Consider the following 494,616-nt stretch of genomic DNA (forward strand, 5'->3'; position numbering starts at 1 on the left):
TTAGCAAACAAAGCTTGTTCATAATACTGAACTTCACTGGGAGAGTTCAGAGTGGTACGTGAAATAGCTTGTTAGGAGGCAGGCTGCGCCTCTGTTCCTTGAGTCATGGGATGGGACTTAAATCAGGAAAAATATCCTTCCCTCTTGACTCATGGGTTTTGAACATTCTTTCAATATTATCAGCAGGAACGTGCCTGCCAAATCCCATGTGTAGAGCAGAGGAGGAGGTCTTTTCCCCCTGAGACAGGACTTTCTGGCACCTTGTCAATTTTTTTTTGTTCCTCTTCCATAGAATTACTGCTCTCTGAAAATCTTAATTCATTTTTTTTCCTGTCTCCCTACATGGTGGATGAAAACAAGCAAATGTTACTACAGTCAGTTCCAAGGAAGTAAGTGCCTTTCACCCATCTGCTGTTGGAGGAGTTAGCGTACCTCTGACAATCAACATGCTGCTGCTGCGTCCTGAGAAACAAACCCATCACAGCCGTTCACCTCACCAAGCTTCACAGCAGCATAGCTTTTCAGAGCCTTGTCCACAATTGCTGACTCCTGAATAATTTTTGTAGTGAATTGTTTCAGTGCTGATTGTGCCAGTAGCGCTTGCAGTTCCAGAATTTTTAAGGCAAATTTATTCACACAAGCTAATGGACCGACCAATGTCACCTACCTGGACTTCCGTAAGGCCTCTGACATGAGCCCACACAACAGCCTTATTTCTAAATCAGAGAGATATTGATTTGAAGGGTGGACCGTTTGGTGCAGTTGATACACCAGAAGGAAGGGATGCCATCCAAAGGAACCTGGGCAGGCTTGAGAAGTGGGCAACCCCAGATATGAGCACAGTCTGGGAGAAGAACCCATTGAGAGCAGCCCTGCAGAGGACTTGGGGGATCTAGTGAACAAAAAGCTTGACGTGAGCCAGCAGTGCGTGCTTGCAGCCCAGAAGGCCAACTGTGTCCTGGGCTGCATCAACAGAGGGGTGGGCAGCAGGTGGAGGGAGGTGATGAGGTGATTGTCCTCCTCCGCTCTGCCCTTGTGAGGCCCCACCTGGAATGCTGCATCCAGGGCTGGGGAGAGCTGGGGATGTTCAGCATGGAGAAGGCTCCGGGGAGAGGCTTTAAACTAAAAGAGGGGGCATTTAGATTACAGGTTATGAGGAAATTCTTGACTATGAGGGTGGTGAGGCACTGGAACAGGTAGCCCAGAGATGGGGCTTTGGGCAATGTGATCTAGTGGGTGGCATCTGCCCATGGCAGGGGGGTTGGAACGAGATGGTCTTTGAGGTCCCTTCCAACCCAAACCATTCTATGATATGATATGATAATAGTGAGAGGTTTGTTGTTGTTGTTGTTTGTTTGTTGTGTTTTGTTTTCCCCATATCTATGTATTTTATCTTTACCAGATATGATTACTTCACAACAATTACTATGCCACAAAGAGGGGAGTTCCTACAAGTGCACAAAAAGATGCTGGGTACTTGTCATTCCAGCCAGACAAAAGGTAATGCTAGAAAGAACTCATGACTGCTTTGTTTAGGTGTGGGTACTTGGAAAACTCAGTCAAGGTGTAATCTGTACATACAAAAATAATAGGAATATTTATTGGTTATTGAACATTATATCTTGATGTATATATGTGTCAAAACCTGAGTCTTAGTTGATGTGACAGGAGCTGTGACCACCTCTGACCTCAGACACAAATTAAAGCACGTTGAGTACAACTGCACTGGCAGAACATGATCTCTCGGAGCAGGTTTTGTACAGTATTTTCCTAAAAATACAGAATACAGTCCATGTATTTATTTGTATGCTTAGATAAATGCATCTATGCGTACACACATAAACAGAGAATCCAAGTTCTGAGTTTCAAGCAAACGTTTAGAAGCACTGCATTTTTCTCCTGCAGCCAGGAAAAGGGAGAGAGAGAACATCCTGTGAGCACTCAGACTGGGAAGCAGCAGAACTCTACAAAAAAGGAGATGATTTAGCAACCCTGGGAAGACAGACTGCCTGTTTGTGGGAAAATGAATGTTCTGACATTCCCTTGTTTTATTTTTCACATGTATTTGGGTGTGGCTGTTACTACTTGCTGGAACACGAATGTTTTGTCATCTCCTTGTTTTGTTGTGTTCTTTTATTCTGCTAACAATTATTTTTGGGTGGCTATTAGAATCGAACCACTAGGTGAAGTTGCATGGGGTGAGTATATAAAAGCCTGCTTTTGTTGCATTCTTCTGATCTCCACAGACTCCTTGTTAAATGGGTAAAGATTAGCAGGTTTAGTAAGTCCACAAAGCAGGGATGGATGTAAGCAATGGCCTTTAAGTATTTAATTAAGAGATCCATTAAATAAATGAGAGGTATTTCATTTAAATAATAATAAATTAACATTGATTATTTAAATATTAATTTATTTTGAATATTTATTAATTTATTTAAATATCATTATATTTAATATAATATTCGTTTAAATTAGTAAATGAGCTGCTATTTCATTTGCAGCCCTAGAAATGCCTCAGGATGTCACAAAATTATGAAGAAGGTACCTGGATAGGACTGACCTCCAGAGGAAAGCCAACGTCCCATTAGTGCAGTAGGGTGAGAGCTCTATAGTAGACTGCTTAACTAAAATGTCACTTCAGAGGGACCCTGATATTGAAAGATAACTAGGAGGCAGTAAAATCACAGAATGGGAAAAGCACTGAGTGCTAGCAGCAGCCAGAGCCCACTGTTTGTTACTACATTAGTAAAGAAGCTGTGTGCTTAGGAGGAAATAACAAAAAAAAAAGCTGGAAATGTCCCAAACGGTTGACCCCATGCTAACAAAGTGATGCTAGGCAAAAGTGGCATTGCTGAAGGCAGGCAATTTTGGGCTTATTTCTGAAAGAACAAGCCCCTGACAGAGGACACCCACCCAACACATCTGCCCAGCAGGGGCAGGCCCAGGGCTGAGGGGCAGCCTCCAGATCCAGGAGGAGGTGCCCAGGAACCCCAAAAAGCTGCATCCCCTTCATCAAAGGAGAACGGCCTATGGGCCGCAGTCTTACAGACACTGCCAGTTCCTTCCCTCGTTGGAGGATTCATGAGTTTAATGGTCCCTAAGACGACGTGTAGTCTCAGGAAAGGCAGCCAGCATAGCTCCGGTTTAGCACGCTTTAGCCAGCTGCAGCTAAAGGGGAAAAACAGTGACAGACAAAACAAAACAAAACCATGTCAAACACGCTTTTTGCTTGTTTCTTGACAGTACAGCTGCAGCAGTATCGAGAACCACTCTTTGTCCTCTACAAAAGGAGAAGAAACGAGAAAGGTAGCAGAAAGAAGAGGCCAAGAGTCACCGCAGGAGAAGCCAGGTCACAGCCAGCGCCGGCAGCCCTAGGGAGCAGCGCCTGCTATTGGCTTTGCAGGGCACTTCTTCGATGACGCTGGGCAAGTTAAGCTGTGTGCTATAAATTCCTTCTCTGGGAAATGGAGCAAAACTATTTTTAGTACTTCTAGGAGTCTAAAACAGAGCTAGACACGATTAACATACACTTACGGAGATTACCGAGAGTTAAGAGTAGAGGTCAAAACCCCATGGTCTCTTCGTTTAGCCTAGAGTGAATACATTTTTGAGGTGAAGGATGGGGGAAAAATGGGGAGTGTTTTGTTTGTCTGAAATATTTTGGGACTTAGAAAACACAAACATTTAAACAATGCTTTGAAGAGATTACAGCCACTGCCCAAAGTTTTGTTCTTCCAAAAAAGTCCTTTGTTCAAGGAGACTCCTGCAAAAATGTGTCTTCTGAGAACAGGGCACTTTTGAAAATATACTATTTTGTAATAATTCTTATGCTTCGTCTTTTTTTGAACAAAGCAGATTTACAGTAAAAAGCAGACCTCTAGTTTGTACTGTTGCTCATGACACTGTCCTTTTGTGGGACAAGAAACAGTCCAGGTTTATTTTTTAACATCACTCTTATAGAAAGGGTGATTTTCAGCTTTATTTCTTTGGATCCTGGGGTGCCTGCAGACTTGAGTAAGCAATAGTTTCAATTTCAGATATGTAGACCCCTGCAGCTTTTCCAGAGTGAGGAGGTGCTCTAAGGTGTGCAAGAAAGCTTCTACTTTTCCTTATTTAACTTGTGGATATCTGTAATCTTTTCTGCCTCTTCAAAAAAGGTGACCAAATGGACTTGACTTTGAAGGGAAAAGGTGTATTAAGAATAGGAAGAGCAAGTTTGTTTGTTTGTTTTGTTTTTAATTGCGCACTGTAGGAAAATGCAGCATATTGCAAAGGCCCTGATTTTTGTGGCACTGTGAATGCTGACTGACGTGACCCATAGTAGATTTTAAAATGCAAATGAGCACCACACAGCACGAGCTTTTTCCAATCCAGACAGACCAGAGCAATTTCTTTGCACCAACACTAAGAACTTTATAACTATGCAAATCAGCACCAACAGTTGGATTGATATTTTAATAATTACACACTTTTTACATTATGAAAATAAATCATAAATAGTGTAAAAATAATTCTGAAGATCAACTTCTCACAAGCAAGAAACAAACAAACAAAAAAGAAAAAACATGAAGTACAAAACCGAAAGAAAACAAAACAGTATTCAACTGAAAAACAAGGAGAAATTTTAATAAAAACAAAAAAAAAAAGCATGCTGTTTGATCAGGTTCAATTAAGTCAGGACCAGAGGCCACAAAAAAGTGGTAATTAATAACAAATTAAAATGGGTGATTAAAACCTCGCAATTCTTTACACTATTCATGAAAAGAGGTCTCGTGACATATTTACAGTGCTAAAACACTCAGAATATTTCTAGGATTGATAATATGATACTGACCCATATGTTTTTTCCCCCAAAGCAGTGTAATCCTTGCCAAATTACTTTTCTTTATACTTTTATCTCCTCTACTGCAATTATGAGACCACTTGCAATACAAAAATAACTGCACATATAGATGAACTTAAAAAAGTAAAAAATACAAATAAAAATATATAATATTTTCCAAAGGAAAAAGTCAGATACATACATCTTAGTAACATTTTTAAAGTTGTGTGATATTTTCCCAAACATGTACAATAATATAAGAATATCCACATGTATGTTAACAATATGTAAAACATTCTTCCACCAACCCAACTCTTCATAATACTTCAGAGAAGTGTGCAAGTACCAATGGTATCTGGGAAATTCATACAATTTCTTTTTTAAATAGAAACAAGTAAAACACTAACGGTCCCAGGTTAAGTTAAGGCCCCCTGTTTTCCAAAGAAAATTAAATTTCCAAGCAGCATTGATAATTGGATGCATTTTAAAAATATAATGAAACAAAAACAACCCTCCAACTCCTCCCCTCCTTTTTTTTTTCTTTTTCTTTTATTTTCTCCTTCTTTGTTTTTAAATACAAACTCCACTTGTTTTGTGGAGTATCTTTTAAAAAATCTATCAGAAATGATGGTGGCAGGCACTTGTTTCTAACATCATTTAATGAATCCAACCACCATGTAAAATACTGCAATAACAGAGGGTGCAAGAAAATTTTCATTTGTACATTGCAGCAACATTCAGATCCACAAAAGCAAGTTGCAGAAAGGAGAAAAAAAAACAACTAACAAAACAACAACAAAACCCAAAAACCACAGGTGTTAGTCTTCATTCTGGTCACTGAAATTGAATATTATTCTGCAATGGCTAAAAATCAGACTCTTTTTTGACCGCTGTTGTTGCTGATATTGGTATTGTGTGTGACTTTAGTGTGAAAATTTAGGTCTCTCTTTAGGTAAAATACAGAGAATTAAAAATTAAATTTAAGGTGGTCAAGTAGCAGCGATCAGGAAATTTGAAAGGAAAGGCCAACTTCTGCATGTTTTCCAACATTTTTATCACATTCGAGAGACTGGGAGCATCGCTGCAGCTTTTACTCACTGTAGTGAGTGTTTTTGCCTGATTTAGGCAGCCAGTGATGTTTAGAAACACCGCTGCTGAAGCCAATAATATTCCCCTTGTTACTAAACAATACCCAGGTCCTTCTCACACGGACCCAAGGACTGCTCGCCTCATTTGGGGTTGTGTCGTCTCTTCCAATGGCGTAACTGAGTAACTAATACCCACGTGCATCCTTCCACAACTGTAATGCTTAATGGATCCAATGCTAACTACATGAATAATCCCTTTTTAAACTGTATGCTTTACGTGCGCGCAGGTATACTGATTGGGTTATTTTGAAACTTGTTCATAATACTTAAACGGTAGACAAAAAGAATATATAAACAGCTGGATGAAGAGCATCATTCTGCCTTAGTACACTACCAGAACATGACATCAAAATCAGCAATAAATAAAAATATAAATCAAAAAATACATTGTATAATTGTTCCATGAATTAACATTTCATGCTTTACCTCAGGGGAAATAAAAAAGGTGTCCAAAACATCCTGAAAAAGAAGGATTCCCCACACTAACCTATGAATATGAAGACAAGGACCACGTATGTCAGACATATTCCATACAGTGCTTAAAAGACTTACTGCTTCTGTAGCAGGACTTCTGCACAATGTGGCTATAACACACTCGAGTAACAGATGCTTACAAAACTTTTTATGAAACAAATACTGAAAACTCTCAAATAAAAAGAATTAATCATACCTGAAAAGGTCAGGGATATAGAAACGGTGTAGACGAACACCAGTACACATTTCTATAACTGAAAAGACTGGTAGGGGAACTACTGTTCCTGTCACAAACTAAGCAAAGAAAATCATTATCTGTTTGGAGGAATGCTACTAAAAGATATAAGAACACACAGGTGGTTCAAACTGTAGCTTTGCCATCAAAAGAAAAAATGATATACTAGCACCAAAAGCAGTTGCTTTTTAAACAAAATAAACATGATGGAAGTCTTCATAGGGTGCTTTCTCTTGAGGAAATATTAAACACAACATATTTTTTTTTCTTGTACTGAATATACAACTTTTCTAGATACCATTAGGCTTCATTTCAAGTAAATCTTTAAATGCAAATATTTTATGCAAATATTAGTGTTAAATCTATGTAGTTTTACCTTTCAAATTAAATCATCTGCTGTTCACCATGGCCTTTTAAATGGAATGAGTCTTCCGTGAAAGTGAACAATGAAAGGTTTAGGAAAAGTTAAATTAGATTATTATGAAAAAAAATAAAAAAGAAAAAAACTCCAAAACAAACAAACAAACAAACAAAACAGTATTCCTACCTGGCAGGAGTTAAAGAAAGAAATTATTTTGCAGGACAGAAAAGAAAGTGAATAAAGGTGCTAAACTGTTTCTTCAGTGGGGTCTCACTGTAAGAGATTTCAGTGAAAATTGATTTTTGAGTAATGTTTAACAGTAGTGTCTATGAAACTTAGTTCCTGAATGAAGAAACGATGAACCAAGGTTCTTCTAGCTTTATTGAGGCATATAGAAATGGATGCTGTCAGGACAGTTTAAAAATATAGATAAAAAATTAAAGAAATGTCAAAGTGCTAATGAGAGCATGCCTTTAATAGCTCTTTATGTTGTCGCTGTTCGCTAAAACGAGTAGTGTTTGCGGACACACTCAATATGGCATCTCCAAATGATGTCTAGTCAAATAACAAACATCCCAGTGCGTTTTACATTTGAACACTCTGAAGGACATTAAAAAAAAAATCTAACCTTACTGTATAATTGCCAGTATGTGATATTTTATAAAAACAAGCGACCACTAGTCTTCACATCTCCAACATACCCAGCTAAACTGCGCCAAGTCAGGGCGTAGGCATGAGGAACTGCTTTCTATGAGGAGGGCAGCTGGCTCCTCAGCATGTTGTTTTTTTGAGATGGAGCTTCTTAAACAAGCAGAAGCAAACTGGCAAGTCAGAGGGCTTATGTGATGCTCCTCTTGTCCCCTTTCTGGAAAGTCCTTCAGTCACATTAGTGCTGTAGCACTCTAACTATTAACACAAGTCTATGCCACGCAAAGGCCTTTATTATTGTAAGTGTAATTATTCAAGTAGGTTGATAATTGCATTTCTGAAAATTCAAGCAAAGAAAAGTATTTTTCTTCATGCTTGTGAACATTTCTCTACATCTTATTGTTGGAAGGATGGAATTGAGTGATAAATATGTATATCGTGTATATTTAAATACATATGGTTGGAATTTTGTTTTTGTTAGTACGGTACTATTAGATGGAGTCCACTAAAACAAATTTTAGTTTTGAAAATCTGTGGAAGATTCCCCCCCATGTAAAGCTGTTTCTGTCTCTTATACACCAAAATGGCACTAAAGATTTAGCAAAGTGAAAGACAGTATTATAGTGGTATATATTTATCTGATATCACAAAGCAATATGAAAAGTGCAACCACAACAGGTCCCCATCTTCACATGAAATGACTGAAGAAGGAAAAATGTGCATTCCAAGAAGGGCACAATACCCACACATGGATGGAGACAGGCTGCCTTTGTCAACTTTAGTTTTGGTCTACATATGAAAGACAACTCTCAGAAAAGTAAAAAAGCTTATGATCATTCTGCTACATACTAGGAACCGAAGCGATATAAAAAGAATTTCCATCTGCCAAACATGGCACCATCTCTGAAACTAGTCTCTCCAACTAACAACAGTGCACCATATGAAGACTCAAAACTGGAAAAAAATACCTTGTGGCAAAAACTACAAATGTGCATGTATTTAGTATCTCTAGTAATAAAAAGATGGAGAAGAAAAGCTTTGCCAATGTTTCTGTAGAAACCTAGTCAACAGAAATGGAGAAATAACCACACCTGTAACAGTGTAGTGTGATGACAAGTGGGCAGTGGTAATCGCACAGACTTATTTCTCTCCAATCTTTGATGGGTAATAATGTCCACTAAGGTCATCGCAACAGCAGAAAAAGAACAAGGTAAGTCAGCCTGTGAAACATAAAAATAAACTCTTTTTTCTTAGATTTAAAGGCTTCAAAGACTGTAAAAGAAAAACTGTTAATACTGAAACAAGATGAAAATGTGACTTGAAGCATTTTCTTCAATGCCATGACCACAAATGTTGAATAGATTATCAAAATGTATCCTTTATGTCAACTGTTACAGGAAAGTGAACCAAAGCTAATCATAGCTTCCAAAATTCTGCAGGGAAGTTCAGCTAGCTTTGTGTAATATAAATTGAATCACCTGCAAACCACACCATGGTACATACGGATCTGGTCAGTTCCATTATCCTCCAAAGGAGGATGTTCTGATTCATCCATGTCTCAAGGATGCTTTTTCCTTCAGCAGTCCCAAAATACAATACGCAGAGCACATACTGCGCCAATCTTTGAGTAAGGTTGAGAAGCTTCTGGTCTCAGGCGGTGTCTGCCATCAAATGATCCCCACAGCATCTCTGTAACCTTTTCAAACAACCCACAGAGAAGTCTGGTTTCTTCTCCAAACTTCTTTCCTTCTTGATTAAGCACCCGTCAGGGCCTATCGCCAATGTCTTCATGACCGCGAGCAGTGCAAGGCAAACCGATGCTGCTTAACAGGCGGGACCCTCTTTGATCAAACGGGCTAGGTGACCCGCAAGACTGGAAGCCATCCACCTGCAGCTGGAACTGTGTTCCCCAAAAATTCAAGGCCTCTTTCTATCCTCCTCTGCTTTATCTCTTTTTAGCAATAAGCCATGGTGTGACTCCCTTGAGATGACAAAAGGAAACAATTCAGAAGCTGGAATCAAAGGTCACCGTGAGCAGCCATTTAGCATGTGACGTGATCACACAACAAGCAGGTTTGGCACACAAACTCATGCTTTTAGTCTGTACAAGCAGATGCAGTGGCATGGTTCAGTGAAGTGTGTAAGATGGACATGAAAGCCAAGTCAGTAAACTCCAATGGCAGCTGGTACAGTACATTTCATAGCATTTAGCTCTTATTTGGTCACAATTTCTTGTAAACTAGTTCATGGCACTCATTGTCCATGCAGGTCCACAAGCCAAAATGTAAGAATTTACAGAAATAATCAGATTTCTATTATTGATCACTGTATAGGTATCTCTAGAGAGAGAATCTTTGCAGGTTTATCCTGCAGTTTTATACCATCTAACTGCAGATGTAAGTGAAAAAAGATGTACACATGGACTATAGCAAACAGGTAGAAGCAGCTACATGTAAACATCTCTCAGACTTGTAAAATCAAATGTTCAGTTTTCAACTATAAATACAAAAAGTGGAGCACTATATACACAACTTCATGCTTGTAAGGTTAGATTCATCACTGCAGAGACAAAAAGAGATACAGATTGATCAGGTTAGTAAATCGGTATTTCAGACTTCTATTCCAAATACATAGATATGGCGCAATTGCAAATACACATCATTTATTTCCTTAGCACCAGCTACTCTTCAGAGATAAATGCATCCAGGATTTCACTTACACTTTATTTTTTTCCTGTGTATTATATACCCAGTATTACCCCACCTACAGCTTTACTCTGAACACTATGCTTTTAAGTCTAGCACTGCCCAGGTTAAATCTTCATTAAAATAACGATACCACTGACATTAACGTTAGTATAAAGGTAATATTATTAATTATATAACTAATATTAGTATAAAACACAACAATCAGGAGAACGTGGTGAATAGAAAGGTAAGGCAGAAATAGGCACGATACACCATTTTTTGATATATCCCAGGAAAGTAGCACCATAATAGATCAGTATCAGTACTTGGTAAAAATATCCTTTCCACAAGATTTTAAGAGTGGGAAGCAGTGACCATGTGCAGAAACTGAAGGATGTGTGTCTCTTCGTATAGAAGAGTCAAGTTTTGGACTTCCTAGAAATCTAATACCAGCTGTTTCTAAAATACTGCCTCAATTAGTTATTACTTCTACATACATTGCAATCTCATCACACCAACTACTGTCATGGAAAGATCTTATTTTGCATTGCTGCATACATCAAGATGTCTAAAAGGCTCTAACGTGTTGTTCAGGATGACTGTGACAGGGTTTTCTGTGTGCCAAGGGCGTACTGCCCCTGGGAAGAAAAGCTCTGCCCATCCTACCTTTTGCCAACAGCCAGGCATGGGTAATCCATCAGGACCCTGTTTCAAAGGGAGGAGAAAAATAAAAAGAGCATAGTTAGATCTGATAGCATAGCCTTCCATCTGTATCTGTTTAGAACAGCTGAAGCAGCTTTGCCTTTTTATCTCATAGGTAGCTACCAGTTCCTAACTTAATCTCTCTTGTTCTCAAGGTGAACTGCAAGTACATACACACCTCTCTGCTATAAAGATGTATTTTCCTAAATCATTACAACTGTATATCTAATCGCATCTTAATCACTTTCCCATTGCTGTTAGAGCTTAGGCTACATTATTATTTTTTTTTTAACATAATCTGTCATTCACAACAATCTGTAGCTGAATGTACAAGATCAATAAGCAAAAAAAAAAAAATTATCACTTTTATCTGGAGGGTATTGCATTTTATGGGCCCCTAGCACAAAGTTAATCCAGTGATAAGATAGCAAGACTCAAATTCAGTGATGATCTTTTCTGTTCTCTTTCATTCTCGGCTTTTGAATGAAGCAGCAAAGTCTTAATACCCTGAACACAGTTCTGAGTGACAGAGCAGAAGAGAACAGTGCTGGGAACAGGGCAGTCCATCAGCGTTATGCCATTGCTTGGACAGTATGCCCATCTAATTCCTTCTTATGCTATTGTCATGCCATTTATTTTCTGTCACCACCCTATGTTCACACATTACTATACACACAGAGATCAGATCCAGCTTTTGACCTTGGTTAAGCAGGTATTCATGGAACTAATTCCAAGTCACATAGCTATAATGGGCCTACCCATCAAAGAGTTACATACTCAGCACATACCATGGCACTAGACTACACGTAGTCAGCAAAAAAGTTCAGGTCTTGACTTTTTTTTTCTTTTCTTTTTTTAAGACTAAAGAATAGTAATGCTTCTTACATGGATTTACATGTGAAGACAGTTATTAATGAGCATTTTTGTATATGCTTGTATGTAATCTGATGGGAATGGCCTACTGCCTAAAGCAAGAACCCATGCTTGTTTGCTTAGCAGCTTATTCTGGTATTTACGTAGGAATGAAATAACTTTCATTCATCAACAATGCTAGCGAACCTCCAGATATAAATGATAACAAAGAGACAGAAATATTTTTAAATTACAAAAGCATGCTTGATTATCCCCAACAAAATATATGAGATATGGTTACCATTAAGTGGAAGCAAACAAAATGGGCTATGGACTAATCTTAATGGACTACGTATTTAAGATTAAAATCCACTGTCTTTAAATTAGGAGTGCTATAAGTTGAAATAAATTCTACTTAATTTAACATTCATCTTAGAGAACCGTGCTTAACCAACAAACAATATCAGAACATGCAGATTTTACTGTGAACAATTAAAAAATCATCCTTACTTCTTTAGAAAATGTGTTTGTAGTACTGTTTTTTGTTGGTGGTGGTTGTTTGTTTTATTTTTAAATGGAAAAAATTTAAACTTACTTTGCCACTAAATCAGCGTTGCCAGATTGGTACAAGGGAGAGGGTCAACAAGTAGAATTTTAGTATAGGTGGGAACTTGAATTCATGCTAACATAGAGTGGGGAGTGTTCTGTGTATTCCAGGAAGGTAAGTTCCAAGGGTGAGACCATTAAATTGAAGGCGTTAAAGACAGTGAGGGTTTGGGCTGCAGACTGTTATCTTCTTACAAACTTCAGGTAAGCTTTTCATTTCCAAATCTTTTTGAATACTGTTTGATGAACAGACCAGACACCAAAGTTTTTGTTTGTGTAGGGTCTGTGAGAGCAGGCTCCAGCTTTGCTTACTGGAAACCTATGAGTTGATTTTCAGAAACAATATTTATCTCATTCTTTACATGAATCTCATTTACATGATTTTGGCCAAATCCTGAAAACATGCACCCATGACTTTTTGGATTTGAAAGGAAGTCCAGGGTGCAGAGTAGCTCTGGGATGTGCTAGGGTGAAAAAGTGAGCCAGTGCAGACAGAAGTCATCAGACTTGATTAGAAGTGGTGATTGTGCTGGGGTTCTATACAAAGACTTGGGTTCAGGGTAAGTAAGGCAATAGGCATTTTGGGAGGAAAATAACAAACAAACGGTTCTCAGGGAAAATGTAGGAAGGACACGAACTTATAAATTGCCATGTAATGTGGGAGCAAACTGCTGAGAGTTAGGTTTGAAGTGTCAACAAAAATGTGTGTTCTTTCATTACAGTTATGATCACTGAAGCAGCTGGTTTATTCATGCACATGCATGTGTTACGTGAATAATGTAAAGTCAGCCCAGAAAAAAACATTACTTTACATTGAGAATGGCTGACTACAAACAAAGGAACCACATGCAGGGTTGGTAGGAAAGAGAAATACTGTACCAATTGGCAAGGGGCATCCAGCCCATCCAGGCCAGGCTGGCCTGGCTCCCCTTTTTCCCCCTTAATTCCACGGAATCCCTGTTTGTAAAGATTAACTTGCAATGTTACTGTCAAGGAAATGCCTTCGGTATTGACTTAGCTGGAGTGAACAATTAACAATAACGAGGCAAGAGGAGCAAGCTTACAGCAGTGGTGTGGTTTCAATCTGTGCGAGAACTAACTCTGGCACACACTGAATTTGGTTCTCTTTCAATGGTTGGCAGAAAATAATGAAAGAAACAACCAAATCTTCTTCTAAAGTCTTGAGTCTTTAAGTGCTTTAAACTAAATTAGGAGGCAGAAATACCAACTCTGCTTCATAATTTCCAGATCTTGAGATAAGGCTGCATTAACAAAGGGCAACAAGTGACACACTAGCTGGTGCTCGTTCCTCTCCCCTCATTTCTTATTCCGTCGGTCTACAGCAGGACAATTGACCGTCCAATACACAAGTGAAACGTACCAATGGGCAAGGTGCATCTAATCCAGGAGCACCCTGTTCTCCTTTCTCCCCTTTAGGCCCCTTTTTGCCTTTCTTTCCCTTTTCCCCCTGTGGATACAATGGTTTGGATAAAACACGTTTTATTCTTTTGGAAAAAAAATCAAGAAAGATTGGTTTAAAAGTTTGGATTTTTTTTTTTTTTTTAAGCCAATGGAGAGCTGAAAGGACACTTACCACTGTGTTCTGGTTTGGATGGTGCATTATGTGGAAAAATAAATTATATGATCACAAGCAAGAACTGCAATCAGTTGGTATTAGTTTGTGTTGGTATCTTATATCAGTATCATGAATGTTTTGAATCCTACAACAGGGCTTGAAATCACTGATTTCTTGAGATAGAGGCAAATCTGCAAATCCCTCCAATCCATAGTCCAAAATTAGAGGTCTCCTATTTGCTGTAGGTGACAGCTCTGAAGTGCACATGCACGCCAAGCTGGGTTTGGCAGCTTCCTCAGAAGATCTGTCACTAGTCAGAAGCAACTTTGCAAGAGCAGAGTACATCGGCATCGTTTCTCTGAAAAAGACTTGGGGGATGGATGCTTTGCAGGGGTGGACGGTCTCTGGCAAAATTCTGTCAGGCTCTATGGTGTTGCATCAAGGGTGCATTTGGCCCAGCACATTCTTTGCTGAGTTGACCTTCTGCAGTCTGGTAAGAGTTTGGGACAAAAAATCCACTAAAACCTGGCTGACATCACTGAGGGTGCAATTGTACCACTCCAAATAAAATGGGACCCTTCACTTCAAACCCTGTTACAGGAATCAAAACATCCAAACTGCTTGATGGAGAGGTGCTATGGCACTTTCAATGAGTTCATAATATCTTGATACCATAAACCTGTCAAAAATGATAATTACTTTTGTTTCTTTAAATATCCTAATCTTTACACAATCTTTATTTAATGGTTGCATTTAAATGTTCTCTCTACAGCAGACGTTTCGTCTACTTATTTTACCGTACTCAGTCCCTTGTGTTTGAAATGAGTTTTCTTTTTAAATGTAAAACTTCTATTGTTTTAATTACTAATGGAAATTAGTCAAATCCCCTCAAAAAAGGTACCTGCAAAGATAACCCCACCTTCAAGCAGTATAAGATGTTTGGAGAGTTCATTTTCTAATTGATTTCACACCAGTTGGTCACAATGGTAAATGAGTTTCAGGCTTGCTCTCAATTTCACAAAAATCAAAAAAAGGTTCCATTAAAAAAAAAAAAAACAAATTGGGCTAGGACTGTAAAAAATAGGATAGGAAGGATGAGTAAATCAGGAATATCACAAAGAAATGGGGAAAAATAGTCATAGGAAAATTAGTATGACATTGGAGAACCAGCAAGCGAGGTTGTGGCTACTGGGAGGATTTAATTTGTGAGGAAAAGGGTAAAAAAGACAGAGGAATTGTGAGGGATGAAGGTAAAAGGAGAAGGAAGGAATGCTCCTTTGGAAAGGCAGACGGGTTTCGGTGAAGCATAGCAAACAGATGTTTAACTAGTTCCACACCAGCACAAAAAGACATAATTCATTAACAGAGAAAACAACTTTTTATACAAACAATAATAATAATAAAAAGCTATATTATATTTAAATAGGACATAATAAAATCACATTATTCATTCTACATCATAGCATACTTGCACATTCAAATGAAAAAAAATATATTCCATGAACAAAGCATACTACACTCATAATGCGATAGGAACAAAGTTCCTAGTCTATCTTTTCTGTGTGCCAAAAAGTTGCAGGATGGTATTTAGGAAAAAAAGCAACCCAAACATTAACATACTGTACCAAACTAGAAAACTGATGTAAAAAAAATAAAATAAAAAAGTCACAAGTCAGGAACTGTAAGTTGGATAAGCTTTCATCTTAAACCTACAAGCACGACAGTATAGCACAGAAGCCCAACAGTTTCAGGGTCAAATCTCATGTTATTTGTGCTCGATGTAACACAAACATGTTTACCATGAGTAGAGGTTGGCACGTAGCATGGACATAGTCCAAAAATGACTGTAAGAACAGACAGTACAGTTTGATTTCTGACTCTCTTTTACATCTTTAGGACCTGTATTTCTTTAACTTGCTGTGTTACAAGTCAGCAGGTGACTAGTTAAACTTCCAGTTTTACAGGGCAAATCTATGTTCCTATTTGAACCAACGCAGCAATCATCTGTATAGAGTGGTCTGAGACTGCTGAAGACTTTGCTAGTTTTTCCGTGGTCTGAGCTTTTCTCCAGTAATCTTCACTTCCTTACCGTGGACTCCACAGGAGATAGGAAGCATGAAGAATCATGCTGATGAAGAATCAAAAAAAATTTCCTTCTTGCCCTTCCTCAAAGATACAAAACCAGTTGTATAAATCCTTTTGTGCTGAATACTCCTGGACTATAATTTTATATGAGTAATTGCAGTTGGAACTTTTTTTTTTTTTTTTTTTTTTTTTTTTTTTTTTTTACAGCCAAGTTAAGCAGACATTATAATGCAAACACTGACTTGGTTTCACTGTAGAACTACCAACAGGCTAAAATAAAAACCAGTTTAGGATTCAGTCTCTGAAGTAACTATTTACTTGCTGCCTATCAAGGCATATCTGTTAAAAAGCAAGTGTTGCTGCCTCTCAACAGCTTGCTAGTAAAGACATGAATTTTTGTGATGCAACTTGAATTAAGTTACCTAACTAGAAATTTGCTAATCTCAACGTGTTTGAAGTCAGTGTAACAGCCAATATTGTAAGCAGTATTTAAAAAACAAGAAATCTTGAGCTAGATCCTCAGCATGTAAACTGAATCAGGTTTTATTACAACAATATAGTCATAGATAATTAGTAATTTATATAAGGAAAAACTGAAAAACTGAAAAAATATATCAGAGTGAAAGCTTTTATTACTTGCATTACTTTGGGTCTTTTGAGAGTCAGCCTTCCATTTGGAAAAGGAACTACTGATGCTAAGCTAAGGTGTTTCTAGTGAAATGTTTACTTGCCAGACAAAAGTATTCCTTCATTTCTGCCAAAAACATGTCAAAAGTGTGCAATGGAAGCTCTCTTTAAGAGGCTGCAGCTAAATCTTCCCTGTCTTTTCACTGAGAAAGACTTTTCTTTGCCTTCTAATTTTTTGAATGTTCTGACAATGTATAAGGAAGAGATTCACTTGTGACAGATAGACCCAAAGTCTTTGACAGCAAGCAACAGCTCACCATTCACTGTGGTTCCTTTGCCAGGTCAGCCACTGCCTTTACAAAATTCATAGAGCACAAGAAACAGTTGTTCTCCAAGACCAGTACCTTACAGCGATCTCTGAGCTCCAAGGAAGCAGTGTAATGGGGACAGAAGGGACGGACGCATTTCATAGTATCCTCGCTGATGCCTTTTTTAGGAACTGTTTTACCTGATGGTATTAAGAGGGGGAGAAGAACAGCCACAAGGACTTCTTTCCTCTGCTTCCTGTCTAAGATTCCTGGAGGGGATGTAGACTGAGTATAAATTGGTGTGTGTCAGCTAGGCAAAAATAGTTGTCTGACTAGGAAAATGACCTGCTGTATATATGGAATTTTAGATTAAGGGGCTTGGTATGAGTAAAAATTCCAAGTTTTAGCAACTGGAAGGAAGCTTAAGAAGGGGGCTCTGTGTTGATTAGAAATACCGGAGATTTGCTCACGAGCTTGCTCTGCATGTATTTAGTCCTAAATTGCACTTTACTGAACACATTTCCATGCCACTGTGGACTGCCAAAATGTCATTAGGCTGTTTCTGTTAATTTCACTGTCTGGTTGGTTTACCAGAAGAGTAGTGTAAGATTTAATTTCAATCCACAGGTATCACTGAGTACTTCTCTTAAATATAAGGAAGCCACTGCCAAAAATTAAACTTTCAAACATTCCCTGTCCCTAGCCATTTGGTATTGGATATGTAGTGTGTACAGACATAGTACGCTGGGGTCAGAAGTTACTGAAATACTGCCAAGGCTCAGACCTAGTGTCTTCTATAGTACTGAAATGACTCCTTTCAGTGAGGGCAGAATTAAAAATTTCAGGCTGATAAGGACTTTCAACCAGCACAGGAGCAATGGAAGAAAGTAAGCCTAAAAACAAACTGTGCTTTGGCACACGGTGATAGTTCTGTGCATAAATTTTCATGGTCATTCTAAGACAGGATTTTGTTTAGCATGTATCTGTGAGCTGCCTTTTGGCACACAGCAAAAACAAAGAGCAGGTTTAATGGGACGATTCATCGAATAAGGACAGCAGAACTGGCTATGCTAAGGAATCAAACAACAGTTAATAACATTGTGGTCACCTTTTCTCCCTTTTCTCCTATATCACCCTTTTCTCCTCGAGGACCAGGGAAACCCTATAAAAAAAAGGGACAAAGATAGGTTGACTTCTACTCACATGCAGGCTAAGCTTTCAGATACTCTTGGAAAATGTACAAAAAGGTGACTTCACTACATGCGTTGTATGTACATGTGATGTATGCATACCCATGCATGCATGAGAGCATGTGAAGCAAGTCATAGTGTTTGGCAGTCATCTTGCCAGTGACAGAAAGAAATTATATCACTCAAAATGGCAATAGTCCATGCTATGCAGCAAATGTAGCTTCTGGAAAAGACTCCTCCAAATTAGGGATTTTGGTGGAGGACAGGAGAGAAAGATTTTCAGCAAGTCTTGCACCCAAAGAAAGGGCCTACCTTTGAAATGCATCACTTGGAAGTTATGGAATTGTTCTCTTTAATTAGTGATAAATTTACTTAAATGTTAGTGACTCATTCCTCTGCTCCAAGTGAGCCACAGGTCTGACTGTGGAAGTGTTCTCTTACCAAGTGCAGTTTTCCAACCTACCAACTTCCAAAGGAGCAACTACTTGTATTACTGAGCACTATATCTGGTGGGACTGGTAGACAAGGGATGTACATTGCATGTTCTTTGCTCTCTTTGTCATAGGGAGAGAGCAAATGCAGCATTTAGTACACTCTCTGTAGATACTGCATGCACACTAAATGGAAACAAATGTGTTACACACAGCAAGCTGTTCCTTGAGAGAAGCTTACCTACCATCATGAGTGTATTGGTCATACATATTACTTACATCAAGGCCAGGCTCGCCATCTTTGCCCTGCCAAAGAACCATACAAACTACATTAGTGTCCCTAAGCTCTGATATTGAAAGGCCAACTTAACGCCCCACTTCTGCGTCCACTCTGTGCAGTGGTATCACACATTGCTAAGACTGCACACATAGCACTGCAACTAGTGAAGGACATGTCCATCAGTGTTTAACATTTCCAGGAACTGATAACTTGACTGTAAAATTTTGCTGCTGATTGTATGCAAGTTCCAGGAGTGGGCTAAAAATAGTTCCCAAGAAGAGGAAACAAATATATATATTTTTTGTTATATCTAATTTAACTCACAAAAATGACCCTCAAATAAACATGCACGGCAAGTTAGTCCAGCATTCCACATAGTCTGAATCTGTCTCTTAGTCACTGACTCCTGATCCAATTAAATGCATCCAATGAAATCACAAGCCTGTATTCAACTTAATTTTGGCTCAAACAGATTAGACTTGAGAAGGTATGGAAGCATTGCAAGTTTCTCTCAGAGGCTGGTTCTGTTGGCACAGCACACTGCTGCAGCTTTGCTTCTGTCAGCATACAGAATATGTACATATACACAGCTGGCCCCACCATCAGCAAAGGAAGCCCACTGATCTTACTGAGGTCATTCAGTCAAAGGAAGTTCTTACTCATACTTCAGGAGTGAAACGGTTTAAAGTATATGGTCTCCACACATGAACGATCCACCAGTGGACTTCTCAAAGTGCTTCTGAGCACAACACACAGAAATGAAAACAAACCTGATGTCTCTGAAGTGTCAAAAAAAATAATTAAAAAAAAATACAATGGCAAAGGAGTCTTGCAGAAAGGAAATCCAAAAAATTTATGGACACTAAGACAATCACATTTTTTCAGATTTCATCCCAAACTCCTGCCACTCTTGCACCCTGACAACCAAGACCACAAGCTGCAGATAGAGGAGCACTTAGAATTCTTTTTCCTTTCCCTTGCTGTTTTGTGGCTGGTCTGTTTCACTGCTTTTGCATAATGACATGTATGCCTGAGTAGGAATCAAAGTCTGCAATACAGGCCAGTGATCTTGCATTGTCAGGAATTATTATCTATGTTTGTCTTTTCCAACTAGTTGTATTGCTAGGTCAAAAGCAGTCATAAAACATACAGTTTAATCAAGAAGTGTTGAAAAGAGCAATGTGTACAAACTACATGCAACTTACAGGCAAACCATACGGTCCTCTGGGTCCAGGGTCACCTACTGTTCCCTTTTCACCCTAAGAAAAGATTACAGAACAACTAAACAAAAACACTGTCTAGGTTATACAGAAATGACTCTACAAAGTGCTTTCTTTGTCTTAAAGTTTATGCATTCCCAATTTTTCTGAGTTAAAAATATCCAGCAAATGATTCAGGGGGCAGGGAGGAGGCATATATTACTTCCTAAGAAAAATGACTTTCTGGGTACAAGATATTTGTTTTCAAATGAGTCAGTGACTGAAAATATTTTTCCAAATGATTTGCACTGATTTCAATATTAAGCCTGTAACAGCTGCAACACTCAACTCAGTAAAAATCCAATGAAAACTGGGAATAATACTGCATCAAGCTCCAGCACAGCAGTGAAGATTTGACACAGTGATGAGCAAAAATAACATGTCAATCAAAGCTTGTATTTAATCAGGCAATGCTATTGCCAGTGACATTGTGGAGATTATCCCACTCAGCGTGTGGTGTTATTAACTGCTCTATTGGATTCTAGATTAGAGATGCAAATACACTGTTTTATTAAATCAAAACTGCATTGATGTGCAGGAAAAACAAGTAAACTACTCCAGAAGTTTGACCTCATTCAGCACTAAAATCCATGGAAGATTTTCCAGCTTCTAGAGGAATGTTATAAAAATCATTTTGGGATATAACATAGACCAAACTTTTCCAAATGAAATGAAGTTTCAAGATGACAGATTTCAAGTTGCCAGCATTAATCATCTGTGCTCTCCTATAGATCATTCTGATCGACAACAGAGCAAAGCTTTCTGAGCTGGCTGACATCAGCCCATGTAAGCACTGGGCGTGCCTTGCTTCCTTAACAAAACCCACCACAAGCTTTTGTGCAAGGCTTCTGTCACACCAAAGTGCTGTGCTCCACCCTAGCAATTGCCTCGCTTTTGCTCTTGAGATAATCGTGTATACAAGACCTTTAAAAATCTAGGTTATTTACTACTCATTATTAATTCATTACTCTATTTTTTATTCTTAAAAGCACAAGGCAGTGATGTAGATGTGCCTAATTAACAGTGCTGACCATCTGCACAGCCAAGTCCCTCACATCTCTAAAAACTGGCTGCTAAATCTAGATTGTATTGGCTAGATAATACAAAAATGTAGGCACCAGAATAAACCGAGTGTCTGAACCAATTGTTAAATAATCACTACAATAAGGAGCTGGTCAGAGAAACCAACATTTGATTGTTTTAGATACTTTATATTTTTATGGAGATTGATGCTGTCTATACTTACTTTAGAGGAGGAGATCAGATGTGTAATGCCTAATTTTTTTTTCATGCTTTTAACCTCCAGCCGATTCTGAGCAGCACTAAGGCTGGATGCCTTTGCAGAGCAATAGGAGGCATGGGGAAGTAGCAGCTGATTTACAAAACAGTAAGTTCCTTTGCAGCTGTAAAACTTTCTGCTGAGAAGAAACTAATGTGCTGACCTATGTATATAACAGCTACAAAATCCTTTGATTGATACTTGAAACACGTCAAGACTAGTTAAGTGTCTTTTTTTCAGTCTTAAACAGCAAAGATGACTGTACAAAGTCCTCACAAGGCAGGCCTATAACACTGCTAAACATATGGTAGACATAAAAATACTGAATGCTTAGCATATCAGTCTAGGGAAATAATCTCATCTGTTACGTAAGAGTACATTCAGAGAACTGTATCTCACAGTTTTTGCCTCCAATCCAAAGCACATGCTGAAACGTGTCTGGAATATCAGATGAGGTCCTGAATGTTTATGGATTATAGAAGATTGATGAATTGTCATAGGAATACTGCCCTTAGCACTCAGAATAAAGTATTTCCTTCAGGGAAATGGATATTTGCAAAGTTCAGAAAAAGGTTTTAAGATCTTTTCTGAGAGAATTCATCAATGCCCAAAGAACAGAAACCATAGGCTTGTGTTTTGCTTCCTATTTCAGTTCAGTCTCTTGAGTCATGGGTGAATATGGTTTGCAGGAATAAAACTGCATAACTGGTGTCTCCGTTATGATTGATGGAGATTTCATGCCGTTATCATGGTGACAAACATTTTAACCAAATTAAGAAGAATGCATTCTTCCTCCCAGTGCAGAACTTGTGCAGTGATGACCTTGCATAGGCTATATGTCCGAGAGCTAAAAGCAAACTCAAAAACAGGTCTTCGCCATCCAGGCAGGTGTTCCCCCAAATTAGTATTACATTAATTTTGTCTCTTTCAGCTTCTTATAGCCTGACAGGAAGTTGGATACACATTCTGCCTTTCAGTACACTTCAGTTTTACACGTCCCCTTTCACTGGTTGCAGTTCAAGAGGTTTGTCTGTTTACCAATGTTCTTTCCTTTCTCCCATGGCAATATACAAATGAGATAAACAGCTACAAAGCCAAACCCTGAGACCTATTACAATCAACTCCTTCATCTAATGAAGATGACCTCAGTAAAAGCTGTCTAAGCATCTAGCAAAATGATATTTTCCAATTTTTCAGTAGCTGAAAAGTTTCTTAAGGGCTGAAAGACACTGGTCTAAAATATGTGATAACAATTCAAACTGTTCACCACCATTTTTATTTCTACCAAGAGAAATACACAAACACATAGAGTATTGAAATGTTCACCAGTATTGGCCTTAATGAAATGTTAAATCCTGTGTTTGCTTTTAATAATCAATGAACAGTTCAAGGCTGAGAGAGAAAATTGCACAGCTAAGCTCATACAGTGAGGACATTTGTTCTAAAATCCATGGTTTCCTATCTTCTAGTGACATTCACTGTTTCCATAGTCCAGTTTTTCACCATTTAAATAAGTTTTGCATAAAGGACTGACTGATGTTTTCTATTTTAATTAAAAAGCGAAATTTGAAAGAAACCAAGAATCCCTACTCTGTACAGGTCTGTTCTACCTAAGATGAGTAATTCATCATTGCCACAAATGCTGCCTATGCAACAATGAAATCATAGTTTCTACTGAGGAAATCATTAGGTTTTAGTTTAATTATACTTTCTTTTCCTCAACTTTTAAAGAGACATACATGTACAGTGACCAGCATTTTACAAGTATTCTCTTAAAGTGAGATTGTCTTTCCAAATTTTAAATAATGTGGCCTTAAGAATGCGGTTTTATTTTAGATACAATGTGGTTATATTTCACCTTTGGATTCATTAGTGCCCTTCTAGGTTAATATTGGTCCAAGGTTTTTCTTATCAGCATGGACAAAATATGATCCAGTCCAGCGACAGAGCGGTGGCATTGTGCACAGCTTTTAATTAAAAGGTAAAATCTGAGATCTACAGGCAAAAACATTCTCCCCCTGCTTTCACATAAACAAGCTCAACGGTTGCGAATGCAATTGTAAGACTCTATTTAGAATATATAATTTGCTATTTATGTAACAAAACATATACCAACCCCAGGCAACTGTTAGATAACTATTCTGTGAAAAAACTCCTCTTCCCAAGCAGTATGAAATTATTAAATAAACAATTATAGCAATAATCAACATAGTTGACTGCTCTGAAAAAAATTCTTCCATCTTTCTTGTGAACTTCCTCCCATCATTCATTCAGCTGCACAGAAAATGGTGGGTGCTCAGGAATCTCTTCCACCCCTTAGTTTCTGTGTTTTTGTAAATCTGTCCCTCTGCGTATATAGAATTATTGAACTGATTTACATCTCAGCAGCTCTAAGCTCCTTTCTAAATACAACTTTTCAACAGCTATAATGAGGCTGATTCTAGATCCAGCAGTATGACTGATTATGACCTTGGATACTTCATAAGGAAGAACAATTATAGTTATTCTCAATACAAGAATACAAGAAGAATAGCACATATGATAGTGCATTGTTTTTGAAAGGAATTTCAACCAGAAACAGGAACATCCTTCACAATGAAAGCTCATAATGCAAGAACAAGATGCACAGTATTTCTGTATACTTCTATACGCGTATTTCATCTCAAGTATTTTCTGAAATGCCGAATATAGTGTTCAGCCATCTTACCACAGAGTTGATAGGAAAAAAGTTACGTCCTAGCTGAAAAAAAAGAAAAACTTGAATCTGTAATCCCCTAGGAAAAAAAAAAAAAAAAGGGGGGGGAGGAGGGAGAAAGAAAGAAAAAAAAAAAGAAAGAATAAAGCCCTAGTCCTTTAGACTAACCATGAACTAGCCTGAGTGTTAACTACAGGCCACTGTTCCTATTTTGGACTGCATTGCATGTCTTGTATTTATTTTTCAACAAACAGCTCTATAGAAATGAATGCTTACGTCACGTATATCTTTATTTTACTGCTGCTAATGTTAACTGGACCGGAGCCATATGGCTGTGTCCCCAGTGCATCAAGTCTGAAGTTGTTTTAGCACAGCTGTTTTGTTAAACTGAGAAATTCAAAGAGACATGAGTCTGGGCTGGGAAATCCTTGGAAGTTTTAGTTAGTGTAAGGTATCATCTTTTTTTGTTGTGCAAGTTCATGGCGGTATTGTTAAAGATGACAGCCTCGTAGCTGAAGATTAAGGACTCTATCCTATTTTAATTGAAGAAAATTTACTGTGAATATTTCAAATTAAATAGAGAAGGGTTCCTAACTTCCATGCTTAAGAAAAAAAATGTTTATAGAGGCTAAAAATTATTTTCAAGATAGAAAATTTAAGTGCAAATACCTCAGGAATACTCATGTTTTTTTGTTTGGTTGTTTTTTTGTTTTGGTTTTAACAATTTCGTGTATATATATCACAGATCACACTATATTCCAGTTTGTTCTCTCAAATTATCTATGCTAATTGATGAAATTTAAAAAAAAAAAAAACCAACACAATAAACAAACAAAAAAAAACAAACTATGATCTGCATAGCACTGTAAACTTAAAAGTCCTGTAAGCTTCTTACCAATTAGTAATCACAAAATGCAAGTTCTTTTGAAGCTAATGAGCTATAAAATCAATGCTTAAATGGATAAATGTGCACGTAGCTTGAATGCACTTACAGTTCTGGGTTGATCTTTCTATGATGAAACAGTGTTCTGTTTAGTAACATCTAGGCACACTATAAGTAGCCGTATGATATTTTACTCTTGTGGCACATTCTTCATAAAGAAAAGCCCGCAGAGATTATACTTACTCTATCGCCTTTAGGACCTGCAGGGCCATGGGGACCAACTGGGCCATCTACACCCTGTGAAAGGAAACCAAGAGGTAAGAGAGAAGTCCTGTTCTCACATGTCTTTAGTTTTAATAGCTGTCTTCTAGCCAAGAACTAACATGGAATCAGCCTGCACCAGTCGAAAATGCAGACTGAATCGTGCTGGGACCTGGGCATACAAGTCCATTTGGCTTTCAAAACGCTACCTTGTAAGCTCTTATGTTAGATGGTAACCCATCTATTTTCTAGTTGGATTTGATTTTATTCATGGAAGTCAGACAAAGAGTTTAAATTTATTGAAAGAAATTTAGCCAGTAGAATATGAAAGTTCAAACAATATTTATTATTAAGCACTGATTTTGTAAATTGAAATGTCCACCTACAAGGTGGATATGCCCGTTGCAGTGATCAATGGCAGATTTACAGAAACCTTCGGATACGTAACTCTATTCTTTTTTCACTTTATCCACTCCTTTGTCATGATAAGAAACAAATAATTTAACATTTATTTTATATATAAGAATGCCTGCGGTGGGACCCCAGCACATCTGCATCCATTTTGCTGATTCCATATTAGCGTAAAACAAATATGTTTTGCTGTGTAAAACAAATCCCTGACCCTACTCAGGAAAATAAGCACCCCAACCAACACAGGCTTTGCAGCAGTTCTCCAACCAAAAATGAAAACCAAACTGGCTTTGTAAGATTCAGAGCTCTTTCTGCAGGTACTCGCATTCTCCTTCCCCCACACATCACCCCAAGAGTCTGATTGAAGCCCCCTCTGATCCGGCACGGAAAATGCCTGTGACGTTTGGCCTTCATTCCTCCGTGCCTTGGGAGAGTGTGGCCGGCTGGAAAGCACACGGACTCGGTAACGAAGAGTGACACAGAAAGACGAGGGACTCACCCGGGGTCCTGGCTTTCCGTCTAAGCCAGATGCTCCCTGTGTGGTTAGGTGGAAGCATGGATGATGGGTATAACACGGATGACAAGAACGTGAGATTAGTAAGTGGTGCTGATGAATAAACATAATTCAAACGTACAGTACAAGTTGTGACAGGGTTCTGGAATGGGTATCACATTACTACAGCATGTTAGTTAAAAAATTACATAAAACATCAAGAGCCTGAATCTGTTCTGACAGTGCAACATCACTGACCTGCCCTTGCCTTCCCATCACGGTACAATTGACCAGAATAAGCGTGAGGCTATACAAATTCTACAAACACCAGATGCTAGGGTGTTTTTGAGCCTTAACACGCAAATATTTACTTTGTAATTTACTTGCTTACTTTCCAATTTGTAAATAATGACAATACTGCATACTCTGCTGCACAAAGAAAAATGTATGTTAACAGTGATAGGAAGTATTTAAGTGCAAGAATAGTGCATTATGCAGCTAACAGAGTCTGGACCCTGACTACAATGGGCTCATTCATTTCCAGGAGCCCGGGAGAGAAGCAGGTTTCCTGTTTTCCCAATGCTCTCCCAGCTCAGAGCTCAGCCTAGGGCTGGCGAGTGGGCAGCAGCCGGCTCGGAGGGCTACTGACTTCAGCATCCTTGGGGACGGGAGGACCTCTGGTGGATTTTATGCGAATAACAGCTGTGAAGGATCTGCTCGGCTATCCCAGCAGTGAGGGCAACAGTGCTGGGACTAAGGGGGCCAAAGCTATTTGGATAGCTGAGGAATAGGGAATAAAGCTGGGCCGGAAAAAAAGAATAATAAAATTAATTAAAAAAAAAAAATGAGAAAAGAAAAAAGAGACATAGTTCACTAATGGTGAAGATGAGCCACTTTTAGAAAAATCAAACATTTTGACTTTGCTCCATAAAGTGACATTTAGGAAAAGTAAGGAAGAGTATGAGAAGGTCTGTATAAGTTGAAAAAGTAAAGGAGCATTTTTCTCCAGGTTAAAACAAGCACTTCTGGAAGAGCCCAAACACTTGTCTTAGCAATTTTTGAGGGATCAGACTTTTCAAATTTTCTTTGGGTCAGATCTCCAAAGTTCCCTCTTTCCATAGCTGGAACTGACAACTTGAAAAATAGTCAGTTTTGTCAGATTCAGTGAGAATTTTCACCTTGTCCAGAGGTCCTGTACATAATTCTTGAAAATCTCCATCAGAGGGGTTTTGGTCTCTTTGGGTCTACTAAATCTCTTCCCTCCATTTTACGACTATCAATGTGATCACATGCTGTAATCATCATGTTTAAAAAATTAGAAATGAGCACTTTCCATTAATTTTTTTTTTTTTTTTTTTTTTTTTTTTTTTTTGTAGAGTGCTTTCGTATACACAAAGTAAGCACAAAATTATTTTCTCTTTTTGTCAACCTAAATTTTAAGAACCATGACATTGCCATGAAAAATAAAATGTTATTTTTTAGGACCTTCAGTTCCAAAAACAAGGCAAAAGGAAGAATCCAGCACCCCTAATGAATTAGGGGTGAAGAAAAACAAATAACTCCCTAAGCCAATTTTTAACTTTGCTCAGTTAGACCTCTCCATTTTTTCTTCTGCAGAAGTACAGATGAATAATAACTAAAGATGTGGGGAAGATGCGAAGATTCCCTATTCAACGCAAACACCATACAACACTTAAATAACAAAATGATTAATGTAATGGGGTTGATGGCATCCTTATGACACTGAACACTTTCAACTGACACGTAACAAGCCTGACAGCACTGGGTGTTACAGGACGTTACTTCAGACAACTGCACAGATTCTGAGTAGAACAAAACAAGACTGATGCTCTGCTCTATAATGGTATGTGTGCTCTTGAGTAAACCAGAGTTGTTCATTGAAAATAGAAAGAGAAGTTTGTGACTTGTACTGAGGTTGAATAGGTTTGGGGTTTTTTACTTACTGGAAGACCAAGGGGCCCTCTGTCACCCTTTTGACCTGGTTCACCTTTCAATCCTTTAAGACCATTTAACCCTGGTTCACCCTAAACGTAAAAGTATAAATGCCAATTTTTTGGTGCTATAATGGGTGTTTAAGTGGGATAGAAGAAGCCAGTCTCAGAAACAGCCGCAAATTCCAGTTTAAAAAAGGACAAAAATTCAACATTCTTGGCCTGCTGGCAATCTACATACAGCTACAGTCTTGTGCAAAGATACCTGGGAGGTATCTGCTGGAGATTTCAAGTCTCTGTGAAAAATATCTGCCAGAAACTTATGAGTAACAGAATCTTTTGATTCTTTTCCTAAGAATTATCACTATTTTTAGGTAATTTGAATTAAGTGTGAGTTTCAGGGTTTTGCGGAATTTCCTCAAATCCCACAGTCCACCCCATACAGATAATTCAAACTGAAAGAAAACTTTCTGAAAAACAAGCCTCAAAACTTAAGGCTTTACAGTGGGATCTCCTGAAAAGTATGTTTTGTAAGGAAGCTATATTATTCCTTGTGGCAAACTGGAATTTGCAGCAAAATCTCTTATAAAGATATTTTAAACCTTTAAGCATATATAATTAAACAGAACAAATTAAAAGCAGCGGTATACGTTATACAACATGAACCTATTTTCGAGGTCTATAGTTTCTGTGTTCATACAGAGAGGTTTAATCAACATAAGAAATGTCACTTGTCTTGTTGTGATTGTTAAATTATGCATAGGCTATTACATTAAACATTAGTAAGAGGATAATGGTGGGCATGTGATTACTAATAAATCATTCTCACATCACAAAAAAATATGCCAGCATGACGGCTGTCCAGTCAAAAAGGGTATTGACCATGCCTGCCTCTTTTGGGAAACAGAAATATGTGCATTTTTCATACAGGCTGCTCCCCATGGACTTGTTCCTTGGCTTCCCTTTGATGTATTATGTTACATTATATCATATACATTTAAAATAAAATTCAGAATAGAATCTAGTCTGCTGCCTTAAGTAACTCCAGACATCTGCTGCCTTTGCACCCTAGGTAGCTGTTTCTTCATTCTTCTTCCATTTGACTCAATGTGACTTTCAGAGCAGTAGCACTGAAAATGCCGAAAGTTTGGAAACAGACATGAGAAATCTCAGAAAAGCCTGGGTGTCAGGCCAAAAACCTGAGGTAAGGCAGGTTTCGTGGAACAGATCTGACTTCAAAAAATGATTTATGACTCCAGCTTCTTGCGCCAAGGTAATACAAATAGTCTCATAACGAGTCAAGCCTGTGAAGATTTTCTGTCTCACACCTTAAAAAAGAACACACTAAAAACTAAACAAAAAAACCCTCCTCTTCTTATTTTTTGGGGGAATGTGCATGTGATTAGGGAGCCATAATGATTAAAATGATCATGTTTGATAGCAACACTAGCTCTAATGAATGCTTATAGAGTCCTCACAATATATCTTCATGTACTATGATGTATAAAACATTCAAATATTATTGAAAACCTGCCCAATCAGGGATTCAAGGTTGGAAAACGAGAAGATACACATATGAGATTGTGGCAGGAAACTTGTGTAATGCGTGAAGGAACTGGTCAGAAAAGTACATGGCATGAAAGAAAGTTTTCATACTGGAAGAAGAAGGACAGGCAAGAGATCATAAAGGAAGAAGGGTTTATCTGACTTCATTTCCTGACTGAACATCTCACTTCTCCATTCAAAAGTAACTCCAGTTGCAATTGGAATGGTAACTTGCCCACAAACGGGAAACTAAATACTTTAGTGCCGCACCACAGCTACCCATAAGAGAATCAGATTTCAGCCAATGTTCAGAAGAAATACTAACAAGAAGAAATCACAGAAAATTTAAAATCTTTTAAGCTATCTGTCAGTATTAAACTCTGCTTTAAGGTTTAAGAATATCAGAAACATTTATTTAATGAGACATCAGACAAAACATTGCTGCATGCATTAAAGAACAAAGCACAGCACTTCACAGCCATCAAGAGCACGTCTATTCAAGACAGCCATTAATTTACCTTTGGGCCAGGCAGACCATGAGGTCCCTGAAAATAAAGATACCGTGTTCAATTACAAAAACACACCACAAGTTTTTAAGAGTTTACTTCTCTATATGGGTGCAAATTGCATCTGTATTTTTGTCCTTGCAAATGAAATGCAGCTGCCAATAAAGCCACTGTAAACACCTGATTTAGAGAATAAACCAGACCACTAGCATGTTTACACCAGCATAGGCAGGTGCAATTTGTTTCTCCATTTCATAAGAACTTTAAGACATGTAGAAAAGGTCCTAAATTAGGTCCCTCTTTAATGGTCATATACTCTCAATGCACTTCTTAAGTAGGCATTCTAATGCCTACTTAAGCGTTTAAACCCTTCCCAGCCCCTCTCTTCCTCCCAGACTTACCATGGGGCCTGGAGGACCATGTGGCCCTGGTGGTCCAGGTGGTCCTATGATCTACAGATAAACAACGATATTAAATCACGCACAGTAAAGAACTCCCCCACAAATACCAAAACTCAGACTGATCCTTCTTCCATTGGCAAGCACTTAGAAACACAGCAATGCAACAGTGCATGATAGCATATCTAGAAAGGGTTTTAGGAATGGGAATTATTTTGATTTGAAAGACAGGGTACCTGAAGTGTAGAACGGCCTGTGCCATATGGCAAGACGCCTGTCTCCTGATTCTTGCTCCTAGGCTTTAAAATAAACTTCAGAACACCATGGGGAAAAACCATCTCCAAATCAGTATTGAGCAGACATACCTGAACTTTTTATATTTTATGATATGTGCTCCTTAGCTGTCTCTATACTACATAATCTACGGGAGCGGAAGCGGATGATGTGTGAGTTTATTCCTCTCAGATAATGATGAACGGAAAAAAGTTACTAAACAATTGAGGCTAGGGTTTGGCACATTTTCAAGACTGCCCTTTGTCTCTCCTTTTATTCCATTTAGCCCACTTGTTCCAAGAATTCCCTGAAGTCATTAAAAGAGGTAATCAGGTTGCTCAGCATTTAGTGCATGCATATTTTGTGCTGTTTTTCTGTATTCCTAACAAACCCATGGCAGAGAATTTCATGATGACGCTTATAGTTCAGTATCACCTCTCTCCCTGGGTTTAACCCCAAAGGGCTGTTATCATAACCTGCAAGGTGGAAGGAGGGATGCTAAAACAGGTCTCCAGTCTGATGCTCAGCCCCTCTGCTCCACAGACTGCTTGCAATAATAGTTACGACAAAAGAAGCTTTCAAAGGTAAGACAGAGTGTCACTGATAGTTCTACTGTCAGTGAAGTCTCCTGAAAATGGAAGGCCTTCTTTTGAGAGAAATCAAGCAGAACAAGGTGAATGAGTTAGCGATTTAATTTGTAACAGATTATTTTTCATTTCAGAGAAGGAGACTCAGACACTGAGGAGATTCAGGGTTCCCAGTGTATTTTGATGACGGAGGGTAACCTCTTTCATTCCTCAGAGCTATGTTTCCAAATACTCAGTGCATGTCACCATAGACAAGGTAGTTAACTTACTGTGCTCTGCTAATGTTACTCATTCATATCACAAAGGTATTGTTTTAATTTGTTTGTTGTTTGTTTTAAATGCCTTTACAATGCTTTGAAAATCAAGACAGCTGGTCCTGGAAAATTTACATATGTGAATAAAGTTACTCACAAGTGGACAAGCACAGAACAACACATTTTAACAGGTGTATTAATTCCATTAAAATTATCCAGAGAATTATGCAGGAAGTGTGCAGAAAATTAGGCACAGATATCTGCAAGATCAGAACTTCCCCCTCTAACAATTTGATCCTGTGGACAGTGATATCAAGAAAGTTTTTATCTTGGGTTGCATGTCACATTCCTCCTGACATCACTGAAGCCAGTCTAGTCTAGTTCTCACTGGACTTTCTTAGGTCCACAGAATACAAGGTGTTGAGATAGATTTGGTTTTGTTTTTAGTAGTTATATCTCTTTTTCTTATCTTGCAAAGCATTTATATTTGATTACAGAACCACGAGGCATTCACTGAACTGAGCAGGACTATTGTTTATGATGAGGGAATAGAACTGAAAAGAACCAAATCTTTCTTAAACCCTATTTAGTTCTATGACCAGAAGTCCTTTTATTTTGAAAAGAGCAGGGACTCTACATAACAAACAAAAATATTCTGAAATTTCAAGCACGGGAACCGTCAAGAATATCAGGAAAGATCAGCCTTGAATATGAAAAGTTATTCAGATTTAAAGGCTAGAGAACCATTTCTGGACTATTATGTCCACTGCAACAAATACACTGAGACTTACTGAAGGGCCTTGGGCACCAGGCAAACCAGCATCTCCTTTTTCACCTTTCATACCATTGGCTCCCTACAAAACCATTTAAAAAAACAGCATTTATAAACAGTTTTAATCTTATTAGTAACCCATATAGAAATGATAATTTGTTTAATAAAATCTTAATTTTATGGAAATAATACTACAATACATGTATAGTTGTGTTTTTCTTGTTGTTGTTTCCAATTTTGGTGTCTCCAGTAATAACTGTTAACAAATGTAAAGGTATGCTTTTATAATAGCAGCTATCAGTTGTGGCAAGGTATTTTTGAGAAGTCCTTCAGTTGCACTCAATTCATGATATATTGTACTAATGATGGATATGTTTTTGGAACTGTTTTTATTTTTAATGAGAAATTTCTTTTGTATATATGTACATAGAGGAATAATACAGCTTATGAATATTTATGTATTTTCTCTCTCTCCTCAATTTAAAATTCCTGACAATTCATCTGAAATTCATCCTGACAAGTGTTCAAAACAGCTCCTTTCTCCTGAACTTTACCAAATCTACATTTGTCCAAGTTGTCTTATATATTACAACTATTAAAAGAGAGATGCAAATCTGATCAGCATGCCAACTAATTTCTGTCTTTCCAGAGCAGTATTTTTTTGACCATAAATAGAAAGAATTTCTGAAAATGTTACACCTCCTCCTAGGATAGTTGCAAAACAATCTCAGAATTTTCCTTCCCTGTGCCTTCTCTCCTAATTTGCAATTTATCAGCACTGTTTTAAGTTGATGATAGTGGAAGAGATTCAAAATAGAAATATTTTAGCCAAAATTATTATTATTTTTTTTTTCACTCACTGGCAAGCCAGGAAGTCCAATTCCTCCCTTTTCTCCAGGCATTCCAGGTTCACCCATATCTCCTTTTGATCCTTTAAGACCCTAAAATACATATTTATTCAGCACGTTATTTGTAAAAACAGATACATTGATAGAATACTAGTTTTGATCCTAACAAGCGGGATAAATCATTTTGTGAGTTGGACTTTGTTATTAATATGTAGCAACACAACCATTAGGCGACCACAGGTTATGCAGCAACATGATAATGATCATAAGATTATGTAATCTAAGCTACAATTTGGGATCAAAGAAATAATCCCCTGAAATATGCCATAGTTGCTGACATGAACCACTCTAGGTAGTTTACCTGCTCCCCATCAACTCCTGGAACTCCTGGGGATCCTGGTTCACCCTGCAAAAGGCAAAATGGAATTGAAATATTATTCCCTGATTGTCCAAGACATTAATTGAAACAACAGTGTTAAATTAACTAAATTAATCAATAATGTCTGACAGTCATTAGATAGTCAATAATAGTCATAATTAACAACAACAAAACCAGAGAACACCATATATGCAATACCTGTATATGGCATTGAATAAATAGCCCTGCTGATTAGGCCCGTACATAAACTTGGGAGTTGTATAAAGATCAGAAAAATACACAAGAAAAAAAGAAAAAAGAAGAAACCCCAGGAGGCTGCTGAAGAAAACTCAACACAGTGGGAACTTTGTCAGTTACTGAAATAAATATGGAATCACGGTCCTTGATATATGTAAGGCTGGAAGATACTTAATGTGGTCTTTCCCTGCTCATATAAATCACCCAGGGAAGGAGTTCACATTCACAACATTGCCCTTTGCACTGGTCCCTGAATAGCGTCCTCCAAGGAAGTAACTTATATTGATGGGGATAGATTATAATATTGGAAACAAACTCCTGTAAGTTTGAATTCTGCTTTATGTCATTAATTTTGAATGGGAATGATCATCCAGATGAAGGAAGACAGCATATGCCCTAGTTCAACTCCTCCGTTTTTTACAGCACACTCTGGGCTGCAGAAATGCTTTGTGCTGTGTACAGCCTGATGTAGAAATCCATTCCTGCACACTTAACTGTGTATTCCATTACCAGTTGTCCTGTAGAAGAAAGGACCTGGTTTCTTATGATTTCTCAGAACAATTAACATGTATAATGTGATGTAATTCTACCTGATACCATGGGTAAAGCATAAAATTCAAATGAATATTATTGTTGTTGAAGAAACATTTGTCTGCTATTGGAAGAGCTTAGCGCCACTGACAGAAGAAATGATAAATTCAGAATTTAAGAAATAGGAGAATTATCCAATCTAATGTAAAATCAATATAAGGGTTGCACTGTTTGCAACACTTGTGTGGTGTTGTTTTTCTTTTTCTTTTTCTTTTTTTTTTTTAAGTGTAGGCAAATTTATTAAATTTTATAGAACAGTGCAGCATATGGTAGTCATTGTCTCTGTGTGGGCTGCTCACTAACAGTTCTGGTACTACGCACAGCCTCAGCCAGGTGGGGTTAGCAGGCTTGGATTTGCAGCCAGGCTCCTGCCCACATGTGCATGTTTTAATTTTTACTGAGATTAGAAAATATTGTGTTTATTTGGGTGGGCACCCCTGTAATATAAAAGCTGCATTTACCTGCGCTCGTAGTGTGGCCAAGCAGCTCCTTGCACACACCATTTTGCCTGCCTAACTCCCTCCCACCCAGGCAGAAGCAACGTGCAGGAGAGACTGGCTGGTTGTGTGGCTATTTTTTGCAAATACACAGGGTACTCTGCAGCAAAAGTCCTGCGGATCAGCCTTAGTGCAGATCCAGAGGAAAGATGCTTCTGCCCTGTTTCAGTACTAATTAATTTTGCTGATTCTCAGCTGAGCATCTGTGTGTGGCAACAAATCAAAGCACCTGCTCTGGAAGGCTACATTTCAATTTGCCAGGGTGCAAAGTCTGAAGCCTGCCGTATTCTAAAAAATTACAGGTAAGTGTACTATACTGGAAAGCTCCGGGTACATGTGTGCACAAATCAGTGAGAGAAACAGAAAATACCTCCACTCTTAAAATACAGGGGGTAAAATAAGGAAGATCACCTTTGGACCTTGCAGCCCTTGGGGTCCCGGTGGTCCTGGTGGGCCCTAAAAAGAAACACGTAAGCTTGTTAACTTATAAATAAATTGCTGAAAGGCTTGGCATGTAAACGCAGGCTGAACGTTAATATAGGTACCTTAACAACATGGGTTAGATCACACAGGGGAACCAAGACTTGCTATGAACAAGTTGTTAATCTATGGCAACTCTCAACAGGGGGGGTACTACTTAAAACTATTAAAATAACAGTGTAGTTCATATTTTATAATAAAGTCCTGCTGCCCCCACTGATGAAATGGCAAAGCTCCTCTTAGTGGCAGGGAGATCAAAATTCACTTCAGCCACATTTAACAACATTCACGCCCTAATACAATACAATCCAAAGTCAGGAGAAATCTTCTACTGATTGCAAAGAGGATTCTGTTAAAATATGCTAAGTGTTTTGGTGGATTCTCAGTGCTTCAGGAAATTGCTATACAGTAAGCTGCAACCATTTCTTTAATTTTTGTCTAAGGCCGTGGATACAATATCAGGATGACCCGGATGATGCACAGTGGATTTTTTTTTTTTTTTGTTTGTTTGTTTGTTTGTTTTTTCGGGGGGTATTTTTCTTAAGAAATAAAAAATAAAAAAAAATCCCCTCCATTAACACAGAGTATTTGTACAGATGGGAAAATAAGACTAACAGATATCTCACAAAGAAAAGCTTGAAACAGAAAGAAGGAAATTATTTGCTTATACCAAGTTTGGAGCTTTAAGGGAAGGCTGAACCTGAAATATTATAAGCATCTCTTGGTGTCAGGATTTTCAGAAGTTGCTTCTGGCCTAGTGTGGCTAAACCTCCCATAGAAAACTGCCTGGGGTAATAGCACTGGAACTGGAATCCTCTGCAGATTTAGGGTACAGGTACTGAAAAAATTATATTTATTTCTGAGTTCCAATAACATGGGACGAGAGAATTCCCCATATTTGGGCTTTGTACTTAGCTTGACTTACAGTTTCCTGAGATGGATATTTTTCATAAAATAATTTGCATCTGGTCTGAAAGCTCCCACAAAAAGTTTGTTCCCAATCCAATCTAAAAGATCTTTATTTCTACCCTGAAAATAAGGTGGATAAGAGAAAATCATTTGGCACTCAAATCCTACTTCTTGTTTTTGCTGGACCCCTATGCAGACACACAGAGATGAGAACATACACCAAGAAGTCCAAAGCAGTTAATCTGCCTAGATGTGTATCTACAGGAATAGTGTGCTCTTTATTTTCCTGGTCTCTCACATTAACTGAAGTTTTGCCATTAATTCATCAGGAGCAGAACTGGGTCCATTGTTGAAGGGCTTTCAACAATGTACTCTCTGACAGGGGAACACTGAGAAAATAAATTCATGTCATGATGAGCTGGGTCAACATCCAATGAAGACATGTCCTGAACTGGCAGAATTATGAACATGCTATGACATAAAGGAGACGTTCTACAACACATTAAGTCATGCAATAGGAATTACCGTGACAGTGAGGGTGGCAATCCTCTGTTGGTAAAATGTATTAACAAGAGACACCGTTACCAGAGTTGAACAAGTATATAAATAGTTCTGCCTATTACAATTATTATCTCTACAAAACCTATGCTGCATCTCAGGAGACATCATGTCTCCAGAAAATAAGAGTAAAGCCATGTTACTTTTAACTCTCAGTGCTGTACTAATTGTTTGGACTCTATGGGAAACAGGATTTTACATACATGAAGATTGTAGATTTCTGCAAAATTCAGGAGATCAAATAAGTGATGACTAAACAGTAAAATCATACAAAGAGTCTTCCAAAAGATTTTTAAACACTAAGAAAAAAAAATCTGTTAACAGATGGCCTTAATAAAATATATTTTGCATTTCAATATATTTATGGAAATATATGAAGAAATTTAAAAACAGTGAAAAATTCAGTTTATGTACATATGAAAACCTAAAATAAACATTGCAACTAATGTTAGCATGTTCACACAGACATTTTCATCAGCACACTCAGATTTTAATATCTAAAGTGTCTGATCCTGCAGTTCCTACAAAGGCTAAACTCTTGCAGATACTGCCTTTTGCCTTAGGAAATTCTGAAGAATAGCCCCAAAGAGCAATTTCAATTGAGACACATTTTGTAACTGGTCCTCCAAGTGAAAGCCACATGCACTCAGCAGGGGTCTTGTTCAAACTACGAAGATAATTTTAAGATCATGATTTTCAGTGCTGATGGACTCAGATGTCTTATTCTGCACTGACACAGGAAATTGAGCAGGAGGCACAAGGCAGAGTAACTAAATTGTTCTGAAGCTCTTAGGCTGCTTGATGATTTATTGCTAAACTCTAAAAAAATGTAGACAGCCCAGATCTTGCAATCTCTTGTGAACTTCTTAAATCAGCAGGACAAATTCTGCGCAAGGTCAGAGTTCACTGCTGAGCACTGTAAGTGCTCATTACCTTCTATGGGAGAAGCTGCAAATCTCAGAGCCCTTAAGAATTTGGCACCAGGAGACTTAGGAATGGGTGCTTGCCATTTGAAAGGACTGAGGTGGATTTGGCAAGCACATTGTCAACTGATCCTCTATAATCTTACTTACACTATCCTTGCACAGACATCGCCATCAATATCAATTATTTGTTGCCCTGGATCAGAAGGTGATGACATTTGAAATGATTTACAACAGGATAAGGGCCTCCTAATCTGTTTCAACCACTGCAATAGGCTTTAGTCCCTTATTAAGACTTCTTTATGTGCTGCAGCCTTTCTGAGATGCTCTTACACAGCACTGGAGAGTAACATTGATTCCAGTGTGAATATATAAAGACAGAACACAGGAGATACGGGGGCTAACATCTCTGGTAAATCTACCTGGTAGTATGCAACATTAATTTCAAACTACTTCAGGAATCTAACTCAGAGAATGGTTTAAAAGACTGAGAGTTGTGTGTTTGAATTCCCTGAAGAGTAAACCAAATGAGATGGGTATAATGCAGAGCCTCAGAACATGCCTGTGTTGACTTCCCCATAGACTCCACTCACAATGAAAGCGTGGGCTTATCCTCAACAACATACAGGTTTTTAGACTTTACTAAAGGCAGTGAGATTTTTTTATTTTCAAAAGAGTCTTGAAAACCAAATGACTGGCCAGACATCTATTCACTCCCACCAAGTAAATGCAAGAAAAAAAAGAGTTCAGAGGATTTAGTGAGAAAATGATCAGATGCACAATGAGCCAAATTCTGTCTTCAATTGCACATAAGCAAACCCATTCATTTTGGTGGAGTTATACTGCAAAGAATTTGCATCTGACTATACCACAATGTAAATCACCTTGACTGCAATGACATATGTCACCTTGACACTTTGCTTTTATGCAAACACTCATTCACTCTCTTTGTAACCCCACTTTAATCCTCCACACTTTTGTGCACACCAGTCAAAACAGGTTTTCTAGAAATGCACAAATGGCAAGACTGGTGCTTAGTCTATTTAACATACTCAAGTTGCTGATTGAATCCACAGCTTGCTAATGGAGCCATGTGACATGCTTTCCAAATCTCAAATATTCTGCTGTTTGCATTTTATAGGAAGAGGAGAAGGTAAAAGAGAAAAAAAGAAATGTCAATATTACACTACTTGAACTGAAAAGCAGATGCTTCTGTTGAACCTATGTATGTGGTTTATAGCATGATTTCAGCACTAAGCACCACATCCAGCAATGAATCAGCTTTATCCTCATTAGATGATGTCAATACACTCTATGGGAAATGCAACTAATTCACTCAGCTAAATTGTATCAAGGAAACAGTTTGTCTTACACCAAACAGCAACTCCAGTTTCCAAATATAGAAAGAGATCCCTAATTAATAAACTCAGCAAATCTTTGGGGAAGAAATTGTTCTCGTTGCTTACACAGAAAAGAAATACATTGATGTCAAACTGCTTTTTGCCAGATCAGTCTAAGCCATTCTGGCATTGTTAGGTTTACATACCTGAAGAGCTTCATGAATATTGCCATTATAATCAATTATCTCTGTTGCACCTTGATCACCCTTCTGTCCAGGTGGCCCCTGTAATATATTTTCCATAATATTTTTTGAGACACCTGCCAAAGACTACTCAACACACTTAACTGCTGATGCATGCTTTAGCTTGATTATTCTGCACTGAAATTTTGCTGTATTTACAACATATTACTACAAACCACAAAAGTTAGCATTAAACTAAAGATTATTTTTAAAGAAAAACAATTAAAAAAAATAAACATACAGGTCACTAAATGAATTGTGCTGCCGTGGGAAAGTAAGTAAATGAAACCCCTATGGTTAAACGCTGAAGCAGTTCCAACACACCAGTTTTGTATTGGCTGTGAACTATGTCAGAACATCTGGCATGTAACACCCTGCCCATGAACTGTGAACAGCGCACTGCTTCAAACAGTAGTAAGGACTGTAACTCATATTAAAGGCCAGTTAGCAACACACCTCCCACCAGAATCAGGTGGCCAATTTCACCAGATTAACTGGGGTTGCTGCTACAATTTCAGTTCGTGGTTTAGACTGAATTTAAGAGCACAAAGAGCTGAAACGAGAAGTAGACTTACCCGTGGACCTGGAAATCCTGTGTCACCTCTGTCACCGGTATCACCCTATGTAAAAGGGATATTTGAGAACAGATATGATGTCTGACAGTATATTAGGTAGTTATTCCCTTCTAAATATGTTTCTCTTTAATTTTCAAGTTTAAATGCCTCTAATTATTGATAGAATGTTAATCTTAATTACTACAGAAATTCCTTAAAAATCTGTGTAAGTAACAAGCTGGACAACAATGTACTTGGTTCTGTGGGAGTTGTTACTGTGTGCTGTAGTGGTATGGATTAAGAAATACCAAAGGCTCAATAAAAGACAGATACCAATTACATAATTAATGTAACTTCTCTATCTTTATTGCACTATTATCAAAGCTTTAATAAAAAAAGCTAGAGAAATAAAATCACTATCTGAAGTCTGAAAGTACCCAGCAACTTCTTCAAAGGTATGTTTCAAACTTGTGTTTCTGTGATCATGACTCCACTAAGTTTCTGAACTTCCCTGGTCCAAGTCTGCCTCCCCTACAAACACGTTACCGTCAGCATTAGAGTCCCTTTACTCCCTCACTGTGACAGGTGTAAGATCTTTACCATCTTGGACGCAGCTTTTTCCTCCTGCCTGTTAGTAATATGTTTCAAATGATGTAGAGGATTTAAAATATGCTTGCATTCATAACCCAGCATCCATTGACTACGATTTATTTCACTTCACAGACACTTTTATAAGTAGGTTCTTAAATTTGTATATTACTCAAAATGAATTTGGCTAAATAGTGCATTCTTGTTCCTGTTACAATGTATAAAACACTGGTATGAAGTTAGGGAAGAATGATTAATTCACCAGTGGCAATAAACAAAATCAGAAAACAAAACTTTCATGGGGTAATGAAAGAAAAAGTGGAGGAGGAGGCTGGTGGCAGGACATAAACAAGTTTGTGCCATCTGCCTTTCCTTTCATTGTTGCCTTCACAATATCTAGTAAATGAGTCATTGGTGTTGCTCAAAAATGAAGTTCTCAACTACTAGGTTGATTTCTCTGGTCCAAATTTTCAGGACAGTTAGGCCTTTTTGATAAAATGAAAATTAGAAGAGATATCTATTTCTGGAGCATTTGGGAAGTGCCCAGGAACTGAAGGCCAGTGATTTACTCTTCTGCTTTCACTCTGAAGTGTTAATCCCCTCATCAGCTCCTTCAATTTACCAAGATTTCTTTTTGGTGGGACACTTACTTAATCATATCCTTAAGCACTGTGAATGGGCTGTTATTCAAGGGCTTTTCAAGTACTGCAACCAGTATCCTACCAGCCTACAATATTGTCTTATCATATTTATTCTGACATTAGACTCAAGAACCACCTAAATAAATCTGTTTTCATTTTGCTTTGCCTTCACAATATAACACAGAAGATTCTCCAGTGAGCACAGAATTTGCATAGCATATGAAATATTATAGAGACATATTTTCTCTCTACATACGTGTGAATCCACTGTATATAGAGATAAGCGGATGGATGGATAAATAGATAGACATAAAATAGAAATAATAATAATAGTAATAAAAACACCTTTGATTAAATAGTTAAAACAGTAATGTAACCCACAAAACTTGCCTTTGTAGCACTTACTGGCCGGCCTACTTCAGCCTAAAGTCCTTGGAATATCAGTCATTCTTAACCCACCAAAGTTTGGATCCACAAAATTATTGCAAAAACCAATTGAGTCTCCACAGACATAGAAGTTGGCACATGGGTGAACTATCCCACATGAGTTATACAGAGAGAAACCAAGTGGCATTGGGAAAAGCAGAACAGAGTGAAATAGATATAATAACAAGAAGAACTAGAATCAGTGTTTGAAATACAGAGGATTCAATTCTACTACCTAAAATTGAAAGTCAGAAGGTTTTATTTATAAAGAACACTGCAGAATCTGCTACATTTTCTTTTAAAGAGATAAATTAAGTTCCTGTGAAACATTATAAACTATCATAAATATCATTGTGTTAATCACTACAGGTAAGACAGTTTTGTTACTACTGACCTTTGACCCTTTGGGGCCCCTAGATCCAGGTTCACCTGTTTTCCCCTGTTCGAGGGAAGATGGGAAATGGACAGGAGAAAAATGATAGAGGAATGGGAGTGCAGAGAAAAAGAAATTAGTAATGACTTAGTATGGAACAGCGAAACCACCCCATTTCATATGATCAGGATCATGAGCCTCTAAAGGCACCAAATTTCACAGCACCCAGAGTAATATATTATTTAACACCAGCATGCAGAGGCCACAGATTCCATCCTTCCATATGAAAAGTAGTACTGGCATTAGTAGATATCATTAACACCATTTTGCAGGAGTGACCTATGTCATTCCATAGCTTCTGAAAAATGATAACCGAATAGTAGAGAAGGTACTTAATTATCCTGAAATAAGTACATTAAAATAAAGTATTATCACTATTTCTTTTCGCAGCAGTTCAGATGAATACAAATTGGCTGGCCAAGAAGCACAGAATCTGCCTTAGTGTGCTCAAGGTGTATTAGGACAGGAAAACTGATGGTATTGGCTCAGTGGAAAATAGTAAGAAAACCCTAAAAAGTAGTTAGAAAGATCTCTTTCTTACAGAACTAGAAAACAGCATGCAAAATGGATTTTCTCTGCAATTAATAGCTACAATGGTCAAAGAGTTCAAACTTTGATGCTGAAAGTTAGGGACTTGAAGGGTGGGACTTTTGCTGATAATAACTTGGCCAACTCCATGACAATGTACATTGGTAGTGTCATTACTTTGTAGACCAAACAAGAGTCCATTTAAACTGCACTTCCACAGCTGTGAACACAAAATTGCCACTGCATTCTGGACTAGTGCATTTGACATTATTTTTATTTAAAAGCTCATTCACCAATTTTTCATTCTGTTTTTTGGTATAAAAAGGTGAGTTTGTAGGTGTAAACCTAACAAAATATTTCCAATATAAAATCAGACTGACCTTTAGTCCAGGAAGTCCAGGTTCACCCCGCTCACCTTTCCCAGGTGGGCCTGCCTCTCCTCTGTCACCCTGTGGAAACAGATACACATACATCAGAAAATAATGAGCAGTTTTCACACAGAACGAAGTCAGTATGGTCAAAGAAACCAAACCATCAGAAGAAAACATTTTTGAGCTCATCTACAACTTCCAATGAGTTTGGGAACTCTCCACTGGGTAAATACGCTAATCTCAAATGTAAAAGAACAGCGCTTTTCTGAATTCCCAAACTATCATACCTAACATAGGTTATTTTTAGGACTCACAGTGTTCTAACTTTGCCACACAGTGGCTTAAAAAACCTGCAAGAAGTATGAAAAAATATCCCTTTTTAATGTACCAGTACTTTCAAGTCCGATTTGTGCTATCAAAGTTCTAATATCTGCATGCACATTTAAGCCTTTTTCCTAAAAAGGGTTATGAAAATACAGTTTCTTCATACAGGCATATTCTACCTCTTGAATAAATGAATTCTGGGATGCTAATATTAAAAAAGGCAACTGATGAACTTAAATTATGAATGGTTGTAGAACACGCTTTTGCATTGTTTGAGGGCATCACTACAAAGATGTGTATTTCATAGCACAGGTCCATGAACTATGACTTTCCACATTTCCAGGCACTGTAGTAGCATATTTTAAACTGAACTTTAGATTTCCTGTCCATTTACAAAAATGGATTCTAAGTACTTTATTCATTTTTGGATTTTCACACCATTAGCACAATCTCAGCCTCTAATACAAGCCAACAAAGTCGAATTTGACTCTGGCTCTAAGGGCTTTGTACCAGAGCACTGACCAACTACCCTTACCTTTGTTCCTGGCAGCCCTGGCAACCCAGGTTCTCCTTGTGGACCAATGAAACCCGGTTCACCCTTTAAAAGCACAGCATGAGAGGTATGTTAGATTATTTATTTAGCAGTGCACAGTTACAGTAACACAATTTTCTTTTGGATAGTATTTTCCCTGTATTGCTTACAGCTCTCCTGCTGTGATGCAATAGTTATACAGACATACTTTTCAATATGGGCAACTTTCATCAGCATAAATTCTTATAGCAAGCCATCATACGGCATATGAAACACAAATGAAGCAGAAGTGTCACACATTGTTTTTTTATGAGGTTAAGGACAGTTCATTTCAGTCATGTTTTATGAGGTAGAGAATGGTTGGGCAGACAGGGTGATGGGATGACAAAGTAATGACAAACAGAGAGGCCAGATGGTACTGTTGCAATGCGTTTTCAAAGGAGGTTGTTAGCTGCATTATCCCCCCCAAAAAAGCAGATGAAAGTATGATGCATCACCATGGCATTCTCCCTCCTTATTCTGACAGCAAAGTACTTCACAGTTCTCCACATCCAGACAAATTCTCTGGCTGAGAACAGGTGGGAAAGAGCCACAGCTCCTTATTCCCTCTCTATCCTGCCCCCTTCCTGCCCATTAATTTTTACGTACATAACAGACAAATAGCAGCAGTCAAACTGAGTTGCAGCACATGCAGCATTAAGCAGGGGAGTCAATTATTTTTTTGTTTTGTTTTGTTTTAAGCTATCTCCATGGCTGAAGAGGAACAGTGGAAGATTAATAAGCCATATGTTTCCATTCACAAACTCTCCTGTACAAGGTTTCCTGCGATCTAATTTTGTCACATAAATTTAAATCAAGGAAAAGATTTACCCATGAACTATTGTAAATTAAAAAAAAAAAAAAGTAAAACAGTAGTATAACTAAATTAATAAAGATTTATTTACAAGGATTTTAACATTATACCTGAATTTAATGACTACAAAATACCCATCAAATGCCTCTTTAGATAGCTAAAAAGACGGATGTGTCATAATCCTGTATTGATATAATTACTGACAACATATGGAGACAGTAAATATAAGCAGTTGGATAACATTTGTCTTCACCTCTTCGCCTGCATAGAAATACAGATACACTGCAGTGAGTGAGCAGGTTAGCAAGTGTTCTTGCATGTTCGTATGCGCTCTTATCAGCATCCATCATTAACAGCTCAAGCAAAGAAAGTCCCTAGCAAACCAGAGAAATTTTTCCTGTGGCTGTATTGAGGACTGTAACAAGCACTCAGTGGCCTTAATTTAGAAAAATTAAAAATATAACTAAATAACATTTTCTAACATGAAGTTCTAGCTGGACATGGTTCAGCACTGCTGTATAATAACAAGGAATAAACTGAGACAAACATGTCAAAGAGAAGCACATTTTTGATGGCATTAGAAAAAAACCCTACAGTTTATATAAACATTTGTATCAGTGCACACCAGCAAGAGCAACAAAAGGTTGCCATTGCAGATAGAAGTGCTTTAACATCGGTAAATGGTGAAGAAAGTAGCTGCAACCATTTATTTTAGAATAAGAAGGTGCTCAGCAGCTCCAGGTTGCTTTAATACTGATTTTACCAGGGCTCATTTCTTGGCCAACTATTTATGACTTCAGGCAGAAGAAACATGCAGTGACTACGCAGTTCAATCTTTTCAGTGATAAGGCTTAAAGTGTTATTCAGAGGTTGATGCACAGAAAAAGGTGCTTTGCAATAGCAAGTGGAATTGATAATGAAAGAAGCTGGCAGCTTCAGTAGCATAACTAGAGTACAGATCTTACATGACACAACTTTAAAACATTATCAAATGTGGAATGGAATAACTAGTGTGTCAGTAAAGGGTAGGAACTGACTGGCAGAGTAGCAGCTCTTCTGAGAAAGACGTGGGGGTTACAATGGATGCTGAGTTGAACATCATCCCACGGTGTGTTCTTATGACACATAAACCAAACTGCCACAGGTAGGACTTGGTTACGTTAAGAAAAACATGCAGCTCTCCTTCTGTTAAGATTAGCACCGCCATTGAAGTGTGAAATGCAAGGAAAAAAGCTTACTCTCCTCAGTAAGGCATGCTTACGTCAATGTAACGGAATGGCAACTGAAAGACTGTCCTGATTAGTCCAGCACACAGACATGATGTTTGAGCCATAGAGGAAATCAAAGTTAGGAAATCTAGGACTAAGGGTTTTTTCATTTTAAATACATGACATTTCCAAGTTAGCTGGCCCATAGCTGCAAGAAAGTGTGAATAAAAGCCTACTTGGGACTGCACTTGGATTTGACATCATTCTAGCTCTGGCATCTCCTGATCTCAAGTCTCTTGCTTAAATGAACTCTGAATTAGCTTTAAACAGTTGTGAAGCACTGAAAGGAATGCAGGGAACCAGAATAACCAAGTTTTACAACACTTTACTAAACATCTCACTACAGATTCTTCCAATAAAACCAAAATTTTATCTGGTAGGAATCTCCTACAAGCTTCTTTGCCAGCTAAAACAGGGACGGGGAAGACAACAACTGGAAGAGAAAAGTTAAACAGGTAGGTTGTGACAGGAGATTTTGGAATTCCCCTATTTGAAATACAGTTTGACAGCTGTATAAAAAGCAAGTAATGACTCCTCATGCATTTTAGTTTAACCCTTTGGCACAGTTATGAAATAACAGCTTAGAAACCACCACATTGCACAGGAAGTCAACAAGATGAATCTCAGCATTTAAACTTCACCTACTGTGAGAGCTTGGAGCAATTTGCAATCATACAGCACAGGCAACTTGGTATTCAATAAAATAAATCTACAGGCTTGTGAATTGCTTCCATTTTACAGAGGAGTGATTTGTTATCATTTAGGAAGGAACAAATCTTAATGGCTTGAGATGTTAATATTTTAACAGACTAAGAGCCTACCTCTGAGCTCATTTTCACTCTAAAATATTTGTCAAATGTAGAAATACATTATGGACAACAAATTATATGCTGCTTTTCACAAACCTTCTTAAAGTTAATTTCACTTCTAATAATAAAATGTCTAAAGTAGAAAAGGGCCCTATAATGGCATGCTGTGCACCTAGCTTAATGCGAGCTCCGTCAGAATTAATAGCAAAAAAATACCTTGTAATTTACTTCAGAGGATAGTCATTTTTTTATGGGGATTATTAACTAGACGTATTCATAACTGCTTGTTTCATGATGATCAAAGCTTTTAGGGGCTGAGGCACAGGCTAGCTTTGATATCAGATGTTGACCCTCTCATGACACGTGGCTCACTGTCACTGTATTAATTTTTACAGAACCTGTAATTGGCTAAAACTTGAACTTTTGTTCAAAAAGGTGCAAAAATTAAAATTCTACTTGCCATGCTAATTGCTTTTTCAAACACCACTTACTTGACAAATGCTTATAAGCAACATAGATCTAATTCTGTACTCAGCCTCCACTGCACAGCTGAGACACAAGCAATGAACTTATTTGAAGCTGTACTCACAGACAGGCCCTGTCCACTTCCAGTCCTTGAAATGCAAGGTTCTACACTGACATATACTGACATGGATGGAAGGGTCCTCGCTTTACTCACTTCAAGAGACCAAGGTGCAGTTGTCGTAAATGTCATCCTGACTAGTCATATCTGAAAATACCAGTATGATGCCCATTCCTTGTCTAATGCTACTGAAAGAATCCTACAAAGTTGAAGATATACAGGACAAGAGCTATCAAAAAAAAAAAAAAAAAAAAACACACCCAAAAACCCAAATCCAAGGCAATTTAGAGAACCAGCACAAAGTTGGAATAGGTTGGATTTGGTTCACTATTGCCTTTGTTGATTTTCCAGAAATTGCCCTCTGACTTGAGACTTGAACCTCAGACTTGAGGTTTCTGAGGTTGCCATCCAATCAAAATACTGCAACATTCTCACTCAGGAGAAGAGTGAGGGCTAAATTCTCAGAAGTCTTTCAGAGGTGCAAGCCCACAGCAGTCAATGGAGCCGTACTTGCTCATGACCTGCCTGCATCTGCTCAGGGAGTCGGGGCACTCAGTTCCAGTGAAGCAAAGCCTCAGAAGCTCAGCCTGCTTTAGACAGAGAACAGCACCTTATACTTGCTCACTGAACATTAGAGGGACTTATATATAGCCTCAAGTCCATGGGAACTTCACTCTCAGGAGGACTACAGTATTCTGTTCATAAGAAGGAAATGAGCAAGGTAAAAGGAAATCTGATAAAAAAACAACTCCAGTTTGTAATGTCTTTGTTAGTGCTTTTCATACCAACTCAGAATTGGCTCAAGAAATGGCCAGTTAAGCAGGTTGTCTGCCTCACTCGTCACATTTGAAACAATATCTTTACACACTAATCAGTCTCTAAACTTAGAGAAACAATTCTCGTTTTGAATTTCCAAATGCATGTTTAGCCTCTATGATTCATTTAAAAAAGCACAATGTACTACCTTAAAACCTGTCTAAAACCTTGAAGCTTCACAACTAGCCCTACTTTGTATGACATTTATTGCTTTTTAGTGAGCCTAATTTTCTCATCGTTTTTAAGTTCTGCCTGCTTGGAACATATGCTGCTTTGGAAGGGCACTAAGGGAATAATTCTACAGCAATAAGTCTGATTAATTCTGCATGCATTAGTCATATCAAGGACTTCCTACTTAAAGGCTAATTATAATTCAAGTCAGCATGGTACCTACTTTTGAGGATTAGAATAAAAACACTTGTTGTAATGAGCACCTCATTTTTAATTCTTTGCGATGACTGATCTGCTAAATTATTAGAGTCTGGCCCCAAACTGTTTTCTTTAGAAAAAAAGTTAGATTACAAGTCTAAGGAATTATTTGTTGCTGCTATTAAAAGTAAAGAACTTTATTGCGTGCAATCATTTCTGACCAACTAAAATTGTATATTTGAAGTGCAGAAATAATTTTGTGCCTGATAAAATACTTTATTTCCAAATGCAACAAAATATAGGGCTTTCAGATTATTCAGTTGCATTCAAACTTTGGATTTGGATTGATTTTTTGTAAGCACAAAGAAAAATTGAACTATGTAATAAAGCAGATCCCATGAAATAGATCTTTACAAGCTTAATCTTACAACTAGTAATAACTTTAGGGCAAATAACATCCTGTATTTCAGTTACTTATGCTTTAGACTTTTCCAAGAAAGAAAATAAGAGCTTTCATGATTTGGAGGATATAGTTTCTGATGGATTAATAAGAACTGCATATATCCCAAAGAATGCCCAAGTAAATACTCCTGACACATGCATACCATCCAATGTTAATGATTTCATTTTCTGGCCTTGATTCTCGTAATTAAGTCTGGAAAATTACATGTCTACCCTATGCAAGCGATTGCTGCCACATCATACAGAAACCGGAGTGAACAATGCTAGATGTGTAGCTACTTGCATACAAATACATATTCATATATACAGTTCCACTCTGGAAAATAAATACTCAAAGTTAGTGGCACAACTGCATCTTTTTTTTTTTTCCCGTCCCAAAAATAAATCTACCCATGCATGGAGCTACTTTTGAAAGCCAGGCTTCCAAGTGCAGGTACTAAATCCTATTTTTAGGCACTTTCCCATTTTTACCCAAAGCATGCATCATTACATTCCACTTTTCAGTATTTAAACAACATTGTTTGTCCTGCACGTTGTTTTTTCTACTCATACAACCCACTCTTGAGAACACTTTATATGAGTGATGGAAGGCTGGAAATTAGTTGACGTTTGAATATTTCAATATATGTATCAGCTAAGGAAAGTACATATCAGGGTATTTTCAATAGAGCTGAGTTTCCAGTAGAATTCCCACAATTTTCAACTGCTGTAATTAACGTGTCCAGTACATCTCCACTCCTAGGATTCAGAAATGGCTATCACAAGGTCAACTGGCCCCTTCCAGCTCCCACATTCAGGCTAGAAGGTTCTGATTATGGCAATCTATAAGATAAAATGAATTGAAGACTAAGCAAGACTAAACCTCAGAAATAATGGAAAGAGAGGCATAAGCTTTCATGGTAACATTCATTGACAATGAAGAAAAACAGGAAGAAGAATAGAAATACAGATCCTCTACAAAAAGAAAATGAAATAAACCCCTAAACATTAGGGAAGCTCCTGGGGTAAAAGGGAAGTTTGAAGAACTTTTATCTGTGTGGTGAATGGCATTGACCCCAAAATTAAACATCTGAAACAGACATTTACTTTAGATTTCATTTTGCTACCAGATGCTGAAAGGAAAAGCAAGAACACTTGAGCTTCAACAACACAGTCACTTTCTTTTCTTAAGAGTTTAAATGGCTTTAGGAGACAAACTTCTATGCACCCAGCTTCAAAATTCTGTCTTTCTTTTTCTCTGGAAGTCTTCTTGTGTATCAGAAGCCACTGGATGGAAGGAGTATCAATTCTACTAGAACTTAAAAAAAAAAAAAAAAAGTTCTATGGAGTAGCAAGTTCTGCAGTCTTCCCATGGAATTAGGAAAGTCAAAGGATGAGCCCTTTGCATATGAAGAGGTAAAAATAAATAAATAAATAAATAAATAAATAAATAAAAGTACAGAACAAATCAAAATAAAAACTGCTTTTGTTTTCATAAAAAAAAAAAAAGATTCAAATTCCATATTCTTATCCAAGAATATTCCCACATACTTATCCAAGGTTCTACTGAAAACAGCTACAGTCCCAGTTAAGTCAGTCTGAAGTACAAAAAGATAAAAGTGGCTGCATACTGGCAAGTCTATTGAATCAGCCAATTTTGCAAGATTTGAAAGCGCAGGAAACTTTCCCCACATCACAAAAGCAGAAGGACTAGGAAGGCTTTCTTTTCTTGTGCCAAATCATTCAACAGTTTTCTTCAACACTACAGAATAAAAGCTCAGTTGCGGTCATGAGCTTTGCTTCGGTATTGTTTTAAAAATGGAGGGGAGAGAAATCCCAGAAATGCTGATGAAAACCCAGAAGTGCTGCACAACATGCTGTTATTGAGAAAAGTTTGTGTCTTGTTGAAGTTGAGGATTGCACTGACAAATTCCAGAAAATGCAAGACAATGGATTTGAGAGATGTCTGATGCTACAAAGAATAAGGGTATGCATTATTTCCATTACAGTAAGGCAGTACTGCTATGTACGTATCATCCCATAAAATTATGAGATAAAACAGGTATATGAAGTTTGTGTTTCATAGAAAGTATTCTGCATCTACGTGGCATCAGTTGGGGGATATCAGAGCCATGAGTTAATATTCTGTGTTTAGGTGCCTTACTCACTTCCCAAATGACATGGTGGAACACATTCAGAGGCTCATTAAGTTTCCAGCCATTCCTAAACGGCAACAGGTGCTTGAGAAACACTTCTCCAGCATGTCACAGACAGCTTCATCACTGTCTTGGAAATAACTGACTGCACTTGTGTTTCCTCCATGGCACCAACTGACAATGTTGAGAGAAAGAAAAAGAACAGGAAGAACTCCCAAAACATCCGCATGGGCACAGTGAATGAGTCTAGAAAAATAATTAACAACAACCCCGCTGCATACTCTGAATTCAGGTATGATACTTGCATGTCCATCCCGTATTGCAGTCCATTCAGGCCCCGATATCATGTTAAACCAAGGTCTAACGGATTTCTGGGAACATATACTGATTAATTAATAGAAATGGCATTACAAGAAGTTGAAACTTTCCAGTGATTAATATTTATTAATCCTTTAAGTAGCTTGGCTATGCCTTCGGGGATACTGGAATGGATGCCTTGGGAATTTTCTTCAGCCATGAAAAGAAAGATGAGATTTAGCTGGAAAGATATGGTTCTCTGACTGCCGTGGTATTAATGTTTTTACAGGCTGGTTTAACATTTGTAAGGAGTGCTATCTATGTGTATAGTTACCTAAAGCATTTCATATTGCAGCCTGCCACTGTAGAGAGATTAACTCACAAGAAAGCAAATTTGTAGTTTAACTCATAGCTTTAGGAGAAGAAAAGAAGACGTCAATTCCTTTCATGATAGTTATAGGATGAATACCTAACACCAGGAGAACTACATACAAGAGTTCCCTGTGCATAGACCACCACAGTGTCTTGCTCATCTTTTCTCTACATAGAAGAACTATAAAGATACTAAAGGAAATTCTTTGAAAATTAAGCAACTTGGAGTCATTTATTTACTTAATTTCCAGGCAAATAAATCAATGAATAAATTGTCCCCATTCCTTGGCTACTTGGCTGGGGAGCAGAGGTTTAGGCTAAACCCATTCACCTACAGGTGAATGCACTTCAGAAGCACTTGCCACCTAGAGCAAGTTCAAAACTGCTTGAGCAGAAAGCAAACAGAAAGTGCTAATTTCTAGAACATCATAGGAAGACACAAACTTTGAGAACATCCTGTAATAACTCCAATTATAGAGGACTGAAGAAAGACAAAAAAGTGCAGTGACATCCCTAATGTATTTTAGCTGCAAGGGACCTCAACAGACAATTTTGTAGAAGACTTTTCATTTCATGTTTTGCCTTTTAGGTGAATCTGAAAGCCACTCTTTTGAGCCGTTCTTACCATCAACGACAACAACAACAAAAAATCTAACAGCAATGATATTCCCAGATCAGAAATTTAAACTTTTGTAATTTCCTTGCTGGTGATATTTGTGGACATGCATGGCCTGTACGAACATGGAATCCACACAGACCTGCCATAATACAACCCCAGCTGGTTTTGGCAAGTGCTCCCAGGATGCTGCCATTGACCTCCAGCTGAGCTACCTCTTTGCTCACTCTTAAATCAAACAGACCATGGATTTCTGTCAAAGCTGTTTATGAAAACAGAATTTCATTACATGAAGGACTCAGCTCCAACGTGATCTTCATCAGTCAATGTGGGTTTCTTTCCTGCAGAAAATGAATGACCTCCCTGGGAACTACATTTTCAGGTATGATAACATACAAACTTTAATAAGGACTTTCATTTTTTCCCATAATTCACTAGCAACAGAGAAAGGACATTATGCTTGAATGGTGTGGCGATTCACAAGTCCCTTGAGAAAACCACTGCACATGTTACATTCCTTGAAATAATCCTGAATCCTACCAAAATGGACAAGAGCTTGGCCTTTGGTTTATCCGCCTTTTTACTGGAGAAGTGTTATAAACTACCTACTGAGGTATGCACAAGCCCACACTGGAATGCAAAGAGAAAATTTCAGAGATTTTCTTCTCTGAATCTTTACCACAATCTAACAAGCACTCACTCAGGATGTAAATCCGGTCACTTTGTGCAGCATTATGGGTTTACAGTTCAAACTGTGCAAGTGTCTGCAACTCCCTGTGCAACCACTTATGCTAGAGCTAAATCAACCACGTCTTTTGGATCAACTTACCTAAAGATCCCAGACAAACTGGAAGCCAGGAGCTAAACCAGGTATTACGTCAGGGTCTGTAGCTAATACTGAATAGAATCTTATTAAAACATTTTGACTTGTCAGTGGAGATCACTACTGTGTAATGGAGCACAGAGTATTCTTGTTGACAGAGTCAGTTCTCTACAGCCTGTGTGTAACGAATGCAGTTTTCTGGCTGGAGGCTTAGTAAATTCAGTAAGTCTACTGCTACAGGAAAGTACCCATCAAAATGGAAACCGAGTAAAACTTTGTGACAATGACAATGTCACAAATAACAAGTCTCTTCCATTGTACAGAAATATAAAAGCCATTATATATATATGTTTATATGTGTGTGTGTATATATATATATATATATTTTTTTTTTTTTTAAGCAGTGGAATCTTTATTTCCTAGATGTGCAATGGTCTACTTCACATTTTAATATAAGATATCGTTTGATTCCTTAAACCATTATTCAGTGCAAAACCTGCCTGTGACAATCCTCAGTTCAATACCAGAGACTCAGAAGGTGATAACAGTACAAGCACAATAAGTTCACTTTAACAAAATCCTTGCAGTCCCGCCCCTCTTTGTGATGACCCCTAAATACAACAGAGACTACAGTTTATTTACCTTTATCCCAGGGAGTCCAGGAAGCCCAGGAAGACCTGGTTCACCCTACACAGGAAAATTGCATAATATTACAGACATTATTTAGTTATGGTCACTATCCAGCGAACACCTCAGTATATTCTGCAGCAAGATAAAAGAGCATAGATGACTGCTAGTCATTTCAGGCAGGGCTGATATTCTGATATTTTCAAAATGAGTGATTTAATGTGACTGTCCTAATGTACATTTAGGAACACAAATATCTTCTGGGAACCTCTGATGCTATGATGACACCCACATCTAAAGTCCATGTCAGAAAAAAAAATCCCCCCCCAAAAAAAAAACTCACACACAAAAATGAATTCTCGTTAGCCTTCACCAAAGGAGAGGAAAACAAGCAGCACTGGTTTATTTTACACACTGCCATTTAAGTTCCATACTTACAACAGATGTTTAATTCTGTTCCATTTTCAACTCTGAGATAGATATTGTGCTGCATAACTATCTGATTTAGCTAGAAAGTAATTCAGATTTAAATTGTGCAATTCAAGCAGGACTGCCTAATTACAACTGCACCATCATTTTTATAGACCTATCTGCTGCATCATTTCAGTGCTTGGTATTTATCTCTGAATATATACGGTGTCATGAAGGATAGCAGGAATATAACCTTCTACAGCTTTACCCAGAAATGCCTTGCTTATTTAAAATTGCAATAAAATGACCTATAATACAGCATTTGCAAGGGTAAATTGTTAACAAGAATAGAAAGCTGAATGCATTTATTTTGAAATGAAGTTGATATTAGTCTAAGACAAGAAAGCCTACTACAACATTCTCACACATGGGGATTTTGAGGTATCAGCTAAATAGAAAGATGTTGTCTAGGGAAATAAAAATGATGAACAACAACAAAAAAGATAGCAATAACATGTGAAGAAAACATTATTTTAAAGGCTGTAGACTTTATTTTATTACACATGTGGATTCAAACCAGCACATTGGATCTCAATATTCCCTGAACTTTCTAGAAGCTCATGTCTGAACTCTGAAGCCAACTTTTACCTTTATAACAAGTTGAACTATATTCCAGATTTTGTACACTCTTGAGCTTTACAGAAATCCAGATTTCTGCTCTGTGGTTTGGGCTGATTCATACAGATTTTGCTATTAAAACATTTTGTATGTGTGTATACACATACATATATACTTCCATGTATTCACTCGTCTATACAGGTATGTATGCATGTATATACTCAGAAAAAAACCCCACATGCATACAGATGTTCCTCAGACTACAGTACCCCAAAACACTTTGAGGCAATAATATTAACCAGACTTGAAGCACTAATAATAAAATTACATTCTGCCACAAAAACACTGCTGAAGAACACAATAGAGGGTCTGCAAATTGTTTTACCAAATGGAGTAATTTTTACATGTTATAGCTGGATCTGATAACAGCTTCTTTGTCCATTTCAGTCACTCCAACATTTTAACTATTCATACTGCCTAAAAGCACAGGGAAGAATCCAGTCTGAAAATATTAACTATAAAACGAGATGAAAGAGTGGACTCTAGCTCTTGGTTTATTGCCTAACACTTTCTAAAGCAGGAAATGGGTTGTCACTCTTGCAAAAGAATAATCCATTAAACAGTCTCCATTACACTCAATCCTGACAAAATGCTAGCTACAAAACCTCTCTTCATCTTTCACTTTCTTACCTGAGTAGCCATACATGTCACACAGCTAACATGCCCTACCCTCATCCAACTGTGAAGCACTAAGTTTCACTTCTAAGCTCAGCATTTGAATAATTAGAACTGATAAATCTATTAATATTGCTGCAGTAGCTCACTGTTTAGTCTTGGGACAGAGCTAACCCCTAGGGAACCACATGTAACAAGCAGAGAGGATCCAGCAAGGCCACTTCAACTTCACAGTACTCTAAACCAATTAAGATGCCCCTCAAAGATGGAAAGAATGTAGAACAATGAAACCATTAACGCTTCATTAAAATTAGTATCGTAGATGATGCATAACATTTTCTTTTCTGGACCTTTCATAATACAAAATATGTGAGTATGATTAAAGAGAACAATGATATTTGAAGAAGCAGAGGCTGTACACTGACTCCACCTCATAATGTTAGGGTTGGCAGGGCAGGTTGTTCTATCGCCTCTGCAATACAACATATGGCACACAACAGCCTTGTCAGGCCATTCAGACACCATCACACCTCATCTCATGTAAATAATGTTCAGGTGGACAGCTCAATATATATCTGTTCTTAGAAGATGGATAAGGAGTAACTGGAAGAAGAGGAAGAAGTAATATATAAAGAAGGAAGATCCAGGAAGGAAATAGGAATGGAGCACGGTAGGGGGTAAAGAAGAGAGGCGATGTAGGGGGCATAGACATACGTCTGCTTGAGAAAGGGCTACCCCCAGCCTCTGGTGGGGTGAGCAAGTTCCTGCTGAACAGGGGCAGGATGGCAGATGTGGGACACCTGGCTGGACGAGGCACTCTGAGTGAGCGTATTATGGGAGCTGCTGTGTATTATGGGAGCTCCCTGGCTGGGCACGGGGAGGTGGCATATTGGGAGTTTGTGAGGTGATGTGGAAAGAATGCATTAAGCCCCCTTTGGTGCGAACAACAAGCTGAGACTATACAAAGTCTGAACTGCATGCCTCTCACTTATCTATATTACATAAACGAGATCAAACCTGGGTGCCTGGGGACTGAGATGCAGGAGCCTGCTGATAAATCACTGCTGCTTTTGCCTCCATGGCAGCCAGCTAATGAGAAGATGAATCTCAACAGGCTCTTAAGTGCATTTTCTAGTTTATTACCCAAGCAGAGCACACAGTGCAGAATGCACACGCTTAATGATTCCACAGATTAGATAGCTTTAAACTAGTATGATTACTTTCTCTAATTAAAACTGCATTTTACTAAAGAACTGCATTTGCAACCATAATAGTCTTTGTTTAGTCTGTTATAATTGATGCCAATTAATATTTCTCAAACAAAAAGACTCTACTTCTCATTTTACATTAATGTATGTTCAGGGGTTTTGCTTAGTCACGTAAAGGCCCTGAGTATTAGAAACAGCTGTACTGTCATTCACCATATAGAATTTTAGCTCTTGGCTGGCTGGCTGGCTGGAATACCTGCTCACTCAACCTTCAGCTGGGCTTTGCTCCACTCTGGCAGCAGTGGGTGATTTTCAGTTATAAGACACAAGAACGGTGCTGAAGGCTCCAGAGGGAAACAAGTACTGCAAAGCAAAAATCTGGTTCCCTCATTGTCTCTTCTTTTTGCCCTTTCACCATTTCTCCCAGCAGGACCTGCCTCCTACTCTCCTGAAAGGCAGCCGAAGGCACAGCATTCACTATGTTTGATGGACTGTGGATTCAAAGGGGAAAGTCCCCAGCTTCATAGGGCCTCATGCAGCACAGAGTCAATACAGCTCCTGCTGGATCTTTACTTGCAAAAAAATAAAATAAAATAAAATAAAATAAAATAAAATAAAATAAAATAAAATAAAATAAAATAAAATAAAATAAAATAAAATAAAATAAAATAAAATAAAATAAAATAAAATAAAATAAAATAAAATAAAATAAAATAAAATAAAATAAAATAAAATAAAATAAAATAACCAGCCTTGGCTACATGGCACCCAGGGGAATTTCTTCCTCAGGAAGGAAGAATGAAGCAGCATTAGCCATTGCATATCTCTGATAGTTTGATTCCTCTTACAAGTACATGGAAAAGGGATTCTAGTCAGCATTTCTTTTCTTCCTAATGAGATGTAATAATGTCCCATAATCTGAAGGTTAATATTCAGTCAAACATGCAAGGTTAACTTGTGATCATTCAAGTAGCAGAGCCATTCTTTGTTAGTCTCACCAGCTGCAATTGCGTAAGCTTTCAATACAAGAAGTGCTCTGTCACTAGAAGAGGAAGTGGGTTATTCTAATATTGCCTTTCATGCTAATTAGTATCATTCCTGTGCTTTTTAAAATACAAAATGACCATATAAAAAAACAATTGTACAAGTCTTGGGCTGTTAAATTGTAAAGCCTTGGGATTATCCTAGTAGAGGTAAATGTCACTGGTAACATCGGCATAACAAGTTTTATCACAAATCTGACAGTGAAGAAAAAAAGACACAAGAATTTCCAACTTATACCTTTTGTCCAGGTCGCCCAGATTCACCAGGTTCACCCTAAAAGAAAAGAGATGAAAGGCATGAAATCTGACAAAATGAATTAAAAATAAGGTTGGGGAAAATCATAACATTAATGGTACCTGAAACAGTTGTGACAGTACAAAGTAACATAGACCAGCCACCCCTCTTCTTCCCGTGCAACTGCTTTAAACATTAAATTACCTTAATTCCTGCAGCAGATGAACCAGGGTCACCCTGACAGAAAATCCACAAGAAACAATCATACGTATTACATATACATTTTTTTTTTTTTTAAGGAAAGAGATACAGCAAAATATGCAAGGTTATAGCAAGATTATGTAGCAAAATAACTGTATAGCAAGAGTGCCAATTTTCTGTGATGCTACATAGAAATTTATCCATTGAAATTAAGTCAAAATGAATTTTTGATTCAGAAAATGATTCAGAAAAGAAGCAGTATTATTTTAAAGAACATTTGGACAGAGTTAGTTTCAAACAGCACAATAATTAACCTCAAATTTCACAACCAGTAATGTAGATGCAATAATTGCAGATTTTGTATAAATGTGCTTCATAAAGCCAGGAGATGGAACATAGTTTGGCATTTCTGAATTGCTGGTATACATTAAAAATCATTTACTGCCATTTACAAAGCGTATAAGTGATCTTTTTGACCTGGTTCTGCAGACGGCAAGTATCAGGTCTCAACTGACAAAGCTTTTTGTGCTAATGAAGGTAAGCCTTGAAAAAAACAGTGACCATCAGGACAGGTCATAGCTTAATTTCCACAGCTCCTCAGCCTATTTAAACTGATAGTTCAATGCAGTTAAGTGTTGTACATTACAGGATAAGATAGCTACAGTAATTTACGAATTCAGGAAAAAAAAAATTGTTCTGAAGAAACATCTTGCATTCAAAAAGAGTTCTCCTGTGTTATTGGACTTGATAGGCAGTGATACACACACGGTCAGAGAATTGGCAAGTGACCCAGTAGGGAAGATTTTAGCTCCCAGTTCATTTTGTGTAACTGCTACAGGATCCTTAAAATTATTGTGTACACATTTGCTGCATTTTTTTTTTCTTAAACGGCATGCCAAAAATATGGAAAAAGCTAAACTAAGGAAAAAATTTGCTAGTCAAAATACAGGCTGTTGAAGATGGCTAGAGTGCTTTTATTTGAAAAACTGCCTCATTATTTGTTACTCAAAATAAATTGGGATTGTTCATTGAAAATAACAGGTTGCTACACAGCAGCAACTGCAAGCTCCTCAACAGCCTGTTGGTGATTTACATAGGTAGTACAGGAGCCAGTAGTGTAATCCACTTTGAAGATGTTTAAGCAGAGTATCTATTCCTGGTGGTTCAGTGAAGCTGGAGGAAGCATTTTGGGAATGCCATAGTTTAAAATTTGTTTTAGGTACATATATATATATTCAACAGTGCAATAAAATTAAATGGTACCATGTAACATGTTCACTACTTTTTGAAGAAGAAAAATAGATTTCCTCTACACAGTTACCACAGTGCTCTCATGTGTGAAGAAAAAAAAATAAAAAGTCAGTTTTATGAAGGGTTGATTCATGTCTGGAAACCTGAGCTGCCTCATCTTGACAGACATGCATGAGTGATACAGCTGATATCCCTTACAAGCATGTACAACTGCAAAGCTTCAAGGACTTTTTATAGCTATAAACTGGCAAAGCAACTGGTAAGAGACATTCACAAGTTAAACATTTTAAAGGATAATGATGGATATGGGGGAGATAAGAGTATTTATAAAGTATTTATAATCCACCTTCACATAAGAATGAAAATTAATATGGGATTAAAGAAAAATATACGGCACAGCATGTTCTCAGTTCTCTGATGAGTCAGACAGCTTAGAAATGAAGAAACTTTAGCAGGGGAACACGCACACACAAGAAAGATACTTGGTAATTTCCAGAAGCCAAGGCTACAATAGAAAAGCAGGAATAAGAACTCAAGTCTGGCATTGGCACTGTCTTCAAAGTAGGACTACTCAGCGAAGTCGGTTTCCTTTTTAAATCACAGGTCAAGAAGTATGTACCCAAGCCTGTGTTTCTGAGATCTACTGGGTAGAAAGAAAACTTATACTAATTGCACAAATAGGAGCCAATTCCTAAGACCAAGTCTGAAACTGTTGCCACCTGACCTCTCACCATGCTAATAAATATTTAGTGTGAATATTTAAATATTCACAGAAACATCACTTAATATTTTAAAGAAATGCTTTTACGTTTCTATGAATAAAATCTCTTAAACATGTGGCATGATAATTTAGTGTAATAGACTCTGCATTTACTTATATAAAATGTCTTGTTTACTGACCAAGGAAGGCACATACATGTAAGTGGTTGAGCATCTGAGAACTGAACCAGCCTTATCTCATCTCTGAACAATACCTCCAGTAGTTCTCTTAAAAAGTTTATTTATGAATGGATACTTATTAAGTCATGAACTCCTCTCTGCAGGTGTTCAGCTGGCAAAAACTGTCAATTTTCATCTGGTAGTGAAGTCCCATAATGTAACACATGCCCCAGACATTTCAGAGCTACCCAAATACAAGGCATAAGCTGTGTAGTAGGGAAAAAATATATCAGAAGACATGTGTAAGCCATAATGCGTTAATAAGGCTGGGCTGTGAAATTTGCTGGGACTTGATTCCATCTGCTTCTTTTAAGACAACAAAAAAGTACGGTTTTCTATGTTCAACTCTTGCCCCAGTAGAAAATAGCCAGAGGAAACACAAAGGGAATGCCACTGTGCTACTCTGATGCTCTGCATTATAGCAGAACAGTGCAGTAAATGTAACTCTTGGAGATGATCATGGCAACTGAAAAAAGTGCAAACAAGAAAGAAAAAGATATGCAGGGAAAAAAAAAATCAAGGCTTTGTGAACATATTAATTAAATGTGGCTGTAATAGACATTCTTAGTTCCTCTATCACTAGCATGATTAATAATTGCTAGGCAAATTCATGCCTGAATTATATTCAATGATCATGTAGCAAAATCTTTCCCCTATGATGAACAGCAGGAAAGAACACAATCCTTGCTAAGCAGTGCAAATGTAATGTAATGACACCATGTTTAATTCTTGTTCCTATATTATCTGTCAAAATACATCCTTCTAAGCTCCCTAGCAAAGTGCTGTCTGCAGAGATATCTTTTGGAAACATTAAGCTGCAGCTCTCCTACAAGATCTGGATATTTTTTTGAGTGGCACTTTGCGTAGCAGGCAAGGAAAATGGGGAGAAAAAAAAAAAAAAAAAAAAAAAAAAGGTTAACTAAGCCACAGTTTTGCGTATTCTGTCCTAAGAATTCATGCAGTGGATGCCAGCCCACCACTATTAGAGCAATGCACTCCATGCAAACAGCATGTACATGTATTTCCATGTCACTACACCACCTCTGAAACTTATAAAAAAAGCTTGAGGAGATGGGAGACTTCTGTATTGTGAAGCCCTACAAATATATTGAAATTTCTTTAGATACAGAAGTATAGGAAATCTCCTGATAACCTACACTTTCCACAAGTTGATCCCAAATTGATTAAATACAAAAATGTTACAAAAAACTATACTCATGAAGAAAGGATCTCCCACTAGAAGAGGGAGACGTATTTTTTTTTCTTTTCATTAAACAAGGTCCTAAGCAAGGAGAAGCATGCACTGCAGACCACAGTGCATCACAGGCGTACCAATGGATACAGGCTTACTCTCACAGTTGATAAAATAGCAAAGCAACAAAGAAAGCTACACTTGACTGCCCAGGTTGATTATAAACTTCCTGTTTACTTGCTGCCAGACTATGTCTGAGTAAAAATCTCATATTTGCCTAGAGATTATGCTCTTTAATCTCATAAAAGTAGATTAAGAAGACTTTATTGGAATACCCTGTGTATGTAACTAAATAAGGTTTTTGAGATTTTAATCTGGACTAATAAACAGGACTGCAAATGAAGTATTATTTAAATGAACTCTTGAAATGAAAGACCTTGGCTATTCTTAAACCTAATGACTATTTTTAAGATCTGATTTTAGAATATACCCTATAATATCTTTGTGTTCATGAATACTGTTTCCAAATTATAGGGCCTGAGAGATTTGCATGCATTCCTTACCAGCATTTTGATAAATCTAACATAAACATCTCCTTGCAGTACACTCTGATCTGAGTTGGTTATGCAATTAAACATGGGGGGCAGGGGAGAATGAGAAGGACACAATAAATTTTTGTGCTTCTGCCCAAGTATAGGGTGAACTGAATGTTTTTAGAAGCATGTGAGTTCCAAACTAGTGGTAATAAGCATTATACAACATCTACTCAAAAGGATACATCATAAATAGGCAAGATTATGTGGCTAGAGGAGACCATTATGGCAGACCCTTCTTTCAGTGCTCCACAGGCTTTGTTCTGACTGCTAAAATAAAGAATCTTGACTTGTATATATAAAACACGTTTAAAAACTCAAGTTCAATTTTGATCTTTTGTGTAGAGATACAGAATGAGCCTCACATAAAATAAAGCAAAAGAAAAAAAATAAATAAAATATAATTTTAACAACTTCTATTTACAGTGACTACTACCTGTTGGTACTTTGCAGCAGTGAACTAAGGTATAAAGTGACATTATTGCTGATATCACCCGTTAAAAATATATAAAATGTATTTTTTATATTCAACTCTCATTTGTCCAGCTGGTTGCTTGGAAGGAAGTTAGCTACCATGATACCATATTGGTTTAGTCCCTCCCTTTCTTCACAGGTAACTGCGAGTGGGAAATGTGAACAGCTAGGATATATCTGAAATGGATGTAATTTACCAGACACAATACCAACAGTCTTGCAGGTTGTGTCCAAAGTTTCTGTACATTGCACATATCAGCTAAGAGGAGTCCTGATGCTGATATATTCTGTACTAAAGCTGCTTCTGCATAAAGTCAGGAATTTTGTACTTAATTGGACAGAACAGTGACCTTTTTTCTGCTCTTCATAAGAATGAACCCAGTCAGATGTTCAACATATTTACGAGAAAGTTTAAAATGCATTTTCCTTTTGATCAAATTATTATTTTCATTAGTTGTTTAGACTCAAGCATGCCAACACCACATTTTATTCTCTATCGATACAAAGTATACCTTTTCTCCTGTGTCACCCTTTGGTCCATTTTCTCCAGCATCACCCTATAATTAAAACACATGTATTTTATTAATGATTTTATGTAAGCACACAGCATGCAGAGAGGAGTCAGCATTCAACCATGATTAGGAATAATTCTGTTAATCAGGTAGTCAGTCTCTCTATGACATGGTCAGGAAGTGTGGGTTTTATAGCTGCTACATCTGTTGCTTGAATATAGTCTTTATAAACCTTTCACAGATTCTCAGAAACACATAAACTTTCAAATAACTATCTTTCAGTTGGTATAGCCGACAGACTTGCCCAATTCATCATGGTTCAGCATTTTGAATTACCAGTATATATTTTTTTCCCAACAGAGACACTCACCTAAACATACCTTATCAAATTCAGTTCACAGTTACCCAATTACTTAGTGTTAGGATTCTCAAGTGATGTATGGTATAAACTCTGAGTTTGAAGTACTTCCATAAATGATTCATGAACCAGAAAAACTTCTAATTCCACTCCTTCAAATAGCCACCAAAATGGTGGTTATCTCTAAATAAATTTTATATATTGTTTATTATATAAAAAAAAAAAAAAAGATATTCAGAGAAATTCTTTATGGCTGGGTAGACATTCCCTGTTTTAAAAACAACTTTTTAAAGAAACATTTCAAAATTTTTATCTGTAAGAATACTCTTTATTTTTAATTCAGCCATATAGTAAGACCAGAGTACATGAAAAGGTCTGCTATATGTGAAGATCTAGGCCAAAAATGTTTGTGGGACTTGAGTGCAAGAAACATTTTAAATGCCAAAAGTATTGATAAATATTGACTCTAAATATGCTAAAAACATTCCTCTAGGTCTTTGTCTGATAATCAGTAGTAATATTCAAATAACAATACTAATTCAACACCTGTCATATTGCTCTGAAAACCTTAATCTAAAATTCCATTCAGAGGACTTGTAACAGAGAAAGTTTTGTATACCACAGTCACTAACACAAGGGGAGCTAGCTAACAGTCAAGCAACTCTCTAATTAAGGGCATGATGAAACATGCAATAGTTACTGCTAGGAATGATATTCCAAGTCCATTTGACATGATAAAGCACATAGAGGACATTCACAGTTACATTTTTTTTAGGGAAAGACAATAGATGACTACAGAGAAACATAATGATTGTAAGTAACAGAAATCCAGAATATGTTAGAATTTGTTGTTCTATTCCCTTTGTAACTGAAAGCAAACTTTTAGGAGTTCCCCTAAAAACACGGTTTTAACAAAAAGTAATGATCTCATGAAGAGATTCCCAATTATATACTTCTTTATGTGGGGTATACACTTTCAAGACTTCCCTGGATTAATTCTATGATATTCTTGTGAGTATGTGAATTGCCTTTTCAAAGAATGCTTGCAGCTGCTACTACATGGATTTACACAGATCTGAAAGTGAAATTTAATTGCACCTGCAAATTGAAGCTGTATAGGCAAGCATTTCTCAAGAACAAATAGCACCTGAATACAGGCAGCTTCCTTTTTAAAAAAGCATGCATCAGTTTACTGACAGGAGATGAGCCTGTGTGCAGATTCCTGCTCAAAACAAGGCTTACAGCATTTCTCAGACTGTCCTTGCAGAGATGCAGGGGCTTGACTCACACTCAGCATTTACTCTAACATGGGTGCTCCTACCAGCAACTTCACCTGAAAGGGGAGAATTGCACTCACATTTTGCAGCATGGAGCTTGTCTCCTCTCTGCATGGCCATATGTCTCGTGGAGTCTGTGTAATTATCACTCTGTTACCTAATTGTTTTACTCCCCACAGGTAACAGAGCATCAAAACCAAGCTACAAGTAATGTTTGGCATTTGCATTTATTCTAACAAACTCATCTTCTTCTGATGCTAACAGTAATGGTTAAGTGCAGTGTTGCTCAACAGTGCAGCCTTTAACACATGACAACAGCTCTCCATGAGGAATCCCACCACAGTATTCCCAGAAGGAGTAACTTGTATTAGTATTATTTGACATCAGCAAAAGCTGCACAATGAGTCTCAAGATGTAGGCTGTAGCTGCATTCATTTTTTGTAAACTCAGAAACAGTTAGTGACGGTCCTCAAAAAACATAACAACAAAAGAAGCAAAATATGCTTTACCTTTTCTCCTCTCTCTCCAGGGTCACCCTGATTGAAGTAAGTGGAGCAGAGAAGTCATAAGTTACTAACATGAGCAAAATTTGAAATGTTAATATTATTGTTATGTCGCTATTGATGACACTGTTTCAAATGACAAAATCCAAATAAATCTTCTATAAACGATAAGTCAATTTAGTAGAACTCAACAGACAATACATTTTTGACATAATTTTAAAAGATTTTTTTTTCACGATTTTTTGTTTTATTATTATTTGTTTTGTTTTTTAAGTTTTCTTCCTCCTTTGTTCTAGATTAAACCCTGACAAACAGGCATATATGTTTGTGGGATGTCCTATTGTGACAGAAATGACTTCTGCATGTAGATCTCCTTATACTGGGAATAAATGAAGGAAAAATCCAAAGGTTGAATGTGAGGGAAAAGTCTTATGATTCTATTAATGGCTTAGAAGGCTCCATGTGAGGAACAGAAAGCCTTAAGTGTCTCGATATAATTCATAATTGATTCAAAGCAATGAGTCTTTATTGCTCCTGACATTCTGTGTAACAAAAAGATGGCTTATAGCCTTTATTTTTAATTATAACTTGCTTGAGAAACTGGCTCAATGGCAAACGCACTTTTGCACACTGAGCATGACCCTGACAGCTCATCTCTGTGATTTTGGCTCAGAAGTGCACTCTGCCTCATCTTTGCCCCTTCTGATAGCTGGTGGTCGCTAGGCAACTCAAAGATTACAGCTGTGAATATGAATTAAGCATCAACCGCCACAATTTGGCTTCTTCTGTATACAAAGTAAGAAAAGGTCATGCTCCCTAATGGTTTGTTTTCATCCCTGATGGACAAGCGGCCAGTCAGTAAATGTAAAAAGCCTGCCCTGAGTGTCCGTCAGCAGCAGTGTGATGCACAGAATCAGCTGAGGAGCACATGTGCCCCAAAGATGCACGCTCGCAGCTGATGGGATTAGAATTTAGCATTACCCATTCCAGGAGGCCCGCCGATCACATTGTGTTGGACATGTCGAGCTTTCTTTTAAACAAAGTTATCATAAGCTTTATGTTCTATTTCACTAGTTCAATATTAAAAGAGCAGGAAAAAAAATCATTTAACAATAACATAAATGCAAAGAGAGATTTTGATGCAGCAAATACAGGCCCAGACGTGTTCCTAATGCGGTTTGTTGCTAACTTCCATAATAGCAGGATCAGGGCTCAAGACTTAACTCTGACATTCATCAAAGAATTGACCACAGTAGCTCTTGAAAAGAAGCCTGAGACACATTGTAAGGAGCATAAACAAAGCCTTTCTGAAAAGGTCCCCAAATTCCCAAACACTTGCAGGCACATTCACTTGGCAATGGATGCATATGCGTCAGTGCCACTGACTGGAATTATACATGCACAGCAGAAGATAATGCTTCTTTATGGTGAAATGTGTAAAGCCTCTTACAGCACAGATCACTGGAGTGAGCAGATCATTAAAATCTAGTCAGAATATAAACACAAGTTGGGAAGCATGACTGTAATCTATATGCACTCACGTACCGTGTGCTTTTTTTTTCTAATCCATTTTCAATACTAACCTTAAGTCCTGCTGCTCCCTTCTCTCCTGCTACACCAGGCAAACCAGGCTCACCCTAAACGCAAAGAAAATAAAAAATGTAGTTAAGAAAGACATAATGAAGTATATTAACATTGTTTCACGAACTGTCTCATATTAGGTAAGTCATGATAAATAAAATTTAAGATTGCTCAGCCTGAATATGTACTCCACAAACAGGTACTAATATGCACTATTTCCTCGGTTAGAGTGGACTAACTCAAATTCAAGTTCCTGTATAGATAAGAAATAATTCTACGGGAAGTGGTGGAAATACAAAGGTGTGAAACTAAACAGAAAAAAGAACTGAAACTTTTGATTCTGAAAAGCTGTCCAATTAACCTTAAAAGCACATTCTTTCCAGAAAGACTAGCAATGTTTCTCTCTTCTCTCCAATTTAGAAATAACTGCAAGAAAGGCTTATCTTAAGTGGCTTTGACATTTGTGCTTCTGGTCTCATAAGAAAGGCAGATAGCGATGAAAAATGAGAAAGGTTATTTCTAGAAATGGAAGAGTTTGGAAGAATAGATAACACTTTTTTTTTTTTTTTTTTTTTTTTTTAATATACCTTGCTTGTCCATTTTACATACTCTAGTACCATTGGCTGAAAATTAAATTTAAAAGATTGTTAAAAAATTTAGCATAACATCAATGATCCAAATTTTGGGGACATTTAACAGATAGCATATAAATTCTTCCACAGTTCAAGGTGTCACGAGTCACTTTCAAAAGTCCATCAACAAATGACAACTACTTGCAAATTTCTTTTTCCCCCAAAGATAAAAAACAATAAACAAATACCAAAAACAAACAAACAAAAACAACACAAAAATACCATCAACAAAAAAACCTTTATGACATTTTCTGGTGTTTATTTCCCAGATTTATGAAAAAAAAAAAAGAGTATTATTTATTTTATGTGATGTGATAAAGCAAAGGTTGGACTTCATTGTTAAGCAACCAGGGTTGATGGCTGAGTGAAACCTTCTGCAGAAGTATTCCCCAGTTTCTCAAGAACCATGCCTATTCTTTTGTAACCCTCAGCTACACAAACACATTGCACTTCTGGGGTGGCAAAGAATGTTAAAGTAGCATCCAAAAGAATATCAGAAAAAGCCTTCAGCTAGGTTTTTCTGTAAGTCTTTTGCTATGTAAATGTATAAAATGCTTAGAAGTTAAATACAATAGTCAGCATGAAAATCAAATTAGAAAGAATAATTCTTATCAGAAACTCAGCTGAAATTTTCATACAGGACTTGAACTAACACATGACAAACCAACTCTCTTCTCACAGGTTACAAAAGAATTAAGATAAGGGCTTGTTCCAAGTGCAACAAGAAATATTTTCCAATCCTCCATAAAAGCCTTCTTTGGTTCTCCAAGGAAGAAGGTTCCATTCTATTTTAAAATTAGGTAAAGGAACATAAAATACAATAATGTGACTAAGTGTTGGGCTATTTTGAAATATAAAACAAGAGTGTTGAGGTTCTTGCAAAATTCCAGTGAGGTATTTTCCTCACCAGAGAAAAAAAAAGTGCTAGGTGCTATTAAACCCCCGGGGAATTACATAGCTATTTGAGTCAGCCCTTTTTTCAAGGCTCCTTTGTACTACAGTAGCTTTTAGGCTGATATAGTAGCACAGGCATTTGATATATGAGTGGTAAGGATTTGAAGCTGTTGGAGATTAGGCATAAGTGTTCCAAGGGATTGACCTAAAAAGCACTTGAAGAAAACTGCCAGTTGACAAAATGAAGCAGAAGGGACCAATGGATATGCACTTGTTTCTCCTCATCCCACACCCCAACAAGTTTGCTTCTGTCTCCTTCATTTTAAAACAGCTGCAGTTGGCTGACACTTTAAGGGGCTTAAGTCACTAATCAAAGGGCTGATATCCCAAGATTGCACTTTCCTCCCAAGTTTACAAATCTGAGTTATAAATGCAGACAGCTACTGGTATGAAAGCAACAAAAAGAGATGCTAGAAATTGGACAAAAGAGTTATCTTACTTTGGAAAAACAAATGAAAACCTCCAGCTGTTACCCAGTCCTAGTAAATCCCTATTCACTCCAGTTTTGTCTCTGGCCCACTAGTGACTTTCCTATGGCCAACACACTGCACGTTTCTAACTCTGGAAGTACCAGCCAGAGGCATAATCACACCAGACATTGGCTCTGGGAAGGGCAAAGATTGAAGACAAACCTACAAGGCCAGTCCAGAAATGACCTTGTGCTTTTATGCTTTTGAAGCGATTATCCTTCAGTTTCTAAAGGCCAGAAGCACAGGGGGCTAGTATAAAATCATTTTCTGTTATGCCCATAATATCCCTTTCACTGCTTTAGAACCTGATTTTCTTGTAAATCAATACAAGGAAGCAGGGAGCAGTAAGATGAAATAAAAAATTATAGTACATAAGCTATATCTATATCCCTGGTAAACACTCCCAACGCACAGCAAAACAAGCTTTGTGCCGGGGGCTTCCATTTTTCATACTTCAGGTCTTTTAGGCATGTCTGGCTTCATATTTTAACTATTCTAATAAAGCTCAAAATAAAATAAAAAACAAAAATAAAATACAACCTCCTGACAGACCACCTCCTATTGAAATTCTAAAGAGGTATCTACAAAGGAAAAGAACGGCAAACATTTTGGAGGAAAGTAGCTTGACTTATTCAAGACTTACTAGTAGAAAGTAGTTCTTCCACAGCTATACACTAAAACACAATGTTATCTTAGGAATGTTTGTCCCATAAGGATGATTCTAGTATTTGGCATGAAAATAATTTACAATGCTTCTGTTAAGAAGTATGGTTAATTATTTTCCTTCCATTCATTTACTTTTTTTTTTTTTTAAATCAAAACATATATTAAAACTAAAAAAAATATATATATATATATGTGTGTTTCATCCCCACAGGTTAGTGCTTGAGAAATTAACAAAAGAACTACTTTTTAAAAGGCCGAGGACAGTTACACTGCTGTTCAAGGAGTGGTGCATGCATGGGGAAACTGTAACATTCAGAAACACCATCTCATGTAGTAATTGCAATTAGACTGCTTTTCAGCTTGGCAAGATGACAGAAGCTATAAAACTAGATCCTTAATCTCATACAATTTTATATTTACCAGGCCATGGCTAATGTGTTTCCTGACTCATATTGCAGTCTCTCTTTAACAGTTCTGACAATGAAGGTGTTAGGCTGCAGAAACAATTGTCTTCTGCACACCATTTAGCTTTCAAATCAACTTTTTTTTTTTTTCTTTCCCATTTAAAGAGTGACTTTGTCTATAGCACACCAGAGCTTAGGTCACAGCTTAGCTTTCTGCAGTCATGTAAAAATGTAACCCCTGATCCCAATTAAAATGGTACTGAGGGCCACAGTGCTCCCTCAAACAAGAGTTGCAAGGACCAAAGAAATTGCATGAAGATATGCCCCTTGGAACTCTTCCTTTACACAGATGGACTGTGAGGAAGATGCTGTGGGCAGGTTGGACATGTCTCAGTATGCAATTTTAGGGAATTGTTCATTCCACATGGACTGCTAGCTCTTTCTGCCCCGCTGTGTTCTGATTCTGAGTTAGACCATCCCACAGAAACTGTGCGCTGGACATCACATGGGACAACAATGATACACCACAACAGAAATAAATTCTCCCTTATTGCAAGAATAAACCCTGTTAATAGTGGCATTAAGATGGTTATACTTCCACATGCTGCTTCAGCAATTTGGGGCTACTGTGACTGGTAGAGAGTCTAATGGGACGCTGTGGTACCAGCACCATCTTATTTGAATATACTATCTACTTAGGTTTTCAAGTACTTGTAAAAGTAGTAAAGAAACCTACCAGATATACAAAAATATCATGTGCCAAACTGGTAAACCCGCAAATGTTGCATCAGAAGTGCTCTTAGCCTTTAAATTTTGTTTCACGTGAAGTTGTTTTCTCTTGCCTTTGATTACTGGACAAAGAGCAAAAGAAAGGTCTTGTTTTCGTGACATGACTCCCTATACAAATAGACTATAAAACACTAGAAAATGTTAGAAAAATTGCCTTTTCCCAAATTTAATGTAAAATACTGTTAAATGCTCTAGACCTTTTATCTACCACAGAAAAGGACACCACTACCACTAGAAGCTTTGTAAGCACTTAAGTCCCCATTTATTCACTACCACCATCTGAAGTTATTTAGATCCATCTTGCTGAATTCATAAATAGTCTCAGAATGGTGGAAATAAAAATTTCCAGCAAATGTGCTATTGTTCTTACACTCAAGCAGCTAAAGCAGGAGTGTAAATGCTCCAGTAATTTAGTTGATGACTACTTACAGGGCAGAAAAATGCATCAGACATGGTGTGTTTTTGTTGTTATTGTTTTGGTTTGGTTTTGTTTGTTATTTTTTGGGGGGTGTCTGTTGTTTATATGCTATAGAGAAATTGCAGGGTCCCCACCAATAGAATGATGATGCATTTTCAAACAGATACATTGCATGACATTGTGTTTGTTGTCAATAACAGGAAAGGCTTTAACAGGTTACACAAACCAGCCTGTGGATGTGAAGCTGTTATTAACACTAATTCAGTTCCACAAGTTAACCCCAAATGCCCTGATAGGCACTTTGGTTTCTCAAAAGCAGCAGCACTCTAACAAACTAAATAACTGTCACTATTAAAATGAATTAGAAAGAAAACTGTTGCACTAACAAACTGTGTTGTTATGGAATGACCGAAACAAATTATGTAAGAGAACATCATTAACTATTCAAAGCATCCTGATAATTTCCAGAATGATCTTCAGCAAAATGCTTTGAGGCTCAGAAATATTTGGATTTTTCTTCCAATTAATATCAGTTATTAGGGCAAACAAAATGCTAATATGCCAAGAAGAACACGTCCAACCCAGATGTTTGATTCAGGAGTTTCAGATAACTCAAAGAATAACAAGAAGGCTGTTCCTTGTTTCTAGTACCTTGGTTCTAGTCCTGGTTCTCTTGTTCTTGTATTAACTATGTAACTGTATTAACATAGAAAAACTGGCTCTGGCTTTCCTGTATTAGTTTGAGTACTAATGCCCTGCACCCTGCCCAATAAATAGGTGTAATAATTTCCTCAGAAAGTCGGGTGATGCAGGCAGTCTGAAGGCCTCCACTGACCTGAATCTGAATTTGATCAAGACTCAACTGTGTAGAGCACTGCTGGGGCTCAGCTGTCAATACGAACTCATAAATCCTGCTTTAGACCTGTTTTGAAAATGTATCACCCACTAGAGTCCATATTAAGGGAGTCAGGGCTGTTGAAAGCATACCTCTTCTTACTAGAGCAGTCTGTGCCCTGGAGACATATACCTTTATATGCAGAATTAAACAGCTAAAAATAACGTGGCTGGAGGCCCTAGCTTTTCTTGTTTGTAACAGAAAAACAGCCTGGAGGCCACTCTTCTGAAATAGGTTTGGTTTCGGTGGGACACATAACTCCGTCCACACCAGCTGGTTGATATCCATCTCACCCTGAGAAGAAAGGCTGTCAGTATTGCTATATTTTTCAGTCACTAGAATGTAATCTGTTGTAAGGATAAGGAAATACAAGAGGCCCCCAAATTTAATCCAGTCTAATTTTACTCTAAAATACATAAACAAGGACAGAAAGGAAAAAAAGTAGTTTCTCAGACACGTTACTGCAATTTCCATTTCAAACCAGGCTTGAATTATTTCCTTTCAATTTGCTTTTCACCCCCCTCTAAAGTAACTTAAAATTGTTTGTTTAAGAACTGGAAATCTCTCCTGGCCCACTCACCAGCTGAAATTAGGTGGAAAGAGTCTTCAACAGGACTCAGCTGGCCTGCAAACCTGTCTGAGAATTTGTGAACTGCATTCAATGATATTTCCTTCTTTTATATTTCTTTATTTGAAAAAAAAAAAATGTTAATACATGCATACCCTTCATTTCTCTAAAGAAATGTGGTAATACCACTTTTCAAATGCACATCCTACACAGTATAGTACATATCGTTGGGAAAATGCATGTGAAATAGAGTAATAACAAGCACGAAGAAAGCAGTAAGAAATGTGTGCAACCAGACTCAAAGTCTACTAACAAGAAGGGAAACTTCCTTTTGAGGTTTATGAAACTGCTGTTGTCAAACTACTGAAACCATTTGAGATTAAATATCTTGTCCCGAACCACTGCTCTGTTCTCAATACATCCTTACAAAATAATAAAAATACCAAGTACTATGTAAGAAAAACAGTGCAAAGAAGTGAGTGAGGCTTTATGCTCTCCAGATGAATTCCTATTTCAAGCTGAGAGTGCTGCTTACACAGCCTCTAGAGACTGGGTTCCTTCAGACCAAATGCAATCCTCACTCAGCCAACTTCACCTTTCTTCCTTGTGATGCTGCTGCAGTCACTGGAAGTCCTTATCAAATCAGTACCACTGAGCAAATACCCCACTACGTATCCTATACTTGCACAGTTGAACTTTCCAAGAACCCCTTTTTGGATATTTTGACATGACTACTTAGGGGTCTTTCATTCCGTTTTCAATGCCTGCGGACCTCTCACTAGGGATCAAGAAAGAGAGGGTTATCTCCCCCCAGGCATCTTGCTAGGAAGCAACCTTCTCCAGTTCAATTGCACAATGGTCTGCAGAGGAAAGGGAGTGCTTACAAGGACTTTTCTTGCTATCTCAGAAGGCTTCTGTCCACCCAGTGACAACATCTCTCAGACTGCAGGAATTACTAGGCAGCTTCTTTCCTCTTACTGTCTTCAACAAGATAAGAAGAATGTTGCCACAGTTTCCCAAATGTAGAAACAAACAAAGAATATAAATGCCCTTGCAAGACTAACTGTAATATTTTGTGGGATTTGGCCTAAAAGAAATATATATATATGTGTGTGTGTGTGTGAAGCTATGGTAACAATTTTGCTACTACTTTTATTACAACAAGATCTGTTAACAGTCCTGCAAAAACAGGTGGGTTATGTAAAATTACACTTACTCTAATATTTAGAGATTGTCTAAGAAAAGTGGTTCATGTGTTAAGGGATTAGAAAATTGTTCCAAGTGTACTCAGAATTTATGATCTAATTTCCAGACCTATTGGTCAGACTTGTCAATCGTCTCCTATTTTCCACTATTTCAATTAAAGAAGAGGTGAAGGGAAAGTAAAAGAAAAATTGCAGACACATACATGATGGAGATGACCTAGTTGTATTATTCAAATGCTCAAGGAGAGAGGAAAGTTAATTCACTGCTGACATTCATCAACTGAAAAATATTTCAGTGCTTGGATGGGGAAAGCATTCACACACGCAATTTTAAGCATGTGCTTAGCACTCTTTGCCTTTTTAACTAAGAAAAAATATTAACTTGGAACCTCGTGCACAGCACATGCATAGAGCGAGTTCACTGATTAAAAGGCTAACAAGACAGTAAGACTTTTGTAAAGCCTTTTAACCGCATAGATTCTCAAAAGGGTATGACTTGCATCACACATTTCAGTTGAGTTCAACTGTTCTGCAAATCAGCATGAATTTATCTGAGCAAAGCCAAGAGTGCCAGCCATCAGCTCACAGTACAGGCCAACTTTAATTGTATGTGAACTCCTCTAAAGGCTGCACATAAATGTGGAAAACATGGAAGTCTGACACTGAACTTATTACCCTCGTAGCTGTTCAACAGTATCTTGTGAGTAACACTGCACCGAGAATCTGTTTTTTCATCCACTTAGGAAAAATTGACATTTTGGTAGAGAAATGTTAGCCTGGGAGTCCTAGGCTGCACTATACCTACTAATACCAGATTTAGATAAATACTGATCCACTTTAACTTTATTTCTACCATTATTACCAAGCTAACCCAAATTATTAGATGAGGTATTGACATTGATCTTTAGTCTGCTTTGTATTATATGAAAACAATACATTTTCTGCACAAAATGAAATGCTTGCTAGTCAAAATCAGCTACCAATTGTGCAACACAAGAATTTGACCACTATGTATCAGTATAGTTTTTGTGCTAGTATCTATATTTAGTCTAGCAATTGATTTATTTTTTCTTAAAAAGGTCAAAAATATACTAGTCTGCTTATACTAAATAAGTACATCTTTATTAAAGTGGTGATAATTTAGGGATCTTTTAGATGCCATAAATATGGAAATAAATAAAATGAACATAAAACCACACACTGAAAATGTTAGGATCTGTTTTTCAAGCACAATTTGAAATTGTTAAACAGCATTTAAAGATATATTAGCTTTTTTCTTTATGAAGGCAATTGCATATTTATTTCCTTCCCCATGAAACATGATTGCAATTAAGTCTATGTGGTCTCCTAAAAACAGATGTACAACAACCTAATACATCCTTCAAATAAGTAAGTAAATAAATAAATCTATGTCTTCCAAAATGACAGATAACCAGATAAATTTTGGACATTTGGCACATGTGAGTAAAGATTTCTCAACAGACTTTACATGATGATACTAATAAAAGTTAAACACTTTGATAAAAAATTAATCATCAGTTCTATTCTATTCAATGTGTTTGAAACTATTCTGTCCAGTCTTCTCTCATCATCCTGCACATCCAAAGAATATTATGCTACAAAATGTGTCTTCACTGGTCTTGCGCCCATACGTTGGTCACAAGAATTACTTGAATTGTGTACAACAATGCCAGCTGTGTTTGCAACTACTTCCTAACATTCACGTTGCAACTGAATGCAGACACGCAATACCAAGGAAGAATCTCAGGTCTTCACACAAATTTGTTTTGTAAGGTATTTTTAATAATTGCTTGTGTGTTATATATAGCTAATTCCAAATATTTTTTTCTTTTGTTGCTCCACAGTAGTCATAATTTTCTGAATATAATAATTTTAAAATAATAGGTTCATAGCATTATCCTTATCACTAAAGCAAAATAACTCATTATTACATCATTTCCTATAACCGCTATCAAAATGCAAGTCTTATACGGGTTATATATTGTGTTAACAGAAGCAATATATCTTTATTGTTGGGAAAGACCAATTTAAATTCAATTATTTACAATATCTTAGTGCCTTGTTCCCCGTGGGCTCTTGAGGAGGGAGGCAGGAGAAGGGATTGTATAATATGGTCTTTATACACTCTCATCTATTGCTTTTTAAGCACAGTGAACAAGCTATATTATACATTTTTCTTTTGGTATTCCCTGCAAGTGCTTTTCAAGTTCAGCGTGAATGTTAGTGCTTATGAGAACAACAGATGGATAATACTGTTTACAGTCAGGGAGGGATATTATTTAAACTTCACCACCCAGCTTTGCCAACAAACCTCAGCAATGCTGTGAAACAGCCCTGCTGCTTTACTGCGACCCCTCCTTATGGAGCGCCGCTCTGAACTGAGTCAACTTGGTGTTGGCTCTGAAAGATGACACCGACTTGTCTGACTTAGCATCTCCTCCCAATTGCATTCAAGATTATTTCTTTTCAATTAATTTCTCTGCATTTTCTTCCCTGGCAATAATTTTATATTATTCTCCACCTGCTTTTCCACTCTCATGATTCTCTGTAGTTTGCATTAAAAATGCATTGGCACCGTATAAATATCCAATATCATATAAGTGTTTGCATCATGGGACTGAATTAATAGAAAATAAAACAAAACAAAACCCAAACCTGCAGAAAAAAAATCAGTTTGTAACAACATCGTCTAATGTTACACATCACATATATGGATGTCTATCAGTCATCATCAAATCCAAACATCAGACATTCAGCTTAATTATGTTCAATGACTGTTTAATTTAGGCTAGAAAAGATTACTTCAAAGCACAAATCAGATTGTACTTTCCTTTCCAATAAACTAATTTGAAATCAGAGCTCTGGCTGTACTGCTGCATATTGCTCATGTGAAGGAGCCCTGCGAGCCCTGAGTAGCTTTAATCAATGACATAAATAACCGCAGTGCTGACAAAGTCAAGCGAACTCACCACTTGTCCATCTCTCCCTGGAACACCAGGCACTCCAACAGAACCCTGGTGGTAAACAGACGCCAGCGTTTAGCAAATTAAACAGGTCATGAAACCTTTCATCTCTTAATACAGTACTTAAAAATGATGGTGAATACTTGCATATTGAAAGTGCAACAAATTTTTCAAAAACTAATTTTCAGTCAAGCTGAGCTCTCTTTTCAGATGACATTTTATACATGTTCTCCTGCTGTACAGTTTAATGACTGCCCCACTGTATGGCCTCTCAGAAGCAAGCCTCAAGTTTGTGTCTACTTTGTGATGTTGTGGATGCTTCACAAGAAATGTAACAATTAAATTGGAATTCCATTTAATGCACTCAATAAATTTTGAGATTGTTCTGACACAATCTAACATAGCACCTGAACGAAACCTTTAATGCTTCAAATGTTTAAAGCATCTAGAGTGGAGGGATGCTTCTAGCTCAATAACTGGTAGGGTCAATCTATTTAAAATCTTTTAAGGGATAATCTCCAACAATTCAGCCTGAAAAGTGTTAATTGCTGATACTCTCTCAAATTGCACCAACATTACTGCAATCATTTAAAATAAAATGAAATGAAATGTAATAGAATGAAATAAAATAAAAATAAACAGGACAAACACATGGAGTAGACAAAAGGGGAAACCAAATGTTATCACTGACTTGTAACATGAGAGATCTTTTTACACAGCTCTCATACTTCTGTATCATGGACAATTTTTTTATTTTTTTTTTGAAGGAACTTTTCTGACTGTTGCTACAGATGTTTAGTAAAAAGCTAAGGCATGAGGAAAGCAGGAAAATTATGAGATCACACAGGTTTTTTCCCTTCTTTCTATAAAATTGTTGTTGCTCAGCAAGGAAACTGTGAGCATAATTTTTATTTTCCACTACTAAGCACCTTAACACATTACAAAAGTGCAATAGATACTTGAAAGGCTGGTACTCTAAAAAAAAAAAATATGGCCAGGGCGTTGGGAAAGGCAGAAATTTTGTCAACGGTGAGATGTACAGTTGCCCAGCACCCATAAAACAAATGAGCACCCTGTGAGGCCTGTCAGGCCCTGAGGCCCAAGAGTCAGCGTACAACGTTTTCCCCTCTATTCACATCGGTTAGAGGTTTCACTAAAAATGGTTTAGTGGAAGGACACCAACACCCAGAGGGAATGCAGCCAAAATGGATGCACGTTTGCCAAAAAAATAGAGTTGAGGAAATAATGGATGGAATAATCCTGTGAAACAAGAAACGGAAACAACTCATGAAGGCCTCCAAAAAACTCCAACATTTGAAAGCCCTGGAGGCTTCAGCTCACAGCAGAGCTGCAAATCAGTAAAAAATAATATACTGGCATCTCAGCCTGTTTCCATGACCCTGAATGCTTTCCCCTTATTCCCAAAGCTTTCACTTTGGCATTCCTGTTGCCTCTATTTGCTGGATGCATGGCCATGACTGCTAGCTACTGCAAAGGGGCCTTTTGTGAGCATTTTCACATCTTTGTGTAATTTTTCAGAAAACTATAAGACAAATGGCATTAAACCATCAGCCTGAAAAAAACATCCTGCTTGTAACAATTCCTCCTCTCAGTGACAGTCTCATATAGCCACTGACTTCTTATGAAACACAGGATGTTAGAAAGTATAAATAAAATTGATTCTATCATTCTCGTAACCAATAAAGGTTTATCATATATTCAAAAGCTCATCAGCATGTGGGTTTTGCTGATGCTGTACACTCAAAAAATCCCACTCCCCCATACAATTATACAAATAATTGTATAATGGCAACTTCTAAATCATTACAGTTTTACAATGTCACATTCCTGCATTGCTAAACATGAAGAGTAGTCTTCTCCTTCAGCTTGCAAACTCTGTATGGTTTATAGCTATATCCATGGCAAAATCCCATGGATTTATGTGCTCTGTTATTACATTTTTACATATTACCATGCTTTCCTTTCTTTTGTTCATAAAGTTTCATTTTAACGCATGCAAGCAAACCTTCATTTTAAAGAATATTATCTCAGAAGAAAAAGAGGTGACAACTTTGCCACGTAAGTTAATACTACTAATTCCTTTTTTTTTTTCCTTAATACAAATTAAGCCTGCCCAAATCAAATATCTTCCATAACCCTTCTTATCTCTTGAAATCAATGTGAAAATGAACTGCTTTGGTGGTGTGTGGGTGAGGATGCTGGAATGGTGCCACTTACTAGCTGCTATTGCTGATACATCTAGGACTGTTTTAATGATGTAATTCCATAAATCCAAAGCTCACTCCATCAAACTGAGGCAGTCAGCTTTAATGAGTGTAAATAATGCTAAAGGCATTCATAGGAAGTCAGGTCCTGGGTTACAAGGAACAGGAAAACACTGGCAGACCACCTGAACACAGTCAGCCAAGAACCATTTATCAGCAACACCTATGTGCTTTGTTGCTGCTGGTCGATTCTGTAGTCATATGGCACTGATCTACTTGAGTAAGGACATGCATTTAATCAGAAACCCTATCTCCCCACCTTTCACAACGTTTTACCTTTGGTTTCATAGTTGTACCAGGGCAAGAATAAGAAAGTTATAGTGACCTATTCATCTGAATGTTAAACAGACAGATTGAAAAGAGTCTGTTTTACATTGCTTGAACTTCCAAGGACGGTGGAAATGGGAAATCTTACATCTCACGTTATATAGTTGCATTTTGCAAAAACAAAATTCAGAGCTTAAACTAATGGATTCAATGTGGTGTACAGTAGCTAATTCCATTCACCTTTTCTGCTTACAATTTGGCACCAGGAGGAATAATCACTTTCACAGTTTTGTTGTTTATACTATACCTTTTGTCCTGGAGGCCCCTGAGGTCCCTGCAAAGGGAAAACAATTCAATTAACATAATAACTCAAGCCAATTTAAACATAAATGACCAATTAAAACTGTCCTATTGTGTAAGCATTCAGATACTGGACTGAAACCAGCTGATGTTTTATACATCAAGGAAAAGCAAAACTTTCTGCTGAAAATGCACAATGGGTCTTTTCTCTTCTTTTGGAACAGATTTAACTACTAAGTGGAAGACTCAAATTTTCCCCCTTTCTAATCTTTTCTCTTCCATCCCATCTGTTTTTTCTGGTACTGACAAATCTATCAGCATTAAGATGACTGTTTATTTTCTGTTTCTGATACCAACTAACAGCCAATTGTGTGTCCATGGTAATATTTCTGCTCGGCAGAATAAAAGCAACGTTTATGCAACCAAGCTTATTTTATTTTATTTGACAGAGAGAAGCATAAGCCTCTACATCTCCTCATCTTCTAGTTCATTAAAGGTATCGACATTCATGACTATGTTTTACCCAACACGTGATTTATGCCATCAACTGCAAATAACAGAAAATACTTCAGAAATCATTAAGAATACTCTTGGGAAGTAAAGAACCACCACTTTGCCCCTGTGACCTGAGAAGGCAGGAAGAGATACCTCAATGTGGGAAAGCTTAACTGCTTAATGTCACAGAGGAGTCCAAGCCTCGCTGATATTAATTGGGCCCATTTCTCGTCTGGCATCTCTGAAGTACCCAAGTGGTTTGTGGCCACAGCGGAGAGGGGAAGCAGCAGGGAAATAGATCAGCCAACCATGTCTTTGACATTATGTCAGTTTGTTTTGGTAAGAGTCAGACCATGTCCAGCACAGTCCTTAGGTAATCTTTTCCCCATGTTCCTATTGGAGGTACTGGTCCTATATCAAGCAAGATAATTCTGAGTCCAGGAGGGTGAAAAACAAAAAGCCCCAAACTGGAGAATCCCACTCCTTCTGAAGTTTGAAAGGATAAAAGAGGAATTGATGTCAGAACTGGAATTATTCAGAAATCTTGAACAATAGTATTGATGCTTCAAATTGTTGGGCCAAATTGGTTTTTAGGGTACTGTGAAGTTAGGCTGAACTATCCCTTTCTGGTAGATGCAGGGCCTGTTGGAACATTGCTCTGATGCAACATTAACTGCTAACGTGGAAAAGCTTCACTGGTTGTAATTCTTGGTACTGGATCCCCTGAACTGGATGAAAACCTTGCAGTTTTAAACATGGATTCACTCATCTGGGCCAGACATCAGAACTTGCAAAAGCACAAATTAGCGTTTCTTCTTGAAACTTCTGTCTGATTATCTCAGCAGAATGAGGGTCTTGCAAGCATCTCCTTTTGACTGTAGGGACAGATTTTGTAAAAGGAAAGACACCTGTGTGATGCAGGATCACAAATTTCCTCCTTTTTCTTCAAAAGGACATGAAAGTACCCAAGCACTCAGCTCTGATGATGATTAGAGTAGTGAGTAGAGTGATCATGTGGTTTTTCAGAGTGGAGAAAAATCATACCAATCTACCACATTTCAGTAAACTGTTATTTAATTTTTTTATTTATTTATTTATTTTTTTTTCAGTAAGTGCCTGAATTCTAAGCATAAGATTTACTTGAGGCTGAGGGCACCATTACTACATAATGTGGTAAATGAACAGGCTATTGCTTGCAAGCAATGCTCAAGAAGTCTCCAGGAAGACATCCAGCTCTATGAAAACATCACTTGGGAGCCTTCAAAACAAAGTTACTCTCTGAAGGTAAATTTATCACTCACTTATTAATAGTATTCCCCAAAGTGAACTGTGAAATGTGCTGCTCTTTTGAGCATTTCTGTGCCTGGTGCTTGTAGCTGTCAACTTGTGGGATGGATAAAATTCAAAACACTGCGGATGTCTCCAGGAAAATATCTTTCCCTAGAATTTTCCCCTCACTGCTGCCATCATTCCAGCTCCTCCAGAGGAGTTACTGAATAAGAAAGTATTTACACAGTAGCAAAATCTGGCTCTCATTGTGCTTTTAAAATGAACCATTTAGAGAAAAGCTGTAGATACTTACTATTAAATATTTTATACAATTAGCAGTTTTATATTTCTGGTACTTAAAATTTTATTCAGACTGGAAATTACTCCCGTGTCTCATGCCCACTGAGCTATTACACCAGTTAATGACAAGAACAGTCCTCAAAAATACGGCCACCTTCAGCAAGCTGATTGAAATTTTGAAATTAAAAGCTTAAAGTTAAAAGTTTAAATTTTACAATTTACATGTAATAAGTGCTTCTTATTCTGTGAGTGCTCAGACTGTAAGCTACAGCTGAATAAGACAATTTTCCTATAAAGGGCTGCTCCCTAGCACTGGGAAAGAAGCTCACAGTTATGTGGAAACACAGCAGCTCATCAGTTGACACCTCCCATCCATCCCCCACATATTCGTGTCAGCAGCCACATAAACAGAAAATCTGAAATTTAGTTACTAACAAAGACTGACTTTGACAAACAGTAAAAAACTCCTGAATTGCCATGAAGTACCTGTTTTCTATGAGTTACTTACATTATCTAAGCAAGGTACAGAATTGCACTGGATAAACAGAAATAAAAGTAAGTAAATACAATTTGTGAGAGGGAGGAGCATGAAGGGATTAAAAAATAAATAAATAAATAAAAGACTTCAGTGCATTCCCAGAGATACAATTCATAGCTTCCAGAAGATCCTGTATAGGAAATGGGAACTTCAATAGGACTGTCTGATTTTTTTTTTTTTTCTAAATATTTAACTGATCTGGGAAGAAGACTGCATTGCCCACTTGATGAACAGACAGTAACACCAGCAATTAAAATCTCTGTGTAGGTCTTGAGACAGGACCAGAAGGCAAGAAATACCAGAAGGGTTCCACAACCAACTCCCCAGGTGTTTTCTTTTTGGTATGTGGTATTTTTTTCCTTAATAATAAGTAACATATAGTTATTCAGCTGCTGTGACTATCATCACTGGGAATATGAAGAAGGTAAAACTAAAGCCTACAGAAAAAGAGCCACAGCCTTCTTTCACCTCCTAATTCCACCTCCCTCTGATATCTATATCAACAAATATCTATAACTGTTATCAAGTTCATCTACACAGATTATCCACCTCTTGCATGTATTATTGGAAATTGTCAGAATTTCCATGTAAGGGTGCTTGGATCAACTTGAAAACCACTGGTGACTGATGTTAGAGCACTCATTTTGTAAAGAGCATCTTGGTTTCAAAAACTCCAGTTCATGAGAACTATTGACGCCATTCAATCGTTTGGATAAAGTAACTGCTTAGCATCTTTGAAAATCAACCTGTTTTCCTTTAAATTGCTAAATACTCAGTGGGAAATTTCAGCTGATGTAGCAGAAAAATTTGATTGATATGGTTGCCCAAAATAGGAGGGTAACTAAAAATAACAGAAATTAAAAATAGTTCTCACTATTTCAGTTACCCTGAACACTTCTAAAGAACCATTTTCAGTCTTGTGCAACTGAGTAAACTAGTTAGGCAGATGTGACAAGCTGCTGCAGGGCTTCATTGAAGTAGATTCTCATTCAATTCACTCCTCAACAGGAGGCCGGAAAAAGAAATTGTGTTGGTCCCAAGAAATTCAACTGCTATTTGTATGTTTCTGGAGATGGAGAATTATCTGATATGTACTTACGCACTTGAAAAACTGGGCATCCAAGGGTAAACAAATGTTTTTAAGTGTTCTAAGCAATTGTGGTTTTAAAAGTTAAGAGATTTCCATGATGAATACCATTTTTCAACCTCTGTTTCCTAAAATCAAGGGATCTCCAGGGCTTGATCCATATCAAATCTTGGCATCACAGAAATGATCAAAGGAAGTTACAGCCTGACACATTTGAGTGCCTTGACTAACAACTACCTGAAATAATAATAACAATAAAAACTGAAAATGTTGACCCAAATGTAGTAAAAAAAAAAAAACTCTGAGTCCAGAATTCTTCATAGATCTTGCTTCTCATGTTACAATTATGTTTTTCTTTTAGGCTTACTTTGCTGCTTGTGCTTCAGCAAGCTGAAAAATAATGCTGCCCGGTGAAGGTTAAAGCTGTAATTCAAAGACACAGAAATTCAGGGTGTGGTACTTTAAGAACAGGCTCCTGTTGTGTTTTTATATTTAATTTCCCATGTCTCAGTTGCTTAACATTTAAAGAAATGTATAAAATAGGAAGCTTGGAGTATTTTCTATTTGCAGGTCTGGGATAGGTGTAATGATTTGTTTTACAAGGTATCAGATTTCACAGATAGCGATCACGAACACCAAATGAAAAAGCAAAAATATAACAAAAAATAAACATATACTGAAAAAGTTGATATACTGAAAAAGTTATAAAACAAAGCATGTCATGATGGTTCAATACATACATACAAAAACTCTCTTATTCCAAAGCTCTGAAATAAAACAACAACAAAATTAAATTTTTTTTTTTTTTAAAAACACTTCCATACTACCTGTCTAAAGTAAAAATTCCTTATAACTAGAAGACCTTTAGTAGGTACTCTATTTTCTGTGGGACAAAGGAAGTACCAAGAATGTATCTGAGAATGCATATTTTCCCTTGTGCCTATAAGAATCATGAAACACTATTTTTTCCACAAACCTAACAACAGCGAATTTAGGAAGGAAACCCAGAAGATGTACATGAAGAGGAAAAGCACAGGTTTCACAAAAAGTATTTACCCGCATTTCAGAGAAACCTGTGTTCTGCTCGCTGATCCCATTTTCTGTGTACAGCAGGCATGCAATGTAATTCTGAAAATGTGTTCCTGTGTGTTTGAAGAGTGTTTCATAAAGACTGCAATATCTGGAGTACTAGTATTGAAATGTGCAATGCTTTAGTACTGACGAACTAGCTAGATAAAAGAAAGACCAGCTAAGAAAACAGATCAGCTATGATGGGAAACCTCACATAACTTTTGATTAAGCAGCAGTCCCATATGCTACCTTCATTGATGAAAGGATCAGCAGTAACTGTTAATTAGTGCTCAGGCAGAGCTTCTCATCATCATTCTCTTAGTCACTGTTCTGACATCCCAGGCAACCTTTACTGAAGTACAGAGGTTCCAGAATGCCAAAGACTAATTTCCCTAAGACTAGCACTTATAGGTTAAGGCAAATGCATTTATACTGTGAAGAAAAAAAAAAAAAGAAGTTACTGTGGGAGGCACAGGCTGAAATTTTCCACTTCAGCTGCTAGTTCTCCATAAACTCCAAACAACACCTTCTAAAATTTACTGTGAACGTGCTTCCAGAATGAAACCAAGAAGGCTGCTGAAGATCTCTGGCTATTGAAAGCAAAATCACAATTAGTAATTTCCTGGAGGAACTATGAAGACTCACACCAGGTGAGGATCTGTCCTTGGCCATTGGCCTGAAAGACTGAACTGAAGCTAGCAGCACTTCTCAGTCAGTTCTGCCAACTCCCTCTCAGTTGTCATTGGTGGCGTTTTTTTGTTGGTGTTTTTTGTTTGTTTTGTTTTTTAAACCTCACACAAAAAATGTATATTAATACATTTTAAATATCTGACTTTTTACAGATTTAACTGCAAAGTTACACTCTTCTACTCTTCACATCTATGGGAATATCCTTTGGAAAAAGGTCCTTCTTATTCTGAATAACCAGTAAAAAGAGTAAGTCTTGTTTTCTTGAACAGATGCCCAGCAATACTGTACAAGACTGCTAGTTTGGAAAACAATACATCTTAAGTAGAGTGATTTTGCATTTGGGTTAATCATTATAGTATAGATTTCTTTTGCAAAGAGACACCTTTACCTGCATTCCTTGGTTGTTCTGGACCTTTCTGTTCATGAAAAACATCTGTAAAATTACTTACATGTCTTTAAAGCCAATATCTGGAGAAAAAATATATTTTTCTCAATGACAAGAAGCTGTTGACTCTTACGCTGAACACATTTAAAATGACTTATTTTCCAAGGAGTTAAAATTATCACAAATTTTGATTTTCCAATTTTTATCACTATGCACTGGTTGAGAATAGTTCTAAATATAAAAGTACCAAGAATGTTTGAAAAAGTCCTCCCATATGGAAATTAGAAATAAAAACAACCTATGCATACCTTCTGTCCTACTGCAATTTTTGAATTTGAAAACTTCAGTCTATCAGTGTCAGCATTTGAGGTTTCTTGTCACTGACTACATTAAGTACCTCATTAGCAACCAGAAATCCTAGCTTGTAGGTGCAGAAAAATCACAAATTCATTTATGATCCATTCTGAAAAAATGAGAAGATTAGAAGGAAAAAAAAAAAAAAGTCTGGCATTTAAGAATCCTTATCACCAGGAAGAGAAGGTAAATGTCATGGGAAGAGGGATGAGTTATGAGAGGCAAGGCACAACTTTAACTGAAAAGGTTGAAAAGCTAAGGAAACTGCCAGTCTTCCCTCTTGCATAGCAGACATTTTGCTAGTTCCACATTACATTACAAAACTTAATCCCTTTGGCATTACCCCACTGCTTGGCCTCCCTCTGAATTCTCTGAATCCTTTCTGCACAGAGGAACGATACCTTCAACTCCTGCAGAAAGTACACCCAAAGGGCTTTCAAGTGCCCTGGAAACCAGACACAAATGGGAACTAACTAGCCATTCTTACACTCTCTTGTAACATTAAAGATGCATACAATCGCTCCTTTCCAACTTAGAACTAAGCCTCCACCTTACTGAAAATAAACTGAGCTCCCTTGTTCCCTACGCGGCTTAAAAATGAAGCAGGTTCTTCCTGACATACCAACAAATAGTGACAGAAGACCTTGCAAACCAGCCCTCCACAACATCTCAACCACAAGAGCAACAGAAGCACGCTGGCACTCTGACAATCTGGGAACATTTTCAACAGGGAATGAGACACCCCTGTAAGCAACAACTGGCTTTCCAAGCCCTCTCCTCCTACCACCCTGAAGCAACCCACACATACTTATATTGGACATGGAGAAAAAGAAAAGTTATTCCCTGTCTTCAGGTTAAACTTCCCTTGTGCACCTAAGATTGGTTGAGCTCTCTCATGACAAAGTAGAACTCGTGCGAGAGATCTCAGACATTGTCATCAGATACATTATCATCTGTATCTGGTCCAAACAAGCCTCCCCTGCCCGAGAGGGAGAAAGGTCCCAAATTATTACTGCACTCTCTTACACCACCTGAGACACAATTTTCTTTTTCTTTATTGACACAGCAATTCACTAATAATTGAGAAGAATGTGGCAGCAGGTTCTCAGGTGGAATAAATTGCCCTGTCTTCACTAGAATCACTGGATTTCCTATTTCAATGAGAAATGAGAATATTTCTTGTTTCAATGAGAACATGAACACTTCTAAAACTCCAACTGCATTAAAATGATTTCAACTTCTTGTGAATCATTGTTTGAGTAGGTCACAAGTTCCTCAAATGTGTAATAGGCTTGTGGTACATTCTGAGACACCAGCTGGAAAACATGCTATTATCTCATTATCTACCACCTTGCACTCTTCAGGAGTTTTATTCTACTTCTTGTAAGAAGAGAAAATAGAAAACTAAGTAATTTCAAGCTATGCCATTGTTGGTTCAGAGGTTAAAACCGAGTTCATCGGCTCTAACAATATTCTGTATATTCACCTAGAAATACTGAGGCATGTCACTGAACACAAGTGTAAACCACTTTTGGAAAAGAAAAGCTTCTATCCCCACTATTATAATCTAGAGGTCAGGCCTGCAGCTCTTCTTGAATTAAACAGCACCACGTGATTTAAAGCTGCTGAGAGTGTGCTCCTTTAGGATACAAATAGCCTTTGGCTTCCACCAACATCAGCAAGTACATCCAAAAGTTAGGGATTGTTTCTGAGCATCTGGTGCTCTCCTTGATTGTATCCTGTCTCCATTCTGGAAGAAGAACCAGAGTACATGCCACACTATTTGGCTTCTTACTGGAAAGGGTCTTGGACATGGGCAAGTCAGAATCCACAGGTGGGCTTCTGGGAGACCAGGACTGGTAGTGCTTTATGTGCATCTATTTCCCAGATTCTACTTCAAATGAAGAAAAACCAGATACTTGTACTTCAGACTCAGTGTGAAACAAAGGTTAGCCTTTACAAAATAGTTCCTGCAATATTAACCTAGAAGTCCCTCAGGGCAGAGGTCTGTGCTATAATTTACTTTGAAAAGATGGATGGATAATATGGAAAAAGAATTACAGGTAGGCCTGTGTTCTCCACAGCAAACTATACCTATTTTCTCTGGCAGCACAATTTACAGTGCACCTTTTGGGAAATCAGCAACTTCTGTAGCAGCACCTCAAATTTCAATATGGAAGCAAAGAGGTATTTGAGTGAAGAAATACACGATGGAAGAAGATGTTAGATGAAGCTAGACAGTATCTCAACAGTTGTCGCACTTTCCACAGGGAAGACAGTCTGGAAACCTGTACTGGCATAAAGGATATGTCAAAAGCACCAAGAAAAATAAAAATAAATTAATTGCTTCCCTGATACCCTGGTGCTCTTTGCTTGATCTATACACAACTTAATGCTTAAGCCATAAGACTAGCTTTTAGACCAAGCACTTGGAGCTGGGAGTTCATATAGTCTGGGATCTTTTTCTAATTCAAGCTTGCTAATTTGATTTTTATAATACTTTTTCTCCCTATTTAAACACAGCTGCATTTAGAGAAACGGCTCAGTAGCATTTGTTTAGTTCTTACACACAGATGGCTAGTTTAGAGCAGTGGGAATCTTCTGAACATGGTGACGGACTCTCTTTGACTTTAAAGACCCTCACAGAATCTGTGACCCTGAAGACCTGGTCTTGAACAGAAGGAAGACACTGTTGAAGAATGAGTGAGTTTGGTTCAGAGGTCAAAAAGGAGATTACAAATGAAACAAAACAGAACAAATATATATATATATATATGTATATATATATATATATATCTTTCCTATCTATTATACATATTATTAACAATAGGGCCCAATAAACCAAAACAGAAAGAAGAAAAAATAACCTACAATGTGCTAAAACACAAGGTAGTACCTTTAAGAGGCTTTGATTTTGGTTCTCTTGAATCTTTATTTTGAAAAGAAAATAGGACTAACTTCCTGATCACAGCAGATATTTCAGAGTCTCAGAATCTTGACTTATTCTTCCAAAACACTTTGGATTTTGTCAATCCAAAATGCATTGCAATTTTTCAAGATAAAGTATCATCACACCTGTTTAAAACTTCATAAATTCAAATAGGTAGTAATCATATCTGCAGTGATTGCTAAGCATATAATCTTCCTTCTCAGAAGCATTCAGGAATCAAAAACACATGGCATGGGCTACAATTCTGTCATCTCTCATAAAAAAATAAAAATGACCACGAGTGTTTAGGGAGATCTTAATGAAAAAAATCACTGTGTGTTTCACAGTTCTGGGACAGACAGAAACTTCTGATGCTTTACCCTGTGGCTGAAGCTGATTTACAACCAGTGAAGCTTCAGTTTGCTTCCAAATGAATAGGGCTAATTAGTTCCTGATGTGACAGAAAACATCTTCTCCCATATCTGAATATTTGGGAAAAGTGCATTCATTTGGCTTTTATATTCTCCCACACATGACAAAAAAAAAACAAAAACAAAACCTCAAGAGAGGATAATATTCTGACTGTTTCCGTATGCTGTACTGTGCCTTCGCCGTTCCATCAAGCAAAGGGACAGAACAATTGCCACAGAGACAGCTGGGATTTTGGCCCTTAAAATAAGTAGATGGCTGTTGTGCTGCTCCATGGTCTCAAGGCAGACAATTCAACTTCAGTGACAGTGGTAAGTGGGGGTCACAAACCAGGCAAACCTTGCCTGGTTCTTTCGCTTTGCTGTGCCCCTGACTGTTTTATTTCCCTCTGTTTCTGCAACCTGAAAGAACTGGCTGGTCTTATATTACAGGCAAATGTATGTAAAAAGAGGAAATTTGTCTTTCTCGTGTATTCTTCACAAATGAGACATCAAATGCACTGAGACAAAGGAAGGTTTGGAAATACAGTTATAAAGCTCTCTGGAATTCCACGTTTTCAAAAAGGTGTTAAAAATCTGTTACAGTTTCTTAGCAAACTGGAAGAGTACTTACTGTCAGTCCTTGTTCGCCTGTTTTTCCAGGCTCACCCTTAAAAAAAAAAAGTGTGAATAATTTCAGTAGCATGTCTTGAATTCATTGCTTTACCTCATAACATTGACTTTAAAAATTCCATTCTTTAACAGGTATGGCAACTTACTACACATTATATATATATACACATATACACATTGCTTTTTAAAGTAATAGACCAAATCACACGTATTTTAAGAGGCAAAGTACTATTTCACCATCTTTTAATGGTGTAGTTCTCCAGGCAACAGTTAAACACTGGTGTCCTGATTCCCTGCCCCTTGGTTCCAATCATAATATTCCACTCCAGTGAATTGTGCTAAAGAACACAGAGAAAGGTTATTTTCACACGTGTGCTGAATCCCACTGTTTACATATTCCAAAATTACTGAGTGTTCTGTGTCATCACCACAGTCAGCATGCATAACTTACCGTTGCAGATTATCGTATCGTGTAAACCCATGAATATTGAGATTTTGAAGGCATGCGATAATTACTCATCTGTTAAATACCTGGACTGCTTTTCAAAATGGTAACCCATCATTTTTCCAATTTAGCCTTTCTGCAGGCACAGATCTCCATAAAGTCAGAACCTATCTTCTCCCTTTTCCTCTCATATGAACACATACAACTGTCTGTCGAGACAGTAAACTAGATCAGTCATACAATATGGGCTAAAGATATCTATCCAAAAAAACACAGTTCCTATCATTTTTATTTATCTAGTTTACAGATCACTCCCTTGTAAACCCAAATGTGCACAGGGCAATCCATGCGCTTTTTTATCAGTGCAGCTGCAGGAACATCTTTACCAGCTTTGTCATAAAAGAAAACCTGTCAAAACCAGATGGGAACTGTTTTGATGCTGCTGTTCTTGGCAACTGAACAGAATCAGAGCTGCTACTCTGGGTAGGTGTGCATTCAGAAGCACAAATGTAGCATCTGCAAACACACTGAGAAACCAGTGAGAGAGAAGCCACACAAGCACAGGTTTCAGACAGCAAATTATCCAAGCTGGTTGGACTTTTTGCTCCCTCTGAAACCTTGCTAGCTGACTCACACAGCAATCTCACAATGGCTGCTGGAGTTGCTCACCTGGGCCCTTTGGGACATGAGCGCAGGACTTTCTCAGGACACACAGCAAGTGTATTTGCATGGGGAAAGGCAGGGGCCAAAACATCTTCTTGCAGCCCTGGTGATTATAAGCTCCTCGCTAACAAGGAAATACTTGCTTAAGGAAATTACTGCCTTATACTGGCCATGGTAAGGACTTTCTCCTCTAGCTTTGTAATGCTGCAACGTCCCTACCTGTAACACAGTATAGCTACTGTTTTGTTGTTCACCTCTTCGGCTAAAAGGTCTGCACAAGCCTTTTAAAAATACAAAGCTGTCACTGCCTCTGGGACAAGTATTCCCTTTACTGCTCTCCTGCTTGACTGTGTATCAATCATGCAGCCATGGAAGAACAAGCCTTTCAAGGATCAGCAATTTAACCTGTGGATACAGGACACTGAGAAGAAGGAGGATGGTAACAACAGTCAGCAATCTGGTTGGTTTCTGAGTCCTTGTTGTATCTGATTCTAAATCTGTACTATAAACTGATTTTCCAAGGGCTTAAGATAGCCACAGCTGGGGAAAAAAAGAAAAGAAAAAAAAACTATAAAAAGAAACCCTCTCTTGCCATCTAAAGTCAAAATCACTACAGAACTATTATAACATGGCATGACCTCATTGCATAAAATACATTACTTCCCTGTTATGAGAAACACTAATGTTCCCTTTGCTAAGCAGCAAAAAAACCCAAGCAACCCACAATCAGATTGTGACCAGCAACACCAGCTGATTCTCCTAGTCTCTTATATGTGAATTATAAAAGTGGTGCCACTGCAGTCAGAAATTTGGTTGTGGCTTCAGCCTCAGCCCTAACTACTTTAAACCAGAAGAAACTCTGCTGAATGCAGTCAATTTTACTGCATTAAAAGACTAACAAGAAATAACTTGATGGCCAAAGTAAAGCATTGTAGTGAAAGCAACAGACTTCTAATGTCATTCTGTAACCTTGTGCTAGAACTTGGCAGAGCAATAAGAGCTTAGTGGGTTTTTTTGTTTGTTTGTTTGTTTTTTTCCAAAACAAACAGACAAACAAACCAAAAAAAACACTAGTGTACTACAGGCCTCAAGGGACATTTCAGACTTGTGATGTGTCCCCTGCCTATCACTCAGTTTCCACACTGATAATACAATGGCATTTGTGATGAACACAGACGTATTTCTTTCAAACAAATAATAAAAAAGCGGTCACAAACTATAAAACTCATATACTCATATTCCACAAAAAAAAAAAAAAGTAAAAAAAAAAAAGTCCTGCATTTATACATCTGTTTACGTGTTTTGTAACTCTTCAACGATTAAGTGATCATCATGAAGTGCTACGGGTTGTGAGTCTGATCCAGTGCCTAAAACAAACAATAAGCAATATACTGTATTCTGCTGGTAGTTCTAATGAAATACAGGGGATGAGACAAATAAAATGGTGTTGTTATAGTTGTGTAAAGATGGCAGAATCTCACTCCAACATTAATCATACTTTGGGCGGCATTTAGCAGTTTATTACTATAATTACATAATTTGAGGATAAATCATTAGGAAGCAAGAATCCAAGCCAGTCCATGTAAAGTCTCAAATTCAGCTTTATCTTGAAGTCTGAGCAGCAACATTTGCTGCTTGTAGAGTGGGGCAGACCCTCCTCACACAGCTATTAAAACATCAATGAGCAACTCAGAAACCTTAGAAGGTGTGGGGAAAACTGTCAGGGGTGGGAGAGAAGAAACCTAGGTGTTACTCTTGGCCCTGCTATGAACTTGCTGTGTGTGGTGGGGGGACTTCAGGTACACTATGAAATTTGTCTGTGGTTCAGCCTCCACGTGTCTTATTTGCCAATCTTCACAAACCATCTTTGAAACTGAGCTGGCACATACTTGAGAGGAATTTGGACACCAACAGACTAACTCACCGGAATACCAGGCATCCCTCGAGGACCATCTTTGCCAGTATCTCCTGGGGGACCTCTGGGTCCTGGTGGCCCTGGAGGTCCAGGGGGTCCAGCTTGTCCTTGGTCCCCCTAAACCAGCAAAAAAAATCATCATCAGAAGTTTGCTTTCAAGGCACCAACCACACTAAAAGACATTGTTTCCCAGAAAGAATGCAAGATAAGCTGGAAGGAGCTGCCATGAGCTAGACACCGGCATCCTTCACCCCTTATGGCAAAGACAGCGCTTTGCCTTGAAGACCAGTGGGCTGTACCTGTCCCGTGCAATCAGCCACAGAACAGAAGGCTTGCATTCTATACGGCTTGTCCTACTACAGGACATGCATTAAAATTTGGGATAGCTTTGCAATATTTTACTCATCCACTTTTCCAGAGTGAGTAACTGTTTTCCATAAGCAGCTCTTCACTTCATGATTGGCACAATCGCAAAAAAGCTGAAGTTAAAGCAAAAACAAAAACAAAAAATTCACTTACAAGAACTAGATGGCTCGCTTGGCAGCTTTCCAAGGCCCATCAGTGATACGTGGACAAACTTCAAACATGACCATGGAAAATAACCACTTACCCCCAAAGTTTTCATCTGTTTTGGGGAGCTGTTTTATAGTTATAATCAGCCAAACCCCTTTAATGATTTGGACCTAATAATTTGTAAAAGACATTTTCTAAGAAAGTTTCAAAACATATTACCATTCCCTTTTATAAAACACCAGAAATGGTGCTCAACTACTTTAATTTCCAGCATACCACCACAAACCACTGAAAGAGCTGACTGCATCTTAAACGTGGACAACTCAGCAAAGCTACCCATTGTATTTTAAGCATTAATTTCATTTATACTTCCTTAAATTCCAGAGTATTTTCAAATTAACAACCTGCTATAAGAAGGCATCTGACAAAAAGGTGCAGCAGAAAGTAAACTGAATGTAAAGAAGAACCAGACTCGAGTGAGATGAAGCACTACCTTAATGAGGCGGCGTTTAATGAGCTGCTGATCAGCAGACAGAAACCCATGATTGATTTTAGGAAACACCATCTGATCAGGCAGGTGAGGTCAAAAGTTGAAGATCAGAGATGAGAGAATTGAAGAATAGACATCAGAAGGCCCGAGAAAGAAATAAAGATATATTCATTAGACTTGTAATAGTTAAAATTATATAAACTGGTGCTTCTGTCTGATAGAAGCTGTGCTTTTTCCTTTGAAGAAAATGCCCTCTAAAGTACCGGACATACTGCTTTAATGAATTAATCATATGTAATTAACTGCGTAACTTTTTTCTCCACAGCTTTCTTAGGAGAATTCTTCACTTTTATTTTTATTTTTCATTATCCAGGCTCTGAGGATCAGTATCTTTAGATGCTGTTTTCAGCAAAGCTTCTAGAGACAAAGCACCAGTTCAACTTTCAGTCAGATTTTCTAACCAGCATATTGTGCCATGAAGAATGGTGTCATTTGAATAAGGACTGGAGCTCCAGCTTGACCAGATAGCTTCAGTCCTTCCTGCTTAATTTGCAAATGCACTTGGAAAAATCAGCACATACAGATTAAACTTCAGATATCTAACACAGGTAACTCACTCTCTATATAACCAGGTTCACTGACGTTTTCCACACTCCTGTATGCCTCAGGGAAGCAGAACTACAGAAAAAAAAATTTCATCCGAAAATAAAATACTGATCAAGAGCACATGGAAAGCGTGTGCTACCAGTGGTAACACTGTACACAGCTAGGGATTTGATCCCATGTTTTGCATCAGGAATGCTTACACCAAGGCAAAGGCAGTGAGGGTTGACTTAGGCCCACCATAAGGATTCATGGCTATCCCATGGTAAAAATGATTATTTCATGTGCACTTTTATGCTGATACAGAGAGACCTGACTGAACAGGTACGTGTCAGCCACAAACCTTGACGGTGAGGATCTGATTACTGTGCAGAGCAGCGACTGTGGGGAAGCCTGGCAGACCCTAGGGACACAGCATAACATGGTACCAAAACAGCACAACACAAACAGCACAGAGACAATTTACTAACAGACAAACAGAACGAACACCATGTTTAGTATACCCCACATTGCCTACTGACAGGGAACAGCCTCTCTGTCATACGGGAAACAGAATTAGGTTTGCACTACGCTGCACGTGTAGGTTGTTACTTCACAACATTATAAACAGATTTTAGAAGGAGCAGTTGCTCAGAGGTGACTTTTCTTGAAATTACAATGAATTGTTATGATCGTTTGACAGTTGTTAGGCTATCGGCCAGCTGATGACTGAGCTATTTTCAACCAAATGTTCTACAACACTTCAAGAGAGCTATGCAGAAAGCTTGGATTCCGGATTGCCGCAAAACTTGACAGCTGTGACAGTGGATTTTGAGGCATTTTGTGGAATTACCATCCTGCTCCTCGTGTTCTGTTTAACATATGACATTCAGCACATAAACTGGTAAAACAAACACAATTATAAACACTGAACAACAATCTACTACTAGATCTGGGGGAGTCCACAATGGCCACAATCAACGTTTTCAACACATACATAACCAGGGCAAAATTTTTCCCATCAAGTGCTGTATGCTGCATGTGGTCTCTCACAATCTACTCTACCAAGATGTGCAGAACTTATACTGTACTGGTACAAAAACAAAACAAAACAAAACAAAAAAGTGGTAATCATGGCCTGGCGTGGCAATACAGGGGGTGAATTTTACTCTCAGTTCAACACCCTTCTTGTGCTGCACTCTAGGGTGCAAATCAGACCTCCTGATAAAGCTGAAGTTTTGTGAGGTTGAGAAGTATATTCCTAAAATAAGAAATCCTCCAGGCACAGCACACTATCTGAAGCAGAGGATCTCAAAGGTTTGCTCATGGAGAGCCAGGAAATGGTTGAGACACATCAGGCTGAGGCATACGGTCTTGTGCCTCTAAACTCCCTATGTGCACGCATGCATACGTGCCACCTCCGTGAGAAGGAGCTGGTGGCACAGCCCCCTGCAAGACCTACAGGGTGGCAGTTTGGCTCCTATGAAAGGAAAGGCTGCACCTGGCTCTGACCACCAGACAAGGTGGCTTCCAAGAAGTCTTGCATGAAAGCCCTGATGGTGCAGCCCACAGAGCCATGGGGTAGCCATGGTGCACGAGCCCCCTGCAGCCCAGCTGGCCTCGTGGAAAGCACCAACAGGAAAGAGCAGCCCGATAGCTGCAGCAGAGTCATCATTACAAGTATTTGCTCTGTGCATCTCCATCTGCAATGACAACAAAGATCCTCTGGTTCACAAAGATCATACTGGTCTTTCCAAAGGGGGAAAAAAAGAAAAAAAAAAAGCAGAGTTATATTCTGATGTGTACAACACGTCCTTCACTAGTGCCTTTGAGATGTATTAAGCAACTTTGGTTTTGATGTGCTGTGAGATAAGAGGAAGCTGAGACCCTGCAAGTGGATCCCATCAAGTCAGAGGCAGTTTTACCAGCCTTCCCACTTTGCAACGGGGTGTGGCTAACTGCATTGGTTGGTGACCTGAAATCTCCTCTTTAGAAACAAATAAAAAGAAAACAAAACCAAAAAAGGCTAAGCCACCAAACATTTTAAGAGACTCATTCCCGAAACACTGCTAAGACAGGAATGATACATCATTTAGAAAACAGATGTATCAAATATTCATTTATCTTATTATGGAATATAAATTTAAGAAATTATTAGATGGTAATGTGCCAGAATCTTTACATCTGTGACTCATTAGTCCTGCTGTGCCCATGGTTCGTTCCTCTTCTAGATAAAACTACAATACCCATGTAATGGAAATGAGTACAAACAAGAAACCTACAAAAGATCTAAAATTTAAGCAGCATGCAATATATTTAAAATCTCATTTATTAAAAAGGGGATTACCAGAAAATCTTTTAACCAGTTCATTCATATTCATTAGCCTTTAGGATTACTGCATGGTTATTTTCACAGTTACCACTATACGTAGCATAATTTCAATTTGACATTTTGGAGAAAAAAAGGGAAAACTAAATCTCATTATTACATTTATTTCATGTTGAATACAAAGGAAAGAGAAAATAATTAAGAAAGGAGATACTTTGAAAATACAGTTCTGATTTTAAAAATCTTGCTGAGAATAAAAGAAAGAGTTTTGAAAGTTTTGCGTAGCTCCACACAGGAACACTTCCATAGAGCACTTCACAGTCCATTCCCAATGCTTCCCAATACCACACAGGCAAGTTCAAGAGTAGTTATCAGCACCTCAGGTTTCTGCTCACCTTATGAGAAAGAGAACCCACCCCCTCTTCAGCAACAGCCTTTTCCAACATATTCTCAAGTGGGAAAAAGCCATCTTTCTTTTGTCCAAAGGAGACAATTTCATAGAATTATAGAATGGTTTGGGTTGGAAGGGACCTTAAAAATCATACAGTTCCAACCCCGTGCCATGGGCAGGGACACCTCCCACCAGACCATGTTTCCCAAAGTCCCATCCAGCCTGGTCTTGAACAGCTCCAGGGATGGGGCACCCACAGCTTCTCTGGGCAACCTGTTCCAGTGCCTCACTGCCCTCACAGTGAAGAATTTCCTCCTTATATCTCATCTAAAACTACCCTCCTGTAGTTTAAAGCCATTATCCTATCACTCCACTCCCTGACGAGAGTCCCTCCCCAGCTTTCCATTAGGCCCCTTTTAGGTACTGGAAGGCCGCTGTAAGGTCTGCCCAGAGCCTTCTCTTCTCCAGGCTGAACAACTCCAACTCCTGCAGCCTGTCTTCACAGGAGAGGTGCTCTAGCCCTTTGATCATCCTCCTTGCCCTACTCTGGACTCATCCTCATACTTCCATGTTCTTTTTGTGCTGGGGGGCCCAGAGCTGAATGCATTAGGTCTGATCTCTCTCTAATGGTCAGAAAAACGCAGTGCTGGCTTGGACCTAGATCGTCTCCCCATATGCAACATGCACTTCAGGAGAAGGCCAGAAATACAGGAGTATAAAGTGGAACCCAGCAAAGAAATTATAACAAGTGCATAGTTTTTGCATGCGTGGGAGGCTTTAGAAGGCATTGCATCTTCTGGCATCCATGAAGGATAATGTTGGCAAACAATGAGCTTCAAAAAAGGCATAAAAAGATCTATCCTTCCCACAACATGAGTTCTCTTCCTTTCCTGTCACTCTGCTATAAATATAGCCTCAAATATCCCCTAGATCTGTTTTATTTTTTCTCTATCTAAAGTTGTTCTCAACGATGGATTCAAAGTTACTCAATTTTCTCTTTATTTGGTTTGATTCTTCAACTGCACATAGGAAGGGCTCTTGTTCTACACCCTGGGAGGCCCTCACAGAGTACAAAACACTACAATGATCAACAGCGACCACTGGCCCACTAAATTCTGTTGCTGACAGCAACTCAAGCTTACCCTGAAACACTAGCTGGTTACAATTTCTACATTAACACATTTGTTGCACAACCCGCTGTAATTTTTGCCCAAACTCCAAGGAAAAAATGATGCTAGGTGGAAGCTAATAGGCCTGTGACCATATTATGCAGTGTCCTGCTTACCTGCCTGGAAACACAGGTAAAGCCTACTCATTCCCATACAACAGACATAGAGAACACTGAAGGATGGCAGAACCTCACATCATGGCCTCTGATTTCCTACTCAGATGAAATAATTTTCCTCTGACATCCATCACAGTCTCCAAAGATGCCATTCCCACTAGCGGTCCTAGGCATTTCATAGTACACTCAGTCTTATGCATTGGTCTATGCAAGGCCAAGACTACAAGGTTATCATAACCTTGTTGATTGGCAGGTATAACAACAAACGTTACGTTAGTGGTTTTATACCGCACTGCATACACACCCTTTTGACTACTGCATTTGCTTAGCACAGTAAATGTCACAGTCCTCCTTAGGATTTTCCTTCTGACCTGCCAATAAACCCAAGCTGCACAAGCTTACATGTTCCTGTGAAGACATGGTAAATGAGACAGGAATTACCACCTGCTGTTCACTTGCACTTCCTAAGGTTACAGCCAGCTGCTGCTATTTCACATCAAATCACACAGGCTTCAGGCCAGAGTGATCCTGACACTCTTTATGGCTGCTTTCCCTCCCCCAACACCACCTCCAGTTCTAATTAATCCCTCAGACTGAGTGCCAGTCCTGCAGCTAATTATTGTACCTGCCCTGGGGAACACAGTGTTTGGTATCACCCTGTACAGTGCCATGGACTCTCGGCGGGAGCTCTTTTATATAATCCCTTTTATCATAACTGCTGCTTTCTCCATCAGTAATGCTGCTAACTAAAACAGTGCACCACAACAAGACAAGGATCTAGGATATTTTTTTCACTTAGGCAATCACTCGGCAAGGAGTTATAATTTGAATATATTGTGTAACAACTCAAATTTTGTATTAAAATAATAAAAATGCAATGTTTAAGAACCAGCACAAGCTGTCTCTGACTAGAAATGGTCATTATAAAAAAAGTGTTATTTTCCATAGTGACCTCTGTACTTTCATTGTGAACTCTGCCTGACACTGCACTCCAAATGAACAAAACTGGGAAAAGCCAGCACTTTTTTAGTTCTATTTTAGTCCTAGTATTAGATGAATTTTCAGTGAGGCAAATAACTTCTCCACACAACTCAGTTACAAGTTCTGATGAGTGACCGCAATCTGACCTACAGAAAATATCCTTCCTGAAGTCATACCTGCTCTCACTGAAACTGGTAGGAAACACCCTGTTCAATCTAAGATGGGTTGGTCTGCCCCACAACCAAGTTGGTCCTAACAGCAATATACTTCTGTCATGTCTTATCATGTTTCTTTTTAAATTTGATTACTCTAACTCAAGTGTTCAGTACTGTAGTATTTTACAGGACAGCTGCTGTCTGAGATGAAACGCCTACATAATGTTTTCTCAGTCACGGGACAGGGCTGTAGAAAAAGGAACAGGATGTACGAAGACTTCCTTCCTCACCATTCCTCTGGCATTACTAAAAAGGGGCAAGATGCAAACTGACGGGTGGTGAGTGAAGACACGCACTGACTAGCTCTTAAGATGGGAATGACAACATCCTCATCTTGGAAGCAGGTATGTGGCACTCTCTAGTGTCACAGCTGTTCTGCATTCCCCAGCGGTACCTCATGAGCAGGACATCAAAGGCATAGCTGGGGCCTGGAGCATCATCCACTGCCAAGAGAATTCTCCTGTGAATGGCATCTCAAGTCTGAGTGTCCCAGTGCTCCAGGCAATGTGGGCAGCCAGTGCAATCTCAGTTCTTTGCTAACTTCACTCCAATTTGTTACCCTGCCCTTCAGCTTAATGGAAAACAGTGGAGCCATGACCAGCTAAAACCAGTGAATTAGAACAGATAATTACTCCCAAGAATGGACCAGGTAAATACCCCTATTGTCTTTTAACAGATAAGTAAACAAAGCCTCAGAATTAACTGCTTACAGGCAAATTTTCTCAAGGAGGCTGCTTCAGTGAAACTTATGTTAACAGAAAACATCATGTAAGTTTTTGTTCAGTGTTCTTAAACTGAACATTAGGAGGCACATTAGGAGTATAATTCAAAACAGTGTTTAGATATAGTTTAGAACTAGAAATATAATATGATTGTACACATTGGGCAAGAAAAAAATAACTGCATGGGTAGTCGTGTTAGTAAAGCATGATTTGAAAGCAGTGCTGTGTGAATTATGTTTTAAGTAACACACAGAAAAACAGAAAACATTCTTTTATACACACATAGGAATATTGTTTATATCACCATCACTATATCATCACATTTGCTGCAGCTTTTGACAGCATATTCATATAAAGGAAACCAAAGAATATTTAATTAGGAAAGAAAAACAGCTGGGGACAACACTAATTTATGCTAAAGAAAGCTGAGCAGTCCTTCTCTTAAGGCAGATAAAATTATTGAGCAGTATTTATAGAAAAAACTGTGAGGAACACTGAGGAGGATATAATCGAACATTACCAAGACACTGACAGAATAGGCTTAAGTTATGCAAAATTATATTAAAATAATACTGACTATAATACTATACATTTGCTTTGACAAGATGAGGACACAAATCAGCTGCATGTATTGTTTGATTTGAACAAAGCTTCCTATTTATAAAACTGCTTTACCTGCATTTGCTACAGTCAGCAATGCCTCAAAAATTGCCCTCACCAAAAGCAAGACTCCCAGTAAGTCAGATTAATTTATGTTCTACTGTTTTGTGAAGCAGACCTGTTCCCTTCTAAAAAAAGATGTGCCAACTCTCAAATGAAAAATAAGACAAAATAAGACAGCTTTAAAAGAAGGTGAACATGATTTATGTAACTCTGTAACTAGTATTTTCTGATTGATGAATGAAGAACTAATTTTATTGATGTCAATAAAGGTTTTCCATTTTGTCAGTAGGAGCAGAAAAAGTCCCAAAATATTGTCTATATATACTTAGAGACATATTAACTAAGGATAATATACATGCACATTAAAAACAAGCCTAATTAATTACTTTTTTTTTTTTTTTAATAAAAGATCAGTTCAAAATGCATTTCTTATTTAGCTTCAATTTCCCTTTGATATGGGACAGCTTATAAATGTGGTGTCCATAATATAACAAGTGAAGTAATACTTCAGTTTTAAAACATAGCCTATACTTACATTATATATGCACATATACTTGTATTTTTTTCAGTAAGTAGTCTGCTTTCAGGCCTATGTCTGTCTATATTAGACAAATTTTAAATAGTTTTCCAACACAGAAGAGTAGAACCTGCAAAATTTATGTTGCAAAGCAGTGATTCCTCTTTTTAGTGGGCAGCAAATAAAGAGTAAATATATTAAAAGTAAACAGGGAAGAGGACAGGGTTAAATAGAAAAGACCATTATATCACTACCAGAGCCCAACTGGTTTAACAGCATATAAAGAACCTGTTTCATCTTCAAGTCAATAAAGGTTAATACAATAAACTAAACTTCTGAATACCTTTCTTTTCTAGGACTTAATCTCTTCTGCTGAAGAAGTCTGAGAGATGTTATCAATTTTGTGCAAAGCCAGCAGCTAGGAAAATTTACTTAAACATACCAAAAGGAGAAAGTAATTGCATGAAAATACTTCAATATGGCTTCTGGGGAGCTTCTCACTGTACCTAGACCAAAACCAATTTAAAGCCAGCTGCTAGCCCATGATTTCTAGACCTGATCTCTCATGCATGTGAAGTAAAGGACAGAAGATATTTATTATATCATTTACAGAAGGACAACAACAGACTACTTAAGACACAGTACGAGTTGCTTCACTCCCAAATATTCACCTCTGAACATCTATTTCCATTAATCAGGGTACAATCTCTCCTCAGAACACATATACTCTGCAGTCCTTCCATTATGAAACCTTCAAAGGCTTTTTAAAGCTGGGATAGAGCAGCTGAGCAACTAGAACGAAGCAATGGATTGACATCAGCATTTATTCTAATAGCCCAAAGGCTAAGAACCGTCATTTTTTATTTTGCCATGGCTCAGTACAGTAATGCAAATCTGCATGGACATGTCACAAAGCCATGTCCTCTGCAAAAAGAAAAACATCTAAAAGACTTACTAACATTTATGTATCTTAACTGGTATTGAGGAAAGCTAGTTCTGCATTTGACCTAAATGTTCAGTCTACCAGTACGTTGAAGTAGAGAGAAGATATCTGATATAAAAATGTCTAAAGATAAGAAATAAAAAAGGCATTTTTTCAAATAAGATCAGGACTGCTGAATGCACTCACTTTATCTGTGGTCTCATGAGATCAAAGCACAAATTAATCTGCTCAAGCTCACTCTCAGAGCATGAACTTCTACATCATCCACACAACTGGAATGTTGTTTTTGCTTACACATGGACATAAGTGGATTAGGCCATATGGCATTATGAACCTGAGCCCTTACTCCAACTCTGTAAAATGAAGGAGACTGGTCAACAAATTACTTCTGAATACCTAAGAAAACCTTGCAGATTCTTCTTCAAAAAAAAAAAAAAATATTCAGACCTATTATCCTAAAAATACAAGTTTCCGGGCAGTATTTTGAAAATCAAGTTCCAACTGCTTTAATTTACCGAAGATATTTTCAAGTAAACCTGAATCTCAGATAAGTTCAGTATATACTCATCATCTCCAGGGACCATAAAATAAGTAGTTTTGAGATTTCAGAAAGAAGAATCTCTCAAAATGTAAAGACCCAGAAAGAAAACCTGAAATGGTATATGCAGGGACAGAAATAAATTATTTTTTTGTTTCTTAAATGCTTTTTCTTTTAATTTCAGCAGGATTTTAAGAGCTTAAGGTCCCACCTTGACCTGGAGAGTCTCCACAATTTATATGGATTTCTTTTACTAAATGGTTTTCTTTTAGTTCCTGAAAATACCAGGAGGAAAGAAAGCAGCTATAAAAAAGAATAAAGGATCATTGTAAGATTTCCAAATCATAAAAATAACTTGGAACAATACAATCTTTATTAAACTAAGTGCTAGTCTCAAACAATATGTAAAAATATCACAAATAAGCTCCAAGCTCTATGTCTCTAAAAGTTGAATTAGCTTTAAAATGTCCAACACATTTTATCCAATCTGTTTGCAAACTTGTTGAATCCAAATGCTGACTTCATTCCAGAGTCACGTACAGGTACCACACTTCAGAGTATGGTATCACCTCCAAAAACATTTATTTGACATAGGTGGAAAACTATACATAAAGGTAACCAACCAGGTTTAAATGGGTTTGGTTTCATTTGGTGCGTGACTGTCTGACACATGTAATTTCCATTAATTACATTGTAAATCCCGTGGCACAGCAAGATTCACCCTGAAAACAGTCATCAAAAGAGAGAAGTGCTGTACTATGAGACACAAAGTGGTCAGAGGCATCCTAGTACTTACTGCTCATGAAGTACATGGGCGGGGGGGGGGGGGGGGGGAATAAAAAAGAAGCAGAAAAATAGAAGCTGCTGTAGAACACACTCAAGCCCACTTCAGAAAAAGAGGGAAAACCAGCAAGACTGGGAAAAATACCTAAACATTCAAAAAGGTTCTGTTGACCAGTTCTTCCTCTCTTCTGCTGACCTCATTCAATTCCTCTCCTGTATTCAGATAGCCTCAATTGGCAGCCCCTACTGCACAAATAACGTCATAATGTCCTTAAATGTAAATTCCTTAGGTTGGGTATTTTTTGGTTCTTAGCAGCACTTGATTTAACAGCACCTCAAAGTAGCCATAACCATGATCTGTATGGTCCAGAAAGGACTCTACTGCCCTCCAATACATTGGATGTGTCTTGGTAAAGCAGTTCACAACAGTAATTGAACCCTGGAGGTAATACAATGCTGATAGCACCAACACCAAATTCCAATAGATAACTATGTTATGACTTTAAATAATTTTACTGACTAGGGGAAAAAAAATAAAGTGAGAAGAAATAATAAAATAACATCACAAATTCAAAATATTCTGCTTATTTGACAGAAAAAAAAATACCAATGGAAATACGCACCAAATATGCAACTAAAGAAGAAAGTCACTGTATCGTTAAAACAATGTAACCAAACTTCTTCTAATGAAGCACAGATGTAAAGAACAATGAACTGGCACAGCCTAATTCACCCCTGTATTACTCTTTATTTCTGTTAAAATGAACATGATATTTAAAAATTAAAACAATCTTTATGTTTCCACATCTAAACCATGTTCTGTCTGTCTGGACATGTTTAAGTCATAATATTGTTATTATTAAAAAAATAATAAATACATATCATGAAAAAGGGCTAGTACATGCATAAGTATTTGTTTACACTTTACTAAATGATAGGTATATTTTATGTGAAATCTAGAACTACATTTATTATAAATCCACTGACCCTCTGCATTGTGGGAGCCCATGCAAGGCGTGAAAACATTGCTGGGGAAACTGAAAGGTTTGGTTAGGAAAGCCAGCTTTTATATAGCAGAGCAAAATCACTGAAACCTGCTTCCACCACAAGGGAAATTTTATATTTTAAAGCATTACTTACTATTGTTACTTAAGTCTTCTCAGACACTATCTGGTCACGTTCAGTATTACTGTCCTGCAGACACTGACTTCAACATGCAGGGTAAATGCAGCTAATAAGCATAATTAGCTCAGACAGTGTATTTAATTTAGTTTTGCACTAAGGACTAATTGCCTACTCAGCGAAGGGGAAGTGTAACATTTTTTTTAAGATGCTTACCCGAGGGCCCTGATCACCTTGATCTCCCTGCAAAGTGGAAAGATGAGATGATAGGTTTAACACAGCATCTGTGTGCTACCCAGCTCTCGTACATAATCTAACATTACACTGTGTCAATACAAACTGTGTCTTTAGTTCATGCTGCGACGGCTTTCCATTGACCTTGGAAGTGTCACCCGTACATCAACTCACCTTCTCGCCTTTTGGACCAGGAGGGCCCTGAAAGAAAAAGAAACAAAGATTTAAACCGATGAATTGCTGGTACTGATGAAGTCTGCAACACTGCAGAAAGAGGTCTGAGCAAACCTGGGATTTCTTCATAACAAAGTATGCCCTTATAAATTTTCATACCAAATACCAGGGATATTCCAGAGACAGCTTCTTCACAGTAATAATAATAGTCACAGTGCAGCTATTCCTTGAATAGTTTGCTCACTCCATGTGCTAAATCAGACTGCTCCGACAAGCAAAACTATGCCTGATATGGCAAAATTTCTATTGATTTCAGCTAGGAGCAACAGTTTATCTCCTATCAGATAACAAATGTTTTCTAATCCTGTAAAACTTCTTTGAAAGTGCAGTTAATAAATTCACAAGCTTATAAATCTGCCATTTATTTTGGCACCCTTCTTAGCTTATATTGCCAAAGAAAAATGGATCAGGGAATCTAAAAGTAGTGCTTTCATTCCTATCTTTGGAAACACCGAAATTGATGTTTAGTCTCAAGCTTGCTCTTTTTAGGTAAAATAAGCTCTTTTATGAGAAATTTGTGTAACATGATTTTGCAGAAGTAATATTGATTGTTACTTACCACGAGACAAACTGTAAGGTGACAGTACCACAAAACAGCAAGGTCCTTTACTATTTTTATTTCTTTTAGGCACCTTCCAGAAAGCTACCAGCAGGTTTTCTAAAACACTAGTTTTCAGATTAGTGGCTCGTGAATAAAAATGCTTGAGGTCTGCAGAGAACTGGTTGCTTACACAGTGCAGACTCTACCTCCAGCTTTCTAAAAGCTATGCAGGTGTTCCATTACAAAGAAGGACCTGAGGTATGTATGAAAGCAGCTGGAAACAGATAAGGAGCCATCCAAGCTGGCAGGGTCCACTATTATAACAGAAAGAGCGCTGTGTGTGCATGTATATGTGCTGCATGTAGAACAAATTGCGTTGCTACCAGCAACACAATTAGAAATAACCGAGGTTACTGAGCTGAGCATGTTTGGGCCATTTCACAGTTTTCATTTGTAAAAATTCATGTGGCCCATGTAAATGCAAATGCAGGGAAGGTCAGTCTGCCATGTATTAAAGATGTGATCAACCACATGCGAGTCTGAGAATTCCTATTGTAGACAATTTTCTGTTTATTTTTAAGGGTTTCTGATGCATCTCAGAGAAGAGCCCCTGCTGCTGAATCTTTCAAGGAGTTAAAGCATATGCCTCCCCTTCCACAGTTTGCCACTTCTTCTACCTGCTGCAGAGGACATGGGAGCAAGTCTTCTACCTGGCCTTCTGCATCCCCTGTAGGAAGGGCAGCACTCACTGCAGGCTGAGTGGAAACCACCTGCACCACTCGCTATGATTCCTGTCCCCTTTCTGTTCTCCTGCATGAATTTGGCCTCTTCAGAAATGGATGAAGCAAAATAACTGGATACAATCTTTATGGTCTCTACATTGTTATTATTTTTCTCATATGTGATCCCATATTGCCCCTCTCCAATGCACAGGTTTATATATATATATACAAATATATAATATATATATACACATACTGGAAAACACGTACAACATAGTCCACAGCTAGCTAGAGGCTCCCTGTGCTTACTTGGACATGACATTACAGCAGAGATCATTTTCAACAGGCTCATTTTAAAACACACATATGTGCCACCAAGCTACCGAATTTGCACACTCACACCATTATTAACACTAAGTGTGGAATAGGAAGAACTAAAAATCACACCGTGCTGGCTGTTACTGCTTTTTTTTATGGTGAACACTGAGCACAAGCAGAGGGCTGTGGCTGTTCTATCTCCTTCAATTATCAAACCATTACAGGCTCTGAATATCTTACTGGCTGCAAACTACAAATAGCATGACCCCCATCTGCTACAGTCAGAATCCTATTTCTTGGATCTCAGGCATGAAATTATAGATAACATGACATGACTGAGACTGCAGACAGATGTTGGCTTTTGGATCTTGCTGCGATCGTGGCAGATGTTACTGTCTTCATCCAGATGCTCGGTGCTGTTCTTACGCCCAAGGGTACTCCTGCATGCTGAGGGTATGGGCTCACAGCTGTCCTGGGGCATGCCTGCCACTGCCTTGCCAGCCAGTACAAAATAAGATGCCAAAGACTGCCCCAGCTAGCTCAATGGGACAGAAACAAGGCTGAACCACACCAGTAGATCGGTGAACTACTAGACCTGTACCACTGTGGCAATATGCTTAGCTGTCTCCACCTGCAAAGGTAGCCCTTGTGTATCCATCCCCTGCAGATTTTCCTTCTAAGAGATCTCAGAAAGTATAATCCACACCCAGACATTTTGTTTGATCCTTGAAGTTACTGAAGTGCACGTGGGGTCAATGCAGTCATTGGTCCCAGACAACATGGGTTCATGAGGGGTAGGTTCTGCCTAACAAATTTGATTTCCTTTTATAATAAGATCACCCATCTAGTTGATCGAGGGAAACCAGCTGATGTGATCTTTTTGGACTTCAGCAAGTCTTTTGACACGGTTTCCCATAGGATTCTACTGGACAAAATGTCCAGCGTACAGCTAAACAAAAACATCATCTGATGGGTGAGCAATTGGCTGACGGGCAGGGCTCAAAGGGTTGTGGTAAATGGGGCCACACCTGGTTGGCGGATGGTCACTAATGGGGTACCTCAGGGCTCCATTTTAGGGCCAGTCCTCTTCAATGTTTTTATAAATGATTTGGATGTAGGACTAGAAGGTGTTCTGAGCAAATTTGCTGACGACACCAAACTTGGAGGAGTTGTGGACTTGGCTGAGGGTGGAAAGGCCTTGCAGAGAGACCTAGAATGATTGGAGAGCTGGGTGATTACCAACCATATGACGTTTAACAAAAGAATGCCAGGTCTTGCGCCTGCGATGGGGCAACCCTGGCTATACGTACAGACTGGGCGATGAGATGCTGGAGAGCAGCCCCACAGAGAGGGATCTGGGGGCTGTGGTTGACAGCAAGCTGAACATGAGCCGGCAGTGTGCCCTGGCAGCCAGGAGGGCCAACCGTGTCCTGGGGTGCATCAAGCACGGCATCGCTAGGTGGTCGAGGGAGGTGATTGTCCCGGTCTGCTCTGCACTGGTTCGGCCTCACCTCAAGTACTGTGTGCAATTTTGGGCACCACAGTACAAGAAGGACATTAAACTGTAAAACTGTTGGAGAGTGTCCAGAGGAGGGCGGACGAAGGTAGTGAAGGGCCTAGAGAGGAAGACGTATGAGGAACGGCTGAGGTCAATGGGCCTGTTCAGCCTGGAGAAGAGGAGGCTGAGGGAGGACCTCATCGCAGTCTACAACTTCCTCCCAAGGGGGAGTGGAGGGGCAGGCACTGACCTGTTCTCCATAATCACCAGTGATACGACCCGTGGGAATGGTGTTAAACTGAGGCAGGGGAGGTTTAGGTTGGACATCAGGAAGAGGTTCTTCACCGAGAGGGTGGTTGCACACTGGAAGAGGCTCCCCAGGGACGTAGTCACTGCACCAAGCCTGTCTGAATTTAAGAAGTGATTGGGACTGTGCACTTAGGCACGTGGTCTAAACTTTTGGTTAGACCTGTGCGGTGCCAGGAGTTGGACTTGATAATCCTTATGGGTCCCTTCCAACTCGGGATATTCTATGATTCTATGAAAGTACAATCCACACCCAAACATTTTGTTTGTTGTTGTTGAGATGATCACATATTTCAATGAAATGTTGTCCTAATTTCTCCAGGCAGGGCTTTCTGAAGATTACCTGTCCCTCATCATATTTGGAAATCTGTTCTCCATTAATTTCTCTTTGCTGGGTGAAGCTAGGGCTTAGGACCATTTGACATTTGCTCTCCCCAAGTGCTACATGCCGTCTTTTCTATCAAGTCACCCTTTCAGCATACAAAACTTTTTCATACAAAAGCCTTCATCAGCATATGACAACTGTATTGTATGAGAAGTTAGAAAACAACTTTTCAAGAGGCCACGAGTGTGAACATTCTCATGAGTCTCTGCACTTGTATTTGCAATGTTTTTTCCTTTCCACCAAGAGGTTAGAAAAAACAAACAATTCCAAGCAAAAATAGCTTATTGGATGTTATCAAAGAGAAACAGTGTGGTTTCATTGAAAGAAAATTAATGCAATGACTGTATGGCTTGTTCACCCATCTCTGGCTCTTCTCCCATTGTTTCAATTGTTTTTCTATTGTTTTTGCAAGTTTAAAAGACAAATTCCTATCCTCGGTCTTTGACATCTTCTTTCCATTTGCGCTGAAAAATTCTCCCAAGGTTTTTACTGCACAATTTATTAGTGTGTGTACATTGAGTGGAGGAAGGGAAGAAGAAAAATCTGAGGGAAAGTTAGGTTTGCGGAGGTGGGGTGTGATTAGGAGACAGATTTGTTTAAAGGAGGGCAAGATTTCTTCTGTTTAAGGGCACAGACACAAAGAACAGAGTGAGTAAAATAACACTAGCTTTGTAGGCCACAGCATAGACATCCTGCTTTTTTTCCCAAGGAGACTTCTGCACTTTCATTTATGAGATGGCAGAGATCAAGCCACTAGCTGCTGCACAAATGTGAAAGCATTTTGTGTAAGTTATATGAAAACGTCTGAGGTCAGAGCATTTCTGAAATAACTTTACAGTGTTTTCACTGGAAAACAGAGGCTCTTTTCTCAAAGTGTAATTATCTGCTCCAGACTACTATACATTTCCAAAGAGAGTTTATAGCCTGCTTCACATAAGGAAGGCCTTGTAAATCACAAACACATGCAAAATCTGCATTCATAATTAGGCGACAAATACTACTGTTTTTAAAACAGGGACCTTCTAAAGCAGACTGAAAGCCCTCCAGGCACCTGCCAGCCAAGAACAAAACTGAAAATTGAGGTCAAATCCATAATCCATTCTACAGCCATGTACAAGATTGTTGGCAGGTTTTTTTTTTTTTTTTTTTTTTTTGGGGGGGGGGGGGGGGGAGTCAGCAACCATCAAAATCTCATTTCCATTTTTTCATTTCCAATGAAACCACCATTACATTATTATAAATACATGCACAATGAATGGAAGGGCAAGAGGGACACAGTACTGGAAAAACAAGAGACCAACATTTATAGTCTTCATTCAGACAACATTCAGAGGACCTCTTCAAAAGCCAGTATTTGATTTATGTTGTTTTTTACAAGTATTCAGAATGATCTGAATTCTTAACACATATCTTTCCTCCATTTTCCTATTGCTACAGATCTGCCCTTAGCCATAAGTCAGCGACTTCTACCATGACTTCCCAAATAACTGTAATATGGAAAGTTCTACTATGACTTCACAAAAAAGGCTTCAAGCATTGAGGAGAAAATAGAAGTGGAAATAGTAAGGGGTACACACTCAGGAAGGGGTTCAAAGAAACAGCAATGCTTCTGGGCTACATGCAAAGTTCCCAAGCCAGGGCAGAAGAATCCAGATTTTTGATGACATTTAAATAACCCAAACAATGCCACCACTGCAGAAAACACCTGTTGCAGCAGAAGCTGGCAACAATCAACCCAGTAAAGTCAGTTGGGCTGTGAGAGTCCTAGGTCACAGTGGAATTGTCTCCTTCAGGCTTCCTAAGGAACCAGAGATGTCAAACTCAACAACTCCAACCAGATGGAGCTACCACAGCGGACACTGGTAATAACAACCTTTTAGATACTGTCACCACCTTTCTACATTTCCAACAGAACAACTAGAGCCATGGGCTAAAGCATTCTGGCAGGCAGAGGACTGAATGAAGCTTGCAAGATCCCACCTCTGTTCTGATTTTGGGTAAAACAACACACCATGCCTTCATCCCTACAGGCAGCTATGGCATCCACAGTAAGGCTGTAACTGGCAGCATAAGGAAAGAGTGGCCTTGTGGAGAGGACAAGAAAAGTGAAGCAGTCAGTCCAACAATAACTAAGCAAATTCAAAACACAAACACATGCGCCAACTTAGTTAATCATACTTTCACAACCGCATGACAAGCCATACATTGTCTAAACTAGCTCAACTCCTGCAACTTGTTTTGAAGATAAAATTTGATTGCAGTATGTAACAACAAACTACCAGAGATAAGTTTGACTTTTGTTTCTTTGAAATTTGGGTCATGACTTTCACCTTTACCAAATTACAAGCTGCTGAATGGACCAACATTCCCCAGTCTAACCTATAACTGCCGCAAAATATTAGGATCAGGTATGCTGAATCCTAAGATAAGAAGTTACAAGGAGTGTTAAGAAACACAATACCATTTCAAAGTTCCTACACTCATTTTAGTTGTGTCCACTATGCAAGCCCTAAACTACTGAGCAATGTGGTTTTGGCATTTGCTAAACTTGGCCACGTTTGCAGCCAATGTTTACATATGCTAGTTTACAATGCCAACATCTCACTTTGCATCAATTTTACAAGTGTTCACAAGAATTTCCAGTGAATCTGACAGCTTCTACCTCTGAAATTATATTCCCTTCTCTTTTTTATATTTCATTCTTCCCATGGGATATAGCTGACTTATGGTGAAACCTTTAAAACACAAACAACTGCCCAACAGCTACCAACAAAAGACTTGTACTGATCTTTCTTTGACTCCCCTTATATTCTCCAATTTTTGTTACAATATTCCAAGGCAGAGGAAATGAAAGTTGAATATTTGACACAATAACTGCCTGACTTAATAAATGCTATGTAAATGGATGTAACTTGAGAAACGTAAAATTCATCTATATAACAATCTAGATAAACAGCTCAGTTAACATTCATATCAACAAGTAAATTGTAAGTGAACCCTGCCATGAATTCATACATTTGTACTCAGGACTCAGTGATTTGTGCCAATACATAAACCAGACATGTCCATAAACTGCAGGCAGGAGAGCACAGTCTACCCAAAATGTGTCAAGAAATTGAAGGTTTGTAGTACAATAACTGTAATTTAGACATGCATCTTAATTTCTCATGCAATGCTCCTGATGAGATCAGGATGGGGGTGCTTTTTTGAACTTTACAATATTGCTAATAAAAATCATCAGATAATTACACAAGCTGCAAATGAGTCTGTGCTAACTAATTCATTACCCAGGAAGAAACATAGGGCTCAGTGTCCCATTTAAGACAAGGTCTCCTCATCCTTTACCTGACATCCTTGCACTCATTGTTTAATCAATAAGACTGTCCTATTCCCCTCTTCCCTCCTCTTTTTCTTTTCTCCTTCTACAAATGCCATTTTTTTTTTTTTTTTGCAAAACCACAAATTTAGACTTAAAAGATTCCATGGTACAAAGTGTGTGACTGTGTACCCATTGCTTGAGCATGACAAAGCAAGGATCAACCATAATATACTTAAACTTAACTTACTATACTTATAACTTAAGCAAATATAATCTGAATCAACTACTGTGTAATTCCTGAGAATTGAGTAGCTGCAACACATTAAACAAGGCCAAGTGCCGGGTCCTGCACCTGGGGCACAACAACCACAAGCTGAGCTACAGGCTGGGAGAGGAGTGGTTAGAGAGTTTTTTTTTTTGAGTATTGTTCGATAGTCGGCTGAATATGAGCCAGCAGTGTGCTCAGGTGGCCAAGAAGGCCAACAGCATCCTGGCCTGTATAAGAAGCAGTGTGGCCAGCAGGGCTAGGGAAAAGATCATCCCCCTGTACTCAGCTCTGGTGAATCCATACCTCGAGTACTGTGTTCAGTTTTGGGCCCCTCGCTACAAGAAGGACATGGAGGTGCTCGAGCGAGTCCAGAGAAGTGCAACAAAGCTGGTGAGGGGTCTGGAGAACAAGTCCTACGAGGAGCGGCTGAGGGAGCTGGGCTTGTTCAGCCTGGAGAAAAGGAGGCTCAGGGGCGACCTTATCGCTCTCTACAGGTACATTAAAAGAGGCTGTAGCAAGGTGGGGGTTGGTTTATTCTCCCACATGCCTGGTGACAGGATGAGGGGGAATGGGCTAAAGTTGCACCAGGGGAGGTTTAGGTTGGGTATTAGGAAAAAACTTCTTTATCGAAAGGGTTAGGCACTGGAACAGGCTGCCCAGGGAAGTGTTGGAGTCACCATCCCTGGAGGTCTTTAAAAGATGTTTAGATTTAGAGCTTAGTGATATGGCTTAGTGAAGGACTTCCTAATGTTAGGTCAGAGGTTGGACTAGATCTTGGATGTCTCTTCCAACCTAGATGGTACTGTGCGATTCTATGATTCTGCGATTCCAGAAAGACCAAGGATATGCTGATATGGTGACAGAAAAACTTGTCATGTTAATAAAGATTAAAAAAAAAAAAAAAAAAAAAGGTTTCTGGTAAAGTAAAAAGCCTCCTAGATACCATTTACTGTTTATAGCATCATAATGTAAGTATTTTCTGAACATAAGCCCTCATTGCCTTCCTTGTCTAGGTGTCTAGGGTACACATTCTTATTCTCCTACTTGCTAATTAATCATCTATTTACTGATATTAGTTTTGATGTAATACTGTAAATAAAAACAAACAAAAATCAACATAATGGAAATTCCACTAAATGGAACTTGTAAAACAGCACATAAAAACACAGACAAGAAAATCTAACAGTGCCAAGGCTCTAATTTTATAAGAAAATACAGAGGATTTGTTTTCCATAACACCAGAGGTGCAAGGAAGATGTAGACATATAACCTGGGCTTACATCAAAGACAGAGACATGAAAATTTTAGCTAGCCCCCATAATTGCAGGAAGGCATTTGCAAATACAACTGATGTGTGCCCTGCAGAATCAAAATTCCTCAAACTGAACACTTAGCTTTTGTTAGTATTACTGGTACATTTTCTATTTACAAAATGATTTCAGGATTTTTTGGAGTTCAACCTATGTTAGAAAAGCTTTTTTAATAAATAAATAAATAAATACCAGTTTCAGTGTTCAATCCTTGGTATTTAAAACTAAAAAATTAAAAAAAACATAGAAAGAGAGACCTGTCTTTGATATGGATTGTTTTGAGCCTCCTTCCTGATACTCCACCAGATCCCTGTTTCATTACACTCCCACATTAGACTGGAAAAAGCATCATATGCCATCTTATAGTATGACTAAGATTAACTCATCCTCCAGTATCTCAGATAGACCGCTCCTTGACCTTCACAGTGCCTCCCAAATTCTTTCTCCTCTTCTCTTTGCTGTTTCATTAAGAACAGACACTTGGGGTCTTGATCCATCCTACATGAGACTGCTAAAAAGTAGATTAATTCTGTATCTCTGCTATATCCTCTCCAACAGCAATGTGTACTTGTGTGCATATGTCCGCACAAGTGAGCATGCTCGTGGTGGAATTTAGATACAAGACTGCATTTTTATCAGAGCAAACACTTGGTATCTGAGTGTTTATGTCAGACATGACAGAAAAAAAATCAACATATATCATGGTAACTATGGAATAAACAAAAAGGAGTCTGCTGTCAATAGATGAAAATATTTATGAGAAATCATGATGGGCTTCTTGATAGAAGTTCAATAGCTGATAACATTCAATAATAAGACAAAGTGCAGTTGACTAGGGTCTTTTACTTTCAGCAGTAAATATTCACTGAAGTCAACAGAAATGACCCCACAGGAATTCAAGGAGCAATGGATTAAGCAACTATAAACCAGCATGCTTGGGAGACAGGAAGACAAAGAAGAATGAAAGGCTGCCTACAACAAATTTTACAATAAAAAGAATTAGAATGCAAACAGTTTTCAAAGTAGATTGCTTCACCTTTTCCTCAGAAGAATTGCATTTATTGTTGTGTCAAACTACTGAAGTGGGAAAGAAGTTATAGCTATAAACAGTTTTTATTGCCACAGACTTCACACCTTCTATTTTGCATTGAACATTAAAAGGGATATGAAACAAAGGAGAATAAATAACTAGACCTGCTTAACCCCCCCAATTATTCCCTTTTATTAGAAAAGCAATAGCATGGTACTCTTCAGAAAAAAACTCTTCAGAAGAGTTTTCTGCACTTGCCTGTGAGGACTTTATCAGTAAGCAGCCCTTAAGTAGACTGTACCAATACAGAGTTATTTTGCTGAAAGGGTAGGATATCCATCTGGCCCACAGCCTAAGCAGATATGTTACCTACTGATGCCTTGAACCGATCAAAACATTCTGCTTTATGGAAGCAATTAACATACTCAAAAAAAAAAAACAAAAACACTCAGAAAAACAATAACAAAACAATAATTAAAATAAAAAGAAAAAAGAAAAAGACTTGAAAGGGAGACCAATATAGTCTAGTGGAATTTAGGGCTTATAAAACTGCAGGGATTATGGAAGTATATTCTGGCTTTCTTTCGCAACACAATAGAAATTAAAGAGAAAAATATATACTTCCTGCCAATCAAAGTCATGAAATCTTTTTTCCAGATTTTTTAGATAAAAAATAAACCATTAAATATTTTTATACTTCTATAAGCCAGCTCTATCATTTATTCCTAGAAATGTAGAAAGAAAGCAGCTCCTTTCAGGGAGTTAACAACTTCCTGTTATTTTCAGAATTATTCACATTCTAACTTTTTATTTTATTTTTCCACCTAAAACATGAACAGTGGCTTCTATAATTCAATGACCTCTGGTGCTTCCTTGGTTACTTAGTGGACTGATAGATAATTCAGCTGAAATGACAGTGTCTTTTGGCCATTTGGTCTTTTTTGTGCAACTTAAAAGAACCTTTTTGATGAGGATGACAGGCTGAGCTTCAAGCATTTTGAAGAAAACAGACAAAAGAAGAAAATAAGGGAAGGGGAGAATTTCAAAGCAATTCACCACTGCCAGTCACTACCTACAAGAGGACTTGTGGTCATTGAAGTCATTGTGTGTCTTAGAAGCTCCCTAACCTTGTGGATCTATCATCTTTACTCTTTCCATTAATACTTTGAAGATGCACAGCATGAAAATATATAGAAGGCAGATCATCCTTTGAACAGCAACAGGGTCAAGGAGATTTATGTATTTTATTAACAGATGCTACATCTCCCTACATTTTGTAGGGAGTCTACAAAAAAGTCATAAACAAGCAGACAGTGAAATAAAAGCAAAACAATACAAGGAAAAAAAAAAAAAACTTGATGTGACCCATACACATTTCATTCTGTTTCCATAAATTTCCGTACTCTGCCATTTTTCTCTACCTGGAGGGAATTAAAAACAACACTAAATTCATTATTAAAAGACTAAGAATATATTCAAAGAATTTATTACTAGAAGTCTGGTATACTTTTTGAAGAATTTCAGCTCACACTTGCTACCATATCAAAGCATATTTACATTAAAGTAAGCAAAGGCTGAACTTATATAATTGAGAAAAAAATGGGTAGCTCACAAGTAAGGTTTTGTAGCCATTTGCTGTATTTCAAAACTAAATTTCAGCATAAAGGTTTTTAAAACAAATTAATAATAAAAATATAAAAAACAGGTGAGGTAATTTCCATTCTTCCATTCACTGCAGTGAATCAAAAGTACCTGCATTTATTTCATAGTGATAGTCCTGAGTTTCAATGAGTTTTTCAAAGGCACTTCATCCTGTGCATATACTTCTTTCTTTTCCAAACTTTGCTACTCAGCACAAGATACATTTGTTCTTTCAAGGTAATAGGATGCCAAAGAAAGATTTATATGTATATATAAATAAATACATATTTGGTGTTGTCTACAAACTCTAATATAAAATATTATTGTAAAAAAAATAGTGTGTTAGATTACTTAAATCATGGTTAGAAGGACAATGGCAATAAAATATTAGTATAAAGCCACTGCTGTGTAAAATATTGCCCAAGGGATATTGAAAGGCTTCTGAGAATGCAACATAACCTTAACAGCTTAAGAGCAATGAAATTATTTCACAACCTCGGTAACTTTTTAACCAGAGGGTATCCTAAAACTTGGGCAAAAAAAATGGTATTTAAGTGAAATACCAACATACATTTCCCTGAGGATCTCATCCTTTCCCACTCCACCTCACACATCCCGTAGTCTCTCAAATTGTTCCTGTGTTACCAGCCACATCACAGGCTCCCTAGGTACCCAAACAAATCTTTTTGCAAGAACTACCTGACAAATATAATGATAAAATCTACACTGCAGAAATCCATCTGAGGCAACTTGTAAGTACTAGGTCACTGCAGATATCTCCAAACTATCCTAGCTACAACTCAATGCTAAAAGAGGCAAGGACTTTGACATTAAGTCATAGCTCAAGCCTTGATGGGGATGTGTCAACCCTTAATCTCAAATTAATTTAGTTGAACTGAATGAGTATTTAAAAGCACATAAAATTAGTATATAAAATAATGTACATACTAAAATAAGACAAATGCTAGTTGAAGAACTAAGCTTTTCATTTCTCATTCTCAATTTCCTCATATAAACCAGGGGAAAACTACAATGACTTCCTTCACAGAGCTATTTTGAGAGCAGTTCAGACTTGTGAAGTTTGAGCTGAATCTGAGTAAATGCAAAGGAATTTTTATATCAACTACAAACATACACACATATTTATACATAGCTGTATGTAAAAGTGAGATGACCAAAGATATTTTTGTAACCTTTAAGGCTGGCACCATCTTTCTTTTATACAGGAAGCAATTTAGGACAACATAAAGTTTATGAGAAACAAAACATTTTTTTCCTCAAGACTAATAGTTTGGTCTGCAAAATTCAGAACATCTTCAGGGGAAATTACACACATATGTATACATGTACATAAATGGATATTTATTCTTTTTGGCAAATGATCACTAACAGACATACTGTGCATATAACTGGATTGTATTTCTGAAAATACGTGATTGTCTTACATGTTTCTAAGCAGCTCACAACTCTTGGATGTTACCGATTGATCTCCGCAAAAAAGATTACTGAGAACTTCAATGCTATAACAGGGACAGATTAAGCATTTTTCACATGTAGAATTCTGGATTAAAGTTCACAAAAAGAATGGCAACTTCCATGCTATGATTAATAACATTACTAGAGTTACATAAGACGCTTCAACGGAAGTAATTGCTGCTTTTTCTATTTTTTCTTCTCTATCCTCCAAAACTGACTCATACTTATATAAAAGAACAGCACATCATCACAGCTCTTCATGCCAGCACCCTCACTAAGAACCTGAAACATTTCTGCTAACATCTAAGGCTGCTTATGGTCATATTTCAATTGACAAATGCATCACTTTGTAATGAAGAAAAACAATCAAATTTTTAAGCTTCTGATAGAATAAACTGTTAAAAACAAATAAACAAACAAGAAAAACAAACAAAAAAAAACACACACACACAACCACAGTGCTGTCAGAGTCATAGAAATATTTAACTTCCAAAATCTGAAAACAGAATTTCAGCTAGAAGTCTGAAGTCAAAAACTCTCAAGTCTGCTCCAGTTCACAGAACTTCCAACTTCCACCAAAGTCACCAGGGCTCTGTACTGATAGTTAATCAAGGAAACTCTGATAGACTGTCACAGGGTTTTCAAAATAAGGTCTTTGATATCATAGGATTATCTTTAAGTCACGATAAGGTTGATGAAATACATATTTTCTATAATTCTTCATTTCATTTCTTAACACTATCAAGTCTACTGGGATCTGCAACAAATTGAACTGGAATTCAAAGTTGAATGCAGCATGATGATCAGTAAAAACAATAAACCAGTAGGAGGTTAATACTGAATTAAAAACACGTGCAGCAGGATAGTAAAATACTATATAATATTCCTGAACACAGTGCAATATTTTGCTTTGACATAATTCCTAATAAAACACAGAACACTCCTATATTTCTGCCATCTGTAGAATAGCATGAATAAAATATAAAGGTCATTTGATAAAGAAATGATTTAGGAATACAGGAAATATTTCAGAGTTCTTAATTATATTTTGACAACTCTTTGTACATCTTATATTGGAACCACAATACTAGGCTTGCAATTGCATTTTTGTACTCATATGTACTCTGTTAAGCTAAGCAATGCTACACCAAATTAAGGATTACATGTCATTTTTGTTTCACAGTTCTTCGCTTACTGTCAGAAGATCTAGTATGCCTTGGTGACAGCTGCAACTTCTAGATGAGTAAGTGGAATGCTAAAGTGTGATTCCTCACAACATTTATGCTAACATATGAAACAAGTGAAGTAGACCTTCACATTTACTTTAGTAAAGCAAATAAAACCAATTCTTTTCAGAAATTAATGATGCCACACCATAAGGAAATGCTGGTAACGCCCTACAAATGGAAGGGTCTCCCTTATGTTTCCTTTTAGAGTGTTTATGTTTTCTTTTGTTTATTTAATCTATGATTTGGATTTTCAAAGTAACCGTACCACAAATGGTCATTATGTGAACTATGAGATGAGGGAATCAGTTTAAAATTTTGAGACCAACTTGACTGTTCCAAGAATTCATCCTCCTCACTTTATATAGCTCATATAGCTACTCTGAAAGGAGTTCTTCAAATTTTGAAAAAGAAGAAAACTTAATAACAGCAGACATCCAGAGCTGACATTAGCTCGCATGAAGAGCCCACTCTACAGAACACATATTCATATTTTTTGCTTATGGATAATCAAAACCTAAGTTAACTGCATAACTGCTAAACTGGAATATTTCAAATTTGCCTCCCCCCCGAATCAGCACAGTTGGGATGGGAGCCTGGCCTCCACTTTGGCCATCTGACGTTCAATGAACACAACTCTAACAAGTCTGTATTTTCCCAAGCTAAATTCACTTAGCAGGGTACTATAGGGAAGTCATTAATCTGCCATTAGAGGCTCCTTTGCAAATCCTGGCAAAAGGGTGGGAAAATAAAGTAAAAAAACATGTTGGAAGCTGAGCACAATATCCAATACTCCAAGAATTTGGCTTGTTGATGTCTGGAACTTACTCACCTCAGCCTTTTTAAATTATGTGGGGTGCTTCCTTTTCTTGGTGCAACTGATAGGCCAGCATCACTTGCCTCTGAGTTGCCAATTTTGTGCTTTCTTCTCCACAAAGCAAAGAATCTGCTTATTTGCAGTAATGCCATCTGCTTAGCTGCAAAAGCATTTAACATTCATAGCTATCCTGGTTTACACACATACATAAGTCTACCAGGGGAAATGGAAGAGATTTTTGTATTTTAAAAGTGCTTATTGTTGTCAATTCATTTCAACAAAATTAACTTCAGCTTTATCAAAACTGAGAAAGCAACATACTTTAAAAAGCAATTAAATGCATTAATTCCATATGCGAAGATAATTTCTTCTTTTGGGTCATAAACATTTATGTGCACATCAGACACAGTAAACAGGAAATGTTGAACATTTCTCCTCCTACATTCTCTGATGTGGTTCGAAATGACTGAGCCATACAGTTATAAAACTAATGAGAGATGAGAACTAAATCCTTGATTTTTATTCAGAAACTAACATAAACGAAAGGCCGTGATGATGACATTTGCATCCTCAGGTTCACAAGTCAATATTGGTTGTTCCCTGAGATCACACAATTTCACTACCCTTCAGGAGTTCTATTACAGCTTTAGAAAGGAAGGAAAGCAGTGAAAAACTGGTAAAGTTCTGACTGCTAAGTACATATGAGACTTAGTACAAGCTTGTTATTTTATATAATGCTCATAGTTAAGATTAATTTTTGATCTCAAAAACGATAGCAAAATTTTAATAGCTGCAATGGGATCAAGTATTTGGCTTTTTTATTGGTATAGATTCAAGTAAGAAACAAACTTCTGAATATTGTGTTTGTCTGTATTTCTGTGTCTACCTGGCCGTAAGATGATAATAATAATTTTTCTACATTCATTTGTACTGTTGTATATGAGCCCAAACTCTCAGGTTAAGCTTAATCTTATTTTCACTTACATAGGTATAGCTCTAATTTGTTTGGCCTTGAGAACAGCAGGTGAGAGGAAAAGCATGACTTGAATATTTTCAAGTTTGAAGTTTTCACATTTTAAACTCACCTAGGAAGAATTTTTTTCAAAAGACGAGTAAACCTGTTATTTACTCCTTTTCAGTATTTATTCTTCTTTACGAAAGTCAAACAAACCATTCATTCCCTTTGAAAATACACTTCCTCTGTAACTTAAAGTACCTGCCTCTACATGATGCAGAGAACCTATTTTGCTATATTCAACACCCACTGACATCAGTAATACCTAATTCAGGACCTGGGCAACACCGTAGCTCTTTGCACTATTTACATGCTAGAAATCACTTCAGAAGTAAAAGTTGATTCCAAGTCTTTAGATGAAGGATGACACTTGGCTCCCTTTAAATCACAAAAACACAGTACATCCTGTGATTTTACACGAACGTAGTCTGACTTCTGTATAAGTAATTACAGTTTTACAGAAGAAATCAAGATGCACAAAATTTTTTGGAGCAATTTCAAAACAAAAACAAAATTTTGAGTGACTGTACCTGTTCTTTGTTAACAAACTGTTAGAGTTTGATGGCAAAATTTGACCTGCAACATGTAACTCAAAAGCAGATGGCATTTTCATATTTAAACTGAGTCATTCCATCCTTCAGCAGGATCAAAGGCTTACAAAAGAGCTTAGGCTATCAGCTGCTACAAGACAAAACACCCTACAAGATCATTCTCCAGAACGCGAACAGCTGATGGCCTGGATAAAACCACTGTGCTTCTTTCAGGAGCAGTAACTTTACAACACTGTGTATCTCAAGGTGAGGCACTGTTTCTCCAGCCCCCTGCTGATTCTGTCCTTCAGAAGTGCCTCTTTCCCCCTCTCTCTGCAAAAGAAAGGGAAGCTCTAGGCGTTCCTAAAGGCAAACTGCTGGGAACAAGGAATATGCTTAAACCTCAATTTATGTTGATCAGAACAAAAGAAACAAGCCCAAGTCCAAGGGTCTAAACAGGCAGAAAACATTTTGCATCATTAGTCAACAGAGCATATTGTGTACTCCCAGCTTTTAAGATCCCAGCTTAAAAAGCTATTGAAACACATACAAGATCACTTTACCTTATCAAATGTCACAGTATTGAATGACGTTTACTTACTAGAGGAATACTCCACAAGTCTTGGAGTACAGATGGCTATCCAAACTACCAAAAGTCAAGAAGAAACTCAGCAGGACTTAAAATAATTTTTCTCCGCACAAAACTGTCCATTTCCCTTTCCAGTCTTTCCTGCTGTCAGATACTCACTTCCTCTCTAAGGTCTAGGACTCTCCCTACCATCCCAGTGTTCTCCAGAAAGTGATGAACTTTTACATCCACTGCTGCCATCCAAAACAGCTCAAAACTATGGCCTATGTCCTGCTGGCTATTTTACTCAGGCCTTGACAAAAAACAGAAAATGAAGTAAAAATGGTTCCCACCAACTCTTTTGACAGTACAAGCCAATAAAAATTCATCTAACCATGAATCACAGCTTCTGCCATGAAAGTATAGAAATTAAAATTATTCCAGTCACATACATTGAAGTTCAATGTTGGAAAAAGCACACACATACACTTACTGTGGTAGCCCTTTATCATGTATGCAACACTGGACAATTTCAGTCTGAAATAACATCACTTCCACAGACATTACACACACAGGAAAACAAGAATCTCATGAAAACAAGTATCAATCATTAATACTTTATCCACTTCTAACACAGATTTGAATGACTGCCAAAGAGAAGGCAGAAGCATCTGTGGGGCTGCTGTATGTCAAAGTCCCACATAGAAAGATCATGTGTGATGACATGAGAGTATGTTGCACCAGAGATGGGCTAGGGAGAGGATACTACCGTGAGGAAGAAAACACTTGGCTGAGCGAGTCACATTGAAACATCCCCATGCCCCACACTGGTACAGGGATCATTTTTACTTCAGCATAACGTCACCGAGGGTCATATTGTCTTCTTTCATCACAATACCAAATATACTGTTTTCTAATATTTTATGAACTTCTAAATGACAAAGATGTTAAGAATAACAAATCTTCTCTCTTTGCCTCGACAGTACACTCCTCGTGTAATTAGCTTTAGATGAGATGCTGAAGTCTGTTCTTTGGAACATGCATACCATTACATTATAAAGGAGAATTATGGTAAGAATTGGGTTGTACGGATTACTAGTACATTATTAGTGGAAAATAAAATAAAATAAAATAAAATAAAATAAAATAAAATAAAATAAAATAAAATAAAATAAAATAAAATAAAATAAAATAAAATAAAATAAAATAAAATAAAATAAAAACTTTTGGTACAAGTTGAATATATATTTATATTCTAAATTAGAACAAAACGGGTATTTCTTGGAGGTGACTTGAAAGCCAGAATTAGGATTCCAGCAAAATACTAAAATTTGTATTACTTGCTTTTCTACAAACATAATTTATATGTAATCTGAAACAGTTTTTTAAACAGAAAACCAGAATCATAAGAATGTTTTTAAAGACTATTATAAATATAATATTATAATATTATAAATATTATATTAAGAATATTATAAATATTCTTTAAAATAATTAAAATCATAACAATATTTTTTAAGGTTATGCTAAAAAGTTTTTAGTTCATGATCATGGTCTCTACCTTTCAGAGATGCAACAAAATGATAAGGCTTTTCTGAAAAAATGCTTCTGGTTTGTAGTATAGCTTATTTTTACTTAAAACACGAAAATAGAAAATTATGGGTTTTTTGTATTTTGAAGAAAAAAATGTAAAAACTCGAAGATAAAGATAGGTGTTTCTCATCTGATATGAATTTGTACCCAGTAATTAAATATGTGTTGGGTGAGTTTACTGTGTACTTTTTGAAAAACACAACAAAAAGAATAGGTGTTAATAAAACGTTCTGTGTAGGAAGGATTAGGATTTAGCTTTGATTTTATCGTGGACTTACATGGCTATGACATCAACAGTTTTCAAAGTGCTTCTTTCATCAGCACAGAAACTGTGATCTTTGAAGCCAGGAAGCCCTTACTTTAACCAAGGCCACCAATACTTTCCATTTTAAATTTTTCATGGGCACAGAGAAGAACGGGGAAATTACTGCAGACGGTTTTTTTAATGGGAAACAGTTGGACTTATTTTATCAGTAAGTAAAGTGATTCTAATAATACTTTTAAATCATTTTATAAAAATCTCAAGATTTTCAACTAAAGCTTGCAAAAAACATTTTAAAAATCAGTCTCATGGAAGTTATCTGAATCTAAGTTTCAGTTTAAGAGGAAGACATCTAAGTGCACAGCCTATGTGTAGCTGTTTAAAATGCATAAATTGTCAACACAGTCCAGAGAGCAATTCAGCAGAATGGTTATTATGTTCAGTAGCTGCCTATAATCAGGATTACAGAGTAATTAAGAGGCATGAGTGTACGCATCTAGTGTCATTTGAGAGGTTCCCTAGGTATCCAAGACAGCTGCACATGACTGACAGATACAACAATGGTCCAACAGGAGACTCCAACTCTATGTATGGCAGACAGAGACAACACTGAAGACCCTGAATTTTCTCATGCAGCCACAGATGCCTGTCGGCAGGCAATGTACTTGAGCCCCGGGACGCTGCAATGAGCAGAAGAACTTTCTAGGTGCACTGAGCGTTGACTTAGCCTTCACCAACTACAAGGAGTGCAGATACCTCGCATGTCAACGCCAACACACAAGCTTCTAGCATAAGGCATCTTGATCTAGAGTTGAATCTTATTTTGAGTATTTCATGCCATTATCACTCCTCACCTGTGCATTTCAAGCATTATTTTTGCACTCATCCAGACAGTCAAAACAACTGAGTACATACCCTCCTCCAATAAGAGGAGCATCTTGAGTTGAAAGGACGGAAAGACAGTATTTGGAGTATGGTAAGTGTTGCTCAGAATGAACAATGAAATGATAACAGTGGTAAAGAGGTGAGCTTTTCCACTGGGAGGAAGTAGTGAAGTTAGGTGGTAGGAAGTTTCCTCCTAAGTTTTGTGGGTCCTGGTATCTCGCATGTTCTCTGTATAAACATACAGGACACAGAAGTTAATAAAATTTTCTTCGGGTTTTTTTGATTTTTTTTTCCTGTGGTTTGCACCCCACTTCTTTTACAATAGTGACAAGACTTCTCTGCTTTTTGCTCTTGAAACAGCACTGAAGCCTACAGCTACCTCAGGGCATTTCATGTAGATAGATGAGCTTGAAAGACTGAGAAGCCGTTTACAGGAGCTGAGCAAGAGACACTCTCCAAGGGACTGAAACATGGGAGGTGGGGACCAAATCCCAGAGGAAAAGCACATGGGTGGCCACACAAAGTCAAGATCTACCACAGGGCAGCCTGCGGGCTCACATAACACCCTCAGGACCTCATCAGAGCCTGTTCAAAGCAAGAGTGCCACACAGCATTACAGTCTCTCTCTTCATTGACTGCCAACAGCACAGAGGTTGTAGATACCTCTCTGTGTAGGCCACATATCAACAGCCTACTGTGAAACATGAGCACTATGGGGGGGATGGTCATTTCAAATATCATACGGACTATATACAAAACATTAAATGGGGTCTGGCACTTTGCAAGGAAGGGTGTCAGAAAATCTTACAGCATGGATACCAGGCATTCAGACTGAGTGTGAAGGGGATTTGTAACACTAAAATTGTCTTTCAGCAGGAAGGGGTGCTAAGAAACAAACAATCTGAGGAAAATGCTTGCATTCATTAAAGAAAAATTTAATTTTCAAAACAACAACAAAAGTCAGTCAGATCAGCTGCAAAGATTTAATTTGTTATTATGATTTTATGACTGAAATTTCAGCAAATGCCCTCAGAACTTCTGGTTCAAACAACTCACTTTGCTGAGATGGCCCCCCAAACCAGAGTTTACTTTCCACTTTGTATCTTCGGCATGCAAAAATTAGTTTTTCAATTGATTTCACTAAACTTGGATGTGGTGTTGGCTTTTTCCCTCCTCTGTTTCTTTGCTCTGTTTCTATACCACTCAATTGAAATAATTTACATGCAGTTTTTGCTATACCAAATGCTACCTATTTGCTGGTGTATTTCTACACTGAAACTGAAGTTAGGTCCCTGGATTTCCACATCTTCAATTACAACTCACAAGACAAAGTTCTACTATTCTTAAATAAAGCAGAACTAATTCAAGGAGCGTGTATAATTAATCAAAATAGCTAGCAGCGCAATATTTAAAATAACTGAGGCCTGCCTGGATTATAGCAACATTATTAGTATGTGATTAATAAGCAGTTGAAGTATTGCATTTGCTACACATTTGCTAAGTTATTTTATCTTGCTTTAAAGTTAGGTGGCAAAGTTTCAAGCCATAGTTAGGAGATTTTCTTTATTCAGTACTACGTTGTCAACCCTACCATCTGGTCAAACAGCTGAGGGAACTCAGACAACCATATGGGGGGCCCCATGTTTCTCTCTTGGAAATATTTGTTTTACTGAATTATGCAATGGTTATCAGTTTATAGCTAAAAAAAAATAAAAATATAAATAACAACAAAAAATCAAAATACTTTGTAGATAACCTGAGTTTGGTGGGCCTTCCAATTAGGCTTAACTTATGTAGGAAATAAGATGGCACTTACTTGAGGACCAGGCTGACCCTGAAAAACAAGAAAAATATAAGGTTACGGAAAGCTATGACAAGGATTAACTCCTTAAACAGTAGCAAATAGTTACTGTACTTTATACTAAAGAGAGAACAAACAAACCAGCAACAATAATGAAAACAGATTCTGGACTTTTAATTCTAATATTCATTTTGTAGGTTTTAAATCAAGCTTATTAACTTTGTTGCAATTAACTGATTCCAGAAATAAATGACAGTAACTCATCATTGAACCTGCATTTGAGAAAATTCATACTTTACATAGTCAGAACAATACAATTTAGAAATGATAGAAAGACCTCATTTAACTGTTCTTAAGTGAGAAAGAATCTACAGATACAATGCTGACCTAGGAGTAGGTATTGAGTCCTTTTTCTCCATTATGGCCCATACCCAGGATTCAGGGAAGTGCTAATTACTGTCTACTGAATGAACAAAGCCTAGAAACTGTAGGAACACATTGCTGTGGAAACAAGACTTTTTGCAAGGAGCACAATTTCCAACAAGTATAAACTAATATTTAAACCAGAAAATCAGCAATAGATGAACCCTCGGGTGTCAGCCTCAGCCTAAGAGGTAGCTTGGGAATGTACTGATCCATTTCCTCTCCCTTACTTACCAACATCACATCTGGGACTACCTCTGCCCAAATGGAGAGACACCCACTGCAAACTGAGAAGCTGCAAGCCAATCCAGAGCAGACTTCCTATCGCTAATACCCCTATTCCAGGAAAGTCAGTTAAAGTCATCAATAATTCTGGCCTACCAATTGCAAATTATTTGCATGAAGCGGAAATATATTGCAAAACAGTATAGTAGCTATGACTATGAACTACAACTACATAGACAACCAGCTCTTACTGTAAAGCACAGAAAAATATAAGTATTTGCATGTCTCTTTAAAAAGGGACAAAGTCTTAAACTCCTAAGGCTAGTTTAGCTTGTGGTGTTTTATGGTACATCAATGAGATTTCAGCTGATTAAAACTACATTTCCTTTCGTTAAAAGTAATCGAGCATGGAGACTTCCTGCAAGTCATATAAAACCTCTCCACTTTAGCTAGAGGGCGATTTCACAGAGTTGAAAATTTTATACAGATTCCAACCAACCTGACTGGCTATGAACTAGTCATTTTCTATAAACATTTTTTCTACAACTTTCCACCTGGAAAGCAGCTTTGCAGGGAATGATTTGCGGGCCCTGGTGGACATGGGACAGCAACGTGTTCTTGCCACAAAGAAGGCTACCAGTATCCTGGGCTGCAATAAGCAAAGTATTGCCAGCAGGTTGAGGGAGATGATCCTCCTTCTCCTCTGCTCAGCATTGGCGAGACCACACTTGGAGTGCTGGGTCCAGTTCTGGGCTCCCCAGTACAAGAGGGACATATTGAACATCAGTCTGAACATGCTTACCCCCCGTGCAGGTGACAGAGCACTGGCACAGGTTTCCCAAGAGGCTTGGAGATCTTCAAAAGCCACCTGGACATGGTACTGGACAACCTGCTCCGGTTTACCCTGCTTGAGTAGGAGGGTCGGACTAGAATAATGTTACAGAGGAATCATGGTAATCCAATTACTGTGGCTATCTAATCCTTATAATGAAGGAAATGAAGGAAGCCTAAAGCATTCCTTGTCACAGATGCTGCAGTCTTGTTTAGCTCCTTATAATGCTGGTCTATATGGGTTTCTAGAAAACAAACAAACAAACCCACACATATATACTGACTGGGGTTTGACGGTTCTAATAAAAGTATTCTGAATTGGTCAGTTTTATGAATATAGAGTATAATGAAAACGACTAGGATTCCTCTGCACTCAGCCTTTATCCCAGTCTTTCCATCACAGCAAGCTTTCAGCCATTATATGCTAAAACCACTGGAAATTGCTTGATGTAAAATAAATGTATAAATAGACTAAACTGAGACCTGTGCATGCAAACTTTCATACAAAAATCACGTTTATCTCACAAGTGTATCTAAAGATACATTTTGATCATACACTTTGATCAATGCATTTTGATGAAGTCATGAAAGTGTCTCCAAGATACACAAAAAGCTTGAAGTCTGAAATGTTTCAACAAAATGTTGATTTAAGTCCGTCCAGAGGAACCAAACAGGAAAAAAAAAAAAAAAAAAAAAAAGGTTTTTGAAAACTGAAAAACTGACACTTCATTCTTCACACTAACTTAGACATGGAGGCTACTCTGTGTCCGTGTGGTACATGCTATGTATACAGGACATATGCACTTAATACAAACATACCGTGATGTAAAGGTCAAGGATAACATCATGCTCTCATGCAAGTGTTTTCTACTCTCAGTCTCAACAGCACAGCCAGTCTGCCTTTTGGTTATTGTGCATTTTTAATTCTTATTTTATCAAGTCTGCAATATGGAGAGAGGAAACTATAAACTGGATTTTTATAGGACAACTGTTTTTCATGGTGACATAGAATTCTGAGGTAACGAGGAATATAATAGTTAGTTCATTTATATAGGCTGTCAATCTTGTAATTTTCCAGCACTTAACTGTAAATACAGATGCTTAATACAGAAGTTTCCAAAGCAAGATCTTTTGATGATGTTGGCTAAGAACTCCTTGCATCTGGAAGGAACTTTGCATTAGTGAAGGGAATTGTTTTCTCTTTTTCAGCTGTTCTCAATCCTTCATTTTTATATACCCTTAGACACTCCTTGCCAAGCTAACTAGCAAATTCCATGACAGTATAATTTTCTTTCCTCACTTATGATGCAGTAAGTGACATTAGCCAGAGGATGCAGCAAGGACTATATTACGCAACTCATCAGCTTTGCTGACAAAGGGGGAGGTAGAAATAGGCATCACAATACTGACATTTTGCTTTTAAAGCTTTATTGCCACACAGCAACAATTCAAATTGTTGAAATGAAGCTCAACTGGGAGATGAACAACTGGCAATTCATTTCGCCTTCTCTCATTTTTGTATACTGTGAAAGGGTTGGGAATAAAGCTCTGAGTTATCAGCATGTTCATTAAAAAAAAATAAAAATAAAAAAATCCTTGAACACAATCTAACATCATACGTCTTTGGAGCAAGCTCAATCTCAATTAATATGCTTGTGCTCCCAAGAGGGCACCAGAATTGCTGAAATCACTCTGGACCAGTGCTATATAAACTAGTCCTAATGCTCCTTGCTTGTGGATTAAAAGGCTTTAGTTATTACTATTTCTCTTAATTTTAAATTTAAAAAAAAAAAAAGGCTGAACATACTCTTCAAGACTGAAAAGTCAGCATTACTCTAACTTTAAAATAATAATGAATACCCTTAATTCAAGTATGTTATGTAATGTAAAACTGAGCATTGATAGCCTCCTGAAAGTGGATGATATTAACACATGGATGGGAATTCTGTTTTAGGTCTCAGTAAAGTTATGCAGAATTTGTATTAATACAGCTCATAGTACAGTTCGGACTTTTTTTTTTTTTTTTTTTAAAGAGTGAGTTTATTTATGTAATTGTAATTTCTGTGATGATTAAAGCATAATCTTCCTCAGCAAAAGACCTTGTCAACCTTTACATTAATGGGATCTCAAGGATTGCTGTATCAACCTTATTCAGATGTGTACTCTGAAGGTAGTTTTTGTCTATTCTCTAGAATCAGACCAGGTTTTAAAAATCTGAGTTCCTACTGCTGAGTAGAAGGCAGAATAAGAATGAACTCTCTTGTTCTGCCATAGATACATCTCCATGGTGCTAACAGAAAGAGGAAGTTATCATAGTAAGAATGAAGAAGTAGAAAGAAACAGAAGTCAGGGATGCACAAAGAAAAGATCACCTGTTCTGAAAGAATCTAAGCTTCTGGGAAAAAAAAAAAAAAAAAAAAAAAGTGCTTTATTTTGTTTTTGTAATAGGAATTATCAGGAAGAAATGGGTAGCAGACCCCAAGAAGACACCTGAAAACAATCCACAGTCCTCAGCTGTAGTCCCAGAACAGAAGTGAACATCTCCTTGACAGCACATAGATCATATTCTTCAGCTTGGATTAGAAAACGAAGTTTTGTTTGTGTTTCTTAGTTTCATTTACTGTGTGGAAGCTCCCAACAAACTGCTCTTCTCCACATGCACTTACAGAGCTGTCCCAACACCAGTAACTGGTCAGCTGAATTCAATTTACCTTCATTAAAACAGTAGGTACAGCTGCATGTTCTCCCATGGTTTCAGCAAAATCTTCATAACACTTTTCTCTTCTATATTCATATTTACTAATTAATATGTTATTTGGCAGGAAAGAAAGAGGTTAAATTTGTCATCCTACTCTACCTTAACTGAAGGTCTTTTACAGCTGATTGTTAATCACTTCCTTGCAATTTAACCAAATATTATCTGCTGATATGTGAATGATACTGAAAGAAGACAAAGATATATGGTGTAGGCAGGTCGAGCTCAAGTCAAGAGGTAAACTATTAATCTGCTAGGAGAGTGGATTAAAGAACAAGCCTATTGACTGGAGGCTATAAACATTGCAGAAATGTTACTTTGCAGTAGACAGAAGCTTCAAGAGAATAGGAAAAATTCTTAATGAAAGAAAAGGGAAGCTGACAATGGAAGCTGACACTGCAAGTTAATAGTTGAGCTTGCAAAGGAAATGGGCTTGTAGCAAATGAAAGGACAGAAAAGATATATTCAAGGCACCAAAGAAAAAGGTTGTCCTGGAAAAGGAGCAAGAGAAAAGGAGCAAGAGGAATAGCACAAGGAAGTACAGAAACTGTACTTGCACACCTTTTGCATGATTTAAATCTTTAAAGAGCTAGGAACATAAAAATTCCAGGCTCATACATCCAAATCACTTTTATCTACACAAATATATATATGTATATATATAGTGTTTCACTTCATTATATATATATAAATTCATATATATATATGTATAGTGTCTCACTTGCAGCAACTCATACATGAGAAACTGTTAGCAGCTGAGCAGAATGCATTGTATAAAATTAAAGGTCATTTCTAACTTATTTGAAGTAGCATCTCCCTAAACAATATCTAGGATAGTATATAAATGCATTTAAAATGGGCTATATCATCAGCCAGCAAAATCCAGGCAGAGAAACAAAAACACAAGAAGGAAGGACCTGCAGGAAAAGGAATCAAGAGCCACAAATATGTTGTCAGAAGTAATATCCTACCATGTGAGGAGCACTACCAAACTACCCTTGTGGGATGTTCTCTGGACCTGTCCTCCAACCTAACCCAGACAGAAAATGATATGGGAATAGAAGTAGCATGCCTGGTCTCTGTTTGCTGGGAGAGAGGCAAAAGATGCGAGTGGCTTTTCGGCACTCCTGAAGTCTGTGTTACACAGGTTGAAATAAGTTATGCCGATGCAAGCCAATATGTGATTAATATACATTTCTGCACGAGCATTTCAAAAAGCAAAGAAGGAATATGTGCAAGACCTAAATTACACTGGTTTTGAACAAATCACCTACCAGCTTTCCATCCATACCAATCGGACCCTAGGATAATCAAAAGCCAAAACAAAATGGAACAGTTAAAATCAGCGGAACACTGAAGTTGAGGAATATATACAGACTCAGGGAATACTGCAGGCTTTAGAAGACAGTTAACTATGTCAGCTGTTAAGTGCAATACCTTAAAAATACTTTAAGAATGAAGGCACAGAGATGAAACAACAAAAGGAGCAGACCTAAGACAGAAGAAATAAAAATAGTATGATGCAAAGTAGCCAGGCAATAGCTGGTGTTCAACGTGCAGTGAAGGATTTGTTAGTTTGGCAAGCCACAGTGGTACAACATAACCAAACATATGAAATAATGCATCTGGCTTGAGGATTTTTCTTTAAATGAGAAAATGAAATAGGTAGCCTATTTTCTGAATGATCTTCTCACAATCACATGGCTGCAAGATGAAAAGAGCAAACATTTAAAATCTCGTAACTAATCTGTATTTAAATGCATATTGTAATAGTGATGTTTAATAAGAAACATCAGTTCACACAATTCATTGAGTTACTAAAGAATTCCCCCTATACTTTGGCCTGCACACCTTATCCTGCTTTCCTTCCTGCCCCTTCCAACAGAAAACACTGAACTTCCTCACTGATACTTTAAAAGTTATTTGTTTCCTTTACTGTGCAAAGGTGGGTTCCAGTTATTTAGATGCAAATTCTAGAAATGATTTCATGTGCATGTACCCTGTTGCAACTCAGTAGCCGATGCTGTACTAACTGCATATTTAGGTGATCAGATTGGGGCTTGAGAAAGTTGGAGTAGTTGTACACTGGGTGTTTAATGTCTATACCTTCTGAAAATGAACAGTCAAGTTATCTTTCACCGGCAATGGGACAAGAACAGGCAAAGAGGTTGCTTCTGTTATTGAAGTCATCATTAGACAGAAGCTCTGAGCTTTCAGTTGTTTGCCCCATGCAAAAGGGACAGTTTTCTCCTAGATGCTGGCACTGCAGCCAGATTTTCACCCAGAGCTTGACAGTCTCTCACGCAAACCACATTCCCTAAGCACACGGCCACTTGGGACGGATTGCTCACGGCTTGATTTTGCTTTGTCAGCACTAGGCTTTCCTTGCGAGCAAAACTCCGAGTGTAAATAGCTTAGCCTAAATCAGGTCTGCAGTGCTTCTACTCACCCCTTCAACCAGGAGTGTGTATTCTTACTTTCTACACTAATACCGACAGTCGCATCCAACAGTCAGTCCAGCAGCTATCAAGAAAGTAATAAATGCTCAGACAAAGTGATGTGGTGTCAATCTAGTGAGTTCCCAAGTTATTCACTCTCTCCCAGTCTAGACCATAGGCTTTACTGGAAAGTCCAGACATCTACAATGAAAGAGTACATCAGCTGAATGTACACTCTGTGAAATTCATGATTTTGGTACCTTACTGGCTTTCTAAGAAGCCTTTGCATTAACCTACTTGTCTGTTCCAATAACAAGTTGCTGTGCCTGAGCAGCCCTACAGGAATAACCTTACCTCTCCTTCCCTTCAGTTCTTACTGTGGTTTCCTGTCACAGCGCAGAGTAGATGACATGCTAAGAACACACAAAGCAGGTCACCAGTACCTTGGTTGTCTTCATGACCACTATCTTTGTCAGGGGCTGATATCCTGGGAAAGTTTGTGAATGCTCAGATGGCCTTCAAAATCTTTCTAACGTTCTCTCTAAACCAATTCTTCCCTGATACCCAAAAAACAATACAACATTTTCCAACATATTAACAGAATAGCTTTTATTAGGATGCTTCCTCGGAGGCTATTTATCACGTACTTGTAGCTCACAAACACATATAAGGCACTTACCAATTTTCTCTCGGTTATTTAGCAAACTTCTAAATGTTACTGTACATCCCAAAAAATGAGGCAAATATCCAAATTATTAGCTTTCTCAAATTCTTTTAGCACTGTATTACATTATATTTATCTAGTATTATTTACACAGCCCGCTACAGGTGCAAAACCAAAGGCTAAGCTCAAGCTATGAATACATTTACTTCTAAAAAGCAAACTACAGATATTACCAATGAAAACTCAACAGTAAGGTTGCCCTAAGTATATAAAGTTCCCCAGAGGGCTGTGTAGGCCAGCAGCAAAATTTAGTCTCCTGCAAGCTTAGCCGAAAAGATTTAATTATTTACATGTATGATGAATGAATACAGAAAATACTTACATAAGTATTTGTAGAAGGAAAATTCATTGTGGGGTCAAACTGCTGGTTTAGAGGGAGCAGCCAAAAGCTCTTGTAGCTGTAGCAGTGTTTTGTATTTTGCAAATAATTGCTGTTTTCAGTGAAAGTTTATCATAGAAAACAAACAAACAAAACTATTTGCTATTTTTGTGCTCCCTTACTGATAGGCATATTTGATAGTGTTAATTTTTATTTTGTTCTCTCTTTATCCATGCTACATAGCTTGTTCGCTTGAATTAAAGCCTATATGTAGCATCTCGAAGATTCTCAGTAAAGAAGAATCAGAAATTTCCAGTAAGCTGAAGAGAAACACCTGCTCATAACTGAAAATGATAACAATTTCCCTCCCTTTTTTCCATTTCTATCAGGACTATTTGGTCTTCAGGCTGGGAAAGTCTTCTGGGATTCCCATTATAGAACAAAAGACAAACACATACTGCCCTACAGGAGAACAAAATCCCTTAAGTTAAGGGATCATTACTGTGAAATTAAATAATGTTCTTTCACTATTTAAAAACAACAACACCAGGTCTTTAACTGCAAAATAAAGTAAAATGAATTTGACCATCTCCCAAGCTTCACACCACATAGTTCAAATAGCTTCCTGCTTTATTCACTAAATTGCTGCTACTATAGGTTACTATGTCATTTCTGAGAAAAAAAAAAAAGAGAGAGAGAGAGAGAGAGAGAGGAGAGGGGAATGGAAGGTAGGGGAGAAAAGGGGAGCATGGTCTTCTATAACACAACTCCTGTAATACATTGAAAAAAACTAGAAAATACACCACAAGACAAGGAGATGAGTACTTTTATACAACAGACACATCTACCAACCTCACACATAGGAAACAGAGGTGGCATTGAAAATGTTTCTTCTGGACTATGCTTTTCCTTTCTAGGTTTTCACTCCCATTTTTAAAAATATATGCTATTACTGAACATTCACTTAAGGTATTAGACATTTTCCAGGATTTTCAAATGTAAAGTTGCTTACACAATACATTTTGTGTCCCCCCCCCCAGGAATACACCACTATTTTCTCAGCTTTAACTATTTATCTAATAATCCTTAAATGGACAGGGACAACATGAGGGAGGAAGGAGAATATGATTGCCATTTAGCTTTTGTTTGTGAGAAGTAGCTTCCACTCCTCAAGAATGCTGTAAAAAGCAATGAATCTCATAGATATTTTTAGTCAGATTTTGAACACTACACAAAATCAGTTGGTTACTGTTTAAACTGGGTTATTCTAGAGGTAAACATTTTAAGGATTTTAGGGAGTTATCGTTAGAAATCGAAAATGTCAGCAGACATACCAGAAACCTTTAGATCTTTCCTATCAAAAAGATGGCCAGTAATATTACTTGAAGCAGCTTTACTACAGCCTTTGTTTCTTTAGAAAAGTCTGAGTGAAAAGTGAAGATAAGAAAAAGATATCACGTGAAATCTATTATGGAATAAAAGAATTGTTCAAAGGAGTACAGTAAAAAAGCAGAAGATTTGGATTATCTTCTTCCTTCTGCCTTCTCTATTTGTCCTTCAGTCATCCTTTTCAGCTAAGGAATACCCATCAGAAGACTGCATTCTGAAACAGAAGATACATACTACACAGAAAACAGATATCACCTCTTCTTTAGGAGCTGCAGATCATCCTTTGTCTAAATACATTTGGGGGTGTGTGGGGTTGATTTAATTAATAAATTGGATCAGCATATTTTAGCAGTGATTAATTTTCCAAGGTTTATATTCATTTGAAGCATGCAGAAAAAATGTATTCGTTGTACTTCTGTGGGAAAAATCAGGAAAAATTTTGACACTCCAGATTAGTCCAATTCTGTGTTTATATATATATGTATAAATTAAAAACAGGCCAATTATCTTCAAATGCATAACCATTTCTCAGACTTTGATAGCTCACCATTTTTCCTATTTTATGAGAAATCAAGTATTTTTGAAAAAAAAAAAATCTCTCTTGCAATTTAGACAATAGGTAAATTATTATTTTTTTAATCCTCTAGATTTATCTTTTTAGATATCTGACAGCTTTAAAATATATTTTTTGACTATCACTGTAGCATTTCAGAATTCAGAAACTCTTGTCCTGATTAAGTTGCATGGCTAAGTTATTACATATTTCTAAACAATCTGCTGCAAGCTTGATTGTTAAATTGCTACTCGCAGCTGCTTGAAATCTCTTATGCAAAGACATATACAATAACAGGTATCAAGGATTCAGAAGAAAGCTAAAATTTAGCTTTACAGCACCTGTATCAGCTGCATCTCAGTTACTGTGTCTGAGTGAGTCTAAAAACACCTGTGTGGAAAAAAAATCAATCAGTATCAAAGCAGGTTTACAAATGGTACCCAGGTTCAGGTAAGGTGAAACATAACACATTGTCTTTTCAAATCACCTATTTTAGTTAAAGATTGATAGAAAAATCAGAATTGTCAGATTTCCTCATCATGATACCATTCAAAGTGATGGATAGATGCTATTTCTTCCCCACACCCTTCTACTCTTTGGTTAGTTATGGGTTTAACAAGGCTGACTTTAACTAGATGCTGTAAGATAATTCCCTAGCCCTAGCGAGTCTGATGAGATTTCTCTTCAGTGAAACTTTGTTTTAGAGTTTATGTGGGCAAAAAGTAGGATGAGCTGTTCAACTTGCTAAATTTCTTTGACTGATGAAACATTATTGGTTCTTTTTCGATGACTGGAAGTGATTGCTCTCAAGAACAGTGAGAGTGAAAAGCCCAGGTAAAGAAATCACTTGTCCCAACCCTGGGAGAAAAAAGTGCATTAAATCAACCTGCAACAAGTCTGGCCAGCAATCAGAACATTACTGATAAAAGCAAATAATCCAGATCACTCATGCTGGAAGAAACTTTACTGTGAGAAGAGAACAAAAACAACCTTCTGCCTAAAACACCCTTATCCCCAAAAGCAAAACTACTGACAAGAGCACTACAAGGCTATTTCAGAGAAGTCCATTACGGAATTTCCTGAATCCTTCCCTCAAGCAGTTGGTATTAGCTACTACTTGAGACAAAAGTCAGCAAGGTGTATCAGCACCTGGAGATTGCAAAGTAAGTAAATGTATTTCAAGGCAGGGGTTTCTTCATAGTTTTAAAAGATTTAAAAGGAAAAGTTCACAGCAGCTAGGCTGCTTAATCTTATTGTCCAGAACCTTACAGGTTCCGTGTCAACTGCCAGAGCCTCTACCTCTTTCAGCCTTGAAAAACAACATCCTGCTTCTCCTAGACCCATTCAAAACTCCAATACTAAATTATTTCAGATTTGAATTGAACACCCCCAGACAGCATACTTTATTTTTATTTCAATGGAAAAATTACATTGTTAAAGAAAAGTGCATTGTTTAATCCTGAATAGCCTAATCCTCTATTCCAAGAATTTTGCATGTTGGTATAAACCACATTAATTCTCTCCTACAAAATTGCTTTTATCAAGCCAACAAGGAACTAAAAGTATACCCTGCAAACACAGAAGAGACTCAGAAGCAAGGAGCTGATAAAACCCAGAGAATGAAGAACAGCAGCACCACGATTAAGGCTCCAGACTACTCTCACCAGCCAGAAAAGCTACACCGTGCACAAACTAGGCTCTCAACACTAAGACTTCATTCCCTGAACATAAAGGTAATCAGAATTTATTCCAATTTCTATTTTAAACCACCTGCTTAATGCTGTGCCTTCAATATAGAGAAATATGCAGCATATATATGTAAAGCAATAATCTAATGCTAATAGGAAACTGCCAAGCAGAATTGGCAGGGATCTTACACTTCTTTGGCTATTCTTCTTACTGGAAAGAAAATATTTTTGACATTTGTATTTGAATTCCAAGAAACATAAGGACACGTGACCTAAAGAAATGGATTTCACAAAGTGGCTCTAAAGTCCAGATTAGCCTAAATTAGACAATGGAAATAATCAGTAACTGAAGATGATGGATGATGAAGGACAGTTTTAAAGAATCCAAAATTAACCAGAATTGCTAGGTACAGTCTCCAAAACCTTTTCTTGGAGAGACATCACGCTAGATTAGAAGACTCCTAACCTGGAGACCTGCACACAGTCTGAACACTAATGACTCCTTTGCAATTATAAGAAGGGCTGATTATATCTAGAAGTCAGCAATCTGGAGAAAGAAAAATTGTTCAGAGTTTGGCTATTCACTGAGTGGCTTAACTACAAAAAAAGCACCACATATGGTAACAATACGGGAGTACAAAGAGTTCTATGCAAGAAAAATTATAGTCACAGCTTTTCAAAAGCACATTTCACAGCTGAAAAATAATTGCTGAGATGCTGTTCATTTTTTTATTTTTTTATTTTTTTATTTTCTGCAGGAAATCTTACAGGCAGTTTCTTGTGGTGCAGATGCATTTTTGAGTATATGACTGCTCTTCCTGTTGAAATATATAGGCAAAAATACATGAAAAAACTGAGCAGACCTAAGTTGGAACAAGCTCTTCTGTAGCAGACTGTAGCAGACAGCGTTCGATTTATCATGGCATATTGTAACTGCCTGCTGTTTAAAATAAATAAATAAATAAAAAGGAACAGTATTAAAAAATGTGGCCTTAAAGTGTTTAAAAACAGTCCTGTGAAGGGTTCCAGAACTACATACATCCATAAAAATACTTCATTATGCTACTGAATTCCAGCATATCTTAACAGGTAATTGAAAAATGAGAACTTATATACAGAACAGAGAGATATATCCTACCTTTTACGCAACAGTTCTTGTTTCTCCCAAAGAAATTGAAACTCCTGTATCCATAAATAGAAAGCACATGGCTAATTCATCAATGCCAATGACATTGTGTGAAAATATTTGATGTGGTTGGTGCCATGTTGATGAGAAAACAATAAACTGTGAAAAATATCACTTCTCAAAAATTAGTTGGCTGGCATTCAGCAGGAGATAGATTGTTGTAACAGCTGTGGCATGATGACTTTGATAAATTAGATTTTCATTCTCCTGGAATAATTCTGAAGAATCCTTCTGTCTCCCCACACCACCATGGAAGTAAATCCATTTACTCATTGGAGCCCTCCTAAAGAACAGTCTTTCTTGCTGCCTGTTTTGATGGCTTTACAGAATACCAGAAAAAAAATTCATTTCACTTCTTTCAGTCAATCTCTTTCTTTGGTTTCTAAAAATCTTTTATTTTAGGGAGAATGCAGACCATAAAGTAAAAATAAAAACACAGTCTTCTGGCAAGTAATGCAACACCGCAGAGACATAACCTTTATAGGCTGATTTTTGACCCTCTCTTAGTGAAACCATCACCTTTGGAACATCAACAAAACTGAAGAGCAAGTACCCTAATTAATTTGTACTCCTTTGGGATACAAGGAATCTAAGTGTCAAGCTCCTTTTATCCATCTAAAGAGGCACATATTTTAGATGCAGCTTCCAGAGAATTCAGAAAAAAAGATATAGGATGCCATAGAGATTCTTCCTTTCTGACTAACAAGAAAGGAGATCCATCTGAGCAGATATATCTCCATAAAAGAACAGTTACAATGGTTTTAAAAGAAGAAAACAAAAAGCCAAGGGTTATAAATAGACCTTTCGATTAAAAAAAAATAAAAATAAAAATAATATAAAAATCCTACAATCTCCTTCCTGTGACTATCGTGTTCTGAAGAAAGCCATTTGAACAGTTTGAGGATAACCAAAACACCAACATTCAGACCTGTGCACTAGATGCACCATTTCCATCTGGATACAACATACAAAAAACTTGCACAGATGCACTGTGTATAAACTTTAACTCGGAAGCAGGTGCTTTCAGCTGTGCACTGCCATATGTGCTCAGACACCAGAAAATAAAATTCTGCACATGCAAGCCCGTTCAGATACTTGTGTCATGTACCTATCAGACTTAAAAGGCACAAATACATGGGCGGCTAGTTTCAACCCACTACTGTTGTTTTAAGCATACTATAACCTACATTATTCCTTAAAAGTTGGTAATGCTGCATACAATTCTGTCCCCCCCAAAATGCTTTGGCACCCATGCATTCTCAGAAAGCACAAAACATTATGGGAAAACTATGTAAAACATAATTAAGGGGATTATTTCATTCCGGGAAATTAAATAGAATGCAGTGATGCGCTACAACCTTTTTCATTCTTTCTTCCTGAAGTGTTTCCCCATACAGTTTTTAGTGGTGTACCACTTGTCCTATTTCCCCAGTTTAACAAGAAAAGACTTGCACCTTAAGAATTATTTCTAGTCCTTGAAGAAAAAAAAATCCCATAGATCCTACCACAATCAGTACCAAAACTGGTTTCCTGAAGGAATGTTTATTATGGTGCCCATCAAAACAAAATAATTAACAACGATAAAGCATATAAAGTGCTCAGACAAGCACCCAACATCTTTACTTGTAAATCTGTGCATTTATTGTTTATTGCTGTCACTGGGAAGCTAAGGGCTACCTCACTTATTGTCTTACTGTTCTGTCCCACTGACCTCAGATATTCCTAATGACCTTTCATGCAAGACTCTGGACAGTTCACTTTAAACAAAGTCCAACATTTGAAAGATCATGAGATAATGAAGGAGATTATGTTTGAGATGGAATAACCTTTCTATTGGTGCCAGAATTTTTGCAAGAATAAACTCAAGAAAACATGAAAAACTTTTCTTTTCAATACGTCACTCAAAAAGGTTAAAGACAGGGAGAATGATGGATTTTCCAATCCTAAAAGAATTTTGGGGTTGCTTGCAGCTGGGTTGGTAAGAGGCTACTGAGCAGATGCTGGAAGAATCCTGTCATATTAATTCGGAGACTCAGCAGTAATACTGCTTCAAACTTCTTCTGCAGTTCTTTTCTCTTTTTTAGGTGAAAAGCTATACAGGTCCAACTTCCAAATTTCTCCTGCCAATTCCTTTTCTTTTATGACAAATTCAGTTTACGTGTTTTTTGAAATTTATATGAAAAGCTGCTGATTTCCTAATTATTATATTTAATTTTTTTTTGGACGCAGAAGAACAAAAGCACATCTCCACAAAACCTTCTAAAACCAGGTTGGTGCTGGTCTTCACCCTTAAGTTTTTAAGGAAAGATACTGAATTTCTCCATAATTATACCTCTGCTTCTTGCAGCTACCCCATCTAGAAACAAACAGAAATTTCTCTACTTTTATCCTGAAATCACCTTTCAACTTAAAGTGGTACCAGTGTCCCAACCATGCAGTTAGAAAGAAGTTTTTTCTTCCTTGACAACTGCTATGTAAACATAAATGAGCAAAATCAGCCAACAAAACATTTAGCCAAGAGAAGAAAGGTACTGAAATCAGATCAATGTATGACATAGAACATGGGCTACTCATCCTGAACCAAGAAAAACTTCCAAATCCAAGTACTTCACACCTATGCTTTTTTGAGCCATTTTCCAGTCTTCCTAATTTCAGTCCAACTACACACTGAAATTGAAGTTTAGTAGAGCTGAACTAGTGAATTCAAACACAGAATACAGTTCAGTGAAAGAGGTCCTAAAGTCCTAAAACATTTATCAATTTCATTATTTGTTCTTACAATCTCTAGGCTATGCTTTTAAGTTTTGTGGATGACACACATGAACACATCCAAATAAAATATTTTCATTACTTTCTTTTGACATAACTGGATTTCAAGCTTATAAAAGGATTCTTGCAGAAGCTGGTGACAGCATGAAGAACAAAAATGAGTTTCTTTGCATTCCCATTTAGGGAGAAACAATTTGTATGTGATGGCAATACCAGATTACACTTTACATACCTTAAGGGCAGAGAGCTAAAATGAGAGATCTCCTATCGTTTGCAGAATGGATAAAAAGTCAGGATAATTGATCCACACAGCTGGAAGTGGAAATGTTGAGGTCATTTCCTCTTTGGAGATATACTGAAGGATAGCTAATCAGTCAGGCTACCTGAATGAAAAACACAAACTCACTCAAGTTTTCCTATTAAAAAAAAAAAATGAAAAAGGGAGGGGGAGAGATGGAGGGGGAATTTGCACTTGGACTTTCACATTGACTTGGAATGCAAATCGTATATTATGCACAACAGAAGTTAATAAAGTGCTGTAAGTTAGTTACTCTTGGTGCTTTTGGAGCATTCTGTAATCCACGCTTTCAACCTTAACACTCAAAAACTGCACCACTGCTAACAAAGCTCTCTGAAACAAATTGCGAGTAGCAAACAGAAATCACTCCAGTTGCTGTAGGCCAAAAACTCGGTATACATATCAAATGCCACTGAAAAAAATATAACATATATATATAAACCTTTAAGCTCCAGTATAGTGACAAAACCTGTTTAAAAAAAAATCTGTGTGCTGATAAATAAAGCATTTCCTGCACACCTGCAATTTGTCTTCTGTGTTTTTCTCTGCAAGGTCCCAAATCCACTTTGCCCTCACATTTATTTCTGTGATTGCTTGTCAGGTAAGTGCTATTCAACATGAACAAAAGCAGAATAATCTATCCTTACCATTGCAACTAAGATAAGCAATCAATCTGGTAAAAAGAGGAACTGTTACATAAAGAATAGTATGTTTTTTTTTTTATCAATTTCCAATTTTTTCCTGGTTTTACTTCATTTGCTAAGAATTCCAGCCTCATCAACCATAAGTAAACAGCAGTCTATTGTAGTACAAATACCACATAAAAGGAGCAGATTTCTACATTAAAAACTTAATATTACTTTCAGCTGATGAGTGCTCATGTACATACGGTTGTTTTTCAGTATGCTCCTTTTGTGAGGCAAAGGGTTCAATTCCTCTCACTTATCATGGGAATAGCTGCTATGAATTTGTACCAAATAAACCTAAAGTGCTCCTAACTCAATAATTTTCTTCTAGATTCAGTACTTTGTAGATCTTAATATTAGTAAAAATAATGTTAATTGTTTTACCTTAAGCCAATGAAGAAAAAAAAAAAAGGAAAATAAAAAAATAAAAAAAAAAAAAGAAGAAAAATCCACCACCATTTTGTGAGGGTGATTTATTATCTGTATCCTACAGTCACAGAAAAAAACTTCCAATAGACATTCCATACTGCTTGTATAAATCTTTCCTACCAGAGAAGCATGTTTGCTTTCAGAAATGTAACTGCTTTAACTAATCTTGAGTTTGGTATGCACGCACACATAGCTGAGAACTCATCTTTTCAAACAGAAAAACAAAGGCCGTCCAAACAACACTCTAGTATTTCTCTTGTGGTGCAGGAGGCAAAGTGTGCATTAAACACGCCCATACCAACAGATCCCTTGGACTAGAGAAGTACTTTAAGGCTTTGTTCTACCACCTAACTTCTAACATTAAAAAAGAAGCATGAAAACATGGGGCTGAGATCCTATTATCATGACAAATGTTGGCCCAAACCATTTTTGGTGAAATCACTGGATGATGCTAAGCAGTGTGTGGCCCACTGCAGGTATGTGAAAAAACCCTTCGGTTCCTAATGGGGAGAAAGTTCCTCACTCGGCTTTTTGAGGACAAACAGCCCAGGTGCCTGTCTGCTCCAGATGTTCCCTGCTTGTGGGGCCTCTGTCATAAACAGGACCTGAAACCTGGCTGCAGAGGGAAGCAGGTGTGCAACCAGGCTTTGAGGGAGCACTTCCACCGCACATTTTCTGGAAATCTGGGAATAAAACCATCTAGACTAGTGACTTAGGAACAAGTTTCTTCAAAGAAATATTACAGCCCTTGGCCTCAATTAGGATTGAAAATGCACAAACTCCCCCATAAGCATATTCATCTGGGAGCTATATGGGTAGTAAAGTGGTAGATATCTTTCAGCTATATTAGAGGGCCAAATGAAAGATCCAGTATTAAGGAAAGTCACGTGTCATATTTGCAACTCTGCTTCAAGATAAATGAACTGTTGACTTAAGAATCTTATGACAGTTTTGGATTCCTCTTCTAGAACTAAGCAGTAATTAAATACAGAATCTCTACTGTGATTTTACATTTCCTTTGAATCTCAAAACTTGTGAGAAACTGGAGAGTTAGGCAAATTGCAAGAGGCACCTTTAACTATTACTGGTTATTCACCGTCTATCTGCATGCGATTGTCACAAATACAGTTTGAGAAATGAGGCCCAGAGCTACAATATCTATCCATGCATATGCTGGGAAAACATTTGGAATGCATAATTTTGCTCAAAGGTAGTTTGTTCCATAAGTAAAGCTATTTCCATTACACTGGAGATTTGCAATGTGTGTTGCAAGGAAATGACTGGGAAATTTCAAGCAGGATTCCCAAAGAAAGGCAAGAATGAATGATCTTAGGTACAGTTCAAGCATTATGTCTGCCAAAGCATGGACATGAAAAATCCTAACTACGGCCTTCTGCATGCCACCTGCTTAGCTGCTAAACTGAAGCCAGAGGAGTAGACTAAAGAGACCAGAAATATATCTTTACTGACAAATAAATGACAGACCAGTTTAATTCCTTTCCCTATTTATACAATCTTAATTATGAAAGTGAGGTTTAATTTAAAGCCATGAAAGAAAATATCGAAAAAAGGCATTTAATTGTTAAATTACACCTATCTATCTGCCATCAGCTATAAACCTGAATTTACCTGATAGATATACGGGGTTGTATCATTTAGAATTGACATTAGCTGTGAACATAAACTCTAAAATGATTCACAGAAACCTACAATATACTAGTGTTATGCTCGATTCATGTTGACATCTACAAAATGCCATGAAGAGCTGTGGGTTTTTCAAGATTTTAGTTCTCTGTGCATGCATCTGAGACAGAGATTCTTGGAGAATCCAGCATGTAGTAACAATTGTCCATATTAGTACTGATGCATCAATAAATCTACAATCATGTTATTTTATTCTATTAATTTTTACAACCTTATTTATGTAGAAAATATTTTAGAAACTAATCTAAACCAGAACACACTATGTACGCAGGCATGTATTGCAGACCAAATCATTTTCTAAAGTCATTACATGAAGTTTCTATTTTGGCTCACCTATGTCACCTCTCTTTTTGGAACTACAAATGAGGGAAAGCACAGAAACCTCCTCTTTTTTTTTTTTTTGTTTTGTTTTTCATTGTTGGCTTTCCCATGAGTCAGTAGTTACTCAGTGGTCAGAGTAACCAGTATAGAATAACCTGGGGCACTTTGCCTCCTCCAGTAAGCTGCTGGAATAAACACTGCATTTCATTATTTATGCACTAAGCGTTAGATGAATGTTACAGATGAAAGGATTCAGCCCATGGTTCATTCAAAACGGCAATCAGGCTGCAACAAGCTAATAAACATGTGCTGATGTGTGGCTTCATCATCTGTGACACAATTAATAGAAACTGTGACTTTAAAATATCTCAGACCTTTCCGTTCAAAGAGATTGTAATATTATCTCGTATCAGTGCAAAAAATCAGCATATAAACTGATGAATTGTATTAGACATGTATATGATTCATAGATTCAAAGGTCATAAAAGACATTATTGGTATTAACATGACCTCATTAGAAAGGCTACAGTTACTATGCAGACAGCCATGTGAATTTAGACAGTCCCAAAGTTAGTAAGCAAAACTGGGCATTTACTACATCCTCACTGCAGTATTTTTCTAAAAAAAAATAAAAATAACAAATGCTTACAGCATGCCACACAGCACAGAATACTCATCATTAACCTGCTTCACAGCAAATGTCTGTTGTGCCTGTTTAAACTGAAGGGTATTTGGGGGAACATTATAACTGTTGCTAGGGGATTGCATTGTTGAGAAAATCTGATTCACTGCGTTATGACTGTTATGAAGATTTTTGAGGTGCCATAGAAGTTTTTTAGGAACAGTCAAGCTGACACAACTTGCCACTGTAGGTCTATTAACAGATACTACAGAATGGCAACAACTGAAAGCAGGAAAGGTCTAACCCACTTTTTTTCCCCAGGGTTGACTTTATCCCACACATATCTGAATATTAATGGTGCCAGAATGTAATTTTTGAGACTACAGCTTAAAAACTGCAGTTATGACCATACCTATGATTCGTTATCAAGGTAAAGTTTGTACTCAGAAAACCTTTGCTCAGGGCTCACATCATATACCAGAGGTATGGCTTGAAAAAGGCCACACTGGTATGCTGCAATAGCTACCGTTGAGTGTTGAAGTTGACAGATGTATCCATGGAAAAGGCTGAAAGCTTCCTTCACCTACAGCCATAGAAAACTGGCTTATCTCCATGCATTGGAAGGGAACTGAATGTTGAACCTCCCCAGCCCTAACTCTTGGGGTTCGTGGCCTGATTGGAATAGAGAAACCTAGCTCCTCTTACAAGCTTCTCTGGCAGAGTTGTGGCAGTTGTGTACGGCCTACAAAGAAAACTAGGGACTGGCTGCAATGTTGGTATTACACTTGAGATGGACCAAAGTATGTTTTTGGATGTTCAAAGTTTGGTCGCTACTGAATGGCTCAAATGCAGAGTTTTGATGAGCACAGCAAGAAAATTTAGAGTTCTGATCTGCTGTAATGAATATATTAATGCAAAGTGGTTATCAGAAAGAAGAAAAAGAGCTCTAAGGAATTAGCTGATTCTTATTAATTTATACTGAGTAGTCACTCATTTTCTGGTGAATCTAAAGCACTGGCACCAGCTGGCTACTTTTTGGAACAACTCTTTTTTGGGCAAGGAGTGAGTGCATGGCTCTTTATTAGAAACTGGAAAACCCAGCAACCTTCAGAAATGGACAGCGGACCATCTGTACCTTTCTGAAGGAAGCAAAGCATTCCCTGAACTCAGAACAAGCAGGCAGATGGGTCAACTGAAAATTTCATGATTTCCAAGTCAATCACTACTGTCAGGACTAAAAAAGAAGGATAAATTGCACAGAACTGAGAACACATAAAATCACTGAGTATAAAGAAACTTCTCAGATTCCAGATGTTTTGAATTTTCTATGTGTTTAAAAAATGAAAAAGTCTTCTGAAACCCAAAATAGTTATAAATATTTATCTACCAAACCTGAAATTTATTGCAAAAGTTTTGCTGGTATATGCTTTTAAGACCTTATTTTGGTCAAATGCCAAAAATAAAAGGTGGTCTACAAAGACACCTGTTGAGAAAAAGAAATGCTGTAAAAGAGAGACAGAAGCTTCTGTAGGATCACCAGGTCAAATCCTCAGGGGAAGGTCAGGAACTGACAAAGCAGATACTTGAGCTGAGACATTTATATTGCACTGCAACTGAAAAAGAAGAGCCCTGACCAGCTACTGGAAATACCACAGCTGTTGTAGAGATGCTTAAGGCTTCCGTAGGCTGAGCTTAATCACAGTTGAAAAATTCTCAGATTTCTTCTCTTTTGATTCTTTCAGTTATGTTCATTTTACTGCAATGCCAGAGCTGTAGAGCTGCCAGAATACTGGAGTTTTAAAAACTTGCTTTTGGGTGAAATTAACTTTATATACCATATGTTTTATTTACACTAAAAAAATAACAGAATAAAGGCTACTAGATAAACCTGAACTGACACAAAAAGCCCAGCCAACTCCTACAACTTTGTTTTTGATAGACTTCCACGTTAAATCTGTTAAATGAGAGAAAATAAGTCTTGACGTAGAAGTCTTCTTTTGTTTGTCTCTTTAGCAATGCTAATAAAGAAGAAAGAAACTGGAAAAGCAGCCATCTGACAGAACACCCTGATTAGAAAACTTCATGCATCAATTGTACATTACTTCTTATGCTAGGAAAAAAAAAAATACTATCAGCGTGTCTATTTGGTTTGGCTTTATGCTTCTTAAAAATAATCAGGTGGAAGACCAGAGCCAGATATTACAGTTATTTGATGCAGGCAATACAAAAGAGCCCTCAAACGTAGCCTTGCCTTGTCACTGCTCAGAATAGAAAGAATGAAAGCTCAATGGTTTGCCCTTCACATAGGTGCTCTTCCCAAGCTGTCCAGGAAATTTATTATATATAATTACACTAGAGTTTCATAATATGACAGCAAGAATGGAGGAAGGAAGAAGAAAGGGCTCATGCTACACCACCTTTACTGCACACGTGCCTACACAGCCTCAGTCTCTCTCTACCTGGAGAAGCAGCAGAAACAATGAAATAAGAAGTACTGACAAAGACAGAGAAATACAGCAAAACAATAAAGCACATTTTTCCAATTTCACACAACAGCAGTTTTCACATTCTTCCATACAAAGAATATTTCTTCATACCCAAACCCAATTACAACCCTTCTCTTTTTTTTTCCTGGAGCATTCTTTGTCTTTACTAACATTGGAACAGGAGTCAGAGACTTCTAACAGCAATCTGAAGTTCTCTGCAGATCGTGATACTGCTTGTCTTATGGTATATTGAGACACTATCTTGACAGGTACAAAACTCTGATCCATGATGTTTAAGGCATTTTCCGCTACTAAAGTTAACATCAGCTGCTCTGCAGCCTGTTATCATGGAAAGATGTAGGAGAAATTTCACCAACCCCTTCTTTTATGAAGCAATTCTATAAGCACTGTCATATTCTGACACTTCATTCTGAAATCTGAAGACAGTGCATCTGTACCACAATGCAGCAATGTTGAGGATGATTTACTTGGATATTTAACTGAAATATCCAAGGATGATTAACTTGGATATTTAATCTGAAATTCAACTTGGGAGAAGAAGTAGGAAAAATTTTCTCAGTCCACTTCAATTTTTCAGTGGAAGAAAAGTAACTTCTACTCACCCAACCAGCTCAAAAGATTCTTTTTCCCACACCACAGGGTTTGTGTATTTAGCCTCTTCACTCCAATCCCAAGCAGCTGGATTATTTTATTATTATTATCACAAGTTCCAGCATTATTATTTCTAAAGTGAGATTGTCTGCAACAACACTGCAAAAAATACCCATGTTCTTATTCTTATATTTACACATTTTTCTAGTTCTCTTTTACTTAAGAAGTTATGATAGTTTATTTCAACTTTAAACAGAAGTAGAAAGAGTTAAAACTCTGCATTTGATCACTCTATTTGTTATACAAAGCTCTTAACAAGGATAAAAGGAGCCATAGCACTATACAGCTTTTATAGTTTTGGTGGAGCCTTACATAATAACTAATTAATCATGGTCTTATAAACCCCTTTATAACTGTGTTACACATTAGCAGTAAGTCCAGCTTATGTTCCTGACTTTTGATACCACGTCTTCCCAGGAACTTGGATTTCTCACTGGAATTCCTTTCACTGTTATTGTTAGTATGTATTAAGCTACCTTCAGAATTAGAATGAATGAAGACACTGAAAACTTAAGTCTTGGAGAAAACAGCTGCTAGGTTTTGTGAGATTGCAGTGATATCTTTTTACCTACTGAGCAGAGAGCTTTTTCAGTTTACATGTGGCAGATATACCTCACTATCCTCACAGAATACCCTAGAAAATCTAATAAAGATTAAAACAGTAAAGTTTCAACAGGAGTTAAATAGGACTCTAGAGAAATAACTTTAAACTCTAATAGCCGTTTCATAGAGATCTAAAGACTGTACAAGTACTTTTAAAAAGCATCACACTAGCTGTTACATATTTCCCATTTAAAGCAGGATGATATGGCTGCAACTGAAAAGGTCTGAACAGCCAGTCAAGGACAATGAGAAGAAGCTAAGCCAAATTCTATTTCCAGGCATTTTCGAGCAGGAAGAAGTAGCGTTTGATAAGTGCTAAGCACTACCAAAGGCACACATTTGCATGTGCACGCATAGATAGCTGTATGCATGCAGAGAAATACATTCACACTGAAGTTTGCCCATAACAATGTCACTTTTAGAATCAGCAATTTCAGTAACACTGCTTTCAAGTGCCTTTATTGTCTTCAGATCCCACAGCAAACCTCTCCAAGAAAACAGCTGGACCATGGACAAAGCACTGGGCCTTCAGGCTTTGAAGGAAATAATATTTTCAGGCTGTCCTCGTGGAGCCTTCAAAACACGCATGAGTCCATCACTGATGCATTCACTCATTTTCTAAACTTGCCAAGATGTCTATGAGGCTTTCGTGCATTGCACAACATAACCTTCACCCTGTGCTTTAAGGTCATTAGCTGGAACACAGAACTCCAAAACTATTTAATTTCCATAGAAGCCGCAAAATAAGGGCTGGTCTGTTGTCACCACGGGTCTTTCTTCCTATAAATCCAAATCTCTGTATACAAAGTTCACAGCTAGATTATGAGAAAAGAAGTTTTTTCTGTAACATTTTTAATCTGTCTTCTCCCAAACACACACACTCATATTAAGCACTATAAGTGAAATTGGAATAAGCATTCTGAAACCTGATAATGGTTTCATTGCATACAAGCAGGTTTCTCACGACTAGTGATTAATTTCTCACCAGCTAATTTGCAACTACTCATAATACTAATGATATGCATTGGATGATATTTCATTGGTAATGTTTCTCAGTAAACTCTGCAATTACAGAAGGTGCCCTGAAAACAACATTCAAATTGTCTTCCACCTCCAGCTGTTCAAGGTAAGCAGTGTACATCTACCAACAGAAACATTTTTAATACTCACTAAAAATATAATCTTTTGTCTGAAATATACAGGCAAATCAGTTTGGAATGGCCCTCCATGATATACTATCAAGCACTTAAAGTAAGATCATTATCATACCTTACCAGTCACTATGTTCCACATATGTATTGTCTCTGAAATGAATCTGCTACCACATTTTGTCACTTGGTTTCTAATACACACGACACCAGGCACACAATTCTTTTCTTGAGTGAGACACAACAGTCAGCTCTCCTGACTACTTGAATGAAATATATTGTTAACAGAATTTAGAAAGATGCATTATTTCATATATTACAATTTTCAGGCAACAAATCCCGAAGATATGAACGAAACTGACAGAAAAATGAAGTACATACATTATCATAAAATTACTCTGAGAGACTACGCAGCCAACTGCTAAGACCTCTGTAACAGCATTTTATTTTGATCAAGGTGCATCGAAGGAAGCAATCAAGAGAAACAGGACAATTGAAAGAAAGGACTCAGAGATTGCATATGCCAGCTGAACAGCTTTCTAGTATGGCAAATTGAGATGCAGTATACTGCTAAAGGATTATATATATTTTTTAATTATAGTGAAAAATTAATTTTGTATGCAAGAATGCAGAAACTCAACACAAAACATGTACAATATCAAACAAGCAGTGCATTGCATTTGTGCACTGTAATCACTGAGATTCTTTTTAAAAATATCTCAAAGATTTTGTTTTACTTTAAGGAAAGTCTTACGTTTTGTAGGCATTTGAGAAACAGGTAAAAGGTCCTTTTGGCAATAATAAAGCAAAACCAAAAAACAGAAACATATTTTTGGAGTAATATAAGCTATCGTAAATATATGATGAATTACCGGATAGCCATTTCGCCCTGGTAGACCCTGGTTGAATGAGATGAAATGGTATGACACACATTAACAACACAGTCATGACATATGACATAAAAAGCATGCAGAGTACATTACTGGCAAATTAAAAAGTGCACATCCATAATTTTTTTTGATATGTGATGATATTTCAAGCCAACAGATGAAATCGGTACTACATGGTGAAAAAGGGGGCTTTGACAATGGAAATCATATGTTTTAAATTAAACATTCTAGTTAAGAAGCTACTGACTACTTCTAATGCTCAATGACATTGCCTTTGCTATGAAGAGATCACCCCTATAGACTAAAGGGCAACATGTGGTTAAAGAAAAAAAAAGATTTAGTGCTTAGGCAGTAAGGTCATAAATACATAGGCTACTGCTAGATCATAGGTACCAAAGAAGAAACTTGAGAATGCTATAGCAGAGCATAAAAAAATTGAAAGCCCCAGCCTTTGACTGGTCCCACACATGATACTCAGTAGTCATGTACCAGGAAAATAAACAGAGCGCTGCAGTACCATTTGAAAATACAGCATGCATCTAAACTCTGTGGAATACTGTGTGGGATATACAAATATTTGCTATCTTAAATGAAAAGGATTACCACAGCATTCCAGGTGAAAACAAGAATTGAGTTTGCAACAGTTGCTCCTAGCCATGTGTCTATGAGATTCAAGAAGTGAATTAGCAACAGAAACTACATTTTAAAATGCCTTGTAGCAGCTTAAAACTTTACTGACTTTCAGCAAGATGAAGTACTGTAAGGCAGTTTTGTATGTATAACTTGGAATTTTAAGTCAGACACTTTTTAAGAATAATTCAGCCTTCTGAGCTATTTCAGGTTTGTATTAATATTGTCATGAGCTAGACTTTTTTTTTTTTAAGGGGACCTACAGTGTCAAAGACATTCATAATGAGCCACATAGTGAACTCTTGCTATGTTGTCTTGCTACAGGAAAACCACTTGCATCATGATTTATGGTTATTCTTTCTGTTTCACGGGAAGACTGAAAAAAAAAAAAAAGTTGAGGAAGGCAATGTTTCTTTCAAATAGACTGCACTGTTATGCATTAAGCCTGGCTTTTCATTGATGGCTTGTTAAATGAACTTGCCACTATGAACTCCTGAGAACACGGTCAAAATCTTTCAAGGATAAGTATTATCACTGCTCAGTACATACAGCTTGCACTAAAATCAATAGGTCACAGCAGAAGTTCAGCATATTAATTCACTATTTTCAAGCTGACACTTTCATACCGTATGGTGAACATGGATGGCATGACAAATACCAAATGTTTGAGATTCATGTGTTTACTCCTGTTCTTCAAGTCTGACTTTTGAGCTACCCTGGGAATGTGCCGCAAAACAAACAAACAAAACAAAAAGCTGAGAAACTGTTTTCTTACCAACAAGAGCAGCACGAAAGTCAACCAAGTTACTAAATGGAGCAGTCTTATTTAATATTCGTTTTGCACAAGGACTTACTGGCCTCAGTAACAATTTCACCACAATGAGCCTGTCAGCCCATGTACCTCTGAAGAGCAAGGAGTCTTTACCCCAAGAGTTTGTGACTACTGCAGAGGAAGTTGCTACCCAGTACAAGGCAGAATAACTGAGTCTGGACTTCAGACAACACACTCGCACATTTTTATCCTGTAGCAAAATATTTTTTCCCAAGTTATAAGCAAAACGAGCATAATGTACTTACATGGAATTGTGGTCCAAACTGCTATCTGGAGCGCTGAATGTAAAGCTTTATAGTTTTAGAGACATTTTTCTTAAGGAACTTTCTGACTAAATTATTCGGTTCCAAAATAATTAGTGAGTGTTTATGCTGTGTAAGTATAAATATCAAAATTCCCTCTTGATGATACATGATCAGTTTATCGTGGTGATAACAAAACAGGATCTAACATAGATTTCTCCCTGATTCTGGAAGAACCAACAATGTATCACTGTACTTACAGGAGGTCCTGTGGAGGGGGTAAGGGGGAAAGAGAGGGGGGAAAAAAAGACAAAAAAAAATAAACCGTAAGCTTATGAAGTTTTTAAAGAAAGACACATATAAATAAATCCAAACACAAGGCCTCAGGATTGTAAGCGAACAATGCTGCTAATACACTGTACACATTTTCCCATTCAAGTCCCTTTTGGTTTGGTTGGGCTTTGCAACTTGTAAATACAGCTACTGCTCAAATGCATGCTCTTACCTTACCAAGGAAGCAAATTCTTCAGCTACGGTCATGCAATCTTATGCAAGTTGCTTCTCCATCCACTTCCATGCAATTTCATGCCAGGCCAAAAATACCAGCCATGGACTCATGACTCATTTCGTCAGACTCCACACAAAGCATATGTAACCACATCACTAGTTTCAGTTAGCCACACAGTTGGGCATTTCATCACAGCTTGGATGCAAAGTTGCACCAAGTACCCTTGGCATTTATCCTTGGCATCTAGTCAAGACATACGTGCACCAGCATCTTCCAGCCTTCCACTTTGCCTACAAGGGCAGGTTTCAGTGGCCACCTGACAGTGCTGAACTTTCTTTTCATCACCTTCCTTTCTCAAGGCACACATATAAAATGTTCCCTGTTAAAATGTCACACTTCATGAAGTGATATTTGCACATTTTTTCAATTATTTAGACTCAAAGACTTTTGTATAGCAGTTCTTGGAAACATCATCAAAGGGCTACAAATCAAATCTACTATTTCAGTCTTATTAAGTTGAGCAGCTGCAGCTCCCAAATCAATGGCATTTCATTAGCTTTTATGCCTCTCTCTAATTTCTGAATAAAGTGAAGTGCAAAAGGAGTATAAAACCACAGCAGCTGTACTTGGAGATTGCTTTTAATATTGATAGCCTTTTGTTTTTAACAATGCAGTTTTATTGTCCTGTAACTAAGGCAATTTCTTTATACTGGTAAATATTCTTAAATGGCATTTTAAATTGCAGGTCTGTTTTTAAACAAGAAAGATCAATTTCCTTTGTTAATAGTTTAATGTGTGTTTATTTGAGACATAAAATGAATCAACAAGCATTCTGCAAAGTAATTGCCAGGATCATCTGTAAGACAATCTTTAACCACAGAATTCCCTTCTGTAGCGCAGCACTTTTCTCTGAAGTAAATACTTAATCCAACCTCGAATGGAAACATCAAGGTGATTTATAATAACCTTTGGCAGGGTTTGGTTTCAGTTTTGTGATGCAGGAAAATATGGAAATAGTTTTTAAGAGCCAGATAAATAAACATGTACAAGATTAAGGAGGGCTACATAACGATTTTACAGAGACCAAGCTGATTGGAAGAATTCCCTAACTGGCAAAACACACAATACAGCCAAGGGGATTAGAAATGCTCATTTTCTCCTGCATCAATTCTAGAAAATTCACCTTCACTGAAGACTCAGTCCTGAAACATAATCAAGAGTTCAAATTCCCAGGAAGAGGCACTCAGCATCTCACAATCCTGTCTCAAATGAAATTTCAAGCTCTATGCCAACACTCAGATTTTATTTCTCAACAGCCAGCTCCCTGGTACAGGATAACAAACCACCAAAAGCTTTTCTTATTTACATAACAACTAACTTGCTACTTGTTTCTAGTAAACAGCAATTTCTCTCACACTGAATACTCTATTTGTCACATTATTTCCCTGAACACTGACACTCTTAACATCCTTCTTTCCTTCTCAAACTGTTCGTCTCAAACCAAGCAGGCCTGATGCAATTCTGACTTATAGTATCCCCCCAGCTGCTGACTAACATGGAGTTACTCGGATTTGTGCAAGACTTAGACGACACGGAAATGGTTTGACAATTACCGGTAATGTTGCCAATGGCACCAAGTCAAACATTATTAAGTGTGACTACAAAGTAATGACACTCAAAACCAGATAACTATCTGGAAGGCCAACAGGTATATGCCAAGGGTCACAAATTTCTATAAGAGAAGCTTCAGAACCCTCTTTCAGAGCACACAAGCAATAAAAATAAAGATGAAGGCATGCTGGGTATGCATCCTCCCAAAACCACACAGACATCAAACAGCAATGGATCATACGAAAGTGAAAACTTACCAGTCTCTCCTCTTCTGCCCCGCTTACCTCTTTTCCCTGGAGGACCTGAAAAGAAGATGGTGTGTTGTAACTTTCTTTCTTGAAATTACAACATGTAGAATATTGTTTGTGCTTGGATGTAAAGCTTTAAACAGATTCATTACACATGTGGTGATCATGAATGTGTGTACAAGGCAGTCAGCGAAAGGTCCAGAGACTTGGCTGAGCAAGGGCAACAGATTATCAGAGTAACATTCAGGAAATTGAAGATAAAATGGAGAACAACATCACCCACTACAGGCTCTCAGAAAAAATATCTGGGAGAAGCTGTAGAGGTCACCCAGTTCGTTCTTCTTTCTCAAGGCAAAAGTCAACTACATCAAAAATATTACTGCGACTTCCACAGGCATTTTCCCCCTAGTATTTCACTGTTCTGACGACAAGAACATTTTTCTTTATGTTCAACTTGCTGCACAGAATTACATCAATTCTTCTGCTGTCCACCAGGGACCCCAGCAAAGAAATGATTCCTTTCCTTTCCACAAAAACAAAGCAACATTAACTAACACCAAAGTCTTTGTATTCATTTGAATTGCTACACCATACCATCAATCTTCTTAAACCTATCTTATCACAGAGCATTAAATTTCATTTAGTTATTACCGTATTAAGCAAAATTGGCATGTATTTATTTATAAGAGCACTTCCTCTGGAAAAAAGCATCCAGCCTTTACTTGAAAACATCAAAGAACGATGAAGAAACCATCACCTGGCTCCCCACCCCTCAAACACTAACATTGTATTTGTCGTTAGACACACTTGTCTAAGATGCTGTGCTTCCAGTTTATAATATCTGTTTGCCTTAACACACCAGCTTGGTCCTTGTTTGGTTTTTGCTAAGCAATCCTTTATTAGTCATACTCCTTTTTCCACAAATATTTACATATTACAGTCAGTCTTCTGCAGCCTCTAAAGAAAAATAAAATATTTTTTGTCCCTCATTTCTGCACTTGTCTTCAGACTGCAGCATCCCTAAACTGCAGGCATGAGTGGCACATTCTTCCTTTCTTCTTGGTGTCCCTGACACACTGCTCCTGGAAGCACAAGGAAAGCACACTTTCACTTCTCCTCATACAACTAGGAAGAAAGGCAACAGCTGTGGGGTTGAAACGGGACTGAAATACTGCTGTTAGCATTTCACAGCCACAGGTGAGAACCTCAAACCTACAAGAGAGGCAAGCACATGGGCAAATTTCCAAAAGCAACAAAGCATGTGGGAGCACAGGTACCACTGCTGTGGCTGTGTCACGCGGGTTGCAATAGAAAGTAGGTGCACACGTGGGCTTGTGCAAATAATTAAGGTATAGTCACAGTAGTTATAATATTTTACAAATCATTTGAACCATCATCCCCTTTATTTTAAATGCACATGAATTCTAAACCTCCCCCATTAATATATATTGCAAAGCAATCTGGTTTAAAAGACAAAGATGCTGAAAATATACTTGAGTGATTAGTTTGCCAGGGAAATAAAAGGACAGTTATTAAAACAAAGAAAACAACAAAAACACAAAGGAGAGGAGCAGCTCTTACATTGAAAGTAGAGAGGTTTGCTCCTATCAGAACATTATGTCTCACTAAAATACTTTTTTCTTGTTCTAACAACTACAGTGCTTGCATAACGCAATAAAAGCTTACGGCAACAACATTATAGAAAGCAGGAACAGCATGGGATATTCATTATCATCAGCATACCAACCAGATGAGAATATTTTGCTATTACACGATGGAAAAACAGGAAAAAAATATCATTTCATTGTAGAGAACCTGTACCTTGCTCCTGAAAGTCTCTGGTCTCTGCAAGAGATCTGTATGGAAACGTGTTGCACAGATAACAACCTGTTTCATGTAATAAGTTTCCACACACACTTTTTTTCAACACTTTTTCCAATTCTTAACACTGAAACACATCCCTGCACAGCAGGAGGTTTCCCTGGCTGCCCCTAAGCTGATGAACACAGGCTGGTCACACACATGGACAAGCAGGACAAAACAACAAGGTTCTTGCCCTGGTAATAACCTTTTTATCTTGATGTCTTTCAGCATATAACAACAAATATTCTCAACCTGTTTTGCAGAATACTGTTTCAGCAAAGCTTAGCCATGCTCTAGGTGTGCACTTACACACACATGCACATCTACTACTGAGTTCTTCCTTGAGGAAACAACAGAACTTGAAAACTACAAAACTTCAGCCGCGGACCAGCACGAGGCACTGGAGCCCCAAACAGAAAACCACGTGGGTAACCTCAAGCTGTGGATTTCAGGAAGAAAGGAGGGAGCTTCATCCTGAAAACCAGATTTCTGTAGAGCATTCAAGTGCCAGTTCAGTAGCTGAGAACATTGACGGCTAAGGGGCTCTACCTCTGACACCAAGTGACGATCCTTTCTAAGCCATTATGTCAAGATGACTAGACTCGGATGTGTGCAAACGTTAATCACCAGAAAAACACTTCTTCCTGTATTCCCAAAGTAACCAACAGCACTGAAGCTAGGAAAATCACTCTGGATTTACAGGCACATCCATGAGCTCACTGCACAGCCCCTGACCTCCAGCTCTTCAGGCCAGCCGTACTTGGCAGCTCCTGAGTGACACGAGGCACTTCCCCCTCTCCTGAAAAGCTTTTCTGTTTTTTATTCCTGCACTGTGCAGGGCTCTGTCAAGGCAGCAGCCTTTGTAAACCTTTCAGAAATTGTGAAATGAGAGGTGGATCTTGCCAACTTTTACTGGGTTCGGGGGGCCATTTGAGGAAATTATTTCTCTATATTTATTTTTACCAGTACAGAACAACGTTTTTTAAGCATTTCATCACAGATGGTTCCAGTTCACAGAAACAGCAATGCTGACATTTAAGGCCATCACTAGATGACCTACTACTTCAGAAAGTACACGAGCTTTCATCTTTTCCTGAACAGGCTGCTTTCTAAATCTTAACTGCAAACATCATCTGTTGCTCCAAGAGTTTCCACTTATCAAAACCCAGGGTATTTTGCTATAAATATTAATTTTCCATCTGTCTAGAGTTTTATAACTTTGCAGTAATTGGAGGCTTTGGTGGAGACTCGCTGGGGCAGCAGACGCAGTGAATAAAGTTGTACCAAGCACAATCTCGTTTTACAAGTCCACACATTTTTACAGCTTGCGCAAGATATACAACCTACCATGTAAATGTTCTGAACCTTCTCACCCAGGATAAAAACCTCTCTAGAATATTACCAGAAGTGTCTGTGCTGAACTAAATTTAATCCAGAGTATTTAAGTAGTAGTTTGTGCAAACATATTTTCATATTAAGAAGAAAAAAAAAAGCTTTCAAAAGAAAAACAAAGGTCGAATCTCAGTGGAGTGAGCTGACTTAATAAAGATTAATAATCCTGAGCAATAGGCAAAAGCTAGTTTATAGTAGCAAAGTTTGCCAATACATTGTTTTCTTAAACTCACTAGATTTACTTACAGGGAGTAAAAGAAAAATGCCCAGGGATCGGTTGGTTTTCAATTTTAAATTAGTTAAGCTTCACAATACTAGAAGCTTTTTTTATTCTTCCAAAAACATTTATGAATTTAATTTTTATGAACAGAAAGTTTAGAAATTATTTTTCCTTCAAAATCAAAAATCAGTGCAATCTCTATAAAGAGAATTTTGAAAATTCTTCAATTCTTCAAATTAAATTTGAAAGAAATTAGGGGATTTTTGTTTAAAAAAGCACCAGAGCCAGTGATTTATGAAATCTATCTTCTAAAGCGCTACATGTTAGCTACTCAAAATTTTGTCTATCATACCTTATCTACTCACAATGAATTGTTTAAAAACAAAACAACAACAAAAAATAGACATTAGTACTTTATATTTTAACTGAAACATAAGCAATAAATGTACCAAGTCAATATTAAGGCTGTAGCAAACAATTCTTCCTCACCTCCTTGAACTCATCGAATTAAACAAAAAATTCCTCTCAATGGTCAGTAGAAGTAGCTGTCAGAAAACTACCAATGTTGTACTTCTGAAGAGACCATAGGACAGGAAGAAGAATGTAATTGTTCTCAGGTTTACTGAGACATTTTCAAAAATATTAAGTACAACTATGGTGACATTCATGTCCTGGTAACAGGTTTTCTCATCTTTGCAGTCAGAATTCCCAGATTACAGCAATCCAAGTCAGTAGTGATTGGCACAGACAGATGATTGTCAAATTATTGCTTTGGTCTTGGAGGGGCTGCCTCAATGGGACTTTTCCCTTTTTAATGGTTTGTGCTCTATGTGCACAGGAGTGTCAGAGGTCTACAGTGGTTCTACTATTTTTATGTTGCTGTATGAGTGATAGTTTTTACCGGAGGAAAGCACAGTATAACTGCACATACTCCATGATATACCCTGCCATATATCGAGGTCACATAGATCAACCACACCAGCTAAGAAATGTTGGAAACAGAGGAACAGATAACATACAGCTTGCCTACATCAAGCTTTGTCTCTATAATTCTCCTGATCTGAAAAAGAATAATCCTATACTGTGGAGATATCTTCAATAATAGAAGTTATGCTATATCAGTCAAGTCCTTCAAAGAAAATCTATAAATTTGTCTATAGAACTATGGGTAGTACAAAAACATTGTTGCACCGACACCACCTTCATTCTCTCACTTATTATCTATTTACAGCAAAGAAATCCAGCATAAACAAAGCAGCAGAGACTAAAGAGAAAAAAGATTCAGTGGACGAGACCTGCATTTCCTTAATAAGTACCTGCCAGGTATGACAAAATGTCTTGCCATTCAGTCATCAGCTAATCTGGAAGTCAAGCTCATCCTAATTACGCAGGGAAGTACACTGACATTATCAAAGGAAAAGGATTTGGCCATCTCAGGTGATACCAAACTAACAGGTACTCACTGACAGTGCAAGTATGAGCTCCTACACCAAATCAGTGAACCAGCCGACGGATAACAAAGGAGTTCAAAATCCTGTTCCCTGTGTTACTGATGCTCACATCTCCTGACATACATGTAGTTAAAGATAATGAGTATTCCATGTGCACAGGAAAATATGTTCCTGGCTATTTCAAAGGACATCTATTTTGCATGTATTTTACAGCAACATAAGAACTTGGCTGTCAAGTCAAGTCAGGAAAAAAAAAAAATAAAACGGCCCAATTACATTTTCAGTATAAATCCTGAGCAACTTTGCTGACATTAGTAAAATTACTTCAGTATCATTAGGCCTGAGACTACAAACCTTGCTGCAATCATGTGTTTATAATATCTAGAAGCCAACCAATCCACTCCTTGTAGTCCAACTGCAACACTGGCAAAATGACAGCTGGTGGTTGCGTTTCTCCCTCTCTTACCCTTGCTGCTCACATCCTGCCACTTGAACAGTTTTGGGCTACAGAAAACAGGACTGTGGCATCCCCACCAGCTGAGCTCTCCTCCAACAGACACCTGGGCAACATGAGTTTTGGCAGAGACATTCGCAGCCCTTCCTCACAGCACTGCCATCAATTCCAGCCTAACTAGGGAAGAACGGGGAGGATTTCAATCTCATGAGCATGGTCTTACTCACAAACACTGCATGGATCTGTTCCAGCCTACTTCATTGGCCTTTTTGCTCTTCCCTTTTTTCTCAGCTTTTTAAGCTCATGTAACATTTGGACTCTTCTTTCCTGCCACTCCGCATAACCATCCCACCTGCCGCGTCCATCTTCTGCTTTGTACCTCAGCCTGTCTGGGACAGCCTGCCCAAATTTCCTACCTCATAAAATCATCTGTTCCCTTTCAGCCTCAGCTGGATAAATAGCATTCATTGTTTCACACACAGTACATCTTCTTTTTGGCTCACCATGAAACATCAGTGCATTGCAGGGCTTGGATAGGTGTCAGACGCTATTACACAACTTGGCTGAGGAGATGCCAAAATCAGTCTATCTGATCCACAGCAGAGAAATCTGACCTCTCTAGGTCAGATTATTATTATTATTTTTTAACCACTTAGAGGTGTCTAGCCTAGCATTGTTTTGCTAGTATCAGACACTACTGAGAGAGCCGAAAGGATCCCATGACCACCACCTGCAAGATAGCCAGAACTGAACATACACATATACATTTCCTCTTTCTTTCTCTGGTAGTTAAACACGTTTGAAGCATGAAAAGTAACGTTCCTTCCAAAAACTCTGTCATCATTCAGTATTATCATTCTGAACCAATTTTATAACCATAGCAATGTCTACTGTTTTTTTTTCCCCCTAGCCTTTTAAAATCGTTGGTCCAAGAAACCATGTGTGACACTAAATCACCGTGTATAACCTACTTTAAGTATTCTCACCAACAATATTTACTTTCTTCTAAAATCACAGACATCTGCAACATTATGAGACCAAGATACATACTATCCAGCTTCTTGATGTTGTTTTGCTATTTAACATATTTTTATATTCTCTTGTTTTACTCTTTGTAAGGTAGACAGACCGTATATTTTCAACACTTTCATCTGAAATGTCTTCATAACATAAACTATTCTTATTATTACCTTTTACTAAGCTTCCTCTGATCCTGTAGCCACTGTGTTAGCACAAGGCTGAAACACTTCATGCTTCAGCCCAAGCCCTGAACTCTGACATGAACACAACTCCCGCAGGAGGAATGCTACTCCATAAGAGCTGCTCTACACCAGAAGCTAGCAGCTGGAGATGAAAGGAGCCTGATGCTGTCTTTCTTGCAGAGACTGGCAAGGAGCACCTCCCAGTCCTCCTGTTCTCAAGCACTTCCCCAAGAGCAGGTCCTCTTTCTATAGAGCTGCTTGTGTGCAGAATTTGTTTGCAAAATTTCTCTAAGGATAGCTCAATTTAAATCTGCAAAGCTCATTCCATTTCATCTCACCACCTAATAATACACAGGCAAAAAAGGAAATCAAAGGAAAAAAAATCTTAAGAGTTAATTTCTTAAATTTAAAAGTAGAAGATAAGCATTTACAAGCAAAATGCACATAAAATTCAGTTCTTGGCTACGGATAACCCCTGGGCACCCTTTCTAGTTTTCTCTCTACCCTAGAAGCCCAAAGATGCTTTCCTTCCCTAGGAGCTGTGGAGAGGGCTCCCCAGCAGCCCTGCTTTTTGAGCACTCTCAAATCACCACCTAACTTCCATTTTGACCTCCCTCCACCCACACTCCTTACAGGTTTATATTTCTGACACAAGCATGCTTTCCCCACTTATTCCTACCCTGACCCAGGCAGGCGGGGTGCCTGGAGTCAGCCATTCCCTCCCCAGCTCACCGGCGGTGGGGTAGGGGGAAGCTGCCTGTAGCTTTGCAAATGCTGCTGGTGTTGCTCCCTGGGGCAAGAGGCTCGAGTGCTTAAGGGATATTTCCTCTTTTAGTTGCACTGCTGGCCACCAGCTCCCAGCCCAATCTGCAGATTGAACTCATTAATCACTACATAAAACCCCAGTTAACCTTAGCTTCTCTGAAAGCCATGATCTAAGGTGGGTTACCTACTTTCTGCAGGCATCACACGTGATCTTAATAATACAGGCAACAGATGTGAGAACATGTTGCTCTGCCTAAAAGCTTTCCTCACAACTAGTTTGCATTTTTATTCCCCTTCACCTTTTTTTTTTTTTTTTTAATTATTCTTGTTTTAATGCTCTACACAAGCGACTGGCATTCCAGCAAAAGTGGCACCACTATCCTACCAAACAGACCTCCACTATCCTACTGAACAGACCTACCGACTGTTTTGCATTACTCTGCATCCCCATGTGCTCTAACATGTTGCCCCATCCTTTGCCACAGCTGTACTTCTAGGAGTGCCATCAGTGACCTATTCACAAAAATAACACAAAGCTTTACTGAATTACAGGGTGAATGCATTAGTCCCCAAGTTTAATCACACTGACATTTTTTCTTTTCCATTCAGTAGGAGGAAGACTGAGGTAGGAGACATTGCTGCTTACAGGACCTCTTTTTAGGAAGATTTATCAATCCCTAAACTCTGCACCTTTCACAGGTTACACCACCACCACCAAAGTGCTGTGGCAGAATATGTTTAGCTGATGGTACTTAAAATGCTGTCAAAGGTCACCATGTACACTTATGTGATAACTAACAAAATGATTCACCTCAGATCATAGCTTGTGTGTCCAGCTACAAGCTGGAATTATGATCTATCTTGCCAGAGAGTTTGAAATAGTTCGCAGTGGCCTGGGCTGGAACTGTTTGCTGATTCTTGCAGACTAAACTTCAGTGGTGAGACCAGTAAACTATTTTAATGAACATATAACACTTCATGCACACATGGTCATCTTTGCAAACACAGAAATAGCTGCTATCACCTGGCTGACAAATATTGCTGAGGGACAGCTGAAGTATGTAGGGATAGCTATTCTATACCAGCAAGGCATGAAAGTCTTCTCATCATTTCAACTTGCCATTCCATTGTATTATTATCATGCCATATCAATAGTTGGCCCTATGATGCAAAAAACATTTGTTGGAGAGAGAAAAACTCTGAAGCTAAATTTCATTTAACTTTTTCAAGTATTAATGTAGATGAAATAAGGCATCAGAATTAAATTCTTTCCCCTCAGAATTTGAATTTCCGTTAGGAACAGATTTAGATACTTTCTGAGGACAGTATGGTTGTTTAACTATGAAGTACGAATGTAATTGTATAAAAGCAAAAGCTTCAGAATTAAGAGCTCCTAAAAACTAATCCTGCGTCCATCTTCAGGAATACACTTCATATCTCAGCAACAGGAGTTCTACCATAGGAAAATGGCCAGCAATTATAGCATGATAACATCAGAAAGTACAACCTTTCTCAAACACAGTGCTAAAACTTTGGCTATGTGGCACTTTCAATGCAATGGCAAGTCAGTGAATTAGATGGACAACAGCTGGAGGAAAATCCCTCTCAAGCACCCACCCACCCATTAGATGGCCCCTCCATACTTGTGGGAGATGCACCATGGGCTTGGTGCTTTGGAGCAGTTGTGGTGAGCCACGGGGCTCACCTCAATGCACACATCAGCTGCACTCAGTGTTTGAAAATGATGGTTCTTCAGAGGCTAATCACTTTGTGAACTTGGAGCATCTTTTTCCCCAAAAAAGACAATAGCAGAGGCAAATAAGAAGATTAAAAAAAAAGCAGCCGGGATATCTCAATCTTTCACTTCAAATTATGGCTACAAAGGCAAAGCTAGAATTTAATTTTTTGTTCTTAAACAGCTGGCTCTGTTTAAAAAAAAAGAAACACCAATAGACTGTGGTTTATTTTTGGCAAAAAGATGCCTCTGAAAACTGAGTCTCACAATGGCAAGGGAGATGCAGTGCCAACAATGGTATGTCACCTCTCACAAACCCTTATCACCATCCATCGATCATGTTATTTTCGCTGGCAGTAATGAAAGTAAAAGTACCTAAGGATCAATAATGGTATGGGGGCAGATTACTCTAAAAGCTCATCATGGCTTGGGAGTTTTGCTACATCTTTAGTGAGTACCGGTTTAGATCAATACAAACATTTTTGAAAATCTCACATAAAGTGGTGTTTAAGAGTTACCACTTGAAATATCAGACAGTGATCTGAAACCAAAGTATGACATTCTGCTATAATTTTTTCACAGTACTGCTACCACACATACAGAAACAGTAATTTCTGGAACACAGAACCACATTTTTAAATAGATCTAACCCAAATTTTTCATCTGAAAGTACTAATAACACTGTCTTTAGCTTCATTAACAGGAGATAAAAAATATCATTTTATGAACTATGTATATGACATTGAAGATGTTACTGTATTACCATACATTTTCTATATATTTAATCTGCATTTGAAACAAACAGTGTAAGTGTAAATTTCTTACCAAGAATATTTGTTCACAAGTCATATCTGAGCCAAATACACATTTAAGTTACTACATCACTTTCAGGTTTAAAGTCTCTTGTAAACCTGTAGTGGTCTACCTTGACTTAGTTGCAAGCTACTAATTTTTTCCAGATTTTCTGGTCTTCCTTGTCAGCTCAAGAGCAAGCCTAAAATCTGAAGTATTGTCACAAACAATTAATACTTCCACCAAATAATTTGTCATATCATTTTAATTTGATTCTTAAAATTTTCTCCTGCTAAGTCACTAAACAGGTTTTCTAGATTTTTAAAGATGTGGAAAAACAACAACATATTCAGTTAAAACCCTAAAATATAAATGAAACAAATATTTAATATCTTAAACTATCTCCACTTACATTGTGGAGTCCAGGTGTCTCCTCTTTCTACAGATTTGATCTGCATGCTTAACTTTTAAGCCATGATTGACAAGACTTTCGTGATTATGATGACAGATTAAAGTGTTCATTGAATTTAGAGGGTTTTTATTTCAGTTGTGACAGTAGTGCACTGGGAGACAATGAAATACAATACCAGAGGATTAAAGGCAGCACATAACTAGTCAGGCACTGGTACTGCAATCATCTTGGTCTAACCCACACATGTTGATCACCCATTTAAACTTAAAACCCTACCCTGAGCACAGCATATTCCTTTCAGTCTTACTCACGTGCCTCCTCTCATTTCTAATATAATAAATATATCATCTGACGAGGAGCTTAATGACAGCTGCAGAAGTTAGTTCTAATTACAAAAAATAATAAGTGGCTTTAAAAGGTTCAATAAGTCTCTATTGCGTAACAGCACCAAAGCAGCACAATTCTTGCTTACGAACAGAAGTAAATAAATAAATAGAGTGCCACTGTTGCCCTACTCCACAAATCCAAGTATCACTGCTTCAACTGGAGAATCTGTAAGAGCACCTCCTCTACTGATGTGCCGTTCATTTACAAAAAGGGAAAACAACAAACTAAACTCACACGCTTCCAAAATAGCTTGTTTGGATTAGCGCAGTAGGGACACAACTGCAAAAGAGCAAGAAGTAATAAAAGGAAGTAACTCACTCACTTTGGTTTACATCTTACAGCTGCCTGTGCACTTTTGCTGTGATACTGGCTCTGGTTCCTAGGGAGACACATATCCAACCTGACAGACAGCAGTAAAATATTTTTATTATCCTGGGCTACATTCTGCTCCTTAGCATCCACTATTTCAACAACATACCTGCCTGAAAAAAAAAAAAAAAGTACTGCAAAATCAAGTCTTCAAAGAAAGTACAATCTGTCTTCATCGTATCTCCTATTTTAAACACTCTCATGAGACCATGCTCAGTGTGCCTTGGATCCACTGGACATTACTCCAGGTTGAGATGTGAGTGCGCTGTGTAATCACAACAAAACAGGCTTCAACAGATGCCAAAACAATTAGGAGTTGTGTTTTTCTTGCTATAGATGTCTCTTTCAAAACGTAACAGAACAACCAAAGAAAGTTGTAATAGGTCAGATTAAAGATTAAAGAATTGATGGATGAGGGTTTAGGTGTATACAATTGTATAGTGGCTTGCTTCATTATATGTTTCCAATTATGTTGTGTCTTTCTTTTTTTTTTTTTTTTTAATAAAAATGTAAAGCTTAGTACATGACCCACATTTTGAGAGCTCACAGAAAGCTGCATGGGAGAAAGGATGCTCTCAGCTGCTTCTCTGTGACCAGCTGTACCTTCAGTAGCTTGGAAACCATCCAATGCTGTAACTTTGTCAGCCAACTGTAACCCCATGTTGAACTTAAAGAACTTAATCCACTCTATTATTGCCTTTTCACAGGTGGAACCTGTGCCCTTTTCTTTTATCAAGGTCTGTCTCGTGACATAATAGAGACTCCAAAAATCTAATGACTGTTCACATTATTTTATATAGATCATTCTTTACCCATACAAAGAAAATGGACTAGCAGAACAAATAAGAAACAAAAATCCATCTCTAGCAAAGCACATGGAGTTGATCTATCGTTTTAGACTGCCAGACACACAAATATACATTCAGAGCTGAGTATGTGCACAAAAGATCTTTCTACCTCAAGACAATTCCAGAGGGCCTTATCAGCTCTGACTGAGGTAAATCCTCCCCTGGAGCTATGGGACTTGGGCAAGTGCTGAATAAAAACCAAGCATCCTGATATTTGGCTTAGACTCAAAGGGAAAACAGTAACGGATATTCTTCATAACATAATACAAAGCTAACTGTCATCTAACATACAGTAATTTACACATGTAACTGTGTAAATATGAGTTAAAATATCCTCACTCACCAGAATTACCCACCCTCCTATCATTTATACTTGAAGATTTAGCTGCAAAAACTTTACTTACAGTATTTTTCAGAGAATGAAATAAAGAGATTAGCAGATTTTTTACATACCTACCACAAGCAGAGTCATAGCTAATTAGATTGGTATATAAATCAATCAAGTTAAATTGTGTCCATGCAGGAGTTATGGAAGAAATGCACCTGACTCAACAGGGCAAGCTCCTGTGGCTTTCCATCTGCAAAATGCAACTGTAGCTTTCCACAACTAGTACGTGGCAATAACATCTGGAATAAAATTACAGTACTGGGGAACAAGCCTGGAAACAGAGAAATGTTAACTTTTTGCTTTTTTTCTACAATCTAAGTTGCAAGGAGCCTGGCACGTTCAGTGTGAAGAGTTACCGAAAATCTGCCTCTGAGCATCACAGTACAACCTTCAGGGAGATGACCGTAATGGAAGACCATTCTTTGGACAGATATTTGAGCAAGAGTTACATCACCAACCTGCCCAGATGTGACATATTCAAGGTGTCACAGACTGAATAAACCACTTTATACAAACATCTTTTTTAGTGAAACAGGGCAGATGACTTAACACTGCCTCAACAGAACGGGATGTTGAAAAGCATTAAGCTCTGTATTACACCTAAAGTGCTGTCCAGAGTTAATAAATTTACATGGTGCTGTGCTTAAATATCCTGAAAGCAAAATTTACGGGAAGCTAAACATTAGCACTTTGCTATGACTAAGTGTTGCATGTTTCCAGAGGCAGGGAAAAGTTATATTCATAACATAATGGAAAGTTATAGTCATAACCCCCATCAAGGTTAAACATTAATAAAAAGCATCTTTTAAATTTTAATCTAAACCTCAGGGACTGTGTCTCCGAGTCAGGAAATGAGAGGGTTAAATAGGGCTAAGAAGTCTGGTCATGCTCCTGCTGGTGTCAGTGTGCCATCCTAGTAAGGGCCACAGACCTTTGGAAAGTGTTCATTAAAAGAGCCACACGTCTGCAGAGCACTCAGGCAGAGATTTAAAAAAAAAAAAAAAAAAAAGAGTTTACAGCTCTACTTAGATACCAAAAGCAGTGATATGAACTCATACGTTCCTGAACAAAACACTAACTTGGCAACCATGTTTGGAACAAGTTGCAGTTTGCGTACAAACCTACTTGGCAAGCCAGGCAATGCGGTGTTGGAATAATCTCTTCTGGATAAAGGCAGAGACGAGCCCTGTGGTGTCAGTCATGGGAAGGCATGCTGGGGTCTGGCAGGCTTTCTGAGATGATAATACAAGGTCATAATCATCTGCTGAACACCGAAGCCCAAACATCACTTTGGAATTAAGGCCACGATATCAAGCCCTGACTAAAGGGACACTAATGCAATCAGCAAAAGCCTATCCAGGCTGAGAAGAGACTGCAAAGCCACCTGTTTGCTGTGGCCTTTCAGATACAGCCTTAAACCAAGCAATACTAGAGTGCATGTGCATACCCGTAGAGAAACACACAGACTTCCCCCAAACAGCGAGCTTTAGCAGACCCGGAAGAGGTGGCCCCTTCCTGTGGGCCACACAACCCAACCCTGGATGTGTTGCAAATATAACAGACCAAGTAGAGCAAATATAGCCACATAATTACAAAGTTTAGCCAGTCAGTACAACACAGAAAGAATTTCAAAGAGGAGTTTTGTTGTTGTCATTTGCAACTCCTTACTTATGCATTTACACGACTTGGTGAGAGCAAACAATTCAAGTTACCCAAGATCACATTATACTCAGAAAACACAAATTTCATTAATACTGAAGGTGTCTCAAGTCTCTGCTAGAGGCAAGAGGCCTGAACATATTTAATTGAATTAGACAACAAATACAAATCAAACTGAAGTCAAGAACTGTCTAAACAACTTGATATTAGAACATTGTATGCATACAAAATAAAGGCAGATCTTTAGCCATTTATTTTATATACACATCTTTTTGAAAGATAGTATTAATTCCTACACAAAAGATCATCCACTTAGGTACTGCTGCATCGCCAAATTGCTTTATAACAGAAGTAGACACAAAGGAAGAACACCTCCAAATGCCAGAATCTATGGTGTTGAAAGCTGTATTACGTTCAAGCATTTCTGGATGAGGATAAATGGGAAGACAAAAATCTGCAGCAGAGTCAATAGAGGCAGCCCATTCACCTTTACGCTCTTAAAAAGCTTGCTGAGTTTACCACAGAAAGAGAACTTTGACAGCCTGCTGCTGAGTAATGTAGCTATTACCTATTAAAAGAACCATTTGGAAAGGAACAGGAGGGAGAAGATAAGCTTTCTACCTTTTGGGTCTTGATTGCTTACAGAAACGTCATCAATGACAGAAAAAGTCCAGATTTCAGTTCTTTCCTCTTCGTAGTCTTTAATATCATTGCTGTTAGTTTGTTCAGCAGGTCTCCCTCTTCTCATTGCCACAACAGTCAAAGAAAATGATTGTCCCTCCACTTATGGAGCAATCAGTAAATGTACCCACCATATGAAGATCCAACTTTTTATCATTCACGCTACTAGATGCTACTATTTTCCCTCTTCTACAATATAACCAAATATAAACAAACTTTTCTCTAAAAACATACCAAAAACACCTACGAAGACAATAGCCCAAGGGGAAAAAACAAAACAAAACAAAAACATTGCTGTTTGGTTCAGAAGGTCTCCAAGCCAAGTTTCTTTCAGGATTATAAACTTGGTACTCTTCTTGGCCTTGCCTGAAGCCTGTCTGGAATGACCACAGACAGGGCACGGCCCCTGCTGAGCCTCAGCTCCCCCAGTTTTGAAATAAAGATAAGGTAAGGAAGAAACAGGGTTGATAAGGGCCAGCTATGATTCAACATCTAATTCCCTCCAGTCTATTCAACAAAAGCTTTTTACATCGAGATTAGCAGAATGTAAACCCTTCTCTCCTCCTCCCAAGCCACAAACTTTAACACCAGGTACCAAATATACATTTAGTACACAGGCTGTTATTGTTTCCTCTGCAAAGCACTTGAGATCTCTGGGTGAAAACACCTAAGAGCCAGTTACCAGTGCCACACTATTACTGTTGGTACCATTAGTACACTGCCCATCTTAAATAATACTGAATTAACATTCCAGGGTAAAACAAAACAACTTTCACCAATCAATACATAAAAGTCATGTAAACTGAAAATGCTTATCTTGGATATATACAAGAAAATATTGCCACAATCAGCTCGTAATAAGTAGTTGCCTCATTTGTCAGATCCCATCATGAGTAGCAACAACTTCTAAGTTCCTCTGAAGAGTTTGGCTATAGATGTTATGGCCAGAGAGTCACTGAAGTCTTCATCACAAGCCTTATCAGAAAGCATACATCCTGACATTTTTACGACAGAGCATGCAATGTACATCAATAATTGAGGAAGAACAGCTCACAGTGGTAAAGCTTTTAGAAAACAGATTATTACTTCTGCTTGCAGAAGGAAGATTGAATATGCAAAACAGTTTGCTAGCACTAGTGAAATAGCAGGCGCTTTGCTACCGTGGAGCTTTTGGAAATCTTCTTGTCCTTATCATCTTGTGTTAATAAAGATTTTCACAGCAGGACCAGCAGGTGATTAATGAAATTACCTTCCAAAGTCTTCAAAGTTGTATAAACAATTCTAAGATTTTGTTAGTGATGTCTCTCAGTTCTCCCAAACAGTGAATCTATCACATGGAAAGTAGAGAGAAGTACTTAGTTATCAATGGCACCCAAGTTATTTGCTCAGTATGCTATGTAAAATCTTCTTCACTGAGTTCTTCATTCATTGCAGAGAGCTGAAGTGACTCTAACAGAATCCTTGCCCCTTTTTGTTCTGCAGTAAGAAATTCAGCACCAGAGAGACAGAACAGGGTAAAAAAGCTCTATACTACTGTAGTCCGAAGTACTCATTCAATTACACTGATAGTGCTGGAGTTTGTCTATTCCTCCCTCTTCCTGCAATCTAAATACCCCCCACAGCCTCCTGCACAAACTCCTGATACTTGAAATCAGTCTCAGTTTTCAACTGAGGCTTCAAGCTAACTAAACTCTAGGCTTCAAAACCTAAACAGAACACGTATCAAAAATGGTACTTAGTTCAGAATCTTCCTGCAGGTATGAGCATTTTAAAATCTTTTCAGTATCTCTGTTATCTTTACCCTAATCTGCTATTTTCATCTTCTCAGGAGTTGTACATTCCTTTGGTTTCTTTTGAGAACTTATGTGCTCAGGATCACCTCACCAGTGAAAAATGCAATTACAGATGAGCCCTTAACATTACACCTATTCAGTTTTCTCTTGAAGTAACACATACTACCAATATAAAAAAAGACCTTGATCCACTAAGTATTTACAATTACTGTACTTCGTACATGAAGATAGATACGTTATTTACCATCAGTTCTTATAGTACCTATCTACCGTAAAGTTTTCACCAAGTAACACTACAAAGGATTGAGTCCACTTTTTATTTTCTAATGCAGATTGACTCTACTTCCTCTAATGTCCTAACTATTACATTAGGGAAGAGAAGAAATGTTCTGTATTCACAAATCATAACAAGCTGTCTCTGAAACATGCATTTAATAGGATTATTATGCATGAGAATAATATTTACATTGCAATGTTTATTACTGTTTCTGGCAGTGCAAGGTCAACACATATACATCTACAGCATTCATAATATTCACATACTACACTAGGTTCCAATCCTGTAAATCCTTTTCTCATGCCAGTACTATACATCTGCACATTAAGATGCATAATTTCTATTCTACTGCAGCAGCCAACACAGCATCCTGAAGTGTTTTAGGTCCAATCTCATGCCAACAGGATTAAGAAATAAACTCAAAAACTGGTATTCAATGGATCTAAACAAAAACCTCAAAGACAACAAATCAGAGAAGCGGTCTGTACAGGACCATCAGTCTTCTGTCTTCAAAATGATAATATTTTGAAGACATTTTTCAATTACTTGAAGGTCAAGACTTCTCAAAACTCACCACTGTTAATAATAGGAACCATTTACCAAACACTGCAAGATCCTTAAAGCATCACGTATAAACATCATGTATGCCAGAGCAATAGCTTGTATCGACCCAGATAGCGATGGTATGTTTTCACATCAGTGACTTTAACATTATCGCTACAGGAGGCCTGAATGTTTTCTTAATAGTAAGCTATCTTCTTCAGGAGCCCGTGCCAATTCAACAATAGTCATGTGCAAACTTGCAGACTGGGATTTTGTTTCTGTCTAAAGCAATGAACTCTAAAGACATCTGCAGCTGGGCATAGTGCCCAAGCTGGTACAATTACAATGCTGTGCCAGCTTCTCATTGTTTAGAGTGATGGATTTCATATCTGTCCATGTTATCTTGCTGGAGTCAACAGCAATTTTTCTTGGAAGCAAGTTGGAATGGCAGAAGCCTTTGCCAATTTCCAAGTGCAGCAGTGTGTTTCTATAGCCTTTTTCATAGGTAACATTATATAGCAATTTATATTGTGTACCCTGCCAGCACTTTATCCTGAACAGGTGCTCAGCAAGCTTTCAGACTATTAGAGTGCAACCAATGTGAGAAAATCAAGGCACGAGCAAGTCAGCCTTCTCCACAGGACAGCAGCAGTAGCATGCCAGCAGACTGGCACGTGAAGTTGAAGAGCCCTTCTGTAGGATCCCGCCCCATTTATTCCATCAAGGATCATATGTTTTATGGACAAGGGCAAACACCTTTTAAGCTTTGAAACAACAGACCAAATCCTAGCTCGGCACTAGTTTTCAGTTGTATTCACAACTAAGAGAAGCTTTTTGGCTTCTTCCGAATATCTTGCTGATATTCAGCCAGCACAGAATGCAGTATGATCCAAGGTGTTTTCCCAAGGCTTATTCTAGTAACACTAATAAAACACATACCTTTGGTAGCGTGAATAAAATAGAACTGCTCATTTACATATTTGAACTTACAGGCTTTGTAAAAAGGTTTGCAACACTTCATACAGTGGGGAAAAATACTAAATATTAAGTGTATGGTTGAAATGTATAGCGTCTTGTCTGGCTGGCAAAGCAGCAGTAACAACCAATGCAGAATTCTCTAGAAATCATTGCTGGATAGAAAGCAAAAAAAAACAATCTCCTCTCTGCTTCCCATCCTCATGCAAATGCTTCTGCTTAGAACATAATTCACGATGGGACGCTTCATAAATACTGATACTGTACCAAATGTACTTAATACTTTATCTACTGTACTTGTAAATTCACTCTGAAGAAGATAGAAGCATAAATGATTGTGCAAAAAGTAGATGCAACCATTAAAAAAAAAAAAAAAGCAACTGAAGTAACCTTATACAAATTATTTATTAGAAATAAATATATACAGGCAGCTACGAACAGCTTTGAAATGTTATTCCAAATGTGAGTGCGAAGCTGCCTGTATGTGGAAAAGCCATAAAGGGGAACTGCCCACTACAGAGCCTGCTCACAGGGACACACTGAAATTGCCTTAAAGTCTCTGGTTCCCAGAGAGACCAAAGGCTGCGTCCTCTGTCTTTGCAAAGGCCTGCAGAGAGCAGTACTAAGGAGTCCTGAAAACTGCTAAGCACACGTATGTGGGCTGCCTTCAAGCAACATTCACTGCAGACTTACTGCAAAATGTACTGGTAGTATAAACCGAACCCAGGATATCCTGAACACAAGACATTTCCAGATTCATCATCCATCTGTGTTACATGATTCTGGGCTGCAAAACCTTCCCAGGTCCCAGTGGCTCAGCATTAAATAGGTACCACAATCCCAAACTCTGGGTGATGCTAACTGCGATGTGTGTAAGGCAGCTAGAGATGGTTGACCAACATGCTGTAAAAGAGCAAACTACTACACTTCCATCATCATCTGCTACTCTGTGCTTGGGAATCCAGTTTTAGCAAAGCAAGTTGTACAGAAAGTCACAATATCTTCATGGACCTTTTAAGGAGCCAGTTAAAAGTCTCACCAAAACTTCTCAGGCGTCTACAGGGCATTATCTGTGTGCCACAAACAGAATCAATAACAGGTCCAGTGGCACAGTACGTTGCATTGTATTGGGCAGCAGGGGTTGAGGCAAGAAAAGGGTTATCAGACAGTGAGTAATGGGACACCTGCTGTCACCTATAGTCTGTTTTGAAGCCAGGCTATACAGTTTCATCACTGACAGCACCAGAGTGTGAGTAATGCTGCAGGCCAAACAGGGACCTGTCTGTCGGCCTCCCAGTGTTCGGACAAAATGTCCTGAGAAGCTGATGTAGTAGCAACATTCAAGAAATGCAAGAATCATGGTTGGATCCCAGCCACTCTGCAATGGCATTAGTGATTCACGCTGTGGGCATTATTCTTGAATTCTATGAAACCTTTCACTGCATGAGAGTCACATACATGGAGTCAATATGGCCTCTTGGGACTACACAAAACATTCCTCCCTTTTAAAACCTTTCAGCACCGAGAAGAATTTGAACTGATATATCTAAATTGGAGCCTGAGGGCAGACAAGAGTACTGCAAAGCATCCAGGCACACTGTCTCACCCACGCTGGCCTGATCCGCTGCCACAGTGACCCAGTATGCTGCTCTGGATCCACCTCCCAAGCAGAGGTGCAGGATGGGGCTCCAGGCTTAATGCAAACAATGTTAGCTCTGCTTGTTTGTCATGAGCAGGATGTGGGGCTAAGATCTAGAGGCCCTCTTTGTATTTTGACTCCTCAGCACCTCGCAGAAGGTAAAGAGAAACATTTATAGGTGCCAAGGACTGCAGGAGCTGGGTCTTCAGCCACACTAAAATCTATAAGGTTGTTTTCTCTCTCCTCTCGATACATCACTGTACAAGTGAGAAACTTTCTAGTTATCACCCTTACGCTGCAGGACTCTGTGGCAGCTTCCCTCTCCATCTGAATCAGCAGTTCTCACTCTTCCTTTTTTTCTAGTCATCTTTTTTTTCCCTAGCAGATCCCGCTACATTTGAAGATGTTTTCTTGCATGTGATCTGCAGGATTTCTGCTACCTACTGCAGCAGGACACACTGCAAAAAGCTCAAATGACTCGACACCTATTTCTTAAGTCATCACAGGTCTCAAAAACCTGAGTATCAGCAGAAACATGGGCAAATGCTTTTTGGGTTAGCTAATGCATATGCATAACATGGTATTCAGATCATTATTACACACTTTGAGCTAATGAAACCCATGAGCAAGAAGCTCCCAGAGAAACTGGCTTAATAAGCTGGCAGTACAGTGGCAGCCAACTTCAAGAAGACATTTTGCTCTCTAGAAAGGATTTCAGAGAAGTGGCACTAAATCAATAGCTACTTTTCTCCTCTGATGTTCTGTAGGTTCGTTGGCCAATTTAGAATTGCTGCCTACCTAAAAAGAATAAACTTAAAATTATTTCATAACCCTCCAAATTTCTCTTAGTCACTTGAAAACACAAACCTGGCTTCCAATGTCAACCTCAAAGTAAAAGAAAATCTGTTTAGGCACCCATTCACCTTGCCAGAACTCAATTGCAGGGGGGAGTGCTACATTTCAAGCAAAGACATTTGCAAAGAAAAAAGCTTCTACAAAGTGCCTCTGATATTTCAATTTTCATCACTCAATTACTTGAGCTCTGTGGCACCCTTCCATGTGAGTACAGAGAGGTTTGCGTGGAGGGGATGGGGAGACCAGAGCCACAGACAGGGAGCACAAGAGCACTCCATTTATTACCATATTCAAAAATAGGGCTCTTCGATCATCAAATAGGTGACCACAAACAAGACCTTATGGAGGGGCTGCCCTTAGCTTTTCCGGACAATATGCCACCAGAACTCTCATTTCCATGTAGCATGTCCCCAAGAGTAACCAACCCAAGGCACTGACTCGAAAAATGAGACTTGACTAAATCCACCCAGCTCGAACTGACTAGATTAATCCAGCATGTGGCGGATAACAAAGGTAACATTTCTTATAATCCATATGGGCGGGATGCCAGAGCAACTATAGCGGCAGCAGCCACTAATTAGCTTCAGGGAAGGAGGAAGTAAAAGAGATTGGTCTGGGGCTGTAGGACTATGCCAAAGACCTACTGTGGAAAGCAATAAATAGCTAAGATAAGAGTCCCAGTGCAGGCAGAGGGAGAAACATGATCCATGAATGGATGATACCATATGGAAGCTGCAGCCTGAGGAGAACAACTGGTAGATAAAGTAGCTGAGCTCTCATCGACACACCTTGTATACTGTTGGGTTGGAGCGTGGATCCCATTCCCCTGGTACTGGACAGGTCTGGTCTGAACTGTGGGGCTGAAGCTCTGGTTTGTGCACAATATACATGTGTTCATAGAACAGGAATCTCTAACGAGCCACAGCATCTGCCTCACCAAAGAAATCTGCCTCACCCAATCTCCCACAGCTAACTCTAGGTGTTAGCATGTGCTGCCAACTGTCTGGCAATATGGAGAATCCTAAGTGGTTCAGAAAAATTCTTAGGAAAATCAGTATACTGGATTAAAAAAAATAATAATAAATAAACAAATAATGACCTCAAAACAAACAAACAAACAAAACAAGAAGAACAATAACAAAGTAGATAAATTTTTCAATGCAATACATCAATGTCGTATTTTTTTTGAAAAGGCTGATAACAAAAAATGTTAGAAGAAAATATAGAACATCATGCCTCACAGCTGAAAACATGCCAGGGAGTCTGTTCCTTCAGAAGAAAATCACCTTTAAATGACAGAAATCACTTCTGGAGAAAGAATGTTTTTAAACTACATGATTTCTCTTAAACAAGGAAGTCTTTTTGCATTTATATAAAGCATGCATTCTAGACAGACAAGGAAAGAGACATAGGACCACTGTCAAGCTTTCTCCAAGCTTTAGCCATTTGATAAAGCCTTTGATAATTTATTCATGAACGTTTAATCTGAGGCTTTAATCTTCAAACAGCTTCCTAACAAACAGATTTGCTTTATTTCCCTTCCATATTCTGCCTCCATATAATTATAGTTTTGCAAGTGATTTTCTGTATTGATTAGCCCAGCAAGGAACATGTCCATCATCTAAAACCTAGCTATGCTTATCAAAAATTAGAGAAAACTAGCAGCAAAAAAACAACAACTCGTGTTTATTTAAACTAAATAAAAAGGTACATTTCTGGCATATGAGGCAAGCACTAAAATGTAGGCCTTTCAAGTACTGAAATGTAAATGAACACTTTTCTTCATCTCTAGTTTGCTGTAAGTGTTACTGCAATGGTAATTTATTGCAAAGTGTTGAGAAGAAATGCTTTCCTTGCCACTTTCATTTCAAACACTAACACTTCAGTTTGAATGTCCAGAAGAATATAGTAGATTGAAATTACACATGAAAGTTTATTTTCTCTACCAACATCATCTGAGCTTAGAAAAATAATAGCACTTTGCAATGAGTGAAATCATTATTTTCAGTCAGGTATGGGGTGATGAAGGAGAGAAGGACAAACCAGAAAACAGGACTTCTAAGCTCATGAAAGACAATGACTATGACATATTTCTTGAAGAATTGTTTACAAGGATAAACAAAATCATGAGCCAAAAAAAAAAAAAAAAAAAAAAAAAAAGATGATATGCACCTTCTATAACTGCACTAACTAGTGTGCAGACTGATTTCCAAAGATCTTAATAAATGTAAAAAAAAAAAATCAGCAAGCTGCAGTGTATGCGTGTAAGAGGCTTTGAAAAACTTGAAGAGCTTTCAAGGGCAGCTACTGTCGCTTCAGAGTTCAACAAATTATTTCAGGGTCTAGATGTCGACCTCTCACACCATAGCAGAGTACACCATTCACTATTTGTAACAAATGACAATTCTTCAGTTAAAAGAGTCATTTAAGCAACTTCTTTAAAACTTGATGGAACTTGATGCCGCAGTGTTACTTGCAATTTGAAGCAGGCTAACGTGTTTTAACGCTTTTCTTAAACACTTCACTGCTGGACTCGCATGTACAAGTGAAGTAAAAGATTTCCCAAGGACAATGCACTGCCTTTGAATGTCTTAGAACAGAACCGAGTCCCAGACGTGAACATTGGCTGAGAGAGTCGCCGAGAGCTAAGGAACTACCCCCTCCCACAGGCGTATTGAAAGTCATAGTATGTAAGGTGCCTGAATACAGACCAAAGTACCTCATATCTCAATTTGTTGCTGAAATGGAGCCTTCCTCTGAACATCAACGGCTTACAAGAAGGGAATTTGGATAACACAATTACAGTCCTGTACTTCAAAACACGTTTCATTTGTCAATCTCTATGAAAACCATAAAGTCAAATGTGAGGAAAAGATATGGCACACATCTGGAGTGAGAGGGTTGTAAGTATTTTGGGCAAACTACTTGATAAGAACATGCTGTATTCTAGGATAAAAACAAACAAAAACAACAACAACATGCCTGCCATGTTTAGAGATTTTTAAAGAGAATAGGACAAGTTAGTAGATTTAATGAAATCAATTTTTCTGATTTGTTGGTGCAGATATCCTCCTACATATTACTATATCCTGAGTTCTAAGGGTTTTCTTTGCTTGTTTTTAAGTGATAAGACTATCTGGATTTTTATTTATCCAAATTGCTGTTGGCATTTTCATGCCACAAATAGCAATACACAAGGAAATTTTCAGTGCAGAGTGCTGTAGCCTAGCCCTCAGTTTTTCCCATTCCAAATGAAAAGCAGATGCTGTGACCAGCAGTATCTATACATTCTGATTTTCCCTGAGGGTAGGGGGTTCACAGAATTTGCTGAAATGAATGGATTTAATAATGATTCCATGAATAAGTTGAATTATACATCGTTACTGTTCAACACAAATACCTATGGAGAGGTCAACTTGATTATCTAGCAGAACTAGCTAAAAATTTTAAACCAGGACTGGACCTTCCCAATTTAGGAGGCAAACTGTCCATGTGTTCCTTTCATCATATCATTGCAGCTTCTTTCACTACTTCAAAAAGCTGTTTTGATGTCATCCAGTCACCTGACTAATTTTTTCTTCCACTATATCATTACAGGATTTTATTTATATATTTATTTATTTTACAGACAGCTGGCACATCACTTAGAAACAAATCATATGAAATATGCAAAGCAGCAGCCTGTTCAGTGAACAAAAGCAAACCCACAAAATACTGAAGTGCTAGCGCAAAACTTAGCCTACACATCAGACACAGGAAAATGGCAGGTGGTGGATTTATGGTAAGAAAACAACAACTCCTCATTCACATGGGAGCTATATCCTGGACAAGTCCTGCCACATTATTCACTGCCTGTGTCACAGCTGAAGTGGAGTCTATGAGCCCTAGATGGACCTTTTTAGAATTTGACAGCAATAATTATCTTTCTATAAATATCTTTCTATACCTGCACCCAAGACCAGTCATAATCATACATACAGCATGGACAGAGGCCACTGCACTGTCTCCTTATTTGCTTTGGGGCAATTAAACAGCGCTTGTTCCACCACCTTTTGGGCCTCTTTTACTTTGAGAGAGTTCCCTTTCAGAGCCTTGCTGCAGGCCACAGTAAATTCCCCGAAGGATGGAAGCTTTTAGAAACCCTTCCACAGTCGGGAAGGGATCCACCAAATAGTGATTGCCTGGTGATACAGCCTATGCCCTGCTGAGAAACAAATTCCACATTCTTAAGAGATTTTTCTGTTTATTCTAAACATTTTGTTAGTATTAACAGGATTTTCCCATCTGACTAAAAAACAAAACCAACCAACCAACCAACCAAACAAACAAAAAACTGACAGAGTGCATCTCTACCACAACAGGCAACTATTAATTCAGGGAAAAGATGCTTACAATAGGCAATTTTGCTCTTTCCCCGGTGCACTGCAATCATTACTGAGATAATTTGTATTTAAAAAGGGTTAAGCTGTAAATGCACGTAAGAGATGAATAGCACTGAAAATGCCAAGTAATTTAAATCAGCAGTATGTTACAGTTGAATTCAAAAACTGCCTAATACACAGCTTTCCATTTGTTACCCAAAAAGTATCCCTTCAGAACTATGACCAAGGCCAGATTAGCCTTTAGGTTTTTTAATGTAAAACCTAACTCCCACCCAGCACTTTGTTGGTGAGCATCATCCTTCATTGCTGGTGCTCAGATGGTCCCAAAGACTACTGCCAACCAACCCCTTGCTGTTGTTGTTTTAAACACAGCTCGAAGGTAACTCGAGCAGGCTACCTACAGCCTCCCAGCTAAAGAGCTGGACCAAAGCTTTGGTGAGGTGCAGCTGAGCGTCTGCACTGCACAGCCTTAACAATTCTCCCCAGCATGGAGGGGGCAGAACTTCTGACATGTTAGTGGGAAAAAGATGGCAATCCAGGCGGTGGAAAGTAATGGCTCAGTCTGTATCTGGATAGGCTTCTGCTTTATGAAGAATGCATGATCATTTCTTTTTGTGAGAAGGAAATTATTTCCACTAAAATTCTGCAAACAAGTCACTGTCAATCAAAAGAGCTTTTAATGAATGTGGAGAGAACAGATTGCATTCTTAAGCAGAATGTCCTGGGAGGGCTACGAAAGCCTATGAAGTTATTCTTCAAATGTGTTTCCATGTGGAAATAACCTGGCACCTAGCCCACAAAACAAACAGATACCTTGCAGTCTCACAGTAGAGCTATTTTGGGAACCACGATGAATTCTCAAAGCTTCACAATAACATAAGAAGTTTTCTCCAGAGACAGAGACTTTATACTGCATTTAACTGGAACTAGTTCTGGCCACTATCCACATCCTTTGTCTCTGTTCTTCCTCTCTAAGAAATGATTTACTAACAGTGACAGAACAGCATAGGCTAAATTAAAGAAAAGAAAAACAACAACAACACACAAAACAAAACTATGAGAAGAAGATGATGCATGTTAAACAATAAAATACGGTCTATATTTCAGGTCACTTTTTGGTCTGAAGACAAGAGACCTTCCTAGCTGCCCTGTGACAGCTTCCACTTGCAGCCATGGATATATTCTTAACTTGGAGACTTACAAAGGTATCAGCTCATTCCTCTATGAAACTCCATTTAACCTTTGTGCAGTATACAAATACATCAGATTCTCCAAGGTGCTGATTATGATTCTGGAAGTGGATTTTCCATTTCACAGAAGAAACATTACAGAGAAACAATGAACAATTCAAAATAAAAAAAAAATAATAAAATAATACATTCAATATTTGCATTTTAATACTCAATTCTTAGAGCCTGTGTAACATGCTTCTTCCCTTCCATACCCACTAGCAAAAGGAGGAGTTTCAATAAAAAGTCTAAGGAGCATATACATATTTTATGCTTTGACAATACCTGTATCTAACAAAGACAGAACACAACTGCATGGTCAAAAAGTTTGGTAGAAACCATGTTTTACTCTCTTTCATCCCCCAGCCTGGAAATATATTACAGATGAATTGATAATGTTTTTATTATTATTATTATTATTATTTGTTCTTCTGTTTATCTTTAAATACTTTTAAATGTGAGATACAAGTACCCTTAAGTCAAGAACAATAGAGGAAAAGATGGGCAATTTCATACCTTAAAGAAAAATTCATACAGCTTTAGATAGCCTAACTTATCTGAATGATTTGGGCAAGTTCCTTTTTGAATCTACATTTTAATCTTATATTTTTATTTTATACTATTTATTATTTGCAACTTAATTTCCTCTATAATGGCAACTTAGGCATTCATTAAAAAACAAAAACAAACAAAAAAAAAAACAAGCCTCACAAACATGGCAGGAAACAAGTACTCATCTCTCCAAATAGTTTTAAGAGGAAAACTTCTCAGGGTAGCTCTGCATAATGGACACCCCACTGCTTTCTAATCCTCTTACTATTACACAACTCCATTTTCTAGAAAATTGTGGTGCCCTTCATTTATTTTGTGTTAACACTCTGATTGCTATTACTTTTCCTCCTCCTTTATCAACTGCAGGTTTCTAGTTATCTCTTAGCATAGCTGAAGTTAGGTATTGAGCTGAAAACATTATTAAGTTGCATTGCTGGAAGAAAAGAAGGCATGACAGAATGTCTAGAGTCAAAGCACTGTAACTATAGAAAGAAAAAAAAAATTCAGAACAGATTACAGCTCCATGTAAAGGCAGACTGCAGCATCCAATACCATGCTCCAATAAAGGAAAGATGTTTGCAACATTAGACTTCACTTAGTAATGTGAATTAAGAGCTTTCCTGGTTTGCAAGCAATTATCCAAAGGTTATAAAAAGTCCAGCTCCAATTATCGTTTTTATTTATACTCCATAGCAGGATTCATGTACCCAGTTCTCAGATTTTATTACTCTACCTGTCAAGAAGTAAAGAAACAGTTATTTCAACCATACTGTTCAGCTAACAAGCTCTAGTCTGTATGTTCAGTAACTCAATGCATGAAAACTAGAGCTTACTATGCACAGAGGGTAGCAGCCCCTTTAACTTATCTTCACAGCTTTTTATGAATAGTTCATTGTAGTTACTGCATTCTCAGTTATGTAATGAGCTAACATAGCTATCCCCCTGCTCCAGGAACACGTTCTTATTGTATTGATAACTGTTTTATACATAAATAGAAAACGATTGGGTTATATAGGTGACGGACAGTACCATGCTTCATTTAAAGATCTTTAGGAAAAAAGAGATCCTTACTGAGATCACACCAGCTTATCTAAGGCTGAACTTACATTTGGCATACCACATTTCCGTGACCTTTATGTGGTATGCTAGTAACAAACAATTACCTGTTCCTTAAACTATTTTAACAGTATATTTTCACAGTTTTCCTTCTACATGTATGGGAATCCTCTTTCACTTCTTACTACTGACAGGAGAATTTATCTTAACCCATATATGTACATAGAGCTTGATGCAAGGTTCACCGTTTGGTTATAGCACATCATCACAGTTCAATTACGTAATTTACATCACATAGCATTAATGCCCTGTGCTTTGCAATACATCTTATGCCATCTGTTTGAAAAGTTTTGAGAGCTCGGAGATTAGTCAGACAAACATTCATCCTCAATCAGTCTGCGTATTGTGACAGTTAACTTGACATTATGCCACAAAGGAAAGCAAGCTTTGAAGTAAAATTTATTTATATAATAAAGAAAACACACCTCGTGGATTATCTACAGGGACAGGTGAACAAACTAGACAAAACCAAAAGCTAATTTATAATTCTCAAGAGACCTTTCACAGTTCAAGCCTTTTGAAGGAAGGGATACAAAAAATTGCATAAATGCTACTCAGCCTGGCTTAAACTAGGTAAAACATCCAATAATATTTTAATTCTAGCTCTGCAGTTTTTGTTTATTCATAACTTGGAGAGAACTTCTGAAGCAATGTTGTTTCAGGTAAAGGCTCTCAAAAAAACTCAGGTTTCCTCAAGTAACGCAAAAATAACTAAGCTACTCCTATAAAATAATCTCTAGAAAAAAAAAAAAAAAAAAAAAAAAAGAAAAATCTTGCATTACTTTCTGAAACGTTAATAATGCCTGAATCCTTCAAACTGGTTAAGAACAGAGCCTGGACTCAAGAAGAACACCACATGAAAGAGAGGTTTTTTGACCATGGCCAAGAGGCGAGTGGACCAAGCTGTAAATACGGGATGTGGCACCATTCACACAGCTCAAAAAAGGTATCCCACTCCCTTGCAGTGGATGGCCCCCTGCTTTCAAAACTTCCAATATTCTTATTCTTGCCTATAACAGCAGCCACCTTGTGCCGCACACAGCTGGGTCCAGCTGGTGCCAGCAGCCTGCCTCAGGGGACGGCTGGGCCTAGCTGCCGAGATGGCGGCGCCTCTTAAATGTTCGTCACCTTAGTTACCAGTCTGGGTATCAGGAGGCAATTTCTTGATTGAACTAGCAATATGTTAAATACCCTAAGTTGAGTGTTTTGCCCACAACAGTACCTGATGAGTGATTTTTATGTCAGCCCGCTATTTCTCTCACTCTCGTTGTTCCCACTGTCCTCCATCCCACAGGGGCTGTGAGGGGAGCGAGGAGCTGGCTGGTTGGGCCGTGGGCAACCCACCACAGACCAACACCCAGCTGCAACCAAGGCCTAGCAAAATTCAAAGAATTTCTCTGCACAAGTCTACCCAGCCCTCAGGGTGGTTGTTTCCAGAGCACAAGCACTTATTCACAAAGTCTGACGACTTTAATCAGAAATTCTCTCTCATTTCACATTACACAACAAGTAGGAAAAATAACTTATTTTTGAGTTTCAGTGTCACCTCCTTTCTAGGTGTTCTTACACTTTACGTAAGACATTTCTTGCTATTCCCATTATTGACAATTCTGTACAGTTCACTGTAACAGCAGTAATACCTCACAGCACAGACCTATTTCTGGACACAGGCTTGCTGTTGACATGTGAACTTCCTAAATCGATATTATGTTGTTCTAAGTAAATAAGAAGTGCCATTCTTAAAGCAGTAAATGAAGTTCATTTGAAACAATGAGGAAACAACATCCGCAGAGGGACAGATGGTCTATCGATTTTCCAAAGATCTCCTCAACGCAGTTCTACTACATCAGTCTACAGCAGAGCGTAATGCAAGGGCCTCTGTTGCCTCAGACAGTGATTTATAGTCCTTCATCAAAGTCACGTGCTTCCTGAAAAACTTCCTGGATTTACAGGGTGCTGCTTTTGTTTAAGCAGACACCCTGTCGCTACACTGCTTAGAGCTGATGCTTACTTTGCAAGATACTAGTAACTGAATATGTCTGTCTGTTCACAGAGATAAAAGGGCATTTGGTAGCTAAAGTGAAATGTGGTGGCTTAATGCAGGGGAAGACCACAGGAAATTAAAGGGGTGTTTTGATGCCCACAATGTTAAGAGATCTAGCTGCATAAATGTATTGGCTTTTGCCATCACCATTCTCCAAAAATACACTGTCAAAGCCTACATATCCAAAGGTAATAGTTAAAAAAAAAAAAACATGGGTAAGCACCTGCTGTGCTCTAATCTAGTGAAATGTTTTCTAATGTGCAAGAAAGAAAGCTTGAATCTAATTAAATTACCTTTGGCATGCCAGAAGATGTATCCTTTTCCATTTCTCTTTCTTTGAGAATAATAATTAAGCATTTTTTAGCATGCGAGTAGCTTTGATCCCAAATTTACACCAGCCATCATCGCTGCCACTTGAAAGCACTCCCGCCATTTCCACTTCTTTGTTTAACAAACTTGGAACACATACTAATCTCACACAGATCACTTCACCTGTTCATAAGAAATTCAATACATACAAGAGGAGAGAGAGATAAAGTGACATGATGCATCAAGCTCTTCATGCCAACGCTGTTTTTCATAGAAATCACTATCTGGCAAATGAACAAGTCAGATTACTGAACAGTGTGTGGCCACCAGTATTTTGTCTACAGGGTATTATGTAACAGCTGACAATAGTTTCCCTTTCTGGGGGAAGGTAGGCAGCCAGTTGAAAGCAGTTTCAGCTTTAACTCAAAGAATCCTTCTCCCTGAAGATCTTCAAAAGCTGCTGGGACATGGTCTTGGGCAGCCTGCTCTGGGTGGCCCTGCTTGAGCACAGGTTTGGATCAGATGACCTCCAGAAGTCCCTTCTAACCTCAACGTGCCTGTGATTCTGTGCATCTTATTTCCTGGCTGGGAAAGGTAAACCAACTTACTGTATAGACAACATTGAGCTCATTCTATAACCTCAGTGTTAGCACAAGGTGTCCAAATGAAATATTTTCATGTCTAGACAGAGGGATGCACTATTTTGGTGCTGTATATGTACCCATTAAATAATGGAACAAATTTTATAATGCAAAGCTAGTGCATTACAATCATCTCATGAAGTCAATCTCGCTAGTCTTTGGTAAACATACTACTCCAGCCACACTTCAATATCACGCTTTTATATTACATCATGTGTATAGTGTGTGAGAAATTCAACAAGTTGCACATGAAACTGGCAAAAGTACTAAGTACAGCAGGAGTTGTTTTGGAAGCAAAACCAGTGCCCAACCAATTCAATTCATCCCAGTGTAGGAGAAATATTTTTTCCTCAATTCCAAATAAGCTGTATTTGATTTCACAGCCTACCAGGGACTTTAAGAAAACACACAGATCCATTGATCCTCTTGGCTTGCCTATCACAGGGCACTCAAACTTATATTTCAGAATAGGCATATTGTTCAGTATTCAAAGCCAAGGCACTGGGAGCCAAGCCACCTGGCTACTTTCACAGGAAAAAAAAAAAAAGTATATGTATCTATATAAAATGGATTAATTGATTAATTGATTAAGGATAGATTGGGGCTGTTCCTTGCTTGGATGCTTACCAGAATAGGGCTTTTGCACTTCTGCAATGCAGAAGTAGTACAAAAAGTAGTAACTAGGCACAATCACAATCTCAATATTCCTCCAAGGCCAAGCCTGTAACAGCTAATGCTTAGTACTTCAACCATTACAAAGGTGAGAGGATTGGGAAAGAAATCCCTCTGGAGAATGGCTGAATTGCCTTTACCTTTGAGAGAAACTGAAATGCTAACAGAGTCCTAGACCTTTCTTCACTATGGCACTTGCCTGCTTCCTATTAGGTGTTACCCTCTCCTGAAGTGTCACACCACAGCACCTCTTCCTTCTGTGGGAATTTTACATTTTCAGCTCTTTCAAAATGCTTTAAGAACCATGGATATGCACATTAGCGTTATAACTAGGAATAATAAGCATATAGTGTAGGTTTAGATGGAGATACAGGTGTCAATCCTCCAAAAACCGTACCACTATTCAGCTGACAGGCTTCTACAGTAGAGACAAGAGTCAGAGACTTTTAAGACTTGCTGTGGTAAAATCTGGCCCATTCCATGGATCCTGATCTATCAACATGGAAAATAAAGCAACCTAAATAAAACAGTTTGGTTTAAACCACCAGTGAAAAAATCAGATACTGAAAAAATCATCAGGAAAAAATCCTGCTGGGTCCAGAGAACGCGGAGCAGGCCTTGCAGTGACAGGCTGTTTCTGCCCTCCACCCACTCATTCCTACAAACATCTCCCCACAGGCTCCTTAGGCTCATGTTGAACATGATTTGAGAAGAGAGGGAACTGGACCTGAGATTTTATCCCAACTGCCACCTCCTCTGAGGAAAGAGAGGGAATCTACCTTCTGACTGCCCATTATTATGTCAGTCAGATGTGAGCCTTTCAGCATCTCCAGAGATGATGCCACCATGGGCTGGATAAATTATGTCAGAAGAAGAGAGGCAGCCTATGAGAACCTGCTGTGAGTGAGTTATTTCATCAGGAGGCTGGCAATTGTATTGATGCTGGAAAGGTAAGAATAGCCTAAATTGCTGACACATCCAGAGCTGTAGTGAAACAGTATCTGAAGGATGAATGAGACTTCTCTGAACTCCTTTTCCAAGTCACCATGCAATTAGTGTCTTCAAGTACATTTTCTGGCCCCAATCCTCTTTACTTTTGCCTGCAAACACCTAAGACTAACTCTGACTCTCCTATCATCATGTGAGAAAACACCTTTTGTTGTTGCCTTCACATGAACAAGAGAAATATTAAACTCATTGTGATCCCTAGCTTACTTTCTCCTCCAATTACCATTAGATGCTTCAGCTGACAAAGCAGTGAGATGCTGGCTTTTTTTCTGCTACCAACAATCTCTATTTTCAGATCTCACGCAATCAGCCTCAAATTGTAAGAATTTATTTCTATCTCTCATTCTTGATCTAAAACAGATGGAAGTGGAATTCCAGACTTTGACTTGTGGAAGTGAAGAATAATTTATAATCATAAAGCTTGAGGGCCAGATTACATGCAAGAAACCAACTGTAGGAAGTCCTCTGAGGGCATGAGATAGAGGGAAGGCACAGACAATAGAAGAAGCCAGATACAGTAGTCCATGGGATAATGAAGTTATCTTCACTCTGTTTCAAAGCAATTACAGTGGCATTTTTTAAAACATGTTTAAACTTAAATACTACGATAAGTTTCCTGGTTTTGTAGTGTCCATGTCTTTATATTAAATTATGATTTTATATCAAAGAACGACATGGAAATATACAAATGGGTAACCTAAGAAATGGACCAAAATAGCAGAGTCCAAAGTACGGTCTTCTTAAAATGTTCTCCTACTGTCTCCTTGAGCAATAAAATAACTACCATATTTAGCACTCTTGTTAGGCAGCCATACAGCAGATCTTACCCATATCACTCAAAGTCTAACACTAAAAGATAATCTTCAGTTGTAAAGGGCAATTCTTTTCAGTTGTCTAAGGACAGTGACCTTATCGTCAATTAACTTGCTAGGTAAACGCCTATTTCAACTGGAAACTAGACAAATATAACAGCTTACAACATCGCAACAGACCAAAAAACGCCAACCAACATTCTCTACATTGCCCATAGCACTAGAGTTGTTACCAACCCAACACAACAATACCTATAGTTCAACTCTCAGTACCAGGCTAGGTGGTGGATATTTCAGAATACAACTGTTCTGGGGGGGGCGGAAGCAAGAAAGAGAAACGTTAGGAATAAAAGACCACCTGGCCCATAGTATCTCTTTACTTTAGAATGGAGCTAATCCAACCATCCTGTTTTCTCACAATACCCCTCAAAACCACCTTTCTCCATAAAGGAATCTAGGTGTCTCTTGAATTCATTTATGCTTTTAGCTTTAAAATAGCTTCCCCATAACTTATTCCATATGTTTACTAACCTTTCATGAAACACTCCATAACCTGCACAGAAATGGACAAAAGTTTCCCATCAAGCTGACATCCGGTTGTCTCCAGAAGGCTCCTCCTGGGCCTTCTCTGCAAGCACACTGAGCTACTGATGGAGTGTTTTTTTTCTCTCCCAAGTGAGGAATTCATAACCGGCAACTCTTTGTATCTCACCTTATAAAAACATGGTGTCACAGCTACACTGAAGTGGTAAGAAAATTTTTCAATAAGTCATATGAAACATCTCTTTTTACCTTCAAAATATCTATCATTTTCTTCAACAAGTAAATTCTTTAGAAATACTATTATCCAAGCCTTAAAGTCCAATAAGACAATTTCAGGAGCTCAGGTCTCACATTGAAGAACAGCATAAACAGGACACATACTAGTTCTTGAAACAAAGTTTGTCAGATCTACTTTTGCTTGACTTTTATACACCAGTACAAGGAAATTCATTAAAAATAAGCCATGTAAGGTAGTAGCATTAAACTCTGCCACAAGAGAAACAAGTACAGGACCTGAACTTATCCTGATACCTTGGCATTCTGAAGAACCATAGAAGATGAACACAGAACTCTTGCCTAACCTACCTGCAAGGTGTCCTGTGAAGGACAATGTACCTTTTCAGTCAAAGAAATGCTAGTTTTGGATCCACAAAGAAAATCTGCAGCACCTCAAAGGGCCATTCTTTCATTATATATTTCCTGGTATAGGTTACGTTGATTATCCTATTTTCACTGAGACGTCGTCTAGACAATACACATCGTGCTAATAGCAAGAGACAGTAGATGCCTCTGTTTGAATGTGACTGCCAATTCTATGACACTCCAGAGTGCTCTTCCACATTAGAGCCATGGTATATAGTCATGAAGTGTGATGGCTCTGCTATCATGAACTATTACGCTAACAGCAGACGTGACAAGCCTGTACGAAGACTCCAGCCACTCGGAGTACAGGTAGTATAAATTTGGTATCTCTACAGCTCATCCATCCATACAGGGACCCTTATGACCACAGAGAAATGGAAAACCTAAGTTAAACCAAAACTTGTTTTGTTTTCCACACATACTTCAAAGCAGAATTAGAGGGAACCCATAATATTATTTAATCACTATTACACTCTTTTGTAGATAACTGTGATATAAGTTAGTTAGTTTTCCACTTAAGTGTCACAGATTAAATTCCATTGGACAAAGGAGGAAAACTGGACCTAAGAAAGCATTTAATCTTATGCCTTTGAAAAAAGGAAGTGAATACACACACACACACCAATCAGGTGCATCTGCTTAAAGGAAAACTGCATCAACATCAATTTTATTGAGGGAGAAGGCATGAAACATTCCTTTAGATAACGACTGAGAAACAGTTTCCCTTTTGTTTTGCCACAATACGCGATATTTTCTTTAAACACATCCCATTAAATACTGTGCTGAAAAATCCTTCAGTTACCGAAAGGGTTTCTAAGGATCTCAGAGCACTGGAATTTCAAACCCCACAGGAGAATTTGGTTAGGAAGACAGATGTGGTCATATTCATGAAAGCTTGTTTTCCATATTCTTAATCACCTCCAGACATTGTAGAAGTTACATTGTGCAAGAGAGGTACAGTAACATATGCTTTGTTTGCTGTCTACAGTGTGTGTTACATTCCAAGTAAGGATTAAGTATCTGTTTGGGAACCAAACACAAACCTCATGCTTTATCAATAGCTGGAGTGTCCCAGGGCTGATAACATGATTGAATGTACTTGAGAATTAATAAGTCTTTTGCAGAGAGAAAAAAACAATTTAGAAACCACAAATTCTATTTTACAGCCTTTTGAGTATGTTCCAGTAAAGATATCTGATTCCAGGATCAATATCAACAGAAGTTCTCCTCAAAGGTAATAATCATAAGGAATTAACTCCTGCTACACTCTTCATGTGAAAAACAAAATCAGGCTTCTCTGCTCTGATGTTCAGTTTCTGCTAGTGAAGAGATTAAAAAAGAAAAAAACATGCAAAGCCTCCTACCAAAATGTTTTCCTAAAAAAAAAAAAAATATGTTAGCATGTAACATAAATAATACTTAATTATTTCCTTTCTCTCATATTTTGAGGCAATTGTTGCCAACTGAATGAACACATGGATAAAACTTACTGTCAAAAAATAAATGAAGTCTAGTATTTATGAATGTTTTTATGGGTAAAGAAATGATTAGCAGGTGAAGATAAGTAGAAACTGCCTCATTAAGCTGTCACATTACATTTCATAATTGTCTTTCAGCTTCTAATGAGATGAGAACACTAAATGTTTACTAAATTACCATGAAAAACAGAAAGTGTTCAAAGCGTTTCCATTAGCAAATGAAAATTCAACACAGAGGAAAAAAAAAAAAAAAAAGACCCATCTGTATGTCTTTCCTCACTTTTTTTAATCTATTTTTAAAAATGTAAATAAAGAATAATCAGAAATACCATGCCACACTCACATGGTACAGCTGTTGACAGCTTAATTCAACAAAAAGAAATAGAAAATGTTGATTATATAAAGAAGTTTTTTGTCTACAAAATAAAGATAACCAAAGAAAAACTGATATATTTCAAAAAAAAAAAAAAAAAAGACAATTGGAAATGTGTTGTTGGTGATCTCCCCTAGTTTACAAAACTAGCCACTACTCAACCTTTATATTATTTTATATCACAAGTTTGTTTCTGCAAAATTTTAAGTCAATACCTTCCACCATGCAAATAATATTCCTAAGGAGAAAGCATGAGAAAGACTATAATTGCTTCACAGTGCAACATCTTTAATGAAAACAGATTTTCAGCTTGCATTCATAATCCTCTTTGTTTCTTATGTCATTTCATTAAACAAGAAATCATAGGTCAGACACTGAAACTGCAAGCAAAAGAAGGCTGATGCAAATACACAGGCTTTTGCAGCTTTAAAGTACTTCTCTCTGTTGACTTGTTTTCCAACATTATTGTTCCATAAACCCTCTCTTTCATTCTAATACCTGATTAGGAATTCAGACAGCTTTTCTGTTATAGCTTGTTTCACTTTATTTTCATGGAAAATTCAGTATAGCTTTGATTTATACTCCATTCTGCATACAAATTTGAAGGGATGGGACATTCTAGATGCAGTACAAGACAGTTTTTGTGCTGTTTTTCCAGATGGGTGTTAACTTCATTTTTAAATTTTCATGCTTCCAGTTAAAGGTTAATTAGATCATCAAATTATAATTCAATAGTGATTCAATTTAAAGTAAGATTTTCAAGAGACTAAACTGACATAGATTAAGCAGATGCAATGAATATGCTATGAATTCAATTTCAGAAGATGGACGGAGTATTCCTCTGGCAAGAAGAGATCTCTCAAACCAAGGATATTTATTCCAGTCCTTACATATATTTTTACTTGGTCATTGGGGACTGTCATTCAACAAATTCCCAAATCAATCTTTAAATACAGGCTTTACAGATTTATTGGATGTGTTGCTTCAGTATCTGAACATGTCACAGCACTGGGTTATGAGTGTTATATTTCAAAATTAAGATAAGGAATGAATTGCCAGCTCCCAATTCTTTTCCACCAGCTTTATCATAGGGTAGATTGCAGAAAAGTGCCTCTAAGCTCATCATGTCTAACCCACCCACCCCCAAAAACAAACAAAAAAACTGTAAAGCATGCATTAGCAGAACTTTGTTCCACATTTCTTGGTCTTAATCTCCTACTGCCCTTTACTTCTTGCGCTTTTCCCAAACATAATTCCTCTACCCCCTCTCTTCAGATGGAAAAGGTGGTTTAGTGATTACTGCAATTTCTTTTTGTACTGTTTATCCACTGCAAAGTGAATGTAGTGAAAAAGTCTATGGCCCATACCAAATGAGATCATCTTTCATCTGGGTTCTGGAAATAATCAACCTGCTGCTGCCTAAAAAGCCAGAAGTTACATTACACAAATTATTGGACACTGCACAATTCAATGATTGTAGCAAAGCACAGAGCTTCAGACATGACTGCCATCGAGTAGCAATGTGCTATTTATTTTTTCCTTTTTAAACAAGGTGTTAATTTCTCAGAAATTTTCCATGGTCATGATGAAGAGAACCAAGTCAGCTGGCAAATCGATTTCTACCAGGCTCCAAGACAGTTTGGCCTCAACAGTTATCTGTTGACATTTGCTGATCTAAGGACTTTGTCAGAGGAGACTGCTCCCCAGGTAAACACTTCAAAGGGCTAGGTAAAAGGAAAAATGCAGACGATGAAGTTCCTTCTTATTACAGCTCATTAAATTCTGGATTGGGTCTAGACAGCTTGGCAAGCAGTAGGATGAACACAGAACAAAGAAAATGTAGGACTCATCTTCTGCAAAGGATGGATAATACTGCCTCTTCTCCCTTTTGTGGACCAGCACAGGATAGGGGCTGCAAAGACAAACCCTCCTACCTAGCCACCCTGTTCATCACTATCCTCTCTCTTCACAAGGAAAGACTAAGCATAATGGAGAAGGTTATCGAAGCACAGGCTTTTTTTTTTTTTTTTTCCTTTTTCTTTTTTGGGGAGCAGGGGTTGTGTTTTTTTCATTTTTGTTTGGTTTTGTTTTTTATGGGTGGGGGGAAGGTATGTCACTATTACCTCACACCAACAAAACCATATTGAAGCTATCATCACAACAAGAGAAGTTACACTGAATCCATATATCGGTTCAATTCAGTCAGTGCTACAAACAAAATGAAGAATGAAGAGTTCTGTATTCTCTCAAATAGGTCTTCCACCTCAAGCTTTTAATTCAGTTATTTTCCTGTTTGCTGAGTAGATGCATGTTTAATATTTCTAACTAAAAATAAAAGGACAGTAAAATCCAATGTTACCTATTAAAATCCACAAAGTAAGTTTATCAGAATAAACATACGTAGGGTCACTTTAGGTTTTACCAGAAGAAAGAAAGGGATACAAATTCTTAGAATAGAGAAGATAGAGAATCTTTTTAATAAGAATTGTCTGCAATGACTATGAAGTCTCTCCTAAGGTATGAGTGCTTGTTTTCTCAATTCTGTCAAATGCTACGCATATGCAAAGCTGTTCAGCCCTCTTGGTAACAGCTGAGCAAGAAATAGTTTACCTAAAATAAAATATTGGAGGCAAAAAAAAATCCTTCATAGTTCTGTTTGATGGCATCCAGTTGTTGATTGTCTCATTCAGTTCACAGTATCCACTCTTACTCCCTCCTTCCCAAATCACTTGCCTCAGCTGATTTTAGCATCAAATAAGAGTAGTTTTTTTGTTGTTGTTGTTTTTAAATACTTGAAACTATTCAGCTCAGTTAACAGCAACAACGTTTTAATCAAGTTAGTAGGTGGGTGTAATTGGGTGACTGTAATTACAATCAGACTTGGCCTTTGTCCATGGATACCTTAAAACCTTCAGCTAATCAACCTCAAATCTTATCTTCCTGTAAGAAATGACTCCTCCTTCCTGCAAGAAATTGTTCCTTAAAGTCTGGAGCCCTATAACTGAAAAAAAGTGGTTTGGGTTTTTTTTGTTTGTTTGTTTGGTTATTTAATTAATGGAAATGGTAACCAACACAGTAAAGACAGAAATCTAAAAATTTTCCTTCTCCTAAAGTCCTGCAGTGATTTCTACCATTGCACACTGTTGTGGAGAATAGTCTTTTCTACAGTAAATCTTTGTATCTCAATGACTGGGGCAGAAGGCATATACAAAATGCCTTCCCACAGCACTTCCCACAAATATCCCTTAGTCAGGCACTGCATTAGGGTAACTACGCTCAGCTAAAATGAATCAAAATTCTGGAGGTTACAGCATGTAGTCAAGACACACATGACAGGAACTTCGTCTCTAGACTGATGATTAGATTACTCTACAAAATGCTCCATTTCTTTAAGTAAAAGAATTTTACAAGTTTACCTACGAACAAAGAACTACTCAGCAAGACAGGATAAATGAATAAGTAGACAAGATGGCATTTGAGGTTCCATATTTTCTTAGTACTGGATGAATGGAGTAAAGAGACAAATTAAAGACAAAAAATATATGTAATTGCAGTATTGGACAACTGAATAATCTCTTTTGTATGATGTACTTCCCTGAACAGCTAAAGGTGGAGAAAAGTTCTGCTAGCAGAACAGGAAGACAACTGCTTCTTTAACCCCCTGACGACAGAAGCAAATTGTTTTGTCACTATGGGGGGAAGACTTGCCATGAATGTAAAAAACAGATCTCTCCACCTTGATACTATGCAGAGCTACAGTGCTGGAGTTTCAGTTATCACTATTTTTATTCTCCCTGGTGATACAGAGATTTTTTTTGTTGTCTTTGTTTTTTTTGTTTGTTTTTGTTTTTGTTTTTTTTTACTTTATAAAAACAAATCTACTTATTGAATTTTTTGAATTGTCTTTTACTGGCAGGGGAAAAATGACAAATACTAAACATTATCTGTGTTGTAATTTAACTGTTTAGACTTACACACACACACACAAAATACAATTGCCAGTCTTTATTATTATTATTGTTTTATTTTACTTGTTTTGATGTTAAACATCTTTGGAAACCATTAATATTGCACAATGAAGATAATTATTTATTTTTGTGTCTGTTACTTTGTTTCTCAAGTGCATTTCCAAACCTCTACTTCTCAATAGCACATTCAGTGAAACCACTCAACTGAGTGATTTCCAACTCAACAGTATGAATAAAGAGCCTATAATCTGTTTTTAAATAATTCAAGTCTAAAAAGCATTTCCAGTTCTAGCCATTACAGCAATATTTACATTTTTACTGTTATATGTACATAAGCTTTATGATTAAAAAAACAAAACAACAAAAAAAAAAACACCAAATTACATCTTGCATTTTCTTACATTAGGTATTTATTACTTCTGTATTCAATATGCATCTGTATAGGCTTTTTTGGTTTGTGTTTTTATTTCCCCTCCACTAAGCCTGTTTCAAGATGAAGTAAGAGGGAGAATTAGAACAACTTCAGTGTTCACAAGAATGCCAATTACAGATGAACAGATGAAAGTCCTGAAAGCTGTACTTATCCCAGAGACCAGAAAAACACAGAAAGTGGAAAGATAATGAGTCCCTCCAGTTTCTTGCCCAGGCTCTGGCCTTTCTCTTGACATAATAAAAAATAAAAATAAAAAAAAAATAATAAAAAATAATTTAAAAAAAAAAACAAAAACAACATTGTTTACGACATCAAATGTTATCACAGATCTCTGTTCCCTGGGCTTTGGTCTTAAACCAACTGATTGATTCACACAAAATACGGAAGTATCAATGCATCATTCACATTCTCTTGTAATTTGATATGTCAGCTTTCTAAGCAAAAATACAGAACAAAAATATGGAAACAAGAAGTCTATTCCTTCAAAATAGACTTCTTCAAAGCTTGTAGTGTAAATTATTACTTTGGGGTTGCCCCTATCTTTAAGTTTCTTGAGTACATAAGCTCATCTGGATAGATGATACCACCCATGTATTCCTATTTGGGGGTACCTCAGGTTATACTTTCCTCAGAGGAAAAGTAAGATGTACTTCTTTCTACAGCAACGATGATTTCACCTTTACGTAAAGAGCTAAGAATAAATCTTAAATAGCCTCTGATGGATGTGTCTATCTTGAGATAAATTTTAAAATATTTTTTAGTACCACACAAAGTGGTATTTTTGGGTGTGTTTTGTCAGAAGTTGTGCATCAAGGGTAGTGAGTCTGAGCCACAGTGGTCTTCAAGGTCTTGTCTCCTGCATATGGTTTTCTACACATACTGCAATTCCTCTGGATGCACAGAACTGTAAGGAGGACCCACTTTAGTGCTAAAAGGAGTAATATAACTTTGCAGGAATACTCTTTGGGTTTTGTTCTTGCATATATATTCATTGGGCACCAAGATTTTCATTATGTCATGTAGTAACACTTCTCAATTGATTCTGACATACAAATTGTAACTGTCTCTTCTTAAAAGGTCCAAAACTGAAGAAATATGGAATAACATTATTACGGACAAATGAATGTAAGGAAAAAAATGGTCAAGTAGAATAAGAAGCCTCATTGGGGGAGAGTGGAAATGGGTAGAGAACATACTCATCAGCAGTGAAGAAGGAAGAGCCTGTAAATCAGGAGTACAACTATTAAAACATATTTGCATATGTGTCTAAAACATACCTGGATGCCTACAAGAAGACCACCTGTGGTATAGAAGTCTGCTTAGACTAATCAAGCAATTTAGAAGCCTGAAGTGCAGAGAGCTTTTCTTTCTAGGCAAAATTAGAGTCCCAACAAGTGTGATCGGATATGTTACAGAATGTGGAATAAAACTTCCTGTGCTGTACAAGCATAGTAAGAGAATAACATTCTTCAGAAGCCACTGTTTAACCGCTCCATAATTAATTTAATTTCTCCATGCTGCCTCTGATAACCTGATAAAAATTTCACACCACAGCAAGTGCAGGAAGAAGCTAAATGCTGAGGTATCTCCCTTCTAAAGAGCACTCAATATTAAATATTAGTATGCTTTCCTTGGTATTGTACAGGGTATATAGACAGAAAGAAAGGAAACTATGACTCACATTTTCCACTCAGTTTATACAAAGGCTTCCATTAACATACCAAGAACTAAATGCCTGCAGCAAGGAGAGCATAACCTCTTCAACAGTAAATGTAAACTATATGTCCACATACACACACATCAAGAGGGTCTGATTACACCCAATGTAATTAGAAACTCAAATAGTTTGTGATATTTAACCCAAGATGCCCATGGTCTTAAGACCAAATTCTAACCTTGGAAGGATACTCACAGCTCACACGGATTTCCATGTTTCACGGAAGCACTTCAGTAATGGCAGATTTTGATAGTGGTTTTAATACTCAATAGCATTTGACTCCAGCACATCGTAATGAAAATGTAATACCTCTTAAACCATGCTGCAGAGCCCCAGACTTTCACAAATTGAAATCTACCCTACTCTATGCCAGCTAATACAAGGTTCATCTAACAGCTGATCCTCCGATTAATGAATAAATGGGTGGTTATCATCCCATTGCTGTCCATCTACGAAAGAATACTTCATGTCTTTCATAAAGCAATGATTTCTCAACATTTCTCAATTACCGTCATGTCTTAAAAGCACCTCTCACAAACACTACTGTGTACCACATGATTCTGTAGAAGATGTTGTTTGTCACCCTTCCCACTAGTACTTCTGCATATGGTGGAGAATATTGAAACATAACCCTCTATTCAAATGAAGACATGCTGGCATAATGCTAATTAATATTAGTGGTGCTTCAGTTCCCAGCTTCAGTGTTAGATTTACCAAAGAATAATCAAAACTACCTCAGAAACAAAGACAGGAGAGAAGCAAAGTGGAAAGGGAGGAGGCAAGACCACAGTTGTTACTCAAAGCTCTTCATAACCTTTCTGACTTGGCCAGTTGCAGGATGAAAGAGCAATAAGGTGGCCATGATGCATCCCTGCCTACCTTGCATGCAGTAGTGCAACTTGTCAGAGCATGGCAGCACTGCAGCTCCATTTCTCTAAAGAAGCATGCAATAATATTAAGCGTAGCATTCAAGGGTAGTGAGGCATTGCTGAGAGATCTTGATGAATTAGAGGGCCGGGCAATCACCAGCCATCTGAAGTTTAACAAGAACAAGTGCAGGATTCTGCACCTGGGATGTGGTAACCCCAGCCTTATGTACAGACTGGGGGACAGGAGGCTGGAGAGCAGCCCCACAGAAAAGGGATCTGGGGTTCTGCCCAGCGCTGCCAGCCGGGTGAGGGGAGGGATTGACCCGCTCTGCTCTGCGCAGCCTCACCTCCAGCACTGTGTGAGGTTTGGGGTGCCACAGTAACAGAAGGGCATAAATCTATGAGAGAGTGTCAAAGGAGGGCAACTACGGTGGGTGAAGAGCCTGGAAAGGAAGATGTGTGAGGAGCAGCGGAGGTCCCTTGGAGTGTTAAACCCAGAGCAGAGCAGGCTGAGGGGAGGCCTCATGGCGGCCTGCAGCTCCCTCACGAGGGGAGCGGAGGGGCAGGCGCTGAGCTCTGCTCTCTGGGGACAGCAACAAGACCCGAGGGAACAGCATGGAGCTGGGACAGGAGAGTCAGAGTCCCCTGAAAAGTGTCTTACAGTGCCTGACCACCTTCTCTGTGAAGAGACTCCCCAGGGCAGTGGTCAGGGTTCAAGAAGCGTTTGGACAATGCTCTCAACTCTTGGGTGGTCCTGTGCAGAGCCAGGAGTTGGACTTGATGATCCTTGTGAGTCTCTTCCAGCTTGAGATATTCTGTGATTCTATGATTGTAAGTGGACACAACAGGAAACCTCAACTACAGCTGCCTAGAACAGGTTCAGTGCATTTGCCCCCTTCGGTGATAGGAGCAGAACAGCATCTGTGATCTAGGCAGGGGATTAATCCCATGGCATTACATCATTTAACTCCCTGATTTCTTGGGGGTGACATGAAAAAGTCCTAAGTAATTCCACGGAGACTAAAATTCTCAAAAATGACCCATATGCTCATACACTATGTGCTCCAATGTCCCTTGAGTGAAGCAAAGTATTTTACATTCATTAAGAACACATGAACAGAACTTTCACACTGAAGCATGCAGACTTTGGCTTGTGCCAACTGCCAATTATATCTGAATAAATTTTTCCAAATATTCTTACTCAATGTTACTATATTTCTTTGACTATACAGACTTTACTATCTAAAAATAACAGTAAAAACAACACTCAGGAGCAGTGTGTTAAAAGCTGGCAGTAACATATCAAAGCACAAAGGAAAAGAGAGAGCAATTTCATACTCCTGGTTCACTTTTCTGTTCACTTTTCTGTATTGAAAATTTAGAATAATAAAAATATATATATATCATTTAAACTACCCCTATTATTTTGGCATACAGTAGTCCAAGGACATCAGCCTTTGGTTCCACATTAAAAAAAGTCCCATGCTTTATGTCACTGGAGTAAAAAGTTATCCATATGACAGGCATGACTGCCATAAAGAAAAGGTCCTCATCAGCCAAGCCACCCATACCAAAAGCTAGCATAGTTAGGGAACAATTCTTATTCTTTCCATATTTTCCATTTAATAATGTCCCTTTTCTACTAGAAAATAAAAGACATGCATGTAAGAGATTATTGTTTACCATTTGCACTTGCACAATAGGGTATTTTTCAAGTGTTTCATATACACTTGTTTACTGTGGAGCAGAAGGAGATGATTTTCTTCAGAATAGCAGGAGTTTTCAAGATTTACTGCAAATCCTGAGGTTGAGATGGTTCATAAAGGACCCCTATACTTGCTTACATTCCCGATGCAGTTCATGTAGTAAATTGTTAAAACTATAGCAAAAAGTTAAGCAATGCTTGTGCAAATCTGTCATATTAGTCTCTCCACTACTACTACTCAGAACAAATAGTTCAATGATTACAGTTCAGACTATATTTAGGATAAAGTAAGCAAAAGGCATCCTGTTGAGAACAAGATAGAATGGAAAAAAAGATGACCATATTTTCCAAGAAGAATTTAAATGCAGTTGTTGATAGAAATAGCTTTTTTTTTTTCTTTTTTTTTTCTTTTTTTTTTTTTTAACCCCATAAGGTATATCCATGGGTTTGTAAATTTAAATTTCCCTTGCTTGCTCCTAGGCAGTGAGAAGGAAGAGAAACTAGACAACTATCCATTAGGGAAAAGACTTTGATGTGACTACATGACTAATGAACACAGCAATGAAAATCTATTTCTGTAAACTTTGTAATCTATCTACCTTCTCCTCAATGGACGGGAGTGCAATCCTCTCAGGATGTAAAACTATAATGAAAACCTCTGTCAGGAGGAAAATGTTACAGAGCTGAGGATTAGAAAAGTTGTTCTTACCCAGCGTATGTCTTACTGGCCGTGTCTGTGCTTTCACATAAAACTCCATACTGCTAGGAAAAAGGTGATTTGCAGGACTTTTAAAATTATTTTTAAAGCATGTTTTACTCAGACATATTACTTAGAAGTTGTACACTAGCTAGACACAGTTTCATTACAACGCTGAGCTTAGTTTCCCAAAAAGAGGCATTTTATTTATTTTGCTTTCCTGTTTCTGCAAACTTAGCTGTGTTTGAAAGGTAAAATAATCTCTTTTCATTCTGTACATCATAACTTAGGGCAGGTGGGTGCTTGGGTGCTGAGGATGGGCCGTCTTTGGCCATCTTAGTATTTTACTTCAAAAAGACTAAGTCAGCACACCCCAGAAGCATAAGACACCACATCTTCTTGAGGAAAGACAGCACATTTCCGAAAACAGTAATTTACGTGCAAATAAAGCTATCCCAACTGCTTCAGCCACTATTTACATCTCTGAATGAGTTCTCTCCTCACTGCTATCTCTTCAAGGGAACAAGCTTCAAATGATAGAAGCTGGCGTCTTAATAAAGGAAAACAGTCATGCACTCCTCCTGCGAGAGATTAACTCCTCCAGACATAAGCTGCATATATTTAAATCCAAATCCTCCTGGTCTAGCAAAATTAAACCTGAAGTTACTATAGCTCCAAACCCACAAATAACTAATGTGTGTTCTTTCAACAGACTAAGAAATAGTCCAGATTCACCTAGCCCTTCTCTATCCACATGCAGTTTGGTCTTGTCCAAAACATGCTTCTAAAGCCTGTGGTAGGGAAGTGGTAGCCTGATCCCAGGTGCAGGGACGCCAGCTCCTCACCATACTGCTTACAGGTGGTCCTGTGACACCCCCAGCAGCACTGGGGCACCTCAGCCAATTCATAATAGGCCATTCACAGCACCTATGTATATGGTATGCTTTGAGCTAATCAACACCAAAAATAGTTCTGTTTCATCAAAATGACATAGTTTTACTTGCTACATCTCACTGCATTCCCTGAGAAAGGATTAAAGGTATCAGTAAAGAGTCACTTGAAACGGCAGTTATTTTATAGTTAATAAACTCACTTTTACGCGCAAAAGATTTAGTCCACTGACAAATAACAACACACACACACACAAAAAAAAAAAAAAAAAAGAATAATGGCTTTCATCCAAATTAACATTATGCGTTAGATCACTACTTTTGTCCAACATTTGTCAATACTCAGTGTTGATATTTCTCTGCCACCAGCTAGCTATGTAACCAAGAATCTACCATTCATTCCAGTTGTTCAGTGAAAACTAGGGAAATACCATTCTAACCATTCTAACACAAACAAAATCCTTTAATAAAGATGAGAGAATGAACCAGGTGGAAAAGAACATGAACTCTGCTGGCCCTGGAGAGTCCCATACCTCAACCCTTCATAGTGATCAAGCTTGCACAAATCAATAAATTTATCTTTACCTTTCTCAGTTTCACATTCTAACAGCTTCATACTGGACAAAGACATGGCCTAATAAAGTGAATCTACTGTAATTGTTAAACTTTCTCCTGCAACAAATTAAAAGTATGTAATTGTCACATACATATTCTACATTTGCTTTATGCATATGCTTTGCTAATATCTATCTCCTTTTAAGCCCAGGCCACTGTAGGTTAGTATAAACAGGAATGTAAATCTTCAAATGATAAGTTATGCTGATACATGACATTCAATACACAGCTGACTAACCACTGTGTTTGCATCAATGTCATTGCCACCTCTGTCCGCATGGAGAATATCAAATCCTATATAATGACAGTTCTATGACAATAATAGTTCAACAAAAGTCTGCCTGTGGGACGTACCAGGTTTCACAGAGCTATTATAATACCAGAACACTGCTGGCTATAAAAAGTAGTATTTTTTGCAGGAGCGTGCTCTGAGTGTGTATGTGTTTGTGCACGCGCACACGTAAATGGTTGAACATGTATGTGTGTAGAGATGTTTATCTTCTCGCTCCACATCAATATTCATCAGTGAGGTTAATTTTAAATTATCATTGAATATTCAGTGAACATTTTAAAATAGATTTTAAAGTACATTATATTGAATAAGTGCCAGGAGAAACTTCTTGTTCTTGAATTACAGCACAGGTTGGATCTTTAAAAGAGCCTAAGGGTCTGAAGTACATACAGGAGCTAGCTCTAAGTGAACCGATAGCAGGTGTAGGGCTCAATATAGCCCTGTTGGCACGGAGCTCTGCACTTCCCAGCAGAGTAAATCAGAACATGTGGAGCTCCATACTGAAATTGCCTTTGCCATCGACTATAATGAGCTAGGCTAAAAAGCTGAACACAAACTTTGTGCAAACAGAATCACAATGATAATGCTTCAGAATATCCAGCAGCAAGCATCTGGAAACTTCTGCTGCTATTGTTGAACTTCATGCAGAATTGCTCCCTCAGTGACTACAAAGCTCTTGAACTAGAAATGAACTAGAAATGAACTAGAAATGAGAATTTTTCACTGTGTGAATAGGCCTATATTCAGTTCACCTTGATTATTACAAAGTGCTTCAGCTATCTTCCAAGCCTGATCATGAGAAAGGTTCCTCTTGGACTCTATTTCCATAGATTACAAACATGACTTCACCTTCTTTCCAGCACTCTGGGGTTAACCTCATCACTTCGTTGGTATTTACTCAGCAGGGTACTCAACAGCTACAACATGGTTTTAGCACCCAATAACCGAGTAAAATAAAAATGCATCAAATCAACAACTGTGCACAGCCAAATTCATCCTCAGAAAGATCTGGACCACCATCAAATACCAAGTCACATCTTCAGGCACTAAGCAGGAGGGCCAGAGTTATGACAGGGGAACCAAGTCCTAGTTACAATTTTGAAGAGGCCTCCAAGGCTGTGGTTGTTAACCAAGCCAAGAGGAACATCTGCAGATGCTGCAGCAGAGGCAACTCTGCCTCATATATAGTGAGGTAATGCTTGTACTTCATAGAGCATTCGTTAGATCATTACCAGAGTTAAGTGGTCAGTACTAGTATCACTTTGAAAATATGAACGCAACAATTTGGAAATGGTTCAGAGAACAGCTAAATAGTATTATTCTGAGCTTGGAAACCTGCCTTAGAGAGAAAAGCTTAAGCGCTTAATCTATTTATTTTATCAAAGAGAAGGTTAAGATGTGACCTGATTATGGTTCATAAGTAGCTACACATGAACAGACTCCTCAGCTTTGACAGTCATTTACTCTAGCAGAGAAACGCATGGCTAGATCCAAGAGCTGGGAGCAGGGTGAAGGCATGAGTTTTTAAATGAGAAGAATTAACCATTAAGATGATCTATAAACAGGTAAGACATGCTTTTTTTTTTTTTTTTTTTTGCATGATCTCAATATATATATATTTACTAGATGAAATTACATGGCCTTTTGTTAGAAGATAAGAACTCTCCTTACGCCCTCAAGACATACAGAGCCTCCACATTATGGTGACATTCTTACTTCAGGATGCAAATCAATCAAAACAAGTGCTTGGCAATTAGACACCAGTAAGGAGCTGTCAAAGAAAGAAGATAGCTACACTATCTCATCTATATTCTAAAATCAATTCAACTTTGAAGCACAGACGCAGAGATGGGGATATGCATATACACATGTCCCAGTTTTGGCTGGGATAGAGTTAAGTTTCATCATAGTAGCTGGCATGGTGCTGTGGTTTGGATTTTTGATGAGAATAATGCTGATAACACACCGATGGTTAGTTGTTGTTGAGCAGTGCTAACAGGGCCAAGAGCTTTTCTGTTTCTCATGCTGCCCTGCCAGTGAGCATGCAGGGGCTGCACAAGCAGCTGAGAGGGGACACAGCCAGGGCACCTGGCCCAGGCTGACCAAAGGGATGTCCCATACCGCACAGCTCATGCTGAACAATAAAACTGGGGAAAGTTGGCTGGGGGGGGCTGCCACGGCTCGAGGACTGGCTGGGCATCAGTCAGGAGGTGGTGAGAAACTGTGTTGTGCATCACTTGCTTTTTTTTTTTTTTCCCCCCTTCTTTCCTTCTTATTAAACTGTATTTACCTCAACCAATGAGTTCTCACTCTTTCCCCTTTTTTTTGTTCTTCTCCCTCAGCCCACTGGGAGGGAGGGAGCAATGGGTATGCATGCAGTGCGTACATATAACACCTGTACACATACACACACACAAACTTCAACAAGATGAAAACTTCATTTGCTTCCAGTCTCTATATACTTTTACAATAAATTTTCTCACTCTGAAACTCCCTGGACTAAAGAGCAACATAACTGAATTATATGAAGGATATTAATAGTAAGGTACCTAAACATTTAAAGCCCTGACACCTTTTCATTCATTTCACGTATCAATATCAATTTAACACAATGATCACGTCGATACATACAATACCAAATGGAGTTAGGCCCTTCAAAAACAACCAAAGATCAATATTGCATGGTATTTACTCCTTAGCTAATTAAGGGTTGATAAGAACGATACAATGAGCAGGAGGAATTTGGTGTTCAACAAGCATAGAATAATGTCAGTGACACACAGGGCAGAAGAAGCTGATAAGAATTTACACGTTGAAAACACAGGGAAGCGTTCTACACCTGTGACATCTTTTTGTCTATACAGGTGAGCATGCCTTTTATTAAATCCTTTCTTGGGTTATATCATGCCTACTTCTGGAAGAAAGTCCCACTTTCTTTGCTCCCACATCTCCTGGAAGCATAGCCCTGTTTTTATCCACGTGTTATGAAAGTCCTTGTTGCCAGACACCTCTTGAAAACGTGGATGAGCCAGGGACGGTATTCTCCCAATGCAACTTACTGCTGGTACAGAAGTCTTCTCTGCTGGTCTCCTGTTTTCTATTAGCATGTAATAATTGTCCCCACTCATCCCCCCAGAGTTATAGGGGAAGTAGTTTAATGCAATTTTCCTGTTACATGATGAAAATATTCTTTTTACTCCTTCCGTTTACCAAACTAAATGGCCAAGCCAAAAGGTCTTTTTAAGGCTTATGATTTATCATTTTGTTTTTTTAAACTTTACCACCGGTAATGATGAATTGATTTGTTGGAATTTCACTAGTATATCTTCCCATATAGTATGTATATTTAGTCTGTTCCAGCCACAAGAGAAAGATGGGCTAAATTTTGGACAACTGACTTTTCCAAAACGTATGGTTGAATTCAACTGTTCTTACTAGGTATGCAACCTCAAAGAGGAATGACAAGAAGATAAGTTTTATTCTCAGTAACACAACAAACTAGGGAAAAAAAAGACAATAAAATGCAATATCAAATATAATTCAATATCAAAATAATAGCAATATCAAATAAAATGTAAAATTAATAAAAACAAATAAAAACAAATAATACAATTAAAAAAAATCAATAAGAAATAATAACATGGACACAGTCTTTGCACAAGCATATCTTTGTCAGCATTTAAGGCAGACACTTGAGTAGCAGAGAGAGGCTCATATATTCCCTTCCTGCTGATCCTATGGGGGGAATGGTAACTTCAAGTAAAGAGAGAAATTAGGGAGCCCAAATGGTAGTTTTAATTAATGTCTCCAATATATGCCACAGACATCCCTTGTTATCATCCAGGGAGACATCATCTCTATGAAACTACAAGTGAGACTGAAATTTCCTCGTGATGGAAGAGTTAGCGTTGACTTCACAACAATATAATTGCAAGTTGGTCTAAAATCCCTTAAATGCCTGTTCTTTTACTTTCAGCTGTGCAGAACAGTAAGAGAGATACAGAAGGGAGTGAGAAGTGGACAGTAAGGACTGAAGCTGTCTGAAGCACAATCCGTGCTGAAGCAATGTGGCTCATAGCCATTGCTCGTCCCTCTGGCCTCGTTCACCCTAAAGAAGGGATCGTTTCATTGTGTTCCCCCTTTCATATGATTGCAGTTCCCCTGCTGTTCTCATCTAGCTGTTTACCAGCTTGTGACTGCATGAGCAGTAGTTAGAAGAGAAGCCACAAAGCGTGTACAGCTCTGTTGTGCTTTTCTTTGCCCCTTCTATGCCTGCCAGAAGGTGATGCAGCACATTGCAGTTCAGACACTTACAGTTTGTAAAGGCTGATACAGCATCATTAAAGGTGTATTAAAACCAGCCTCCTGGCTCCAAAGTTGTGTGCCTCACTCAATAAATTAGAAGTGACAGGTCTTTCACTTTAACAGGCCTGTCTTCTGAGACAGTGTGCCATTGCTTCATTGCCTCTGTGAAATTCACTTTATGTTTGTGCTATAGCAGCTTCTGGAGTTGTGCTAGGATTACTTACAGTATGATTAACACCATCTTCATTTTATAATCATCACAGAATAAAGATAAATAAATGAAGTGTACTGACTATATATGTATGCTATGAACCTCTCAAAGACAGCATCACAGTAACAGGTGACTATTTGCATACTGCATTTTTGCATTCAAGTCTCAGGTTGATGTGAAAGAAGCTTGAAATCATCTCTGGGGATAATAATAATCCTACTGCCTCACTTTTGTTTCAGCAGAGACATGAAATATTCCATCTTTCTCATACATCAGTTCTGGACAGAAACTGAGAACTGAAGTTATATGTGATATAAGTGACTATTAAATACAGAGTTTGAAGTGCCATTTTTCTGTCATTACTTTCTATTTTAACACAAAGACTGTTTGTGTTTAGGGTTGGAAGGAAAGTACGACAGGAAACAAACATCACAATCAAGCCTAAAACTAATTATACTGCATTTTTGGAGTGCCAAAGCTAGAGAGTTATTTTGCATTACTCTTCAGGTAATACCAGAAGCACAATCCTCCCCTGCACTTAGCGCCATGGCTTATGTTCTACTACAGTGTTTTATTACTGACAGACATCCAGTCCTAAAAAGATGGCCCTTGAAATGGAGATGCATCATTTCTCTTAAGCTCCAGTGCTTCATCTCATCTCAAAGACACAGGATTACTAAGCAACTTATCTTTTTGATAAGCTAAATGTTTTTCCTTAACAATAGCCAAAGATCTGAGAAGAAGGAAAGATGTTTCAATGCATTTGATTGTATGGTGCTTCACACAGCATCCAACTAAAATGCCTAAAACAATTACACTTAGAAAGCATCATTCAACAAATAAACAGAAAAACGTGTTATATGGTGGCTAATATAATAAATAATAAAAAAATATCTAGAAATGCCATATCACCAAGAAGCTGATGCAATAGCATCTTGGAAGAATTTAGTAATGTGTTCGTGCTCTGACCTTTAATAGTGTCATTCAGGTTAGCCACGGCTGCCCTCCACTAGCAGAACGCATTTATACTCAACGCTGCAGTAAGAATTGGCAGAGAAAACTGCCAAGATCAATTAACTGTCAGCTACCCACAGACTGTTTACCTAGGTCTCTTCTGAATGTTAAAGCAAGGTCTACTTAAACTGGCCTTTACTTTTTTGGTATTCATCTTAAACTTTGTAAGATTGTACCAGGAATCTTCTAAGAATGATACAATATCTACGTTATTTGTATCCTCTACATTGTGGAATCTAAAAAAAAAAAAAAAAGAAAAAAAAAAAAGAAAACCATAGCAAACCACAGCACCACAATGGTCTATTTGTGAAGGGCCACACTGCCAGGACACTGCTGTCCTTTTTAGTTTTAGTGCTCAATGATCTATGACACACCCTGCTTATCTGCATCTGTCAGGGGCCAAAAGGGGAAAATAAGATTGCCTGTACTGACCTCCAAATGCTCATAACGCTTTGTAGCTTTACACCGTGACTGGATCTCATGCTTCAGGGCTTCAGCCAGATGTTGGAAAGGTCAGGAACAAATGCTCTTCTGCAGTTCACTGTATTCAGGCAGGCCTTCCCATGGAGCATCAGAGACTGGCCACAGGTTCAAAGCAGATATGAGATGAAGCAACCCTGTGTTCAAAAACTGGAATCTGCCACTGGGATACCTGACTGGTGTGTGGCCAGTTCACACGCTGAAGGCATAACCAACGACCGGACCATTCAAATACAAAAAGACTTCCCTTGTGTTAGGAAACAAACCAAAGATCCTTGCCTATCTTATTCCCCCCCTCCAGTACGGAATATAGGTTTCCCCTAGGGTTACTAGGGTATATTTCATATAACCCAGTCAATACAGAAGACTCAGATATTACTGACAGCCTTTCTTGCTTGCTGCTTATGGCATGCAGTCTCTCGAGGAATAAAATAATTTCATTGCTGTCTCTGTGTAAATTGTGTTGCTTGTGATATGCAGGAGTTCAGTACACGCTATCTAGAGGTCCCTCCCTGGTTTACTATGCAACTTTGACATGAGCTACCATACTTCTATGGGGCCAATTCCAAAGATTATTTTTCATTACCATTGTAGAAAGTCCAGTACTTTACTGCTACAATCTGCTGATGTTTCCTTTATTAGCTCCATGTATGTGTACACATGGATCCGTGTCTGTATACACACATATACAATTGTATGCTCACACACATTAGCATACAATTATAACAAAACAGCATGCACAACAGCAATTTGTTTTTATTTTATTTATTTTTTAATGAATTGATTTTTTTGTTCCTGGATCAGCTTAACCCCAAGGAAAAACATGAACTAATTTGCCAGTGGGTTTTCTCTCAAACAGCTCTCTGTGCTGGACAGGAGGCTGAGACTATGACTCATCCACTGGTCATCCACTCAGACCGAAGCAATAATAGACAGTCAGAACAGCATCCAGCAGCACTGCTAGGGTTCAGCAACTGTGTTCCTACTGCATGCCTCTGTTTAAAGAGGTTTAAAGAAATGGCATTAAGTGCACTTGCTTTAGGCCAAATTTTGGGTTGAATGGAACTAATTCAGAAGGAAACATGCTGAACAAATTAACTCTCTTCCACTATTTTGCTTAACCATTTTAATTAATGTGAACATCGATAAGTGAAAAGTCAACTAGTTAGGGTTGCTTATTCTGAGCCTGCAGCTTAAAGGGAAGGGTCAATTACAGAAACATAAGGAAGTTAAGAAACAAGCAAAATCTGTGCATGCGTGAAATGGCTCTTACTAGCTTAAAAATAATTTAACTTGTCAATTCAAAGCATTGTAATGTATTTTTTGCTTTTATATTTTGAATGAAACCCAGTAACTGATTTTTCTACACTGTTTTTTTGCTTGGGACTGAATCCAGAAGTTTTTGTTCTGTGTGCAGTCTGCTCTACAGAATAAAAAGTAGACAAGATTGCTAAGGCAGATCTTTCGAAGACAAAGAAAAGGAATGAGTCATTTGCACTAAGAAAGTACAAAAGAGGGAGAACAACAGGTCACAGAACACAATCCCAGATCATTGTCTGTAAAAGCGTAAATTGTGTTTTTTTTTTCTCCTGATTGCACTCTAATTATCCAAAAAAAAAAACAACTATTAGTAGCATGCTTAAAAAAAAATAAATACCCACATTGTATTCCTCTGAGAATGCTGAGTTTCTATTCCTTTGTTATATTCACACTTCTTTCTTGTATTTATGAATATCTATATATAACACCTAACAGTTAAAGTCTCTGGCTTTGAACTACAAGATAAAATTAATGAGTTAACAGCACTTTAAATATACAAATATCCAGGATCAGATCCATCTCAATGATATCACTTTCAGTTGACAATAAGACTTTTCATTAAGAAATTGTGAAGGCAATACACAATTAATGAAAACTACATTCAATGTATATATATTTACCTTCAGAGTTATTCTGAGATTAACGTTAGCATGAAGTCCTCGTATTATCACATACAACACTGCCTATTCTTTATTACATCTTGAGAAATAAATTTAAAGTCACTTTGCTAAATATTACATAACAAGAAAATCCTTTTAGCCCTTGTTTGCAATCTACACTTCACTTAGACATCTTAAAATCACAAAAGCCATCCAGAGAGAGATTTAAAAATCATTACCTTGGAATACTTGTTTAATAGAAAGTGATGGCTTAAATGCTACAATATGTTCCTTGAATATCTTCACATTAAATGGTAATTAAACAAAAAGCTGCCTGGCCCTCTTCAAGGGCAAGTCCCACAAAGCTCCTCATTATCGTAATTTCCAATTTGGAAGCCAAACTAAATAACAAGAAGTAATTTGCCAATTAGAACTTCCTGCTCTTTTTCCCTTTATTCCTTAAACACCATTCAGGGGCTGAACCAGTCAAACACTTTTAGCTTCAAAACTGCAACTGAAAGAATTTAATTTGTGTCTCTCCATGGTGAACCTGTCAAGAGGCAGCAGTGATGCATACCATGTCCCGACACAACAGTTGCCCTTAAATACAAACTTTTCCATGTAATACCTACGGTTTCTTTTTCTCATTTCCTTCGTTTTGCTCCCCATAAAATACACACATACACACACGCTTTTCCAAACTTTGAGACTTCTCATCAATGATTTCTGACATGTGGAAACGTCCAGGGACAAAACTTGTCTTTTGTGCTTGAGAAGCTTTTAGAAAGCAAGAGGCATGTAGCGATAAAGCCAACACAAAAGAGTGCTCAGAAGAAACAAGGTCCCATTCAGCCAGTGAAAACCACTGAGCCCAGATCATTCCAGATGGATTTTCAGCTTCAAAAACAAGACCACGTATGAATTCCGTTATGTGCCTTCTTGAGAATTCAAATCCTGACCAAAAAGAATGAAATTAGTTTACTTTTCAAAAGCTAATTTGAAATGCATACATGCAAGGTGAAGCAGAAGCGTATAGACGAATGGCACAGTAAGCAGTGATACTCAGGTGCAGGACTAGGACTTAGAGTACACTATTATTCCATCACATTGATTTTCAGCACTTTGCAAGCCTTTCAAATTAGAAAGTATTTGTTTCTTGGGTGTTGTTTTTTGTTGTTGTTTTTATTTTTCCTAACCAAAATGGTCAGTGAGCTCACATGTCTTAATCTTGAAAGAGGCAGAAGAAGAGTGGAAATGATAAATACTTTAAAAAAAACTTAAGCTAGGAAATCAATCACAAAATGCTAGCTCACGTCATGACGGCAGGTATGGAGAGGAACTAATTAGTTAGGATCAAGCACCATGATAACAAGAACGCAGTCCTTGTGGTAGGTAAGCAAGCTTTTCATAGTACACTGCCATGCCTTTCCGTTATACTGCACAGCACCACCCAGAAAAACACCTGACTATGGGAAAAATTTAACAGATACTATTAATTTTCAGGGCACTTTTTATCTCAGGATGGAGACGCTGCACAAATGAAAGTTAGGAAACTTCCATTTTAATCCCCATCTATCACCATTTCAACTTGCAGTCAGTAGCGGGAAATCAAAAGCTGGGCAAAACTCAGAGGTATGATAAAGAAGCAGTATATAACATGACACAAACTACTCAATTTTCCCAGGGCGGCAATAGACACCATATGACTGCCAATTTTAATATCTAATTCAGTGGTTTCCTAAAGGAAGAATTAGTTTGGGAATTCCAGATGTCTGTTTATACATCAGTTCATGCTAGTAGATCATAATGAACCGTACGATCATGATAAATTAAACCTATGCTTTTTTAAATGCACTAAAACTACACTTCAGAATAAAATGAGCCTAAATTCATGGACTGTTTGTAAAGCAATTAGAGGCAGTCAGAGAGAGGCATTTTGTTAGGTAACTGAAAATGCTGTATTACTATGAAAGGCTGGCATACTTGCAAATACATTCATATGAAGATAACAGAAATATTAAAAAATAATAGGCAATCTATGGAGCAAGTTTGTCTTTGCACATCTTTCATAAGCCTATGGTAAAAAATTCTAACCACAAAAAAATAGCAATAGTATTGTCTCTATAGTTGTGCCCTCTTAATAAAAATCAGTGGGATTATTTGCTTAAGAAAGTTATTTGGCCTTTTCCTTTTATTTATTTACAGAAGGCTTTCTGTTCACCTTTCAGATCAGTAGCTTGATCTAAAGAGAGTTTGATGTTTCCCACAACAATCTTCTGTATGAGAAGAATGGAAAGAAGGATATAATAGCCGGCAGATTAAACACTCTTCTGAGGACTCAGGGCTCAGAGGTCAGAACATCATTTGCTACGATATATCCAAGAAGAAAAAGGTGTGTTATTTTGAACACAATCAAAAATTTTGAACTTCATAAACCTGTGACTTTTAACATAATCCTGATCCCTTGATGCTCTTCTGCAATTGTCATGTCTATTACACTGACTATTTAAACTCATTCTCTCTTAACTGTTTCCAGCTAAAGTCTCCCACTAAAGGGAAAAAGTTCATGAACAAAAAACACAGGGATATGCTTACCTCATAATACCGTGTGAATAACATGGAATTGACTGTTCAGATCAAGTCTTTTTTTTTCAGCTTTCTGATGCTATCTCTGCAGCTATTTTGTGGCACAGGTGGAAGGCAAGATTCGAGAAGGGCTGCAACCCAGAGGGATCAAACATAATCCAGTTCATACCATGCAGCCTGAGTAGCTGAACTGGGTTTAATGGAGATAATAACTGATAGCATTTCTTATTAAAAATGATGTTGAAAAAATACAGTAGGACATATGTAGATGACATGCTTTCCGCTTAAAATGGTCAATGTTGAAGCTTAAAATATGGGACCCATACAACCTGAATGCACAGCCGTGATTGTGACTTACATGGATTTATCCAAGGTAGGTTTAACACAGAGTGCATGGCAGTACTGATTGCTCAGCCTGGGCAGAAGAGAACACCTCCACAGGAAGAAATAATGTTTGGGCAATGAACCTGCACTTGTCTGTCTTTTAGTCAAAGACTAAATTTGATTCAGTTAATGCACCTGAACAAAGTACATGTACATCCTTCCTGTGCTGACGTAAGAGCAGACTGCTGTTTTGAGAAGCTTTCCCAGTCCACCCAAATTGCAGAAGACAAGGGAAAGAAGTGAGAGAGAACGAACACATTTATATATTGTTAAAACAGAACATCAGCAAGCTGTGGCACCTTCTTTGACTTTGGAAGTCTACCTTAATAGTTCTAGGTAGGCCTTGATCATTTCAACATTAGTCTTCTCCAGCACGGGGACCTGCTGTTTCCTAGCCACACGTGGCTTGTCCAACTGAACAGGCTTTCTATTTTTTAAACACTGAGCTTAAAGTTCAGCATTTTCACTGCACACTCCAGTCAAAACATTCTTTCCCCCACTAACTCTTGCAGTGTACAGCATATGGGTATCAAACTACTGCTTAGTGACCATACCTACACATAACTTTTAGATATTATAAATCTGAAATATAAGTATAGTGAGCCACTAGATAAAGGTTTGCAATAAAAGCATTGCCACTCCATTTAGTTACATCTATATCTCTCTATATAGATATACACCTATACATAATTTGCAATCTCCTTTAAATATGAGTTCTGGTGGGAAAGATGAAATATAGTCTCTGGTCATCTTGAAATAGAGCTTAATATGAAGGTGTGAAACACAAAGGTTCATTCATAGACCGTCAAGATAATAACTACATATTTCAAGATCAATCTTACTGTGATTACTCTGAAAATTGGCTTACCCCAGTGTGGTTCTTAAAATTAAAAATTATTAGGCTTCTTGAGTTTCAAAAGTCTTTGGCAGCTCTCCTCAACTCAGTTAATCAAGTAATACCTCCTAAGGGGTTTTCTGAAATGGCTAAAAATCCCATTTTCATAGTACTCAAAGAATTATGACCCAATCTTTATACGTGGGATAATAGCCACAAGCAATAAAAACTATGAAACTGTACTTTGTTTGGTGAAAAGATAAATATATATACTTGAAAAAAAAAAAAAAAAAACCCTCTTTGCAACTTTCTGGCTTATTTTAAACAGTATGCATGAGAAATAATTTAGAAAAAAAAAAAAAAAAAAAGAATGAGCAGGGGAAATGGAATAAAACTAAAAAAAAATAAATACTTTTGTAAATCTACACTAAACTTCCCCACTAGTGACCTTGGCAGTATGCTGAAGTCATGACCAAATACATAAATGATTATATTAATTTTCACTAGAAACAATATACCCTTATACAGTATATATTACTCCCACGGATCTCAAAGCATGTTATAAATGATGGTGATATCCCAGTTCCATGCAACAGGCGTTACTACACTGACTTTCAGGGTAGGCAAAATCAAGCCAATGACAATCTCTCTGTTTCTTTCCTAAAAGGATGGGACTGATTTTCCAAAACCAAGTGTTTTTGAGTGGCATGTAGAGGGCAGTGGGCAAAGTCCCTTGAACCAGATTACTAGAGTTGGAAGTGCCAAAGGAGGAGCTTGGTACCAGCTGTTTTCTAAGCACTGTTCCACTACTTCTACCAGGCATTATTAGGCTTATTTCTAAATAACTTCACAGTCACATAAACCAGAATAATTCAAAATACTTTGTCATTTTCCTATCAGATAGCTGTGGATTAATGAGATAGCACCCAAAACTGTTAGTAGCAACTTAGTTATTAATTAATTCAGTTTTTGAATGGAACTTGGCCAGACAGTGAAACCTCACTAAACTGCAGAAACACAGAAATGAAAGCTAAAATGTTTCCTACTATACATTTCATGCGATCAACCATGCCAGGCAGGAGATTTGCAGGTACCTGAGGCCCAAGTCAAGATTCCTCTACTGCTCACTCTACCCTTCTGCAGAAGTGTGATGAGGCACACTCATGGCACGTTTTTTCCAACTCATGCCTGCAGTTCATTTGGCTGAATTCTCTTTGGGTTGCCTGTATATGCTCGTGTTCATTTCTGGGGACAGTACGCACCAAGGAAACTTGTGAGTGGAACTAGGAGAAACAAGGCTGTGATAAACTAGCCTTCCGTGATTATTTGGCATTCCTGGTAAGTGTTGTTTCTGCCATGAGTGGCATGGGAAAAACTGCTTACAAACAGGACTTCTCTGACACACTAGTTTTCAGCCTTATAGTTTTTACACAGAAATATATAGCCAACTGTAACATTTCATTGTATAAATTAAAAGCATTCTCCAGAGAACTTGGATTATGGTGGATAAACACTAAAACCGTACAGCAATTACGCCCAGTGATGGTCACCTTTTGCTGTCCCTGAGACTCTGCCAGATGATTTGGTGGTCCAGTTCCCCAAGAACAGCTGCTAGCCTCACAAAAACCACCACCCTAATTGGTAGCCTGAGCAGGGAGGCCAGTGACCAACTGGCCCAAGGGACGAACTTCCCTCAGAGTCCTGGCCAGAGGCATCCTGCAACGTGGCTGGGGCGGACTGGCAGCAGCTGCCTGCGTTATACCTGTTCTGCTAAACAGCATTCCTATTCAGTAAAAGCAATTAAGCAAAGAAGTAAACCCAGCTCTGTTCAAGGAACTGCACAAGAACAAAGTAGAGGGCTATTGACTTCCGTATGCTTCAGCACACACGCTCAAGGACTATCATAGCTCTTTTTTCTCCCGTTTCAGTAAATTCAGTAAAGCCAAAGACATGCTGTAGGAACAGATGGAGGGAGATGTTCTCAGTTGGCACTCACCTTAGTTACATTCACACCTGCCCAGATAAACCAGAGCTTGTTAAATCCCACTGCCTGTGCCCTTCTGCAAAAGCTTTAGCGAGAACTGTTAGCTAGAAGTTTCTAATGCTGCAGGCAGCTCCCGCGTCTTCATCAATTCACTTGTTGCTATTGCAGTTCAGCTCCCTCTTCTTTAACACAAAGGCAGTGATGTATTCAATGAGATGGGATCTTTGGGAGGTTTGTTTTAGGAGCCATGAAAAGCAAAAGACAAATTTCTGTCTCTACTACAGGCATTCTAATGCCAGGTATTGCCAGGTACAACAGTGGAACACCTACAAACTCCAGACCAAATTCTGCTGGTAGTTAATACTATGTTTGCAGAGCAGCTTGAACTTAGTGGTAAGTCATATTCAGCCCACATTTTTAAAGCAATTATGTTATTCAGCATTTAATTACAAAATATTTTATAAGGTAAGATATTTTCTTCCACACACGATGCTTCTTCCCACTTAACATTGAGAGATAATGGTCCATGCTTTGAAACATGATTGTTAACATATAAAATATTCACTATGAGGCATAGTTACCATATATGTATATTTGGTTGCATAATGACTTAATTTAAATAAGTAATTTTAATAATGAACTTAAGGGGAAAATCATTAGTCTCACTGTTTGTTTTGGTAACATCATAGACATCATGCTCCACTGGGATAAAAGTTAAATTAATAAAAACTCCTTGAACTTCAGACTTCACATTATATAATTAAAAGCTGAACAAAGAATCCCACTAGCCCTAGTAATACATGAATTAATAATTGTAGCAAATACATGACAGCAGATCAAACACCATTTTGAAATAACTGATATCCCACCAATCTTACTATTAAAATATTGAAGCAACTAATTTTGAACCCCATAATATAATAAATCATTTAACTTTCAAATGAAATATTTCCGTGTCTTGCTTTACTTCTGTTACTGATATTAGGAAGTAACAGTCAGCATCAGAAGCATTTAATCACAATAAAGAAACTAAGGTAAATGACTGCTTCAAAACTGAAAGAGTCGTTAGCAACTTCTATTCTGCCTGACATTTTTGTAATGCCTTTACCGCGTACAAATTCACTCATCTAGATATTTATCAAGTATTTTTCTCTGCAAAATCTATGTACTGATAATGATGGTGCCTTAGCATTTATGCTCTATGAAAAAATGAAAGGTCACCCTGAAAAACACAGATTCCATCAAGAGAAATGTTGGAAGCAGAAGTGTTTCCATTTGAAGCAATATTCAGCATGCCTCATTAGAGCCTGAAAACCAACTCTGCCACTACTGGAGAGCAGGCTGAGAATAGGCTTGAAATAACCCTTCAGCAGCTAGGTGACAGTACCACGGGATGTGACACTCTGCAGGATCCAGACCTTTGCTGCTACGAGCATGCAGCCCGCCTCAGTGGATGGCAGCATTGTGGGAGGGCAGGATGCTAAGCTGGCTGTCCACCTTCCTGGCACCATTCTTTGGTGCAAACATTCAGCCCAAGCAGCCAGTCTCCAACACTCCAAGCAACTGTCCGTAAGAGGAGCTCTTGTGGCTGCTGGTCTCACCCTTAACTCTTATCTAGCTCCTAGCGTAAAAGATTGAACGCACAAAGACTACTGGATGCAGAATGAATTTCTATTACCCACAAAAAAAAAAAAAAAAAAAAAGGAAAAATTCAAGCACTAGGATGATTTAGAAAAGATCTGGAAACAAACAAAAAAAAGTTCTGGCAAGAAATACTTGGTGAACCATCCAGTCTGAGAAAGACAGCACACAGAACACGCTTGAGGCTTTTCTCATCTTTCACCCCTACATCCCCAAACAGAAACTAATAGGCTACAGTGACAACTGGCAAGAACATAAAACCAAAGTTTGCAGTTTTGCTGATACTATCTGAGGCAACAGGTTGGGTAATCTACAGTAAAGAGCAGTAATACCTGTAAAATTAAAACTTCTGAGAAGTTCACTGGCACCAACTTAAAGGGGGGGACACACGACACTATAAAAACGTGACTCAAAATTTACACTACCAAAAGATAAAAGACCCATGAAGCCATTTGCCATTTCCTACGTTGTTCTGAGACAACTGGTTTCTCTGGGTTATTGCTTTGTTTTCAACTAGAAGCACCAAGGCATCCTAAAGAAACAGAAAGGTTTCCTGTACAGCATGTTTGACCTCCATGCATAACCCTTAACCTACTGGGAAAAAGCTGCACATTCCAGCCCCCCATTTATCACTTATTTTAACTGTCATAAATTACTTTCACTGCTATAAAGCAACAGGTTCTAATCCAGTAAAATATTAGAACTCCAGAAAGTTTATTCAGGCTTAGGTATCAATTTTAAACACTACCACCAAATTTGATTATTATAAGAGTCAGTTTCAACAGCTGTGATTCATAAGTGGTGCTCTTGCTGCAGAGAAAAGCAAAGCAGCATTTGGTAGCAAAGTTTGGTCCGACATGAGCAATATCATAAGGACTAACAGAATATATCAAAACAAAGTGTTTCATTGACCCCTCCCCTGCTGTTCTGGCCCCAGGTATTTTATGTTGTTATTCTAGTTTTATTAACATATTTTCAAGTATGTGTGGAAGTACGGAGAGGCTACATATATAAAATCCAGATTTGGATTAGCTCTTAGCTCTCCCTTTCCATATTCAGGGCAACTCCACTGGGTTTCCAGTGAATAATCCTGGAGCTGCCTAATAATTAGAGCACTAATTCTGAATTGAGACATTTGAGACATTATTGCAGTGCTTTATAACATACTGTTAGGTTGGCTCACAACATGCCTTTGTACCCTGGAGCAGCTTCACGTAGAAAGTAGTATACCAGTAATATAGGAAAAAAGATGGTGCAAGTATTCTTGGTTATGAGTCCTGCTGAAAGCATTCACAACATTCAGGGAGCTATCCGCTTGCCACCCCTTCCATTCTACATTTCCCTGTTGTTTTTTTTTTTCCCCTCTCTCTCTCACATATACTCACCTCCACCCAGTAAATTCCATTAAAAAAAAAAGTTCTACAGCCTACACCAAATGGACCAAGGCTATCCTCTATTTCAGGTAAGAAAGCAGCCTATAGGAAAGGAAGCACAAATGTCTAGCAGATGCACTTTCAGAGTAAAAAAATACATATGTATTTCAGGGGTTACATTCAAAAAAGTTTTTCCAACTGTTGGCCAAAAGAGGCAGAAGCGAGCTGCTCCTGTCAGGTGTCACTGCCATGGCTCAGTGTGCAAGCTCTAGTTTGACCCTTCTGAAAAAAAAAAAAAAAAAAAAAAAAAAAATGCAATTAGGGACTCATAAAAAGAAGTACTTAGACACTGCTGTTTAGCACGCTGGCCAGCCTAGTATGTAGGTGTCAAGTGAAACAAAAAGATAAAGGAACTTTCTAAAGGGCTTTGTGTGTTCCAGATAAAAGCAAACACCTTTGAAGAGCCAGCTTTTGAAGTGGGTTTCATAGGACAAAATGTGGACAGACTAAAACATATCTTTATTTCCACTGACTCTTCACCTTCCCCCCCGACTCTTTGCTCTCCCTGTTCTTCCAAGGGAGCACAAAAAAAAAATAGTCTCGGAAATGAACCATGTCTTGCAAGTATTTAAACAGCAACCAATTGAGGAACAATGCACATGAGGATGTTCAAACATCTGTGACCTACCCTGAAGCACCTCGAAGCTGTATCTTTATCTTATTTATATTCTAATGTGAAGTATCACAGCTTTGCAGAAAGCTTAGACATATGTTTCAGAAAACTGAGCTGAACATATGCATCTATGCCTGCAATACCACGTATCACAGATACATGAACCTGGCCTTCAAAGGACATGACAGAATCTTGCACAGTATCCATATAACTACAGAGTCCATACTGTTTAAAAAAAAATACAAAAACTACAGTCATACATTCTTTTACATTAATCTTGACAGAAAAGGAAAAAATGATGCAACGAGAGAAGCTTGATATGACCTGACCAGACTCTAGAAGCACAAATTAATTCACACTACAGACACACAGTGAAAAGCAGGTTGAAGAAATTAGGATTATAATCATTGTATCCATAACCATATTCCTTCAAATTACTTTCTATTAACCTTTTTGATTTTTTTATTTGTTTTGAATTTGAATTTGTTATTTTCAATGACATTTTTAGTACTACAAATATTACTACTAGGTAAAATCACTGGAGATACAACATCTTTCAAAAACTTACATGGATTACCTGCTGTAATTCAGCAGTCAAAAAAATATCTTCACGACCTTCCAGTCAAATCCCTACTTCAAACATTCATTCTTGTTTTCCACAGGGATTTAAGCATAGTTTTAGTTCCTGAAACCTGTTTGTGTTTTTGTTTATTTGTTTAAAAAAAAAAAATAAGAGGGAAAAAAAGAAAAAAAGCCATCACTGACCGGTCTAATACTGGAACTTCCTAGATTTCCAGATGAGTAAGACCAAGAACCTGACTATATCTGAGAATGATATAATCATGCACCCTGAAAATTTCAGTGGCAAGCCCATAATACAAAATTAATTACCTAATGGCTAAGTTTTCAAGAACCTCCAGAGGTCTGTAAATGAAGTAGAAGATAACATCCCATCCAGGTTCTGCCCATTCTCAATGAATTAATATGTTGGCCTCTAGACTGTGCATTTAAAGCCATCCATCAGGTACTAAGAGTTGTGATGACATGATCTTTCTCTGTCCTCCCTCTCCACACTGTAATTTTTCATCCACGTAATGTAAAATATATGGTAATGTTTATCAACAGATTGCATAAAAAATTGCAAATCATCATCTTCACTCAGGTAAGGAAAAAAACTATCATTTGCTTAGTATTTTCTATACCTTTGAAATACCATGAAATTATATGATTCAAGATGCAATCTTCTAAGAGTATGAAACAGCTTCTACCCGTCTAGCACACTAATCTTTAAAAGGACAAAAATAAAATCCACATTTTAAGGACTGTTGCAGGTGGGGAGAGTTGAATGGCATGCATGTATATTAGATGATATTACCTTTTAAAGTTTTACACAGGTCCTTTGTGATATCAAGGAAATGCACATCCTTAATCAGATATCAAGGAAATATAGGGTTACTTTTCTGCTTGCTGTTTATTACTCTGTGGTAGAGTAAGAATTTGTGATAATCTTCAGTACGTTAGATTTGATGCACAAAGGGAGACAGTTTTGATTGAATAAAAGGCATTGCTAACTGCTGTAAGCACAATGAGGCACTATTTCTGAAGGTAGCCTTAGAAATATATCATAAGAGACAAACAGCTCCTACAGATTATTCTAATGAGTCTGAGTGGATCAGGCAGGCAATTATCTGCATCATTAGCCATGATTTTAGGAACACTAGGCAAAGTCCTGTCTGTATCTTTTCTTGTCTTCAAAACAAAAGCATATAAACTGTCAATATAACATAAAATGTCTCCTTGAAGGCATGTGGGCCTTGTCAAGGGAACAAGTTATTTAAGTGTTCTCTAACGCAGTGCAGTGAGAAGACTCGGCCTGAAAACAAACCTATTACAGCACAGTCTTAGGCAACCACTGAAATCCTGATGTGTTCTGATAAATCTCACAGATAACTATTTTTCCTTTTACAATCTTTCCTGACTGCTCTAATATCAGTAAATTATTTCCAACAGTAGTTGCATACGCTGTAGTAATAGTCAATGAATAAAACCTTCTATCGACTCCTAGATAAATGGTGAATCCATAATCCTCAATCTATTCTTCGATTATGACTGGAGTCTTTTTCTCTAGAAATTGCTATACCATAATTTCAGCAATTCTTTTTTTTTTTTTTTTTATTTTTATCTTTATTCCAGAGTTCACAGCTTTTCACCATAGCAGATTTCTGCTTTCACAGAAACTGAAACAAGTACTTCAAGTACTACACCTCTGGCTAGCAGATGAAGAATATCCAGACACAATTTTCCCTTTTGAGAGGGAAAACATCAGTTTGACCAGTCAGTGAATATAAGCTACAACAGATCATACATTCCACATATTTACCTGAAATGCCAGCATTTATCTAGCTTCTTTCTTAACTGAGTAGCATCAGAAATTTCTGATCTAACTATTTATTACAACCATGTCTATCCCATTTTAAGGGCTATGCATTTCATATCATACGCATATCATTTCATAGGCATAGGAAATGACAACTCTGCTCCTCTGTGTTTGTCAACTGACATTTTTAACCTCTTATATTAATGTAGATCTCTAATTGCTGGCATAGAAGTACAGAATCTTTTGGCTCTGCTGGGAGAGAGCACTGCTCCACCACACAGGCTTAAAGTGCTCACCTATCTTCCCTTTTTGTGTGTCTGCTCTTTAATAGGTTGCTTTAAACAGATAGGAAGGAAAATCACAATGTCCCTGGTGTCTTGAGTCAGTGGGGAAGATCACTTTTTCTGACTATGTTCACATGCATACCCTCACCCTGCTCTACTTCCTACATTACCTGTCCTTCTTTTAGTTTATCCACATAAAGCCCTGTCTTTTCCTCCCCTCAAGCTCCAGGCTTGACAATTAGCAGATGTTTGGGTTTTATTCCCTTTCCAAGACAGTGGTGTTTCTCATGCCACCCCCCGCTCTTGGTGCTACAATCATCACCAGAGAAAATGTGAGCAGTCACTCCTCTCTTTTTCTTACAGCTACCAAGGCATCAAAAAGAGCAGCTACAAGGAAAAAGGGAAGAAGAGACTATTGAGTACACAGCAGACCATCAGCAACCCAGTTAAAAAAAAAAAAAAGTTTACGTGCAAGGGTAATAAAGGCTGGGCATTAGGACTGTTAATTTAGAGTCACTGAAATGAAAAAGAAAAACTAGTAATCAATCTGGTGTTAGTACAGCTAGAAGTTACCATATAAGGCTCTCTCCTCTGCAATGTAATTTTAATGGTTCAACAACAATATGACATCTCAGAGTACATCCCGAAATTTTAAGGGAATTAATGTTGGTAAGGGAACTTCAACCAAACAAGGCATTTCACACTTCAAATTTAAATGAAGAAAAATTTATCAGCCCAAAACACACAAGTAAATGTGTTTTGCCAAATATTGGTGAAGTGGTGGTGAGTAGTTCTCCAAGTTTGTTTCTTTTTCATTTTCACCTACTGGAAGAAGTCATAAATGAACACAAAGATTTTATTTTAGGCTGATGGAGAGATTGAAATTCATTCAAGTCTCAGTTTCTTCTTTGTAAAAAAAAATGTACAGAAGCACAACCCATATCAAGTGCCTCTGATATGACCAGCAAAAAGAAAAAAACAAGAATTCTTTTCAACTTACAAGAAGCAACATCAGGCTCATTGCTAACTAACTCCTTTTACAAATAGGTAAGCAGTCTTTAAACATGTCAAGGATCCCTGATGCATTCATGGAAGTGAAAATGTAGCAGAAGCAAAATACATGTCTGTAACTGTTCCTCTTCCTTCACATTTACAATTCAAGAAAATACATGTAGGTACAGCTACTCAGTCTAAATAATACAAAACATCTGTTAGAATGCAAAAAGTATATTCTTTTTAAACAAGTCTTAATGGTTTCAAAAGTTAGTTGGTTTTAATCTATAGGGGCTCATCTGTATATTTTAAATACTCCTTCGGCCACTTTTCAAAGCAAAAGGTAGCAGTGAATATATTGTAGCTGTTCTTTAGACAGCAAAAATAGAACAGGCGTGCATGTAGTCTGCATGGGCCAGAACTATTAGCAAACTTTAAACCACGTGCAATTATCTGCCTTATTAAGCTATTAAGCTCATTTGTTCAGCCTACAGAACGTTATGCATTAGTAAGGAGACATTTTTCTTTCTTTCTTGAACTGTGATGTTTGTAACACCGTGCTTATCCATATTAACAACAAACCTGCGAAACCCAAGCTTTACTACTCCAGCTGCCTTTTACATGCACAGCATGAGCAGTCATTGACACAAGAAAGTATCAAGCTGGCACCAGGCACACAACCATGGGGCCAACGCTGACATACACCGAGTTTAAATAGTGCCATACCATTCCCAGCACTCTAGCACCAGTATCAAAGGCATGGACATAATTGAAATGCCACAGTCTATGTCTCTAAAGCTTTTGAATACCTCTATATAAAATTACAGTTATGTTGACAAGCCACCTGTTAGGCTGAAGAAAAACTGTGTAACATTGTGCCCTTGTGAGGCCACCTTTTACTGCATGTCCTGATGACATTCTTCATTTCCCCCAGCGCACCAACCCTGCCGTGGAAGGCACCACGGCCACGTACTCAGGGCAGGCAGAGGCACGCGGTGGCCCAGGCTCAAAAGGCCTTGCTATGCCTGAGTGCTCTCCAACAGGGACCAGAACTCACTTGTTGCAATGATGCAAGACAATGGGAGCAGAAAGAAGTTCTTCACGGGTATGGGAGCTCCATAGGAAAAGCAGCTTCCCCCCAAAAAAGAAAATAATGTTAGGGAGCCAGGGAGGTGTTAAGGCAAAAAGTCTTAGACTACCCATCTCTACAGCTAAGGCCTTTCATTTCTAATTTTTCACTTTCTCATCTGCTGAAGACTCCCTCGCCTACAGGCAAGGTGCTTTTCTGCTGAAAAACATCAGTTTTAGTGTTCTGTACCTGTTCTTCAGCATGCTGAAATACCATCATAGGGCCAGCATTCCCTCTTTTAGGGAAGGCTGGGACCGTGAAAAGTGATGAGGGAGACAATATAAGATGAGAGTTACAGACCTTGTTTTTCAACAGACTCAGTTTTCAATTTATTAGCTTATTTATTTATTTATTTACAGTTTTGATAGCAAAGTTGCGCAATATGAAAAATCCAAATGCTGACAGTGGGTGCTTTCTGATTTTTAGATTCTTAGACTAGGCTGTCATCTTACCATCTCCTTTTTCCAATGACATTTGATTGTTTCTTGCCCAATGCTCTTGGCTACTATATTAAGTGTTCCAACTCCCTACATTTTCAGTCTAATTTCCCCAAGTTGAAGAAATCCTTTCAAGTGGGGCACTTTTGTTCTACAGTGACCCAGATTTTTGCTTCCATAAGAAGATTGCCAGCTAAGCTAACAATTGTAGTAGTAGCTTTTTTGCAGTGTGGACACCTGTTCGCTACAAACTGAAGTAAGACAGGCTACTCGTTTCACATAAACCACCAGCTGTTGGATGCTACCAGGATTCAGTGACTACTGACCTGGGATAGATTTGAACTGGTGACCCAGGAGTGGAAGGCTGTATATCCAATTACGAATACACATTTAAAAAAATACTTACTTACACTTTTTAATTACACTCTGATCTCAAAGGTCTGTTTTAACAAATGGCACTCATTTCAAGAGACTTATCTAGGAACTTTGTTCTTTTTAAACTGTGGATTTACTCACACACACTTAGCTGCATGCAAGTGTAAGAATGTTTTGGTAAACAGGTGTTATCTAGACTTCCTAGCTGCCTCTCACAATATGTAATGAGAATGTACAAGTCTTCCAAAATCTGTTTGCAAAAGAGAACAGGGTTTGCAATTTGTTTGCAGCATGATTTTCACTACAGAAGAAGGCATTTAAGCACAATTGAGGTGTGTTTGGCAATTCGAAGCAGCTGGAGGACATAGGATCTGTTAGTATTAGCAGAGAGTTACCATTATACATGGAGAAGCAAAAAAAGATTACTCCTCTTAGGAGCTAGAAACAAGTCAACCTGGAGAGCAGAGAAACAGTTTGAGAGGGATAACAGTATGGAAGAGATGGCAGCATTTAACAAGTCCTGGAGTGGTACCATTCTCAAACATGGCAGGCAGACCATGTAGGATGACCCTGTTTACTGAAAACGCCTGGAGAAGGAGATAGAGAAGAGACTAGAGGCAGAAGTGGGAGGAGGAAGAAACACAAGAAGCAATGCACTAATATTGAAGAGCTAGATATCAAGGGTACAGTTACCTATTTATTTATGACTAAAGTTACACAAAAGACCAGCATGGATCAAGACCAGCATGGATCACAGCTTGGTAGATTTCAAGCCATCTCAGCCATCTTTTGTGTGGCTTAGATATAACATAAAACATTTATGTAAAAATATGTAGGCCTTACATAAAATATTTTGAATGCACTTTAACTTAGGTAGTCCCACTGCTGGGGGGAGGGGGCGTAAATATATGATTTGAAGTCTGGTTTTGAGTCCTTAAGAACACAAGTAAAAACAGCTTTGTAAACACATAACCCATTCATAAATAAGAAAACAACAGGCAAAACCCTTAGGCTGTAGAGTTACAGATTTACTGGACTCAGGGTCTTTGCAAGTAAAATGCTTCTGAATAGATGGAAGCATTTCAAGTGGGAAACTTTGAACTGAAGGGGCATTAAAGTACTACAGAATTCCCTATACTGATGGACAGGGAATGTGGTCAGGAACAATTTGCAGGAAAAATAGCAGCAGGAGGAAAAGAGAAGCTATAAGTAGCAGAATGGTAAATAGGGAGAGCTACAAAATTACAGATCACAAAACAAAGCCCAAAGTCAAAGCACAGCACAGAGTAATCCATGCACCTCAACTTGAGCAATAAACCAATTTCACTTGATATATCGTGGACTATGAATTACTTTATTATTATTATTATTACATACAAAGAGAAATCATAGTTGATGAGTTTGGATGTTTTGGGGGTGGTAAGTACAAATGTTTTGGGGGTGGTAAGTATAACAGTACTGCTTCATGACTTCTCTTAAAGAAGACATCAAAATAGCAACAACTGAGTTCTAAGCATATTTGGAATTGTGATTGAGATACACATCTGTAAAAGGATGTTATGGGATTACTCAGAGGGAAAGTTTACGGAAAACCATTAACCACAAGGCAACTAATTAGCCTGCAAGAAAACGGAAGGCTCACCCTCCTAATTCTTTAAACACACTTTGTATTTACAGAATACTGTCAATGCTAATGATAGTCCTAAACCACAACATTTATCCTTGGATTGAAAAAATTCCCAATATTGATAAATGTTCTGTCACATTTAAATGTTAAGACCAAAGACTACCTTATATCTTAAGTCAGGTTAATACCTACTTGCTTCCTTCAGGTAATACCCAACCTTTCCAAAATTTATTTTCTTCTGCTGTTGGAGAAACTTGTACTCAACGTGCAGAATCATTAACTTATCTGTAAAGCGCAGATGAAAAATGCCACATATTGGATAGAAGTCTGGGTCTAATGTATCTGCATAAAATCACTTTCACATATTCATTGTCCTTCTGACTTGTGCTGGCTTCACTGGATTAAAAATAGTACTAATTACTTGTCAGAGCTACAAACACGTCAAGTGAAAAGCAGTCAGGCCAGCTAGTATAACTGCAGTATGCATCTTTAAATGGTTGTATCAGAAAGGAGGTAAAACATAATTCCTAAGTTTGCATGTTTATTAAAAGATGAAAATACACCAATTCTAAAACACATGCACATATATACAAACACAAATCTACATTAGCATAGAGGCATCATGGCAGATCCATTTTATGCTTCAAAACACCCAATATCTCACATCCCTCTGCAGTCCATTTTCCTGCAAAATGTGTTCCTGCCTTGCACAGGCTGGCAAGGTAGAGTGCAGAAAAAAAAAAAAAAGGCATAATAAGTTTCTCAAGGTAATAAAAGAAAGCTTATTCCATGCAGGTCCTCTCTGACAGAAAAAAAATCTCATTTGAAATGACAACTTGCATCATGCTGAGGCAATTTACAAGCGACGAGATACTGTGTGAGCTCCCCTATGAGTATAACAAACTGCAATTCAGTATTAACTTGCAGCCAACTGCTGTAAAGGGAATAAAAGGAAAAGCCAAGTAAATGAAACTGCACGCAACAGTGGAGCTGCAGGATGAGAGCCAACAGCATACAGTGCCCTGGCACTTTGAGCAGGTAGCCAGCCCCTGCTTCAGACCCTAGGCAGGTCATGTTTGGGACCAGCCACATGGACGGGACGACTGGCAATAGGTGGCAGAATTAGTGCTGGCCACCGACACATTGACAGTGCTTAACATGTCACATCAAGACGCCCTTCTCTACATGAACAGCACAGCACACTTAACACAAGGCAGTTAGATACAGTTTTATGGCGTTTAATGTTTCCAACATTTACACAAAGTTTTTAACAGTTGAGTTTCAAGCTCCCATGTTACTTGGCTTAGGATTTGACCATAAAAGTTATGAATGTTTGTTAGAAAGCTAAGTTCCTAGAAACTGATGGTAGGCACGCATATGGTACAGGGAATTAAAGACCATCTAATCATCCCTGTGAAGATGACTCAAGATCTTGAGGTTTCCTCCTCCCACCATGCTCTTCTATCAGTCAGAAGATTAAACAAAACCAATATTAAGTCATGAATCCCATATACATTTTCATAAACTATACTTAGATTTTTCTTTAAAATCATGCCTATGATAAATTACTTTTTGCATATTCATCAATACTGCATGACTAATATCCCCTTTTAATGTGTATTACTGAAATCAAACATTTGTTTTAAATATATTAAAATGAATTCACCACATTTGATTATATACATATATGTGTAAAAAAACAAGCATTTTCAATGGCATGTTTAAGCGAAGTATTTAAATAATATATTTAAATCTTCAAGGGATCAAAGTCTCTAAATAATCTACATTAACAACAATATTTGCAATACGAATTGCAATGAGAAGTTTCTCCCTGTACTGTATTATCACCGAAGATGAAGCAACTACTTCAACTAATGTGGTGTTTAGAAAACTCCCTTGCAAAACCCTCCCTTGCAAAACCACTTGAAATGGGTTCATTCTGGTGAGAGAGTGAAACTGATTTGGTTTACATTGTTGTTTCAGCTTTTAACCACTGGCCCAACCACCACCTGTACTTTCCTTCAAGTCTGAACCTTGTCCATGGGTACAAGCTTGCCGTGCTTCCTATAATTAGGAGAAGAGGGGCCGTTTGTTAACCCCATGTCATCTCACACACTGGGCCAGTAGTCAAGCACGAGGAGATGTGTGACCTTTCTGTTGACCGGAATGACTAGGTGATGACCTCTGTGGTCCAGCCCATGAAGGGAAGGGAGCACTTTAAAACGGTCATTATGATTAATGGTTTTCCCAGGCTAGGCCAAATGAGTAATTGCTCAAAAGAAAAACCCTCAGGCCCCAAATAGTTAGCTTTATTACCTGCAGATATCAGATATCTTCTCAACTTATAATCCTCTTTGCTATAACTTTAAGTTATGTGGAACATTTTTTGTACTGTAGGAATTCAAATCAAGTCTTCTTGTAATAAAAGCATACGTAATAGTGTACATGATTAAAACATATTCCACATGCAAAGGAAAGATGCCTCTCATAGCTTCGTGTTACACTGAACTTTGGGTCCCAGCTAGTGAGCTGTGCTTGTAGCATCTCAGTAAATCTTGTGGAAACTTGATTCCCAAGGAAGACCAAGGAAGATGCTTCAAAGAAGATAATTAACAAGATGAAATTGTTAGAAAACTAAGAAAGCTTTTCTGAGTTTATCTCAAGTGAGGCAATTGTCTCTTATTGTGTTGAGCACATTAGCAGTCTGTTCCATCAGCCCCAAAATATCTGTCATGCCAAAAAAAGAACAATTCACCATTATGAATTACCAGCCTTTATTCTAACACAGAACAAAGCTTACATATTGTTGCTCACAAGACCCATCATAGGCCCTCTCATCTGTGAAGGGATAGCAAACTTAGGAGATACAGACCTGGATATCCTAAAAAAGTACTGGCCTTTCCTAGACAGGAAGAGTTGACGTGTAACTGGCAGGTACCTGCAATTATCTTTAGAATTCATGTCCTGTGATGGTGAACAGGAGGTTACTTGCTTCTAAGATCTGAAATCAAGGAACACTAAACTTGCCTGGGGGACTGTACTTCACATCATCTGTATTTCAGCGTAGCAGACTTCAGATCTGGCTTGCTAAGTTTTTGTAGGCAATTACTTCTTCAGCTCCTTTTTATTATAGAGGCTGAGCACAGCACCTGTTAGTCTCAAGGGAGCTCTAGGTCACAGAATGATCACCCAGTAAGAAATTTCATGGCCTAGAACAAGCTCAGGGTACTCCTGCAAAACGTACATTCTGACAACAGTTAAAATATCCCCTAAAAAGGGTCACCAAGCCAACCTTATAACAATAAGCAAATGTCTTCAAAAGGTGTTTCCGTTGTAAGTAATTAATGATATATGCCAGGAGAATTAAAAGAAAGTCAAATAAATATGCAGGACTTCCGGAAGTACTGGGCAGAAAAATCTCCAGACCTGCTACAGATACTACTATGACTAGGCAACCGCTATTTGCCTACCTAATACTTTTTATTTAAGTCAGAGACACCACCAGTAATATCCTCCTGTCTATATCTATGAAGGCAACAGTTCTGAACTTACAATTCTGCAACGTATGATCAATTTAAAAAAACAGTTTAATGGAGAATCCATACACTACAAAAAAGACATGCGATTGTGAAATACTGCCTTCAGTCCAGGAGTTTGGTATTTTGTTTCCTATGAGGTCAGTAACAGCAACAGAAAAATACTAACCAATCTGCAAAAGTGAAGGTCAACTGACCACCCAGACATGGTTGGGACAAAGGTATGCCATATAAATGAGATTAATGAGATTAAATAAAAACTAGAGAAGAATGGATAATCTCAGGTGGCACTTACAGGTAATATAACGAGATATATCTTGCATTCCAACTAAAAGCAGTAAATAACATAAGAAATCCTTGCATGTACTTCCTTACTCTAGGAAACAAAATGGCATTTAGAAACCTGAACCCTTGAAGGCTAATGTAATTGTAATGCCTTTATGTATAAATCACTCAAACTGAGCATGAAAATATTCAAGTGCAAATGTTTACCAGCTCTTACATGTAGGAAAAAATAGCCTTTTTGTTCCTTTAAGACAGACTTATTCATTATATGATTTATATTTTATTTCTATAAAATTCAGCTCTGTATCACTGAACTAAGTTTAGGGAAATCTTTGCTTTAAAAGGTTCCCTCCCAATATTGCTGCCCTTATCAACTGCATTTTCCTTTTTGTCTTGCCAACCTTTATAAAAGTTTAAGCTTCTGACATTTTGTGCTTCTTTTCTGCATCTGTAGTTCCAAACCTGTCTATATGAATTGGCTCACACACTGGATTAAAAGTGTTCTGAAAAAAAGAATGCCAGAATTGGCTTCAACTTGTTATCAGTCATAACTCTAATATTCTTTCATTACTTACCTTATTATTTGGTTGCAAAGTTCCTATTCTCTATTCCAAAGCACTCCAAGCTTCTAAAATCTCTCCTCCGAAGACGACCAAAGCACAAGGGCTAGGAGGTAATATAATACTTCTTACTCTGCTCAAAAAGGCTAGTGCTCTAGACTAGCCTTTGTTTTTACTATAAACACTGAATTATATGACGTTTTATTCCTCTTTCCCTTCTAGCTCTTCCAGGTGAAACAGCTATTTTTATATATGCCAGTTGTGAACCAGTTGTGATATCAATACAGCAGATCAATTTAAATATTACCATGAAGGATGAACACTGGCAGAATATGACTGTAAATTTATACTTTCCCCATACCACATACTTGGTTCCACCGAGCTTTTGATAGGTCAGGGAACTGTTGACATGCAGACACTCTTGAGAGCTTGCAATGATCTAAGCTGCATGTGGCTGAGGGCACCCACCCACCCTTCATGTTTTTACTCAAAGAGTAACAAAAACCTCTAATGGAACTTCTCCAAATTTAGATGCTTCTGTGCTCCCGATTTTTTTCTGTCACATTCATCCAATTTTTTTTAGCTACGTAAGTTCATATATGCCCTGACAATAAACATTTGCTTAACTACACTAGAGACATCATTCTCTGCATCTTCTCCAATGTCAGAGATCCCATTTTTAATTTATGTAATTGTTCCAAATTCACTTCCATTAAAGAGCTCAAATAATGGTGAATGAGTTAGGCCTGCAGTGTTCCCATGATCTTGAGCCAACACAATATCCAGTTCTACATTCACACAGTCATTTGGCATGATCCTTTTGTTTAAAAAGGGATATTACCTTTGATTTTCTTGCTAAGTAAATTCTAGAGGGGAAAAAAAAAAAAAGACGTGATATTTATTATTATAGCAGTGTCCTTTCATAAATGTAAATGACCAATCCAAAGGTCTAATCAGAAAATAACCCTGTTTAAAGAAAAAACAAAGTTTAACTAATATAAGATTTTATCATAGACTAAGCTAAGGCATACTTCTTGAAAGCTTTCTACCCATCTATAAGCAATCTGTTTGAAGTTTCTGCTGGGCATAAGACCCATTCATATTGCCAAGGCATTTTTTTGAAAAATTCCACTGGTACCATTTTAACAGCCTTCAACAGACAGGTATTACAGGTATTGTTGACAGCATTCCCCATGAAGTTTTACTCACTGGATGAGAGAGGTGTGCAGTATTTAGTTGTGAGCTTTTATCTATCCATTTAAATTCAACATATGTTGATCAACAGATAGAAGTCACAGCTCCTGGGCACACAGAAATCAGTCATGGAGTAAGATTTTAAAAGCTTCTGAAATGGCCACATTCATTTTTATTGTTTTTCTTATGATTTTTACACTTACACTAGAAATATCAGACACAAACTAGAGGTCTCCTAGTACTTCACAAATCCAATCTATTATTCAACAACTAGAGTCAGATTTAAGTTACTTTACTACTTTCATTTGGTTTATTTTGTCTGTGAGAAGTACAGGAAAGTAGCATAGGAATAAAAACTCCCTTCCTTCCTGTCTCCTATGTCTCTCTCCAAAGCCCAGGAGACTGAGTGTGTTTCTTAATTGGTTTCAGCCTTGTATATCCATCTTCTCAAATCACAGAGCACTAACCAAGAGTTAAATTCAAATTGAGGTGCAACATTGATGAAATACAAGATCTGACAGCACTAGATTTAGTCTCATTTGATCCTGTTCTCACTGGGAGGTATGAGAGAGAAGACTACTACAAAATAGCAGAAAAGATGTCCCTTTATTTAAAAAAAAAAAAAAAATTACTAAAAAAAGGGCACCACAAAACTCCCTAGGACAACTATCATCTTGTGCCACGTTTATCCATGCCTGACAGCGCTGCTGGGCTATGACTAGAGTTTTTCTAGGTGCTTCTACACTAAAAGATTATTAGGACTGTTACTGATAATCCACAGTAAACGAGATGGTGACATTTTAAACACTTTAAGACAGTTTGATCGTCTGAATGCTCAATGAAAAATGAAGGCATACCCCTGAATGCAGTGCCTTTTCAGCCAGGATGTAGGAGGTTATTAAGTTTGACTGTAATTCGTTATCCAAACATAATACAGAAACATGTATTTATGCACAAATTGATGCAGAAGGGGGAAAAAATCAAAGAGAATGAAATTGTTTCTTGGGAATGACTGATGGCATAATTTAAAAATATACTTTATTTATATTAAGCTCCAAGCTGTGCTAAAGGGTTTCAGTAGCATATATTTTATTCCCTGTTGGTAACAAATGTGTTTCGCTTGGCACCACTGCTATATCAATTGTCACAGCCTCCATCCATCCATCACTAGCTAATTTTCAAAACCTGAAAGGTTTTTTTTTTGTTAAATACAGCTGTAACTCATTAGCTTTTTTGCCATTCTAGTTGCAATGCATTTCTTCAGTTCCCAACCCCACCCCCCTCAGTCCCTGTCCCTCACCTTCCTTGCTGAAGGATAGCACCATTTTCATGCCTTGAGTTTGTCTCTGAACTCAGAAAAAGAATCACATGTCATAAACATGATCAGTTTAACTCTTATCCTCTCTGTTTCTGGCTCTCACTTAATTTAAGCTCTACTTTATATATTTTTTCTATCGAATGTATTTGGATTACGTGTACCACAGCAAGAAGTGGCTATCTATTCAGAGAAGAGATTGGAGGGGAAATTGTTGCATACATCTTTCCCATCCAATAACCCTTTCTCAAAGTCCATTTGACAATCAACCATGCAGATTTATTATCAGGTGACCACATGGCCCTTGGGACTGCCAGCCCTACACTAAGAAGTACAAATCATACCATCAACTAGAAAGTCCATCTAGAGTACAGACAGACATCAAAGATGTAATTTATGAAACCTGTTCTACCTCTACAGCCAAAACCTCTAGGCCTACATGAATCCTGAAAACAGAGTGGATGAAGACCCAGCCACGTCAATACCCTCCTCGTGGAACACTGACCTCAGCTGCATCCACATTTCATACATACAGAGGCCACAGTAGCATCTGCGGGGTTAAGTAGAAACAATGATTTCTCTGACACCATGGCAGAAAAACAGGAAGGTTACTAACCTAGCTTCTTGAGATGCGCTCAAAGACCATAAACTGAATTTAAAAATTTAAAATTCAGAATTTAAAACTGCATAGAATGACCAGGACTCAGACCTGCAGAATCTTTAGTCCAGAAAAGCTAGTCTAAATTTCTTTGCCCTTCTCTTGAATTCACTTAGAAATTACAGCCAGAAACAATACTCCCAGTGTGATGTTTACAGTCTCTGCAGAACATCCATGAAGTACTGGAAGCTTTTGTAACACCTATGATATACATATGTTGTCATGATATCCTGTGCTAATGGGAACTCCTTGAGAACTACAAGCATAACTCACTCATCGTGAATTAAATCACAGATTCTACACAATTGAATAATTTCTGAAGATCTTGTTAATAAAGCATTCCATACCTCTACTGTCACATAATCCCCAAACCACACAAAGGGCTACAGCATGATGTGGTTGGATCGTACTATGCTGTAGCCTCCTAGCATGTTTACACAAAGAAGCAGGAAAAGGCAGCAAAAAGTTCTCCACCCTACCCGAGGATGTTTCTATGCAGCATTACCCTGGTCTACAAAGGTTGTTTACCCTGCTGAGTATTAAAAACAGTCTAGATGAAATGCCACAAAATAAACAAGAGAAATTAAAATGGTCAGTGCCTGTGAGTCAGTGTTTTCACTCTTGTTAGTTCATGTATGCGGGTCTACCAGACCATATAACTCACTTAAAGTGAAACATTTCTCTTGAGTTATGAATCCTTCTGTCATTTGTAAAACAGTAAAGTTGAGTAATACAATGATAAAACCATTTGTTATATACTGTGCCCACAACAACAGGGCACAGCTGAGCCCATGAGCCAAACTGCTTCTGCCTCTGAAAGTCTAGTTAAGAAAGAGCAGAAGATTTCACACTGGTAGAGGAGGAAGGGAAAATGAGTAGAAAAACTGCAGGGAGGACACCAAGGGTACAGTTAAGAGGAGGAGCAGCTCCAGACACCAGAGCAGATACCTAAACTGCAGCCCATGGAAGATCTGCACTGGAGCAGGTGGACATTTCCTGAAGGAACAGCCCATGGAGAGCCCATTATCTATGGGAGGCAAGGAGCATCAGAAATGGCTCCATGCCACCCTGGGCAGGATGAGGAGTCTGGAATGAAGGAAAGAAGTTGAATGGGGGAGGCAGTCTGGGGGAAGGAAGGTATTATTTTCATTTATTTATCGAAGTTTTTCTTACTACCCAAACCTAATTTAATTTGTCAGTAAATCATTTTTTTTTTCCAAGTTACATCTTGTTTTGCCCACAATAGTCATTCATAAGCAATCTGTTTTTATCCTGACCCAAAAGCTGCCTTGTTCCTTTTTTTTTTTTTCCCATTTTTTCCCCATGCCACCAAGAAGCAAGCAAGTGGTTAGGTGGGTTAGCCAAGCCAAGCTAGCCAGCCAAGGTTAATCCATCACAATTAGTAACACAAATCTGTGATTTTCCTTAAGATTATTCAATCACTTGATGGAACTGACATTAATTGTTCACCCTACCTTTTCCATGTCCTTGTCATTCTTACTCATATACTCTGTTGTATATCTTACATTTGTCCAGTAAGCATCTATTGGTCTTCTCTATGTTTCTATTTTCTTTATATATCTACGTTTGCCAACTAATCCTAAAACACCAGTAGTTATAACAGCTATACACCACTAGTTATTAACAGCTAGTTATTCACAAGTCTAGATGGATAAGCCCATATTCTCTCAGACTTCTATCTGAGAGAATCAGATAGTGTTCCTATGCAGAAACAGCAACTTTGTACTAGAGCACGGGTCATGACTAAATTTATTATTAGTCTCATTCATATTAATACACGTTAAAGATAAAAGTTCAAATATACATACTTACATGTTTATCTAAGTCTACTGCTTAATCTTGTAAATTCAGTGTTTATAGTTTAAATACACTCACTGAATAGTGAAAGATACAAATTTGATTACCTCATTTTACTTGAGAATAAAACAAATGATGTTTGGTAAAACAAATGTGTTCATATTTTAAAGTCAGGACCAAACAAAGTATGTTTCATAGAACTGAGACAACAGTTCATAATTTTCCCAAGAAAGAATGCAGGGAGAAGGAAATTAAACAAGCATTCTTGCATACATTTCCTGATGTTATTTTCATTATAGAGAAGCAAAATTACATTTACTCCCTTGATAGCAAAGGTCAAACAATCTGATAAAACATAGTTAATGCACTGAGAATGATTGATGCTTAAATGAAAAAGCCATGTTTTTTATGTACCAAAAAGTGTTCTCTCTTCATTATTCTCTCCATCTCTAATATATACACACACGCTTAATATAACAAAAGGGTCTACAACCAAACGAAAGGTCAGAGGAGCCTTTTGAATTATGTACTCATATACCCAATAAAGATTTAGCCATCCATGATGTTTTCATAATGGCAACATACCTCCTTTATTGAGTATTTGTAGTTCAACCACAATACTCATTTTTAGCTTAATCCTTATCCTGTATGAGTACTCACACACCTATTTTATAAACTTCACGCTTCTTAGAAAGACGCAGCACTGGATATTACCTGTAACCATATGTACAATAAAACAAAAGCACCCATTGATCTTGTAGCATTTTACAGGATCTGATTTAAATCCCGCCAGAATTAAACAAATTTAAAACACAAATGGGCTCTTTAATACTCGTAAACCAAAGAATCCATGACTCATCATTACATATACACGCATGCTATCACGTCTCTTCAAAATGCCACCTGTACAATACAACAAGGTTTTCCAAGGAGCATACAATTCATGTAGTTTTCAATAGTTATACTCTTCTGTTACGGAAGCATTGTACAGAGCTGCAGAACAGCTGTCAGTGTTTACTGCACATGAATGAGATGTAGAGAAATGTTACAAAAATGCTACCCTCTACAGCACTATTTAGACCATCCACTAGCTAAGCGGTTGTCTACTGCTTTGATGTAGTGATTCTCCTACTAGTCCTAGTATGTAGGACTGAAAGAGGAATAAAAATTTAAAAAAGAGAATGCCATAGGAGAATTATTCTAAAGTTTACTTCTTCATCTGGTAGCACTGATTTAATTTCATGGCAATGAAGCTGTAACGGGTGACCAGTTGCTCAGGGGTCCTGTATAAAAATCACTGAGACTGACCACAGAAGTCAGACATTTCACAGTGACAGGTAACAAATTTATGATTTTAAATATGTGCACCACTATATTAACGTAGACAGACTGAACCAATACTGGGGCTACATCATTTATGAATATTATCTTTCAGGATACCAATAGCTTACATCTTTCAAATAGAGTCATCAGCAATTCCACATTTTCTGGTGTGGACAGCTGGTACAAGCTTTCTGCTTATTTTTGCTTTGAATTTTTCCTCTTCCTATAAAAACCCCATTTTGGCTTGGCAGATCAGATCTGAGGTTACCTCAAGCTGCCAAATCACCACTATGGAGTTTTATCCTTGTTTTTCATGTCAGGAATATTGCCATTTGAAGTACTGTGCAGCAGTTACTTGCAGTATCTGAGAACTCGTGCTCGTTATCAGCAAAATAATCTCAATAGTTTTTTGTTTTTAATATGTAGTAATATGTTATACTGTTGCTTATGAGCCCAAAAAACTAGCTAAAGGCTGGGATCTTCTTGGGCTATATCCGATGTTAAGAGAAGCCTGTGAATAATAACTTGGCTGTTTATTTGGTGCTGTTTAGTTTATTTGCAATATTATAACCAGTGAAATAGAAATCATCAGAAGTTTCATCTGTGAGAATTCAAGCCTACTTTCAATCCTTTGCAATTTGCAGAGCCAACCCCTTTCATCAATGCACAGTCAAGTTGCTGCCTTACTTTAATTCTTTTAATTTTGCTTTCTGTGGACTCTCTACTACCTTTAAGCCAGTGACCTAGCTCCTACTTACTCCACCCCTAAAAAAACTCCACAACTTATTTGACTGAGTGTCTCTGCTACCTTCTGTGATCCTCACCTGGGACTTGAGAAATATTTCTATGGTTTCAGATACTGCTCTAGGCAAAAAAAAAAAAAAAAACACACCTAATTGCTCTCCATGTAACCTGAAAAAAAGCTTAAGCAAACTCTAGATGATAGACCAAAGATTCATTTGTGGGCAGCCACCACAACTCTGAAACACATAAATATCATTTTCTGAAGAAAAACAAAGATTGAATTTCATACTTGAATTTGCTGATAAAACAGCAAGTTCCGTCAGAGTCGGCCATCAAAATAGTATTAAGTATCTGGGAGCTACTTGCAGGTGTAGTTTCACCAAGTGAAACCTGAAGCAAAAAGAGGATAGAATATTAAAAAAAAAAAAAAAAAAAAAAAAAAAAACGCCACACACAACACTTTTCTCCACAATTTCCTTCAAAGCAGATCAAAGCGTCACAGAAAGGCACAACTTTGTCCCATAACGCTATGCATCTTACATATATACCAGCCTCTAGTAATTCTTACAACTCATCTTAGCTGAAAAATTCTAGAGGTCTTGGAGACAATCTCTGGGATGAAATCCTGTGAGGCTTTTTTCTGCCCCCCTTAAATCATTGTTTAAACTCTCTTGACTTCAAGAAAACTAAAAATTGATCCTGTATACCAAATGTACCAATGTGCCTATGGATCATGAAAACTAGCATCAAAGCCAAGCAGAAGAGCCTTGATGTTTGTTTCCAACTTGTAATGCCTCTCATTTTCATGCAAATGAAATTTAGACTTGGCTACTGAGCTCTTTTCCTTGCCAAAAACAACAACAAAGTGCTTGCTTTAGATAAAAGTGGCAGGAATAAAACTGTTTTCAAAATTAGAGTAATAAAAGCTCTAAGCAATTTCCTCCTAAAAAAAAGGCTAAATATTATCTTCAACTCCAGAAAATGATTTTGAGGACTGGACACATGGAGTGCAGCTACGCTCATGACTTTTCTCCACTGTAACACTGTATTCAGTCAGCTACAGGTGCTGCATCACTAAAGCTCGGACCATTTCTCTTCAGCAATACAAAGCAGCAAGTTCTCCTTTTTATAACTTCTTATTCGAAGAACTACCAGAAATTTATTCAAATTACATCCTTACTCCTCAACATTCTCCATCAACGTGCAGCTGAGCACCTTCAGGGCTAACAGGTTGGGTACCATCTGGTATCAGTACTGTCCCCACACTCTCCAGTCAAGACATCTTTAAGACAAGGTTTCTCTTCCAAGTTAACAGAAGATGACAAGCCTGGCAGTCTGCAATTTTTCCAGGCTGACTGAGTCAGCCTGGTTGACCAGATCCATGCTAATGAGAATGTGCCATCTCATAACAAAAACATTTTTGAATAATGTAAAGCTTCAGAGCTTGGTGTGCTAGATAATACAATTCATTGTTTAATTATGGCACCAGCAGAATCCACTTTTGCATTCATCTACAATAAGCATTGGTGACTGCAAAATTGTCATCAGAATTAAATTTATAAATAATGCAAAAGTAAAAAAGAAGCAAGATTCTACAAAAGCAATTTAAACAATCAGCAGTGCTTTCTATATTTGAAAGAAAGCTAGGCATTCAGAAACGCATAAAGCCTCAAAATCAAGAAGAATATGTGAAATTCAGTAAAGCACTATAACTAGTGTCATCAGTCTTGCTGATGTAGCTGAGAACAAAGTTTTATGTCCTGAAACTTTTTGAAGATGATACTTATTCTTAATTCTTTTTACTTTGCCAGTAGAAGGGCATCATCAACAACATCCACCCAAGCAGCCTCACTTGAATTAAAAAGCTGTTTCAAAACAACCAGAGAAAATCTAGGCCATCAGCTTTTGTGATGGATCACACCATGTCATTAATCCAAGTCCTTCACAATAGCTAGACTACTCTGACTTGGAAAATCTTGCCATGAACTACCTCTCTACACAGAACTAATTTGGACAAATCAGCCCTGAAGACCATGCCAGGGCCCGCAGCCCTGAAGACCAGGCCACTCTTACTTGGGTGCTTTGGCATTTATAAATTCTTGATTCAACATTAAGCTGAGGATGCAGGCACACCGAGCACTTCAATACCACTTGTTGGAATAGAACATCTGATCTATTGCTATGAATTACTTTAACTCAAGCATAGCAAGCTTTGCAATTTTATTATGTACTTTAATAGACATGGACAGGCAACTGTTGGGAATATTTTAACTGCTCCATCTTTCCACATTGTGTAGAAAGTTGGCACACTGCTAGAACAGGTAGTGTGATAAGAGTCCAGCTGGAGTAGCCTAAACATTTGCTGAATTAATGTTCTGTTAAAAACAAAGACCTACCATATGGGATTTGGGTTTTTGTTCCTTTGCTTCTTTCACTGTATGTTACGCTTTAAGAACTGGCTGTGTATTCACAGCTCCAAAAAAATGATTACGAACTGACCTTTGTTCCAGGGATCTTCATTTTAATTTTGATGAGCCTTGGCATTTTTTATTTTATAACATTACATCATGACTGGCTTATTGCTTCTTTTAAAGATCTACTTCATTTACAAGAGAAAACACCATATTTGACAACCCACAAATGTGTTCTGCCACCCTCACACAGGCTCGTTAGTTGTCATTTCATAGCTTGTTAGCGCTTTCCGTCCACTGCAAGTTAGTATTCATAACACTATGACCACCAAAGGCGACAGTCACCATCTGTACCCTAACAGCTTCGTGGGCTGGGCAGATGATTTTGGAATTCCTCCAAACTGGCAAAAACACATCCTGCACCACGTCACAGACCGCCTTCCATGCAACCTGCCGTGGCTGGCCCCAGCTGCACCTGACACAACAACTGTTTGGAGAGCTCCAGCCAGTGCTGCTGATTTCAAAGCCCTGTACGGTTAAACTATGCACGCTGGTCTCATCCTGGTTATACCATGGTCATCCGAGACCTCCAATATGTTGTCACGATCCCAAACATTTGCTCCAGCTCCTTTGGACTTCAGAAGCTAAATTCTGATTCCAACTCACATATACACTTGCACACTAGAAAGTTTCTTTCCTTTTAATATCACTGTGTGTCTGGTACTCTATTATGTAAGAATAGAGCTGCAATACAGTTAGGTGTCACAGCTAGTGAAAAGCTAAAAATTACTTTAAAATTCAATCCTACAAACCAGATTATTTTCCCTCATCTACTTCCATCTCTTACATCTCTTTACCTAAGGTGTAAATCTAGCTGGGAGGGTTCTTAGATGGCATGTTGTATTATAACCGGTACTTCAAAGATTCAGAATATTATCTTGCATCCTAGGAAGCAACACTCTACACAGAATCCTTAGAAATAAATGGGTATGGAGGGGAACCTGATAAGGGTTTTTTTATTATTATTATGAAAATATTTAGTATTAGCAGAATCCTTTTAGTGAATCTTAGCATTATCAGATGGTATTTAGTACCAGTAACACCTGATTGAGATATGACATTTTTAGAAAAAAAGCTTTCCATGCACTGCCATTTACTGCATAAGTAGAAGTGCATGGGAAGATATACATGTTCTCTTATAACTACTGTCAAGTAAGCAGTGTTGCAAAATTAAACATTTTTTAAAGCTTAAGAGGACAAAGCCAGAACATCTTCAGGTTAAAATAATAAAAAGAGCTCTTGCATGCCATTTAAGACAATTAGTTTGTGCAGCTTTAGAAAAAATTGCAACCTATACATCCTTTGCAAACAGAACAGTTATAGATGAAAGCATCTGTTTGCTCCTTCCCCCAGTTCTGGGGACCTACCAGCAGTTCTGAGATCATTACAAAGGCTGTACACATCCTTGCCTTTTCTCTATCTACACGGGGTTAGCCACATTCTATGCTAAAAGCACATCCTTTTTATGAAAGAAAGGCAAAAGTGGGCTCTACATTTTTCAACTCAGTTTGTGTGTCTGGCTATCTTAGTGTGACAGTTCTATTTCAGAGATTAAGAAATGCATGAGCTATTTAAAAGCAAACAAAAAAAGCTGTCAGACTTTGTTTAATTAGTGAGTGCTCATAAATTAAGCATCTTAGGCTAAATTCTGAGCCTGCCTTTTGTTGTTTTTGTTGTACCTAGGGGATAACAAATGAGGTGAAAACTACATATAACAAGAATGCCAGAGTTCCTGGGCTTTCTTGCCTTCTTACATTCCTATAGAACACTGGGCAAAGAATTTACAGGCCTTTCCCCTGAGGTCTTTCTCATTTTCCAATTTAGCAGTGAAGTCAGGGTTTCTTATCTCATTATGTGCTTCCTTGCATCTTTTCCCGACTTTGGAGTTCACCTGCCTAGTGAACTAATCTGTAAGAGGGGGAAGCCCTATACAGGACCTCTATTTTCTCAGCTGTTAGCCCTGCTGTGCCCTCAACATTATGTCATCAAAAGGGACAAGAAAGAGAAATGAAGTGTCTGACCCTAACAAATTCTGCATCAATATCATATACCATGCTGAGTTTGCCACCCGGATTTAAAGGAAGGTGGTATCATTGGAAAAAAAAAAAAAAAAAAAAATGATGCAGGGCACAGATTATGTATGAGGCAGTTGTTTCATGCATTTTTTTTCAGCAAGCAAAGACTGAAAATGGTTATTCAGGTTTTTATGGGTATAGAAAAATTAAACCATGGCAAAAAAAATATGGAAGGGTTAATAATGTCACCTGTATAGCAAGCAGGACTCAATGTCTTTACTGTCCCACTCTTTTCAAACACACCATAGAAAGGAGAAAGGTCAGGCTATAGTTTTCTTGGCTTCTGGGGTCCTGTGACCAAGCAAACGGCTCAGTTCCAGATTAGAAACTTCAAGGAATATTTTCTTTTAGATTCATAGTGAACAAAATATTACTATAGAAAAAGCGTTTTATTAGTTTAGGACTGTTTGGGCTTGTTTGAAAATGTCATGAGGAGGTCCAAAATGCCTGCTGGCGTACTTCATCTGTGCTTCCAGAAGTTTCTCAATAAGGCAGCATAGTTTATTGGCTTCTTTTTTGGGGGAAACTGCAATATAATCAGTGTACTGGCAAGTAGTCTGAAGACCACAACCCCATCCTAATGAGGTGTTACAGGGTTGAGCAGAAAACAATTCTCCTGCACAGATCCTGGGTGTCTAGTACACAGCGCAATACTGACATTTTTATACCTAGAGCTAGTCACAACTATTTAAAGCATAGACTGAATAGGCTTCAATGTCATAGCTTTGGGGAGAAAACACCTACAGTTCCTTGTAAAGCTCAACAACAGAGATAACTGCTTCAGGGCCATACATCACTACTCCAAATGCAAATTCCACATTCGGAAATAGATAACTTCCTAAAGCAATGGTAAAGGACAGGGATGTTTCTTGCTTTCTGAGACCTTTTTCTCCACAGACTCCAACTAGCCACCTTGCAAAAGGACCAGATAATGCAGAAATATTTTTTGACTCTTTCAGATAACGTTGAAAGCAAGCATCTGTTAAAGACCCTGAGATATAAGAATAGTAACTGAATCACATGTAACTGAATCACACAGTCTGGACATGGGCTTTCTATAAGAATTTGATGTTATTTACCCTTGGCCCCCAAGAGAAAAGGCAAGTTTCTTCTCTCCTGTAATACAGAAATCTCCGTACTCTTGGGAGCAAGTTCTTTGAGAGTTTAAGACAGATTACCTTAGCTAGATAGGAATATGGGAAATGTAGTATCTATATAGGGCTCTGAACTGTCAGAACGGCTGCGTTCCCTCAGCTCACCCATCATACTAAAGCCACAGTTAGGCTTTAAAACTATGCTGCTACAAACCTTAAAACAGATGCAATACCCACTAACACTGCGGTGGCTTGCCCTCCTATCTGCTATTTCAGCATTGAAGCCATGTGGACAAAGGAAATAGCAATCCGTGAGCACACACCAGGGCTTCCCCAGGGATTCAGTGGTTGTAGCTACCCCTGCTCGGGCAAAGGTTGGGTCCGCTGCAGCTGCAAAAGCAGCCCAGAGGTGCCAATGCCAACTCACAAGCCAAAGTGTGGCAGGTACCCCTAACCACTCTGTCTGTGAGTGTGTAAAGTCATAACACCTTTTATTTGCTTACCAGCCAGGTAAGCAGATTCTTTACATGAAATATTAGAGTACTATGAGGAAAAAAAAGTCTTCCTCTCTCAGAATACTCATCCTCATTGTCTTGTACCATTACAAAGTCTTGCATACATAAACAGTAATGATTCAGCCTGAAGAGGCAGCGCCTGATCTCTGAAAAGCAAATCCAAAAGAACAAGAATTTCATAAAGCTCAAATTAATCCAAGGTAATTTGCAGCTTTATACAGAAGTGGTAAAAATCCCAGTGACAACAGTGAGATTTACTACAGGCTTAAGGTTAGAAGCATGATGAAGCACCCAACCAACTGGGGCAGGCTGCTAAGTCTACTGTTAAAGCAGATAACTATGGAAGTTTGATAACACAGCTTTTAATCATGTAAGAAGCCCCCATCACTTTAAGAGGTCCCTTTTAGAACAGAAATTGGAATAGAAGTTTGAAAAATTCTTATGAGTCTAAGAAATGAGGCGCACTTAATTATTAAATTTTGAAGTGACTTTATCAAACCTTTTTGTCGACTATACCATAATTTTTTCATATCTGTTCCAAAACTTAAGTTTCTGAAAGATAACTCATTTTAGCTGAACAAGCTCATATTTATTGCTTGAAATAAGTCAGAAACTTATCTAAACACAAGCCTAACTTTTGTTTTTTCCCCCATAGGTTAAGTGCCTGTAAAAACAGTGCCATTACACAGGAAAACCACAAGGACCCATTACTCAAGCTCTCCTCTGATGTTTGCAGACTTTTTGAACCTACCTTCTCCACATAAATTTTCAGGTATTGCAAACAAGTCTCTACCCACTGGTAGCTTTAGACCTGCTAGGCTTAATGATATGGAGAAATGACACACTCTGCAATCTGGAAAGAACTTGTTTCATAAAGCTTCCAGCTAAGAGCCAAAATGAGCAAATCCACACCTGGCACAAGTTGGTGTCATTCCTCTTCACCCCTGGTTATTTTTGCGAGTAATGCCAGCTGAGAAGACATTAAAGTACAGTGGTACATTTGTACCAGAAGCTGTAAGTGGTAACTACTGATAAGCCATTACAGCAGTACAGAAATGTAAATCTAGAAGGCACTGAAGGACTGCAGACTGTAGGCCTTAGGAAGACTTTGTGTAGTCCATCTTCAGTATACTTCAGTAAAAGCTGTGCAGCCACGCAAGGAGAATACAGGTTGTGCCCATACAGGTGTGTAGGGGAGGACAACAATGTTGAGAGCACCTGGATGCCTCGTGGCACACAAGGACAGAACCAGTCATTTGTACCAAAGGACAGTAGGGACCTGTGTCACTGCCCTGCCATCTGCCACCACAATCAGCCTGACAGACCGTACTGCTGATGATTCACAGCTCCAAGTTGGGCTTATTCAACTATATACAGAGACAGCAGCCATTACACAGGAAACCCAGTTCTCAGCTACCTTACATGGATTTTGCAGTGCTGCTACAACTCCTTGCAACGAAAACTGGAGAAGTGTTGAAGAGCTCAGCCCCACTGTAGGCTGACAGAATTATCAGTCACTTTCAGATTACTATTCCCATGACCAAAGCAGATTTAGACCAAAGTTTACTGCAATACCCAATTGCATGTATGACCTTGCAGGCTGGCAGGAAGAACACCCTGTGGGAAATTCAGAAGAGAATCCTAGTTATCTGGCTTGGGTGATCAGCTTCAACAGCTGAGGCTCTGAACCTCGATGCCTCTTCATTCTGTCAGCCCTTCTCCCCCAGGGAGATTTTACTCATCACCCACAAGAAACAGAGAGAAATGAAGCTGAGCAGCTGCTCTGAGGAGGCCAAATACTCATCACATAGCAAGTAGACTCCAAGGTTGTGCCAGTGCCCAAAGTTTGAATCTGTTTTTTCCTTTATAACAAACACAAAACCACCAGCCAATCTACTATGATGAGCTAGATAAAATATTTTAGCAATTATTACCACAGGTAGAGGCTAAGAGTTGATCAAATGAAAGCTACTGACAGTGGAATTCCTCTGACAACACCTTTCCGTGTACTACCAAACTCCTACATATCTGAGATGTTGGGAAATCCTGTTTCCCTGTTATGGAGTATATATTTCAACAGAAGGAAATAATGACTTGCAACCATCAGTTAAGGCCATGGACTTGCAAACTGCCTTTCACTTAAATCTCGGTCAGCTTTCCACTGAGGTCCACATAGGCAGATTGGAAAATCTCTCTATTCATCTGCCCTGGTGACTAGATCCTAATCAAACAGGAATATTTTGTAATCAAGTGTGTCACACGGGAGCCTGATGAATCAACATTTTCACTTTACTTAGAAGTGCTCTTCTGCTAAATAAAACATCACTAAATTGAAAAGTGCCACAGAATTCCCTTCTGAACTGCTCCTTGACCAAACCAAGTCTGTGGGAAGTCAATAAACATTTCAGTAACTAGAAAGACAGAGCTCCTGTCTTTCCAGCTATATTTTTTTGCCATCTGTGGCCTTAGCCTGCTACCTATCTTTTCAAGGCCTTGCCCTACAAAGAATTCCCTACAGGTGCCTTGCCTAGTACAATCAAGGCCCTGAGAGCAGCAGTCTGCTGGGCAAGGAGTAACTTCAGTTCCACGGTAACTAGTACAATAGGATAACAGTCCCTTACAACTACAGCTGTTCTTAAAATACGCATATTCAACAATGTGTATTTGAGTATTTGAATCCTTCCTATGTAGTTTACAAAATAAAGTCAAAATATTTCACGTGTAATGTAAAAACAACTGAAAAGTTCACTTTCCAATCTCAAAATTTAACTTTTTTTTTCCCCGTCTTCCAAACAATGCATCTTAACTGGATACAGTAGGGAAACCCTATCTTCATTTTCCCCAGCCTTACTTTTTCAAAAACAGGTAAAAAAAAGGGGTACCAAAAAAGGGGTAGAGGAGGGAAAAAAAAAAAAAAAAAAAAAAGTTGTATGGCTCATTTCAGCTCACAGTTCCTTAAATGGTTACACAACAATGAGAGCACAGATGCCCAACCACTTATCTCCATCTTTCCAACCTGCTTGGCAAACCCTTAGGATACTACAGAAATACACCAGAATCCTGGCCTCTGTGGTGTTACTGGAGCAGGATTTGCTGCTGCAGTATATAATCTTGTGAAGAACTGCAGGCAGGCAGAGTGAAAGGACAGCAGGACACAGCTGCAAACCCAAACAAAACTATTAAGTCCAATATTAGAGCCAGCAGCTTTGTCAGCATACCTTTAATGTAAACAAAACATACAGTACACCCTCAGGAACACAGCTGAACACCAGCCTACCTCCTACTACCAGACTTCCTCTGCAGCATGAAGACAAGTCTCAAGTATGAATCCTGAGCCTTAACGAAAATTTACAGTTTTCCAGACCCTATCATCTTGAACACATCATGACACACAGAAGCCAAGGAAAACAAATGAAATTCATGTTTTACTGTGTCCCACATGCTGTGATATCTCCAAGCCTGCTAGCATCCACCAAGAAACACGCAGAATGCTCAGTTCTGAAAACAAATCCATTACCAGGACAGAGCACAGAACAAAATCAACTCAACAAGCTACTCCATGTGTTTTTCATTTGACTGTATTCTGCAGAGGAAGTGAATTTGGTGTATAATATACTTGGCTTCTGTCCATATTCTTTTTATTATTAAGCCTGGGGGCAGGGGCTAGAGCCCACCTTTGCAGCCCTGATTCCTCCTCCTTCATGGTGTGCACTCACTCCCACTCCAAGGGGATGGCACAGAAGAAAGTAGCCTATTCAGAGCCAGGTGAAGGTGCTACCCAGGCAGTACAGCCTGCACAACGAGATACAGTTGTGTGTACTCTGAACTGAACACATGTTGTATATATATCGTAGAAATATTAAGCAGGATCAACAAGACAGGAAGCTGGACCTAGAGACCTCGGTATGCATACACAGTAGTGGAAGGAAAAAGACAGCAAGCAGAGCCAGGCAGCTTTCCCTTTCCCCATAATGAGGTTAAAATGGCAACATAAAGATGACTGTGCAGCTTGGCTGTCACCCAGAAGTTTGCTCTGAAGAAAGAGATTTGATTTACCCCCAAATTATGTGCTGGATAGGTACCATATGCACAGTAAAGTATGTATTTTCTGGAAGAATACACATACCCACATTTACATACTATATGCAACTGGCTCAAGTGCCATCTAGGACTCAAGTGCCTGCCTACACCTTGTTTTGTAATGTGTCTGATAGAACAGAACTACTACACCACTCCCATATGAAGCACTGAAACAGATTAAAGAAGAGAAGGAGAAAACTTAGAGGTGAAGCGATCCATTAAGCACAGTACATTTTGTCCACTGAACCATATATTGAAGTGTATTCATAATAGTATAAACACTATATAAATCTGCAGGATTTGACTTTCAGAGACACCAAAACCAAAGATAGTATAGGCTCAGATCTGATTAATCTAAATCACCTTTCAAAGTCTTCACTTTATTGCTGAAGTCTGAAGACAAATTTTTATAGTGTTGGATTACTTTTTTTGGTGCAACATGAGTTACTGCACAAGTTATTAACTAGTCACTAACATAAAAATTACCACAGACTGTTTCTGCGTTGTTAGAACAATAAATCATTCATTTAATTCTGCTTGATTCACACCTATGTAGCAGGTATTGATGTTTCATGCTACCAATCTAGTAATTGACAATCACTGACATGCAATTATTGCATAGCACATTTGCGTTTATTGTTCACATACAATTTAATCTTTATGTGTATTTACTATGAAGTTGTTACTAGTCTAAAAGTAGACTAAATGAGTATGCCAATGCATCCGCACATATAAGTTTCTTGCAGGAACTGTTTATATTGCAGCTGAAAGTCCTATTTATGCAGGAACAGATCCACACTGGAAAATGGATAGCTGCAGTAGATGCACACAACTTGATACCTACTGAAGACATGTTTCTGACTAATACTCCAAGACTTATGTCTCAAGACAGCTAAATCAGCTATGGAAACCCAACCAGTCCTATGCTGAAACTTTGAGAATTCAGTAGTTCTACCCCATTAGAGGAAAAAAAGTGCCTGAAGACCCACTTTATTTCCAGGGAACCAGCAAGCTTGGATGACCACAATGCAGATACACAATCCTTGGCAAAGGGAGCTTCTAATGTTTCCCATCTCTCAATCAGAGAAACTGTAGAGCACTGTCACCAGACTTCCTCCTTGAACATTAAAACTCCTCCAGGGAACAGCACGTTTATTACTGCTACACACGTAGCTATATTCAGAAACATTTAGTTATATTATCTTCAATCACATTTTGTTCCCATATGAAATTAATGCAAGAACATTCTGCTACTTGAAAATACTCAAGCTTCTCAAAAAGAATATACCATGTTTTTATATGTTAAGTTGTACTGCCTTTCTAAGTTTGCTTGCAGTTATTTTAACCCAGCTGTGAAGGTACACACAGTCTTCTTGTCACTTATAAACGACTCAGCAGGGGTCTAAAGTAAACAAGCCGCCATAATTCCCCTCACCTCAGAAGCACAATTAGATTTTGAAAAGAGAATTACTCCATCCTTTCCAGTTAACGGTATACTTGAACAACCAGGTCAAGTTGTGCTTTCAGCTACAACAGAATGCATGTAGGAACACAGGAACATGCCAGCCCTCCTCAGCCCTCAAGTTCAGTGCTGTGCTGTTATCATATGATAACTAACAAACTCCATTTCAAAGAAAGAAAAAAAACACAACAGGATTTTTTACCCAATCACCGATTAGCAAGCTGATCTAGAACTTTCATTTAATGATGAGGAGGTTTTTCTGTTTGGCTAGTCAGTTTGGTTTTTGTTTGTTTGTTTGTTTTCCTAATTTGCAGCCAGAACTCGTTCACATCTGGTTTAAGCTGTTCTGGAAGCAAATCAAGTACTTCAGGTATCTATAGCCCTAAAGGAAAGCAGAATTCAACGTGACAACTTGGATTGCAATTTTAAAAAGTTCAATCTAGAAAACCAACTAGAAATAAGACTTCAGTATTTTAAGGTCTCTTCAAGTGAATTGCAATTGTGAAGAGACCTTTAGTTCTGCACGAAAATAGATAGTTTTTTTGTTTGTTTTGCTTTTTAATACATCTGACCATGTGTACATCTACTTAAAAGCATGGTCCAAGACAAGAGGTACCTGTGAGATCAAAATATTTTGACCTGTGAGAGTCAAAATATTTTGACGGCTGTAGACAAGGAGTTACTTACCAGTGTCACTGTAATGCTACATAAACACTACCACAGAAAGGTTAAAAAAAATCAGGAAGACCTGGATATCTTTTCTACAGTTCTGAAGACACTTTTGTCCTAAAAGCTTTTTTTTTTTTTTCTTTCCGTCAGTTCTTCAAATGTGCTCTGAAGTTTTTAAATCTGCCCTTACATACATAAACAGGTTAAACGCAAATGCAAAATTTACAGACAAATGTTAACATAACTTCTGACAGAGGGAGAGCTGCTAAAGGTCAGAGTTCTCAGTGAACTCTATAAAAGCTATCAGTCACAGGAGAGCTCCAACACAAAAACTCCATATACAAGTCAATGACTACAAAAATACAGGCTAAACTCTACTGTCCTCACATTATAGTTCTTTTTACTATTCTTTTTATTATTATTATTATTCTTTATTATTATTTTTATTATTATTATTATTATTATTCTTTAGTTCTTTTTACTTCTTGGTGTTCTTTTTACACCAAGAAGAAACTTTCATTGCCACAACAAAATATGTACCCACTTTGCCCCAACCAAGCAACATATTTTTTGTTGCCTAAATCACACAATTAATTATATCAATAGTGAGAGTGCTCAGGTAGAAACTTTTCTGAAAATAAAGTCAAAGCAGAGAGAAGAAAAAGTTGAAGACAGAATCTTGATCTCTGAGCTCATTAACCTAATGCTCACTGTATTTACTCGGAAGTAGTAAAACACACTGATGACACTGAGATGAAAAACAGTGATAGTGTAACTGATTAGATGTAACAAAGCCAATAAGAACACAAAGCTTTAGGAAACAAGATCTCACAATGACAGACATTTTTCATGGCACAAGCCTCCAGAAGTATATTTAGTTAGCTGTACGTGCTGACGCAGTTCTATTTCAAATCACATATTCTTCCTGTTCTCCTCTTAGAGTGGATAGAAGTGCGAACTTCTAAACAAGCTGAATTCTGCTTTTGAAAGTTTACAGAGTAATAGAAATATTATTACAACAGCAGCTGTCATCAGTAGAGCATCTTCTCTTTCACAGAGCACAGCTCAGTTCATGCTACAGCCTTTATGAGAACTGCTTGGCAACATGCAGCAAACACCAAACAGCAGTGCAGAAGAGAAAATCATGTCTGATCATTCGGGGGAAGCATGGTTATTTCATCAACACCAGCTCCTTAAGTTAGTTATCGTATGCCTCGGAGTTGAAGAAATAATACGCTTGAGGAGATCCTATACCATCGACTCTAACCAGAGGAACATATTAGAGAAAAAGTAGAAATAGTTCACCTTGTTGACTGGGCTATACTGACAACAGGCCAAAAAGGCTAGGTGTCCCTACACTAAAATCTTATTATATGACATTGGCAGGCATTATTAGAAAGTCATCAAAACATAGAAGACAGTTAAGATATTAATATTGTTTATAGACAATGAGTCAAAAGCAGCAGTTTCTTAAACAACAACAAGTGTTTTTTTTTTATATGAAGTGAAAGCATTTTTAAATAGAAGATCAACTACAGATGGCCAATGAGTAAGACAGATAAGTGACAATACTTAGTAAGAGAGAAGCAAGCCACTGAATCAGCATCTTATTTTCAGACCAAACCCGATGAAACACTCTATCAGAGTGGGGAAAAATAAAATAAAATAAAATAAAATAAAATAAAATAAAATAAAATAAAATAAAATAAAATAAAATAGGTAAATATCAGTTTTCTTTTTCTTTTCGTAGAACAAAGTTTCTGCAAATTTGAACAGAAGTCTGTTGCATTTCTGTTTGTTGGTTTTGCAGTGTGTGGGGGGGGGGTTTTGTTTGTTTGTTTGTTTGTTTTTTGCCTCCTGAAAGTCATAGTCTGCAGTTACTGAGAGAGGTTGCTGAAGAGATGAACTGAAGAAACAGGGTCCAGAATGTCAGAGTTTTGTAAAGTGATATAGTTGAGCCAACGCGTCTAGAGAGCTTAAAAGACAGCTCAACTGCAAACCCTCCTCCCTGTGTAATTACACTAGGCCAAGAACCACCATCCAACATCAGCTAAACAGGGCTGGACCCCTTACAAACCACTAAAATGAAGATTTAGGTGTACCATGGGTTGAATTCAATACTGTGGCACCAACCACAGCAGCCTGGCCAGCACAATATGCATTATTATTATCCAGGAGTAACAGTGACTGCAAACTGCCTGCAACTCTACCTAAATCCATCTGGAACAATTCAAGAGAAACCGTTCTACCTAATATTTAGGGAAAAGATACTACATTATATCCTACTTACCAGTTTCTTTTCTGATCCAATTCTAGTCTTGCAGCCACCTTATCCTAGATGAAAACTAGATCTTAGAATAAGACCTAGAGTGAAGAGTGCCACCTGCTGAAGTGCCAAAACCTACTATTTTCCTGGAAACCTCCCAGGTGCAGAGTAACCAAATTGACCACAAGATTGTGAAATCACAGATGAGGGGCACCTGGCTACAGGCCACATAAAAGTAGATACTGTAGGAAGGCCAGAGCCAAAGAAAGCATTTGACATTGGAAACATAGGAAAACCTAAGAGATCTTTGCTTGCTTTGTTTATCGCAGATTATCCTACTAATAGACAGAATGACTATGATTTAGACTGACCAGTTAGATTCGTCACAAAAAACAAGCTATGCTTGCTCACACAGACTTGAATTTTCACAATAAGAATACAGGACTCAAATGAAATTCATCTGGCTCAGTATGTCTTTTTGGAACAACATAAACCCAACAAAATTCCTGTGGCTCCAAGGAACCTTGTCATAAACTGGCCTAACTACCTTGTTCAGCTAGTCTATTTTCTCATTCTTATTTTGCTGAAGGAACACACAGAGCCTCATACCTTCAATGGATAGATTGCTTGTTTCCTGCTTAATTTGATCTGTAAACAGTTTACACCTATTTGTTCCTGTGCCAACATTATCCATGAGCTTAAATACAGTTTTTCTTCCCTTATGATTAACTTGGTTCCATTCATTTATAGGCAGGAAGCATTTTTCTTCATCTTTCCTTGGCAAGGTGAAAGAAGCCAGTTTCTTTGAACTCTCATAAGACAAGCTCTCTTCACTGCAGTAATTTGTCTGCCCCTGTTGCAGCATGAATTCACATTTCTGAACACAGTGATGCAGTACACTCCAGATAAGGCTTTAACAAAACCCTGCACAATGGCATGTGTTCTTCCTAGTGTCTATCACTACTTCACTTTTATGTCTGCATTTGAAAACAAACACTTGGAAGATTCCATTCCTCAGTCATTAAATAAAACTCAAGTCTCTCCCCTCCTCCAGGAATCCTACCTGCTGGTACCCATCTTACAACAGAAATTATGACAATACGATCAGAAGTTATTAGTTCAGGGAGTCTTATTCACTTCAAACTATACTGTTTTATCCCTATTTTATTATTCTTGTCTTCAAGGTCATACAATTCTTCTGCATGCTGCTTTCTGTTTTTCCTTGTATCAATGACAATTCCTTTATAAGCATATTAATGCATTTTTCTGTGCTAAGTTTACTCATGAAAATGCCAAATAAAACTGGTTTCAAAGACAAAGAACTGTATAATCCTGTTTATACTACACATCCTTGTAAAATACTGTTGTCTCTCTGGGCACTTTGTTACTTACACTTACTACATCCTTACCAAATGCTTATAAGTCCACATTAGGCCAGTTATACCTTCCTTCTTCAACAGCACGATTAAATTACCAAAGCCATTTTCAGTATCATCTCTCCCAGTGCTTCATTGTACTGGTAAATACTACATAAGTTGATAAACCCATATTTTGTTCTATGCCATTATGTTTATCCATGTGTTTCAGAGTAATCTCAGGATTATTTTCATATTTATAAAGATGTTTTGGCTTTTTTTTTCTTCTTCTATCTTATCAATCACAGCATAAAGCTAGTGGACAGAGCTACTTCCTAAACTTGCAGAGATGACCATTATTCTGATTTGGCCAAGAAACAACAGTTACCAAACATTTAGAAGAGAGATCAGAGGGGGCAGGGGTAAAATGACAACTCAGTGAGCTTGAGATTTCAGCTCATAAAAAGAAACAGAAATAGGAAGAACTTGCTCCCAATTTCCCTCATTTTTGTCATATGTAAGTGGAAAAAAGGAGAAGGAACAGGTGGTTTTTTGGTCATCTTGCAGGAGTCCCTTGAACACATTTTAATGTGTTCTTTCTCATACAACAGATTTGATGAGGGTTTACAGAAGCAAAAGTTAAGAATAAGGTTAGGCAAGAATGCTGAAGTCACAGCATAAGCACTACCAGGGAAACTGTTTGCCAACTCTTGGGTCCATCCAGTGGAAAAATAAGTTAACGTTAAAGATATATTTTAATTATTGCTTTATAGCCCTACAGAGATAATAGTTGACAACTTAATTATGAAGACAACACATAAGTAGGTTAATGTAGACAAAACTAGAAGAGTGAAAAAGAAACTTTTCATTCGATTCATAAATTATTGTGTGCTTTATCTTTAATCTGATACCTGACACCAAAGCAACTCTGGCTAACATCCTGTTTACCCTCACACTGGGTTAAGTGAAAGACTGCATTACTTTTGGGTGAAGTGCCAAGTATTTCAGCATGCACCATGCTGATTTCGGAAGCTGCCAAACATTGAAATTAGAAATGAGCATGCCAGCTGCCCCTGTACCTCATTTTGTGTATATACGATACTGCCAAGTCAAAGCAGCCCACATCAGATAATCAATTAGCTGAAGGGGTGGAGGAGGGCCTTAAAAATCTTGGCACAACCTTAAAGTATGGTTGTAGAGACGTAAATAATATCAGTGACTGCATGAATAGCAGAAGGGACATTCAAGGTCTTACTATTAAACAGACACCACTCCCTTTCTTACATATGCTCATGCTCGAGATTTACTACAGTACCTGTAAAAAGCTTTTAAGGCTTTATCAGCCAAAAGAAGTGTCTCAATTTCCCATTTAGATTGTATATCCTTCCATTCCTGCCCACTTTAACATAAAATTGCTATGTGTAACTCACTTTGAGATACTACCAATTGATGTAACTTTTAAAAATGCATTTCTGATTTCTGGTTGTCTGCCTTCATAAGGAAAGAAAACATAAAAGAAATGAGCTCGCATAAAAATATCCAGATTGACGTCCTTCCCTTAAGGAAAAAGGCAGCCGTTTACAGTGAGGGCACCACTAGAAATACAAGCCAGAACTTCACTTTAGGGGTATTCTAATTGGAGCTGTAGCACTGTTATTCTTGTGTCCTTTTCCATGGTTAGTCACCATTACTGTTATTGCTTCTGACTGCTGAATAGTTAGGAAAATATCAGGAAAAAATTCCAAAGGCAGGGGGAAAAAACGGTGGAAAAGCAACATGTCGGCACAACTCTGCCCAAGTTATACACAGAACCATTTATTCAAGAAATCACTTAATTTACTTCTACACATGCAGGCAGCACAGTAGTCTCGTGTTTCTGCCTGTCATGTTTAGGACATGCTAGAGCTTTCTACCTACTGAAATCCTTACGAAGGGTATCACGAGATAAGTTCCTGTGTTCAACGTGTTCTCCTCAGGAGGAGGCCTGCAGGTTTGATGTCAATGTTTTCCATACAAGGCCGTTGCAGAAAACAAGGACCTGATCACCAAATGCCATCTGTGCATTTCCCTAATCTCAGGACTGACCTGGCGTCATGCGGCTTTCAGCACTATTATGGGAAGTATTCAAGGGCCTTTCAAGCAACCAGAATCCTACCTACCCTTCTCATTTCACAGCTGCTATAGTTTGAAAATAGTTAATGAAGGGAGAGCAGGCATTTACATACAGCTTCTCGTGCAATATTCTGCAGCCATATAGGGAAACAGGCAAAAGCTGGGCTTCACTAGGTTTGAGATCCTCACTATTGTGCTCCAACCTAAATTTGGACTTGCCCATGCTGTGCTGCTTAATTAAGCAGAACCCTACTAACAACTATGAAAAACTAAACCCGTGAGCACTTTCTTCCAACCAATTTCAATACATCAGCACATTCAGGGGGGTGAGAACTCTCCATACATATGCTCATGTCTGCACACCATCACATCTACTAGCAAGTCTAAGCTGTACTTGCCAGAATTTCCATTTTAAGAATTATATACGCGTCCTAAATGACAGAGTTCCACAATACCTGTCTTACTGGAGTAATGTTGCTATGCTGCCTCTACATCAGCATTTTATCTGAGCTAGTAATCCCTGTAGATGTAAACTAATCTTGAGAAGACGGCTTCTACACACTTCTCTATCGTTTATTTGCATCTTCACCCACACATGAAGAGAGACTTGACAGCCTCTGTAATGATTACAAGCTAAGAAACAGACCTAGTTTAGCACCTTGGGCATGGCCAGGAAGCCAAACAAAAAGCAGCGATGTACAGCATCCATACTCACAGCAAGAGAGAAGTTTCCAAAAGAGATAAGCTTCTCCCTTGCTGGACAGCAGGGCTTTGTGCTTATAACAGCGTTTCAATCCTTCATGATGCATTTAAAAGCAGAAACATGCATTTTCTGCATTGACCAAAGCTGGAGCTGGTTATTGAAATTTATATATTATTACTTTGGGAGGATAAAAAGACTGAATGTATGACTTTTTTTTTTTTAATTAAAAACAATCCTAAATGAGTTACTTCAATTGATCAGAAAATGCTATACCCCCCTACTTCTGCCCCCACTTCCCATATGGTGTGATAAGTACAACTAGCTGGAAGACATGCCTAACCATGAGAGGGCTACAAGAGTAAAATGTTGCTGAATTACTTTAATCACCCTTTGGGCTTTGAAAGTCCAAAGCTTTGCGAGCCCTGAAGTTGTGTTGGCAACTTGAGCTTTCCCTTCAGATTTACTACAGGAATACCAAACAGTTAGGTCATCTGTCTGTGGTTTTTGTTGTTTGTTTTTTTGTTTGTTTGTTTGTTTGGTTTGTTTTGTTTTATCCATGGCATTTAGATTTACTATGAGAAGTGCTGAAAACAACATTTTTCCCATTTTTCTTATAGGAAGTCCTTTGCAATAAAAGTCACAGTTGCTTAGATGCACTTTCTATTCAACACCAAGCAGAATTTCAAACCAGCATCGAAATCCTCACTTTCAGTTCTGAAGACAGGCTCCCACTGAATGTCTCCTTCTGCCTCCTTAAGGCTGTATTTTCAGCCAGGGGATCTATTAAACAAGGGAATCTCACATGTTAATAAATCCTACAGTTTTTTCTTTACTTCAGTAATTAATAAGTTTGTAGAGCTCTGAAAACTCTCTAACCATACAAAATTTGGGCCATGTTATACAGAGATTGTAACAAAAAGGATTGCTAAACAATAGTTCTCAGTATCAAGTCAGTTCCAAATATACCAATGCCTTTACAAGATTTAGGGTAGAAAGCTAAACTACTTTCCAGATTTGGAATACACTGTGCAGTATAATTCATCATTGCTCTAAGACCTTATTTTGCACTCTCCAGACATGGAGTTAATTATTACCATCACAGTGATCATATGCAGTATTAGCCTAAATAACCAGCATTTAAAAGTCACATTCCACACATAACAGTGGTGGAAGTTAAGTGACAGGTGATGGCATGAGAAGTCAAATTCGAGCTAATGTAAAAACTAATTGGGGTTTTGACTACCTTGAGTGCTACAGACGACAGGATTCCTGCATTACAGAAGTTAAGGCAATCGATGTCCACATGAGAACTCTTCAGGCCCACAGACTGGACTCAAATGCAGGCAAGAAGGGAAATAGATGTTTAAAGGGCAGAAATATAATCATGCCCCAGGCTACACTGACTGTTCCCAGGCCATGCTCCCAGGCTTGCAAGAAGCTGCCTGAAACCAGCCAATGCAAGTGGAATCACTAACACTCACCTTGGGAAACACAGGGGAAACAGCTGAACAAGTGGATTTTATGCCTTAACACGTTGCTTTTTTTTTTTTTTTTTTTTTTTTTTGTGGTAGTGTTCAAGGTATAGAAGCCGTCCCTTTTTTTTTTATTAATTTTTTTTCCTCACTTCTTACAGCCTTTCAGGAACATATTCTCTTCAAAGGGTAGCAGGGAGCACGCTGACAGAAAATTACCTTGCTACCATTTGAAGCAACAGGACATTGCTGTGAAAATGGCAGCCAATTACTATTTCTGCCTCCCAAGCAAGTGGCTGGTAAAAAGCCTCCTAAGTGATTCTGGTATCTGTGAGGAAGCTGCTCTAGAAGGGAACATCTAAGACCTCTCTATATAAGCTGTCTGTCAATATAAACACTAAGAATGTCAGAGATCAATTATTCAGTCATGTTTTAAACATCAGACAGTCACACTTCGTCACCCCACACATCATACCACCATAAACAAGTACCAGACGTGTCAAATGCATTGCTCACTGTGGTAAACGAGCTCAGTAACATCAACTCTTCAGCTTCCATTCTTCTTTTCTCACCTCTTTCCACACTGATGTTTTGTATAGCAAACGAAAGGGTGGCTGACAGACCTCACAGAAAATCTAAGACCGTCTTGCCTATTGGACTTCTATTAAGTATGTCAGTATTTATCTAAAACCACAAACAGAAACTAAGTACGTAGGGATTATTTTTTAATCCCAAGAAGTTCAATGTGTACCTCTAAGTGCCCAAATACCTTTGAGAATTTGGCCTCTGGAGCACTCAAGTCAATTGAAATCTTTGTGTCTACAGACGAAAAAAACGCATCAAACACATTATAAAGCACAGTGTTGTCTGGGAGATATTATAGGATGATGTCAGCTATGTGAACTGTGGTTTCTTTATTTGGCTCATTACATTTTGTCTTAACCATTAACTGATTTGCTCTTCAGTAGACCCTTGTTTGAACCTTAAAGCTCCTTGAGATTGAACAGACCTCCAGATCACTCTAGGTACTTGTATTAGTGGTTTAACTCACACTGAAGAGACATTCAGAAATGACCATACAGAAAAGATCTATTAAAAACAAAAGCAGTTCAGCAGAGACAAACAGATTGTCTACAAAGGCCATTCACAGAGCACGCATGGGCTTTTTTGGCCACGGAATGCAGGAAAAAAAGTTGACCACAGAATTTTAATTATGTTAAACAAGACTCGGCTAACTCTGCCAGTGCATCAAATTTGAGTTTAATAGCCCTCAATCAGGTATACAAAGTGCTGAACATGGCAAAAAGAGGCTGTATTGTATATGCTTATGCTGAAATACATTGTTCAATTGAATGAAACCTTTTCCCAAGGAAGACAAGACAGGCCTGAAGTTCTCTCTAATTCATTTCTAAATCCATATAATAAACCCAAAAGTATTTACCAATCAGTTCTTTCAAAAACATGGTTTACATTTCAGAAAATGAGGTCTAAATCAACATTTAATTTGAGCAGATGGAACCAATTTTCCCTTTTGTAGGCAAACACACAGCATTCTTTAACTGATTTTTTTCAGTTTATTGGCTCAATTGCATCAGGTTTCAGTATGTCCAATTATAACAAGGCATCATCATGATCTGCAAAACAGTCAAGTCCAGTAAGCTACACCTAATGAAATAAAGGTACCTTCAAAAGGTAAAATTACACACCTACACTCCTTGTGGACTGAGCTTCCACAGCTAATGTAGCAAGTTACTATGCATTTCCAAATAATTTCTTTCAGCTGTAGGTCAGCTGAAATGTCAAACTATTTATGCAGTCCACTACCACTAGTCAAGATGTGCATCTACCTGTCAATACAGATTTGATACACTTCCATTCAGATGCCCTAGCATACTCCAGTTCAATTCACTGATTTATTCCTAAATCCATTCTAAAGACACTAAACCTAAACTCACTGTCTACAGATGGGCAGACCTGTGCCTCACAGAACTGCATGTAGGTCAGCTCTAATAGATACGACTATCAACTAAGAAGTCTACCTAAGATAACTCTACTTCTCTGTCACGTGTCATGTAACTGTCCTGCAAGATCCATTTAGATTTACACTAGATTGGTATGTGAAGGAACACCAGTACAAGTTCTAACCACACAAGCTTTGCAGCTGGTGTTGAAGAAGAAGCAGGTTCACCGATCTCCCCCATGCCTAAGAGCTCCTGTTCACCTATAAGCAAATATATTCAGTTTCCAAGATCTCTCCCCACTTAAATTCTGAACATGGGATGGGAAGCCTGACATTTTAGTTTGTTATCAAACCGAAGTTGAACAATTCTGAAAGAATAACCCAAATAATAACTGAAAAATATTCAAGATATACAGATCATTTAAAGAATTTAATTTGTTGGAATTACTTCTCAGTGCTCCTTTAAAAAAAAAAAAAAAAAGTTAGAATAGGTTTATAGTTACTACAAGAGCAAGCAGCAATGAATGGCTTACTGGGATTAATAATTCCATTGATCCCTTTGTGCACAGTTAACCGAAATTAATTCTTTTACTTCACACTCATATTTATGTGAATGGCACTCATCCTTTGACCTCCTGCCTAACCCCACACTGGAAATGCATTTATGCAACACAATTCACACTTTGTTAGGTCTTATTCCAGAAAGCAAATCCTTATTCAGGCTGTGATCGAGGCATCAGTGGGAGTTCTGTCCCAGGACTATGTTTCTGTGGCTGTTATGATGGCTTATTGTCTATTCTATGCACTTTTTCAAGAAATCTGACTGAACTGGCTCAAAAACAGCCCAGTAATTTTGACAAATTCAGATATTTAAAGCTGGAAGAAAACATTACAATTATCCATCTCATTTGACCCCTTGAATTTCACCAACTGTTGCTTTCAACAGCCCCATAATTTCTACTGGAGATACAGCATATCTTTTAGAAAATCATTTGATCGTGACTGAATGCTTCAAGTGCTGGAAAATTAACTGAATCAAAAGATCAGTTCCAACATTAATTACTACTATTTTCTTTTAAATATTTCATTCATTAGGAGAAAACCAATGATTTAGAAACATTCATAAATGAAGACAAGCAAAAATTGTCATCATGTGGTGTCGTTTCCAAGGAAGAAAAGAATCATACAAGGCAACAGAACAGCTCAGACTGATTTTCCTCCTTAGAACAACAACCCCTGATCAAGGCTTGAAAATCCCTTAAGAGGGCAGGAAGAAAGCTAATTAATTGTATTCAGTGACATTCCAGTAGGAATACCCAGCAGAAACACCATGTAGTTTTAAAATTTAGAAAACTTAACCGTTCACAAAATTAAAAATTGGCAATTCACAAACCATGAAATACCTCAACACTACACACTGTTATGCAGGAAATGGAGAGACATTCTGTGATTTACTGCTTTGTGGCTTTTGATCAATAGCTCTTATTTCATTAAGAAACTCAATTTCACTTTTGAATATTAAAAGACTTCAATGATCAAGATTTTTCGGAATATTTATTTACAAACCTAAGGACAGATTTAGAATCTTAGAACTGTTTGGGTCAGAAGGGATCTTAAAGATGATCTGATTCCAACCCCACTGCCACGTGCAGGGACACCTCCCACTAGACCAAGCAGCCCTAACCCCATCCAGCCTGGCCTTGAGCACTTCCAGGGATGGGGCATCCACAGCTTCTTCAGGGAGCCTCTGACAGGGCCTCACCACCCTCTGAAGTGGTGAATTTCCTTATATCTCATCTAAGGCCACCCTATTTTAGTTTAAAGCCATTACCTCTTGTCCTGTCATTCCACTCCCTGACAGAGTCCCTCCCCAGCTTTCCTAGAGGGCCCTGGAAGGCCTACATTTAGGGCTACATTCTAGTACCTACATTGAGGTACTGGAAAGGCCTCTCTCAGGTCTCCCTAGAGCCTTCTCTTCTCCAGGCTGAACAACCCCAGCTCTCTCAGCTTTTCTTTATAGGAGAGGTGCTCCAGCCCCCTGATCATCATGGCCCTCTTCTGGGCTCAGTCCAACAGGTTCACGTCCTCCATTGTACTGGTCTCGCTGCTTTTGATGTGGCCTAAACTGCAGCTGGCTTTCTGGGCTACAAGTGCACATTGACAACTCGTATGCAATTTTTCATCCACCAATACCACCTAAAGTCCTTCTCCACAGGGCTGCTTTCTATCCACTCACTGCTCAGACTGTATTCACATTTGGGATTGCCCCAACCCTTGTGCAGGATCTTGCACTTGCATTTGAACTTCATGAGGTTTACACGAGCTCACCTCTTGAGGCTGTCCAGATCCCTCTGGCTGGCATCCCTTCCCTACAGCACGTCAGCCACACCACACAGCTTGGTGTCATCAGCAAACTTGCTGAGGGTGCACTTGATCCCACTGTCCGTGTTGCTGACAAAGATACTAAACAGTACCAGTACTGACCCCGAGGAATACCACTTGTCACCGGTCTCCACTTGGACAATGGGCCGATGACCACAACTCTTGGTGCGACCATCCAGCCCATTCCTTACCTACTGAAGGGCTCGTCTATTAAATACATGTCTCTCCAGTTTAGAGACTAGAATGTTGTGTGGGACAGTGTCAAATGCTTTGCTCAAGTCTGGGTAGATGATGCCAGTTGCTCTGGTCATTTGTGTAGAGGCATTTTATTTGGGCATTTAACTGTCTAGCCTTCTTGACAGAACATTTTTGGAGGGTTGGAGGGCATTCCTCACTGCTCTGGTAGGTGCATTCATTCTCCCTGTTACTTGTGAGTACATGTATGTGAGTGTCATGGTTTAGGGCACCATCCCCCAGGTTTATTAGTTTTAAACACGTTATACAAAGTCAGCCAACCTGCCAGCAATAATTCTCCTTCCTTTGCTAGGCAGTGAATCCCATCTCTCCTCCATAATCTGTATTTGTCAAAGAACCTTCCTTGTTCATAAAAGCTAAAACCCTTAGGCTTACAAAAAAAATATTACAAGTATTTAAATTAACTGGGGAACAACTAGCTGGTAGTATCACTAGCAGAAGCCTTGAAGTTTGACAGGTTCTTGTCCATTTGTTTTTTTCCCCTGATGTACACAAAGACATCACGGAAAAAAAATGTTTTATGTTGCAACATAAGAGCAATATCCCTGAAGAAAACTATTAGTGAAAATCTTTTATTATTTAAACCTGTTAAGGCATCTGCTTATATTTCTTATATTTCTGTTTATATTTCTATAAACAACCACAATTTTTATTCTTAAGTTTTGTAAGACATTTCTGAAAGCAGAATTTGAGTCTGAGTTTGCTCACAAGAAGAAAGCAAATGCTGAATTTTATAGTGTGCACTCTCCAATCCTCTAGTCTAGAGAACTTACCCAGTGCTTTATATCAATTCACATCGATTTGCCCAAGCTCCACAGCTTCAGTCAGCCTTTCACCTTTTTTTATGACTTTTCCAGTTCAACCATGTCCTTTCTGAGATGGGGACCAGCACTATGTATGTGTTAAGGAACAATACAATCATGTTTTCCTTTGCTCTTTTCCACTTAATTCTTCAATGTTTTGACATCAGTGTGGAAGTTTATTTATTTATTTACACACATTTCTTTTCAATATGGCAAAAAATGGCCTGCTAACAAAAAGTTCATTTATAACTTATGGACACAGAACAAGTGGGCAAAGCACTGTGTTCCCTTCCCCTACAAGGATAGTACAAAAAAAAAAAAAAAGCCAGAATGACAGGCTGGGTCGGAAGAATTAAGATTTGGTATCTTTTCTGGAGCATCCTAGAATGTGACGACATTTTTGTGTTATGTCGTATTACAGACCTTTCTCTCTTTTTAAGAAAAGTGCTAGAATTAGGGAAAACTAGCAACAATATAAGCTCCCCTGTACTGCACAGAACAAATATAGCAAAGGATATTTACCTTGCTTAACAGCTACTCTTAATGAGCTTTGAAAGCAGAAGAATTAGACTGATTCTTTATCAACACAGACTTCTACAAAGAAAAAAAAAGTGTGAAAAGTGTGTGTGTGGGGGAGGCGGGAGGGGGGCAAGAAAAAACCCTGTTGTCTTCAAACAAGGCTTTTTTTTTCCTGTTATTGTTACTATTTACCCAACAGGCTGTTTTCAAATAATGAAACTGAATCTGCTACTTTGATATTTATTTATGCCAAGAGCAATAAGTTAGAAAGTAAAATGATTCAATTTTACAAAGAAGATTAGGCCGTATTTTGTTTGTTCTTCTCCATGAACTTAATAATTGACCTCATCAATACTGAAATATGAAGATATCCAGTCTTGGTAGCTTGTAATCCTCCTTCTTCAGCCATTACACAACCACACGTTGCTATAAGAACAGTCATCAGATTTCATTGTTATCTAAGCTCAGTAATGTTTGTAGCAGCTCCTTTTTCTACACATTAAGTAGCCTACTGCCAATCTAAGCTTAACTATTCTACAGGAGTATTTCCATACATTTAATGGGAATTGAATAAATGTATTTTTCTGCAACTCTGACTTACTTCAACAGATAAGTAGAATGAACCTGACTCAACATTGACATGTCCATGCATTATATTAAAGTGTCATTGTGCTTAACACATTTTGCATTAGGGAATGATAGCTCACCCCAAAAAGTTCGATTTCAAGCCTTACATCAAATGATGTTCTCACATTGTAATCCATTTTAAAACCATTTGTTTGATGGAATAGTATAAGAATTAGACATGACATCCACAATGAAATCAACAAGATGTATAATATTCAGCTATTTTTCATGTACAATAAATTAATAATCAGAAGTCTTTTCAAATGTCTTTCATTACCAGCATCCAGAACAAACCACTGAAGACACAGACAGTATTCTCATCACCTCCCTTACTCTGAGCCTTTGTAATGTCTCTCTGCCTTGCTTCTCATGAAAAAAAACTTTTATATTCTTTGTTAGCTTCTCATTATCTACATTTTTCATTGAACAAACATCAAAAGCACCACGGTGCACATGCCCACTGCACAACTTTCAACTCATCTAAAACACTAAGTAATAACAACCTACCCATTGCCGGCATCTTCAGATAGTTTTACTTTCATATGCAAATCCAATTTTAAAATCCAAATTAATCTTTAAAAATCTCTTACAGAAAGGTCAGTTTTATTTAGCATATTGGAATGAAACGGGCAGTTTTAACTGGGAGAATAATATAATAATATTAGTAAGCCTGATGCTTGTATTAGAACATGTATAGAAACTATATTGTGAACCAAGGCAGCAGGCATTCAATTAAACAGATAATCAAGAAATGTTAGGTTGACGAAATCAAAGCTTGGGGGAAAAAAAAAATCATACTCCTTACAAAAATATTGTATAGGAGATCCTCTTAATTACCTAGTGAATTTAAATGCAAGAATTAATACAATATGTTGTAACATTCCATATTTTGTGGCTATTTGGTAGGGTATTTAGTTATCCTACTGGGTAGGGACTACAGAAAGGCAAACCTTAAAACTTCTGCCCGTTACCAAAGAACGAAGTACTAATTCAGTCACTCATTCTACTGTTGGTTACACTTAAAATAGCCTTGATGTCTTGGTTTCAGCGTGCATACATTTTGAAAACCGTCAAGAGAAAAAGCATTAACCAGACAGAGCCAAAGCAGCAGCTGGTACCACCACTATGTGAAAAGAATGTTCCCCAAAAAGTTCAAGCGTCTACATTACTATCATAATGCTTCCCCCTTCTAATATTTCAAAGTAATAAAAAAAAGTGCTAATTACAGCCTTAAGTTAGAAAGAGGAAGTAACAGCATGATGGAATGAGAGGGGATGTGGAGCCATCCAAACGTAGACAGACGTGCCTTCTGCTTCCCGGACACTGCCAATGTCACGGCCTTGCTTACAGCTAGCATTGGTCCACAGAGGGAGACAACTTGAAGGCTCACGGAGCTCTTCACAATGCTTTACGAGATCCTCCAGATGCACAGCTCGAGTTCAGTCCTACAGCCTCTTGAGAATTCCCTACCTGTAACAGTAATAGGTATTCTCCAAAAAGGCATTTTAGATTTAATAACTCAGTACAAGGATAAGAGTGGTGGAAGGAAATGGAACAGAGACATTCAATTCCTTGGTTTCAAGCTTCCATTTTCATGTAATTAAGTTCATGTACTGAAGCACAGATCAGTTGTTTCAGTCTCTCCAAAACAGGGATTTTTTTTCCCTCTCAGAACACCCTTACTCATTTTTAGCTCTTCCCAAATCTACAGAAGCATTGGGAACTGGGGTAAGCAATACGTTAAACCCTGAACTACAGAATGTAAATGTAGCTAACATACCCTATGCCCAGCATCACATCAAGTCTGAACAGAACACATGCATTCACCAGATGGTGTACTGTATGGTATTCTGTTCAGCATCAATACAAGGTTTGGCCATAGTCATTAAAAAAATAGAAATTTATGACTTCTCAGGGCACATTATCCATCAGCTATCCTACTCAGAACATGATCTAGGGTAATAAATGCCTCTCAAGTGGAACCTTGCTTTCTTCATAGCTCTGGATACTATTCAGCCCTGCAGTCAGTTATATGATACTAAAGACTCAAGAGTAACTCCACTCTCACAATACAGCTATGGCACATGTAGATACACCTGAGCTGTTTTCTAACTGGCTAGACTGATCATAAAAGAAACCATAGCCATCAGCAGCAAAATTTTCTCAGTGTTCACAGAACTCACCTTGCATTTTTCCCCACTTTATTGTTATCTCCCAGATAGCCAGGGTATTTCACATGAACACAATTGCTCTTTCAAAGTATGTTGTAAATCCACCCTTCAGTACACCAGCGTGAGAGCACAACATCAAATTTATGTATTAAATAAGCACGAACTGAAACATTGGGCTCTATCAAGAGATGCAGGATCTCATACACAATATATACCAGAATCTAAATAGTATATATCAGGACCTGAATATATGGCCTTATGTTTAGTAACCTTTTAGAAAGCATGGCATATTCCTGCTCTAAAACTGACCTGGTCTTTTAGTTGCTCTGTCAAAGCAGAGTATTGCTTCACCCCCTTCTCTTCTGCTTCTTGTCAACCTTGTGCACTCACCTGAACACCTGGATTTAGTAGCAGGACCTCCCTCCATATATTGCTGCTGCAAAATGGTACTCGTGATTCTACAGTGAGAAAGGTTTCACTACTTTGCATAGCTGCAACACATCACCTGCTTGTTGGGCTGTTGCGCACCCGTAGTGGGCTTATAAAAGTGCTCCGCACATTTTTAAGATGTTATTCAGAGCAGTAGTGGCACCAAAGACAAATTGTGTTTCCAGAACTTCCTAAGCACTCTGCTCTCTCACTCAGACACACAGCGTATTCTAGCCAACAACTGGACTTAAAAGCATAAGTAGAAAAGCCAAAGTATTTGATACAAATTAGTAAAACTAATCTAAAAATTTATTCCTGCACTCTGCATTTAAGTTCTTGAACAGTTTACATTTCAAAAGAAAGGGTGTCATTGTAGAATAATGTGTTAAAAATTGCCTGTGACTGCTTTGAATGCACACTCAAAGTGGGATTAGTCTTTTCAAAGAATCTGAACTTTTGGCATGGCACCCACTTTTCATTTTTGTCAGAGTGCTGTTTAATGCCTACATATAGTCAGCTGCATTTGTTGTTGTAGACAAAAAGCAGTTCAGTTCAATGCCTGAATAAGCTACATAACAGACATCTAAAACTGATTTTCTTTCAGAAAAATCTGTAGTCCCCTGACTGCTGAGAAACTGAGGCTGGCAGGGCGCTTGCAACTGGGATTTAAACTCCCAGTACAGTTGTAACTTCCCAGATGTTTTTAAAAGCCTTTGCCAACATCCATCCCTGCCCACTGGACCTGTACATTTCATAAATTCAGCAAGTTCATGAATCGTACGCATACTGCGAAACTCTTCATCCAGTGAACCAATTCACAGCAAAACTTGAATATGGAAAACATTCATTTTTACCCAAAGAATATTCTCTAGTCTGGACTATACAGCTAATTGTCATCAGTCCTAAACTATCACTGCTTTCTTGACAGTGAAAAGACTTCAAAATAAGTGGTTGCTCATGACAATTACTTTATTGTCAAGTATAAATTCGCTTTGCTGACATCTGCAAATCAAAATTTAATTATAAGAACTGGAAGCGATGCACTGGGGGAGCTGTTGTCCTTACACACACTACTTGGGTTCTGGAAACAAATTCAGCAGGTGTAAATCACCACTTTGACTTCAGTGACATTACTCCAATTTGTACTAAGTGATAATCTGACTCATGACACTTAATATCCTTCCTGTTTAATATCCTCTGCCCCAGGAAAGAATTAAGAACACTTAGTTTCCTTCTGTCATGCCAATTTAACAATCAGGCTACAATCAAATGAGTGAATGCTAGACTGTTGCATGCCACTAACGTTACACATTTTCACTAGAAAGAAAAGTAATGTGACATTGTTTCAGATCCTTATAAATTACGGTCCAGATGAACAAAACTATGTAAAGCACTACCATATGATCTACTCTTGTCACTCTGGAAAACACATCTGCCTTAAGTATGACCTGAACCAGTCGTGAAAAGAGAACAACTTACACTGTGTTCTGTTTTACTTACAATTCTTATCACAGACCTGAGCACTATAACAATACCTCTTTTTCTTCAATGGGTAACCAGATAGTTGCACATAAAAATATTTTAAAAGTGATCTATTTCTTACAGAGAATAAGAATTCTGGTTTGCTGGAGGTGGTTATTCAGAGGAACATCACTACGGCATAAAAGCTGGAGGGATGCTGTCAAAAATCATTTCTGAATTAAGGATGAACAGCGGATAAAATCAATTCTGATGGTACATTATGAAAACAAGATGTTGAAAAAATTTCTTCCGTTCTTGATTCCAAGGTTTCCAGTAATCCCCTGATTATTATAGTCCGTTCAAAAAGCAAATACATCTTTTTAATAGTATAACAGTGAAATAATCTTTCATTAGGTGGAAGAGATAGGAAACCATCTCAGGCTACAGCCTAAGACCTCACAAAGAGCTCCTCTGGGTTATTCCCACTTCAGAGCTGCAGATGCTCGCGCACCGGCTGCCTCACAGCTCATAGCACTGAGGCCATTCTGCAGCATGGCCTGCAGGCAAACTGTGCAGATGGCAATATTGGTATTTGTCAGGTCAGAATTTAGGTGCAATTTAAGCACCGTACAGTTATAGGTTTGAGAACGTTGTTGTAAAGCTCCTAAGTTGTTTTCTGTCATTAGTTGTTGTTTTTTTAATTCCCATAACAAATATCAGCTCAAGGCACAAGCACTGCAAGACAGCCTGAAGAGGCAGCATTTTGACCCGTTGGCTGGCTCCCTGCCTCCTGATGCCCTCTTGCTCCCATGAAAGGAGAGCTTGGCCACTGCCCCAGTCCCTCCTTCTCAGCCCTTTTCTTCCCCAGCAGTCTAACAGGCGGGTGATGGAGGTGGTGCTTTCCTGTGTTGGATGGGGAAGGCATGCCAGTCCCTACAGGCAGGGCAGGGAGCCTGGGGTTGTCCAGTGAGAAAGAGGCAAAGGAGGCCCCGTACCCCAGGTAAGAGGAGAAGTGGATGCACAACAAGGCAAACCAATAGCTCCATAAAGCCTGGTGGATGACTCCACGGCCTGCTCCCATACTCTCCTGCTCAAGTTTTCAGTTGTGCTTTTGGTCCGTGCTAGGCCATGTAAATTAGTGCAAATTAGAACAGGTTCACTAAAAAGAGATTATAAAAACTTTCGTAGCAAACAATGCAGAGTTTATCTGACTGGACAGATTTTCAGTAAGTATTTCTCTGCATGGATCAAAAATATTTTGACACAAACAGTTTCCCAAGCATGGGGTTCTATCAAAGTTAAAATATTTATGGACACATTCAAATGTCTAACCTTGTTGTTTATTGCAAATGAATTAAACTATGTTTTTCATTTCACATCAGAAATGAAGTACACAAGCACATACATTGCATGTGTATCAGAATACTTTTCCAAAACAATTTCCATTCATTCAAAATTGCCAAGTGCAGTAATCATGAATTACTAGGAGTACTGAAAGCTTTAACCACAATTAAAACACTACAAACAGGTCAATAAGATGGCAACGACAGAATTCAACTGTATCACCGTGAAATAGATCATTCCACCAATGTCAGTTTTTATGGAGCTTGCACTTAGTGGTGCATTCCACTCTATGCTACAATTGCACTTCTTGAAAAATATTGACATTCCCTATACAATGATAATTCAGTCTTCTGGGCAGAAATGAGATATTAGATAAAATATACTTAGTATAACATGGGAAAAGCTGCAGTAACATTGCACTGACACATCTAAAAGGACCGTAAAACAGAAGGATCTTTCAGCTATCATTCTCCATACACATCTCAGTTTCTACATACCTTAGCTACAGCAGAGGAACTGATTTATTAAATTTAATCAGGCTACCATCCGGAGCATGTATCATCCAAGTGCTTGCATCACTGGGCCAAACAGAACTCACTGCAACAGAATTTATTGCACACATTTTATACAGTCAAAGGAAATAAAACAAAGGGAGGGAGAGAAAAAATAAAAGATTGCCTTTAAGTCACATCCAATGCGACACAAAACAAAACATAAGACAGTTTAAGTGTTTGTGAGAAAAAAAGCAGCCCCTGCATCTTTTTTTTTTCCTCCCCAATTGCCTCTTTTAAAGAAGTTCAGCCAAACTGCATTGAACTTGTCAGCACTGCATTCCTTCATGTATGGATGGACTGTTCCTGAAAAAGGTCAGCATGTAAGGCACAAGCAGGCTTCCAACACCAAGAACACATGCCTCTTTTCTGACTCCTCCCCTGGAAAAAGATCCTTCTGAAAAAGTCATGTCCCTGTGGAAGATTACACTGCTGATAGAAGTACCTGGAGCTCAGATTCATGAATCTATTTAGGCAGCTCCCAGAAGGTAGGACCTTTGATCCAACACACGTTATAGATGTCAATGGCAGTACAGTTACTTAAACTTTAGATGCCAAATATTAGGTATTTAAGCGTACATCAAAAGACATATTTTCAAAGTGTTCTTATTGATTTCAAAGGGAAATCAGCTGCTTACGTAAGTGTCATGGAGCTGGCGTGCCTCACGTTAGGTACTCAAGGTAAAAAGTTTATCCACATCCTTTCTACTAAAACACAACCTGCACACACCACAACTGGCAGAAGCACTCTGCCACAAGGTGTAAACACTACACAATTTTCTACCAAAAAATACAGCCAGACACTGCCACAAAGGCAAAGCCATTCTGCTCCTACTGAAAGGCAGTGGAAATTCTGTCCTGTGACTAGTGATGGCATACCTGCCCACAGCCTGTGGAAAGGCGATGGCATGCTTCAGTTCCAGAGCAAAACTCTTAATAATCATTTCTCCACTCCTCCTAGTTGTGTCGGACTTCAGCGGGGTTCACTTTGACTCTCATTGATCTACCAGAGGAAAACATGCACTAGACTTTGCATAAAAGGTTCCAAAAACCCATGAATTAATTTCAGATGAAGGGAGAAGAGCGAAAATACATACGATTTTCGCAGTGCTAGGAGGATCGAGGCATTACATCATGAATATACCTGGATGCGTCCATACCTTGAACAAAATATTAACGTGATGCAAGGAGGAGGTCAGCCTCCTCTGCTTTTCTTCCCTTCCCAATCACAGAATGACAACTCATTTTGTACGTAGCTCCATGGACATGCACATACCCGCATTCAAAAAGCATTCAAAAAGCCACACATCTGCATGCCAGTTCTTTTTAACCTTGTACCCACCCACTGAAGTGAAACATGCAATAACCCAAGTGCACCTGCACATTTTGTGACAGCATTAATCAAAAGGTAAGTTTGATGTAGTTTGAACTACATCTTAGGGAAATGTGAGCTAAATAGCCAGTGATTGAAGAGGCAAAAGTTCAGATGATTTAAAATCAGCATAGCACCTAAAACTGATCCTAGCATACAATCTAAAAAAATAAATAAATAATAAAATAAGAATACAATAAAGGAACTTAAGTCACACCTATGTGCACAGACAGTAGCCCTGTGGAATACAGCAGCAAAGTCAGCACATTATTAGTATCTACTTTAAAAACAAAGTAAATTCTTCATCATCAAGCTAACATGAAACAGAGCAACACTATCATTTTTCATATCCACAAGATTTAAAACACTTCTGTTCGACTTATCTAGGCTCAAGTTTCTGTGTGAAGTTATCAACTGTAGGAGGATAAGAAAACCTAAATAAAACCTAAATAAAGAAAATAATCTCTCAAGAGCACAGTGCTTTCAGCAATAGATACACAACATGCTACACTAGAGAATGTGCATGAGAAATTTGGATAAATTGCTCTTCCAATTCTCACTCCTCACTGCATGACAGCAATGCTGGACCTGATCTCGTAATACAGTAACTTCTCCATAGCACTATTCTTTTTTCTCCATTTACATCCAAGACAAGGGCATTCAGCTCACGCAGACAGGGTTTTCTTCAGTAAACATGTGGTTTCAGTCATCTTGAAAGGATTAATGAATCCAGGTCAAATTCACTGACTAATTTCATCTGGGGGAAAACAAACAAAGAGCTAGTGTCATAAAACTTCCCTCAAAGCTTGGAATTGTTCTCTCTTTACCCCATAGCTCAGAGCACTCTGGATATGTGGGAAATCTGAGGTCCATCTAACACATCCAGGGCAGCTACTACAAAGCCCAAGCTATCAGATGAAAGGAGACACCTTCTCAGCTGTGTAAGTCTCCCTTTTTATTCACTTCACCACAGAGTATCCAAAATGAAGTGTTCTGTGTCTAGTCAGACAAACCCTTCGTGTCACATGAAGCATCACTTTTACCTTGCCAACTTTAAACACAAAAATAATGTTATCATTGGTTTAGTCTGAACCAACTTTCAAGTCTTATGTTTTTTGAAGTACAGGTGTTGGAAATAGACAGCCTTCTGCATTGTCCTCTATGCACCGTTCAACACTACTCAGGATGAAATCTGAATTTTAACTACTCACCACCTGAAGGGAATATGTGCATATATACGTCATTATATACATCATCCCCCAAAACAGTCAAGGCAAAATGCCTGTTCATCTGCTCTAAAATGGTCAAACAAAAAAAAAACAAAAAAAAAACTGCCTACAAAATATTTAATGATTCCATTTGGTTCAGCATGCTCTTGGTAGAAAGGTTCTTTCCTTGAAAAGGAGAAGCTACAAGTCTTGCTTGCACATTAGCATTCTCCTCAACCTTCAGTCCCCTTTTTGCTCCAAGACAACCTTTATTAAAACAGAGTAGTTTCTAATTTACAACACGACACGTTTTAAACCTGTTGTTGAAGTACTGTTAGTGAAACCCCAATGATTATAATCTCACCCTCAAGGTACGTCAATATCTTCAACTTCTTGCTGCCCTTTAAGTCATCTTTTACTGCACCAATTGCATTGTGCTTCCACGGTACCTCAAACCCTCAAGATAAACATGAGCTTTCACTTAAAATGTGCCATCATGTAAAGAAATATTTCTTTAATAATTACATATTATAATACGTATATTATTTATATCTTTTTGAGCTGTTTCAGCTCTACAAATAGAGGCTAGCACATAGACAACACACTTCATCTTGAGTATTATTAGCAGCCTTGCTTTTCCTCTCACGCACATCTCATTTTGTAAAAGCAGCGTCACTGCTCCGAAGCACGTAAGTGGGATACCACCTACCTTAGCAACTCAATTCTCATGCATCCCATCACACTGCTTTTCTTGAAAACAAATAGCTACAGAAGACAGTCATGTATATGGTTCAGTAGCTCAAAGCATAAGCAACTAAAATCCCCTCGAAGACTGAATGGAAATTTTCAGTCTCATTCCTCGCTATGCTTTTCCAACATGCAGTGCTTTACTTTTATAGAAATGCGAGTTTATGAACAGCTTACTACTAAAACTAAAAGCAGCAGGAATTGTTTCATAAGATTATGCATAAATTTGAAATGGAATATCAGTTACTGCCACTAGATTTCATTTATGGCACGTGCAATATCTCAACCCTTGCACCAAAAAATCTACATACCTAACTAGAACACCAGAACATCTGTATTGTTAACATGCTATTTAAACATACGCATGTATGCTGTACAGCAAGAAGAAATTGCTTGTTTACCATACCAAAGCATTTGGACAAGCTCTCTATGTTTTCTGAAATGCAGAATTTTCTCCATTTTTTCCTTACAGAATTAATTCCCAGTCCTTGGCAATGACCATGTATTTCCCCTACTTTCTTTTTAAACTTAATAAGTTTTTTAGTTTTTGTTTGTGCTAGTCAATATTTCTGCTGCACCTCAACCTCCAGGTCAGTACTGCTCTTTGAAAGCATCACACCGAGCAAAAGCACATTTCAGGATGGTGAAGTCCCTCAGCTGTGCTAACTTTCAGCATTAGAAGTATAAACACAAGTTAAACCACAGTGCAGCTTAGCCAGTGGCACACATCCTCTTTTCAGCATTACAGCAAGAACGGAAATAGAATTCAAGAATAAAAAGGTATTTCCTTCCCCCTTCTCTCCCCCCCCCATTTTTTTTTGTTTTTTATTTTTTTTTTTTATCTCCATTAAAAAGGAAAACACCTTTCAGTAAGAGAAGTCTTAAATTCCTTCCTGCTACAGAAGTCAAGAAAAGTCTACCCATAACGCTCCACATAGAGTGAATTTATGGCACTTCTGGAGCATGGAAATTAACACACTGTTCATTCCATAGAGCTTGTAAACATTCCTAGTACCCTGGGAGTTCTTCACTCTCTTCATGCCAACAACAATCTTGAAGAGCTTAGGAGCAAACTGCTTTCCCACATGCATTTACATTAAAATCATTGATTTAGGAAAAGATAGTCAGAAAAAAAAAAAAAAAAAATCAATCTCAAACACTGCTTTTCTGACACTCTGGTAAGCAATTACCCCCACTAAAAATTCCAAATAAACAACCAAGGTGAACTGTTTCTCCTCAGTTTCTCTAGCCAATTACTGTTTCTTTGGGCACTTCTATTTACTGAAAGTGAAGACATGACCTCAAATATCGAGCATTATTTAACAGATGAAGCAGGACAATCATTCTCCAAGCTGTCATTATTTTCTCCTTACTCCTCCTTTTCATGGAAAAAAAAAAAAGTTAAGTCTTATTAACTGATGTTAGAATAAATGTGATTTACTTGGTAGTGCCTGGATTTCTCTTATCACCGCACTTTCCTGTTGTTACAAATATGCATTAGATGTTTGAGTTTCCGCAATAACCAAATATGCACAGCTCATAGTAGCTACTAATAGTTTCCCAAATTCTAAACTCCACTGTTTTTCATGAAGAGCATGACGTCTAGCAAAGGAATTCAGTGCAAGCCTTGATGCCTAAATACAGCATACACACAAAAAGCAGGCAGCTTGCCCACTTGAGATCCCAAACAGTGCCACCTGAAATTCAGACTCCCACAACCCTGAATATCCAAAGAATGACTTTGTTTTGCTGGTGATTCAGAGACTGTCTTTAAGTACCCTTTGATGACTTGAACACTTTCATTCCTTCATGCTTCAGACTGCCCTTTCCCTTTCAAGAGCTGAATCCTCTGTTTCCCTCTCCAGTAGCTTTTTCTAAGGGCAAGAAACTTGCTGGGAAAATTCTGTTTTCATGAAAAGGTTACACAACAGGCTACAGAAGTAACCTTCTCTCCAAACTCCCACAACACATATAGAAACAAAACAAGGGACAGTAAAGAAACCAAACTTAACGTTAAAAACTAAGCACAACACATTCGATAAATATTATGTAAATATTTGTAGATGTGTATTCCTGTCAGTATTAGGACTTAAATTTTGTATTTACAAAGTCGCAGTGAAGGACTTGACCGTGCAAACATAACTCAGCAGCCTTTAACATAACTAAAGAAACTTCCTACCAAGACTTACACAACAGAGCTCCGGTGATTTCCTAAGAGCATTCTCACTGGCACTTGATAGGTAGGTCACAAGCTGCTCACAGCTTGATGAACAGTTACTCTGCCTCCCACCCGACCCAAACACCAGAACAATAATTCATCCCTGCCTGTTTGGAACTGCAGGGGTGGACAAGAGGTACACGCTTACTCCACTGGCTCCTTTGCAAACATGAACAGAAGCCACAGCCTCTGCCTAAGCTGCGAGTGCTGCATTTCAAACATTTTCCTCTCATACAAGAAATAACTTTGCCCAAACATTCAGGGAGAAAGTCTGTGCATCTCCAACTCTGTTATTACACGACCTAATGAAAAAGATGACAGTGACAACTTGGCAGTACCCAAAGCATTCAGATATAATATCTACCCCATACCAGCAATAGATTTTATTTGGCTTTGGTGTCTTTTGTCCTCTGCAACCCACACCACCTCTTACAGAAAGAGAGCTCTATCTCCCCTCACCAGGGAGAATGCTGACAGTCGATTTTCTGTCCAAAGTAGCTTTAGGACTCCAATTGCTTTTGAGAAAAAATAAAAATAAATTCACTAGAGACATGTTAGTCAATACTGCGAAACTCACTCTTAATACAAAGAATTCTAATGACAATGATTATTTTACCATATGGTATATCATTCAAGCAGTATTAAAATTATGTTTTATTCCCAGAGATTGACTTTTAAGAGCAGACAACCAAGACACCTAGAATAATAAATAACATGCGTTTGAAATAATGAAAGCGCGGTCTCCTATAGGCTTCGCTTTTTGTCAAATTAAAGGTAGGGAACATTCCACATGAAACCCAAATTGATCTGAAAGGTACTTCATATCCAGATCCTTCATTTCCTAGTATATAAAATTTCAACATTCATTTTAATATTTCAGAAGTCTGATTGATCATTGGAACATGTCAGGCACACATATTTCTTTCAAGAAAAACAACATCCCATTAACAGGAAAATCATCTTTTAAAGTGTTAGAACTGCATGTTAGCAGTTTTGTACCCTTGACTACCTTCTTCCCCCCCCCCCCCCCAGCATCACCTGTTTTCATTCATGCTACTGCCTTTAAAACCAATTCAAGGATTTGTGCAACCTAGGCAGCCAGCTGCATTTGCCTAAATACTGATAAATAGAGTACTGTAGTCTATCATTTGATAAGTGACTTCAAAAAAATAAACTTAAAAGCTGTCTTGGTTGAACTCAAAGACCAACTTTTGCCCTTTTTCTGAAACGCATTTTCAAAGTACATCATTTAACCATTAAGAACAAGTTCTTAATGGTTAAATTTCACGATCTATTTCAGTACTTCATTTAGCATTATGTATTAGTACTATGTAAAGCTGCATTGCAGTTTTACAAAGAAAAAAATGCCTCCCCTTCCTCCAGTCAGTAATATGAAATGTTAATCCATGATGTAAAACACACTCAGTGGCTAAGTGGGCTATGCCATTACGGTTTTACATGAATAAACAAGCTGAGGAGTTCATACGAAGTACTTCATGAACCTCCACCTATCATTACACTTAACTCAAAACTTAAGTAGGTCTATCTTTTATGATAACATCAAAAGACTCCATAACAAAGTACATTATTCTCATAAATCATTAAGACCTGAGAAAAAGAGTCAAGGAAAAACTGTTTTACCCCAGCTGTCCACGTTTGATGGATGCTCCTTCTACAACTCAGAAGAGCTTTTATTTAGTGAAATGTACATTTGAATTTGCTTAATCCCGACCCTGACTGGTGTGGAAAAAAGATGGCTTCATCCTATTTTTACAAGCAGGCACACACTAATCTAAATATTTAAGCTACTGATCAGCAGTGTTCTTGAAGCCTGTAGATGTGGCTCAGTTCTAGTCACTGGTAAATTAACAGAGTAATGCTGTCAGCATACAGGGCAACATTCCAAAGTCACAGACGTAGAAGTGACAAAAGAAATGGATGTATACTTCTTTATGGCAGGGACAATTACCACTTACCTTCATAGATCAGAGGAAAGCTGATCTCTGTATTAGTACAGCTAGAATGCTGACTTCAAGGGGTTACTCTCAATTTGCACTAGTACAAAGTAGCATCTGTCCTTTAAAAATAAGCATAAAAGCAAGAAAATAAACTGCACGCTATGTATCAGACATGCTCTCCATACATTAGCCTAAGCAGTTTGCTCTGTCAGTATGACCAACATGCTTAGAGGCTGCTGCCCTTCTGATAACCTCCATTTGATGACCCCGACTCTAATTTTGATCCTGCTCAAGTATGAGGGCTGATGGGGCTGTTGGGGCTTTTCCGTTGTTGGGGTTTGTTTTGTGGGGGAGGAGGGTACAGGGCACAGTTGGTTTGTTTTTAGCTTGAGGACCAAGCTTTTGTCGTCTTTGAACACAATGTAATAGGTTTGAAACACTGTATTCTCAAAAAAAGAACATATACATTTAGCCTTAAACAGGTTACGTGGATGCACCCAAGTCTAGCATCAAATACAAGGACATAAAGAAATCTTTCCATTTACTTGGGAGTATAAATTCATTAGTGACATGCCAAAAGAGTCTGCTCATTCTACTAACCTCTATTAAACTTAAACACCTCTCCAACAAAAATCTAAGATCAAAGCCATTTCACAAAGAGAACTGGGGGTGGAGAAAAGGAGGCTTTCATCAGCCGTTTTCATTGTTCGGGAATCCTTGCAGGACATGTATTTCCAGCTACAATAATTTCTGATCTACAGTCTATTTCATCCTTTTTATGTAGTGTGCAAGTTGCTTTTAAAGGCAAACTGTCTAGCAGTAGTCATATGGTCCTTATGGAGAGTCCAGAATGTGCCTATTTCATTGTATGCTCCTTGAAGGCACCTAATCAAATGACTGCATTTGCATTAAATATCATATGCATTCCCATAAGCTGTCTTTGCAAAGTTACACCAGTCGTCTATGATATGGAAATCCAGAAGTTGGTCTTCTTCACCACCACCACCCCATGTGTATTTTACACAGAAATAATCTCTACTGAACAGATGCATACTAACATGCTCTTTATTATCTCTGAGGGATATGATACTGAGACTTGAAAAAGAAAAAGCTAAATATATGCTTTTCAATTCCATACATCTGAGTAAATGTTCGTGCCTCGCAGAATATCAGATGTACTTGTTGCAATTAGTAGAGATGACACTGGATTTAGCCCGTAGAATACCTGTATGTTCATGGTTTACAGCCTGTGAGATTTACATAGAACTGCAACCAGTAACAAGTTTTCCTATTTATTTATTCATAAATATTTTCTTTTATTTAAAAAATAAAAATATTCATGTATTTCCTTTATTCCAACAAGTAGTACTTTTATCACTGAACTCCCAAATTTAGTAATATCAGACAAAAAAAAAAAAAAGAGGGCTTATAGAATCATAGAATATCCTGAGTTGGAAGGGACCCTTAAGGATCATCAAGTCCAACTCTTAACACCGCACAGGTCTACCCAAAAGTTCAGACCATGTGACTAAGTGCACAGTCCAATCTCTTCTTAAATTCAGTCAGGCTCAGTGCAGTGACCACCTCCCTGGGGAGCCCGTTCCAGTGTGCAACCACCCTCTCTGTGAAGAACCCCCTCCTGATGTCAAGCCTAAACTTCCCCTGCCTCAGCTTAACCCCATTCCCGCGGGTCCTGTCGCTGGTGTTAATGGAGAAAAGGTCTCCTGCCTCTCGACACCCCCTTACGAGGCTTGATTTTAACACATCCTAATTCTGAAGAGATTGTATGGTTCTATAACGGGCATTAGTGAAATAGTCCTACACAGAAAATACCTGGTTCACTACAGCACTGCTCCAAGTGCTGCCACCTTTTTTTCAGATAACTGTATTAGCAAAGTGAAGAAAGTTAAAATTGAAACTTGGTTTGTTTGCAAACAGGTACTTTTACAGTGCCTTTAATAAGTTTCTTGAAAGTGAAATGAAGAGGCAAACCTGCAATATATTTAGTAATTTTCAAGCAAGCCCACGAGCTCTAGGAACTCAAATAGATTTGGTTATACTGAGACATTTCCAGAGGTATGAGGAAATCTGGGGTGTCCCTAACACTGGAATGGCCTTTACCCCTAGCGAAAACTGTAAAGTCAGGTCAAACAGCACCTTAAAATCACAACATTAAGAAAGTTTAAGTGTCTTTCAGTAAGAAGTAGAATGAAGTTGAACATTCAGAGATCAAAAGACAAGAAGTCTCTGTCATGATCTTCCCCCTTTAATTTCTTCATTTGCTACTGTTTTTATAACGTTCTCTCCTACTTTCCTTACTGTTAACATCAACTTCTTGCCTCATAGAATGAGAATAATTCTCAGAGACATTTCGCATAGGCAGACAGAAATACTCTCACAAAGCAACTTCAGAAAAATTCACCCAATATAGCATCAGTAGTTACGACACACTAGATGTAATGAAGTATTAGTAGCACTTCCTAGGTTTTTGTTTTGTTTTAAATCTACATCAGCTGTTAAAAGTTATGACAACTTGTTTCAGGTTCGGAGGAAGGGTGCAATGGGAGGTGAAGGTTAATTCACCAGGGCCCTATCCTTGAGTTTGGATACAAATATCAGCTTCAAAAACCACCTCAGATGTAACTACCACGTTTTGCTGAATATACATGTACATATTTGCCCAGGTTCTCATAAGACTCACCTTGGAAATCAAATCACATTCTTTATCAAAAAGGGTTTCTTAAACGCAGACTTAGGCTTAAACTGGAGAATTTAAGTTGTCAAACTGCTTCCGAGCCAGAAAGAGAAAAATATATGTATTGAAGTATATCTTCACAAGAAATCTTACAGCAACTTCAATTTCCCACAAAAAAGCTTTTCAGATGCACTGAAAAAGAGTGCTTTTAATCCTGCATTTATTGCAGACACTATCGCAAGTCTGCAGGGGGTGGTAACTTGTTATAATTTTCTCAAATCCTCTTACTCCACCCACTCTGATTGCTCTACAGCCCAAAGTTTAATGAGTAAGTGTACTACATACAGCCTGGATGCAGTTCCACTGCAAACCTCAGCCACATTTACACCAAAAAATCCCTATTCTTCTGCAGCTGTTCTAAACATTTACACCTTGAAATACTACCTTGAGATCAAGTGCCTGTGCATCTCTGTCTCAGCCTCTGAAGTGCATTCTATCTTCAAATAATAAATGTCTTTTATAATCTCAGGACAAATCATGTTATCTGTTGCGTGAAGGACGTGGGAATATTCAGCAAGCAACTGTTGATTAATCATGGTCTTGAACAACAATATAGCTTCATCATAATTCCAAGCAAATTGATCATTTGTAAAATCATTTTTAAGCAATATAATTAAAGCTTTGTGTTCATGCATCATGCTCAGACGGTGACATTTGACATTTCCAATTTGGGCAATGTCACTAAGACGGAGATGTCTGAGACTCGCTCATTTCAGCAGGGCCCTGTTACATGACAGTAACAACTTCAGTAACCAGAATTTTTAAGGCTCCAACCCTTCACCATCTTCCTGATCCTCCTTTGACACTCTAATATCCTGTGGCACCCAAAACCTCACACAGGGCTTGAGGTGAGGCCGCACAGCACAGAGCAGAGCAGGACAATCCCTCCCCTCGCCCAGCTGGCCATGCTGGACCTGAAGCACCCCAGGGTATGGCTGGGCCTCCTGGCTGTCATGTTCAGTTTGCTGTCAACCAGAACCTCAGATCCCTTTCTGTGGGGCCACTCTCCAGCCTCTCATCCACTAGTCTATACATACAGACAGGGTTGCCCTGCCCCGGGTGCAGAATCTGGCACTTGTTCTTCTTAAACTTCAGATTGTTGGTAATTGCCCAGGCTTCTAATTCATCAAGAGCTTTCTGCAAAGCCTCTCTACACTTGAGGCAGATATCTCCTCCCAGTTTACCAGCACCCACTACCCTACTTAGTGCTTGAGTCCTGCATCCAAATCTTTATACAATGTTGAAGAGAAGTGGCCCCAAAATGCAGCCCTGGGGAACCCCACTAGGGACTAGCCACCAATTCCAATATTTTGGAAATGAACAAGTCCAAAATACTCAGTCCAAACTAAATGGCTCGATGCTTCTATCTGCTTTCCTGTATATCCTCAGTCACCACCACTCTTCCTGTCCTTCAACATATACACATGGATATAATTTCCATAGTCTATAGGCCATCCTTTTGGAGTGGCAATTCAGTCATGACTTGGAACTCCATCTACCACATTGGTCCTTCAGGCCAGGTTGGATGTAACTTCAGGCAACCTGATCTACATGGTATTGCTGTAACATTTGTCAGGGTTCTTCCAACAATGTAGAATTATTGAAGTCTTTGGAAATGTTAAAGATGTTATATAAAGTAACCAAGATTTCTTAACCCAAAATGTTAGAGATGACATGTGGAAGTTTCCTTGGCAGTGCACAGATATAATGTACAAACTGTTTCATGTTTAACCGATCAAGCAGCTGCAGCATTCTTTAAAGTTACATAAATATCATCAACATTCTGCTCTGTATAAGTTATAAAAAAAAAAAACTGTTGACAGTTACAAAACCTCACACTAGTTTAATTACAATTTACCTTTTATTACAATTTACCTCTTCAGTGCTGTTATGACATAATTAAGGCATTATTTGTTATTCCAGACTCATTTCTAAGATCATATAAAATAAGAGTAAGTGCTATTCTAAGATATGCCTTTATATCATTCATATTTAAAATAGTTAAATTTTAAATTAGTTAAATTGCTTAAATCCTAAGGATAGGTTATAACCCACTGGATACAAGAAACAGCCCCCTAACTGACATTCACACAATTTTATGCACCTTTGCCCTTTCATAAAAGAAAAAGCCATCACCCCCATTTGAATTAATCTAGATAACAAAGAAACTTCTTCTTTTCCCCCTTCATGTTAACAAATCCCCCAAAGACTGCAGACAAGTTTCCCATCACCACAGGGGAGCAAAGGCCAAAAAGCAAGCTTAATGAGGCCAAATGGAGGCCGTCTGCCTCTTGTGGCAATGTTAATCATACTCTTAAAACAAGCAGAGGTAAAGAGAAATACACAAAGTCTCTAAGTACACAACACTACTTGTAAGAAAAAGATTTACAGCATTTCTTGTGTCCCAAGTTTTCATGAAGGGCCTTAATTCAGATGAACTAGTGGGAATACAGATCCTCTTATTAAAATATATTAATTAGTGTAATGTATACAGTTGTCTCTTTTGAAAGGCAAACCAAACCCGTGAGACACACAGCAGGGTCCTGCAAGGACCCGCCTACCATCCTGGATTTACTCCTCTGAGGATGGAGTCCCAGAAGCTGCCTCTGAAGCTTTATTTCTTTTCATGTTGAAAACCTTCATTTACAGGCATTAAAAAAAAAAAAAAAAGGCATAATCATTAGCCCAAACCCCAGATTTCACCAAGAACTTCCTGCCATTCTGATAAGGACTATAGAAATAGAAAAAAAAAAAATCTAGAAATGGGCAAATGGGCACCTAGCTTTCAAATTGGAGATGGTCAATGAAATCCCTAAAAATATTGCCCATCTCAAACACATAAATGTTGTCAGGACACCGGTCTTAGTGCTTTGTTTTATATGCACACCAAGCTATGATTATTTAGTTTACATGTATATCCCGATCCCTAGAGACTGCAAGAGCAATATAAGTACAATTTCTCAAAAATCAATAGTAATCTATGTGCTGGCTGACAGATTAATGGCAAGTTTCAGCAGTCAGCAACTGCCTCAGAAGACAATGGTTTCATGTCAATGTAATTTTAAAGTAAAAACAGAATGCAAGTTTAGATGGTAAGCTGCAAGTCCTCACCACCAAAGACATCTCTACCTGAACACACTCCAAAAATAAAGTTTTGGGAGGCTGGAAGTCAATTCCAGTGAAATTACTGACTATTCACAGCTGATAGTGACATCTTCAGTTTTATGTTTCTGATTTACACATAGATATACTTGTCTCTGATGTATGTTTTTCTACAGATCTGCTACAAGCCAAAAGATATAGCAGTAAACTGACAGATGTTGCTAAGGATAAAAAAATACTAAACGATCGTTCTTATTTTTATGCATACTATCGCCATAAAGCTTGTGTAAATCAGAACATATCAGTCACTTCACTGGCAGAGACTTCTGCAACGTGAGCTTGAGTGTTAGCATGAGTGAGAACGATTAGCCTCATAACTCATGCAACCATTCTGATGATGCCTAAGGAGAAATAGTACCCAGCTTACCCTGCTGTTGGCAGAACTAGGAAGAATCATATTTTCTGTCACTTAAGTCAATTATACTTTGTGCCTGCGAGCAGACAGTCAATTAAGGTGTTAATTTTACAAGTCAGTTTTTAGAATTCAGCCAAGTTTTAAAGTCATGTTCATAAAAAAACTGCTGCTACCTCATGTACAGAAGTGATGCCAACACTACCATGCCTTTGACTATAACCTTCTTTCATAAAAGGCACAGAAAGCACCAAGCTTGATCAAAGTGTGATTTGAGCCATGTAGAGGCTCCCATTGATGTGAAACACTTCATTTTTTGAACCTAAGAAACATTCATCCACCACTCTGACAGTAGGTAGCCAAGTCCATTCATAGAATCATAAAATCAAATACTTAAGGTTGGAAAAGACCTCCATGATCATTTGGTCCAACCACCTCCCTGCCACCAAGATCACCCCCTAATCCTCTTAATTCTTATGTCCTTAAGCACCAGGTCCAACCTTTCCTTAAACACCCCTTAGGACAGTGACTTCACCACCGCCCTAGGAACCCGTTTCAATGCCCGACCACTCTTTCTGAGAAGAAATGCCTATTAATTGCCAACCTGAACCTGCCCTGGTGCAACTCAAGGCCATTCCCTCTAGTCCTATCTCTAGTTATCTGTGAGACTAAAAGCTTAAGGCTTCCTTACAAGCTTAAAAGAGTCATGGAAAGGAATGATCAATAACAGTCTCAATTCCGTTATATCTTTCAGGAAGCTCTCCACCAAAGTAAACTAATTTTTGAAGAGGACAACAGGTGAAGAAAGTTTGTGGGGAAAGAATATAGTATTAGGTTCTACACACATATGTTCAAAGAGCTTTTTATTATTATTATTGTTCCCCATAAAAGATTTCCTAGCAGTTTCAGAGTTACTGAGGATTTAGAGAGGTATATTCCATCCTTATTCTTAATAAGGTTTTCTGTATTTCAGAAACAAAAGTGCACCTATCATATCTACAATACTAAGTTCAGTATACACCATGCAATAAAAATAATAAACTAGTTTCACAGAGTTTCTCCAAACACAACTATAATCTACTAAGTTAACAGCACACAAGACAAAAGCACTATGAAACAACTCACTCATATCTGCTGTGACATGTTCGCTTTTTTTACTTGTCAGTTTACCAACTAAGAACTTAATAAAGCCATATTTACATGTTAAAACACCTTCAAAGATACATATTGTTTCACTGAAACCAAAGTAAAAATTCTTACCAAACAAACAAAAATATGCCAGATAGAAAGAAACCAAAACACTGGCAAGCAAGCATACAAAAATTGTAGTTACTCTACAACTAAAATAAATAGACATCCAAAAACCACACTTGTCTCCCTGAAATCGTATCAGAGGCAGAGCTTATTTTCTAACTTTTATTTTGGCAGTTTAGAAAGTTATCTCCCAACTTTAAAAATGAGAAATTTGATTAAATAAAATCAGCTAGCTGCAATATTTCAGAACTATCATTTTGTGAAACAACAGACAACTCAAGAAGGGAGCACTCTTCTGTTTTCTCCTGAGCACCTCTCTCCCCCTCTCTCATTCTCTCATAGACAACCAGTACTTCTCAGCCCCTGACTTCCTGAGCTATGGTCTTCCTTTATGATCTTGGGAAAAAAAGTAAATAAATTTCTGATATCATATACTTATAGGTATAATACTTTGTGTAGGTATAATACTCTGCCTTTTGAATTGAATTCAAAGTGTAAAGATGACAGAAAAAAATCCTGGGGTCTGAAAAGTAATGCCTCTAAGGAATCAATGAGACAATGATATCTATCACAAGCAATGCATCAGTATTTAAGTTCCACAACATCGAATGCTTGAGCAACTAAGAAGCAATATCAGAAGATTTTTCCAAAGATCTAGACTACTTCCATACAATAAGGAAAATATATATATATACTCCTGACATATAAGTCTGTTCTTAGAAAACATCTTGTGATGGACATGTTATACCAATCAGTCTATTGCACTGCTTGTATTATCTTCCGTGATAAGAAATAAAGTAGACTGTGCAGTTTTCATGTCATAGTTGACTTCCACATATTTGGAAACCTGTTCCTCCCTTTGGTTGTATTTGCTGTAATCTAAACCACTCCAGTTCTCAAACTCCCTTGTAACTAGACTTTCCTCTGATGGTTCTTGTGGCTGTGCTCTGGACTCTCTGCATTTGACTCACAGAACCGGGCAAAATTCTGGAAGTGATACCTTACCAATCCTGAGTGCGAGAGCTATTTCATGTTTCATATGGGCTGTCTGGCATTTCTCATAAAAGCAGGGCACTTAACTGATGCTCAGTTTGTGACCCACTACAAGCTACAGATATCTTCAGAATAGCTTCTTCTCACTGTCTTCACAACAAAATTGTTTACAAGTGAAGTATTTTGTACCCATCCTTCCTGAAAAAAAAATAATAATAATAAAAATAGAGTGCAGTTCAGATTTGTCCACTTCATAACTCTTGTAAACTTTTCAGTTCTCAAGTCTGAATTCCAGTTCTGTCCTCCACCACTTGCAGGCTCTCCCACGTTTTTATTGTGGAAACTATGACACAAAAAGGAGCAGAGAAAGGAAGCATGAAAGACAAAATGTCTTTCAGCATCAGTCCATAAATGTGCAATTAAAACTCTTCTCATCAGTTTACTTTCAATAATCAAAGCAGTGCTAGACAACTAAAAAGATTGCATAGAGGAGTTCAACTATGTAAATTGTGGCCAAAATTATCCTACTATATGGTATATAAGGGAGGCACAAAAACAGTTTGAAATAAGAACTGTGTATACTAGTTCATTTTTGACACTGTACTATAGGCAGACAAGAATTCATGAAAACAAGCAACTTGTGAGGAAAATGTAGTCTTAAGAGCACTATTGGCTTGTAGGGAACTCATTTTATACTAAAGCAAATTCTTTAACTAAGTAATTGCAAATATATAAAATACTAATATAAAGAAATTATAATCACACAGTTTTCAGTTTATAAAAATTTAATAGATGTCAACACAAAGTGCACTAATCCAATATAATGTTAAAAGCTTAGGTGTTCGGAAGAAATTAAGAAGCTCACAGGGCCAATGGAGATTCATGCAAGCCTGACCTACCAAATTATCGTTTACTTAAGGGGAAAAAGGAAAAAAGCAACTTTGATAGACATCAGAAACGACAAATGGTCCAGGCTGCATTTTTACATGAAAAAGACCCCAAAAATGCTGCAGGCCTAATAGAAGGCAGAGGAAACCTAGAAGTTTGTGACAACCCATTTAAGTGCAAATGTAAGTTCTTAAAGCCCGTTTTTCAGAACAAGGGACGATAAGCACAAAAGCATGGGCATGAATGTGCCAATATACCTGTATAGCTACATGCACAACTAAGCAGCTAAGGACCTAAAACCCAATATCTATCCTATTAACACATCCATCCAATACCAGAATGCATCCATTTGGGGAACTTGCACCTTCTTTGTGGAAAAGATGGTTCAATCATTATTTTCACGGGCAAAAAGAAAGTTTCTTCGAAGTGTCACACCCCATTAACCCATTCTTTCTCCTGCCTATGTTTTCTTACACCTTGACAGCTACCTCTACATGCAAAGAACAATCTCCCTAGAAATCAGATAAACAACTCAAGTGCTCAAGGAGGCATGTTCTGCCTCCTTACTCGTCGTAAGGACTACACCTCAGAGGCTTTATTTCTGACAATGATTTCTTATTGGAGGCAAGGAGAAGGGGACCTTGCACTGAATACAGCTTTGTTTTTCACTTATTTGCATTAGCTTCAGTGCTGTTTTCTGCTAACTCACATCCACAAACAAAACACATGCATGGAAGACACAGAAGTCACTTTTTCATTGGTTTCACATATGTTAGCCTTAAGTAAACAGTTTCTAATTCAAAATCAAGGTCAGTATAAGAAGTGTTGGATAGTGGTGGAGTTTGAAGGCTATCATAATGGTAGAGTTTTACCACTGGTCCATCAGGAAGAACACACTGAGCTATTTTGAGCTTAATGTACTAGTACAAGTGTTTTAGAGTAAGTGGAACACACTGGAAATCTAGCTCAGACCTTGTACACCATGGAAATAAGTAAACATAATCCTTGGAAAAAGTATTTCAGCATGAGAAACACTCCATCGACTACCATTAAAAATGTAAAAGCTAAAGGCTGAATTCATCAGCTAGATGCTTCTCGCATATCTAGTTCATGTCTATCCAACAAGAAAAGAAAACAAGTGACACCAAGAATTAAGGCTAACATTTTTCAGTAACTGTGGTGTACTACACGAACCCCACAAATGTTCGCTATATGAGGTACTGAAAATTTATCTAGTTCTTTTTCAAACAAAGTGGAAATATTTCTACCAAATCAAGCAATACATAATAAGCCTTCAGTGAAAAATCACTTTTGAATCTATATTAGTGGAAATAAAATAGAAAAAAAATTCACGACCTCAGCTGCAAGGAGACAATTTTCTTCTCACCTTAGGGGGACACGCTTTGGATATAATGGATGATGACTTCTATGAAGTCTAGAAGAAAACACTAAGCATTCTATTTGCCACCCCCTGGACAGCCTATAAGGCCACACATCTAGAAATGCCATGTAGATGGACATTTTTTCAAGTAAAAGATGGACACTTTTTCAAGTAAAACTTTTTTCCTCTTGCCTCATCATTTTTCAGACTGGATCTTTCAATGACAAACACTCAAAGTGAGGTTTTTTGTTTATTTTTCAAAAAAGATTCACATCAGAAAAAAAATCAAAAAGATACATACATCTGCAGAGAAGTTTTATGCATTTTTCCATCACTTTTCTTTGCAAATAAGGCTCCAAGATCTTTCACATTCCAAGTTTTTATAACAATACTGAAACTTCTAAGGGCTGACAATTCTTACCAGTCCTCCATTTGTGTAAGATTTCCCATCTCAGTGTTTGTTTGTTTTCTTTTTTTTTTTTTTTTTTAATTATGCTCATCTGTAATACACAGCTATGTATCCTAACTCAAATTCCAACTGTTCAAACAGTAATTACAGAAATGAACAGGAAAACACACTAAATGTCACTACAGGTTGGAAAAAAAAAAAAAAAAAAAAACTTTTAACAACACTACTAACAACACTATTCCTACAGTTCATCTTCTGGGGCAATATTTTTGAGCTGTAGCTTCCATTAAATTTATTCATCTGTTAGCAACCAAATAAATCAGCAAGATTTTTATTTACTCATACTCTTAACACATACAGTGAATGGACAAATAAAACTGATCTCAACGTATTATCTCTAAAAGATATAATCACTGACAACAATAAAAAAACGTTTCACTGTCGGAGGCTGGGGAAGAATACTAGCTCTATGTATGTTATATAGGGATAAAATGTTTTATTCATCTTTACAATTTGTCCCATTATAACACTTCTTCAGTGACAGCAGAATAAGAAATCAATCCTTTTTCCCCACAGTTGAACCAAGAGGCATTTTTAGACTAAAAAAGGTCAACGTCACAAGATCATTTTTTGTACAAGACTGAAAAAGAAAATGGATTGACTGGTAAAATGCAGCATGTTTAATGAATACAAATAAACATGAGCTGCCTGCTGGTGATCAATAGTAGTTATATGAAATTAATAACTGTATCGTTTGCAGTATGTTTAGGAAAATTAGTTTATGAATGTTTTTTGTTAATCAGAGAGCACATAATTTACTCTACAAAAAATGTCTTTTTATTCAATTCAATCGTTTGACAACATAATTACAACGACTAATTGTATTTTATCAAAACACAAACAACAGGGATTTGGAATTAATGGTTCTAGACTTCCTTTTCATTGCATTTCAGAAATAAAGCGGGAGCCAATTGTATAGAAGTTACGTATGTATACAATGGCATCCTTTATGAGGCTGTTGTTTTACTACGAAACCTATTTCAGTTCACAAAAGGGCAGTCTTATTCTCTCCCCAAAGCAGCTGAAAGAACATTAGCAACAAATAAACGTCCCCCTGCTGTGCCTACATAAAGTGCCCGTTCCCCTCACGAAGCAGCCAAGCAATCCCACTTGGTGCAGATGCAAGCACTAGTGTTCATGTATTCTGCATGATCTCAAGCAAAGAAAGGCACCTGTCCACCCACCATGAAAAGACATCCCCCTAAGAACCTCTCCTCATAGATCACTAGCTTCCTCCCACATTATGAAATGGTGGCTGTCCATCACAAGAAGTCCTTCTCCAGACACTTTTGCTCAGCAGCTTCATAGGGTTTATACTGAGGTGTATACTGACCAAAGATGGCCAAACAAAGAGATGTTTGTCTCCATACAATACAGAGATGTGAGTAACTCTGCCATGTCCAGCAACACAGTTTAAGGAACACTGAATGCAGTCAAAGAGTATGCCTAGGCATCTGAAAGATGATTTGAGGAGGTATCTGTCTTCATTTGGAAACAACTGTTCTTTAGAACCAGCATGAATTTTCCCAGTCAGAATAATTTTGGCTGCAGTAATCCCCGTCCAAGTGCTATTATTAGTAATTAAGTTAAATGACTGCAGTTCAACTCGAAGTATTATTTACAGCAACATAATATTGTGTCCCACCATTCTTTTCCTGTAAAGTTCTATTCTTTACAAGACAAAAAAAACATGTGATGGGGAATACATTTTCCAAGGCTGATCACTAGGTACCAAGCCAAACATTTAATCAACATGCCTTAGGGAAAAAAAAAAAGAAATCTGAGACCGTAAATTTGGCTCAGTGCTAGTAAAATACCAGCCCACAGAAGTGATCAGAGTTCAGGCCTTAGATGTTATCCTTCTTGTTCTGCCCAAAGAAGAACGTCAGAGATAAAGGGCTCACAGCACCATGGTCAAGAAAGGAAGTATGGTAATGTTGAATTCCTTAATGCACAGGGATGTACTTTATTCCAGAAAACATCAACTTCTACCACAGAATACTGGCTTTGACACTTGCAAATGATGTTTCAGTGTGTTTCAATAGAGCTAAAATGCAGTCCGATATCTCCTAAGAGCTTTGAGGAACACTGCTAGAGCACAGGGGAAGAGAGCATGCATATTATTTTTGCACTTCTGCTTGTGTAGTGTTACTATCAGACCATAACAGAGTGTCACAGAATCGGAAAGAGTTATGGTCACTTTCTTGCTTAGGGAATAACTCAGTGCTAGTTCATACTAGCCTTGAACTTTGTATAAACACCTTCCTTGTCAGACCACCACAGCCAGATAACACAGTGTTGAGAGGGCAGCGTTCAGGCTATGCCTTCTCCCTGCTCACCATTTTACGGGACAAACCCAGAGTTTGGAAGTGAGCACTTGCCTATACTCACTACCTACAAAACAGCTCAGAAATATCAGGGGCACTTATCCCACCTTGTGCTATTGTTCAATTCGTCAGCCAATCTGCCCCTTAAGACATGAAATCTGGACATCTTGGATGAGTACATAACGTCTACAAATTGCACTTCAGTAGAAGACATCCCACAGGCACATCACCTTTTTCTCTTGACATCATCAACATGTTTGCTAAGCTTTGAGATGCCCTTTCAGTAGTTTACACTTCAATGTACCCTCCTGTCAGCCACTGCTCAGACTGAGCAAGCAATCAGAGCCTACCAGTAGAATACCAAAATCCCCAAACCCACCCTGACCTAGCCTTTCCCAGATGTGGGGAAAAAGCTTCAGAAAAATGTTCAGTCTGTTTTACTATTTTTCCTATGAAGATTGTGTCAATCATTAATTCTTCATTAGGCTATCCTATAAGACTCCTCATTGAAAAAAGGCTGCACCATAGAGACAAGTGGTCTTTCCTCCTCACATCTCAGTCACAGACAAGTGAATTATCTTCCCGGAATGGATGTGTCTTAACAAGAGAGTGAGATGTTCTCCCCTCCGCTAACACACTTACTCCAAATTTTGACAGCCCAAACAGGGACCTACACGTGAAACATTTTTATACCACTGCAGGCAAAGAAATTTGTGAAGCACGGCTTGTTAAATAATGAAGGGAACGTTTGGGTTCAGCAAATAGTGACTTTTCAAGCATAGCATCAGGAAAGCAGGGAATGAGAGAGCTAGCTACCAACATTAAAACAGGAGTCTGAGCTAAACAGAAGGAACACCTCTTGTGTAAGCACGAGAAGTCTATTTACGTAAAAAACACACGCAATATGCAAGGTTCAGTCACATTGGTGAAAAAAATGAAGAAGGTCCATCTATGCATACTGGTCTATTTCTATACCTCAAAACTGTTATTTTGAACACTTCTGTTCAATTTCTGGTAATTGGATCTAATCACTTATAATCAGCAGTCTTCAGTACAATACTCATAGGGTCTGTGAACTATGAACTGAAATGTGAGACTACATAACTCTCACACAAAAATACCTTTTTTTTATTTTTATTTTTTTTAACATTGTACAGGCTGTCCCCAAAGGGACCAGAGCTCTCACAACATCACGAAACTAATTTAGTATTCTTATAAGTACAAACATAAATAACGTTCTTACTCAAAGAATGGAAAGAATAAATGGTAAATGAATAAAAATAGCATTTATACGATGGGAAAGAACTATAAATCAAAGCTGAAGTCAATGATAATGGCTGCACATATAAACAAGTATGCACAAGGATCTAAAGTGGTGGGTGGGCGTGCTCAGATCTGACTCCAAAGTAGCTACTGATTTCAGTTGAAATCTGTGGGACTGTCCGTATGAATTAATGTATCTGCATATATTGGGTATGACTGTTCAGTCAGAACTACAGGTAAAGACTATTTTCACATACCACCAGTTAAAAAGTAAAGTCACATTTGGGCATTAGAAACTCTGGTAGCACAAGAAGCTGCTTCCATCCCTGAGCAAGTTATCTGAGCTGGCATTGGCCACCTCTTCAAACATGGAGGTTCTTCTGGTTTAGGTTGTTTTTAAAAACAAACTAAAGTCATAAAAAAAAAAAAAAAAAAAAAAAAAAAAAACACTCCCAGAAGGTTGCATCATTTCAAATTGATGCATTTGCATCAAGTTGGAGTGGAGTTTGCATCAAGGTGGAGTTCAGGTGGCCATCAGCGTGAAACCACCAGAGCGCGCTACACAGGATCTCATGCAAGTATCCGCAGAAAATGACCATCAGATTCTATTGATTATGTTCTGTCTCAGTAATCAAAAAGGAGCATGGTCATTACCAAGATCAAGAAGAGAGAAATGCATTTTGAGAACAAAACTTCTGCTCCTCGAGACAGTAACTTTATTCATAATAATGAATACTTTGTACATGCAAGTCTTCAGGATGCTTTGATTAAGGTATACAACATTTACATCAATGCTATCTTGCACACATAAGAACTCAAATATGAACACATTGTACCCTGCCTTTACAGCCCTGTAACAGAATAGTTGCAACACAAGACTGTTACTTGGTTGTCTTTGCTGTAATCCATTAAGCATGGTTTCCTCTAAAGGCGCATTCAATTTTTTCCAGAGTGTTCCAGTTATTATAATATACATAGTGAACACTAATTTTGTACTATCCTAGAATGGACTGGGATTGTTCAGAATACAAGAACAGACCACCTTGTAGCAGCAAAACAGTTCCAAGGAAAAAAAGGTGAGGATTTCAGCCATCTTACATTTTTCACTCATTGCTGGTGGTTCACTTTTCAAAGTTGGTGCTTCTTTTTAGCTGGCCACGATAACAGATTATGCACTGCCTCTAAACTGAAGGTGCCAAAAGAAAGTCTTCCTCCTGCACATCAAGATATGGCTCAGCCTGGAATTTAAACTAAGGAATTATGCAAAGCTGTCCTACAGTGAAATAAATCCACAACTGTCAGACTTCACTACTAATCTCTCTTTGCTAAGATTAGTCTCCATACACTAAAGAAACACAGTGCACTTACATGCTTGCTGCGTTGGAAAAACACTCCATCTTCGCATGCAAAAACATTGCCAGCCTTCTACAAACATGGCTGTCATCATGACAAAGATGCCAACTCTAAGTAAGTATTGACAATGGCTGTCTAAGCACTAGTTCATTTTAAACTGATGCCACGCCACTGTGTCTTTCAGCCTCTCTGGTTCATCAGTATTCTGTGCACATACTATCTGGAAAACGTACACAAGATGTTCCTTACTTAACTATGACTTCTCCATAAACACATGTATATAGCTACAGCAAATACCTTGATCCATTGCTGTACTACTGGTGCTTTCATCTACGGGTGCCACAAAGCCGATCCCCAGCTCCACATTAATGTACACAAATGATTGCCAAGGACCCCACCAGGACAGTGAGCAAAGACAAGCACAGAGCTCAAGCTCAGCACTGCCAAAAGGACCACCTTACCAGAAACCACACATTGGTATATGTTTGAGTACCTCTGCACAGAGCACGTCTCTTGGTATAAGGATCAAATTAGGATTCAAAGTATTTTTACTAAAGTTTGAGACAACTATCGTGTCTCGGAGCTGAAGGGCATGAAATCAATATTATATTAATCACCTCAATGTCAAGCTGAAGCAACAGTTCCCAGCATTTGTCATCCTTTCAGCTGGCAGCACCCAGCAGTAGAGACGCACACATTAAACGAACATTTGATAAACAGCAGCAGAAGAGTTGACAGCACAGAGACAGTCAACACATTAAAATATTTTTATAGTGATGCCATTCAGCATTTTCTAGACACAAATTCTAGATGAGAATATTAATCCACAGACCTGTGGAGTTTATCCTTTTAATCCTCGGTGGCCATATCCCTATGCTCAGGTATCAAGGCTTTGCTTTAATAACACCAAGGACATCAGAACAAGAGCTTACTCAGAAGGAATGGGCATGGGGCGGGGAGGAGGAAGAGAGGTGCCTTCAAGCAACTGGATCTCATATTCTTAAAAGAGATTATTAGAGCTGCCAGCTAAAGGAAATACCTCCTCAACTTAAGACGCATAAGCTTTGGCTTTTAGCACTGCAGCCCTCCATTAAAATCCTACCATCATCTGGTATATAAGCAACTTATGTCTGGTATATAAGAAACCTAGCAACACAACTAGTACTACCAGCACAAGCTAGGTAGTCAGAAGACAATTATGTTCTTGTTTGCAGACAGTACATAATGTTAAATCACAGAAATATCTTTCTAGAGGTAAGAGCTTGGTGTCCTTCAAATTACAGGGTGCCATTCTGCCTTTAGATATGCATATATAAAACCACTGCAATCTCTGCCACACCTCTGATTTTGGTCTCCAATTTTCAGCACATTTTTTCTGGTTTCAAAACTCCTCCCTCCAACCCACTCCCCACTGTTTTAGAAGAGATATCTTTCTAAATACCTGTTTTCCACCATAATCTTAAAGACAACAGACTACAAATGTGCTTATACCCCATTCATAACCTTTTAACATACGTTTTCCTCTGTGCTGCTAGGGTCATTATCTTCCCGTTGAGTATTTTTAAAGTAAATGGATTTATGTTAAGACAGGGTAAGTAGCAAATGCCAGAGCAGAAAAGGCCTTGACACTACTTATTTTTTTACAGTCTTCCTCCTATGATGTTTACAGCTCTTACTATACAGCCGCTTACTCCTAAGAATACTACAGCTCTCCAGAAGAGTAGAAAGAGGCAAGCTCATAAGCTTACTGATTCTGTTTGTTGTGGAAATAGGAAGAGAAAATAAAATACTTTCCTCCCACAAACCTCTGATGCTCATAGGAAACACCTTCCGGATACCAGTGGACTGAGGTAGTACGAGGAAATGGCACGAGCCAGCTATTTCGGTCAGCGGAAACCAGTGGATCAGCCACCTGGTTTCACGTAGGTTTTCCCTGCAAGGTCAAGACGTCCCATTCTTCCTCCAGTTACATTAAGTGAGCTATATTCTGTGCTATGTCACCATGACTCGAGGGGCAGCCTACCTCGTGTCCAACGTACAGCAGTGCGTGGAAGTACCAAAATGTCAGACTGCTGCATTATGCAGTACGGCATGCTTCACTGAGGATCAAAGATCAGAGAGAAATATTGTTTGATCCCCTTCTTCCTCTCCTCTGCACTCCTTCAGCTGGACTTGTAAAGAACCAGGAAAGGGTAGGGGAAGCTATTTAGATGGAATCAAGTCCATCGTTTTAGATGGAATCAAGTCCATCGTTATTCCCTTTATGGCCTCCTTTTCAGATTCTCCGAGAACATGTGACCCACTCTCCATTGTGAGCCCAAACAAGACATATTAGCAAAGGTAAACATGTGAAACAAAATTCCTTAAATGTATTTCTAAAAATTAATAAATAAAATCCTAAATACTTCACAAGTCATTAGAGAATTTTTCTAAGGCACTTGCCCAACACACAATAATTGCAAGATAAGTTTCACAAACATACAAAACTAAGATAATAAATGGCTAACAGACTATTTAAAACTAAATGCAATGATTTTAATAGACCTTCATCTATTCCTCATGTACACACTTCAAAGAAAACTAAACCTTATTCATCCTTGACAACTTCCTGCTCAGTTTTTAAGACAGGGAAGGAAAAATTATTGTTGCTTAAACATTGCTTTTTTGTTGAGCATATTTTTGCAGAAGTCTCTGAAATCATTGTATTATTTTTCAGAGCATTCTAGAAGTAAAAGCAAGAACTATAGTTTTATCATCTCTATTATTACACGTTCATTCCATTTGTTGTTTCTTTGCCCTACAGAAGACTACCATCATTTCTTTGATAATCATAAGAACATATCTCTAAGAAAAGGATTTACAAGGGTGTATAATAATTTTGTATTTCTTCAAAAAGCTTATGATGCATCATCGTTTGTTTCAAAGCTTTCAAAGCACAAGAAACAACTCCTGCCAAATATGCATACAATATTTACAGCTGCAAGTAAACGTCTGCTCCTATAAACCTTTGGCTGCGCATGTAAATGAAAGTGGCTTTTAATATGTAAGGAAAGACATAAGGGCAGGGGAGGAGCAGGAAGGATCACTTTTATAGCAAGCATCACAGACAAGACTGTCTTCTAACATACATAAAAGGCTGTTTTAAGGAGCACACAAGGATCAGGTTTTTTCATGAACACAAAGGATAAGACAAGTGATTTACCTCACAAATAAGAAAACTGTAGCCTGCCCACTAAGAAAGAACTTCCTAACTTGAGTCATGAGCACTATAACTAGGCAACCTATGGAGATATTTTACCAGTATGTTTTTTCAGCTCAGGCACATCTATGCACCAGCAACTTCTTGTACCACACATTTACTAATTTTCTAAGCAGCACATTTTTAAACTGATGAGAACATTTACATGAGGCTGCTGCATTTAATCATGAAACTGAGGCAGATCCAACAACTTGGATCCAGCCACGACTGACTAGAAACAGCAGTTGTGAACCATGTGGAAGGAAATACCTGACAATGACTGCCTACAGACATTTGTAGAGTACAGAATGACATTTCGGTACTTCCATGCTATAGAGTACAGAAGCATGAATAAAACATAATATCCAAACCAGTATTTCTAAAGAGTTTCCAGTCTACGGAGAGGAAAAATAGCTGCTATTTACATAAAAATAAATAGCAACCTTGCACGTGCATGTTTGGCACTCAGTTTTGAAGATTTGTTCTGACATTCTATTTTTATTGAGCTCTCACAAACAGCTTCTTTCTACTTAATCTCATGAAGAGATGAGCACATGAACTTAAGCTGGCACTGCTCTCAGGCTTTGCTCTACTGTAAGTCTAAGCCGTAAAAGCATGACAGACCACAAGCCTTGAAAAAGCAAGCCTGCAGCATTGTGTTCACTATTGTGTGTATTATCCAACTGCAAGCTTCCACTTCAGTCATACAGGAGGATAAGTGCTTCTTCCAAACTGTATTACTCTACACCCTCTTACATCTTCTTAATAATTCAGTAAGCAGACAGATTTCCTTTCTGTGGCTGAATTTTAGGAAATCTGGCAGTGTAATCAAGTGAAACAATGAAAGGGAAAACTGTTCTGTGTACAGTAACCTTCCTGAAGGGACAACGTGACTCAAGTTCTGCATGTGTTAAAATGAGATCGATGGTTTCACGGGGTTGGTACCATTGAATAGGTTAATTATGATTCTGGTAACCTAAAAGGCCCTGTAAAGACAGATTCTGTCAGCTTGATAGCTAGCTGATTTTTACAGTGCTAAGAAAAAAAAAAAAAAAAAAGACAGGTGGGCTGCAGCCAGTAAATTCAGAAAGTATTGAGAAGGAGAATGAGCACTGTAATGCAGGTGCAGTGATCCATCTTTGTAACAACACATTCTAAACAGCCTGCTAACCTTAACAGAAAGGGCTGAAGGTGAGTGTGAAGAAACAACATAAGTACTGTTGAATTGAACTCAGTTATCCAAGCTCTAAAGACTCTTAGTTTATAGATACAAGCATTGACAATTTAAGAAAACACACACACACACCCCAAAAAAAACTAATGCTCCTAAAGCGTTTTTAACAGTCACTTCTCAAACTGCAAGATCCACTGTAGTTGAACTGCTTTGACTCTTGAGCAGTTCTTCAAGATGGACAGCTGCCATGTGGAAGGAAATATAAGCAAAAGACTTGCAAAAGTCAAATACAAGCATTAAAGAATAATTAATGCAGACAAATAATCCTTCTTTTCCTTTAAATACACCTCATTTGACAATGTGTGCTAGCTCAATCAATATTAACTCAAGACAAAAATGTTTTGTTAATAACACTTCTGTGATAAAATCAACTTTTGCTAAATGCCACTGACATCAGTAACATTACAGAAGAGAAATCTGGTGCAGTTTGCTGTTGATCAGTTCTGCTTTGAGCCACATCACGTTTCATTCATCATGCTGCACACCCTACCTCCTCACCCACAGGCAACAGAATTAAAAGGTCATATCTTGGCCAATAAAATATATTTTATCTGTTCTGAAGGGGAAAAAACAGTATCTCTAATCAGTCATCCAAACAAGACAGACTACCCGGAAGGTTGCATGCTGCTGCACATCAGTAAACATCTTTATCTAGGAACTGAAACGAAAAATATCAAACCAGTGAAGGTATGAAAGAAGAGCTCAAAGCCCTGTCAGAAGAATTACCAAATTAAAGCTGAGCACTGCATTCAGCAAATAGATGATACAGACATGGCAGAAATAAGTAGTGCTGGCAGCTAGGTATGGGTAGCACACACAGGAATTTTAAGTAACAGGGGAAAACACTTTGGATACTTTCTATATCTATCTGTATTTTCTTTTGGGTCTCTCTGCCAGTAAACATTTAAGTCAACTCCCCTTTTCTTTACCTCTTTGGTCTTACAAAAATACTTCCCTGTAATTGTAACAAACAAAAGTAATACCCTGCTGATAATAATTTCTGGATTCTTTTAATCCCCCAAATTGATCTCTCCTCCATTCTCTCAGCCTCACTAATCAAAATGCTCCAGGAAACAGTCTTTCTGGAACACAGGGAAATAACAAAGAGCGCCTAAATTGTATAGCCTGTTCATCTATCTCCACCACATGTCAGAACAAATCTTAGAAGGTGCCTAGAAGGACAAAAGCAAATTCGGATGCTAAGAAAATGAATTCATTTTTGCCATCCATGCTGCTATCAAAATGCACACAGCATACACATCATCTTGAAGAACTATCACTGTAGAACACAGTTTTCCTACTAGATTTACTGTAACCAAAGAAGACCAACTGGTATTGCATCCATGAAAAAACTGGGCTTATGGTGTTTAATCTGATGATGATCTGATATAAACCAAGTCTACATATACCCAACTAGACTGAAACAAGCTTTATAACCAAATCAAAGCAAATTGCACAGTGAAGGAGAAGGTACATCAAATGCCAAAACACAGTCTTAAAGAGCCTTGAGATGGAGAATCAGAATGACATGATTACCATAACAGCACAAAATAGCTGGCTAGGAAAGAAGAACAATGACAGTGTCCATGTCTGGAAAAGGTTTGGAGCAACAGGTATTTGAACACAAAGGGAAAATAAACACAGATTTCTTGATGGGGGAAAATACCAGAGAAAGAGCAAAGGAATGTAAACATTGTCTGTGGCAAAGAAGAAAAACAAAAATAAATTACAAGTTAAAAAAGAAAAGTCGTCAACTTTGCCAAGTACCCCTCAGTGAAGTTCAGCTTATGCTCTGTGGAAGAAATGAAGAAAAAACTGCTGTCATTTTATGTGCAAGCTATACTGAGTACATAGCGTGTCACAGTAGTTAAAGACTATCTATCATATTATGCAACCAATGCACAATTAAAGAGATGTATGGCATATAGGCACTTTAAAAAAAAAAAAAAAAAAAGCAAAGTGGGGTAGGGGGGGACTTTATTGTAACATTTTTTCCCCAGAAGCAACAAAAAAATTAATCCTCTGCTAAAAAAAAAAAAAAGAGAGAGAGAGAGACAGGAAAGGAAAAGAGAAATTAGTTTAACACTTCTGAAAACATTAACGAAATATTTATGGATAAAAGTCTTCCTTTCATTCTTTCACAGGCTTTCTCAAAATGTTATAGGCCAAATAATGTTTTTTCTTAAGCAATGGTCACCCAGTCCTAAAGCTCAATTTCAGTGAAATTAACAGAAGCTTACTTACTGAACCACACAATTAACTGCTCGCTTTACCACTTACCAAGCCTGAGCCTTCTGCACCAACAGACCTCACTCGTACACCTGCCAACCTCACCATACCACACACGAGCTCACTGAAGGTTGCTTATGGAGTGAGACAGTGTGGCACATGAGCACAAGTTCAAAGGACCTGACCTGTATGGCACAGAAAGGCTCGATCCACCAAGACACGCAAGCATGTGCTTAGGACCCATAGGCTTCAACAGAAGCTGTGTGTGCACTTGAGTTCTGTTTGGAAGAAAAGAGTCTAAATCTACTAAGAGTTAACAATTTCCCGTAACTCCACTGCATCAGGAGTAGCCCTGTGTGATCTGCAAGCGTTACTCCTTGCACAACAGTACAAATCCTGGCACTTGGCAGTAAGTATCCAGCACCGTGCCTTGGAACAGCTGGTTGTGCCACTGGAGCCATTTAAAGATTGAAAAATATGAAATAGTTACCTACACACCTACTTTTCTGTTCATCAGTTGTGGTTGGGAAACATTAAATTAAAATAATTAAGAATATATTCATTTTCCTTTGTTTCCCAGGTTTAAGCTTAAAGTTATTTTAGCCACTCAGTTCACCCTTAGTCCTATGTGCGGAGGACTAGCTGCCAGCAGTGACTGCAGCACTCTTGTTAGAGCTGAGGTAATTTAAGAGGAATGTCAGCATGCATTTACATTTCAAACTTTATTACTCTGCTTTAAGAGAAAGAATGCCTGCTATTGTCATTTAAAAATATTTACAAAATCTTTGGTATCTGGTTTTAGTCCTACAGAATTAAAATCAAAACTCCACATCTCCTTACATTGTGTGGCTTGTAAAAGAAAACAAACAATAATTAGAAAACTCACAGTGAAAACCAAGTTTTTAAAATCTGAGAAATGTAACTCCTCTGCAGTCTAGACAACGTCAAAGACTACTGTGGAGTTACAGGGAGCTACATGTGGATAGCTTTGCAAGTTATAAGCAGCTGTGAATCTGGCTGCCTTCAGCATCCAAGCCACTCAAACCCAGTTTCCTTTGAACATGCAGTTCCTACCATGAAGATCCACGAGGGGATGAACATCTCAAGCTACTGAGATCTACATCAGTTGCATAATTTTAACCTTAAATCAGAGACCACATTCTCACCCTTCCACCTACAACCCGAACTTCTCTTCTTTTTGTAGAGGGCAAAGGAACTTATTTAAAAATAGCCTTTTTTTTCTCTTTAGAGAACAGAATGATGGAAACTTCTTTGGTAGCCATGTGGCAGCAGCCTTTTTCTTACAGCATAGGGATCATTCAAGAATTCCCTGAGGACCATGAAGGCTTTCCAAAGCCATCTCTAACAGACATATATTGTATTATTATGTAAACCCAGACAAGAAATACACTATCTGAGCAGAATAAAGCACCAAAAATGGAGCTATGTGGTGAAGCAGAGAGGTAATTTACTCTTTGGCATCGCAAATAGCAGACAACAGAAAAAAAGAGGAGAGTTTCCATGATTCTTTTCCTATTAAACCAAATGCCTTTCTGAACATAGCCATCCAGATTTGTAACAGCAGCATTAGGGATAAAAATAAAAGCACATCGTGTCCAGCCTAAAAGCAAGCCCAACAAACTGAACCAAATGAAGGAACAACAATTTATTTGCTCTGTCCTCTCCTGCTCTGCCTAATACCTGCCATCAGGAAAGCCCCGTACCCTGGTGGTGGGGCCACTCTGCTCTTCTTCTCTCAGACACGGCTCCCAGGATGATGCCATTTTGATGTAGACACCTGTCCACTGGCAACAAGCACGAGAGCATCAATGCATTTTTAGCTGTCCAAAATGAGGCTATCGCATGGCGATACCTTCCAGTCACTATAAAACTTGCTTCCAAACTGAAATAGCTACCCAGGGGGTGAAAAGCTCTGTATCACATTCCTAATCCCCATAACAGCCAGTCTCCTCTGTGGAAAAAATAAATAAATAAATAAAAACTGTTCATAGAGGTTTTCTTATCTTATGAATCTTACTCCCTTGAAGATATTTCCCAGCTCACTTTATTCTGACTTCTACCTGAGTATTTCTGCAATGCACATGGAAGATATCCTGCTGATGATCATCTATTTGATAAAACATACTTCTTAATAATAAAGGACAGGTAAAAATTGGTATAATGTGGAGCTCTAGTGGTAGTGGGGAAGTAAAGCACCACATAACACAACTGTGAAACAGTAGGTACTGACCTTTAGTCTGAAAACAGTAAGTGAAAACATAACAAACGGATCTAAACAAGGAGAACAAAGCGAGACTGCTTGGAATCAGATTCAGCAGCATTTTGGCCTCACAGAGAACATCTCTGCATACAACACGATGAGCAATCCCCATTTTTAATGGGCAAGCTTCAACCCTGTAATTATTGCAGTTAAGCAACAGAAAAATAAGATCTACACAGTACACTCACGTCAGTCTTAAAGGAGGTAAATATACATATATATAGTACAGCAGTAAATCAAAGTTTCTTATCAAAACTAGCCAAGAGCTGAGCAAATCTACGTGTTCCTTTACAATAGTCTGTCGTGTACATTATTCTTTTCATACTAGCCACAGTAACTCCTATAGCAGCCAGTAAGAAATTCTGTTCTCAGTTGTAATATCAGCATAACACTGTGATACTGCACATTGTACACAAAATACTGCACAATGAAGTATTGAAGCTCCTTCAGACCAACAAGCTTGGCAGGGCTTACACCCCTAACCAAAAGAGAGCCTTACTTAAGTGCGTAGTTCTACTGGCAAACATTACCAGCAGCTCAGCTCTTGCTGATCGTCGCTACTCTACCTGTAAAGGTAACGTGCTCTTTTCTCCATACGGGATGTGAGGGTACGTAAAACACACTGTGTGTGCATCGTGCTTCATCACACAGAGGATGCTGGAATTCCTACATCACCCCGTGAAACATTAGCATCATTTTCTTTGCTTTTAAGATGCCGTTTGAACTTGGGTACATGTCATCAGATGTTTATAAATCTAGCACAATGTTGACGGTCAGACTGTCAAAAAGCACCACCAAAAACACAGACATCACTGTGTGCACACAAACAACTGATCCCAAAAGTGGAAATCCCCATTTCCAAAGTCAAGCAACATCACCAGTGGCATAAACAAATGCAGATCTGAATCCTCGGTGTGAAACCTGCCATCCCTTCCGAGGGGAACTGCTTTCATCTGCTGCTCCAGGAAAACAAGGCACCACTGAAAAAGCTCTTGTATGTACTCGCTGCTGACTTGCGATGCATTCTCTGCTTATTTTAATCCTTGTTATAAATTTTCACTTGGAATTTTTGTTTGACTTCCTAAACCGAGCACTCAGTGCCTTGATTCAGTACTACCCCGTTTAAGATCGGGTGTATTTCTTCTTGCTAGGGTGGATTGTTAACTTCTTCATAAGTGTTATTGCTCGGCATCTTCCAACCTGGCGCAGGGTTTTTAACTCACGTTTATCCTACCCAGTGCCACAATGGAAACGCAATACAGTTCTGGGCTTCACACCTTTCCCACCCAATGCGTAGGTGCTGACTGCAGAAACATCCCCTTGACCTGACTTAAGTGTATCTGAAACACGCGGGACGCAAACCCCCAGGATTACGAGCCTGAGAGGGGAGAGGTTTGCAGGCTGTGCCTGTTACCTGGTGGGCAGCTGCATTCTGGAGGCACTTCTCTCGCGACTCGTATTTTTGCCAAGTGCTCGTAGGACTTCTGTGGGTGAGAGAAGCAGTGTGAGGGGACACAGCGGGCTTGGCCAAGCATTGCAGACCCGCGTGCCTGCAAATCCTACAACTCGCTCACGGGCTGCACAACCAGCTGGGGCTCCTTCACTCGGACTCGACCCAGCCTCCATCCCTGACCCCTCCACCCCTACAACTGCTGAAAGAAACCCACCAGCTCTCTCCCACCTCCACCACCCCCTCCGTGAGCACCCCCGTACTTTTTTATTGCGTTTTTATTACAGACACAGGGGATAAGCACAGGGACTCACAGGAAGAAAACCCTTGGGGCTTTCCAGCGTGACGGCCACCCTGTGAGCCCCCTGATCCCCTATCAATGGTCACCACCTAAGTCTCCCAACCTCAATGGTCACCTCCCCAAGCCCCCCATCACTGCTGTCCCCCATCCTCACCCCATCCCTTTCTCTCTCCCACTCCCCTTGCCACCCTCGGAGCTGCCCCACCGGCCTCCCCTGACCCCAGAGGGGCTCTCAGCACCCCCTCCCGGAGCATCCCCCGCCTGGTCCCGTCCCGTCCCACACACCTGGGCGAGGAGCCGCTCCACTTTCTCCTGCATCATCGCGTTCAGCTGCTCCAGGGAAAAGCCGGGCAGCGGCGGGAGCGGAGCGGCGGCGGCCGACGACCCCCCTCGGGCTCCCTCGATGGCCTCCAGCCTGGCCTGGAGGTCGCTGGTCCGCACCCCCAGGTAGAGGCAGGATGCGGCCGCCAGCGCCGAGAGGAGGGCGGCCAGCCCCGAGCCGCACGGCCGCGGGCAGCGCTCCCCGGAGCAGCCCGGCCGCTCGCTGCCATCCCGTCCTGCGGCTCCCCGGCTCTTCCCCCGCATGCTTTCGCACCCTTCAGCTGCGGCAGCTTTTATTTCCTTCCCTCCGCCCCCCATGGAGGCGAGTAGTTTGCAAACAGCGGCAACAAAACGAAAAGAGCGATAAGAATAACGACGATGATGATGGTGGTGGTGATGGTAATAAACGGCGGGGAAACGAAATAACGGGAAGGCGGGACGGCAAGAATCAAGGCGAAAAAAAATAAATAAAAATTAAAAAAAAAAATAAAACCACAAAAAAACTGGGCGGACAGCTGGCTGTCGCACTCGGAGGGGGCTCCCCCCGCAGCCCCCCGGGGGTCGCAGGCTCCGGAGCGGGTCGAGCCCCCGCGGCTGCCGCCCGCCCGGTGCTGGGAGCGCTCTGCGGCCGCCGGGCCACTTGTCAGAGGGGTTTGGGGCGGGAGGGAAGCCCCCCCCCGCTGCTCCTCTTCCTCCCTCTCCCCCTCCTTCTTCCCTCTACTCCCTCCCAGGGCCGCCGGACTTGTTGCTCCCCCCCGCTCCCCACCTGCCTGCGGGCTCCCCGGGGCGGGGAAGCCCCCTCCCCTCTTTTCCCCTCCCCTTCTTCGTTAGCATAATTTATTCACCTGGGCGGGGGGCGTTTTGCATAATGTATGCGCGGCGCGCCCCCGCGGTGGCGCGCCCCCGCGGTGGCAAGCCAGCGCTGGCCGAGGGTGGCCTCCGCCGGGCTTCCAGGGCGAGCAGCCCGCTAGCCCCCGGGGCCACCCCGCATCAGCCCCGCGCCGAGCTCAGCCGCGGTGCCCGGCGGTGCTCGGGGGCTTGGTACCATCCAGTGGACGAGCAGCAGCTGTGCAGTGCGCTTACACCGCCTGAAGGCGATAAACGGGAGGGGAGAAATAAATTAAAAAAAAAAAAAAAATTAAAAAATAAATAAAAAATAAAATAAGGATGCCAAGGCTCAGCCTCGCTGCTTTTGCTGCCTCCTCGCAAGCCGGAGGCAGAGGGAATCCGGGACATGCGCGCCTTCGGTGCCAGGGAGCCTGCTTCTTATTTCGCAGCCATGATGGTGCCAAAGGCATCTATTTGGGATCGTGGCTGAGATTGAAAACAGACTTCTGTAGCGCTCTTGAGAATGCTAACTGGGCAATGAAAGAGATGATATCCCTTTTTTCCCCCCTTTAAAAAACAATAGTATGTTTTTATGCTTTTTATCAATGAAGATTTAGCGGTTTTGAATCACTGAGAATAACTGGGTATCTGGAGTCAAACCCCTACTCCAGGAGTAAAACAGTAAAAACAGTTAGCCTGTAACTGCTGGTAGGCAGGAACTGTACCACTTGGATGCTCCTGGTCATGGTTAAGCTGCTATGCCACCTAAATCCAGGTTCCAAAACTCTTGAAATGCTCAGAAGGCCGCGTTTGTGCCTGGCAGCTGAGGTGGAGCAGTGACACAGATGCACCAAGCGGGCTGAGAGCATGCACAGGCAGAGCAGCAGAGCCCGCAGAGCCTCAGCGGCCTGTCTGGAAGAGCAGCAGAAGACGGGAAGGGATTTTAATTGCAGCCTCCTGAGGTGCTGGTGAAGGCAGAGCTGAGGCAACCCTGCTTCCCGATGCAGAGGAGCACCCCCGTTTGAAGATCCCCATCTCCATGCGCTGCCTTCCAGCAGATCCCAAGCGCGGCTGGGATGGAGGTGCTGACGCAAGATGCTGCTGTTTGCAGGGCACGGCTCCGCGTTTGAAGACGTGCACGGTGCCTGCAGATAAGGATTTTCCACCAGACAGGACGAGCGTCTGGAGTTCTTCCCATATTTCTATGTCTACAGCAGGTCACGTTCTGGCTGACCAACCCGCGATCCGCGACTGGATTTCTTTACCAGATACAACATAAGCTTGCCATTAGAATTAGGCCAAAAGTAAGCCTTCCTCTGCCGAAATGACAGGCCATGTTCTGCTTATAAAATGTTTTGTATAAATGGTCAAGAACAGCAGGAGGTACAGGGTAAGGACAAGTAGAAAGCAGAGTCTGGGACTGAGCATTTGAGCTGAGGTGACACAGATGAAGGATACAGGCTCCAAGAGTCACCAGCCGTCATGCACGCTCCAGAACAGACCTGAAATCTCTGTTCCAAATGTTCCTGCTTCCAAGCTGCGCCTTTACATTATTCACTGCACGTTGACATGAACTGTAGCTTCAGTCAGATGCATCTTCCATTCCTCTTGTTCCTGCCCAGTTCACCCTCTGTGCCTCTTGTGCCCTAATTTTTGGAGTGCCCTATTTTTTTGGAGTTTTTCTTCCACCTTTGTCAACCTATGTAGGTAAAACGTGAGGTGGAAGTGGAATCCAGCACTTCTGTGACTTGCCGTGCTGCTCAGCTGCCTTACATGTTACGCAGTACAGGATTTCCCAAAGAGCTGCTCGTCTTACCTGCCAAGATGGCACAGGACCACCAGAAAACCAGAACATTTAACTGTTTTGGAAGAAAAAAAAAAAAAAAAAGGGAAAAGCATTTCATTTTCAAATATCCAAATAGATTGCCTCCTGCCACTTTAAATTTAATATAAGCACATTAAAGTACAGCATACATGATGCAGTACATTAATATACTTAGCAGATGGATAACACTTACTGGTGATTTAATGCTTAGATATACTCATTTCACATCTACTGTACAAACACTCCATATATTTGAATCTTTAAGTCAGACTTATCTTCAGACTAGAGGCAATTGAGTCACATGAGCATAGGATTTAGTTTATTAGTTCCATAACCTTGCTGGTATTTTGGCAAACCTGATAAAAATAATAAAAATAATAATAACAAAAAACCCTTGCATCTGGATTTTAATATATTTCACAGGATTTCCTTTTTCCACATGATGAAAACAGTTCTCCTAGACCCACAAACTGACTGATTCAAGACAAAATTCAGACACTGTATATCATTTTTTACTAAAATTCACGAGCATTTTTCATGTGAATGTATTACAAAACACTTCATAACAGATACACTGACTACCTTGCATTTTTCATAGCCTCAAATACTTGCTCTAAAATGCAGCCGACGCTTGGGACGTTCTGGCAGGGCTTTCACTGAGCGGAGAGCCATAATCAGAAAGGGAACGAGGAGACCAGACTCGAGAAGCTCAGAATAAAACAAGGCTTCCTTGCCCTGACTCCAGGCCAATTCACATCCCTCGGTTCCCTGCTCTGTTTATCTGTCTGTAAGCAAAGGCTGCTGGAATTGGAGGGTCTTTGTGGAGGACTGTGAGGATGAAGTTGGGATGGAGAGTTTCTGAGCCTGCAAAGCCCTGTATTAACACACAAGTTTACTCATACGTCTAGCCAGACCCAGATCAATAGGATCAGTCATGAAAGCAATCCTGCACGTGTGCTGGAGTGTTAGGAGGACACAGAAATGCTAAGATGAGGGTCAAGATGTACGATCCAGCATAAAAAGCAAAGGATACAGCATGGGATTTTTCTACGTCTTGTTAATTCCCAATTTCTGTTTTTTTTGTTTTGTTTTGTTTTGTTTTTTGTTTGTTTGTTTGTTTTGTTTGTTTGTTTGTTTGTTTTGGTTTTGGTTTGTTTTGCTTTGCTTTTGTTGTTTTGTTGTTGTTGTTGTTCTTTTGTTGTTGTTTTGTTTTGTTTTGTTTTTCTCCTATTATTTTATGTGAGGTCATTACTAAATAATTTCAGTATTCAGAAACAGTTACATTTAAGGAGAAGTTTTATTTCCTGGAGAGATGACTACAATAAATGGGAAGAGGGATCACAATGGAAACCATTAGTAGATTTGAGGATATTTTTATGCCCCAGCACATGGGCAAAAAATACTAGAAAAGTGAAGATGAAGAGCACAGGACATTGGCAATTATATCTTTGTGGCAATCATGATAATGCAGATAACTAACATCTCTATAAGTACTGTCAGCGATTTACATCCTTAAAACAGGTTAGTTGTAGCAGGAATTCTTCCCTTGGCTCAGTGGCCAGTGTCCTCCAAACACTTTAAAACAGATGAAGTCTGGTGTTGTTGGGTGTGTTGTTTTTTTTTCAGTTTTGGATAAGAAATAACTATCATTATTATTCCAAATAATACATAATTATGATAAATAAGTACAAATGAAAAGGAATAATACTAATTCCAGCTAGCTTATTGGAATAAAATAACTTCTTACAATCACTCCATATTCAGGAATGTGATTTATTCTAAACTGTCTTCCTCAGCTCTGCTTGGGGCCTTGTTCCTCTCTCTAACCAAATTACCATGGCGAAAACAAGTGGAAATCCTTATCAGGATGTCTGGTACCCTTGTGCTTTTTTTTTTCAGCTCCCCTTCTTGCTGCTATTACTGATTCCTCAGTCCTCTTGGGGTCTCTATTTTATGTTGCTAGCTCTGAAGAAGGCAGTGGTGGGCTCTGAAAACCAGTCTTTTCCAAGCAGTGGTTCAGTCTCTCACTGTTAGGATATTTTGAACAGATCTAAGTTGGATTCAACAGAAATCCCAGTTTTAGTACTTGTTTGTTTGTTTGTTTTTCTCCACTAATCTCCAGTTTGGCTACCTCTGTCAATGTTGGTCCCCTCTTCACTGTTCAAATACAATTTCAAAATGCTATGTCATTAATAGTAGAAGATTTAACCCACTTTCAAAGGACATGAGCATTTAAAAAATAATAATAATACTGAAATTCTTTGGGAAGGAGAATGGGCAAGCACACTCATGATGTCTGGACAAAAATTAACTCATTATCATGAAAATGATACTGGGCACTGGGCACATACTCTGAGAGCCATAGCCCCACAGTACACTGGCAGTCAGAAGTGTCTGAAACCCAATCAGGAAATTTAGGACATTTTTCCTTTCCGCGAGTAGAGAGATGAAGGAGGCCAGGATGGAGATATTATCAGCTAAAGAATCCATAGATCTCCTGTAGATTTCACAAGTATTTATGCGAATAAGCAAAATAAAGTAGCCCGGCTGCTTGGGATTACAGGTCCCGGCCTTGTGTCTGCATCATCTCAACCGCCAGGCCTCCAGCTGCCAGACAACTCGCTGCGTCTTTCAGGGGCACAAATTCTTCAAATTGCTGTCACTGACTTCTTGTAGCTGTCATATGCTTAATGCGACTTCTATTATTTTTATGTCAAAGGCAAACCCAAGCTGTCTTGCCCTCCAGTTTGCTGTGCCAGTAAGAAAATTTGAGTCCTTGATGACAGTGCTGGCTGTGGAGGCCCAGCTTGGTGAGGTTAGCCTTGAGGGAGCAAGGGGCCATGAGGTGACCTGTTAATTTACCATCCTCGGTGTCAACCATGCTCCTTAGCCACAGATCTCTTCTGTGGGGCTTCTGTTGTCCATAGCCCTGCTTTTCTTCTCCCTAACCCACAGCTCTCTACACGTTCGCTCCCCAGCAACTCGCCGTGTTGCGTTATAGACGTCTGCTTAGGAGTTAATGTCAGCTTTCCTGTTCCTTTATCTTTCCAAGATTGCACTGTCAAAACCGGTCAGCTGAAATGTACGCGAGTTAAATGCCCGCTCTCATTCTCTCAGAGAGTTGAGAGAGATGTTGTCTTTATAGGAGAGCAGGAATACATCAGCACCTGGTCGTGTAGGACCTACAGTAAACATCAGTGAGGGTGAGGGCTGATAAAGGGGGAAGCAGGGACAGAAGGGTGACCCTGTGATAATGCTGCAGAAAGCAGTAATTTTTGGAGGGAAATAAGAGGAAGGGGAATTTGTTCTGGACTACCTGGCAGGCTGAAGCCAGCTTATCTGGGCTCAGCAGACGACAAGATCTGCCCTCTACCTGATGCTGGGGATGTCTCACAGCAAGAAAGTGTGCCAAGTACTTAAGGAAGAGTTTTCCAGCTGAGAGCTTTGTTCTGGGTTGGTTAAAGCCTCTCAAAACTTGTCCTTCTGGCTGTTTCTGGTTCAGGACAGCGAGGGTCTAAAATTACAGCAGTCCCTGTTGCAGGGTCAGAAGCAGATCCCAGCGGGCTTTGGGAGCCACATTCCCCCGGTGGGGCAGGAAAGGGAATGTTTTTGATCACTGCGGCTGAAGTATTTTCTGCTTGATGTGGAAGGCCAGGTGATGTGAGCAGAGACAAGGCGTGCAGAAAAGCCCTCTGGAGAGGGGTCTGCTCTGCTTGGGGTCTGTTCTCCTGGGTGAAACAGAGGAAGAAATGTTTCGGGAGAAGACTTCTCCATGGGTACTTACTCATATATCTGCTTTCTGACACACACATACCCCAAATCACTTTTCCAGTGGTGTTTGTTTGTTTGTTTTCCTGTCATCGTATTTAGATAAACCCTCCTCCTAGAACAGAACGGAGCTTTGTGCATAATTCTTCATTAACACTGAGCATGGACTTGCATCCATTTAGGAAATCCCATGCTCTCCGTTTTCTGTTCCATCTTACCCTAGAGGATAGGTTGGTTCTACTGGATTTTCCTGTATTTTTCCATCATCTGTGATTGCAAGTGTTTGAGACTTATTAAATGTAAAAGCTCTTTGATATCAGCTGGAGCACAGCTGAGGATTAAGCCTGCCCCTCAACGCTGGCTCTGCTGCTGGTGTGTGTAAATCCTGCACAGGAATCACTCCCTTCCACAGAAATCGGCCATAGCCTGTGCAAAACACAGCAGATGCTTTGCCAGACAGATTTGAAAGGAAGTGAAGATACCTTTTCCAATGAACTTCGTGACAAGTATAAAATCCGGCATCAGTGCTGCTCCCCGCAGGAAGCCAGCAAGGAGGTATCCATAACTCACAAAACATGTCCTGAAATCCTCAAGGGATGCGAGCAAGTGCCTGTCAACCTTCTGCCACACAGGAGAGGATGGGACGGAGCTATGATGTGCCCAGACACCACTCTGCACACTGGCATATGGGCAGGGAGTCCGCCTCCAGGAGTCAAACTAAGGCTGACCCCCTAGGCTAACCTGAGAAACCCCTCAGCATCGCAGTCCTAGGTGCTATGGCTGCAGGCAGTCGCACATCAATCTCCAGAACACAAGAAATACGTAAAAGTTACCAAGACCAAAGGAAACTGGTAGTATCAGTCATCAAACGGGTAATAAAATTTGGCTGTAAGGTGGGAATCTACTTTTTTCTGGCAGTGCTCTAATATTTTGCTGCCAAGGTTTCATCAGCTGTACTATATGTTTTAGTTATTTGAGTCTCCATTAACATGTCTGTTCTGGAACTAATTTTTAGGTGGTTTACCCACAGGAATACCCAGCCCATGTGCTTAAAATAAAATGGGATATATATATATATATACATATAAATGTAGGGAGAGGGAATTTAACCTTTTTTTGCAAGTGATAGCGTGCCTGTATATGATTACAATGTGCAAAAAATACTCCAAAGCCTTTCCCTCAATCCGTGTTTATAGGAAAAGTCCCATATACTTCCAAAAGAGCAAAGAGTTCTGAAACCAGTGCCATAAATCAGCTGTAAGGCTCCATGCCCTACAAGCGTGATGTAAAGCTTCCTGCGCTGGCTCTTGTTTAGGGAGCCGTGCTGCGGGCTGCCAGGACTCGCGATAACCGCGCTCCTGCTCTGGTTTTAGGGGAGCTGCCTGTTGCCTTAGTGATTTCATCTGGAGGATGGTTCATTTTGTTGTGTTGTGGGTTTTTTTTGTTTGTTTTGTTTTTATTTTTTTATTTTTATTTATTTATTTATTTATTTTTAATTCTGATTTGAAAAAATCTGTTGACAAAGTGACAAAGCAATGCTGATAAGCCAGGGGCAGGCTCCCGTTAGTGCCACTCGCACCCTTGCGAATCAGGCAGCTCTGCAGGACCCGGCTTCCCGGGGGAGCCTGTCAGAGCACCGCTCCTTCCGGACTTGAGGTTAACACATATTGATTTTCTGCAGTCAGGAGATGAGACCCATCAGAAATAAGCACGCTCTGGGTTTACTTCCCACCTTTGCTGTCATTGCGGCAGAGTTTATCCCTTCTCCAGCTGCGGCCACCCTTCTGCACCATCCAGCTCTGCAGGCTGCTCGAGCTCTCCTGCTGAGCACCCACGGGGCACTGACCCCTCACGTCTTCCTAAATGCCTCCAGCAAGCTCTTAGCTCAATACAAATATCTGCGGTGCTGTCTCTTGAGTTATTTTCTTTCTGGCTAAACAAAAAGGTGTGCAAGGATGTGCCTCTTCCTTGCAGCATTTATCACATGGCATGGCAAACAGGGGAAGGGACATTCTTTACAGAAATGTGCTGCCAACTGTGCGTGTATCTTTGCAGTTATCTGCTGGCCAGAGTGAGTGGTAGCTGTTTGTTATGGGCTACATATTTAATGCACGTCAAGGAGATCTACTAGAGGCAAGGAAGCTACCCGGATTTAGGGTATGGCCCTTACATCAATTATCTCTTTATTTCCTCTGTTTTATTGGATTTATTTTATTTTCCCAGTGGCTCATGCTGTGCATCTGTACTCCACATTTCTTTACAGCTTAAGCAGCTACTTTCAGCTACCTCTTGTGCTGCTCCAAATAGCAGGGTCCTATTTAAGCACATAAGGGTCTCTGTTCTTTCCCCACGAGCTGTGTATTTAAGTCCCATTAATATTAAATAGGATTTGAGGGAATACGTTCAGGGAGAATAGACCTCTTAAACACCTTCTTTTACCATACCTATTTTATTTCTTTGGCATTTCTCACCTCTTGAAGTTATTTTCTTATTTCCCTGTCTATACAAGCACAGACCACATCTCACCCGACTAGCAAGACCCCTTGCCTTGCCTTGCCTTGCCTTGCCTTGCCTTCCCTTCCCTTCCCTTTCTTTCCCCTCCCTCTGCTGAGGTCTCTCAAGCAAGCCAGGCATACAGTGTTTTCATTTGCACTTCCATTTCAGAGACACAGTTTGGTTCCTCACTAAACCCATTTCCATTCAGAGACCAAAACTACTTTTCCTCCGGCTTGCCCTGAAAAGGAACACGCACTTGCCTGAAACTAGAAGAAGATACAAAACTAGCACAAAGGCTCGTTTTCTTATTAGCCTTCTTTGAGTTGTTGACAAAAATTAAAATAATTTTACATTATCTTTCATCCTTACCTTTCCACAACTAACCGACGTGTGCCATGGGACATAGGGCTGAGCAGCCCTGCTGGGTGGAGGGCCGACCGTAGGTCCTCTTGAAGAGGAAGCTCTTTGAAATGAATCCAGTCTCTGCCATAGGCAGTGCCACTGATTTGTGGCAACCACTACGGTGGGCAGAATTAGAAGTTAATACCCAGTCTCGTGTGCTGTTTTGTTCTTGGAATGACGGCCCGAGACAGAAAGTGCCATTTCTGCACATAGCCAGTGTAATGAACAGCATTTCTGTACTCAGATGAACCGTTTAGCTTCAGTCTCTGATTCAATTGTTTTTCCATCATCCCAGAATGAACTGCTAAATGAGTTGAAAATCTGTTCTGAGATGTCTTTTCTGTGGTACTAATTGCTAACGCAGTGAAATGGAGTATCAGGATGGAGGAGGATAGAAGGTCACTTGCATACAATTTAATTTAAAAAAATGGAGATATGTGATTTTGGGGATGTTGCAATTTATCATGGATTAATTCTGCTTTAATCACCTGTAAATAGCTTCCAAAGATGCCTGTACAACTTCATACTTTACAGTTACCTGAGTAGTATGCTAGTCACAACTTTTAGCTTTGGGTGACAATTTCAAGGTGTCTCCAGCTTAGTCATTACCACTGTTGCAAAGCTTGTTAGTTAATTTCATCTATCTCGGGTGCCTGTGACATGAATCTGTAATTGTACAGGGCCAATTAACCTTTATTTCCCAGGTGAGCAGGTAGTTGACTGTGTAATGAAGGAGTGCTAAAAGAAAGCATCATTTGAGCTGGAAGAGGTACAGCAGGAGGGCGAGAGAGACCGAGGAGCCCATCATGCCAGGTACCTCCTAAGGGGTGTGCATAACAAATTTTGAGCAATACACACTGACACCAGTAATCACCCGTTTGCTTTTTGCTCTTTTTAACTTTTTCCTCTTGTGAACCATTAACTTTTTCCTCTTTGTGAGCACCACAAAGCAAGCCCTTCGGTTTGTGCTCACGGAGGCTCAGGCTTTGTTTCTGTCCTTATTTCCCTGTCATATTGTTGGTGTTTTCTTCAGCTGTTGAGCGGGGCTGTGCCGCCAGCAGTTTGCAGATGTCTCTGAATGAGCTCTGATCCTCCTCTGCGAGGCAGATGCCGTGGGTGCCGCTCCTGCTGTAGGTGCATGGGCTGGGCCACAGGGAAGGAAGGCTCCTCTGAAACCTGGTGCCCAGAGCCAGGGTTGCACAAGAACCTCTTTAATTTAAAAAGAGAAAAGGAAGAGAGAAGTTTGTGCCTTCCGGATTTTGGAAGAGGTTTAAAATGCAAGTGCTAAAGGCTGAGACCACAAGCGAACATGAAAAGAAATTTGTTTTGTGTACTTTGAAGATTCATAGACAGTTCCGTGATATTTTTACGAAGACCTGCCTGATTCATGCTTTTTGAATACTTCTTGTTGGTGGAGCAGCTGATTTACCTTCTGATTCACTCTCACGGACGTTAGTCCCTCAAACACGTTTAGTAATGCAGGCAGCACATAAGGAGGCAGAAGGTTTGGGTTATTCTGAAATTTACAGGGAGTCACATCGAGGAAAGGAGAAGAAGGAGAGCAGAGCAGAGCAGAGGAGACCCCCTCCTGCCCAGCAAGCCAAGGACCCCTCACAAGAGCCTTCCTTCTGCACGAGGGGAGCGCACCGGGCTGTTTCTTCTCTGCATCTGCACTCCCAAGGGAACAGTGCAGGGAGGAAACAAGATGACTCCTCCTCGCTTAACGGGCTGGAAGAGGGGATGATTATCCCCAGTATCCAGGAGAGCTGTTAGTCAGCACGCTATTAAATAAAATCAGGTAATTGTCGCATGACGCGTTTCTGTGCCGCCCACTGCGCTCTGTAAGCAGACGGGGAGCTGCGCTAGCACGCGGTCAGCGTGTAAGGTGCCACACGGAGCACTGCACGCAGAGACAGCACGTGAGCAAACCAAGCTTTTCTGCATCACCAGGCCACCAACAGAGAGGCTGGAGGGAGAGGGGCACCTTTCGGCAACGCCCCTGCCTGCAGCAACAGCAAGAGGTGCTGAGCAGCTGCGGCCGCACCAGCCTGGGCATACATTACCGCTTTAGATCAGGCCATGAGCATGCTTTGGAAGTAAATCTCCTGATTATACCCCATTTCCAGGCAGCTGGGGCACACGTGGGCCAGGGGCCTTGCTGGTGGAGCCAAACCAGATGATGCCGCCGGGGGTGAAGCCCCCAAAGCCTGTGCAGTGTTGGGGCAGGGGGAGCACCAGTGGCTCTGCCCTACGGCTGTGCTCTGCCTGTAGTGTGTGCATGTTTGTGTAATGTAGTGAAGCTATTACGTTATTTTTAGGCCCGGTTTTCACACGTGAGGTGTGAACATGGGCTTCGTTTTGATTTCAGAGGTGTGACTCTTCCTCCACAAGCTGTTCTAAATACGTGCCTCAGTGTTTAATATGCCAAAATAAATGTTCTGCTACATTCTGATTCTGTTTCGGATTTTGCTTCTGAGTTTTAAGCCAGTAACATGCACAATGACAAATTTAATAGCAGCATTCAACAGCGTCAGATACATGATATTTCATGGCAATGTTGTTTTGGTCATCTTTCTTCTTCCACTTCATTAAGTTATTGGCTCACTCAGTGTTAAGAAAAATAAGGAAAAGGGAAAGTCTTAGAAAGAAAGAGGCATTTAAATCCCCAATATGAACCCAAATCCTTGGCCAAAAGCTTTATTAAGGACTACTTTTCAGTTAAGTTTCAGGAAAAGCCTCCTATTTTTTAGTAAGACTTCTGACCATGCCGATAAAGGTCCAGCAATCATCACTGACTTTGGTTACTTAAAACCTCAGCCGCTCAGGTAGCCACCAAAACAGCTGAACTCTTACAAGAACAGCTTCTAGTATTGTTTAAGTGGAACGCAAACCCTATTCTAGAGTTTCTAGAGCCAAAAGTCCCAAATGCCACATCCAGATGGCCCAGGGGGCCCACGCTGCCCACCGCTGATCCTCAGGTGACATGGGGCCCGGGCACCCGCACGTCGCCCACCTGTGCTCTCTGGCAGGTGATTTCCAAGCAACGAGGCCACTTCAGGCCCAAATCGTCCTCTCTGCTGCTGCATGGAGGCACCAGACACGGCTGCTGCTATCAGGAGGGAGGGAAAATGGGTCTGGGGGAGGGTGGGAGGAAGGCGGCTGTAAAGGAAAGGAGCTTGTACCAACACTCTCCCCACAGCCCCCTCGATTCCTGCACATCAGCTGGTGGGTGCTTAGAGATGCTCTTTGAGGAAAATTCAGGGATCTGACTCCATTCACGTCACAGCAAATGAGATTAGCATGAAAGAGGAAAGATCCCAGATGCTTGCTCTCCTTGCAAAAGAGCAAATGCTCTTGCGTTATTTTCTAGACGAGGTAATTGTAGCACCTGCCTCTGCTGAGTTGTGTAACGATGCAGCTCACCCTTACAGTGACCTTCAAAGAAAAAAAAAGAAAAAAAAAAAAAAAAAAGAGGAAATAGCTTGTATGCAGAAATACCTATAACATCTTGCAAAAAAAAGACTCTGAAGAGAGATTGCCTGCTGGCTATACCGTATATGAGGGAAGTGGGGGGCTGGGATTTCATCCCGGATTCTCACACCATTCCTCTTTTACAACCAAAGAAGGTGGCTGGTTTCTGCTTTTCCTTAGCTGCTTTTCCTGCGGCTGGGCTTGTAGCCTGACGAGGAAAGTGGTGCAGCTCTTCATCCCTGCTACATCACTGCTGCAAAGGCATCATGAATACGCACCAGAGAGGAAAAAGGGACTGCCCAGGTGAGAGCCGGTGGCAGTGCAGCGAAAGGAGGCCTTGCTGTGCCTGCTGACCCTTACCTACTACAAGCTGCTGCAGGAAGGCCTGTTTCTGGCAGTGCCAGGCTGTGTGGCAGCCGTGCTGCTCACAGAAGGGGCAAAGCAGCTCCTTTTTCTCCCTGCGGCAGGCATTCCCGCAGAGGCAGAGAGCCCGGGGGCTGCCAGCTGCTCTGCCCTTTGCTGCTGGAAGAATGCGGCCAAATCTGAAAAGTTGTCACCAGGCTGGATCCACGACACACCTGTCTCCCCTGTCAGTCTCCCACAGCCAAGTCTCTCAGGGGCTTAAAACCTCAAGCCATAAAAATGGGATTTAACTAGACTTACCCTAGAATGCAGTATGTAACATACATGCTCCATATGTCCCGGGACGGGAATGTCCTTCTAAACCGTGATATGTAAACAAGACAGCAGCTGCGGAATGGCATGAGGTGTCCCGCGTTAATTCAGAGAAGAGTTAGACAAAACTTCAGAGGAACATTCCTTTTTATTAAATACCTTCATCCAGAGCAATGGGAAGAATGTGCGAGGGGATCAGTGTCATCTCCCTTTTTATGAAGTGGCAGAGCGGTGGGAAACCCTTTAGATGGATGAAAATGGCTCCTCCAGCAATGAGAATGGGAGAAAATCTTTCCCTTTCTCATGTCGTTAACAGTCTTGTGTCTAGTCTGGGAAGACAGCAACTCGGTAAGCTCCCAGAGCTCACCTTTTGTAGGTCAGCAGTGTGGGAGCCCTGGAGGAATGTACTCTGGTAAATGTACGGGAACGGCTGGCTGCAGCTGAATCAGTTGTTGCCTCCCTGGAGATAAGTGTTTGTCTGTCCTTTTTTTTTTTCCTCTTTCTTAAAGTCTAAATAAGACATTGCCGTAACGCAGAGAAATTTCCTGATACTTCTAGTAAAAGCTTGTGTAACAAATGCAGTAACAAGCACTGGCTCAAAGAATCACTTTTTCTATTACTTAGCTGAACTGAGAGGAGAAGGATTGTAGTTTTGCATTTGTTCCTTTGGTGGGCTTTTTTTTCTTTCCCCCCCACATGAACACAAATATATTAACCTCTGGTTAAAGAAAAGGCTTTATTTAACTATAAATCAAACATCTTTGCTGTTTTTTTTTTCCCCCGTTTCCTTTATTAAACTTGGATAAATTGAAGCTAAGCATCTCCAAATCACAGGTCAAGATGCTTGACCATTCTTTTAAAAAAAAATCCCTAAAGCATCCCAGTGGTTTGATTAATTTGACTTTAACCTGAAAATAATTAGTTCTACCGAGCTTTCGTTATTGGTTAATAAAACTTCTAGCACTACAAATTTCTTCTCTTCTAGGTACTATACACTTACTGACTTTTGTAACAGACACCAAAATTTATTATCCTCCTAGGCAAATATTGACCAAGACAAGAGGTCAATATGAACCTGTCAGATCAATAAATCTAACCACTCACATGCACAGAAGTTAACCTGCTTATGCTTACTTTAAAACAAAACAAAAACGAAAGCCAAGATTATCAAACTTGAAAATGCTGAAGCTCAGAAATATATTTATTTATCACACCCTTCGCAAAACTAGCAGCGAGTCTTTGCTTGTGACACGGATGTTAAAAGTTAAGGCTGTTAAAATCTTATCTACTTAGAGCTGAGCAGAAACTAGGGATCATCATCACCCGGACAGTTTTCACTTGAGTATTTAAAAGAACATTTGACTTGTGATTTTAGTGCCCGTGTGAGGGCATACAGGGTCAAAAGTGAGAATTAAGCCCTCTCTCTCCAAATATACCAGCTCTGCAAAATGCCCTGGCTGAACCCATTTGCACTGACATGCTGATAACTCGGGGGAAGAAAGAAAACTCTTGCAGAGGGCAGGAGAGATTTTATCAGAGCAATTTCTTCAAAGCCCTGGGTAGGAAGCCAAAACCTGCATTTGTGAAGATTTTCAGCGAGGAAACAAGTACAATGTGTCCATCCTAAAGAGCTTTCCACATGCAATGATGGAGCAAGCAAGGTTTCCCGGCAGTGGTTCCAGCTCCCACTAAAATCTGCAATTTATGATGGCCTCATGATGAAAAGTTAGTGTGCTGGCTGAGTTGCAGGGAAATGGGCATTCACCTAATCACGCTTTCAGAGGGGATTTTGAAAAGAATTTCCCACTTACTGCATTAATAACCCTGTGTTTAAAAGAGGTACAGTCCAGAAGCTGAGAGCGGAGGTAGACCAGTTCTCTTTCTCCTCTGCAAAGCACATCACTGAATAAAGCATTTAAGGTCTCTGGACCCTTTATTTTAATGTCTAGAACTCAAGCAACATCCTTGCTGTGGATTATCTGTGAGCTGGAAGTGCAAATTACCATGCAAATGAGTACCCTTATTAACAGAACGGCAACAAAGTCTTTTCAAGAAAAGAGAGGGGTAGCAGGCAAGGAGAAAAGGTTCCCGTGGGTCAGCTATGGGGTTAGCAGAGGGAATTCACGACTTGGAGCTGAACCATCAACAACCTCTCTCCACTCTCACAATGGGGCATTGTTCAAGCATCTCCGTGATGTCCTCGGCTAATAATGGTGTATTCTCTTTGAGTAGCCTGCCCCAGAAACTGTATAGATTAGACATTGAGTCCCACACACTTTAGCCAAGGGGAAAAGAGAGAAAATGTAGAAAAGCTGGGCTTGCTCTTTCATTCCTTCACTGATGAGGGCAAAGGAATAACACAAAGCATGCAAGAAAATATTCTTAATAAGGTGTCTAAGCTGGTCGTGAAAAGGGGAGGGGAACTACAGCTGTAACACTACCAGTTTGTTCCTAGCTTTCAACATTGGGATCACGGTTTTATTCTCTGCCCTTCATATTAATGCAGCTTAAGTGGAAAAGGTTTGTGGAGTGCCATTTATTTCAGGTGTCGGCTGTAATCATGATCACCATCACTTGCACTGCGGCTATGGCCCTGCGTACCAGGATAGGGGTCCCCCATTCAGCCAGAACCTGGTGAAGTAGGACGGACATCGATCCTATCCCGAAGAGCTTAGCACCCAACCGACAGACAGCAAGCCTGAGACATAAAAAAATAAGCAGTGAGGAGGAGAAAGAGGTACTAAGAAGAGGTTTATAGCATTTCTGGGTTACAATGGAGAGCTCTGTACCCAGCCCAAGGTGTCTGAACAATTTAGAGGTGTTGAGCTTATAGTAAAATAAGTAGTTAAATGATAAAAGCTCTGCTCGGACACATCCCTGCGCATGCCAATCTCTAAATATGTGGTAAATCAGGGAGTTCAAGCTTAGGTTGCATTGAGGCTTGGCTTTTCTCACAAAGCTCTAATCTAACTGCTACCATGAGCTGCAGGAGAAGATAAAGCCAGTTGTGGAGGATGGAGGATATACAGCAGTGGATGCAGGGTGAGGAGCCACCATCTCCAGTGGTCTAACAGAGTGCTGAGAGCTCAGAGACCTGCAGGTGAGAGCAGGTGCAGCAGCCAGCAGGTCCTTGGGACATCTCAACAGTGAGCAGCTAACATGCTGCAAACTCCCAGCCCAGCTATCTCCTTTCTTCATGCCTTGATCCTACAGATGTGCCTCCTCAGCAGGGGGCAGCCAGGGAGAGCTCTTCCAAATGCCGGTGCTACCTCACGGACAGGGGCCTGGGTTTAGAAACAGGTGAAATGATTTATCGCTCAAAAATGACCCCTAATCTCCTGACATCGAGTCCTGTTCTCAGGGAGTCCGGCTGTGATAAACCATGGTCTTCTGGCTTTGTGAAAGGCCAGAAGAGCTGAGACTTTGGTCCAGTTATGGATCCGAATTTTGTAGCGGAGGCACTGCGGTAAATGGTGATGCTAGTGAAAAACAGCGCTTGCTGAAATGCATTAAAAACAGCACTTTAAAGAAAGAGGCTCTTAACAAACCCCACTCACTTCTGCAAAACGTTTGCTTTAATCCTACTGACGTTGCTGAGCCCCTTAATCCTGGAATTGTCTCGCTTCCTCGAGTCCACGCGGGCGGGGAACGATCTGGTCCTATAGAAGCAAACACATCCTTTTGGTAAGCGATAGGTCAAGCACGCCAAGTCTGTCACTGCCAGAGCGACAAGAGTGATGCTGCATGGAGAACACTAATGCACCCACGCTCATCCCGTCACGGAGGGCATGTCACTTTTAGCATTGAGAGCTGCTGATGTGGATAACATAAAAAGGTTTCTCTACCTTTCCCGTTGTGCTGGAGAGTATGTCACGCTGTCACATCACGCTGTTACGTGATCCGGTAATGAAACACCGTAATGCACTTGCACACGGAAGCAGCCTCAAGGATACGGAGAGTACATTAGCCCCAAATCGTCTGGCCTTGGGCAGCCTAAATCTCAACCTCGCGGATGCTTTCATGTCTTGCATAAATGCAAAAAGAAGTGCTTCTCAGAGGTGCTCCACCTGCTCCTCACTCTACCTGGTTTTACCTGTCACGGTTTGCAAACAAACATCCTTCCACAAGCACATCACACAAGCGTTCAGTGCTGCTGCAGTTATGTAAAGAAGCTGCAGTGTGCCGGTTTGCAGGGATGAAGCTGTTTTGTAAGTGGATGCTCCAATAGGAAACATCTGTCCTTTATTTACGGGCACGCTTTAAGCCCTTAGAGCACTGATTCTCTGCTCCTTCCTCTCTCCTTTCTCATAGTAGCCTATTCTACGCTTTGCCAACAATTTACAGCCTATTCTAGACGCTCTTCTCTAGTTTCCAGACCTGAAGTAAGCCACGATATTACTCAACACGCTGACATTTCTGATGCTTTGCATCTAAGGAAATGTCTGCTGATTTCTTTTCAGCTCAGACAAGATTAGTACGAAGCGAGCGAATTCCTCAGGACTCCGAGGTAGCCAGGTCACTCAGGCAGGGAATGATTTGGTATTACCATATCCCATTTGCAATGCTATCGTTACATGGTTGAATTGCAGTTTCCATTATAAGCCTCATTTTCCGGGGTTTGTAGCTCATCCGTAGCTGCCCATTAAGGTTGTCAGCCCTGCAACGAATATTATTCTAAGACCTTGTTAGAAAATTGGCTTAGCTTGCCTTTTTTTTTTTTTTTTTTTCTTTTTCGTTTCTTTTAAGAGATGAAGTATAAAAATAGATTTTAGATGTGGGTTGTGAAAATCTCAATAGATCGCAATGCCCTCACCAAAATATCACGGGTGCTTTGACGCACACCCTGGGCAAGCAGAGCCGCACAGACTGAAGCGTGGTTCCTGAATTCAGGTTAATTGAATATCTTGCTGCATCTTGTGTGCCACGCTGCTCCGTCCCTGCCCTTCCAGCTCCTATTAGAGACGCTCCCTATATTTAGCTTTCCCACACTAACCCCATTCGGTCTGCCTGTTGGACTCAGGCTCACAGCCTTTATTTGGTTTAGTTTTGCTCCATTTCAAAGGCAGAAACGAGCAGGGTTAAAAGCTCTCAGCACATCTCCAAGGAATGTAAAATAAATTCCACGCTCAGATGGTAGTTCGGAGCATTATCATTGTTTACAGCTGTGAGTTTCATCCTCCCTCTGCTACCAAACTGTATTTGCTTGTCCACCTATGCCTCCACTGAGCAAAAGGGATGGGGAGCAGGAGGTACTTTTTGTTCATGTTGCCAAGGTTGAGGGAAGAACTGTGCTCATGCTCTTGCACAAGAAAGCCGTCAACTTCTAGGATCCCTACAGCTTTGTGAAACCTGTATACAAGAAATGTGAGCCATATTTTTGGATGCCTTTCATCTTTCCTCAGGCTCTGGGGTCCATCTTTTTCCTGCAGCTCTCAAACAATGTGTCTTCTGATGGATTTCTCTAATTGCTTGATCCATTGCTGAATTTCTGTTGTGTGGAAGGGTTATCTCATTCCCTCCTGAGCTTGCCAGAGCTCCTCTGCAGCCACAGAAACTCTCCTTCGGATAGCGTGAATGTGGCAAGCCATCTACATGTTGTTGGAAAAGACCTGCATCCATTTCTGAAGTGAATTCCATGTCATGGTCTGACTGTTAGATCACAGACACTTCAGAGCTAGGACCTGCTTTTGATTTCTTTGCAAAATAGAGTGAACACTTGTAACAAAGTCCAGGAAATGACAAAGATTTTGATACATTGATAGCATTGGCAATCACCTGTGGAAACCAAAAATTCAAAGGCATTCAAATGGAATTCCCCTATAGGAGTACCATTCAAACAAGGGGCAGGACAGCCAGCTGGGGCAGTCGGGATTTAGTTGCCACTGCTAGGTCTGACAGGGATCACACACCAGAGCCCTCGATTTCATCTCCATTATTCACTCATGCTGTATTAACTCATTCCTATCATCTTTTACTGCTTTGGCTAACATATGTGGATATCATATTGCTTACTGCTTAGACGAGCTTGCTTCAGACCGCAATTGGAGGGAATTCAGAAAAAAGGCAACAAAATGAGTTTGTCACTAACTCTTCCTGCAAATGCATGTCCAGGACTCGGGCATAATTAGTCCAGGATGCTGTAGAGGGAAGTATTGCTGTCCCCCTGCTCCACATGCACAAGTAAATCACATTTCCTTAAGTAAACTCAAATACACAGTAGAAAACCGAAGCTTTCCCCCAAGTCTCCCTTTTGCTTGTTCAGTTTCTGAACTCTTAAGTTTTATTTCTTTTTGGAATGCCACTGCTAATGTAAAGGAAATTAAATATCAACATTTCTTTCAGCACTTTTTAATCATATGCTTTGTGGCTAGAACGTATGCCGTTAGTAAATGCATGTTAAACCTTGAGAAGACTGCATTGCAGCCCTGGGATTCCAAGAAGCTAAAAGAAAATAACCAGTCATTGTCCCATTATTACTTTACAGCTACCTAGAGTGTTTGGAAACAGAAAATTAATCCTGATTAATGCGTTCCTCTGGTTTACTCTCAATGCAAGAATGAACTAACAAATTGAAAACTAAAGTAATTTTGACAGGAATTAAAGTTATTCCATCCAAATTTATACCTAAAGATGGTCAAAGCCATCTGTTAGAAGTGGAGCAAAACACAGTACCTCTAAACCCATCGCTTTCATAGCTTCACAGAACAAAGGCAGACCTGTCCCAGTGAGTCCAGCTCCCTGCAAATAAGAAATAGAAAATTCCTTCCAGCAGGTCTGCAGCTTCAACACATTTTGCTCTTGTTTGAACTTAAAACCGTGTAGACAGTAACCCTGCTTTAAAGGGAAACTGTGGTCCTAAAGGAAATAATAGGGATGCCTCAAAAAAGCAGTATCCTACTAATAACTTGTCCTTTAGTCTGTCCCTGACCACAGCTCTGAGCAGCTCTTCTTCTCTGGGTGCATGTTAATCCAGCTCCTCAAACACCAGCTAACAATTTAACAAAGTGGGACACTGCCACAGACTTACCACGTCAGCAGAAACCCTTTAACACTGCTGTCTTGTTGATGTTCACACCTGAGTCATGTTGGAAGGGCTGTTTTACAACGGGGCGTGCAGTCCTATAAAAATTACCGTCTCTTTTAATGCCTACAAAAATTATGGAGCAGCAAGGCTGGTGGGAACCTGCAACGTGCAGCGCAACACCTGAACTGAAAGAAACAGTGACAAAAAGGTTTTGCTAATTTAAGGTGTAAGTCGGTAGAAAAACAAAGATGCAAATAGTGAAGTAAACTTGGATTCAAGAATTTCTGGATGCAAACGACACCAGAACAGATTCTTAATGGGAGACCAGAGAGAAAAAAAAGTGAAAAAGCAACTAATGGGAGAAGTTGTACGGGGGTCTGGAAGACTAATTTTTTGGAAGGTAATTTCTTCCCCGATTTTCTTGCTAAACTCACCTATCCTCACAGAACCAAGTTAATACTTTTTTCACATGTATTACTGCACAAAACATGTACTGCAAACAACACTGCTTTCCCACATACACCTAGTTATTAAGCAATTTGCACTTGAGGTGCAATTCCTATCGATGCTGAAACAAATTCCTCACATCCTACTAGTGATTTATTTATTTTTTTCTGGCTTTCAGGGGTTATGACAGCACTAGAATATAATGTACGAATATACCCCATACCAGCGCTAAACTCCGTTATCATGGGACTTATTACAGGTTGCTTTCCACACCTGCTTCTTCTCTTTAGTTATGATTTCAGTGTCAGGACCAAGTAGTCTGACTGTCAACCTTTCTATCGCAGGATCCCTTTAATACAGACTTCCCATCCGGCTTTAAAGCAAAGGCTGCTCAATCCCCCCAACACTTAGTCTTAATGCCTCTGCACGACACTCATCAAAAGGCAAGCAGCCCACTTATTTTTTTGAACCTGGTGGAAGGCAGTTTACTTCTGCATTTCAGGATATAAACCACTAAACCCAGCACCGTTGAACAAAACAGTAAAACTCTTCAAGGCCCCTGGGAAACTAATATCGGTGCATTCCCAACACTGACCCACGAGGAGAGTCCCAAAACAGAGGAGCCCAAGGCCAGCTGGTTAATTTTACTGAGGTTTGGTGCCTGGAAAACTACTGCAGGTCACCTCCACAGCTGGGAACTGAGGCAGTGAACTTCAGCTGCCCCCTGAGAGACCTACGGGCTCTGGCGGTGTACACATATTTCCCACGTGTCAGTCTGAGACCTCGGTGAGGTCTGGGCAAGCTTTGCTTCAAATCCTCACCCACACCAGAGAGCCCCGTTTGAGTGCTCCTGCTCTAAAGCTTCAGACACATCTGCACTAAAAGCCACCCCGCAGGCTCGCTAGGTGAATTGTGCTCCTCTGCTTTCCATCAAAGAAGGGGAGCAACTCCCAACAGTAACACAGAAGCCTACATATCCTCTAAAAGCATATTTTCTTTCTGCTGCAACCGAGATACACTGCCTTCCCCGCTCTCTGTGCGAAGCCAAAATATATGTTATCAATTCGTTACAAGACCAAATTGCAATAGCCTTGCTTAGCAGAGCTTTGCTATTCTGCAGGATAAAGAACCCAAGAAGTATGGCTCAAAGGTGATAGAAGATAATTACTTTTCGGAAAAGAAGTTATAAACAAGCCGTCTGCTATCTGCAACACCTTATTTCCTCATTCACAGCTGAATCCTTCCTCACGAGAAAACGCAGAGGGGACTTTGCTACCATATTTATGGTGAAACCACAGTAAATCCAACAGGATATTCCACTCAAGGGAGAGATCCGGGGGGGGGGGGGGATGGTATAAATTGCCAGCAAAAGCAAAACTATTTCAGGGTGGTCTACTTAAAACTGACTTCTCCGCTTGTTGATTATGTTGTTGACGGTTGGCCAAGAATTTTTTAAGAAGTACCTAAAGTTAGCTCAAAAGATCATGCTTAGGAACGCAAATAAATGGCCCAAATTGCATACATTCTGTGCTCCAACAGCTCAGCAACTGCTTCAGCTATGAAGGAAGCATGCGACTTATTCGTCTCCCAAAACATTTTGAAAATCTCGGCCTTTGATTTTCAACCCACTGCGATGCAGCCTCTGTGTAATCAACAGTTCTTAATTGATTCCGGCAAGAAAATAAGCAAAACTCTGCCTACAAGACTGTAAAAGGCATAAAAGCAATCAGAGCAGTGAAGCTCGTTTCCCCAGCATGGCCAACCCAAGAGCAAGTTGCCAACATCCCCACTTTTTAGGTATCTGTCTGCCAAGGTCGGAGAGCCCGTTTCAACCCTGGGTATAAAAAGTCGAGCGTGGAGGATGTTAGCCTTGCTTGGCGGTGTCGTGTTGTTGAGGGACCTTGCCAGGAAGCAAGTGCGTGGAATTAGATAGCGAAGGAGAGACCGAAGGATCTGAAACACAAGTGCTGGGATCGCAGTGGGGTAGCACCGAAGAAGCTGGCAGAGAACCAGCGAGCTGTTTGCAGTAACAGGGGAGAAAATTGCTACAAACCCTCATCCTCATTCCACAAGAGCAGTTGGTAGCTGTTCACTATGCAGACTATAAAAGGAGAACGGGAACCGGCCACCTTCAGCCAGAAGAATGAATAAAATGCATTAAGTCTCCTGCATATGAAGAATCAGAAACCTATACAAATAAACTATTTCTGCAACAGGCACAGTGCCAGCAGCAACAGTCTGAGCTGCTAGTCTGCTCTGACAGCAATGAGAAATGGCAGCTACTCAGAAGACATCACCTTAAAATAATAACAGCAAAAAGCACCCCAAATCTGCATATGGCGCTCACTGTCTGGCTTATTTTTTTTTTTTTTTCAAAACAGAAATACTTTGGCCATAGATAGATTAGTTTCTGGGTTTGGATTTTGAGTAATTGAAGGAATCAAGCAGTGATTTAAGAGGAGAGAGTGGATCACCCGAAGTCCATACACGGCTTGGCTGTGTTAGCGGAGCTTACAGCTCTTATCTCATCTCTCTTGATTTGAAAAAGACTAATCATCGGCACAGCGGGGTGCATGCAGAAAACCAAAAGGTCCAATTCTGCAGCTCTGCTGTTTGTAAAAGCCTGCACTAACTCACATGGGTGAGTGGTCAGTAGAAAACCCATACGAGACAAGGATCTGACCCCTGTCTGGAGAGTTTTAAGGCTGTTAAAGGGTCAGAGAAGCAGGACTACTATTAATTTTAACTGCACTTATAAGTCCAGATTCCCCCTTTTCCTGTGAGAATGTGCTCAGATGCACCAGTGTATTAAAAATAATGAAGAGAGCCCTAATAAATTCACACAAACTGAGCTGAACTTTGCAGTGGGGTGCAGTTAAAATAAACAGTGGAGAATGGGAGAGCAGAATGGCCAGAGCTCCACTTAGCTGTTCTGGTTCCTTTCTTCCTCTTCCATTTATTTCATTCCTTCCTTCAATCAGTCTATGTATTTTCCCTCTCCAAATTAATCACTAGGGAAAGAAATACTTTTTAGAGAGGTTAAAGTAGTGCTGGCATTCTCTGACAAGACAAAACAAAAGTGTCCAAACGCAGCTCTAAGAAGTTCTCAACTGCTCCAGCGAGCACTGAAAACATCGAGATCTGCACATTAATGGGTTTTCCATTTCCCCAGTGCTAGCTTGAAATTAATTTCATACAAAAGACTTCATATAACAGCAGACCTGCTTGCAAGAAGAGCAATGCTGGCATCGCTCTCTATCTTTAGTCTCTTTCTCACTCTCTGTGACTGGAGATTGGTTGAGCCAGATTCTTGTCCTGCTGAGTATGTCGCCCATTTTGATGCTCCTAGGAGCACTGCTAATCCTCCTTCCAAAGGAGGGCATACATTTCAGATTAACTTTTGTAAGAACTCGCCGTGAAATGCTCACGAGCAGCCAAGGGACTTTTCGGGCTTGACACTTGCAGATCAAATGTCCTATGATTTGTTTGGTGAGACTGTCCTGAATGTTGTCCTGTCATTTACGGATCAAGCCGAAACATTTCATCCTAACCTCTCACGTGCAAAGCTCCCGCCACTTCCTCCTTCAAATCCCTCCTCAAATGCGTTTCCTTTGAAAGGCTTCCAGTCTTCCCCTGCTCACCAACAACATCTGCACCCACTTTATGGTAAAGTAATAGCGGTGCCTGGTGCCTAACGGAGACTTTGTGCTGCCTGTGGCAGGGCCCACTCCTCCACGTGCTCGGGAAGCACACACATGGTTGCTTAGGGCTCATCAGCATAGACTTTCCCATCGAGAATAAGTTTTTCAGCTTACCCAACTAAGTGCAAATAGTTCCTTTATCCTTTCAGGGCACATTTATCTCCTTGTCTCCTCCCTGCACAGCACCATGGAAGTAGTGGGCTTATTGGCCAGGCTGCCCCGGCGCTGTGCTGTAACACCTGATTGCCGCTGACCGATGGAAAAATATCAAATGTCTCATGCTGCACACGTATCCCCTTCACCACGCCGATTTCCATCCTCCTTGGACCCTCAGCCCCTGCTCCCCACACACCTTCCACGCTGCTGTTTCTGCCTCGGGCTGATGTCTTGCTGCTGCCATGCCCACCTTCAGCAGCAGCTACCAGTGGGATCTGGCAGCAAAAGTGGCAGCAGCAGAAGCAGTGGCTGAAGAATAAATTTATTTTTTTTTCTAAAATGGTACCTTAAAAAATAAACACTTGCTTTAGGTTCACACTATAGTATATGCATGGGGAGGGGGAAGCATAAACACCCAGGGAGTTGGGTCTGACTGGGAATGGAGCTACTTATTTATACGCTATTCTAGACTTAATTCTATGTATTTAGATAGCCAAATAAATGGCCTCTTTTTCTGCAAGGCTGAAAACTGCATTTACTAAATATGGAAATAGGGTATCTAAAAATAAACATGCAAGTATGAAGATATTAGCCTTATTCTATAAAATGGGGGCAAGAGAACTGCAGCAGCTTATATGTCCAAAATACCTCTAAAAAATATCCCTTCTCCCACCCAACCCTCAAGGAACCCAGAGCAAAACAAGCCAAAAAAAAAGTGTTCACAAAAATTCCCGCAGTTGAATGAACATGGCAAGAAAGGCCCAGAGAAAAAATTGCTAGGGGTACGTGGGCTCCCTGTGGATGAATAGCCATTCACGTTGCCAAAGGGCAATAAAAATTCTGCATTGTTTTACTAATTTTCCCATTCTTCGTTTTATGGCCGAAATCGTAATAAGAGAGCAGAAGACAATACTATCTAATGGCAAATGAACAATGCAAGCACTCCTGGAATCCCGAGCCGCTGCAGCGGGTGATAAAGCTACAGAGCATCTGGAGTTTGCTACAGCGACAAGCAAATATAAACACATAAATGAAGTTTACAGTTAATCTTCATATTTTTGGAAGTCCTTCAACACCGCTCCAGCAAAAGCTTTTTCAACACCTTAGATTCAAACTGGAATCACCATTAAACCTATCAGGTTTCTGCCCAGCCACAGGAAAAAAAAAAAAAAAAAATGACTTGAATTCCCAGGAGTATTTCTAATTTCTCCGCTTAATTACATCCCTGAATTTTTATTTCATTTTATCCCGTGAGTTTTTTCAATACACGTTTAAGTCATATAATTGAGCAGGCTAAACCCTTCCACACAGAGCAACACAGCTCTTTTTGTTACCCAAATCCCAGCAGTCAATATTCTAGATCAGAGAAGAAAATTCCTGGTTTAGTAATTTGTATGAGACTAAAAGGCGATGCCTTTTCTTAAGTGCTAAAGTGGTCCTCCCGAATTACTGAAAACTGTGAGTTACTGTTTCACTCAACACAACAGTCTTGTACATATTTCTGTCTCAAATTTCCCCTCTAAATGCATAAAAGAAAAAAAAAAAAAAAAAAAAAAAAAAAGTGGCTCAGTGTGTGTTGAAGTTATTTCTTCCTTCCTCTCGTCCTTTACCCGTGGCCCTATTCCATGTGCAGCAGCATCTCCTAGCGGTCACAGCGCCCCAGCTCAGCGGGAAATAAATGCCCTCGGCAGGGGGATTGGTGTTTTCTGGCGCTTCATTCATTACGTTCCCATTTGTTTGTGCAGTAAAGAAGGCATCAGATGGGGTCAGCGTTGGAAATGATGACACGCGGTGGTATTTACCTTTGTTGCCTGAGTTATGAAGGCTCTGGCACTGTGTGGGTTTAATTCCTGCTCGCCAGCTGCGGAGGAAGGCAGGGAGAGCTCTGCCAAACGACCCTCTCCAAGGGTCCTTTGTGGGAAGGGTTCCTCCAAGCCTCAAATCAGATATCGGGTCTAAATCTGCGCTAATTTATAGCATTTAATGCTACTGACTTCCTGGCTTTTATCAGCAGGAATGGAAAAGGTATCCACTTTCGGTGTCAGCAGTTTATAATGAGGACCTTACTCAGCTGAGAAAAAAAAAAGTGCTCGTATGAAATTATAGAAGTACTGCGGCGAATTTCTGGATAGCCAGCAGTTTACAAAGAATCGGGGGAGTACTTCAGCGCTTTCTGCGGGAAGGTGAGGGAGATGCAGAGGATTTCAGGACACTCAAGGCAGCAGAGAGATTACAGGTGCTGCTAACACCGGCTCTAATCTCCAGCTAGCAGGCTGGAGCGAGGCTCATCAGTGTGAGCAGAACCACGCACGGTGTTTGCAACGCTCCCAGAAGGGACATAATCCTCTGAGCTGCTCAACGCCCACTGAATTCCCTTCAGCCACTGCCAGCGCTGGGCACGGCACAAAAGGCCCGTGTTCAAGACACGATCGCTGTTCAGGGCAGCTTAGGCACTCGCTTAGCTCCTCCTGAAGTCAAGATTAAATGTCAGGCACATGCTTCAGCACTTCCCGGAGTCCATCACTTTGAAAGGAACTTGCCTCCCGAATTCATGCCTAACTCTGGTCATTAAAGCCATGCTTACGCTACCCCGATCTGTGCCTGAGCTTCAGTCTTGTTTTTTATTGAAGCCGGCTGAAGAACCTTAAAACACACCAAGTATTTCACCTGCAGTGGTAAAAAAAAATAAAAAAATAAAATAAAAAAGGCAGCAAAGTACCACCTAACTTGTGCTCTCATGTGGTTTCCCATCTTCTGCATAGATAAGCCAGAGAATTTTTTTTATTTTTTTTTTTTTTAATTTCATATGCATCTTGATCTCTGCTTCACTATAATTTCTCTGGCAAGGGAAAACATCCTGCAGCAGGAACCAAGCCAGTATTATTTATTTATTGAGCGCTCCCTGTGTGATTGACATTTACAATACACTCAGGGAGACGCAGGCCCTGTCTCAGGGGTCTGGCAGCCTGGAAAAACAATACAGCTCAGAGTCATTGGCCAGAAGATAAAAGTCAAACAAGCCAACCTCAAACAATTCACCATTTACATCTCAATGCTGCTTTTTTAGACAGATTAAGATAGAAAGAAAAACAGGATTGTGGGGAAAATGAAGATAGAGTGCTAAGTAGAAAAGGCAAAGAAAATGCTATTTTCACTGCATCCAGAAAGGCAAAGTTCACTTGAAGAACTAGGGGATCAAATCCTCAAAAGAACTGAATGATGCTCCTTAATAGGTAAAATTAAAAAAAAAAAAATGCATATGAAAATAACTGCACACATCTTCGGTCTGAAGTGAGAATTAGAAATGTGCTGAGCTCCAGGACCAGCAGCACTTTCCATATTCCCCTCTCCATCTTTCTCCCCTCAGTATTCCTCTGTTAACCTGTATTGTATTCTCCCAGGTAGGAGAATCCTACTAGGCAAAACTAGGGAAGAAAAAGCTCTGATGTACTATGAGTAACTAGCATCCCTGGCAATGCTGCTTCAGTAAATATTAATTTGAATGTGGCACATCCTACTGGTTTGCCAATCATTCCATGCCAGCACTGGAGCTATACATGTATTGTACACTGCTTCTGACTTGCTATAAGCGAATGGAAACATAAAAAAATCCAGCTTTTTTTTTTTTTTTTAATTCTGAAAATAAATTATTAATTAACAACAAAAAAAAGGTTGTTCTTTTTTTTTTTTTTTCTTTGTAATGTTATTCCCTGACATCAGTGACTTCTTCTAATTAAAATCCACACAACCTACAGACACATAAAATGTGAGTCTTGGGGGTGGATTCATGTCCAAAGTCAGCAGAATGCTTCTTGGTTATGGCTCCTGTAGATGTGAAATGTGAATGCCTGCCACTCTTTTTGGGGATCCCCCTGTGCTTGGCCAGCTCTCTTCATGAGTGTACTCAGGGAAGAGTAAAATAAAATATTTGAGCTCAGGCTTCTTAGGTACTCATAGGAAAAAGGTCCCTCGTATCTCTCCTTTCTCCACTTTGCATGAATTGGTTTTGGTTCTGTGGCACAACCCTGGCCTATAAAAAGCAAACAGGAACTACAGAAGTTGTCACAGCTCTGGGAAGCAACAGCGTGAAATTTTGTACATGGAATGAGGTCTCAGCTTGAGGCCTTGGATCATGTGAGGTTAATTTATCCCCTATAAATGCAATCCCCACTCTTACAAACAATAAAATTGTGGAAAAGGTGCCTGTCCAGTTGATTTTTTTCTCCATACTTTGCCCTCAGAATCTACACTTAGACTTAATCTAGAAGGTACTTAAAGACACCATTAATTTGGGGCACATGTTTCTGAAGCAGAATACTGGTTTAAATACGAAAATAAGTACAAGAAAATGGTTGTTTTGATCTCCTGGCCAAAAAGAAAATAATAATTTTGGGGGGAACAACTAGGTATGAAAATGTAAAAGGCTTTTTGACATCTAGGAGAAAAAGAAGGATGACAGGGGCTGAAGCCAGTACGTATCATTCAGTTACATTTCAGGTGATACCCATACTTTCATCACCCTCCCTTTATTTTTACATTCTCCAAGTGTCCAAAGTGCTAAAGATAATATTTCTGACACTGAAAACATTCAATCAAACTCCCAAATGGTGTCAATAGAGAGCTGCCTTTTCTTCAGGTAGAAAATAATTTGCCAGCAAATGTTCATCTACTTCTGTAAGTGCCCCTGAACGGGGATCTCACCTGCAACTAAAGCAATTAAAGGCAGAGGTCTAAGGAGCCTATATATATATATATAGGCTCATATATATAACTGAGGACTGAATTTAGTTGTGAGGAACAGTCAAGCATGTGAGCTTGCAGCTGTGTTCTTAATATTTATTTTTTTTTAATCTGTTTGCTTCAGGATAGATTGTGCTTGAACTTTAAGCACTATTAAAGCAAGCAAGAGTGGAAATAAAGAAACGCTGGTCCAGGTACAACCCTTGTAGGGGACGCAGCTCTAACAGCTCCTGAGGCAGTTCTGCAGATGATTTCAGCTTCAGCTTCTCTCAAGACATAAACCGGCTGCACAGGCAGAGAGAAAAACCAGGAACTCCTCTCACTACAGGCCAAGAAGTGGCAGTGTCTGCTTCTCCTAAGTCACAGCAAACATCTAAAGCAAAATAGTTCACCTCATAAATTGTGTTACAGATCATGCTACTTGTTCTTTCGTAAACAAAATGCTTCCCCTTTGTCCCTGCAGGTGTGATCTGCTCCTGCACTATTTCTAGTGCAAAGTGAAACCACACCGTACAAGGTGCTCCTAAAAGATAAGACGGCAGAGACCTATTTTCAATTCGTTTTAAAGCAAAGGCATCACACCAGAAGTAAGTTGATCTTTACGTACAAAAAATTGCACTCTACATCAGAAAAATATGTAGACCCAGGCACTTTATTCTTGAAAGAAAATCACTAAATTTTTGTGTTGCTGGGTGTTAAATGCTGCAGCGTTTAGCAAAAGACGTGCTTAATGGAGGGGCTGACTCCCCTCCTTCCTGCTGAGGACAATTTGAAATGACAGTGCCACCACTTATTTCAACAAAAGTCAGTGGTGTAAAAATAAACAGTTAATCCCCAAACTACTAAAGGAATAAATAGATTAGAAGGTAGCTGCTGGAAAGAAGCTACAGATAGGTGAAAAGACATAGTTAAAACAGCTAAAGTAAGACTGAGACTGGTAGGGCTGTCAGAACAACAATAAACACAGAAGGCTATTTTTAGATGAGCAGTTTACATGTCTGAAAAGATTAATACAAACATGTCCTTCTGTGTTAATACTACTAGTTGCTTGGAGATGAAACTATTACTGTTTAATTTCTTTTTTTTTTTCATGTACATAATGTTATATGACTCACCTTCTATTACTGCAATCTGTAAGCTTTCTATTAATTACCTTTATTTATTCTTCCACACAGTGAAAGGTACTCTCCATGCTCCTCCCTTGGTTGAACGCAGTGCAGTACTACTCATTAAAATATCTGACCTTAAATAAGTAGTACTTGATGGGGTACTATAAATACACAACTGTAAAGGGAGAATGTGTTGCTTTCTATTATGCCTTTGAGTAAAGTCTTTTCTTAGCAGCATGGAGTTTCAGGTGCCTCCTCATTGATAGTCCCACAGAAGAGGACAAGGCAGGAAGAGCAGAATCTAGCCCTGGTCAACCAGAGTCCGTAACATTTAACTGCCATGACATACTTCCCAACTATTGCCAAAACATCTTGTGAGAGGAATTTTTCAATTAGTTTCAGAGGGCAGCAGTCTCTTCAGATAAATATAGAGGCAATTTCAGCTTCTGATGTTGTTTCAAATGCACACAGAAAACCAGAGTTTCTAAAACATTACTGCAAAGTCGTTGAGGTTTATGGCATTAAGCTGCTGATCCACAGCATGGTACTTTTAAGCTTTAATTGTGCTTGAATGGTTTAATTATCTTCTATTTTAGTTTGGATGGTTTGATCTGCAGTTCACATGAGCCTATCTCACTGCTCTCATTCACATGAGAAACCCTTTGAAGCCAAGGGTGTTACCATATGACTGAGCTCCTCAGGACCCACAGCGTACATACACAGCGGTGCCTGCGCAGTCATGTAATGTAGGGGAGGAACTTTGTCTTCTGGTTCAGGTCAGTAGATTTCTTAGTGCCCCTGCAAAGATACAGTGGGGAGCGGTGACTCAGACATCCAGACAAACAGAGAAACTATTTTTAGACATAAGTTCACCCGTTTGCACCACGTTGCTCTTTTAGATGTAATGGCAAGGTTAGCTTTGGGGGCAAGCTGCACATCTGGAGCCACCGGAGGAGGAAGGGAGCTGCAGTGGTTTAGATGAGTCATTGTTCCATCTTAATGGAAAAAACTATAAAAAACTGCCAGAGAGTAATAGATCTTTCAGGGGTTTATTAGTTTTACAGGTCTTATAAAAATTACCAGAAAAATATAAAACTTTAATAGCTGAAAACTCGAAAGGTTTCATGAGCTTAAGCTCAGTCGGTTTGAATCGAGGCATAGCTACACTTCTACAGCTGGGATGTGGCAAGCACACTAGCTGCAAAAAATCCCCCAGATTCTCTTGCTTTTGTTCAGCTGTCCTCTAAGGTCACACAAAAATTTCTAGAGTTTCTCTTTGTACAAAATCTCATGAAAATATGTAGACCTCTGGTTATAGTTGACTTGTAGGCTCTTCCTTAGCCACAGCTTGCCTGGTGATTTCTAATTATTAATGCCGGAGACAGAAGTGTGCAGCTGATGAAACCACTAAAGAATATTACAAGTGTAGCTACAGATATGTATGTTCACCTACACTGCATACTCAAGGGACTTACCAGGCATAATTGCCAATTGGGAATATGTATTCAGAATCCTAGATTCAGAGAATGGTTGGGGTTGAAAGAGACTTTAAAGATCGTCTGATTCCAACCCCTCTGCCATGGGCAGGGACACCTCCACCAGACCAGGTTGCCCAAAGCCCCAGCCAGCCCAGCCTTGAACACTTCCAGGGATGGGGCACCCACAGCTTCTCTGGGCAACATCTACAACTTCTCTGGACAGAAGTAAGAATGTAGGTCATGTTAAGTAAGAACATATGTCATACTTCCTGATGTGAAGAGGTATCACAGAAATTATAGACCAGCCTGTAAACACAAGAGACCCATCATTAGGTTACAAGATGGAACTACTCTGACTTTTAGTCTTGTGACTTCTCGGACATAAACGATATAATACATAGCTATATTCAGCAATTATCAAATCAGCTGTAGCAGTTTGCAGAGCTCATAGCCTTGGTCCAGAGGAGAGTGAAATCATCTTTTCATGTCACTTATAGCCACCCTAGGATGATGACAATGTTGATGCCAACGGTGGCTGGAGCACTACCATCATGGTAGTGACAATTCCCTTTATCCTGTAGGTATATTCGTAGGGACTGGTAAAGATGCTGTCTGTATAGAATGCACATGCAAGGTTTTCCTGAGAGCTGGTGAAACCACAGTCAGGGAGATCCTGTTGCTTTCTAAGCCTTTTCCATTAGAGGTACAAATACCCCATGAAAAAGAAAAATAATCTAAAATTAAGCACAGCTCAGTCTTGTGTACCCACATTGAATATGTCAAGTGCTTGAGGAAGACAGACAGAAGCCTTGCTCATTGCTGAGATAAAAAAATTCCTCAGATGTCCCTATGTACCCTGAGAAGGGCAACGGCCAGGCAACCACACTCCTCCTGTGGCTGTAGACCATGCCCAACCACAAATCCAGGTGAAAGAAGATCTCTTCACAAAGAAGAACTGGAGATTAAAGAAGCAGCTACAGATTACAAACAAAGATTCTTTTCCCCTGCATACCATCAGCCAAAGAGAGGGTGAGCAGCATTACTTGAATAGTAAAGGAAATAAAACACACGGAAAGGAAATCTGCACGTGTAAGAAAGCTGAGTTGTGTCACAACTGATTTCTCTTTCTCTGTTAGGTTTTAGATCTTCCAAAGATTTTTACTTAAAATGGAACATGATTACCCTGGGGCCTCTTATACTAATTATCCAGCTCCAAATGAAGTATAGCACATAACTCACCCAGTAGATCCAGGGATTTATCCTTCAGTCAGATGCAGAGGTCACCCAAACAGAGACACACTTTATATCAAGATTTACATCAAGATTTTTGATTTGTCTTTTGCATTCTGGAAAGCAATTGTAGTATGGTGACTACAGGCGACTTACCCAGACACAACAATGGGAATGCAGTTTGGGACTTCTGACTGTGAAAACATGAAGATTTTCCACTTTGCACTGAAGTGGCCCACTTCCTGTAAGAAAAGATAGGGAAGATAATTAGAAATGTATTAGGGAACTAGGGTGACCCACAGCTATATATTGTTGATGGAGATAATAAAAGCACCTAATTTTGGCATTCTGCTTCTGAAATGTATGGTAAACTGGAAGAAACTTGGCTTAGTTTTGCTAAAGGTCAAAACTATTTCTAACACAGCTTTGAATTATTTTTGTTCCCAGATTTTCCCCATTGCAAAAATAACTTTTGCTCTCTAGGCTTGGACATGTAAAGCCCCCTTTATCAGATTACAGGTAATGAGATACACTGTCATGTTTTCCTTCCCCAAACCCAAGTGACAGAAGGACCTTTTTGTGTCATTTCGAGACTTCCTGCACCAAAGGTCACGAGAAATCTGTTAGCAATTAAGCCTTACCACCTGGCTGAAGAAAACACAATCCTTTTTTAACTCTGACATAAAATTTCCTAACAAAAATAGAATTATTCCAAGTAATATGTAAAGTTGCTTACGTCTGCAGAATCACATCTTGAAACAGTAGTTTACAGGCTGGTGCATAACGATTGATATATTTCTATTGTTTTAAATGGAGGCTAAGAGTTGTAATGGACGTTCATATGCGTATTTAGGGAACTTCCGAGTAATACAAAGGAAAATGAGCCATGTGCACCTTGGAATAAAATCATGGACTGGTAGGAGCTACACTTTTTTTTTTTTTTCTCGTTTTTGCACAAGTGGTCGCATGCGTTATGGCCATTTTCTCATTCCTCAGAACCATAAAGAATTTCTTACTGCTCTGAGCTTGTTACCAGACTAAGTGGAAGCAACAGCCTAGTTGAGCCAGCTCATGTGTTATTCCTTTCATGATAGCATTAACTGCACACATTAATACTCAGTTGTTGCTAACACATTCAGATTCATTATAAATGAGGAAAATAAAATTAATGGATTTGAGTCTATGGTGGATTTCCATTAGGGGCTTGTGTTCTAGCTGCCAACACATCTGGATTTCCTAGGAGTGAATGGGTTTAACCACCATGTAATTATTGTTTGTGGAAAATAATTAATTAACCATGCAAAAGGTTTTGTAAAAGCATTTAAAACAATGGGAAATTTTGCAGTTGCCTCTTCTTGCTTTTAGCACAATGATATTTTAGCCCAGTGATATATTTCCCTTTCTGTTTGAGCAGATATTGAAATATTAAAATAGGCACTGCAGTACTTTTCTCAGATTGTGATACAGGATACATTCACTGTCTCATGATACAATTAGGGAGTTAGAGAAACGAGTCTTTGGAAGGGGAAAACCATTGTTAAAATACAGTCTCACATGTGCTGCATGCTGTGGCAAAGGACAGTAGTAGTATCATGAAGCATTCCTGCACCTTTTAAGATGGTATCGAGAATGAAATATATATATATATATATATAGTTGTCCTTATTTCTGAATATTTTTGCTGTCGTATATTTCACACAAGTATGTTTTGGGGATGGAGGATGGGTTCAAAAGAACTAGCTCCAAGAGTGGAACATGTCAATCCTATCACAACAACACAGCCCTGGCAGGGGCTGCAGCAGGTCACCTGCACCAAAGCTGGATGACAGCAGGACCCTCACCATGTTTGCCTTACCTGTTCAGAGTCCTTTAGTTATGGCAACGTCACACCACTCCCATGTCACCTCATCCTTCAGTATCTTCAGGTAATGTTTTTTCTTAATAGATCACCTGAACTTCTCTGCGTGTTGAGCCCATTAGTTCTTGCCCTAGTTTATCAGGACGTGGTAAAGAAACTGTTTATTTCGCTAGCTTAAAGAAATTGTATCTTTCAGAGATGGATTTACAGTCTCTCAGATGACTAATGGAGGCCTGCACAAGTATCTGGCACCTCTGCATAGCACCAGGGGGTGTGCAGGCTGAGACACTTTCAAATACAGCCAGTCTCTCCAATACTTAGAGATGCACTGCATGCTTTGAACGAGTAACTGTAACAGGGCTGGATCATATGCTTAGCATATGGGCAAAGCAATTAACCACATATTTAATGACAGACACGCATAACTAGTAGGAAAAACAGCATGCAGCCAGGGAAGGAATTGGTAAAGTGTTTGTAGCAAGTAAAGGTGACTCAGTGTTGTCGGTCTTTATGACAGCTGCTACGATCACCAGTATGGATTTTTGCGCTTTCAACTTCCAAAATGAGGTACTTGAGCAGTGCACCCAGTAGTGCCTGGGAGAATGACAGGAGACTGGTTGTAGAGGCAGGCACACAGGCAAAATGAATATGGGCTGTGGATAACGCTGTACTGGAAGGAGGTCCTTTGCCAGCTGAACAGGGGTGGCTCAACAACACTTTTGTTTCTGTTTAGATAATATAGAGCATAAGGTCTATATGGCGAGTGAAAAGCCTTGCCTCACTATTCCTTGTCAACGCCTTGATGAGGGAAAGCAAGATGAGGCTTTTCAGCCTTCTGGATGAGGAATAGTGTGGTGACATTTTTCAATCTTGTTGATGAGGAAGGACATCGAGGCCATGGAGCGTGTCCAGAGCCAGATTATGATGCTGGTGAGGGGCCTGGAGCACAAGTCCTGTGAGAGGAGCTGAGGGAGCTGGGGGGTTTGGGCTGGGGAAGGGGAGGCTTAGGGGAGACCTCATTGCTCTCTGCAGCTGCCTGAAAGGGAGATGTGGGGAGCTGGGGTCGGCCTCTGCTCACGGATAACTACTGATAGGACCAGAGGGAATGGCCAGGGGAGGTTTAGGTTGGCAATGAGGAGACATTTCCTCTCAGAAAGAGCAGCCAGGCGTTGGGACGGGTTGCCCAGGGAGGTGGCGGAGTCCCCGTCCCTGGGGGTGCTCAAGGACAGGTTGGACGTGGTGCTTGGGGACACGGCTAGCGGGTGACACTGGTGGTAGGGGACGTTTGGACCAGCTGATTTGGGGACCTCGCTCTCCCTTCCCGAGGCCTTTCCCCCTCCCACAGCCTCCCCGCGGGGCCTCCCGCAGCCGGGGGAGGGCGGCGCCGCCACCGGGGCGCGGAGGCTCCGCCAGGGGCCGCTGTGGGCGGCGGCGGCGTTAGCGGCCGGCGGCGGGAGCGGCTCTCGGGCCCGGCTGCGAGCCCTGCCCGGCCCTGCCCGGCCCTCACGGGGCCCTTTGGGGCGACCCCCGGCCGCTCTGCGGGGCGGAGCGGGGCGCTGAGGGGAGCCATGTCCGCGCCTGCCGGGCTGCCGCCGCGGCCGCCCGCCGCCATGTACCCGGCCGGGCCCGCAGCTTCCCGGGAGGCCGCGGCGGCCGAGGGCGGCGCTCCGCGCTGCCACAACGGTGAGGGGCCGCCGGCCTGTGGGGTGCTCGGGGGTCGCTTCTGCACCTCGGGTGTGGAAATTGGGGGGGGTTTGGGGGAGGTTTTTGGGGGAAGGGGGTCGGGGCCTTGGTGCTGTGGGGTCAGGGGGCCCGTGCGGCGGGGCTGGGGGGAGCTGTGGGTGGTGGCTGGGGGGTGGAGGTGAAATATTCGCAATTCCCCAAAAAGCGGCTGGGTTTTCACGCTCAGCTCCTTGCTTTTAAGCCGTGGGGGGGCTGCGAAACCAGTTCTTTGTTAAGTTTTTAGACAGCCTGCCTCCGCGCCGTGCCCGCCTAACCCTGCTCAGGCCTCGTCGTATCCCTCACGGGGCTGGGGCTGCGGTGGGCTTTGGTCTTTTTTTGGGGTTTGACCTCCAAAATCTTCCCTCGTGGATGTGGTTCACGTCTAAAACTGGCTCCCTGCGTGCCCCAGAAGGAGGTTTCGCCTGCAGGTAGTGCAGGGGATGGAAAGGGAGGTAAGCACATAATCTAGGCAGAAACCAATGCCTCGGCTGCGCTCTGCAAACTTGAGTATTGCAAAGCTGAAATTTCTCTGCGTTGCTCACGAAATTCCAACTTACGTGGCTTTTAGTAAAAATACCACGCTGTCAGGACTCTGGTACAGCCTCCTCAGTGAACTCGAGGTATGTTTGACAGAAACAAACAGAAACTGACACTGCCTATTCCCCTTGTGTTTTTAACTGAATGAAGCAGTAATTTTAAAGGGCCATCATTAGGATCTATTATTTTAATTAGTTAGTTTCATGCTGCTGTCAATATTCTATCTTTTACACCCTCTAGTAAACTATTTGTTTACTGTGAATCCAAGGTATGCTCTTTTTTTTTTTAAATTCTGAAAGTTTTATAGTGTGTAGTAATAATCTTGCATTTTTATCATATAACGTGCTAGCTGCTTGGCTTACCTTTGCCTTCTGTGTTCATAAATCATCAGATATATACCACGGTAGGCTAAGAAATCTGAATTTGTGATTTCATGTGTTTTAACAACACTATTCCAAAGCTTCTAGATGAGTTTATCAGCCTTCTTCAAGTACTACTCTTGTGAAGTTGTAATACAGGATTCCTTTTTTTTTTCTTTTTTTAACAACTGTAATAGGGGGAATAGCAACAAAAAAAGAGTACTGGAGACTGCCATTATGTCACATAGAAACTAAGTTTCACAAAGAAGGTAGTCATTGCTTTTGAAATTCCCTTTTACATCAGTATAAGGAAGGTTAAATGTAAGACACTTTAGTGAATACAACTATTTTTGTGTTGGCTGTAAAACAGGCGGTTTCGGTTGTTTGGAGTGCACTATACATGTTAGTTTCATAAAATCTAGATTTTTCAGATTAAGCCTTTGAAGTTCTGGGGGTCTGACGAAAGAGAGGCTGCTTCTTACAGAAAGAAAGAAACTCATTGCATGTAGGGTGATATTTCCAAGGATGTTCAGCTTTGTATTTAATAGGATTTACCCAGTCCAGTGACCACAGTCATTTGAGACCTCTGGGGACTTTAGTGTTAGTATAAAAAAAAAAAAAAAAAGAGTATTCTTTTCCCTCTCCATGTCTTTGGTTTGATTCCACTTTTAAATTCAGTAATTTAAAAAGAAAGGGGTCCTTGCCTGGTATTTTGTTTGGCAGTCAGGGGCTCGTACCCGCAATTCTTCTGAATTAAGTTTTGCAAGTTCATGAAAATTTTACTGTAGCAGTTTTACAGGTAGCTTTATACATAGTCAGAAAATGACTTGTTTCCGAACACCAGCATAATGAGATGTTGCTTGTTAAATTAGTGTTAAAAATGGTGTATTTTCCCTGTAGCCATCGAAGACTTCAGTGTTAATGGTATAATGGATTGAAGTTTGTAATTCTGAGAGGTGAACTCTTCTGAATTCCCATGTTTCTTGAGACATTTTTTGACTATAGTGTTATCCACGAGTGCTTTGTAAGATTACCGTTTGTATCATCAGGATATTGATGATATATGATACATTTCAAGATACTCATTTCAGTTACGAAGTCCTTTAGGACTGGTCTGCATCCCTCCTCCCAGGTTGGATCCTTTGGATAGTTTCAGTTAAATTTGATACCGGGGGTAGAGGTATGAAGTTCCTGAAAGCTTTGTGAAACTGGGAAGCTGACTGATGTGAGAGCTCAGCAGTGACTTGATTTGCTGGGTCCTTTGCTGGCAATTAAGGACGTGCAGAGCTTGATGAGGTGTGGTCAAGCTGCCCCAAGTCCAGCTGGTTAGAGAGACCAGGGAGCTGCGGTGAGTGTTCTCTGCAGTGGACACGGATGATAAAAGCTGCGGACACCTAACAGGTATTCTTGACAGAAAGGGTGGTTTTATTGTAGGGTATGCAGATTGCATGGAGGGTGTGTGACAGAAGGCTCAGTTATTCAGGTAAGAGAAGGCTTGGGCATGAATACACACACGACACCAAGAAAGCCAAACTTTCCCAATTTATATAGGTGTTTGTATAGCCATGGCACCTTTTTTTTTTTTTTCCTCCTATAGTGTTGTGGGTTTTTTTCTCCTTAAAAAGTGATAAAGCTTTCAGGGTTCACCTGCTAATATACGTGTGCTTACACATTATAAGGTATTAATTTGTTGGTGGAAGGAGGGGTTCCTTGCTTTCCCCTGTGGAGATGGCATTTTAGCCGTGTGCTTTCTGTGTGCAGGTAAGTTTTTCAACTCTTCTTACAGAGTTTTCTGGAAGAGAGTTGTCAAGGAAGGTACGCTGCCTGAGACACCAGCACAGCTCGTGCACTTAACCAGATCTCAAAATGACACCAAAAACATACCCACATTTCCAGCGCTGAAAACGGCCCAATTATCTAGTCATCATTAGCAGCTTCAGCTACTAATAGCACTGAGAAATTACTTTGTTCATGTTCTTCACGATGAAATGGACAAAAAACTCAGTGCAGATAATGGGAATGATCTTTCCTCTGTAGTTGTAAAAACTTGCTTTGAAAGGACCGGGAGTTTGAAATCCGAAAGATTGCTTTTCAAATGTCAGCTGTGTCTTTCTTAATGAGTTCTTGATGGGATTCATACTCTCTTGTGTCGTTTTAAGCTCATAATGGATGTTAGGAATAGGAATAAAGGCAACTTGGACATTCTGTAGCGTGATAACTGGGATCTTGTAATATAATCTCCCCTTATGGTATGTGTTTTTAAACCAGAGATGGATACTGCAAGGCTTTACGAGATGATTTGATGTGCAGCCTTTTATTTAAAGTGAGGTGCTCCTAAACCAGTTTCTAAATTATACTTGCTCAGTTAGTTTATTCAGCATACCATGCCATAGTAGCACAAATGCACAGCCTCCTCAGCTAAAACAACTTTCCTTGCCACCTTTGACGTTGTAGCTGCTTACAACAGTAAGCCGTGACAGACGTAAGTTATTTGTGTATTTTTCAGTTTGCTCTTTCAGACTTCCAAAAAGCAGGTTGAAAGTCTGCTAAAGGTCACGTAAGTGCAGCCTGGAGTTAGTTGTCGGTGAGTCACCAACTTGAAAATCATTCTCCCTTAAAGGAGAATAAGCTATGGAGCATTAGGAAGCAGCTCCCACTTTTTCAGAAGAGCGGTGAATCAGAAGCAGAAAACTACGTGTGGCTCCAAATTGTTAGTACGTCTCTAGTTTTTTATGTCTGTATTTTCTTAAGCTCCTTTTGCTTATTCCCTAAAGGCCTTTCTGTCTCTTGGCCCAGCAGTCCAAGTTACTGTTGTTTGTTTGTTTGTTAGCCTTCTCTTCTGCTCAGTGTTCTGGGTTTGTCACTTACAAAAAGTCACTTTTAATATCATCAGAGAACAATTTTGGACAGTGTGTTCCTTGCTTACAACATTCTGTTAACAAATCATTATCAAAATTGCCTTGCAAGTTAATCACAGACCACCTGGATGTTACTTTGAGAACAGTGACTTCCCAGAATTTGATTCTTCAACAGAAGCACGTACAGAAGTAATGCTTGTGTTTTGTGATCGCAGTAAGTGCAGGGGGGCAAATCGACAGTTCGTTATTGGCACAGCTGCTGTTTAATGCGAGTGGCACGGTGTCGTGCTGCGGGTTTCTATTCACTGAGAGCTGGGAAATAACACGGGCACACAGCGGGATGTAAGCAGTAGGGTGTGGTGAGTTTAAAAAAGGAAATGATCCAGGGAAACGCATGTACGGTTCACTGGAAAATAAAACAGGGTGCAGGAAAAGAAATTGAGGGAGACTTGAAGATTTACCATTGATCGATTTGCATTAAAAAATAAAAATAAAAAAGGACATACTTTATGTTTGGTCTCTAGCAAGCAAGTACTTGTTCTACCCTTGCAGGACCAGTATGTAATTAACCTCTATTGTTGCAGAGGCGGTTGCAGTGACAGCTGAGGTCAGTTTCTCTGATACAACCCCCTACCTGATGGAAGTATCAGGCAGTAAAAAAGTGCCTTGTCAGGTACCTGGTGGTTTCATAAAAATGATGCTTTTTTGTAAAAGCATAAAATAACATAAAGGAAGATCAATGCTCTAAAGCACTTTATCTTGGTCACCATGTTGGGGAGTTGTAAAGACAATGTTGACGGACTGATGTGACTGCAGCTTTTCGTTTTCACTTTCTGTAGGGTATATTGTTATTTTCAGACAATGAAATACCAGTTTGGTGCTTGTCATTGCTCAGTATTTGCTTCAGTATTTTCCTAAAACCTTAAAATATTCAAAGTAGAGCTGTGATGCATAGGATCCTGGCATGGAAAGCATCCATTTTTCTGGTACTTTTGTGTGTATGCAAATTATTTCAAACACAGTATTTTACATGCATTGTACTTGGTTTGTTCTTTTTGTTCTGTTGATGGACCTTGACCTCAAAAACAGGGAGGGAAATCAAGGAGAAAGCAGTTGTTTGTTAGTTGCAGTAGGTACAGAGTTCGTTGGCACTACCAGCAGATGCACCTTGAATATATTGAGATGTTTTCTTTTCATTCCAGGTCCTGTGCAGAGTCCGATGCAGTTCCCTGCTGGCTATGGCTCGCATCCTCCAAACTACAGTGCGCCCTCAGGACACTATTCCCAAGTGCCCAATAAAGCTGTTTCTCCACACGTGGATAATCAGTACAGAGCTAGTTACCACTCCAGCTACTATTCAGCACCAGCACAAAATGTCATGGCCCCTTCGGTGGGTCCCAACGTGTTGAATACCCGGGAATCGCAGCAGTTCTACAACAAACCTCCCCATGCAGCGGGGCCGGCTGAAGGACCTGTGCAAGGAGCAATACCACCTGCACCCTACTTGCATACGAGTGCTCCACAGTCATATTCAGCGTTTGGTAATCACTACAGCACTTCTGTCAGCTCTTCAGTGGCATCTCAGGGATTTCCCCTTAATTCTGATCATTACGCTATGCCCGTGGTTTCTAGTGCCGTGTACCCTAACGTTTCCTATCCTCCTGCAGCTACTGGCAGCATGTATGGGCAGGCGTTTACTTCTCAGAGCCTACCTGCTGCCGGACAGTTCAAAGAGACAAATATGTTGTCTAGCCCGAGTACATCAGTACCTCATTCGCTTCAACAGCATGTTCCTGTGGGATATAACTCAACGTTATCGACCGTTTCATCTGCTCAGCCCGTTCAAGACAACCTCAGCAGGAACCTCACTGGATCAGTTGCTAAAGTAAACAACCAAATAAATACAGGTACAGTATTAGTTGAATGATAGTGAACTTCCAGATGTGCCTGGGAAACATCAGAAATCACGGTTTTGTTGCTTCGTACTTACTCAGTATGTAAAATTTTGTATCACAAGTTTGAATTCTGTCTTTATTGATTTTTGAGGCGTTTCTCATTTGGTTATCACAGTCTTGACAACAGCAGCTAATTGTATCACTGACATGTTCCATTAAATGATGCAGCAAAAGACCCTACTGGGCAGATGGTTTTAGGGTTTTGGTTTTTCTGGTTGGTTTGTGGTTGTTTTTTTTTGGTTGTGTGTTTTTGCTTGTTGTTTGTTTTTGCATTTTTAAGTTGGCTTGGAAGGGAAGTCTTTTGTGCTGTTTTGAAGGAAGGTATTGATTCTTAGGTATGTCTATTGAAAATGTACTTTTTTTTTCAGTCTCTGTCTAGAGAGTTTTATTGTTAACTCAGGAGTTGAACTTGTTCTGTAACATACACCAAAGTGAATGTGTGCGCTCTTCTCTTCAGGAATTTCAGGAAAAGTGAAAGCCTAAATGAGTTAGGGGTCAATTAGTTGTGTTTTTTGTTTGTTTGTTTGTTTTTTAATAAGCATTTGAATGAGACAGCCATTTAGGTGTTTTTAGATGATTTTTGTGAGCAACAGCACAATGATTTTGACGTGGATGCAGCAGTAGAGAATTGAGGTTTTGAGGGTGCCAGGTGAGGACAAGCAGACTGAGTCCTTGCGGGTAGCTGCAGCTTCTGCTGCTTTATGGGAAAACTGACAACAGCTTTGAAGGGTAAGAAAGGTGGAAGGGATTAGAGATGTGGGAGGGCACGCACAACACAAGGGAACATTCTGCTCCTCATCTGTATTCTCCAAATAGTGCGTCCAAGCAAATTCTGCTCGTCTTACTGTGCTGGTAATGTTCTGGTGTTGTGCAGTTCCTACTTGTAAGCTGTGCAAGACCAACAGTTTTTCTTTCTGATGAGACAGATGTTAGAGAATTGTAGAATGTTTCTTTTTTTTTTTTTATACCAGTTATTTCAGATTATAGTTAAGCATTGGAATTGTTTTCAGAGTCCTTGTAGCTGAGGTTTTCTAAGACCAAGGACTTACGAAAAACATGGTTTTGATGATGGTAAAGCTTTGACTGGGGAAACCAACAGAGCTTAAATCAAGTTCATACAGTACGTGTCAAGGTTGAATTCATTTTCAATGTTGGTTGTTTTTTATTATTTTTTTTTCCCAAACTGTGATACAGACTGGCATCCTTTAGCACAGTTTTAGAAGATGAAATAGTAGATTTGAACTCTGTCTTTATATGGTGTTGCAATTATATGGTTTTCCTTACTATTTCAAAAATGAAATAAAATACTGTTAAGAAAAGTAGAAGGGAGAGTTTTAAAAAGCTTCTGAAATTAATGGTATTTCAAGGCTGAGCATTACAAAAAAATATTTCATGGACTAAAGGTTTAAAAGTATGTCTGAAAAATGAACTGTGGGTACAGAATGTATAGCTGGACTTTGCGGAACGCAGGTATCCCTCTGGGCTATTGCAGGAGTTGTACGGAAAAGATTTCTTGTTTGTTCAGAATCCTTCCAGAATAGTGAGATTTGCAGTGGTCATATGAAAACCATCTATTGGTTGGTCAGACTGTAAATGCTTTATTTAGAAGTCTTTCATTTAAGTGCATATTATTTCTCCTCCTTTTTATTTGAAACCTTACTGTTTCATATCTTTCGTAGTAAGGAGCAGCTGTATTGAAGGTGAGGCAACATAGCTGGCCAGACTCTGAAGAACAGTCACAGATGCTTTACTCCTGAGCCATTCAGTGCACTTCTTAAGGGAGTGATTGAGTAAACACATGGCCTCGAGAAGAAGTAATAATTTCATGCTTAAATTTCCAAGAGCTGATGATAGAACTGATTGTGGTAGTAGTGTGTAATAGGTACATGCTTCGTAGTTATGAAAATGAACACTAGTCCACTGGTTTTGTTACACTTACTCAAACTCTTTTTGAGCTGGTAAAGCTCTGAGATAAGCATACCCCCTACCTTACTTATTTAAAACTGGGTTGTGGAACTGATTTATCTGAAGACTAACTTCTTTCTTTTCAGCCTGAAATGATTTCCTGCTCAGCACACAAATGACTCTGGATTTGCTGACTGGGAGAGAGCAAATCGAGGTAGCAAGCAGTAGGTGGACTGAAGGGAAAGTGGGGGTGATTTGCTGGCAGCATTGGTGTGACAGGCTGGAAATCCTGCTCAAAGAGCAGCCTTGGTGCAGTTTCGTAGGAATTTAAAGCCTGGATCGACGTGGTCCCATGCTTACGCTAGTACTTGACTGCTTTGTATGTCACTGTAGGCATCTGATCAGGTTGAATTGCCACATAAAATTGATTAGATACAAATTTAATTCCAACTGCACAATTAGGATTCATAGAATACCAGCTTGTCATGATTTAATTTTACAGAATGACATCACTTACGAAGTCTGAGGCTAAACAGACTGCCTTTGACGAAGTCTGACCATCTTTATGTGATTTTTTTTTTTTCTTTTTAAGTGTAGAATTCAATATCTTTGGCTAAAATGCATTAATAATTCAATTGCTACAAAACCAGGCTAATAGAAGATGCCAAATGAATGTTTGTTCCTGATGCAGTTGAGTCACTTCTTGGGGCACTGATGTACTTTCTGAATTTCCCAGTACAGTTTTACTGTTCTCAGGTGGAGTGCTTTGTATGGAATTTGAAGCATTAGCACCCTTCAAAAAAAAACAAAACAGTAATCTTGAAAATGGCTTGCCATTTCTTGTACATCTTTGGAGAGAGTATGAATGTAACACATGAGGAATTCAGGGAAATTATGATGGTTTGTAAGAAGGAATGTTTCATCCTTCCTGCTGTTTATTCTCCAGGAGGGAAATGATGGAAAACGATTGCAGTCTGTTCTGTGCAAAGTTGCTTGAATGCTGTTTGATATGTTGAAATTCCTAAGGATGCTTTCTAAAACTCTTCATGTAAAGAAATTGTTATTACCCTCTCCTACTCCTAGAATACTGAGAAGGCAGTTTGTTGTCCCTGCTGCTGTGCTATGAAAGAGGACCCCTCGCAGTCCTTAAATTATAAATAAGTACGTTTTGGAAGGACTCAGGATGCTACCGACTTACTGTACTTTTTCAATCCTAGTTTTGTGCAGTCAGTGAACGCTGAGAGCTCTTTGGGAGGAAAATGGGGCATGCTTTACAGAGAAGATTGTTGTGTTTTGGATAAAATAAATATTGAATAAAATCCCTGTGTTTACCCAGGACTTGCCCAAGAAACTCAGGTTGGCATAACTTTATGAAACGTGGTAATTTCAATGTTTTTATGCTTGAGTTAAAAAGTTGCAAGTGTTGTACTTACAAGCAGATTTTTAAATAAACCAATTAAAGAGCAAGTGCAGGGCATTTGAAAGCCCCAAATTTGCTGATGCCTGTTAAAATCAAACTACTGAGCTGTCTGTGTCATGTGCTGAGGGCACAGGAGAAGATCTTGCTGCATTTCTAAAACTTTGTCAGCCACTGTCTGAGATCATGAAAGTATTTTCAGTCGAGCTTGGTGAAATTTCAGCGGAAGAAAAGAAGAAATGTAAGAAGAATGTTTTTCTGGAAGCTGGCCTGTTTTGATGAATACCTGCCAGTAAGAATAATTTTATTTCCTTTAGGGAGTGTAAATGAAGGAGGAAACAAATATTTGTGATTTTCTTCTTGCTGGTTTAAAGTAGTTTTCTCTAACAAAAATGCCCTCATCTAGTTTTAAATTCTGTATTTCAGCATAATGGTATTGGTATAAATCTATATGGAAACAGTGATGTCCTATGCAAATCACACACGCTGTATTACTTGGGCTTTTTGTTTTTCTAGGTCAGTAGCTTTCCTTATTGTTTTTTCCAGCTGTTTCAGCTGAAATTGGTACATTCTGACTTCCTTGGTACTTTCCAGTCTGCGGATCCACGTGTTTTGTCAGCAAGAATGCACAAATTTTACTTGATTCTCCCCCCGCTCCTGAAGAGGGGGTGAGAGAGGACTCCTGAGGGTGCCTGGTGTGGATTTCTTTGCTTTATGGATCTTGTCGACTGTGCTGTGGGCAGGCAGCTTGAGCTGGAGACGCTTCCATTTCATGATCTCATGAACGTACTTCCCTTCGTGTCAGATCAGGGTCTCAGGCCCTCACTGCCCCACGTCTGTAGGAATTCAGGGTATAATCCTGTAAATCCAGCAGCAGAGGTGTGGTAGGAAAAAGGGGAAGGGGCTGCAGCCAAGGTGTAGGAAGTTGTGCAGATAGGATGCTGCTGAAAACCAGGCTGCGGGGAACTGGTCAATATCTTGGTAGAAATTACATGCTATATTGGGGGGAAATAAATCAAGATCATGCAGATAGCAACTCAGGATGGTTCTGCCATCTCTTAAACACAAAGATATTACTATGATTTACTTTACTAGTTTAGATTTCAAGTTGGAAACAGAATCAAAGCTTTTGGGGTAGTGCATAGGAAAAATGAGGATTTACCTCTGATTTACGGAGCACTGCAGGTATTTTCATCATTTCAGTCATTTGGTATTTTTCAGTCCAGGAGGTTGTTCATGGTTGAAAGGCATGAAGGAAAAGTCAGTGCACATTGAAGGAGGAAGGGAGTATGAGGGGAAATGTAGAAAATTCTGCCACAAAGTGTTTGTGTTTACAGCAGCCTGGCAAAGGTCTTGGCTTTATGTGCTTCTTGTGACAGCGATTGTTGGGGTGTGACATGGGCTAACGGGGCTAGTCCTGGACAAGCTAATGGGAAACTTTAAACTGGTGGTCAGCCCAGTTCTGTCTTGATCTAGAATCCTAAATTGCATCATCCTAGATTGATCAGTGCTTGTGTAACAGTGTGCAATCTTGTTACTGGCTAGACAGAGAAGAAACAAAAAACTGATAGCATGTTTCCTATAACCGTACATTGTCTGGTGAGATGAGTTACTAACTGTGCATTCCTAGAGATTAAATTTGTTCAAGTTTCCATTCTAATCCTTTGTATTTAGTTATGTATGGCTTCCCAGAGCTTTCTAGGGTTGCAAAAGAAAGCTTAGCTTGTAATTTTGTGGGTTGGATTTCTGTAAGAAGAAAAAAATAAATATCTTTTTGGTCAAAGTTCAAAAACATTTGCTTACAGTAACTCTGAAGGAGCCATGTCATTTGTAGGACACTTTGCTATTCTCAAGCATAAGCTATCCAATCTCATACTTGGCAAGGTAGTATTTCATCTTCGGCTAATCCAGGTGTAAACAGGTTTTGGCTGTGACACCAGCGTTTGTCATGCTCTGCAGCAGCACAGGTATCTACAGCTGCAATTATCACTCCCATTGCCTTGGCGTGGAAAATACCCAAACCCCGTATGCAGCTCTCTGCTACAGAAGCTGGGTAAAGGCAGTAAGGCTGGCTAAAGGCACCTTTTGAAGGTAAGTTAGAAAAGCAGGAGGATCATCTTAAACCTGCTCTTTTGGCCCCTCTAAAGGAAGCCTCAACTTCCCCACGAAGTCCTTTCGAATGCCAGCTCCTTTATTTAGGAGGAAGTCTGGGTCTGCGTGCACTGCTCAGCTGTGTGTGCAGAGGAAGCCAAGTTGCAATTACACGCGAATCCTCTAGTGAATTCGGTAACCTAAATTGGGACTCGGCAAATAAAAACATCTCAATCTCGTTGCTTAATTCCTGTGTGTTTGCTGAGTCATGTTGGTCAAATTATTTTCTTTCTATTCTTGTTTTTAACAGTTTGGTCCGTCGGTAGTTTGTAGAAAGGAGGAGTTTTTAAAAAGAATCATCACACGATGATTTTTTCCAACTTATAAACAAGGAGAGACCCTCTTTAAAACTAACTTAATTGAAGTTATATTGTCCTTATCTGATAGGAATTTTGACTGGACTGTGTTAAATCTCTCAAAGCACTAATCTGACTTTTTTTTTTTTTTAAGCAGATTATATCTAGTCCAGATGTTTAAAACACACCAGAAGTTCTGTGGCATACTCAGGGCTGATTGAAGCAGATTGCTTAGAATATGGGTCTCATAATTGAGTAACGAAATTGCAAAGCTCCTAGCCTGCAGGGGAGGCAGATTGCTGCTGTGCTACGCAGCTGCCTCGCAGGTTTCCTGCTGCTGGGATGAGTATTGTTGGGGAGGGATCGTGTGTGTGCTCTGTTCCTCTTACCTAGGAAGAGGAACCTGTGAAAGCATTGTGTTTTGGGGACAAAAATGGATTACTTCAGCTTCTGCTTGGTCTTTTAATGCTGCATTGTGTCTTCCTTTTTTTGCTGTTGAACAATCTGTTAATTTTAGTGGAGTTCTTTAAATTACAAACCTTTAACGTTAAAAAAAAAGATAACCTCCTCTTTCCTATTTACTTGTATGATGGCATCTCTCCGAAGTACCGTGTTCTTGTAGTCCCTGTGAAACCAACATTACATACAGTGGCTTGCATTGTGTACTTGCCTGTGCAGATACAAATGGTGTTTGTGCTTTCTTCCCTTTTCAGGTGGCGTTGATTCTGTACAGCCTGTGCACTCCGCAAGCCAGGGCGTTCAGTTCACCAAGCCTGGGGTGGGAACATCTGCTTCCCCTGCTGTGATCTCCTCAGCAAGGACATCTGCTTCAGGACTTGCTTCACAGCCACGATCGTCCCCCTCTGTCACACAGCCACCTGAGTCAGCTCTTCAGGAAGGTACTAAAAGGGAATGGGAGGTTGTAATACAGACTTCTGGCCTGTTCCACGTGCACATGTGAATGCTGGAAGCTTTATTGCTCTTTTATGTTTGTCTGACAAGAGTACTGCTCTTGTGTCTTCGTCAGGCTCCTGAGAGCTCTCGTTCTGTAGGTCTGTTGTTCTGTCTTTTTCTTTTTAGCTCTTCTGTTTGATTTCCTAGCTGTACACTGTCTTTGGCTTGCCCGCGTCTCTTCCTTACAACGCCTTTCTCTTAGTGCTCTTGTTTTTCTAAAAAGTTTCTCACTATTTTGACTTAGAAGAAGGTCCTAAAAGGATCTTTTGTTATCAGTTTGTTGCAAAAGCAGACTTAAACTAGAAATAATGAAATTGTCTTCTCAATCCCTATCTGCAAGCTCCTTTGGAAAGCTGCTGCAGGGTTTCTTGTTGGAGAACAGGGGGTTCTTACTGAACTTCTTCCCATTCTCCCCTTGGTAGCCTGTTGACAAAGAATCAGTTGGGTCTTGAGCCTTCTTTTGCCATGTGAATTTTGCCCTGATGTTTTGACTTGCTCTTTAGACTGTTAAATGTTTGTGTCTAGTATTCCAAATCTACTTTATTGCAGTGATTTCATTTTGATATGTTTTCTCTTGGGAACTTCAGGATTTAAAATTCTTTTGGAGACGTAACTTAGTGTCTACATGTGCCCTACACACTGATTTTTGTCCAGAGCAAGGTGGTACAGCTAGCCTTCAAAATAATTCTCAAAATAATTTTTGATAGTCACAGCATGCTTTTTATTCTTAACTTTCAAAGCCCCCTGTCGTAAATGTCCTAATTTTTCCTTTCCTCCATTTCTTTTTTATTTTTTTTTTTCCAGTGAGTTAGGGACTGTAAAGAAATAATTTGCTTGTGAATTGGTTCTGTTTATTTTATAAAAATAATTATTAATTGCTACCAAGACCTATGTACAGCGTACCATTTCAAGGAAAACAACTCAGTTTTTCTAATTGTGTTTGTTTCTTGCACAGTTTTATAGTTTGCTTTGGTACAGGGTAGAATTTAGTTGTTCCGCAAATGTGTTTTCTCGAATAAGCTCTTGCTCAACTTCCAAAGAAACAGCAAAAATGCTTCAAATGACAAAATGGATTTTAGCTGTTAGATTGTGCTTGCCTTAATGTGCAGTATGTATGAAGATGAATGAGCATGCTTTATAACCAACCCTATAAATATATGTGTCAGGAGCATAAAGCAAAGTCAACAAGAGTTGGAATCCATCTGGTTGCATTTACATTAAGCAATAATAAATCCATATCTGTCATCACACGTGTCTCTGTACTTAGATGATATTTTTAGAAAACATTAGAAAACTTTAAACTTTTTGCAATTGGATTCTTTTTAGGACTCTCAAATACATGCTGTATTCTTGTGAAACTTCATCAACAATTAAGTGCGATAAATTCATTTGCTGAAATTAATACCCTGAAAAATTGAACGCATCTGAATATTTCTCTGGGTTGTCAGAATTCCAAGTGTTTCTCAGGCAGTGATGAAATAGACTGAATTTTTTAAAAATTTTGTCTTTTTTTAAGTCATGTTATGCAGTGATGTTGTCTACGTGGAAGCATTCTGGAAAAAACAATTTGAATTGTTGGTTTGTTTGTTTTAAGCCCCGGTGTGAGCATTCTTATGCAGTATTAAAGTATTGTAATTATTTGGTTGACTAAATTCTAACAGAGGAGAAAAAAAAACACTTAAACTGTATTAAACCTGTTTCATTCACATTCCTTCTATAAATATCCATATTGAGTTAATGCAGATAAACCTATCCACTTGAAAATGACATCCTAGAGATGAACTTTGGAGTGCCTGTCTCCTATCAGGACCTTAGAGACTTCTGTAGGATTTGTGATGATGAGAGGAGCTGTTGAGTAAATGAAAATAATGTAAAGCAAAGAGTTCAAGAGTGGAGAAAAGGAGGGTTCGTTTCATAAAAATTACTGTTGGGAATAGAATAGTAGGGTGTTTTTAATGTCATGGTATGTGCAATGGAAAATATGAGGGTTAATGAGTAGAGAGGCAGTTAAAGAGCTTTAGAATATAGTTTATTGTTGCATGCAGTTATTTCATTTTTGGTGGGGCTTCTATTATGAAACGTAGCCCACGTGAGTCTTTCATGGTGAGTGGTCGTTGCTTAAAATACCTAAATCGTTGGTTTATTTCAGACAAATGAGTCCTTACCACTGTTTAGCCTTTTGCTTCCTCCCGCAGACGTTTACAGGTGTCTGTAAAATAAGGTGGGATAAAGCATTAGTGTGCTGTTGCTGTAATACAGGGGCACTACCAACAGGGTTGACAGCTGTTTGTTTGTGGTTGCATTTTAAGCCAGATGTGTGAAGTAATCTCACTCAAAATAAATAATGATCTCAAAGTAAGCTTTCACACTTCTAAGAGTGGAAGATTTTAACAAGTTTTGGCTACTGTAAAAGATACCGAGCAGAACAGGGTGATTGGATCAGTGTGGTGACACTTAAATTGCTGTGTTCAGCCCCCCCATGGGTGTCCTTCGCTTGCTTTCTCCCATGTGCTGTCCACTGGGGCTGTCTTTGGGCTGCGGACCAGGATGGGAGGCTTCCCCATCTCAGCCTGACTTTTAAAATTAGTTTATTTTTTGGCCAGATCAGCTCCCAGATTTGTTTGTTATCCCGGACAGTTGTGCTAGCAGAATGCTACAGTATCCTAAACGCAGAAATTGGGAGCACTGCTGGCAACAAAAATAGATACACCCAAACTCCTTAGGCAGCTGAGAGTCAAACCAGTCCTGCCTCCAGACCTCATAATGGCACAGTTTGTCATTACTTAATCCTGGCACTTGCATGTTTTTATCGCTCGTCTGTATTTCTGACCAGTAACTGGAAAAGGCAGGCTGTTAGCAATAGGGTTTTCTTTGCTTGCTTGTTTGTTTTTCCAAAAAGCATTCCTCCAAAGGGGCGTAGCAGAATGACTGGTTCACTCCTTTCCTTCCTTTGGCCTGCGCTTGGCACGTTTGCAATGCTGTGCCCTTTCCAGGCACATCTACTTCTTCTTGCCCTGTTGATGTGCTGTGTCGGAGCTCTGTCTTTGCACTCACGCTGGGCTGAGCTTCTTTCGCTTGGACTCTACGTTTATGTTACACTGCATCTCTTGTTATCCTGTTCTGCTCTGAATCTTTTTCCCATTACTTGCACGTTAATGGTTTTAAGTTGATTTTTCTCCTTCACCATAACACAGAATTCTCCTAGGCCTGAGAAAAAAATGTGTTCTCTTCAGCTGGGGTCTGATTTGGGGTTGTTGTTTGTTGTTTTTTTTTCCAATCCTCTGTATTGAGTGCACCCAGTGCCTTTTATAAAAGATGAGAATATGAAGCAGTCGAGTTAGTTCTGTGTGTTAACAGCACAGAGCAACTGAAGTATTGTGCCTTGGTTGCCTTCATCATTGTGCCTTGTATTATGGAGAAATTTGACCGGAGTCATGGGAGCGATATGCACCAGATGAAGTGAAATACTACCAGCCTCTCCTTCCTCTAAACTCTGTATCAAAGTTACAGCTTCCCAAGGATGTTGCAATAGGGTTTTGTTCTATTTTCTCTTTATCTCTGAACGGATGCTCTTCGCCTTGACTGCTGTTTTTCATAAGTGAAAGTAAAGCTGTCCTCTTGCGTTTATTCATAACCATTTTTTAAGAAGACATGAAAATAACAGCATTTGTAGTCTGTGCATTACACAAAACAAAGATTGGTATAGCAGATATGTTTTGGGTCAGGGGAAGGTGAAATGCCACAGTGGTTTCAGATTGTTTGAAGTAGCTACAACACTTCTGTAGTGCATTATAGTGTTAAAATAAAATTAGAAAAAAATACATCAGAGTGATGCTGACACAGTGTTTCTACAGGGGAAAAAAAATCCAAACTCCTGTATTTTGAAGCCTTAAGATATTTTTTTGCAATCATGGCCCACTGGATTGCTGGGAGAGAAAGTGACATTTCTTCCAAGGATGTCTCTGCCTGACTGCAAACATGTATTAAAATCTTTTCTAACACTGCCCCACACCAAGAGAAGTGTGAGATTTCTTGGAAGTGTTAGGGCTGCACTAGTAATGTCACACATTAATTATGAGCCATTGCTGTGTGCTGCTTTACTCTGTTTAAAAATGGTATGTGTATGTGCTGCTTTTGTGTGTTGTTCATGTATGTGTTAAATGGTTACATGGTTTGGAGGTGCCTGTGAGTTGTCGCCAGTGGGCAGTGTCTTTATGTGCTGAAATGTGTCTATGAGCGTGAATTTAGGCACCATTTTAAAATAACACTAAGTTTCAGGTTCACCTGATGAAAATTTCACTGGATGTGTAGCTGGAGTGTACATTTGTACCCGTAACACGCTGCAGCAGCAGTTTGTTTCATTGATCTCTGGCTGTGTTCAGAATTCCAAAGTGAATGCCTGCTGCCTTAGAAAGGCAGGCGTGCTAAGCTGAAGTTGAATATCAATGTTTTAATAATGCAGTTTAAAGTTACCTGGGAAAGAACACATTTATCCATGCATATCACTTTACGAAAGTATTCCAGTGACCAAACTGATGCGTACACATAGACTTTCAACATACGTTTTTAATAATTTACACACACACAAACTTTTTGCTAACTTCTGTATGCTACTAATACTTAACTAGCCCACTAAAAACTGCTTCTGCCGTACATAGTTCACATAGGAACTATGGGTCTGGTGCTGTAGATGGTCAAGGGTTGTAGAATTAACTATCTGCATGTTGGGATTTTCTCTGGAATGGCTGGTTTCTCTCACTTTTAATGCAATGATTTGTGACTTTTGTTTTTCATCTTTCCTGTCTGTCTGACTCTTATGTTTGTGCTTTCCACTTCACAGGCATGCAGTATGGTGGATATGTTAATAATCAAGCTAGCTCTGCACCAGCTCCCTTGTCATCAAGTTCAGATGATGAGGAAGAGGATGAGGAGGATGAGGAAGCAGGTTGGCTTTAGCTTTACACCAGTATCTTGTTCTCTTCCTACTCAAGTTTTGTTCCATATTTCCATCCTCTGAAATTATTTTTCCTCCATTAAGGTAGAAAGTTGCTCTGACTCATCACGTATCGAATTAACTAGAAATTTTCCAAATGTTACTAGTAGAGTAAACAAAAAGGGGTTCAGCAGTGGCCATCAAATGTTTTGGTGTGTTTTTTCTGTCATATTAATATCAGACATTTTATATGTCTCATTACATAATATTCACAACCTAAAAGACTCCCCGAGTTCTACCATTTCCATTTGCAGTGGGCTTTAAACTCTTAAGCAAATATACCAAGCCATAGAGGTACAGACTGATAATTGTTTGTTTTACAAATTAATCAACTACATACCCTTTTTATCATTACATTAAACAGTGTTTACCTGGCTTCCCATTCTATATATGGAGAAGTCTTATAATTAAGGTAGTAAATACTGGAAGGTGATAAGTATGTTTATTTTAAGGCAGTGAATTCATTTGTGCTGCTTTTCTTCCTCCTCCTATGGCACATCTCTGCAATTCAGGAAGATTAAGTTTTATCCTGCTCGCTTTGCGGGGAAATTAATAAGTGCATTTCATGTTTTTAAGAAGCAGTTTGTCCTGCTTGATTGAAATGTCATGTTCTTGGCTGCAAGGATTCTGTCTGTATTTGTCAAAATTTCCTGGTTTTAAAAACTAGCTCAGTGCCTCTTGCTACCTTAGTTTCTTGAGTCGTGTTGGGGTTTTTGTTTTTTTCTTCTGACTAATGCAAAACAAAGTTTGCTTTGGCAGTTTTGATGCAGCTGCCGTTTGGACCAGTTCTTCAGAATGGGTTAAAAGAACAGGGAGAGTTGTGGTTTTTTGGTGTCTTTCTTTTTTTCTTGCAGGGCTCCCTAGTGAGTTTTCTGCAGATAAGTATCTTTGTCTAATCTCATCCCAAGGCTTCTGTCAAAGGAGATGTCCAATTTTTGTCAGCTGCAACCTTTTTCTCCTTATGTTGTTCCCTAAACTTACCAGAGACAGTTTGCATGCTTTCTGCCACCTGTATTTCTCAAGTTCTGTACTTCTGCTAAAATCCTAGCCTTTGAGCTACTGTTGTAGTTGAATTTCTTATGCAGAAGAATGAAAGGGCACCCAGGCCCATAAACTTCCTGGTTTATGCGCAATCACCAGGGGTGAATGTAAATCCTAACAGATTTCTAGCTCAGGATATGCAAGTGGTTTTATGAAGAACAGGTGTTGTACATCTGGTTGTCTGTTTACAAAGCTCCTCAAAGCTTTTTTTTTCTTTTTTTGAAGTTACATCTCTGACTACATTGCAAAACAGTTGAACAAACTGTGTAAAAGTGTAAGTCATATTGATGTAAATAATTACATAATCCTAAAAGTATTTTATAAGCATTGTTTCTGTCTAGTCAGTTTTCTATTTTTTTTTCTTTTTAAACCTTTTCTTTCCCCTTTTTCCTAATGCATTCTCTTGCTTGGTGCTTACAGTACTAAAGCAAATTGACAGCTGTCATCGTTTCATTTAAGCAAAGGACAACTGTTTCATTTTGTGGAAGTTCCTGTGTTTTTTGTCGAAGAAGAATCGGTGAGATTTCAGATATGTGTGGCCAGCTTAGAGTCTGAACCTAGTGTGCAGGAAACTGCAGAACTCATTGTTTTTGTAGAGAACCAGATATTCACCAGGAGAAAAACAAATGGGGCATAACATAATTCTTGTAGGCATCAGTGCCTTAAGAAAATAGAATAACCATGAGAAGGAAAGGCCTTATGTGTAAGGTCTTCAGTAAGTATATAGGATGCTCAGTAAGAATTCATGTTATTTCGCTAAGCAGACCTTTCTATATTTTGAAGTATCCGAAATTTTGCTTTGAATACAACTTACCTGTACGTTAAAAATGAGGCTTTTTTGTTTGTTCATTTTTTTAGTAGAAATATGACTAAGCTGATTAATTATAGCATGTATTTGAAATATTTTCTACTTCTGCATATTTGCCAGATTATGCTGGAACTCTTACCTGTTCCAGCAGGACTTGAAGTATATAATATTTCCTTTTTAGTAAGTCATTGTGTCATTAATATCTTGCTAGGGAAAAGAATAAACTAATTTTACATGGAGTTGTGTTAGAGATGGGTAAGATTTTATGAATACAATTTGTTGTGGAGAAAACTGTATCCAGTGACACAATAGTTAAATCAGAAAGCTTGAACTAGTCTCAGCTGTTCCAAGCTGTGCATGTATCCTTCTGGTATTTTTTGGAAATGCAGAAAAATTCTTCTGGTCAGATGAAAACAATTAGTTAGACTCTTAAATCTTGATCTTCTTGACCTAGTAAAACTGTATTTTGGCTTTTCAGTAGAAGGACTGTCCAAATCTAGAAAAGCCATGTTCTTACTCATGATAGAACACAAAATAATGCATCCTGTTTCTTTCACTTCATAGAATAAATAATAATAACTAAATAAATATTGCACTTACATTAATTTAAAAAGCTCAAAACCAAAGGGAAATTTGAGGGTGTGGGGGATACAGGACTGGAAACTGATGTATAAGTTTCACAGTGTTATTTTATATATATGTGTTTCTGTTTTTTTAATGTAAAATCTATCGTTAATTTTTGGACCTGTTTTTCTATTTCTTACCTGAACGCTTTAAAGACAACATGCTCAAAAATATTCTATACAGTCATAATGTTGCCTTGATATTAATAATGTTTCCTAGATTTCAGTGATGTTATATTCACACAGCTGCAGGAGCATCTTTACTTGGAAACATCAGTTGAGGGGGGATTGAATCTCAAGTGTTTGGCCACTGAAGTGTTTCCCTTGAAATAGTTTTGGCTTCGCAAAGGGATATGTGGTCACGGTTGATCCTTCTGAGTAGAGCAGTGTCAGCATCTCTCCTCTGCATCTGTTCTGCTTGTCTTGCCACAAAAGTTATTTTATTTTATTTTTAATTCTGACGTATTATTTCATTTCTGTTAAATTTCATGGCCTGTTTTTGTTAAGGAGCACGTACATTTCATCTCCTTAGCCCTTTTTCTTTGGAAATGTACATAAAATGGCACCAGTAGAAATATTTTAAAATATATTTTCATGTAATGTTTTACAGTCAGATATTCAGAATATGTGCATAGGGTAAACTATGAATTAAGCATCAGCAGTCCCTCCAGAACCAATCAGCATGTGCTCGTCCATCTTCTCTTTATAATTTTGACAAGTTATTTTCATTACTTTAGCCCAGGTACTTCTTACGTAGTTACTTTTGGCTGTACCAGACTTGCTCATTCCATTTCAGTAGAAATTAGCTTTACATCAAAACCAAAAGAAGCTCTGAATAACAACAGTAGAGAAAGGAAGAAAGAATTAAATGCATCCGTTTTGCCTGGAGTGGGAATGGTATGTGATTGTTCTGAAGGCAACAGGAATCTTGTGTCATGAAGGAAATCATGACAGAGACTAGTTTAACAATGTCATATGCTAATTCATTTCACATAGTCTAGAAACACGTGATAATTTATTAGAATTTTTTTTGTTTGTTTCAAGGAACAACTTTTTTTCATTGCTTTTGTCCTCCCATTTTTCTTTCTTTTGATGTTTGGTGTATGTGTGCTTGCTTAATACCATGCTGATTGTTTATCTCTTTTTTATTTTTACCCTCTCCTTTTTGCAGTGATAATTGCTTTCAAGTTATAGGGCTGAAGTGGTCTTCCCTTTTTCTTTTCTCCCCCAGAATCTTTCTTCAGTTTCTTATATAATTTTTTTTGAAAATATCTTGGTCTTTCTTTAAATTTTTTTCAAAAATGTGCTGTTTCTGAGTCACCTAACTTTATTTTTTTCCCTCCCTAGCAATTGATAGTTCTTCTACTACTAGCAGTGCCTCTCCTGTTCTGAACAATTACGATGCCCTGGAAGGAGGTGGCTATCCAGGTGAGCCATTTGTTGTTGCATGTTGATTTCAAATGGTTTGTTTAAATTGACTTAAATGTTTGCTATGATTTTTTTCCTGATTTTGATGTCGATTATTATTAATTAACAGTTTAGAGGAGTTGCCTTTCACCTATGTGTGGAAGGGTGCAAATCATCAGAGAGAACCAAGCTTGCTTTTTAAAATCTGTTTTAACGCTAAAGTTGGACAAATAATTTAATAAAACCTCCCTGTATCCTAAGTCATACTTTCTGTTGTAATATTGAGGCTAGTGCCGAAAGTATGCTCTGTGTGAAAGCAGGTATCTTTCTCTAGATTATGCTGTTTGCCTGATTGTGTTGGCATCAGTAGCTGATAGTAGTTGACACACGCCACTGACGTTTTGAGAGACCAAAGATAACAGTTTGCAGAGATGCTTGGATCAGGTTATTTTCTTCTATTTTTTTCTACATATAAAGAAAATGGGAAAAATATGGATGCTATGTCACTTATTTTTATCTCTAGAAATATCAGGAGTGTCAGGTTTATACTACATGATCTTACTACCAGACTAACAGTCTTGAAATCTCCTATTGGGAATAGGTGGCAAAGATTCTGTTCCTTGTAGATATGTTAGTTAATATTCTAAATGATCAGATTAATTTGGGGCCTGTCTGCCTCTGGCATTGCTCTGACCTGGGAAAATGTCACAGTAGTTTGCTTAGGTGATGGGTTCCTCGTTAAAGTGAAGTCTGTCAAGATCTTGATGCCGCTGTCCATATAGGGTCTAGCTCTTGCAGTTAAAGGGCAGAAAAGGCATGGCTGCAGGATTATGAATTTTAATTTCTTAGCTACTAAGTAAGCTTCTTGGTCCTGCTGAAGGCATATTCTAAAAACAGCTTGTTCCTTGAGAGTAACAGGATCAGCTTTAAGAGATCCCCACCCCAACTGCCCAAGCCAAACCCAGTTTCTGAGAGGTTGGTTTCATGAGTGATCCACCTGCCACTCCCCTGCAGGTTTTACCAAGTCTGAATCCTTCTGAAACTTACCTTGTATTTGAAGGCATTCAGTTCTTGAGTATCACAGAATTGTCCAGGTTGGAAGAGACCTCTAGATCACGTAGTCCAACCTGTGACCTAACACTAACCAGTCCTCCAGTAAACCATATCTCTAAGCTCTACATCTAAACATCTTTTAAAACCCTCTTGGGATGGTGACTCCACCACTTCCTGGGGAGCCCATTCCAATGCCTCACAACCCTTTTGGTAAAGAAGTTCTTCCTAACATCCAACCTAAAACTCCCCTGGTGCAACTTAAGCCCATTCCCCCTCGTCCTGTCAACAGGCACATGGGATAACAGACCAACCCCCACCTCGCTACAGCCTCCTTTGAGGTACCTCTACAGTGTGATAAGGTCGCCCCTGAGCCTCCTTTTCTCCAGGCTGAACAAGCCCAGCTCCTTCAGCCGCTCCTCATAGGACTTGTTCTCCAGGCCCCTCACCAGCTTCGTCGCCCTTCTCTGGACCCGCTCAAGCACCTCGATGTCCTTCTTGTAGCGAGGGGCCCAAAACTGAACACAGTACTCGAGGTGCAGCCTCACCAGAGCCGAGTACAGGGGGACGATCACCTCCCTAGCCCTGCTGGTCACACTGTTTCTGATACAAGCCAGGATGCCGTTGGCCTTCTTGGCCACCTGAGCACACTGCTGGCTCGTATTCAGCCGACTGTACACCATCACTCCCAGGTCCTTCTCTGCCTGGCAGCTCTCCAACCACTCATCCCCCAGCCTGTAGCTCTGCTTTGGATTATTGCGCCCCAGGTGCAGGAGTAGTTCTGTCTCTTTACAGCTGTTGGATTCTCTATGATTTGAGGACTATATGTTGCTTCAGTTTAATCTTTAACAACAGTGAGACCAAACTGCTGCAGGGATATACTTGAGTTACTTCAAGAAAGGAACTCTCTCTACATTTAGAGAAAGTTCTTTCATGTCAACCTTATGTTTTAAAAGTATTCAAAAGTGCCTAGAGAGACTGAGCATGAATAGTCTCTTCTGCCATTTATGTCAAGGGTAAATCTTGGAATATAATGTAGTTACAAGGGTGGGGTTGGACTTCTTATATATATATTTACTTCTTACTTTCCATTTTTTTAATCATTTTTACGTTTTTTACATATTTACTTTTCAGTTGCGATGCTTTTTTGAAAGCTGTGGGTTTGTTTTGTTTTGGTAGAACAATATTTTGAAGTTTATCTTAATAAACATATAAGTCTGTGGTTATCTTCCCAAGTATACCCTCCTTATCAGCATCAGCTCCAGTACTCTTACTTGCTAATGGCTTATAATTTTTTATATAGTCAATGAAGATTAAGAAAATCTTGATGGATAATGCAAAAAATTATAAGTGGAAAAAGTGTTGCTTGTTAAGCATTCGGGAGTTTACATAGAAACTAAGAAATAGAAAGTATATTGAATATCTGTGGGATTTTTTTTTTGTCCTTCCAGAGACACGTTCTGTGACCAGCAGCCCAGTTCCTGCTCCAGCAACCCCCCAGACATCAAAAACTTCCAAGCCCTTTGGTTATGGATATCCAGCACTGCAGCCTGGCTACCAAAATACAGCGTCACCTACTCCTGTGCAGCAGCCCAGTAATCCAGGCCACCATCCTGGGTTTCAGCATTATCCACAGGTTCATATTTTTATTTTAGAAGTTACTTGATGAAGTAGTGAAAAGTCTTTTCAAGTGTTATTTTTACAGCTTCTGGACCAATAAATGTTGACTATAATGCTCATGTCATAGCACTAGTGTTAACTTCTTACTAGAAGGCTTCTGAAGTAAGATTTTAAGTGTATCTCCAAATAATCAGGCTTAGCCAGTTTGCTTTACCGGTTATTGATAGCAGTCACAGTTTTAAGGTTTATTGTTTTAAAGACCTGTCCTTTATTGATAGGAAACTGTTACAAAGTGTCTTATGAAGTTCCTTATCACCTAGCACACGTTTGCTCATAGCAGTACCCCTGGTGTAGAAAACAAAAGCTTCTGTTTTTTATATCCCGCTCTTTCTAAAATAAGGCCCAGCAAGCAAACCCATCAAAACTACTGCTGTACATGATCAGAATTCCTTATTGATCTGAGTGTAATACAATAAGGAAGTATGTAACAGTCAGAATTGAGGGCTTTCATTGTTATAAAGGTAATGTAAAATCTGACAAAGTATTTTTTTATCCAGTTGAAAGAAATTATTCTGTTCAACATAGCTTTGTCGACCTATTTTTGTCCTTTTTTTTTTCTGATTCCAGGGATAAATGGCACTAACTTGAGTACTGGCAGGTGTTAATTTGGAACACTTTACAGCTTAGCGATCTCTTTAAAGCTGTGTTAATCATCTTTATTTATGATAGCATTCTTTGAATTCAAATACTATGTATAATGAATCTGAAATTGTTTTAAATTGACAACTCAAAGCTTAACCTAGTTTTGAGCTCCTAAGCTTGCAACAGCTTTGTAATGTTCTTTCATAGAACCAGCGAGGCTTATGATGAAGTCCAAGACCTCTCTTTTATTGAGGAGACATAATGAGAAGGAGGCATCTTAATTGCAGATTCCAACCACGTAGCAGGTGGATGATAGTGAAGATGCAGCTAAGTTGTTTTCCAGAGTGTGCTGTTAAAGAACAAAAAATTGCTAGGTGCGACAGGTGAAATTCCAGTTGGACTTAAAAAGTGCAAATTCCTCAGAGTGTGCTTTTTTTGCTGTGACATCTTCTGTCCCTGGGGACTTTAAAAATTTGCCTCGTCAAGGCTATGAGCAACCTGATCTGACTTTGAAGGTAGCCTTGCATGAGCACTGCCAGCTCATGTCAACCTCTGCATCCACCAGAACCCCCAGTCCTTCTCTGCAGAGCTGCTCTCAATAAATTCTTCTCCCAGTCTGTGCTCATGTCTGGGATTGCCCTAACCCAGATGCAACACCTGGTGTTTGGATTTGTTGAACCTCATCCAGTTCATATGGGCCCACTTCTCCAGCTTCTCCAGGTCCTTTGGGTGGCTTCCCTTCCTTCTGTTCTATCAACTGCACCACTCAGCTTGGTGTCATCTGCAAACTTGCTGAGGGTGCTATCGATCCCACTGTTTATGTCATGAGTTTTATAAACATGATTGTATATTTATGATTTGCAATGCTCTTGCTTTTTTTCAGCAATATCCAGGTGTGAACCAGCTGTCCTCTTCCTTAGGAGGGTTAAGTCTACAGCATTCTCAGCAGCCAGAAGGCTTGAGACCAGTAAACCTTACACAAGACAGGAATATTTTGCCTGTATCTTCAGTTCCAGCTCCTGTGCCTAACTTGAATTCTGATCTTAGGAAATTAAACTGCAGTCCAGAGTAAGTATAGTATGTCTAGAACTATGTTCAGTCACTATTAATTATTTAAACCATCAAAAAATATGTAAACATGCTCCTAATTTGAAATGTTAAAGTTAATATAATCCTACTCATTTGAAAATAAGTAATCCTCTACATCCTTTTGCAAAACTTGAAGTTATCCATATGTCAGAATACTTTATATGCAGTGCGAGTACAGTTCACTTACTAAAAAATTAAGAAACCTGCTAAATCTTCATCTTGTTTTATCCATCTAAAAAAAATCTGCTAATAAACACTTTCATGTTATGCAGTACATTTCATGGAATATTTTTATAATATTGCATAGGATTTTGTTCCAGAAAACTATGATGATCATGCCTTAATATACTAAATAAACTGTGAGTATGTTCTATCACCATCATACTGTAATTACGATGAATACTTTCACCTCTAATTATTATTAATCTGCTTTCCCAAGTCCAGTGCAGCTAGGTACAGCGAAAATTGCTCTCCCACAAAGATCTTAATTCTAACTAAAAAATAAATATCCGTTGCCCTGGATTAACTCAGGTGTCTGCCATATTGACAGTGCATGGTCCCACCAGAAAACAGGAGGCACAGCTGGGTGCCTCAAAATCAATCTGAGGCATTTAACACTTTGGACTGTGCTATTGATGCCTTGGGTTTCTTTAGTGCCTTTTTTTTTTTAAGCTTGAAGTCAATCCTACTCTTTACATACATGAATAAAAATAAAAGGCTATGACTCTTTCAGTATTTGAGCTTCTTTTCTACCATTTTCTTACATAAATTTTACTTTCTGAGAACTAGTAAATTTTGTATTTCTCCTTTAGTTCTTTACTTCATTAAAAAAAAAAAAATCTTCAGGATGAATAAAAGCTGTCATTTTAAATTGAGCATTGTACCTAAAGCAGTTTTTTCCTTTGTTTTAAGCTTGTTTTTCTGTATTTGCATTGCTGAAATTGGGGAATTTTTTTTGATTCTTCAGGAGGATTTTTTAATCATTTTCCGTAACTTTTGTGTATCTTTAAATCAGTTTAATTAAATATGTGGTTTCTTAAATGTCAAAGTTCTTTAAAATCAGGTGTTAATATGACATTTTTAGCATCTTTTGAAAGTTTTCAACTAAGTGTTTTTATTTCTTTTCAGTTCATTTCGATGTACGCTGACAAATATTCCACAGACACAGGCTTTATTAAACAAAGCTAAGCTTCCATTGGGTTTGTTGCTACATCCCTTCAGAGACTTAACGGTAAAGTAGCTTACTTTTTAAAAAATATATATGCGCATCAAATATATATATATGTATATATATGTCCCGTTTTGTTTTAGAAGAAAATGTAATGAAGTATAATAACTAAATTTAGCAATTCCAAAAAAAAAAAAACAAAGTTTGCAAATTAAAAATGAGGCAAAAGAAAGCTTGCAATTGCTACCTCACTGAACTTTGTAAAGGCTTTAGACATGCCTGCCCTTACATTTTTTTTTTTTTTTCTTGGAATGACTAACCAAGATTTGCTTGCTAGTAGTTCTCTGAAGCTCTGAATTAAAGTTTTGATTGTTGGACTCAGAACTGTCGTATACCTCTTAAAAAGGTGTTTACTTTGCTCTCTTGAAAAGAGGTGCTAATGGGACTATTACTGGCATGATAATTGCTGTCAATAGAATCTGAGCACAATATACGATTGAAGCCTTGTTCAGAACTCTTAATCCACTCTTTTCCATCTAGTTTGTTTATAATTATTTAAAAGGTGGATATCTATCTAGTGCAACCTTTTTTTTCCATATCCCGTGTGTTCTTTGACATGTAAGGTTTGCTGTCTAGCAATGTTAGTCAAACAGTCACCCTGTCTTTGATAATTTCTCTTACCATAGTAGCCATGTTATCATAACTGTGTAATTTGATTTCATTAAAGATTTTATTGCATTGAGGATTAATGAGGTTGGATTAAGATAATTTTAAGTATTACTTATGATTTTAAAGGGAATTTTTAATAGGCATTGTTATTGCTACATGAAAATGGTCAAAAAAAGATAGAATAAAAGATGATAGAGGATCTAGGCTTTTGAAGCTTGTACGCACTGTGCAGTGCAGTGATGTTCTCTGTAAAATGTATTACATTCCTTTTGTTACAGTTTTCCTTTGTTTCTTTTTAGCAATTACCAGTAATAACATCAAGCACGATAGTGAGATGCAGATCCTGCAGGACATATATCAACCCTTTTGTTTCTTTCATTGATCAAAGGAGGTGGAAATGCAATCTGTGCTACAGAGTTAATGATGGTAAGTTTTGTAAATGAGGATGCTTGCATTAATATCTCTTTCAAGTAATTGCATCATATCTGTCCATGGGGTACTCCAAGTGGAGGCCAGTAGAGATCTTAATGTGTTTTTTAAGTATCTAGGTTTTAAGTCAGACATAGCATGCATTTCCTGAAGGAAAAGGTCTTTTTGCAATTCTGTGGGAGACAGAGAGGACGTAATCAAATTACACTGATTACGTCTGTAACAAAATGAACTTACTCCATCAAGTGCTGTTGCAATATGCAAATGGTAGGATGATGACAGCTAATGTCTGCAATCTAAGCCAGATATTATCATAAGCAATCCAGATTGAAGCTTGTTGTGAAATACTCTTTGCATTTCTGTTTTAAATTTGGAGATACACTACTGCTGAAAACAAAGCTTTTTTCATTTCTAGCTATTTACCTTTGATGTTATGTGGGATACTTGAAATGTTATGTATCCTTAATCTTAATTATTTTTCTTTAATTAATTGCAATGTCTGCATTACTTTAGATTCCATAATGGTTTTTGTTTGGTGGCAAACATAAATTTTGGAAACTTTTCTTTGTAGTTCCTGAAGAATTTATGTATAATCCTCTGACACGATCTTATGGAGAGCCGCACAAACGTCCAGAGGTCCAAAATTCTACAGTGGAATTCATTGCTTCCTCTGACTACATGGTAAAAAAATAAATAAAAATTCTAATGGGGATTTTCCACAAAATTGCACATTAATATAAATACATTTGAAATTAACATGGCATATTACTTCAGTGGTACATATTAATTTTCCCATGAAGTTTCTGTAAGACCAAACAAAAGTTCATATTTGATTTTTGGCAAATGCATCTATTGAAAGATTTGTCAGTTAAAGGCAATTACAATGTATGTAGCTGTCCTGTGCAGTTTAACGTTGTATAGTCTGTTTTGAGTCTGATGCAAGCTAGTTTTTGGGTCTTTCCTACATTATTAAGAAGTTTTGAAAGACCGGTAATGAAATAATAAAAGAATTAAGTTGGGTTCAATTTTTTTAGTTAGTAATCTCACAAACATGATCCTAACTAGGAATCAACCTTTAATTGCTGTGGTAGTATCCTAGTTAGAAGGATAAACAAGGCTTGGAAAGAGGTCCTGTTCACAATGACACTATAACCACAGCAAAAATAAATTGTTCTCTTAAATTAGAATTGGAACAGGGTAGCCAAAATGTTTGGAAGTGAATAAATACAGCTTCTTACATGGTTGTAAAAAGGTTGTAGGTAGAATATTGCAACTCAGATTAATGGATAGCGTTGTCCACATTCGGAAAGAATAGTTTTGAAGAGCATATTCTGTATCTGACATTAAAAACAACAACAACAAAAAACCTGTTTGAGTTCACTGTTGGAAGGAGAGACTGAAATATCCGATTTCCACTCAGAAGCGTAACTTGTGCTTATTGCAAATGGGGTTTATTAACCGCTGAGAATTGTGTTCAAATCTATTCACATGACTGTTAGTTGTTTAATTTCATTTTATTGCATGATGTGTAGTTTGTATTATTCTAAGTATTCCCTTTGCCCACTTCCCTTTCTAATGACTAAACACTTTTACTATTTCTTTTAATATGATTTTTGAATTATTTTACTTTATTTTTTGTTTGTTTGTTTTTACTTTGTAGCTTCGTCCTCCTCAGCCTGCGGTATATTTATTTGTTTTAGATGTCTCTCATAATGCAGTGGAGGCTGGATATTTGACAATACTCTGCAATTCATTGCTGGAAAACCTAGACAAGTAAGATTATAAATAACCTTTTCAAATTACCTAACAGGTGATTATGAACAACACTAACCTACAGTTTTGAAGAAAACTTGCATATAACATTTAAATGAGCTGTCTCTAAAGGACAGATGTTCTGTTGCACGAGATCCTGAAATGTAACTTACATATCTTAAAGCCAAGAACAATAATAATAATAATAATAAAATAAATAAAACAACCCAGCTGAGAGGCATCTTCCTTTTATGTGATTAAAGATGGATCTGCAAAGAATATTTAGCTGTAACTTGTAACAATGTGTTGATTCTACAAACATCTGAAGTGCTCTTTTATGTTTAAGAACAACAAAAATAATTAAATTACAGCAATTAAATTCATCAGGTTTTGTGTGCTGAAGCAGCTGAGGTAGCTGCATGCTAGAAATGCTGTGACCACTAGTGTGGACTACCCAGTTGAACTGTGTTGTCAGTTGGGTTTTTTAGTTCACAGTTACCTAGATCAACCAGTGCCACTTTCTGTATATTCCTCATTTTTGCACTGGAACAATATGTGTGGGATTTTTGTTGGTGCTTTTGTGTTGAGGATTGATAAACTTCACTATGGTCATGTCTTTTGGAAACTGATTTTTCATCCTGTAGAGGATAAAAAGAGGATGAAACTATGAAAATTATTTTCTAAAAAGTTATGTTAGGAAATTTTCCTTTATGATATCAACACCAGCATGTACATTTAATTCTTCTCTTACATTGATTATACATCATTTTTTGTTCAGAGTATTACTGGTATTTTGTTAACAGATTTTCAGAAGCATACTAATTTACTTTTTAGGAGAATTCATGAAATCTCATGCAAAGCCTACGCAAAAATCAGTATATCCAATTAACTTATATCCAGATGGCAAGAACCAACTTCTGCCTCTTACTTTTGTTGAAAGTCAAGGTTTTCAGCACTTCACAAGTCATATTTGCAGTCTACAAATTCTATAAATCCCATTTAGTTTTTATATCTGTGTTTTTAATGCTATATATAAAAAGATGGTCCACAGGATAACTAAATATTGCATTGTAGAGACACTGGATTTTGGTTTAGAGAAATTCGGGGCTTAATGGTTTGGTTTGTTCTAATGTTTCAGGCTGCCTGGAGACTCAAGAACGAGAATAGGGTTCATAACATTTGACAGCACTGTTCATTTTTACAACTTGCAAGAAGGTTTATCTCAGCCTCAGATGCTGATTGTTTCAGATATTGATGGTAAGTAACTACGTTTTTGAGAAGCTCCCTTTTTTTTAAATCCAATAAAAAGATTGTGTCTTACATGTTCTGGTATTAGGGTAATTTTATTAAAATGAGAGAGAATATACTTTTCAAAAATAGTCATATACTTTTTGCAGAATAGTTGGTGTTTTAACAAGAGAAATTCAAATATTAATTTTTTATTTGAACAAAGCAAGCTTTGCTGAGACTGCTTTTTACTCTAATAGTTATCAGAAAAGTAGACCTTATTTAGTGCCACTTATATCTATGGGAAATGAGCTGTTATGTTCTAGTTGAATGTTATTTTTTATTTATTAAAGTGTTTTTTCCCTTTTCCCTACAGATATTTTCCTTCCTACACCAGATAGTTTACTTGTAAATCTCCATGAAAGCAAAGAGGTATGACTACTCAAAATAGATCACAACATTGAAGCAGTTAAATATTCAAAATAGATTTTAAAAAAACAAAACACTTAATTCAAGACTATGTAATGTGTAATTCCAGTGTTACTTTTTAATGATAAAAATATTACACTTTGTTCAATGCAATGTAGTTTTAAAAGTTCTAACTGTTTTTTCCAATTTGTTTAAACTGAGCTGAGGTATTTAGTACTGATTTGGTCATGGCACTACAGCTTTTTAGAAATAGCAGAAAAACTTAAGATTGTACATCTCATAAGAAACTTTCCATCTGTTTTGCAGCTGATAAAAGATCTGCTGAATGCATTCCCAAATATGTTCACCAATACACGAGAAACCCACAGCGCTTTGGGCCCTGCTCTTCAGGCTGCATTTAAACTGATGTCTCCAACTGGAGGTCGGATATCTGTGTTTCAAACACAGTTACCATCCTTGGGTGCAGGGCTTTTGCATTCCAGAGAAGATCCCAATCAAAGGTCAAGCACAAAGGTATAAAAATTTCATTAATTATTCATCTCAGGAGCCTAGGGACTGGACGTTTGAGCCTAGGGACTTGCATCATCTACAGACCAACACTTGTTTTTTGTTTATAGCAGTTCGCTAACGTTTAAATGTTCAGTGTCTGTGCATGTATGATCAGTAATTCATACATGCGTGTGTTTCTCGACAGCAAAACCTTTTTTTCTTGACAGCGAGAAGAAACTGCAGGTATCTTTTAACTCAATTCATTATCAAACGAGGCTTTGAATATATATTTATCATGTATGTATGGAACTGTACACCTAAAGCACGATTTCTTATTATTTTTGGCGTTTTAAATGAAGTATCTAGTAAATGTTAGAGTTAACATGAATGTTTATTTGCATGAGAGTGTAAACCTTTTCGAAGGGAGTATTATACCTGCTTGTAAAGATGATCTAAAAGAATGTACAACATGAAATAATTTCTGCAGGTATTTTGAGATGCCTATAAAATTTTGCTTAAGTGAAACTTGCTTATGATACTTTGCTATTGAACGGTAAATCTGTTGTTTCTTAAACTCTTATGGAAGCACAATCACTATTTTAATTCTTTCTCATGTAACTTTTTCACCAAAGGTGGTCCAACATCTTGGTCCAGCTACAGATTTTTATAAGAAGTTGGCATTGGACTGTTCAGGCCAACAGATTGCTGTGGATTTGTTTCTCTTAAGTTCGCAATATTCTGATCTAGCTTCTCTTGGTAAGGAGTGCCTAATATATGTATTTATTCCTCCCAAAGTGTTGTCTGTCTTTGAAAAGCACAGGCTACTTCAGAAATTCTTTGATCTTGTAAGTCTTTATGCACTCTTGTAAATGCAGCTAATACTGCATAGGAATTGACTTCGAAGTTGATATCAGTAAAGAGCAGGTGTATTGGATTGGTGGTATCAAAGACAATTTATTCTGAGATTTCAGTTTTAAATGAGAAAGTTCTCTTCTGCTCAAGAATAGAAAACAGGAAGATGGCAGGAAACATGAAGTTTAATCATAGGAGGAGAACGCAGTTCTCACCTCTGAGTATAAATAGGATTTGTCTCTGCACGCACACTTAGTTTTATGCCTACGTCATTAAACTCTGTGCTACCCTTGGCAGCTAAGACAGGTTATTGAAGTAAGTGTATATTGAGGTAACTGTGTCTTAGAGTGACTTCTTAATGTCTTCGGTGGCCTGAGTCAAGGCCAGCTCTTGTCGTCTTATGGATGCAGTTCATATCAGGAAAAAGGTCAATATAGATGTGACTTGAAGAACATTGTACACAATCTTTATGTCCTGACCTCATGGTTTACCTTCTAACAACATCTTTTCTTCCTTCACAGCTTGCATGTCCAAATACTCTGCTGGGTGCATCTATTATTATCCATCTTTTCATCATATCCATAATCCTGCTCAGGCTGAGAAGTTGCAAAAAGACCTTAAAAGATACCTTACGAGGAAGATTGGTTTTGAGGCAGTTATGCGCATAAGATGCACAAAAGGTATATTGTAAACACTCTTACAAATGGAAAAACGGATGTAAACATGTTAACTGTCATTTTGAATGTGCTTAGTCTTCAACAAGATTACATTTCAGTCTGTTTCTTTCACTGAAGAATCAGATTTTTGTCACCTTTACATCAGTATGTGCTGGTAGCTTTTGCTATTTGGATATTAGTTGTGTGGGTTTTTTTGTTTCAGTTCTTAGTTAAGAATTCATTTCAACCAAGTTGAAGTGTGTAGTGTAAGAGCATTGTTCTGTTTGGAGCATTCAAAATTGAGTATGAAATGTATGGGATCACTCTGAAAGGTGTGATGGTTCCTATAATAACTGGTTCTGCTTAATATTTGGGATAAATTTTTTTTTACTGTTATTTTTAAAACACAAGGACTGTGGGCTTTAATTACTGAAGGAAGTTTTTCATGCTGTTACAACCTCATTGTCTGAATTATTTCATCTGCTTCTAGGTCTTTCTATCCACACTTTTCATGGGAACTTTTTTGTACGATCTACTGATTTATTATCCCTTGCCAATGTCAATCCTGATGCTGGATATGCAGTACAAATGTCCATTGAGGAAAGTCTCGCTGACACATCCTTGGTTTGTTTTCAAACAGCTCTTTTGTATACTTCCAGCAAAGGTAAATGCATTCAAATGAATTGCACACTATTTTTGTTTGGTTTGTTTTTAAGGTAATGTTTGTATAGCTATTTGCGCAGCCTTCTGTTGAACTTCATAACTTAGGGGAATCTTGTCAAAGTTAGGGAACCTGTTTGGCCATTAGTCACATAATATAAAACTTCATAAGCTCTATTTTGATGGAAAAATTGTATTTATCTCAATTTTACATAATCTTGTTCAACAACTTGACTTAAAAGGCATATCATTGTTATAAGCAGTAACATATTTGGCACTTAATTTATCCAGAATCACAGAGCTATGAAAGTGGTGGATGCTACCAGGTGGGCATAAAGAATAGCAGCTACTTTCTGTTATGGAGGATGCCACAAATTTTAGACTGTACTTCATCTGTACAGTCAAAAAAGCTTTGTGTGGACATTATAAAGCAGTTCATGTTACGAACCTGTGTTCGTTATTCAGTTGAATACTTGAGAGCTTTACAGAACTTGAGACAGGAGTGAGAAATGGTGTTACAGCAAACGCGTGACTGGTGTGTTTTTCACCAAGAGTGCATCTTGGACAAGAGAAGATGCACTGTAATGACTGAATTTGGATACCTCTTCCTACCAAGCAGTACTGTGTGATGATTTCTATGTATTTTTATTAGGTGAACGCCGAATTCGAGTGCACACACTTTGCTTGCCTGTAGTAAATTCGTTGGCTGATGTATATGCAGGAGCAGATGTACAAGCAGTTGTATGCCTCTTAGCAAACATGGGTGAGTTTCAAATGTCTTTTCACATGTTCTCTTTTAAAGTTGCAAACGAAGCCTGGCTATTCATTTTCCTGTTAGTTTTTGTGTGCTTTAAAAATAAAAACGGAGATGGGGAGTACTGCTGACATCTCCACTTTCTGTGTTAGTTCCCTGCGCTTTCAACCTGCCGTTGCTAGATTGAGGATTCTTGCTTACTCCCCTACGCAAGGGCCACAAGCAGAGGTTTCATAGATTGATCTCTGCTTGTGAATGTTATGGCTCCATGCAGGATTTTAGTGTGTCCCTTGTTGTATATTAGTAGTCAAATGAATTACAAGAAATGAACAGTACTTCTGTATCTTGTCTCAAATGCGCATTCAGTCCAGCAGGTGACTTCCTCCAACCAAAAGATTTGCAGCTTTTTCTTAACAGAGAAAGATGGAACTGAAGTTGCACAAATTATTATGCTGTGGAAATGATGAGAGAACATTATTTTGGATTTTTTGTCACAAGAATTGTTGCAAATCCATCTTGGATGTACAATAGCGAATAGTTTAATCAATAGCTAACCTACTTGCATAATACTTAAAACATGATGTGTACGTAGTCTCGGGTTCATACTACAGCTTAAATCAAGTGATAAAGCTTCTACTTTTATTTTTTTAAGCATTGTAAAAGGAAGCTTCTGTATGGAAAATGGAACGAATGAGGTCAACTCTACTAACCTTTTCTATTCTTCTAATCCAACAGCGGTGGATCGCTCAGTTTCATCTAGTCTTGCAGATGCAAGAGATGCCTTAGTTAATGCTGTGGTAGACTCTTTGTCAGCGTACATGTCAACTGCCTCAAATCTGCAGCAGTCCATGCTGATAGCACCAAATTCCCTCAAGCTGTTTCCATTGTATGTTTTGGCTCTTCTCAAACAGGTATGTATAAGCTAGTAGTAGTGATGTTTGATTCATTGTTCCATTGGAGGAATTGAGCAATGTCCTTTCCTATAATTATCGAAATAGAGTTTTCCTTTTTGAACTTCCAGGACAGAAACAAAAAATGACCAAGCTTATTTTAACTGATGAGTGCCTGAATATTTTTTTTTTTTTTACTTGAGTTTTTAAAATATATTTTGTTACTTGATTTTAAGTGAAAATCGTAATGTATATTGTAGCAGCAATTCTTAAATTCTTTTGGCAACTAATTAAAGTTGCCCGGGGGGGTTGTTGTAAGGCTCTTATTAGTACTTAATTTTATTTTGTGAAGAAAAATCATACAGTTTTCAGTGCACGTGTTTGTGTTTTCAGGTATTAAGAAGGAAAACTTAAATTCCATGGAAATGAAATGAAACATATTAAAGAAGCTAAAGTGAATAGTTTAAAGTTTACATAAAAGTAGTTACTGCTTTTTGATTTTTTTAATATATTTTGTGTTAACAAAAGTCATACTTAAGTATAATGAGAGTTTACTGCAGGGTTTTATCTTCAATAAATCTCATAGCTTCAAGATATTTAGTACTTGACAGTTGAGTGTTCATTTTTTCTTACTATAAACAAAGATTTATGTAAATTCTGTAAGAAATATGATCCTGATCATTTATTTTCATTTGGTTTTGTGATGATTTCAGTGTCTAATATACTGATTAGGACTTCTTAGCAGTCATGTAAGTAAAGCAAGTAATAGGGGGGAAAAAACAACCATGTTTAGTATCAGGAGAATCTGGGTAAAAGATAGCTTAGAGTAAGAGCTGCTGAGAAAATAAGTAATTTATAGAGGTTTTACCTTCATTAACAATAATAAGAAACTAAAACTGGAAAAAGAGGACTTGCATACACAACTTTGGTGGAGAGGTGAATTTGCACATTAGTTGTAGGAATATTCTCCATTCAATCAGAAGATGGTGCTTTCTCCGTTGTGTTGTTACTGAGAGAATAGTCTTATTGGCTCCTTCTAGGGGAGAGCTGAAAAATTCAATAGGATGGAGAGTTATGAAATAAATCTTTATTCTATGAGAGCCTGGTTTCTGCTATAAGATACGGAAATATATTTTCATCCCAGAGCTTTTCCTTACCGTTTCATCTTTGCTAATATAAAATCAGATTCCATCTTACTATCCACTTGAGTATCGTTTTTGAACCCTGCTGGGCTCTCGTCTTCCTGTGTCATTGTGTCAGTGAATTTCAAAGGCCAGTACCACTCATAAAGCATGAAAACGTGTAGTGCTGGTCCCACCACATTAACGTTTTACACAAAGTGGGGGATTTTTGTAAATCTTTCTTCTTTTTCATCAGTAAGAAGGGCGAATGGATAAAGTTTTATAAGGTATTCAATTTGTATTTAATTAGGAATTTTTCTAGCATAGCGCACGTTTTTACAATAAATTGGGATTTTCTGATGTATCTAGGTAAGATGCATGTCTTTACAGAAGCTTTGTTATCTTTAACTGACAATCCTCCAAAATAAGAAATACACTGTTCAGGTGTGACATAAAATATAGGTTTCATGATTAACAATATTTTTTTCTTTAACAGAAAGCCTTTAGAACAGGCACTAGTACACGTTTGGATGATCGTGTGTATGCGATGTGCCAGATTAAGAGTCAGCCTCTCATTCACTTGATGAAAATGATACATCCCAACTTGTACAGAATAGACAAGCTAACTGAGGAGGTAATGTATGAAGCCTGTTTTGTAATATTTTCTAGTTTTAATAGTGTCGCTTAATGTGCTGCAGTAATTAATTTAAAACTTGTTACTGTAAGGTAAACCGGGCATTTTTCCTAAGTTATTACATGCATGATGTGTGTGTGTGTGTATATATATACACACACATATATATTTATATGCAGGTACGATAGTATGTTATGAAGAGATCTGTTTTTTTCACCTTCTTTCAGTGATCACAATAATTTCATGTTTTTCAATTAATAAAGAAAGCAGAGAAGGTTGTATGCCTTAGATGGCTATCCAGTGTTTTTGTGTGTTAGAACTCTCAGTGGGAAATGGATAAAATTTGGTAGAGAATACTAGGTATTGTATATTGAAACCAGATAAAGTTGCATGAAATGCAACTATGAAATGCCTATGAAATGGATGCATTTATTTCTAATAGTAAGAAGTAAGACTAGGTACAAGAAGTAAGACTTAATAGTCATTTAGTTTATTTCTGTTATCCAAGAGGGGAGGCAGTCTTGTCACAGCCTGCTTTAATCTGAAATTATGCTGCGAATTTCTTGGTGGTGTTTTGTTTTGTTTTCTTCAGCATTGCTCTAACCAGATTGTTTGATCAGATCAATATTAGTGCTGTGTAGCCATTCCCATATATAAGTTTGAAAGTGTTTTTAAACAAATTGGTTGATCTAAGTGAACGTTTTAGATTTAACATGGCACTTTATTATATGAGAATTCTCAAATCATTTGTAGAGATTACCAGGTTTTTTTCCTATTTTATCACACCTGCTTAAGACAAAAATACCAAATTACAATTTATTATTATTACAGTATTATTGACTGTTGTTTTCTTTACAGAGTACAATACATGTAAATGACAGAGTTGTTCCTCAGCCTCCTCTTCAGAAGCTATCTGCAGAGAAGTTGACAAGAGAAGGAGCTTTTCTTATGGATTGTGGTTCAGTAAGTGACCAGTTTTGCACGTTCCTGTTTTTAAAAAATAAAATAATGCTGAATTGTTGAAAGCAGCCAACTCAACCTTAGCTGTGTAATGAATCAGCATCCTAAGTAACCTGGGAATAGTCTGTGTTCCGGTAAAAAGCTTTCATATTTTTGATCTGTGGAAAATCTCTAATCAAGATTGCACATTAAGGTTTCAAAGGTTCATTTTTTTCATGCTAGACAAATTGAAATATGCCAAGAGTTCATATCAAGTTTTTTTTTTTTTTTTTTTCTGGAAGTAATGGATTTCCATTTTGAAAATTTCCTTTTAACGGTTATTAAATTGCATGTACTATAATCTGTCTGTAACAAAGCACTTGTCATTGAGGGAGGAACTTTTTCAGTTACACATAAATGTAAGTAGTCTTATGCCACATGAGCCATATACCATAAGAGTTGCAAGAGTTGAGGGATTTGTAGAGAGTGAATAAAACCTGTAAATGCAGTTTAAGTTGATCATAGGAATTACCCTAAAAACACTTAATGGGTTATAACATTACGCTGCACTAATAATGCAATAAAATACAGTGCTGTAATGGCACTGTAGAAGGAAAGTGCATTGAAGTTCAGGTGCTGAGTGTGAATATCAAATTAGTTTCTGTCTTCAGATGTCCAAAATAATTATTTTAATGTGTTTTGGTAATTAATGCTTTACTATAGCTTGTTGAGATTGGATGTCAGTGTGCAGTAACTGACAGTGGTGTGACTTTATAAAAATCTAGTTTTTGTATTTTGGGAGGTAATATACATTAATTGTACCAATATAGACATGTCCTGCATCCTTTCAGTATTTGTGTTTTAACTGGGTTTTGGACATTTAATCATCTTTTTTCCAAATGGTACCAGTTATTACTAAGTCGATGTACAAATAATGAATATGGAGATATGAATTGCAACTGGAGCTCTCAGGTGATTAATTTGCATGACTGGTGTTTCCTGGTAATATTCCAATTTCATTACTATTTGTCTCTTTCTCTAAAACGTATGCGAGGCCTTTACTAAAAATGATTCTGACATCTTACAGGCTTTTTATATTTGGATTGGAAAAAACTGTGATAACAACTTCATAAAAGATGTCCTTGGATACCCAAACTATGCGTCAGTACCACAGAAAATGGTAGGCGTTTTAATCACCTGTACTGCATAACGCTTACATTTGGAAGCTATATTTAATCTATTTTTTTCTGAATTGTCAGTTTTTAATTATGTAACTGTGAATTTTTTTTAATGGACACAATCTAACTTCTTGCCAGCTTTATAGAAAACATAAGTTGTCAGTTTTAAGGAAAGAATATAAATGTGTTCACTGAATGTCAAAAAAATGTTCAATAATATAATTGGTTTGGTTTTTTTGTTTGTTTGTTTTGAAATGCATTTGGGCCTACAAAAATATTGTGAAGTTGTGTAGATCACGTCTTGATTCATTTCTTTCACAAACAGTAGTTGTTAAGATTGAAGGGGTTTTTGTTGTTACGATTTTTTGAAATCTTACATTCAGTGAACGTGGTGTTATATACCAGGTCTATGATATTTGGGGATAGGTCTGGATGTGAAGGGTAATGTAAAGGTCTGTATGTCAAGTAAAGCTAGGTTTTGTTCAGCTTCCAGGCTCAAGTCTGGACAAACAAAATGCTTTTAGCTATTAGAACATTGAAGACCCTTCAATATGTGTTTCAGCATAGAAATTTTTATGTTGTAACCTGTGTCTATGATCTTCTATGGGAAGCGAAGCAGCAATTAGAGAGGACTCCCTCTTCTGTGGGGAGCGGTTCCAAGATACCAACAACTGGGGAATAAGGATGAACCCTGTTGAGATACTCTAGAAGAGTTCTGAATTAATGGTTATATTTAGATAGTACCAAAAATGTGTTAGGCACTGTGGAAACGTAGGAAGATACAAAGGGAAAAAGCAAAAGAGAAGCAGTACTTCTGAGAATAGGTCAGAAAGAGTGGTGAGCTTTAACACGACTATAAAATTGGACTGCTTGTTCAAGGTTTTGTATTTTGCTTGTATTACCAAGATAGAATTTTTCCCTCTGACCTACTAGTGGTATTATTAATTGACAGTATATTCAGGAAAAAAAAAACTTTAATAAACAAAGGATGGCTTTTTTTTTGAGATGTTAAATAGCATTTATTGTAATGAAAAATTAGAGAAAAAAGTAACATACAAAGTTGCCATCTTTGCTTTTAAATTATATTCCCCATTCATTTACTACAACGGCAGTAACACAAAAAAATCCTTCCTGTTATAGATTTGTGTTAAATTATTTCAACCCTGGAGGTGATATATTTAGTTCAGTGAATGCCTCAAACAAGTGTTTTCATGGTGGTGGATTATTTTTTAAGCTCATTCCCCAACCAAATAATCCCTTATCTTTGCATTGAATTTTGCTTACAGTTCAAATTTTGTTTCTTCGCCTTTCATTTTTTCAGTGGTGCAAAAGACAACATATAGGAATTTGATTGATGGGGAAAGAAGGCAGGAAAACTGTGAAAGCGGCATTTTAAAAAGATTACTGTTTACATGAGCTCACTTTGCAAAATCTTTTGCACGTAAAAGGCAGTTTTAGATAAAGGTGTACTACTTCCTGTAAAACAGATATTACAGAATTGTATTTTAATCTGAAGAAAAAATGTGTATATCTAGTATATGGTAATTCCATAAAAGAAATTGTGGTTATTCTGGCATTGGGCCATGTCATGAATATGAGGATCTGTTCTTTAAAATAGTTCTGATATTAAAAGATAATTTCTTTCCATTACCTTCAACCAGACACAGCTTCCTGAGGTAGTTGCACTTTCTTCAGAAAGGACGCGGTCTTTCATAGCCTGGCTGAGGGACAATAGACCTTTAAGCCCAGTTCTTCAAGTAATAAAGTAAGTATTTCTGTTACATACTGAGTGATTATTGGCAAGTTGTACTTACAGTTTGTAATTGATACTGAAAAGTGGGGGTGTCTAGCTTAGAAGAAACCAAATAGCATCTCCTCTACACTTGTTAGAGTGCTGTTATCTAAAACCCCTTTGCAATGGAGGTCTGTATATTCTGTTGTCAAATGAGGAAAAAAGGAAGAAAAAACATTCAAATTCTGTATACATAGATGTAATTTCTTCTGGGTTCAATCAATATTGGGATTTAATATAACACATATAACAATGAATTCAGAATTCATTGCCATCAGCATATTTGCTTACATCTAAACAATAGATCACTTTTATGCTTCAGTTCTTGAACTTCTACAAGATACTTTAAATGCTATTTCACCTATCTTTCTTCCATGTTACGCTTGTTAAGAAGATGCTGCTGTTTGATCGTCATCACAGACTCCAGGGGTTTTTTCTTAACTTTGGGTTATTCATACTATAGTATCTTGGGACTGAATGTAGACTTCAAAACACAATAAGCATTTCATTAGAATTTATGCCTTTACTTGAATTTACAGCTTATCTCTTGCTAAATGACTAAAATATGTTCCTCCATCTATTCTTTCAGAGATGAGAATCCTGCTAAGACAGAGTTTTTTCAGCATTTAATTGAAGATCGGACAGAAGCAGCTTTCTCTTATTATGAATTCTTACTTCATATTCAACAGCAGATTTGTAAATGAGCAAGGAGTAAACTAGAAGAAGAATCATGACTCCAGATAGAAGCATTGGCTGAGAGAAGTATATGGAAAGTTAAAAAAGTGGATGTTTGTTCTTCACAATATACAGTAATCAGCGCTGGTTGGGAAACTTTACAGCTAAAGGAGGAGATGTATACATTTCCAGAAGAGTTTTGCAGATTTACTTCAGTCTAAAAGTGCTAGGGATGATGAAGCTGTTTTCAGTAGTAAACTTTAAATTGGTTTATCCACGTTTCCAGTAGTGCAGCGGTATGGTGCTCTGTTTATTGCAAGCTGGTGATTCTATGTAGCTATGTGGGATGATATTTCTTACTGAAATGTACAATTAGGTAAAGCCTTTTTTTCTTACGTTTGTTATGGTAGCCCTTCAAGATTCAAATTCTTAACAGACACGTCAAAGGGCAGTGCTGTATGTTGGTTGTTTATATGAATTTCTTCTTAAAAGGAATGATTCATATTTAGTAAAGACTTCAGCAAATTCCCTTTGAAAGTTGTAGAATTTCACTAAAGTAAATGAATTGTAGAAATAAAATATATAATGTACATAAGTATTACATTTGTAAAGAAAATGTAAAAATGTAACTAAAAAAAAAAAAGAGACTTAGCTCAGTGTGCTGAATTGTTGAGTGCTCAATGATGAATTGTTTCAGTCCCAAGCTAGACAGTGAAATTGACTATTAAAACATGCTTAAAAAAATCCATGTAGAAGGAACACAGCTTCTTGTTCTGTTTAATTTGTAGGTGGATTTATTTATGATTGGCTCACTAATTAAAAATATTTTGCTTTATCATGTGTTTTTATATTTATGCAAATACTATCTTTTTGCAACTGAACTATATATTGAAGAGAACATGTTTACCACTTCATTTTGCAAACCTCTGGAAGGGAGGAAAAAATGTTGCACTCTCTGAAATGAGCTATCAATACAATACAATAGTTAAAGTCCCTAGAACCCTCCTTATGTATTATCCTAAAGAAGACATATCTGCTAACCTTGTTTTACATTTTGTAAACTGCTGTAGTCTTGGTCCAGGTTTTCTGTAACTTTTGTCTGCTGTTTAGAGTAAGCATGGGTAATCACTCAATCTAACTTGACGATATGATTTCTGCTGTGATCTGAAGGGGGGAAAAAAAATGGTGAAGAGGGGTGTAAAAATGAATTAGCTTGCAACAAGGGAAGTAAAGGCTTTAAAAAACAAAAATTTCAAAATGCGGTCACACATTCACGTTCGTACATCTTTCCAAAACCTTGTTCTTGGTAATGTTTTGGTAACCTAATTGTGAAGTTTCAGATGGATTTAGCTCAGACTTTGAATCTTTGTTGTGAAATTGGGATGGTTTTGTTTCTTTTTTTTTTTTTGAAGCACATTAGAAGTAATTAACAAATTATAGTCACTCATACATAGTACTTTCTGTTCGTTTGTTTGATGAAATATAACTAAAATGATTAAATACCAAAAAGTAAATAATAATTAGTATGATTACATTTTATTTTAAGGTAGTCTTGAGAATGTTACTGTGTTGCGTAACTGCCATATCCCCTGAAAACAGAACTTGAATAGTGGAGAAAAAATGTCCTAGCTATGGTTTGCAAATGCTTTAAAAAAGTTACCCTAGTTAAATTGTTCAAGTGATGTTAGTCTGCATGTTAGCATCAACTCCTTGTTTGGGGAAAATATGATTTACATGTGTGTTGTCCTTAACTAAATGTCTTTAAGTTACCTAAAAGAAACTTACCTAAAAGAAGTTACTTGAGATATTTTTTTTCCATTTAGTAAATTATCATGTAATAAATGTCTGAGGTGATGTTGAATGTTGTCCCTAAATCAGACCACCAGGATTTTGGTACTGATATGCTTGTTCATAGATGGCTTCACAGTGGGTGAAAGCTACACACTGCTGAAGACTGGGGCATCTCAAAAATTATTTGTAATTGCAAAGATGAGAAGAGCGTGTTACAATTTAAGTGCCCCATGACTTGTGAGCTTGGTATTGAATACCTAGGAACATCCTATTCCATGATTAACTGCAATGTGTTCTGTAAAACCATTATTTAAAGCTTTATTCTTCTATCATTTTTTGTATATGAAAAATTATAGCAAGTACAGCAAGAGCTATTTGTTCAGTAAAACCCTAACACAGCACAGAATCTAGGGGTTTTGTTGTTGTTGTGACTTATTTAAATTAGTTAGTGGAGCACATGTACTTCCTGACTGATCTTTGTTTTCAAATTCAAGACAACAGTCCCACAGAAATATTTTGAATTGAAACATCTTTGGATTTAGCATGTTGATTTTAGTGTTTTGAACAATAGAGTATCTGTAGGTATGGAAGTACCATCTGAAAGATGGCTTCACTTACAATGGCTTGGATCACACCACTGTACTGAAGGTGCATGCCAGAAAATGAATCCCCGTGAAGACTCACACTGTGAAACTTGAAAGATTTTTGCCCACCGGATAATATTTTGGTGAGGAGATAAGAGGTAAGCTTTTGTATCTTTTTAAAGTGTTGAACTGTCCCTGTCCCTTGAGGTTCTTTGACTGTTTTAGGGATTGATTTTTTTTTTTTTTTCCCAAAAAAGCTTTCAACTCTGTCGTATGAATCACACCTGTTTCATGAGAAGTTCAAAATTAGCTAGGGGAAAGATATACGAGCCCTGGCTAAGTAAGTCTTTTGGGGAATTGATTCAAATTCTCTACATTTTAAATACAGCTGGCATCCCTTTCCATTTCTTAGTTCTAAAAGCCACATTGTTTACATCTTTTAACGTCAAAGGAATGTGTGAACTGCTGATGGAGAAATTACAGTCCAGGAGGCTCTTAGAGTAGTAAAGACATGTAATGTAGCTCCCGGAGAACTAGTAGTAAACATAATTGTGTATTAAACTTTCACACATATCAGAAATAAGCCTATTTGTTAATTTTGATGTAGAGCTTCATATCTGGGGAAAAAAAAAAAGATGAGTGGGCGCAGTTGACTTTGGTTTTCTGTACATTTTGTCAGATACTGAAAAGATGTTTTTCAGTCATTAATGATGGTGTTTTTTTAACAAGCCAAAATGAACTGTCAGTAATCCTGACAGTCAAAAGCTCTTTAGTAATTTCAAATACGAAATATTACTTTGGTGTTGACCAAAAGAACTCCATTTAAAAAAAAAAAAAAGTCTTTCCAAGATAGTGGGACAGACCTGGACTTTTTAAAGGGTGTACTTAAAACCTCAATCATTGATTTCAGTAGTTGGTGTTAACTCATGTATGAAGGACTTGTAAGAACTTGAGTCAAATTTTTGACCATGTTAAAGCTTGGTGGCCAGTTTCAGTGAGTGACTGAAACAAGAAAGTTTGGAGGCCTGAGGCTCTTGCTGGCAGTCTTTGTCTTGCTCACATAGAAAATTCTCTACCAAATTCTTTATTCTGGAGGAGGAGAAGTGTTTTTTTTTTCTTTTTTTTTTTTTAATTAATAGCACAGGTCATTGATTTGCATTCCTGCTGCTCATCCAAGAAAGTTCTTTATAGATACGGGTAGAAGAAACTGGAAACGTACGGCGTAGAGGCCAGAGACCTCCCCGTGGTGGTACTTGCATGGTGTGAGCAGTGCAGGAGCTGAGAGCTGATTTCAAGTAAAATGAGTTTATGCTGAAGCCTATCCTGAATTTTTGAGGAGTGGCAGCAGCCAGCCTAGTTTAGAGAAGCCATCTTCTTCCTCGTGCTGCATTTCTAACAGACCTATCTGTGATTTCATTCCCTGTGCAAAAGCTGTGAGGTCGCACAAAAGATTACCTAGTCCCTGAAAGAGGTCATGAGCGCAGGACCTTGTAGGTCTGTTCTCTCACGCTGGGAGCAAGCAGTGAAGGTACAGATACTGGGCATTAGCAGGCTCCAGTGATTTAATAAATACCTCAAACAACAGACTAGAACTCAAACAATTGCTTCAAGTCTCCCAGCTGATGCATGGTGCAGATTTTGCTCAAGAGAAAATGAATTTATTGAATATCTCAAGTGTATCAGTTTCTATGTCAAGAATTACTGCAGTGACTTATTCTTTAAGTGCAATTCTTCAGATTTTAATGCATTATTTTTCTGATGTATTGTTTAAAAAAAAAAAGTGGGGTCTACATATGCTATCATGTTTCAGGTTTTCATAAATGAGGTAGAATATGATCACTTTTGCAGAATTACAAAGGTTAAGTTCCAACTAAAAGCCTGCTGGACCCAGGTAATTTTGAGATTCAGTGTAACACTTTCTTCCTTTTCTTTTTTTTTGTTTTGGTACAATGGTATTGGGAATTTTAAATGCAAGGGGAGAGAGAGCCTATGATGATTTATTGATGTATTTATCTGCCAGTTCCCTACAATTAAAAACAGAGCGGCCTTGCTTGCCTTTAATTCGATTGACACTGTTGTAGTCAAATGCAGGAGGAGGCTGGAAAGTTTGGCTGCAACTACTGCAAGTAACTGGAATTTGAGGTCTCTTGAGTATATTTGCTTGCAAATTACTGATGATTCATTTGCACAGCAAAATCCAAAGGCATCCTGTGGGGTTGTGTCTCGCAAGCGAGTTCTCGCATGGGTAGTGCTGCATACAAGAGATTGTTACAAGAGCAACGAAAATTCAAACAAACACATTATCGATGATTCTTCAATTTTTACTCCAATCCTGAATTCTGACCTCTTACAGATTATCTGCTTGCAGGGCCTTTGTCCTTCCTTTGCAATTTTAATAACAAGAAAAAAAAAAAACGTTAACTACTTCACCTATTTTTTTTATTTTCTTGTAAAGATCTTTAGCAGAAGTGATAATTGTTATTGGAGATGCCTAATGAGGAATAGCAATCATGCACAAGATTGAATGGTTGCATGCTTCTGTAAGAGAAAAACTGGAGAGGGGAGGTGGCAAAACTTCTAGAAACATTTCAAAACTTGATTAAAAAAAAAAAAAGGAAAATGAGTTTTGGTATCGTTTCTCTTGTACCAATTTACCTTTCTGATTTCTGTTGTATATTTTCTAAAAGTACTGGGTATTTGATTTTCAGCTGTCAAGAGAACACTACCCCAGAGACATCAGCAAATACAGATTTCAAATTACACCCTTCATCATTAAAACAAAAGCACCAGTTCAAAAATTATATATTTTTTGACTGTTTCCAGTAGGAAAGAAGTTGATTTTTTTTTTTCTCTGTTGGGTAATAAAGTAGTGTAATAATTTTTTCTTGCGTTTTATCTCTTTGCCACATGTGTAGGAAGCCCCCCCCTTGTGAGACACAGGCTTTGTGACTTTCTTGAGTGACGAGTTTATTGTCACAACAATCCTCAAGCATTAGGAAGAGTTGGTGATGACTTACCATTTTAGTAATCTGTTAGCCATAGAAAATGTCATTCTTATCAACTGTTTGAAAAAGAGTTTTTTTTTTTGTTTGTTTGTTTTTTAAATGTGTTAGAAAATCATTGAAGGGGAAAAATAACATCTAGGAATATGCTGTCGTTTGTTACTAACTTTTCGAGATACCGTGCTTTCAAAAAGCTTGACCCATTGTAAATCCTAACTTTTATGAATACAAAATGTTACTAAAAACTGAAGCTGAAGCAGACAAAAACCTAAATGTGTCCTGATTCTCTGTAGTTAAGGGTTCTTCTCTGTTCCTTGGCTCTTGTGCACCTGAATGTGCTGCCTTTGTTCTGAGCAGAGCTTAGGAGAAGCCAGGAGCAGGACTGGGCCCCCTGCTCTGTGTCGATTCCTGTGTCGTGAGCTGGGGGCACCTGGAGATGCCCGACTGCTCTGTGCCAGCCTGCCCCTGATGCACTGGTACCTTGTCTCTTGTTAATTGGCTTTTCTTGGGCTTTCACTTTTTCGTGTTTAAATTTTTGATGGAGGTCCTCAGATCCATGAAGTGATTCCCATACAGATGGGATATCGCTGCCCTTTCCCCTATTCTATTCTTTGTCATCCTGATGTGTTGTTACGGTGAACTTTGAACAGTGCTACCTCGGTATTTTAATAAGTGTGTGTTATAAAATATAAGTTGTTATATGGCTTCTGGGAGAACTTTAAGAACAAAAAGTGAATTATCTTCCCTCCTTAGTGGTGGTTTCTTAGGTAGCAAGAACAATGCTTTGGCTTCTTCCTAAAGCAATACTTTTGGAGTTTAGGACTTTATTATAAAAAAATAAAAAAATAAAAAGTAAAACCTTGCAGACAGTGTGTGTGTGTGGTGGAAAGGGACTAGGCCAGGCCTGCAGGACTCGGTGGAGCAAGAGTTAGGACTTCCATGAAGGATAATGTCAAAGGGAGGGATAATTCCTACCCCAAAAAGACCATTGCCAGTGTTAGTGCCTGCAGTGTAAGGGGCTGAAATTTCAGCCACTAAAATTGTACCGAAATTATTAATCTTTCCATAAGAATTATGCTTCCAGCTCAGCAGAAATGGATTTACAAGGAGAAAGCACACACACAAGCCCAAGCAGCCACCGAGGCACAGTACAGCGCCTCAGCAGAGGAGGGAAGAGCACTGACCAGATGCAACAAGCTCCTCGCAGGCATGAGTCAGGTCTCAGCGAAGTGCTCCCCTGCTGTTTGGACAGCCTGGCAGCTCTGTAGTAAGAGCATAATTTATGATCCTCCCTCCGCCCAGTCGAAGCACTTCCTATTCCTGGAGTAAGAATTTCTCTCTGTAATAAAAGTCCGGCTCTCTTCCCCTGTGGCAGCACGCCTTCCAGCAGCCTGGTTAGCAAATCCTACCTCTCTGACACACTGCTCTGTAAAAAATACGGAGCTTTGGTCTGTCCTGGGTGAGCTGGGGAGGTGTCTCACCTCGCTCCTCTCCTAGAGCAGGAGGATTAGTAAGCTGACATGTTGCAACGAGCTGCTCCTCTGTGTTTTGAAGAGATCTTTGCTTTCTGTGCCCTGGGAGGGAACATAATTCTCCCTGGAGAGAAAAAAAATAAAAATCAGTCCGTCTTTGCACCAAATAGCCACAGTCTTGTTACAATGCCCAGAAAGGAGCAAAAGGGTTTTATGTGTTCCCCTCTTCACAGAAACATAGGAGTCCAGGTTTCATCCCTGTGACTATGTGGAAAATTCAGGCTATTTAATAATGGCTCAGGGACAAGCAGTAGGATTTGGTTTCTGGGAGGTGCATCGGCTAACTTTATTCCATTCTGCTATATTTTCTTTCATCCTAAAAGCTGACCCCCACTTGAATAGCCTGCAGGTTCAGACTTTGTTTCAGTGGTTGTACTAAAGCAACTTTGCCATTCGCTCCATTTTACACCCATTTTTATGGTATCTGTGACTAGTGATGTTTCACTTGTATATATGCGTGTGTGTATATGTGTATATATAAATATACGTGATGTTTGAGTGTGAAATACAAGGATGATATTTATGTAGGCCTATCCTTGTCAGGTGTTAATGACGTGGTAGTTTAGAAGTGAAGTATTGAGCAGATACCTTTATGAGGTATAAGATGAGAAAACCGAAGTTACAGCCAACAGATAATATTTAATGGAGGAAACTACGATGTGAAACACGTTGCTTGGAGAACAAAGCAGAAGTTACCTCATGAAGCAATCTGAAAGGTAAGAAATGCAAACAGAGGGTAGGATTTTTGAAGAGGCAAAGTCCTCGTTTTAAACATGGTCGTGACACAAGCCCCAGCTGCTAAAATGGCTGTTGGCTCTATTGGCCCATGGAAAAGACACACGGCTTATTTCCTAGAGCCCCAAAAAGGCTGACATGCACATTTTTCCTCCCCAAGCTGGGGACATGAACGCAGTGGGGGCTTTGGTGACAGAGCTGTGAGACGCTGATGTGGATGGAGCAAGCAGCTGCCAACAGTTTCCTGTAGACAGAAGTCTCTGGGAAATAATGAACTTCGCCAGGGCTTGCTTCGGCGTCTGCCTGCTCCTCGCTGGGGCAGCAGAGAGCGCTTATCCCGCTGAAACAGCCTCAAAAACAGGCAGGGCGGGGGGCTAAACCCTACAGCACCCCAAACCCACAGGGTGAAGGGGCTGTGGTAGGAGCTCCCTCAGCGAGGAGCCGCCCTCCTCCTCCTCCTCCTCCCCGGCGGGAAGGGGAAGGGCGCCGAGCCCCACCGCCGCCCAGCCCCGGCGGCAACGCCCACGGCGGAGCTGGAAGAAGAAGAAGAGGAGGAGGAGGAGGAGGAGGAGGAGGAAGGCTGTGGCGATGCTGGGGCGGGCGCTGCGGAGCGGCGAGCGGCGTCGCCGGCTGCTGGCGGGGGGCTTGGCGCCCATGCCCGCGCCTCAGGTGAGCGGGGCGGGCGGGCGGCGGCCACGGGCTGGGCTTCCCCCGCCTCTCTCCTGCCTTCCCCCCGGCCCTCAGGGGCTCGGACGGGGGATTTGGGGCGCTGGGGGGGCCCGGGGAGGGTCGAGCCGGCGGTGGTTGCTTGCTCGGAGCGGTGCTGCCCGGTCCTGGCCAGAGCGTTGTGGTGGAAGTTGGCTGCGTGAAGGGCTCGGGGCTGTGGCTCGCCTGGGCTCGGGCAGCCCCAGCAGGTAGGGGAAAGCGAGGAAAATAAAAGTTTGCTGCGACTTCACAGCGCCCAGGGGGTGCGGAAGGCCCGTGTGGTTGCACGCCCTGAGGGAACGTGGTTTAACCCGTGGGGATTGTTTTTAATAGCAGCCACCCTCAGGGCGCTGGAAGATGTGGCTGCGATAAACGCAGCGCGATGCGTCCCTGTCCCGTCCACAACCCACCCAAGGGTCGCATCGTGCTCCTGGGCGAGCTTCGTGGTGAGAGATGGAGCAGAAACCCTGCTCAGGAACCCGTCTGTGGGATCCCATAGCCTTAACCTGCCCCTGCTCCGCTAACCTGAATGGCTGCCCTCAGGTTTGGCACGCATGGTTCTGAGGGCGCTGAAGGAAGGAAATTAAAATAAATGCTGGTGTGACCTCCTGCATCGCCTACGGCTCAAACACTGAGTGCTAAAAAACGTCAGAGAGGGCATTAACGCTGCCATTCAGCATGCTCTGGCGTTACACAGCCAGTGCGTCACCCCAAACTTCCCCGGGGTACCGCTTTGCAGGGCAGCTTCATGTGTTTTGAAGGCTCCAAAATGAGGCTGAAAGCTGGAGAAGATGCACCAAAAAGGAGAGGAGGAGGAGAGGAAAAGTGCTTGATTTGGCACTCCTGCCGGTATAGGAAGGAGCAGAAAAGCGAGGAGCTCTGTGACTTACCGGGGTGGAACTTGACATCGACGTGATTCAGGAATTAAATTTGTATGCTGCTTTTCTAGGCTAGGGAGAGGGGTGTGGTAACATCGAGGAAAACTCTAATTTGGAAAAAAAAGAATGTTAAATAGGAGATCTTGTTCATTCCTAAAGTAGAAGTGTTTGGGAATGTATTAATATAGCCTGCTTTTTATGTGTGCAGCCCAGAGTTCCAACTTTGCTACAGAGCCGTTAGCACGATAGATGACGAAGCACGTTTACTGACTTTGCCCCTTCCTGTTTTCATCTTTGGGTGCCTTTCTAATTTGTGAATATGTCTCTGCAGAGCAGTTAAAGCACTTAAAAAATATGTTAGTATAAAAATTAAATGGATGGCCTGTAGTTGTAACTTCAAGCTAGTGGAAAAGCGTTACTAGTGCTTGTTTAGCTTTTTCTGGGGGGTTATATTTGCTCGTAGTGCGTTGCTAGTTCTCCTGTTTGTCGTAATCATTCAGTTGAAGAAGTGTTTTGCCTCCAGCTCTGGAAGGAGAGGTTGGAGCTCCTGTGGTCAGCTCAGGAGAGCAGAGCTTGGTTGCTTGTTGCCTTCGTCCTCAGTGTGTGCCGGTGCCGTCCGTGGCCCCATGACCCACAACAGGGATCATGCCCCGTGATGGGGATCGGTTTGCCCAGATACCTGCTGGTGGCACCAGCTGGGGGTTTCCATTTGCAGAGCTGGAGGTGATGCTCCTCACAGGGCTGGTCCTCACAGTGCTGCCGAGGTGGGTGCTCAGCTGGTACCGTGCTGACAAGCAGGTGTGTAAGTACACGGCGTGTCTGTGTGCTCTGGTTTTGACTAATAAATAAGCTGCCCTGGGGACAAATGAACCACTTTAGAGTGCCGGATTTGCTTTAATTTTTCTGTAAAAGCAGGGATTCCTATCCTAAAGAGTGGGATTCTCCACTCGTCGTCTTCTCAGCTCAGTACTTAAACAAAATCCACACCTCTGACAGCTCTGATTAGCTGCTCTGCTTTCAGAGCAATGTTTGTGCGAATTCCACTTAATTTTATAAAGTTGAATTTTCAGTTGCATGGTTTGATTCATGTATATGGCTTTTTTATCTTTCTGAGAAGCGCTGGGTGTTTATACAGGCACGTAGTTCTTCCAGCGAAGCGCGGCGTGTTGTTGTGTTCTTTGGGCAGCCCTCGGTGTTACTAACCCATAATATTATTCCCAGCAGGACGCGGTTCGTTTTGGTGAGTCCCAGATTTGTAATGCTGCAGTTATTTGGTATGTGGCGAGACCCAGGGGTTGCCAGCTGTTTCGCTTCCCACTTGGCTTGCAGGTTTTAACTCCCGCTGCTCGTGCTGTGCTCAGAGAAACACGCAGAGGCCACGGCTCTCACCACGCCACGATGGAGAATGGATGTGTTAACACAGGATCGAGCTGGAAATTCCCATTTTTCCTTGTCTTCTCATGAACAGTTCAAACCAGACAACATTGCAGGGGCTGATTTATTTACTTTTTTTTTTTTTTTTTTTTTCTTTGTAAGCTGATCTACTCAAACTCGGCACCACAGGGAAACTAAAATTATGTTGCTTCTTGTGGCCGTTCCTATGCATGAGGCTCACAGTTCAGTTCGTGCAGCAGGCTGCCAGCAGCACCGGGGATGCTCTGCAGCCGTGGGAGATGCAGCCTGTGCTGGGCAGTTCCTCCTGGCTTAAAACCAGATTCACTTGCAAACGCATCGGTGAGAGATGTTGGGCATTTGCTTCCTTCCCGAGTTAGGATATCGCCTGTGCTTGTTGCTGAGGAAAAATTTCTTCCTAGTGGCAAACTGCAGCCGGTTGGAGAGCCATTGTGCTTGTTTATCTGCAAAAAAAGCAGGCCAGGGAGCTTTTTGTTCTTGTTTTGTCAGTTCCCAGCGCCATCCATATCTGTCAAAAATGTTTCTTTTAATGCGTTCAGCTGATAAGTTTGTCGACTGCCCCGTTCTTCAGACTGGGTCTAACATTTTCCTGGTCTTCCTTTTAATAACTTTTAGTTGTCCTTGTTTACCCCCAAATCACCATAACACTTCGAGCATTAAACATTTCCAGTTTGTCCTTAGGTTTTAGGCAGCGTTGGGAGTAATGCTCTAGATGTGTCCAAAAAGCCACGGGATGATTTGAAATGTCCCTTTCCTTTTTTCCCTTTGTTTTTCCTTTTACCCCTTCTCTTTTGCACTGTTGGGATCTGTCAGACGCTCTGCCAAGGCAGCCACCCCGGGGCATCACAGGCAGCTACTGGAGTGGATTTATCATCGACTGCGCTGTGCGGCTGAGTATCTCACTGCAGTGTGCTTCAAGTCCTTGCTGTGTATTTGCAGCCTACGCAGGCCCCTTTGGAAATTGAGGTAAAAGTGAAGCCAAGAACAGGAATAATTTGTGGCTGCTGGGCGTATCTTTCCCTGTCTTTCCTCCCCTTTCAACAACAAAAGTTTGCGTCGTGATCCAAACCTGGCTTTCTGGTCAGAAACCTTATGGGTGCTTGCCATAATCCCAGCAGTGCAGGAACCATGCGTGAATTCTCACCCCTTGTGGGGTGAGGAACACCCGAGGCCGGTGCTGTTCCTTCTGGCACCCCGAGCACAGGCTTTGCTCTCAGGTTTTTCTGTACGGGGAAACAACCTGATACTGAACCTCTGGAGGATGAAAAATGGAGAAAATTGCTCTGCAAATGTCTTGGGTGCTCTGGAGGTTTACCACAAATCACCGTGAAAGCACTGAGGACTTAATGCCTGTTTACAAAAGCCGTGTGTGTTTTAGGAGTATCACTCGCTTGTAATAGTGCTTGTTTTGCTTTTGGTGCTCTGGTGTGTTTGTTTTTTTTTTTAATTTGTTTTAAAAGCTTAAAGGTCAAAAAGTGAGAGCCTGTTCCAGAGCTTGTAATATCTTCATTACTGAAGGGGTGGGAGAGAAAGGAAAGGGATCGATGGTTTTTTTGTTTGGCTGTTTTGGTTTGGGTTTGCTTCTTTGTGGTGAGGTGAACTTCTCCTTAGGGTTTTCATTGGCAGGAAGGCTGTTGCAGGCAGGTGAGAAGGCAGCAAGCTCTTCTGAGCCTGGAGGAGGGTCGCTGTCACTTCGGGGCCTCCTTGGAGTACGGTGTCGATGATGAGAGGTCTCTGCTAAGGGCATCTAGCACCAGCTGTCGCTCCGGGTTGCTTACTTCTCTCTTTTGCTCTTTTCCAGAAAGGCGAAAGGAGGGACAGATTCTCTGCGTGTGCCTTGTCTTCAGCCAGGACGCTGGTAAAGACCTCGGCGATGAGGTTTTCAAGGGGAAGAGGTGGCTTTGTTGTGAGATCAGTCCTGCCAGGCTTACAGCTGCTCACCGTGTCCTGGGCTGAAGCGACGAGCCCAGCGTCGATTAATTTGAGCTCTTTGTTCTGTGAACTTGCGTAGGGAGGCCGGGAAGAGGGCGGTTTCCAGACGTGCCTGTTCCGTGCTCTGACCTTTTCCGTCCTCGGCTGACCCGTGTGTCCTGGCTCATCCTGAAATTGCATCCAGTGCAGGTGCTGCGTGCTGTCCCCGATGCGCTTTGTGTTTGCCAGGCCAGCTCTGCCTTAAGTCCTGCTTGTAACTGAGCCGCTTTACGAGGGCTTTGGAGCCTGATGGCTGTGAGGATAGATGACCATACAGGGAACACTTGACCCAAAGTCCACGATCCCCAAGTGCTGGGAAATTACAGATTTAGGCTCTTGAAGGTCAGGTCCATCAGTAGCAGAGTAAATCCCTCACGTTAGAGTGGCAGTATGTGCTGTAACACTAGAGCTGAAGGCAGCAATGGGAATTAAAGTGGACATGGCTGGCTGCTTGCCTGCTGAAGATTAAACCCTTTTTGGGCCATAAACCAATTCTTCACCAGGCTCGTGCTCTGTGAGGACGTGGCACATGTCAGCAGGCTGGGCAGACGTGGATAAACAGCTTTGGGCTTGTGTGGTGGTGGCCGGAGGGCACGACCTGTGCTGCTGGTGAGGAAACGTTTAGTCCTCCCCCAGACTGAAACCAGAAAAAGTTGTTCACTGTGAAAACAGGAAACTTTGGCTTTTGAGACCGGTGTTTATCGTGATGAGCACAGTGAGCACGTCTTCAAAAGGGCAGAAACACTGAGTGCATTATGCACAGGCAAGATCATAACTTACTTTTTTTTTTCCTTCAGAGAAACAATTTCGAAGCAATTATCTTCGCGTTTACTGTCTGGTCATTTTAGATCAAAATGACTTCAGTCTTCACGTTCTGGTCAGATGGAGAGGGAATAAATTAACTGCGTACGTGAGATGTGTTGTCAGTTTGCAGTGCAGGCAGCGATTTCATCCTCCCAGCATCTCCCTGCTGGTGCTTAAGAGTAGAGTGAGAGACCACGAGGTCGATTTGGAGATAACAAAAGCATCTTTAAACGTATTTGCCTGAGTGGAGGAGAAATTGCATTACTCTTCTGGCAAACCAAATGCTGTGTGTCGTAAGGAAATCAGTTTGGTCAGGCTGCTCTCCTCTGGGTTGTTCTCCGTGGGGGGAGTGCTCACCTACCTGTTATGTGTGACCTGCTGTACCACAGTGTTCACAGAATAACGTTGCCATGGTTTTTGCAAGTTTTTTTTGTTTGTTTGTTTCTGAGACCTGTCCCATTCTCGGTACCTTCTCATGTTGCTTGATGTCTTTCACTTGCTTCTTGAACCTGGGTGCTGAAGGTTTGGTGCTGTAGGCTGGGTGCTGAAGGTTTTCCTTGCCCAGAAGCGGGGCCGAGGTTTTGGCTAGCCCGGTGTACCTGGTTGAACAGGCGTGTTTGTGAATGGGCAAATTTTAAGTTAATTGCAGTAAGCGAAGATGGATTAAACCGCCCGAAAATTGGTAGGAGATGACAAAGCCACTGTGTAACCACAGGGTAGCTCAGTTTCCTTTTCTGCAGATCCTGTTTCTGCCTTGCCCAGAAGAAGGAAAGAAGATGAAGGTGAAGGGAGAGATTGCAAAGAGTGAAAGGAAAACACGGCTACAACAACACCAGCCTGGTGGATGAAACACACCTGTAACAGAAATGTAATGCCTGAACGTGGGAGTTAGCTTCCTGCACCAGGAGCACAACAAATGCTATGCGAGGAGCTGAAGTCACGATCTGGCTGTGCCCGAGGATAGTAATGCTGAACCCACTGAGCACTGCTGGTCAAGGGTCTTGACTCCCACTAAGATTTTTAACTAAAAGCAGGAAGTCTGCTAAATCTGGGCTGGGAGGGGACTGGGACTGAGGCGCAGCAGCCTGTGGTCTCGAGCAATCTGTTTTCTGCTGCTGCCAGAACTGAGAGTAAGTGCATCTCACCCGCCCTGGCCACGAATATGACAGGAGGCACTGCATCGAGCATCAGGGATCCTTCGTGAGGAGCTTCTGAGCGAGGTAACCCCCAGGATTAAACCCCCATGGTGCCTGTGTTAGGTGTGAGTTTTATTTTAGTTCACACCTTCCTGCTTGGTCTCTCATGCTGCTGGTTGGATCCCAGATTCGTGTTTGTGCATCCTCCAAGGCTGTTTTTAAGTGAACCCCGAGCTATCCAGGCATCACGGTGCCCATGCTCGTGGCACGCATTTTGGCAGCGTGTGATATTCCTACATGTATGATGATCGGGGATATTCCTAGCTGTAGTGCAGCAGGTAGCTGCACGAAGCAACATAATAAGGTAGATGCTATCAGGAGTTATTACCAGCCTGGAACAAAAAGGTTCATGTTGATCATTCATACGCTGATTATCTTGGATGCTGTGCAACACTTAGAAGTCAAGCCCTTAGGTACTGCTCCTGGCTTTTATGGTTTTCCTCGTGGTTTCTAGGGTTTGGAGGAAGCTCTGTATCAGTGAGCGAGCCTGCTGTGTAGTCCTGCAACTCGAGGGGCTGAGTGTTATGAAAATACTCAGGGCTTTGTGGCAGCTGTCAGACGGGCAGGAAAAAATCAAGTTGAGGAAAATATGCTTGAACCCCGGCAGCACGTACTCAGAGGGAGGGAAATGTTGACCAAAAATGCTTATTCAGAGGTGATGGTGAAAGAACAGAAGTGCTGGACCATCGTGTTGAGCCCAAACTCTCTGTATTTAGCGAGCAATTTGTGTGCATGGGTCCTGGCTTGTAGCACTGTGCTCTGCTCCGTACAACACGTTCTCTGTGCTCTTTATCTCCCCTCCTAAGTGCAGAGCTGTTCAGGACATCCCTGTTAGTTTATATCACTGTTTTGTAGCCTTGATGCCTCTGCTTAAACGTGAGAAGTTGGCAGGTTGCTTCAGAGACTCCAGCTGCAACAAATAGACACGGAAGAAGGCAGATATTGAACTGGACTTCAATTGTGTGATTCTGTGTAAAATCCGGACATGGGGAAAACAAGTACAGAGCCTGATCAGCCTCTTGTGCTCTGCAGACCCACAGAACAAGTGATAAAAGAGCTTTTTCAGTATGCTCATGAATCCGTAGCAAATGCTCCCTCGTGGAGCTGGCACGCTACAAAAGCAGATTGCAGCAAAATATGTTGGTGTCAAAGAGATTGGGACTGCTCTTTCCCTTGTGTTTGTCTCCCGTGATGGCACATTGTAAACATCGTTCTGTGTCTGTATTACTCACTTGTTGCTAATTAGATACTTTTTTCCCCATTTGCTAGTGTTAGTAAGCCAATTCAGATGTTCTTCAGCACTCCAGGAAAACTCTCTCAAGTTTGGTGTAAGCTGCTGCAGCTCCCTCAAGGCGCTGTTTTCTCAAGAAGCTGCAGATTTTCTCATTTGAGAGATTTACCAGAGTCCTTTTACTGTGTATTTGTAGGGAACTTGGCTCAACCTTCTTGAGTATTTTGTGTGTATGTGTTTTCATAATGTCACAACTTTCCCAAAACATCAGGTACTTACTTTCTACACAAAATGCAGTGGCTCTGTGTATCTGCCTTCCATTGTTACTTGAGCCCTTGAGGTGCATTTGGGTTGTGTTTTTTCCAGGCTTTCATAGCCAAGGAGATGTGACGTTGTTTCCTGAGAACTGAGATTCATGTCCTGTAGATAAGCAATTCCTGAGAGATGAAAAAAATAGCACAGGAATTTGGAAAGTGTGCCCATCTGTGCGTAGCTGGTGGGTCTGATTTGCGTTCTGGGACTGGGAGTTTGGTTTTTACCTTGGTCAGATGTGTTGACCTGAGTTAAAGGTTGACTTGGCTGAATGCAGAAGGTGTTGTCTCGGAGGAGAATGAGTTTCAGCACCAAACTTTTGAGTTTTGTCAACTACAAAGATCAGAGTTTCTTCAAAACTGAAGGGAAGTCAGATTCTTTGGATGCCAATGAGGTAGATGAAGTTCCTAATTTCGCCCAGGTTGCAATGGAAAACGGAGTCTTGAGCTTTGTTTTAAACCTTTTCCAGCTATGAGCCCTGTTATTTACTGGTTTTACTCAGGTTGTTTTGCTTCGTGTTCTGGCTGCAGCTGCAGAATGCCCGTCCTTGCCACGAGCGGGGCTGTCAGGCTGCAGCTCCCCGTGCTGAGCAGAGGTCAGAGGTGCTGTAATCCCTGCCCTGCGGAGCTGTGGGTGCTGCCAGGACTCGGGGGCATCCTCTGGGAGCTGCAGAAATCTGGGCTGCTCTGTGCTTGCTGCTGGCCTTAGCCCATAGCCCCAGGGGCCTGGAGTTGGATGACTTTTTCCATGTCTGTTCCTCCCTGCCCTGGTCTATATCTGGCTGATCCGAAGCTGCAAAATGTCACCCCTCTGTCTCCTCCAAGTAATTTTGAAGACTAAGAATTGTTCTCCCTCTCAGCTTGCAGAAAGAGTAGATTTTTTTTTCCTGACGTGGGGAGCTGAAATTCCTGGAACAACAAGAGCAGAGCAAACAAACATCCCGGCGATGCCTTATCTGAACAGACAGGAGGAGCGACTGGAGTTCACCTTCGATTAAACTCTGTTTTAGTCTTCTGGCAGGATCTGTGTGCATCCAGTTGGGAGAATACACCTGTGTTGCTGAGTAAGATACGCTACCCGCTTCAGCCCTGTGGGGAAGATCAAAGCATAGTTAAGGAGAATGAAGCTGAGGAGTAGGCTGACATTATTGCAGTGGTTAATTATTTACCTGCAGCCAGCTGCTCTCAGTCTCATTTTTCTGCACCCATCAGCATCGTAAGGTAATAAACCACGCAGAGATCACATTTCTCTGGGGAAATGGTTGCAAAGGGCCCTGCTTCTTGAGCAAGGACAATTAATGTCTGGTTCCTTTAAAAAACAAAACAAAACAAAACAAAAACAAACAAACAAACAAAAAAAACAGTTTTTAAGTCCATTCTCCCAGTGATGGTTTGTGTTCGTGTTACCTCAGTGGGTGCGGAGACCAGGCAAGGGCTTCTCTCCTTGTGGTTAACTGCTTTTGCACCATGGCTATGGGTTTGACAGCTTGTTTTGGTGTTGTCACAGCACTTTCACCCCTGAAAAAAAAGGGTTTAATAATGAGGACACCGTGTGAATATGCTGGGGTGCTGGGAAAGACCAGTGTCCTTTCGGGTTGTGTGTGGGGGAGGAATTGTTTCAGGGGACAGGGGGATAAGAGCACTCACACGGCAGTACCTGAAATAGTAAATTTGCTTTCAGGCTTCCTGGTACCATCAAGATCCTGATGACTGAAGGGAACTCACAGGCGGTGTAAATGGTTGGAAGCTGCAGAGATTCATTTGTTAGGAATCACGTAGGGATTAAGTAGACACAACTGGCCTAAGCAGTGAATACGGGGTTGATAAATCTCACAAACGTGAGAGGTGAAAGCACAGGAGATAGAAAGGAGCTGCCTTTTGTGGTTTCAGTGCCGTGCCTTCTTCTGGACGTGTGGTCTACTAAGCAGGTGGGCAGCACTGCAAGCAAACACACACAGAAAAACAAGGTGCTTTGATCAAAACAGAATTGAATCAACACAATTATGCAGATTTCTTAATATATATGCAACAGGTTTAAAATGAAGACAGATGGACAGTCCAAAATGTAATGATTTTGTTAGCTGTTAGTATTTTTCTCTGCTGGGGTGAAGCTGAGGTGCTGGCATGAGGAAGCACACGGTGCTGTTTCATAGGTGCTGCAGACACGGCGCACAGGGTTTGTTCTTTGCTCCCCCACAGGCTTTGTGTGTTACCTTTCTGAGCCATTCCAGCTGCGGTGCTGTTTGCTTTCTCCTCATCTGGCTAAAGGATGTAGTTGTTCTGCCCTGCCTGCAGCGGGTGTCTGGGGATCAGAGACAGAGACGCTCAATTAGCCTGCGAAGAGACTTCTAATCAAATTATCTCTAAGTGCTCTAAAGACTAAAAACATGTTTCCTGCCTCCAACCATTCATCTTTTCCAAAAACATTTAAAAAAAAAAAAGGCTTTTGGCAGCCTCAGTGCCTTGTGGTTGAGCCCTGCCAGCCGCTGGGTGCGGGGACGAGCTGTCTGCCGGCTGTGCCTGAGCACCCAGCAGCTGACGGCGAAACAGGAGGCACGAAGACACCGAGCGTTCGCCCCGTTTCCTCCTGAGGATGCAAACTGTGAGTGCAGATAGATGCCTTAATAAAAATGTAGTCAGCTAGGCCAGAGACTCTCCTTTTAGGAAAAGGGCTGTTTTTTCCTTTCAGAGAACACTTGACTTCTACTTATTTGTTGTGTCTATTTTGCTTTTCTGATCTGATCTAAGATATACAGGTTCCCATAGGTGACTTCTTCAAGACTCAAGGAAATGCTTTGGAGCACCTGAGGCTGTCTGGGCGAGCCGCAGGAGTAGTGGGGCTGCAGAGCAGCCCTCCCAGCAGAGGTTCCTCGAACCCTTTCTGCCCTTCTCCTGGTGGATCTCTCCCTCTCTGCTGCACGAAGCTCCTGCAGCACCGCTGGTTGTGCTTGTTACGGAAGGTCTGCCTAAAAACAGTAAAACCCAGATGAGATCTTAGGGGTGGTTAAAAGGCAAATTGGGAGTCAGGGGAGGGCGTCACCACGGGCACTGGCACTGGATGTCAGATTGAGACACGTGGTAGTGTGCCTGAGAAGTGTGTGAGACTTGCACTGTGCACTTAATGCTGTTGAATTTAATGTTTTAATAACAATGCTGGAACAAACATCAACCACAACTTAAACAACACCAATACATAACTGCATCTGGCGAGAGTAAATACCTGACATCTTCGATGCCAGCTGTGTAGAGCGTGAGGCAGAAGCCAGACGGATGAATTTGAGCTGGAAGATTAATTAGTTGTGCAATGAATTTGCTGCTTAAGAAGCTGCCTTCCAGCCAAAAGCACTAGGCTCTTGATATTACAACTCATCTCTTGATAAAGCTTATTATTATTATTATTATTATTATTATTATTATTATTATTATTATTATTATTCTCACCTACTAAACTCCCATGTAAAGCTACTGGAAATGCAGGAGGAAGGAGCAAGGAATAATAGCACGGTGGAGACAGTGGCTGGTGGAGAAGTGTGAAGCTTCAGCATCTCTTTTTGATGGGCGAGGAGGACTGGCAGCCCCTGCCCAGGGAGCTGAGGCAGTGTGTGAGCTTTTCCCCTTGCTGCTTGGCTGCTGTTCGGGGAGGTGAGGCTGGAAGGCAAGCAGTAAGGCTCTGCAGGCAATGAACACGCTTGTTTGGCAGCAAAACAGGGGTGGATCGTGTTGAAAAAGCCCCAAATAATGTCACTGTTCCTTACCAGAAGAAAACCTTGAAGTGGATTGGGAGTTGGCTGAGCCCCGTCCATGTGGTTTTCAGGGTTTCATTGACCTGCCAGTTAATGTGAAACTCTGGCTAAAAAGGGTTCTTTGATTCGCTGCTTTAATCCTCTAGAGATAACGCTTAGTGTTTGACTGTTTGACGTAGCCTGGCTGTCCACGGAGGAAAAAATCGAGTCCCCGAGTCCCTTAAAGTCAGTAAGTGGTTTTACTTCCGACTCCACTTCGCCTACGTGTGAATGATGAACTGGGAAACAAAAGTGAGCTCTGTTTAAAAACGGCGCTGAGAGACTTCAGAGACTTCACCGATTGCTGGGGGAACCGCCTGCAGCTGTCGGCGTAGGATTTCAGACCAGAAAGGCAAGGAAGTCACTCAGTCACTCACTGTTTGGCAAAGGCTGGGTTCTGCCTGGTGTGTAAGGAAGCAGGAATTCATGCTGTGACGGAGGCATGGCAGAGCAGGCTGGCTTGACCGAGGGGAGAAGAAAATAAGCAGTTTTCTCCTGATTGCAGGGAATCTGTAAGCAATGATTATGTTTGTGCTGTATGAAACCTTCTGCTATTTCATCTGTGATTTATATTCCCGGAGACAATTCTCCTGGTAAAATTCACTTGAAAAATTGTCTTTCTCCTTTCTGCAGAAGATGGAATAACCCCTTTAAAATCCTGATGCTTGACAAACCTGGGGTAGGAACCAATAAAGCCTAATGGAGCTACTGATACACTGATGGGTAATAGCTACTAAATTTTACCTGTCATATTCATAAAGAAGATGTCAGTGAAGTGGGAATCCCAGAGTGCCTGAGCTCAGTGCTGCCGTGTGTTTTGGGGGGCTGAAGGAGCATTTAGGGCAGGCGTCTCGCTGCGTTGTGCAGCACGGCAGGCTTGATCAATCCCAGCCTTGTGCCTCCCCCAAATGAGTAAATTTTGGCTGGAAACAAGGGTCCCTGCCTTTTGATGCTTTCTGTGGTTGCTCAGGAGGTAACTCAGCTGCAGTAGCGTTGAGGCAGCGTAGCTGAGGCTCTGTGCTTGGTTGCATTTGGGAGCATGCAAACCATGCTGATGTGCTGTGATGCGTCGCGTGCAATTCTTTCTAGTAAAAAATGAAAAATGAAAGCTCGTAGCAGAGCTCTTTGCCATCCTCATGGGTGTAATGCTCTGCTGCTTGGCTGATCGAATCAGGCATTTGGTTATACTCAGTTTTTATTACTGCAAAGACTCGAGTTAAGCTTTCCCTGTGGTTGTTTCCATGAACTTCAATCTGCGTGTATCCGTGATAGCGCGTTTGGGTGCTAACTCAACAAATTAATTCGCCTGCTTGTTGCCCGTTGAGCTTTCAACCTTTAATAAAAAGTAAGCTTTATCTGTGGCATTTCGAACGGGGGAGAATTAATTCGGGTAACGCTGGTGGTGCTCCATCACTCAGCCACAGCCAGAGGCACCCGTGGGTCTCTCCTGAACTCACCGAGGTGCTGCTGGCCGGAGGTGTTCGTGCCCAGAGCTCTCATCATCTGGCACCCCCCTGTGCTCCCCAGCTAGCTGTTAGTGCATTGAGCACATTATCTGCTGTATCCTTTCGGAAACGTAAATCTAAAACGCCTTTGAAGAGTATTATCAGCAAAAGGCTGAAGGTGGCTCATTGCTTCTCAGAGGGGACGGCTGGGGGAGAAGAAGGGAAAGGAAAAAAAAGATAAAGAAGAAACAGGATTGTTGTCCTGCGTGCTTTCCATACACTTCCTTACATGCAAACATTTCTTCTCTCCTATGAAAGTGAATATACAGAATATTATCAGCAAAGTTATCCAGTATAACAGTCATCCAGATTTGACATCTCCATGTATGACCTGTAGCACAAAACCAGGTTGTTTCTTCTAGAGAAAATTCTTAAAATATCTTGCTCTTTATAGTAACCTTGAGGATATTCTTTTTTTTAGATAGGTACCTTTTGGGATTAAAGGATGGGGTTTGGAAGTGGACATCAATGCAGCTTGGAGGAGGATATAACACGTCACGCCGATGTAAAAGCACGATGCACAAACATGCTGTTGGCTTCATTCAAGTGCCCATACGGAAATCTCGAGGCCTGATTCCTACAGCTGACAAAAAGGAGAAGTGGGGTCCCTATTTGTTTTAGGGACTAGGAATAACTTTAAATTCAGTTCAGGGAGCCTGCTGGCCGCAGCAGCCCCAGTGCCTCCGTGGCAGCTTGATGTAGGTGTGTGGGGCTGGAGGAGAGATGCTGCCTCTCCATCACTGTGTTAGAGCATCTGGGGATAAGCTGTTTGTGCTGGAACAATGACATCTGAGAGGTGCCGACGCTTTGGTGGGCCTGGGGAGAAGGGCAGGAGCTTTCGGCTGCTGCTTCCCCTGCCTGTTGCCCCAGCCCTTCAAATAAATGTCCTGAGTGAACTCGCAGAGGAAGAGGAAGCCGGGCAGCTCCTAATTGCCTGGAGTTCAAAGGCTCCGGGGTGAAGAGTGAGCAGCCAGCCTGCAGATTTGCTTACCCCCCCCCGAGGGCACGGCGGGTGCATCCGAACGCGCCATGCAGGGCATACGGGGGCTTTGATCTTCTCTTACTGGGTTTAATTGTTTTTCTTAGGATAATAAGCTTTAGAAAAAGCCTCCGGAGATCTCTACTGCAAACGTTTCTTTGTTCTCTTTGCCTGCTCTGCAGAAAGGCTATGAAGGCGCAGGCTTCTTGTCCACAGCCAAGACTTTGAAGGGTGGACAGGTGTCAGCGGCGTGGAAGCTGGCAGCATCAGCAAAGCCACAGCCTTTTGGTGCATTTAGATGAAAAGTCTTCTCCCGTCACCATTCCAGAAGCTGAGATTTCCACGAGAAGGATAGAAAAGGAAGCAAAAGTGTCTTTTCTTGACATCTGGCGTGTCCCTTGGGGCAGTGGCAAGGTTGGAAACCTCCGTCCACGAGTATTTGATAGTGGTAGGTCCTTGGAGAGAAGTCCTCATATATTACCATTGTGGCTTTCGTCTCTTTTTTTTTTTTTTTCTATCTACATTTTCTTCCTGCTGCCAGGATCTAAGAAACGGCAGCTTTACAGTTCCTGACAAAACCTGTTGAAGCTTCTTATTAGTTATATTCTTAAGTTCTCTGGTTTCTGGCTGTGGATGTTCTTCCAGTGGCTGCCTCAAACATTTTCTGATGTTGCCCATCCGAAGCTATGGGAAGGAGAAGGATCAGCCCTCTGCTTCCTTGCCTTGCTACGCCATTGTTTTCCCTGGTTAATTTTTAACGAGGTTAAAAAGTGTATTAAGCACTCCCTGCAAGTAATTTGAGCGTCCACAGCGGAGTAACAGGATACAGGGCTGGAAAATAAACTAACCACTGAGCTCCTCTGGGGAATTACTCTACAGTCGCCTGTTATGAAGGATGTAAATCTTTGCACGTGCATCTTAATACCAACCACTGACAGAGAAAGGCTTTCGATTTGCTCTAACCTGTCAGTTCTTCCGTCCCTGCCTATTTTTCATCAACTCGTCAAAAGAAAATTGTAGTGTCCCTTTGGAAAGCTACCTATTTACAGCTGCCTGCCCTAAGTCTTTGGGCTCACCTAGCTGCAGACCTTTAAAGAAAGTGGATGAAGGAGCAGAGGTATGGATGCTTGTTATAAAGACATCTTTTTATGGTCTCTTGTGTTTAAATAACTATATGGACAAGGAAATGTTGCTGCAGGCTGTATGCTGCTTGGCTGCATCTGTGGGATTTTAACAGGAGCATGAGTTTAACTGATGGGAAACGCTCTTCAGGAGGTAACTAAATAAAATTTAGCTGCTGACACATAAGAAGAGTGCAATAAATTATTTTTATGAATGGAAAGAGCAGCTCTCTTTTCTGATTTTTATTTTTATTTTCCTGTGAGCCACAACCTGTCCAGTGCCTTCAATCCCGAAAGCCCTTTAAGAGAAAAACAAGAGTTGGCTGCAACTCCGGTAAACCTCTCAGTGTGTAAATCTGGCTCCACATCCTTCTGTTACTTCTCTTTTTTTACCTCGTTTCAGCTGAAATATAGACGAGCTTTTTCCTGGCTGGCAATTTGAAGAATTACTGTTTCTCCTGGAGCTGAGTTGGAGCATTTTTTTGGAGGGTGATATGGAAACAGCTGTGTGCATTAAGATACTCTCTTTGCAGGATCTTTGTAGGAAGAGATGCAGCGAGCCCACTTTCTTATCTCACGGGATCTATTATAAGCATATTTTTGAAAGCAAAGTCCCTTTCGGTACCCTTAAATACTGCAGCACTTCCCAGGCCAGGATTTTGGAAGCACGGCAGCAGAGCAGAGGTGCATTACGTGGGACAAATGACAAACCCAGTCTGTGCTGACGAATTAATCTTCGGACCTGGAGTGGTGCTGGAGAACAGACGGCAAAGCTCTCGGATGTGGAGGCCTCTGGGTTACTTTTTCAAACTTGGATTTGCCCTGAGGAAGGGCTTAAAAATACTCTGGGACTTTGCAATGAGCTGCGGGAGGTCCCTGGTAAGGCTGAGTCAGAGGAAAATGAGGGTATTTGTCATCATTTTTATTTTATTTTTTTTTAATTTAGGAAGGAGAAGTACATCCTGAGTACTCCCACGTGTCAGAAGTGTCATCCCAGGGTGAGATGCAGCCTAGCACCGCAGGGTTAGCCCAGGATCTGCGCTGTCTCCTGCGGGGGCTTTGCTTGGCCTGAAGCCTTGCAGGGGACACAGCTGAATCTCAGCAACGTGCCTCGGAGCTGCCGGCTGTGCTGAAGCTGTTGTTGCACGAAGAGCTGCGACCAGCAGAGAAGCAATGTAAGCAAGGGGGCAAATCACTGAAAAGTTGAAGAGAGGGAGAGAGGAGAGAAGGTGTTTTTGCAGCTCAGTCGAGCGCTTGCAAAATGATGGTAGGAGGCTGCTAGGGCTCCTGACACCTTGTTTTCCTGCCTGTGTGATTGCTTATAAGCACGGCACAGAAATCTAGCGGTCGGTATCTCCAAAACAGGCGGTGGTGACTCATTTTAAAAAGGGAAATACATTCTGTGCAGTTATTGCAAGCCCGGGCTGAATACAGATTCATTTTTGGTAATCGTGGTTGTTCGAGATCTGCCAGCCCAGTGGACTGTGACAGCACCTGCTTTTTTCCTCCTTTCTCTTGGTTTTTAACCTTTCTGGAGATAGTTTGGTCTCAAATGGCAGGTTGCTACTCCGTGATGAATTAATTGCTCAGTTTGTTTCTCTTACACTCAGGCTGGAGCCGAGACCATCCAATACACAGAGAGAGACCTTCCGGGTGTCTTTATTAGAGATGAAGAAAAAAATCTACATACAAGCCAATGCAGAAGATAAAAGCAGCTATCTGTAGTATGTCTCCCCACTGAACAGTGCCTAACGTGGCTTTTGTCCCCTCCTGGCTCAGACAAGGAGGCAGCAGCTGGAGCGGTGCCTTCCCTGCGCTCCCCATCGAGTCCCACCTTGCCCCTTCTGGGCCCCAGGGCTCATCCTCTGGCATCGCCGCTGGTGATTTCCCCCAGGATTTTTCTCTCCCCTCCTGCCCAGGGAAAAACCGTAGCGCTGGGTTGCTGTTGGAAGCCTCGCTGCGAGAGAGGTTTTAATTCCTGTGCGTTTTAATGCAGCGTAATTAAAATAAAGGGCGGAAGGCTGACGCTTAGGGGAGCAACGCGCCGTGTTAGTGTGCTTGTCTCTTTCTTATCATCGCCTTGGAGAGCAGGAAATGAGAATATGGGAGACCACAGCACTGATAATAGCAGGCTGTGGCAATAATTCTTTCCCTAAAGGCTGCCTTGAGGCACTGCCGACCCCACCTCGTGCTACAGGAGCAGGAATTGCCTGGCAGCAAGGAGCAGCTTTGGGCAGCTGAGTGGGGACCTGAGCCCGGTGGCATTTTTCTTTTGTAGAATTCCTTTTGCAAGGTAACTTTTTCATGCGAAAAATGCTCTTTTTGCTCTTGCTTTCCCTACCTGCGTTGCAGTTTTATGCAGAAGTTATGGGTTGTGTCTGCGTATGCAGTGCTGGGGGAGGTCGGAGGCTTTCCTGCTCCCTCCTGTAGTGGGGGTGACATTAGCTCCAAAACTGGTCATGCAGAAATTTGAGTTTAAGTTTGCAGCAGCAGCCACCCAGCCTCATAAAAGGTCGCTCACCGGGTCAGCTCATTTCAGAAAATGGGATGTAGGTAGGTTGGGTGGTTTGCCACTCAAAAATAGTGGGTTTTCTTTGATATATTTTGTTGTTTCAAATGACGTGCTTGTTGGTTTGTTTTCGTAGCGTACAGGTATTGCTGTCCTCGTCTCTCCCCCACCCTGTTTCTGGCTGCTTTCTTGGTGCTGCTGCTGCTGTGCCCGAAGCTGTGCTGTTAGCCCTGCAGCGAGCTCGGGGCACGGCTGTTCCCGCTGCTAGCAGTGCTGGTGCAGGCAGTGGTGCCGTGGCCCCGTAGCACGGAGCCTTCCTCCCTTCGGCTGCCGTGACAGCTGCATCGATGCCTTTCCAGTGGCACAGCAGCTGCTGTTCCGAGCAGCTTGACAAGGGCACGGCGATTTTGCTGTGGGGGACAGGCGCAGGATTTAATAACTCCGCTGAAACCAGAGACTTAAATCTGGAGGCCTAGGGAGAAGGTGAATTCAGCCCCTCGTGCTGCCCCGTTCATCTACCGAGTGCTTGCAGAGAGAGTTCGTTACCAGGAGCTCAGTTCAACGCCTCTGCTCCGTGGCTTTTGCTTTTCTTCACAAATTCTGGTTTTACTGGGTAGCCTGCGTTAACAGACAGTTTAAAAAAAGAAGAAAAACTTCTGTATATAAAGATATATATAGAGATTTATATATATATATATATATATATATAAAGATGCTTTCAATGGATCATGAGTGGTAAATGTTAAAGTCTACAGAATAATAGGATTAAATACCTTAACAGATCTCATTTTGATAAACCGAATTGAACATATTAAATATTTGTAATTTAATATGTTTATATTAATAACGAAATATGTTAAAATACATATTCGTTGTTGAATGCATTGTTTCCTCCATAAACGAAATAGATGCCCAAATGCAGAGCAAAATAAATGAACGAACCTTCGGATACAGGCAGGCTGCAGGTCAGTGTCTGGGGAGGGCTGGGCAACAGGCATCTCGACTGTGATGGCAAAGTTGCATGTCAAGTGTCTGTGTCATAAAAACAAACCCAAACCTGTAAATATCCCCTATAAGAAACAAGTGGCACACCATTATAGCTGGATGAGAGGTTGCTGAGTTTCACCAGAGCCTGTTTTAACCTGCTTGCTTCAGGGTCTCCTGTGTAAAACAGATCAAATCCTGCATGGCTTCTCCTTGCTGGTAGGCTGCAAGTTTCTAAATTTGTTTGTTTGTGTAATTGCCTCCCCCCAATGGAGCCTGGTGGTATGTGTGTGCTCTGTTGCAGGGAAACTCTCCTACTTGGGTGAGGAAATGACCACATTACAGCGTGTGGTGGAGTTTTTTGGCTCTCTTGGGCTGCTAGCCCGTGTGTGTGTTTAACAATACTCTTGTGTCTAAGGTATTTTGCTATTTCATCGAGGTTTCTGACTGCCTTTGTTGCCTGAAGGTTACATCACACAAATTTCTCAGTGTTGGGCATCCCCGGAGTGGTTTAGCGTGGTTCAGTTTATTTATTCCTGAAAAGTGCTTCCTGGAGGAATGCCGGGTCCTGGTCATCTCCGGGCTGGGTGCTGCCTTTGCCCAGACCCTCCTTGTACCCAAACCTTTCTGAAACGTGCTCCCTGTGTTTTTGCAGCAGGTGCAGCTCTGGAGGCAAACCAGGACCTGGGTGCGCCGGGAAGGAGCCCGCTACAGCACGCTGGTGCCATCTGATGGTAAGGCTCCTAGGCAGGGTCTTGGGCAGCTTCTCATGGGACAAGGGTGCATGTCTCCATCAGCTAAGGGGAGAGAGAGATGCAAGCACGCATCCCACGAGGCTCGATGGTGTGAGATGAGGTTAGGGGCTTGTCATACGTATGTTCCAGAGGACATCGTAACGCGTGCATTAAGGAGATGCAGAATGTAATGCTTGGTTTTCTTTATTCATCCTGTACTTCAAAAACAACGTTTAACTTAATCAGCAACTTACAATATGTTTTTTTTTTTTTCACTCCGTTTGTTGTTCTTCTCCCAGAAGTGACTATTAATTACAGGCATGGTCTTCCCGTGATAACGCTGACGTTGCCCACCAGAAGGGAACGCTGCCAGTTCGCTGTGAAACCCATGGTAGCGACCGTGGGGGCATTCCTGAAAGATGTACAGAGAGAAGATAAAGGAATTGTGAAAGCAGAAGTCTTCACAACAGGTATCTTCCATTCCTGTCTGGCTGCAGTTGATTTAAAAAGGAATTCATTCATTTTGTACTTCTCATTGAAACGATTTCAGTCCTCCAGCAGGTTTAGCATTGTTGCTGCTGGGATGGTTCTTGAAAACTTCCAAGGTTTGCTGGTGTTTCAAATTCAGTATCAGAGTCTTTTTAGAAAGGCTGTTTTAAAATGCAGAATTGGACATATTATAACCTCCCCAGTAGTTTCCTAGTTTCCTCTATTATTATTTTTTTCTGGTAGCTTCTCTTTGTCCTGCTGTTTCTGAACAAATGAGTCTCTTCTGGTTTCCTTGGGATCTGTTTCTGTCCTTGTTCTCTGTGACTGTTCTGAGAGGCAACCAGTCTGGCTCCTAAGGACGATGTCTGCCCGTTGCTCCCTGTTCTCTGGAGCTGGAAGAATCTGTTTCCCCTAATGCAAATTTGAACTCATATGTAAAATGTATTAGGAGCTAAGCAACCAGATAATGTGTGCAGTGATAAAGGGCAGCTTTTTGAAACTCAGAGAGGTTTCATTAATCAGCTGGAGTACCATATTTCAGGGCCCTTGGGCTGAAAGGAAAAGGCTATACTTACATGTTAGCATCGATGTGATTTTTCTGCTTGTAGCGTGTTATAATACCAGAAATAACCAGAAGTGGTTATGTCTGGGGAGGTGTGCAGCACTTTGACTAAAAGCATCTGTTTCCTCACACCCAACTCCCCACCACCCCTTAAAAAAAGATGGCATATCCCTATTAAAAGATTTATTTTCCGTCAGGTAACACACAGAAGAAAGGATGGGGTCAGGGCAGGCTGTCCAAAGGTTCAGAACTGTGTGCACTCTGAACGTGCCCTTTCTTCCTGGCTGATAGTGCAGGGAGCTGCAGGGACTGAAAACAGACTGATGCTTCTAGATTAGGAAGCCATGGATCTTGGAGAAGCTGTTTTGGTTGTGTTTGGAAGTTGACTTAGTAAAGCAGACGAATATCACATAGAACAACATATTTGCAATTCTCTAGATCAGTGGAGGTGTGATCTGTGTGGATCCCAGTGCATGCATGAGCTTCACGTATGCCACAGCTTGTGCGTGGTTTTGATTTTATGTTCTATCTGCTGGACAGCAAAGGTAGAAAATTCTCTTTAAAAAGATAATTTTCTGAGGCTGTCCTGTATTTTCAGAAGGCACTGTGACAAATCATCACTGTCAGCAGCTGGCCTTCCCCTTAACGGGCAAGTTTTCACTGAAAATGATGCCTCAGGGGGTTGAGGCAGGGCTAACCAGGAACATGCTCCAGCAGTCCCCTCTCAGTACTGCTGTCTCTGCAGCAACATCCGTGAAATAAGTGTCTGTGATTCCCTGATGAATCCCATCTTTCGGTGTTATGTCAGGAAGGCTCCACGTTAACTTCTCATTCTGCTTCAGTGCAAACTTCAGTCAGTTGTGAGGCACAATTCGGGCTGTTTTCACCCAGTGTCATCTGTTTAAACACCCAGCTTTGGAGCAAAAACCCCATCTGCTTTGATTAAAGCTGTTTTTCAGAAAAAATTCTACTCTGTGTTTTCAAGTGAATTGTAAAGGGAGAGATCAGCTCAGATGTTTAATTCATTAGGAAACTGATACCGTAAAGAGAAACAGTTGGTCAAGTGTTCAGAGTTGAATTTAAACATTTATTACCAAAGAAAAATTATGAAGGTTTGATTTAAGGCAGACACTTTTCTGTGTCATTTAGCCATTAAATGAAGCCCGGCCTCAAACAAAAGTATTAGCACTGTACTTGATGCCCCCTGTCATTGTCAGCAGATCTGCAAAATTTATGTAGACAAAAAATATCTGTTTGTCCACATTTGAACACCTGTGCTCGGTGTAGGAATGCCCGTATGGAATTTTCTGAAACTACACAAGCCCTCCTCCCCAAACTTTCCTTCTTTTCAGCTAATGAAAGGTTGGCCAGGTTAATGAATGTGTGTTGTATCAGATCCAGCACAAAGAGCCTGTCTGGCATTTTTTTCCAAAGGATTTTTTTGCTTAAATGTCACTTTATAAATGTCACCTTAATTTACATGCAAATGAGGTTGCATGTTCTATTACACCGTTTAAAAAGAAAGGGAGGGGGGCAGAATAAGTGGCTGGGCACGTTAACATTTCAGATTTTGGACTGAAAGCAAGAGCCTTCCAGGTTTGCTTTCTTACCCACATCAGGTAGGTCGGGGAGCCAGACGGTGCAGCAGCTCGTGGAGCTCAGCAGCCTCCATCTCAGCAGCTGGGGCCAGGCTGCAGAGTTACAGTGAATAAATAATTGAGAAAAAAAAATACAGACAAAAACAGCTAACCATGACAAGTTTTTGCAGACAAAAACCTTCATCAGATTTTGTAGCCTGATGATAATTCATGTCCAGAACATAGCCTCTGGTTTCTGCTCCTGTGCACCCCTCTACAGGGGTAAGGGAAGATGCTACACATAGGCAGAGGTTTTAAATTCCCTCTGCCCTTTCTTGTTGAATATCAGGTAGGAAGGGATCCAACTCTCACGTGGATGCAACCTGTTGTTCAAGACACCACAAGTCTACCAGAGGGCGAATTTTGCTAGGTCGGCTGCGCGGGGAGTGCCAATATTAGTCAGAGCCATAACACAAGAGAACACAACATGCCTGCTCGTATTAGGGACGATATCACTACACTTCTATCCATTTTTATATTTTTTATATATTTACATTCAATGAGGCTTTTAAAAGTAAACCCTGAGCCTCCTTTTCTAAAGGCTTGCTCAGATATGCATTATGAAATATGAGAGACACTTTCTTCATTAATGACCACTATATATGTTTTTATTATTATTTATTATTATAATTTGTTGAGTGGGAGTTGCTTGGGGAATTTTTTTCTTTTTTTTTTTTTCCAAAATTTCCTGCATGCTTCAGGTCCTTGGCTGTGTGCGTGTTTGTGTTTTGAAGGTCTGCAGCCAGATGCTGTCTCCTTTATCCAACAGTGCAAATAGAGATGCTGATACTGCAGAGCATGGTGAAATTAAATGTGAGAAATGTGTGTAACACAGAGGGACAGTCTCATTGGGGTAAAGCACTGAAGACCACCTAGTGAAATAGTAGGAAAAGCAGCAGTAAAACCTAGTGACACCGAGAGAACTGCAAAGTCCAAATGCTACCTGTAGAGAAGGCATTAGGCACACACTCAGTACGAATGTGTTCCTCCTTACTGTTTAGTATCAGTTACTGGGTAATAATGGCTATCATTAGTAAAAATCGGCTAAGGTTTAAGATTATTTTCAGTGGGAATGCTTTATGGCATAACTCTTTCATCCGCAGATGGTAGCAAGGTTTCTGATGCGACTTTGATGGAGGTCTTACTGAGGAATGACTTTAAGCTTCTTATCAACGGCACAGCGTACAGCGTGTCACCTCCTGTAAAAGGTAAGAGCCGTGCTTAATTACTCTGATTATCTCACTTCATCTAGTGAGAGTTGTGGGAAATCTCAGACAAATGGAAGCTCTCAGGAGAAAGCAATTTCTCTGTGGTTTTGTACCATTGGATGGTCCTGCTTTGGGGGTTGAGGTGGGGGGAGAGAACGGAGAGGGGCAGATTCCTGAAATGTTTCATATGACAAACACTTTCCCTTCAGATAAGCTGAGTAGTGAGCATGCTACTGAAATGGAAGATGTCAAATCCTTGATTCACAGACTGTTCGTGGCTCTGCATTTAGAAGATCACCAGATCAGGAAGGAGAGGGAATTGCTGCAGAAACTGGACCATCTGAAGGAACAGCTGATGCCTCTTGAACAGGTTGGAAGAAGATGGTGGGGGGTTGTTTTTTTATTTATTTATTATTACAAAAGCATTTCCTCTTATCAAGAGTAAGTCCTGTGATAGAAGAAGATCGGCATGAAAGGCTGGGGTGTGTCTGCTGTGTTTGTCATGCAAACAAAGTCAATTCAAATTCAATTCAAATAATTTTCAGTTCAGTTCTCTTTCCCTCCTGCTTTGTTTGTATTCTCTGGGTAGAAACCACAACACCTGGACACGTGGCTAGCATTGGGATTTAGCATCCACTTCGCTGGCTGAGTTCTGAGTTCATTACAGAAAAAACAATAGTGAGGTAAAAATCATCTGTGATTTAGGATAGGGTTTTCTGTGTCACCAAGGCATCAAGGCAGATTGTATGGACTAATGGTTGCTGTAATCCAAGAGGAGAAAGTATAAATGTTGATCTGAGGCAGGTTACGGTAACCAAACTTGAGCTGAGGAAGCCAGAAAGAGCCTGACAGGATGGGCAGAAACTTTTCCTGGGCTTCAGACCTGCTGTGTGAGGACCAGCCTCAGCATCAACCAGAGCTGCCTTGAATGATAAATGGAAAACCAGCAGATGTGAATCTCTAGTAGTGGGGAGGGGAAATTTAACAGCAGCATCTGTTGGTGCACAGCAGCCAGGAGGTCTGGTTGCCCTTGGATTTCAGTCCTTGTCTTACTTGGCAGGTTAAGTCAGTAAAAGGAGAGTACTGAAAAGGGATCCAGCCCAGCAGGAGTAAATACAGTGCAACTGGCGAGCAGCTCCTCAACTACTGTTTGTTTGAACAGGGTCCTGTATTTCTTCTCCCTAGATGAAAGCCAAAATCATGGACAGTGCAGACGCAAAGACCTCCAGGCTTCTGTGGGTTGGTTTAGCTCTGATGTCAACACAAGGTGGAGCGCTGGCATGGCTCACGTGGTGGGTCTACTCCTGGGACATCATGGAGCCAGTCACGTACTTCATCACTTATGGGAGTGCCATGGCTTTCTATGCCTACTTTGTTCTTACTAAACAGGTGAGTCCTCCTCCTGGAAGTGTCTGGAGTATTGTGAAGAAGAACTGATTCTGAAAATCATCATGTTTTGGGCTCTGATGAAAACAATTTGGTACAAAGCCTTGCCATCAGATGAGGGCTTGTTTGGTTTCTGATGGGATCTGAAGTCAAGCCAGGTGCTGTTACACATGCACTGCAGAGCAGCTGTTGAGCAGAACTACTAGAGCAGAACTAGAACCTAGAACAGAACTACTAGAACAGAACTAGAACCTAGAACAGAACTACTAGAGCCTGTAGGACTTCATAACCTGGGGAATGAGAAGGGATGAATGAAATCTACCTTTTATTTTAGATCTTGGTAGACCGTTTTCACTAGTAAGTGGCACCTGGCTCGTAGCTGTAAAGGGAGAGCAGCTAGTAGTGCTGTGCCAGCTCATGAACGCTGCCTTACAGCTGGCCAGGAAGCAAGGCACTGAACAGTAGCAACAAAAAATACAAAACACAACAGATGTTAACTGAGCTGCAAAATACAGGCAAGTCATGAAATCCTGTAAGACTTGGTTTCTTTTTCCTGTTGTAGCTCTGTACGTTACTCCCAAAGTGGACATCTGGATGTCTGACTGTGATACAAAACTCTGTTTACTAAAGAGTTATGTGGAAGAATAACTACTGCTTCCTTCCACAATACCAGGGGATCCATATAGACCTCATGAGATGTCAGTTTATTTTAGTGAAAAGAGAAGATGTGTCAATTCTTATGACCAGCTGTCTCTGAATTTTACTCCTCACTGATTTTTAAAAAGGGCTGAGGTATTCCTACTTCATGTATGTAGATATACATAAATCTCTAAATACAGAGATTACCACTTGGCTTTTCAGAACAGCTGTTGGCACCTTTTCTTGAGATAGAAAGTCTTGGAGAAATAACTGTTCAACTTTCTCTGCCTCCTTGGAAAGCCGTGTCCATTCACTCCGGTGGCTTCAGTCATGAAGGTCAAGCTGTTATTATGATTGAGAATTCCTCTAAACATGATAAAAATGATTTCTACCACATGTCTTAAAAAGGCTGCTAGGGGCACACCTCTACATGTAGCCTCTTAACAGTACATGTATTGTGTGTGCATCTGTGCACACACCTGTTGAACTGGATAAACCCTGAAACAGGCTGAATTTTTCTGACCTCTACTTGTTTTTCTTGCTAACCTCCTACCTGTGCCCCTCTTTCCTCACCAGGACTACCTTTACCCTGATGTTAAGGACAGGCAGTTCCTCCACTACTTCTACCGGAAATCCAAAGCCAAGCGTTTCAATGTGGAACAGTACAACAAACTAAAAGAAGACGTAGCAGAGGTATTTAAATGCAGTCCTTAAAGAATGTAGTAGCCTCTGGGTTAAGACTTTTTCAGTAAACTCTCAGCTAACAGAAATTGACCTCAAGGTTTGTTGCATTTAGAACAGTGCATTGCTTATCAACCAGTCTGCGCTGTTTAACCATCCAGCGCTTGCCACTGACGTGTAGGCTGCTTCAGTGCGTCATCAGAAAGGGAGACTGCATGAGTGAAAGTTCAGACAAGTTAGTTTCTGAGCCCTGCACGCCTGCTCTTTCCATACTTGACTACGTTGCATTCCCAGCAGTTGTAATAGAATATTAGAATTCTAACAGAGTTCAGCATTTGACAGCTTAATGCTACTCCTTAGGTAAAAGATTTCCATCCGGTCTCCTGTGTTGTAGAAAAGGTGGTGGGTGTGCTTGGGAGAAACAATGTGGTCTTCATGGAAAAACAAAACAAAACAAAACAGCTGATCCTACTCCTCAATTCTTATTTCCCCATCCCATCTCTGACCCAGTGTTCAGTGTGTCATTAAAGAAAATTGAAACTACCCCTAATTTTGGTTCAAGACCTATGGTTAAAGGTATTGTTTCATGAGTCAAAGTTGGCAGAAGGCTAGGTAGTCCAATACTTTTTCAACAGACTGCAAGTATGAGTTTTGTAATTGTAATTTCAGGAAAATAATCCTTTGGGGAGGGTGAAGGGACAGTGGTGTAACAAGGCATACCCATACCCTGCTCTCTGGAGATGGGCTGAGTGACCCAAGTGTCTGTAAATGTTCAGCGTCCTCCATTTGATTCGTCTGGTTTCTTGCACAAGACCAATGCCTTCTTTCTTGTGCTGCAGGCAGAAGAATCCCTGAGGCGTCTACGCCAACCTCTGCACCTGAGACTTCCAATCCAGGAAATTACTAACAAGGACTGACGTTGTTTTGGTATACGTTAGAATTGTCCTTTCAAACCTGATGTGAACGTTTAGTTACTGTATAGAAACTGGATATTTTTGACCACTATAGTTTTGAAAATTACAATAAATATCTACAAAAATGATTGGTCAGTTGGTGGCTTTGTTTTGTTTTCCTTTGTCTTTATTTGCTCTATGTTTTCGGTCCCTTAAGGAAGTTGCTGAAGAAAAGTTCTTCAGATATTTGTCAAATCCCTTCAGTAAAATGGAGGTATTCTGCTTCCTGGTAAAAATGACAGGGATGTTTTTTAGAATTAGAGCTGTCTTTTTAGGACCATGACTGTAACACAGCACTAGCTTAGTAAATAAGTAACTCTTGTATTAAGTAAGTATTACTGATTTGCTTTCTCTTTCCTTTTCACTAGCTCTGTTCTCTGATTTTGTTTGTATAACACCACTGGTGGGGGTTAGACTTGCATCCAAAGTAAGCTGTTTGTTTTAGTCAATGTTGCTGGAAAAGTGACATAAATCAAACTCATTTACTGTAAAATTATTTGTTTTATTGTTGTTTTTTATTGACAGGACTTATCAAAACATTCACACATACATGATTTATACAAAGCTTCAAAATAGCCCTATTAAGCCTACATATCCGTGACTCAGAACACAGTATGCAGAAGGACTTAAGTAAAGCAGAGCAAGTAAGTCAATTATTTTATACCCAGGAAAGTGGATTAGGCCACTTTGCTCAGCTTGAGCTCTCCATCATGCCCCCGAGTTGAGCACGTGTACCAATAATGTAAAAACTAATTAAAAAAAAATAAATGATAATTTGCTTCCATTATGTATGGAAGTACTTGGTTATGCACAGAATTGAAATTACTGATGCTGCTGTTGCAGCAACCTGAAACATCTCATGGTGACAAACGTGCTGTCGGTTCTGTATGCAAAGGGACAGTTACAGCCAAGCTCTGGAGCTGAGGGGAGGCAGAGGCTGATCCAACACCACGGCCTGAAGTATAAAGGTGCGTACACGTTGTAATTTACAGAGCTGCTAAAGATATCCAGCAGAGTTGTAAGCGACCCTGGACCCTATAAATGATTTGCTTTGAGATCTATACGAGATGAGCTTTCACCACCATGGAGTGTATTTGTACCCGAAGTTGTGGTCTCACCTCACTACTGCTCGCTTTACTCCTTGCAAAGCACCAGCAAGCTTTAATTTTAGCACAAATGTAAGTGATGTGCAAGCAAAAGAAGCACTTTATTTGCATTAATAATGAGTTGCACTCAAGGAATTAAGTTCCTTTTTAGTGTTGAGAGAAAAATGAAACAAAAAAAAGTCTTAAAAAATCATCCTCGATAAATCAATAAAAACTGTAATGCAGATACAACCGCACACAGATTTAAAAAAGATGTCTTACAAATATATTCCCTGTAAACAGTGCTCTTTGAGCAAGAAAAGTTAACCTAACGCAGTATTTAAAAAGGTTTGGAAATAGTAAAAAATGTGCCATAATAGTAAAAATGTGCCATAATTAGAAAGCAAGCAAGCAAAAATCTTACTTTTTTCTTTAAAAGTTATCTACAGTACCAATTCCAATGAAATCTGAGCACCTTTTACTAGTCGTGCACCAGTCGACTTTTCCCATTTTCCCTGAGAGGCACAGAGCTGTAATACTATCTTTAAAATCACTTTAAGAATTTAGAAACTATTGCATATACCAACTCTAAGGTTTGATCTCAGTGTTTTTGCGAATAATTGTATAGAATATTTGTCTCCTGATCTAAGGTAGTGTTTTTCTCACTCCTACAGCCAGTATTAAAGACTGGCATTGTTAATTAACAACCTACTTAGATTTTGGATGAAAATACAATTTTTTAGTTAACATTGAGGCAAAACAAGGAATCTGTTTTTTTCCTATAGCATTTATGTCCTTGCACACTTCCACTTTGCGATGCGATACTTTCCTGTTAACCACAGTAAGAAGCTCTGTGAACTCCAAGGAAGAGCCGTGCTTCCTCAGCGCCTCACACAAATCCTGAATGTACCAGGAGCCATTTACGGTTTCACGGTGAGAAAAGTAACCTGTTGTAGAACATAAAATGATATTCAGTTTTAAGTGGGTTAAGTTAAACATTAACCCAATAAACATGAACAAGTTACTCCTTGCTATCCCATTAAGTGTAATCGTTGAGATTAATAAGGGGTGTAAATCGTATCATGTCAATTATGCAATTTTTCTAGAAACTGTAGACAGGAAATGTCCTTGAGATCACTTAAGTGCTTAGCCAAGCGGAGTGTGGTTCAGGAACGGGTAGCTTATTGACCACAGGACTGTATCTGCGAGTTGCAAGAGAGCAGATGGGACTGAGGACAAAGATCTGTGGTGGACAGGGGAAGACAGTCATACTACAGGGAAACTAAAAAGCCACCAGCATACCACAGTCTTAGAGAAAAGGGAAATGCTTGCTGTCAGCAGACAGCTCAGCAACAAGACTACGATGAGAATGCCTCTGCTTGGCAAATTAACAGCAATTTTGATGGTTTGTTTTTACTTTTTCCTTAACATATGGGGCTCCTTCTCAGACAGACGTCACTTATCAGATATGCAAAACAGATGACCTGGAACTGTACTCGTTTTGGCTGCAGAATGAGGAAGTGTTGAAGCTTGTTATTGAAGTACCAGACGCACCCATGTAAAATATTAGAACTTTACCTTGTGCCACAGAATAACACATGAGAAAATCTGCACCAGCAGGCAGGGTGTAGACACCAGCTGCATCCACTTCAGTCTCATTAACAATGGCTTCTTTTCTGCCGTCTACTGTATCCTGAACAATAACTGGATCGTCGTGTTTATCACCTCGACATGCCTGTTGGAGAGAGAAGGGTCATTCTGCTTTCACCTCCGTGAAGCTCACCTTTGTTACTACGATGCTTTTAAGCAGAGGGGACTCCTATTCAGCATGTTCCAAGTTAACCGTGACTGTGGATCCATAAAGACCCATTTCGATCTCTAGCAATTAAAATCTCGGTGATGAAGCCCACTACAAGCTCTGAGATGATCACGGAATCATTGAGATTGGATGGGGGATCTCCTGAGTTCATCTCACCCAAGCCTCTTAGCTCAAGCAGGATCAGCTAAAGCAAGTTGTCCAGGACAGGACTATACCCAGCTGGCTTCTGAGCATCTCCAAGGATGGAAGGAAGCTGTACAACCTGTCTGGGTGACATCTGCTGTTTGACCACCCCACATATTTTTATTTTTTTTATTTTTAAACCAAAATTTCTGTGTTGAGATGGGGTTCCATGCATTTTTTGTGCCCACTGCCTTGTTTTGTCACTGTGCACTGCTGAAAAGGGTCTGGCTTCCTTTTCTTCCTTCCCTCCCGTCAGGTATTTATACACACTGATGAGATCCCCCCGAACCTTCTCTTCTTTAGGCTGAACAATCTCAGCCTCTCCTCGTATGAGAGAGATCCTCCAGCTCCCAAACCATCCTCACAACCCTGCACTAGACTTGCTCAGCTAGAGAATGGATCACCTCACCTAACCTTTTGCCTGCACAAGCATTGAATAAATGCTCTGAAGCACAGCCATCATCATACACTGTCTAGCTGTTAGTTGCAGGATTATTTTTTTGGTGAGAAGTCAGTAAATTAACCCGGTATTATCAGTGTTGCAGAAAAAGCTATACAGGGAGAATAAGAAGGTAAGAACACACTTAAAAGGTACAAAGCAGGTAACAGGAATTAGTTAAGAGATATCACGTAAGAGGAACGTGAAAATTTTCTTTCCTTTACAGTGATGAAGTTCTGTCCTTGCTGTTTTCTCTGTGATTTCCGAAGGTAAAAGTTACACTGATTGTTCTTTTTGCTGAAAAAGAACTCAGTTTATGAACTGAACTAAGTTGATTTGCTTTTTGATTAGTATATTTTATAAATGTTTCCAAGTACTACTTGTAATATGAAATATGCACGTAGTTTCCATCTTTGGCATCAGATTAAAAAAAAAAAGCTAAATGAATCCTAATGAAAAAATTATTATCGATATAGTGATTTTTGTAGCAGCCTTGTGCTTATGTCAGCTTTCATTTGAAAAAAAGGTAATTCTTAGAATTACTCTACGAACAACTAAAGTACAGTCTGGTTCTCATTTGAGTTTGCTAGTTGTAACCTGGATAAGGACAGGCTGAAGCCCCAAGTAACTTGGTTTGACCCCATAGCTGACTGCTACAGACAGGAAGCTGGACAACAGGCCTCCTGAGATCCCTTCCAACTTGCCCTATCCCATGAATGAAGAAGTGAAACAGGAGATTACGAATGGGTTTTATTTGACTGCTTAACACCAGCAGTATTTCTGAGCCAATAAAGCCTTAAATTGATTCTTTAAATTCAAATTAAATTCAAATTCAATTTAAAAGAGACACTGAGTATTGATCGTGGAATGAAAAAAAAAATAAAAAGGAAACTCTCTCTTACGTAAAGACTATTTCAGGAAAAAATGATTTGTCTATTACAAGAAGATGACACGGGTCAGTGTCAACTCCATGGAATTCAGAAACCTTACCTGAATGATAAAGATCTTCGGCTTTCCTACCAGACTCGGGCACTTGTCTCCCCTGAACATGTTTGTGATTGTCTCAATTTTGATTTGGTGATCGTATGCATAAACGTGATCATTCTCACCGTGACTCAAGTATACGCAAACAAAGCAGTCAGCATCGCTGTGGTCATCCTGAGAGGCTGAAATATCAAGCAGTGTTTAGAGGACTAGAAAGTAATCTTCAGGTGTAAAAAACATGGCACATTTGTATCCTATGATTTAATCTCAGATCAATTGTTTTTCAAATGAACCCTGCTTTCAGATAGTGCAATACTGCAGAGATGTGAAGGTAAAATACACATGGCTGAAGAGTGAGGCCACTAAAAGTAAAAGAATATTAATAACTTCTAGCTGCAAGTTAACTTCTTTCAGCTCTTAGCAACTTTGTTGGTTCTGCCAAAGACGACTTACATTGCAATAAAAGTGTTTTCAGTCTAACACTTTATGTCCCTTTACTGTTAAGCAATTCCACTTGTGCACAAAAAGTATTTTAAGCTAGATGAACATAATGAATGGAAGAAAAATTCTGCTACAAATAGACATAACCAACATATAGTCTCCTACCTTCGTGAACTTTCTGCAGCACATCATCTGCTCTCAGGTTTTCAAAATCTCTGACTTCAAATCCAAGGTCTGTCAAGCTGTTGTTAAAACACATAAGCATTTGTAAAAAAAACTTTTCACAAATTATATGCCAGTTCCTACCAGCTCAACTGCTTTCACTGTGAGAGAACGAATACTCATGTTTACACATCATTTATTGAAATAAAAAGAAAGTGAACTTGATGTTGGTCTCAAACGCGTGTCCAGTGCAGGTGTAGTACCCAACGTTACTTTGAAGACTCTCTCAAATCAGGGGACTTGTGCCAGTAGTTTCTGTGACTAAGAGGAACGTCCCTAGAAGCTTTTTTTGTTACAGCTTTCTTTGCTGAGGTTGCATAGGTGCTTATGTCTGCAAAATATTTTCTTCTGTTCTTAAACATAAGATTTAGGTAACTGCTTATTTCTGAAGTTTACTTTTTTAAGCTTTGGTGGAGAAACCAAGTTTCTTACCTGCGTTTCAGATTGTTTCTGTCTGCAGAAGTCCCGCGTCTTTCTGGCAGCATTAACTGCCAATAAAAGTGTTCATGATTGAAGATCAGTGCAACTCCTCTTCTTCGATGGTTCATTTTGTATTGCTCTGCAGGGTCATACGTTTGTCTGTTGCCAGGGATGGAAAATTTTCTTGATGAGTGAGTTAGTGGCTACCTGAATTCCCTTCCTGTATTCCTGCTGGCTGAGACTTTTGCAATTGACTGGAGACTTTGAGAATCCAATTTCAGAAATGCAAGATGTGTAATGATATAGAAAGAACCTAAATCATTAGGTCTTTCTGAAAACCTTGGGCACATTAAAAAGTTCACTAAAAACTAGCACTGGGTAGGTTAAAGGCTCTATCAGGTAGTGTTGAACAGTTTCTCTACAACGTATTTGCATTTACAGTTTTCAGGAGGCTGTCGTGTTAGTAACACAGTAAGGCATATAAGAGAGCTTCAGATTTGGCTCCAGTTCTCCACACTGTATGTTTAGCTAAACATTATTTTAGCATAGTTAGATGGTACATATGTATTTATGTGGAATTCTAACTGTGTGAGGTTTGCTTCAAGATCTAAATAAACCGAGTGCTGCATCATAAGCAATAGACTATGTAGTGTACAGTGGCTGATGAGGTGGTATACACACTGTTTGCAAGAGGAGAATGAGTTGGTAGTATTTACCCTTCCAAAATAAAAGCTCAGGTGATACAACTGTTCATCTAAGTGTTTAGCAATGAAGCAACAAAGCACTAAAGCTGAGACACAGTGCTGGTACAAGCACAACCAACCAACCTAGCTTCTAGGTAGAGGAGTTTTAAATATTAAGGCAACAAATAGATAAGAGTTCGGAGCAGCGTTCAGTGATTTTATTGTTTTATGAGCACACACAACATAGATGTCTGTGACAGCATGCTATGGACTGTACGCCTGGATCCAAAAGGTCCTTTCCAAGCTTTGGCATGGATGTATTTAGAGGGACAAAGCATACAATCTTGCTGCTTCTGTTGACAAGAGGCGGTGGTGCAGGGCAACAGAAGCTAAAGCACTTTTGGTGATAGCCCTGGCAACAGATAAGGCCAGTGATACAAGTGTACAGAATGACACTCCAGGTCATGCTGCCCTAGAACTGTGTGTAGGCAGAGCTTTAATATTTGGCATGTTACTGCTTATTTCCTGCTATGTTCACTTTTGGTGCAATTTGTGGAAGAAGTTCAGAACACCTGCCTGCAGAAGTTACTTAAAGATCACAATTTATTCCAAAATGCTTTTGTTTCACTGCAGAGTGACCGAAGTGTTTCATTAAGTATTTCTACCTCTCCACTTTATTATGAGCACCTGGTTAATAAAAATTTTTGTAAGATCTGTGGCAGAATTTAATAGATCTGCATCTCATGTAGTTAAAACTAGGAACATACTCTATAAATGGGTAGGGTTGAATGAATAATCCATTCACACTCTTAATAAAAAGTAGGCAACTTTCAACTGATTTCAGTGGGTCATTGCCATCATAACTTTACCTTTTATCAAGCGCATCTACTTCGGTGATGTTCTGATTTCTGTCTGTTAGAGAGATTTAAAAAAAAATCATTAAGAGCAACAATTTTAAACTGTGCATCCAGCCATAAAGTTTAGCTGTTAGCGTGAACCAAAAGCTCATTCACACATCAGCTGAGAAGGCATGCAGTTTAACAGCTTCATTAGCATTTGCACCCCAAAATTTTGCAGGCTGCTCTTAAAATTCTGACCCCAACGGTCTGAATTTTAGGTGATCAAGATGTGAATGTTTTATATCTAGCTATCTATCTATATAGCTATGTATTCATGTTTGTTTTTGTTTTGTTTCAGTGGTGCTGTTGATGCAGAACTGAGTGTTCTCTTTGAGGTTGGGACGCAGCAAATCAGTCACAGAAGGCAGTATAACCATACATATAGCTAACAACAGCTGAAAAGATGCAAGATTGGTACCTTTTCTTCTGCTAAGCTATATAAATATATGTATCTCCAGTAGAAGAATGCACAAAAGGTAACACTGTGGAAACAACAGGGAACATGCACATGTTGGGAGGCTGTAAAACTGAAGACCTGCAGATGTCTAGGCCAAAATATTTAATCTTTTTGCTTAAACATCTCTGTAGGCTATAAAATCACAGCTCCTCCTACTACCACTGGAGACTAACTACCCCATTATGAAAGCTATATACTAACCTGTGGTGGTTAATGTAGATCTGCTATCCAACTGAACATGGCCTGCAATTGGAACAGAAAAAAGACATGGTCACACACACACGTGCATATATTACAAACTATTTTGTATACATGATACTAGTTGTTTTTTTTCCCTGTTTTTTTGCATCTGACTAAAGTCTTTTGCAAAGTGAACTAACATATGTATGCACTGATAGAGAAGAAAAGTTCATAAAGACGATAGAAAAAACTTGCAGAAATCTAGAACTGACTTTAGAAAGCCCCTATATTGAACTCCATAGCAAAGGAGACTGGGGCACAGCTCAACACGAGTCAGCATTACTATTTACTTTAAGCATTACTATTTACATATAAACTTCCCCTTTGTAAATATTTATTATGCTTGCAAGTGTTGGGTTTTATAAATATTACCAGTGACCCAGTGCAGAAGGAGCTATTTCAGTTTGCTTGAAACAACACCTAGGTCAGATTAATGACAGAAATACTGAGTAATGAGTATAGATAAAGTGTAGCAAAAGTACCTGTGCCTGTGGTTTTGTTTAAAATATGAGCCAGAGAGCTGTATGTTTAAATTGACGTCATATTTTTGCTTGTGTACCTGAGATCTGTCTGAAGCTTTTGCCTCAACTTAAATAGAGGGGGGGGGGGGGGGGGGGGGAAGCTAAAGACCCTAACAGACCTTAAAAATGTTACAGTCAAACTTTTAGACAGAAAATGCTGACATACAGATATCAAAAGACCACAGAATGCCTGGGCCAAAGGAAATGCGAGAAGGATGTTTTACTTGTTCTTTTAGTTCTGTTTAGTCGGCTAGCCTTGAGCTTCTTATTGCTGCTGCCACTCTGCAGCTTCACTCAAGTAAACAATACTTAAATACATACATATATGTGAAAAACTTTCTGCTTGTCTCACACAGGCTCATTCTAAAAACTGTTTGTTCTCAATGGGTCTACTCATTTTAAATCTTGTGGACTGCTTCAGGGGAATCCAAAACCAGGTGGGCACTGAATTCACCCTGGGACCTGACAGCACGTTTTCCTGGCTACATTTTAATCTCATAACGTTTCAAAGAGACGCTTGGAAAGCACCGGCAGCCACCACAGGGCACAAAGACTCTACAGCACGCCTGATGGCATCTTGGGGAACACAAACCACACTGAAAATACAACCAAGGAAGAAACAGAATGTTGTACCCCAAGGGGAGCTTTGCCTCCTGCTACCAAAAGGAGAATGCCAAGGGCTGCAAATTTAAAACATCCAGTGCAAGGTTTTATTATGTGCAGCAAAACGATAGTGCCTTTGTTTAAAGCCTAGAAAGAGTGGAGTATTCTCAAAGAGGGGGGCGCCCAGAGGAGCACCCTTCACCCTGAGGGGCGCAGCCCCCTCCTGCTGCCTGTCCCCCCTCACCCGCCCCGGCCCTTCAGGTGCCCGGCTTCAGCCGCAGGGCTCAGCACCCAAGCCCGAGCAGTGCGGGCAGGAACCTTTCACGACAAGTCTCTCCGAAACCGAGAGCTCCCCTCCATGAGGCTCGGGCCCCTCTCACGGCTCACCCCGGTCCCCCCCCCCCTAGAAGCCGCTTTAGGGCGCCAGGGCGGGCGGGCGCCATTCCGCCTCCTACCTACCCGACATGGCGGCCGCCTCCGAAGGACGCGGGGGTGGTGGGGGGAGAAGGAAGGAGAAGCCTTCAGCCTGCCCCCGGAGCCCCGAGGATGAACGGGAGGAATGGCTTCCTCAGGATGGAGCCTGGAGTCTGCTGAGACGTCCCCTTCGGCGCCGGGGAGGCTCTCAGCACCGTGCGAGGGGTCCCCCTAAAGGCGCGGGCTGCTTCCTTCGCCTTGAGGCGCCCGACATGCGCCCTCCTCGGGGCGCCCGGGCGTGAGGGGTTAGGTTGGAGTTGGGTTTGTAACCCTAGATTGTTGGTGTAGCACATTGCCCTTGGTCGTGGCTGAGGAGAGAGCCAAGGGGCTGACAAAGCCTGCCTGGGTACCTCCACAAACGCCCATCTTGTCAGCCCCTTCCTTCTGGGCACCCATCACCGGGGTGGTGACAGAGCCGGGATGGTCTGGGGACAAAACCAGCCTTCTGTAGCAGAGTTTAGGAGATTTGTAATGCTGTGGGTCTGAATTCACTGACCCTAGGGTATTCTTAGGCTTCTGGAGATCAGCGCTGCTACAGGCACCGAAGGAGGTAGGTGTAAGTGTGAACAAGCTCCTAGAGATCCATGCTGCTACAGGAGGGAAATTCAAAGGGGGATTTGGGGTATTTTTACCTTGTCGGGCTTGTTTTATACAGGTTTGTTCCGTGAATAACATGGTTTAGATGAGGTGTCTCCCTTTTGGTGGAGCTACGGGTGTTTTTAACTGCCTTTGCTTATTTTTCCCTTGTTTGGACTTGTCATCCTCAAGCTGCTGTAGTCAGCTAGATCAAGATAAAATTGTTTAAAATGGTTTTGAGTATACTTCTGTCAAAACGGAATGCTATTTTACAACAGCATCTTTCTTACACTGTAAAACATTTTGTCTCTTAGCAAGCAGATTCATTTCTTTTTCAAACTGCAGCCCCCAGACCCCTCAGCAGAGCTGCCCCTAAGCCCCCAGCTGCAGTAACTGTGTATGAAGGAGCAAACCGAGAGCCTAAATTTTGGGCTCTGAAACAGTTCTGTTCAGCAGTTTGCATTCACGTCAGCCATATTCCTTAGCCCTGCAGTTAGCTTAGATCTCAAGAAGCCCATTTTAAGTAAACATATTTTTTTTTTTTTCACTTTGTTTTGCTAGTGGCTAAGATCATACTCAGTCAGCCATTGCGTTCAGCTGAGTCACCAGTAATTTGAGCACACATAGGAAGACAGAGGTAATGTTTGACTCTGGCGTGCATCTCCAGCGTATTTTAATATGTTTTTGTTATACCTGCATGCACATGTTTAGAAAGTCTTGGATTGTTGCAATAGCTCCACTCTAAGTGGGTATTTTTTATTTATTTATTTATTCAGAAAGCATTGTGGAGGTATCAAAACTGCAGATTGAAGAAGGTTGTTAGATTTTGGACATGCTAGTGCTGCTCAAGTCATCCAGACAGGCAAAAGAGCCTGAAGGACGTATTAAAACCTGTAAAAAATAAAAAAAAAAATAATCACAGAGACATTTAAAAATAGTGCTATTGCCTACATGAAAGCACACAGTAACGAGCCAAATGACAAAACTGCAATATATATATATTTAAGTTGTTAAATCACGTGAGGGTAATACCTAGGTTTCCCTTTGGCATTGTAACCTGTAATATGTTTCATATAATTTGCAGGAAACTATAACCAAGGATTTCTGCTACAGGCAAAACTTAGGCAAAGACTCCCTCAAATATAAATGCTTCCTTTGGTTTATTATCAGAACTATTAACATGTCATCTGTTGTGTTATCTAGCCATGTAAAGGCTCTTTTTAGTATTATAAATAGTTTGAGGGAAACTATGAAATGCTTTCATGATATATTTGCAGGTTAATACAGAAGGGAACAAAGCCCAGCACTTTCCAACAGTTTTTCCTTCTATGTTCATAGAAGCACATAGTTGAAGCTCACTTTTACCTGGCTTACCTAGTTGAACACAGAATTATTCTGCACTCACTGTGATAATGCATCATAGTTTTAATTTTAAGCAATGGGAGTAATTCAGACTCATTTCAGTTCCATGACAGAATAAATTTCACCAAATTTGGAGGAACCACGAGTTCTTCAAACACAGCTTTGTAAAATTTGGCAGTAGCATGTCTCTTGCAGCATTACGTAGTAGTCACAAACACAAAAGCATGGCCAAAGAACTTGAACTTTATTCTGAGGCACTTATATTGCATCACGTACAGTAAGCTCTAGTGAAAAACAAAACAAAAAAAAAGCAAAAACATATAAAAGCACTTCCAGAAAGAAATCACAATCCACGAGTCAGGTAAATTTTAGGCTTTCTACACAGTCTCTGTTCCCTGTTCACCAATGCAGTATCATGATTTTCACTCATCTTCAGTGGATTTCTAAGGCAAAACAGAGCAGGAGGACGGGATCCAATGCAGAAGTTAACGGAGGTCTGACAACTGGAGATTAGCAACAAAAGATCAGGACGGAGGACAAATCCCAAATAATACAGACATCTGATGATTTCAGCTAGAGACGTCACAGAAGAAATTGATGACAGAAATAAAGGCTCAGATGTTTGTCAGCCTCACAGAGGTCATGGGAATACACGACAGAAATACAAGCTCAAATTTCTGCCAGTGTCACAGCAGGCATTTTAAATAAAAAGGTTTGTTGGACATGCTGACCCTATCCATGGAACCTTCTTCTAGTTTTCAATCAGAACTAACTAAATGAAAGCAAAGATGAACACAGTAACCAAGTGGTGCCACAAAACAAATATAAATCAACCTCTTTGAACAATATATCCTTTCTATGCATATAATACACAACACGTTTTATTTGAAAAATAAACACTTGAATTGATTTTAAAATTATGTAACATTACAAATACATTCCAGCAGGTTCTCAAATCAGAAGTATATCCTTAGGTCGCAAACTGTTCATTTTAGCAGTCAAGCCTTAGAAGGATCAACTTATTTGATCTGAAAAGTGCTGCAAAAGTATGTTTGATACAGAATCAGGTAGAAATATATAGTGCAGATATATACCCTTGCTTAGGGCGCTTTGTTGTTGTTTTAAAACAAACCCACAGGACGGAACACATCCGAAAGAACTGAAGGCCATTGTACCAAAAGCATGGAAGTACTGGCTATGCAAGATGCCATATTAACTCACACAAAACACTTTTTCCTGATAGATCTTATCAGAAGCATCAACTACTAGGAAACGTAACATTTGACCTACATTAAAAATCACCTGAGAATTCAACTCTTCTGTGCCTCTGATTTACTCACTGCATTTTTATTTTAATTTAAAATAGCACTGATGTTTGACAATAGCATACCCTCGGTGTACGTCCACCAAAGGAATTGAATTTCAGTTTCCACACTTCTAGTGTAAAGGGAAAGATAATGAAGACTTGATACATTTTTTTTAAACATGAGGAAGAATATCACAGTAACTTTCAAACCAGTATATTCACATCAGCATTTAATATATTACTTGCTGGAAAGTGTAAAGCTTTGGCCAAAGTCTTGCTTCATTCCAGCTGAGTCTTTTACTTCATTCTGAACCGTAAGATGTCCGTGTCTTTCAGAGATCTGTCTTATCCTCATACCGACACATACAGGCAGCTCTCTGGCTGTCCAGGTATGGCTTACATCCTAAATGTATAACTGCATCAAACAACAGCTGCACAGTTGATTCACAAGCTGTAAACAAAGAGAAGTTCAGTGAGAAGCACTCTTTAGATGGAATATGAAACAACTAGACATGACTCTGCTTTTTAAAATCCTTCTCAGTTTACCAATCTGCTCTGGGCAGAGCAGAGTGTCAAAGACTGAACCAATACGGAATCATTAACGTTGTGACTGAAGATTTTACTTATGCCAATGAAAACAAGCAAGAAAGTTCACTGAATATGGTAGGTTACCAGTGTTAGAAACATCATTTAGTTCTGGCAAGGTAAAAGAACTGTTTTATCCTTCGCTTTTTGCATCCCAGTTTATGCAAAGGTTGCTACCTTTAACAGCAACTCAACAGAACTGAGCAAACATTCATCAGTTTTGACACAAAGCACGAACATGACAACTTCTCTGCAGTTGTGTGGATCTGAGAAGTTCAAACAGAGGCTTGTTCTAAAAACTGATTGTTCTTGGTGGGACTACTTACTGTAAAAGTGCCATTGGCCACGTTAAGTGTGGTTATGTCATGCACTGATCAGATGCAGGCCAACAATCAGAAGGAATCCAATCATAGGATTATGGGCTGTTCAAGAAAAACCTAAAATGTATGCACTAAGGGACAGCGTCAACTGCTTCCGCTGTAACAATATATTATTCTAGTATCTTATTTCATAAAAGGAGACAATTCAGTATTGTCCCACTGTTTACTAGCAATGACGTGTAGTAGACGTTTAGAACTCAGCCAGCCAAACAGTGAATATTGAGCTCCACCACAGCAAATGCAACAATTACAGTTATACGTATGTTTTGATCAGGTTGTATTCCCAGCTAGCTACTCCTACACGGGAATCATTATTTTTTCTCCATTTTCCCCTGATCATTTTCCTATGCTGTGTCATTGCTCAGCTGTATGAGTGTCTGGGCTGCGTGACAGAGGAGCCAAACAAGGCATCTTTCAGCAGTAGCTTCAGCTTAAGAAAACGTGGCATTGCTGTGCTGCACAAAGAGTCTTTGCCAAACAAGCTCAGCTACAGTCGGAAAAACAAAGGCATTTTTCAGGCTTACCCTGCACGCTCTCTGATATTCCAAGTGTTTTCTGCACATCTCTGCAAATTTTGGAGAGGCAGGACTGAAACTCCTCATCACAGTCATTTTTTTTATTGCCACAAGTATCGTAACATCTGTCGTGGTGGTTGCAGCACTTTGTCATCGAAGGGATCCCAATGTCAAACTGTGAAGAAAATCACATTGGTGGTACAATTAAGGTTGGAATCTTGAGATATTACATAAGAAAGATACAGGCTATGAATATGATAGAATACAAAAGTTAGAAATTAAGAACTAATGCAACCTATCCAGCTGTCATTCAGTTATCTCTGTAGTTTGTTGTTCACCGCGAGTAAGCTGTGCTGGCTTGACCCCGGCCAGCAGCCAAACACTTACACAGCTGCCTGCTTAACCCCTGCCCCCTCACAGGACAGGGGAGAGAATAGGAAATGCAGAGGCAAGACAACACATAGTTCTAGATAACAGTTTAATAGGTGACCAAAAGAGGGAAAAAAAAACAAAGCAGGCTGATGCCTAGCCTGTCCCTGAGCAACAGCCACCTTGGAAGGTAATTCCTTCCTCTTGCTCCCTTCTTTTTTCACTACGCCAGTTTTCCTGCTGAACACGATGCTGTACGGTACGGAATATCCCTTCTGAGTCAGCTGTCCCGGCTGTGTCCCCTCCCAGCTTCCTGCCCAGCCCCAGCCAGCCTTCTGGGCAGACTGGGGAAAAAAGAGAAAGCTGTAATGCTGTGCAAGCATTGCTCAGCAAGAGACAGAACCAGTGCCGTGTTACCTATCGACGCTGTTATAGCCCCACATCCCAAACACTGTGTGATGCAGGCTGCTGTGAAGGAAGTTAACTCCATCCCAGTCAGACCCGGTACGTAACACAACCCATATTTTCTTTAAAGAAAAATGTATTAGCGTTGGTAAGGTGGGAGCCAAAACCTCCACTCTCACAGGGCTACTGTTCAGTTGTTCAGTGCCTTCCGGACTGTGAGAATGAAACGTTATTGGTTAAAAAATGAGAAGTTAATCATCATCACTATTTTATCCCTATAGTATTTATGAATATATTTACGTTTTGTTCATTTATCATATTACTATTTCCCACGTGCTGTTACCAAAGCACGTGCTGGAGCTGATAAAGGCAGGGATGCAGTACCTGGCTGATGGCTCACCCTTGGGATATGGGAGGAAGAAAACACCCGCATCGAGGAAAGTCCACGTGTGAAAATCCACACACACAAAGAAACCCCAAAATGGACTTACCTGAACCCCAAACAGAGGGGATCCACAGCCATTTGGTGGCGAAGGTTTATACCCGTAGCGAGGAAAGGGCTTTGATCCTGCAAAAGGTGATTTATAATGCCTCAAATATATTTTTTCCACAGAATTTTAGTGCCGTCAAAACTCACCGTGGCCATTTGCTGGGCTTGAGACGGCTGCATTTTTGGTATAAGTATGTATTCAAGCACCTGAATATCACCGAGAGTTTCCAAATTACAGCTTGGGAGCACTGAGCACTTTGTCAGCAAGGGGGGAGAAGGCACCTGAGCAAATATTCGCTTCAGTTTCCATGTTAAAACAAAAATAATTTTGAGTCACTACAGTCGATGCACGAGAGCCACCACAGTCGATGCACGACTTGTGTGCGATGCACAGGATTATATTTAAAAGGAAGGGCTCTCTGAAGCATTAATGAGCTTTAAGGTGCTCCACGCTTTGTACACAGCCAGCACCGCCGATCCTAAGGGTTAAACGACAACCAGGGACCCAAACGGACCCAAACGGACCCGACAACCCCCCGCGCCCGGGCGTTTGCACCCCCACAGCCCGCTGAAGCCCCGTCCCCCCGGCAGGGCGCAGCTCTGGCGTCCCGACCCGATCCGGATCGCAATCCGGATCGCAATCCGGAGCCGGGAGGCGACCCTTCACCTCCTTTCGCTGCCTCGCACCGACGAGGGAGGCGAGGGCACGGGCGCGGCGCGGCGCTTCCAGTCAGCGCCCATGGGCGGCCATGTCCCCCCCTCACCCCCCTCACCGTCGCTGCACTTGTAGTGGCACAGCCCGTCCTCGCCGCCCAGCAGCTCCAGGGCGGCGTTGAGGTACACGTCGATCTTGTGCACCCCGTTGCGGATCGTCTTCAGCGTCAGCCGCCAGTCGGGGGTCCGCGGAGCCTCCTGGCTCGCACCCGGCCAGGCGCAGAGCAGCAGCGGCAGCAGCAGCAGCGGGGCGCCGGCCATGCCCGGGGCCGGCCGCTCGCCTCCAGCCCCCTCCACCCGCCCGCCGCCATCGGCTCGCCGAGCACCGCCCCGAGCCCGCCTCTGGGGAGGCGCTGCCAAGGCTGAGGCGGCGACACCAAACCTGAGGGGACGCCCCCAAATCTAAGGGGACGCCCCCAAACCTGAGGGGATGCCCCAAAAGCTGAGGGGGGCGGCGGGGTAGGGGTGACCGTGCCTCAGCGCTGGGGCTGTGGCGCAGAAAAGCGACCCAAATGAGGCCGCTATATTTATATATCTATAGATTTAAATCCTACGTGCTCCTCAGAGAGGGTGAAGTGGAGCCGTGTGGGAGCTGGTTTCGTTTTTGTAGGGAAATTTTTGTTTTAAGGTGGCGTGGGATTGGCCCCGAGTGTGCCAGCAGCAGGGTCTCGGGAGAAAAGTAACTGTGGTGAAAAACGGGAGGTGGAGGGAAAACTCTCCAGATAGACAGTCAGAGAGAGAAGATACACGATAAATACTGTTTTTTTCTTTGCAACCTCTTTGGATTTAGTATTAACCAGAGGTAACTGAAGAAAGAGGTGGAAAAAGTTGAAGTATGCTAAGTCAAACAAAAGAGGGAGCTCTTCCTACACCTGTCCTGCAAACAGCCTTTCCCTGTGATTGCTTCATAAAGACCGTGGTTCAGCGAAGTATTTACAAGGAAGGAATATGCTTAAATGCTTTCCTAAATAGGAAGCTTTGTTAGGGGCAGATAAGAGAAATAATTCATACCCTTAACTTCAGCTGTTGGTGACTGACAGGGTCCTTACTTGATAAATTCGTGCTGATTTTTCTACGAGACAGTGGAAGATAAAGAAAAGTCAGGGAAAACGTAAAACTTCTGTCTGAAGCAGACAGCAGTGAATTATTAAAAAGCATAACCACCACCAGCAAAAAATGCGATAAAACACACAAAAAGCACCTCCCCATCAACAACTTGTGTGAACAAATGCTATTGATTCAATGGGATAAATCATTGAGAGAGATAAAGTAAAAGAAGTATTAAAACTCCTGTAAATTAGAATCCAGTGAAGTATGTTACAAAACTCGTGAGCAGTTTGACAGGACTCAGATGGTCCTGAAGTCATTTAACAGTTCTGTGTTGAAACTACCAATCCAAAAACCAAATTCTGGCCCTTTTAAGAGCGCAGTGCCAGCATCTCTTTTGGTTGACTTGCAGCCTTGCCTACCTTCTGCATAATTCTTTTTGTGGATAACCCTTGCTGAATGTCTCAGCTTCCGTGTCAGTTAATGCAGTGGCACAATTCCCCCTGGCTGCACAGTACAGGATCTGGCCCTTGTAAGGATGTGGTTTGGTGTTTTTGTTTGTTTGTTTTTCACATTATTGTTTCATGCTTCTGTATATTGCTGTAGGAAGCAAACTTTTTTTTTTTTTTTTTTTTCTGGCTTCAAGTATTCATTTTAAGCTAAGGTCTGTAACTTGTTTGTGTAGAATTAAATCTATATGCATTACATACAGACTTTTTATGTATTTGTATTGTTTTATAAACATGTACACAAGAAAACCCTATATGATGTCAAGACTTTGTCAGATCTTGGAAATACACATACATGTACATAGGCAACCTAAGACAAGACACTTTTTATTTAGTTTATGTTAAGTCTTGAATTTCCTCTGTTCTTTGTGACTGGCTGTGGTTAAATTAATACAAAAATTGCCCTAAGCTAGATGATCAGACACAGCGTACTAACTACATTAAAAATTGTCTGAGTTTTTAGCTGAAAGAATTACCACCAGAGTAATCTTTGAGTAACAAACATCACGATCATATTCAGTCCGTCAGTTAACAGGGGGTCTGAAGTCTGATTGCTCAGTAAGCCTACAGAATTGACTGCCAAGCAGAGCAGCATCCTGAGGGTTTCTAATGACCTAGGCCTTGAGATGATGGAATTCCTTTCAAGTTCTGTGCTTGCTGTCCTTTCTGCGATGCTTGCATATTGCTGCTGCAGTCGTTTCCCAAGCACTGCTTTCACTATGGTTGTACATTTAAAATAAATAAATAAGCAACAACTGCAGCTGGAATACAACGTGAAGTGTGGAAAGAGGAAAAAAAATAATAACAAGAAGACAGACACTTCAAATTCCCTGCAGTAAGCATGCTTTTATTTGAGAATTTTGCTGTGAAGTCATGTCACCATAAAATTCTTTTCCTACAGGCTTCTGCAAAATTGTGGTATTCACAGAGAATTAAGCATTTTCGAAACTGATTATTTCAAGATTTGTACTCATAGTTGCTAAGGTACATGGCTGCTGATTGTAAAAAAAGGCCTAGTGTTCATTATCGCATGGATGACAACAAGGAAGTATTTTGTTTCCTGAGCTTCAGATATTGTACCGTGAAATGAGACTCCTTGTCACGTGGTGGCTAATCCAGTCGTAATAGCTGGCGACTTTGGTGTAGACACCGGGGTGACCAGCCTCCCCGCAGTTTTCACCCCAGCTCACAACACCCCAGACATACGCCACGTTTTCTGCATCAAAGCAGACCAAAGGTCCTCCTGAATCCCCTTTGCAGCTGTCTATGGAGCCATCGTAAGTACCTGGAGCAAAAAAAAAAGGAAACAAAACCTAAAGTTCATATACAAGCGAGCACACAAAGGAATGCACAGGCGTTTTTTTAGGTCTGTGTCACTGCCTGACAAATGGTCACCAGTACTGGAGGTTCCTAACCTCTTTGGTCTATTACTTCTTATTTCTTTTCTTTGTAATTGTGACTGGCCCAAATGCTCATTTGCTTGGACATCAGTGATATGTTTCTTGGTTTACCCTGTGCAATAGAGAAGAATTCAGCCATACTGCATATTCTATCATTAGAAGAAGCTCATAAAAAGTGGAGGAAAGCTAGAACAAAATGGCAAAAAGATTTGTAGGCTGATTCCTATGGAAACAAAGCTATCATGATGTGTGCATGCTGAGGTGTCTGCTGTTGGTGTCCTCTCTACCCAGTAATTCACTGGGCAGTTTCATCTGAGCTACACGGAGAGGTAGGAGCCTCAAAATTCATCGCTGTACAGGCGTTGTGGAAAGAGGTGGGCAGGCCAAGGAGAAACGTGAATGATGGGATGGGAGGGAGGGCAGCTCTCTTCAACTGAGTCCCTATTGTAACAACAAAAAAAATGTAACATCTTTCTCAAATCTCTACATTGCCAAGAAAGAGCCTTGTGAGCGTTTGAGAGTTGGAATGACTAATCCTATAAAGCTAGATTTTGTTGCCCTTACTCAGTTGAATTAATAACTTGTATAACTAGCTCCAGTGGATACCAGTCCTTGGTTCCAAAGTTTGGATCTGCGTCAACCTCATGCTGAATTTATAAAAAACTAGATATAAAAGCCAAATCATTTGTGATTTTATTTTTCTTGGGAAGTAGTTTGTTTAAATATTGCCTTTAGTTTCAGAGTTAAACAACAGTTGAAACTATCTGTCCTGTCAGTTGAATGCTCATCGCTCTTTTAGAAGTGTATTTGGTGACACCTTTTGTTACTTGAGAAGCAAAAACGTGTTCTCAAAATGCTTATTTTAGTACTAGGAATGACAACTGGTTTCCTGGCCAGACGAATCTTGGTTTGAGAAGTTTATAGGATTTTTTCTGGGGTGCAGTTTGCAGGTAGCAAATGTCCAAGCATATCAATGGTCATATCCCAGTCAACAGAACTACGAATGTCCTCCTAGAAAGGCGCTTGCTTAAAGATGTTCCTGGATCAGAATAAAATCAAGGTAGGAGGAAGTTGGGTGGGCTGCAAAGTGCTTGTGTATACTAGTGACACTGTGTAGTGGCATTTGGTTTATTGTATCTTCCAAGTCTAAAAGATTTCCCAGCCAGTCACGTCAGACCTAGAAAACTGTGGGTTTGATAGCAAAGAAGTTATAATAAGAAAGTTCATGCTTGCCTGCACATGCCATTTTCTTAAAAAATCGTCCTGGATACATTTCAGAACAATTGTGAAATAAATTAACATTGCCCCACTTGAGCACATACTGCTTGGTATAACCTAGAAAAGAAAAGAATAACCTTTTCTAAGTTAAAAATGATAAATGCATGGGACATTTAATATCAGAAATTGAAAGTTACATATTTGCTTACCTATTGAATATAACCTTACCTATTATAGGCCAGCTACGTTAAACGGCCACTAACACTCACCCCATACGTCATGCAGTACCTTGGCCATATGTATCCAAATAAAAGCAGTGTGGTTTAATTGCAGCATTAAATACAGTAGTTTCATTTTGTTGTATTTTTACCCTTTCCCTTTTCTTGTCCTCCTCATTTCTTTTCCATGTTTTCCATATCAAGGTTTCCATACACCGGGAAACCAGTATATTGTTTTCTACAAACTGGAGAAATGCCTCCAATCCTCCTTGTCACCTTTTTTCCCAATTCTACTTTGTTTTTTTGGAAGAGGGGCCCAGACTTAGATGATACAGGTGAACAATACATTCCAAGGCTAAGGACATTCTCTGTTTTGTTCTCTGTCCGTTTGGCCATAATTCCCAGCTCTGTGTTTGCTTTACAGACTGCTACTAAGTTTGGACAGAAGAAGCCCCACAAAGAGCACGTGGCAGCTCTGACACCGGGCTGCAATCGTTCTGTGACATGAGACAAATCTTTGAAAGTGTGACTGCATCGCACTGCTCTGTCCCCATGCAGCCCTCTTGGAACTTGTACACGGCTAAGATGTGCTCGGATATACCAAGTTTTGTAACTGCTGGGATCTGGGGACGGGGCAGTGGCTGTGGGCCATGTGTTCAATGCCGTTACCAGCTCTCCACAGCTAAGGTAAACCTGAGATCCGTGATTTCAGCCACCTCTGGGTGCCTACAAGGTACTGAAATGCTCTTTTGAGCAGTGTGTAGGGGATCAGCACAGCAGTTTCCTTGCTACGTGCATGTCCTCCAGATGCTGCCATCCCACTCCCACTCCCACGCTCCCTGCTCCACTCCCGACATCACTGTATGTGCTGCCAGGGGTCAGCCTGCTCAGGGAACCGAGCGTTTATTTTGGTCAGGGCAGTTCTCAAACAGAGGTGTTCTCCACAGCAATTTACTTAATAGTTGAGGCAAGAGAGGAAGCAGTGCAAAACAGAGAACAAAGTGGCAGCCCGGTGCCAAAGCACGACCGCTGCTCTCTGTGCTCAGCCTCCCGCGAGCATTTTCAAAATGAAAGCTGACCACGCTTTGAAAGACAGTGATAAAAGTAATATGTTCTCATAGAAAGCACTAAATTCAATACCTTTCTCAAGTCCCCATCCAGAAACCTTGCATTTATCACCCGTGTTGAACATATACTCTGACCAGGGAATGCAGGCAGGCGTGCTGTATTTCAGGGAGCATTCTCCTGTCCCGTGACCTTTCAGCTCCATCAGAGCGATGTCGTTTTCATACGTTGCAGGATTATAATTCTCATGGATTATCAGCTGCTTTAGCCTGTAGGTGTCTGTCTCTTTGTCGTAGCGTATTGTATCCAACAGTCCAATCCAGACACGGTACAGGTGAGCTCGAGTTGCTCTGGAAAACGATGAAATAAAATATCTTTTGGTACCTAGCCCAGGCACTGTGCGCTTCACTGAGCCATAAACTTTTGCGTTTTATCAAAGTTTTTGTAGAATAAAAATTCATATTGTGTACATATAGTTTCTTTCTGGACTTGATGTCCAGGTTTTCCTGAAGTGTAGCAAATGCAAAGCTGATGACACTTACTGCTGAGTACTGCAGCTAATACAGGACAAAACCCCTAAAGGCCATCCTCTGTGTTTAGTGCTGTCTCGTTAAACTCATCAGTGCTTTTTCATCTTTCTACTCACAGCCAAAATTCTCTTTCTCTGAATCTCCCCTGCCAGTAATGTGAGTGAGCCGCTGTCTTCAGTTGTTTTATTCAATAGGCAAACAGGAATTAGCAAACAAGTAGCTGAGAAGGGCAATAATGCCCAAATTAATCTTTCTACCTTGCAAAGAAATCATTTCCCAGGTTGTTGTTTTTACCTGACACAGTGTGCAGCAGTCAGAACCCAACAGCCACCAATATAAACCCCTCCACAGTACACTGTTGCACCTTCAGTGCCAGTTTCTTTAATTGCCACTTGCCAAGGGAATTCACCCTATTCAAACAACAAAAACCCAAATAACGTGAAATTATAATTGCACTATTTTTCATGCATAAAGGGAAAAACAATCCTTTGTATCACCTCATCTCCTTGACTAAAGCTGACTGTAAAATCAAAATCTGCTGTTGAGAAGTTGCCCATAAATTGGGCTCTATACAATATACAGGGTATAATTAAATAGGATATAGTATAGGATATAAAGGGTGCATATTCTAAATTACAGCAGTTTTGCTCAATCTTCTGACTTTGTGCAATGCCTCCCTCCCCCCAGCTTTCTATCATGAAATTCCTAGTCAGAGGAACAGAGGTAGCATCTGATCTGGTACAACTGAGTATTTTTTTTTCATTTGTCTGTATTCTGTTTTGTAAGAATTGTCATTTTTAGCTACATTTTTAAGTATTTTGCTGGATCCTGTAATGCTCCTTTTTGCAACCTGGTATTTTACGTTATAAATTTTGCTCCTCTTCGCATTCATTCAGTGCAGCGTTAGTACTGCTGCAAAACATGAAGCCAGTGTTGTTGCTGATTTTGTTATTTCTGCATATTTTAACAGAAGGATAATAATACCCATTTAATGTGATACTGAATGAATGCAGATGAGCACATATTTGTTAAGGTTTGCTTGTTGTTTTGTTTGTTTGTTTTTACCTTGCTTGCAATTTCTCCACCTACGATTCTTTTCCGTCGAGTTAACGTGTGATTAACAACACCACAGTGTATTTGGGGAAGAAAGGTCTTTGTCAGTTTTCTTTCTTTAACAAAAAGGAAAAATGTGTCTCAGAATTCAGGCATTCATTCTCTGTTTGGAGACAGGTTTATCTTTGTCTTGAAATCACAAGTGCCGTGAGTATGCGAGTAGCTGAAGCAGCAGGAAAGCAAAGACCAAAACTTTCAGCATCTGTTTTTGCTTGGAAAATTGCTTATGTCTTAGCATCACATTGTTTCTTTTTATTTTCCACTGTTGCTAGTGTTCAGGAAAAAAGAATTAAAGCAGTTCCCATAGATTTGCTTGGGGTTTACCTCTGTCAGCTGCCAAAACATGCAGATGTGGATCCTCAGCCAGGATAAATTATTATGGCATTCTTGAAATTAGTGGAAAGTGAGTCAAATGGTAAGCCCCTGAGTGTGTACTCATAAATCATCAAGTCCACATATCTGAGTGTTCTGGATCCGGCCAGCTGGCTGGTAGCTAGAAAGCCACTAATAAGCAGGTTTGGGGTGTTTTGGTTAGTTACTTACCTGTATCCATACTGTAATTTTCAACACGCTTTGTTCTGCCTGTGATGGAATAATAAAAGACTAAAAATGTTTGCAAATATTTAAGATTGTTCTATTACTTAAATGTAGGTTTGTGTGCCAAAATCCTGGTACACTTTTAAAATGTGTAGGTGTGCACCATTTTACATGGACAAAAACGTTGTTCAAGCACAGTGCCTGCTGTTTCCTTTCCTAGGCACTCTTTGGCTGCCACAGCCTACAAGGGACCTACATCCAGCAGACAGACACTTGTTTATAACTATACGAAATCTACTCTTATTTTCTTGCCTTCTGCAAAGGAACCCTGTGAAATAGCCTTTCTTTTCTGATCTCTAAAGCGATAGCCCATTCTCCTCCACCAGGAAACACCAGACATTCCTCCTCCTGCCCCATCAACTTTTTGGAGCTTTCTGAAGCCCAAAGGTGCATTAGATAAAAGGATTATTTTTTTTTTCTTTCTGATTTAGATGCTGCTTCTGTATTCTGTGTACCTCCTTTAATAGAGTAAAGGAGATTACTCAACACGAGAGGTAAATTAAATGCTTCCCCTATCTGGTTTGTCAGCTTTTATTCAAACAAAATGCCCACTGAATTCAGTTCCTAAATAGGGGCTGAGGATTGGGTCTGCTCTCATGTTACTGACGAGTGTTTACCTTTCGAGTTCAGTTTACCTATTACCATGTACCAAAAATGTTTACTTTTTGGCTTTAGACTTTGTCTCTTAGCAGAGCAAGGAAAAACATCTAAGTTCAAAACAAAATCCTTTCGATAGTGAGGAGAACAGCACAGAAGAATCATTGTATTAACTGTTCATTACATGTGAGGAAGGTATTCCTGCCAACTCTGTCTACATTGTCTTCAGAAATATGAGATATCAGTTTGATAGATGGCCAAACAAGCAAAAGACATAATCTGCTTTATATCTCCTAAAATGTCACCTGTTTCTTATTTCCTTTACTTTTCTCACCATTTTTTTCTAGAAGGAAGGCAAGGAAGAGTACCTAACCTTTTCTTAGTCTCCTAGTTCGCAGAGCATACTGTAACATCAGAAAGACTAATTCTTGCATGTGTTGCGATTTTTCTAATTGTTAAATAATTTACTAATACGCATTGTGTAGTCTCTAGGTGTCACTTAGCACAGTGAAAGGAAAAGCAATAAAAACATGTCTCAAATGGAAACCTGAGCACAAAGCTTGAGCTTCATCCTCTCCTGTGAGGCAGTCAACTTCTTTGTTACAGACATTCTTGCTTGGAATACAGATGTTTGACCGACAGTGGAAACTGCTGTTTCTGCATTCTGTAATATAGGAGAATTCCAACTTAAAATGTGAACACAATATAATATCCATGTTATGGGGGACTTGGCTGTTCATAAACAGATTGTGAAAGCAGGCTCTGTACGTGTGAAATGAAATGAATACTTGGCTCTCCTCATTTTACTATCTTGATGTTTGTTTTACGACTTAAAAGTCTCTCTACAAGTTCAGTACTCTAGGTGTCACTCCTTACCAGTTTCACCCCCATGTGCCTACACTCAACCTCAGCCAAAGGACCTCCAGTTTTACCAGCATTACGGATCATTTCAGATGAGGAATTTGTGATGCTTGGGTCAAATTTCCCTCCAAAATCAGAGTCCGAGTTTGGCTTTTGACTGAAATGGTATACATGTAGCACTAGGAATTGAAATTATTTTGAAATTCCTGGCTTTAATAACTTATTTCTTCTAAAATTCTTCTTCCTTTTCTAAAATCCATACAGCTGAGGCAGAACTATTTTGGTCAAATGGAATTTGAATAAATGTCCTCTAAATATATGAAGCCACAGGTACTTACTTTTATTTCCAAAATTCCTGTCACTATGTTTTCATGATTACCAGATTAAATGTACTGACAACGGTACAACTGCAACATCAAGATTATTTAGTGATGGTATTTGTAGCCTGCATTACAGTTCGGCACCTGAAACCCAACTTCTGAATGTCTTCTCCTGCATTCAGATTATGCCAGATCTGCTTCTAATAAAAGCTGTTAGAGCTGGAATTGCAGGTGCTGAAAGAATGACATGCACACGGAGGTGTTCATGAACAAGCTATGCAATGGGAACCGTTCACACACATTCTATGGGTAATCTTGTATTAGTAAGAAATTTAAGAAAGATCTTACTTTGGTTTAGAGGTAGCTCATTGGAAACAAACAAACATTTTTGATTAATTACTATTAATTTTGCCTTACAGAAAATACATTTCATTCTATTTAACACAGCTCTTCCTTTTTTATGTATTTTTCTATACAGAAATTATGGTCTGGTTGCCTTAATGTAATGACTTTGCAAAGGATATTTTATTGTTACATCACTCTAAGTATTCTTCGGGTGTGGTTTTCTGCTGAGATGATTTTCCAATAGCTAAGAAAGGCAATTATTACCTTTACAGCACAGTTCATCGCTTAGGTCTCCACAGTCATTGATTCCGTCACAGGTTTTGCTCAAAGAAATGCACTTGGCGTTTGCACAAGTAAACTCATCAGCCGAACATTCTGTGCAGCAGGATGAAAGCAAAGTTAGTGTGGAAATGCCTGTAGGTTCACAGCTGCCCAAGGAAATTCTCAGCTTACACGTTTTATTCATTCAATTGTTTGGCCTGTCAACAGTTGGCGTTGTGGGACCTGGTAATGTACAGAGGAGTCCTTTTTAATCCTTTTCATTGCCTCCTCTTCAAACTTTCAATGTGACCACTTATTTTCCACCTCCATCTTTCAGTAGCCTGGCAGAAGTGAACTTTATTTCTTGTAGACAGGGATTAAATAAGAGGCTCAAACGCCCTGTAAATGATTTATGTGATTAAGGTGTTGCGTGTTCCCCCTCTTGAAGGAACTCATCAAGAGTCTCCAAGCTGCTTCTGTGGCACAATTAAAAACTGAGACAAATCATAGCTCTCGGGCTGACTGATGCTTATCAATGCCAAAGAAGTCACACTACAGGGACAGGAAAGCTGTTAGAAGTCAGAACAAAGACTTGATTCCTGCTTGTAGCAGTGAGAAACCAAGGAGCCCCAGATGTGCCAGGAAGACATTAGCAGTTCAGTTCCAGTCCCACTTGTCTGGCTATATAGGACTGACATCCTAATTGATCTCTCTGATAGACCAAGCAAAGAGGAGGTCATCACCTGTCTCCTGACGAGTTAACCTGAGAGAGGCAAGACTTGCAGGGTATAATATACCTCAGTGCCTCTGGAATAGATGGGGGAACAACCAGAACCATGGGTGAAATATGTCCACTTTGGGGCATCATCTGCCGAATATTCTAGGAGCAGCAGTGAATTATTTTCCAAGGTCACGAACTCAAGACTGCCTCAGTTATCTTAAATGTTGCAAAGGATTATTTAAAAAGGTTTCATTGCAGGTTTGCGGTGGCTGACAGTTCAACAAAATAGATCCTAACCACAAATACTTAAAATAACATGAAGAACCTTAAATAAATTTTAAACCCCAAACCTACTAACCTCGGACAGCTTTCTGGCACTGGAGTCTAACAAATCCATCACTATCACTCCTCAGTCTCCTCTTTATAAAACATTCGGCAAGACTTGTCTCTAGGCCCTTGCAAATTATTCGGAAACAGTATGACGAATTGAAGGTGTATTCTGTGATGTTGAAGACAGTATTGTAATACTCAGCACCTCTGTGAAGAGAGAAATAACAAGTTCTGTAATTTCACAATGGATTAGCCACTGCTTTTATGGTTTAGAATTTATATGATTTTCCCACTGGCTAAGGAAAAAAAGGAACCATCCTGCATGGGACACCAAAACCAATGGATACTGAGGAAGCTCGGGGCACTGCAAGATTGGCATTATTATAAAAGTAAGATACTTATGGCTTGAATAGTTGTTATTTGTGATAAAATAGAGAAATCTGTGGTTTAGCTTTCACTCTCAGGTGTCAATTTAAGAAGGTTTATTGTAGCCAATACATGCTTTCTGATTTTTTTTGCCTTAACAGCTGGCTGTGACTGACCCTTATATAAGCATCACTACTTTCTCAAATCCATTGCAGTTACTGAGAGAGAAATTCCCCAAACTTACAATTCAAAGTCAAGGTGCCTGCAGGCCACATTTGCTTCATTCATAGTCCACTTACTGCCACATACAAACAGGTTCTCCATACTCACAGGTTTTACTTGAAGCAAACCTGAATTCTCATGCTCCGTGATTTTAAATGTTTCTACAAAAACAAAAAAAAATCCAAAAAAATCCCAAATAAAATTATCTTACATAGATGTATTTAGTGGGAAGACCACACAGGAATCAATGAGACATAAAGTATCCAGTAGCCACCCAAAATTCACATGGGAAGACCAGTAGGTTGGGACTCAGGAGCTTGATTCTTGATTTTTCTGAGGGCTGACTTTATGACTTTAAGCCTGTCACTTTTTCAAAATATACCAGTTTCAGGAGAAATGAGGATAATGGGTTGTGCCACGTAGGAGTATTGGAGCTCTGCTGAGGAGAGGCTGCGTCTTAGCCTAAGGCTTTCATCAGAGAACTTTTGATAAGCTGCCCCTCCTGCCAGCAGGAGAGGTGGGGCTGGAAGACGGGTAGGAACGGTGCCTGCTGCTGCTGGCATTTGCAGAACCCTTTTTCTACGTACTTAGGCAGAGGCTGAGCTGACAAGGCCAGGGGCTGAAAAGCAGCTTGATGCAGCTTGCCCATGTGCAGATCTGCTGGTTTGTAGGGGAACATCTTCCTGTTCTGATGAAATCTGCAGAGCAAAGACTGAGGTGACCGTGCCTTACTTTCTGCCCAGGTACCCCAGCCTGACCTCAGCGGCAGGACTCTGAGCTTTGAGCTCTTTTTCCTTTGTCTATTTCTTCCCTTCCTACCTGATGATTTGAGCAAGCTACCAGCAGCAGCGTAACCTGGGCCTCTCAATCTCTTTATTTTTAAGGAAATCACCAGGTAGCGTCAATTTTCAGGACTTGTCACTTTCTGTTTCGTATTTTTACTAGTGCAAGGAAATGAACAAGTTTTCTGAGCTGTGAAAAAGAGCAAAGCATCCCCTTGGCCAACAATGCCTGCTACATTTGGGAAGAGGAGATATTGGTACCTGTAGGCACGCAGCTGCCCTTGTTCAGAAACTTAGCTTCGGGACGTTGGCACTCGTAGCTCTTGAGGTGGCAGTACGTGCTGAACTGCCTTCCGTTGGTGGAACAAACCAAAGTGCCATTCTTCGGGCACTGGTAGGGAAGCTTACAGAGGCATTTTCCATCCACACAGCGTTCCCATGGGTGACAAAAAACTTTCGCACAGGACTTGTGCGTGTATTTGTTGCTTACGCATTCTTCTATGAGGTAAGTGTCCTGCCCAACTGGCTCAGCAGGCCAAACCTGTGGAAATGGCTCTTCTGTAGAGTAAGGTGTTGGGTTCTGCAAGGCACAAAATAAATAAAAAAAACAGTGAACAGGACTAGGAATCGCACCAACATTTCTGCAGCCCCCCTACTGACATCAACAAAGTGTTTGTAAACCTTTCCCTATCTTATGAGCAAAGAAATGCTCAATATTTATGGTGTTTATCTCCTTGTCTTGGTGACCTCATCTTTCTCAGTTTTTCTTCCGTTTTGGATCATTCTGCTGGTGTGACCTTCACTTCTGCTCATCTCCCACAACCTTTATTTTCCTTACTCTTCAAACATTGGCTGAAGCACCCAAGAGATGAAAAACATTTTAAGCCAGTGGTTTACAACACACAACAACGTGATTGTAAACAACTTAAAATATCAGGGGACTTAAACACCAGGAAAGAAAATTTTAAAAAAGTAGCAACTTGATTTTTTTTGAGACCTTTTCACTGGTCCAGTTGGCTTTGAGTTTAACTACCACCTATAAATATTTAGGAACTACTTAGAAGCGAATAAAGAAGTCTGAAATTAGTTATTTGTTTCACGGCAAGACTGCTGAAGCAGTAAGTGTAAGTATCTTCAAGAAATGTGAAAAATAAGTGCTCCTCCTTATCAGTTCCCTTCCTCTATTTTGCAGAGCAGTGGATTTGTGGTGGGGTTGTTCCTGGACCGCAAGCGTGGATCCTGATCCTCAATCTGGCTGCCTAGTTGAGCCATTGCTGGCCACGTGCTTTTGCTTACTAAGAGCTATGAGTAGGAAGAAATGTTGAAACTTGAAAAACGTATGGATGGACTTTGCATAAATGTGGGAGAGAACGCCAGTCATCAAATGGGATTTATCAGCTTTTGCTGTGTCCACCGAATCGATAGAGCCGAAGTTTAAAGTTCTCATGAAGAAATCCTGGCCTGAGTAAAGTCAGCGGGGATGTTGCTGGGGCAGAAATTAATCCTCCCCCCACTGCCCACCCCCCTTTCATGACTGTATAACCTCAATACATTCTTCCTGCTCTCCTCGGGTGAGTAGAATCCAACTCATTCTTGCTGGATTCCCATGGCAAACCGATCTGGCTTGGCACAGCTCCTTATCGCACTAGGCGTTTCTCCCGGGTCCCGAGTGAACGGCCACCCAAAAGCGTCGCTTTCTACCTTTGGGGTTTCTCTGAAAGGCTCAGGGGTTGCTGAACACGGAGCCCACCCGGACTTGAGGACAGACTGCTGCTGGAAGCAGTTCTCCAGCACAACCTCAGGCGTTACAACACGCGGCGTCACCACCGTGGAAGTTAACACCGTGGTCTCATTCTTCCCAAAAAGGGGGAAGAGGGGAAATCGCTGCACCTTTGTGTGGCCGGCCCTGCCTGCAGATTGTCTTTGGGATGGGTTCATGGTTAAAACCTTTTCCAGCAGCCCCCTGGCGTAAACCCTGGTGGAATCACTATGCGAAAGAACAAGACGCAGGTACGCAAACCAGGCTGGAAATAGAGGTATGAAATACAAAAAAAAATGTGAAAGGAAACCTTATAAAAACCCAGCTCTGTTAATGAGGTTAATGAAGCTAATGAAGCCAATGGTCCCCCCGCAGACCCTTACCTGGGCTCCCCAGCCCCAGAGGAGGCAGAAGCAGACCACCAACAGCCCCCTCATGGCCCAGCTTCCCCCCGGAGGAGCCCTGCGGGTGCTGCTGCTCGCCCCCGGGCAGCTCCCTGTCTAATTTTTAACCACACCAGCCCCGTTCCTCGTTTATTTACTCATTTATTCATCTATTCATTTATTTATTTATATATTTTTGAAAGCGGCGCACGGGGGAGAGAGGGGGGAGCCTTAACCATTAACCCACGGCCCCGCCCTGCGCACGCGGCTCGGTTTGGGTCGTTTTTACATAAGAAAACGCAAAAAAAAAAAAAGGGGGAGATAAAATAAACGTTGGGGGGGGACAACACAAGGGGAGCCCCCCCCATTTCGCGACGCTGTCGCGCGGCCCCGGCTCTGCTTTACGGCAGGCGGCGCGCTCGGCGGCCCGCCCTGGCAACGCCTCACAGAGCCCGCGTGGGGCTGCCGTTAGGGCCGGTAAAGCCGTTAGGGCCGGTGGGAACCGGCAAAACCGCCCCTGAGGTGAGAGGGGAGGCGGCCCTGAGGGAGGCTGAGTGCGGTGGAGGGATTAGGGGTGGCTGCTGTCGCCTCATGTCTGTCCCGCGTGGTTTTAGCAGGGGTGGAGGCGGCAGGCAGCACGCGGGGCCGCCGGTGATGGCCTCTGTTCGTGCTCTGATCCGTAATAAATGCCTTCTGCTCCTTCACCAGGTGGTGCCCTGCCGCCGCCGTTCAGGAGGAGGTAGAGGATGGCTTTCCGCGGGAGAGGAGGAAGAGGTGGCGGAGGAGGAGGAGGAAGAGGAGGCGGCTTTAATCGCGGAGGAGGCGGCGGCGACAGAGGGGGCTTTAACCGCGGTGGGCGAGGGGGCTTCGGACGGGGAGGCGGCCGAGGAGGCTTCAACAGAGGGGGATACGACCAGGGGCCTCCAGAAACGGTAGTTTGTAAGTTACACGGAGAGATTTTATTTCTTTAATGTAAAGGGACTATTCGAGATCTTCAGCTTGTTTGTGGTTTATTGCAGTATTGGGAGAGTTCATGCATCCGTGTGAAGATGACCTCGTTTGTAAGTGTAAGACAGAAGAGAACAGGGTGCCTTACTTCAACGCGCCCGTGTACCTGGATAATAAGGAGCAGATTGGCAAAGTGGATGAAATCTTTGGGCAGCTAACAGATTTTGTATCCTTCAAAAATATGTGTGACGTGGTGTTTGCTTTTTTTAAGGGCTGATTGACTGTTCAAGAGGTTTGATGCAGAATTTGGAAACGGTTCATTTTCCTGTCCCTCTCTAAATGGGGAGTAAACACACAGGTTTAAAACCTTCTCGCAGTCTGAATGTATTAGCTTACAGATTTGCTTTCTGCATCAGAATTGAATTTCAGAAACGTGTTTTCCTCTTACAGTGTACCAAATAATAAAAAGGGATCTAGAGTGTATTTTGCAGCTCCTTGGTTCTCCACTTAATCTTGAGTTTTATTGAGCAGAGTTGGCCAGCAGCAGCTCATGGTCTTTGGAACTACACACAAATGCCCTTACACACTGAAGAGCCACAGGATAAGTACAGGGTTGCCTGTGGAGCTGCACAGTGTCCTCCACATCCCTGTAGGATAAGGATGAGCTTGTGGTTGGGTCGAGCAGCCCCTGCTGCCTCATCTCATCCCCCAGCCAGGCAGTCATACAAACCAGCACAGCGCTAGCAAAGGCCCTGCAGCATCTCTGCTGTTCCAGATGCACCCTGTGGTCACCCTGGGGCTATAGAGATAGGTACTGGCCAAACAGATTTGTTTCTTTACGATTACATTTTTATATACTCTTTTCACCAGTATGTTCTTTTTTTATGCCTCGATACATGGGAAGAAAAACAAAGTTACCACAAAATACGGTGTTTGTAACCATGAGAAAAATTAGAAATGGGTGACGTTTAGCTTCTTTTCTAAAACGATAATTTATATATTGTCTGAAATGTCTAAATTCTATTGTGTGATAATCAAAAGTGCTATTCAAATGTTTTATTCCTGGTGTGTTCCTTAATGAAACTCACAGTATTTTTCAGTGAAATTGTCTGAGAACATGAAAGCTTCTTCATTTAAAAAAATGCAAAAGGTTAGCCAATCTCAATAACACAACTCTTGTGTCTGTTATCAGTTAGATATGTCATCAGTTAGATGATACTTTATTAAGAGTTTTTATTGACTTTTAAAGCTATGTGTACTTAGAAAATGTTCATTTACTTATCCTCCTCAATTTTGCACCTTTTATGCTCTTCCCTCTCCTAAAGAACAAAAACAGGAAGAAAGATGTAATGAATGAAAGGCATTAAATACAAATATCACCTATATTTTAATAATTGCCTAGCATTTTATTATTATAACAATGGGTTAAGATCAGATTGTGAGTGTTTATAAAAGAAGAGAGATGTTAAAGTGCCCTTTAACCTCAGTATTCTCAAAGCCTAAAGTAACTCTTTTCCTGCAGTTTTACATTGATCCAGCAAAGCTGCTCCCCCTTCAGAGGTTTTTGCCAAGGCCTCCTGGAGAAAAAGGTGCTCCCCGTGGAGGTGGTAGAGGAGGACGTGGTGGTGGACGTGGAGGAGGAAGAGGCGGAGGCAGAGGTGAGATCCCAAAAATGAAAGCCACAAAACATTTGCTTGTTTGTTTTTGGTAAAGTCACAGTTAAATGGTTGAATAAACAGTTGTGTTCATTAAAGAGAAACATTATGCATTTTTCTGTTTGGTAGCTCAGTGGAGGAGATAGTGACACCTTTCCAAAGGCAGGAGCTTGTTTTTGTACCTAGCTCAGTAATCGCTTCAAAATGCAGGAAAGAGAGTACACTGATACATTACGAAGAGAGAAAGCATGAGCACGAATCAACTTGCAGTAAAAGGCAGTGGATTATACCCACACAAACCAGCAAAAGCTGCATTCGTAATATACTCTAAAAATCTAGTTTGGACAAAATACTTGAAATGCAGTGTTTTGAGAGAAGAGGTGAAGATACGGTAGATCTCATCCTTCTCTGCTTGTTGATCATGATCTGTAGTGTACTACTCAGTTTATGCTGGAATTAAGTATTTTTTCTTATTAGATTTTTTCTCTTTCCTCCCCACCCTGCCCCCTTGTGTGCGGGGAGGCACATATACTTCAAAATTCTTTAATCTATTGATTTCACATATCACAGTTGTGGTTAACTTTGTTTTCATGACGGCCAACAATTACCTTGGAGTTTCATTAGCGTGTTTAGAATTCTAGACACTGGATAATCAACAACACCTAAAATGCTGCAGATCTTCCCTCGAAGAGAAGGTACCAGGATGACACAGTTAACCATTTCTGGTTGGGTTTGGTTTTCTTTTCAGAAGCTGTAAATGAAGTAAATTGTTACACTTCTTAGGAGTGTGTAAATTCTTTGTTATGTTTAATTTCTTTCCTCTCTTCAGGAGGAAGAGGTGGAGGAAGAGGAGGAGGATTCAGAGGAGGTGGAGGAAGAGGAGGAGGAGGATTCAGAGGAGGAAGAGGTGGTGGAGGAGGCTTTCGGGGTAAGTGTGCAGTTCTTATATTTCCATAATAAGAAAAGCTCCCAATTTATAAACTTTTAAATATTAAACATATTTTTATTTCATATCGGTGTTCATAGTTTTATACAAAAAGGTTGCTGTGCATCACAGTAGCTAGCTTAAACCAAAGCTCAGTATTCTGTGTTTTTTTGATGCTTTGTAAAAACCATGCTAGTTTCTGCGTGAAAAAGGACTATAAGTTGAAGAGTTAATAATGAAGAATTATTTCACCAATTCATATAGTTTTGTGTATCATTTATTTGCTTTAAAAGCATCGAGGTTGTGAATTAATCAGTCTGTTTTTCTTTCTTAAAATAGGGAGAGGATATTAAGAACAGAACAGCGATTATCTTCCTGCTGTCTTACCGTATCATCTACAGAGGTGAAAAGCAAGAAAAAAAATCCTAAAGGATCCTGAAAATTTCTTTTTATAAAGAACTTGAAACTATGAAATGACCATTATTGTTAATGACTATTTTTCAACATGGGAAGAACTGAAGCTTGCTTCGAATATCCCTCAACGTTCTAAACTAAGCCAAGATTCAATGTCATTCTTAAACTGCTTCTGACAAATGACTTAGCCAATGCTTGACTTTGTGTTGGAGTCTGGATTAAACAATCATTTGAAATCTTTTTCAGAAAAAGAAACACCCAGCAGGTTCACCACATGCACCTTTGTCAGTATGAACCTGTTACCATGTGCGATTGATCCCTTGTTCTTATCCCCTTTTTACATGGAGTCTTCTGGCTTGCTCTAAAATGGACGTGCCTTTCAAATAACCATAGTGAACTATTTTTTACCAACTTAAAAATGTTACGTTTACAGATTTTTTTATGCGTAATAACATACATGAGAAAAGGAATATGGCAAAGAGTATTTTATGGGTTTTTATGTATGAATCTCAATGAAAGCCAAAGGCATTAAGACCTGTTCTTCTCAGAAGATACTGTTTAATGAACAAAACAAGGTTAATTCCATTCTTAAGTCACCTAACTGTATCTAATTACACCAATACTAAACGTGCTAAGGGTTTTTAACTGTCCTCACCTTCTTAGCCTGTTTCTCTCGAGGTTTTGATGTTCCAGTGCTCTGAGCTCACGGAGGTCTGAGATTAAATAGCCCGTCGCAGGGCTCCTCTGCATGCAGTGCTTTCAGTTAAGCATTGCTTTAAAAAGCCTTGAGAAAGGCTGCACAAGCCTTCAGTACAGATTCGGTCTTTTTAATCGGATGTATTGTGGGGGTGTCAAAAAGCTAATAACTGTCTCTTAGAGCATGGAGAAGCACCTTGTGTTTCTCTATCCTTAACTTTGGAAATTGAATATGAATAGGGAAGTAGAATCTTCCTCCCTGGATTTCATTTGGTGTGGGGAGTGTTGGCAGACCCTCATAGCAAGTATTTTTGAAAAGATGTCTGTAGAATAATCTAGGTGAAAAATATTTTGAGCACCATGCACAGGGTGGAAAGGAGTACATTTTGAAATTGATCGTGCTGTTACACTTCCTAATAATGAACACAGTTGCAGGAAAATGAGTTCTAACAGCCTTTGTCAGTGCCAGAACTGGGCAAGACTCCTAGTTTTGAACCATCTTTGAAACAAAACTTGAAACAAGCTAGGAAGAAAGCTTCAAGGATTCAGTTACGCAGTCTGAACGCATGGTATGTAGGATAACAGATAAAAATGCTTTTCAGTAAAAGCAAAAATACATTGAAACTTCTTCTAGGTCTGCTTTTATAAGAAGAATTGGAGTCTACTATTCAACCACAGCACAATTGGGAAGTAATAACAACAAAATAGTCGGTATCCCTTACTACACACCTAAATTTAATTGGGTCAATTAAATACAGACTTTTAAAGGCATTTAGACTGCTGTTACTATGTGTTGCCAGGCCTAAGCAACTTAGGGCTCTGACTTGAGGCATGGTACAATTAGAATTGCCCTTTATCCAGACAAAATCTTGCAGCTATTGGAAGCTCTCTCTGGGATACGACGTTGCAACTCAACAATACTGATCAATGATACTGTCTGCTCTCAGCCAGATGCTGCTGTCACCTTCCAGTTGCATTGATGTGGCAGCTGGGGAAGTGCCAGTACTGCAGCACAGGGCACGAAGCACATGCTTCAACTCACAGCAGGTGGAGCAGTGAGTCGTGCTCAAGTCTGAAGCCGTATTGCAAAGCAAAAGAAGACTTTCATGTCAGAGGGTAAAGAGCAATGTTAGCCATAGTAGTTCCAGAGGAAAGATCAGGCTCTGATTGCAGGGAAGTGGATTACCTGCCTTACACCTGTAGGCAAGGTTGGATGGGATAAACACACATCCAGAGAGAATTCGTAATCTTAAATCTTTGTGGAGGTTTTAGGACATTCAAATGCTGACGGAAGAATATCCTTAGCAATTGGGTGTGAAATGAGCTGCCGGATGAGGAAGCAGTGTTTGGATTCCTATGTTGATTTCTGCTGTGTGTCGTACCTGTCTTTTTTACAAGGTGCTGGGTAAGGATGTAGTTAGTCTGGCAGGGCCCATCCAGTCCCAAGTCTGCCCTGCCACCTTTGTGCTATGGCACCTGATCCCACCTACCCACCTAACCTGAGCAGTTGCTAATTGTACTAGAAAAAAAAAAAAGATTACTGTCTGAAAAAATGTCATTTCTTGTCTGCAACGTGATGCTGAAATGAACTAAAATACAGGGTCCATGATTTTATATGACTCCTTTCCCCCTCTCCTGAGCCTTTTGTTCCAGTCCTGTCTGTGGTTCTGTCGCTGTGCTCCTGATCCCAGTGTGCAAAGTGTTTGGGTTTTAAATTTGTGCAAGTCACACTGCAGTCTGAAAGTGGGTGCGGGGAGGGGTGGCTTAATGGTGCTGAAGGCTTTCGATGACAGTTTGGTGCCCCTTAGATTTCTCCTCACCAGCAGCATCCTTGGGGGCAAATATTTGGGCCACCTGAAGAGCCTCCTGAGCGCCCCTTGCTCTGTCAGCGAGGTAGGAGCTGCAGAATTCCTCTGAAGCTTAGGAGCAGCTTCAGCACGCCCCGAAAGCTTGGCTTCCCCGTCCAGGACCCTCGCAGTAGCAGTGTCCCCTACCTGTGTCCTTGCGTCCTCGTCAGTGCCTGCACGTGCTCACTGCTGGCTGGGGCAGCGCATCCAATAACCAAGCCCTGCTCTTCGAACGAGGTCACAAGTGAGCGTATTGGTCACTGCAGCATTTGACCCAGGCAGAAGGTTTAACTTTCAGCTGACTGGCAGCTGCTGAATCACTGCGATCAGATTGCTTAAGGTATCTTGAACCTGTTGGCTGTGCCGCACTCGACTTCTGGTTTTCTATACGTATAATTTTAACGTGGGATCTAAATTTTTGCTAAACAGAATAACACACAAAGTGTATAGAAAAGCCTCCTAGCTATTGAGACTGAGCGTCTCTAAAAGTCATATCTGGAGGGATGTTTCTCTCCTTGTCTCTTCTGTAGTTGCTGTGGAAGGATTGTTTGATAGAGCTCACACATTTATGTTACTTTGACAGAAATTTGACAAAGTGCAGAAGATAACTGGGATGTTTTAACCTTGGGCTGCAGCACCGGCTGCTGTAGAACAGAACGATTCCCTCTAGTACTCACAAGAAGCCGTGGACATCTTCCTGAAGCAGTACTTGACAGTCACTTTTACAGTGGTGCAGAGTTACTTTCAGTAGTGCCAAGTATTGTCTTGGCAAGAAAAGGTGTACTGGAAAATGGATGGTTAATGGATCAAGCATGACAAGTAAAAAGGTTTTTGGAGTCCCTTATTTTTTTCAGGGTGTTTTGTTCAGCCAGCTAAAAGTCTTTTGCTTACAGACTCAAACTTTTCTAATCAGCAGTTTAAATCTAGGGACTTTGTGTGGGAAGTAAAAATATAATTTATTACATTGTTTGCCTTCAGTTTTGAACCATTTAAATGTTTATAGAAGTAAGATTAAAGGGAAGCACTGCCTTATACAGCCCTCTAGTGTTGATACACCTAATAAACATGAGATAATTTCTTTTTAATGCAAACAGAAAATTTCTCTACTCTTACTACCTGTGGATTGAAATATGTTTTTGAATACTTAATATGTAACCGAAATGTTTGCAACTTGCTAAGCCCTGTAATGAGTCTTGCATTGCCCCGTATCTATACAGGTGTCTACAAATTGAAGAATTGACTCAAACAGAAATTGCATTTTGTTCCTACTGACCTTGGCCAAGTAGAACGGAAAAACTCTATCGTTTGAGGTTATTTGTATATTTTAATAGTGAATTCCTCTATATTTTGGCTTTGTTTTATAAACTGTTACTTTTAGGTCATGTCTTTAATTTTGACCTTTTTCCTCTCAGTTCCTGTTACGTTCATATCAGCCAAATTTAAGCAGAGATGGAAACAGGATGGACTGCACATATTAGAAACTCTGATTTTAACCAACAGGTGTGTATAAAATCTGCATGGTCTCATTAACTCCGCTACCCGAGTCCGGAATCCGATCTGAATACGAACAGAGATGCTTTGCTTTTTGAGGCAGTCAGCATTGCAAGCTCCAAGTTCTGTGGAAGTTTTGAGCTTAGAGATGCTTTTGTAAACCTTGCCAAAGTTTCAGGGGAGGAGAGTGAAGGTATAAAATTTTCATTATGCTTTTATCTTTCATGGCAGGACAATGGGGCGCTGGGGAAGTAGCTTTGTTGCTGAACAGGTCTTTTCCCCTTTCGATCCGCTCCCACCCTGATCATGCCTAGTTCGTTTCTGGCAGGAAAAATAGTGTATCGATACGATTACCCTGGGAAATAAGAGTGCATGAAGGTAGATCTGTGCCATTAACGCCTTCGCTGGTAGAACTGTGACTTGTGATCTTCTGTAGCAATGACAACAAATTGTCACGACTGCCCAACTTTTAGATCAACATTTACTTACCTTTGGATTGAAGTAGCCGAAAGACAGAGGATGTCTGCTTTGGAAAGCTGAGGAGTGGGAGGGAAAGCTTTAGGGGTGTTTCACAGGTTAGAGATGAGTAGCACTGGTTGGTTGTCCTTGTGACTTTTATCCCCACTACAAGAACAGAACTGTAAAGAGGGGAGCTGGAGGTAAACAGCTTTGATTGCTGAGACTGATGCTGCATATAAGCTCTGGGCAAGGGTTTGTTGCAGCTAATATTTACACAGGGTTTTGCACAAGGCCTTGAGCATCTCGCTGGTGTGCTGGTACCTCATCACCGAAGAGAAGAAAACAATCTCCCACTGCTCAACCTTTTGGAAAATGTCTAATTATTTTCTGCTTCGGAAAACTTGCCCAAGCCTACCTGTGTGTGTCTGGGAGAGGAAGTGTCTTCAGGGTTGTAAGGCACGTTCAACACCTGTTCTCTGCAGACCTGGCTGCTTGAAAAATATAAAAATTGAATTTTCTGAAGGTCATGCTTTGCTTTAGGAAATACTGGGCTGTTCTTGGGGGTGTTGTCAGTCTGAGTGTTTAAATCAAACCAAGAGTCCTGAAGAGGAGAAAGTCTGTCTTTATGTATTTGAAGGGATGGACTTCAGAATAAACACACCACGCTTTTTAAAGAAATCACCATTTGTGCTTTTCTGCTGTGTGCTCTCTGGTGACTGGAAGTATTTCCGAGCCGGGCTGATGACCAACTGACCCAAGTCAATTTTTACTGAGGTCTCTGAAGCATTGCACAAGAGGTTTGAAGCAAAAAGTCTGGGGGCATGTGACACTTAATCTCTTTAGCAGTAAGAATAAAGTTTAAGTATCCTGTTGGAAATGTACGCAGTTCTGTGCTGTTCTTTGTTTTAATTAACGAGCTTTTCTCCTGCATAGATTGGGAGCGTAAACTTCTTTGCACTTTAGTCCAATTAAATCGTTCTTGGAGGCTGTCAGTGGTGGGGCAGCTCTCCCCCGCCTCTTTTTTTAATTGTTCAGTGAGTCTGTTGGATAAGGAAAGAATTTGCCTGACAGGGCTTTGTAGCGTTTCCTCGTTTCCTCATCTTGATGAGACAGACGACAAGTCTCTTTACTCCAAAATGCATTGGAATGATTCATCCGGTTCCTCACAAAGTGACAATGAAGCTCATTCAGCCTTTACACAGACTGAGCACAACATAGTTGCAGCTTACTTAATAACAGCAGGTATGGGCACTGGCAAATAACTTTATTTTTTTTTAAATAGAACTAGATTTGAATGCTCATTCTGTGTAGTAGCAGCGATGGTATGTCATTTTTATGTTACACACCTTATGGATAGCTTTTATCCATAGTTTTCTGACAATAATCGGGCTGAACAAAGTGTGCAGAAACATAAGTTTTCTGGTCTGTGTTTGAAGGCAGCGTTGTGTGTTGAAAAATACATTTTGTTGATATGTAATTATAGAAGAGTGAGAATTAACTTCTGCCAGCTTGCAAAAGAGATAAAAATAGGACATAGCTGTCACATCTTGCATTTTTCTGTGATGTGCTTGAAGCTATCTTGAGATTTCTCTTGGGCCACATGTTCACGGTCATATACGTGTAGTCTGAGCATGTGAGGGGTGTCTCTTGGGGGGATGTGAGGGGAAGGGTTGGAATGTGACTGGGAGGGAGGGAGCTGGTCATTAATCAGGGAAGAGCAGACTCCACCTGCAGCTGTATTTTTCATTGATGACACGTTGGAAAAAGCACACTGGAAGGCTTGACATTTTGTGTTGTCTATGACTGCAATGGCCTCTGGCTAAACTTGAATGATTATGGATTTTTTTTTGAAAACATTGTTATAGCTGCAACTGTTTCAGTGATGTATTTTTGAACCCTTGACTGCTGTAGCAAAGAAATATCATCCTGACCAAATGCTGAAACCTACAGTGTTTTTGAAAACAGGCCTTCTGTATTTTTATTATGTAAAATTAAATTTATAAATGCTTTAATTATAGACTGTATTGCATCGTACATTTTCTACATTTTAATTGCCTTTTGAATTCCTTTAAAATATTAATGTACTTGGGGTTTATATGAAATAGTGTTGATGCTGGTCACATTTTATTTAGCATATCTGTTCGAAGTGGGAAGTATCAAATCCCTGGTCTTATAAAGAGAATGTTTTTGAATGCAAAGGCAGTAGGTATTTTCAGATTTTTATACAAATTGGTAGAGTAGTTACACAGCTCACTAGACCTGTTGAGAAGCCGTGGAGATGGACGGTGGTGAAGTATTGGAAGACTCGATACGCTCTGCAGTGCTACCATACTATTTGCAGGTAACTGGCTCTGTTAGCTGCTGCAGATACGTAGGATACTTGGTTATATTTTAATTACGATGGATTACACTGTATGTAACGAGGTGGTCTTTTCAGGTAGATTGACCATCTGGTGTTAACGATAAAAGCTATTGCACTGTTAGCAGTGGGGTTAGCAGTTATGGAAATTAAATGTCTTTAAAAAGTAAACAAAAAAAAAAAAAACAACAAACCACCTTGGGCTTATTTCATATTATAATTGGGGAATCTAATAAGTCTTTTGGCTGTGACTTGACCTTTGCTTTCTTTGTGAGGAATGTTTTTGACAGTAAGGTCTATAGCATCTTTGAAAGTCTGATTGTTTGCTTTTCAAATGCGTTACCGTGGCAAATCTCACATCTGGAAAATGTGTTAATAAGGAGGTGTCCAAGAAAAAAGAATGAAGGACAGGTACAGTGTTGCTTTTTAAAAGGCTTGAACACTTCTTTCTTTGATAAATAATTGCTTTGTTTTCTGGGAAAGAAGTCATTGCTAGGTACTGCAGTCTGCGGTGGTCAGCATACTAATTTTAGTGACAACAGCAGGAATCAGGAAGAAGCCGTATGGTTATCCTCCACCTTGTAATGGTGAAGTGCTCTGGTATAATTTCTAAATGCTAACTGGAAAAATAAATTCCACGATATATGTGGACCTAACAAGGCCAAGTGCCGGGTCCTGCACCTGGGGCAGCATGCAGTCTACCTTTAGTTTTCGTTGCTTCACTGGGAAGAGGAACAATTAGAAAATTTTCTGTTCCTGATCAAGTCATATACGAGGTTTTTATCTGCATATTGAAAAAATCACAAGATTTAATGGGAAAAATATGGGAATAGTTGTCTAGCCCTAAGATATTTCACAGGCCAAATGGCAGCATCTGCATGCTGCTTCTGAACCCAATGAGTTTGTCCTGGCTGACAATATCAGGTTACTAAAAGTCTTGGGCTCGCTCTGTGCTCTCTGCCCTCTAAGAAATGAGCTCTCGTTAACTGCTGCCTGGAGAAACTTGGTTCTTCTATTTGACCTCTTTCTCAGAGGGGAAAAAAGCCAGCTGTTGCATATACATGTGTTTTCTTGCTTTGTTCGAGATTGAATCTGTCTTTTTTCTAGATTTTTTTCCTTGTCTTTTTCTTCTGAAGATTATGCTCTGAAGCACTAAATGTGTCTAGCAGGATCCTTCCTTCACCTCAAGTCTATGAGTTTACAGTTCTGTTGTATCCCTGATTTCATTCTTGGGAGCTGTAAAATCTGTTAAAGCATGTCTTGGAAGAAGCCTGTACTGTTTTGTAAACTTGTGAGTCGTGTTCTTCCTATCTCCCAGGAGACAACACTACCTGACAACAGAGAACTGGCAGAGCTGGCATTGGAGGTGCTGCTTGATTCACATCTGGTCCCTAGCTTCCTGCTTTTGTTCATTTTAGGGACTGATGGCATCACAGTGTTCCTGAAATGTGCGAAATACAATAGGTGGTGGCGTCTGTGTGGCTATGCACCTCCAGCATCACCTGTAATGTTAGTTTTATGTAGGCAGGGGACTTCTACCTGAGAAAAGACATGCTTGGGTTTTTTAAAAAAAGAGAATGGAAAAGAGAAATAGCTGCGAATTAATTATCATTTTTCCACTTTTAATTTTAAAATCAAATCAACTGAATCTCTTAAATGAGCTTCTTTTAAGAATGAGCTTCTTTTAAGGGTGGGCAACAACTGAAAGAAGATGGGTGTGCTCTTCAGAGATGGAGAGGAGGTGAGGGTGTGAAACTCTTACCCTGTGCCTGTCACGGGACCTGTGAGAGCAGTGCAGACCTTATTTCGCTCCTGAGGGCAAAGGTTGGGTTTCACTCTGCCAGGTAGCCTGCTGGTTTGATTTCACCGAGCCCGATTGTGTGTACTTCTCTATGTCTGCTAGGCTGTACAGCTGTGGGATTAAGGATGAAAAGTTAAAATCCTGTGTAGAGCCAGATGCTGTGATTTTGTTTCCTTGCACTACATCCAGGGTGACAGCTATTCACTCAAGCTCCTGTCAGAATTACTCCTCCAGTTCTGTAAAGCTGAAAAGTACAGCGTTTTGCTTCAGGGGTGAAATGTTTTAACAAAACAAAAAAAAATAATAATTCTGAGGGGCATTTCCATGGATACTGTGTTGTTTGACTTTTACCAACGTAACATTCTTCTCTGCACTTGTAATGTAAGGTGCTCAAGTTATACAAGTGTTTGTAAGTTTAGTATTTGGTTCAGTGATATTGTGACTGCTGTATGAGACAAGGAAATCTATGAGCAACTTACAAATTCCTGTTACTATTTACTTTTTTTTTTTTTTTTTTTTTTTTTAATGGCCATGTTTTCTTGAACATTCTGGAATTCTGCTTTTCTGAGAATAAGGTTTATGAGTCTTTGGTGAGGTGCAAAATGGTATTTGTAACCTTATTGGCTCTTGTTATTAATGATGGGCTGGTACAAGTCTACAGGATAGTTGTTTGCTCTGAATGTTTCTGAGTCTAAAGAGAATGAAATCAGAACAAAAAAAACACCCAATTTTGTGGGATTGCCATGTAAACTTATTTCAAGGGCCAAGCAGTAGGATTTGGCTTGAATAGGGAGGAAGAGACAGAGAAAAGAAGAATGTGGGGTTCTTAATATGGGTCACTAGGATTAGAAAAAGCTTGGAGGAGGGTGTAGATGCTAGCTTTAGTACTGTATTTCTTTATTACTATTCTTAGGCAACGCAAGAAATTGCCAGTAGACAAACAGTCTTTGGGCACAGTCCAACTGTGCTCAGTGCCACCTGTGTTGCACCTTTCTGAAGAATTTAGTTGTAAAAGCACTTACATTGGGGTACGGGGAATGCTTATTTTTAACTTTCTGGGGCGCATGGAGCTTGGGTTCTGGAGCCCTAGTTCTACAAAGAAAGCAGAGGCCAAACGTGTGCCAGAAAGGAAAGAAACAAGGTAACAAGACCAAGCCCTGCCATAAAGGTTTGCAATTACAGGGAATAGTGAGGCAGGAGGGTGTTCAGGAGCTGGGCTTGTGCCATGGTTGTGATGCAGCCCTAGAGGTTGGAGCTGGTCGGGTGAAGAAAACAGCTCTGCAGGCCCAGCTAGGCCACTGCGGCAGGCCGCAAGGACCATCCACATTGCGTGATGAGGCTTAAAAAATGTGTGGCTTGCAAGTTACCTAATAAGAAAAGCTTTTCTCTCTTTCAGGTATCTTTCTGCTTTGCAAAACTGTGCCTGACTGAATATAAAACTTGTTGAGTACTTAAATATTGCAATAGGCTGCCTTTTCTTTTGTAAGTGCATTGCTGGCTTGCCTTCATCTTTTGTAAAGTTTCTCTTTCTGTTTCTACAGGAGTGATAAGCATTTTCAGTAACATTGTTGTGCTAGGGATCTTTGTTAAGTACAAAGAACTTCGGACAGCAACCAACGCAATTATTATCAACTTGGCTTTTACTGACATTGGCGTCAGTGGCATTGGCTACCCCATGTCAGCTGCCTCAGATCTTCATGGAAGCTGGAAATTTGGACATACTGGATGCCAGGTATTTTAATTCAGGCAGGGAGAAAGTTTTGAGCACTTTAACACAAACTGAGATATGAATAATATCTCTACTTGATAGTAGTTCCTTTAAGAGGTGGAGATGCAAAATTTGACTCTCGACCTGCAGCTAATGTTATGTGAAATGAACAATTTCTGCATGTTGGATCCGGTTTTAATTCCATTCCAAAATTATAATTTCAAGCCTGAAAACTTTGATGCATAACCTTACATTTATCATCCAGAGATATTTTAAAATAGCTTTAAAAAAATCTTAGGACATGAAGTCCTGAAATGAAGAAGGTTGTAGTTTGACTCATTTGACTGAGCTGGTTGTTAAAAGACTTCAGATATGGCTGCTGTTTTGGTGGTGAGCATGACAGACCTTAATGGGTTTTGCTTAACAAACATATCTTCATCAGGATGGGACTAAGGATTTCCCAGGTGTAGGCCTGCAAGGCTATTAAAGGGCTCCATTAAAGATCTGGCTTAGCTTTAATAGCTATCTATTTTTTAAAAGTTCAGACTAACTGACAAATTGTGCTTCTCTAGCAGAGAGTGCCATTTGCTTACCGTGTATTGTGATTTAAGCCTACTTTTAAACAGGCTGTTGGGCTTAAGTGCTCAGAAAAATGAGTAGTAATATGAAGTAGGTATATGCTGAAAATGTTATTTGAAAAAAAATATTAACAGCACTATATATTTTTGGCCTGCGTATAATAGGTATTTATAGCAATCTGACATCACCTGCCTGGGTATCCAATTATTTCAAGCTCAAAATTATTTAACATTCTTTAACAAAAAGCCTTACTTTTAATATCCTTGGATCAAGACTCACAGTGGGTTGAAGTTGATGTGAAATCTCACTTCCAAAGCTTTGGGAGTTCTTGAGGTCATATGAAGCACAACCCATGTCAATGTAAACCAGATGAAACCTTCTTTAGGAATTCTGATGAGCAAATAGGAAGGTTGCTTATGAAACATTTAGTTTTAAATGAGCTACCTCTACGTTGCCTGCATTGAATTAGTTCATTCTGTACTCTTGTTTACAGAAGAGAACGCTGTCTGAATATAATGTATCATAATACTTTAGATTCAGTTCAGAAATTTATGTTTGTACCTTTGAAAGATTTCTCAGAAAGGATATGTTGCTAATTTATTTTTTAAATTTCAGATCTATGCTGCCTTAAATATCTTTTTTGGGATGGCGAGTATTGGTTTGCTCACTGTTGTTGCAGTTGACCGTTACCTGACAATCTGCAGGCCTGATATAGGTACTGTATTTTTAGTCAAAAATCACTCACTCGCAGGCTTCTATGAACTAAGACTCAAACTGTATTGTTTTATTGTGCGTGACAACAGTTTGTGATTGTATGTGTTCCTTTGCAGGAAGAAGAATGACTACCCGTACCTATGCTACCCTGATCCTTGCTGCTTGGATAAATGCCGTCTTTTGGGCTTCCATGCCCACTGTAGGCTGGGCTGGCTATGCTCCAGATCCAACTGGAGCAACATGCACAGTCAATTGGAGGAAAAATGATGCGTAAGGTTCCTTCTCACCCTTTCTTTTAAATTCCTTCTTATTGAGGGTTCAGACTGTTTAATTTACTACTGTATTAAAAAACAAACAAATAAACTAAAACACACACACACACAAAAAAAACCTTCTTGCTGAAGTATGAATCTAATTTATAAAAGTAATTTAAAAGCAATGGAAATAATCTAGAGCAACTCCAGAAAATAAGTTAAAATAAGAAAATGCGCCATGCTTGAAAACTGCAAGACTTGTAGCTGCTAATAAAAAAAAAAAAAAAAGCTAAAGAAATTTTTCTTAATTCTGTAAAAGCTTATTTTGAACTTCATAATGAAATCAAAATATCATATTCTTCAGTAACCTTTCACGGATGGATATTTGCAAGTTACTGTGTTTTGTTTTTCTGTCTTATCAGGTCCTTTGTTTCCTACACAATGAGTGTAATTGCTGTTAATTTTGTTGTACCCTTAACAGTCATGTTTTACTGTTATTACAATGTTTCCCGGACAATGAAAAAATACACCAGCACTAACTGCCTGGAGAGCATCAACACGGATTGGTCTGACCAAGTAGATGTAACAAAGGTATGGTAAAAGAGGGCATGTTTCATTTTAAGCATGTTTTTTTTTTGCCCCAGAGTTCTGAGGGCGAAGGAACACTGCAGCCTCTTAAGCATTTCTGTTTCCTACATTCTCTCTTTTCCTTCTTTCTTACCAAATATTAACTGAAATTTAGCCTTGGTGAAAACTCCTGGTTTGACTTACAACACTAGATTCCTTACTCTTGGTGTAATGCTCTTCCTGGACAAAAATAGCTACTTCGAAGGCTGGGAGCCATGTGAATTTGCCCTGCTGCTGTCCTCTGTCACTGCAGAAAATTGTACCTCAGAGATGTCCTAGGAGGATTCTCTAAGATAGTTTTACTCTTTTTGACTGCGCAGTCTTTAGGCTCTCTGCCAGGTTCACAGGTGTAACTGGTCAGAAATGGATTGGTCAATGCTGATTTACACTTATGGCCTACAAATGAAAGCACATTTCTAAGCTCCCAAGCTGTGCAATTCCCCTTGTTCTTTTCAGTCTGTTGAGCTTATCTCTTTCTTAGGTAAAGAGTAGCAAATGTGAATTATGGCATAGAATGATACATCCTGCCTGGAAAGTTAACATTCTTTTAACATTTAAGAGTCCTTGAGAAATCTTTAAGTGCACTGGCTCCTTTGGTTTTGTGTAAATATACGGTTTATGGTTGGAGACAAGAAAAAAAAGAATAAAAAAAAAAAGCCAGAAATTAGGAGTAGACTGAAAAGAATGTCCTTAATGTTAAAAACTTAACATTCCTTGGAAAATGTTCTCATTGATAAATTATGGAAAAAAAAAAAAGACAAGTAGTACTTATGAACATCTCACATTTCTGAAGAAGTTTCAAAATGCTTTAAACTGAGGATTCAGTTATAAGTTTACACTGACATTTGTGAAGAAGATGCATTTTTCATGCTTTACCATTGACCATGAGTTACATTTAAAAAAAAATAAAATAATAAAATAAAAAGACTGAAGCTTTGGAGTTCAGCATTATCCTTCTTTGGAACTGGATTGCTTATTTTTTCACAATTTGGCATCTTTTAAGCTTTCTGTGCACCAGACTCTTCTAAATGAAAGTGTTCTTTCATGTGAGAATCACTATTCTTTTGTAATTATCTGTAGATATTGTGTTTGTGTTTAAACAGGAATCTTCTGTGGAGAGAGTCACAGCTTACTTGTTGGTGATACTCTAGAACAGCTTGCACAAAATAGTTGTTTATTTCTTGTTTCTCATTTTCTCCCTCACTGATGGACAGAATATGGGTGTAGGTAAACAAAGCTAGGGCATCCTGTGCATACAAAGAGTCCTGCTGTTTTGTTTGGTTTCCTGGTGATTTGTTTTGTCATCTTGATTAATTTGTGATTTCCATTCCAGTTTTTGTTACTGGTTTATGTCCCTGACAAAAGCCAGAGAATCAAGTGTTCCAGTTGATTCCACTCTTGTCCACTTGTGCTCTCCAGAATGAGCAAAATGTTGTATTCTGACCTCTTTTTCTTGATGTGTGTCTCAGGTCTGTTTTGAAGGGGAATCTATCATTCTGGCAGAGCCTTTTATCTTCAGGAAACAGCTTGTGATGCTCTCTCTAGCAAGGTTAGAAAGTAAATTTCAGGTTACCTACACCTGAACAGAAGACAGAGGTAGTGGCTGGAAAGTGGTTAAATGAGGGCAATTTATGCAAAAGTTGGTATCTTCGATGACTTAGATAATCTTGATTACTTGATCATTTTTAAACGTGGCATTTTATTTTCATAGATACCTACCCTCTGGTGGATATTGGGGTGCACCTCTTTCCAGATATATATGAGAATGAAAGCAAGGGTACGGTTACTGTACCATGCATTTTGGAGTAGAGGATTTGCTGGTATCATGCAGTGCATTGCCACCTCTGAAGTTGCGGCCGTAATTCATGTGTGAAGCCTTCTGCGTCCCTTTAATTTTTTTGATGGATGAATTTACATAATCATTAATGCTAACAATGAAGGAAAATTGTATGTAACAAAGCAACAGTGTGGCAAAATACAGCATAATGTGCACTTAAATCCCCAAAGTGAGATTTTATTATAATATATCAAAATTTGTCAGATGTGCTTATTTACGTGTCATTATTTCGTTCTGGATAGCTGCATTTTCACACAGGTGCATATACTTTTGTAGTTAGGTTGTAAGGTCTTAATATTCAGGTTATGTGTGTATTCCTCTTGTTTTACAGATGTCTGTTGTGATGATTGTAATGTTCTTGGTGGCATGGTCTCCCTATTCCATTGTGTGTTTATGGTCTTCTTTTGGAGACCCAAAGAAAATTTCTCCTGCAATGGCCATCATAGCTCCTCTATTTGCAAAATCTTCCACATTCTACAATCCATGCATTTATGTCATTGCAAACAAAAAGTAAGTGATCCTAAGTTAATAATGGTCTATTTCATGATTTTAGCATACCATGTAGCCATAGAAAGATCATCTGTAAAATACAACAGATTGGTGAAGAGGTGAAAGGGTAAGCTGCTGTTGATTTACCAAAGATGACCTTTTGTATGGGAAAGTCTAAAAAGAAATTGTTTGGATCAGCATCAGAAGATAATAATTGATACAGATTTTTGAGAACGCATCATTGAAGATTTTGTACAGTCATTTTGACCACAACTCCTTGTGGTTTCTCAGAGGGACTCATTGTGGAAGTTGGGTTCATCAGCAGTTAGACTAGTTAGTTTAAGGACTAAGGTCAAAAATTGTAACATCTCAGTGATGTACAACTTCTAAGGAGTTCCTTTCTTGGTTTGGGATGTGCCACATGGTGATTGATTAGGATGGATTGACACTTTCCATTAAAGTGAGTAAGTTAAGCCTATTCTGCTCTTCTGAGCGAGTATATCAAATGCTCTAACTAAGCCATTGCACCCAAGTGGGAACTGGGTTTTGCAAGAAGGCGTCCTTCCTTTCTGTACTACCAGCCTACAAGCAGAGCTCGTGATCTCTTTCTAGGTTATCTGGTCTGATCCTGCTGAACAAAAGAAATTACATCATCTTTTTTCCTCAATTTGTAAGTTTGCCTTAGTTGTAGCTGTACCCAGTCCTGGGATAAGCAAAAGCTACTTAAGGCCATCTTATCCACTTTTTATTTGTGCTTGTTTCTCCAGCTAATGACCTTTCTGATTTCCCTTTCTTGTCCTTTTCAGGTTTCGGAGGGCAATCCTGGCAATGGTGCGGTGTCAAACAAGACAAGAGATAACTATAAACAATGCTTTGCCCATGAGTGTATCACAAAGTGCACTGACATCGTAAAACTCATTTCATTTGTCTGCATAGATTATGTGGAATTGAGTCAAATCTGGGTTATAATTAATATTCTGGAACATCCATTTGTGTCTTTCATCCATTGGTTTTCTGTTAATCAAATTTTAAAGTGTTTTTTAGATAGGTTAAAAATAATAATAATTGAAAAGAACAAAACAAAGCACTAAGACTTCAGTTATCAAGAATTAGGCTTATTTTTTGCCCAAACAAAAAAGGCCAGTGAAGTGTTCAGTGTGACTCTTACAGGGTTGGACAAGGTGACATTGGGCAGAGAGAAACTGAAGCAGGAATTGCTTAGGTTCAGTAGCATAGATTTTGCACCTTGAGTTCCTGTTGTAAATGACTTTCTCTCAGCTTCCCTTGAAAGTTTCCAGATTTGAATTGCTGTGGATTCTCCATATTTGTATTTATTTCTATACCAAGTATCTGTATTGACAAGCATTGCAAAGTTTTGTTTCTGTGAACATGTTAAGTTTATCAGAATATCTAGCTAAACCTGATGCCAGCTTTCAGGATTTTGAAAGAGTTTAATGACATTTCATGTATTTTTGAAGTTTTATCTCAGAGCATCAAATCAATTTGTGGGAATTGAAAACAGAAAATGAATTTGTAGTGCTTGTGACTGCATAGCAAATCCTGAAAATGAGACAAGATGCACCCTTAAGCTTGACGCTCAGATGGCACATAAAACTGAGTAAATCTGTATGGTGATTTCTAAAATTTCTAAGTCAATCTCATGATTGTATAAGTCTGTTGTATATTTTTCAAAAAAAATAACTTGCACAGTGAGAGCAATGAATTTATTCAGGATGACTGTGTATAGAGTTATTTATGGATGGGTATTACATGCATTCTTGATGATTCTCAGGTTTTGAGAATAAATATCTTAATGGCCAATCCGAAGTCTGTGATCCTTCAGAAAAGTCTCAGCCACTCTGACTTTATGCAGCTAGAATTAGTTTCCCAGGTTCTTGTTCTTCTAAGAGCTATAGTGTCTGTCTGATGAAGTGCCACGTTAAGTGATACAGACATTTTGGAAAACTAAATATTCAATTAATTAATTTGTATCAAATATAGAAAAACAAAATCCAATGACATTTTTTTTGAGGTCTCCAAAAATGGTGGGAAAATGAAATTTTTTAGAAAGTGTATTTTAAACCTGACCACATGAGGTTTAACTTCACAGGACTTTTGAGTACAATTTGCACTAACAGGTGATTCATTTTTATCACTTTATTTTGATATTATCATATATGCATACACTTAAGTGTGGCTTTGAAGTGTGTAACCATTATTTAAAATATATGTGTGTTGTTGTGAAAACCCATCTCTACAAGATTTTTGGGAAGTTCTACAATCTAAGCTTCCTTTTAATTTGTACTTTTTAGTATCAAAATAAATGTCATGCAATATCCTCTTGCTGTACTAGCTTTCTTCCTGGAACCTTGTGGCACCTGTATGGACAATAACTCCTCCAGAAGGAGCAAAGGAGTATTTTACGTAGTAACCCTGCAACCACAACTGCATATTAAAATAGCCTTGAAACATGTCACGTATAATCTGAAACGGAGTGCCTTCTTCTGACATGGTAACCAACAAGCAGGTTCAACTGATCCCTTTCAGGATACGTTTGAAGGTTAAGCAACTTCAGATCTCAGCTAATCTGATGTAATCTGCTGTTACTAAATGGACGTCTACATTCACATTCCTAGCACACTGCACATGAGTGCATAGGAATAAAGTTTTCAAATTTTTTTTTGTGTGTCAGTTCTGCTGGGAGGAAGCCATGTATCTGTTTTTTTACTTACACCTCCTAATGAGCTTTCTTGAAGAAGTGTGTGGTTTTTGTCCTTCACAATGCACTTGCATTTACCATGGCAGAAGTGATGGCACTGGAACAAGGTATGCATTTTATTATCTGTTATACAAGGCAAATGGACTGAGGACACTGGAAATAACATTCTCTTGTACACTGCAAGTTACAGATTAGCACGGTTACTTAGAAATAATGGCATAATTTACTTTAGTCTTACATGGCTAGCAGTGTTCCTGAATAGGAACAGATGGTCATTATGCTTTGTTTTAATGGCTTTGTTCTTAAGAGCTAGCTACTCTAAATCTTCAGGTTTTGCACAAGGCAATTTTTATTTTTTTTTCTGCTCCTTGATTTTCCTACTCCTTAATGTCCTTTCTATTTCTGCAAAACTGTTTGTCTACTGTAAAGTGATTCTGGTTTAAATAACTACAGTAGATTCTTCTTTTCTTAATCTGCAGGAAAATCATACAACTGGGTAATGAAGAATTAGGTTAATTTTCATGTAGTTTTCATGTAGTCATGTCAATTTTGTGAGATACTGTTCCACCTATTTATTGTCACAACATATCTAGTATAAAGCTGCAGGAGAAGAAAGTAAAATAGAAGAAGAATATAGAGGAAAAGGTGGAGAAAATTAAAGATAGGTTTCTCAACAGGACAAGAATCTTTAAACTAATTGTGTGCACACAACATACCCAAGAGGAAGGGAAACATCCTGACTCTTGAAGATGCTGAGAAATCTCATTTCACTGAAATCATGGGAACAGAACATCCTTAGAAACTCTGAAAAGCAGGTTGTTGCTATTAAGACACCAGAAATACAGGTAGAAATCTCTTATTTAGAGAAATATGCTAATATTCTCAGTTTTTGGTCTATTCTGAAAGGTAAAGGAAGGTACGCAAAGACTTTGAGTGTTCACCATGTGGAAAAATTAGTATCGAATAATCTTAATTTTAGTAAAATATGTCAAGTAGCTCCCACTTGAGGCACATACATGTATTATTCCTTATATAATTTCTTTTACTTTTCAGTTGCCAGTGAAATGATGGAAGATGGTGCTTATGCGGTTTAGAATAAGACAAATCTTGATTTCATATAGAAGTATCATTGCTATTTACACTCATTTTTCTCTTTAGAAAATCCACATTTGTCATCTTAAATTTTAAATGCGGACTGTTCTTCATTAGGCACTTCTTAGTCTGCCGGTAGTGTTGCAGAAATTAATAGCACTTGCATTTAAATCAGAAATAAGTTTTGTGGTAAAGAAATGCAGAACCCTCTTTCTTATTTTTGTTGTACGATGCTAGGTCTGTGCTCTGCAATGACCCTGACATGTTTGAGATCCCCGTGAATGTTCCTGTGGACACCGTAAAACTTCGAATAGAAAAGACTGTCATACGAAGGATCCCGACCGAAGCCTTTTACTACCTAGTAGATCTCAAGTACCTGTGGGTAACTTACAACTGCGTGGCCAACATCGATATCAGCAGCTTCTACAACTTGAAGCAGCTGCACGAGCTACGGCTGGACGGTAATCTGCTCTCGACTTTCCCCTGGGAATCTCTGGCAGAGATGCCCAACCTGCGGACTCTTGACTTGCACAACAACAAATTGACCAGCATCCCGGCCGATGCTGGCAGGTACCTGAGGAACCTCACCTACCTGGACATATCCAGCAACAGGCTGACCACCTTGCCGTCAGACCTGATGGACGTTTGGCCTCCCTTCTCAGAAGCTGTCCCCCGCAAGAGCACGGATATTCTGCAGACCCAGAGGGTCATTTTGGGTATGGTAAAGAGCCTCTCTCGTTCCTTCTTAACGTGCTCCTAAATGTTATGCAGCAAGGGGACCCACCTGGGATTCAGGAGGGTTTTAATCCAGGTCATCCTTCTGGTTTGCTCTGCAATTAGTTTATTTTCTGCTGGTGACAGAAAATTTTAAAACCAATTTTAAAACACTTGCAGCTGTTTTTTCCAGTGGCTCACAAGCCAAATGAGTAGCTAGAGTCAATGTATATATGAAATTCTGTCCTGAAATACAGTGCTGCAGAGAGTGGTGGTTTGAGAGAGGGCAGCTCTGCTCTTTCCATGACTCGTGTTGGCTTTGCATTGCTTGCTCTAAAGCTGGCTGATTATCCTCAAGTTTTGCCAGTTTATGTTGTGAATACAAGAGGAAAAACAGGACTCTAATGCATTCAACTTCACAGTACTTTCTGTAGTATTTAAGGTGAGGGTTTAAGAATAGCTTGGCCAGACTGTCATGGTTCATGATTTTATTCCATCTCTAATTTCTAGTAGACCATCATGTCAGTTCTTTTCAGTTCTTTTTTTTTTTTTTTTTAAAAAAAAAAAAAGGCTGTAAGTCCAACTCGATGTCCCTGTCCCCACACTGAAGGCTAAAGGAGGCAATAGCTTTGGAGCTGACTGTGCTGGATCTAATCCTCCTGATGATCTATATCCTCATGTGGGAATCCCAGAGGTTATTCAGCTGCCTTTTCTTACGTAGCCCTTGCTGCTGCTACTACTAAATAAATAAATATATAAAAAAATAAAAACCAACCAACCAAAAAATATATATATAAACAAACAAACAATAAACCACACGCTCTCCTCCCCTTGCCTGCCTGTCCTCCCACTCTGCCCACACATCTGCAGGCTCTGTTTGTGCACACACTTTGCCAGCTCCCTTTAGTCCTGGCAACCCCTCTGGTACAAGCACTGCCTTTTCCAGAGACTTAGGGTGCAACCTTTGGATCATTTTCCTTTATGAACTGCAATTGGGCACAGCTCCGCAGAGAGGAGTGCGTGCCGGGCACAAACTGAGCCTTGCTTCTCCTTTTTTAATATTACACTCAGAGGGAGGCTCTGTGCAGTCATTATAGATTTGGATCTGAGACTATGGTTTGGTGGTATTTCCATTGTCTGTGTGCTGAGTCAGTCTACCTTAGGCAAGCTGTGGATAACTTGCTGAATTGTCACTTGTTGATGCTATATAGCCTTCATATTCCTGCTTCTCAGGGCAGACATGCAGAGCTTGCTGTGTAAGAAACTCTGTAGTGAATAAAAAAAAAAGAGAACAACTGGAGCAAGGTGTGACATGGCTTCCTCTCCGACACCCCTCACACCTCTGCAGGACTGCTGGAGGCTGAGGGTGGAGGGTCATACCCCACAGATGCTCCTTCCCCCCTCTGAAGTGGAGGCAAGGATCACAAGCACGCAATTAGGAGGGATTTCAAAAAGGCCTCTGTCCTGCTGGGGTGCAGATCCAGGTGAGCTGAGCTCTTGCTAACCTTTGGCCAAGACAGTGCTGTTCTCCAAGCCTGCCGGCAGACCACTCCAGAGCCTTCTCTGGTAACCTCATCCAGTGCTTATCTAGCAGCACAGTGAGAAAGTTTCTCTTAATATCCAACCCCAATCTCCCTTACTGCAAACTAAGCTGATTACCTCTTGTCCTACATGAGATGGGCATGCAGAAAAACGAATTGCCTTCTCTTACGGTAACCTTTCAGGTGTTTCCCATTTGCCTTTTCCTTTCTCAGCTAGTCTCACCCTTTCTATCAGCTGTTTCTTGTAGATGACTGTGAGATTTTTCATTTCTTACCATATTTACTGATTCCCTTTAGACTCTTTTTTAAAACTTTCTCTTAAAAACGCAATGCCCACAATTGCACACAGCGCTCATTTTGGTGCTCAGGAGTGGTGCTCTGTGGGAGCGTTCGGTCTGGCCTGTTCACCTACCAGGAATGGGAACTGCAGCCAGAGCTCTGCTAGGAGCTGGAACCCAGAGCAAATAAATGCTGCTTTTGTCTAGTCAGGAAAACAACAGATTCTGCTTAGTGCAAGCAATTATGGCTTGAACCAGCTCCTCTCCTACTTCTGGCAAAACAAGATTGCCACTTGCATTTAATTAACAGCATCATCAACTGCAAAGCCCCCAAACTCATCTGTGCATACGTATTTTGTAACACCAGGAGGCAATTTTATCTGTAATGTCTTGACTGAGCATCAAGAGTTGCATGTAAGAGAAAGTTTATGTTCCCCCGTGTGCACTTTGAGGCCTCTTGGAGAAGCCATGGGCTGTTTTGGTGTCTCTGAAATGTAAGGGGGTGGTAGTAGTGTCTTTTTCTCAGCTCAGACTGGCTGAAGTAAAGCATGAATGGCATTGCAAACCACAGAGCCGTGCCCTTGTACTATGACACAGCACCTGTGGTACACGCCTGACGTGCGCCTGCCAATCCAGCACAGTTTGAAGGCTCAAAGCCTGCTGGGCTTGCACTGGGAGAGCAAACAGGATGGAGGGAGCCGTTCTGGATGTGGTCTCACCCATGCTCCCTTCAGGCAGTGGTCTCCAGAGCATGCTTGGTTCCTGGTCTCATCTTGGAGATCGCCCTTTGGAAGAGTTCAAAACAAAGCTGTGGAATGAGCTGACAATAAACAGTGGAAACGATCAAGGGAGCCGGGTGTGAGTTCATCTGGCCCTCTCTCGGTTAGCACTGGCGCTATAAGCTAATTCTTTGATCCAAATCACAGCTAAGTTTCAGCATTGGCTGCTGCACAGAGATTGATATTTCTGGCGTGAATGATAGTAGCAGCCTTTTCCATATGGAAAATTACATCTAGTGAGTCACTGGGAGGAGCGGAGGGCTCCAGGATTTGACAGAGCAGCAGTTAGATGAAATCTTGCCTCTGTTACGTGTAGAGGTGCCAAAAATTGGGAACGCAGCAGGTCCATCAGGATCCCACTGGTTATGCTGGGCTATGGGGGTAGATGCCACTCTTCCCAAAATGAAGCAATTCCCTAGCAATTACAGTGTGTTGGATGCACTGGGACACAGTGAGAGGAGTGGGATTTACTGGTTGGAACCATGGATCCAAAATTCTGTAGCTTCAGCTAGAGGATAGCCTTGGGTAGGTTGGCCCAAGCTGTGGTGAATATTTCCATTGGCCAAAAACGCGGATATTTCATGTACTCCCATTTTGCAGCAACCGAAACACAGTCTATTGTACGAGCTATGGCCTGAGACTGGTTACTGATTTACAAAGGAAATTTTGCTCATAGCTGTTTCAAATGCTAAAGTCCATATTGACACAGCATGGGGAAATCCTGCTTACTGAGGAGACCGCAAAAATACGCATGCAGCCACATGTATATATACGTGCTTGTCCCTGTACAAGCAAGCATACATATAAATCTGGGAGCAAATTTAAAGTATGCTAAACCTACATTAAAGCAAGTTTTTTTTTTTTTTTTTGTTTGTTTTTTGTTTTTTTTTTTTAGTAGAATGATTTATGATCCTTATTTGATGTTAACATACATTGTGTTGGTATATTGCAATGCATAAATATTTATCAACGCTTGCTTTGCCTTGGTTAATATTTCTTACTCAGGTCAGTAAGCTGCCTTAATATTTCTGCAAAAGAAGCCAGAATTTATAAATACTTGGTGTTCTAACAGATACACATGCTGTTGGGGACTTATTTTTATAGTCTCTTCTTAGAATTCCCTCAGGGAAATAATTTCCTATTTCATTTCTTTATTAGAGCACCCCATTTTTTTTCCCTGTTTCTTCAACTTTTACCTTTCTGTAACCTTTTCTTTATTCTTTCATGTGTTCTTTCTCACTTCTACCACCTTGTAAACACAGGCTGTGAATTTGCAGAAGTTTACATTCCCATTTGTTTTCCCTTCAATAGCTAACTGAATTGTAAGCAAAATCAGTGTTTTATCTTTGCTTCCAAGTCAGTCGTGCTTTTATCTTTTTATTTTGGGAATTTACACAATTCGATGACTTACAATGGCTGTGTATATTTTACAGCAGATAATGGCTATACTGCCAGGTATTGGCAAGACACAAATAAATAGAAGGAACGAGCCATGGAGGCAAGGAGAAACTCCTGTGGCTGTTGTGTATTATATATTTATATATGTCCTGCTTCTTCAGCCAGTTTCAGTGGGCAACATGATGGATGGGGAGATGAGATAACTAGCTGAAACAACTCTTTCTTTGCACTGAAACACAAAGGTAGTGTCTCTTCTGGGATGACAGCTTTCTTCGTCCACTGAAACCAGGCTTTCAAATGATCTGAGATGATCAAACCTGTATCTTAGACTAAACGCCCACCTATTCTAACGGCTTTGCTTTGCCATTCCTTCTATTTTGCCCGTTTCTGTTACTCTGTTTAGATTGCAGAAGCTTTGATTCTCCTCTTAGACACTGGGAGAACACGAAAGCCATGTATTTATAGCTTTGAAAGATCTTTCAGCACTGCATTAGTATTAGAAGCAATAATAATAATAAAATCCTTTCTTGTAGCAAAGCATGCAGGAGACAGAAAGGTAGCAGAAGAAATATTTTTAGTATCATTCACTGGAAGGGAAAGCCTGCTGCCTTGCATGTGAGATGCGATTCCCTACCAGTGCTGCAGATCAGTCCTGATTAATGCCGTGGACCTACATTTTCCTGCCCTGCCATCCACTTGTAGCCCAGCAGCCCCATGCTTCTGTCCTTTCCAGGCAGTACCAAGGATGTACAGGAGAGTTCCTGTGCTTTTCCCCAGTATTCGTTACAGAGGACTCTCAGTTGAGTCCTTGTTTCTGGGGGATCTTGTCTCCCTTCTTATACCTTAAGGGGAGTTTCATTTTCAAATGCACTTGGTGATGAAAACTGGCCCCTAATAAGCAAGTGAGAATGAAATAATGTTATCTCTAGCTTACAAACTAAAGCTCCCCTAACTTAAAAGATGAGCACAAATAGCTACACGCATCTGCTTGATTGAAAATAATTGATGTGCTTAGACATATGGAAGACATTCGGATGAGATCTCTTTTGCTTGTGAATGTTTGACAATCAGTTGTATATTTTGGAGATTTTTCTCTTACTTTTTTTTAAAGAAAAGTGGTTGCTGATACAGTTTTCTTGATTTCTCCTTCTCCGTTCCTGAAAGCAGTAGGTGGTGAATAGATGGATGTAAAATCTCCTGTGTCTGGAAGGGGTGAAATTGGATTGTGACGTCAAAGTCACGGAATCCCTTCAGGTCAGGTCTTGTTTTAAAGAGCGGGGATTAATTGGGGTTTACCACTGCTTTAACCAATCACTGCCATGATGCTTAAAATAAACTAATCTCGGTCAGGTGATAGAAGGAACTGCTAGTTAATTATTCATGTCCTCTTTCATCAGTAGGTTTTTTTCTAAAATGAAAAGCAGAGTTTTCCCATTAGGTAAATTGATAATTCCTAGAAATACCCTGAACAATATTGGCAAGTGTTTCAGTTTTCTCTTTCAGTTTTGAATTGATTACTGTGACTTGTCTCTTGCACCGATCAGTAAATTCAGTAGCAAAAGGCTCTTGCATACCATCCCATATTTCAGTCTGTAAGTTCTGCTTATTGTTAATGCTAGAATAAAATGAAAAAGTTATGCCCAAAAGTAGAAATCAAATGAGAAAATAATTGAACTCCTGAGTGAGACGCTGGGTGGAGTTCTACCTGGTAAATTGGGTGTTGCTCTCTTGAGGTCAACATAGCCAAGTAATGGACACCAGCTGAGGCTTTGGACATATTTCTCAGAAATAGCTACCCTGTTTTGCCATAATAACTTCATCAAGAGGGGAAGCCTCCTGTTCATAGATGTTGGAACTAAGAGGCAAATGTTATAGCCTATAACAGAAGAAAGGGACCGTTCTTGTATGCCATCACAAAAATTTTATAGCTGCCAACTTTTTCCAGGGTCCTTCTTATTTTCCTCTGTTCTCCTATTCTTTTTGAATGTATTTCAGAGACTGTCCTAAACTAAAACCAGTTTTCTAAGAATATTGGTATGCTTCAGAGTCAGATAAGAATGTTATTGGCCTAAAGCTTTTTCTCCTTAGCCCATATCCTTTTTTTCAAAGGGCAAATATATCCGTGTAAGCCCTAAACCCTTAAATCATCATGTTCTGTGCAAGCATGGAAGAAAGGGCCTGAGAAGATCAAACTGTAAGAGCCCAAAGAGGCATTAAGAGCAGAGGGGAGTGACAAGGTGCAACAGCCTGAGAAGCTCCCTCTTCAGAAGCTGCAGGCAGGTGAAAATGTATCATCAGTCTTAAGACGTCTTTTCAAAGTGCTTTTTTTCCCTAGAAAAATAGGAAAGTTAAGCAAAGGTAGTGCCATTTTATTACTACGCTCCTGTAAATTTATGTGAATAAAAGGTTTAGCTTAATAAACATCTGTAATCTTTTTCACATCTACAAAACGTGCCCCACTAACTTACAAAAAAAAAAAAAAAAGAAAAATTGAAAAAGATTGACTCAGAACAGGCACATGGCTCTCCTTGATTATACTTGTTGATAGTCATGTGTCATACTGTAATCACAATATTCAGATATTGCCTAACAACAATTTCACTTTTTTTTTTTTTTTTCCACTCCCTTTCTTCCTTCAGGTTTGCAGGACAACCCATGGTTTTGTGACTGTCGCATTTCAAAGCTAATTGAATTTTCCAAAATCGTGGACACTTCAATTGTCCTTCTTGATCCACTGGTTTCGTGTAGCGGACCTGAGAACCTGGCAGGGATCTTGTTCCAGAGAGCAGAGTTAGAGCAGTGTCTTAAGCCATCCGTGATGACGTCGGCAACAAAAATCACCTCCCCGCTGGGAAGCAATGTTCTGCTACGCTGCGATGCAACCGGGTACCCAACGCCGCAGCTTACGTGGACTAGGTCAGACAATATACCAGTGAACTATACAGGTATAATAGCTCTTTTATAGGAATAAGCATTTTATAGGAAATGGGAGAGCCTAAAGTTATTGGGTTGCTTGTGCTCTGAGATTGTTATCTTAAATGACAGTGGACCAGGTATTGCACCACGCTGGCAATTCTTTGTCTGGGTCCAACAGACTATTCTGATTCTGGTTGTGGTCTGTAATAAGAGCAGTTTGTGTTGGGAAGAAATGGATGAAGGCGGGGAGAATAAGGGAAAATAGAGGTTGGGATAGCAGGGTACCAATTCAGAAGCTGAAAAACAGAGAGGAACATTCGTTACTGAAATCCTCTTTTTGGTTCAAAATATTCATGATGATAAAAAAAATAAAATAAAATAAAAAAATAATGAGACTGTAACTGAGCCACTTAAAACACAGAACTGTAAATGTGGGATTTCCCATAAACATGTTTTCTACGTTATTTGCAAATATTTATTGCTTATTCACAGTGCCTACCTGGAATGCTAATGAGGCTGTGATTGTCTAGTACCATTCTTGCTGTGATGTACTGTGGTGGATTTATGCAGTAACAAACTGAAAAGTTTCTTGTTATGGCAAAGTAGTTAGCAGTTATCTTAACGCTTTGTTCTGAAGAGGGTAGTAGTCCAAAGTATTGAATTATCTTATGACAGAGGTAACTTCCCAAAATTCTTTAAATAGTGCACTCAGTGTTGCTTGTATTTACTCAGTGAGACTTGTATCTCGTAGTTAATTGGCTTCAAGTCATTTTGATTTCTCCTTATTTGTTTTTCTTTTATTTAATAAAACTGCTTACTCTCTTGTAATTCCTCCTGACATTCTATCCCATTCTGACCTAAACTGAGCACTTTTCTGCAAGAATATAATATGGCAGGGAGTTCCATAGTTAGTGTAAATTTGTTGATTTTTTAAAAATGTTTAATACGTATGATTCATTCTGGTAGAAATAATTAATAGAAAAAAAAAAAAAAAAACAGTCAAATAATGTTTACTTTTTTCTTTATCTCCCTCTTTATAACTTTTTACTCTGTTTTTCTACAGTAATTCAAGAAACACCTGGAGAGGGTGTCAGATGGTCCATAATAAGCTTGACAGGGATTTCATACAAGGATGCAGGGGAATACAGATGTAAGGCGAAGAACTTGGCAGGAATGTCAGAAGCTGCCGTCACTGTCACAGTGGTTGGTGTAGTTACCACAACTGTGTCGCCACAGAAGTACGGAAGGAAGCAGGAGGCAGAGAGACAGAATGCCACAGTGGGGGAATCCAAGAAGGGACCTGAGAGAACCACCACACCTCTTCTCACCACGTCAACCACCACAGCTCTGATTACCACTGAAAGATCAACGAGCGCCAGGGTTACCGACAAGAAGCAATCCAGGCCCGTGGTTGATGGAAAGAAAATTTCGAAGTCAGTGACAAGTGGAAGCAAAAAGCAGAGTGGGGAGATGAGCAAGAAAGGTGAGGAGGCAAAGCAGATCGAGGAGGCAAGTGAAAAAGGTGAAGAGAAGGCAGCAGCTATGGCTGAGCAAAATGTTACTGTGAAGAACCTTAAAGTGATCAGCGAAACAGATGAAAGAGTGACCCTAACTTGGAAAACTGTCAATGCCTCAAGCAACGCTGCAGTGACTGTGTTATATTCAAAGTATGGCGATAAAGACATGTTGCCTCTGAGCACGGATCCTAGTAAAAACAAAGTCACAATTGAAGGTTTGCAACCTAGTACTCAGTATATGGCATGTGTCTCACCCAAAGGAGTGCCACCTACAAAAGAGCAGTGCATTATTTTCACTACTGATAGGTTAAATGATGAAAGCACATCTCAGTTTCCTATTTTGATATTGGCCAGCAGTGCAGCATGCATGGTTGTTTTACCTTTGATAATTTTCTTACTCTACAAAGTTTTAAAACTCCGTGTGAAACCCAAAACTGCTAAGGAAGCTGACCTTGCAAAAGAGACCTATGTAAAGTTTGAAACTCTCTCTCTCAAGCCTCGAGCAGTGAATGCAGGAGGAGAGCTCTGGGCACGAAGGTACACTGATGAATCAGAAAGACTTCTCCTCTGTTCTAGGTCAAGCATGGATTCTCAAATGACTTTCAAAAGTGAAGGCTCTAGATCTGAGTACCTCTGTTGAACACGGGTGAGGATGGAGGAGATAAAATATGCAATGGGTAAAATTAGTCCAAAGTGATGATACTGCATCTGGAAGCAGGTTGGTGCCAGGTGGTGGTCAGAACATACCATCTGATATCACGGACCCTACTGGTAGAGGGGTGGGTAGGAGGGGGAACAGAAGGAAAATGTTGCCTAATGATCTTTCTTTTTTGTTTGTGACTTTGGATGCGGAGGAACGACATTCTTTGAAAGCTGAGTACAGCATGAAATGTTTACTTAGTTAAAGATATTCTATTTCATTGTTTCATTAAAATTTTGTTCTGTTTTCTCTCATTTCGCTGTATGATGTGCTCATTTGAATCAAATATTAATCATGACTTTCATAAAAACTATGCATTTTGAAATAATAGGAAAACAGCTCAAAGTACTTTGAGGTTGAAGCTTTGTTTAAAAACACCATACAGCTCTGTGCAGTATATTGAATCAGAAGTGATTTTGGGACAATCAAGACTGAAACTAGGTAGCCGCAGTTCATGAACTCTTGGGAGTTTTGATACATTCATCATATCGTCATTTTGGAGATGCTGTGGTGAAGGAGCTTCTTTTAGTATTCTGAAGCTCAAGTAAGCTATCATTATGAGTGACTCTAGGAGAGATACTAGATATTGTGTGAATTTACAGTAAATGATCTTGTTGCAAAATCTCAGCCTTAGAATTTACTTGTAAGCATATGGCTACATACAGCAATTTCAGAAATTTCTGTTGAGAAAATGTTGTGACATTGTGTAATACAAGACAGACTGTTACATGGCTGTATGCTATGTAGATATTGCACAGTATTACATACTACACTATAGTATTACAGAGTACTTTGAGATAGAGTGGGATGATGTCGTCAGGTAATGTTGAACGTGTAGCAAAGTTTAACAAGCATAATAAAAGGTAATTATGAGCATGCTTCCCAATCTTTAGAAAATCCAGTGTTAATATTGATGATAATAATGAATACAGAATTGCCTGTTACTGATAATAATGGACTGTCTATTCTGAGGCTGCTTTTTCAATGCCTGAAGTAAATAACAGGATTTTGTTATTTTAGGTTTGGGTATTATGGTTAGAAGTATGTGTGAGCCAGGAACCACGGTATTTCCTAAAAATGAAAGTTGCACTCTTTTCTTGGATTTTTTATACCTAGAAGAACTGTTTATTTTGCTTGGAAATTGGGCATTCCCTCTTTCCAGAGGGAGAAATATTGTTTCAAAGCTGAAAACCAAAGCTTAGTTAACGTTAAAATATCATTTGTTCGTATCATTGAATATCATATGTTGGTATCATTGATTTAGGATTAATTTTTGCCTGTTGGAATATTGGAGAGCATGACTTGTAAGGCATAGTTTCATGAGGGAAAAAAAAAAAAATCCATAAACCCATGGCAGAAAATAAACACTCAAAAATCTCTATAACATCTACATGTTTGTGCTCAGTAGTCAAGGATAATAGAATGAGGATCTGAGACCATGGGATATGCAAAGGAAAAAGGTATGGTATTTGAGAGTGCAATATTAATTTGTGTGCCCTTTTAGGATTAACTAAAAAACCTTTTTAGTTTTCTGAGTGAGGTATTTGACATCGGCACTTTTCTTGAAATTTGGGATTTTTTTTTTTTAAGGGAAAATAGATTCTTCTTGTGTCAAAAACGTAGTTTAGTTTATCACAAACAGTTTCACAGACAAATTTTAAACAGGAGATCTGATGTGTTAACCTGAAGTGTTATGCTATTTGCCTTCTATTCTCCATATAGATAGTATAGTTGGTAGTTGTTGCTGAAGGTGTTCCCCATTAAAAACACCGTGTCATAAATAGGAGTGATTATATTTACTTTTTAAATTTCTGGAGAATATTTGATTTCAGGTTTCAAAACTTTGCAAGAAACTTGAATCTAATTCTGGAGTTCAAAAATGCCATCACCTGTTTTTTAGATGGTGTGTATCAATATATCAGACTGAGGCAGTGCAAAGCTCATTTGAGAGAGCTCATTTGGTTTGAGAGCTCAGTTGGTTTGACTAATCCTTGTGGAATTAATATGTGCTGAAGTTAAGAGTGGATCTCTGTGGCCACGTGTGCTATCAGTATATCAAAGATGGAATATATCATAGAAGGCATGTTCTTTCAATAGAACACCATATACATTATTTTTTCCACAGTCCTTGAGACAACGGAGTTAAATAACCTGGATGTGCTTCTGTACCTCATGTCAAAACAGCACTTCAGCTGGGGAATTTTGTTAAAAATTGAGTACTTAATAAAGATACGCACCCTGCATTACCCAGAATTGGTGTAATTGAAGAGCTGAAGAAATACTTCTGGTAACATGCAAATGTTTGTATTATAAGTTCTTAAGATTCATAGAACCATCATGAGATAGTTTTTTTTGTTACCCATGATCAGTTTGTGTAATGTCTTTTGAAATGTAATACTGAATGATTCATCATGATGAATAGTTGAGGATCATAATCTATGCTTGGCTGGTAGGAATAACTGGAGAGGCATTGACCAATGGTTATCTATCGCCTTTCATATATTTTTGCACTTTATTAGCTCAGTTCATTCTGTGTTTCACTAAAAAGTCTAGATCTTTTTTTTTTTTTTTTTTTTTTTTTTTATACGTTACCTGCAATGGGTGTGTCAAAATTGGATGGTTAATCAAATAACTGAGCTGAATTCTGAATAGACCCCATTTTTACTGAAAACTTCAGCGGGTCTCAGCACTTAGAGTTGACCACAATCCTGTCTTCAAGGTGCACTTACTAAGCCAAACTTTAGGCGCATCTCGTTTAGTCCTTGCTTTTGCTTGCAGTCGACTCTGTATTTGTATTCCTTGCACTATTGTAAGATTCTCATGCTTTTCTTTCCTAATTTCCCACCCAAGAAAACTCTTTCATGTATACTGTGAAAATGTAATAGCAAAACAATTCAGACTTGGGCTGTTTATAATAGATTAAACAGAGGACACTTTAAACTCATTACCTTTTCCTGGAAGTAATTAAAAAGGTAGTTGTTTTGGTGTGAAAATAAAGCATTGCTTTTATATATGACCGTGTACTTGTCTGACCCTTCCTTCTTCATTTGTAGCTTTAGACTGTATGCTATGAGCATAGCTGTTGAATATAAGAGGAAGTCAGAGAAGAAATGAGAGAAAATACAAAAAGAAGACTGAGAAACCTGGAGGTGTAATACACTAAGGAATGCTGGTACCATGTATTAGAAACTCTTGCTTGCAGTTCTGCTACATACACGGCAAGGGTGTGTGGATATCTGCAGACAGGTAACGATAAAAATACGATGAGGATTCTGCCTGCATATTATGAGTGGAGCTCCATATACACACACAGTTCTGACAAGGTGGGGACAGCTATAAAATTGTAGCATGCAACAAGGGCACTGCGAAATTTAAAGAATTTACTTGAAGCTGGTATTAAAGCCTGTGTCCCAGTGAAAGTTGTGAGAGCTTTTTGAAGTGTATTGCCTATCGACTGAAAAGGGGAGAGTAATTTATGCTTTTTTTTTCTTTTCCCCTCAACAAAGAGGGGTATGCATCAGTAGCAATTCTGGCTGGGGTACGAATCCTAGATGTAATGCACCACAATAGTCTGTTGTGATCCATGATTTTCTTTTAAAATTCAACCCATTTGTTAGACTTGTGGCTAGAAGGTAGACCAGTTTGAATTTCCTCCATGGGCACAGACGAAATGTCAAAACAAACCCTTTTTAGTTATCTAATTGGTTGTGGACTGCTGACGTGGATGCCTTCTCTCACAGAATGCATTCCGCTGTTTTAGGTGTTCAAGGCAGCTGCAGAAGCTCCAGGCTAGTGCTGTCACTTTCTTTTGCTGAAAAGTAAAGTTTTCGATAGAATAAATGTTTTCAATTTTCTCTTTAAATCAGTGAAAAAAAAAAACACCTTTGAATTTCAGAAGATCAGAATTTGTGTTAGAATGGAGGCATTTTAATGTCTCATTTTTATAGACTATTTTTTACATATCTCAAAGGCTCCCTTGCTAAACAGTGGCAAATCCAAGCTGACATATCAGTCTGAAACAGTGAATGGCAAGGAGAGAAGCCTCTCTAGAATGCTGTGTACTTTTCTTATCATCATTCAGTATGGGATTTTATTCAATGGGTAGTGCAGAAAGCAACTGTGAACAAAAAGATATTGTCTTTCCCAAGACTGCATTAAAAAAAAAAAAAAGATATATTTAATGAAATAACATCCCAATCTTGTGTTTAGAAAAGAATGTGAAATTGCTCCAACTATTGCAGGAAGTTTAGTAGCACTTGTCAGGTATGTATGTTTAATATATTTGGTCTAACTTAAAGTCTGGTATTTTTGAAATACACTTGACTGACTTAAGAGTGTTATGGAAGGAGCTGACTGTACAAACAACTGTAACCTCTCATAACAGTGGAATACCAGTTTACCCACAATGTGGTAATTAACACGTTTTATAGAAGACACTCTGACAAGAAAATATTTTATTCTGGAAGTGATGAGTAATAAAAGATTTGGCACATCTTTTTAAGGAGGGGTGGAAGGAATTTGCTAGTGGCATAGGGTTGTTGTTTTTCTTTTAATGGAAAGGTGACTGAGAGGACTTGGTAAAATATTTCATGTCCAGAGAAGACTACAATGGAATGTTTTTGTCTCTCTTAATGCAGGAGAGGAAGGACTTTATGCATGTGTGGATTGAGAGCAGGAACAGAGAGTATTCTAGTGTTACCTGGCTCAGAGCTGAAGTAGTTTCTTCTGAGGCCTCTGGTACTGGCTGTTGGTACCTGGGATGTGCTACTGGACTAGATGGAAAGTAAGAACAATCCAAAATGACAGTTATTAGTAGATTCAGTGCACCTATGCTGTAAATTCAATGGCTTGCTTATTCAGTAATCCAAACATTGGTATGTTTTTAGTTTTTCCATTCCGTTTAGACAAGCAGTTGTAGAAATCCTGTGGAGTCTTCACACAGCTGTTTCTCTAATCCTTCAAAAGGTAAATTCGTAAACAAATCTCAAAATCATGTTTTTGCTTAACTCTCTCATGTTTATTCTCCCAGTTTAATATTGTTTTGGTAAACAGGACCAAAACAATATGTGCAGTCTGCTTTGTAATATTTTCCAGTCTCTGAAACAATTATACCTTTGTTGAAGAAAAGGGAAATTAAGTCCAATACTGCTAAGTGCATTTTTCTGTAAGAACCTGGTTTAATTATTGACGCTCAAGTCTAATGCCTTGGGCTGATCGGATCAACTTCTGAGTCATGTGTCCTGAATTTTATGCTGCTAAAATGTGGCCAAGCATTTGAGCCTCCAAAAATAACCCATACCAATTATATTTTTTTTGTTGTTTCATAGCCCAGTCTCTTGTGGTTAAGATCATGTGGAAGTTTAAATCATGGAGGGAGAAAGAGGTCAATATGAGAGTACGGTAAACAACCAGCTAAAGGCATGGCAAATTAAATTCAGAATAATATCACTCTTTCCTGAAATTCTTTCAACTTTTATCTTTATTCGACCTTTTATAGAGTATTCCATGTTAGACTAATCCTGCAGCGTACTGCTAGCTTCAGATTACTCATGAATGACATTGTGGGTGTTTTTGCAGAGCACGCTCTTAGGTCTTGAGAAACGTGTTCTGTTTTCTCACTGATTGATTTAGAAAAGGAAAATACTTCGGCATTTCTTGTTCTTTCACGTGAAAGTGATGTGGTGGAGTGATTTCCTTCCTTCTGAAGCAGGAGGGTGAACACTGGAATTGTAACACTCCTGCTTGTTCTGGAACTCAAACTTCATGGCTAAGAATCACTTGCACCTTGCATTTGCAGCGCTTGCTGCCATGTCTGCATTGCATCAATATGCACAAAACACTCAATTCCTAGAGGTCTCTGCCAATCATTCTGAATTATACTAAAAAGAAAAAAAAAAAAAAAAGCTCATATTTTAGGCTGATCATCTCGAATTATTTCTCAACATCAGGAAATAATTTCCCTAGAGGGGTACAGGCACATTTTTCTTCACAAAAGTGTTGCTTTTTTGTTCCTTAGCTTGCTTGAGCATTCTTTACGCTTTGACCGAGGAGCAGACATTCTCTTTGGATAGGGTAATCAGCAGCAGAAACAATGCAAGCCACGTTTTTCACAAGCCAGAAAAATAACGTTCTTTGTTTTGGTCAGGCACAATGATTGAATAGACATTGTCCAAAATCTACACGAACTATTTCTTTATAACAGGGAATTCATGAAGAGAGGTTTGGAAGGAGAGCTAATAAAATTCTTTGTCTCTTGATAGAAAAAAGTGACATTTTCCAGTGTATCCAACAATGACTTATTTCTACACATTGCCTCAATGTGAAGTGTTTCAAAGAAAAGTTTGGCTTGTCACAAACTGAATAAAGTTTTCAGTATCGTATTAATTAAGATTTGCATAGAAGTGAAGTGTGTGGATCAAATGATATTGGAGAAGAAAAGTTAATTCTTAAAGCTCTCTGGCCTTCATAAAGAAATGAATAGTCATGAATTTTTTTTCAAGGGTTGATCAGCATTGTGATGCCAAAAAACAAGCAAACCACCAAAAACAGAGTAATGGTTAAATGATTACTTTTTTTTTTTTTTTTTTTTTTTTTTATAAAAGACTGGAAAGGCCCAGAATCAGTACATAAACCTTTGGAAAGGAGCTCAGCACAAGCAGAACACACAAACAATAGTTTTGGTGGTTGGGATATGAAACAAGAATTTATGATATAGATACTTACGTGCAAGTCTGCCTTGGAAGAGAGCATTAAACTGGAAACCTGATCAAACAGATCCTAAGCAAAAGGGCTGTGCTGAAGGAGAATGCATGATTAGCAAATTAAAAATTCCTATAGGAAACACAGAAGTGACATCAAGCAGAAAATAAAAACACCCTGCTGAAGAGCACTCAGTTCTCTGTGTGGAAATACTGAATATGTCAGTCTTTTGGCTTATAACATTGCAGGCAAGAACTGCAAGGAGGACGAGTACTGAGAATGAGCCAGTTCCAATAAAAGGATCCTCTGTGGAGCTGAAAGAAATTTGGTATAGGGGACAAAAGACAGTTGTCTTATACAAGACCTGTGCAGTACATTTAATATTAAATCAGTAGGTGAGGTGACTGCTTTGTAGAAGCAGTCTTCCCTTGTGGAAGGGAGAGCCCTAAACTTGGGCTGAAGGAAAGAAAGAAGTTGGCTACTTGAATCTGATGAAGCTACATAGCCAAAGAGCTGTGTGATTGACATCTTTGCCATCAAAGGAGCCTAGCAGAACTAAGACGAATGAGATGGACCACACATTAAGTTAGAACAGCTAGGACAGTATTCAACAGCAACTGCCAGCCAGCCAGACAGCTGGAGTGAAAGTGGACAGCGCTGCCTGAAAGATTTTCAGTCTTACTGAGACTGAAATTGCTTCAGCATTCTTACTGAAACAGAGCAGAGAAATAAACTATCAAGGTGATGTACTTCTAAAGGACCTCTCAGAGTCAAAGCATATCCTTTTGTATATTCTGATCCTGCGCACTGATAGGAATTCTTGTCAGGGTGAATTCACCAAACTTTTACTTTAGGAACCCTGTTACAGTTTGGATAGCTTGTGATTCATCAAAAGGGCAGGGGGACAGGCCTGGAGGAAGTTGAAGTCAAATATCGCCACCTAAAAATATATCTGAAGTGATGAAGTTTCTTCCTCTGATGAATATTTGGAGTAAATTCCACAAAAGGCCATGCTCTTTTTGAACTGTGTGATGCCGACCTTGCGTGGGCTGGGGATAAAACAGAGGAAGGGGTTCTGAAAAGATGCTCTAAATAACTTATTGACCACATCCTGGGAACTGGCATTTGATGATATTTGTAAGCCCACAGCCATTTCAGCTGATGCCAATAGTTCATGGAGCAGTATTCCAGTTACAGTGAGACGAATCCCTTTGCACATTGTTTCAGGCAGCTTTCAAACACCAAAAATAAATACACACAAATAAGGAGAGTGCCTGCCGAGATGTTGGGCCATGGGAGATTCAGAGGATGCTTCCACGTCTCGATAATTTCAACATTGTGACAAGTAGATCACAAGCCACTTGCTGCATTGATGGAATAGCAATAGCTAGACAAAATACTCCTTACTAATGGGTTTAAAACCCATCTCAGAAAATGATGATACCAGGAAAGTCTCCAAGTATCACTGACCATCTATTAAGGAGGCTGTAGATGACCAAGCTTTTTTCACGTGATAAGGGAGCCTGTGCAAATGCAACTGAATCTTGTCTTTTTACCTTGCTGTAAAAAATCTGATGTGTGTAAATAACCACTGATATTTACAGACAAATAAAATTATTCACATTTTTATGAGCTGGTCTAGGTACTTACCAGGAACCTGTGTTCTGCCTGGCGTTTGTGCAAAAGCATGGAGCTCTTTGTTTGTCTGCAGTTCCACCATCCTCAGAGGTCAGCAGCTTCTGAGAAACACTTGGGGCACTGCCACAAAGCTGCTACTCACAGAGTTTGACATGTCCATTGCCTAAGTAATGAGGCTGCAGAAAGGTAAAGCGACTGCCATTTACAGCGTACCGTACCGTTTCCTTCTCTGGCATTGGCTGACTGCATTTTTTAGTTTTGTGGAAATTCTGCTTCTCCGTAACAGTGCTGTTCAAGAGGGTCTCAGAAAAGCAATTGCTTGGGGCTTAGCATTCAAATCTGGAGTATTGCTTCAAGCCCTTACCACTTTCCCTGAGCACTGGTAGCCAAGGACTTTGCTGCATCAGAAAGACTTGTTTTCATATTCTAAGCTAGTAAAAGTTGGCCACCTTACTTCGAGGAATAGACCAGATTGTTAATTAGGAGAAGTCGCCACAAATTTGGAGGTAAGTTTTCATCCTAAATTAATCTGTATTAACATGTAAACCTGAGACGTGGTAGTCTTCTATTTGTGTGTTTGTCTGAATTTGACCATGCACTTAATCTGATGGGTCCTGGTGAAATCACTGTGAAGTGAAATATTAATGTTACCATTTATCCCTCTCGGGTGCAGCTGTAGCAAGTGCTCTTAACAGCCATGCAACCATACAGGCTTTTAATCTTAAAGATTTATGATGCTTTCCTCTTTTGAATCTTTCTCCACTTAAGAGACCTTCATCTTCTGACAAAAGCATTAGTAATAGCGGAGTACCTGATCCACACAATGCTATGACTTGAAGAGTTTTTAATGACTGATCATTTCTCAAGGTGTAATTGCTTTGTCGTGTAACTGAACAGCATCTGTCAGTGGCAGCAGAAGACAAGGAGCTTTGATATTGCTTGCTGGTTAACATGTGTTGCTGGGACCTGTCTTGGGTACAAGCTTGAGAAAAGAAATGTCCATTTCATACGCTCGCACAGTGGCAATGTGTTTGGGACAGGTGTAAAATTACATA

At 39.4% G+C, this 494,616-nt stretch overlaps 9 protein-coding genes and 1 long non-coding RNA gene across 27 annotated transcripts; 6 read left to right on the forward strand and 4 right to left on the reverse strand.

Moving 5' to 3' along the window:
- The first annotated feature begins 1,213 nt into the window (after positions 1 to 1,213).
- Positions 1,214 to 4,683, forward strand: LOC137856503 (uncharacterized). Its single transcript, XR_011096530.1, has 2 exons — positions 1,214 to 1,500; positions 3,244 to 4,683. It is a non-coding gene; the product is annotated as an uncharacterized lncRNA (long non-coding RNA).
- COL25A1 (collagen type XXV alpha 1 chain) lies at positions 4,600 to 308,745 on the reverse strand. Of its 14 annotated transcripts, none has more exons than XM_068681940.1 (39): positions 307,645 to 308,745; positions 307,023 to 307,092; positions 152,315 to 156,457; positions 132,682 to 132,708; positions 127,189 to 127,206; positions 105,603 to 105,629; positions 105,411 to 105,437; positions 95,070 to 95,129; positions 93,130 to 93,237; positions 90,099 to 90,134; positions 79,947 to 79,973; positions 77,094 to 77,138; positions 67,105 to 67,158; positions 65,528 to 65,554; positions 63,384 to 63,428; positions 58,426 to 58,458; positions 58,225 to 58,260; positions 54,047 to 54,091; positions 44,005 to 44,067; positions 43,155 to 43,223; positions 42,208 to 42,252; positions 40,180 to 40,224; positions 39,569 to 39,646; positions 37,067 to 37,090; positions 35,564 to 35,608; positions 33,810 to 33,854; positions 33,461 to 33,541; positions 32,620 to 32,682; positions 30,718 to 30,768; positions 30,329 to 30,355; positions 28,278 to 28,358; positions 26,320 to 26,355; positions 25,392 to 25,445; positions 20,238 to 20,291; positions 19,032 to 19,058; positions 18,240 to 18,293; positions 13,917 to 14,003; positions 11,042 to 11,080; positions 4,600 to 9,669 (listed from the first exon to the last, which is right to left on the reverse strand). In XM_068681940.1, exons 4-39 carry the CDS (start codon positions 132,694 to 132,696, stop codon positions 9,634 to 9,636), a joined length of 1,707 nt encoding a protein of 568 aa, XP_068538041.1. In that variant the 5' UTR covers positions 132,697 to 132,708; positions 152,315 to 156,457; positions 307,023 to 307,092; positions 307,645 to 308,745; the 3' UTR covers positions 4,600 to 9,633. The 14 variants fall into 14 exon arrangements, with proteins under 14 accessions (XP_068538041.1, XP_068538038.1, XP_068538043.1 ...); XM_068681937.1 differs by lacking the exon at positions 95,070 to 95,129 and adding an exon at positions 94,127 to 94,198 and having other exon boundaries at positions 307,645 to 308,743; XM_068681942.1 differs by lacking the exons at positions 13,917 to 14,003; positions 95,070 to 95,129 and adding exons at positions 13,415 to 13,492; positions 94,127 to 94,198 and having other exon boundaries at positions 4,600 to 10,247; positions 307,645 to 308,742.
- Positions 308,746 to 344,299: 35,554 nt separating this feature from the next.
- On the forward strand, positions 344,300 to 387,464 carry SEC24B (SEC24 homolog B, COPII coat complex component). 3 transcript variants are annotated; one of them, XM_068681957.1, is made up of 24 exons: positions 344,300 to 344,571; positions 349,567 to 350,271; positions 356,802 to 356,987; positions 361,883 to 361,987; positions 365,855 to 365,935; positions 368,416 to 368,600; positions 370,110 to 370,294; positions 371,444 to 371,546; positions 372,452 to 372,578; positions 373,153 to 373,262; positions 374,242 to 374,354; positions 375,472 to 375,590; positions 375,937 to 375,992; positions 376,296 to 376,502; positions 377,111 to 377,234; positions 377,852 to 378,010; positions 378,477 to 378,650; positions 379,299 to 379,409; positions 380,136 to 380,311; positions 381,908 to 382,045; positions 382,904 to 383,008; positions 384,072 to 384,164; positions 385,824 to 385,951; positions 386,567 to 387,464. In XM_068681957.1, the coding sequence occupies exons 1-23, from the start codon at positions 344,457 to 344,459 to the stop codon at positions 385,929 to 385,931; spliced, it is 3,585 nt and encodes a 1,194-aa protein (XP_068538058.1). In that variant the 5' UTR covers positions 344,300 to 344,456; the 3' UTR covers positions 385,932 to 385,951; positions 386,567 to 387,464. The 3 variants fall into 3 exon arrangements, with proteins under 3 accessions (XP_068538058.1, XP_068538056.1, XP_068538057.1); XM_068681955.1 differs by having other exon boundaries at positions 385,824 to 385,927; positions 386,544 to 387,464; XM_068681956.1 differs by lacking the exon at positions 361,883 to 361,987 and having other exon boundaries at positions 385,824 to 385,927; positions 386,544 to 387,464.
- Positions 387,465 to 394,634: 7,170 nt separating this feature from the next.
- On the forward strand, positions 394,635 to 422,040 carry MCUB (mitochondrial calcium uniporter dominant negative subunit beta). Of its 3 annotated transcripts, XM_068681959.1 has the most exons (9): positions 394,635 to 394,942; positions 399,071 to 399,127; positions 414,318 to 414,396; positions 414,696 to 414,866; positions 418,188 to 418,292; positions 418,502 to 418,662; positions 419,478 to 419,681; positions 420,894 to 421,010; positions 421,838 to 422,040. In XM_068681959.1, the coding sequence occupies exons 1-9, from the start codon at positions 394,862 to 394,864 to the stop codon at positions 421,913 to 421,915; spliced, it is 1,053 nt and encodes a 350-aa protein (XP_068538060.1). In that variant the 5' UTR covers positions 394,635 to 394,861; the 3' UTR covers positions 421,916 to 422,040. The 3 variants fall into 3 exon arrangements, with proteins under 3 accessions (XP_068538060.1, XP_068538062.1, XP_068538061.1); XM_068681961.1 differs by lacking the exon at positions 399,071 to 399,127 and having other exon boundaries at positions 394,640 to 394,942; positions 414,321 to 414,396; XM_068681960.1 differs by lacking the exon at positions 399,071 to 399,127 and having other exon boundaries at positions 394,651 to 394,942.
- A 392-nt stretch (positions 422,041 to 422,432) lies between these two features.
- Positions 422,433 to 431,564, reverse strand: CASP6 (caspase 6). The gene is made up of 8 exons (XM_068681963.1): positions 431,407 to 431,564; positions 429,785 to 429,826; positions 429,097 to 429,139; positions 427,557 to 427,703; positions 427,068 to 427,144; positions 426,468 to 426,643; positions 424,615 to 424,771; positions 422,433 to 423,983 (listed from the first exon to the last, which is right to left on the reverse strand). Exons 1-8 carry the CDS (start codon positions 431,411 to 431,413, stop codon positions 423,745 to 423,747), a joined length of 888 nt encoding a protein of 295 aa, XP_068538064.1. The 5' UTR covers positions 431,414 to 431,564; the 3' UTR covers positions 422,433 to 423,744.
- A 2,022-nt stretch (positions 431,565 to 433,586) lies between these two features.
- PLA2G12A (phospholipase A2 group XIIA) lies at positions 433,587 to 438,471 on the reverse strand. The gene is made up of 4 exons (XM_068681964.1): positions 438,183 to 438,471; positions 437,411 to 437,487; positions 436,155 to 436,320; positions 433,587 to 435,116 (listed from the first exon to the last, which is right to left on the reverse strand). Exons 1-4 carry the CDS (start codon positions 438,382 to 438,384, stop codon positions 434,998 to 435,000), a joined length of 564 nt encoding a protein of 187 aa, XP_068538065.1. The 5' UTR covers positions 438,385 to 438,471; the 3' UTR covers positions 433,587 to 434,997.
- Positions 438,472 to 440,499: 2,028 nt separating this feature from the next.
- Positions 440,500 to 452,924, reverse strand: CFI (complement factor I). The gene is made up of 12 exons (XM_068681958.1): positions 452,768 to 452,924; positions 450,887 to 451,205; positions 449,866 to 450,004; positions 449,284 to 449,462; positions 448,208 to 448,318; positions 446,965 to 447,081; positions 445,767 to 445,805; positions 445,176 to 445,279; positions 444,405 to 444,520; positions 443,656 to 443,930; positions 442,313 to 442,414; positions 440,500 to 440,964 (listed from the first exon to the last, which is right to left on the reverse strand). The coding sequence occupies exons 1-12, from the start codon at positions 452,819 to 452,821 to the stop codon at positions 440,747 to 440,749; spliced, it is 1,773 nt and encodes a 590-aa protein (XP_068538059.1). The 5' UTR covers positions 452,822 to 452,924; the 3' UTR covers positions 440,500 to 440,746.
- Positions 452,925 to 453,155: 231 nt separating this feature from the next.
- Positions 453,156 to 457,179, forward strand: GAR1 (GAR1 ribonucleoprotein). Its single transcript, XM_068681966.1, has 7 exons — positions 453,156 to 453,289; positions 453,476 to 453,706; positions 453,787 to 453,941; positions 454,806 to 454,865; positions 455,238 to 455,373; positions 456,200 to 456,298; positions 456,635 to 457,179. The coding sequence occupies exons 2-7, from the start codon at positions 453,514 to 453,516 to the stop codon at positions 456,646 to 456,648; spliced, it is 657 nt and encodes a 218-aa protein (XP_068538067.1). The 5' UTR covers positions 453,156 to 453,289; positions 453,476 to 453,513; the 3' UTR covers positions 456,649 to 457,179.
- A 323-nt stretch (positions 457,180 to 457,502) lies between these two features.
- Positions 457,503 to 474,267, forward strand: RRH (retinal pigment epithelium-derived rhodopsin homolog). Its single transcript, XM_068681965.1, has 7 exons — positions 457,503 to 462,444; positions 466,904 to 467,094; positions 468,265 to 468,364; positions 468,480 to 468,633; positions 469,040 to 469,208; positions 471,413 to 471,591; positions 472,377 to 474,267. Exons 1-7 carry the CDS (start codon positions 462,339 to 462,341, stop codon positions 472,480 to 472,482), a joined length of 1,005 nt encoding a protein of 334 aa, XP_068538066.1. The 5' UTR covers positions 457,503 to 462,338; the 3' UTR covers positions 472,483 to 474,267.
- On the forward strand, positions 474,239 to 486,061 carry LRIT3 (leucine rich repeat, Ig-like and transmembrane domains 3). The gene is made up of 4 exons (XM_068681967.1): positions 474,239 to 474,396; positions 475,619 to 476,097; positions 482,731 to 483,036; positions 484,071 to 486,061. The coding sequence occupies exons 1-4, from the start codon at positions 474,281 to 474,283 to the stop codon at positions 485,162 to 485,164; spliced, it is 1,995 nt and encodes a 664-aa protein (XP_068538068.1). The 5' UTR covers positions 474,239 to 474,280; the 3' UTR covers positions 485,165 to 486,061.
- Positions 486,062 to 494,616: the final 8,555 nt, after the last annotated feature.

Source organism: Anas acuta, chromosome 4 (assembly GCF_963932015.1).
Source record: "Anas acuta chromosome 4, bAnaAcu1.1, whole genome shotgun sequence".
Classification (NCBI taxonomy): Eukaryota; Metazoa; Chordata; class Aves; order Anseriformes; family Anatidae; genus Anas; species Anas acuta.

What these genes read in the sequence shown, in the direction of transcription:
- PLA2G12A (XM_068681964.1), bottom strand. Translation starts at nt 438,384, where the DNA reads ATGGCCGGCGCCCCGCTGCTGCTGCTGCCGCTGCTGCTCTGCGCCTGG. An exon ending in CCCCTCTGTTTGGGGTTCAG is followed by an intron (nt 436,321 to 437,410) that starts GTAAGTCCATTT and finishes TTTTCTTCACAG; the next exon opens with TTTGACATTGGGATCCCTTC. An exon ending in AATATCAGAGAGCGTGCAGG is followed by an intron (nt 435,117 to 436,154) that starts GTAAGCCTGAAA and finishes CTTTGTTTACAG; the next exon opens with CTTGTGAATCAACTGTGCAG.
- CASP6 (XM_068681963.1), bottom strand. An exon ending in GTAGATGCGCTTGATAAAAG is followed by an intron (nt 427,704 to 429,096) that starts GTAAAGTTATGA and finishes CCCTGGCAACAG; the next exon opens with ACAAACGTATGACCCTGCAG. An exon ending in GTGTTATTCTGTGGCACAAG is followed by an intron (nt 423,984 to 424,614) that starts GTAAAGTTCTAA and finishes GTTCTACAACAG; the next exon opens with GTTACTTTTCTCACCGTGAA.
- GAR1 (XM_068681966.1), top strand. Translation starts at nt 453,514, where the DNA reads ATGGCTTTCCGCGGGAGAGGAGGAAGAGGTGGCGGAGGAGGAGGAGGA. An exon ending in GCCTCCAGAAACGGTAGTTT is followed by an intron (nt 453,707 to 453,786) that starts GTAAGTTACACG and finishes GGTTTATTGCAG; the next exon opens with TATTGGGAGAGTTCATGCAT. An exon ending in AGGAAGAGGCGGAGGCAGAG is followed by an intron (nt 455,374 to 456,199) that starts GTGAGATCCCAA and finishes TCCTCTCTTCAG; the next exon opens with GAGGAAGAGGTGGAGGAAGA.
- MCUB (XM_068681959.1), top strand. Translation starts at nt 394,862, where the DNA reads ATGCTGGGGCGGGCGCTGCGGAGCGGCGAGCGGCGTCGCCGGCTGCTG. An exon ending in TGTCTTCAGCCAGGACGCTG is followed by an intron (nt 399,128 to 414,317) that starts GTAAAGACCTCG and finishes GTGTTTTTGCAG; the next exon opens with CAGGTGCAGCTCTGGAGGCA. An exon ending in ACTTTGTTCTTACTAAACAG is followed by an intron (nt 419,682 to 420,893) that starts GTGAGTCCTCCT and finishes TTTCCTCACCAG; the next exon opens with GACTACCTTTACCCTGATGT.
- LRIT3 (XM_068681967.1), top strand. Translation starts at nt 474,281, where the DNA reads ATGTATCTGTTTTTTTACTTACACCTCCTAATGAGCTTTCTTGAAGAA. An exon ending in AGTGATGGCACTGGAACAAG is followed by an intron (nt 474,397 to 475,618) that starts GTATGCATTTTA and finishes GTACGATGCTAG; the next exon opens with GTCTGTGCTCTGCAATGACC. An exon ending in GACCCAGAGGGTCATTTTGG is followed by an intron (nt 476,098 to 482,730) that starts GTATGGTAAAGA and finishes TTCTTCCTTCAG; the next exon opens with GTTTGCAGGACAACCCATGG.
- COL25A1 (XM_068681937.1), bottom strand. An exon ending in CAGGATTTCCAGGTCCACGG is followed by an intron (nt 39,647 to 40,179) that starts GTAAGTCTACTT and finishes AATATATTACAG; the next exon opens with GGGCCACCTGGACAGAAGGG. An exon ending in ATGGCGAGCCTGGCCTTGAT is followed by an intron (nt 18,294 to 19,031) that starts GTAAGTAATATG and finishes TTTTTTTTATAG; the next exon opens with GGTTTCCCTGGTCCTCGAGG.
- RRH (XM_068681965.1), top strand. Translation starts at nt 462,339, where the DNA reads ATGCATTGGAATGATTCATCCGGTTCCTCACAAAGTGACAATGAAGCT. An exon ending in AGCTTACTTAATAACAGCAG is followed by an intron (nt 462,445 to 466,903) that starts GTATGGGCACTG and finishes CTGTTTCTACAG; the next exon opens with GAGTGATAAGCATTTTCAGT. An exon ending in AATCTGCAGGCCTGATATAG is followed by an intron (nt 468,365 to 468,479) that starts GTACTGTATTTT and finishes GTTCCTTTGCAG; the next exon opens with GAAGAAGAATGACTACCCGT.
- CFI (XM_068681958.1), bottom strand. Translation starts at nt 452,821, where the DNA reads ATGAGGGGGCTGTTGGTGGTCTGCTTCTGCCTCCTCTGGGGCTGGGGA. An exon ending in AAATTACAGTATGGATACAG is followed by an intron (nt 445,280 to 445,766) that starts GTAAGTAACTAA and finishes TTTTTGTTAAAG; the next exon opens with AAAGAAAACTGACAAAGACC. An exon ending in GTGGAGAAATTGCAAGCAAG is followed by an intron (nt 444,521 to 445,175) that starts GTAAAAACAAAC and finishes TTGTTTGAATAG; the next exon opens with GGTGAATTCCCTTGGCAAGT.
- SEC24B (XM_068681955.1), top strand. Translation starts at nt 344,457, where the DNA reads ATGTCCGCGCCTGCCGGGCTGCCGCCGCGGCCGCCCGCCGCCATGTAC. An exon ending in TGAGTCAGCTCTTCAGGAAG is followed by an intron (nt 356,988 to 361,882) that starts GTACTAAAAGGG and finishes TCCACTTCACAG; the next exon opens with GCATGCAGTATGGTGGATAT. An exon ending in TAGACAAGCTAACTGAGGAG is followed by an intron (nt 382,046 to 382,903) that starts GTAATGTATGAA and finishes TTTTCTTTACAG; the next exon opens with AGTACAATACATGTAAATGA.